The sequence below is a fragment of the Emys orbicularis genome, chromosome 1, assembly GCF_028017835.1.
Source record: "Emys orbicularis isolate rEmyOrb1 chromosome 1, rEmyOrb1.hap1, whole genome shotgun sequence".
Classification (NCBI taxonomy): domain Eukaryota; kingdom Metazoa; phylum Chordata; order Testudines; family Emydidae; genus Emys; species Emys orbicularis.
In genome coordinates, this window is record NC_088683.1 from 74,857,918 (window position 1) to 75,434,633 (window position 576,716).

At 41.5% G+C, this 576,716-nt stretch overlaps 1 protein-coding gene across 2 annotated transcripts; it reads left to right on the top strand.

Annotated features, from left to right (window-relative positions):
- The first annotated feature begins 12,594 nt into the window (after nucleotides 1-12,594).
- Nucleotides 12,595-376,514, top strand: NAV3 (neuron navigator 3). Of its 2 annotated transcripts, XM_065423439.1 has the most exons (40): nucleotides 12,595-12,837; nucleotides 125,731-125,848; nucleotides 126,532-126,584; nucleotides 150,694-150,766; nucleotides 156,739-156,922; nucleotides 174,798-174,866; nucleotides 177,734-177,873; nucleotides 189,167-190,202; nucleotides 202,150-202,265; nucleotides 219,551-219,659; nucleotides 220,059-220,442; nucleotides 224,668-224,787; nucleotides 287,956-288,094; nucleotides 305,852-306,128; nucleotides 308,668-309,373; nucleotides 310,808-311,296; nucleotides 318,942-318,983; nucleotides 321,522-321,682; nucleotides 324,025-324,213; nucleotides 326,567-326,619; nucleotides 331,013-331,036; nucleotides 333,237-333,314; nucleotides 347,065-347,148; nucleotides 349,127-349,238; nucleotides 350,673-350,794; nucleotides 351,363-351,383; nucleotides 352,558-352,730; nucleotides 357,754-357,819; nucleotides 358,978-359,131; nucleotides 361,416-361,590; nucleotides 364,504-364,601; nucleotides 365,664-365,759; nucleotides 366,041-366,209; nucleotides 366,980-367,215; nucleotides 369,325-369,479; nucleotides 370,543-370,614; nucleotides 371,077-371,273; nucleotides 372,034-372,152; nucleotides 374,454-374,657; nucleotides 376,395-376,514. In XM_065423439.1, exons 1-40 carry the CDS (start codon nucleotides 12,595-12,597, stop codon nucleotides 376,512-376,514), a joined length of 7,176 nt encoding a protein of 2,391 aa, XP_065279511.1. The 2 variants fall into 2 exon arrangements, with proteins under 2 accessions (XP_065279511.1, XP_065279512.1); XM_065423440.1 differs by lacking the exon at nucleotides 357,754-357,819.
- Nucleotides 376,515-576,716: the final 200,202 nt, after the last annotated feature.

Genomic DNA, 576,716 nt, shown 5'->3' on the forward strand with positions numbered 1-576,716 from the left:
ATGAGTCTCTAACAGTGATACTGTCAGCTACCTCACGTTACCTGCTTTCTTCACTGCTAACAATGTACCATTGTTAATGTCTTCAGTGGTGGCTATACGTTTGCGTTAGTTGATCTTCAGAGAACAGTTACTATCACTTTTGCCAGATGCTTTCACTAACAGGCCACTTCATCTTCCTTCTGGTTTTGATATCTTCATGCTTTGTTCATGGTACATCCTACCATGCTGTAGGTGAAAAAGATTATTATTTTGGCTTCTTATTTTTTTCATATTTGTGCATGTTGATGTTGCCTTTATGGCTGCCATATGTTTGTTATGTGTTCCAGTTCTAAAAGCTTAGCTGATGGATGCAAGCTGGTGGAGAAGTTTTACCATTTGTTTCCCATGTAACACTTTTCTTGAGCTTGAAGGTAAGTCCAATGTAATAATGTCTCCTTTTTTGTGCATGTTACATCAGTAAGGTAATATTTCTGAACAGTATGCTGCGCAGCAGGAAGGAAGCAACTAACATCTGCAGGATCTGAACTTATTTCTGACAGCTGTGTGCTCCTGAGGGCTCTCTTTTTTGTGAAAGATAAAAACAAACCAGGTGAATTGCCAAGAGATCAATCATGAATTGTAAACCTAGTATATATGTGTATATATATGTGTGTGTGTGTGTGAATGTGTATGCATATAGACGGCGAGAGAGAAGAAATTTGTTGAGCTTCTTACTGAAAACCTGCTATTTTGATAACCATTTCAGCTTCTATTAAGATTGACACAAGGCAGCTGTCTAAAATAGAAGTAAGGTGTTTGGTAATGATAAACTTTAGCATGTTCTTGCCACCTATAGAACAAAACACTTTTTTTAATTGGGAAGTTTGAGACTAAAACATCTTATTTTGATGGGGACATATAGAATCATGCAAACTGTTGTTGCCAGCATTCCAGACTGCATTCCAAAACCACAACAAAATGGTATAAAACACACACTTTCAGGACTACTTGTAGGAAATATTCACATGTAGATAGAAGATACAGTCAGGCAGCTGATATTCACAGTATATGTACTAGGCCTATTTTTACTTGAGATAGAGGAGGGTTAAATAGAGCTCATTCACTCAGGAGCAAGAACATGGTTGAGTTTTTCCCTGGACAGTTCATGACACACTAGACTTTTTGAAACTGTTTTTTCCCCCCTATAGTTTTGTGAGTTAAGTTAGCTATCTCAGTGTAAAAACACACTTATTTTTTGCAGTGAGGGCAAAGCTTTAGTCTGTTTATTTACTTTGCTTTGTCCTTACTGCAAAAAACAAATGTGTTGTTATACAGAGATAGCTAACTTGAGAGAACTGCCTTGATGTACAATTGTAGTGGAGACAAGCTACTGTAGTTTTTATCTCCATGTAGACAGTTAAGGACAATCCCAGATCGGGGGTGTAGCATCGAACTTGACTAACTACAGTTCCTGATCTCCACTAGGTTTGTATGTTGAGATAGATATATCGAGTTAGCTATCTCAGTGAAAAAAACCACACCTACTTTTGCAGTGAAAGTATAGCCTAAATGTGCGTGAGCGTTAAAGCCCATTAGATGTCTAGGACCTCATTTAAGCATTAGCAATTCTGTTCAGAACAGAACAGCCCTTCGCAGATGGCACAGAGCAGCTCATTTGCAGACATTGAGGTGATGGTTTTGCCCTTCTAAACTGAGCTGTGCCTGCATTTGTTATCAGGAAGTGCTGCAGGTTAAATGCCAAAATGACCTTTCAGTCAGTGTGGAACACAGGAGAGAAGGGATAGGGATTTTTTTTTTTAAATAGCAATTTTAAAAAAGAACATAAGATTGGAGGAAGGTTTATTTGGTAACAGAATTAGTTGGACTGAAAGGAAGACGTGCAGTAAAGGTGACTACATGCCCACACAGATGAGATATAATGGGGGTTCCTACTCCATTAATCTATATGGGCTAGCTATACGTTGGATCCAGATATGTAGGAGTAAGCAGGTGCTGTGTGTCTGCTTACTCCCTCTCTAGACCTGGTTCATGTGAATGGATGAAAAATGGGTGGAACCTGGGCTGCTGTGCTGGTGCAGAGGGTGTTATAATTTGTTGCTGATATAGACCAGCAGCAAATGGCCACCCCCTGGAATATGACGAAAGCAAGAGGTAGATTGTGACTCAAAGTGCTACTCCTGAAGTGGTGTGGCTCACCCACTACCCCTTGTTCAGGGCCTAATATCAAAATCTAGCCCTGAATGTCTAGACATATTTATTTTTATGCAGTATTCTATATGTTTTGTGTGAACATCAATTATACTAGACTCTCAACACAACACATTTTCACTAAGTAAAATTTTTTTCTGGCTGTTCTTTATATACACTTTTGGCAGTGCAAGTTTTCTCCATATCTCCCAAACTCTCTATGCAGTAATTTCCATAGACTATAGGGATATCTGCTGGTGATAGCAGAGCTGATTGACTTCAAAGTCTCTCTCACTGTTGTTGCCGAACTTGGCCAAGAGTTTGCTCATGACTGTAACAGATGTTTCTGCTTTTTTTAAAAGACCAATGGGAACCTTATGGAGGAGGGTTTTTTTACTTCAGTCCAGAAGTGAATGCCAGCATAGCTGTGATTTTGAAACTCTCTACCCAACTCACAGGAACAAAAGTTGATCAGCAGCAAGTAGATTTGAGCCAGTATTCTTAGGAGCAAAGGTTCCCTTTCCAACAGATGAAAGCATGAGTTTACCACTCTGCCAGCTACTTGATGGCAGATAATCAACAAATTCCTGTTTAGTCTCCATTCCTTTAAGGTGATAGGTCATTTTTACAGTTCATTAGAGAATTTCGCAGTAAGTTTATTTTGTGAAGAAAATTTGGATCAAAATTCTGAATAGTTCACACGTGCTGACACAAAGCATTGCTTTGATTAACTTTCTAGATATTACTAGGTTCTTGCCCAGCTAATTAAGAGTTTAAACATTTCCTTAGTATTACAAAATAAGTGAGGTAGGTGTTTTTAGGATTTATAGTTACTTTCATTAGCAATCTTTGATGTAGGGAAACCTTTCCTGGGAACAGTGATGATGGGGGAAGAAATAGGGACCATACCATTTATTGGGGGAATAAAAAGTTTGAACGTCAGTCCAAAATCAAATTCAAACTTATTTTAAAGTTTTAAGAGAATGCGTGATGACTTTCTTTCCTTTTCAGACTTCTTAAGAAGCTTCGTATTTCAGCTGAAATTTGTTAGAATCTCTTAAGGCCTAGAAATGTTATATAGGGTTATATATTCTAGGATATCTCTGATCTACAGTAAGCCAGTTTTGAAATCAGCAGCCATGCAAAGCCCTGAAAAGATGACGCAAGAACTGAGAGACCCTTTCATAGGTAGAGAGCCATTTGGGAATGACAGAAAAGGGATAAGGGGTAGGGTAGAGGATATTTGTTGAAGGTCCGGGAAAGGATGTTAGAGAGGCCAGTATGCCTGCTAAAGGTCAGACAAAAGACCTGTGAGACAATGGCTCAAAGAGCAATCAAAGGGGAAGACGGCAGAGAAGGAAGGAAGAACCAAGATTTAGGATATGTTTTGAATAATCATTCAGACCAGCTAATCCAAACTGAATTTCGAAGATCTCTTGAGGTTTGCTCATCACTAGTTGCAATACCAGTAGGTTTCTGAATTTTCAGCATTTATCATTTGCTCCATCTGCTTAGTAAGGAAGAAATGGTTGATCCATTTTTTTTTCTTTTCCTCCTCCTGAAAAGAGAAGCTTCTGCTTTCATTAAGCTTTACCAGCTGTCCATATGGTCTAGTCAATAGGTCAGTGTGCATGCAATTACTATTAGCCCTTGTTCAATCTTGCAGCAGTTTTGTTTGTTTCCCAATCATATTGTGTTTAATTCTGATTACTTTAGACCAAACACTTAAATAATTAAATGGAGTGCACATCATCAGAGAAATAATGATCAGTTATGGGAATATTTTAACTTGTGTGTGTTTCTATTAACTTGAAAGCCTGAAACACTCCAGCAAAAGGGCACCAATCCACTGACTCACTATGTAGCCTTGGGAAAGTCACCTATCCTTATGATGATTGCTCTTGAAAAATTAATATTTTTAGTATTTGACCTACCTCCCAGAGATGATGCGATGCTAAATTATGTGTAAAGGGTTTTGAAATCCTCAGTTAAAAGGTGCAAAGTCTGAATAAAGAAAGAAAAGGCTATGACCTTTCTCCTTCACACCAACTAACGTAATAAAACCCCAAACTCCCAGTTGTGTCTTAAGGGTCAAATTGCTCATAGGATAACATAGTACCCCTGCATGACAAATGTCCCTCTTGAAAAATGTCCTCCTCCCAGTACACTGACAAAGCAGAAGGATTTCCTTTAGGAAGCAGGATGCACCTTTTTCTGTGGCTGTAGCTTTGGTTTAGATGGTATATTACTTTAGATCCCAGACTGTTATGGAAGACAATCGAATCTTTTGAATTTAGTATCATTGCAAACAGGATCTGGTTGTTACAAATAATCAATCCATTTTGTATGTTGCCCTTTGTTTAGCAAAATTAATCCACATTTTTTTTGTAAAATGAAATACAATAGGATTATTTTGTTATCATCGTAGCATTTTAACTCAAAGACTGAACAATTGAATCTTATCATTGTCTAACTAACCAGACTTCTTTTTACACACCAGCTAGAGGCTTTTCATGAGTTTAACTCATCCTCAACTCATTACCACAACTTAGCACTACTTAAAAATCTGAGCCCAGTTTACTTGGATTTATTACACAAGTGATGATCGTAACACTTTTAATACATTAGTATTATCTGTTGCCTTTTTTAAATATTAAAATTGCTTCCCACAGCTATATGTATCCAGCTGTTTATAGCAGGAGGAAAAGGTGAGCTTTTGCTATAACAGCATGCACAAAACAGTTAACATATTCAAAACATTGTCAGGAGTGGGACTAGCCCACTTGGAGCCAGCAATTGTACCAGCAATAGCCAGAGCTGTTGTACTAGTGGGGCAAAGTCGGGGAGCAACACACCCTAGAGCTTTACAGCTTCTGGACCCCAGACATTTAGCTGTTTTGACCCTGGAAACATGCAACAACTTCTCTAACGCGGATTAGACAGCAGCGGGATCAAGTAAATCTCTTGGCACCACTTGGGGCAGGTGTCCTCCCCCTTGCCTTTTCCTGTGGTCTGAGAGACATTGCCAGCTGTTTATTCCAGTTTGGCAAATGTTTGGGGGTGGAGAATAGGAGCAGCCTTCACAGCCCTAGAAGTGTCTGATGTCAGAATTTATATGGAGGGAAAGGAGACTTCTGCTGGAGTCTTGTACTGTGGTGGATTGTCTGGCAGAGGTGTGGAATGTTGGAAGGATGACTTGCCAGTGGTTGAGCAGGGAGGAGAAGAGGATTGGATAGTGGTGGAGAGGGTTGGATAGTATGAGCAAATGATGGGGATAAGGAAAGGGGTACTTTGCCTTGGAAAGGGATTTTAGTGGTTTGGGGGCAGTTTTGTACATATCACGGAACGTATTTTGTAGCAAGCTATATTACTGTTATATAACTCTGTGACTGAATTTTCATTGCCCTCATCTGCCCATCCTCCTATTTCCCCAACTATTGCTGTTGCATCAGGTCCACCATTAGAATGCAGGTCCTGTGGGGCAGGGACTGTCTCTTCCTACATGTTTAGAAAGCCCCTGGCCTGGCACATTTTGAGTGCCACTGTAATATAAATAATAATATACTATTTCTGTTCATTTTGTGTTCAAGATCTTAATCCTAATATAATTTGTCCTGTTTTTTTCTATTAAAGTATCACACTATCTTTGAAAAACTGCAGAATCTGCTGCTTTGGCATAAATGCTATTGTTTTTTAAAGATTTCCGAGGATGCTTTCCCAAAGTATGATGATTTGGAGATTTTAGGTGCATACCTGCTGTGTGCTGAGGTCCAAAAAGAAAAGGCACCAGCCACCCAGACCCCAAGACCTTCTATGATTTGTATATTTTGCCCAAGATTCACGCATCTGAGCAGCACCTCTCATTTGTCCTATATACTATAAAGGGCATATTCCAATGGCAATGAATAAAATGTAAACCAAACCTGTAGGAAGTGTAAGGCTTTCATCTCCTTAATTTTAACATGGATCTGCCCCTCTGTATTATCTCATGACCTCCCTCCCACTGTCTTGCATATTTTTGCAACAACTGCTATCACCCTACAACCAGCCTCTTTTCCAGATTGTTCCATCAACACTGCACTGTCATCAGCCTTTGTGAGGGTATAAAAGCATGATGCCTAACAGTTTGGCCTAACAAACCAACGTGGGAAAATGTTGTTTCTGGACCTGGATTTCCTACGTCATAGCAAACACTGGATTTTTAAATGTGTTTTATCCATGAAATCTTTTTTCCCCCTCTTTTATTTAGGGGTGGGATAGGAAATCTACCCCAAAAGTTACTAGAGTTTACAGATGAGATTACTCGGATTTCACACATTTGTTTACTCTGCTATTCAAAGAAGTAGATATGACAGCTATTCTCTGATCTGGTGATGCTTATACTATATGTACACTATTCCATTTTGAGGTTGACATGAACTGTAACTATGTGATTAGCCTGTTAGTTATTTTGTGCTTTTAGACAACTGCTGTATAAACAGATTGTTATGGTTAATAATTATTATTTGTTAAGTTTAATGTGCCTAGTACTATACAATTCACCGAACAATAGTCCTCTCTACTCACCACTTTCTCCATCTTGTTGACAACACTATCATCCGTCATGTCACTCAGCTTCGTAACCTGGGGTCATCTTTGACTCCTGTTATGAGATGCATAGATACAGACTGTATTCAAGTCCTGGCACTTCTTTCTCCATAATATCTCTAAGATATGTCTATTTCTCACTGTCCATACCACTAAATCTTTCATCCAAGCCTTTTTCACCTCTTCTCTTGTTTATGGCAACCTCCTCCCCTCTCTGTCTTTCCTGACATTCACTTTGTTCCCCTCAGGTCCATTCAGAGCACTGCTTCTGTGACTGTCTTTCTCGCCCATTGCCTAACCATGTCACTCCCCTCTTGAATCCCCCCTCTCTCTTTTCTCAACTTGGTCAAATACAAGCTTTTGTTCCTTATTTTTAAAGTCCTTCACCAGCTAACCCTGCCCCACATACCATTTCATTTCTTATTGTGTTGCCTCCTGCCCATTCAAATCCACCAGCAATGCTAGCTTCTATAACCTATTTGCAAAAAGAACAGGAGTACTTGTGGCACCTTAGAGACTAACAAATTTATTTGATCATAAGCTTTCGTAGGTTACAGCCCACTTCTTCGGATGCATAGAATGGAACATATATTGAGGAGATATATATACACATACAGAGAGCATGAAAAGGTGGGAGTTGTCTTACCAACTCTGAGAGGCCAATTAAGTAAGAGAAAAAACTTTGAAGAAACTTATGCTTATGCTCAAATAAATTTGTTAGTCTCTAAGGTGCCACAAGTACTCCTGTTCTTTTTGCGGATACAGACTAACACGGCTGCTACTCTGAAACCTATAACCTATTTGTCCACTTTACACACAAGCACTTTCTCCTATGCCTGTATACCTGTAACACCGTCCTCCAGCAAGCCTGCAAAGCCTACTCTTTATTCTTTCATATCTCTTCTAAAGGCCCACATCCACTGTGAAGTCTATAGGAAGCTGTCAAGAATAGCAGCTAGGAAGATGGCCAGTAGGGACTTCAGATATTTATCTTATTTGCTTGCTTGTTTATCTCTGATCTAGAATTTTAAAAAAATGAACTGACTTGTAACTATCTTGCTGTCTACATAGCGGGCCTACATAGCTGTTTACATAGCTTTTACTCAGTCTTCTTTCCTCATTCCTTCAAATTGTTCTACACCCACTTGCTGCATGTTGTCTTTATTAGATTATAAACCTTTCAAGGTTTTATTCTGTTTGTAAAGCACCTAGCACAGTGGAGCCCTTAATCCGATTGAGGCAGTTAGGCAGAAGCAAAATAATAACAACAATAATGTAATTAAAACAAACTTCGAAATAATAACCTATTACTGGTACTGATCATTACCTCTAAAGCCTGTGAGCTATACTTTACTGATTACTTTTTTTTTTTTTAGATAGTAGTAGGTTGCTTACTGATTACTTTTAGGGTTTTTGTGTCAAGCAAGTGGGTTGCGGAAAGAGAGTGCAGGCACTATGACCATCCTGAGGAGAGGAATAGCAAGATTGCCAAAATATGTAACTCAATTTATTTACTTCTCAATGTTATAATTTTAAGAAAGAATGTATTGTAGTTATGTGCTGTTTTAAGAGAGTATCCTATTATTCTAGTCAGTTCTTTGTCTCATTCATTGTCCATTAGTCTTGTCAGCAGGTTTTTCATCTTCAAGCCTTGGGGTGGAACCCGTCACCCCGTGCTTTAGTCCAAGCTCTGAAAATCCCATCAGAATTTTCTGCCTCACAACAGCAAAATGGCAGATCGCACATGTCTATTTGTCTACAGCTTTAACTGAAACAGTTGTGTATAAAGATCCCCAAATCCTGACATGTACATTCCCTTTATAATGTTGCAGGACGACAATAGACAGCACAAGGAGCCTTCCTCCTTTGTGCTGTATGCAAGGACTTGGAACATTACACTCTGCTAGCACCCTTGCTTGTAGCAGAGAGGTGCAGTGTATAGATTCATAGATTCCAAGGCCAGACTGGACCACTGTGATCATCTTATCTGACCTCTTATATAACACAGGTCATAGAACTTCCCCCAAATCATTCCTAGAACACATCTTTTAGGGAAAAACATTAGGGCTGTCAAGCAATTACAAAAATTAATCACGATTAAAAAAATTTATTGCGATTAATTGTACTGTTAAACAATTATAGAATACCATTTATTTAAATATTTTTGGATGTTTTCTACATTTTCAAATATTGATTTCAATGATAACACAGAATACGTGTATGGTGCTCACTTTATATTTTTTTATTACAAATATTTGCACTGTAAAAAAAAAAAAAATAGTATATTTCAATTCACCTAATACAAGTACTGTAGTGCAGTCTCTTTATCATGAAAGTTGAACTTACAGATGTAGAATTATGTACAAAAATATAACAGCATTCAAAAATAAAACAATGTAAAACTTCAGAGCCTACAAGTACACTCAGTCCTACTTCAGTCAATTGCTCAGACAAACAATTTGGTTGCAATTTGCAGGAGATATTGCTGCCCACGTCTTGTTTACAATGTCACCTGAAAGTGAGAACAGGCATTCTCATGGCACAGTTGTAGCCAGCATCGCAAGATATTTACGTGCCAGATGTGCTAAAGAGTCATATGTCCTTTCATGCTCCAACCACCCTGATGACAGATTCTGCTTGGTAACGATCCAAAGCAGAGCAGACCGACGCATGTTCATTTTCTTTTTTGATGGTTCGGGTTCTGTAGTTTTTGCATCGGAGTGTTGCTCTTTTAAGACTTCCGAAAGAATGCTCCACACCTCGTCCCTCTCAGATTTTGGACGGCACTTCAGATTCTTAAACGTTGGGTCAAATGCTGTAGCTATTTTTAGAAATCTCACATTGGTACCTTTTTTGCGTTTTGTCAAATCTGCTGTGAAAGTGTTTTTAAAACGAACGTGCTGGGTCATCATCCGAGACTGCTATAACATGAAATACATGGCAGAATGAGGATAAAACAGAACAGGAGACATACAATTCTCCCGCAAGGAGTTCAGTCACAAATTTAATTAATGCATTCTTTTTTTAACAAGCATCATCAGCAGGGAAGCATGTCCTCTAGAATGGTGGCCGAAGCATGAAGGGGCATATGAATGTTTAGCATCTGGCACATAAATACCTTGCAACGCTGGCTACGAAAGTGATATGCAGACACCTGTTCTCACTTTCAGGTGACATTGTAAATAAGAAGCTGGCAGCAGTATCTCCCGTAAATGTAAACAAACTTGTTTATCTTAGCGATTGACTGAACAAAAAGTAGGACTGAGTGGACTTGTAGGCGCTAAAGTTTTACCTTATTTTGTTTTTGAGTGCAGTTATGTAACAAAAAAATCTACATTTGTAATTTACACTTTCACGATAAAGAGATTGCATCTGTATGAGGTGAATTGAAAAATACTATTTCTTTTGTTTATCATTTTTACAGTGCAAATATTTGTAATCAAAAATAATAATATTATGTGAGCACTGTACATTTTTTATTCTGTGTTATAATAGAAATCAATATATTTGAAAAAGTAGAAAAACATCCAAAATACTTAATAAATTTCAATTGGTATTCTATTGTTTAACAGTGCGATTAATTTTTTTAATCACAATTAATTTTTTGAGTTAATCGAGTGAGTTAACTGTGATTAATCGACAGCCCTAGAAAAAATCCAATGTTGATTTAAAAATTGTCAGTGTGGGAGAATCCACCGTGACCCTTGGTAAATTGTTCCAATGGTTAATTACTCTCACCGTTAAAAATTTACACCCCATTTCCAGTATGTTCTCTGCAACACAACTGTATCAGACCCTGTCGGATGCAAAGAAGGAAATTGTCTTGTGCTATTTACCCAGTTAGCCACCTGCTGGCACTCTTGGTGGTGGTAGCACCCAAAAGGGGATAAATTGAGGGCACTGCCATGGGTTTGCCAGTTCTCTGCATCAGCCAGCTGAGCTTGGTTTGTTGGGTTCCACCCACTGCAAAATGTGCTCCCTAGGAGGACCCGTGGGTCAGTTGGAATTCCCACTCGGTCTCCTGCTACAACATAGAGGGGTGACGGCTATAAGAAGGAGATAGAGTTGAGAGGTTTTTGCCCTATTTTATCATTCTGGTGTTGTGTACATGAAGAAAAAAATTGAAAATATTTCTGTGTAAATAAAGTGCAGTTGTATTCTGAAAAGTAACTCTAAAAGAGCAGTGTAAGAGTCCACATTTATTCTCTTTCTAATTTGTTGAATTTAAAAAAATTTAGATGTCTTTTCTAACTGTCACTACTACAAATGTAACCTGAGATCTGAAAGTCAAACTGTCTTTTTTCTGACTTAAGTATCATTACTAGTAATAAATATTCTGCAGTCGGGACTTTGTTAATAATTCTGATTTCAGTGTCAGAGCCAGGATAGCATCCTGGTCATCCTCCCATAACAGTGTCAGTTCTGGAGAGAGAAAGAGTAATAAAAATTAGCAGACATATTTTTTGTCCATAATGTCAACAAATATGACTCATGAGGAGTTTGAGTCAGATGGTACCATTTTTACTCAGATGCTTTTTTCAGCACACTTAGTCACACTTTCAGGGGGCTCACCTGCTATGGATGCTTGAGGGAATTTATGCCTGTTTTTCTTTTATTCTGAGTAATGTGCATAGAATTCCCCATACTTTGAGAAAGAATAGATGGTGCTTCCTGCCCCAGGAGTGTTTTAATGGACAATGGTGGATATGAATCTGTGTCCATAATTGATTTCCAGGCTCAGTTCTGTCTACACCTAGATTTGACCAGGGCATACAGTAATATTGTATGTCCCTTCTTATCAACATGTAGAGTCCACTGTGACTGATTTTGTAGCTTGTTCTGTCTGGTGAGCATTCCTAAGTGTAAAGGATTTGATATTGTTAGATAGAGTATTTTTACAAATAATGGACTGAGAGTACACTTTAGACATGGATTTTATGGAGCTTTAAACATTTTTAGAATGGGAAGTGTTAATTGAATAGATGATGTAAACAAAAAAAACTGAAATATGTTGACTAAATCTTGTAACAATGCTTGTGATGTTCCTATATCCTGCCCTTTGTTCTTGTATGGATTTTTTACAGCAGAGGCAGACGTTACCCATGCTATGATTCAGCGTCTGTTGCTAGCCACGCTCTTGCACGATTTTAACCTGATTTCACGGGATGAACAGGGAATGAAACAACGTAGCTCATGGCTGTCAGCGATGAAAAATAGGCAGGAATCAGACAAACAGCTTCATCTCAGAGATTATTTCCGGGCTAAAAACTCTTCCAACAGCTGTTTGCTTTGGCTGCCACTCAGGTTCAATTTTTTTTTTTAAGTTTTTGTTTTTTTTAAGATGTGGGCTGGTTATTTATGTAGTCAGGAAGAGGTCTGTGTTTCCAGTGTTGTGGTCTCAGTGCTGTTTTGACAGTTGGAGTACAAGGAGATTTCTTCTTTTTCTGCCCCCTCCTCTCTACTACCCCCCCTTTCCATTCACTTAATGCACAGAATGGGAATGCTGTAGAGAGAAGAAAAAGCAAATTTATGAGCTTTTTACTCCCAGACAGGCAGCTTTGTGTCAGTTACCTTCAAGAAAAGTTCACGCCCCAAAGGAGTGTTTAGTCTTACACAGCCACTGACTAAGCAGTGTGTGTGTGTGAGAGAGAGACAGAGATGAAGGAAAGTTTTGCCTCTTCATGAAAGTTGTAGTATTGTTTTAAAGATGACTGCTACTTTTGTTTAAAGTATTTGTTCTGGAATTACTGAAGCTGGAGTCTACCAGACTGAGGTCAGAAGCATTTTCTTTGGCAGAAAGAAGATACTTTTATAGAAGCCATGCCTGTACTTGGGGTTGCCTCAAAGCTAAGACAACCAGCTGTAGGGTCAAAGCCTGTTCATACTGCCCTTCCGATACCAAATCTTGGCACGACTGGGTCACAGCAGTATTCATCAAAGTCTTTGGAGCTTACTGGGGCAGAGAGCTCAATGCTTTCTTGTCAGCTTACATTAAAGTCAACCTGTGATTTTGGAGAGAAGAAAACACTTCAAGGAAAAACCAAGGAGACAGAGGATAGTAAGGTTAGTTCTGAACTTTACCTGCAGATTGAACTCTTAAAATGTTGGTTTACTTATGCAAAGTCTGATATCTGCCTTTAGCAAATAGCATGGTGGACGTGGAGCGCATGTGTAAAATAGGAACTAGTTTATGTAAATGATAACTTTCTATAGCCAATATACTAACATGTATTGTAACTGTGTTTAGCTGATTGTTGGAGTTTGAATATATATTCTTTTTTAAAATGTACATTTTATGATATCTAATGGACTGATCCTTCATGACAAGCTTCTGGTGAGGGTGAGTCATATCACACAGTGATAAAAATCATGCTGAGACCCAGATAAGTAGAACTATCACATGACAGTGCTTAAGAAAATATTGAAACTTGGCAGCTTCATGTTATATTATAATGTTAAAAAGGGCTCCCACACCCACACTTACTCCCCAGGGGAGATGCCTTTAAAATAAAAACAACCCATTGATTGTTCTGTCCAATTTTCAAAAGATCTGGCTAGACTTGCTGCAGAAACTTTGAACCAGAAAAACAGATCCTTAATGAAAAGTTACCTGGTTTTTTCACTTCTTTTAAATAGCCTTATCTTGTCTGTCCCCCTTCCAGATAGCTTTAACCTGCTCTGATTTCATTGTGATGTAAAACAAAATGAAACATGTTTGTCTGGGGGCAGATGCCATGATTTTAAGACTTTAAGATGTTTGTCTTTAGTCATTCCTAATCTCATTGCAGTTGTTTAAAATATATTATGTTTTGGGGACAGCAATACCGTTGAATCCCTTCTTGTCAGTAGTGTGTAGTTTTGTGGCTCCTTCACCTACCATGTTCCAGGGATTAACATATAATGTAACTGAATAGAGCAAGCAGTGTTTGCATTCTTACTTTCCCTTTCTTTATCAGTACTGCTGATTCCTGAACACTGATTTCCTCACTGTGATTAAACCAATTTCTATAATGGCTTCATTTTTATTTTAAGGAAACTTGCACATCATCATAGCTATTGCAGTGGTAGCAGACACACAATGTATGCACTTTGTTGTCTTAGTTTGAGAGTGCTGTGTCTTGAGAAGCAGGATTTTGTGCCTAAAGCACAGGACTGGGAATCTGAAGATTTCATTTCTGTTCCCAGCTCTGCCACAGACTTCCTGTGGGATCTTGGGCATGTCCCTAATTTCTCTGTGCTTCAGTTTCTAACTGTCATAGGGTTCTCTGTAGCACCCAGCATTGCCCCTCACACAAGCGGGCAGTTGCTTTATAGAAAAGCTCTATGGAAATTCAGAGAATTATTATTCCTACCTGTTGGTGAACAGGAACAGCTTCATTTTTCATCAAATGATTGCAATGTGAAGATTACTATTAGTAAAGCCTTTTGACACACTAAAATGATGTTCATCAGATATGCTTTAAAATGTATAGCTTCCTGCTTAGTAGTTTTAGATAAACTGAGGAAGTGTAAAGAATGTTTTCTTTAATAACAGGAGTACTTGTGGCACCTTAGAGACTAACAAATTTATTAGAGCATAAGCTTTCGTGGGCTACAACCCACTTCTTCGGTTGTAGCCCACGAAAGCTTATGCTCTAATAAATTTGTTAGTCTCTAAGGTGCCACAAGTACTCCTGTTCTTTTTGCGGATACAGACTAACACGGCTGCTACTCTGAAACCTGTTTTCTTTAATGTTTGCTTTCATGGCTTACCATGGGGGTAGTGTTTCAGTTCTGAAGGTTATTATTTTCAGAAAATAACATGCAAGTTAAAATAGCCACTTAGTTATAATAGTTAATGTCAACAAATGTTTTGGAAGGGATATAAAACCTCATGCTTCTGGGTTTAAACCAATCACTGAGGGGTTAGGATGAGAGCTTAGGGTGACCAGATGTCCCGATTTTTATAGGGACAGTCCTGATATTTGGGGCTTTGTCTTATATAGGTGCCTATTACCCCCCACCCCGTCCCGATTTTTCACACTTGCTGTCTGGTTACCCTATGAGAGCTTCACAGGGGCAGATTATCTCACATCTGCCTGCTATGGGGTCCTTGCCTCTCCCTCTGAAGAATCTGGTGCTGAGCACTATTGGAGACATACTAGGTCTGATCCAGTATGACAATTCTTATGTTTCTAGGGCCAAATTTTCAAAAGAGCTCAGCGCACAATAGTTCCCTGAGTTCTCAGTGAAAGCTGCTAGGTGTTGAGCCTTTTGAACATCTGGCCCTTAAAGGCTAAGGCCAACATGGTCACACTGAGTCTAAAGTTAGGTTCCAAAATCCTTAATTGGGCACCTAAATAAAACTAGCCGGATGCTCCGAAGTGCTGAGCACTCAAATTTCACACTGACTTCTGCAGTTTTTTTATAGTGTCCACTGAGTGCCTGAAGCTCCTGATGAAATCAGGGGACACTAGAGAGAAAAGCTGTTGAAGTCAGTGGGAAATGTGAGCAAACAGCACGTCTGAAAATCAGACCAGTTTCATTTAGGTGCCTAAATAAGGATTTTCAGAATCTAACATTACACACCCCAGTTTGAAAATATGGCCCATGTTTGTTTTATTCTATACCTTGTGGTATATTTGTAAGCTTTCTAGTTTTCTGTTTAAACTTATAAACACCAATAAAATACTCCCAGTACTCCCCCACCCAAAGAAAAAAACAGAAAAAGAAAATGTTGCTTATTCATTGAGCGCTGGAAAAACACCAGAAATGGTTAATTGTAGCTAAGGCTCCTCTACAAGGAGCAGTAATGCGGACTATAGGGGTGGGATTTTTAAAGTGCACTCACATGTTGTGCATTAATTGGTCCATGTAGACCCTGCTGGTGTGCACTAAAGGTTACCTAGTGTGCTTTAACATAGTGCTTTTTGAAACAGTGCTATATTAAAGCACACTAGGGAATATGACAGAGAGATTGTTCATTATAGTATATATACTACTGTAGCTAGTAACGTATACAATATACATTACTCCTAACAGTATATACAAAGAGAGAACCGCAAAAACCCATGACTTTTGGACATCTATATTAAACTCAAAAATTGCTAAAAAATATAAACCCTGAAAAAATGAAATTAATAAACCCTGAAAACAAAAGCCCTATATATTTTCCATTCACATTTTAAATCAGTCTTGGGAGGTCATTTTGTCAAAATATTTTGGGGCACAGGTAGATGGTGGTGGTTAGTAAAACTACCTTTAGGTTCTCATTGCTAATAAACACCAAAATTCCAGCCTCAAATTATTGAATGATGTTTTCTCACATTGCTGAGTGGGAGATCCACTCCTCCCTGCCTCCCACTCTTCCCTTGGCTACCCTCAGTCACATTAGCTAAAATGTGCAGCTAAGCACATGTTTTCAGTGAGTTATTAGGGTTAATGTCCCTTCAGGTTTGCTTTGGGCAGATGTAAATTCCACATTACTGATGGCACTGTCCCAAAGTTTGACCACTTTCGAGTGCTGTTCTCAATAGTACTTTGGTTGATTTTCTTGGTTAGCAAACATATTAATCAAACATATGATATTCCTACATGGCTCTGTGGTATACAGTGCTGTACTTTAAGAATGTTTCCATTATACCAGTGATCAGATAAAAGGTCTTTTACTTAAAGTGTAATGAATACCTAGTCAAAGTTTCCAAATGAGAGAGAGAAATCTGCTTATACAGTATACAGTTTGTGTGCTTACGGTATATAATTGGATATGTGGCAACTGATTTTTGAGGGAAAAAATGTTGAATGTAGATCTGTAAAAGACAATGGAATATATGAATTAATCATCTGGTTAACATTTGTCCTTGGCTGCTGTATTCTAGGCTCAACATTGCTTTTTAGGGCATTTCAAATGCAACACTGGTGATCACTAACTTCTCTTGTCGTGTCTGGAAGACGCTGAGATTGACATATATAATCTCCATTGTATATTCAGTCGCTATAAGTGCTAAGATTTCCAAAATAAATCTGGATTTGCACATGTCAACACAGTAGGTCACTCTGCCATCCAGCTGTTTCCTCCATGACCTTCATGTACACTGCACCCGATTGTTAGAGACTTTTGACACTGCTGTTGGCTTTCTCACATTATTACATTGCCAGGCCTGGCTATGAATACACTGCTGTTGGCTTTCTCACATTATTACATTGCCAGGGCTGGCTATGAATACTGCTGCAGAAATTAATTCAGTGCTCCCTATATGTTCCACCTTCCTCACTTGATTCTGCTATGCTTGCACGTCTTGGAATGTTTTGTGGACGTGATATAGTTTGACGTTTCCAGCTATAGTCAGGTTGGTCTGACCAAAAAAGAGTATTTCCCTCTTTTTTCAAAAAAAGTATTGGGAGGAAAAAATGTGTGAAGATATGTTGTTTCGTTTTTTGCTTGGGTGGGAACATAATTAAACCTAGGAAACTATTTGCAACAAGTAGTTTATTTGTTTGTGCATTATTTGAAACTGTTCAGCTCATAGTTTATGCAGACACATTTCAGGTCAGAGACGGCTCCTGAATTATTACGTGTGACTTGCGTCAATTATGCTCATTATGCCATATGTTGTTTGTTCTGTATGATTAGTCACCCAAGTCACATGTTGTTATCGCAGCTTCCTGACTGGCTGACTCCCAAGCCTTTTTAGGAGCTTTTAGGTTGATCACGTGAACACTTATGGTGTTAATACTCACGCCAAATATTTGTACAAATGTATTCACAACACACTCTTTCCCTGGAAATCTTACAATTTATTCCTATGTATGTGCATAGAAAGGGAATGCAGTTGTTGGAGTGAATTCATAAGGTGCAATCCTGGCCCCACTGAAAGTCAGTGGAGGAAATGATTTAACCCATGGTTTTCATTCAAACCAATGTCCGTAAATACCTTTTTATATTATTTGTCCAACTTTGTAGTTCATGTTCCAGTGATACCACTTTCACTTTGCTTGCTGAAGACCATAAGATCAAAATAATCTAAATTGTGCTGGAATGGCTTGTAATATTGTCTCTGATTGTAGAAAACTCCACCAATCAGTAACAGGACTTAAAAGAATGTGTAGAGTGAGACAGTATGTAGATAAATAAAGTAAGCAGAGGCTGGGCACTAAAGAAATGTAGGCAGAATTTCTTTATTCAAAGTTTACATTTTGCAAAAACTACTTTTCAGATTCACCAGAATTATACTTCTCTGCTGGCCGCCTACATACCAGAGGTGATTCAATCCAAAAGAGGGCAGGTGGTATTGGCTAATAGGTGTTTTGTGTGGATGAACAAGCACTCATGTGAGCCCTGCACCAGCAGATAATGCTGACAGAATGCTTTGAATCAGCACATCCCCTAGCCACGTCCTCTTCTAGCCAGCGTTTCCCACTTTTTGATCTCTGCCGGTCTCTATAGTAGTCTGTGTTCTGCTCCCCTGACCTTCTCCCTGTGTCAAAACTTTCTGTTTCAGGGGCTCTACATCTTGGCTTATGTTGGCAGAAACTGGCAACATCTCAAGTTGACTCTGCCCCATTCATTTTTGGTACCTCTCCTAGAGTTTGTGACTTGATTGATAAGATTTTATCTTTCAGTCATGAGTTAATTTATACTTGTTGTCCTATAAGTCTCATCTCTCATATTAGTATGTCATTGCTCCTCCAGTTCAGAACAGTTGATTGCTTCTAAACAAGTTCTGACCATTCTAAAGTTGGTCCAATTCCTGCAAACCTAAAACTTCCCTATGTATAGCAACCTTCAGACCTATATTGAGATTCCTGTAACATAGTATTTACTGACCTTTAAGGGAGGTTACAGACTAAGAGTTTCTCAGCCCCTTTTCAGTATTGAACAAAATAATTCTGGGAGATGTGGCTGTCAGAGGAACTCTGAGAATTGTAGAATACTGCAAGGCTTACTGAGAAGAAATGCCAGAAAATATATCAGCCTTCCCTGACTGAGTGGGGCTCACTAACAAGTGAAATGGGGAATCATTCAGCCCAGGGATGTGTGTGGAAAAGATCTGTAAAGAGGCAGGATAGAGAAGAAGAGGTAATTTAGTCCTGGCCAGGGAGCCCAGCTCACAGAGGAGAATGCAGCATTAGGTACCAGGGCAGTTCAAGAGGATGCGGTTAAATATTGAACTGAGCTGAAATGAAATATTTCAATTCAGTTCCACAAACTGAAACAAAATATTTTGATTCAGGAATGTCAAAACATTTTGTTTCAATCTAAAATTTCCAAATCAAAAGTTTTAGGTCTGTTTTTTTATGAAAAGTTGAAATTTTCCATTGGGGAGAAAAGCCACTTCCTGACCAGCTCTATTAGTATTAGCCCTGTGTCAACAAGGGCGAAGGCTGTAACCCAGGGAGGGACAAGGATGTGTTGTTTTGTATTTGGAGTTTAACATTCATCAGTGGGTACAAGCACCAGAAAGCAAATTGAGGCATGGTCAACCTCTATGACAGAAAGGTAAGAATCCATTACTTTTCCTAGTCTGGTCATGAATAGAAAGCCAGTAATATATCTGACCAAATGACTCTTGAGGCCTAGGTTAACTTACATCATAGAACTATACCTAAATCCTGGTTTGAGGTCTTCCAATGTTCTTTAGCCTACTTTTCCACTGTGATGTTGGAACCAACATGAAAGGCAGATGCTGTTTTTTTCTGATTGCTTGTCCAGAGCTTGTCCATGATATGGTAACTCCTGCCTCTCCCCAGACACCAGATTTGCGGCAAAATTCTGCTTTGCTAATCTAAACAGATCTTAAGTCCAATATTCTGCTCTCCATCTATGGGAGGCACTACTGTTAGTATCAAAGAGAGTTCCGTGAATGTAGGAAGAAGGGAATATCTTTCCCATAATTCACACTTGGCTTTCTCTTTCCTCTTTCTCTCAAAGCCATTTCCCCACTTACTCTCCTCTTATCAGTGAAGTACCAAATCCAGATGGCTAAGAGTCTCTCTTTTTTTATTTTAACCTGGCCTTGCAGAGTAGGGAACACTGTGACAGCTCTTAGTTAGCATGCTTACTAACCCTACCTGATTTCACCCACAGATACACAGTCAAGTTGTTACTTCAGTGCTGAATTCCATCTCCTCCTTAGTTTGGCTCCTTCCTGCTGACAGTAAGTTTCATCCACCATGGCTGAGGATATGGAGCTAGACCATCCAGTACTTATGGGTCATGTAGTTATACACTGTTGAAAGGTATAGATAAAGGAGCTCCTGGAGATAAGGGCAAGGAGCCACTGAGGGCATGGGAAGAGAGGTGGAGAAAATGATCCAGAAGTTAAGATGCACAAACCTATGGAACCATAACAATATGCAGTCCCAAAACAACCTTCTGCACCCAATTTGTGCCCCCTACCTGCAGCTGAATTCTTACGTAGAGGAAGTGGCCTCCTCACCCATAGCACCTTAAGGGGAAAATGGCAGGCCCATTTTCTCTTCCATCACCATTTATCTGCCACTTTCTTGAGATAAGGTGACATAGGGGTTTTCTCCTCATTCTGTCCAGTTGAGGGGTGTGTGTCTGAGGGCTCTTTCCCCTACCTCGTGTTACTTTAGTGGTAATCTATACCATCTGTGTCTCCCATCTCTCTGTCCCAATACACCTACTCCTGTGCAGGAGCGGCGCCAGGGTTTTTGCCGCCCTAGGTGGCAGCGCTCCTCCTCTGAGCATTTGGCGGTGGGGGTCCTTCCGCTCCGCGTCTTCGGGGCACTTCGGTGGTGGGTCCCGGAACGAGTGAATGACCCGCCACCGAATTTCTGCCGAAGACCCAGAGCGGAAGGACCCCCCACTGCCGAATTTCCGCCAAGGGCAGCAAAATGCCGCCCCCCAAATCCTGCCGCCCTAGGAGACCGCCTAGGGTCTCCTAATGTAAGTGCCGGCCCTGCCCCTGTGAATCATCTGTCCCCATTTTCATGTGACCTCTTTCCCTACATCTGTTGGTATCCCCTTCCTCCATCCTTTGTCTCCAAGTCCTTTTCCTCACATATTGATCTCTCCTAAGAGAGCCCGCATTATGTCCCTGTATCCCCTCTGATTCTATGTCTCTGTTCTTCCCATGTTTTGGATGACTTGCACCCACTATCTCTGGGTCCTCTTCTCCCAAGTGCATCTCATCTTCAATCCTGAGATAGTGACCTTGGGGGAGTAGGAATGGCTCCTTTCCCTATATCTTCCTAATCGTGCCTCTGCCATCACTCTCACATTAAGGGTGTCTGAGGCTATGCTGTTGGTATGGGGTGGGAGGAGGAGGCAGCTGCGGTCTGTTCCTCTGGCTGCATTCTCTGCTGCTTACTTAGCTTCCAGCAGAATGGCCAAGGAAAGAAAAAGGGCAGTGGAGGCAGCCAGGAACCTCCTGCCTGCTCCCCACAGTGGCCGCTAGTGATGGGAAGCCAACATTGTTTTTAAATTGCTGGATTAGCTGCCAAAAACTTCAGCCAGCACTGCAGACACCTGGGACTGCGTGTGTTTAAAATTCAGGGCAGCCCTAGCCAAACTGGGACAGTTGGCAGATATTCAGGATGTCAATTATTTTAGTTGCTTGCCTTGTGCTCTGTATTATTTCTTTCTCAAACAGATAGCATTCCTCAGCGGCATCCTTAATATGCTCTTCATATCAAGCACCATCAGAGTATACTGTATTATCATTGATTTAAGAGCATTCTACTGTATGTGCTTAGAAGCTGCTTTACTCTTAAACATTTCTCTCATCATCATCTTTACCAACCACATTTCAGTCTAATTGAGATAAATGTACAGTAACCCAGCTAGGTTATTCTCCAAACCTATATGCTTAGGAGTAAGATACATTTCCAAATACATGCGTGTGGTCAAAAGCTGCTCTTTCTGTGGTTTTGGTTTCATTTGTAATGGTGAATAAGGCTGGGAGGATACTTACCAGTCTGAGTTGCAAGCCTCTGCCTGTTCTTCAGTGTTTCTTGTTTTATTTAATTGTATTTTATTTTCTTAGCAAATGAGAAAACAGAATATAGATCAAGTGGGTTGTATGGTGCAAAATGGTACTAAACTTCAACAGAAAACAGTTGTTATATATTTGTTTTGCATTTGTGCCGAGAGGCCCCAACAAAGATTGGGCCTCATTGTGATAGGTGCTGCACATACCCATAGTTAAAGACAATCCCTGCTCCACAGACCTTACAACGTAAATAGATAAGACAGACAAAGGGTGGGAGACAGTAAAACATATTATCTCCAATTTATAGATGCAGGGATCAAGGCAGAAAGAGATTCAGTAATTTGCCTTCAGTCACACTGGGATTTTGTGGAAGAACCAGGAATTAAACCCAGATATCCTGAGTTCCAGTCCACCACCATAACCACAAGACCATCCTTCATCTTCTGTAAAAAATCAATTTTGAATGAAATGTCCCTGTAGTGGGTTATTTTTCCTCTTTAGTTTTCAAGGAATGTTCTTACTCCTCGTTCCAGACGAAGTCAATGATAGTTGAAGGTGCTGAGCATTGCTCAGGATGAGCCTCTGAGCTAATATATGGTTTAAGTTTTACTGTAGGAGCAAGTAGACACTCTATTTTGGTTTTGATTTACCTGATCAACATAAATTATGCCATATGCCTTTAGGAATACAGGATGTCTTGTGTTCCTTATAGTGTAGGGAAAGTATGCTCCAAAATTGTATGTTTATTGCTAGGCTCACCACTTATTAAAATGTGATGTGGGAAGAATAAATAGTCACAGAATAAAAGCAGGCCTCTTTCAGGAAAGGTTTTAATTTTTGATCATGATTCCAGCCCATGAATATTCTCTAGTTTCTTTTTGGCAGAAATGCTTGTACTTGATAGACAATAATGGCATCAATTACAAATCTGAATTGCTTGTTTTCTTAAAGCAAGAGTTAATTTCTGGTCTAAGTCTGCTGTCTGCTTTTTCTAATTTAGTAAGATCTTGAGTTAATTTTGTAGTTTTTCCTTATACTTACAAATAGTGCACATGAAGAGTAGTTAATTTTAATACAGCTCTCTGTTTCACTTTGACCTGATTCACAGGATGAAGTTTGGAGACAGCCCATGATTTAACAATAGCCTTTTGACAGCAAGGGTGTTTGGGAATTAAGCTGGAGGGGGGAAAACATCTATCTACTCTCAAATTTATTAGTGGAATAGTTTGTACAAATCTTCAGTTGCCCATGATGTTTTTAATGTCCCTACCCTTTCTCTTTTGTTTTTGTTGGAAGGAGAAAATTGGCTGAAAGATAGCATAACTTATTTAAAATTCAGTAAAGGAATGCACAGTGTTTTGTCTGGTAAATGCAAGTAGATAATTCCCTTGTGTAAAGTGTGCAGCTTTCTGATGGCTCTTATGTATGCACTGTGTAAACTAAGTTGAGAGGACTTGGAAAATAAGCAAATCAAAGGGAAGCATAATCCTAAAGTGGCTAGGGCAGGATCGGAGTGTATCTGGGTATATAAACTGAGAAGGTGCCAGCCACTAAACATGTCTGCAACTCCTTCTGAGTAAAACATGAGCAAAGCTAGCCAAGTTCTATATTAGGATTGTGCTAACCCACTTTCAGTGTGACATTTGTTCTGCCTTATCTGTCTAGCCATTTTTACTTATGAGACTCCTCTGCTGAGCCCATCACTATGGAATAGGTTTTCTCATTCAGAATATCTGCTTTTCAGCACGTGGTCAAAATAATTATTCAGGTGACAGTGTCCAATTAACGCAGCTGCCGTTCATTTGAAAATCCAGAGCCAATGGAGATGTTGGGGTGTCTCTTGCATTTCCCGTTTTAATGTATTGTTCTGCAAACCTTCACTCTAAATGTCAAACACCTGGCCTTGCATCTTGGTAGTACTGTGCTAGACTCCAAAGGATTTGGCTGTGGATGCTTCCTGTTGTGCATCGGGATTTGATTTACAGGACATCTGTAAAACCACCAAAGCGGAGTAATCTGAATGGTCATGCGCAGAAAGATGACTCCCTGGTGAGTGTTGGAAAACAGTAGAACACTTTAATTAAGCAGGAAAAGGCTGCATCGCTTATACATGATTTAGGATGAGTAAGACATAAGTCAAGGTGCAGGACTTTTACTCACCACTAACTACAACAATGGAATTTCCTGGCAACACATCTATGCAGTAAACAGGGCTGCATTTTTTGTAAACTATCTCCGAAACAGAAAGGAAGAGAGAACCAAAGGGACTGTGTAATTTATAAATGGCAATGGTTTTGTTAAAGGAAAACCTAGTGAACAAATACAATTCTTTAGAGAACTAAATAAATAGTACTAAACAGGAATATATATTGAAAATGAATGTTCAAAACTGTTTTAGAAATATCTGTCACTATTTCAGTATCTCCAGTCACTGCATGAGATTGCTGCCTTGCTCAGTGCTGGCCAGCACTCCCAGTCAGAGACCCATTATGCTGGAAGAGAGAGAACTGAAGGTATACTTGGGAGCAGTAGAAATCTGGAAGCTTCAATGCTGTATGTTCTATTTATTTTAAAAATATGTTTACATTCTGGTTAACAGGGACATGGCATGGTCCAGTGAATAAGGCATGGACTGGGAGCCAAGACACCTATCTTCTCTTCTAGGCTCTGCCAGTGACTTACTGTGTAAATTACTTCACTTTCCTGTGCCTCGTGTCATGCTCAAGGGTATAATAAACATTATGCTTCCAGATTTCCCCTTTGCAGGGGAAAAGGACTCTTCAAGGGCTAAATACCATTATCATTGATGATTGTTTTAATAGTAATTAAACCAGATGATTACCTACTTTTGAAAATTGTTATTGAACTTACCTTAAAACAACTTTGAGGGACCCTTTGATTTTAAATGGTGGAGTAGATTGTTTCAATTCTATTTCATGTCATCAGACTCAAATTGGCAATTTTCTATTGGTTAATATATATATTTTTTATTATTTCACTTAAGTCACTTTAACAACCTGCTTATTTGTTTATCCTTGTTTGTAATTAGGCAAACTGATGCGAAAACATTGTACATAATAATGCCATTTTCCTGCAAAAATATTATTCTGATTTAGTGACAAAAGTGGTGGGGTAAGAGCCTTGGCACGGTGGTTGCTTCCCATCAGTTGTGTGTGCTAGAATCCCATCAGTGCAGTATTTTACAAGCTTAATTTTAGATTTGCACAGTATTATAGTTAGTTTTGAAGGGGTGTAGATGAGTCCTTCCCTGGGGTATGATGGGAAGGCTTGTGTATTCCAATAACCCCGAGAGCTATGCTGGCAGGACGCTTAACTCCTGGTAAGGCCACCCAACTCGGACAGGTGAAAGTGTAGGGACCAGACAAAAAGCAGACCACCTGGGAACTGGCTGATGCCAGATGCTGAGTGGCATTCAAGTAACTTGAAAAACCTCATGAAGGGCTAGCAGTTTCAGGTGGATGAGTACAGGGCCGGCTCCAGGCACCAGCTTGTCAAGCAGGTGCTTGGGGCGGCCGCTCCGGAGAGGGGCGGCACGTCCAGGTATTCGGCGGCAATTCGGCGGACGGTCCCTCACTCCGCCGCAGAGCGAAGGTCCTCCCGCCGAATTGCTGCCGCAGATCGCGATCGCGGCTTTTTTTTTTTTTTTTTTTTTGGCTTCTTGGGGCGGCCAAAACCCTGGAGCCGGCCCTGGATGAGTACCCAGGGAAAGTAGTGGGACCTCCCAATGTAGGAAATGCCATCAAAAGGCGGAAGGATTACATCATGGATTTAACCAGTGGCAGCCACAAAATGGAGGGAAAGCAATGGGAAACCACCCACTGTACTTTTTCCTACAAGGACATTCATGGCAGAACAAGAGAAAAGCGATAATTCATGTGTGGTGCTGGATGGTGAGACCCTCAAGTCAGAAAGCCTGACAAAGAAAACATGGGAGGAGGTTCTGGCCATTAAGAGTACCATTTTCAGTTATGATGGTGCTGTACCCAATCCTGCTGGAAGTACAGCGCTTGATGTTTGCACCAAGGTAAAGAGTGACCTGAACTTTCTTAAACAAATTATCAGAATCGGAGCATGAAATGTGAGGAGTATGTATGAAGGGAAGCTTGACACTGTGACCAAAGAATTGAAAAGATATGGAATTCCAGAGCTGTGATGGGATGGTAGGGGCTATTTTATGATCATGAATACACAGTGAACTATTCAGGATCTGAGAAAATGGGATTGCATTTATCTTATCCAAGGAGACATCCAAGTGTCTTCTTGGATATAACCCAATCAGTGATAGAATCAGTACAATTCACTTATGACCTAAGCCAGGCAACATGTCAATCATACAGATGTATGCTTCTACAACAGCTGCTGAAGCCACTGCAATGATGAACAGCCCCCACTACACACCTTTCAAGATCCATGGATCCTACACATGCCTACCACAACTTGTTGTATACCTCATCCAGTGTACCAATAACACTATGGGCTTGTCTACACTGGCACTTTACAGTGCTGCAACTTTCTCGCTCAGGGGGGTGAATAAACACCGCCCTGAGCGCTGCAAGTTGCAGCGCTGTAAAGCGCCAGTGTAGACAGTGCACCAGCTCTCAGAGCCGCGCTCCCAGCTACTCCCCTCGTGGAGGTGGTTTTCTTAAAAAACCCAATTTGCCTCAGCCAATCTGGCAGTGAGGGAAAATTCCTTCTCAGCCCCTCGAGAAAAGGGGTGTGTGACATTCTGTACCTTGGGGGAGCATATTGTAACCCCCATATTCTTCATTTTCATATAATCGTGATCCCACATATAAAGCATGCCTTGTAAGGTATCGGGAAAGGTTATGATCTTCTGAAAGTCATTTCTCTATCCATATATGTGTATCATTAACGCATAGAAAGTTATGAGAATTGTGTTGTATGGTGGTCACTAAAGCATGCTGTAAGTTGGGGAATCAGCCAAATATTAGCTCCCCAGAGGCAACAGCAAGGAAAGTAACCAACGCCCAGGCGGGGTGTCAAACAGTCCATCCACAGCCATTGTCCAGCAAGAGAGCTACAATGCAATGACTCACCTGCATGAGGCCCCATCAGGGGAACTGCTCAACCTTGCTTAAAGAGACTCAGCAATGCCACACAGACATGCCTGGACTTGTGTTCTACAAGCACATGCACTGAGAGTATAAAACAGGCAGAGTGGACACATACTGGGCCTTTCTCCTGCCCCCACCTATGCTGCAAGCAACCAAGACACTGAGAAGAGGACAAGACTCCCACACAGGAGATTGGCCTAGGTTTAAGGAGCAAACCTGTATATTAAGGACTGCAATATCCAGTGGGCTGAGAAAAACTGTTTCATCTAGTTGCTGCCCAGTCTAATAGGGTTGAGAGTTTAGACTGCGTGCTTATATTTTATTTTATTTTATTTTGGTAACCACTCTGACTTGTTATACTTTGACTTATAATCAATTAAAATCTACCTTTATAGTTAATACATTTGGTTGTTTGTTCTACCTGAAGCAGTGCGTTTGGTTTGAAGTGTGTCAGAGGCTCCCTGTGGGATAACAAGCCTGGTACATATCAATTTCTTTGTTAAATTGACAAACTTATATAAGCTTGCAGCGTCCAGTGGGCATAACTGGACACTGCAAGATGGAGGTTCCTAGGGTTGTGTCTGGGACCGGAGATAGTGGCTAGTGTCATTCGCTTGCAAGTAGCTGGGAGCAGCTTACATGCCAGAGGCTGTGCGTGAACAGCCCAGGAGTGGGGGTTCTCACCGCAGAGCAGGGTAAGGCCGGCTCCCAGAGTCAAGGATTGGAGTTACCTAGCAGATCACTGGTCCAGACAACACCAGAGGGGAACGCCACAGGGGGCAACTAGTGTAAAGTCCTCAGCAGATAATGATGAAACCTGGTATTTTATCCACTTCCATGGAAGGAAGGAAGGGTGGGTTATGCTAGCCTGGTCCAGGTTAAAGGGGCTTCCCCAGAACCACCCTGGGTATAAATACCTTCCCCTCCCTTCTTGTGAGCTAGGGAGGGGTGGGGTCATGAATGTCCCCTCCCCCCCCCCCAAGGTGCTCCAGCTGTACTGCTTCTTTCATCTCTATCTGGAACAGGTAATCCTCTTGGGGGGAGGGGCCTTAAAGTGGGCAATGACCCTTTCCTAGGAGCCTGCTGGACAAGCTCCATCCCTGCATTTAAAGGGGGCAACTCACTGTTGCTGTCTAGCCAAAGGGCTTAATAAGTGGTGAGGACAGATTTCAAATGAACCCAAAAGCTTAATATGAATACAGTTTTGTGCACTTTAATTTCTCCGTAATGCTTTTATTTTCTGGGTTGCTTCCACGTCCCTCGATTTTGAGTTCATCCTGCAGTTGCTGTAAAGATGTTCTGAGATGTGTTACAGAGTGCCAAGCGTTGGCATGGCATACCAGATCTCAGAGCAGAAAACACGGATTGAAATGGAGACAACTAAAAGCATTAATAATGCAAAACATTGACTCAGTACATTGCTACAGCTCCTCTGGAGCCACTATTATACAGTGAGGTAATAAGCACAGTTTTGACACTTCGGCTCCATTATGCTGCATTGTGTCTACTGGAAGCATTATAAAGTTAATATGTCTCTAATACGCTGAGTATATTAAATATGTATGTAGGACAAGGTTTGTTTTATTATATATGAATGTTTTGGGGAGGGAAAGGGGCCAAATGTATCTAAATGCACTTTAAACATAAACCATGTTTTTTTCTTTCTTTTTTATGAGTGTGGGAAGATTTAGAAAAGAAAATTTTTATTTGACTATTTATACAGGGTCACCACCTCCAGAGAGTCCCTTCCTGGTATGGGATAGCCCTGCAGCATCCTTGCCTTGGTGATTTGGTCCTCTGGCTAAGCCATTAAAAAAGAAGTCCACCCCTTCTAGGGTATACAGGTCTAAAAGCAACAGTTTCAAACTGGGCCCAGCCCTTCTTTTCTGTGGGTCTGGTCTTTTTTCAGTAACTCAGACCTCTTGACACACTTCTGCCCACACTGCGGGCTTAGCTTCCCTTCCTTGGCTACTTTTCATCTCTTCCCTCCACCCCCCCCCCCACGCCCCTTTGGGTTGCTTGCTGCTCGTTACCAAACAGCAACTCTCTGGCTTTCCTGCCTGGAGTCTTTCCCTGCTTTGGCAGGCCACTTCCAGCCCTACCTACCTAGAGTCTTTTCTCCCCTGCTGTTTCAGGGTCCCCTGTAGAAGACTTCTGCTCTCTGCAGGTCTCAGCAGCTTTCTCTAGGTGTCTGCTTCAGTCAGGGCCGGTGCAAGGATATTTTGCGCCCTAGGCGAAAATTCCACCTTGCGCCCCCCCCTCAGATGTCCAGCCCCCACCTTCCTATGGCCAAGTTCCCCCCAGGGGCCTAGATGTTCACAAAGTGCAGGGGGTACGGGGGGGAGGGCTGCAAAGAGGGGGGTTGTATGGGGGCTCTTCCAGGGGGTGAAGGTGGCAGAGAGGGGGCTGCATGGGATTGTTGCAGGGGGTGGAGGTGGCCAAGAGGTGGAGGGGGCGAGGGTGTAATGGCAGGGAAGAGATTGCACAGAGGCAAAAGGGGCTCGTTGCAGGGGGTGCAGTGGCAAGGAGGGAGTGGCACAAGGGAGGAGTGGGCAGGAGGGGGTTGTTGCAAGGGGCTGGCAGGCGGGGGGGGTGTCTGTGCCCGGGGTTGTTGCAGGGGGGTGAAGGTGGCACGAAGGGATTTGCACAAGGGAGAAGTGGGCAGGAGGGGGTTGTTGCAAGGGGCTGGCAGGTGGGGGTGTGTCTGTGCCCGGGGTTGTTGCACGGGGGTGAAGGTGGCACAGAGGGGTTTGCACAAGGGAGGAGTGCGCAGAAGGGAGATGGCAGGTGGGGGTGGGGGTCCCTGAGGTTGATGCAGGGGTGAAGATGACCGTGGTGGCTGGGGGGGGGGATTGCTGAGTGGAGGTTGCCCAGAGGCAAAAGCGGCAGGACAGGGTGGGTTTTTGGGGCGGGGGGTGCACGGGGAGAAGGTAGCCGGTTGGTGGGTGTTGGAGGTGGTGGGTCTGGCTGGGGGAGGGGTGCCCGGGTTGCTCCCACATACACCATTCCCCAGACCAGGGACTGGACCTGCCCACCCCCCGGTGCTCCGCGGGCCCGGCTGGCTCCCCACGGCCCGGCTAGGTACCTTGCAGGTGGACTAGACACCCAGCTTCTCCGCCTGAAGAGCAGAGCGCAGCTGTGCCGTCTTCCCCGCGCCGCAGGGCGAGCTGGGCTCCCCGCCGCCCCCGGGGCTCTCAGCGGCGGCACAGGCAGCCAGCCCCCCTGCGCCCGAGCCTGCTGCCGCTGCTGAGAGCCCCGGGGGTGGCAGGGAGCCTGGCTCGGCCCTCTGCGCGGGGAAGAAGGCGCAGCTGCTAGTGCTAGACCCTCCCCTTCTCCGCTCTGCCGCCGGCTGCTCCCCCTGGGGGAGGGACTAGCTGCGCCGCTGGCGGCCCCTCTGGAACCAGGAGGCAGGGAGCAGCGGCAGCCTGGTGCTCCGCTGTTTAAAAAATTTTTTTGGGTCACTGCTTTTTGGCGCCCCCAACCACTTGGCATCCTAGGCGGCCGCCTAGTGGTTGCACCGGCCCTAGCTGCAGTTGTCTTCCCCTTCTTCAGCACCCAGGCCTTTCCCTTATCTATCCTAGAGGCTTGGTTGACTTATGTGATCCATTTCCCCCAGGTGAGGAGGTGAGTTGGCTATATCACAGGTAGGGCTGAGACCATACCCCAAGCCAACCTGCCCGTGCCAATAGTCTTATAAAAATGACAAACAATATTTATCACTGAGTGCTGCTCCTTTTCCATACTCTTACAAAGACACACTAATTTTCACAATGACCCCAGTGATACAAGAAATAATAGTAATACTTTTTATAAAGTGTTACAGCTTACTATTAATAAAGAAACTAAAGCAGAGAAGTCAAGTAACTTGCGCAAGGCTACCGAGTGTGAATCCGTTCCAAGGACCTGAAATTAGAAATCAGACTTCAGATCTGTGCTCCTGTGTAATTGTCCTGTCTCTCAGCTCTTCTCTTTCTCTGTCACTTTAAAGCCCTTATTATGAAAATATTGGGTTATTAGACATTATTAGCTTGGTCATTTTAAAATGTGTTATTTTAGAAAGATGTCAGAGTCATCAGTTTAAACTAAGGACCAATGGTGACCATCCTGACACTATTGAAGTCAATGGGAGTTTTGCCATTAACTTCAATGGGGCCAGGATTTCACCCCAGCTGCTTGAAAAGTGTATTTTGTTAAGGCTAGCCATTTGTGGCCTCTTACGCTGTCACAGAATATGTTGTCAAGCTGCGCAGACAGTTTAAATGTTTTTTTTTTTAATAACAAAACAACCAAATCAACTGGTGCAATTTTGCAAATAAATAAATAAATAAAATGCCTCCAGTCTTAGAGTTTGCAATGTTTCTACCCCGTCTAATAAAACAGATTTATAAAATGATTGAGGAATAATTCAATCAATAATTCAGTTCAAAATAACAATAAACACAAACCAAACCTAGAAAGTATTTTTCTTCATTGCTTTTAACTTTCACTTCCAGACAAAAACAAAAGTGTGAAAACATAAAAAATTGTGCTTGTGTTATTTCTGGCCCAGCCAAAAGCAGGACGTACCAGAAATCTAATGAGACTCCCCTTTTATTATTAGATTTGAACCTCAGCTTTCTTCAAAGCTAAGAATCCCAAATATGGTTTAAGAAACCACTGAAATTTTTGAGTGTCTCTCCGGACTGAACTTCTGAAGCTTTTAAAAAATTCATCCATCCAACATCTCTAGAAAACCTTTCACAAAGAGGTTTTATAATGAAAGTTTGACAGAAACTGCTACAGCTGGTGCCACTCTTATGGAGAATCCATTTATCGAAGTGTGTGTGCATCAATCACCGTGTGTGTAACTGAGTTTCAAATGATTAACAGGAAAGAAATGAAGAATGAGAAAGCTAATTAGCTTTGCATTGAGAAATGGGCCCAGAACAAATTCCTCAGCTTTGGGAAAGTTTTGGGTACATATCTGAACTTTTGTGATTCTGGTCCATCTGCACTTTGACATATGACTGATAGCTTCTGATATTCAGCTAGTTCTTTCTTGCTGCAGACATCTCATCCTTATACGTGAAAGGGATTGGTTCAAAAGGAGAATAGATTCCTGTATACATTCTCAACATTAAACAGAAAGTGAGATGTTGTATGCAAGCCTGGCAAAGGAAACAAAAAGACTTTACTCTCTGTTGACATGCTCGCTCCCTCCCCCCCACCCCTTCAGTTAAATTTGTTTATCAGACACTAAACACTCTTCCATTTTCTGTTTGCGACTTTTTATTGTGACTGGTATGTTGACGTCCTTGGAATTTCTGAACATATAGGTGACAATTTCCTAATTTGAGAAGTGTTGCAGCCAGCACAGGGAATTCTATATTAGACCTTGTCCTAATAGATAAAGAGGAACTGATCACATAACTAAAACTTAATGGTGACTTCAGTACAAGTGATCATGCCTTGATGATCGCATTTATCATATGCAAGCAGAGTAAAGTCCAGATCAGTAATAGTGCTTTAATAGGGTATAGTGCTTTAATAGGGTCAGTTTCACCAAGCTGAAAACACTTATGAGCCATATCAGCTGGGAGGAAGAATGTGTAAGCGGGGGAATGGTCCCGCTATTGTGGGGAACTTTCCTGGCTTCTGCACTACCCCGGTGAAGTGGGCTAGCGAAAGGATCTGAGTCCTCGCTCCCACTCCCTTTACCCAGAGGTCTCCCTGCCCTTGAGGGCTCCCCTTCCACTCTCCTGTCTGGCAGAGTCCTCGTAACCCCAACAAGGCTGGGCCCAGGATTCCTGGGGGACTCAACCCCCAACCCTGCTGTGGTCACCTAGGACAGGGGCTAGGGTGTCCCCACTCCGGGGTACTCTCTCTGCACTGGGCACCTCCCTGACCCACTGATTATTCCATACAATTTAAAACAAATACAAGTTGTTTAATTAACAATTAATCTAAAGAAAAGAATAAGGAAAAATGGGAAAGGTTAAAGGAAAACACATCACCCTGCTTTGTGGCAGGGAACATCACAAACAGTGTCTCTGGACATCAGGGCACTTCACAGTCTGTTCCTTGTAGGTCCCAGATTTCCGTCTCAGGCCCTGGCTGTGCTGCAGGTAGGCTGCGGGTTGGACACTTGCAATGGTGGTGGCCACACACCTCCGGGCTTTGAGTGGTGGGACCCTTCTTCCCAGCGTCAGCCCCCCGTCAGGTTAAGGTCCCCCTCCCGGTCTGGCCTGCAAGGGCCCTTGTCTGGGGGTGTCTTTCTGTGCTGGGCCCTTTGCCCAAGGTCCCCCCTTGGCTGGCCCCACTTGCTCACCACACCTGGCTCTGTGGCTGCAGCTCTGCTCCCAGCACAGGATCTGCTCTCCCTGGGCTGCGTCTCTGGCTCTGTGGCTGCGGCTCTGCTCCCAGCACACGATCTGCTCTCCCTGGGCTGCGTCTCTGGCTCTGTGGCTGCATCTCTGCTCACATCACAGGATCTGCTCTCCCTGGGCTGCGTCTCTGGCTCTGTGGCTGCAGCTCTGCTCCTAGCACAGGATCTGCTCTCCCTGGGCTGTGTCTCTGGCTCTGTGGCTGCGCCTCTGGCCCCTCTGGATCTGGCACGGTTCTGCTCTCCAGCTCAGCTTGGGCCCCTGCTTTCTCCTTAGCTCGGCCCCACTCAGTCTGACCCAGGCAATTCCAGCTCACACGGAGGACGGGACTTCCCTGGCCTCCTGACCCTCCGATTAGCCTGTCAATCAGGCTGATCTGGAGCATTGGCCTCTCCCCATTGTTCCTGGGGACTGTCAGTCTCAGGCTCCTGATTTGCCATCGACCCTTCCCCTTTTAGTGCTGGGAGCTAGCCAACCAAAACACCCCCACTGAATGTTAGTAAGGGGGCAACAGTCCCCTTACAAATGTAATCAGAAAAATTTGAATGATATTTGGGAATCATTTGAGAACACCTTACTAGATACCCAAAAAGCCATAGTTGAGGAAGAAGGCTATGCTGGATTACACTTTTACACACACATAGTAAACACTATATAGTGAAAACACTATTTCCGTTCCACTAGTATTTCAGGAGGATGTGAAACAGAATCTACTAAAATTAGACATTTTTAAATCAGCAGGTCCAGATAACTTGCATCTAAGGGTTGTCAAAGAGCTGACTGAGGTGCTCACTGGACAGTTAATGTTAGTTTTCAATAAGTCTTGGAATACTGGGGCAGTTCAAGAAGACTGGAGAAAGCTAATCTTGTGCCAATTTTAAAAAAAGAGTAAATGAGATGACCTGGGTAATTATAGGCCTGTCAGCCTTACATCGGGCAAGATAATGGAGTGGCTGATAAAGAATTTAACTAATAAAGAATGAAGGCAGAGTAATGCAATTAATGACTATCAACATGGGTTTATGAAAAATAGGTCTTGAAAAACTATCTTGAGATTTTTTTGATGAGATTACAAGTTTGGTTGATAAAGGTAATAGTGTTGATGTAATAGACTTAAAGTTGTGTAAGGCATTTGACTTGGTACTGCATGACATTTTGCTTAAAAAAACTAGAATGATAAAAAATTGACATAGCACACACTAAATGAATTAAAAACTGGCTAACTGATAGGTCTCAAAATGTAACAGACTCACTTGATGATGATTCTCCATTTACTGTTTCAAGTGGGGTCCTCAAGGATCGGTTCTTGGCCCTATGCTATTTAACATCTTTATCAATGACCTGGGGAAAAAACCATAAATTCATTGCTGATAAAGTTTTCAGAGGACACAAAAATTTGGGGGAGTGGTAAATATGAAAGAGTAAAGGTCACTGATTCAGAGTGGTTTAAATCACTCAGTAAACCGGGTAAATGAGTAAATAGTAATATGGCTAAATGTAGATGTATATATCAGGGAAAAAAGAATGTAGGCCATACTTACACAATGGGGAACTCTATCTTGGGGAGCAGTAAGTCTGGAAAATGATTTTGGGGTTGTGTTGGCTAGTCAGCTGAACATGAGCTCCCAATGTGATGCTGTGGCCAAAAAAGCTAAAGTGATCCTGGGATGAATAAACAGGGGAAGCTCGAGTAAGAGTAGAGCGGTTATTTTACCTCTGTATTTGGCACTGGTGTGACTGCTGCTAGAATACTGTGCCCAGTTCTGGTGTCCATGAATCAAGAAGAATATTGATAAATTGGAGAGTGTTCAGAGAGGAAGCAAGAGAACGATTAAAAGATTAGAAAACATGCCTTATAGTGATAGACTCAAAGAGCTCAATCTATTTAACTTAACAAAGAGAAGTTCAGGGGTGACTTGATTGAAATCTGTAAGTACCTACCTGGTGACAACAAATATTTACTAATGGGCTCTTCAGTGTAGCAGAGAAAGGTATAACATGATCCAGTGGCTGCAAGTTGAAGCTAGACAAATTCAGATTGGAAATAAGGCATACATTTTTAACCGTGAGAGTAATTAACCATTGGAACAATTTACCAAGCATTGTGGTGGATTCTCCATCACTGGGGATTTTAAAGTCAGATTGGATGTTTTTTTTAAAAGATCTGCTCTAGGAATTATTTTGGGGAAGTTCTATGGCCTGTGCTATACAGGAGTTCAGAGTAGATGATCAGAATGGTCCCTTCTGGCCTTAGATTCTATGAATTATTGGTTTTTTTTCTCATACCATAATAAATAGGGTTGGCACGCCATTGCCCCTATTTCCTTGTACTGTATGGTACAAAGTACAGTGCATGTCCATTTCTGCACAGTATAGCCTAGCACGCTCATGTACAAACTGCGTATGAGGAAAGGGTAATGAATTGGGCTGTTTGAAAAGTCTGAGGAAATACTGATAAGTAAAGTAGCTCATAAATTCCACACAGACAATTGCTCATTGCTCTAAAGATGAAAACTGAGCTGCCCCTCACATCCTACCCATAACTGACTCTCTTAGCAGTAAATGTTCACTCAGTGAAACTCTGCTTGTGCACCTTTCTGCCAATGTACATTTGCCTTTTTGTCACAAGTTACACATACTAAAAAATTCCAGTAATCATAGGCCACTATTCAATAAAATCATGTTTCCTTAAATAACATTTTTTTTTAAAGATGCATAATATTAGTTCCCATAGAAATACAGCTGATTATTGTTAATTCAGTGATGTGTATGTGTGGTTAATAAAGTTGATCTATTTGCAGAACTAGCAGTAGGGAGGAGGGAACACAAACAGTTGGAGAAGATCCCCTTTCACTGCAAATAAATTGTGTGGGAGTGATGAAAAATATTGGAAGGCTTAAAGCAGGGGTCGGCAACGTTCAGCACGCGGCTCGCCAGGGTAAGCACCCTGGCGGGCCGGGCCAGTTTTATTTACCTGCTGACGCGGAAGGTTCGGCCGATCGCGGCCCCCACTGGCCGCGGTTCGCCTTCCCGGGCCAATGGGGGCGGCGAGAAGCGGCGCGGGCGAGCGATGTGCTGGCCGCGGCTTCTCGCCACCCCCATTGGCCCGGGATGGCGAACCGCGGCCAGTGGGGGCCGCGATCGGCCGAACCTGCCGCGTCAGCAGGTAAATAAAACTGGCCCACCCCGCCAGGGTGCTTACCCTGGCGAGCCGCGTGCCGAACGTTGCCGACCCCTGGCTTAAAGAAATACAAAACTATTTTTTCCTGTTGCATGGGTCAGAGAGGTCCAGGATCAACTTACACAAGCAACAAAAGCTTCAAAACTCTTGCAGTTTGGGAGGAGGGATGTGTTTCCTCCTTGTAATATTTGTATTTGTATTGTTCTTGGTTTTACTTAAAATAACAGTAATATGTTTTCGTTAATGATCACATTGGTTTCAGGAGGCTGGTAATGTCTGAAAATGGGCAGCCAAACCTTAACACACAGAGATATGCTCAGTACCCATTTAGAGTGCTGGGTTACAATCACACGGTGTCTGACTCAAAACAAGGTAGGACAAGCATATTCTGCCTCCTGTGGGGAGCCTCCACTTCCCTGCATGAATTTGAAAAAGTATTGTGTATCTGAGTGTTAAAGCATAATGTTTATTATACCCTTGAGCATGACACGAGAGAGTAAGGGCTGGGTCCTAAGCTGGTGTAAATCTACATAGTTCCATTAAAGTCAGCAGATCTATGCTGACTTCTATCAGCTGAGATCTGCTTCTGAATCTTCAAAGTAGGCTGGGAATATAAACCTGAGGAAAATCAAAATGAGAATGAAGGGATTCAAAATGCTATGGAGATGAAGATACGAAAGTATGTCACTTGCGTATAAAATTGATAGATATCTGTTAGTAACAGGGAGAAAATAAATGTCCTTGCCATAGCGAAGTCAAAATGGGACATTACCCAAAGATACAGTAGGTAACCACTTCAGTTTTACAAATATCAAGCAATCTTACTGTGTGTATACAGACAGGATAGCTCCAGAGAGAGATTTTCCAAAAAAGTTGGTTGCAAAACACACTATTTCAGACTAACACGGCTGCTACTTTGAAACACTATTTCAGGTAACTTGAGAACTCCCCCCTTCTCTATCTCACCATGGTTTTACACAGTCTTTGCATTCAGCTGCCAGAAATGGAGGCCCCACATCCATTTGGTCTGACCACTTTTCTAAAGGGAAAAGGGGGGTGATACTGATCCAAAAGCTTTTCACATATTTAAAAAAAAAAGTCTGGAAAAAGAACAATTCAGCTATATAGAGATGGGATATTTATAAAACGATCCTCAAACTTTTCCATAGTGTGGTCCACATCTTTATAGAGAACTTTTTTGAGGATCACATCCTCTCCCTTTCACAGTCATGGGCATGCACCTCTGTTCTCATTGATGATTGAATAACATCCCTTAGACAAGGAAGTATTGATGTAGTTTAGCAATTGAAAACAAGAAAGTAGGTCAGTACCATGTGACCAGATAGCTCTGTGTGGACCACTGGTGGCCCTTGGCCCCCAGATTGGGAACCACTGACTAATAAAATTATACCCATTAAAAAGGCAAGTGAGCAGCCCCAGAGGTAGCAAGATAAATGGTTGGTGAGATGTCTGCAGCCACAGGTACATCAGTTTGTAGCATCACTTTTCCAGGTGTACAGTAAATGGGCCTATCAAAGATATGCTGTCGTGTTCTGCAGCCAGTGCAACAAAGGCAAGAGGTTTAACAAAACACAACTATAGTGTATCTCTTTCCCCAACAAGTTCAGTGCTCCTGTGTGTGGGGAGATAGTGAATTGTAAGTGTAATAGTTAATCGCCTTGTGTTGGTGTGTTTTGAGTGTGTGGAGTGGAGAGAAGGGTAAATACATGAAATGTTATGGATTAGAAGTAAATTTGTCCCACTTGAATATGTAATATTTCTATACCTCTGTATGTTTCACCATATTTTCAAAAGTGACTACTCATTTTGCCTTCCTAAATTTTTTGGTGCCCAATTTGAGGCACTTCAAAGGGGCCTGATTTTCAGATACGACTGAGCAACCCATCATCGCAAAATCAGCCCCCTTTTAGATTGTTCAAGTTGGCCATCCAAAAATTGAGGGCATCAGAATAATTAATCGCTTCTCAAAATCTAGACCTCCCTCTTTTTCTTTCCTGGTTAGGTTAACTCTTTCTGGAGGCTCAATCTATTTTTTCCTCCCCATCTTCACATCCTCATTCATTTTCTCTATGGGAGCCACATTGAGTGGGACCCTAATGTATGGCCTTACGTCTAGGAGTTATATTTCTTTTGAGCAACTCTATTGGCTTGCCTCATTTTTCCCTCTTCCTCTATTTTTAGGCTTATTCTTACTGGATGAAATCAGATACTGATGGAGAGTTGAAACTGAAATAACTTGCAAGCTCATTTAACTCACAAGTCAATTCTTTGCCCAAAGTGTGCCAGTCATGCAAAGAGTTTGCAGTAGCTCTAAAAAAAATTGCCCATCAGATTTAAATATTATCTTTCCTCACTATAGTGACTTTCATAGCTCAGCCACGCTGTAGGTCTCTTGAAATATAATAATTGTTGTTTACAGCTGAGATGCTCTCTCATACCTCGGTGTGATAAAATACGGTATGGATATTCAATGGCACAAAAAACTATTGATTATTCTAACAAAAGTGCATAGGCTGTCTTAAAAGCGGCCATAGAAGCTGATATACCAAGATTTTTCTTGTCTTTCCCATTATATTAACACAGGACTGAGACAGGTCAGATGAGATAAACGTAAAATGTAGTGGTGTTTGGAGACAGTTATAAATCACTGGCTCAGCTTAAATTGCAGTGAGCTAAATTCAGTCCTCAGTGTAACTCTATTGAAGTCAGTGTAGTTACACCAAGAATGTGTTTCACTGCGTGTCCATTATGGTAGTTGTGGCGTGGGAATTATACAATGTGGCTTACTTTAAAAGGGTTCTGCAGAAGCTCTCTGTCTTGGGTTAAAAAAAATTTCTTTGTTTTATGATCCTTTCATACTAGTCTTTTAGGGTCAAAGACCACATATTTTTAGACTTTTATCTACAGTACCTAAACATGACAATATCTCAGATAACGATGGCATACTACAGATAATTATTAAATCAGAAAATGAATTGTATGTTTGCTGCTCTTTCATTATTCATTAAACATTAATATTTCAGTAGAGCCCAGGATCCCAAATCTGGATCAAGGCCCTGTCGGGCTAGGTGCTGTATAAAGAGGAGGCACCATGGCCCCTGCCCCCAACAGCAACATAGGATAGGTGGGGGAGAGAGGGAGACAAAGTCACATATCTAATTTTATATATGTTTGATTTTTGTTTCTTTGCAATTATGTATGATTATATAAGTATTAAATTTTCCTTCCTGACTCTTGGCCCAGCCATTATATGCTGGCTGATTTCTTGTTAGACATCACAGCAGACGTTGCTCTTGATAAGGTTGTTGAACAAGGAGCCTAGTGGCCAACTCCAGGAAGGCATTCCATGCCCAAGGGATGGGGTTGAAAGCATAGACATTTGTGGGAGGACTGGATTCATGTGTGGTAGATCCTGCTGTTGTTTGGTAGAGCAGAGGGGAAATATGTTAAGAAAGAAGAGTAGATAAGTATGGAGGGGAAGAATTGTAAAGGACCTTGAAGATAAGAACCTGATACCGTGGAGGATAGGGGGGTGTCAATGCATTCAAAGGCGCATGTAGATGTGCTCAGAGAGATGGCCAAGTAAATAATCTTAGTAGCTGTTTTTTCTATTAATCAAAGGATATATAGAGTAATTGCTATTATTTCTTTGTTATACTTTACTATAATCTTTTCTGTAAATTTTCATGAGATCATAATAGTACATGTTAAAAATCAAATTTCAGCTATTTTTAAGAACACCCATTTTGATATCTACCTTGGCAAGCACCTCTCTAGTTCTTACTTACAATGTATATGCAGTTAATTTTGGAAAGTGCAATGCATACATTTGAAAAGAAAATTAAGGGGTTGATTCTGAATCTGATACAGGTCATGCCAGAGAGTAACTCCTTTGACGTCAGTGGAATCTTTTGCAGAGGCATAAGTAAGATCTGAATCAGGGTCTAAAGAAACATAAGAATGGCCATACTGGATCATACCAATGGTCCATCTAGCCCAGTATCCTGTCTTCTGACAGTGGCTGATGCCAGGTGCTTCAGAGGGAATGAACAGAATAATGGAGAACATTCATTTTCTCCCCTGTCCCAGCCTCGCAATTTGTTTTAAGCTGACTTGAGAGAATTTTTTTGCATAAATATGCTGTCCCAATACATTTTATCGGAATCTTTTAGGTTCTTAAAGGAAAAATATAATGTAATCACTATTTATTTATTTTCCTGTTGGCTTTTACTTATACAAAGGGATACAATCTTGCTCACTAATCGTTATCCTAAGAAATACCTATACACATTGTGCTGCATCATACATGAAAATAGGAAGTCTTCTCACTTGAAAACAAGAAAGCAAGTCAGTACCATGTGTCCAGACAGAAATATGAAATATGAAGTCTTATTCATAGATTCATAGATTCTAGGACTGGAAGGGACCTCGAGAGGTCATAGAGTCCAGTCCCCTGCCCGCATGGCAGGACCAAATACTGTCTAGACCATCCCTGATAGACATTTATCTAACCTACTCTTAAATATCTCCAGAGATGGAGATTCTACAACCTCCCTAGGCAATTTATTCCAGTGTTTAACCACCCTGACAGTTAGGAACTTTTTCCTAATGTCCAACCTAGACCTCCCTTGCTGCAGTTTAAACCCATTACTTCTTGTTCTATCCTTAGAGGCTAAGGTGAACACGTTTTCTCCCTCCTCCTTATGACACCCTTTTAAATACCTGAAAACTGCTATCATGTCCCCTCCCAGTCTTCTCTTTTCCAAACTAAACAAACCCAATTCTTTCAGCCTTCCTTCATAGGTCATGTTCTCAAGACCTTTAATCATTCTTGTTGCTCTTCTCTGGACCCTTTCCAATTTCTCAACATCTTTTTTGAAATGCGGTGCCCAGAACTGGACATAGTACTCCAGCTGAGGCCTAACCAGAGCAGAGTAGAGCGGAAGAATGACTTCTCGTGTCTTGCTCACAACACACCTGTTAATACATCCCAGAATCATGTTTGCTTTTTTTGCAACAGCATCACACTGTTGACTCATATTTAGCTTGTGGTCCACTATAACCACTAGATCCCTTTCTGCCGTACTCCTTCCTAGACAGTCTCTTCCCATTCTGTATGTGTGAAAGCACTTTGCATTTGTCTTTGTTAAACTTCATCCTGTTTAACTCAGCCCATTTCTCCAATTTGTCCAGATAATTTTGAATTATGACCCTTTCCTCCAAAGCAGTTGCAATCCCTCCCAGTTTGGTATCCCATTAGCATTCACTATGTTAGGCATTCCTTCAGACTTCTCGGTGAAGACCGAAACAAAGAAGTCATTAAGCATCTCTGCCATTTCCAAGTTTCCCGTTACTGTTTCTCCCTCTTCACTAAGCAGTGGGCCTACCCTGTCTTTGGTCTTCCTCTTGCTTCTAATGTATTGATAAAAAGTCTTCTTGTTTCCCTTTATTCCTGTAGCTAGTTTGAGCTCATTTTGTGCCTTTGCCTTTCTAATCTTGCCCCTGCATTCCTGTGTTGTTTGCCTATATTCATCCTTTGTAATCTGTCCTAGTTTCCATTTTTTATATGACTCCTTTTTATTTTTTAGATCATGCAAGATCTCGTGGTTAAGCCAAGGTGGTCTTTTGCCACATTTTCTATCTTTCCTAACCAGTGGAATAGCTTGCTTTTGGGCCCTTAATAGTGTCCCTTTGAAAAACTGCCAACTCTCCTCAGTTGTTTTTCCCCTCAGTCTTGATTCCCATGGGACCTTACCTATCAGCTCATCTTCTCACTGAGTGAATAATAGTGCTGTAGCTCTCCTGTAATTAGCCACTCTATTTTTCTATTCTATTTCTGTGTTCTTTTGTGATATCCATTTTTTCCCTACCCAAAGTCTCCATGTTGTTAGCCATCTCTCTGACCACAGACAAGCTCTGAAGTACCACTGCAGAGCTCCTGCTTTGGCCACAGGGGATTACTTGATAGCAACACATGATAATTCATTGTACTTCCCTTCAGGGGCTGAACATTTTGCTTACACAGCACTTCTACTCCCTGTTGAGTTGCCTCTGATAATTTGATTTGTGGGAAGTGTTCCTGTGATAGGCCCTCTTGCCTAAGCCCAAAGACAGATGCCATAGACGGGCTGAGAATCACTGACACAGTCAGTCAAAGCAGGGTCACCGTTCTGAGGCTGGAGGCAATTACTGTGTCCATGGAATCTCTAGGGTGGATAATATATGAGATTATGGCAAGAGGGTGACAGTATCTCTGATCCATCTGAATTCTTACTTTTCATGGTACAGATGTCTGGCACATGTAGGCTAGAATTGGATGAATAACTGATTTTTTTTAAATTCTTATTTGTGAGTGTGTGAATATTTAAGTATTCATTGGAGCACTAACTTGAACTTGCATCTCCCATCTCACAGGGGAATGCTCTGACTACCAGAATATAGAGTCATTCTCTCTCTCTCTCTTCCATTGTCTATTCAATTATTTATACAAAGTGGAACATCTTCAGCCGGAGTGATTGAGAAAGTCCCACACCACAATGCCTCAGAGCACAGTAGTTTGGGAACTCTCTTAAGGAGGTGGGAGAACCCAGTTCAAATCCCTGCTCCACACCAGGCAGAGGGGGGAATTGAACCTAGGTCTCCCACATCCTGGGTGAGTGCCTGAACTACTGGGCTAAAAGTAATAAGGGTGCCACTACCACAACCTGCTTTTTCTCTTCTGGCTGTTTTGTGAATGGCACCAAAGTCCCCTTGTTATTCTAGCTTGGAAAAAAAATATCCAAAACTATTCAGCAAATGTGTGTCAAATTCACAATAGGTTCACTCAACCTGAAATTGGATTTTTTCCCCCAGCAAATCCCTATTTGTCTGAAAAATGTTGTCTAGCTCTAATGTGGGCATCTAAAATCTAGCTCTGTGTGCTACTGTGGCAACATCAGCTGTATGCTGGTTAGCACATTTCTTTGATAAGAGAACAGGTTTTAACATCATGTTTAATGTATAGTTTTCAACTAAAACACTATTTTATGTGGGGATATTTAAACCTAATGCAGTTTGAGATTTTCCAAACCTCATAGGCTATTTTTGAGGTTTACAAAGCTAGTTAGAACTTGGGAACATCCTCCTATTACTCATCCCCATTATTTCAAACTCTTCTCTCTTCTCTCCCCCCCCCCCCCGCCCCGTCCTCCCACAGACGATTCCATTTTTAAAAAAAATCTAGTTTCAGGGAAGCCTATGGTATGTATTAAGGGTAGAAGAATGCCTCCCCCCCCCGCCTTTCCCACCAGAGCTAGATTTTCTCCTAGTGGGTGGCCTGTACACAGTATGTATACTATATGAATATGATCAATACAGCATCTCTGTCTCCTTCTCTGCTGCTTTGCATAGGAGCAAAGGACATAGGATTGGAAGGGACCACCTGGGTCACTGAGTCCAGACCCCTGCTATCACAGGCAACCCTATCGGATAATCCTATTCATAAATTTATCAAGCTGCATATTAAAATCCGTTAGGTCTCTTGCCCCCACTACTCTGATTGGGAGGCTGTTCCAGAACCTTACTCCTCTTATAGTGAGAAACCTTCTTCAAATTGCCAGCCTAAATTTATTCATGGCTAATTGATGCCAATTCATTCTTGGGACAATAATGTACTGTTAGCTTCAATAGCTCTTTTTCCTCCTTAGTGTTTTCCCTACTGATGTAAATGTGCTTTGTTCCTAGGCTTTCTGTTTCTGGAGTTTCCTGAAAACACCTGTAAAAGTCTCTGCAAATTTTCTTCCTTCTGTGCTTATTTTAGGGCTTGTCTTCACTGCCGGGGTAAATCGATTTAAATTATGCTACTCCAGCTACGTAGCTTAGGTCGACTTATCCTGGTGTCTTCACTGTGCTGTGTCAATGGGAGATGCTCTCTGGTCGACTTACCTTACTCTTCTCGAGGAGTTGGGGTACCACAGTCGACCAGAGAGCACTCTGCCGTTGAATTAGTGGGTCTTCACTAGATCCGCTAGATCGACATCCGCTGCATCGATTGCAACAGCTCCGATTTACCGGTAGTGAAGACAAGTCCTTAGACTGAAAATTTTGAAGGTCAAATCCTGAGGTGGGTCTTTACTAAGGGAAAACTCTTGTTGAAGTCAGCAAAGCCGAGTAACCATTTCAAGATTGGGTTAATGGAAAAGTAGACAGTAAAAGTAATTGTTATCTGCAAAGCTATAGCACTCATCTATAGTCCCATAATAAATATAATATCATATTCTTTCTGCTATATTTGTCCAAGCCTATTTAGAAATGAATAGTAATTTCCTTAAGCAAGCTGACTTCCAGACATGACAAGTGAGAGAGAAGGGAAGACAAAACTGGCTTGATGTGCCTTTTCATTAGGATAAACCTACAGTTCTTATTGCCTACAGTTCTTGCTATCTAAGCTTTTTCATTTTTGTCTTTGTAAAACTAGATAATGCTTTGCAGTATTCCTGCTATTGCCTAGATTCTCTATACTTGGTACTGCGAGCACTTAAGAAATGCCAAAACACAATTATTTAGTTAGAAAGACAACTAAAAAAGCTTTAAAGGGTATCCATAGGATTTTGAAACACACATTTTAGTTGTTCAGTCATACGTTTTTCCCTGTGTTTGAATAAGGCGGCATTATGTAAGGGGCCAGAAAAACAAAACAAAATTAACTGTTTGGCACACTTCATAGAGGTTCAGTCAGGGAGGAAGAGGAGGATTTAACGGTCAGAATATTAGAAGCAGCTGTGGATACCTCAAGCAGGTTTAAAACTCTAATAGAGCTGCATATGGTTTTAAAAGCAAATGGGGAGGAGTGCTGGCATTGGCTCACACACTTTTTGAATGGCAAGGAACATAATATTTCAGTAAGTCTTAGTCAAGCTGTTTTAATTAGCCTACAAAAGAAAAAAAGGTCTTATGAACTAAAAACATCTTGCATTGAGTGGGTAAACTTGATCAGTTTAGTCTGAATTATTTGGCTTCAGTCTACATGTCTCATTTGATGTTTGCTGGCCTATGAACAAATGCAGAAGAGCCATGCAGAAGAGAAGGGTTGGAAAGTACTGTAGACTCTGTACTTTTCAGAGACATTTGTCCCTCAAATTTGTGTACTTGAGCCAGAGAGTTCAGGGTAAGGCTTTGAAAAGTAGTGCTTCTTGAAGCACAGCCATATTTATCTGGCATTGATTCATACACAGTGGATACAACATTGGCACAATTACAAAAAGAGAACTGATTACAAAAGTGTATGGTGTGGTGGTTTTAATAGGGTCACAGTTTATTAAAATCATACCAAGCAGAAAAGGAAAACTCTTCAGAAACTTTTCTTGTTTCTCTGTTTTTCCCTTTTCTTTTCCTGTTCCCTTCTCCCAAAAGCTCTTCCTCTTTTTTCCCCTAAAGGAAAAAGGTAGACTCCAGCTATTTTAATATGGGCTCATTATAATACTCTGCTTCTATAAAAGAACCAAAAAATCATTTTGTCAGAAAACCAGTTATTCTTTGTGCTAGAGAAATGAGTGCAAAGTTCAGGATGATCACAATGATGAGTCTGAGAAAGTTCACAGTGAGATACTCTTCTTGAATGTAACATGTGCTATGAAATCTGGAGTTATTATATGGTTAAAACTAGTAGAACCAGCTTTTATAGCTTTTTAGGGCCTAATTAAACCATTGGTGAACTGACACTAAAAACCCATTATCTGTGGGTTTAGGAAGTTTGCAGATGTCTGTAAGTGCAAACAACCTGTCTGGCTTGAATCATTCATGCTTTAGCCACCTGCTACTGCATAAGCAATAGGACCGTTAAAAAAGACAGTTGCATAGACACCCTGTTCTTTTACTTTCCAGACAGAAAGCTTAGCAGCCAATTTTAGATAATTGGGAGAAAAACGGAAAAGAGGCAATAAGAACCCTCTCTCCCTGCCCTGGAGATTTAAAGTGTTTTTCCTCAAGGTTACTATGCTGTCATAAGGTAGAATTGTGCTTTTACAAAAAAGGGTTCAACTCCATTTCTCCAAGCCACTAGAAAAAACTGCTGTTACTAGGACATGGCCCAAATTTATTGCAAATTAAGGGTGGGACTTAATCAGCTTTATCAGATGATCAAAGGAGTTACTAGCTCTGAAATAATTTTCAAGTAAATCTCTTATACTGCAAGCCACGAAGTAATTCTGGGTTAACTCCCACATATATTTGCAAGGGTTGGAGACCAGTTTTCTTTTCCCTTCTTTCTGGTGTTTTCTCAGTAGAGATTTGGGATTCTTGTGGGCGTGAGGGGAGAGGGGATCTTCCTTTTTTTTTTAAATGGGTAAACTTGGCTTTCTATCATTCTTAAGGGGCTTCTCCAGATGTTGGATGCCCATTAAAATTAATTCTGTTCCAGTTCAAACATCTTTGGAGAAGTACTGAGTAAGGCAACAGTCCTTTGACTCCCCTTATATTAGACTAAGTACTAGGTTCATTTCATGTACTCAAATTCAACAAGTAAAAATGTGCAGCTGTTAGCTCATTTTTCAATGGCGATTTTGGCCAAATGAGAACGGTGTGTGCCATTTTGATTATTTACAGTTTTTTGTGGTGAAGATAAGGATCCATCCAAGATACTCCTTCCTTCCTTCCGCTAGTGTTGTCTGGATCTGTTGGCTCCATGATGAATTGATTTTAAATCCAGCAATGATGCAATAGATGTTTTGCCATTGGCGAAGGGGATACAAATGCCAACATGGCCAGACTCTGCAGAGTCTGCTGAATAATTGGAGAATGTTTAGTTTGGCTCCATATTACGATGGGGGGTGTGGGAAGGGGGAGTTGGAGGAAAGAGACCAAGAGTCAATTTTTGAATTCATTTTAAGATCTGAATAATCCACATAAAGTAAGAACATGTTACAATAGAAGGAAGTAAATTCAAGAACACAGAGGTTATATCCTACTTCCTTTGCTTTTTATACTAGCATATAGTAAACTCATTACACTGTACCAAAGAAACGGATAGGGGACTAGAATTGCTTTCCTGGGGAAGGTGAATAATTATTTTTCAAACCTGATTACTAAAATACCTTAGTCCCAAAAAGAAACCTTGCCTAATGCCTACATATTATATTAGGTATGCAATGTTTGGATTAACATACACTCTGTTCTTGTAAATCAGCACGTTTTTATTCTGAATGTCCTTTTTCATTTATTAAAGCAGAGTGGTTGCTGTTGTCTTGGTGAGCTGTGTGACTTCACCCAGAGAATTGCCTCAGTTACAACATACATTAAATCATCTTTATCTGATAAACATGACAGATTTGTAGTTAACACCATTTTTTTTTTTTAATGCCAGTCTCAGATAGTATATGCAAAGGCAAGCAGTCAAAACACAAAGTTCAAACTAATGGACATTTCTGTCCAGTAACAGTAACAGGGATGTGTCCTCTGCAAAGATTACAGACAATTTATTTGCATGTGGATATTTTCATGGTTTATGCATTTTTATATCATAATCATAGAAGCAAAACATATTTCCTATTAGAGAACTCTACATGGGATGTCAAAAGATATGAAGAGAGACTTCCTACTTTCCTAATGGTTGAACATTTATTGAACCACACGTGTCTTTGATCATTCACTAAACCACTTAACACATTCTTTATTACAGCCATTGTATGATGAACGGTACGTTATATTAGTTTTAAAGTCTTTTAATGAATTTAATCTTTTTGCAGTAGAAAACTTCTCTAACTTTGGGTATGTTAGCAATTCTTTTAAAAAAATACTGCACTGAAATCCAGTACCCTTTTATTTTCTAATTGCAAAAGGAACATGTATTCACTTGACATAAAAAATATGAGATGCTTCCGGTTGGCTACAAGCAGGCTTTTAAATACTCGTTTGGGATGAAGAAAGTTGAATTGTCTACAGAAGGAAAAGAAATTATTAAACCACAAACAATTATGTTTAAAACAAGATTGAGAGTATGACAAACCCACAAAAAATGAGGAAATTCAGAGTAAAGGTTGACAATTTGGTCAGAGACAGTTTGTCTATAACTCACCCCATTTTTATGGATGTGTTACATTAACAAAAGTAAAAGGAAACAGAAACGGTAAGGAACTATTCTGGTCAATCGGCTCTGAAACAAATGCTCTAAATTAAAATATTTCTGAAAACAAAACTTATGGTGGTCATGCTCTGAAAGACCTTAACTGTTGTCATGCAAGCATAGATTATATTTTAACTTGACACCCAGAATGGGCCAAAATCTGTGATTTTTAATTGTGCATAACTCTCACTGAAGTCAATGGGAGTTTTGCAAAGAACCATAGAATTTGGTCAAATGTCAACACAGATTCCATGACTATTGTGAGTTTAAGAGCAACCTTTTTTACATTACCTAAGCATATTTTGCCTTCTGATTGTAACTAGAGGTGAGCTCAAGTCATGAAATTCAGATATGAAGTTGGATAAATATCTGAATTACTACCTCAAACTACTTTTCTGGCACACTACACACTGTGTATTGCTTTAGAAATGTTATACCTGACATCACTTTGGATTGAATTCTACCCCTGAATGCAACTGGGAGCCATGCATGTCTGAGAACAAAATTTAGCCCTTTGACCCTTAGGGACTTGGAAAGCCAAATGCCTTCATGATTATTATTCATTATAATGAAAGCATCCTTGGTGCTTTACAGAACATATAACACTGGTTGTCCACTTTCTTTCAACAGCTGAATAGGCATCAGCAGTGTTGCCACTGCTAGCAGGTGTCCCTAATGAGTGTCACCTAACCATCCTTACGAGATCAAACTGAAAAAGGTTGCTCCTGTGCCTGAGGTTCCTGCATGGAAAAGAATTATACTCCTAGCGGCCATCTGTTTAGCCATATTCTTCTATTTATAAACAGACAGTGAGGGTAATCCATATCAGATGGATAAAAGATGTTATCGCACTGTATATTTTTTGTGTTTCGAGTCTTCATCTGGGTTGTTAAAATACTGGATTATAGTAACTAATTACATATAAACACAGTACTTCTTACAGTACAGACAACAGTACAGAGTTACTTTTTACAGATGTATTCAGGAAATGTAATTTCCTTTAAGTTAATTTTCTTGGTAAATTGACTTCCCTTTCTTGAGTTGAGCGATAATGTTATGGTATGAATTTTAACCCTGTGTTCATATCACTGTTTCTTTTGCCCTCTCCCCCTCCTCTTCGGCAGTAAATGACAATTATGTGCCTTCAAACATATATTTTCCTGGTTTCTGACAGAGCATTGAATTTCTGTGCTCTTCAGGTGATCTTTATCTACAAATTTAGGCATGATATTTAGGCATGATATTTTGTGTTTTCACTCACTGCCGTTATGTGCACCATCAGGAGGAATGGGATATCCTCGTCCCAGTCCCTTTGATGGCATTTTATAAAGGTAGCCAGCTGAACTGCAAGCCAGTTACACCATTATGAGTTATAAGGTGTAATGGTCTGAATTTTATAGATCCTAGAATCTCATAAACTTCCTGAAAAACTTTGGATTCAGACTTTCTCCCATGTCTAAGCTGGTAGACTGGCCACTCTCTCTCTATCGATAATAATTTCTGGTATGGTGATCGAGTGCTAGCCCCTCCCTGCCAGCAGTAGGGGAATTGAAAAAGTCCACTCTGTGCTGCAGTTACAGCAAATTAGAGGGATCAGAAGCTCTTGCATAGTTGCAAGGGCTTCTGGGCCCTGTAGGTAGTTGTACCATGAAATACTTATGTCCTCCCGACTGCTTGTGGGGATGTTACAGGATTGACATCAAGTTACAGGATGGACTACCACACCTCCAGAAGACTTTATGGATGGTGAGATGGATGGCCCCTTAATAAGTATTACCCCAGCCCTAAGAGTTCCCATGTGCCACATGACATGCATTCCCTCCTCCTCACCTACCCATATCTGTTTAAAGTATTGGTGAAATTGCATGCAGCAGCAAAACTGCGAGAACTACAAGGAGCATCCTTTTATAGTGTCTCTTTTGAGCTACAAGAAGTTGTTGTGGCACCTCCTTTATTTTCACTTGCCCCCCAGCCCTCAGCAAAGTAAAGCCTTGGTAAAGGCATAGGCTGATTATCTGCTGTTGCAATCTCCCTCCAACTGTCTTTCCCCTAATGAGGGCCTCTGCGGAAGCTAGTGTTGATCTCAGAGTGAATCTAGTTGTTTGGGTCACTCACCCTAATTTAGTGTTCCTGAAATTGATTTCCTGAAAGCCAGCATGAGACATCACGGTGAAATACAAACAGCATGATAATATTCCCTAAGTAAAAAAAGCTGGTAAAGTGCATGCATGGCTGTTTCCAGGTGGTGTAGCTGTCTTTACTCTCCTGCTTTATACAAAATATTTGCCCATAGAGCTATGTGAGTAGTGTTTTAGTATTGCAAGTTTTTCTACTTTTCAGTGAATGATAATTCTGTCAAATGAACAGAAGAAATGTACTCTCCATAGATCTCATACCTTCTTAGACAGTGCTTTCAAAGACTGATCTCTTACTCTGAGTAATCACATTAATGTTAAACACATATGTATGCAAATTATACAGAGACTTTAAAATACCGAAATACTGACTGACTGACATACTAATATTGACTGTATGATACGAACTGTACAGTACATTGTAAATTTCAAAAGAGATTATGCATGAGCCGAGCTGTGGTAAAAGCAAGACTTTTGAAAAGAGAATTCATCTTACTTTATGTGTCTTCTGTGAATTTGAAGGGCGGAGAGTTCCGGATAGCAGGGGGAGAATACTCTATGGCCAACAGAACAAAGACATGATTTAGGAACAAAGAGCAATCTGAGGAGCTGGGAATCATGACACATCTGGTGAAAGTATAGGAGATGAGAAGGTCTGATAACCCAGGTGATATGGGGAAATCTGTGGAGTGCTTTGTAAATGTGTTTGGAACCACTGAAAGGGATGCCACATGGATATCACAAAACCCCAAAACATCAGGGAACACTGAAAACTAGTAAGCCTAATGTCAGCCCTGCACTGAAATGTTCATATTGGCCCTGAAGTATAATGTACCAATGCTCAGTCTGCCAGCTCCATTCTTCTGACCAGGAAGGGTCTTGCAATTTACAAGAATCCTGCTCTCGGCAGTGATTATATGCTTCATTATCCTGATTAGGCAAACAGAGCCGAGCTATGGTGCCACATGCATCATGTGTCTATCCACCTTTTACTGGCATTCCTCACCACAGTATCTGTGAAAGTACGACTGCTAAGAAATGTAGTGCACTGTGTGTGTTGTGAATGTGTTGGTCAGCTGGCAATTCATGTATGTTGCTCTTCTCACTTTAGTGTTGAGAGGGTAATGGGGGCGCTTATAGAATTTAAAGGCCAGTCCTCATTTTTTTGTTTTGAGCACACTACTTGGGTCTATGGGAATTCCTGAGTTCCAGTCATAGCTATTGCTCTAACTGGCTTTGAGAAAGTAATTGAGGCCATATTTTTCAAACGTGGGAACCTAAATATAATGATTTAGGGCTTGCTATAGTAAATCACTTAAGTGTGTGCTTAACTTTAAGCATCAAAGTAGTCCCATTTACTTTAATGGGCTACTTACGCTTGAATGCTTTGCTGGATCAGGGGCTGATTTTTCAGAAGATCTGAGTACCCACAACTCCAGTCAAAGTCAGAGTTATCTGCTGGTGTTAAGCACCTCTGAAAATCAGGATATTGGGCACCCATGTCTGAAATATGGCCTAGGAGCTGTTCTTGATACATGACACAAAAAACATGCTAAAAAGGCGCTGTGACACTATTTCTCTTATAAATTATTTTGGAATGTAGCCAAACACTCTCACAAATATATGCCAAAAGAATAACAGTGATATGCTTCATAGCTTTATATAAATTCTGGATCATATTAGGCATGTTGCTTGTAGTGAAAGTTACCAAAACAATTATAAAAGCTTCTTATTGCCAAATAGTATTATTGAAGAGAATCCTACTTTAAAGATGTGCATGCTGGTAGAATTAGTTCTGAACCAGTCTGTATCCCCCACATCTCCACTCATTCTTCAAAGGGAGATCAAAGAGTCTATTATCCCCCACCTGTTGCTCTGAGTTTTCTCCCGAGACATGAATTGATACTTTTCCACCTGCATGCTTCTCTGGATAATGTAAAACAAATCATCACTATTGAAAAAAACTCAAATCTGTAAAAGCAATTAGTTCAAAAGTCCATAGGACTGGTAAACACCCTAAGATTAAAAAATAAAATAAAACAAAGATAAACATGGAAGACTTGTCACGACTATAGTTATGTTGCTGGTGAACAGCTGGACAGAGTACTTTTTGCAAGTACTGAGGGTAGATTTTAAGCCTTTTGGAACAAGGACCATATTTATTTACATGTTTCTATAAAGATCCTACTTCACTTTTAAGGTACTATACAACAAAAATAATTGAGGCGCTGGGATTATTATTTTCTTGAATATCATTTGAGAATATTAGAAATGTGTTTGTTGGTTGATTCTCTAATGTTAGCGGTATCCTTGATTCAAAAATAAAACATGGAATTGTACACAAGAAAGCAGTCCAGAAAGTACTCAACAGCCTAAATTAGCCTTCACGGCTGTTGGCCCATAAGAAATGCCTTCTGGGCTGTCGAGTCACATAGGCTAATTCACATTCATACGACGAATATCTTCTTTCCAGGAATCACAGATGGCTGAATTACACATTTTGTACTGTCCCCTTTCCTAGAACAGTCTCTGATTTAGCCCACCTGATTGCCGTGGTAATTGAGTTCTGGAAGGATACCTTGATGGGGTAGTTCACTGCACATAAATTGGAATTGAGCATGCACTGGAATTGAACATTGTAAATGTTTTTCACTGAACACAGCATGTATTTCACTCAACATCAGTTAGTAGTTGAAAGACATTTTAAAGAGCTAGGATTCAGTGTTAACCCCTAATCTGCCCAGTGCTGATTATCCTTAATTCTAGTGTAACCAATATGATCAGGCCCTTATGGAGCTTTTCCTGTGCTGACAGGTTTATTTGTGTAAGCCAAGGAGAGCCAGTGGCCTCTGTCCCCATAGATATTACATGGATTGAATAAAATAATGACTTACATTTACATAGTGCCTCTGAGCCAGAAGTTCTTTACAAAGTAGAGTGCATAAGGGATACTTCCCCCAACACCAAAATGCATTACCTCTGGGAGGAGCTGCAATAGCCATTTAACATCAAACATTGTACAATGTAGTTTAGGATTGGAAATAGAAATTGATTATCCACTGAAAACTGCAGGAGGAAAAATATGTAGAATATAATTACACCAGTTGGAATTTGGCCAGAGTAGCAGAACTAACACCTGGTACTCATGCATATATGCACTTTGGGATCTTTAATGATCACAAACGGTTAAGAGCTTGCATTTACATTTTATTTGAAAAACAGCATTCCTGTCTCTCCCCCCTTCAAAGCGACATATGTGGCTTATTTATTTTAATTTATTTATAGGAATTTCTATGGCACTCATCACTGTAGTATCTCAGTGCCTGACAAGCATTAATGAAATAAGTGTAGGGAAGTATTATCATCCTCATTTTCCATATGGTGAAAGAAGAAATAGAATTCAGATTTTCAGCCCTCCAACTCTGTCTCTTACTAACTACAAAATCATTCTTCCTTTCACAAAGGGAAGTATGCCACCTGCTAAGTAACCAACACCACTTCTCGTAGCCCCTGTGTTTTCTGTGAATGAACATAACAATATAAGAATGGCCAGACCAAAGGTCCATCCAACCCAGTATCCTGTCTACCGACAGTGACCAATGCCAGGTGTCCCAGAGGGAGTGAACCTAACAGGTAATGATCAAGTGATCTCTCTCCTGCCATCCATCTCCACCCTCCACCCAAACAGGGTGGAGGGACACGATTCCTTACCTATGCTGGCTAATAGCCATTAATGGACTTCACCTCTATGAATTTATCTAGTTCTCTTTTAAACCCTGTTATAGTCCTAGCCTTCACAACCTCCTCAGGCAAGGAGTTCCACAGGTTGACTGTGCACTGTGTGAAGAACTTCCTTTTATTTGTTTTAAACCTGCTGCCCATTAATTTCATTTGGTGGCCCCTAGTTCTTATATTATGGAAACAAGTTCTTATATTATGGAAAACGATAATTGTCCTTATTCACTTTCTCCACACCACTCATGATTTTATATACCTCTATCATATCCTCCCTTAGTCTCCTCTTTTCCAAGCTGAAAAGTCCTAGCCTCTTTAATCTCTCCTCATATGGGACCCATTCCAAACCCCTAATCATTTTAGTTGCCCTTCTCTGAACTTTTTCTAATGCCAGTACATCTTTTTTGAGATGAGGAGACCACATCTGTACTCAGTATTCAAGATGTGGGCGTACCATGGATTTATATAAGGGTAATAAGATATTCTCCGTCTTCTTCTCTATCCCTTTTTTAATGATTCCTAACATCCTGTTTGCTTTTTTGACTGCCGCTGCACACTGCGTGGACATCTTCAGAGAACTATTCACGATGACTCCAAGATCTCTTTCCTGATTAGTTGTAGCTAAATTAGCCCCAATCATATTGTATGTATAGTTGGGGTTATTTTTTCCAATGTGCATTACTTTACATTTATCCACATTAAATTTCATTTGCCATTTTGTTGCCCAATCACTTAGTTTTGTGAGATCTTTTTGAAGTTCTTCACAGTCTGCTTTGGTCTTAACTATCTTGAGCAGTTTAGTATCATCTGCAACTTTGCCACCTCACTGTTTACCCCTTTCTCCAGATCATTTATAAATAAGTTGAATAGGATTGGTCCTAGGACTGACCCTTCAGGAACAGCACTAGTTACCCCTCTCCATTCTGAAAATTTACCATTTATTCCTACCCTTTGTTCCCTGTCTTTTAACCAGTTCTCAATCCATGAAAAGATCTTCCCTCTTATCCCATGACAACTTAATTTACATAAGAGCCTTCAGTGAGGGACCTTGTCAAAGGCTTTCTGGAAATCTAAGTACACTATGTCCACTGGATTCCCCTTGTCCACATGTTTGTTGACCCCTTCAGAGAACTCTAATAGATTAGTAAGACATGATTTCCCTTTACAGAAACCACGTTGACTTTTGCCCAACAAGTTATGTTCTTCTATGTGTCTGACAATTTTATTCTTTACTATTGTTTCAACTAATTTTCCTGGTACTGACGTTAGACTTACCAGTCTGTAATTGCCGGGATCACCTCTAGACCCCTTTTTAAATATTGGCGTTACATTAGCTATCTTCCAGTCATTGGGTACAGAAGCTGATTTAAAGGACAGGTTACAAACCATAGTTAATAGTTCCACAATTTCACATTTGAGTTCTTTCAGAACTCTTGGGTGAATGCCATCTGATCCCAGTGACTTGTTACTGTTAAGTTTATCAATTAATTCCAAAACCTCCTCTAGTGACACTTCAATCTGTGACAGTTCCTCAGATTTGTCACCTATTACTCAGATTTGTCTGAAATACAATTGCTAACTAGTCCCAAACCTACGTTCATATGAGATCTGATGAGATCATAGTTCCAAACTTTATGACTACATAACTTTTAAAAAGTCCTATGTATAAAATAGCCATAAGTAGAAAGGAAAGAGTTCACCTCTGTAGTGTTTTGGTGGCCTCCAACCAGCAAACTGCTTCAGGTGGCTGTGAGGATCCAGCCATAGGGAGCAGCTTGTAGGATTAGAGCCTATTAAAAAGAACCCTGCTAACGAAAGGAGAATCCATTAACAGTCTGAATATCCATGCTTAAATTGTTAAAAAGTTGTTTATAGTGTGTTAATGGAGATGACTTAAATGAACAATGTAACATGTATGAGGCTGTTTATGATAGATGAACATTTATGAACACCATAGTTTGTATATCAAACTAGAGATGCTCGTGCCAGATTTGGGGAAATAAAAGTGAATTTCCCCATGAAATTGACAACATGTTTCAATTAGCAGTACTACAGCCACACCAAATTTTTTGCATGAAACTATCTAATGGAGGAAGAATGTTAAATCCTGAATTACAAAATGAAGAAATTTTAAGCATTTAAAAGGATAAAGCAAAAATAATATTTGGAATGGAGAAATTATTTCACGTCACTGTTTTTTATTTAACTTCAGCCCCTCCACCCCCTTTCCTTGAATAGAATGGTAGCTGTGTGAAATATTTTTGTTGGGAGGTTAGTGGGGACTGCGTTCTGACCAGTGCTTTACCATTAGAGAACAGGTCAGAAATTTCCTCAACTAAATCAGATCCCTCTCCTTTTCAACCCTTTTTCCAACGAAAGAGGCCTGGTAACTGGATTTATGCACTGTTTGAACATGTATTACTGAATCAGGTTATGATGTCTACAAAGACCTTACTATTTTTTATTATTATTATTTTGGTAGTGAGCATCATCTGACCAGAGATGGTCCCATTTTCTTCTGGCCCTCCTCATTTTTCTCTTCTTTTTTTCCCCTTTTCTTTTCTTGGTCCTGTGTGACAAGTGACGTACCCAAGCGAAGTACCCACCTGCGGTAGCAATGGTGGGAGATGGGACAGCTGGTGTAGACACTGGGCTCCAGATGGCCATTGGTTTTTTAACTATCTAAACCTGCTGAAAGCATGTTTTAATATGGGGGTAAGAACATCAGTAGACCCTTGGAGTTCTGTCTACATTTGGCCTCCCACTGTTGCTACCACAGGTGAGAAATATTTCTGATAAAATCCTGGGGTAGACAATGATATAGAAAATGGGAAAGACAGAAAGATACAAAAGCCTTTTCTACACTTGATTCAATGAAACAAATGACTTCTACCCACCTCTCTCTATATATACAGAGGCTATTGCCAAACTTGACTTTGTAATTAGACTTTTTTCAATTTTATTTGTTCTAGATACATAGACCTACCAATTTGTCTGTGCCACCCATTGTCTAGATAATCAAAAAAATCCATGCAGCTCTGAATGACAGTCACATACTGGCATGATAAAAAGTATTTATCTTACATACCAAATCAAGGGAAAAATGCTTAGCTCTTACAAATGTAATGCTATTAATTTGTTCTTACAACAAGTACTGTATCTCAGATCCCTCCACAGCTATTTATATCCATAATGTTCCTTCAAATATAAACTAAGTAAATTATTAATATATGTATAAGTAAACTATGCTTCAACAATGTATCTCATTGGCTATATCCCTAAATGTTTTAGGGCAAAGATGAAAAATGATACAATAGGAACCCTTGTGTGTGACTTGGGAAATAGAATCTGATTTCTGTATTTTATTAGAAAAGTGATTAGAAGCAATGGGAAGGGGGAGAGGATGGATCGTGAAGTGGAATTGTAAGAGTCAGGGAGTCAATTATTTGCAGGCAGGCTTTTCCAGATGTTGGAGATGGCATGGGAGAAGGATCAATCTCATACTACCAAGACAAAGAAGGCAATCGGAACAAAAAGGAAATTGGCGTTTAAGGAGTGTGTGGACTGGAAAGAGATGAAGTGAGAAATTCAAAGGGAGGGGCAGGTCTGTGGAGAGTCATAAAACTGGGACCTATTGAAGAATTCTGGGGGATGATTGTTGGAGTGAGGGGAGGTGCTGCTGAATTTTGCACAAATTGAACCACAGAGGGTTGAAACTTGGCAAGAAGGAATTAATGTGCTCAAGGTGAACAATGGAAGAGTGGATCAAGTGTAGTGTCTGTGTGTGTGGTGTTTTCAGAGCTGACAGGCTGATTTATTCCAGGCCTGAGAAACATGAAGGATGAGCAAGATTATAGATTCAAGCCAAAGGTTCCTAACCCGCTACTCAGGTGAACGTTTGACAGGAGTTTAGGAGTTTCGTGGTGCAGCTTTGATGACTAATGCTCTGGTTACCATTTACAGAACAGTCATTATGAATATGTTGAGTTAAAGGGAGTTAGTCACTATCACACATATGAAGAATGTGGATAAAGGCATAAAATGAGTAAAGGAACAGAACAGTGAAGGGGATGGAACTGTGGTTATTACTTGCATTACTTTCAGCAAAGGACTTCACCGTGAGAGAGCCATTGTGGAAAAAGTCTAGCAGCAGAAACACAGGATAAATTAGGTGTAAGCCTGAAAGGCTCTTTCCCACAATATGTTGGGACACAACCCACCCTACCTTCTAGCAGGTGCACAAGAATCTGCTTGCAGCAGAACTGGTGTGTGTGATTTCTCTGCATGGGGAGGTTGGCCACTAGGGACAAAATTAAGGTAGTCTGCCTATTGAGAATAGAGATTTGGGAACTGGATGAAGGCAGAACAGGGAATGGATAGTGCAAACAGATCTGTCCCTTTGTGGACCGTTCTACATGACTGAGAGCAGGCAGCGTTGAGGCTGTCTCCACTTTCATAGCATGAGATGAGGGATCATTTATCCTCCCTCCAAATCTGAGGAATTCCCCAGTCCTCAGCTTGGCTGCTTGGGTTGTGTGCTAGGGAGTGGGTACTGGGTTAATGCAGAGGTACAGAGAAACCCACAGGGTATTCACCTTTGGGTCTGCTCCCTGGCAAGATAGTGGGAAATAAGGCTTTACCCAAGGGCTCATTAGAATTTAATTGTAAATAATATGAGGACTAAATCCCCTAAAAGTCTTACAGAGGGTGGGATGCACTCCCAACAGACAGAATATCAAAAACTATTCCCCTGTAGAACGGACGGATATATTTAACAGTAAGTTAGACACACATCCAAAGCAGCTGCAGCTCCGGGGCTGGCAGGCTGCAGCCCAGTCGCTCGGCCCCGCCCCCCAGAGCAGGCTGTGGCCACGCCACCGGAGCACGCTGCGGCCGTGCCACCCAGCCCAGCTCGCCAGAGCAGGCTGCGGCCACGCTGCCCAACTTGCTGGAGCAGCTCCAGCCAGGTCAGAGACATCCTCCCCTGGCCCTCCCTAGATAAGGTGGGAAGGGGTGGGATGGGGAGAGTGTGGGGGTCCCGGGCTAGGGTTGGGGTCATGTGGGGGGTGGTCACAGGGGTTACTCCCCTGACTCCCAGCTTCTCCCCCCCCCCAAAAAAAATTTCCCCACCAGTTGCTGTCCCAGCCCGTCAGGGTAAGCTGCTGGTGCGCCGGGACACTTTGTTTACTTAGGTTTACCTCAGTGCCTGTGGACGCTCGAGGTAAACAAACCATCTCGGCCCACCAGCGGCTTATCCTGATGGCCCAGGAGCCAACATTTGCTGACCCCTGAATTACAGGGTCGGCTTATGAATGGGTTATAAAAATTTTCCATTTTTACTTATCCATCTTGGGGGGGTTGGCTTATAAATGAAGCAGCTTATGATCGAGTATATACGGTATTTTGATTTAGCTTAATCATTTTTAAAAAACAGAATAAGATAAATTGATGTAAGACATTTGTGAACCAAAATTGGAGTTTCTGCACACAAACTGCACCAGTTTAACTAAGCTGGTTTAAAAACATAGCTCAACTGGTGCAAGTTTTGTGTAGCCAAGGCCTAAATAATCTGCTTAAAAGTTCTGTTTTAGTTCAGAAATACCTGAGCAGAATATCAGCGAGTGGAGGAGCAAAATTCAATTCTAATAAAATATTAGACTGTTTTAATGTAAATCACATTATGAGGGAAGTAACTTTCATTCCACAATTGGTCATTCTAAGAGCTGGAAAACATATTTCCTTTGAAAAAAAAAAATAGGGCGTCAGTGCGGATATAGGAAAATCATATTTAAATGTTGAGAATTTTGCTTTGGATATTATTTTTCAAAGAAAGGAGCCAAATGCTGCTCTTGGTTATACATACACAACTTTCATTGGACCAAACTCTATCCAATGGGGTTCACTTGTATGCATCTAAAGATGGTACTCGGCTCCTGGACTTAAAGAAAGAGAGACTGAGAAACCTGTGTTTCAAATCATCCTTGCTATGATATGCTGGGGTGAATTTTAGGAAGTGTTTGCAAATACTGCACCAAAGGATAAATAAATCGGTTCAAATGACAGACAATAAAACCGAAGATTACTGCTGTTTTGTGAGTGGCACATTAAAGCAAATTATGTGCAAAATTTAGATTACCTGCAAATTCAGATGAGGCACCCATGTTCATTTAAGATTTAATTAATCCAATATGTTAATTCATATTAGATTTTCCTGTTAATGTTTTTTTGTAAACTACTTACTACAGACAGGGCTGGCCTTAAGACCAAATGGTGCCCCAGGTGAAGAGTGTGTTTTCCCTCCCACCCATCCCGCTCCCTTTGTTAATCTTTAAATACCTTATTTTTATTGCAGTTGTAGCCCATTTAATGACTTTGATGCACAATTTGCATGCATGATTTATCCTTGTCATATAAGATGATAAATTTGCACACTAGGTTCTGTAAATCTCTATTCATGCCATATAAACACAAATAAAAAATTGTTTCCTCTAAGCTTATAGAACCTTTTTAATTTTAAGAATAACTGAAATGTACTAACAAAGAAATTGAACTGTGCACAAATATTGGGTGGACCAGTATTGAATAATGCTACAGTAGGTGACAGTCTTAGAATGTTAACCCTAATCCTTTAGTTCAAAAGGTTGCTTTTCTTGCCTTTGCCCTCACGTATTGAAGCATAGTATCAGAGAGATCAAAAAACTGGCCAATGGCATTTTCAAGCAATAAAATAGCAAGTTACATCAGTCTCTTGTTGGCCATCGTTGATCAAAGATACGTTTTAATGAGCCTGAGCTTCGAAAAGCTGCACTCACCATTCGCGACTGTGACCAGTAGTGTGAGCAGAATCCTCAAAGATATCCACATATTAGGAAAAGTGTACTTCAGCTTTTAGTATCATGAATGAAATGGATAATTTGGAATGGAGAGTGCTTCCCATGTGGCAAAATGTGATGGATGTTGTCCAATTTGACATAGAGGTCTTTATCGTAGATGTCTGAACATTCCCCCTGTGTCTGCATCTGGTGAAGTTCCATATAATTGTTCCAGAGTGTTTTCCTGTCCACCAGCATCTTACTAATGTCATACAAAAAAACCCCAGGTCTTTTTGTGGTGCTTCATTTGTCCGAACCTTTCTTTGATGGGCACTGGAGCAGTGTCAACTAGCAAGAAAAAAACCTCCCTCTTATTCCGCAGACTTAGAAAATCATCAAAAATTGTGTGTTAAGCATGGCAAAAGAAGTAACCATATTTTTTATATTGTTGTGTAGATAGAGGTTCAATAGATATCTCTGGGCTCTCATTAAATATGTCCTTTATTAGTTGCTACTTACACTCTTCAAGTCGTAAAACACAAGTATGCTTTCACAATTACCCAATAAAACAAGATTTACAATATCGGAGCTGGGCTTTCACATTAGTTCGTTCTTATATCTCACTGACTGACTGGCCCCTTATATACCCGTGAAGATATGGCTGACAACATTCTAGGAGGTTTGAGGAAAATGTGGTTCTCAGAAAGTCTAGAAGGTTCTACAAAGGTCCAGAACATCCTAGGAGGTTAGTGAAAAATGAATCCACTGAGGAACTGTCCCAGATTGAGGTGTCATTAGAGGAGGTTTTGGAACAAATTGATAAACTAAATAGTAATAAGTCACCAGGACCAGATGGTATTCACCCAAGAGTCCTGAAGGAACTCAAATGAAATTGCAGAACTGCTAACTGTATTCTGTAACCTATCATTTAAATCAGCTTTTGTACCAAATGACTGGCGGATAGCTAATGAGACGCCAATTTTTAAAAAGGGCTCCAGAGATGATCCCAGCAGTTACAGGCTGGTAAGCCTGACTTCAGTACCAGGAAAACTGGTTGATACTATAGTCAAGAACAAAATTGTCAGACACATAGATGAACATAATTTTTTGGGAACGAGTCAACATGTTTTTTGTAATGATTTTTGAAATCATGCCTCACCAATCTACTAGAATGCTTTGAGGGGGTCAACAAGCATGTGGACAGGGGGGATCCAGTGGATATAGTGTACTTAGATTTTCAGAAAGCCTTTGACAAGGTCCTTCACCAAAGGCTCTTAGGCAAAGTAAGCTGTCATGGGATAAGAGGAAAGGTCCTCTCATGGATTGGTAATTGGTTACAAGATAGGAAACAAAGGGTAGGACTAAATGGTCAGTTTTCAGAATGGAGAGAGATAAATAGTGGTGTCCCTTAGTGGTCTATACTGGGACAAGTACTGTTCAACATATTCATAAACAATCTGGAAAAGGGGGTAAACAGTGAGGTGGCAAAATTTGCAGATGATACAAAACTACTCAAGATAGCAAGGCCCAGGCAGACTGCAAAGAGCTACAAAAGGATCTCTCAAAACTGGGTGCCTGGGCAACAAAATGGCAGATGAAATTCAATGTTAGTAAATGCAAAGTAATGCACATTGGAAAACATAATCCCAGCTATACATATAAAATGATGGGGTCTAAATTAGCTGTTACCACTCAAGAAAGAGGTCTTGGAGTCCTTGTGGATAGTTCTCTGAAAACATCCACTCAATGCGAAGCAGCAGTCAAAAAAGCGAACAGAATATTGAGAAGCATTAAGAAAGGAATAGATAATAGAAAATATCACATTGCCTCTATATAAATCCATGGTACGCCCACATCTTGAATACTGCGTGCAGATGTGGTCACCCCATCTCAAAAAAGATATTTTGGAATTGGAAAAGGTTCAGAAAAGGGCAACAACAATGATTGGGGTATGGAACAGCTTCCGTATGAGGAGAGATTAATGTGACTGGAACTTTTCAGCTTGGAAAAGAGACAACTAAGGGGGGATATGATAACTAGTGTCGAAAAAGTAAATAAGGAAGTGTTATTTACTCTTTCTCATAACACAAGAACTAGGAGTCACCAAATGAAATTAATAGGCAGTAGGTTTAAAACAAACAGAAGTATTTTTTTCACACAACACACAGTCAACTTGTGGAACTCCTTGCCAGAAGATGTGAAGGCCAAGACTATAACAGGTTTAAAAAAAGAACTAGATAAGTTCATGAGGATAGGTCTATCAATGGCTATTAGTCGGTATGGACAGGGATTGTGTCCCTAGCCTCTGTTTGCCAGAAGATGAGAATGGGTGACAGGGGATGGATCACTTGATGATTACCTGTTCTGTTCATTCCCTCTAGGGCACCTGGCATTTGCCACTGTTGGAAGACAGGATACTAGGCTAGATGGACTTTTGGTCTGACCCAGTAGGGCCATTCTTATGTTCTCATATGTGAAATGTGTTATTTCAAACATTCTATTTTCCCTCTTGTTGCTAACAACAAAAAGAGCACCCTGAGCCCAGCACCCCGAAGCCCGACACCCCAGGTGATCACCTGGGTCGCCTACCCCTAAATCCAGTCCTGACTGCAGATACAGTTACTTCATTATTTCTCAATAAATTCTCACTTCATGTATGAAAGCCTTTTCTTTTAACCTCAGATAAATGAATTAATGAGTCGGTGTATCTTCATGAGAATTTTGCATTCCTATGAATAACACAGCTTTGTAATTTGTATCACATGAATATAAAGTGCATTGTATCGTAATAGAAATAGCACCCTGGACTTCACACCTGTATATTTTCTGGTTCAAAAGTGAATGTTAAATCTGTGTCTGGTTGTGCACATAACTCCGTAAGTGATCAGCCCTGTCAGTGTTGATAATTGTCAACCTGTGTTGAATTGGCCTAAGAGTTTTTGGCATAAGTGTTTTACTTCCTTCCACCACCTGCAAATGCAGAGCACGAGAGAACTAAAGTGAAATAAATAGCAGCTGTTCTGTTCCCTGCTTCATAAGTCTGTGCTACATTAGAATTCTCAGTGAGAGTTCAAAGCACTGGAGACAGGAAGATGGGAAGGTGATACAAACTACTAACTAGAAATAGTTTACAGGAAGGGTCATGTGAATAGAAGGGCCTTGAAATCTGGCATTCTGTTTTTGTGGCCTGAGGAGATTTTTATTTGTTCATCTTTCTATGATACTTCCAGAGAGTATAGCAGTAATGGTAACTAAATATACTGTAAGGATGTATATAAATACTTTGGTAATAAAAAAGACCAATTAGAGTATGGGAAAACCATATCCTATCAATATGACTTTGCTATGTAATATTAGTTTTCTTTAAAAACACAGATGCATCTGCTTAAATGTGTTTCCCATAGAAATGTAGCATTGGATTGTTCCAAGAGAGTGAAGATTTACAGTCTTCTGGAGTTTGCATTGTGGGTGTTAAAATTATTCTTATTCTTGGTATTCAGTAATTCCTGGATTTTTACAGTGCAAAGGTGTTGGCCACCTGCTTATGCGAACGTCTACCCTACTACATAAGGGTATCCAGTAAGCAATATGCGAGATTTTAGAAAGTCTTTTCTTCCCTTTGTAATGATTTCAAATGTACGAATATGGAAGGATGTTCTTAGTTTAAAAAGATATTGAGTGATGAGGACAATAAAATCAGGATTCCCCTCCCCCACCACCACATTTGCATTCCTATTTAATGTAAATATGTGAGGAAAGTTTCTGCATGTGCACAGTTCGTGTTTCAGAGTTTGTCAAGTGGTTTCTAAAAGTACCTCACTCATAAGACACCAGTAAGATGAATTCATCTTTACAGACCATTGTCAAGGTTTGCTGGGCACAAATATACAACTCTTACTCTACTCTAAAATGTCCATCTACGTTTTATATCGGTCTCAAAACAACTATGCACCCTCCACAACAAGGACAGAAATGAACTATTAAAGGACTATAAGCCGCACTCCCCCAATTGGAAGTTTGGTCATATGCCCTGGAGGCAATATATAGCCTAATTTGTTTAGACTTGCTGTCTTAAAAATAATATGCTTAATGGCTATTATACTTCTCCATAGGTCTCATGGTCTAACTGCTCTCTGGACCAAACTCTGTCCTCAGTTACATCCACTGAAGTTTTGAAAATTCTTGCTTTAATATTCTGGTAGAGTTGGGTGATACCTAGCTGTTTTTTCATTTACTCACTATCATCTGATTAAAATATCACATTTATTGAATTTAACCTTTGCTCATAAGATAAGGTTTGAGTCTTACTTCCCTCTTCCCTTTTGAAGTCAAAATTCACAGTGATTTATAGAAAAGAGAAGGAAGCAGGTATCAGCCAGTGATCCAGAGTTCAGCAAAATAGATGGACCAAAAAACTATGATTCAACTAAGAAGCCTACACCCAAACTAATCAGAGTGCACCCTCAGAATGCCAGGAGCATTTGCTGCACCGGAGAAGGAGGTCAAAGAGGCCTAGTCCTGGAATGGAAAGGACTGCTGATATTCATTTTCAAACTAATTGAAACACAACAAAGAAACCAAAGAATAACTGCACCATGCCTAGCAGTCGTCTTCATTTCAGAAATTTGAGTCTCTTGTTCTTAATAACCACATATTTTTAAAAGCATAATTGACATTTGGGTGGAGGATGGAATGGTCATTCTTAGCTCTTGCCAACTTTTACTATTTCCCTTGAATTAGAGATTGGTAATGTAAAAATATTGTCAAAATTTAAAAAATATTAAATAAGAATAATCTGTTCCTGTAGAATATCCATGTGGAAATTTAAAGAACTCACCTGCTTTTCACAGTTAATGCTGTTTTAAGCCTTGTCTATGTTGGGGATGAACCCTGGTTACAGTCGTCAGTGTAGCTACACCAGTGCAAACCTCTCGTGTACACAGGCCAAACCACTATAAGCAGCAATTTACATCTGTGCCTTTCAGTCCAGTTTCAAGCAGGGGAAAGTTTGTTTATACAGTTTTGCTTGTCTGGCTTTGGGGTTTGCACTAATGCATGCATGAAATACTCAGTGTTGACAAGGCCTTCGTTTTTGCACTTCACTCATTTTGGACAGAATCACTAGATGTGTTAGGCCTTGTTTGTAGTCTTTTCTACTTCTTTCTTTCATACAGCAGTGCAGTGTGTGGATTGCAGATACCGCCAGGGGATGCTTAGATTAGATTTTATATAAAACAATAGTTTCCAGTGAAATTAAGAGCAAAAATTCCTTGGAATAGTTATATTCATATTAGATATTGCAAAACCCCTTTCCCAAGAAAATCTAAATATCCAGCCTATACTATGGTATTTGTAGATGAAAAATCCTATAAAATATATTTTTGTCAAAATGCTTACTTGGTCAATAATACTAATCTATATTATTAACACTGGAGGAATATGGAAAACTTTTTACAACTGTGTTGGCTGGTTGGTTGGTTTTAGCAATTCACCCCTGTGCAGGGGGCCAGTGTAAGACCTGTGCATTACTTAAATCTCACTTATGGTAAGCCCTCAAAATAGGCTTCTAGCAAGACATAAATGGTGCATAGGCCTGAGGTTGGCCCTCTACACAAGGATAAAATTTTACCCTCAGGTGCCCAATTCAACAACCTGTATTCACACTGAGTAGCATTTACACACATGAATATTCCCAATCTCTAATGACTCAAATGGGGCTCCATGTGTTTGAGTGCTAACTAAGGCCTTGTCTATACGTGCAAGTTAGAGTGCATTATATCAGCCCCGGGTGCCCTAACTCCTGAGGTGTCCAAGGTGACAAGGCACTTAGAGCACTTGGACTCCGCGGCTGGAGCGCTCCTGGTAATCCACACCCACGTGAAGCATAGAGCTTTCTGTGCCCTGGCTGAAGCGCGGGGGTGTCAGTTTGATGACATGTTGCATTACTGCACTGTGATTGGCCTCTGGAAATGTCCCATAATCCCTTGAAGTTAAGTGGCCACTCTCGTCATTGTTTTGAACTCGGCTGCAGGCATGCGGCTATCCCCTTTCAAAGCTCCGTTTCTGACAGCCGGCATGTTTATCTGCTCCAGGACACAAAGCAAACCATTACTGTCGAATGCTCCTTACAAGGCAGCATGCTGACACACTCTCTGTCCCCCAAAACACAGTCTCTCCCCCCACATACACACAACACACTCCCTGTTATACTCTACGCCCCCCGATTTGAAAAGCAGCTGGCAATCTAGTAGGATGCCCTGGAAAAATGGGATTGGGAAACCTGCATCATGTGATGCTGTGCCAGCCCCATTAGGCATTGCAAACCCTTTCCAAAGCACGCTGCAGCCACTTGCACACTGGGATAGCTACCACAATGCACTGCTCTCTGTGGCATTGCAAGAGCTGCTAATGTGGACATGCTCCACAGTCACAAGGAGCACAGTGTGAACACACAACAGTGCTTTCCCTGCTGCTGTCTCTGAGGGCTGGTTTAACTCCCGGTGCTGTACATCTGCAAGTTTAGACATCGCCTAACATGAGTAAAGGGTGCAAACACAGTTCTTACTTTGGACAGTGAAGCTTGACTGGCCAATGTCACTTCCTAGTTATTGCAGAGATTTTTGTTATATTAGCCTAGTGGTTGTGCATTTGGGATTGCCAGAATACAAGAAATGCATCCATCCAAACTCTGCCTGCTGTCTTGTTTTCAATCAAATTAAATAATAATAATAATAATATTAATAATGAAAATGCTTCTGTTCATATCAAGTTTAATAAAACCCATTTTCCATAACAAAATTTAGACTTTAGGAATAAGCAAAGTTAGTTTTTTTTTATTTTTTGTTATACCTTATTGATTTTTCCATTATAACAGTGTCATCCCTCTGAAATCCCTTTGATTTTTCCTTAAATTGGCCCTGAGAAGATGACTAAAATCAATATCAATTTTAGATTAAGGAAGTTAAAATTTTTCAGTGCAGTTTTTAAATTGTGTGTGTGGAAATAGGGAAAACTTAACAAAGTGCCTGTATTCAACAAATGACGGAAGAAAATTCTACAGATAAAAGAAATTATAATGATGGATTGGCGAAGATTTTTTTTAAAGTTCTAGTTGAGCAAAAGCTTTATTTTAATTAAAAGACAACACTGAGTAGGAGTAGAAGTGGAGAAAAGACATTTGGTTGATTAATTTCTGCTTTTTTCAGTGCCTTGTGGATTACAGATTAATCCTGCATTAAACAGAATGACTGAATATACTCCTGAGAAAAATGGCTTTCAGAAGTCCCAAAGGAAAGAATGTGGACAAGTACACTTTAGCCTTCAAATATTCTGTTGTCCTCGGTCCATCAGCCAACTAAGCACTAAATTCCTCCCTGAATCAGCATATGAAAACAGGACACATAATAACAGTACCCCCAGGTTCAGCTGACGCACAAAAGACTTGAGAAATCTGTTGGAATTGAGATGAAAGAAAGTGCATTTAAATCAACAGGGAAGTTAGACTCTTGCAGTGAATACAAGCAGACAGTCTGTAGTTTGTTCTTAATGTAAGGTCATGATGGGAGAATTTGTGAGGGCGGGGATATTTTTTTTTAAAGATACTGATTTTTCCGTAGAAAATCTACACAGTAGAGTAGGCACATGCCCTGGATTCAGTGAGTTTAATCACATGTATGTTAGAGCAGTTTAATTATTCTTGTTTTTGAAAGATTATGTTTATTTATTCATTCATTCACATCCTTGAAGATTATAATAAACATTCTTTAGTTATCATGACGAACATCCCACAGTGGAAAAAGCTGCAGAAACCAACACAGCTAACAATGGTTCAAATTTTAGGCTGATCACAATGTATTTTTAGTGAGTTTTACAAGAAGGTAGTTCTTTTTGTCAGCTCATCTGATCATATTTCCTCGGTGCGTTTTTAGTTTGCAGAGATTTAAAGTCTCTTGCATATAACACGAGATACTGCCATTTGGAAGGTAATTCCTTATGAAACCAGGAAAAGTAGGTTCTGCAATGTATCCAAAAGCACTACGTTGCAGCGAAAGTAGGACCTGGAAAGGCGTATATTCAGAATCTCTCCTTTACAAATCCTACTTATTATTGTCTTCTGGGTAATTCTGGATCAGTGTTAGTCATTCCTGCTGCATCAGTGTGGCTGAATCCTGTGGTCTGAGCGTGCTTTATTTCCTAATGAGCCTTTCTAATCATGTTCCCTTTTCCCCTCACTCCAGAGTTATCAAGGTCTGATTTAATTGCCATGATCACCTGAGGAAAAAAAGAGTAATTTAATCCATGGAGTTGTAGGTTATATCAGCCAAAACATATTAATGAGTGCATGCTTTTGTAATCAGTAAGGCCCTACTTAATTAGCAACATTACAGAAATTGTGGATCCTGCAATATTAGGCTTCCACTTCAGTTTTGACAGTGCGAGTGCTGCTGTGCACGGGGCTGAGAGCGGGAGTCCTGGGCCCACACTCAGCCATGGGGCTGACAGCGAGAGCCCCTGCTCTCAGACCCAGGCTGTCAATAGCGGGAACCCTTGCTCTCAGTCGCGAACTCTCACTGTCAGCCCCAGGGGGCCGGAGCTGCTGCTCTCAGCCCCAGGTGGCTGACCTCAGGAGCCCCCGCTCTGAGTCACAGGTGGCCGACAGGGGAAAATCACGCAAAAGTAATAATGGATCTTATTACCGCAAATAATAAAGCCCATTATTACTTTTCCGTGATTTTCCATGGCTTGTCTGCAGCTCAGCCACAATTTTTGAATGATCATCCTGCTACTCGAGTAGGGCCTGAAATAATCAGGCTAATAATGACCTCCAGACACTGCTAAATATGGAGAGAAAAAAAACAAATAAAACAGAGCTCCAAACATTTCACAAGACTGGCTTTTTCACATTATGTGGGAATTTCAATTTGGGCTTATTTATTTGGGGGGTATTGTCTTGAGATGCCAGGAGACAAATTCTGTCATTTATATAAATAAGAAATGTTTTGTAACCCTCCTCATTGCCAAAAACCCAATCACTGTCCCTACAGGATACAAAAGGAATGATAAGTTCTTGGGAAGGATAAACAACCTTCATAATTTAAATGGCTAGAAACACAGTAGAAAGTGGATCGCACTTCGTATCTAATCAAGCAGACCACTTAACCCACAGTTTCATTTGTGTCATGTATACCAAGGAGACTTATATTTCTGTTCCTAGGATGAGGTCAACTCTGCCTAGATACCATCTGATTCAGGCCCATAAAATGCTTGAGTAAAATGGGCTTTCTGAGGGAATTAAGTGGATGGAATTCACATGCTCCAAACTCATTAGGGTTTCAGCCCCTCAGCTGCCTTTATTGCAATCTATCATCTGAAATAGTGATCACAGCCCTTGCCTACCACCTTCTCAGCCATTAGGTCTAGCCAATCATGTGTCTAGTGGATCCTTTCCCAACCCATCTTGGAAAGCTCCCTTTCCTGAGCCTCCCTCTGAGGTATGAATGGATTGCAAATGCTGCCCCTATGGCATATCTACTCTACCTGCGCCCAACCACTCCTACTACCCTGCAGATCCAGAGGTTTAGATAGCATACAAGGCCCTAAATTTGGATTTCCAGAGTTGCACATTTCCTACTCAAGCCTTCATTCATAACCAGTGCAGCTGTTGACATTTTGATTTGTAAAAGTGAGGGTAAAAGAGGTCTGATTTTCAGATGGTGCATGCTTACCAAGATTTAAATTCTCACATTATTGGTCAGTTATAAATTGCATTGTTTTCTGACATTTTTGTGTCCTATCTTCTAATTAGGAAGCTCAGCTTAGTTCTTTCCTCTAAATGCCTTAATTGTCAGCAAATCTTTGTTTACTGACTCTCATGGAAATTATTCTAAGATACAAACTCTAAAGAAAAAGCATCTCAGAAAAGCTAGTACAAATGACAAACCATAAGAAATTAGCCATGCTTATGGGAAAGGTAGTGAGATATATAGAGCATTTCACCTCTAGAACCAGTGGTTCAAATCCCGCCAAGACCATTAATAGCTAGCTGTTTAATGGCCTCTGTAAAATTAGTGTGTGTTCTTAGTATATAGGTTGTGAGCAGATGTCCACATCTCAAAAATCCCCCACTAAACTGGAACTAATTTGTACCCTATTAGAAGTCTCAGCAAGGAGGCTATGGTAGCATGGAGATTAAACTAGCTTCTCACTCGCTAAACGTTTGTCTAGGTGGCAGTTGAAACACATTGGTATGCCAATGCTGAGACACTTGCTGCCGTACATAGCATACCTGTTCTTTGGATAAATGGAGAAATACAGTCTCTGTGGCTATCAATCTGACTCGTTAGATGAGCATCAAATTCAGTTAAAAATAGAAAATTAACAATGGATATTGTTTTACAAACTCAAAAAAGCAATAGGACTGATTCAGGCAAGTTTAAATCTGGAGTATCTGCATTGAAGTCAATGGAGTTACTCCATTGTAAATCTATTGTGAGATGATAATTGGGCCCTGTGAGTATAATAACATAGAAATCAAAAAGCTATAAAATGGACCTTTTAGCCATCTGTAGATAATGTGTGTGTCTTTCATCAATCTGAGCTTTTAGGTTGAGAGCTGTAAAGTGCAAAATCCTTACAAAGCAGTAGTTTTTGCTCCTAGGACAGTAAACCCCAGAAATAAATGATACATTCCTGGAGCCATTGCTTTACTGGGAATATTTTACAGTCTCATGGAAGGTTTGAATGTGAAGTAATGAAGATATTTGTCAAGTATCAGAGGGGTAGCCATGTTAGTCTGGATCTGTAAAAAGCAACAGAGAGTCCTGTGGCACCTTATAGACTAACAGATGTATTGGAGCATAAGCTTTCGCGTGCGTCTGACGAAGTGGGTATTCACCCACAAAAGCTTATGCTCCAGTACATCTGTTAGTCTATAAGGTGCCACAGGACTCTTTGAAGATATTTGTGTGAACCAGTTGTGTGCAACCCCAGACAGTTTTTATTCCATATTCACAGTATTTTAGGTCACATCAAAAGAGAAATGCAGTTGATGTACAGTATATTATGCTGACAATGGTTAATTTATTCGGGAATATATATGGTTAGAAAGTCCAGTCCACTGATTTGAACACAAGAGAATTTATAACTGTAAGGCTTTCAGGGTGGCCGGAATGTCTTCACTTCTATTCATTTTTGTATTTGCTCACTGAAATGTGAGCTGCTGAAGGAAAACAGATTTCTTTAAGAATATCCCCTCTTTTATTACATGTTACATCATGAGTTATGGACTTCTCCTTTTCACTTGTGGGCATGAATGCCTTCACTAAAAGCAACTTGTAAGGAATTGTGTTCCACAAAACTGCAAAAATTCTAGCAATTCTGTGTGATCTAATTATTATAGCTATAATGACTGTTAGCTTAGGTCATTTTGTTATTCATTACGTCATTTGGCATGTGTAACTATGTATCAAGTAAATGTACTGCAAAGATTTACAGAAGTGACTAGTGATTTGTAAAAGTAAAGTGAGTAAAAGGGGTCTGATGTTCAGATGCTGCATGCTTATCACTTTCTGGAAATCAGACCATTTGAAGCAGCAAAGAGTCCTGTGGCACCTTATAGACTAACAGACGTATAGGAGCATGAGCTTTCGTGGGTGAATACCCACTTCTTCGGATGCATGTAGTGGAAATTTCCAGAGGCAGGTATAAATATGCAAGCAAGAGTGAGTCAGGCTAGAGATAATGAGGTTAGTTCAATCGGGGAGGATGAGGCCCTCTTCTAGCAGTTGAGGTGTGAACACCAAGGGAGGAGAAACTGCTTTTGTAGTTGGCTAGCCATTCACAGTCTTTGTTTAATCCTGAGCTGATGGTGTCAAATTTGCAGATAAACTGAAGCTCAGTAGTTTCTCTTTGAAGTCTGGTCCTGAAGGTTTTTTGCTGCAGGATAGCTACCTTTAAATCTGCTATTGTGTGTCCAGGGAGGTTGAAGTGTTCTCCTACAGTTTCTCCTCCCTCCTATACGTCTGTTAGTCTATAAGTTGCCACAGGACTCTTTGCTGCTTTTACAGATCCAGACTAACACGGCTACCCCTTCGATACTTGAGACCATTTGAAGGTATCTTACATTGCGTACCCAAAACTGAAACATCCAAAACCACGAGTCTAATTGTAAATTTCTTGCCACTTTATGTAAACAACTGCAGACACCGGCGACCAGGGCTAAATTCATATTTTTTTACATGGTTTGAATATCACCCCAAACCTATACTTTATTTCCTTCTCTGAAATTCTCATCCGGTGTTGAGATTTATCATGAAGTTATAGTTGAAGAGACCTATTAAGTTATCAAGTCCATCCACCTGCCCATGGAGGAATATTCCCTATAGTATATTCTAGAATGCTTTATCTAGCTTGGTTTTAAATTACTCAAGCACTGGGACTTCCATCACTTCCCTTTGGAGACCATTCAAAAAGATATAACGGCCTTACTCGTAATTGTTGACTAAGGAGGCAAGTTAGCACTAACCCCACATGCACAAGATTCACATTGCTAATAGCAAAAGCCTACTGAAACAATAATACAAAATTGTTCTATGTCAGGTGTTTCCAAACTGTGTTCTGAGAACCACTGGTGGTTTGTGTAGAGATGACTGATCATACCTAATAATCCACCTCATTTTTCCAAACGCCTGGTGTCCCAACTGCTGATAGTAATGGAGATGTCAGTACTATAGAGCTGTTTTTAAGGCAGGTTCATATGTAAAATACTCTAATGGGAAAAAATATTCTTTTCATAAACCTGCAAAATACATTTTAGATTTTAAAGATTGCCATTACCACTTTTCCTATCAAATTTTATAACTTTGTTATAAAATACATACCGGGCTGTTTTACTGAAGTTTGATCTGACACAGTATAAGGCTGGGTCAGTGCCATGCACCTGGGTTATGCATTAATATAGGTCCCTCAGCTTTGAAAGGAAACCCGCTGGGTATCATGTTTTGGGATATATTATTTAAATTTCATATAGGTATATGCTTAAAAGGTAACTTTTAATATTTTTGTTGTTATCTGAATATGGAAGGAAACATCTTAAGCAACCACTTCAGGGACCAACAAAAGTCAGTTACCTTAGCAGAGTTAGGGCCTGATCCAAAGCCCACTGAAGTCAATGGAAAGATTTCCACAGACTTCAATGTGCTTTGGATCAGATCATTGGTCTTTAACTAAATGTTGAACAAAATTCTATTGTTAGCCTTTGGGAGACCTTAACGTTATTGCTTAAAGCAAGGGATTATTTATTGACTGTGTCCTCAGTGCAAGTTCCACTGCATGTATATTAGACATAGTGAGTAAAATCTATCTATCCTCCCTTCTGACCACCTACAATGGAGACAGACACATACCTCACACATGCAATGGGGATAGTTATGTGGTACATAAATTTGCAACCATCTGATAAACCACATTTCTCATGCACGTTTGCCAGTCTTAATTGCACTCTGCTCGTTCTATCTAGGGTTAATACTCATATTCTAAATCTGAGTGGTATAATGCAGCCACCCTGAGCTTTGGAATCCAAATCAGATTAATTAATAAATAACAGATGAGGCATTGGATCTTGCTCTTGAACATTTGGGTGTATTGTATATTAGCCTACAGGTGACTGAAAACAATTCTGAGATCTGAGAGAATATGATGGTTGACATTGTAATAGACTTGTTTTTGATTGGTTGAATATGACTGTAACTCATTGGTGGAGTGAAACAAAACAATGAGTGTATGTGGACTGTTGTCACCCACTGCCATGTATTATAGTTATATGATACTAAAGAGGCAAATAATATAAGTAAAATGGTAGTTAACATGGGCCAGGTTGTGGCTGAGCCTTACACAGGTGTGTGGGTCGGGGAGCAGAGCAAGGAAAGAGCCTCCTGTTCACCCTGCTCAAGAGCTGCCCTTATTACAGGGACTGCTCCATCCTGCACCCCCATGAGTATACATCTTTCCAGAAAGGCTGGGGAACAGCCAAGGCACCACTAAAGGCTTGTGCAGGCCACCTATGTACAGAGCTGCCTATGGCTCACTGTGGCTCCGCATTGCCCTCTATGCATTCTAGTGGCGAAATGGCACCATTTGGTTCCATATTTGGAGAAATGGTGATGCACTACTATGTTCAAAGAGACACTGTCAAGGCTGAATAATTATTACATTATTACATCATATGTTATTTAAGCTCTCCATTTAATATCTGATCTACATAGGATCTCTTGGGTCTACATCCAGCCCGCTCTTCTCTAATCTTTGTGTCCACTGCCTCTTTCATCCTGTGTGTTATCACGCGGCAGAAGCCTTACCCTACAACAGAGAGTAAGATCATCCTTTTTGAGTATTCTGGCAATGATTCCATGTCCTCATTGGTCAGGAGGGGTCACTTTTTCCCAAGTTTCTTCAAAAAGCTCTGTCTTTTTATTAAGATGGTATTATAAAGTACTTTTAGCATGTCTGTTCTAATGTGATAATCTCTGGTCACTTTGATATTTTTCATTTTTTTGATTGCAGCCTGTACTTCTGACATCTCTATTGGACTAATGTTGATGTCAAGTTGATCAGATTCATGTTTCATCAAAATTTGATGCTGAGGTGGGACTGGTTCTATTTGAGGACTTCTTTGAAATGCTCTGCCCATCTGCTTTTCTGTGCTACTTCAGTTGTAAACCTTTTCCTGTCTTTCCTTTTGATGGGCTTATGTGTAGATCCTGTGTAGATCAGATATTCACACTAAGGACCATCACAGAAGAAAGTATAGGATAGCAAGGTCCCCTATGAATCAATTTGATTGATTTTAAAAAGGCATTTGACATCCTGCACAGACATACATTGTAGAATATTCTTCAATACTACAGAATCCTAGATAAAGTCATCAATATCATCAAGCCCACATACAAAGAGGCAAAGTGCTCTGTCAGGGTGAACAACCACACAACAGAGTGGTTCAGTGTAGACACGGGCATGAAACAGGGTTGTGTTTTATTTCTACTGTTGCTTGGTATTTCCATAAACTAGATAATGAAAAAATGTATTAGCAACACAAATGCCAACACAGCATGGTTAGATGGCAAATACCTAGACTGTGCTAATGATTTTACATTACTGAGCAACACTGAGGGTCCGGCTGTAGAATCTTGCCTGTATGCTCGGGGTTCTGCTGATCGCCATATTTGGGGTCGGGAAGGAATTTTCCTCCAGGGTTGATTGGCAAAGGCCCTGGAGGTTTTTCGCCTTCCTCCGCAGCATAGGGCAGGAGTCGCAGGCTGGAAGATTCTGTTGTGGGTGGGTCAGCTTTTGTGGCCTGCATCATGCGGGAGGTCAGACTAGATGACCATATTGGTCCCTTCTGACCTTAAAGTCTATGAGTCTATGAGTAACACCTCTGAAAAGTTACAAAGACTGACAGCTTGGCTAAAATAGCAGGCCAATCAGGGTCAAGAATTATTTATACTAAAATGAACATTATTGAAACCCCAGACGTCAAGTACTAACATCACATTAGAAGGCAAAAGTATCAAGAAAGAAGAACAGTTTGTCTACCTGGGCAGCACCATATTAGCCAATGGAGACCTCAAAAAGGAAGTGACATCAAGGATAGCAAAGACATCCACAGCACTTACTAAACTCAACAGCATATGGGAATCAAAGAAACATGGCACCAGAATAAAACTGAGAATTTTCAATGTAAATATAATCTCGGTACTAATATATGGCTATGAGAGCGGAAGATCTACTAAAATGTTAGAAAACTAGACACCTTTGAAAATAAGTGCATCCGAAAGATTCTGGGCATTGATTGGAAAGACTTCACCCCAACAAAGTGATCTGAGAAATCATCAACCATCAGCTCCTTTCTACCAGAATCAGAAAGAAGTTCTGGACATATTTGAGGGATGTACTCTGGATGCCAACCACAGATTCCCACGTGAAGCTGTCAAGTGGAAACCAACATGTGTGAGGAAAAAGGATGCTGAAGAAAAACTTTAAGAAGAACTCTTAGCAGTGAGGGCAGAATAATCATTCTCAACACCATAGAACAAATGGAAGCAGCAACAAATGACAAAGAGAAATGGAAGAGATTAATTTCCTCCCGGAGCAGCAACATTGGGCATAGGAAGGATGTTTAAAAAAAATCCACTTAATAATTGATATTTCCTGATGTGTGTGTTTGTATACACACCTTAATGTTTTAATCATACTGTTGCACCTAATTGATGTTTTTAAAGGAAAATTAAAAAGAAACAGAGAGAGAAACTGATTGTGCCTGTCAGCATTTAAACAGTCTGAACTGGACTTTGAACTTCACACTTCCTTGAGATGAACAGAATGTTGGGAGTAAAGTTCACACACTTTACTAAGGTGAAATGGAACAGAGGATGTGTGAATTTGGGAAGAATATGCTATGTGTTTCAAAGGGACATTTTCAGTCTCCCTCCTGCATATTGCCTCAGCTTCAGCACCTGAGTCTGTCCGGCTACACCAAGATACACTATCTAGAGTCTACATTGTATTGTCTCAAAGGGAGCCAGTTTAGGGATCCGCTAAAAATCTTCCATAGATTTTAAGGCCAGAAGGGATCATTATGAGCCTCCTGCATAACAAAGGCTATAGAATTTCACCCAGCTATTCCTTCATTAAGCCCACTAACTTGTGGTTGAGCTAGAGCATAGCCTTTATAAAGACAACCAGTCTTGACTTAAAGGTTCCAGGTGCTGGAGTACTTGCCACATCCTTTGGTAAAAGTGCCACATCCTATTTAAAAGATTAATTTCCATCACTTTTAAATTTGCATCTTATTTTCAGTTTTAATAAAGATGCAGATATTGTTGCGCATACTCAGAAGTAATGTTTCTGCTGACTAGAATTTGTGCGTTTTCATACCATTCCCACTAAAATTTAGCAAATGGCCTAATCCATAATAAGGATTAGTACAGAATACTACAGATACAGCTAGAAGAGAATATAATCAGACACATTCCAACTAGATAGAACATCCATCATCTTCTACTCACTCTGCTTTCTCTGTACAAGGCAGAATGGCTTTATGGTAGCCTTATTTATTCAGAAATACAATAATGGTGAGGGACGTGGCTATAATGGAGACCTCCTTACGTATTTGCCCTCTGACACAGTCTTCCCTATAGCGCCTTAGGTTGGCAGGTAAAATTTGAATATCTGCTTCAGTATATACCTCCCCAGTTTCTAAAACATTTTGAAAACATTAATTGTTCAGAGGTTATAATTGTTTTAAATAATTGTTTATCCTTGTCTGACACTCCTTTGCATTCCAGAGTGTGCCTGTGATTGGTATTTCTTGGAATGTATTATGTGTGCATGAATGGTTGTGTCTTAGATAGATATAATTGTAGAAACTAAGAGAAGTGGTTACCAATATGTATTTTTTATTCATTTATTACATACAAGCACCTGTCTTCTGACAACTTAGGTCTTAGAATATCAGGGTTGGAAGGGACCTCAGGAGGTCATCTAGTCCAACCCCCTGCTCAAAGCAGGACCAATCCCCAGACAGATTTTTACCCCAGTTCTCTAAATGGCCCCCCTCAAGGATTGAACTCACAACCCAAGGTTTAGCAGGCCAATGCTTAAACCACTGAGCTATCCCTCCCCCCTGTACTGTTATTCTTCTGCTTTAGTGTGTGTTTTGAATATTTATGCTAACACACAGTTTCTAATTTCCATTCAGATTAATTTGTTTTATGATAAAATATGAATGATTTCTTACCGTTATATTCCTTTCAGCATTGTATGTGCAAACTAGAGTGGTGTAAAAGACTTCTCAGTACTCATTTGCAAATAATGCTGATTTAATGGCTATGGATTCTTAACTTTGAAAATGTGTAGTAGGTAGTCACTTCTGCACTTTAAAAACCTGCTAGACATTTGTGCAAGGAGAGTAATTAAATACAGATTGATTGTATCCACTGTATAGAATATAAAGCCATGTGCTTTTGAGCTCCACGGATGCTGTGTGAAAACTAAACATTGGCCTTAGCATTTTGTAACGGTATTCTTTACATTAGCATTTTTCTCACATTCAGTCTAATATAATTGTATTGTGTATGTCCATCCCATGATTGTATGTAGTGCCTATCAAAGTAGTATCTAACACTTCCCAGGTAAATTAGAGCTGATGGCAAAACTTCAAAGTTTTCTGCTCTTTTCCCTTTTGTGGTTATTGAAAGCTTTACTTGGGATAAACATCTGTCCTTCTTCTTTTAGATAACAATTACAGGTAGTGCCCATGTATAATGCAATTATGCATCTATAGGGTGAACATACATTCCATTTTGGCCGGGACAGTCCCCTTTTTAAGCCCTGTCCCAGCCATCTCGACTTTTTTGGCAAACTGGGCACTTGTCCCGTTTGATCTCGCCAACTGACCCTATGCCCAGTTTTGCAAAAAACAAACAAAAAAAAAAAGTGGGGCATGTTCCCCTAGGTGGGCACGGAGGAACGTTTACGGGGGCGAGCAGTGATGGCAGGCAGCTCGGGCCAGCCCTGCTCGGAGGAGCTTGGGCGAGCAGCAACGCCGGGCAGCTAAGGCCAGCTCCACAAAACAACGCCAGGCGGCTTGGGCCAGCCCCGCACGCAGGAGAGAGGGTGCTCAGGCTAGCCCCACATGGTGTCTCGTTTTTACTTTGGGAAATACAGTCACCCAATTCATACATTGTGTGAGAGAGAGGTTGTTCTAGACCTGTTCCTCTGTTAATCACCTTTTAATTATAAATATTTAATACAATTAATATTAAATCAATATGTCTTGTCTAACATTTGGTGAATAAATATTGTACAACAGGATTACCTCAGTGATATATGTGTCATGTTTACTGCGCAGAAATATATAAATTTCCATACTAGTTCAAGTTAAAGGTCAGTCAAGCTTGGTGTACTGTTTTCAGTCGGGGGCCAGTATCAGATTTTTCTCAGGATGGTGATGTCCTCTGGAAGTATTTAGCTATTCAGTGCTGAGCTTGAGGTGGAGAAGAGAGATTTTTTTCTTTACCCTCGTAAGTGATTAGCTTATTATTTGAAGCATGACATTTGATTAATATAATAGCTGTCTCAGCTTACTTTATGGACCAAAGTAATAGTGGTCACGAAAATTATCCAGCCACGATATTCTGAGTTGATGCTAGCAACTTGATAATACCCTTTGTAAAGAAGTATTCTTTACCATATGTTCTAAATTTAGTGCTATTTAGTTTCATTGTAAGTTCCCTTGTTCTGGAATTATATGAGAGGATAAAAAGCAATGAGCTTTCACTGCGCTCTTCTTTCATAGATTCATAGATTCTAGGACTGGAAGGGACCTCGAGAGGTCATCGAGTCCAGTCCCCTGCCCTCATGGCAGGACCAAATACTGTCTAGACCATCCCTGATAGACATTTATCTAACCTACTCTTAAATATCTCCAGAGATGGAGATTCCACAACCTCCCTAGGCAGTTTATTCCAGTGTTTAACCACCCTGACAGTTAGGAACTTTTTCCTAATGTCCAACCTAAACCTCCCTTGCTGCAGTTTAAGCCCATTGCTTCTTGTTCTATCCTTAGAGGCTAAGGTGAACAAGTTTTCTCCCTCCTCCTTGTGACACCCTTTTAGATACCTGAAAACTGCTATCATGTCCCCTCTCAGTCTTCTCTTTTCCAAACTAAACAAACCCAATTCTTTCAGCCATCCTTCATAGGTCATGTTCTCAAGACCTTTAATCATTCTTGTTGCTCTTCTCTGGACCCTCTCCAATTTCTCCACATCTTTCTTGAAATGCGGTGCTCAGAACTGGACACAATACTCCACTTGAGGCCTAACCACCGCAGAGTAGAGCAGAAGAATGACTTCTCGTGTCTTGCTCACAACACACCTGTTAATGCATCCCAGAATCACGTTTGCTTTTTTTGCAACAGCTTCACACTGTTGACTCATATTTAGCTTGTGGTCAACTATAACCCCTAGATCCCTTTCTGCCATACTCCTTCCTAGACAGTCTCTTCCCATTCTGTATGTGTGAAACTGATTGTTCCTTCCTAAGTGGAGCACTTTGCATTTGTCTTTGTTAAACTTCATCCTGTTTACCTCAGACTATTTCTCCAGTTTGTCCAGATCATTTTGAATTATGACCCTGTCCTCCAAAGCAGTTGCAATCCCTCCCAGTTTGGTATCATCTGCAAACTTAATAAGCGTACTTTCTATGCCAATATCTAAGTCGTTAATGAAGATATTGAACAGAGCCGGTCCCAAAACAGACCCCTGCGGAACCCCACTTGTTATGCCTTTCCAGCAGGATTGGGAACCATTAATAACAACTCTCTGAGTACGGTTATCCAGCCAGTTATGCACCCACCTTATAGTAGCCCCATCTAAATTGTATTTGCCTAGTTTATCGATAACAATATCATGCGAGACCGTATCAAATGCCTTACTAAAGTCTAGGTATACCACATCCACAGCTTCTCCCTTATCCACAAGGCTCGTTATCCTATCAAAGAAAGCTATCAGATTGGTTTGACACGATTTGTTCTTTACAAATCTATGCTGGCTATTCCCTATCACCTTACCACCTTCCAAGTGTTTGCAGATGATTTCCTTAATTACTTGCTCCATTATCTTCCCTGGCACAGAAGTTAAACTAACTGGTCTGTTGTTTCCTGGGTTGTTTTTACTTCCCTTTTTATAGATGGGCACTATATTTGCCCTTTTCCAGTCTTCTGGAATCTCTCCCGTCTCCCAAGATTTTCCAAAGATAATAGCTAGAGGCTCAGATACCTCCCCTATTAGCTCTTTGAGTATTCTAGGATGCATTTCATCAGGCCCTGGTGACTTGCAGGCATCTAACTTTTCTAAGTGATTTTTAACTTGTTCTTTTTTTATTTTATCTGCTAAACCTACCCCCTTCCCATTAGCATTCACTAGGTTAGGCATTCCTTCAGACTTCTCGGTGAAGACCGAAACAAAGAAGTCATTAAGCATCTCTGCCATTTCCAAGTTTCCTGTTACTGTTTCTTCCTCTTCACTGAGCAATGGGCCTACCCTGTCTTTAGTCTTCCTCTTGCTTCTAATGTATTGATAAAAAGTCTTCTTGTTTCCCTTTATTCCCGTAGCTAGTTTGAGCTCATTTTGTGCCTTTGCCTTTCTAATCTTGCCCCTGAATTCCTGTGTTGTTTGCCTATATTCATCCTTTGTAATCTGTCCTAGTTTCCATTTTTTATATGACTCCTTTTTATTTTATATGACTCCTTTATTTGCACCTTTCTCATTTGTATGCACCTGCTGCATGTTATGCTGACACTGCATCTGCAAAACATCCCTGATCCTTTCCTGAAGCTAGTTTCATACCACTTCCTGCTCCTGGAACACAAATAGGTGTCTTGTGGATATCAGCAGTCACTTACTCCTTTTTCGTCCCAGCAATTTCCATCTAAGCTGAGGAAGCCAAGAATTTGATACCAGTTGACAATGTGATTAGACACACTAGGCAGAGTTGATACTTTGCATGGTACCATTATCATCAATATGTTTGAAGAGTAACCTCTAAATTTTGCATGCACTACATGAGGTTTTAGCTGTAGAACCACCTTTAAAGTCAATAGGAGCTGTGCTGCTAAAATGCTGTGTAATGGGCATATTCTGCTCTCTGTTCCACCAGTATAAATCTAACGTAAGGTTTGAAGGCATTAATCCAGATTTACAATAGCACACCTGCAGAATTTGGCCTGTTATTTTGAAAAGGTAAACAAGAATCAGTACAGACATTGTGTTTGATCTCCCTAAAACAATTACCCACATAAGGATAATGAAAACAAGTTTAATTCAGGAAATACAGTCTCTTTTGCTGCACAAATAAAATATTGAATTGATTTTTTTTATGTTTGATGGGTTTTTTCCCCTGCTTTCCCATAAACCAAGATGGTTTTAGGGAATTTACATATTTCATTGATGTGTTTTCTAAAATGAAAAGCGGTTATTACCAAGAGATGGAAAAACGTAACAGGAAAATGGATCCAAATAAGCTGAACCCAAATGCTGCTTCTGTATGGGGGGAGGGGGAGGACACTTCCTGTGTCTACAGTTTCTTGTCTGCTTTTGCTTAAGCATTGTTTAAATGCCAAGGTTACCGTGAATACTATGAAACGAACAACACTGATGGATTGGATTTCTTTTTTTTACTGAAATACTGACCACTCACTGTTGCTGAAAACTCTCTTTTTCCTGTGAGCATGTTAATGAAACAGAGTAACTAACCTATTTATTGCTTTAGGATTCTGTGAAGCTGGATTTCAGCAGATGGATGTCTAAGTGAGGTCTTTAGTATTGAACAAATTCCTCTGATATATTTCTTGGGTTTTTGTTAACTTATTTTTTCTCTTATGGGCTTTCAAAAGAGATCAGAGACTTACTTTTACCCAGCTTTGCTTTCAGTTTTAATCTTCATTCATTTTCTTATGTAGTGCCCTTTTTTCCTCCAGGCCATTGTGCTTATTTCACATGTATTGTAGTGCCTTTTTTGCCTGAGCAGCTCATTATAACAGTTTACTTGGCCACAGCATATTCTGGGGTTTGATTCTGGGTAGAATGCCATAAGTAAACCATATCCACTGAACAATGGCCTTTAATATACAGATATATACATTATATGGGTATAATGAAACCTGTACACAAGGCCAACCTCTGTGTTAATAGACCACCCCAAAATATCCACAAACATGCTGAGTAAATGTCTGATCACCCTTACTTGGGAGCCCACCTTGCTTAAGCAATCAGCTTTTATTGGTCAATTGAGTGGTTGCTTAAGATATACTTTTCTATAATGAAAGCTATTTTGAATAGCAGCTGTTGTCTTCTAGCACTAAGGTAAAGTTCTGAGCTATGCCTTATATGGAAAACAGCTAGACACTATAAGATTAAACCTAAATGAGTAAAACACGATAGATGGATAATGGGCTACATGCTGGGACCATTTGGAAACTGAGGTAGGCTCGAGAATGCTGTGTTAAGAGTGACTTCAGAAAGATCATATTACACTGGGGCTTTGGTCTGAATTGGCTGGGCAGACTTCAAGGTGAAGTTCAACAAACCACTTCTGCTTCCATGCAAGAATGCCACAGCTGAGGTCAGTGGAGGTGCTTGAGACGGAGACCCCGACTGTAATGAGAGCAGGCAGAGGCTTAAGCTATGGACTTTGGTTCCCTCGATCATTTACCAAAGCACAGATTTGTTAGCCCTCTAGGCATGCTGCTCTAAGGCATAGGTTAGGGTGCTGCTTGAATAGGGTTATTACTGTTGTTTGGGGGAAATTAATTAGGCTGATCCTGGCTGGGCAATTTGTTTGTTATGGATTTTATTCCTGTTATTTGTAGTTTAGTTCTGGTACCACACCTAGACGTATAGATAGGTGATACATAATTTGAAATAAATAAAGAGATAGCACAGCTGTTAGATTCAAAGATGTGGTGAGGTTGGGAGACAGGAGCTCCTGAGCTTGTCAAGTCATAACTTCTTTGCTTTCAACTTTAAAATGGGGAAATATATTTATCTCCCACCAGTGCTGTGAGGACACTGAAGATGAAAAGTGCTAAATAAATGCTACTGTTAATTATCAGTAAGATAATTATTTTATCATGAATTGTTTTTATATGTAAGACATACAGCTTATCAGTAAAATTTTCAAAGGGATGTAAGAACCAAAATCCCATTTTCAAAGGGGACTTGGGAGCCTGAGTCTCATTGAAAGTCAATGGGTGTGAGGCTCCTAAGTCACTCAGGCACTTTTGAAAACTTTCCTCATTTATGGGTGGTGCAGATAGTAAGACACATAATCAATGTTGTTCATCTCTTTCCATTTGAAGATCCCGTTTACAGGTTGCTTATAATGGTGCTAAACTTTAACCATTTGAGTTGAAATTTTCCATGATGAATGCTTGCCACATGCTGAAATTTCAGCCAATTTCAGCCAAAATGCATCAGCCCTTTCTCCAAACAAGGTGGAGGTAAATATGTAGTTTTGCACTTCTAAGAAAGATTGTTACAACCATTTCACTGAGAAACTCTAGCACCTCCATGTTTTGGAACAGGGGCTTGAAATTTGGTGGGGGCATGCCTGAGTGTTAGGAAAGTGCCATTAGGTGCCCCTATGAAAATCCACTATAATTTGGACACCTAATGAGCTTCTGAAAATCCCAGTTTGTAGACGCTCAGTAGAGATTTGTTGAGAGTTTGGAAACTGAATTTGCAAAGATTCTATCTGTATTGAGCATGTTCCAGCCCTGCATTGCATAGACTGATCAGGACTTTCCCTGCAGTTGTTCCTGGCTAATGGGAGGGAGTGCAAATTCAGAACAGGGAAACTGACTCTCCTCCACTGTCAATGCTCCCATGCCAACACCCAAGTAGCAAAGAGGAGTAGGTGGAAACAGCATGATTGAAATTCAGAGAGGTGAGGAACTATGCTAGTGAGGTGATGAGGGGGCTGAGACAAAGGGAGGTGTGGGAGGCTGGAACGAGGATCTAAGAGGGAATGGATGACTGCTCCCAGGAGCCTGGGAGTAGTGCGGCATAGGGGATATAGGTGACTGGGATGAGGAGTCACAGGTGGGGTGGGCACTAGGACTTGGAGCCAAAGAGGAGGAATAGGGGACACTGAGACTCAGGGACAAGGACAGGGTGTGGAGAGGCCCGAGGCAGAAGTAGTAGGTTTTGAGGGAGACAGGGGGAAAAAAGGTTTTAATGACTAATGCTCTCAACCCGGAATAAAGCCCAGGATTCCTGAGCCTCACCCCATCAAGTCATAATTGATCAACCAGTTAAGGTTGCTGGCATCCTGTGCACTGAATGAGGCAGTGGTCCGGAGGAAAAATAGTATGTGGTGGTGTAATTAAAAGACTGTATCATAATGCATAAGGTGCAAGGCCCAAATGAAGGTTGTACAGGCAACCTTAACTTGGACATTTCCTCAGATTTGAGTGTTTGACTTCACAGTCTTAATTTTCTTTTAATATAATTTGTGTGCGTAATATCTATATATGTTGGTATTGTATTTCTTAGCCTTGGGAATATTTGATTTATGAAAACAAAAGGGAAAGATGAACTTTAAAGTTCGCTTCCCGGAAGCACATTCTAATTCCTGTATTTCATAGGGTATGTCTACACCCAGCCGCTAGTTCGGCGGCTGGGAATCGAAGTTCCGGGTTCGATTTATCGCGTCTGGTCTGGACGCGATATATCGAACCAGGAAGTGATCGCCGTCGACTGCGGTACTCCAGCTAGACGAGAGGAGTACCGCGGCGTCGACGGGGGAACCGCGGCGTCGACGGGGGAGCCTGCCTGCCGCGTGTGGACCGAGGTAAGTTCGAACTAAGGTACTTCGAACTTCAGCTACGTTATTCACGTAGCTGAAGTTGCGTACCTTAGTTCGAATTGGGGGGTAAGTGTAGACCAAGCCATAGTTCCTTTCCCCCTCCTTCCCTCTCTTCAATTTCCTTTTCTCTTATGTTATCTTTCCATTTGCCTTGTATTTTACCCCATCCCATTCATCCTTCTATTTCACAATCTACTGTTTCTTGTCCTCTATCATCTTATTATTTAAGATCTTTTAAAATTATATGCAGAACATTTCTGTTGTGCTTTTTCTCCACCTTGAATAGTAAATCAACTCAGCTTCCTCTGAAAGCCAGGCCTGCTCTCTATGCCCAATTCCTCCTGCCTTGAACTATTTAGAGCTGGCATAGCCATTGAGAATACTGCTGATGGAAAGTGTTCTCTCATCATAAAGGAACAGCTGGTGATGTAAAGCTGGTATATCTGTCTCTGCCTACCTGCTGCTAGCTTCCTCTGTATAGGGGCATGCCAGGTGCAGGAAAGGAAGCAGTCAGAACATGCTGTGGTCTGGAGCAGAGGCTTTCAACCTTTCCAGACTATTTTCAGGAGTCTGATTTGTCCTTCGTACCCCAAGTTTCACCTCACTTACTTACAAAATCAGACATAAAAATACAAAAGTGTCACCTCATGCTATTACTGAAATAGCTTACTTTATCATTTTTACTATGTAATGATAAAATAAATCAATTGGAATCTAAATATTGTACTTACACTTCAGTGTATAGTATATAGAGCAGTATAAACAAGTCAGTGTCTGCATGAAATTTTAGTTTGTACTCACACTTTACTTTTTTTGTAGCCTGTTGTAAAACTAGGCAAATATCTAGATGACTTGATGTATCCCCTGGAAGACCTCTGTGTCTCCCTAGGGGTACACGTACCCTTGGTTGAAAACCACTGGTCTGGTGAAACAAATAGCCCCTGGGACTGTTCTAGCTGAGGTAAGTCAGAACATCCCTCAAGCTGCTTTCATGTGTACCATGGACCAAACCAACCCCTGGCTGCATCCAGAATATTGACGGGAGTCAGTGAGGCAAGAAATATGGAATAACACTACCTCCAATGCTCCTTCTGAGGTGCCTGGCCACTGGCCTATAAAACTGCTCCATATCATCTCAGCATCCGAAAAATCCTAGGCCATTCCTGGCTGTTTTCTCTATTGTTCATGTAAAATGTACCACTGCACTGTGATGGATCACACCTGCTCAAGTGTGTGTCAATAAACCCTAATGCTTCTACAGCTATGAAATTTCTGCTTTAACTCAAGTGTTAGGAGGTTAATACTACTGAACCAGAAGAACCTGTTCTTTCCCTGGGAACAGTAATGAAGTCATATCTGGTCATAGATATCTTACAGCATTATGGCTGAAAAACTTACACAGTAAATGGTAGGCTATGGATGGCCCAAATTGCCTTTTCCCCTGTTGTCCTATGAAGAAAATTAAGCCATATATTATGTAGGCATTTCAGGCATGATGCCTTTCTTTGCAGTATTTGCTAAAATGCCATGGGATTTTTTTTAGTGTTGTTGCTTTTAAAATTGGTGAGTGAAAGGAGTGGAAATCACAGAACATCTTAAACAAAATTCATTGTGCATATAATTTTCCAGTGGCTCCAGGGGCTTGAGTCTGTTCCCTAATTAAATATGAATCTAGTTCACCAGACTGTTTCCATATTAATATAGTAAATATTCTAGTGCTTCATTCAGTTTGGTCATATAATCCATAGCTCCCAATACATCATAAAACCGTCTTCCCCTTTTTGTGGTATCTGCTTTTATTTCAGTGAATGGTAAGCACATGCAGCCTATAAGTCTCCCAATGCCAGATATTGATTCCAGAGCACCTTCTACCTTCTAAAATTCTCAGCCCCATGCTGGATGCTCTATTCCACTCTTTGCCATCCTACTTTATTATGAACCTCTGTTTTGCAGAATTATGTAACTTCTTATACTGATTTGATACAACAGTTTATTTTAACTGTTGCATTTAATTTTATGACTGAACGTCATGAATAATTTGCCACTCAGTTAACCTCATTGAGTGTGGGAGTATTGCAACCGTTCCCTATTATAAACTGTGCAATTGCAGTACATCTTGAGTCCCCAACTGGGATGTATTTGGATCAGTATGTAAAGACTTGTGATGCTGGAGAGTATAAAAATAAGGTAGTTCTAGCAGCTGTCTTGGGCATTAGAAGCTACTGAGAATATAAGCAAAGTACGGAAATTACAGAAAAAATGAACGCTGCCTTAAGGCTAATAAAATCTTTTTCCTTTCCAAGTTCCTTCCCCTATTCCTTGATTGAATACCCTCTCATACTACTTAAAGCTTCACTCCTGTCTGCCATATTGCTAAACAAACACAATTGTTTCGGAATCTCTCCTGTTCTTTACTTCTCTGGTTGGTTGAATTTGTCTCAACCTGTCCTTCCCCCTCCGCCTCATCACTAGTTACATGGTTGTCCAAAATCCTCTTCCCCATCCCTGGACTCCACCTGACTTCTCAACCTACTGGAGGGGGGAAAAAAAGCCGTCCAGCTCTTTCTGCTCCATGGTTCTCCATCTATTGTTGGAAGGCCATAAACATAGTCAGTGTGGCTCGGCTAAATCTGGGATTAAAGAAGAGCCAGCAGTGTGAGCAGCTTCACTGTAGGAAGTGGCAGCTTTAAAAGACAGGGTAAGAGTCTTCAAAGATGGTTCATTTCAGGTTGCCCTTTACTAGGCACTCTGAGCTTTCTTTAGATATCATCCAGGTGACACGTAGGGTGACCAGACAGCAAGTGTGAAAAATCGGGATGGGGGTGAGGGGTAATAGGCTTCTATATAAGAAAAAGCCTCAAATATTGGGACTGTCCCTATAAAATCGGGACATCTGGTCACCCTAGACACGTGAAGAAAGAGGTTTTCCCATAATGTAGGACAAATCTTTGGCCATAACTTTGAGATGGAGTTCCAGTTGGAATTTTGGATTTAAGACAGTGGATTGCTGGTTTGCATGGGAGACCTTTTACCAGAGTGTTATGCCCTGGAGATGTCTTATAAGAAATACTGGATAGGATAGTGCTCCCCACCCCTTTGCAACCTGGGCTGTGCGCCATTGGCTCAGACTATTCAACATAGTCCCAAGGTGCGGATTTATGGTGACAGAATAAAAAAAAATAAGATTTATTTTTATTTAGATGACCTGTTGATGTTCATCAACTCTCTGCCTGCTCTCAATTTCCAGTATTTTAACATCATAATTAAACAAGCTGAGTTTAGTGCCAAATGTCTCAAGCTGTGACAATTTAAATGAGTGAAATTTCAAAAGATAATGAGTGTGATTTGAAACACTCTGGAAAGTCCTTCCCCAGGAGAGTGAGATACATTAAAACACGTTTTAAAATTAATCCAGAAAAAGTGACACAACAAATGAATGAGACTTGGCAGATCAGTTGACAAGAATAATCTGTAAAAATTTGTGGCTGATCGTATTAGGACTGGAAAAAAATGTAAATGGAAAACTGTTTGCAAAGCATGTGTTATACATTTACGTTCCAATACAAATAGGTTTGAATTAATCTCATCCTCCCAACCTCCAGTGTTAATGGAAATGAATATTGGACTTGGATTGGAATATCAAATCAGATAAGCCTTTTTCTTCGTTTATATTTGGTTTATGAGCCCTGAAAAAACCTGTCTTTCAACCTGGCCAAAAAGTTTCAGGGCTTTTGCCTACACCTGTCAGACTTGCGTGACTAAACCTTCCCAAAATTACAAAGAAAATGTCAGGGTGTGGGGGATTTTCTCCTTATGCCTTCAGGAGTTTACCAGATATTTGAAGGCCTCTCGCTTTCTTAGTAGATTGGAATGACGTCTCATCTTGCTGATTGCAGGCAGTGTAAAGCTGACTGTAAGACCCAGGTAGCTACTGAAACCAGTACCAGCTTGAGATAATTTTAAATGCGCCTTTCAGATGAAACGTCAGTGAACTGAGAGGAGAATTTGGCTCAGTCTTTATACAGATTTGGCTGCATTTCAGCGATGGCTAAAATAATCCTTATGTATGTATAATATTATTTGTATATAGTTTGTACATTGTTTGTAAAGCTCTTTGGGATCTTTCTGGAGGGAAAGTGATTTAGATGAATATAAATCATTTTAATTAAAATTGTTTCAGAAGTGCATTTCCAGTGACTGCTTGGGAGTTGAAATCCGTTGTCTGCAGCACAGTCATTGATCAGCTGGGAGAGTGCAGAATTCACCACTGAGCCTCAAAAGCATTGAAGGAATCTATAGGTGCCAAATAGAAAGGGCCTGGTGAAGGGAGTGGTATTTAGGGGGCAGGTCTGGCTGGTGAAGGGGAGCATATAAATGGGAGTGTATTTCCAACAGTTAGCCTGAATTTGGGATCCCAAGTGAATATTAGCCTGCATGAACAATTTGGCTTTTTCAGAGGACCCATGCTAAGTTAAGATGCTTTGGAGTGTCACTTGCTCTTCATCAGGAGACTTAAGCTAGAGAGTATTTATCGGCCTTTAAAAAAAATCTGTATTGGCCCAGCAGCATGATGAGGCAGGAGTTTGGAATAAACATTTATAAGCTGGATGGGGAGGAGTAATGCAATTAACGTGAATTGCTTTCTTCCCATTTATTTATTTATTTTTGTTATGATTCTAATAAAGGACCCTGAGAGTTTACTTTGGGAACTGGATACCATTATGACTTGAATTTTATGAGCTTCCCACAGAGATTGTTTGAAACTCACTATCATGCAACAATTTTCATCAGCAGGTCAATCGTGATTTAGATATCTGGTGTATATTGTCTGAAATTAGTTTGTAAGCTGCTCAAGGAAGAGATTGTGTTTTTATTTGCACAGGGAGATGCTTTGCATGCTATATAAGAATCTTTCAAACAAATAATAAGAATCAATAAAGTTGTGTTGGTTGTAGGGGGAGAAGCATGGTGCGGGATGGGGTATGTTTTAATTCTAAGGGAATTTGAGTTCAGCACTCACACACAGACCTTTTGTGCAGTAGAGGCAGTTTGCTGTTTATGAAATGGATTCAACTTTGCAGCAACTCTGGCAGTTTTAGAAGCTGTACTGTCAGACTGTGTAAGGAACCACATCCCGTTATAGAATGGTTGAACAGGGCCGCCCGGGGGGGGGGGGGCAAGTGGGGCAATTTGCCCCAGGCCCCGCAGGGGCTCCCACAAGAGTTTTTCGGGGCCCTTGGAGCGGGGTCCTTCACTCGCTTCGGGGGCCCCGGAAAACTCTCGTGGGGCCCGGGGCTTCTTCTGCTCCGGGGCTTCGGCGACAGTTCAGTGGCGGGGGGTCCTTCCACCCCAGGACCCGCCGCCGAAGCGCCGGGTTTTCGGAAGACCCCAGGCCCCCTGAATCCTCTGGGCGGCCCTGCGGTTGAAGGCCTTCGGAGTGAAGGGCCAGTAGGATGGGAGGGATAAGAAAGTAAAAAAACACCTACAGTGTGTTATTAGTTCACTCTGATCAACATCTGGCCTATTTGGAAAGGTGTCTAAGTGTTGCCATTGGATTAAGCTAGAGCTGATACTTTTTTTAGAAAGATAAATTCCTGGCACATTGAGTGGCTCCCTCCTGTTGTTGGGATGTGCTTTCTTATTCCAGTCTGAAGCTGGTGGTTTGGGTGGGAAGAAGAAGCCAGAAGAGCAGAATTATAGAACCCTCTATGTCCCACTGCTGTCTTTTTGTGGTGATTTTTAAAAAAAATTTGGTTAATATATTTGAGTATTTTCCAAAGTATCTTTTTTCCCCAAGTTTGATGGAAATTTTGAAAAAGGACTTTGCCTGAATCTGAATATAAGATGAATCAACCTAAAAATTATAAATGTTGTTGGTGCCTCTGGAAACATGGCTTGTGGTCCTACTTTCTGCTTTTGGAATGTCGTGTGAAGTCGAAGAATTAAAATAGTGTGCTCACTTTTTTTTTTTTAAACTTGCTTCGGTTATTTCACTGGTGACAATGAAACCAAGAAATGTGTGATTCTGTTTTTATAAGGCCGTATATAATTTGATTGGGGCTGGCAATATCCTCGCCCTCCTGCTTTGATGACATGGTTAAACAGGTCAGATTTTTGCCCAAATGGAAAGTTTCACATACTCACTCAATGATAAACTGGCCTATTGTTTATTTTTCTCCCCTTTTGTTTCTGCAGTCTTTCACAGGGAGGTTAGCGCTTGTGCCTCCATTGTCCCAGCCTCAAGTATACTTCATTGGTTTGTTTCATCATTGTCATTTTTGTTTGTTTGATTTTCATCTCCCTTCCAGAGTACTTCCTTCAATGGTAGTTGGTAGTTTTGATCACTACTGGTATTATGCTGCTCACTGCTTCAATTACTGTACAAGTAACATTCAAAAATTGTTAAACAGGGTAAAATTGAACTATTGGTCTATTTAAGAACAACATAGAGAGATGAAAAACTGAATTCTAATTCTCTTTGTAGGTTTCACTATATTAACATTATTTCAGTGTGCCATTCATGACCACTGGCACAAGATGATTTATTTAAAATTAATTTATAAAAGATCACTTGCTGTCAGAACAAAAGTGTCATACATATCTGCAGGGACTTGCTGCTTTTCAGTTGTCAACTGGTATAGATTCACAGTAGTGTGACAAAGTTCCTCCTCTATCTTGGTGGGTCCTGCGCTTATTGGCGGATTTTCTTGCCTCAGAGATTCACCATGTGGGTTGGGGAACAGCCCAGAGACCTTCCCCTCTGGGAGAACCTACAGTCCAGGTCAATTGGGAGGTTTGGGGGGAACCCGGGCCCGCCCTCTACTCCAGGTTCCAGCCCAGGGCCCTGTGGACTGCAGCTGTCTATAGTGCCTCCTGTAACAGCTGCATGACAGCTACAACTCCCTGGGCTACTTCCCCATGGCCTCCTCCAAACACCTTCCTTATTCTCACCACAGGACCTTCCTCCTGGTGTCTGATAACACTTGTGCTCCTCAGTCCTCCAGCAGCATACCCTCTCACTCTCAGCTCCTTGCACCTCTTGCTCCCAGCTCCTCACACTCCCACCACAAACTGAAGTGAGCTCCTTTTTAAAACCCAGGTGCCCTGATTAGCCTGCCTTAATTGATTCTATCAGCTTCTTCTTAATTGGCTCCAGGTGTCCTAATTAGCCTGCCTGCCTTAACTGGTTCTAGCAGGTTCCTGATTACTCTAGTGCAGCCCCTGCTCTGGTCACTCAGGGAACAGAAAACTACTCATCCAGTGACCAGTATATTTGTCCTCTACCGGACTCCTGTACCCCACTGGTCTGGGTCTGTCACAGTAGCTAGAGATAAAAAAGACGAACAAGATCAGAGTCTGCCTCTCTCTTGTAGCAGGGTATCTTCCCTCCAAAGCTATATAGGTTGAAAAAAATATATAAATATATCACAAGTCAGTAAAGATTTTCTCAACTAAAAAAATCAAGAAATCCTAACTTGCATGGTGCTGTGCTAATATTTTTACCGCTCTTTGCTGGAAATATATAATGAGGCAATGGCTGCCGAGCCCCTGCTGTCAATATACAAATATGAAATGTGGTTTTCATTACATGCATTTCTATGTGATGCTTCAGTATCGGGAGTAAATCTGTTTATTTTATAATGATCCCCTAATGGTGTGAGGTTCCCTGTTAGCCAATAAGATGTCATGCCAGGAAAGCAGTTCCAAACCATTATTTTCGGGTGTATCTTCCTTTCTCTGGCCCATCTCCACTTCTACTATCATTTTCCCAACCAGAGAAACAGGTGCTCTGCTAAATTTTAACATTGTCTTTAATGAGATTCTGGCTTCCTAATACTTCCTGGGAGGTTTGTGGATTTATCCATATGCCATTTAGATACTTGAATTAATCCTTTTAATCTTGCAGAACAGAACTAATTATCTCATGTTATGCTTGATTTTTGTCTGATACAAAAAGCGTATTATACACTGCTTACAAAAACAAAACATTTCAAGTGATGTCAGTTTACTGAAATGCACTAAATTGTTTCTGTTAGAATCACAATGGCAAATATACACCATTGTAGTGTTTGTGCTAAAGGCACCTGTTTGGAATATATTATTGCCCTGAATCGATTATGGATGCTAGATATTTTGTTTACAGAACAGACCTTAATGAGTGAATATTTTCACTTCTTCTGTACCAGAAGTCCTTTAGAGTTAATAATGTTGTATGGCTCACAGGTAGTACCAGCTTTAGCTTTGAAGTGTAAAATGATTTAGCCAAAAGTACTGAACATAATGTTGTTGAAGCTATAATGAACATGGTCAGGGGAACATTGAGGAGCGTAAGAGTGAGTCTATATTGGGAATTGTTGCTGTTTGGAGGGCTCCATTGTTTTGAAAAGGAAATTGGGGGTAGGAAAAGGGTTACAGCTGCATATCTGCAGAACTCTGCGTATGTCAGTAAGTTACCTCTCTAGTATTTCTTAGGATTTTAATACAGTTCTTTCCCACAATATGAAACACTCCAATTGTCAATGTAAGTGGATATAGATTTGCAGTATGTTTCTTTAGTTTAATATAGTTTTTACTGACTATATGAAGCACTCCGCAATTTTGAGTATGTATGGAGTCCAGATTTTACCAAACAAAGCTTTCCAGATACTTTCTGCCAAAAATCCAAGCCAAGAAAATAAACCACTCCCATAAAACTATGGGATGCCAGTTAATAGTGGCTTTTAGCATACGCCTTCGAGTTTTCACTCTCATTTAGGCATTTTGAGTGGTTGTTTCAAGAAGCATCCACAAATTGTATGTTTTATTTTTGTGGGTTTGTTTGTTTGCATACAGTATATCAAACAAATGTACAGTAAAATCTGTGCACTTCCTGATAGGTTACTAAAGTACTAATTTTATATGCTGAGTGATGTCCTTCATAGTAAAGTCTCCTGTAAATAAAATGTATGCTTAGCAACAGATGTCCTTGGAGGCCAGTCTGGAAACTTACAAGGGAGGTGTTATTTTCGATAAAATAAATTGCATTCTATTTTAATCAAAAAATTGGAATTGACACTTGAAGAAAAATAACAAGGTCATAGCTCCACTCCTTTCCCCATAAAAATAAGTTACTAAATAAAAGTTCATCGGCTACTTTAGCTATTTTATGAGTGCAGTGGTTAAATGGAGCTGTTACAAGAAATACAAATCAGAATGTGTCAGGCAAAAGATAAGGGGTCAAAAAGTCCAGATAAATTCTTCCTATCTTTGGGCTCTGCAGAGATTATTCATACTAAATTAAATATTTATTATTTATACTAAAAATGTATGCTATACATTCTGGGTTTGATTCTGCACTGGTTTGAAGCTGTTGTGTGCAAGAAAGACCTAAAGCCATCCAGAAGATATCAGTATACAGTGATCTTCCACTGGAGGAGAGCCATTATAGCAGATCATAGACCACCACCACTGCTAACAGCCGACATAGGACTGATGGGGCTTCCTTGCACTCTCTTTGTTCCCAGCAGTCATATAAGCTACTTCAGGCAGCTGGCACTAACTGGAGAGATTTAAGGCTGCTCTAGTTTATGCTGGGGGATTGGCCTGGCCCAGAGCTGGCCCAGGCTCGAGCGAGTGCCGTGGCAGTATGCATTCATCTGTGTTTACTCAGTTGATGCAGTGCAAATGTATTGCGATGTTTTTGAACACTGGTTCTGTCCTATTTTTTTAATTTTAAAAGGATGGAAAATCCCGTAGTAAACCACTTCAGTTAATGTCTTTCTTATCCTTTCCTTAGTTAATTAGGTTCCCTATGGTGTATATACTGAGCTTTCAAAGCAAAATGATCTTCAAAGAAACAAATCAGTGGCTTTCTATGCTCTGCAAAAGGACACCACAATTCAAAATGTGTTGTATCCTTGGACATTTGCTAGCTCGTATTATTGGATCTGGCTGAGGGTAAGGTTTCTGGAAACTGTGCTCTGTTTTTAATACATGACAAAATACATGTATGGCTGAAGGGAGTGGCTTAGTGGTCAGAGGCCTGATTTTTAGAGGTGTCTGTTGATGTCACTTCAGTTGAAGTTACAGGCACTCAGTATCTCTGACAATCAGGGTGCTAAGCCTAGAAATATCTAGACTTGCACATTTAAATATCAGCAAAATATCAGCCATGTAAATCCATATATGGTAGATACCTTGAATTCTGCAGTCTGGGGATGGTGGTATATTTCTTTTCAGTCCAGAGTAAGGGGAGGCACATGGCTTAGTTGTCCCAGGAGGAGTTCTGGGTAGGGGTAAAAGACTCATTGTTTCTCCTCTATTGATGCCTCGCTGTAGGGGCGGGGGTAATTACTTCACCTCTTTATGGAATGCAGTTGACTTATCATCTTGTGATTGGCCAGCTGCTCTGGCAGGGACTGGGGGAGGAGGCTGTACAGCCCAAGCTCCCTCTACTTACTCACAGAGGGAGCATTGGGCAGCAAGAGGTTATCGTTTTGGATTTTAGAATAACCATAGTTTCTGTGAGTACCTGGGTTAATCTGACAGTAGAGTCATAGAGTTAAGGCCAGAAGGGACAACCAGATCACGTAGTCTGACCTCTTATATATCACAGGCCTTTAAACCACAGGTACTCCTGTATTGAACCCAATATCCTGGATTAGACTAATGTATTACAGTTCTCAGGACACTAAACTATTGTTTAGTGCCACAGGGAGAGTACATGAGGGACTGAGGTGCACCAATGGCTGAGGCCCTGTCAATGGCAGTGCCCTTGAATAATAAAGTGAGGGCCCTGTCTCAGCGTGGTATTGCTGTTAGAAGCCAGATAGTCATCATATTACAAACATGCACAGTGCATTTGTGGACTCTATATTTTAAAGAGAATTTTCTAACTAACTACAAGACAGTCAAGATATTGTTGGTAACTTGTCTTTGCATAGCTATATCACTTATAAGAGTGCTTCATATACCATTCTCAGGCACAGTACTTCAGGAGCAATAACAGGTGAGTAAAAAATAAACATTTAGCTTTCTTTAACAGGCAGTTTCTACTAGACAATACAATGGTAATAATCATCTATAGGTATTGACTTACATATACATGTCAGCTACCATAAGTACAATTATTTTTAGTTAATTGTCTGGCTTTCATTGACCAATAGTAACTATTGTTTGAGAACACACACACACACACACACACACAAAATCCTACTTACAACTATTATAACAGTCCACTGCTTCAACTCATTTTATAGGTAACCCTTTCAGTCTAAAAGCATACCATATTTGCAAATGATCAAATACAGTGAAGTGACTAATACAGTTTCATATTACAAGCATGTGCCAAGTACTAGATACAAGCAAATAATAATTTACTCTGAGTGTATGATACTTTATAAATGAGATCTAAAATGTTTCAATGATCTCATGTCTATATGCAGGGGAATAGCATTTTTGTCTTAATTGTTAAAATTATTTGAGCATTTGTCTTACAAGCAACCTAAGAATGCTTTGTACCATGCTAATCTAGTTCAGTTCCACTTCATTGTCTTTCCTGACCTAGAGAAAGGAGTCGAACTGGCAAAATTATTGGTTGTTTAGTATACATGAGTACTTTGTTACAGCATTACCAGATAATCTTTCTGATGGGATTAAAAGAGGGAGTAACTTGATCAGATGACTGTCAAGATAGATATTGTATATGGATTGGAGTTGGTGAGTATTGGGAGGCCAGAAAAGAGGAGGTTGTTACAGTAATCAAGCTGGGAGATGATTAAACATTGAATTATTAGGCATCTAGGTTTATATATTCAAGCTTAGATACTTACTTAGTTATTCCCACCTGCCAGATCTTGTGATAAATCCCCACTGACAACCCTTCCAGCTGCCATTCCTGATCAATCTTCAGAAGTTTTTCCAGCCCTCAATTCCTGTCAGCTTGTTCATTCAAATATATACACTTGGGCTGGGAAGTCTTTTGAATGTGCAGCTAGAAAAACAAAAACAAAGACGCTAAGACTTGCATGTTCTGGGAAATCATTTTGTCCCTCCTGGAATTTCCTGGAGCTCCAGGACTGTAGTGTCTACTTTGCAATTTCCCTCCTGTTGTTCTGTAGAACAACCTAGCCCAGTGGGTTTCAACCTGTGGTCCGTGTACTCCTCCGGGCCCACATGCTATGTGTAAAATTTCCAAAGGGGTCCGCATCTCCATCTAACAGTTTTTAGCTGTCTGCAAATGAAAAAAGATTGAAAACCACTGACCTAGCCCATCACATGCAAACTGAGCCCGATCCTGGTCCGATTGCAGTTAATGGAATAACTCCCATTGATTTCAATAGGACTGTGAGCACTGGCAATTTCTGTGCCATTCATTCAGAATAGTACTTTTCCTTTTAATAGTACCTTCTGTTCAAGGATTTAAAACCACTTTATAAACATTAAAAGCTTGACCTGTAAACATTAATATCCCCATTTTACAGCTGGGGAATCTGAGACATACACAAAATCTGTGGTGAACAGAACCCAGATCTCTTGTCTCCCAGTCCTGTACTTCAGCTACAAGACTCTCTCAGTCAGTATCATTCCGGTTGGCTTTTCTGTGCAACAGTGGGATATTATTATTAGAGTGTGTTATGATATTAACCCATTTTCAAAGAATGTAAGATTTGCCATATGCGATCAGACCATTGGGTTATCTACTCGGATATCCTCTCTTTTTTCAGTGGCCAGTATCTGATGCTTCAGAAAATGATGAAACCCCTCATAATGTACATAACCAATTGTGCAGCGCTCTACATTTGAGGAAGAGTGGGAGAAAATGAGGGGGCAGAGAAGTATTTTCTGACCACATACCTTAAACCGGAGATGTGATTATTATTATCTCAGATTGCACAGCTACACAGATCATTAATGGACATAACGTTTATCCAGACCTCTCAAAACCCAGCCATAGTATTTGACCTTACGGAGTTAGTAATTTAGACAGCAGACAAATTCTAAACTTGTGAACTCAGAAATATTCCATCACAATTGTAAAAGGCATTTTGATGTATGCTTCCTACTGCAGCGAAAACAGACTAACAATATTAATGGGTGTCAAAGGACACAAGCCTACCAGAGCGAGGTACACTCACCACTGCTGAAAGTATCACAGCTTTACCAATGCTCTCTTCCTGTAAGCAATCCCAAAGCTATTGCTCATCTTCCTTTTTGATGTCATTAAATACTACAGTGTGTGACTTGAATGCTGGGTGTGGGAGGTGAAACTTTTTCTTCCATTGCCAGTAATTTTTTGTCCTGCACCTGAATTGTTTCTGGCTGAATCACTTAGCAACATAAATAATATATTCTTAGGCTTGGCAGAATTCATTTAAAAAATCATTTTAACAGATCGTGTCCATGTTTATATTTACACATTTTTTTCAGAGTTTATTGATTTAAATTTTCACAGTTGCACAAAATTGTGGGTTTTGAGGTTTTTTTTTCTTTTGATCAATTTATATTTTCGCAGTTTCAGGAAATTAAGACGGGGCAGACAATAGTGGGGTCATACAATTATGATATAATGACAGATACTAAGATTCAAAAAGTTAAATCTTTATAACCATTAAAATGCAAATTGTCAACATCACATGTCAAATTATAGAAAATAAATAGCCTTAAATCAAACACTAAGAAGTTCTCAGGCAGCATTTTTTTTTTTACTTTGCCTATCTGTAATTTCTGTTATTGTCAATGGAAATATTTTGTGTTGGTTTGTGAGTACAGTGAAATTGATGTTTACTGATTAATCATTAATCCTTCCAATCTTCATATTCTTCAGGTTTCTGCTCCACTGTTTTACTTTCACTTTCATCTGTGATGTTGCTTTGTTCTGATTTTGGTGCCCGGATAGGATGACAACATTGAGTGGTGGCAGGGTGCTGCTGGGGAAGCCTCAATCATAGAAATAGATATTATAGAATATCAGGGTTGGAAGGGACCTCAGAAGATCATCTAGTCCAATCCCCTGCTCAAAGCAGGACCAATCCCCAATTAAATCATCCAACAGATTTTTGCCCCATATCCCTAAATGGCCCCCTTAAGGACTGAACTCACAACCCTGGGTTTAGCAGGCCAGTGCTCAAACCACTGAGCTATCACTCCCCCTCAACTCCTGCTACTCCATCCCCAATCAGGGGAAATGGATTGGGGCTGGGCAAATAGCCTAGGTTTGCCTAATCACTGACTGCACCTGTCAGCCTCATTAGGCAGGAGCTATAAGGCTGGGAGGAAGTGAGTGAAAAGGGGGGCAGAGGCCAGGAGGGAAGGGAGGCTCAGGGAGAGGTAGGAGCCTGATACTGTGCTGCTGACCAGGCCTGTATTAGGCTAAGCCATTGTAAATAGCCTATATATCAGTGGTGGGCAACCTGTGGCCCATCAGGATAATCCGCTGGCAGGCCGCCAGACAGTTTGTTTACATTTGCACGGCTGTTCACTGTTCTCAGCCAATGGGAGCTGCGGGAAGTGTCGGCCAGCACGTCCCTTCAGCCTACGCCGCTTCCCGCAGTGCCCATTGGCCAGAAATGGCAAACCATGGCCACTGGGAGCTGCGGGCAGCTGTGCAAATGTAAACAAACTGTCTGGTGGCCCTCCAGTGGATTACCCTGTCGGGCTGCAGGTTGCCCACCACTGCTGTATATAGTAGGAAACTGGTGGTGGGAAACGGAAACAAATAAAGAGCACAGGAGTTGCACCAGCTTGGAGTGTCCCTGAGTCTGTGAGGAGCAGGGCCAAGGGGCTGGATATGGAGGGGCACAACAGGCAACCCATTACAAGGGAAAGACATTGAAAACTGCCAGCGCCAATGAGCAACCCAATTCCCTATAAAATAGTAAAACGGGATTAGGGTGCTTCAAATTTTTGAATGGAATTAGCACAGTAGCGTATTTCATGTCCAGTGGCAAATCAGATTTTAAGGATTTGCAAACGAGATATGGCATAACATTTTCTTTAAGCAATGTACTCAGAATATGCTTTGGTGAACAAGAGTGTTTCCATTTGTATGTCTGACTTTAAGGCATAGCTTTAAGAATTCCACGTATGGAACATTGCAGGCTATAAAATCAAAAGAAACTATTTAAATAATATTGTAGGAAAAGCTTGTGTCTTAATCACATGCATCTTGTTCTCAGTGAACAGGACACTATTACTGTTACATTATTATTGTGTCAAAATTCTAGATTAATAGTCATTGCAAAGGAAAAGTAAAATACTTGTAAAACACCTCCAGTAGGTGAAAGCCAAAATTGTGAGAGATGCTGTGCACCCACAGCTCACTCTCTGTGAAGTCAAAGGAAGTTGCAAGTGCTCAGCACCTCTAAGGATTTGGCCCATAGAAAATGCCTATGAGCCAAATCTTCCTAATTTAGGGCTAGACAGTGCAATCTGCACCAAATCCTGCATAAGGGACAATGCAGAGCTGCTCCAGGCCAGGGGATCAGTCTCCCACAGGGATGCGTGATGCATGGGTTGGTGCGAAGGTGGCAGGAAGAGCCTCCTTTTGGATGACTTACTTCCCAGAGAGAGACAGAAGTGAGTATTCACCGTCACAGGGGCTGCTATTGTAATTGGCCCTTGTGTGACCCATACAAGGTGTTGTGCCTCCATCTGGGATTGCCCTTTTCCTGTGTACCCATGTGTGACGGGGCCGACCTGCTCCGCACTAGCCCCAGCAGCGTCAGACCAGTAGCTCTGATGGAGGAAGTCCTGCCCCGTTTGTACTGGGCATGCTCCAAGTGCTCTGGGAGTATAAAAGGAGGGAACTCATCTCGGTCTGGGCTGGCGGCCGCAGGGGAAGGACCTACCCAGGAAGCTCCTGCGGAGGACCAGCCACCACCCTTGAAGTTGCAGGGAACTGAAGCTTCTCCTGGCCAGCACGACGTCCTGCTGCGGGAGGAGCCCGAGGAGGCGACGGACCCGGAGACCCCCGGAGAACCTAGAGACTCGTGGGAGACCCCAACTCTCATGTAGGAAGCGACCCGGGGGAGGGTGTGTGTGACGGACTGGTACCTTGCCCCGGTAAGCCTCAGCGTGTTTCGGTAGGACCCCCCTGCTGAGCCAGTGGCAAGGTCCTACGTCGTCGTTGGGCCATTGGGCCACTCTGCCCTGCAACCAGGGGTGATCCTATAGACTCTGGCCATTGGGTCGCTCTGCCCTACAACCAGGGGCGTAAACCCTCACACCATGCAAGGATGGATTCCAACCTAGTCCTTAACTTAAACACAGAAAGCTGGCTTCTGCTTATCTATTGTCTTCAGTGGAGTCACTCTGATTTACAATACTGTGAATGAGAGGAGACTCTGGCCTGGAAACTATAATGTAAGATACAAATGGAAAACATCTTTACATGTTTTAATTCCTGTGTTTAGGGAGATGAATGTTATTTATGTTCAATGTAAACTGCAGCCTCTAGCCTTGGCTCTTTGACATCCTTGCTGGGTTAGAGAGGATATTGCCTGTGCTTGAAAAAAGGTGATTACATTAAGCATTCTGCTGGTAAACTGACTTCTAGCAAGTATACTTAACATGTGCAAACACACCTGTTTGAGCATGGGAAGAGGGCAAAGTTTAATTAATCTTTTCTTTGAACTTTGAGCTGGGAATGCTGTAGTTTGTGGGTAGTCCAGCTGGGGTTATTTACTGTGACATTGGAACAACAACAACAATATACTGAGGCCTGGTCTACACTATGAGTTTAGGTCGACTTTAGCCGTGTTAAATCGAATTAAGCCTGGACACGTTCACACGACGAAGCCCTTTCTTTCGACTTAAAGGGCCCTTTAAACCAGTTTCTTTACTCCACCTCCGACGAGGGGATTAGCGATAAAATCGGCCTTAGGGGGTCGGAATTGGGGTAGTGTGGACGGAATTCGACGTTATTGGCCTCCAGGAGCTATCCCACAGTGCTTCATTGTGACCGCTCTGGACAGCACTCTCAACTCAGATGCACTGGCCAGGTAGACAGGAAAAGCCCCGCGAACGTTTGAATTTCATTTCCTGTTTGCTCAGCGTGGAGAGCACAGGTGACCACGCAGAGCTCATCAGCACAGGTAACCGTGATGGAGTCCCAGGATCGCAAAAGAGCTCCAGCATGGACAGAACGGGAGGTACGGGATCTGCTCGCCATATGGGGAGACGAATCACTGCTGGCTGAACTCCGAAGCAGTAAACGAAATGGCAAAATATTAGAAAAGGTCTCCAAGGCCATGAAGGACAGAGGCCATAACAGGGACGCACAGCAGTGCCGCGTGAAAATTAAGGAGCTAAGGCAAGCCTACCACAAAGCCAGAGAAGCAAACGGAAGGTCCGGGGCAGAGCCGCAAACATGCCGCTTCTACGCGGAGCTGCATGCCATTCTAGGGGGTGCAGCCACCACTACCCCAACCGTGTGCTATGACTCCTTCACTGGAGAAACACACAGGGAAGTGGGTTCGGGGTACGAGGAAGATGAGGATGGAGAAAATGTAGATAGCTCACAGCCGCAAGGAAGCGGAGAAACTGGTTTCCCCAACAGCCAGGATATGTTTATCACCCTGGACCTGGAACCAGTAACCCCCGAACTCACCCAAGGCATGCTCCCAGACCCTGAGGGCACACAGGGGACCTCTGGTAAGTGTACCTTTGTAAATATTACACATGGTTTAAACGCAAGCGTGTTTAATGATTAATGATTAATTTGCCCTGGCAATCGCGGCCAGTACAGCTACTGGAAAAGTCTGTTAACGTGTATGGGGATGGAGCGGAAATCCTCCAGGGACATCTCCAGAAAGCTCTCCTGGATGTACTCCCAAAGCCTTTGCAAAAGGTTTCTGGGGAGGGCTGCCTTATCCTGTCCGCCATGGTAGGACACTTTACCACGCCAGGCCAGTAGCACGTAGTCTGGAATCATTGCATAACAAAGCATGGCAGCTTATGGTCCCAGTGTTTGCTGGCATGCAGACAACATCCATTCCTTATCGCTCTTTGTTATCCTCAGGAGAGTGATATCATTCACGGTCACCTGGTTGAAATGGGGCAATTTTATTAAGGGGACATTCAGAGGTGCCCGTTCCTGCTCTGCTGAACAGAAATATTCCCCGCTGTTAGCCACGCGGTGGGGGGGAGGGGTGAAGTGATCATCCCAGAGAATTGGGTGTGTGGGGGAGGGGACTTAGTTGGGTTTGTGCTGCATGTTAACCCTGAAACCGCAGCCCCTCCTTTTACATTGCAAACCCATTTTAAATGGCCAACCCAACGGGTGCTTGGTATGGGAAATGAGAGCACTACTGTTTGAAACCATTCCCACATGTTAAGAAGGTTAAAAAAGCCAAAAGACTGTGTCTTACCATGGCTGCCTGCAAGCTGAAATCTGTGGCCTGGCACTGCGTGAGTGATCTCTCACACCAAACCGGCAGGCCATCAATATAAGAGGAAAAATGCGACCTTGTAACGAAAGCACATGTGCTGTGTAATGTGAACAGCAAAATTTAACGTGAAAGAGTGTACCCATTGTTCTCTAAAATGTGTCTTTTTTAACCACCTCTCCCTTCTCCTCCACCAGCTGCAAATGTTTCTCCTTCACAGAGGCTAGTGAAGATTAGAAAGAGAAAATGTAGGACGCGTGATGACATGTTTACAGAGCTACAGATGTCCTCCCACGCTGACAGAGCACAGCAGAATGCGTGGAGGCAGTCAATGACTGATTACAGAAAAGCACAATATGAACGAGAGGAGAGGTGGCGTGCTGAATCGCGGGCTGAAGATGATAGGTGGCGTCAGCTTGCAGACAGAAGGCAAGAGTCGATGCTCCGGTTGCTGGAGCATCAAACTGATATGCTCCAGCGTATGGTTGAGCTGCAGGAAAGGCAGCAGGAGCAGAGACTGACGCTACAGCCCCTGTGTAACCAACAGCCCTCCTCCCCAAGTTCCATAGCCTCCTCACCCAGACGCCCAAGAACACGGTGGGGGGGCCTCCGGCCACCCAGTCACTCCACCCCAGATGATTGCCCTAGCATCAGAAGGCTGGCCTTCAATAAGAGTTAAAGTTTTAAACTGCAGTGTGTCCTTTTCCTTCCCTCCTCCCCCACCCATCCCGGGCTACCTTTGCAATTATCCCCCTAGTTGTGTGATGAATTAATAAAGAATGCATGAATGTGAAGTAACAATGACTTTATTGCCTCTGCAAGCGGTGCTCGAAGGGGGAAGGGGAGGGTGGGGTGGTTGGCTTACAGGGAAGTAGAGTGAACCGGGTGGGGGGGGGCGGAGGGTTCATCAAGGAGAAACAAACAGAAGTTTCACACCGTAGCCTGGCCAGTCACAAAACTGGTTTTCAAAGCTTCTCTGATGCGCACCGCGCCATGCTGTGCTCCTCTAACCGCCCTGGTGTCTGGCTGCACGTAATCAGCGGCCAGGCGATTTGCCTCAACCTCCCACCCCGCCATAAATGTCTCCCCCTTACTCTCACAGATATTGTGGAGCGCACAGCAAGCAGCAATAACAATGGGGATATTCTTTTTGCTAAGGTCTGAGCGAGTCAGTAAGCTGCGCCAGCGCGCTTTTAAACGTCCAAATGCACATTCCACCACCATTCGGCACTTGCTCAGCCTGTAGTTGAACAGGTCCTGACTCCTGTCCAGGCTGCCTGTGTACGGCTTCATGAGCCATGGCATTAAGGGGTAGGCTGGGTCCCCAAGGATCACGATAGGCATTTCAACATCCCCAACGGTTATTTTCTGGTCCGGGAAGAAAGTCCCTTCCTCCAGCTTTCGAAACAGACCAGAGTGCCTGAAGACGCGAGCATCGTGTACCTTTCCCGGCCATCCCACGTTGATGTTGGTGAAACGTCCCTTGTGATCCACCAGGGCTTGCAGCAGCATTGAAAAGTACCCCTTGCGGTTTATGTACTCGGTGGCTTGGTGCTCTGGTGACAAGATAGGGATATGGGTTCCGTCTATGGCCCCACCACAGTTTGGGAATCCCATTGCAGCAAAGCCATCCACTATGGCCTGCACGTTTCCCAGAGTCACTACCCTTGATATCACCAGGTCTTTCATTGCCCTGGCAACTTGGATCACAGCAGCCCCCACAGTAGATTTGCCCACTCCAAATTGATTCCCGATTGACCGGTAGCTGTCTGGCGTTGCAAGCTTCCACAGGGCTATCGCCACTCGCTTCTCAACTGTGAGGGCTGCTCTCATCCTGGTATTCTGGCGCTTCAGGGCAGGGGAAAGCAAGTCACAAAGTTCCATGAAAGTGCCCTTACGCATGCGAAAGTTTCGCAGCCACTGGGAATCGTCCCACTCCTGCAGCACGATGCGGTCCCACCAGTCTGTACTTGTTTCCCGGGCCCAGAATCGGCGTTCCACGGCATGAACCTGCCCCAGTAACACCATGATTTCCACATTGCTGGGGCCTGTGCCTTGTGAGAGGTGTATGTCCATGTCAATTTCCTCATCACTCTCGTCGCCGCGCTGCAATCGCCTCCTCGGCTGGTCCTGGTTTTGCTTTGGCATGTTCTGGCTCTGCATATACTCCAGGACAATGCGCGTGCTTTTCATAGTGCTCATAATTGCCACGGTGATCTGAGCGGGCTCCATGATCCCAGTGCTAGCTATGGCGTCTGGTCTGAAAAAAGGTGCGAAACTAGTATCTGACGGACCAGGGGAGGGAGGGAGGGAGGGGCGAGTGACGACTTGGCGTACAGGTACAGGGAATTAAAATCAACAAAGGTGGCTGTGCATCAGGGAGAAACACAAACAACTGTCACACAGAATGGCCCCCCCCAAAGATTGAACTCAAAAGCCTGGGTTTAGCAGGCCGTTGATATGACGGAGGGAGGGGGAAGCAAATGAATACAGAACAAATCTATTTTTTACATCTTAAGACGACGGCGCAGCATGACTGATAGCCCTCGGCATCTTCTGGGTGCTTGGCAGCAAATACTGGGCGCTTGGCAGTTAGTGTACTACGACTGATAGCCACATTTTTCCTTTATGATGACGATGGCCTTCAGGCCTATTGCACGATCTGCTGCTCAGGGAAGACTCTGCTAACGTGCGATGATCCAGCTTGTAACAGGAAAAGACTACGGTTACCAGTCGTAATACACCATCTACTGCCAAAAGGCAAAAGGCTGGTGCAATGCAGCCCTACGGCTGCCAGCCCCACGGCTGCCAGCACCCAGATCGCCGATGAAGGCTACCAGTCATGCTGCACCGTCTGCCGCCAAAAGGCAGTTAGCTGCTGCTGCTGTGTAGCAATGCAGTCCCACGTCTGCCGGCACCCAGATGACATATGGTGACGGTGAGCTGAGCTGAGCAGGCTCCATGCTTGCCGTGGTATGTTGTCAGCACAGGTAACCCAGGTAAAAAGGCGCGAATCTATTGTCTGCCGTTGCTCTGACGGAGGGGGAGGGGCCTGACGACATGTACCCAGAACCCCCCGCGATACTGTTTTGCATCATTCAGGCATTGAGATCTCAACCCAGAATTCCAATGGGCGGCGGAGACTGCGGGAACTGTGGGATAGCTACCCATAGTGCAACGCTCCGGAAGTCGACGTTAGCCTCGGTACTGTGGACGCGGTCCGCCGACTTAATGCACTTAGAGCATTTTATGTGGGGACACACACAATCGGCTGTATACAACCGATTTCTATAAAACCGGCTTCTATAAATTCGACCTAATTTCGTAGTGTAGACATACCCTTAGACAGCAGAGGTCCGTAGCACTGAATGTCCGTGACCACACTGTAGGGCTTTATTCCAGGCATGTAAATTCTCCACAGGGTTATTATTGGTCTGGTGCCACCAGGTTACTCATGGGCAGGTTTCTATTTCCTTAAATTGTTCAGTATTTGGTACCAGCTAAGAAAAATAACCCTCCTCTGCACTAAGCGTTCCACTAATATTTGCTAATATTCCTTCAAATACTTGAAAGGCTTTCATTGAAAAAAAGATGGAGAAAAGTTGTTCTTTCTTGCCACAGAGGGCAGGACAAGAGGCAATGGGATCAAACTACAGCATAGCAGGTTTATATTAAATTTTAGGAAAAAAGAAGAGTAGGACAATAGAACAAACTGCCTTGGGAGTTTGTGGAAGATTCTTCACTGGAGGTTTTCAAAAAAAGCCATTTGTCTTGAATGATTTAGACACACAAATCCTGCATCGTGGCAGGGGATTAGACTAGATGACCCTTGCGGTCCCTTCTAAACCTATGATTTTATGATTCTATATTAATTACACAGGGTTTGATTATGTGGTCTGTCACACACATAGCCTGCACTGCAGTGTGATACTGCTTGAATTTTCCCATTATGGAGTGATATGTCAACTTTACAGAAAGACACTTGTCATTTTTAAAAGTCAAAGGGCTAAATTCAAGGTGAGCGGCAGCCTCGAAGAGTGTCCATGAGGTTGGGAGACAGGAGGCCCTGAGTTCTAAGCTTACCCCTTCCCCTCACTGCTGTTGATATTTCTTTGAAGTTCTCAATAAGGTTTCATACCCCTTATATAGAAGAGTCAGAGAAAAATTGTTCAAGGGTTGTGATGGATGACACCTTAGTTCTCAAAGCTCTGTCAGATGTTTCTTTCTTATTTTTTTTTAATTTAATTATTAGTAAGGCAGACCACCATGCTCATTCTCCTTCTGTGATCACAATAGAGAATTATAAAAAGGACAACCCCGGAATAAAGTTCACTGGCTAACACAGAACAACCATCACCTCAGATTGCTGCTGCTGGCAATGAAGTATGGACTTGCACGCAATGGAGAAGTTGTTCAGTTCAACACAATCTGGATCCACACAATGTCATGCAAGTTGAGCCAAAGTTGTCTACTTTCCTTAGTCAAAGTACAGAAAGTCATATATGTTTGCTATTCATTTATCTGCTAACTTCTTCAATAACTCTGCTCATAATGAATTAGTCTGCTGGAGCATGTATATCTAAAATGCCTAGGTAGTAAGACTTTATTTTTTCTGTATCTGCCGACTTAAGAGCAAAGGTAAGAAATTTTCTTGAGTGTTGGCCTACTTGTCGAGTCATCATTTCTTTATAACATCAAACTAAGGAATCCCTCCAATTTTCTCTGTAATTTTTAAAAAAGAGCCTTTTACATAGCAACGGCGGAAGGACATCTGTGAACCTCTCACAACCAACTAAAATGCACAATACATTAACAATCATCTGCTTTATTAAGAATGCAAGTTTGTCTTCAGTGGAACAGAATGACTTGTATTTACACATGCCTCTATGGTAATTAAATATCCTCCGCTTTATAGCTGATTAAAAGAGAAGGATGCCTTTTTTTGCAGATGGTTGTGTGCCAAACTTTATTGCAACGCTGATTATGCAGTTATTGCCATGTGCCCTCTGTGTCATTGCGGTTGCTGTGTGATTGGAATTGGGAGCGTGCCACCGCAAATAATTAAAATATCCTGGTTTTAGATGATTGTTTACAGGACTGTTTTGTATCATTAAGTATGACTGATCATTGTGAACATTATATGTACCATTTTTAGGATGTATTAATATTTTTAATGGGTTACAGCACAAGCCACTTTATTTTCCATATGCTATAGTATGTATTTTACAGCAACACTTTATTTCAGATGTTTCATGAAGCATCCCTTTGGGGCACAAATTAAATCATATCCTATATGCACGTGTGTTTTACTTGCTTACTGTTTGACGTCCATCTGTACTGGAGTCGTGTTACCTGCATGCTTTTCCTGTCGGGTTGTATAAATATCCATTTTTTGAGTGCACATGTCTATGGATTTATAAGATTTAACCCAAATGAGGGAACTTTGTAATTTTACATGCACAATACATAGACGCATAATAGTTTGAGAGACTCACTTAAGAGTTATCTGGCTGAGACTGGGTTTGTTTTATTAAAAAAACCACAGACTGAAGAAGCAGATCACCCACTTTCTTTTAGTGTAAAAACATCTTTTTTCATTCTTCTTTAAAGAGACACAGATGAATCTTAAATGCTTCAGCAGATTCTATCATGGAGCTTTCGGCTGAGAATCCTGTTACTGTGGCTCAGGAATAATTGTGAGGCAGACATTGATACTGTATTAACATAAAACAGTATATTAATTGAGATGTTCAAATTGAATATGACGGTAAGCATACACTACCTGGAAAGGGAAAGCAGAGAACAATGTTCTATATTCAACTGTTTCAAAGCATTCTCTGGGTGCAGCTTGACTTAGAATTTCCATCTTCTGCTTCCCCTCCTGCTTGTAGTTTCCATATACTGAAATTTGGTAAAAGTGAAATAAAAATGTATTGGGTCTCTATATGATTTCAAAATATTCCTTCAGAACACACTTGCTTAAAGTTCTGTCACTGATAGCATGATTCGTTGAATGCACCTTAACAAGAATATACTTTTATTTTTAAAGGAGAGAAAGGACAACTGTGTGATAAATAAAGGACAAAACTTATTTTTAAGGGACATCATCTCATGACACTTTGTTTGCTTATGATGTATGATTAGTACCACAATCACACATTTATATCACAGTGTGTCTTTGGCGTAATGGTTGCTGAAATATGGGGAAAAGTTCATCCAATGTTTGCTTGATACATGACATGGGATGTGAGGCCCCAGTATCTGAGCCAAAACCCAGTGAAGTCAACATTCTACCATAGATGTCATCACTGAGATTCAAATATTTTTAAGGAGCCTCAACTTGACCTCTAATTTTGTTTCTGGAAAACTATGATATTGCTTGCACAAAATTAGAGTAGTTCCCAGAGCACTTTACAATATTGCCAAATTTTACATGCAGAGAAACTAAGGCAGTGTGCTAAAGGCCCAAATTTTCACCCTTTTTGTCTGATTTAATAGATTAATAGATTTAAGGTCCAAAGGGGTGACTTTGATCATCAAGGCTAACCTTCTATATAAAACACACCATAGGACTTCCCTAAATTAATTCCTATTTGAACTAGAAGCATATTTTTTATAAAAAGATCCAATCCTGATTTTAAAATTGCCAGTCATAGAGAATCCATCATAACCCTTGGTAAAATGTTCTAGTGATAAATTATCCTCACTGTTAAACATGTGTGCCTTATTTCCAGTCTAAATTTGTCTTGTTTCAACTTACTGCCATTGGATCTAGTTATACCTTTGTCTGTTGGCTTGACGAGCCCATTATTAAATATTTGTTTCCCCATGTAGGTACTTATAAACTGTGATCAAATCACCCCTTAACCTTCTCTTTGTTTAGCCAAATAGATTGAGCTTGTTCAGTTTCTCACTGTGAGACATGTTTTCCAATTCTTTAATCAATCTGATGGCTCTTCTCTGAACCCTGTCCAATACATGAACATCCTTCTTGAATTGTGGACATCAGAACAGGACAAAGTATACCAGTAGCCGTCACACCGGTACTAAATATAGAGGTAATATAACCTCCCTACTTCCACTTGATATCCTCCTGTATATGTATCCAAGGACTGCATTAGCCCTTTCAACCACTGCCTTGTACTGGTATCTCATATTCAGATGATTTTCCACTGTGACTCCCAAGTCTTTTTCAGAGTCACTGCTTCCTGTGATAGGGCCCACCATCCTATAAGTATGACCAGCATTCTTTGTTCCTAGATGTATAACTTTACATTTGGTCATATTAAAACATAGATTGCTTGCGCTCAACTTACGAAGTGATCTGGATCACTCTGTGTTAGTGAGATATCCTCTTCTTATTTACCACTCCCCCAATCTGTGTCATCTGCAAACTTTATCAGTGGTAATTTTATGGGGGGGTTTGTAGGTCATTGATAAACATATTTAATAACATAAGGCCAAGAACCGGTCTGTGAGGGACCCCACCAGAAACACACCTGCTTGATGATGATGATGGTTCCTCTTTTACAATTCAATTTTGAGACCTGTCAGTTATAAAACCTTTTAATGTGAGCCATGTTAATCTTATATTGTTGTGATATGTTGGCTGGGACCAGGAAATGTTGATGGGAAGAAAAAATGAGAAAACAACAGTGGGTGAAAAAGTTAACTAACCCCCAAAGCAAGTTGAGTGCATATTTTCTTCTTCAAGCTTTGATTGAAATTTTAGGATTTTTCTTATTTTATCTGAAGTGATTTGCTTATCCCTTGCTACAGTTTCTTAGTGTAGGAGATTTAGATAGAATTTTCATGCTTGAGTTGATTGGGATTTTAATCAATATCCGTCCTCAAAAGATGCCAGGCAATAGCACAACTTAGTCCTGCTCCACTGTACCACTGAGTCCGATTTCTGATTTACAAATCATGTAATTCTGACATTGTTTTACAAAATAGGTCCTTTTTACCGTTGTATAATAGCACGTAATACAAGAAAATATGCTATGTATGTGGTTTAGATTAGTGTTACAAGGGAGATCAAATCAGCTTTCTGATTAGAAAATAATTGGAACTTTAAATATGGAGTGGCTATCACCAGTTCATAATAACCTAAAGACCTGTCTGCTTGAGACACTGCTTCTCTCCATGTGACTAACTGCCAGAGCTGTGGTCAGTGAAGGTGCTTGAGCAAGTTTCCTCTCTTTATGTATGACAGGGGACTGCTGGCAAGATGTTCTAGACTCTAGAACTTGCTCTCTCTTGAGCTGAAATAGCTTGAACATGATGACATTACAGGCACACTGCAAAAGCCATCAGAGTAAGTCTCACAATTTTCAGACCAAACCAGTTTTTCAAGTCTCAGAGAGTGGGGGCAAAAAAAAAAAAGACTTTATTCTGGACACTGGTTTTAGCCTTATTTACTACTGTCTAGTAAATAAGTTTCGCCATAAAAGTTTCACCATAAAACTTCCTAGGCTCAGTTCTGTATGGCACTGCTGTGGTTTATATGATGTTAGTGCCCTCTACACCCAGCCATGGCCTGGTTGAGGCAGAGTGGTTTGTTGCTTCTAAATAGAAAGGACATTGAAGAGTGGAGGGTGTTTTTAATTTGCAAATCACTTCACAATCACTAGTCTCATTTGAGTTTGTGGATTATTTTACTCCACTTATTTTTACATGCATCAGAAATATTTTGTGACCCAAAGGAAAGCCTATGTAAATGCAGCTCTGTTTACCATTTGCATGAGTCTTAACTCTGCCTGTTGTGGATTTATTAAAGAGAATATAAGAGACTAGATATGGAACTTATCCCAGCCATGACAGGACACAGATGTTTCAGAGATTGGAACAAGAGAGTAATGCAAGGTTAGAATAAATGCTGTAAAGACCAGTTAGATTATTTCATTCATCCCAAAAGGGATAATCACTGATTTTGATTAGCAAAAGATTTATCTACTCTGGTCCTTCCCATTCTTGCATTAATGTTGGAGCTCTAAGCATTTTATGGCCTGGCCCTGTGGATGTTCAGAATGTATGTGTAGTGACAGGAGGGGAGCAGGAGCTCCAGCAGGGCAGCCAGAGCCAACCATGGCTACTGTCTCAGGGAAGCCATTAGTGTCAGAGCAGGATGGAGAAGGGCATCCCATGCTCCAGTTTCACCATCCCAGAGGCATGAAATAAGAACTCCAGCAGAGCAGCCTGAGCCAGCCTTTGCTGCCCCACTGGAGGACACCTAGAGAGCTAGTGCCTGTGCCTTTTGCTGCATACCGCCTCCTCTGGGCTGGCAATGGCAATGCTGCTCCTTCCCAGATCACCTTCTTCTCCCTGCCCTCCCAGCTCTGTTTCCCAGCCTGTGGGGGAGGAGATCTATTTGGCAGTGCACAGCACAGAACTAACACTAACTCCCTTAGCACTAGTAACGGACATTTTTTATAATGAAAGAATATCACACACATGTGTATGTGTGTGCGCGCGCGTGCTTCAGTTTCATCCCATTCCTTTCAATCAGATTATTTTCTCATCACTCTATTACCCCTGGTTTGATTCTATTGTGTCACTTTCCCCCTTGTTGTTATAGGCCCAGATTTTTGCAGGTATTTAAGCATGGCAGCTCTCACTGTTGCAACGCCTAACAGATTTAGGAGACTAAATTTCATTTTCAAAAGGGGATTAGGCACTTAAGAGCCATTGACTGTCAATGGAATACTGGCTCATATGTGCCTAAATCCCTTTTGAAAATGAAATTTAGGCTCCTAAACCAATTAGGTGTTGCAACACTGAGCCCCGCAATACCTGAACAGCCATAAAAATCTGGGTCATAATGCCTTAGGGAAGACTCTATAATGGTTAATTTGTGGTTAATTTATGCTACAATATGCAATGCAGCTAGTGTGCTTCTCCATCAACCCCTTTGCCCCCTCCAGCCGCTTCCCCTGCCCTGGAGACTGAGCAGTATCTCTAGTGGCACCACCCAGGGCCGGCTCCAGGTGCCAGCTTGTCAAGCAGGTGCTTGGGGCAGCCGCTCCGGAGAGGGGCGGCACATCCAGGTATTCGGCGGCAGTTCGGCGGACGGTCCCTCACTTCGGACCTCCCGCCGAATTGCCGTCGGAATCGCGGCTTTTTTTTTTTTTTTTTTTGGCTGCTTGGGGCGGCCAAAACCCTGGAGCCGGCCCTGGCACCTCCTATGCCCTGCAGGAAACCCCAGGTGTCCACATTGTAGTGAAATGCACTGTGAGGATGCAGCTGAATCAAATTTCAATCTGTATTTTATATGAATGCAAACATACATGGTAAATAGTACATTCTCTGTTTTTATTGCAATTTCATTAAATGATTGTTGGAAGGTAGTTTGAAGGCCTAATATTTACAAGGAATGCTGAACCTGAACTGAGATCTAAAGACAAAATCTGGTGTATTTAAAATGAGAAATCTCCAGGACTAAAATTGTTTTAGGAATCTCTGTATGCGATAACTAGTGTTGCCTCCTGTTACTTCTGAAGGCTCAGTGCTACTATTAATAGTCGCTTGGTGTCATTACTGCCGTAATACAGGTCTGTAGAGCAGCAGATGTCTGCTTGATTGTTTTGCAGCTACAATATGATTATCTAGCTCCTTCCTGTGGCACTTTGCAGCTACTGCATGGGACCTAGAATACATTACCTGCAGTGAGCTAGTAAAAACAATGATGTGATCAACCCATAAAACAAGTTAATCCATCTCTCTGTAATGAATGAACATATTGTTAGGTTATATAGGGAGAAGGGTGTTCTTATTTTTTTGGGGGGGTGGGATGGGGGGTTACGTTTACCAGATACAAATCCCTACACACACACACACTGCCAATTTTGTTGTCTTTCATCTGACTGAGGGGTAAAGCTTGGAAAGTCTTTGATACCAATGGTGTATATTGGTCTCTAGCACTTGTGGTCAGCTAAAGGTGAGCCAGGATTTGGTATGAAATGTGAAGAAAGGAAAAGCAGTAAGTCACCCCAAAACTTACTGGAATGATTGGATTCACCAACTGAAATTGTACCTGGAAATGTATATCAACCCAAGAAGGGTTAGATACATATTCCAGAGACTGCCAATGGCTGCTTTACAGAGGGTTGCTGCTGCTTTTTTGCTTAACTGTGATTGGTGAAGGTTGTTAATAAATGCACACTCCTACTTACAAGGTAGAACCAAACATTAAAGATCCTGATGTTTCAATTATTTTGCTCTTTAGATAGTTTCTATTCATTAACAAGTAATTGTCCTCATTTGCTCAACTGGGATTCAGAAACCTACATTACAGGTTATAATTTACTGACTATTTTGTTAAATGAAAAGCATTGGCTTCCATTTTGCCTATAATTTAAATCACTCTATTTTCATTTTCTGGATTTATAGTTTAATCATCTTAATATTTTCCCCTCTCACGCGATTCACATAATGTCCCAAAGAACTTTTTGTTTTCTTAATGATCATATGGCAAGCCAGATGGAGAGATGGGAGAGAAAGCAATATTTAAAAATAACATGCTTATTGCAGGCAGCTTTTGCTGCCTGCAATTGACAGGATGCTGCCATACACCTGGGATGCATTTGATTTACAGCATTTTACAGTATTGATTTTCAGCACAGCAGGAGCCTTCCTTCCATTCTGTGCTTGGTTATGCTCAGTCTTTTAATATTTTTAGTCTCATTAAATTTGATATTCCAGTTTTTGTCTCTGAAAGTTTCTTTCTTTAAAGAGAAAAATGAACTATTGGAGACCCACACTAATTTTAGCTTTAACAATTAGCTGAAGTAAAAACTTGGCACCATTAGCTTAGTACAAGGGTTATGTAATTTAGCAGGTTGATGTGCTTAACTATTCTACTTAAACTGTAACTGTTGGAAGACTAAACAATATATGGACTGTGTCTGAGATCAGAGGTTTTGACTCCTAGGTCACTGATTCAAATCCAGTCCAAACTGGCAGAGACTCCGGGCCTGGTTCTCTGGTGCCCTCCAGTGTGCCACAAAGGGGCTGTAAAGGCTGTAGATCTGCTTACTGGAGAATTCCTCTGAGTAGGGAGTAACCTGAACAGTAAATACCCAGCATAGCCTGGTCTACACAACACCCTCACAGCCCCTGACAGAGGGAGCATGGCCAGAACACCACTGCAACCCAACTGTTCGTGGCTATTGCAATAGACCCTTGTGAGCAGCCAGGCATATTTTAGGGCATCTGTGAGGCTGCTCTTGCTTATTCCGAGTGTTGGGCAGGGCACTGGATGGCACCAGAATGTGGGTGAGGTACTAAGGTAATATAAAGTTACCTTTGCCCTCTGATGTTTTGGGGACCACCCAGACCAGTAAGGGGATCAGTCACCACCTGCCTTTTAACTACAGGGGCATTTGTGCTGTGCAACTATGCTTCAATTCCCTGATACCAATAGCCTACCCACAAGCATCAGGTCTCATCCTGGCTCTCACCAGCCTAGTTACACCTTGCAGGGTGACACCAACAGCCCTTCCGGTCCCGCGTCTCCCCAAACACGTTCTCCTTGAATTCTTAATTACCAGACACTCAGACCATTCTCCTCTGGTTACCACTGAAGGCATGAAACCAGACCCCTAGATACCAGCTTACATTGGCACATACACTTCATACAGTTTGCACACCAGAGACTGGCTTGGGATGAAAATAAATAAAAAAGTTTATTTAATAGAACGACAGATTCAGAGATGAAATCCTAAGGGAAAGCAAACACCTGCAAGTCACACAGAAAATAAATGTAAGGATGCAGCCTCAGGCTTTACACTTCCTATTAGATAATATCACTTTTCTAATACAAGTTACCTGTTGCCTTAAAACACTTTCCCTGTACCCCCTAGCTATAGGAGTGATCCAGTGTTCACAGACCATCTCCTTCCTAGAGGCGGGCCCCCAGGTTCTGGATAAAAAACCTCAGTTCCAAGCCTGCTTTTAAAGGCCTTTACCTCCCCGCCCCCTTCATTCCATAGTGACTCATGGTTAATTAGAGGGGGAAATTCCCTCTGGATTTGATGTTTGCAGCCTGGATGTTCTTTTCAATTTTGAGTTGTCTCAGTGTCTTTTCAGTAACTTTAATGGTCCACCATCGTCCTTTCCTTGGCTGGGCAATGGATGAACTTGTAGCTGGTTTCATGAAAACAACTGATGTGGGAGGAGCCCCTCCCTGCCTGATGGTTCACCTGCTGTGAGGTGTAACTGAAGTTTATGAGCACAGTTTTCTATATACACAAATATATAAATGCATAACCATGGTCTATAAACATGGCCAGCTCATGGACATCAAGTTCAGAACATTACAAGCTTTCATAAGAGAACTTACTAGACATATTTTATAGTACAATGACCTAGTATGCAATCAGTTGGTTGAACTACTTATTTTGGGAGTTTAAAACTTTTGCTCTCCTCTTGGAGTGTCTGGACCCTGATGGTCACCCCCACTCTATTTTTTCACTAAGCAGTGCAGAATCCAGCCCTGAAAGTCATTTCTTATTGAAAGTCTTGTCTGGCCCATGTAAAATAACTTGTTGGTCTCAGTCATGTTCCTAACACAGAAGTGCCCACTGCACAAGACGCATCACTACAAACATTGCTAAAATTGTTGGCTGCTTCAAAAGACAGCCTAAGTATTCAATGTACACAAAGACTGAATGGCCCTGTTCAGTCTTTCCATAGACGTCCTTTCTAAGTCGAGTCACATTGATAGGCCAGAACTTGCTGCTGGCCATGCCATATTCTGTGGGTAAATATAGGCAAGTTCAGCTAGGAAACAGGCTGTTAAAAATAGTGTAGTACAGATGCTTTGTGTAGGTGGGGGGACGGATATGATGGGCATTGAGACAGTGTTTCAGTTCTTTCATGCTATTCAAAATGCAGCTATTTTTTATCGCAGATGCTAAATGCTGTAAATCTGGATGGGGGGGAGTGGGTGGCAGTTACTGATCAGGTATCAGGGAAACATAGTGCTCTAGACAGTGGCCCAGTTTATATATTGCCTGTTTAAATAGGTTTGAAAATAGTTGTAAGGCCCAGGCATAGCAAAATGCAATAAAGGGTTTGTAAAAATATGACTTCACTTCAGTAGCATTTAACTGGTTCTGTGAAGCTAAAGTAAATAGGAAGGGGGTGAGGGTGCTAAGACAGAAGTGGGATTACAGTTTACGCCACTGCCCCTTTCTACCTTACATATTAAAAATTTGTGTCTAGACCTTTGTGAGTGGGACTTCACGGGGTTGTGGAGAGGGCAATAATTAACCAGCGTCAATGACAGAATGCCAGGTTGGTATATATTTTGGCAGATAGAGAAAATGTCAGTTTCTTCAGACTCTTATAGGCTGCCAACTTCAGTGACTGGAGAAGGTGTCTAATATCTCCTTGCTGTTTGTAATAGTTGGCCACAGCTCTTTTTTCACTGAGCAACATTGGCATAATGGAGTGACAGTACAATAGACTAACTTGTGGAAGGAAGGATGTCTTCTCAATAGCAAAAACTTTTTAAAAGACCCCTTTTAAAATCTGAAAGCTTCTGTTCTGTAGAATGCAAACAAAAATTGCAGATAGATCCTAAAACCATAGGATATGGATTTTCCCACTGTTTGTTTATAAGACTGTCTAATATATGAGCATTTACACAAAGTGATTAAAGCACAGAATTGGGAATTAGTGTATCTGGTTATGTTCCCAGCTCTGTTCAGCCTCGAGAGATTCACTTAAATTGCTCTGTGTCTCAGTTTCCCCACCCCTAAAAAGATTCATTATGTTTAACTATCTCACAAGGATACTAAGGCTAAATTTATGAATGCCTGTAAAGAACACTGAGCTCCTCGCATGGTGGGTGCTACAGAAGTGCAATGAATTACTACTTCATTTTGGGTGACAACAGATGTGAAATCAATTTGACATTTCTCCTGTATTCCACACACCGCTCTCCCGGATATGCACAACATTCAGCAACCCAGATTAATTTTGGAGTGGGTATGCTAGAGAACCAATGATTTATGATTAAAGCCCCCCCAAGAAAGAAAGGTAACAGCATATCAGAATTTCCCCCTTTTTCATTTCCTTAAGCTGCAGTATTCTAAAGAACTTTGTTTCACTACAGATTCTGCCAAGTGCATCTACTGTGTTCCTCACAGCAATGTGTGAAGTATCAAAATGAAGTTTGTAACTATATTTGGATATCAAAGATTGTTTAATTGCCCCTGCTCTTGAATGACAGAATGACAAGCAGTTCAAGAATGTTAGGGGAAACCAATGTAACTTGAGAAGGCCCGTGCCCTAGTTCAAATTGCTCTGTTTCAGCATTGCAAGTAGTTAAATCATCACAGACACTGAGACCACACAGATATAGAATTTGTTCTTTTTTGTTATCGTGTTGTTGAGACTGGCCTTCTATGGCACAGATAACATGGACTCCCTGTTTACATTGTTAACTGTTCAAGCCTAATGTCGAAGTTGAATAGTCTTCTGTCAGACGTGTATGTATGGAACAGTGGCAAGAGAGGAAACTCATTGTCAAGGAAATGAGTAAGTCAGTAGTTCATTCCAACATGCAGTAATAAGACTGCATTAGTAAAATAAGTGATGGCTCCGGGAGGAAGCATAGCAGTGACTCACTCTGGTGTGTGGTTTTTTTTTTTTCTTAGACTTGCACTGTGTTTAAAGCAGCATGTCCATCAGTTTAAAGACTTCTAGGAGAAAAATATTTTTGTAAACATAATTGAACAAATAATGCAAGATGACCTGGTCTAGTGCCAGATCCTGCAAGATGGTGAGCATCCTTGTGACCCTTTTGGGGGGTCACATGAGGTGTCCAGGGTGAATTAGCACCACGTGACCACTGTGAGATGGAGCCCTGTCTGGGCCCACCAGGGACATGCTGGCAACACAAGCACTCTGCTTCAGGCTCCACGTGCCCTGCTCTTTCCTCCTGCAGGCTAGTGATTTACACCCCACTTTGTTATATTCAAGTGCCAGTCCCTTATCTTCTGGAAACCCGCAATGTACATCGCTCCGCTGCCTCTATGGAAGCAGAGCACCCAATTCACTGCTTTCACCTCACTTCAACACTATTATCACAGGACACTTAGGTGTGTCTATAACAAAACCAGATTGAAGTTTATTTAACAGAGTTTGAGATAGAGATTCAGATAAGAGCAAGTGAAAGGATTTGGAAACATAAAGTTACAGTAAAAAAAATATATATATAAAATACAATCGATAGCCTATAGACATTAACAAGTTACTTTCCTGTCTGATAAGGTATTTCTCACCCAATGGACAATTCTTGCAGTGCCTGTCAAGTTTAGAAAGCTGGGATCCACCTTTTTCCTCTTTAATGGATAACAACTTGTGCCATTTCTTCTGCTCTGATACAGTTGCAGGATATTGTCTCTGAACCCAGGGGCTCCCCTCTTTAGAGAGCTCTTCAGGGGCTTGTTAGTTTTTGTAAATGCTCATTTCCACATGGTCCAGACAGCAAGCAAAGTGCTGTCTCTGCAAATGTCCAGTTGTTCTCAATGTTGATTGAGTTAGCCTTGAGACCCCGCCTTGCCTCAGGTGAGAAGTCTCATTTTAACAGTTTTGCAACCTAATAATCTACGAGTGGGTCTCAAAGTTTTTTTCACGTACCACTTGAAAATTGCTGAGGGTCTCGGCGGACCACTTAATGATCTTTCCAAATGTTGTTTGTACCATGAGCTAACTATTGTAAAGCATTTTGGATAAAAGCACTATATAAAAAAACCTTAAGAATAATTAAAGTTTTTTATTCTACAAGTAAAAGCACACAACTCATATTTTAATATCAGTAGTCTTACCTTTCTAATGCGATGGATGTGGCCTCTCTCCCGCACCACAGCAGCCCCCGAGCTGGGGCTGGGAAGGAGGAAGGTCTCTCCCCCCACCACAGCAGCCACAGAGTTGAGGCTGGGGAGGAGGGCTGTTTCTCCCCGGCAGCCGCAACCCTGGAGCTGGGAAAAGTCGCCTCTTTCTCTGGCCGCTGCAGCCCTGTACGTCCCAAATTCCCTCCACCCCCTCTTCTCACCCCACTGCCCCCTCCCACCTACCTCCTATTCCCCCCAAGGCACCTTATATGTGTGTCTTCTGCAGGGTCCAGGCACCTAATTAGTGGAGCCACGCCTGCACGTCTCCACTAATTAGGTGGGTGGCCCTTCATTAGGGTGACCAGATGTCCCGATTTTATAGGGACAGTCCCGATTTTGGGGTCTTTTTCTTATATAGGCTCCTATTACCCCCCTACCCCCTGTCCCAATTTTTCACATTTGCTGTCTGGTCACCCTACCCTTCATTCTCTTGTATGCGGCTGCCCAGGTGCGCACCTTAGAGGGAACTATCCGCGGACCACCTGAATGTAGCTCAGACCACAGTTTGAGAACCTCTGATCTACATTTTACATATCTCTTAAGGTATTTCCCGTACAAGTATCTCACAATAACCATGACAATCAACTAGTTCTTAGCTTTTGGCAGAAAATACACATGACCCCTTTTGTTAAATATTGAGAAGATGGTTGTATGCAGGGAAAATATAGCTGCCTGGATACGTCTGTGTCACAGTCCTCAGCTGCCACTTGAAGGTACTCATCATGTCACACTATTGGGGTCCTAATAAAAAGCAGATGGAACCATTGACTTGTATCATCGTCTCTGCATGTCTTCTCCATCCTGCGCGTGCTGGATGTGAGGTTGTTCTATCAAATGGTGTGGGGGCATTTTTTGTTTACACTCAATGAATCTTTTTAAAGATAGATAATTATCAGCCCTTCAGGTATTCTGATAATCGTGAACTATAAAGGCCTACTTCTCTATTTCACCTGCCATTTTCTTCAGAGAGTTTGGTGTAAAAGAAACAGCACATCAGCATGAGAACATTCTTACGGTTCCATATATCTGACATACATGCTTCTCATTTTTTACAACTAACTTGTGAGCAGTTGCATCCCTGAAAGAATGGACTGAATGAGACATGCATTCTCTTACCAGGGGTGGGGGAAAGGGAGGAGGGCAAGGCAGATAAGAGGGTGGTGATCCCTGCAGAAAAAGAGGAACTGAAACTGTATATTCTACTCCAGCTGTTTGATATTTTATTTATATCAACAACAGTTTAACCTTTTCATTCTTGGACCATTTTGTAGGTGAAGAATCTCCTGGGTGTATCACTGCTGAGGTGTGGTCCATTGACGTTGCTTTGAAAAATGCTGATTTACATGATAAATATCTTTCAATATTGGTGTCTTTGTAACTTTTTCTTTGATGTGTTAAAATATTGAAAAAAGGGAACGTGTTGGTGTGTTTTGCTTGTTTACAGGACGCTGTCCATTCTTTGGATATTAGATAGAAAACAGCAGCTGTTTAGTGAGAGGGATGGTTTGAGTTGTTGTCAGACTTGGGATTGGTATAGCTGATTATGTCGGGGTGTGCAGCATGAAGAAGGAAATGCTTGACAAAGTTATTATTTTTTTTTTAAATTGTAATATGAAACTAACCCAATGTAATTGGGTCAGATGTTAAATTACTTGTGGTTCAGTGGGTCAATTTCATTGGAGTAAAGAAAATAGTTCAGATTATAGTATACTATAGTAATAGTTCAGAGAATGGCTCTCTTCAGTTCTTTCAAGTAATCTCTCTCAAAGTTGAAATCCTGGTAGTAGAGAATGCATGATCATGTACGTTTGATATACAGCTTTTATTATCATGAATTCAAGGTGTTCCACATAAGTTGTAATGCAATCTTTAGAGCACTCCTTATAACCATGCATTCTGTATAGGCCACATATGCTAAAGAAACACTACTTTAGAAATGTTTTAGAGCAGGAGTTCTCAAATTTCTTTGCACCGTGATCCCCTTCTGACAACAAAAAATTACTACACTACCCCAGGAGGGGGGACTGAAGCCCCTCCACCCGGGCGCGGGGGCCAAAGCCAGAGCCTCACCACCCAGGGCTTCGGCTTTGGGCCCAGGCTGTGGGGCTCAGGCTTTGGCTTTGGGCCCGGGCGGTGGGGCTCAGACTTCAGTCCTAGGCCCCAGCAAGTCCAATGCCAGCCCTGTGAACCCTATTACAATGGGGTCGCAACCCACTTTGGGGTCCTGACCCACAGTCTGAGAACTGCTGTTTTAGAGAGATTAAAAACATTTTAATGGGACTGCTTTTCATCTCCCTCCTCTCCTAAGCCAGGTGAATGGGCATCACAACAGTGGATGACATCAGAATTAACAAATGCAAGGTGCTGTCCAAAGTTGTCTTCTGGGTGAAGAGGGGAAATCTAGCATGGCCACTCTTACAGAAGTGCTGTTTGAGAATGGGAGAAAGCAGGACCCTCTTTCATTTCCAGAATGTAATGCAGAGAAATTATTTTAAGTTCTACAGTAATCAAGATAACCAGTTATTGACATATCCTCAGGTACTTGAGAATAAAAATATTAGATCAAGCAAGTTATCCTGTAATTTATGACATTCCTTATTAGCAAGTGGAGAGGAGCCTTGTGATAAAGTGTTCAGGAACTTACAGAACTTATATGGAACCAAAGTTCCCAGGAGCCTTTGAAACTCTCTCTTTCACCCTAAGTGCAATACTTTATGGTGAGGTGCAGTAATTGTGTCATGATGGAGAACAGATGCTGATCTTGTGGTTAAGGTACAGAACTGAGATCCAGCCCCAGATTCTCTTCCTGCGTCCGCCACAGATTTCCTGTGTGATGTGAGCAAGTTGTTAACTGCTCTGTGCCTCTGTTTTTAATCTGTAAAATGGGGATACTACTGTTTCCCTAGCTTCCCAGGGTTCTGGTTCTGCGTGTGCTGCCCCTCTCTGCAGGCACTGCCCCTGAAGCTCCCATTGGCTCCAGGATCGACCAGTCGATCACGATCTACCAGTTGGTGACCACTGCTGTACATGTAGCTGTGCACTCTGTTTCAGTATCTATCCTCACACTTTCTGTACAAGTATTCTCACTCCCTTTGCTCTGTTCTGGGATGTCCTTAAGCTAGCATTTTTTAACCTTGTGCTGTCAAGTGGTATCTATTCTTGAATAAGATGGGCTGGTCAAACTCACCCCACCCCTCATTTTCATGAAGAATGGACACAATATACTTCCAGACTGTATGCTGTAATTCCAGTGACATGACTACTGTATATTTGTTGCTCTCACTCTCTTCTGTGCACATTACAGCAGGCTTATCTATAGGCAACAGAGCAAATGAACTGTCGCATAACAGCAGGAAGTTGTGATTATTTGCATAAAATAAAGGAGAAGCATTTTCAAATACAGTATTATGAATGTAAAACCCAGTGAACCGTTACACATACAAATTTCTGTTACCATTTCCTTTAAAATCAGATATTTTAAATTGATTGAAGAGTGTGTGTGTGTGTGTGTGTGTGTGTGTGTGTGTGTGTGTGTGTGTAAATTTAGAGAGATGGAAGTGGAGGGTGGTGTGGTTGTGGTGGAAGTGATTGATCTGTGACAGCAGTTTCCTTGATAGTCATAAGGGGAATTTTTTTTTCTTGGTCATACTGAGTTTGAACACTCATGAAACAAACTGAATCATTTCAAGTTTAAAATAACAGACAAAATGGCAAGAGGAGGGGAGGACTGTGTTTTTTAAAATAATGTTAAGACAGTTTCCTTTAGTGCTGACTTCTTAAAGTGGAATGTGATGCAGATTAGTTCTCATATGTAAGCCAACATTTGTTTTAACAATTTTTATTGTCTTCTTTCTCTCTTCCCCTCTCTCCCTCCTTCCTTCTCCTCTGCTCTGCAGATTTACACTGACTGGGCTAACCACTACCTAGCAAAATCTGGCCACAAGCGGCTGATCAAGGATTTGCAACAGGACATTGCAGATGGAGTTCTGCTAGCAGAAATCATCCAGATCATTGGTAAGATCTGTGCTCAGAGAAGCAGCATGAGCTGACTCCTTGCATAGGCGGAATGGGGAGGTGGGGGGTGGGAGAGAATATATAACTTAAGTTGGATGTATTTAACAATGAGATTAATCCAAATAATATATCTTGACTCAGTCCATATATCTCTGAAATGTATGTGTTTTTTCCTTGTCTTAATTAATATATGTGTGTGTGTGTGTGTGTGTGTATGTTTATGTGAGGATGTTTGGAAGTGGCTGTTTAACTATACTTTAAATGGCCCAAACTGTTTCTTACACACTTTGAATTGTCAGAAATGAATGCTGCATTAGAGCATATGTCTCCCATGTGTGCATTTTGTTAATTGGCGTGGCTCATACTTTTGGGGATGCCTTGAAACTATATCCTGACCCTGCAAAGACAATTTTGGAAGACTTCATGTCAGCAGTCATTTGGCAGGGGCTGAAGAATTAGCAGCAACCTCCTTCGCACTTCCCTTTTGCATGATTTGTGCATGTGGAAGAAACTGCTGCTAACAAGAGTGTTGTTACTGTAGGGCTGTACTGTACTGGGAAGGGAGCTCTGTGTCAACAAACCCCTGCACACTTTATTGCTTTGCCTTTTCTATTCTTCTTCTGTTGTTTTTCCCCCCTCGTTTATTCTTGTGGGTTTTTTTTCACTTTATTGTTTTTCTTTAGCCAATGAAAAGGTTGAAGATATCAATGGCTGTCCCAGGAGCCAATCTCAAATGGTAAGAATAACATAAATTCTTAGTAAATATTAGAATCTCTTCTCTTTGTTAAGATGCTTTTTAATGATTATTTATTTTGTTTAACTGTGGAATACTCAAACCCATGTTTACTATAAACGACTAATTCTCTTTTAATCTTCCTGATACCTTTATGAATATGTTTGGGGTTTGTCAATTCACTTTGGTACAAACTAGCTCAGGGTCTTGAGTTAGCTGAGCAACAAAATTTCTTGAGTCCCAGTTAACATAGTGAACTGTTGTAACAAACCTGCTCTTCTCCTGAATATCCAGATAATTTCATTTAACTTCAGTTTTAAAGGCAATAAACCCCACAATAAATTTTAAGGGGAGCCTTTGTGTCTGGACAGCTGGTTTTAAATACAGGCCTTGCCAACTTATTTTTGAATATAAATAGCCTTTTGGCTTGTCCACTCTGAAGTCCATTTAAATGCACTGACTCTAATATTTTCAGAAATAGCACGTTGGGCATATAGCTCTCTGACCTATAACTGGCAGCCAGCTAAAGACAGTTTAATACTCTCAGACAACTAGCCTTAATTGACTATGATTCAGATGAAGGCTTATTAATTTTTTGTTGTCTTGATTGGTTAGTAAGCTCCAGGCTTAATACGAGAAAACTTCATTAGCAGGTTGTGGAAATGACAGGTACAAAATCTGATTTTCAGTTACATCACCTCTCATCTACGGCAATCATTTGATATCAACACTGCGCTATCTTTGAACTGCTCCACTAGCCCAATTCCAAGAGTTGTAGCTGCTTATTCACATTCAAATAATGTGTGAATAATTTACCCATATTCACTGCTGGTAAGGCTTTGGGAGTGAGAAGATTTGGATATGTCTTTTGGTGAGGTTGCGTATTAGCAAACTACTGGAACTAGATAAGAAAGTGGAAATTGGAGATTATCAAGAGTGTTTACATTTAGTCACCTTTTTTTAGGCAAGTTTTTTTTCTGTAAACTGGAAAAAGAATAAGGAGAGATTTTTAGGTAAAATGAAACTAAGTAATTACATGGTTGTTTTTAAAACTTTGACAGAAACCAAAATCATTAAAATGGACAGTATCGTTTAGTGTTATCTCTGCTTTCTAACTTCTTATCTCACACACACACACACACACACACACACACACACACACACACACAGAGTTGTTATTATTCATTGCTTGTATTACAGCAAAAAGTAGAGGTACCAGCTGAGACTGGAGCCCCATTGTGCTAGGCACTATGCACATGAGTAGTAAAAGTCAATCACTGTCCTGACACGCCAAGATACATGTTAAGGGCAGGAGGAAAAACAAAAGTGTGGAGAAGTAAAGATTTGCCTAAGGCCACACAGGGGCTGGGAATTGAACTCAGTGTGCTAGGCCATGCTGCCGCCCTTGTTAGTGTTTTAATAGCATTTTAGATCTGTACATCTTAAAGCAGCATGCCAGGGTTGGGAGGCATCATTTTCTCCAGTTTTGCAGATGGGAAAATGGAGGTAGTGAGATGTTAAGAGGTTTGCCCAATGGAATACAGTCATTGGAGAGCTGGTAATAGCACCCAAGTCTCCTGAGTACCTGTAGCTTGTACTGTGCCCTAGCTACTGAATCTCGCTGCTTCCTTTTCAATAGCTGTTTGCCATATGCTTGCTTTCCTGGCATCATTTTGCTGTTTCTTTTGCTTCATATGATGATCACTGTTTGCCTTTGCTTTCTCTCCTCCTACACCCCAGCACAACTTGTTACTCTTCCGCTGGGGTAGCTCTCCGCTTTTCTCCTTAATTTGTTTCATATTGCTAGATTCATAGATTTCCAGGCCAGAAGGAACCATTGTGATCATCTAGTCTGAGCTCCTGTATAACACAGGCCCATAGAACTCCCCCCAAATATGCTAAGATCGCATTCTCTTTCTACCCCATTTTCAATAAAAGTGCCCCAGGAAAAAGTGTTCTTATTGAAAATGTAAAATAAAACAACTTTAATTTTTTAACAATTTTTCCATACAGTAAAAATTAAGTACGTAAATGCTGTGCATGGATCTACTGCGGCTGCTTTTTGCTTCTTGGCACCACAAAGTAGCTAGAAACCTAGTAGTTCTGGGCCACTTAATGTTGCTCCTGTGTAGAGGGAATCTTTGTGTGTTGTAGTGGCCCATTGTCTCATCCCACTCCTGGTTGAAGTCATAAGGTCATGGGCAGGACATACTTATGCCTCAGGACTTCACAGTGCTGGAAAAGTCCATTGGGGACATTGGCAGCCTTCAGAAATAAAGCTATCTTTGCCCCACCTCTAGCTTATGTGAAGAAAGAGGGCATTTACCTGGGTGTCCTACTGCTGAAAACATAACTTGTCCTGCCATGACCAAAAAACCACAGCAGGCAATGGATGTGGTTTAATTAGGCTGCAACTTTTATTCACGTAAAATATCTGGGAGTACCTGGCAATAAATTGTAAAGTGCAGGTCATCATCCTTTCCTTAATCATTTGCACATAATCCCCAACCAGGTTCCAGCTATCCCGCTGCTGGGAACCTGACACCCTCTCCTTTTATGAGGTGAAAGAGAGCTGTAAAAGAAAGGGAGCATCAGCTGATGCTCCCCACTATTCCAGACATAGGAACCCCAAACCCTACTTCTTCAGCTCCCTTAACAGAGGCTAGGAAAAGGAGGGGAGTCGGCTCCCTGCTGTATGAGACAGAGGACCCCCAGCTCCCTTACTCATCCCTTAAGGGATGCTTTCCTTCAAATCCTTCATCAATCAATTCTATCTGATAACGATATCCCTTCTGTAGTGAGTGCCCGCACTGGACATCCGCCACAAGTTTTACATACTAAGCTGTGACATTATAAGCTTAACCCCACTGCTCCATCCCAACAGGTCCCAGACTCACCATGGGGAAGGCAAAAAACCCCACCCCACCTCGACCAATCTGGAAGTGAGGGAAAAATTTCTTCCCAGCCCCCAAAGAAAAGTGCAACTAGCAAAATGCTTGCAGTGGATCATGAGGAAACCTGGTCCTTTTGCCAAGTTTGTGGGTGGTGTCAGCCCAATCCCAGTTAAAAAGGGCTTCTCCAGGGGTATAAATACCACCCCACCTCTTGTCAGCCTAAAGGGCAGCACAGCGACTTTCTCCAGACCTGGCCCCTAACAGCTTCCAGATCTTCCTGTCTGTCCCTGTAAACTTTTCCCCACCCCATAGTAGGGGGAATCTCTTAAAGGGGCCATGCCCCTTTTATTCCAGACAGGTTGGCAAAGCCCACTGGATAGAAAGCTGCGGTGAACGCATTCTCTCTCTATATATTCCAGTCATGTTACCAGCACTGATTCATAATTAACCAACAAGAAACAAAATACCTTCTTAGTGTTCTCTCTGACTCTTGTCTGTTTTGGAGATGATTTTTTGAGATGAGACACCTTAGTTGGCAATTCATCCATAATTCTAGTTCCTAAAAATCTAGTTTTTAATTATTTCCTTGCAGTGATCTACCCAAGTACTTCCTTTTCAATGTCTACAGTTCATGCTCACGTTGGCAATGTGCACATAGTAAGCTTGTGGCCAGTGGGGCACCCCTAAATCTTTCAATTCTTCTACCTGAACAATGGCACTAAATTTTATCAGACTTCGATGGTGCCTTCAAAACAGTCACTAATATCATTGAAGGCTTTTTCTCAAAAGTCCCAGGAACACATTCACATTGAGGGTGAAAAATGTTTATTGCTGAATACACAAAATTTGCTGGGAGAAACAAAGAACACTAATCCAAACCACAAAGCCACTAAAAGCATTCTAGAAAAGCAGGGCCGTCATTCCAGAGTCACATACACAAGGATCACCACAAACTTCAGGGCTCACAGACTCAGTTGTCACATGCTGTCAATTGACAAGTGGGAACTAAACTAGGACATCTTTGTTCAGCCATCTACCAGGGGTTTTTCTCTTGTGTCTAGATTTATTTACCAGATTTAGAACAACAGGAGAGTACCAGAATTTTGCACTTAAGAATGGGACCTGCCCTTCTTCTTCCTTGAATAAACAGTATGATATGCCTATCCCTGTCCAAAAGAGGGAGTAGTCTTTTTCTCAAATTAGGAACATTGGGTTTGGTTTTAGAGTGCTGGTGAATCTCTGCTATAGGAGACCTGATGGCTAGACATTGCAAAGTAATGTATATCTAATCAGGCAGAATTGCTCCACCAAGCCAGTCGATGCTTTTTGCCAATTTGGCCAAGAATCTGCACTTAGAATTGCTCTTTAGAAATCAATGTCTTCCCCTGTTCAAGTCTTTAAATCAAGAGTGGATGTATTTCTAAATTATATGTTCTAGATCCGACAGAAGCTACGGATTTGATTCAGGAATTACTAAGTGAAATTCTATGGCCAGGAAGTCAGACTAGATGATCATAATGGTCCCTTTTTAACCTAAAAGTCTTTGAATGTATGAAAGGAAAAAGGAAGGGATGGGCGTGTGGAGCTTGGATTGCCTTCATTGTGGTGAATTTAGCAACTAAAACCCAGAGTTGTGTCCAAACCCAGTGATGCCCTCCACTGTGAGAAATAAAAATGATAAATGAGGAAGCTATTTTTTTTCTTTCTGGGGGAGAGGACTCAACAAATATTCTGTATTTTCCTCATAAAATTTACAGGCCAAATTCAACCTCCAAATTGTATAGCTTCTGCCCCTGCCCAGTGAAGGAAAACAGAATCTGCACAGAGAGGAATGGATAGCATGACACCCATATACTGTCATCCTGCATACACCTGTGTGAAATGCTGAGAAGCTGGGAACTTCTCTGTGTTTCAACCTTTGGTTTTGAGGAGTCGATACTAAAAATAGTATCATGGTTTATTTTTAAAAATATGAGGAATTTAGATTAAGGATATCAAAGGTCAAATCTGTAAATATCACAGTGAAATTGGATATATACATTCTGGATATCATATTGATGTTTACACATCAGAGTATTTCCAAGCCAGTTTTTCCATTAAAGTGTGTTATACTCTGAAATGGTTTATATTCTGAAATCAGATTACAACTGGAAATATATATATTTTTAGAAATATAGGAGTAGGGACTTCCTCCCTAAATACCATTACTACACATTCAGTCTGGGAATTTGAAAGCCAACCTGAGTTCCTTCCTTCTCATGCCTGAGGCCTCCTCTTCAGGCCAATTTCTGACCTCAGTTATACTTGTGCAACCTCCTTGCCTTCTAATTCTGCCCCCTGTGTTTCTTGAATAACCCCATGCTTTCAGTGATTTGCACAGATGTACACAATTGGCTGTAATTGGAATGTAGAAGACGTATGCAAGAAATTCTAGAATCCAGCTTTCTCTCTCTCAGCTGTGTTGGCTCTGCAGTGCTAACATGAGTAAAAAAGCAGTATAAATTTGTTTTAGTCACTGTTGTAAGGAAGTATGATTCTGGGTGCACAAAAGGTACAGATCCACTAAGCAAAATGGTGCCTTTTTTATGCAGTGACTTTCAGAAGACCTACACTTCAAGGCCCAAACATTAGCACCAAGTTTATCCCAATTAACAGCAGAGCAGTCTGAAGTTTTATGAGTGTCCATTTTGGAAAGCAAAACAAGGAAATCTATTTTCCTACTAGTAGGGCAAAGACCACTGGCCTAATGGGTCTCCTGTACGTTTTTAAAATAACTTTGAAATCTTTACTGTTTGAGATGCATCTAGAGGCACATGAAAAGGGATCACTCACAAGTTCTCTAAGAGAGGCCACAATATCAGTATTGTTCAAACAGCAGGGCAGTTTCCCCTATCTATCCTGCATACTTATGACTTCCATCACTGCAATGTCTGAATATGCACTTTTTTCCACTTCTTAAAAGCCAACATCTCTTCTAAATAGTGGCTTCTAGACTATAGCTATAGAACTGGCTAAGAGCATAGAGGAATTCCTGTCCAGAATTGTATGCGCTGAAACCAATATGATTTTGTCTATGGGCGTTGTACAGCTATAAATTAAGAAGGGCATTGCACTTACTAGGGAAGGTAAGAAGGTGTGGAAGCTATATGTGTTGGACTCACTTGGTTGCAGGGTCATGCACAGGAATTTAAATTTCACTGCTTTTGAGGGGGGCCACGTTCTGTGCCCTCACCATGGCCCCAGGGCCAGAGGAGCTGTCAACTCCCACCGCAACTCCAGGGCTGGAAGAGAATGCTTTCCCTGCTGCCAGCCCCTGGGGCTGGAGGAACTATTTGCCCCTGTTAATTATTGGGAAGCTTGTCCACCCTTGTGCATGCCCCTGCTTGGTAGGAAAAGGCTTCTGATCATCTACAGTCAGGATACTGGAAAATTGAGTATCCTCTCTGTACAATGGGGCAGAAATTAAAACAGTTTCATTAGCATCTATGGTATTTTCCTTTACAGGGGAAATCTGTCAGCGATGTATATTGTCATCCAGTTTATTTATTGGAAACATTGGCCAACAAAACTGGGGAATTAGAGGGAATTAGAATTGGGGCTGAAAGATGCCTTTTGTCTCTCTTTCAGCTGAAACTGTTATATACCTAAATCAGGCTGAATTGCTCCATCAAACCCATCAATGCATTTACCAATTTGGCCAGGAATCTAAACTCAGAGTTGCTTGGTAAAAATCACTGTTGTCTCCTTTTAATGATCAAGTCACCAAGCATATGCTTAGTGGGCTGTAGAAAAATTCAGTTAGTTACATGTGTAGTTAGTCCACAAAGAAACAGAACTGATTCCATTAAATACCAATTATATACTTAGAATAATATAATACAGGCTTAGTATAGTAATTCACCAATGCTATTGAAAGAAAAGTTCTGCTTAAAGTCCTCTATATGCACCATGTTCACAATGTGTATGCATGAATATTGTACAAAATATTTTTATTTTAAATGAATGTTTACATTCTGAAGTCAAAGGTCAGGAAATGCCACAATTAAGGGTGTCCAGATAACCTTAACATGTCCCCTTTATGTATATTTGCACTGTGATACAATCTTAAATTACATGGTCATATATTATTTTTCCATATGATCTTTGCCTGATTCAGTGCACAGAACGGGTAGCTTTTCAATATTGGCAAAAGTCTCCATTAATTTGGGTGCCAGTTTGAGACACCTGGGCCTGATTTTTCAGAGTACTTAGCATTTGTATAGAATTTCATATGTTGAAAGCACAGCTCTCACTTCAGTTGCAGTTGTGAGTGCTCATCACTTGTGCAAATCTAGACCTAAACAGCTCATGTTGAGCATTCAGAAAATGAGGAACAATTAGTGGCCACCTATGAAAAGTTTGGGTTAAAGGACTTGACCAGCATCACATGGGGACTCAGAAGCAGAGATAGAATCAGTTCTCCAGGGCAGTTTTCCCATTTAGAGACCCCCTCATCTAGATCAATTTCTTTGTCAGAATCCCTCTCCCATTTTTTTCAGCTCAGTTGTTTTCTTATCAACATCTTTTTCAATCAAAATTGTATATATCCTAGAAATTAAACCTTCTGTTCTGGCTTGCTCCTGAGTCAACTCCTCAAATGTGGTTAAAGGTCTTAAATACTGTATCATAAAGCATATGCACAAGGAAGCAAAATTCAAATTGCATAGGCAATGTTAAGTCTGGCATTTCTTAACTTCTTACTGCTTAACTTAGTAACCTTAGTATTCTCTTAATGTAGTTTTTGTGTGTTTAAAAAAGAAGACATTCCACCATGTGGAACCATATTGGTGCCCACAGGGTTCATCAACAAGGTAGGAATCTTTAGAGCCACAGCACACACCTCTAGGACTGGATCGAACAGGGTAACCGGTATTCTCTATGTGGAGCAGCCATTAGAAGGGGTGTGTGTGTGTGAAACAGATACATGCTTGCCAGTGGGTTTCACAAATACATGCTTACAACAGAGAAATGTTAGGAATCAAAATATGGGTTCTCTACTAGATTCTGGGGGGGTCATCTGAACTCGTGGTTATAGACTCTTCTTCCCCTGGACACCAGCAGCCGTCGCATTGACAGCACAGGAAAGACTAGCTTCCTGCTCTCAGTTCCAGCATTCTCCAGCTATCAGGAAGAGCCATTGCAGGCTAGAGCATGCTTAGTGCTGACAGATTGTTCAGAGAATTTAGCTGCCAGCCTCTGAAAGGTATCTACCGCACATGTACAAACTGATTTTCAAAGTCCTATAACTGTACCCAATTTTGGTGGCTTTTAATGGGGACAGCAAAAAACAACTCTCTAATCCTAGGTTGATCTCCCTGTTGATCCCAGGTCAATTCCTGTTCCAAAGCATGCTGGCACTAAGATTCAACAGCTGTAAGAAAGTTTAAACATTAGCAATAACAATGTATTTTTTCCCAATTCTCATCTAATCTCTGATGTTTTTGCTGAAACTTTCCACACCAAAAAATAAAAAATAAAATAAAAATAAAATAAAAAATCAGTCTGAGCCAGGCACCCAAACATGGGAAATTTCAGGCCAAATGGCTAAAGTTTTTCAAAATTATAAGTACCTGACAACAGCATTATAATGGAAAATATTCGGAAACTTGGCTGTAGCTTTTGCTGCCAGCTCCATCTATAATAATATATATGTATATACAACAGACACAAACATGTAGGCACACACATTTTTTGAGGAAGGAAGTATTGAATTTTAGTTCTCTCCGTTTCATTTTTGCCATTTTTAATCATTACTTGTCTGATACGATTATAATCCTGCTTTAGTTTTTTTTTTTTCCCCCTGGAACCCTTTATTCTGCACTGAAGCAAGCAGTCCTCTTTGCAACCATATGAGATCAGAGAACTTTAAAAGAACCACAGGATTTTTGACAATTTCTCTTCACAAAGCGACTCAGTTATTCATTCGCACCAAACTGTGAGCTACATATTCCATTGAATTGCTCACATCTGATTGTGTGATGTCATAAAAGAAAAAGCTCAGCAGGAACACATCCTGGGTATCATGTGCTAGAGAACAGTGCACTAATCAGTAAAGAGGAAGCACATGCACTCATTAGCCCTTTAGTTTAGGGTTTTGAGTTGCTTGCCGTTTGAACACATTTAATCCTGAGTATAAGTCAGCAGCTATTTAATGAAAAAATCATGTATCCGTTTCAGTAAAGATAGAGAAAACACTCATCCTATATAGTGTAGCATATTAAAATACACTTAAAGTTGATCATGAACATATAGAGGAACTATGGCAAGTATTTTAGAAAGCACCTGTTGGTTACAGCAGTGAATACATTTCTCCCAATATAGTAGCAGAAGGATTATAGTAAATATGTCTGCTACATAGTGGTATATCTTTATGATCTTGTATAGTGAAAAAAAAGTAGCATGTTATGAATACTGGGAATGTCTAGAAAGCAGAAAATCATTTCAAAACAACTTTTTTTTACAGTATGTCCTAAGTGGCTTGTATTAAATGTCAGGTTTCATCAAATGTTTGTGTGATTCTTTTGGACTTGAATGTAAACACTAAGGAACTATATTACAATGTATGACCCCACCGTGGGAAATACAACTAGGTTATACAGTACAAAGATGTATTTGTAGTTAATCTGCTAGTGTCACAGACAAGTTATCACAAAGTCTTTTTATTTCATCAGAGTTCATTAATTCCCCTCCATATAAGGGCTTTTGACCATGTTCATAATAATATAAACTGAATCTTCTTACTTTTTATGTAACTTACCTATAAAAATTTGCTCTGACCTAAAACTTAGTACACAAGATCTCAGTTACAATTGACTAGTACCAATTTTCTTTTAAAATAAACATATACATTATTTGCCAGCTTTCTGGTGTCATAGGAGTTTTTAAAACAGTCATGTCATGGTTTGAGGAGGCATGGGCCAGATCCTCAGCTGGTGTTAACCAGCATGGCTCCATTGAAATAAATGGGACTATACTGATTTACCTTACCTGAGGCTCTGACCCAGTGTCTGGATATGTATTAGTTTCACTGTTGTAGTTCAGAGTCAGTCAAAGGTAAGGCTCAAGTTTGCACTTGATCATACCAAGATCTCACATGTTGAAAGCATAAGATTAGATCCCTGCGGTACTCTTGACACTTTGGTCACTTCTGCTGTTCTGGCTCGGTACTTCTCCTCAAACTGGTCCCTAAACTAGCTTTTTGCAGGAGCAATCACTCAGGTTTATATATACAGCATCAGCAACGGTGTGTGGAAGATGTAGGTGTGTAGGTATACTTAGTTTTTACACATGAACCTTGGGCCTCACTTTGGACCTCTAAGGTCTTTGGACCTTCTGTGATAAGCAGTCCTATCCTTACATAGTGTAAATTGGCATAGCTGAAGATATGGTCCAAATACTTCACTTTTTAATAACACCTACTGGATTTTGGGGAGTGAAAATGTTTGGAGAACTATTTCAAACATTTTTACATTCATGCACTTCACATAGATATGCTAACTTTGGCTATGGCTAGAAGTGAAAGTGACAACATACAATATGGTTGCTTGTACATCCAGGTAACTCAAGTGCTTCAGAAGACTATGATAAAAAAATTTTGGCTAAGCATCAAGGAGTAATCCTGGCTCTACTGAAGTCAATGCAAAACTCCCATTAATTTCAGGGGGCCAGAATTTTGCTATCAGACTTATGAGTGTACTGCTTATGAAACAGAACTTTGATTTTTCCCCTTCTCTAGGACTTTAGGCACAAAACTCTGTGTTAAGAGTGAAACCCCACAAAGGGTGCTCAGATAGCCTGTTGATGAGCATGAGATGAAAACGTAGATAGATGGATACATTGCAGGGGTTGGTTTATATGTGTAATCTATTTTAACTCTTTATACTGCAGAGATATGGCAGATTAGAGTGTTCTTTATACGAAGTTTTCAGAATATTGAACATATTGAATATTGAACAACACTTAGGTACAATGGCATGATTGAAGACTAGAATTTGAGCCTTCCATCTGAACACTCGACTTTTGTGGGTTTCTGATTTAAATTTGGATTTCTTTTGGTAAACTTTGCCATCTCTTTTATTTAATGTTGTTTTGCACCTCTTAAATTTTCTTTTAAATTTCAGTTTTATTTGAATCAATAACATGAAGACTGAACTTAAAAAGAAGCCAATGAGATTGGTTAAGCTCTGGTTTTCCTTATAGTTTCCTGGGAGCTCTGTATAGGTTAGAGCCAGAAAACCAGCCATGTGACCATAGGTCTGTATGAGATTTAATTAGATTTCAGTAAACAACTCTCTGTGCAATGCTTTGAATATTTAGAGATTATGACTAATTATTAAGTATTTTGTAGGACCTTTCATCTGATGAGCTCAGTGGTTCTTTCTGTCTTTCTTTCTGTCTTTCTTTGCATATATTTGAGGGTCAGGAGTTTGCATGTTGTAGGAATGATTTGTTGGCTATAAGTGGAACTGAACGTTTGCAGAGTCAATCACAGGTCTAAAGTGTGAAGTATAATTACATTGAAAACTGACAGGTGAATATGTGTAATTAAAAAAATCAGAGTTGATTCTTATGAAATCCAAAGGGCAAGTCAGTAGAAAATATTAAATTGTCAATGTCTCTCCTCCACATGCTGTAGTATTGTAGCTTCCAATATAATCAGCAGTGAGTGGTTAGAAAGCCAAAAGGGCATTGGGATGGATTCCATTTGCAAAGTTCACAATATGTCTAGGAGTAAAGTGCTCTGTAGTTTTATCTGTTTATGTATACTGTAAAGATTCATCCTGCCACTGATTGACATTACCATTCCTTTTAAAAGATGCTTTTTTCTGGTGTGCTGAACGCAGTTGCTATACTAAATGGTCAGGGAGGAGAGAATTGAAATACCCTCAAAGGTTTAATTAAATCTTCTAAATAGGCACTCTATTATAGTCTGCATTTTGACCTAGTGGAGAGGTATTTTGTTTAACAGAGTAAGGGGTACATCTGTATGATGCCTTCCACTTTTCTGAAGCTGGTTAATCTCCATAAATATTTAAATAAAGGTACATAACTGAAAGAGAGGCATTGCATAACTACTAAATACTATAGGCAGACTCACTGAAATAATGAAGTGCTTCTATTTGTTGTATCTGCTTATGTTTAAACATGAGCTTCCAGTGTAACACCATGGCCAAAAGGGACTAATGCGATCCTAGGATATATAAAGAGAAATACTGAGTGGGAGTACGGAACCTATATTATTTCTGTATTTGGTACTGGTATGACCATTATTGAAGTACTGTGTCTAGTTCTGGTGTCCATAGTTCAACATCAAGGATGTTGATAAATTGGAGAGGGTTCAGAGAAGAGCCACAAGAATTATTAAAGGATTGAAAAACATGACTTATAGTGATAGACTTCAGGAGCATCATTTGTATAGTTTAACTAAAAGAAGGTTAACGGGTGACTGGATCATGCAGAACAAATATTTGATAGAAGACTCTTCGGTCTAGCAGACAAAGGCATAATAAGATCCAATGACAGGAAGTTGAAGCAAGACAAATTCAGACTAGAAATAAGATGCAAATCATTAATAGTGAGGGTAATTAACGACTGGTACAATTTACCATGGGTTGGGGAAGATTCTACATCACTGGGGATTTTAAAATCAAAATTGGATATTTTTCTAAAAGATGTTATAGCTCAAATGAATTAATTCAGGGACGCTCTATGACCTGTTTCAAAGAGGAGGTTTGACCAAATGATCACAGTGGCCCCAATGAATCTATGAACCATGTAATCTCCTTAAGAAAAATATCTCACAGATCCTTAGAGTAGTATTTATCTTCAATTTTCTGACCTTCCTATATGTGCAGCTTTTTCACTGATAAGAGAAGTTCCACACATGTACACAGAGTAAAATACCAACATAGGGAACTACAGTAGAACTGCATTCATCCAACCCTCCATATTAACCGAACAACCAGCGCACATGGGTCCAGAAGCGGGCAATCTTTCCTGTGGCTGTTAAATAATCTCTGGATTATCTGAATTTTTGATTATCTGATCTAGTCCTGGTCCCAGTTAGATTGGATAAACATGTTTCTGCTGTACTGTGAAGATCTAAGCAGAGAATGTCGTGCTTCATACAACTCACAACTCTGTCCTTCCAAGTAACCTTTTACATTCTTGTATGAACAGATCAGTACATCTGCCTATTGCACAGTCCAAGTATTTGGGGAGTTAATTTGCTTTAACATTGCTGGGGTCACTGTTAAAATTTTGCATTGGAAGTGTAAGGTGGATGAATTTGGGTCACATATTTCTTTTTAATATCTGTTGGAGATGGAAGTGGAAGGTATGTGGGTTTTAAATAACTCCCTCATCATTTCCTCAAAAATTTTGCCTTCAAGACCTTCCACATACCAGTAGTTATTATTCTCTAAGGGGAATTTTCTCCCCCAAAAGCTTCCAATAACTTTATTTTTAATTTGTGTAGATGTTTTTTTGTTGAAAGGCCCTGGCTGAAATTGGAACAGGCTTTTGGGTTGACATTACTTGGGTAGTTCGATGCTGCATATTTTCATTAAATGCTTCCTTAATTATTCCATTAGTAAATAAAAGACTTTGTTAGGGAACAGGGAATGTCAATAGGGTATACCTAACATCCAGAAAAGTATTATAATTTCCATAGAATGATTCTCCTATGTCCCTTATATCCTGGTGAGGTAACAGGCCACCTGCACCAGTGAGTAAGCAGAACCAACTTAACATCTCCCAGTAGAACCAACAACAGCTGCTAAAAGGGTGGGTTTGCAGATGTACATCACCCACTCAGACTGAACATTGTCTTCCAGCAAAATTGCAAAAATACATTTAATATCAAAATGACATTATTGGGGGGCCATTGGAAATGGAACCCTTGACTAAGGAATGAGATTATTTTAAACTCTTCTAATTTATTCTGATCTTTCCCTATATTTGTGCAGATTTTACTGGACATGTATGTGTGTCTCCAACCTTGCCTCTCCACCCCTGTCACCAACCCCACCCCTCAATAGCACGAATCCATAGTTCCATGGAGAGCGCACCGCACAGTCCTAGGCAAAGGGAACCGTGCTGCAGAGGCCGCTCAGCATAGGAAAATCCATGCATAGAAGTTTCCCTTGGCATACAGACACTGGACGCAGTAATCATGGTACCTGAAGATTCCTCAGTGGGAACAGAGTAGGTTTTGTAGAACTTCAGGATAGATTCAAGGCTTTGGATAGTGTTTCCCCCTCCCCCCCCCATGAATTCCTATTTGGAAGTATTTACTGATTTTGGTAATAACCTTGATTACATTAGGTATGTACTTTTTTAATAGGGGACATTGATGAAAGCAAAAGCAATTCTAAAACATTCTTCCATTGTGCTATGTTGATAAGAACACCCATTTTAAAGAAGTGAGATCAACATGAAATTAGTCATTTTCAGAAGTTTGAAACTAGCTCACTTTCAGATCTTTTATGCCTGTTAAACTACTATACACTATACAGTATCAACAAGCACCCAGCCAGTTAGATGCACTGTAACACTTGTAAGAGGATCAGAAATCCTCTCTGTGTTGTGTCCTGAAGTTCCTGAGCTTTACTCCTTATCTTATGACTTAATATGGAAAAGAGATGGAGTAAAAATACTTGTTACAGCAGGGACCAGCCCTTCTTGAATATGTGGAAAGCACCTAGCACATAGTGGGAGCTACCATAAATAAATTGATAATAAAAATACAAGATACAATATGAACATTTTACACCTTTTTGGTAAATGAACCTTAGGGACATAATTCCTGTGAAGAATAGGTGAAAGCACCAACACTACCAAAGGAATGGAGTACGTGACAGAGAGAGATCCTTTGTAACTTTTAAGAAAGATGAGGCCAATCCTTTTAATGACTTCCAATAATTCCTTGTTATTTACACTTAATGTACATTTTCAAGAAGAGAAACAGCTGTATTGTATGGGGAATGGGTGTGACCCCTATATTTAAGTTGCCTTACACTTTCCAGATTTCTATAAAAGGACTTGGCAAACTTTCAAAAGAGCTGAACACCCCATTTTCACATCCAGAACAATAGGAACTTCTCAGTCCTGAGCTGTTTTGAAAATCAGGCCACGTTATGTAGGTGCCTAAATGCAACCTGAGTTGAGTTGAAAGTCTGGCTCATAAGGGTGGACAGATAAAAGGGGAAAAAAGAAAAAACTTGGTCTGATTTTCCATTTCATTATACCAGTTTTATACCAGTGTGACTCTGTTGACTTCAGCAGAGTCACACACCCAATTTATCCCAGTAACAGAGAATCAGGCCCAAAATGCATACTGGCAAAACCATAATATGTGCGTGTGCGCACATGCAAACACAATGTAATTAGAATAGCACACGGTGTTTTCTTCTATAGCTTGTTTGCTTTGCTACTTCAGTGTCCCCTCACTACCACTACCCCAAAGGAGAAAATAGTAGAGCTCTGGCTAGTTTATTTAGCACATGTAGTTGTAACACCTGGGGAAACTATATGGTGTTAAAAGCCTTCAGACTCATATGTCGCCTGTGTAGTGTATTTGGTCTGCTGTTGATTATTCTAATCTCTAATAAAAAATGTGAATACAGAATTGCTAATACTTTTCTCTTTATGACTGTACCTTACAATTTTCTGCACATTTAAAGAAGAGGTAAAATAAGTATTCTGCATGTTAGTGAAACATAAGTTTGCAAAATAGGGAAACAAGCTGAAAAAAGGCTCCCAAAACGAACAAAGTTATAAGGCAAAGTAAAAATGTGGGTGTTTCCCACACCACAAAGGCATTGCCAGCAAGACACAGATGTGTGCAGTATATGAGCCAATGGAAAAAAAAAAGTGAGCAAAGATACTGCTTTTGAATACTCCAGAATGGCTTAAAGTGGGCTAGGCCAAAAAAGAGAATAAGTTTGTGTATGTATGTGAGTGTATATGTGACCTAGCCAAAAGTGATGTTGCATTGTCCAATTTAAGTGGTGATTACAATATAGGCCATCCTCACCCTTGAAATATTTTCCTGTTCTTTCCAGGACTCACTGCTTCAAGCAGTAGGGCTGTAATGGATGTACAGGATACAGGGACTCACGCACTAGAAGAGGACCCTGTGCATATTTCTGATTGAAAACAAATAGTATTCGTTTAATTGTCTAATTTTTGAGCTTTGTACTCTTATTTCTCAGTCAGGCAGATCCACATCAGACACTATTCCCTTGTTTTAATAAAAATAGTTCTACAATGGTCTACAGTAATGGTTCACAATAATACATTAGATAGTAGTGATACTGCTATGCTATGGGTGATCGCTATACAATTCTGTGCTATAGTTGGATAAATAATAACAGCTTCTATAGAAAAACCTAAAGGTTGGGTCTCCATTGGGTACATTTCTGACTAGCCTCCCTGATGCAGTAGGGAGGTGCTCTTCGATGAATACATCAAGAAAGACCATTTCACGTTCGCATCGCTCTACTTCTGGTAGCTAACATTAGAAAGCATTGCTCTGTCCTTTTAAATGGAGCTGTGTCATTAGGATATATTCAAGTAAGCTGTCAGAGCCCTAAAACTTTATTATGAACTTATTAAAAATCGAATAGTTGACTAGTGACTGACGTGACACAGCAAGAAATATACTCATCCCAGAATGAAGTTGTGTACCCCCTATAATACAATGAATTAGGTATTTTAAATGACAATCACAGAATTGCCTCCAGAGTATGATCTATTTGATCTTCTAGTCTATCTCCCTTCCAGTGCAGGATTTTTCCTGTTGCATATTTATTACAGTTTTGTCCAATCTAATGTGAAATGCCAAGTGATAGGCGTTCTTGTATTCTACTGGTACACAGTTTCACAAGCTAATAAATGTTAGTCAGGTGCTTTCACTGATATTCTGGCTAAACTTTCCCCTTCCTAATGATCTGTTTTACTGAAAGGAGGCTGTTAAAAATGGTATGTTCTTTCTCGACAGATCTGTTCCTTGTGTGTATTCAGAGTATCATATGCTAATTCTAGTGACCAGCTAAATTTTTACTGCATTTCAGACCTCTCAGCACTGCAGAACTTAAATGAGAATGAGCTCTATGCTACTCCATCTTGTTTAACAGCAACAGAATTGTTTACTATTTTTTGCATTAATTATACCTGGAGGTTTAATTTGTAAGCTTGCTTATGAGGGTGGCTGTTCAACTTTTATTAGTGATAATGATCTATAGGAGGGAAAGAACCAAACCTGACTTTCAGATCTCAGGTTTATATGTTGGGATATGTAAAACAAACAAAAAACTTTACTTGTAAGCAAAGCACATTAGAAATCACTGTGGCACAAAATATACAAAACTCCGCAATACTTCTATTACATCACTTTTCAGAGTTGACCTACACTTCAAAAAATTGCAATGCCTGATTGCATTGAAGTGTGTTTGTACTAAGGAAAGTATATGTGGCATTCCATGGTTAGTTAGTTTCAGTAACTGCCAGAACAAATTTTCTCAGTTTGTAAGTTGAAATTTTTTTCTAGCTGCTAGCCCTATGAGCTCAATGAGAAACCTGTAAGTCAAGCTGTGTTCACCCTTCTCATGCATCACACCTATAATAAAGTTTCTACAGATAAATTCTTTGAGCAGTTATACCTTTGTTAACTAATTTCCCTTAGCTGTGCTGCAATTGGAGCTCAATAAGTGAATCAGAACAGAACCCATCTCAATCGCCAAAGATGTGTTGGCTAACAGAAATAAAAGAAATAAAAATCTATTTCTATCACTAAAATAAACATATATAATTTGAAAATATACACAGGGATCAGACCTGTATTAAGCAAGAAGATGCCATATTTACAAAGACACCTCCATACTTCACTTTGAGGAATCCAGAACATAGCATGGCTGTTTAACAGACACAGGCATATAGGCAGTAATCACATTCTTTGTGCATGTTCTTTTAAGGTAAGGAAACTTTGCAGATTTTTGTCTGTCTGCTGTGAGCTTCAGAAGAAGGCATACTAATCAAATGCAGAGATTTATCAGCGCTTCATATAAATATAAACAAATATACTGCTTTATTAGTCATTATTACTTGTCTTATGAGTACCTTGCCGTTCAGTTTAAACTTGGAAGTGGAGAAAGTATTGTCTGCCAACCAAAGGAGATGAAAGCTAGTCTTAGTAATAGCAAAACCAATCATAATAAATAGACATATTCTATATGGTGAGTCACTGATGAGTTTCAATCCCACAAATGAGCTATTCCCATAAATCTACTAACTACTGGTATTAGGTATTGTCATTAATTTGTGGAGAAGTGTCTGCTGTAGTTATTTATTTCTATAGAGCAGTGGTTCTCAAACTGTGGGTCGGCACCCCAAAGTGGGTTGTGACCCCATTATAATGGGGTCTCCAGGGCTGACTTGCTGGGGCCCAGGGGCAAAGCCCGCCCACTGCCTGGGGTCAAAGCCAAAGCTCGAGTTCCACTGCCTGGGTGACGGAGCTCAGATTTTGGCTTTGACCCCCCTGCCCGGGGTGGTGGGGCTTGGGCAGGCTCAGGTTTCGGTCCCCCCACCTGGGATCATGTAGTCATTTTTGTTGTCAGAAGGAGGTCACGGTGCAATAAAGTTTGAGATCCTCATTATAGAGTACTAAAATGCCACAATGTTTCCCATAAAAAGTAGACAATTCATATTTATAGTGCTTTATTTGTTACAGCAGATTTTAATATCTATATTCTTTAGCATTACACATAATAATTAGGTGTATTGTATTTGTGATATTACTAAATATTTCTTAGAGATGGATGGGTCCTAACTACAATAGATCTGTATCTGAATTATGAACTCCCTAAATTTTGGGTGGTATTTAGATGCGGGGACTTGGTTGGATCCATTTCCAATATCCACAGTAAGCCTTGCCATTTGGTATTTTTTAAAGACTACAAACAAAAATAAAAGCATGCATTTTTTATAAGCAATTTTTAAAAATATAAAGATAAAAGACCTGATCTTTAGAAGCAGCCTCCCATTTTATGGGAACAACTTTTCAGGCTCCATTAAATAAAATATAATTTGGACACTGCTATCTGATTGTGATCATGGAGCAGGTTGGTTTCTAAATTACAGACATTTTGCCTGAGTTTGTGTGTCCACAAAATTGGAGCCGGGTCTCAAAATCAGCCCCAGATTTTGTTGGATCTTAAAGAAGATTTATATTATTACAGAAACTTTTGGTCACTCTGAAAATTAATTTCATTGTCAAGCATACAGACTCATTGATAGCACTAGATTTTGGTATGGCGTGTGTTTGCATCTATCTAATATATGGGCAATGAAGGATTTATTGTGTGGTTACCTATTCATCCCAGGCTTTTAATAAAGAGCTCTGTTTTGTAAATGATGTGATAAATTCTGAAGTGATGATTGAAAATACTGTTTAGCATATAGACTACCTGAATGTAAAGATTGTATAATATGTTGAGCCATTACTGTGGGATTCTGAAACCAAAATCTTTGTTTAAAAAACAATTATGGTTGTGAAGTGACAAAAATGTATTATTTTTATAAAATGGGCTGACCAACACTTTGGGGAATTAGTGACAATGGTGCAAAGTTGTTCACTGGTAGCCTGATCCTGCACACATTTATATGTACACCTCTGTTGGTAGAATTGGGCCCATGTTTGGTGTTCCTGTGGAAATCAATTTGCCTACCTGCAAACCTTGAGTTCTATACTTTCTTGAACTGGTTCTGTTAGGATTGCCAACCCTCCCAGTTTCGCCCGGAGTCTCCCGGAATTGGACTCTGTCTCTCGGAGGCTACTGAAACCAAACCGGGAGATTTTAGGCTGCTAAAAGTCTGGTGGCGCACTGGGGCTAAGGCAGGCTCCCTGCCTGCCGTGGCCACACGCTGTTCCCAGAAGCAGCTGGCACGTCCCTGCGGCCCCTGGAGGGGGGCCCAAGAGGTCTCCGCGCGCTGCCTTCACGCCGAGCGCTGACTCGGCGGCTCCCATTGGCCGTGAAGCATGGGCAATGGAACTGTGGGGGCAGTGCCTGTGGGCAGAGGCAATGTGCAGAGCCGCCTGGCCCCTCAGCCCCCCACCCAGGGGCCACAGGAACGTCGTGCTGGCCGCTTCCGTGAGCGATGTGAGGCCAGGGCAGGCAGAGAGCCTGCCTTAGCGCTACTGTGCTGCTGACTGGGAGCCACTCGAGGTAAGTGTCGCCCAGCCAGAGTCCACACCCCTCACCAACTCCCACACAGCACCCAACCTCCCTCCCACACCCCAACCTACTGCCCCTTCAGCACTCAAACTCCCTCCCAGAGCCTGCACCCCCTCTTGCACCCCAACCCCCAGCCCAGAGCCCCCTCCTGCACCCAAACTCCCTCCCGCACCCTAACCTACTGCCCCAGCCTGAGCCCCCTTCAGCACCCAAACTCCTTCCCAGAGCTTGCATCCCCTCCTGCACCCCAACCCTCTGCCCGAGGCTCAGCCTGGAGCTCCTTCCCATATTCCGAACCCCTTGGCCCCAGCCCAGAGCCCGTACCCTCTCCCACCCCAGCTCCCTGCCCCAGCCTGATGAAAGTGAGAGCGAGTGATGGAGGGCGGGCGGGGGTGGAGTGAGTGGGGCAGGGCCTCAGAGAATGGGCGGGGCAGGGATGGGGCCTCGGGGAGGGGGAGGGGTGGGACAAGGGTATTTGGGTTTGTGTGATTAGACAGTTGGCAGCCCTAAGTTCTGTTCAGCAAGGATGCTCTGTAACTTTAATTATATCTGTTATGCTAATGAGGAACATCATCCTTCTTAATAGTTAGGGCTAAAGTATTTTCTGTAAAGGAAGTAGGGCACGAAAAGTTTGGAGATCTGATGTTTGTGTCAAGTCTACATGACGTGTATCATGTTTGTCACAATGCAAAGACTGCATTCCCCGAGACATAAGCAGATAGAGTGCTACTTTCCACTCTTGGTGTGAAGCAAAGCTGTGTCCCAGCCTATTTTAACCCTATCACTAGCTACTTAAATAAACTTGGAGTTCAGAGATCCATACCACTCTTGATTGAAACAACATTGAGGAGTGGAAATTGGTTGAGGTCTCTTAGAACTTTTGTAATTGCAAAATTATTCTCATCTGTTTGTACGTTTGAATAAAAAGTATTTGGGGCTGTTGGGGTGTCAGTTCAAAGAATAACTGTGGTTAGCCAAGGCAAGAAGAAGGCAATTAAAGTAATGTTTATGGATATACTGAAAGCTTAAAAATGGGAATACCTTAAAACAAACTTTTCTAGACTGGAAGGGAAAGAAAGTGAGGACTCCAAGAATGTATTAACCAGTCTTATTGAATCTTCTAACAGTTCTCTAAAGTTGTATTAAAATGCAATTATTGTCAGAAAACTGACTGTAAAAATTACATTTCAGGGCTTCCAATTTATTCTTCATCAATGACTCCCCCGTATCAAACTTGCTCAATTTGCAAGTCAAAACAAGAATGGACTATAAGGCTTACCCTGAAATCACAACCTATTATCTGAAAGCCAGGCTGTGTTCTTATTGCTTCATATACTATCACCTACACTAATGGTTCTGGAATTATAGTTTACAGTTCTGTTGAGGAATCAGAAGCAAAATGGAATTTACTTTTTACTTCTGCAGCTAAGTTTAACAGATGTGGCATGCAAGACACAGGCTGTAAGGAGTAGACATATGAAGTAATTAGGTGACATTTTTATAGTTTCTTTTTTGACCATAATCACGCTTTAAAAAACTACCATTAGGGCTATTATATTTATGAAATATGCTTAGACTCCCAACTATATATACACACCACATAAAAATAACTAAGACACATTAGGTGACAGAGGCTGCAAGTGTTCCCAATAAATTAGTTCAGATTTTTATAGCCACAGTCTCCTGATCCCACTATAAAGGGCATACGATTGCTATGAAATATGTCTCGGTAACATCATAAAGTGTGTCAAGAAACCTTGATTTAATTTTTTGTAGGTAGGTGTTGCTGAATGTTCAGTCTAGGTCCTTTTTTTTTTTTTTCAATTTAATCTCCAGGACTTTCTAGTAAGGTAAAATTTGCTTCTTTCAAATAGTTCAGTGTTTGAGCTGAAAGTTGAAAGATGAACTCAACTTTTTTATAGTTCATCTCTAGACAGACCTTGATTTGTGTTAAATTCCCTGATAAAGTAGAATTTCCCATCAAGGTATTTTTGCATAAGGAATGTAAATTGTATTGTTTAAGGGCCTCCTCCTGCACAAAAGTTATGCCCAGGGGTAAAGATACTCACATTCAATTGTTTTCAGGATTTGGTCCTAAATGACCCAGTTTGTTTTTACCTTCTATGATGCCAAATGATCCCAAGTAAATTCCATTAACATCTTAGAAAATGGCAGAAATAATGGCCATATTCTGATCTTACAGTGGTGTAAATATAGAGTAATTCCATTGACTTCATTGTTGTTACTCCAGATTTACTCTAGTGTAAATATATTTATTTTAAAAAGTGTTAGCTAGCATATTAATTGTAGAAAAAAAGGGACCGTATATACCGTAGTAGCTGCTGAAAACTGTTTGATCAATCCATAAGGAACTTACGTTATCAATGTTTGTTTTCCACAGCCTTAGCTTAGTGTAATTTGTTTTGGGTGAAGCATTGACATCTAGATTTTTGGCACATGTTCTCACCTTTAAAAACATTGCCCACGTGTTAAAAGAGACTCTCTGTGTAGGTTTTAGAGAAAATTTCTTCAATGTGCACTTCTTGAAAGCAAACAGAAATTTTCTGTTCATTTTATAAAATATTATTTTCAAATAGTAGAAGGAGGACTGCAGTCATGGGAGATATGCGGAATAATTTAAGGGATTCCTCCTTATTTATTTGCATTGCTATTCAGGTGAAAAGTGTTGTCCCAGCCTGGGGAAAAAAATATAATCTCCAGGCTAAGTACCTTTTAATCAGCTAATAATTTATCCCCTGTGTGCTTTGTGGATAGAAAAGTGCCAATAAATCTTATTGTAAAATGTGTGAATGTGCAAATGATGCCTGTTCAAAGAACACAAAATTCATTGCATTTACCGGCTTACCTACAGGTTTGTATATTAAGACGAGGGTGAATCATTTTTTAATATGCTTTACAATTAGATGATGTAAACAATACATATTTTAAATAGGTTAATCCTTTTCTTTTATCTATGCAGTCTTCATCAGCTTTTTTTTAGTTGAAAACTTAAAGTAAAGCCAATCTGCAGAAGACACTGGCAACGTGTCATTTTGCCCATTTTTGATAGAAATTTAACTAGACAGATCAAATCATTGCTTGCCAAGTTATTAACTTAAAATGTGTTGTTTACTTTAATGTTTCAAGATTTATGAAATATTAAAAACAAACACACAACCAAGATGGTGAGTCACAGAAACACAGTTTGGAACTTTCCATTTTCCTAACCTATTAAGAAAAAGTCATTACATTTATTCTGGGATTGCTCATTTTACAGGCAGAATTGTCATCCTTATATTGCTCTTGCTCTGTGCTTCTTTTCCTGTCATCTACAGCTGTGCTTGGTATCTGTGCAATGTGCTGGACCAACCATGGCAGTAGACATCATGATGACCTTTACTGAGGAAGTATATTTTAGAGAAATTTTAACATAAAATATACTAATAGATGAGTTTTTAAAAAAAATATTAAGAAAAACCAAACAAGGACTCATTGCTGTGACATCATCATTTTCTTGAAATTACACTTCATCCCAGACAAATACCTTCTTTGGCACACTTGTTGAATGTTTTTGCTCACATTCTTTCATTAAGGCAGTCCCCTCCAGACACACGCATAGTGTTTAATCCTCTATGGATGCTTTCATTGCTACTTATTTGTAGTGTACAAAATCCAGTTTTATGTTAAGTAGGTGGGTTGCTGATCTGTCAGCATGCCATTCTGGATCGGGCCTTTATGAATTGTTTTTAAGCACCAAAGTGGACAATGAAAGCTTTATAGCAATGCTCCAATTAGCGGTAATCATTCTTGTTAAACTTTGGAAAAGAGCTGTAGTATGTGATGAATGTAAAGTATTCATTCCCTTTTTCTCCCCTCTCTGCATTCTCACTCTAGTACATTTTGTAAATAGCTTTAAATTGCTTGTTATTTCTGTTCATATTGCAGATTGAGAATGTTGATGTCTGCCTTAGCTTTCTGGCAGCCAGAGGAGTAAATGTTCAAGGTCTTTCTGCTGAAGGTAAGAAAAATACATCATCAACACAGATAATGGGATTCCTTTCTGAAAACTAATTTTCTTAATACAACTAAACACCAAACTGAAGCTGCATTGAACTGCATTGAAATACACACACACTTATATACATATAGAGACGGGGGACAGAGACAGACATGGTTTAAACTTCCTTTTCTGTTTAATTAAAAATTAAATCAGAAAATTCAATATGTATATGAAACTTGGGGCAATAATTTAAATTAGTCATTTACTTTTCTGTATGTTGGTTCCTTTTCCTTTCCCCCCAGTGATTTATAGCTATGGGGATTTCCAGATGTAAATTTTAATATATTCCTACATAAAGTATATAGGATTGGAACCTACAAACATGCATGCAAGTGCCTTTGCCCATGTAATTAGTCCCAGTGAAGACAACTCACTTGAGCAAAGATATTCGTATGAGTAAACATTTTTAAGAGCAGGCCCAAATCTAGTAAATATTTGTGTGTGTGGTATATATAAAATGGAACAGTGACTGGACCTTTAGGAAGAGATGCTAATTCTATACTATTAATATCTAGTAGTATCTCTTTTTATTATGTTATAACCCTCAATTTATAGTCTGATGTAATTACTACTACTTATATATGTTTATCTTTAACATGTTAGATTAAGCCTGTCATCCAGCTTTTAGCTTCATTAACGTGCTATGCTTGCATGCTAAATACAAATGATATTAAAACAAGTGGATTTTTATCACTGCCTTTATGCAGTATTACGGAATTAGTATAATGAATAAAGGTTTAACCATGAATGGGGCTGAGCACTCTTGCAAGGTGCTGAGTACCCTGAATGCCCTTTGACTTCAGTGAACGGTGAAGGTGATCCCTACTTTGCAAGATTTGCTAATTGTTCAGTTTTGCTTTAGCACAATTTACTGAAAGGTAGAAGACCAAGTACTCCTTTATCAGAGATGGCAAATGCAATCGTGTTTCATTCTATAAGGTACACAGCAAGAAATCTTTGAATGAGATCTTCTGTTCTATATTAAAATTAACAGAGAGTTCTTATCTCTCACTATCTCCATCTCGATATGATCTTAGTAGAACAGTAACATTGCTCTGTAAGTGTGCACAAAAGTACAGCATATGGTGTCTTTGTCACATTATTACTCAGTTATCTGCTTAGGGGCAATTACTTCCTTAATTCAGAGTATTACATATTTAGTGCTGATATCATCTATTCTCTATTATATCTATCCATCTGCTAATGAGAATACTTAGCATTTATATAATGTCTTTCATCTGAGGCTCTCAAAGTACTTTACAAATTGAATTGATTGTAAAGTATAATTTGGATATGAAATCATGGTGTTTTACACTATCAAATGAGAGAAAAGCCAGTCATTTATTTAAAGGATAGTGTATCATATCTACACCATGCAGTAGCATGTTCTAGATGCAAACCCCTTCTTAATTCTATTCTTTGTTTAATAACAATGATCAATACACACTGAAATTCACTCCTGTATCTATACCTTCTGCTTTGTTTGGATAACACACTGTCAGTACCCATAGCCTATTAAAAGTATAATATTAAAAACGGAAATATTTTTTAAGACCTTATCAGTCTTTGAAACCTAATTCTTCTTAAAATGGTGAGTACACATCTCAGTCTTTTTTTGAAATTCGTATTTTAATGCAATTGTCTGTTTTTTAAATATTACAAAATACATTTTATTGATAAAATATTCTCAATGTTTGCAGCAGACAGATGGCTTATCTAACTATTTTAAAGAAAGAAGGGCTTGATCCAGTATTTCCAAGACTGTTATTTAAGCCAGTGGGAGTTTTCAGTGCTCAAGTAGTGCAGGATCAGGGTGTTAGTATACAGAGGTTCTGGGTGAAATTTTGGCCCCATTAAGTCAATGGCAAAACTCCCATTGACTTCAGTGACAACAGGATTTCACTCTCTGTTTGCTAGAGTAGCAAACACATTACAAATATTGATTTATCATCTAGAGTTCTATAACCACTGCATTTTTGATTATTTATTTGGCTATCTTATATGGGATATTCCCTGTGGCTGTCATGAGCCAATAATTCATAATGTACAGTATAAAACAGGGATGCTGAATTAAATGCTCTAATGAGAGACAGTCCACTGGGGTCACTGAAGGCATCCTTTAAAAAAAACATAAAAACCCAATGATGCTAACTGAATCTAGCAATACTTGAAAGGCAAAGCCATGGATATACCCTTCTCTTTGATTATATAATGCATTAGCATTTTTGTTCTGCATAAGTCAGTATACTGCAAAATGGAGAAGTTCTAAAATGACATATAATGTATTGTCATATCTTCATTTCTGTAGATTTTTGGTAACGTCCCTCTTTCTTTATTTTAAATGCTATTGTGTCCTTATTAGTTTTCGGTGTTTCACTATAAAATACAGTAATTATTTTGTATTAGAAAACATCTAAATTCTCTCCTTGCAATTTTGTGTTCTGTTGAAACCATAAATAATAATGATAATAAAAAAAAATAAGGCACAAAGTTCCTTCCAAAGAACACTGATGACACAAACTTTGAGTATTAAAATAAGGTTAAAAATCCTTGGGCAATATTATGCTCTCAGTCACACTAGTATAAATCTGGAGTAAGTCCTTTGAGACTACTGAGTTAAATGAATTTACTCCAGATTTACATCAGTGTGACTGAGAGCAGAAGGTTGACTCCCTTAAGTTTATTTCTTCAGCATGAACTAAATGTACTACTGTACTACCATTCCTCTTTAGGAGAGGTAATTAAGGAAAAGCGAAATGTAATTCATCCGTTTTTCCTTAATAAATGCAACTTGAACTTTTAAGAGACTCTTGCACTCATTTGTCAGAATATTTATGTTTAAAGCTCGTTATCTGGATTTTATAAACTAGTAAGTCTGTTTCTTGTAATAGGCTTTGGTGAATGGTGGGTTATTCATCAGTGCATGCTGCAAACAGTCACAGGAGCAGTAAAGCCTAATATCCTAACAAAGGGTTTCACAACCAGCTGCCACCTGATTTGACATTTGAAAAAGGAGATACTGAACAGAAGTAATTTTCAAAACTGTATTGTACAATCACCACTGGAGAACCCAAAGGATAATAAAGAATAAAACAGTAGCAGCAAAAGGTAATCTTTTTTTTTTTCAAGTGTAAATATATACATATCTAGAAAATGCTTTTGGGTTCTTCAGTGGTCGGAGAATCTTAGCAACTTTACAGGTCTGAAAGTATGGTAATAAAAATAATTGTTTTCACTCTCTGAGTTTTTCCCAAAATCCCTGAATTATAAAGTACACACCTAGCTACACATATTTTGGGGTCATATTCTAGCACCCTGTTTTTAGCTGTTCAAGTTTTTTTTAACTTTCACTTTCTATTGGGAAAAAAATTAACTATAATGCTACTGCCAGCAATTTGAGTTATAAAATTATTTAATCTGATTATATAAGGGGGAGACAAGATGACCACATCATTATTCAGCATTGCATCAGGTGTAATCAGAAAATAAGTTGGAAACTGTTAGGGAGAATTTATTGGAGGGGGGGGGGACTGTGGGCTATGATTCATCATTTTCTGTTAAAGGAAATGGTTTTGCAAAACACCCTTTTCTAGTACATAGTAAATAGTTCTGGAAATGATAAGAAATAATTATTCATATTACTCATGGCCTAGTAGCTCATTTTGACATACAGATTCTGCCTTTCTACAGAAGTTTGTGAAAAGCTGTTGGTCTCATCAAACTGATAAAAGATAAAGTTCAAAACTGATCATATCCTGCTTTAGAAGTAAAAATAAATATGGTTTAAGATATGGAGGTGGTAGGTGAGTGGGTGTGTTTAGCTTAAAAACAGATGGAGTTTGGTCTTTCAAAGAGAAGATTCTTCTTTTATTAATCATTTCAGGTCACAAAAATTAGCCTGTTGCTATAAAATGACCAATAAACAAACCAATATCAGGTACAGAGAATAATTTTAAAGTAGAATTATGCTTAAAATGTCATCAGTGAGGTTGTCTTTTGGAAGAATGTTCTTTAAAAAGTTGTTTCACTGTTGTTTTTTAAATGGAGCCCACTTGCCTGAACAACAAGCGCAGTCTGACTTTAAAAGTCATGGCTTCCTGAAAGAACATCACATATAGGAAATGTTCTTCTGTACAGCTCTGGTGGTTCCATGGGAAGCTGAAGATCCTATGGCAATTTTCATAGTGTTCTGTTCAAATTTCCCTCTCATTAAAATAGGCTCTAATGTCTAAGGCGTTGTTTGCTATTGTTTAATGGAACAAATGTAAGTTGGCTGCTGTGTTTTGCCAACACATTCGTGTATGTGCCAGTAGCTGAATTATTCCTTCTTAAAGAGAAAGAAAATAGTTTGCTAAAGATATGACTGCGAATATGCTTGTATATATTCTGTTCTAAAAAATTCATTAAAATGTGCTGTAAAGCTCCTGCACTTTAATACATCTAAATTTGCAGGAATAATAGAGGAACTAGAATCTCCAAAACATCCTTGCAAGACAATTTAGTTTCTTGTGCTCAGTACTGTCCATTCCTGCTTATCTGCTCTTGTCTCTGCTCCACTTTCTACTTCCTTTGTGCTGGCAGTGCCAGTCTGGAATGTCCGCTCATCTGCTTCTCCCACAACCTTCTTCACGCCGTCTTCTGTGCTGATTCCTAGGCAGGGACAGTGTCTCTGAATTGACCCAGAAGGCCACTACCCTTTTCTCTATCAGATCTTTCCACAATACATTATACATCCACAGTGCATACTAGAATTTGGTCAACTAACAATGGATAGATGGGGTGGGGGACAGCCAAATAGAGTGGATGTGTATTTATATAACCCCCCTCAAAATATATATAGATGTAAAAGGTGTGTATATATATTACTAGTGTCTCTGTCACCCACCATTTGAATATTCCTTCTCTTTTTAGATTGTAGGTTCTTCAGAGATGAGACAATGTCTTCCTGTATGTGGACAATGTGTAGCACATAGCCAAAATATAAATAATAATAAAGCACATACAATATACTGTATTTCCCGGTAGAAATGAAAAAAAGGCCAGACGTTAGGAGCAATTACAGTAGAGGTGTAAAATTAAATTCTGAACTAGAAGGAAAGAAGATTGCAACCACCTTTGTGGAAGGATTATTAATTGCAGTTTTGATGCAGTATGTCTTGGGATTGGGGAACTGTTTCGTCCAATTTACATTCTCTAGAGGTGTGGATAATGGCTGAAAAATGGGGATATGTGGCTAAATCCTCTCAAATGCTTGATCTCTCCAGCTGGACAGCATAGCCAGCTCATATACAGTCTTTCCTGCAAACCCTTCACAGAGGGTCCATCAGAGTGCTGTGCCTGTGATGACCCCACATTGATTAGTAACTGGATAGTTTTCAAATATCTCTCAACTACTTTGGACTTTATTCTGAGGGATTTTTTTAATCAAACCTGTCTGCATATAACCTCAAGTAGAATTGGTTTATTTTAAATGTTGGATTGGGAGAATTTTGATTAAGTAACTTCTTTAGCAAATGTACTCCTGTCCCCTGTACCTCTCACAAGTCTTTGTACTGATTTTAGGCAGAGGGAATGCATTGATTTCACATTCATTGCAGATCACTTGAGCTCTTTAGGGCTGTATTGCGTTAGAAACTCTACCTGTGTTTGTGTTCATGTCTAATCATGGTAGAGAGATGTGTAGTACAGTGTTAAGAACAATCTGCTACCATATTTGCAAACCTCCAGTAATGGAGATGCTACATAAGAAGTAATGACTGATAATTAAGCAGTAATTGCAATAACAATGCAATTAAGCAATAGTGAGACCTAATATGATGCTTGAATACACATACACACGTGTATATATACATATATCTATATGTGTATATAAACACCTACATATACAAAAGTGAGAGTCTAACCCTGGTGTTTTCACTTCTTTTTTATAGAAATAAGGAATGGAAATTTGAAAGCCATTTTAGGACTGTTTTTCAGTTTGTCTCGGTACAAACAGCAGCAGCACCATCAGCAACAATACTACCAGTCTTTGGTAGAGTTACAACAGCACGTCTCTCATTCTTCCCCTCCCGCTGAAATCAGCCAATCCAAAACACAGCAAGATATGCAGTCCAGGTAAGTCAAAGTATTTTTCTCAGCTAAAAAGGCCTTTTTATTTGTCTCTTTACAAAAAGGCCTCACACTCTCTCTGTTTGGACAGAAATTTGTAGAGGGTCAAGACCAGAAAAAGCTTGTCACTAACTAACTATTTAAAAGCCTTTAGCATTTTACGTAGCTATTACTTTGCTATGCATAAGTGCACCATAGATATTTTATGTGCTGAGATGGTATAGTAGTTGTATTCCTTTGGAGCAGAGCTGGATGAACAGTGAATGTTTATCACCAATATTTGGTTGAATTTTTAAATATTTTTTTACTGTGTTCATGCACTTTTGTGTTCGCTGTGCAAATGTTCTGGAAGATGACTTTACTGGCCTGGATGTTACAGGGAACAGCACATTATACGTGAATATTAGGAAATATCCATGGAAAGGAAATATCCATGGAAAGCAAATGATGAATTTGTTCACAGGAGTCTCTCACCGGAACCTTAATTCTTAGAGCTAAACTCATCCACTTGGGGAAAAGAAACAATACTGAGTCATATGTGTGCCTAATCAAAACCAGCTAACACACCTCATATGTAGTATATTGACCACTTGCAATGAATTTCACATGCCTATTCTCCACAGCGAGAGGCATTTGCCTAACTATGCAGTGAATAATTCCAAATAATGAATAAACAAGAAAAATATTAAGCTATTGGAAAACAGTTCACAATAAACAGACTCCCCTATGCTTTATTTTCTGTGAATTATGTACACAGTCTGCGTGAGTAATTTAAAAGGAAAAAAAAGTGTAAAGGGTCAGAAGGCTTTTCTCAGTGTTTTGTCTTAAGGGTTTGGTTTAAGTGTTAGGTATCGAAACCCATCGAATTCACAGTGATGGAGTTTTTAGCTGTTGCACTCCAATGGTTTCACAGTGTAGCTGAAAAACATATTATGAAAGGGTTGTTATATATTGACCGGGACATGCGAACTATTTTTTAAACACAAATATGTCCTTCATTTGAAAACACATTAACACTATTAACTTTACTGGAAAAAGCAAAAGATAGTACAGACAACACATACATAAACTCATTTGAACTGCAGCCTTTAGACCAGAGCGTTAATCTTGTAAAAGTTCAGTTTTGTTTTGCTTCATCTATTTGTTTGTTTGTTTAAATGATAGCTGCTTAATATGTGACCAGCGGCGTCTGGAAAAATGTGATACGTTTCACTCAATACTAGATTGTAGAAGTATCAGAATGCACTAAAAAATGTGTTGGTACTTGTATTCATTCACATGTACAAATTCTTAAACTGTTTTGTTCCCCCTACATTAATGTTTAGGATAAATGTGTTTCCTCATCTGCTGAGAAATTGTCTACCAGTTTTCAGCTCAGTGGAAATTTTTGCCTTGAAATTATGAATGCAGTAAAAAGTTTGCAGTGGAAGTGCAGGTTGGGGCATTTTAACTGTCTTATCTCATTTGAAAGGCTAAGAAAATTTAGGAATCTTATTGTTTAGACTTGCCTTGGATATCAGTTTCAAAAGCACTGATCTTTTTTTTGCCTTCCACTGAAAATTAAACTATATGCAGTTTTTTTTTTCTTGTAGAGCTCTAATTTAAACACAAAACTGATCCTGCAAGATGCTGAGCACCCTCAACTCCCATGGAAATCACCTGATAGTTGAGAGTCCGCACCACCTGACAGGAGGCAGTCAGTATCTCATAATATTGGGCCCTATGGACCTTTGCTTTTCACAAAATAAAGACTTTGCTTTTTTCAGTTTTGCCTTTCCCCTTGTGCTGGAAGTGACTTTGAATGAGGCTCCCCATGTACTCAGTGTTCAGCATTCTGACAAACAGTAAGCCTTTGCTGTTGATACACTTTACACCTAATATAATAAAAGAATTGGAAGGTTTATTATAAAGCAAGTTGTCAGGCATAGGCAGCAGTACGTCTGTATTCCTTCCTCTGCTTCAGCACCACTTTACATGCAGCATGTACATATGTGATTGTCTGAGAGACTTTGAAGGGAAAATCAAAATTTTATAAAGGATTTGGAAGAGGGTTATTACATTCTGTTATCCTGTCCTTTGCTCAATAGCAGCAGGTAAAGGGTTAATTTTAGTCAGGGTGCGTTTCATTAGTAGTCATCCAAGATTTCAAAGTTTTTTGAACCAGCCGTCTCCCTACGCTTCTTTTCTCCATTGCTACAACTTGAACTGCCTTGTGGTGTCTTTTGGAGTACTGGTATGATGCTAGTCTTCCTAGCCAAAGTAGTGGATAAAAGATGGATACAATAAGCGCAAAGATCCTCCCCTTGGTTCTGTTGACTATGTATGCCTCCTTATGTTGAGAGCTGTGATTATGATATATTCAGAGCCCTGATGTCTCATGCCCTCTTGAAGGATAAGAGGTACAAGAGTTGAAGCAAGTTTAGCTAGAAGTCCTGTCCAAGTGAGGGGTCACTACTTCACTTAGGGTATGTCTACGCTGCAATTAAAAACCTGTGGCTGGTCCATGCCTACTGACTCAGGCTTGCAGGATTCGGGGTAAGGGATTGTTTAATTGCAGTGTAAATGTCCGGGCTTAGGCTGGAGCCTGGGCTCTAGGACCCTGCAAGGTGGGAGGGTCCCAGAGCTTGGGCTGCTGCCTGAGCCCAAACATCTACACCTCAATTAAACAGCCCCATAGCCCAAGTCCCACAAGCCCGAGAAAGTTGGCACGGGCCAGCCATGGGTGCCTAATCGCAGTGTAGACAAACCCTTTGTGTCCTCTGCCTGAGATCCTATTGGCTGTATTGCTTCATTCCTTTACTAAAACTGTGCACGGTTGAGATTTGGTACCTGAATTTCCCTTGTATCAGTGTGTGCTATGCTGAGCTAGTATCAACCTCTATAGTTTCCCATTTGGTTAACAGAAAACAAGAATTCAGTTGTTATATTCACACTTACAGAAATTTGATCTCATTCCCCCAGAGATGACCTGCAATCCCATCCATCTCTTGCACTTTTTATGAAGGAGATAACATTACAACATCTCTTAGTATTTTGCAGTATAGTTTTAGTGACCAAGACTCAGGCACTTGGTTCTGAATGTTTTCTAGATCAAAAATTACCTTTAATATTTCCCTACAAATACTTGCCTTTATCTTGTTCTGCTAGTAGTTTAGGAACCTGTAGAACATAGAAGAATTGACATCATGGGAAAGTCTAGTATGTTTATTAAAGTTAACACTTTTCTTTTGTTGTTGTTATGGAGGAACAACAGGACATTGTCATATAATAATGAGCCTCTAGTACTGACAAAAAAAATTGGTGCTCTTGAAAAATCTGCATGGAGAAATATCTATCTATGTATCTATCTATCTATCTATCTATGCATATGACACAGAGCAGCACTTTATTTGCTTGACCATGATTTTTTATTCTAGATATGTTTTCTTTCCCCCCCCCCCGCATCAAAAGCAAATAATTCTAAGTGTTTTCCCACACAAATTGTGGGTTTTCATCTAAAACTAAGTGACTGGAAGCTTCCATCACAACATATAAATTTCTTTGAATCTTGACCCACAATGAACTTGATCCAAGGCACATTCACATCAATGGAGAGATTTCTGTTGATTTCAGTGGGATCAGATCTTTCATTTCTGTTCACCCAGAACTTCTATTAAAGTCTCTGGAACATGTAAGTGTGCAAAAACAAAAATAGCATTGGGCTTATTGAGTTAGATGTTGCTTGGCTAGAAGCTCAAGATGAATTAACATTAATGTTTCCACCTAAAACATAACCATTGACATATTTTTGGCAAATAATTTTTAACATAGGGACTTAAAACGTACCTAGTTCATTAAATGGTAATAGTGTCTCAATAAAATGTAACATAAAATTGCCTTGCATTGTTCCTTTTTTCTGTATCATCAGAAGAAATTAACCTACTCCAATAAGGTCTATCTAGTGGAGTTAACTAAATTGTATAGTTCTATCCCTCCATACCTGATCTTAATCTTAAAGATGTTTCTCATAAATATAAAGTATTGTTATAAGTCTTCCTTGCAGCTATTACTTGAATATTTTCTTGCTTAACCTGCTCCAATTTCCTTAAGAGTTCCTGTCTTTAGGTGATGTTTAATGCTCTGAAAAAGTCTGTCAGTTAGAAAACTAAGGTTAGCACATTATTCATGGCAATATTAGGGACACATTCATAACATTTTTTGTCTACAGCAAATGTATGCAATACATATTTTCTATTCTCTGAAGCCTATGAACCATTTGTACCCAGGAAAAATTCCCACTGATTTTTGGATCAGGACTATAGGATTGGCTCTTAGTGTGGCAGAGGCAGGATAACTAATATTTGAATGGCGTGTTTATCTTCATTCACTCATAAATAATTATTTATATAAGCCTTCACATTAAGAACATCTCTCTTCTTGTATGTGGGTTAATGGCAGTACAACCCACTTTCTATTTCTTTGTATATTTTGTTCACCAAGAGCACCTACTTGGGGCCACTGTGAAATACACTTTGTGTTTAATGGGCTGTATAAATTCTACCTTTAAATGTATTTTGTGTGTATGTGTATACTGCACAAGGGATATGTTTTATATACATTTTTTTAAACATTAACATCAACATTTAATTTTCATTGTGTGATTTGGAACTTTGAAAACGTCTTCTATTATGATTGCAATTCCTTATTAATAATGTTTATTACTCTGCTGGGGATTATTTTGCTATTTGCTCCTGTCTGGTTAGTCTTTTTCCCCAACACACACACCTCGACTGCCTGCTCAACCCAATGGTGAGAATATTTGAGTGTTGGTCTCTGTGTGTTTTAGATGTATTGTAGTTTGTGCTGAAATATACAAATACATGATTCAAACTAATTTCATTTGTTTTTAAAAATAGATTGGATTTGAATTAAAGTAATTTATTAAAACTATCAGGTCCAGAATATTGACACTTTAAGTGAAAGCATTCAGAGGTCTCTAAGTATTTTGTGGGTACATTTCAAAGTGACATAACAGAAGTGTAGTAGAAACCACAGGTTGGCGAGAAAATTCATTTTGTGGCAGTCAGATATGATAAGAGGATTGCCTAGATTCATCTCGATGAGATGAAAGAAAGTATTTAGCTATTACATGTGTTTCAGTAAAGCACTTTGAAAAGTTAACCCTTTGTAGATAGTCTACTGCTATACAGATAAATATAGTCTAGATTATAAAAGCATTGGCCAAGATTTTTAAAAAATGGGTTCCAAAAGTCAGGATCCTACATCTTTATTTCAGCAACCAGTAGCTTCTATTTGATTGTTTGCTTTGCTGTTTCATTTCCTTCATCAATGAAAATTATGAAATTATGGATGTAATAATTTCCACTTAGAAATACTTGCCTTACATGAAACAGTTACAAACATGAAAAGGGAAAATACCACCAATAAGTCACATTGAACATGATCAGAGTATAACAGTGGGTAAAATCCTAGCCCCATTGAAGCCACTGGGAGTTTTGCCGCTGAGTCAGTGCGGCTAGGATTTCACAGTAGGAACATAAGAGAGAGGCTCAAACTACAAAATTCAAGTTTGATCCAGATTTCGAAGTTGATGGTGTTTGGATCTGGGGTTTTGGTTCAGGCCTTTCTATGATTGTCACTGGGCTTGAACCCACTCCTGATCCCACTGAAGTCAAAGGAGTTTTGCTATCAACTTCAATGGGAGAAAGTTTGGCCTCGTTAGCAGTAGCAGAAAAGGAATAAGCATCTGATAGAAATAGGTACTAGAGTGGATTTGAATCAACAAAAATTGCAGTTTTTAGAGAACCAACAAGGCTGCATTTGCAATCATTACAGTCCCCCTTTTTAGTAAGATTATTGTGAAGAAGCAAAAGTTCCAATGCATGCTTGCAGTCAGAATGTTAAAGGGGTGGCAGGATCAGGTTTGCTCTGAGAGGGGAGATAATGTGCCCAATCCTGTAAAACTAGTTCAAGCCAAACTCCAAACAATGGGAGTCAGACCTGCATCAATAGGGCAGGATTGTGCCCCCCCCCCCCCCACACACACACAATGAATATCATTTGGCCTATAGACTTCTGGAGGCAGCAGTTAAGTTTCAAGTTTCAGATTAAGGAGGCAATGTCTTGGGCTGAAAACGGAGAGAGTTAAAGGAATTTACAGTAAGAGAAGTTTCATTATCCAAAGAATAGTCAATTTATGGAAAAAATATTAAAGATAGCAATGCTACTAAATATGAACAATATTACAAATGATTTAGACACCTACTTAGAGGAAAAATATGTGGTCAGTAATAAGCAGTAACTCAGTGGAAATAATAGACTTAGATCGGTTTTCTGATCTCCTTCCATCCCAAAGTTTCCTGTGTTCCTGCATGACTAAGTATGAAACTTTGCTGCTACAGTATCTTAGATAGGCATCTCATGGTTTATTTTATGATCCTGTTGTTGTTTTGAGCTTTGGCAATAAAAAATATCATGGTGCTGGTGGCCTTATTTATATATGTCAGTACAGATACATGACAACAATGGTTCCATTATATTTTTTTACACCACATTTTGCTAGTGGATTCCATTATCACAGCAACACATTTAAACTTGCCATAGTGTTGATCTTTCAACCACCCAGATACTAAAATAAAACACATGTGGATGAAAGCAAAAGTTCTTTCTCATTTATGGATTAGGCAGTAGCTGGTTTCAGTGAGCTGTCAGCAAAATTCCAAAAGATGGACAAACTATTTTATCACATACAGGAATGATGTGCACAGCTTGAGATCCAGATGGATTTTGTTAATTCGTTATATTAAAGGAACACCCTGTTTTTTTAGGAACATAAACAAAGTTAGGTGGCTGATCTTTGTAAGCAGTTCCATGTATAGCCAATACACTGAACTGAGTTTCATTTTGCTTCTTTCTCAGAAGTAGTAGAGGAAAAATGAAGCATGTTGCAGTCACAACTAATTGTATCCTATACTATGCTAGGTACACAAATGTTAATGTAATGGCTGAGATTATGAATGTAAACAGCCCCAAAACGAAATATGAAAAGCCAGATTCTAGTCTCGGTTACATCACAGTAAATTCAGAGTAAAGGCATAGACTTCATTGTTTTTATAGGGCTAGCTGTATCTTTACAGTCTGCGTTACATCAGTGCACCACCTCACGACTAAGCCAAATAATTAATTGGGCACAGTGAGTCACAATTCCCCTCCTGTGTCCGATCACCCACTCTGGTAAGGACAGAGCCAAGGCTCTTCTCTTTCTCTGTCTTCTCCCCGCCAACATGATCTCATTGGCAGTATCAGCTGTGTAGCTCCTGCTCTCCCCTTCCCCCCCCCCCCACAACCAGTGTCCTTATATAAGCAGATGTGAGCAGACGCATAAAGCGGGGACATTATTCCCTCTTTCTCCTCTTTGTTACTCGAGTAAGGGCTATTACAATCTACCCCAAAGTAATGGTTGTCTTAGTAACGTATATATTTAAATCCATTTGGATGCCCATGCAGAATGTAGTAGAGTGTTTAATAAGTGGGGCATCTCTTTGTGAGCACATGATGCTCTATCCCTAACCCTAGGATCTACACTAGCTGCTTGTTGACTTCCTCCTTGACCTTAAGATGTTGTTTTTTACTCATAAAGCCACAGTTGTTATGAGACCTTCCTATCAGAGAGATCAGCTCTCTGCCGATTCCACCCTGCTGCATTTGAGAACAGTGAAGGCATTTGGGCTGGAGTTTTTTTGGTAGTTAAAATAGGGAGCTGCTGGGATTGACTCTCTGTGTGCCCCCTCCCCCCCAATCTTTGGAATTCACTCCTCCCATTGGTACAGAATAGTCCAGACTGGTTGATCTTTCAGGCATGCCAATCAATTTCAGCAGGCGTTTAAAGATGGTTGAGGTGGCTGGAGTTAGATTTTGGGTGGGGAAAATGAGGGTTGTGAGATGTTTATTTGCAATCTATTTGCTTACAAGTGGTTGGTTTGTTGGGAGGAGAAATGTGCTTGCTATTTTGATGTTGTAATCTTTTGGTATTGTATTTGTTAATTAATGGCAAGGGAGTCTAGAGAGTAGGCTAGGCATTCTTTCATGTTATTCTATTGAAACCCAATCCACTAAAATACATAATAGCTCTGATTACTAGTTAGATGGTTAGTTGTTTATTCAAGCAAATATGTTATGTGTCATGCAGATGGGTTTTATAAATTGGAATAGTGATTTTCTCCATTAGCCTTTCAGTCCACTTCCTGGACCTGTGGGTTCAAATCCCATTTAAGTCAGCAGAAGATGGTTGTCTTATTCTAGCTTCTGTTCATTTACTTCACATAACTACCAAGTGAATTTGCACATTTTGCATTGACTGCAAGTTTGTACAGGAAATTACTAAAATAGTAAGTGTGTTCCTAGCCAGAGTTCACTTTGAATTAATTGAAAAAGCAGTATATGTAAAAGTGCATATCATCTGCATTGCACTATACTTTATTCATGTTAGTGTTACCTGAATAACAGCTTCATAAGCAATAATTTTAAATTATTTTAAAAAAATATCTGTTCTGACGGTAAGGGCAACTTTTTCAAATGGCCTTTGAAAATGCAGCAGTAGCATTTGCAGAAACACCCATTCATGTGCTTCAAAATCCAGCAATTGTGCATGCAAATCAGACAGTTGTGCATTCAAATACTAATTTGTGCCTACGCTTTTTCTTTTTTTGGAGGCCCTTTTAAAAGGCAAATTTGAACCTTCAACCAAAGGGGACATTTAAGACTAAATCTGTGATGATAGGTGTAGCAGAGACCGGCAGGGCCCCCTTGGCTCCTACCTCTGCTAGGCCCACAAAGTCACTCTGAGACCCTGGGGTTAGTAACCACTGGTACAGTTTATTCACAGTTTATTCCCACCACCGTTTCACCATATACAGTTGGCCCTTCACCATCGCAGGCAGGAGGGAAGAGCTATTTTCCAGCTTCCTCTCCCTGCCTTTTCCCTTTCTTTCTGCTTCTCCCTGGCTTCCTTCATCTGAGGCTTTTAGACAGCCCCAGGCTAATTAGTCAGCCACTGTCTCTGCTTCCCCAGTTAGGGCCAGGTTACCTCCAGCCAGCTCTAATCTATTCCCCTAAATGGGAGCTGGCGTGACAGAGGGATAAATCAGCAACCTTTTGCCCAGCACCCTGTCACAATGACAAATAATTATTTAAAATACTAATTTTCTTTGTTTGGTTTAAGGAAACTCTCCTGGTTCTTAAAGATGACAGACTGAACCTTTTGGTCATTTTCTGTGTATTCATACAGAACAGGGACAGCATGGCAGCAGCAGTAAATTATTCCCCCCGTCATAATACACCCATGTCATTTCCATCCTCACAAGGAACAGAGGAACAAATAGCGGTGTTTGGTAAATGAAAAAAAAGGGGGGGGGGGACAATAACAGTAGGAAAAAAACCTTTACTTTTTTCCAATTGTTTTAAATTTAAGCTTTCCTCTACCCCATCTTTCAAAGGTTCCCCATCTCTTTTGGCTCTTCATTCAGACTTGTGGGAGGGATCCTGGAAATTTTGTCCATCTCTAGTCTCCTATTATCTGCCCTCGTGTAATTTTTATAGTCGTCAGGAGTTCTTCCTTCTCCCCTGAGATGTATCTGGTGTATATCATCACATCGTCCTCTGAAAACCTGAGAAAAAGAATTCATTTCAATGCATAGCAATACCAATTTCTCGTGTCAATAAATTATCCTCGCCATCTGTTTAAGAACCATAATGTCTCCTTCACTGACTTCTTGTTCTTTGTGCATTTCAAACTGTAACTGTAATCTTTTCTTCACTATTAGTCCTCACAATTAAAAAAAAAATTACTCCATTCTGTAATCTTTCAATTATTTAATTCTACCTGGCACATGCCTTATTCTCACCATTCATTACTTTTTACACTCTCTTGCTTATGTGCATTTGGCCACAATTTATTCCTCCTGTGGCCTGATCCAAAGCCTATTGAAGTCAAAGAGAATCTTTCCATTGATTCCAATGAGGCTTTGGATCAGGCCTTTATTGCATTTGCAATTAGAAGAAACAGAACCCTTAAAAATACCTTTCCTTGAGTGGTTCTCTGTTTCTCTCTGTGTTGCTCTCTGTTGCTTCACTACACTTTCCTTACTCTTCCAAAATTTGCTCTGGTGAAATTACATCCCAATTTCCTCCTTCCTTCCTTCTTCCCAGCCCCCAGGCTGGTGTATCATTAATTCTATTTATGAGGACCGCCCTACCCCAGTTTTACAAACAGTTACACACATGCATAATTTCATACCGCTGAGTAGTCCCTTGTGACTGCGAAGTTAAACTTGTGTGTAAATGATTGCAGGATCAGAGCTGTAGAGTGTTAATGCTTACCATCCCCACTGTCTTAATTCATGTTCTACCCACTCTGAAGCAAACATTGACTCTTTCCAATTATTTCTTGTACATAGGAGACATGGCACAGTGCTGTAACATGGCCAGAAATGTATGACTCATTTTGTTGCTTGCATTTATTCTCTTTATGTTTACATGAATTCTTCTTTTACTACTGTCTTTTCCCCAGATATTATCTCTTAATATTCTCAAAGTCTCACTGCATGAGACTAGAATTACTTCATATTGTTGTGCTGCAGATACCAGTTAATGAATTAATTAGTATGTTTTGGAACTTTTGTGTATGAGATCAGATTCTCTATTCATGGAGAAAAGAAAAAAAAATCTTACTTCCAGCATCAAAGAACTACATGTTGTTGTTTTTATCAATTAGTGCCCATGCAAAAGAGATTAAGATAAAAATTAAAAACATGAATGTTTAATATACTTAAATATGAGATACACCACATTTATAAGAGCTAGACAAGCTGTTTAAAAAGATAGCTTATATAGTGGTCTGTGTTTTGTCCTGCTTAATAAAAACACTCTGCAACATGAGAACATGCCAAAAATTATGATATTAATTTCTTTTTATAGTATGACTCATTATTTTAGGCCCCAATTCAGCAGTCCATTCTTATACAACAAAACACTTACACATTTGCTGAATAGGGATGGATTTAGGAGCATGTTTAATTGCCTTGAGGAATTGGGGCCCTAAAAAACTCCATCTTATTTTAGCATCCACGAACGAATTTGTTTTATCCAGAATGGTATGAAAGGATCCAAAAGAAGTCGGATAAAAATAAGAGGGAGCAAGAACTAAGTGCTATGCAGCTCCCCCTTTCTCCTGCCATCTGGTACAAAAGATTCATTATACATCTGCTTCTTTTGTAGCTTTAAGACAAGAAATTAACATAGGTACTCTGAGATAGACCCATTCTGTTACTGGGTCCTTAGTGGAACTAAGACAGAGTCAATCAGAGGTGAATGTGTATATGTATGTATATGTACACATACATATTGCTGTATGGCTAAAATCCCAATCTGACACTTCTGCAGCACATTGTTATTTAATTGGGTGCTTTGTATGGAAATAATATTATTTTTTTAAAAAGGTGTTTGAGGTACCTAAGAGTACTTATATTCCAGTTGAACTAAAATTGCTAAGTTATTGTTTGTTGACAGTTTTTAGTACTTTTTTTTTCTTTTTGTTATTTTATTGACATCCTTTCTTGTGTCTTTAAGGGCTGTCATTAGGGTGACCAGACAGCAAATGTGAAAAATCGGGATGGGGGTGGAGGGTAATAGGAGCCTATATAAGAAAAAGACCTAAAAATCAGGACTGTCCCTATAAAATCGGGACATCTGGTCACCCTAGCTTGTCACCTGTCATTTCATTTAACTGTTTTGTTAATTGTAATTAAACATTTACTTTGTGGTATGCTCACAGGCCGCAATCAGTATTGAGGCCCCATTGTGCTGTACAAACATATACGAAGGCACAGTCCCTGCTTTGAATGATCTATGTATATCTGAAGTCACTCTGTTTTGCAAGAAGGAAGTCAATGTGGAGAAAGCATAAAAAATAATGGGGAAGCAAAAAATGCGCAGGGTAACTGGGGAAGTGGGGAGCCTTCCAGGTGGGCTGCTGGGGAGCCAGGGAGCTTTCATTTTTCTTTTCCCTAGGGAAAATTGAAATTTTCTGGCAGAAATTTTTTTGATTTTGTGAAAAAAATATTTTCTACCTGAAAATCATTTTGACAGAAAATTCCCATCCGGCTATAGTGCGTACTCATCCCACCAACGTGGTATGACTGTACCTTGTCATATCAAATTCAGGTACTCAGTAGGGTGAAATGATTTTGATCCCATAAGAAAACCGTTTATTTCTGTTTTTTGTTTGCTTTTGTTTTGCTTTTTGTTCTTGAGTTTTTTCTCTCCCTAACCAGAATTAAAGTGTCCAGCAACTTTAACAAATCACATGGCTGATATTTTCAGAATTACAACCTACAGGACATCCTTTACATTACTGATGGATTGCCACACTACCATCACACTATAAAGTAACAGCTGCTAGAAAGACTCTGTTTTTAATAAATAGCAAAGGATATAGGGAATCATTACATGGGTTTCTATTGAAGCTGGGGTTTAAAGTATTGTCAATTTGACTCATGCTGTGTATCCAGCTTCCAATGAGCTCCATCCTTCAGCTTTATGTGCTGTATACAATTTCATGGAGCTTCCTCCTCCTCATTCCTTCCTTCCTGTACCACTCAGCTATTAATGTTCTTATGCTGTTTGTCTGCAGGCAAGCGAGTAAGCAGACAGATTTCCCTGCAGTTGACTCCAAAGTCTGCCATTAATTCATTGTCTGCCCTTCACCCTCACTCTTCACAGATGCTCATTTGAACTGATGAGTTCATTACACTTTCCTCATTCTTCCACAGTTTGCTCTGGTAAAATTAAAATTCTGATCCCCTCCTCGTCCTCTGATGCCTTTGGTGGACAGGCATCTAAGAATCTTTAGCATTGTTACTTATGGAAACTTTTGAGTGTTTTCATGCACCTGCTAGGAGCAGTTTCTAAAGCCCATTGCCCTGCTTGCAGCTGAACTATTCTGTTTTGTTTCATTGTTTGCACCCATCTCAGGCCTAAAGATCAACAACAGAAATTAGCCATTGGGATTGTTGCGACTAGGTTAGCAGTCTCTGCTTCCTTAAGTTGCAAGAGAAAAAAAACGTTAGGGCCTGATCCAAAGCCCATTGAAGTCAATGGAAAGAATCCAGCTGATTTCAAAGGGCTTTGGATCAGACTCAGTACTTCGTTGCCTTTTTCAAACAGAAATTTCCTAATGATGCAATGCAGTACTGCTGCCCTCAGTCTTGTGCCTATCTATTAGGCTGCAGTGACTGCCATTTTTGTAACTGTTACAACCAGTTTTGATGGGAGCAGTTAGCCAAAAATTCAGGGTCTTGTGGGTCATTGCAGTTAGGAGGAAAAATTAATGATGGAGTCAGGTGGTTTTTTTGACGCAGTCCTTGTCTATTTACAAAGTGTGTACAACATCCTGTTTCCTGGAACAGAGCAAGAATCAAACAAGAAACTGTGTTTTTACTCACAGTTCCGAGCCCCTTTTCCAGTCAGCACTTAGCCCACAAGATCTCTCTTCTACAGCTTGTGGACACACAGAGCTGTTCCTATGTGTAGGAGCTAACGAGGAATAAGGCACTCTTGTTCTGGAATAAGAGTGTGGTCAGGAACAGCTACTGTGCTTTAAATTTACACTCTACCCTAATCCATGTTCACTTTCAACTATAGACGAGTCATTTGCTTTCCTTGGGGCCACATTCCCAGTGCTGTTTTTTTTCTTTCTCTCTCTCTCTCTCTCACTCACACTCTCTTCTCTACTACAAACCAGGGCCGGCTCCAGCATTTCTGCTGCCCCAAGCAAAAAAAAAAAAAAAAAAAAAAAAGCCGCGATCGGCAGCGGCAGTTCAGCGGCAGGTCCTTCGCTCCTAGAGGGAGTGAGGGACCTGCCGCCCCCAAATTGCCACAGGTGCCGCCCCTCTCCCTTGGCCGCCCCAAGCACCTGCTTGTTAACCTGGTGTCTGGAGCCGGCCCTGTACAAACAATACCCAGTGAAACCTCTCCTCCCACATAGTTCATATTCCTGAGTGGCCTGATATGCATTCTTTTTTGGTGGTGACATGTGCCTGTATTTTGGTTGAAAGCCCCTATTGTTTCAGCTACCAGGTACCATTAAGGAACTTAATGGCGTCTTATAATTATCTTAGATAAGCGGCAGTTACCAACCCCAAGTTTCAATGCACTTTAGACTAACACATAACAATACATTCAAATATGAGTGTGAGCCTGCAGCTAAGAAAAGTGCACTGTATGTTTTGCAAAACTTCATTTTTTTTTTCTGACTGCCAAATTATGTCTGTAGGCAATTGGCTGTATTGGCAATATTTTCTTTTTAAAAGGTAGTATAATTCTTGCAAGAATGCTAGACTTTGGATGTGTTGAAGGTCACATCCAGTGGTTCTGGAGTAATTTTTATAGTGGGGGTGCTGAATGTGATGTATTTGGGTTGTTATTTCTACTTCAAGGCAGGGAGGGTGGCAGCACACCCAGCACCTGTAGTTCTAGCACCTATGGTCACATCTGTAAGTGTGGGGCCAGCAGTTTTGGAAAAGATAGCTATGCAAGAAGTTAATGGGTCCATCATGGTCTAGTGCTAACCAAGAGACATAAAACAAAAGTAATTAGGGACTTGATGAACCCATTGTATTTAATGGTGACAGCCTTTTTCTCTCTTCCCTCTCCCCCTGCACTTATTTCACATATCTTTGGCAAATGAATTCAGTTTTCAGAAGCAGAGGGACTGACCTGGTGCTGAGACTGAGCAATGCTTTTTGAGCAATTTTGGAGATTTGAAAGCAGTCTCAAGACAGAAGCTCTCTGAACTTGGAAGGGGTTAGACGGATAGAGAAAAATACTTTGCTAGGAAGCATTTTCAGCTGAATATCCCTCTGCATTTTGTCTTCATTTAATGGAAACGACACACTCTGTAGCTGCAGGCTGGCACACCAACAGCTCAAGAACATGGAGAAGTCATAGTTGTCTGATCTTTTCAGCTGCCTTGGAAAATTATTGTTCTTCTAGGTCAAAAAGCTATAGTACAATATCGCTGTACATGGCATTCACAGCTTTCAGTCAGTGCCTGAGATACATCCTGTTCACTTTGCTTTAAAAATCACTGTCTGTGTTAATTGTACTTACATCATTTTGTCTTACACTCAGGAGTTACACTCAGGAATTTTTTAACACATCATAATTTTCACATTTTATTAGTGTGCCTTCCAAACAGTGTAAAAGTGACACCTCAGCATTATGATGCCTTAATTTGTCCTGCCAGGAGAGGTAAAAGTAAGCCGGTCCGGTCTGGTCCGGCATACCAGCAAGAGCCAGTACATCGTGCCGGACTGGACCAGCTTCCCCAGGCTGGCGATTTAAAGGGCCCGTGGCTCCCTGCAGCGGCCGGATCCCTGATCCCTTTAAATTGCCTCCCGAGCCCCACTGCCGGGAGAGGCGGGGCCTTTACATTCCTGGGCCCTTTAAATCACCCCTGAGCCCCGGGGCTTCCAGCTGCCTCTGCAGCTGGTAGCTCCGGGGGTGATTTAAAGGGCCCAGGAATGTAAAGGCCCCGTCTCTTCCGGTTGAGGCCACGCCTCTTCCAGTTGAGGCCACACCCCCTGCTCAGGACTCCGGTGTACTGGTAAGTCCTTTAAGTAACTTTCACCCCTGCCTGCCAGGATGACAAAAAGGTGGGTGGGAGACCTCAAACTGTGAGATATTAAGGCAGAGAAATAGTCTTAAATATTCAGCCTCTGAAGTAAAAATGAGAAGTTGTGGTTGCTTTTGAGCTTCAAGTGCCCAGCCTTTTATTGCGAAATTGTTATGGATGATAAAATAATAAAACATTGTAATATAATACAAGATATAAAATATTGTGTAATATGTGTGCGCACATATATAGAACATGGGCTAAGTATTATTTTAAATCCCAGAGGAGATGCTGTCATTTAAAACCATGAATTGTCACTGTTGTGAGGTTATACAATACATCTATTCCAAAGGGCCGTGGCATTGCCGTCTTTTTGGTGGCTCCATACCCCAGTGTTAGGACTCATATACTCTCATTTCTTTCAAACAGTGTGTGAGCAGGGGCCATTTCCAACCTGCAAACATAGTTCACACATTTTTAGAGGCCATACTGTGACCCCTTACTGGAGTTGTGTTTATTAACACAGAAATTAACAACAATGAACACAAAGTTCAGTTCCCACTTTCTCAATAAAAGGCTGGGCACTTGAAGCTCAAAGGGAACCAAAATGTCCTGTTTTTACTAGAGGCTGAATATTTAAGAATAATTCTCTGCCTTAATATTTCACAGTTGGAAAAGGTATCCCACCCACCTCTTTGTCATCCTGACAGGTCAAATGAAGGCATCATAATGCTGAGGTGTCACTTTTACACTGTATTCACTATTTTCAATCACTATATTCAGCTAGACTAATAGGCTGCTTACCTTAGTGCATCAGCAGAAACCACTTAACTCTTTCCTACCAGAATCAATACCTCCTAGCAGGGAGAGCTGTTTCTGGCAAATGGTGCCAGCCTATTATACAGGGCCTAAATGCCAGAGGCGGTGGCTGCTGCTGCTGCTACTACTCCAGTGATTTAAAAATATAAACTGTGGGAGTTGCTGGGTTTATGCCAAACCAATCAAAATGGAGCTGCCATTTTATTTGGTTTCCTCCCACATCCTCAAAAGCCCTAAGGCTCTGATTTCCCATTTCACCTGACCTATGATTTAAACCACCTCTGTGCATCCCCATGATCTGGGGCTTTGAGACCTGACAGCTGCTCTACATTGTATCAGCCATAATAGCTAGAGTACATCAGCTGCAACTACTCCCCATAGCCATGCTCAGTCAAACTCCTCATGCAAACTGCTGGGAGACCTGGTCTTGTAGAGCCACACTGCACTAGGGAGTGGCATAAACTGGCCATAAGGCAACAGAGATTCAGCACCAGGCATCTTCTGCTTGATAGGACACATGTCTGGCCTTCCAACAGGGTTCTGTAGTGATCCCCTAGCACAGACATGTCTTGTATTGCAAAAATGCCCTCTGCATGCTGTAAGAGGCTAAGATGCAACTCCCTATGGAATGTAACAGGAAACATAAATAAATAGCAGGAGTCGCCTATTAAAGCATCTGTCTGAGCAATGCACTTTGTTACAATTAGCTTGAGTGATAATGACAGAGAACATCAGTGAACACTCCTATATGGCTACATTTCCTTTGGTGTCAAGTATCAGAGGGGTAGCCGTGTTAGTCTGTATCCACAAAAACAACGAGGAGTCCAGTGGCACCTTAAAGACTAACAAATTTATTTGGGCATAAGCTTTCGTGGGTAAAAAAAAACCACTTCTTCAGATGCCTTTCCTTTGGTGGGTTCAATTTATATCTGCATTTTGTGTTCACACTGGGTATGTAGCTGCAAATCGGAATGTTGGTTCTCCTCTAACTACCTAACTGCAGATCCAGATCAGGTAGCTGGAGGCAAAAGTACTTACATATTTGCCTGCAGTTCTTTTTGCGGGCGCAAAAACTCAAACACAAATTTTGCAGTTGCAGATTGCGCTACCAATACTGAAACTTGGCCATTCTGAAATTTTTCCCAAACTGTCTATACCTAAACGTTAATATGTTCTGCTGAGTGAGGCAAATTACAGCGCCGTCCATTATTTCATAATCTGTACATTGCATTACTCATAATCTGCACATTAATTCATTCTTTGCTGATTAATTTGGGTTTTCTGTACATGTTCAGCTTGCATTACATTAACTCATAGTTTGCTGGTAAGTGTGTGCTTTCTATATGTGTTCAAAAATTCTTTAATTCAATTTCTCTGTTTCTTCTCATACAGTCTGAGAGCCAGATATGCAACTCAGTCTAATCACAGTGGAATTGCAACCAGTCAAAAAAAGACTTCTAGGTCAGTTAATATCTCTCATTTATTGCTTATTAGTGATACTCAACTGAGTCAGTGCCCATTGGTATTTTATTCTTTGGACATAAGTAAACATTGCAATGTGTAATCATGCAAGTTTTGTACCTCAGAGCTTTGTCATGGGAAAGCCTTGCACCTGACTGGCAAAAGCAGATTTGTACAATACCATTAGCCATATTTCTGATTGTTATGTATCGTGCATCTTTGTGTCCTGCATGTAAATGATCAGATTTGAGGGGTTAGAAGGCTTAGGGATTTAGTAAAGCTTTTGTCTCAACTTCTTCCTTGGGTCACAAGTGAAAATGAGTTTGGAAGGCCATCCTAGCTCCCAAAGGACCCTGTGTCCACATCACAAAATCATCACACAAGTCTAGTTCATATAAGGGTTGTCAATTTTAGCGGGACGTATTCCTGGAAGCTTCAGTCCATGACATAGTCTTTAATTAAAGATTAATCTTTAGTTCCTGGAGACTCCAGAACAATCCAGGAGGGTTGGCAATCCTAAATTCCCTAAATTCCCGAGCAGAGGAGCAAAGATGTAGCAGTCAAACAGTCACGGACTGTGTCTGCTGTCCCTGGAGTAGCATATCTAAGCCCCTCTTCATGAGATACTTGGGTTTGGAGACACAAAGGACCTCAGCTAAAGCTTGAAGTGTATTTGATAGAACTGTGTGCAGAAACTCACACTTTCCCTGCCTGTCCTGTTGTCCACTTGAGCCAGTGCTGCTAATCTTTCACTTTCATGACCACTAAATCCACTTTTAGAAGAAAAGAATTCAAGTCCCTCTTGCTGTTGTAAGTTTGTGTTTGAGAAGCAATGCCTTTATTAATCACACTGTTTGCTGTACAGTTCATTGCTGAGAACAATGAACTATAAATAATGTAATCCAGAATAAAGCTTGCATTTCATAATGTGGTGCACTAATACAATCTGAGTGACTGGTGATAGCTTGCAATGAGCCATTCCAGAGTGTAGTCGCTTTATGCCTGTGATCATAGGTCTTCAGTCTCATTTATTGCTGACACTACTGTCTTGTCCACCATTCAGCATGTGTAGGCTAACAGTTTTATTGTCTAATACTTTAAATCTATGACAGTGTTGCCAAGGCCCTGATCAGAGGTATGTGACTTGTCCCTTATCTGTTACTTCCTACTTTGCATTTCCTTGGTTGCTTAAAATGATTCTGCAAGGGCAATTTGAAAACTGAGTTCAATTAATGACGGTAAATGAAGTAAATTGGAAAGTATGTAGAGCAAGTGACCTCATGTATAATGTGCTTACGGCTGCAAGTTCGAGGATTCTGGCATGTAAAATATACATTTAAGTAATTTACATTTTAATAGAACAGATGAATTTCCAGTGTTGCACATGCCTTCTCGTTGCCTTTTTTTTTTTCTCATTACCTTTGACAAATGATCTCAGGGCTCTGACTGCCTGTCAAATTAGGGTAATGAGAAAGAGCAAATGGATTTTTAAGTTTGTTTTAGTGCATTCTTCAGGGAACAGAAGATCACTAGAATTCATGGGTCATGGTAAAGGTTAGAATGCATACAGCTGTAGAGACAGTCTGCTCTGGTCTCAGCACAGAGACTAGTGGGGCAGGCTGGCAGCCAGAATGAGCCATAAAAATAATGAATGGATTAGCTCTCTGAGGCTTAAATCAGTAATGTAACAGAATGTGGAGCTCTTTATATGTGTTATCTAATGAAACTAAAATGATTTCAACATTTTTGATGTACCAATGTGTTAAGCAAAACATTTATAAAAATCTAACATTTTGGAGTCCTTTATAATGTGATTTCTTTCCTCTCTCCAGCTATTGCCCTTTCATGATGCATCATATGATGACACTAGTATCATTTGAGAACTCTACAATAATTCATGCTGTTGTTAGCAAAGTCTTTGAAATTACTCATCACATTTGCATAGTCCATCAGTAACCGAATATGGGTATTATATCCCTGTTGCAAAAGTCTGTTGATGATCTGAGTATTTTATTATGTGTTGTATAAAAAGGGGGGGGGGGAGTTGTATTTGCAGTGGTGATGGAGGAAATTTGAAGCAGACTTGTATTAAATAATCATATGCCAGAGAATTGAATCAAGCAAAATACAATGATGCTTTATACGTGCTACAGACAATGGCTCCTAATTTTTTCATAACACTACTACACAGTAAGGCTCAGATGGTGGCAGCAAATAGTAACAAATGAACTGTATAGTCTGCATTATATTCTTGTATAGGGCGTACATACATTTGCAGTATCTACCTTAGAATATTTATTTTCAACATTCTGCATTTGAGATAATAAATATGCAGACCAATCTGAAATATAGTTAGAGCTAGAGCCAATAGCTATTCAAAATGTATTTGAGTGCAGTGGATTAGTAAAAGTCTAGTTATTGTGCTGTAAATGCAATTAACTACAGTATTTACCAGATTAAGAGCGTTTGGGGTATTTCTTCAAAATATTTTATTGTTATGTTCTCTAGTCAATTTTATCGTATTTACTCCAGAAAACAGACTGTGATATATTTAAGTAAAATATTACACTGTAATAGTATATGTGGGTGAATCTGTTTTAGCAAGGTTAATGGCAAATGCAAAGCATCCTTATGTTTCCTGTGATGCTATAAAACATCTTTTTCCCTTTTGTGTGTGTTAGGATTAACTTTTATTTTCATTGACCCTGTTGAATCTAACCAACTTGATTCCTGTCATTCATTGTCATTATGTGAAATCATTGTTATTCATTTACTGGTTCCACACTTTGGTCTGATACTTGACAAAGTGTGTGTTCCATATGTTTGCATCTTGTACAACAAAGTAATTTCTGATTCTACTGTTCTAGGCTTCCAGGGCCCTCAAGGGTGCCAGCTGCAGGCAGCAGTACCAAGGTCCAGGGAGCTTCTAATTTAAATCGGAGAAGTCAGAGCTTTAACAGCATTGACAAAAACAAGCCTCCACAATATGCAAATGGCAATGAAAAAGGTAAGTTTTGAAAAGCCACCAGTAACTGTTCATAGACAACACACACAGTCTGAAAGCAGAAAAGAAACAATCCCATGTGTAACACAAAAATCATAGTTAGAGATGGGCCAGGAAAGTGGTGTTGAGTTTAGGTTCAGGTTCATAGCTGAATCAGGGCTAAAATGTGGGTTTGGACTAATCAGCACTGAAATCTTGTGAACTGTTATTGCAATATTTTTACCCCCATTGGTGAAAATCTCACGAGATTCGCTGAAGTAAAAGATGACTTGATGTTTCATGGGGGAAATATTGAGTCTGATCCAAATCCCATTGACTTCAGTGTGCTTTGAGTCAGACCGTCTGTGGAGTCAGCAGTTCGTGTGGGATTTGGAATCTTCGGGTTGCATATCCAGACCAGGACCATAATCTGAGAAGTGAGTTTGGACCTGCGGTTTCAAATTTAAACCCATTTTCCGAAAATTTTGAAGGGGTTAAAATTCAAGTTTCATATTTTGCTTCATCTTTAATTACAAGCTGCTGTTCTATCTACTGATTTAATTTGTTCTCCTCTTCATCCCCATCACTTCTTGACCTCCTCCCTGGCCTGTGGAGCAGTTTTTCTAGAAAATGTCCCTCTTTATTCTTTATCTCAAGAAGAAGAATTTGAAAATTCAGTATTCTGAGATGTGTAAATACTCCAGGCCCCTTTTCTTCTCTGTGTAATGAACAACATTCTATTCATATCTCTGGGTTAGAATATAGTTGAAAATGATACAATATGCATAATACCCATTTGCATCCTTGGGGTCTGTGGGAGGAACAAATATGCAGTGAATGTTCTTCATCTAAGCAACAGGCAACTATCCAGATTTTTTCTGCAAAATTCTGATGAACATGCTTTGCCCCTAGCAGCATCTGAAGATATAAATCCATCCTTTCAATAGTTATTTCATTATTTTTACTATCAGGGACGAGTATTTTGGATAGCTCTGTAGTTGATTTTATTTTATCATCAGCTTGCTTATGGCAAGACATGCAGACTAAATCCATAAAGCATACAGGATATGTCCTGAGCAGACAGTATATAGTTCACAAATACTATAGTGGACTTATGCAGTAGGAGGTGTGGCTGCTTGAGTGAAGGTATGTACAATAGTTTAGGTTTTAGAAATGCTATGTGATTTTGACATCAGTTTGCAGTTGAAACAACAGCATATGGAGGAATGAATGATTAAAGGTGGGAAACTTTTTTCCATAGTTGTAGATACCAGTTTTTCTCAGCTCATTGCTTGCAAACTGTCTTTGGACTGCTAAGACTTGCCTTGCAATGCACGTTTATGTGGCTTTTTCTGGGATGGATTTCTTTACTTTCCCATTTCTTCCCTGCACAGAATGAGAACCTTGATCAGATTTTTAGTGAAGTCATCACTTGCAAGAGGATAAGGGCTGCTTTGTTTGTATATAATCATTCGATTCATTTTACAGGATATAGAAAACGTAATGTTGCATAACTACCGAGTACTATATTTCAAATTTTCTGTCTCTGCTCTTTTTTCTTACTTCAAATAACAGCAGCAAAGATCTGAGTACATTGATTTGATATGGAAACATAAGCCAAGTACAAGTTTATTTTAGAGACATATATATAAAAGCAGAAGTTAATGAGGGAAAACAACTATAGTGAGTGCTGGGATAGCAAAATATTTCATCTAAGATCCTAAAAGGACAAACAGAAAAGTGTATCAGAATCCACCATATCAGTTCCTTGCCCAAAGAGAAAAATAACTGCACCAAAATGTTTTTAAAGTTAATTACCAGGATATGTATATTGTTTAATGTTTCTGTGACAAGTTTAAATAGCAACTTTTTCATATCTAGGAACTTGTCTGGCATTAATGTATAGAAAAAATGTATGAAACAAACTTTCTTACTAATAGTACAACTACTAAATAATAATATTTAGCACTTGCTACTAAAGTAACTTGAAAAGTTTTTTTTTCCCACAGCAACACAGCACAGGGAACTGAAAGCTCTATTTTTAATGCATTGTCTTTGCCATGGGCACTACAACGAGACAAATTAATGCTAGCAGCCCAAGTAGTACCAGTGTATAGTGCTTTCAAAATATTAAGTGACCATTCTGATAACATTCCTGTATGGTAAGTATGTATGTATTACAGACAGATAAGCTGAGGCAGAGAAGTTAAATGGCTTGCACAAGGAAGTCATCGTGTGAGTAGGCATCAGAACTCAGGAGCTGCGGACTGCCAGGCCTGTGCTCAGACCAATATTAGTGCATAGTTCTCTTTAGTATGACTCAATATATGCTGTATGAGTTTGAATACATTACACAAGGTTATTTACACAGTACATGTTATCAGGAATTGGTAATAATTGAAACTCCAGTTATTGTATAATTAACATGGTTTCCAACTCAGTTACTGTCAGGGATGGACATAAATTTACAGATTCAAGTGCCCAATCCTGCTCCAATGCAACCAAGAGTGGACCCAAAATCAGATCTGGCCCAAACCTTTACTCACAACTTGACAGTTCTTGGACCCTTTTTGAGGTTCATTTGTAACTTATAAATAAGTAGGGGTGTATCCCATAAGGAATAATTCACATGAGGCAAAATCCCCCCCGACCCTGTTGAAGCCAATGGGAGTTTTGCCATTGACTTCAGTAGAGCCAGAGTTTCACCCACAAACTCATTCAGCCAGAGTCAGAGTTTACTTTATGGTAGCTTTGATTAAGACATGTGGGCCCTGAGTACATCACACATATCAAAAATCTAAACAGGCCAATGCTAGGAGATTGCAGTGAGTTGGCTCATATGGGCTCAGTCAGCTGATCTTTTTCTTTTCTTCCCTCCCCTGGATGCTACATCCTTTGGAGGGATTTCAGTGAGAGTATATGTCTTAATGGAATGTCTGCTTCTGAAAGAATAAATAAAAAAGAAAATAATAGAAATAATTCTTTCATTTTGAAATAACAAGGATGAAGTCATTTAGATTAATTTCCCCCTCACACTTCTTAGGAAGAACAGCCCTGCAACATTATACACTTATCCCCAGTATGGACTTGTTGCAGTGATTCTCAGACTGTATTTGGTGTACCACCTTCAGAATTTCAGTCAGTGATAGTATACTTTAAACTAAACCTCGTATAACCTGACTGCAGCCCACTTACCACCAATGTTACATGTCACCACACTTTGAGAATCACTGTTCTACTGCATCTATAGCACTCATTCTGCAGAAGGACTGTACAGTGTAACATTGCATGAATTGGAAAGGTAAATTTTGTCAGTTGAGAGTAGGAAAGAACAAATGTTCTGATTAATGTTCTCACCACATCGTGCTGAAAAAAAGACTTTTAGAATTTGACTGTTGCCCCTAAATTATTTGTGTTGTGTGGGGTTTAAACTGAAATATTTTCACTGTAGTGAAACGGAGTCATATGACTATAACCGCACTTAATACTTAAAAAAATGCCTAATAAAGGTAAATGCTGAACTTCTGGCTATGAATGTTTGTAATATAAGATATTGTTACCTATCTTTGGGGCAGGCATATGTAACTCTCCCGTGGAGATTTTCCTAAGAAGCAAAAAGCATGTGGGGTGGGCAAACTGGTTTGAAAGTGTTTGGTTATGATCTCATATTTTCATTGTCAACAATCTATTGGCTAGTCTAAGCTGCTATCTAACCTTCTCACAACCCCTATTGAATTGAATGGGGTCACTCATATGCAAGACATTTGCTAAACTTTAAAAAAAAAAAAAAAAAAAAAAAACTTATCTCCCTTCTCATATATTGACTCTTACAGAACACTCCAATTTTACTGAGTAAACACACCTTGTAAAACCCTTGTCACATCAGACTCCCTTGCATGGTGTCAAGTATCAGGGGGTAGCCGTGTTAGTCTGTATCTACAAAAACAACAAGGAGTCTGGTGGCACCTTAAAGACTAACAGATTTATTTGGGCATAAGCTTTTGTGGGTAAAAACCTCACTTCTTCGGATGCATCAAAATAATTGCCACCTAAAAGGACTTCAGACCACACAGAGGTGCATACTTCTGCACAATCCCGGTCCTCCTTTATGTGCTACAACCACACATGCATCCGAAGAAGTGAGGTTTTTACCCACAAAAGCTTATGCCCAAATAAATCTGTTAGTCTTTAAGGTGCCACCAGACTCCTTGTTGTTTTTATCAGACTCCCTTGTTAACTTTCCCCCTTTTTTTTATGTGTAGTCACTCACCCTTTAAAATATTTCTAAAGCTACTTGATACTAACCCTCCCTCCCATCAAAATACATAAATACATTGTGAGATTGCATCTTTGGAACCATCATTGCACCGCTCACAATTACATTTCCACTCTGCTTTTATTCTGTATAACTCTGACAAATTGGCCGTGCACTTAGGGGCAAATCCAGTGCCTCACCTCCATGAAGGCAATAGAACAGGTGTGGTTGTAGCACATAAAGGAGGACCGGGATTGTGCAGAAGTATGCACCTCTGTGTGGTCTGAAGTCCTTTTAGGTGGCAATGTAGTGACACATGTTACAGTAGACACATGTTAAAGGTGAACAGAGCTATTTCAGCCAGGGGATGAAGTCGCCTTCACAGAGTGGCTCCCCAGCCATTCTGTGGGCTTGTGGGGAAAATGTCTATACCTGTACATTTCACAAGCCCCTAGCTAAGCTACAACTGAGGCTTTGGTCCTGAAACGTTACATGAGAGATTCTGTTATATTAGTATTATTAGGCCTGTATGTTTGTCCTGGTCTCATTTTGTGTCCATTATTTTGTTACACACCTTAGGACAAATCTGACATTGGCTACTGTCAGAAAGTCTGCATATAGGAGAGGTAGTGCAGGATGGCAGTTCACTACGCCAATCCAAGTCTCTCGAAAGCAAAAATCCACTGTAAGATTATGCTTAGGGGTCAGAGCATTCTTCTTGGTGTATGCTCCTGATCCAGTAACATATGCTTATATACATATCCCCCTGTCATGTGTCCCTTTACACAACCATATAATCATTGTTCTCCTAGCAGGAAAAATCTGAGCAGGTAAGGACTTTTACATTTGTCTGTGGTGTCACTAGTATCTGGATTTTGGACTTTAACTAATACAGTATTTGTGTTACAAGGAAACAGAATTTCTTATTTCATGTATCTCTGATGCCTATTGCCATGATATATGTACAGGCTTGGAAGGATTTGATTTTTTCCGTTAAATGTCGGTAAATGTTGATTTCGCCATACGTACAGAAACTGACAAAAACATATTTCCATTGATGAAAATAGAAATTCACAAAAAGGTTTCAGTTTTTATTTTGTTTAAAATTTCCCAGGAATTTATCAGTGTTTATTATGAAAAAAAAATAGAAGCAGGTGAAGATCAGTACAATAAATTAATTTCACAGTTTTCTGGGTAAATATTGGGGTTAACATTGGGGGACTGAAGCACCAAAAAAAAAAAAACAAACCCAACAAATAGCGAGAAGAAAGAAAACTGAAAATGAAAGCAGTTTAATAGTTTATTTCATGGACTGCACATTAACAATTTGTGCACATATGCACGCACATGAGTGTGTTCGTATATCTTGCATTACATTGCTTATTTTAACAGAGAGCCTCGTATTTACCCTTTATTAACATAAATACATCTACCTAATGTAATGTATTAGATTTTCTTCACATAATTGGTATTTTCATATACTTGAGTGGTCCAGAATTGTGGTACAAATCAGTTAAAAAAAAAAAAAAAGAAAAAAAAACCACACACGCACAAATAGCTTATGTAAAACCTGGGAATTTTTCAATAAAAATCAGTGAAAACTGAAAATGAAGGGCCTTATGGACAGGCAAAGAAAGACAAATACTGCTTGAGAACTTATTAGCGTTTGATTTTAAGGATATTTACTTAGTATATTTGTATGTGTTATGTTGACAATTTTTGTTTTAAAGCTTTAACTTTTTGAATCTCAACATACATTGTTATTAAATAATTATTGCTTGTCCCCCCATAATTTCACTCAACTGTGAAAATCTGAATAGATAAAAATGGAAAAAAAGCTTAAAAATAAACATTAATATACTCCATCAAAATTATTTTTTTAAAAATTGAATTCTGCCAAGCCTACATATATGCAGTCTGAATCAACATGCTGGAAATATTGATTTATGTTGTTATTGTTGAAGAAAAGTTAGTGTCCCTATGCTATAATAATCAAAACCTCTCTTCACTCTTATAAGCTGGTGACCTACAGATTTAAGATGTAAAACTAAAATGTAAAAATTAAATACACAGATATATTTTGTTTGGATTCACTCTGTATCAAAATTACCACAAGGTGGGGACAGATGTCATGTAATAAATACCTGAGTCAAACTGAATGTGCACAGCACACTAACAGATCTGCAGGTTCAAGGAATGCATTTAGGGTGGGAGACAAGGTCATTCCGTATCAGGAAACAAATCCTTTTATTCCACTTTATTAATTGCACGATGAACTATTGATAATACACTTGGGCACAGAAACAACTCTCTTTAAGGAACATTAAGGGTGTGATTTAAATTAAAGATTAAGAGCCAAATTAAAGCTCTCAGTCCATCTGTAACTTATCTGGCGCTGATTACAATTTGTGATATATGTGTTATGAAGCAGTGACTCCAAGGCGCCTGTGGGTACTTGCTGTGTATACAGCACAACAAACTATTGAGGAAATGCCAAAAAGTAATTTTTTCTTTGTTTACTACTGTCTCTTCATTACACAAGCTTGATATTACTCCAAAGGAGATATGGTAAGGGGGGGCTTGGTTTTGTGTGTGTGTGGTTTTTTTTTTAGATCAGTACTTTTTGTAAGTAAATGAACACAAGTTAAAACTGGTAACCTACAGAGATATCAGAATATCATAGTTAACACACCAGAATGTAAAAATATAATAATAATAATATATGGAGATATACCTATCTTATAGAACTGGAAGGGACCTTGAAAGGTCATTGAGTTGAGTCCAGTCCTCTGCTTTCACTGCAGGACCAAGTACTGTCCCTGACAGATTTTTGCCCCAGATCCCTAAATGGCCCCCTCAAGGATTGAACTCACAAACACCCTGGGTTTAGCAGGCCAACGCTCAAACCACTGAGCTATCCCTCCCCCGAACATAGTGGACTCATATATTGTTATATATAGTCTGCATATATTTTAACACTTTTAATGAAGCACATGAAAACTGGAAATAAAGGCCCCAATCCTCACGTGTAATCAATGAATACTCAGTGCCTGTCCAGATGTGAGTGCAAAGGAGTCTTTGCTCACCTCCCATCCTGGGCCATCAGCCACCAGACAGGTCCCTGGAGTAAATTAAAGAAGCCTAAACCTTGCTATAATCTGCACCAGCAATCCACAGCCCCTAGGCTTTGCTCCAGCAGCTGGGGCTCACCAGAAAATCATAGAGGCCCAACCACAACCTCTGCACTGGTGGCTGGGAAGGAGGTGGCTCAGTAGGCAGGAGCGATGCCAGGGTTTTTGCCGCCCTAGGGGGCAGCGCTCCTCCTCAGTAATCGGCGGCAGCTCCTCCTCTGAAGCTGCGTTCTCGGCGGCGGGGGTCCTTCTGCCCTGCGTCTTCGGAGCACTTCGGCGGCGGGTCCCGGAGCGAGTGAAGGACCCGTCGCCGAATTTCCGCCGAAGACCCGGAGCGGAAGAAGCCCCTCTGGGCAGCCCTGGTTCTCGGCGGCGTTTCCGCGGCCGCTTTTCTTCCCACCCAGAGGAATCACCGCTGAAATTCCGCCGAGGGCAGCGAAATGCCGCCCCCCACATCCTGCCACCCTAGGCGACCGCCTAGGGTCATCTAGTGGAAGCGCCGGCCCTGTCAGTAGGCTCTGCTTGAAGACTGCTTCATGCCTCTAAAAGGCAAGGATCTGTCTCAAAGCATTCTCAGTTATGGGATGAGCTACCAGAAGAGATTAGAATGAGATAAAGTCTGACCTATTTTAAAGACCACTGTAAGACCCATCTATTTGCTGAAGTTTTCTCACAGTAACTAAATCCTACAGAGCTTCCTGGAACCCGGGAAGGATAAAGAGCAGAATCGTCTGTGAAGTCCACTGTGGGCATAGGCATGCAGAGCTAATTCATCTGGGCAGGGCCTGCCTATTATGGTGGCGAGTGCTAGAAAAACTATAAGATAGACAGAGCATCTGTTTAAGATGGACATAGTTGACCTGATAGTTGGCATCATGAGGATCTGGATTCTTCACCTTAACTAATACTGTATTTATGTTAGGAAGAAACAGATTTTGTGGATCTATGGTGCCTATTGTTATGATACACGTGCAGTCTGGGTCAATACTGATATATTTTGTTTTTGTTGAAGAAAAGTTAGGGCCCCTCTCCCAAGATACTTACAAGCCTCTACTCCCTCTTATGAGTGGGTAACCTGCTTTCATTTATAGAACTTATAGTACAAGAATCGGAATTGTAAATAGCCCTGGCTTAGCACTCAAAGGAGAAATGCTGCTAGTGCCCTTTCTCACTAACTATAATTTTTAGATTATTGGACCTTGGGCTCACGTTTCCACATAAAGCTTTAAGTGCAGTTTTGGAAAGACATGAATAGTATTTCAAGTGGATGTTTTGTAGTCATGCCTCAGATGTATCTGCCACTCTGAAATTGACACTGAATAATATGGGCACGCCTAAGCATCCTTTCAGAAGCCCTCCTGGTGTTTTGTGCAACAATACAAAACACACTAACTTGAAACATCATCTGAGCTAATACAATTATGCACAATAATTTAGAGAACATAATTGGTGGTTTTAATGGGTTTAATCACCATTAACACTTCATTTCTCTGATGCCACAGAGTAATGTTAACCAGCAAATAGCACTCAACTACTCAGGCCCCCACACTTAGCAATGTGGGCTTAATTTAAAAGAGCTCATTCCCAATGTATGTGTTTTTCATACATCAATCTGTTTTGCTTAAGAATCAGGCTGCTTGTTGGAAAATATGGTTAGTGTTTAAAATATGTTCAACTATATTGATTATTACACAGAGGGCCTGATTCTCATTTATACTAAGGCCCCTTTGCCCTGCTCTGGCAGTGTAAATGGGTTTTAGGACTAATCTATAAAGGGATTTAGTGGTCTACCTCACACTTTAGGACCTAAATCCAAAATTGAGATTCTCAAAATCCCAGTTCAGCTGCCGCCTAACCCAACATGTGCCTACATTCCCTGGACACATGAGGGTAAGTCTACATGAACAATTTGTTCATGGTGAATTTGAGGCATGCATGAATCTATCCCAAATCAACTTGCCTTGGACTAACTGTCCATATGGACTCTGCTGATGCACATTAACAGTTCATTAATGTATTCTGATCTAGTCCCATCTCAGTGAGCACTAGGCAGGCTAGTGGGGAAAAGATACACACCCCAACTTGCCGAGAACTAAATGCTCATGTAGAGAAACCCTCGGTTTCTGCTGATGGGTATGTGCACGGCTGCTGGAGTCTTGATATCCAGTGCCTACTTCACACCTAACCCACAGCAAGATTAACAAACTAGGCTTCCCCTACCTTGCCTGTGGAATCCAGTCTGGTAGGACTCAGGTCACATTAGAGTATGTCAACCAGATTGGGACCCAGGCTGAAGCTGCCTTCTACCTTATAGCCTGGTGGTGAGAGCACTCCCTCAGGACGTCCGAGACCCACTGGCCTAGGGGGTAATCTGGGGTGGGTCTCCCTATCTCTCCTTTTGAAGCTGTTTCACTGTGTATAAATAAATAATCCCTTGGGCCAGAAAGAGAGTGAGAATGACCCTATTGTCCAGTGTGTAGGGCACTCCCTTGGGATGTTAGAGTCAGAACCCAGCCTCTGCTCCTGTCCATATTTAATTATTTTATAGAGTGGAACAGCTTCAACAGGAATGACTGAGAGAGCCCCCAGGCTGGAAAATTCTATTGCCTGGGTGTTAGTGCACACACCCAGCCTGGGAAACACCCAAGTTCAACTCCCTCTTCTTCCTGAGTCAGAGTAGAGCCTTGAAACCGGGTCTCCCACTTCTGAGGTGAATGCACTGGGCTATGGGGTATAAGGCCACTGACTCCCCATCCTTGTTTTGGGCAAAAAAGGATTGACCTGACTTAGGTGCCTAACTCCAGGAGAGGGTTCATGGCTCTGAATCCTGGGTGGAGGGAGGCGCTTCCTTCCAACCTGAAGGTAGGTGCCTAAATCCCTTTGAGGGGTGGAGCTTGGGCCACACACCTCTCCTTGGCATTTCCTGTTGGCTAGCTTAGGCAGTTTTCTGCTCAACGTGCTGGCTTTTGTGAATCCTATTCTTAGGCACTAACTCGTGTATAGGAGGGAGTCTGGGTGCCAATCATAGGGCTGCGGATTCCACTATGCAGCAGAGTGCCTGAAGTTAGGTATTGCAACACTGAACTTAAATCCCCTTTGTGGATCTAGCCATTAAAGCAAATAAGAATCAGACCCTAAATAACTGTCAGTGTTGCGCTGTTGCAGAGCTAGCAACTGCTATCAAGTACTGTCAACAGTGAAGCTTTCTGATATATTTTCTCCTGTCCTGGAAAATACACCGTAATCAAACCTCTGTGATCAGTTCTAGCAAAGAAATATGGTGACCAAAAGGTAGAATTAAATTAGACATTTCAGGGCAGTGGCCCAGAGAAGTGTTGGTATATGTGCTAGACATTTTTTGCTTGTAGGAACAGAAACAGTATTTCCCAGACCACTGTCTCTAGTACAGGTTTCTCAATGTAAGTATCGTATTACCCGGAAACCAGAAAAGAAAAGCTTAACTTTTGTTATCTTTCAAAATCCATCTTTTGCCCCCTCAGCATCTCAATTCTGTGATTTGAGGTGTTCGCTAATGTACTGACATCTGGGACGTCTTCGGATCAGAAGGGTTTCTTGAACTAATATTAAGATACAATTATAATCGTCTAATTATCAAGAGCTTTAGTTTCAGATGTGAGAGTAGTTACATCGTGCCTCCATGTTCTCCTCAGCTCTGAGAGATGGATACTCTAAAGCAACATGACAGAGAAGCAAAAACATTCTTGTTTTGCAAGCCATATACTTAATGGTAGCCTTCCGGGTATAAACTAAGTTTAGTATAAACTGCATTTTCCGTCAGTTTTTGAAAGCTCAGTTGTATCTGTGTTTTTAAAGGTATAACTAATTAGAATATCGTTTTAGAGCAGGGGGAAGAAAAATAATTCTATCATTGCAAAATATATGATTCTCGCTTTTTTTTTTTTTTTAACAGATTCACCAAAAGGCCCTCACCCATCTGCAGGCATGAATGGAAATGTGCAGCATCCCACCAGCACTGGGCAGCAGCCGGTCTCTGCCATACCCTCTCCAAGTGCCAGCAAGCCTTGGCGCAGCAAATCCATGAATGTCAAACACAGTGCCACCTCCACCATGCTGTCCGTGAAGCAGCCTAGTCCCGCCACCTCCCCTACTCCATCTTCAGACAGGCTCAAGCCACCCCTTTCTGAAGGAGCGAAACCCCCTTCATCCGGACAGAAATCCATGCTGGAAAAGTTCAAGCTGGTTAATGCTAGGACTGCTTTAAGACCCCCCTTGTCATCCAGTTCAGGACCCAATGAGAGTGGAAGAGAGGATGATACCTTTTCGGAGTGTGGTGAAATGGACGGCTTTAGCAGTGGGCTAAATAGTGGTGGCTCCACCAGTAGCAGTCCTAAAGTGTCGCCTAAGCTAACCCCTCCAAAAGCTGGAAGCAAAAATCTCAGCAATAAAAAGTCTTTGCTACAGCCAAAGGACAAAGAGGAAAAGAACAGGGACAAAAATAAAGTTTGCACTGAGAAAACAGTAAAGGAAGAGAAGGACCAGGTCACTGAAACATCTACAAAGAAGAGCTCAAAAATTGCAAGCTTGATCCCAAAGGGGAGCAAGACTACAGCAGCCAAGAAGGAAAGTTTAATACCCTCCTCTAGTGGGATACCAAAACCTGGATCAAAGGTACCAACAGCAAAGCAGAGTGCTTCAGCTGTGTGTGCAGGAAGTAAAGAGTCTGAAAAATTCAGGACTACAAAGGGCAACCAGTCTCAATCGACAACGAAATCACAAGCTAATGAGAGAGCCTCCACTTCCTGTAGTCTTGCTTCTTCTGAAGGAAAAGAATCTAGCCCAGCTCTGACCCCTGGTTCTTCTGCAGCTCTTTCTGTTTCAATGGCTGCAAGCAGTGGACAAGTCACAGGAAATGGCATCGTCCAACTTCCTCAACAACAGCAATATAGTCACCCAAACACTGCCACAGTAGCTCCTTTCATTTATAGGTAAGGTCACTAAAGCAATTTTGTGTTATTATTTATAAGATGTGTAGCTGGGACTGATAGAATAATTCATAGAGAATCAAATGGCTAGTGGATTTTATCTGTTTATTCACAAGTTGTACACAAACATGATTTTCCTAACATTTGTGCACTATTCAAAATTACTTTATGAATAGTTGCCGTGGACATTTTTTGGTTTGTAGCTCATACTTGGGCAGTTTGTTGAGAGTATTTGCCATTTGAAATTCAAGCTGTTTTGATTGGATACGCAGGTCACATGATATGTTTCTGGTGGATGAGCATAACTCTTAAAACAAGATTTCCAGTGTGGAATACTTTTGCTTAGATTTCAACAGCTATTTTCTGCCAATATTCTGCAATATTTGCTTAGAATTCGCTGTTTCCTAAATATTGTTAAAGTAAACTTTATTGGAATCATCACAGAAGGTGACACAAAAGAGGCATTAGCGAGGGAAATAATTTTAAAATGCTTGCAAATATTCACCAAGGATGAATTGGGTGAGCATGGGGGTTGATTGCAGCATCCTGATTCTACTCTACTGACCCCAGAATAACAATATTGCAGAAGGGCAGCTTTAAGTTACCCACCTAGTATAATCTCTTATGTTAGGTAGGATCCGGTGTAGTGGATTGAAAAACAAGAGGTAAACTATGGCAGCTAGAGATTTTCATTTTATACAATAAGGAAGCTATAATAAGGGAAGCTACTATTCTGGCTGGTTTCAGTAATAGTGATTGCAGTTTAATAAGGTTTCAGATGTCAGCTGTTGGAGGATTTTTAGATTCAGCTGTGGGTAAATTAAACATTTAAAAAGGAAAATTTGATAAACTGAGAAATGTATTATTAAGTAGAATAGGCTGGCAGTTTTTGTTAGCAAGTGGAACTTGTAGATAAAAATTGGCTAAAGATTAAAGAGGTGCTGGAGTAGACACAGAGGGAGCATATATCATTATGTAAAACTAAACACAGTTTCAGACCCATTGTGGGTGAGTGATAAATTATTTAAGTTTGTTGTGATTAAAAACAGAGCTCCAAAAATTATGAGGGGGAAAGAGCCATAGAGCACAGTTTTTATTTATTTTAATATTCAATAGCTGGCCTCTTCAATTCAATATATAGCCGAGCATGTGTAAGAGAAATATTTAATGAATTGATGTGATTCTGAATAACTGAGTAAAGATCACATATTATGGTAATTCATGGTCTGGAATAACTTCAGTGATATATGCAATTTACTATACTGAATATGAGATGGAAATATATATACGAATATAGAGATATACGTGGACCCCATTCTGCCCTCAACTACATATGAAACTAACATTTACCACATGGTGATGCCATTTCATTGCATGTTGTCACAATATGGAAATATGTTATCTTTTTACTATGCTGCATCAAAATGCAAAATACATTAGGACTATTAAAGGGGAGATTCAAGCGTGCATTTGCCAACAGAATTTGGCTTTATGACTAATCCCCAATACGCCTCAACCAACAAAGGCCACTGTATTTGTAGTTAAATCTTGCTTGAAAACAATTCTAAAGGCCAAAGTCTAATCTCACACCAGTGTTAAGAGGAATAACTCCACTGACTTGGCTGGAGTTACTTCAGATGTACATCTGTGGAATTGAGAGCAGAATCTGTCCCACAGATCCTGTACTGAATGCAGATACACGCTAACTCTATTCCTTGTGGGTCTCAAGGTCTTTGAAGTAGTAGACAATGATTTTATAGCAGAGTATAAATATAATCAGAGACAGAATATCCATATTTACAAAGTCAGCAGAATTATTCCTGGGGGCATGTGGTAAATAGTACTGTACGTGAAGCCACATCGGTGTATTTGCATTTTCTCACTAGTAAACACAACTGTTTTCTTAGTTGGCCACTGCAATGTATGCACATAATTCTCAAGTATGCCTGTTAGCTGCTAAAATAACTCCAAAGAATAATGGGCTGATAAACAAAAATCACTGTCCAAAAGAACTGTTTTTACACAGTGCTGTCAGCTGGAAAAAATGCCCAACTCCTGCAAATATATACTGCTGTCCTTGTAAAGTGCTAGGCACAATGTAATTCAGTAGAAACCCAGCAAAATTCTATATGTAATCCTGCAAACCCCTGTAAAATTGTACCAGCTACAACACAAGGGTCCAACTTGTACAGGCTCCCAACAATGTACCATATGTAAAAAGTAAGTTGTTACTTTATCTGGTTTACTTGCTGGTAACCTCTAAATATCAAATACTATACAATTACAGAGAGTTTCTTTGGCCCACAATGACACTAATGTGGCTTTAGGGATAGTAGAGTAGTAGTAGGGACTGTTGCAAAGGAGTTTCTTTGTGAGATGAGCATGTATTTTTCTTTCAACAAGGAGTATGATGGCATAGTAGCCGTTATGTGTTGTAGGTAATGAGTCCTAGTTGTTGTTAGTGTGTTGTATCTAAAAGAGAATGTTCCATTAGGTATCAGAGGGGTAACCGTGTTAGTCTGTGTCCACAAAAACAACGAGGAGTCCGGTGGCACCTTAAAGACTTACACATTTATTTGGGCATAAGCTTTCGTGGGTAAAAAAAAACCCCACTTCTTCAGATGTTACATTAGGATGTGCTGAAAGGATTTATTATGAGTGGCAGCCCTGAACCCTTAGTGCACAATTGCTATCTGATGTCATATTTATCCCCCTTAAACACCAGGGCATGCAGATTCATCAGGGATCACCGCTTCTCTTCAAAGAAAAGAGACCATAGAGGTGAATATGAGGGAATCTAAACTGGTTTGTCCTTCATTCCTCCAGCCTCCTCAAAACGTAACAACTTAGACTCAAACACAGTTATGAATGTGCAACTAACAATCCTTTACACGTCGCCTCTGAACTTGCTCCACAGAATCCAACTGATCTAAGGGTACATCTGCACTGCAAGTGGGAGCACGCTCCCTAGCACAGATAGACAGATGCGCTAGGTCTGCTCAAATTAGCATGCTAAAAATAGCAGTGTAGCGAGGGGTAGCATGAGCAATGGCCCGGGTCAGCTGCCAGAATACAAACCGGACTGGGATCACCTAGGTACGTACTCGGGCAGCTAGCCTGAGCCACTCTCTATGTTACCCTCGGGTGTAGTTTACTTGCCAAAAGGCTTTATGAGAGGGATGTAGCAGGAAAAGTAATAGGAGGGTATAAGTAGGTGTACAGTTAGTTAAAATAGTCCTCGTGCTACTTTAGCCTAAAGCTTCTTACACACTGAGGGGACTACAAAACTGGTGTAAATTACACCATCACTGAAATTCAGTGAATTTGGCCATGGAATTTTACTCGCCTTCGCTGTGCTGTTAAGAGGTCAGATAGAGACGGGAGCAAAGTAGCACGATGGAGATACAGTTGCAGGGGAGAGGGAAGAAAGAGGCAAGACTGAAAAGGGAAGGCTTTTAAGCTTGCCCCACAATATCAGGGATTTTACAACATCATTGCTTACACTTTATATGGGTCATGAGACGGATAGCTTAATTTATCTTAATTTGGAGTTATTGACTTTACATTTTATTGCCCCAAAATATTATGTGCACAGTATCCCCTAAACATTTTAGAGCAGTGATGATAATATTTTACACTTACATATTATTTTCTCTTTCTGATCTGGGCTGTGTACGCTGCCAATCTTCTACAGAAAGGAAAACCTAAATAAAAGCTTTAATAGTAATACAAACGACAAGTCCACTCCATGGGTTGGTGTAAATTGTCGTTGCTTCAATTAAGTTAGTGAAGTCAAAGGCGCCGTGGCAATTTACACCAACTGAGGATCTGTCCCAGGTATTTTACACAATCAAAAGTATATCTTTAAAAGGCAATCCTTGAATTACATTCAATGAAGAAATAATTAGGACTTTCGAATAATCGCAGTTAAGTCATGCGATTAACTCAAAAAAATTAATTGCGATTAATCGCACCTCGAAACAATAGAATACCAACTGAAATTCATTAAATATTTTTGGATGTTTTTCTACATTTTCAAATATATCGATTTAAGTTACATCACAGGATACAAAGTGTACAGTGCTCACTTTATATTATTATTGATTACAAATATTTGCACTGTAAAAATGATAAATAAAAGAAATACTATTTTTCAATTCACCTTATACAAGTACTGCAGTGCAATCTGTTTATCGTGAAAGTGTAACTTACCAATGTAGATTTTTTTTGTTATATAACTGCACTCAAAAACAAAACAATGTAAAACTTTAGAGCCTACAAGTCCGCTCAGTCCTACTTTTTGTTCAGCCAATCGCTAAGACAAACAAGTTTGTTTACATTTACAGGAGATACTGTTGCCTGCTTCTTAGTTACAATGTCACCTGAAAGTGAGAACAGGAGTTCGCATGGCACTTTTGTAGCTGGCGTTGCAAGGTATTTACGTGCCAGATATGCTAAAGATTCATATGCCCCTTCATGCTTCGGCCACCATTCCAGAGGACATGCTTCCATGCTGATGATGCTCATTAAAAAAAATAATGTGTTAATTAAATTTCTGACTGAACTCCTTAGGGGAGAATTGTATGTCTCCTGTTCTGTTTTACCCACATTCTGCCATATATTTCATGTTCTAGCAGTCTCGGATGATGACCCAGCACATGTTCATTTTAAGAACACTTTCATAGCAGATTTGACAAAACGCAAAGAAGGTACCAATGTGAGATTTCTAAAAATAGCTATAGCACTCAACCCAAGATTTAAGAATCTGAAATGCCATCCAAAATCTGAGAGGGACGAGGTGTGGAGCATGCTTTCAGAAGTCTTAAAAGAGCAAAAAGAACAGGAGTACTTGTGGCACCTTAGAGACAGACTAACAAATTTATTAGAGCATAAGCTTTCGTGGGCTACAACCCACTTATGCATCCGAAGAAGTGGGTTGTAGCCCACGAAAGCTTATGCTCTAATAAATTTGTTAGTCTCTAAGGTGCCACAAGTACTCCTGTTCTTTTTGCGGATACAGACTAACACGGCTGCTACTCTTAAAAGAGCAACACTCAGATGCAGAAACTACAGAACCCAAACCACCAAAAAAGAAAATCAACCTGCTGCTAGTGGCATCTGACTCAGATGATGAAAATGAACATGCGTCGGTCCGCTCTGCTTTGGATTGTTATCAAGCAGAACCCATCATCAGCATGTCCTCTGGAATGTGGGTTGAAGCATGAAGGGACATATGAATCTTTAGCGCATCTGGCACGTTAATATCTTGCAATGCCAGCTACAACAGTGCCATGCGAACACCTGTTTTCACTTTCAGGTGACATTGTAAACAAGAAGCAGACAGCATTATCTCCTGCAAATTGTAACCAAACTTGTTTGTCTGAGCGATTGGCTGAAGTAGGACTGCGTGGACTTATAGGCTCTAAGTTTTCTATTGTTTTATTTTTGAATGCAGTTATTTTTTGTATATAATTCTACATTTGTAAGTTCATCTTTCATGATAAAGAGATTGCACTACAGTACTCATGTTAGGTGAATTGAAATATACTATTTCTTTTGTTTTTTACAGTGCAAATATTTGTAATCAAAAATAAAGTGAGCACGGTACACTTTGTATTCTGTGTTGTAATTGAAATCAATATATTTGAAAATGTAAAAAACATCCAAAATATTTAAATAAATCATATTCTATTATTGTTTAACAGTGCGATTAATCATGTGATTAATTTTTTTAATCATGCAATTAATCGTGATTAATTTTTTTAATCACGTGACAGCCCTTGAAATAATTGAAATGTTTATAGTATTATTTAGCCTTATTTTATGAACTCATACCATAATTACTGTAGAAGGATAGGTCCAGCTCCACAAAAGGACTTAGGTGCCCAACTCCCACTTTAAAAGCTTAAGTCCAAACTTTAGGTGCCATTGAGCTCCTCAAAAACCATGTTTAGCTGCTGCCTAACTTTGGAGGTGCCTAAATCTCCCTGATGCCTACATTTTTGCAGTAAAGTCCTTTAGATGCCTTGGTTTCTGCAGCTAAACTTGTGCACAACACCTCAGTCTAGCTGCCCAGGGATGTATCGCGAGCCTCAGACCAGAAAGACAGTGGTTCAGTTCCTTCCTTTGCCTAATGAGGGGAAAAGATTTGAACGTGGATTTCCCATCTCTCAGGTGAGTGCCCTAAGCACCGGACTATAGAATCATTTTTTCTCTCTCTCTGGCCCAATGCATATTTAGTGATTTATACACAGTGGAATAGCTTCAACAAGAGAGACCCCTATCAGAATCTATCATAGCCCAGTGGCATTTGCCTGAGAGATGGGAAGCCCATGTTCCAATCATTTCCCCTCACCGAGTAGAGGAGGGAATTGAACTGGCATCTCCCACATCCTGGGAGATTCCCTTGACTACTGGGTTAAAGGTTATAAGGGAGCTACTGCTGCCTGCAGCTTTCTGGCCATTTTGTGTGGCGTTAGGGATGTGCCACTGCCATTCTTGCAAGCAGTCACAACCTCAGGAAGAACCAAGAGCAAAAGGAGCAGTTTCTTCGCTTATAACCCCTAGCCTCCTTAGCCAACACCAGACTCAAAAGCTCTCTCTCTAGTTTTTCCCAGGATCACACTGTGCTTACAGAGCCCTGCTTGGAGTTTTTTGCCTGTCCCTCTCTCTGACCTTCTCTGTTCTCAGTTTCCACTTATACATACACATATAAATACATATACACACACCTCCACAAACCCCCCTAATGGAACCATCTGGCCACATGATGCTAGTTTCTGGGCAGATTCTATTAGGCTTTGTTTTAGATGTTGCACCTTAACTGTCTCTTACAACTATCTTAAATGAAGAGCTTGTTCACACATCTGTTTGAACGAGGTTTTAACTCAACTCATTACAAGGTTTCATCTGGCTCATAACAATATTCTTTAACTTAGACTAGTTGCTAAATGAAGGATTGTCTGGAAAACATTTACACCTCAGCACACTGTCTGGAGTAAGATTTTCAATATTGATTTAATTAATGAAACAGTTACCACTTTCCTAAAAACTGCTCCCTACTTCTCTTCCGGTTTGGTGGTTCAGACACTTTTATTAGTAGACCACTGGTAAGGGTTTGCAGTTATATGGGATTTGTACTGCTAAGATAGGTGAAGTATGGGAAGGTGGGTGCTAAGGTAGGGTTGAACCTCCATAGGCACTGAGAAATTATTAATTAATGGCACTGGACTGTTAAGGAGATTTGTATCCTAGCTATAGTATTTTGGGAAGAGTTGAGCTACTCCCTTTAGCTACAGTGGAGGTTCTTTACAACTCAATATTTACCAGTCAGCAGTGCTTGCCAATACCACAGTGCCTCCTGTGTTAAAGATAAGAAACTACTGTGGTCACCGACTGTGGTAGTGAATGCTGAGTTTTCAGTTGCACCCATTGTCCCAGTAATTTATACATTGGTTATGAAAAAGCTTACGATAGATTGTGGCGCTAAACAAACAGGAAGTCATTTTTGTTTTTAATTGGCAACTCACAGAAACACACAGGAGTGACTTATCTGATTCTGCCATTTACATTCACTGTTGTGAGATGAAGATGGCAAATTACCAAAGTCTTGCAATCATAGCTAGCGTTATAACACTGCCCACTACATGCTTTATTTTCAACAAAAACACACCAAGGTATTTGAAACGGCTCCCTCTGTACACATCTTTACTTCATGAGGAGAGGCCAATGCTTCCAATGGAACATGGCAGGTAAAGAGAGAATAAGAGTAGGGAGCATTGGGGAAGATTACAGTAAACATTTTTGGCTTATTTCTCAGATAAAACTATAGCCCAGTACTTCAGTTGTCTGTTGTTTATTACCTAATGATTATTCTTTTTTTTTATATTTTTGTACAGTTGTGATGCTGACCTAGCCCTTAGATCAAATAATCAATAAAACCCACCCAAGACAGTTACACCTCTGGGAGTTGTCAAAAGAAAAATAAAAAAATACCCCATCATATGGAATCTTTCGGAATGTCAAGTAATAAAATTTTAGACGTCATCTGTGATTATCAAAGGATGGATATTCCATTAAAAACAGGAAGTTACTGATTGTGTTAAAGATATTCATTATTGTGTGCAGAGGTCCAAATTCTGCTCTTCATTTAACCAAAATTTAGTGGGGTTTCACAGACATAGCTGAGGGCAGAATTTGACCCATGTTTTATTGAAGTCTAATTGGAGGTAAAAGTTGTTTCCTATTGTTATGATTAAAGCAGAAAGGAGATTATCCTGTTTTCATGACAGTTGTTTAATTAGACCTAATTAACCTTCATTGCAAATGTTCAGTGCTGGAAGATAAGTCAGTGGTGGGGCTTTGACTCACCTGCAATTTCATTTGCTTTCTTTGATCTCAACACAGAGGTGCAAGAATTAAAAAAAAAAAAAAAAAAAAAAAAGAAAGAAAGAAAGAAAGAGGGATGGAGGAGTAATATTTAAGGTTAATGAGCAAGTCATTTAATTTTCTGTGTGCTGGCCTGCAGACATTGGGCCAAATTAATCCCTGGTGTAATTCTAGAGAAGTCATTGGAGTTACACCAGGTATTAGTATGGTTCCATTGATTTTGCTCCTCTCAGTGCACTGGAAAAGACTTATCATTCCCAATGCAGATTGCACCAGTCTTCACTGCTGAAGATATTTGTTAGCGACAAGTGGAACTAAAATGGTCCAACTAAGCAAAGGAATATCTGGATGTTTGATCAGAAACTTATTCAAACTACCACACCCCGTAGGCAGGGCCAGATTGAAGCAGTCCCGAACTCTAGGCACACCCACATATGTGGCCCCCACACCCACATCTTGGCCCTCCCTTAATTTGAGCAATAGTGGCAGGGTCCACCACTACAGTAGCTGAGGAGCCCACTACCACGCTTGTTTGGACAGGCTGGGGTCTCCCTCTTCCCCTGTGCCCGAGCAGGAAGGGGTCTATCCAAAAAGAAGGATTCAGCCTCCCACCCAGGCAGAGGATTCTACATATGTGTGGGTGTGCCCACTGCCATCACCCCAGCAGAGCCCTGATGCGGCCTCAGAAGGAGGGCCCAAATACTGAGTCTCTAATGAGGTGGTGTCAGCAAAGGCCCCCAGAGTTCCAGAGGCTTGGTGTGCTCTAGTGGAGGTGGGAGCCAAACATTCTCCACCCTCCCTCCCCCTCGGCTCAAGTGGCCGCTGTTCCTCTCTCTTCTGGAGCAGATACCTTCTTGGCCTCCGACTTCCACAATAAATAGAAGGCTTCATGTACTCCACTGCAAGCTGAACTTAAATTCTGCTGCAAGAGCCTTGAGTTCTTCCATGGAAATTCTGTAGCAGCTTTAGATAGTCAAAACAACTGAGGTTTTATGTAATGAAATATAAAAATGCCGAATACAGCCAGTACAGCAATTTCTGTGTTGTTTATTTTGGTAGCAAACCCAAATTATTTTACATTGCTCTCACACTTTCAGTTTTGAGTCAGATAACTGGGGCAGATATTTCACGCCTCCCAGAGCTATTGTTTCTGGCTTTCTGCAGACTAGAGTGACCAGATGTCCCGATTTTATAGGGACATTCCCGATTTTGGGGTCTTTTTCTTATATAGGCTCCTATTACCCCCCCACCCCGTCCCGATTTTTCACATTTGCTGTCTGGTCACCCTACTGCAAACACAAGAAGACATCACTGTATCGTTTACACTTGGTTCATGTTTTGAAGTTATTCTTTGCAACAATGAAGACTAGAAATATAATTACATTTTTAAATTATAGCTTAGATTATGATGTTATCATGTGGCTCCAGGAGGCAAGTCCTTGGCATGGGCCTAGTTTTCTATGCCACAATCAACCTTGCCCATGAGATCTGTAAATTTGGTGTAGAAATCTTGCAAGTGTTTTTTCTCACAGTATTTCACTACTTCCACTCCTGGTCCCAGCTTGAATCAAGTTTTTGAAGAGTAAAGAAAATAGAGGAGGACGAGGTTCTATAAATGAAATGTGTCATATTGCTAAAAAGGTTTGGGTTGAGCTTGGGGAAGAGAATGCTTAGGGTGGTTCTCATTTTATCTACACAGAATTGCCCATCAGGGTAAGAGCCTTTTCACCTCTTCATACCCCAGTTATGACCATATAGCCTTTACTGCTGAGTGAGATTCCTCATTGTCACTCTGCTACTTGGGACCCAATTCTGAAAGACTTCGAGTGTAAAACTACCAGGGATGTCAGTGGGAATACCGTGTTTGCAGCCCATGGAGTCCTTGTAGTATTAATTAATTAATTAGTGTGTCACAGGAAATTACAACATCCAAGAATCAAAAACAGTTCATATGATGGTAGTTAGACATTTGCCTCTTCACAGTTCCCCAAAACTACAAAAACTGGCTATAAAGACTATGCATGTTGCAAGCTATCGTTTGTGTTTATATTTCTGTTTAATACAGTTTTAAGTACCATAAAGAGGTAAGAATTCTACTCAAACAGATGTGTTTGGTTCTTTGTATATTGAGATCTGCTCCCTCATTCACTTAAATGAGTTGCTGAATAAATCCATTAAATACATAACTTTGAAGTAAACGTAGGAAAATAATTAACAGGTTGCTATTTCATAAAATAAATTGCTTTTAAAATTAATCCTCAAGTTCATCCAGTATTTTTATCAGCTACTCCTATGAAAGGCATCTGTGCTGGGGCTGCCCCAAAGAGCAGCTTGTGCTTCCCACAATATGTTGGGGAAATGGGAATTTTAGGAGTCTAGCTGTAATTTTAAGCTTTCAAAATTGGGAAATATATATACAAAAGGTTTTAGCAGGCCCTTATCAGAAATCAGAGGCAATTGGTGTTTTGGCATGTAATTTATGATTGTAAGCACAGGCAGTAAGGATGGCAAAACTGAACTCTAGATTAAGATTTTTAGAGGGAGTTTTGTGTCTTGTTGCATCCTGTTCACACCATTCTGGTTTTTTGTTCTTTTTCTACTAATGTACAAACACAGTGGTGACCATTAAAAATCATCATATACCAACAGTTTCCCCATCCTGCTTTCTGAGACATTGCAGATTTTCCCTAAGAAGAGGCAACTATTGTAGGAACCCTTGGGAAATATTGACTGAGTAATAGTTTACCCCTCTATAATGGCAAATAAAGGTATCCAGTACTGTACTCCATAGTGTAACAACGTATTTTATATATATTTTAATAGTTACATATATTTAGTTCACATATGTTCTCAAGAATACGTGTCATTTGTTAGCAGTCTAATAGAAACATATAATTATTTCTGTATCTCAGCATTTCCCAAGAGCTGGGCGGTCACATGACTAACAGTAACATCATGAGGAGGAGCCAAACTGCACATAACTTTGAACATTTGAGGATAGATTTTGATTTTGGATAGCCCTAAGCAAGGGATTGTGTGTAAACTGTACTGCTCCAGGGATGCCCCAGGGGATAGACACATGCCTCTTGAGTATCAATTCATCCATTTCTTCCCTCTTTGCTCCCAGGGATAATTTACTGCTGGCCTTTAACAGCAGTAAATTACTATGCTTCATACCCCTCACATATACATAGATGCTGGCTTAGCTATTCGGGCCATTGAGTTGGGGGTTAGACTGTTCCCTACCTGAATATTGCCCACCTGTGTCAGGGAAAGATTAAGCAAACAAGGGCCCTTGCTTATCCCTGTGTTCCCTGACCCAAGGCTGGGTTGTTTATATAGGGATGTAAAGTCCTTACTCCCTTGGCGAAGTGTGTAGTTTAAGACAGAATGTAGCACTATGTAAATTGGATAGAATGTGGCATTCATGATATTTTCACTGTATGCCTTTGGTGAGATGAATACAGTGCAAAAAGATTCCAGTTATGCCCTGAATTAACTTTTACCATTGCTGTGTGTAAAACAGACATCTGTTATAATGAGTCTTCTTGGTTGATTTCAGAACACACTCAGAAAATGACAGTACCTCTTTACCACCTGCTGACTCCTGCACCAGTCCTACTAAAATGGATTTATCATACAGTAAGACTGCCAAACAGTGCCTAGAGGAGATATCTGGTGAGTGGCATGTGGGAAAAACCTCAGTATAGAAATGTTATATTTCTTTGTTTACATAGCTCTCCTACTAATAGCTTAGCAATGGTTTAAAATAATACCTTTGACCTCTATTCATTATATTAAATATGCAGAGAAAGTGGGTCACACGGTGTTAGCACTTCAACTGCAAATTCTTTTATCTAAGCTGTCTCACTTAGAATATCCTCTTCATCATTTTGCAGAAACTGGAGTGTTCATCAATTAGGATTTCAAGACATTATTATTGTCAGTATCATACTGAATGCTCTATGATGAACCTTGGGAAGCCTATCTCGTAATGTGTGACACTGGGAGAATAAGATCAAATCAAAATGTCAGAAGCTGAAGTGTTAATAACATAACATTTTTATTTCTGTAAGTGAATCTAGATTCAAAAAAGGGAGTAAATGAACAAATCCTTACAGTTGTGCTAGCCTGTGGCCCACTCAGCAAGGTTCTATCTTGGGGTTCCCTCTAAATATGGGTTCAAATCCTTACCAGGTTACAATTTTACAAATGAGTTTGTGTATTTTTTGCGACTATGGGTCAGATCATCAGCTGTTGTACATTGGCATAGTCCTTTGGTGTCAATGGAGCTATGACAATTTACATCAGCTGAGGATCTGGCCATAAATCTAGCTGTCAATGGGCACAAAACAAAGTATGTCACAACTGAGTTTCGCATCAGGATTGAATTGCATAGAAGAGCTGTGTACTTTCAAAGGGCCTGCTTGTCTGAACTGTGGTTTCCTTTTTTTTACTCTGTACCATTACTTTCAAGCTCACTTTTATGAGCATAAAGGGTGAAAGTGTGGCCCATTGAAGTCAACTGGACTTTTGTCATTTTCCCCCAAATTTTCAAAATTCAAACAAATGTTAAAAACACATCTGGTTTTTCTCACTCAAGATATAATTTGTTTAAAGAAAATCATTTGACACATATACATCTAAAAAGCTATCACACTTAGAGAAAGGATGATCAAATTGCCCCAGTTTTGTCAGACTGCTTTGGCATCTAGCCTGATTCATATTAAAATGGAGGTTTTATCTTGTTTCAGTATAGGTAACTGGCTCTGTCTCAGTTTTTCCTCAAGTGTCTCCAAACTGACATCCCTCACCTGCCAAATTCTTGATCAACTTTTTGACAAGTAGCCCAATCTGAAACCTAATTAAGTGTTCCCTTTAGTTTCCACTTAGATCTATATTATCATGGAAACTTCTTGCAGAGGGAAAATGCATTCCAAATTAGCTAAACTTTATCTTTCCTAAAGGCAGATACATGGCTCATTGGTCTTACTGTAGGCATAACAATTAAAAACATGCACATCTAAATAGGTGTAAATATTACAAAAGATGTTTCACTAAATTATCCGAAGGGATGGTAAAAAATCACTTTCGTGCCTGCTGTAATGATCCTCTAGGATAGCAGGTATCCAGTCCTTTTACTGTTCTGTGTAGAAGTGGAAAATGCAACAAAAAAGAGAAAGTGGCATATGGGGCACTAAAGAGACATCAGAGATGTTTCTGATCTCATTATTCAGACTCTGTCATTAGCTGCAGACGGCCATAATGGGCAGCATGGCGGCACCACTGCGAGAGTTCAGCCATTGGCTCATTGTAAATTGGGCACATGGAGGAAACCAAATGTGTGTCACTCATAATTGGCAGTTAGAAATATGAGGAATGGCTGGATCAAACAATCACCCTGTGCAGCAGATGTATTATTAGCTATATATATGTGCTGAAGAATATCATTTGGAATCTATTCATGAGCTGGCTATTCAGGAGACTGCTCTAGGATGAGCTAGACCGGGGTAAAAGAGAGATTTCCAAGCTCCCAAGTATATTCCGGCCACTCAGTGGGATCATCATCCAGCAAGGGGTGTCATCTGTACCAAGGACACGTGCAAGGGTGATTTTTGTGATATGGACTCTTAAGTAGAAAGAACAAGAGAGCAATTATGAGTTGTTTTGTCTTTCCGTAAACTTTCTCTATTACTTTCTATTTAGGTTCTTATACTGTGCCTATTAGCATGTTACCTGAGCCCCAGGCTTGTTTTGGTTTTTGAATAACTTGATACCCAAGCCCAATAGCCAGAAGTACTCTTAGTCAAAAAGGGTCTAATCCTGCAAGGTGCTGAGCGTCCCCTGCAAAATCATTTATACAAAGGGACTTGAGGTCATTCAGCCACTCACAGGACTGGGCTCAGAAAGTTCTGTCCCATTTGCGTATTTGTTTCATTTGTCATTCTGGTCTTTATTATTGTTTTAAAAGTGCCAAGTGTTTATTGGGTGTTTTACAATAAAAATAGAAAGACAAGATTCCCCAGCTCAAAGTTCTGGCAAGTCTAAGGGCCTGAGCCTGCTTGCAGTGCATAAAGTTAAGCACATGCATAGGTCTCTGCAAGATCAGGGCCAGAAGGACACTAAAAATTAATACTTGCCATCCCAGGCTTGTATTAAACTCCCAAGGTTACAGCTTTTCTCTGACCTAGGATGGGTAAATGCTGCCACCACCCAAGTGCAAAAAAAACCCCTTTGAGAACCCAGGAAGGCTCACTTGGGAATTTCATCCTGTGGGGTACCCTCAAGCCCTTTCACCTCCCTCCGGGGAAGAGCTGAGAAGAAAAACAAAGGAAATCAGATGTTGCCACCAGCTAATTAAACAACATGTGCACAAACCTCTTAGGACACAAACATCCAATTCTGTTCTTAAAAAAGGTAAATTTTATTAATAAAAAAAAGAAGAAAATGCATCTGGGACTTAGGCTTTTGCTAGATATATATAAAAAAACAATTACAAGGAGTAAACATCAAGAATAGCTCTCCGGAGGTCCAGCTTAAAGGTTACAAGCAAAACAAAAGCTCCTGGGGTTAGCACAGAGGAATCCACAAGCCATAAAGAAATAAAAGGGATAAACCTAATCATGTCTTCCTAGACATTTCCTAATCTACTTACATATCTAGAGTTTTAGATGAGTAGTTTCTAGGTATAATACTAGTATTTTTTCATACCTGGCCTAAGCTTCTCACATCATAACTGCTCCCTGTCTGCCTCTCCCCGAGAACAACAGAGAGACAAAAGGGGAGTCTTGTTTCAATTTTTAAAATGTCTAGCCTTCCCATTGGCTCTTTTGGCCAGGTGCCCACTCACTTCCTTTTACCTATGTATAGCAGTAAGACTTTTAACCCTTTACAGGTAAAAGCAAGTAGAGAACAGCTACTAACAGGGATTTTATAGCTACTAGCTGGCTGGGTGTTCATAAAAGGTAGCTACCCCCACCCCCCTTCATTTATCACAATCCATAAATAATTATACATGAAGTTGCAAATATTGACTAATTATAAATGTACCATTCATGTGGAAGCACTATACAAAAGTTAGGGAGGAGGCAAGTGACCCTGCCAGCAGGTAGGGGATCTTGGGGGACAACTACTGCACTGGTGGGGTGCAAAATAAACTTTATTAAGAAAATGCAAAAACAGGGAAAATTCAATAGTGAGGGATATGGGGTTTGTTAAAGTAGACAATTGGGGAGGGGTTTCTTTTAGTAAATAGGATAGGAGGTTTCAATAGTGGGGTACAATACAGTGGGGTACAATACAGTTGGTAACCATTTAACACTGAAGTATAAATGTAACAGGTAGCTAACAATTTCTATGTAAAGGGTGTGTCACAGCAGCATATAACCAACTAACAGTTATGGATAAAATGTGTTAAATAACCAACAACTTTGGGTAAAAATGTGTCACAGTGGTGTAAATGTAAAATGTGAGGGGTGTTAGAGAGAAAAAGGGTAACCAATGGGGTTTTATGCTAGACTTCAGTAATACAATTGAGGTTTGGCAGCAGTAGGAGCGGGGTGAGCACGTGGGGGAAGGGATTAAGAGAGAGAGAGACACAGAGAGCAGACAGGCTGCAAGTTTAAATAGCAGAGAGACAATTATACAGAACACAGCAAAATCTCATCTATGATTTAACTTAACCAAGACTACACAAATTAGCAAGTAACAAAACACAATGGAACAATTCTTTAAGCCTAACTTACAGGGTACAATGCAAGCAATTTTCTAAACCTAACTTAACTACAGCTATGCAAAATGAAATTACAATTTATCTAGACTAAAGGACAAAATCTAACCTAATGGGTGCAATTTATACTAGGGGTAATTCCAGAGGGCAGAGTGGTGTGTGCCCAGGATGCAGCTCCAAGGGGAGAGGGGGATTTAACTAGTGGTGGCTGCAAGCAGGGGGGGGGGGGGGCGTGGCTGCAAGCTGGCAGCCCAGGATACAGTCCAGGAAGGCACAGGCTTATTTCTAGCAGCAAAGGCGCTGCAAAGCAAGAAACAGATTACAGATACAGACCAAGGAGTTTAAGAGAGGTTTTAAGACACAGACCAAGGTTTAGCTTGAGTCTGTGTGCTGGGGAAACAGAGCCAGCAGCTAAAGTAATAAAAGTATAGAAAGTTTCACAGAGGGATTCTTACCAGTCCCCAAGGCAGCAGCAAAGGCAGAAGCAGCAACAACATCAGAAGAAGCAAGGAGGGCTCGGTACGGTCTTGATAATCAGGAGGTCTCTCAGGCAGCAATTCGTTCTTCGTGGGGGGGGGGTTTAAAAACGGGGGTACGCTCAAAAATAAAATGAGAGCGGAGAAAGGACCCCCCAGAACCCCTGGCTGATCAGACCAGGTAGCAATGCAGGAACCTTTAGATGTTTGTTTCAAAAATGCCTGTTCTTAAAGGCAATCTCAGGCAGTTTCCCCACCAGTAATCCTGATAGGCTCCTTCTGTCACAGGGGAGGAGATACAAGGAAAAACTGCAGGTGAGCATAGAGACGTGCCTGGGCAGAGTCCTGGACCATAGGCGTGAGTTCCCACCTCAGGACTCAAAAGCACATGAGGCCTATGACTCATGCCCAGGATCTCAAAAACACATTAGGTCTTGCAGCTCTGGACATTGCCTACCCTACACCGAGCCCAGGTTTAACAAGGTGATAACAGGACCAACCCTTTGAACAGGGCAGTGGTCCCACTTAGCACACAGCACAAGTGGCCATCCCTTTGAGAAGGGCAGTGGCCCTGGTAAACAACTTAACAGCCAGGGAGGGGCGGCCACAGGAGGAGAACAAAAACAAAATGGGACAGCTGTAAGAAACAAAATGGAATAGGGGGAAAGCTGTAACAGACAGCAAGGAATCATTTTAAGAATTAGAATTATATCCCAATATTAGCAGTGGGATTAGCATATCCACTTTGTATTTTCAGATGTTCACATTTACTGCACTTTTTCTCCCTTTCTAAAAGAAACACTTAAAAAGGATGTTGTAAACCATGTACACATGTACTAAGAATTAACTAAATTTAGCATGTTATTCTAATTCTCTGGATTTTGAGGTTCTATTATATAATTCATTAACAAAGAGCCAAACTGTGTATTCAAATATCAATGAAAGTTGTGTGTGCTTATCTGAGAACAGAATTTGTCCATAGATTATTACATTTTTAAATCATTTTTAAGATTCCTTTGTATGTAATGCATTATACAAAATAAGGTTTATTATTACTATAATCATGGAGTTGGGAAAATTCCCTATTCCTCTCTAAAAATGACACTTCCATCTTTAGGGTGGGGAGTATATTAGATTGTCATGTAACTGAGGAATATAATGTAACATTTGCTACCTCAAAACCTCCTAATGTGATTTCTTTTATATAGCCTGTTCTTGTTCATGGTTTTAGTTATGTTTCTTTGTTTGCATTTATATATTTTTTTAAATTTAAAATGGGAGAATGAGCTTTAGAAGACTATATTTCAGTAAATAAACCTGGGATTCTTCCATATTGCAGTCTTAGGTATGGTCACATTATCAGGGTACATGGTAGATCAGAGGGTAGGTTAAAATTATCATTACAAAGGGAGAGTTATCATAATTCAGAGTTCTTTGTGCTGTGCATTCATCCCAAGGTACATGTGTGCCTCTAATGTATTTTAGGGGATGATGAGGGGCACCTGAGACAGGGTCCCATGGAAAAATAGTATGTGATCATGCAATAAATGTCTGTAGTACATTACATATGCACAAAAAGGGACAAATTAAGATTGCACATGAAACCTTAATTGTAACATTTATAACATTTAAGTGCTTGACTTTGCTACCTTAATACAGTAAATAAGCTGTTTTATCCAGCACTTCACCAGTCGGAAAGCTCTATAAACTGGCATCTCTGATCTTCATTAAAAGTCCAGTTTATAGTCCGGTTGGCGCAGGTGGGCAGGGTGTTGGGGTACAGGAGGGGGCTCAGGGTGCCAGATCCAGGGGGCACTCACCTTGGGAGCCTCCCTGCAAGCGGTGACCTGTCTCAGCTGCTCCTAGGCAGAGGCGCTGCCTCCACCCACCGGCGCTGCCCCCCCATTGGCTGCGGTTCCTGGCTAATGGGAGCTGCAGAGCCAGCGATCTGGGCGGGGGCAGCACACAGAGCCGCCTGCTGTGCTTCTGCCTAGGAGCAGCCAGGATAGGTCGCTGCACGTGGGGAGCCGCCCAAGGTGAGCGCCCCCCAGATCTGGCACCCTGAGCCCCCTTCCGCACCCCAACCCCCAGCCACACACCCGCTCCCTAACTCAAAGTCCCTCCCTCTTAGTTAACTGGCATTTTTCACTTACCAGCACCCTCCATTCCCCCAACATGCCGTATAAAACAACTTTTACTGTAACATTTTAAATGTAGTTTTTGATTTTTATTTGTTGTCTGTCTGTCTATCTATCTAAAATAGGTGTATATAAAGTACACACTTTTCTGCTGCCAGGTAGGCCTTGTTGCTGACTGCAGCATACCATACACAGTGGCTGGCTGGAGGACTAGATGCATTTCTCAGATTCCACACCCTTGTGGATGATATGTGTGGGCAAGCACATTAACTCTCTTGAGTAGTATGGAGGAGTCCTGCCCTATTGCTTACACTGAGGAACAAGACACTGCCTCCTTCTCCCCATTGCACACTAGTGCTGCATTAATTTGAAAATGAAGCAATTGAAAATAGTCCTTTGGCCACCAGCATCGTTCAAACAGAAGAGCGTTCATTGCTGTCATTCTTTCTCTCTCTTTCTTTTTGGATGGCCAGGGGAAGTGGAGTAGGGCTGGATTTTCTTTAATTCATTTCATTTTGAACAACCTTTCCAGCTGAGTATCTCATCTTCTTTCCTGTACACTCTGTGTCTAGAGGGGTCCAGCAGTGATTTAGTTTTCAAAGTGATTATCACTTGACACCATACCATTAGATTTCTTTTTCTTTCTTTCTTTCTTTCTTTCTTTCTTTCTTTCTTTCTTTCTTTCTTTCTTTCTTTCTTTCTTTCTTTCTTTCTTTCTCTCAAGTCCCCCAGGAAAAATGCACCCCTCCATTTTGTTGCTAGGAGATATATTTTTACCCAGCCCTACCGTCAGTAGCAGCTGTAAAGTGAGAGAATGAGAAGCAAATACGACACTGGAGCAACTCTTAATGACCATCTATTACTAATATAGCAAGTCTTCAAATAATCTGTCCTTGTGTATCATTAACTCCTGGGGTTTTCCACAATACAGTGTGTTACAGGTGTATCATGGTACTGACAGAATCAGTGTATTGTTATGTAGCATTTCTATATTTATATTTGGACATTTCTGCACAGTATTTGGCCACATTGATTGCTCCTGGGTAAACCTTTGTGTTTCAAAGATGGGATAAAATTCTACTTTAGTGCTAATTTTCTGTTTAAGCATCTTAATTATTGATACAAGTATTTTTTCCCACTGGGAAAAGATATATTTAAATGTTAGACTCCTTTCTTTGTATGTGTAAAAGCAACATTTAGCTCTTGTGAACTTTGTTTCAGACTTGAAATTGGGTAGCTTTGTAAGAAAATGGTATTCTTTCTATAGAGTATTTTATTTAATAGGTTCCTTTTTGAAGGTTGTGAAGCCTTGATTTTTATCAAAGCTTTATAATTCCATAGTAGCTTCTGAATCCCAAGAATTTTTTTGAAGGAGGAAATGAAATCTCTCACTTTATAAATCACTGCCACAGAGCGGGTAGCATCAGGCTCCATTCTTTAGTTTCTTTATCCTCTTAAATTATATTTATTCATTTACAGCAGAAATTGCAAGATTCAAGAACCATTTGCAAATCTGCTTTTTAACTGCCTGCAAAGGGAGTAGCAGGGAGAAGGAACAAATAGTTTGTCATTCTTACCTTCCAGGAAGAAAAATAGCATTTCAGTGTGAGCTAGGGCTAATATTGTAGCAGCCCATTCAGGTGAAGCCGTGTCTTGAAACCTGTGGCATTTTAAACTGGACAGAGGCTTCTATGTCTCCGGTTTAATTCACCAGGATGTTTGCTGCCATGGCAGCCAGCAGCATCCACTGCAGTAGCAGAGAAGAGTCATAGATCTGGGAATGCAGGTTGAATACTAAAATGTGAGGAGGCTTGTGCAGAGCTTTGCTTCAGTGGTTAATTTTGGCTCTTATTGAGCTCTGACGTGTAGGCTGTACTTGCAGCTCTGTGTCAGCCCATCTAAAGTACAGAGCTGTGCATTGGGATCGGTCATGATCTGGTGAGAGGGGAAAAAAGCACAAGACAGTACTTGCGCTGTACTTTGGATTTCAGAACACTGCAGCTGTAGAGAGAGATGCAGGCCCATCATTCTGATGAGACTGGTGATTGGATGAAGAGGGGAGAACGCAGTTGGCTTTTGGGATTACTTCTATGTGGGAGCAGAGTGTTTGATCAACTCTCTTCTGCTTGAGAGAAATTCGAGTAAAAATGCCTGTAAGTATTGCAGATTAACATGACTGGAAAGAAGTGGCTTAGCACAGGCAGCAATGTAAATTTAGAGAAAATGACTGTGCCTGTCTAGTCATTTACAGCACATAAACTGGATGCTTGAGCTTTGCTTTTCATTACAAGTGCAAAGATGTGCTACATGGTGTGTGCATCGTACAGTACTGAAAGGGTCACATCTGAGACCTGCTTAAAGATTTGAGCTACTGTAGATCTAGGAATATGAAATCTGGCTGAGGTGAAGCTTTAGCTGAAAGGATGCAACGACCTGCTGAATTATCAGTCTTTAAAGGCAAGGCTGTTAGAAGAGGGAATGCTCGTCTTCAGAAACAGAAGTCTTTGACCAACCTTACACTCATAAGTGAAGGGGAGAAGAGACGATACTCATACAGGGAGAACTGGTTTGGAAATGCCTCAAAATCTAGCCAGAATTGTCATCAGAGAGAGGCAGAAGTTGGAGATAGAATCTCATTGTCCAAGTTGCTCTCGCAGTCGGTGCATTCTCTTTACCATACCAGCAGTGCAACACCCCAGGAAACTGAAGTCTTACCACCTGCTGGAAGCAATAAGTCAAGTCGAAGATCTGGAGGCCAGTCTACAGATGAAGGTTTTGAGGTTGGTAATGAGGAAAGGGACAAATCAGATGATGAAAATGTCCCCTGCAAGTCAAATTTCACTAGCAGGAACTGGGCAGAGGAAGAGGAAGAAGGCTGCCTCCGTGAAGGGACCGCACAGCTGGATGAGGATGTCATAATGACAATGCTGGGCGACCTAGAACAAGTACTTTACACTGATATATTAGGTAAGTTAATTTCCGTTTGACACAAGAAAGGGCAGAGAGTTACATAAGTGTTAGAACAGATCTGCATGGAGCAGACAGTAATATTGTGAGACAGAATTGGGTTTGTTTGCAGTAGTATGTAAAATTGAATTTTAGAGTATTCCTCTCTTGCTTCCTTCCTTCCTTTTAGCTTTAAAGAGTGTAGGAAATGAAGACTAGTTTCTAAATCTTTTTTGATAGGTACATCAGCAGCAATACAGTATGTGAGTAATTGAGCACAGTTTTCTTAGCTCTTTAAAAATAAAGTGAAACGTGTTAACAGTTTATTAATAAATATTTTATTTCAATTTTAATAACTTTCCTTCTCATTAATGTAAAATTAGGCTCCTTGGATTCTTAACAAGGACTGTTTTATGTAGGGCAGGCAATATTGTGGCCTAGTTATGACTTTATCCTCACATTTTCCCTGCTCCCTGCAGGTAATCTCATCCATAAACATGGAATTTCAATAGAATTGTGGGTGCCAAAGCTTCACATTCTAGCTACATCAATTCGTGATAGCAAGCATCTAAATTTCACAGCTGTAGGAGCTTCAAAAAGCTTCTGTGCTGCTGGTATTACTTTTCATCTCATTCCTTGGAAGGATGGGTTGTCCAAAGTGTTCATTTCAGAAGCTTTGTGCTGTTGTGTAGGGAAATTGTTGAATGGTATGCGTCTTTTGCCAAGGCTGTAAAGCGTGTATCTAGTCTGTAGGTTTCCTACTGGTACATATTTGGACTCAGACTGGAGTTAAAGATTTAGGATGTAATTTATGAAGAAAATGAAATTTGATAAAAATGTTTCATTTTAAACTAATATAGAAATTAGATATATTCTTAACTTTTAGGACCAAGAGTACTTTACACTGAGGTGCCAGGTTTGACTTTTTGCATGGAGATTAGGGAACAGGTAGTTAAGAAATCTGAATTGTATACCTGACTCTGTCACTTGCACCTCTGTGAGCCTTCCTTTCCCCACCTGCAAAATGAGGATAAGTATACCTTCCTTTGTAAAGTGCTTTGAGATCTAAGGAGGAAAAATTCTACTTCTTATTATTACTATTATCTGGAAATACTTTGATGAAAGGTCCTATATAAGTGAAATTATTATTTTATTATTATCTGCTTCAGGCATTAATTATAGTTAAGGCTACATTTTAGTCACGGGTATTTTTAGTAAAAGTCATGGACAGGTCACAGGCAGTAAACAAAAATTCACATCCCGTGACCTATCCATGACTTGTACTATATACCCCTAAATCTTGGGTACTCGAGCTGGGGGCCGGGGGTGCCACAGATGCTCGGGGCAGGGGCGCCATGGGTGCTCTGGGGGGAACAGCCCGAGACCTCCATTGGTGCTGGGGGGCGGGGGGGCTGGCAGGCTCCCTACCCAGCCCCGTGTGGCTCCCTGGAAGCGGCAACATGTCCCTCCCTCAGTTCCTAGGCAGAGGTGTGGCCGGGGGTCTCTGCGCGCTGCCTCCGCCCTGAGCACCGGCTCTGCAGCTTCCATTGGCCGGGAACCGTGGCCAATGGGATCTGCAGGATTGTCACCTGCGGGCTGAGGCAGCACACAGAGCTGCCTGGCCACACCTCTGCGGAGCCCTCACCTCCCTCCTCACCCAATCGCCAACCCTGAGTCCCCTCCCACACCCAAATTCCGGCTGCTGCTGCGGGGGCGCGATGGCCCAAGACTGCCCCAGCAGTGGCCAGTGTGGCTGGCACAGGGATTGCTTGAGCTGCTCAGGTGGCCCCTGGGCCAGCAGCACCGGTCACTGCAGAAGTCACGGAGGTCCCAGGAAAGTCTCAGAATCTGTGACTTCCATGACCTCTGTGACAAATTCACAGTCTTAATTATAGTCAGCGTGTACGTTTTGGTATTATCATTGTCAGGGTTATTGATAAAGCAGTTAAAGGTAAACATCACTACTTGGGAGTCTAACATACCTGAACAGTGACTTCTTTAAAAATGATCATTTTGATTGTTTGTGTTTATATCTCAAACAGGAGAGAGAGAAAGAGAGCTGTAGGTATTTGCAGAGAGAATCCATGGTGGTTTAGTGTGCTATAAAGCTGCTGTATACAAGAGTTTTTGATGTCTACATTAATCATGAGTGTTGAAGCCTTGAATGAGTGAAGCAGGTCACTCCAGATGAGTGTCAATAAAATCTTTATACTATACCTTCATGTAATCTGCACATGACATGCCAGATACTTTGAAGGGGGGAAAAACTTAGAAACTTTTTAATTTTTTTTACTGATTCTATTTTTCTTTTTTCCTACCTGTAAAGCTATTTGGCTATAATAACATGAGCCCACCAGTAAAGGCTTAAAAGGAGAGAAATTAAAACTAATACAGTTTAAAAACCTCTAGAAATAATACTAAATAGCTTTTCTTTACATAATAATGTTACAATTTCACAGTCAGATATCTTCTCATCTGTTTGTGCTAGAAACAAAGAGCTTTATGCCATTGGAAATGGGGGATTATTCAGTTTCTAATGGCCTTTTCTACCTTTGAGAGATTACAGGAGAATAGACTTTAAACATATCATTTTCCCAAGACAGAATATTGCCACTCTTGAGCTTTGTAGAGTGTAATTTTGGGAGAGAAATACTATGTTTTGAGGGAAACAAATGGTGGTCCCATTCAAGGATCAAGACTCCATTATCATGTGCTTTGTACACACACAATAAAAAAGACAGGCCCTACCCAATGTAGCTTATATTATAAATATATGACAAGGGACAACAGGTAGAAACAAACAAATAAACAAGGAAAGGGAGAGGATAAAGTAACAGTGAATATTAAAGATTGAAAATATTAGCAATAATGTTAAAATAAGTACACACAAAAACACACACCCAAATAAAAACATTGCAATTTTAAAATCCAAAGGTTTTAGAATATGGAAATGAATAGTTAAGGCAGATAAATATTCAAATATCTTCCATCCCTCAAATAAATATACACATGTTAAGTATGGATATTGCACAGTCTAAGAACAGCCTTAACTCTGCCCCCTCAGACCTCTAAACCCTACCTCTGTCTATAGACCAGGAAATCCTTCTATACTGTCCCATTATATATTATATACATTTCCAACATGGGCTACAAACCTTTACAAATGAACAAGATCCACAGTCCCAGTCTTCCCTCAGACCAGTATCTTCCTTCTTACCGTCCAGTTACAGAACTGAGATTTGACCTTCCCTATCCCAGTTTCCATTATGCTCAAAATAACATGCATATTATGTCTTATTTTCACAAACAATTACTCCCCGCACCATTTCCCCATCCACTGCTCCATATGATACAGAAATCCCAATGTACTGCTTCCACCCACCATGCACAGACTAGATCAATGGTTCTCAAACCTTGGGTTGGGACCTCAAAGTGGGTGGCAACCCCATTTTAAGGGGGTTGCAAAGGCTGGCGTTAGACTTGCTGGGGGCCAGGGCTGAAGCCAACACCCAAGCCCCACCGCCTGGGGCAACTGGGCTCAGGTTACGGGTCCCCCACCCAGAGTTTAAGCCCTTGGGCTTCAGCTTTGCCTCCCCTCTCCCCCACACCTGGGGTGGCAGGGCTTGGGCAGGCTCAGGCTTCAGTCCCCCCTCCTGGGGTCATGTATTAATTTTTCTTTTCAGAAGGGGGTTGCAGTGCAATGAAGTTTGAGAACCGCTGGACTATATGTATCACTCTGCCTTTTTTTTTTTTTTCATCTTCACAGTGTCAGTCACAAACCCAAGCTTCCAAAAACATACTATACCACATTTAAGCAAATCCACAATACACATATAAGCCTGATTTCAGAAAGGTACTTAAATGTATGCCTACCTTCAAACACATGACTAGTCCCATTGATTTCACTGGGACTACTCATATGCTTAAAGTTAAGCACATACTGAAGTGCTTTATTTAGTTGGGGCCATTGGCATCAGACGTAAGGCTGGGTTTACACACATTTTTTCCACTGCTATAACTATTTCAGATGGGTGTGATTTTTACAGAAATAGTTATACCGGTACAACCCCTAGTGTGGATGCAGATATACTGGTATAAAGGTGCTCATACCAGTATACTTTATTCATCTTCATGTACATGAATAAGCTATAAGAATTTTTATACTGGTATAACTGTGTCCATACTTGAAGGGTTGTACCACTTTAACTATACTGGTATAATTAAGACAGACTGGTATAATTAAGACAGAACAATTTTTCCCTGTAGACAAGCCCACAGAGTTCTCTGACTGGTACTATACTGCATTCACCTACCAAGGAGGAAAGGAGTTGTAATATCTGTGCAGTACATTGTTTTCAGTTGTAACTAATGGTTTCAAAAAGGAATGTAACTAGCCAAAATTTCAAACTGGAGAAAAAAATTTGTGACCTGTAGCCCAAATTTCCTTTGCCTTTCCAGTAAATTGGACTATTTTCAGATCAAAACAGTTTAGGGGTGGAGTAAAAACAGAGTTCATTATGGAACCTTATTGCAACCTTAACTAAAGTGCAATGACTATCAGTTAATAACACACACATAAGCAAGATATAATTTGGCAAAAGTTGAATATATACCTTACAGCTTCCACACTTACTTCCAATTCTAAGACACTTTATTTTCATTCCTTAATACATGGAAAACTGTGGTATCATACATACCACGGTGTGATCACTGTTAGTGGATATTGACTTATTAATTATGACTGCTGTATGCATGTATATCCACAGTCCAGTGAAACAAAGGTGATTCTGGTGGGTTGAGGGATGCAGGCAGAGGGAAATAGCATAGTAAATTCTACATTCTTTGGCTGAATGGGAGTTATGTGGGCCTTTTTTTTTTTACTAAGAGGTCTTATTGGCTCCTCAGTTATTGTTAGAAGTTAAATAGCATTTGTGGCCAAACATTGTTTTTTTCTCTGTGCTTTGCTAGCAGGTTGTGTCAATTCCAGCCTTAGGCTGGCCTCACTACAGTTTATGCATTCCTTCATCACCTCCACATTGATTAATGGATTAATTAACCCCCCTTCTTTCTATCTAGATTTCTGCTGCCAAAATAATCTTTCTTGTTCATTGTTTCAGTCTGGTTATGCACCCCTTTGAGTCTCTTTGCTGACTGCTCATTGCCTGGTGTGTCTTGCCTTGAAAGACCTAATTCAAGATCTCCTAGCCCCTGTCTACATTATGGTTATATCTCAGTGTTTCTCAAACTGGGGTCGCCGCTTGTGTAGGGAAAGCCCCTGGCAGGCTGGGCCGGTTTGTTTACCTTCCCCGTCCGCAGGTCCGGCCGATCGCGGCTCCCACTGGCCGCAGTTCGCTGCTCCAGGCCAGTGGAGCTGCTGGAAGCGGCGTGGGCCGAGGGACGTACTGGCCGCCACTTTAAGCAGCTCCCATTAGCCTGGAGCAGCGAACTGCGGCCAGTGGGAGCCGCGATCGGCAGGTAAACAAACTGGCCAGGGCCTTTCCCTACACAAGCGGTGACCCCAGTTTGAGAAACACTGTTATATCTGGTTGGAAAATGGAATTTCTGTTCCACTGAAAATTCCAACATTTAAAAAAAAATCATTCAAAATTGCAATGAAAAGTCAGTTTTTGGAAATTTCCCGTGGGACAGAAATTCAAAAAGTTTTCTGTTTGGAAGCATCAAAACGTTTCATTTTGATTAACATAAATGGTTTCATTTCAGTAAAATTGAAACAGTGTAATCTAATATTAGATATAGCATAATATAGTATTAACATTAATATTTTAATATAATATAAACATGAAAACAATATTGTCAAAATGAAACAAGAAAGTCGAAAGGATTTGTTTCTAAATTTTCCAGTGAAAACATTGGCAAATTTCACACCAACTCACAAAATATTTTAATTTTGATGAAACTCTCTTTTCCTGTGAAAAATTGTTCCTCCAAAATTTTTTGGGTGATCTCTAATAATGGACTTAATTTCCTCTTGCTTCTCACTCTGACTCTTCTGCTCTACCAGTGACACAACCCTTTCCTCCCATCACTGATATTTCTATGCATTCTTGTGTATTGCTTCTTATTGCCCTCCCCAAATTTCCTCTTCATGTTTCGATCTCACCTATACATTTAGCTACAGGACATGAGGGGAATAAAAACGTAGCAACAACACAAAAAAAGTCAGCAATACGAAGAAGTGTATATGCCTTACTGAGTACACATGAGATTATGTTGTTATCACCCTCTCCTTTCTCTCCACTTGTGTTTCTGATCTTCTCGTTTGTGTCGTGTTGAATTCAGATTCACAAGGTGTTCTCCTGACATCAGCAAATATGAGATCAAAGCTGAAGTAGTTTCTCAATATCACCAAAATCCTGAGATGGAATTACAACCTTAATTTGTGTATATCCCAGGGAAATGCTGAATTTAGAGTTAAATAATATTAACCTATTTTAAAAGGATTTTACAATTTTATCACTGATGATAACATTTGTAGCATGCTGACTAAACTGGGGTTAATCAAGTGATGTATAAGGGCATAAAATGATCAGTCCTGGGGTCAGGGAGGAATAGATTTCCCCATTTGTTCAGAATTGTACAAATTGCTAGAATTATGTCTACCCCCACCCACTCTGAAGCATCACAAATGGGACACTGTCATAGGCGACATTCTGGGCGTGATAAACCACAAAATCTGTGATACTTTATGTTATTTAATACTATACTCTTCAAAAGAAAAGAAATGCAAATACGGGGTAGTTAAATGATTATGTTAAAATAAACAAAAACTGCTAGATAAACTATATCATTTTTAAAAATATATTAATTTCTGGTTTTTAATATATATCAAATATTTGGTAATGTTTGTTGTTGTTATGTATTTATTTGATATTGTTTATTAGGCTTTTACATTCTTCCTGGGTAACACAGTATTTCACTATGTTCATTTTATCTTTGTGGGTTTATTTTTTGTATAGCAAAAAATGGTGGGTTTGATGCAGGAACTTCTGGGTGAAACCGTATGGCCTTTGTCATGCAGGAGGTCAGACTAGATGATCATTATGGTCCCTTCTGGACTTAAAATCTATAAATGTATGACTTATATTGGGACTTAGTGTTTTATGTCCACTGTGAGGGTTATGGGGAATAAGGCTCCAGCTCAGGAAAGCATCCCTACTCAGGAAGGGTGCTTAAGTACAGACTTAACTTTAAGTGCTTTCCTGAATAGGGATAGATTTTAAGTGTGTGCTTAAATGTTTTCCTAAATCGGGGCCTTAGTCTCCACAATCCCTACATTTTTCAGCCTTGTTGAGACCCTCCACTAACTTGCTATTTTTAAAATGAGCTTTTAATCACCACAAAACTTTTGATTGCTGTGTGTGTGCGCAATAATATTGGCAGGATGGGTGTGTGCATGTTGTATGTGGGTGGATGGATGGACAGATCTACAAATACACTCTGGGAGCTTGTGTATATTCAAATTTTAAATGATATGTATGTGTATACATATATAAATGATATCATGTATATAGTTGTCCGCACACATGCATGTGTTAGTTTATATCTATATTTGTATACACACACACACACACACACACACACACACACACGCATACCATACGTGCACATGACTGCACACCCACACTGAATTTATATTATTTTGTTTTCTTCCAGGAGAAGACCCAGAAACAAGAAGAATGCGAACAGTAAAGAATATAGCAGATCTGCGACAGAATTTGGAAGAAACTATGTCCAGCCTTAGAGGGACCCAGATAAGCCACAGGTACTATTTGTTCATGGACTTCTTACATTTTGGAGTGTAGAAGAATACTTGCAGTCAAGAATTGCAGGCTTACCATTAGAGGTTAGCAAGGGAAAAATAACAGTGCAGTTTGTGAAGATAATATTTGTATGTCTAGGATTCTTGTCATAATAATTTGATGTAAGTGTTTTGTTTACCTTTCTGTAAATAGTATCTCAGGACTCATTTGGAAGCTTGTCTACAGTTTTAAATCTCTGATGTGTACAAATAAAAAAAATCTTGTAGAGAAAAAAGTATTGGGTTATTATATACCTAGTTTACATTTCTACGCTCCACCTAGCCATGCAACTTTTGTTCATCTTTATTTCTCAGAAAGAGAGAGAGAGCACAATTAATTGACTTCTACGTTTTGTTTGGCAGCACATTAGAGACAACTTTTGACAGCACTGTGACAACCGAAGTGAATGGGAGAAGTATACCAAGCTTGACAAGCAGATCCACGCCAGTGACTTGGAGGCTTGGCCAGGCTAGTCCTCGCCTCCAGGCAGGAGATGCCCCATCCTTAGGTAGTGGTTACCCTCGCAGTAGTGCTGGTCGCTTCATACATACTGACCCCTCGCGATTCATGTATACCACACCTCTTCGCCGAGCAGCTGTTTCTCGCCTCGGGAATATGTCACAGATTGACATGAATGAAAAAGGAAGCAGTGATCTGGACATGTCCTCTGAAGTTGATGTTGGAGGTTACATGAGTGATGGGGACATTCTTGGGAAAAGCCTCAGAACAGATGACATCAATAGTGGGTAAGTGGCATTTTACCCAGCTGAAACCCTAATGCAGGACAGGGCAAATTGAACGGGATTTTATATAAAGAAATCTAACCTGGTAAATGTAGAATTGCGGACACTACATAATGCTTAAACAAAATGGTAGTGCTGTTCTAACCCTTCTGTGGGGTCCAGCTTGTCCCCTATTGAAGTCAATGAGAGTTCTGGTATTAGCTTCAGGGTGAGCAGGAGCAGGTTTTTAGAGGCATTAATATAAAGTATTTATTGAGGTTTCCACAACTGTTTAGTAAAACCAGTTTTGTTTTGTTGTGTCTTAGGGTTTTTTCAGTATTTTTCTTACATTTTTTTAGATGACATATTGTGTTTTCAGATGGGGCTGATGAAAGGCAGTTGCTGACAGGCCTGACTTTTTCTGTTTGCATGTCAGATGCTGTCTATTATAGTCTTGTGTAACAGGCCTTTACCTCAATTCTTCAACTGTGAATATAATTTCTGACCTGTAGGAATATCCTTGGAGATAGGAATATTTTCTTCTGGTTAATTTAGGAACAATGGATGACAATTATTTTCATTTCTGCATCCTATTTGTGTTTGTTCAGTTGATTTTCAGGGACTGATTTCAAGCGGATGCTGAGAGTAGACTACTGTAATTTTTGCATATAGAGATTCCATGTCCTGGCTCCACCCAAAAAGACCTTTATAATGTTTTTTATTTTAAATACAAATGTGCTAATGATGATATTCCCGATTGATTTGTGGGTATATCTGAGACTCTTGTCTTTGGTACTTCAGCCTTATACTCATTTGCCACTTAGGCGTATTTGTATTAAGTAATTCAAACTCTAAGAATTTACTTTGAGGGCTAGAAATTCCAATACATAATTTAAGACAAAATGCCTCATTTTCACTATTATCAATATTTGAATTACTCTTTGCTGCTGCCTAATGTACCAGGTAGTAGTGTATAGCAAAGCACAATTCAAAGGGTGTCTTTTGTACAGGGCACATTATAATATTCCAGGGTGATTTTAGTGGACATCAAAGCTTCACAGTAATTCTGTCTGCTCAGACAACTGGAAACATGGGCCATAGGAAATTATGGGACATAATTTACCAGTTTGTAGCTAGTAGATCAAATCCAGCCCATTAATCACAAATGATTTAAAGCTTGTTAACATCTGAAGGCTATTCAGTGGCTTATGTGAAATTAGTTGGTGGTCTGAATCTAATTCTTAGGGGACATTTGACCACATCACATCGCACTTAGCACAAATTGGGACTCTTGCTGACAATCTTATCAGAGATGTCAGAGATGGAATGGACATGAGACTGAGATACTCTAACCCTAGAGATGGTCTCTGCAGGTCACAGTTGAGGCACTTTGATGGGGAAGGTTAGTGTCACAACCCATTCTGTAAGTGCACTGTGGATGTTTAAATGTCTAGCTTAGTATATTGCCTGCCTACCTTTCTGTGGTACAGGGAACTGTTTTCAATAACAACCTCAGCAATTCTACACACCAGCCTGGGGAAGACAAAGCATGATGGGGAGCTGATGTGACTGGTCTCTGTAGAAGTGTAGCTGAGGTTAAAGAATGGATGATGGTGAAACAGGATGGACTACTCCAACAACTTATCCACATTAGGGCATTGCTGGTCGTCTTATATGAGCTTCCATGCCTCTGCCTGGATTTAAATAATGAGCTGAAAAGAAGCATTTATTTAGCTGATGGTGCTTATTTAATGGTGCCTGCTGTATCAAAGTAGAAAGGAGTGTGTGAGATGCTGCACAGTGATATTTGAAGCCCCCTTTTCCATAAAGAAAAATATATTATACTTGTGCTTTGTTAAAAAAGAGAGGAGGAGCTTTTGCAATGCTTGATGTGAAATGTATTAATTAGGTTATCACATTAGAGAATGATGAAGTCATTGTGTTGTGTGATTTTTCTTTACGTTGGTAGTAAGGCTGACTCAATAAACAGTAAGTAGTAATGTGGTCAGCTAACATACTGTAGGTACAGTAGATATTAAAATACATGTTAATATGCTCTCAAAAGTCAAGATCCATTGAGGCATGTAAAGACTTATCTCTTTTCCCCTCTCTCATTCTCACTTTAATTACTTTAAACACCTGGGGATAAGAATCCATCAGTAATTAGGAATTAGTGCGAGGAAGACCTACTTCACAAGTTAAGCCTCTCCACTATGGCCCTTATTTATATGAGGGGGGGACCTTACAGACTGGGTTGTGTTCTAACCACAGTTGTATTTAATGTGCAATTCCACAACCACAGCATTTACTGCATAATTCATCACCTGCTACATAAATTTGCTCCAGAATCTAAGCTTTCATTAAAAAAAAAAAAATCTAGCTTCTGTAGTTGTGAGGGAAACCTTCCATATGTGAATCAAACATCATCCAGTACAGTGCTATCTTCTGGAGTCTTCAAACAGACCGCCTGAAACCAGGGGGTTGCAAACTTACAGTACTTTTCAGATTGGGAACTACTACTTAACAAAGGGACATATGTTGTGGATGTTTTCATGTTTAATTTAAAAACAACTCCTCTTCCCCCCCCGCCCCCCGCATTTTAATATACTCAAAATTGCTGCAGAATTTAGGTATCGCTTGCCAGAAAGTACACAGGAGCTCACAAACTAAAGCCACAATCCTTGGCTGCACTGCAGCAGCTTAGCACTGCAACATCTGCGCAAAGCCGCTCGAAAGCCAGCTTAGCTAGCCATGGCAGGATCTTTTTAGCATAGGCGGATCCTCCAGTGGCATACAATTGGCATAGCCATTTCTCTGCCGCCTCTTCCTGGCTGCTGGCAAAGTGGGCATGTGCTCTGGTAATCCCAGGCTGCTGTATTAGCCCCAGGAACCCAGTGGCAGTTGGCTTAAGTTACGGCAGCTCTCAGAGGGACTCAAAAGGGACTGAACCAATATACAACTGGCCTGAGATAGGATAATGCAATCCTGTGTTGTGCTGAGTGTTCTTGGCTTTAGCTGGAGATTGGGATCTAAGAATCTGTATAGAATTATTAGAGCAAAATATTAATTTAATTGGACATACATTTGAACTGAAAGATGCATATGGGTAGCACTATTTTATGACCATAGAAAAAGTTGTGTTTACAATCATTTGAGTTGGAGGAGAACTCTGGGGAGTCATTTACACCATCCTCACTACATTGTGATAGAAATAAAGCCTAAAACATTCAGTGTAAAGGGGTGTTTAGATCTGTCTTGAATAGCTTCAGTTATGGTGACTGTACAGTCTTCCACTGTGTTTCATTACCTAACTGCTGTAATTAAATATCCCACCTACATTTCCTATGTGTATTGGTATTATTACTTGTAGAGTATCATACAGCTGCATGGTGCTATACAAAAGCAGCGTCTTCACCAACGATCTTACATTTAAGACAAGAACAACAGGATAAGACAACAACCCAGGAACGGGATGAGGAAAGGGGGGGCATGAGAGACAAGGCAATATGATAGGGAATCTTGGGAGAGTAATGCATAGATCTTGAGGGTTACACAGATTAGTGGTACTGCTTTAATTAAAGACCATTGAGCCCCTAAAGATGTGACTGAGTTTTAGGTAGGAATCTCAGAAATTCTTGCTGCTACTTACAATTCAATCACCTTTAATTAGTCTTTAGTGATTTACATTAAGCAGCACCACACTGGTTGCTGTAATTTTTAGCCTTATAAATTTCATTCAGTACAACATAAAGAAAGCAGTATGAAGAACAGATTTTTAAAAGCCAACTTCCATTTTTTCAGCTGACTATCTGATTGCACCAGAGTAAGGACTGTAAAGTCAGATTTCTTAAGCTCTGTCTTCTGTTCACCCTCTCAGATGGAAGTGCTTGTTTTTTTATCAGGACTATGCTTTTTCTTAATTCTGGTGCTATTGCCTTCAGCCAGCATCGCAAAATACAAGACAGATTCATGAAGGGACCTGGGAGACTTTAAAATTTAGCACAACTCTTTTTCCTGTGCTAAACACAAACAAGGCAAAATATCCTAGAGAAATAACAAGAGTGGCAGAGGCTGATCTGGAGGAGACAGTGTCATGAAAGGCCATACACTGATAGTATTAATACAAAAGTACTACAAAGCAGGAAAACCTTTACGTTGAGTTTGAATTCGACAGCCCATTAGCTTTAGAACAAAACATAGTTGCCAGATGTTTGCATTTCCTACTGATTGACCATATATTTATTTTCAGGTACATGACAGATGGAGGACTCAACCTGTATACAAGAAGTCTGAACCGAATACCAGACCTAGCTGCCTCCCGAGACGTAATCCAGAGAGGGGTGCATGATGTGACTGTGGATGCTGACAGGTAACACCTTTTTTTTTCTATAAAAACGATTGAAGCTTGCAGACAAGGTCTTATCATCATTCATACCTGCCAGCATTTCAAAGCTATTCCTGAGTAGTAGTGAACGAAGGCAGAATTCATGGCTCATTGGGATCTTAGCCCTCAGGATTGAGAGGACCCAATGCTGCAGTAAGTGGGGAAAAAAGTCTATCTGGGAACAAGAGTCTGTCAAAAGGAAGAGAACATGGAGGAAGAATCCATTTTGTGAGGATGGGGGAAGAATGTCAAGAAGTCCAGGATGGGGGTGGAGTTCGGGGATTAAACTCTCTGAAATGGGACATGATGGTTTCTTAGGGCAAGTTTTGTAAACAGGGATACATGGGAAGAACAAATGTAGTGAAAATGGAGCACAGAGCTGCAAAGTGAAAACCTAACACAGGGAAAAGGGGGAGAAGGGAAGGAGCAGAGCTGGGGGTAGGAAGCAATATATACAGGACTCTGTGCCAGATGGCCACCATCCTGCTTTTGGAGCAGCATAATGCCAAATGCTCCGTGGAGTGCTCTAGTGTAATCTCTGCTCAGCTCTCCATGCACTTTGTACCCCCAGGGATGCTAGAAGAAAGCAGCCCCTGTGGATGCAGGGACTGAAATTATAACCAGCTTCTGTGCAGGCATGCAAAAGGGAGAAGACTCCTTGCATCATCCTCTCCTTGTGCAGCTGTGCAAAATCCAGGCACAGTCCAGCCCAGCATGTACACCAGAGATTCACTTGTGCAAGCCTCGTTCGGAAGAGAATCGTCTATCCCTTTTCCTTTAGCCAAAAAATATATTTTTCAGAGATGGACTCAAGCCACCAAGTCTGGGTCTAAATTCATAACCTATCTTTTGCAGAGCTCAGAGTTGTTCAGAGCTCGGATTTGAGTCCAGACCATGACAGAGATAAGCTCCAGCTGCAGAGCTTGGCAGTGCTGAGAATTCAGGGTGTGGTTTCTGTCCATCTTTTAAAAAATCAAGTTTCACTTTAGGGGAAACAAAGAGAGGGTTTTATCAGGGGGAGGGAAAGATTCACGAATTTGTACTGGTTTTGCAAACCCAGCAAATTAGCTGAAGCAACTCCCATGACCTCCAACTCTGAGGTCAGTCCATCCTTGGGATTTCTGATTATTTATAATTTCCTAAATTGTCTGAGGAAAACATGTTCATGATGCAAGGCTCGTACAGTCTGGATTAGTCAAACAATACATGTAATGCACAAAAAGATGGTTTTAATCCAGAGGTGCAGTTACTTTTTTTTCGATGCTTTTCTTTGTTAATGAATTACCATGGATAAACTTTGCCAAAGAGTCTTTTTTAAAGAGGAATCTGAATGAAGAGAGGTTGGTTTAGGGAAGGAAGGGAATTCCAAGCATTGAAGGAAGTGCAAAGGCAAGAGTAGGAGAGAAATATATATAATTTGGTTGGAGCTTTCTTAGGCAAATAAGAGAGGGAGGAGGAGGAAATCAGAGATGAGATGTAGTCAGGATAGACTTGTGTGGAGCCTTGACTGTGAGGGAAGCAGCTTAAATTTCATGTGTAAGTAAAAGGGTGAAGAGTTTGGAAGATGGGCGAGACAGGATGACAGTTTAGCATTAGGTATTCAAAATTGTTAGAGATTGGCCCACGCGTCAACATTCAGATATTAATTTCAAACCACCCAAAATTTCAGAAGTAATCTGACCCAGGTTTTTAGCTCAAATCCATTACAGAGTGAGGGTCCAGATCTTCCTCGCTTTCCAAGCTCTCAACGCCAATCAGGGATTTTGGTTTGTGAACACCTCTACAAATTGTGTTTCATTCTATATGTGTGGATGTCCTGTATATACCATTTATGTACATAAATATTTTGCAAGTGTATGTTATTCGGGGGACTGGCAGCAGCTCCAGTTATTAAGGTTGCTAGATATTTCCCATTATCAGACCATTTTCTGTTGCTTATAATTACCTGTTTGCCAAATTTTAACCATTTGGACTGAACACGTTTTCCCCATGTAAAAAAAATTATGGTGACCTTTTCTTTGAAAAGCCTTAGGCTCATTCAGTGCACAGGATCAGTCTGCTCTGGGGATGAATCGGGGTTGTGTAGTAAAGAAGACTGTGTCTGTCAGACTGTTGTTTCATTTGTTCAAGAGGTTGGAAGGTGTTTAGTGATTGATGCAGGGAGACAAAGGAATGTCTCATGGTCAAGGCACTTGAATGCTGCCCTAGAGAACTGAATTCTATCCCTGCATTCCAGCAGAGTAGCAGTGAGCAAGTCACTTAAATCACACTTTTCACAGGTCACCACTACTTGTGTGTTCTTCATTTTCTGGGTGCCTGATTTGATACTTTGTGGTCTGATTTGCAAAAGTACTCAGCACTCACAACTGAAGTCAGTGGGAGTTGTGCTTTGGACATATAAAGTGCTGTATAATACTAAGTAACCTGAAAAAATGAGGTCCTAGGCATCTTAAATTGGGAACACAAAATTAGTGGAAACATTTGGCTTTAATCTCTCTGTGCCTCAGTTTGCCATCTGTAAAATGGGGATAATACTACCCCTTCTCCTCACAGATGAGAACATAAATTAACTTGTTTGTGAAACATTCAGATACTATAATGATTAGCACCATAGAAAAGCCCCTGGGGAAATTAATAATTCTGTCTTCAGAGCAGGGTTTGAATAGCGCACAGTAAATAAGGCACAGAGCCAGACATTGAATAATAAGAAAATAAAATATTGAATAGCTGATAACTAAGTTCCACCTGAACGCTAAATAAGGCAGGGGTTCTAAGGAAAAAATAGTAAGGGGTCATGTAATTAAAGTTTATATTATAATGCATATACACATGGGGGCTGAATTAAGGTTGCATGAACAACCTTAATTTTGGCATTTCCGAACTTTGCAATTTTAATAATGGTCCTTTAACATAGTTTTTTTTATATGTATTATAAGTATATGCTATGCCACCAGCAGAATGAGAATATAATTATGAGTTCTTCTGACCACAGAACTCATGTTTGCCAAAATGAAGCTGATGCACAAGAAAGCTGTGTTTGATCATTTTAATGAAATGAAAATAAATTATTGTGCATTTCAACAATGTGCACTGTATTTATAGTATCAAAGACTAAGTGGAAAAAGCAATGCAAAGATTGGTGTGACCCTTGCTCTGATTGGTGGGATGGATTTCCATACTTTATCATAGCGGGTGTACTTACAGTTTGATTTTATCCTCAAGTAGTGTTGTGGATATTATTTTCATACCCTGAGGGAGAAAAAGAGTTTATATTAAGGTTTGACTTACAACTTACATGCTATACTTTCATGTGGGAGGCAGTGTTCCCTCTAATTTTTCCCACCCAGATTCACCTTCATATCTGTGCACATAACAAAATTCATGTGGTGGGGTGGGGCCGAGGGGTTCAGTGTGTGGGAGGAGGCTCAGGGCTGGGGCAGAGGGTTGGAGTGCAGGGGTGTGAGGGCTCTGGCTGGGGGTGTGGGCTTTGGGGTGGGGCCGGGGATGAGGGACTCAGGGCTGGGGCAGAGGGTTGGGGTGCAGGGGTGTGAGGGTTCCAGCTGGGGGTGTGGGCTCTGGGGTAGGGCTGGGGATGAGGGGCTTGGAGGGTGCTCAGGAGGGTGCTACGGCTCAGGGGTACAGGAGGGTGCTCAGGGGCTACGGCGGAGAGAGAAGACTCCCCCCAGATCTCTCTCTCCGCAGCAGCACCTGGGCTGGGGGGGAGAGATGCCTCTCTGTGCCGCGGCAGCTCTTGGGCTGGAGGATAGGTGCCCTTCCCCGGCCGCGGCAGGTCCCCAGGCAGGTTCCTTGAGTGCCTGTGCGGCGCTAAATAAGCTGGTGTGCAGCCATGCAGCTTACAGGGAATTTAGGTGGGAGGTCTATAGTCCTATATATCTGCCCTTTGTGGTTATGAAGTACATATATGTGCTCCATAAGAGAGAGTAAAGTACCAGTTGCCTTGCCATAATGCCTCTTTCATGATGTTACTGGTATGATCTTTTTGCCCCTGCCCACCTAGTTGGAAAGCACTTCATTGGCAGCTGTGTGTGGAGAGAAAATATCTGACATTACTGACGATAGATATTTTACATTAGCAGGCATCCAGGGAGGGCTTTTTTTCAATATTCTCTCCATTACTATAGCCAACAACTTTTGCTGAAAGTGCCTCCAAGTTCCTGATGGAAATTGCACTTGGGTTTTCCCTGACACCTTTAATTCCTTTGTATCCTTTATGACTTTTTCTATTCTTCAGCTGGCAGCACAGTGCTCTCCAGCCAGGTGGGCTAATGGTTTCCCTCGGGGGAAAATGCGAGTTATGACAGATGCACTCTCTGGGTCTGATTTTCCTCTCACATACATGGCTAAATGAGAACTAACTCCACTGAAGTCAGTCTGGGTACAGTGGTGTAAGAAGAGGAGAAGCAGCCCTACAGCGCTAATAATTACTCAGTAAGCAACTACAGCTGGCCTCTGCCTCTTTCCCTGGGACTCTCAGACAGCCAACTAGTGGAGGAAGGTTCTCCTTCCCCCCGCACCCGCCATGTGGAAACCTAGCATGAAAGAGTTCTTTCTAAATAACTTATAGGTTGTTCATAACATTATAACAATACAAGTTTAAACACATGAAGATCCAATATGTCTGTCAAAGTTCAAGAGTTGCTTACATAATACTATATACACAAAGCTCTCAAAAGGTTCATTATAGCAGGTCATTTCACTGAATGATTCATGTCAGCTCAGAGAAATGGACGAAGAGACATTGGAAAAAGCAGAATTTAAGATAGCACCATGGTTCTTGTATTGTAGATTTTCTTACTTTGACACTTTTTGTCTTTAAAGTCCCATTTGCATGGATCATTTGCTGTTGTCTTTCCTGAGCTGCAAGCAAAGTTCCAGCTTGAGCAGATGGATCTTTTGAAGTGGGTGTGCATTTGTGTGTAGCGCGTGGTCCTCTTGTGATTGAATTTTATTTTTATTTATCATCTTGCCTTTCTACCCTGCACTCTTATCGTTGCCTTTTGGGATTCACTAGGAGAGCAGGAGAGGTGCATTCTTAAAGTTTGAACCCTTTTGGGAAGTAATATAAACTAAAGCAGGTTAGATGTAAGAAAACAGAATTAATTAATTCCCTAGAAAGTAGAAAAGTAATTTAGAAGTGAGTGATAGTGATTTGCAAGTCATTCTGTGTAGCCAGAAAATAAAAAGCCCTACTGTAGCCAAATCCAACCTTGTTATTAGTCAATCAAGTTGTTTCTACTTATCTCAGGACAGAATTTGGCTCACTCTATCAAAAAGCTATGACATTTTCCTTACTTTCACAGTAATCAGCAGAAGTGGGTCACCCCATCTTTCTTCCTCCAGCACTATCTTTAACTTCATTCTTTCTCAGTAATGTGCCAGACCTCAGGCCAAGCATTCCATTTAGTTACATTTTATCTCTGGGAATCTCTCCATAAATTAAGCCATGTGCTTGGGGTCACGTCCAAGAAGTTAAGTGGCTGGTTCTCTGTGAATGTACCTCTTATGTGCCTTGGTGACTACCCAGCTCAAATGCATTTTTATTGCACTGTGCTTGACATGAACCCCTTTTCACATGGTTTCAGCGTTCTTATGTTTAGGGCTTCCTTAAAATGCTTGTACCATCTGTTACTTGTGCAGAGGATTTGGCAGTCATTTTATGCTCAGCTCAGGCTGCCCTGTTGTTTATTCTCAGCCAAACCATAATCACCATAATACATTATTAATTATAATTATAATAAAATAATTCCAGATTTTGCCTGCAGTTTATTAACTAACTTCCTGCCTGGCTGACTATGAGTCTTTCCCAGTATTTGCTTGAGTAGATGAATGTTGAGTAAGAATATTGTATTTTCTCAAAAAATAAGTTTGGGGAATTCAACTGTGAACCCAGTTTCACTACATACAGTTCTGTTAGGAGCAGAAAGGATTATGAATGATGACTTCAAATTTTAATAGATTACCTGGATTGTTTCCCGCACCCCGTTCATTTTCAAAATTTTGGTCACTACATTGAAATCATTGATATTATTTGGATTTTTACTCATCGGACAGTTTGTCAACACATAGGTGTTCGGTATACCGTAAAAGTCATCTGCCTCTCAGGATACCTCTGCTTACCATCTATATTTCAGTCCTGTAATCATTCTGTGCCTTCTTCCATGAGTCCCTCTTGGTTAGTACTAGTCTGATTAATGTACCACTGTTCTCTCATATTAACACTATAAATGTTGCCTTTTCATTTAACCTCTTCGCTGCATTTGGTGGTTGTGATCTCTATGGCATTAATAGAAATAATCACACCATGTCTATGAAATAATAGGTAAGTAAATCAGTGAATAAATATCTGGTTTTTGCCCAATCCAACAGGCCTTACTCAGGCAAAACTGGGAACCCTACCAACTAAAAGTCTGCTGCTCTTTGCAGTACAGCTTGACATTCCTCTGCTGCATCTGCCTTCATCACAGAGTTCATCTGGCATTGGTTCTCTATGGCACACAACAGAAAAGGTCATTATATTAGTTTTGAAAACTGGCATGATTTACCAGATCATGTGACCTGTTTTCATAATTTTTCATGGCTGTGATTTTGTAGTATACTGTATATCCTTAGGTCATGGTAACAGTGAAATAACCTCAGTACTCTTGCTGTTATTACACTGATATCCCTGGAAAACATAATTAAAGAACCCATCTTCTGGTACAATTTAGATATAAAACTTTGTTTTTACTATTATTGCATTCTTCATCAGTTTTAATCTTCCATAATTTCTCTCAACATCTGTTACTGTGTAACCTCTTCCACCATTTGTGTTCATTATTTTCAAATCATCTTGCTTTTTCATAGTCCCTGTTGTAAATCTTTACTCATTTTAGCATATGTTGTTGCTATGCTATCAAAAACAATTCTCAGCTAGGAGTATCTTTTTCAATACATATTTTTAGGGTTTTTTATTATATTTCTGTAAACCAGCAGTGCTAAGCTAAACTATATAAAATCTACACGTGTTTATATACAGCCCATGTTTGATAGATAAATCCTGTCAAATCAGTGCTGTCGATTTATTTTGATGCCTTAAGTCATTAAGCGTACAATGACACTTTGTGGATGAATGTGTATTCTAAAAGATCATAAATTAAGCTTGAAAGCATGTCCCTTCTGCCAACAAAAGTTGGTCCAGTAAAATGTACCACCTACTTTGTCTCTCTCATATCCCAGGACCAACACGGCTACAACAACACCGCAAACGTAAATCAATAGAAAGTTTTATTTTAGCGTGATTTGTAAAATATATATATATATATATATATATATATATATATATATATATAAAAATTTAGAAAGGACATTTTACTTTGAATATTACTGTGTCCTTGGTCATGTTTTCAAAAGCAAGAACCTGGTCAATATAAATAAAATAAAACAACCTTTGACTAATTTTTGTGGGATTCTGCTCTTTCTTTGGTTGCTTTAAATTTTTATATCGATCAACAGAAACACAAACCAAAACACTAAATATTTAAGTTCAAATATCTTATTAATATCAACGATATAAACAATGTTGTTGTTATTCTGTCATAAGTATGTTAAACTGTCACAGACCTGCAATATAATGTCTGCTGACGTTAAGCTTACATAAGGAAATTACATTGGAAAGAAAAGTAGATGGCAGATGTTTAACTCAAAACAAGAATGAGCTGCAAGTGATTATTTATGGGAAATGAATAACAAATGAAGTTTTCTCTTTTTCTATTTTTGTTAAATAGTAGCAGGAAGAGATAATATCAGTTAATTTGCTGGTTCAGATTTGTGAAAGTGACATATATGGAAGTTGTGACGGGTTGGATCACAGAAACCCCTTTGGGACTGCCATCTGATGTGCTGAGACTACTTCTGACCCATTTTCCCTGCCAGCTTGGGACTCCAGAACCTTGCTTATTTGAGCCAGACATGCTAGCCTGCTACAAACCCAGACCCAGGTCTGAACAACGTCCGCCAAAAGCTGCAGGTTTAAATGAAAACAGCTTAAGAAGTGTTCCTGTCTCCAACACTGAGATGCCCAGCTCCCAATGGGGTCCAAACCCAAATAAATCCATTTTACTCTGTATAAAGCTTATACAGGGTAAACTCATAAATCGTTCGCCCTCTATAACACTGATAGAGAGATATGCACAGCTGTTTGCCCCCCAGGTATTAATACATACTCTGGGTTAATTCATAAGTAAAAAGTGATTTTATTAAATACCAAGAGTAGGATTTTGTGGTTCCAAGTAATAACAGACAGAACAAAGTAAATTACCAAACAAAATAAAATAAAACACGCAAGTCTAAACCTAATACAGTAAGAAAATGATTACAGATGAAATCTCACCCTCAGAGATGTTCCAGTAAGCTTCTTTTACAGGGTACGTCTATACTTACCTCCGGGTCCGGCGGTAAGCAATCGATCTTCTGGGATCGATTTATCGCGTCTTGTCTAGACGCGATAAATCGATCCCGGAAGTGCTCGCCGTCGACGCCGGTACTCCTGCTCCGCGAGAGGCATACGCGGAGTCGACGGGGGAGCCTGCCTGCCGCGTCTGGACCCGCGGTAAGTTCGAACTAAGGTACTTTGACTTCAGCTACATTATTAACGTAGCTGAAGTTGCGTATCTTAGTTCGAAGTGGGGAGTTAGTGTGGACCAGGCCACAGACTAGCCTCCTTCTAGTCTGGGAGCAGCAATCACTCACACCCCTGTGGTTACTGTCCTTTGTTCCAGTTTCTTTCAGGTATCCTTTGGGGGTGGAGAGGCTATCTCTTGAGCAGCTGAAGACAAAATGTAGGGGTCTCCCAGGGGCTTAAATAGACTTTCTCCTGTGGGTGGAGACCCCCTCCTCTCTCCTGTCCAGAATTCAGCTCCAAGATGGAGTTTTGGAGTAACATGGGCAAGTCACATGTCCATGCATGACTGAGTTGCTTACCAGCCAGGCCACATTCCTGGGAAAGCTCAGATGTGGATTGGCATCTCCAAGTTCATAGTTAGCTTAAGTGTTTCTTGATTGGGCACTTACTGAGAATAGTCTTTTCTCAGGAAACTGACCAACTGCTTCACTGAGGCTACTTAAAATTAAACAAGTACATAGCCAATATTCATAACTTCGAATACAAAAATGATATGTGCATACAAATAGGATGAATATATTCAGTAGATCATAACCTTTACAGAGATATGTTACATGGCATATGTAGCATAAAACATATTCCAGTTATGTCATATATACATTCATAAGCGTATTCCCATAAAGCATTATGGGGTGCAATGTCACAGAAGTAAATACAACCAGGAGTCCTTGTGGCACCTTAGAGACTAACACATTTATTTGGGCATAAGCTTTCATGGGCTAAAACCCACTTCATCAGATGCATGGAGTGAAAAATACAGTAGGCAGAATATATATTATAGCACATGAAAAGATGGGAGTTGCCTTACCAAGTGTGTGTGTGTGGGGGGGAGGGGGGATGTCAAGTGCTAACAAGCCAATTCAATTAAGGTGGAAGTGTCCTATTCTCAACAGTTGAAAAGAAGGGGTGAATACCAAGGGAGGGAAAATCACCCCTTCTTGTCAACTGTTGAGAATAGGCCACTTCCACCTTAATTGAATTGGCTCGTTAGCACTGACCCCCCACTTGGTAAGGGAACTCCCATCTTTTCATGTGCTATAATATATATTCTGCTTACTGTATTTTTCACTCCATGCATCTGATGAAGTGGTTTTTAGCCCATGAAAGCTTATGCCTAAATAAATGTTAGTTTCTAAGGTGCCACAAGGACTCCTCCTTGTTTCTGCTGATACAGACTAACACGGCTACTGCTCTGAAACCTGTCACCATATATGGAAGTAGCTTTTTAGTCTTCCTCAAGGAATGGAAGTAAATTTGGTTTTCCTATGATGCTAAATGGGCTAAACCATTTAACTTATTGTAGGATCATTAAGCTGAATGGCATCCGTTTGCAGTTGATCCATTGTACATGCTCTTTAATCTATCCTTACAGAGTGGGTGGTATGGACTTATTTGCTAGTGTCATATGCATTCTATTTGCATTCTTCATTTCTGCTCAACTCAATGTTTATTTTAAATTGTTATAAATTATTTGCAGTGAGGCTGGATTTCATTATATTTTAACAAATTGCAAATATTTCCTTTCAGGAAGAATGTAGATGGGATTGTTTTGAGGGTAGCCTATTATTTCTAAGGAGAATATCAGTATGCATGATCAAGACTCTCAGATGTGCAGAGTGCTTGAATACACCTTCAGTAGCAGCATCTCTCTGGTCTGGTACTGTAACTAATTACTAAGGGGAAAAGAATGATATACTGTCTGTCTTTAATTAGAAGAATGAGATGGGAGAAAGCTTTTGACTGTTCACAAGAACACCCCAGTTTTAATTATATAAAGATTTAATTTGACTCTCTTTGGTGTGGTATGCATTTGATTCCAGAAGCCAGAGAATACACTATATTCTGTAAACTGACTTGGTTTCACTTGTGACTTGCGGAGCTAGCCTTCTCTGATGATTGTCTTCTGCTGTTGTGCCACTAACAAAGAGCTATACTGGAGAGCATACCCTGTAATAAATACAACTGAGATTACAGCTCTGAAAGATTACAAAAATGATCTATTTTAGACAATTACTTCATTAGCCCCTTGTAAAAATTGTCTGTGTGTATGTGTTGGGAGCTTTTCGGGGTTTACTATATGGGATACAATAGTATCTGCCCAAAGAATGGATCACTTACCCTTTGCTCTACTTTGCCTTAGGTATTGATAATCCTCAGAGATATCTGCTTCCTCCTAGAGAAAAATATTCTGATTATTAAAACAAAATGTCATACTCTCCTGCTTAAAAACTATATGTTTAAGAACTGCTTATGTACTGATTGACTGCTTACTAAACATAAATAAACATATGCGTGCTTGGCAGGCAAGGAGAACACCATTGCATGACTCTTGAAATTAACCTCTTCAAAGGAAGTAAGCTTATTCAAAACATTGAAAATCTCTTTCCTGGATTTTTTGGCTAGAAATCAGTGTCTTGGAACATTTTGCATTTGGCAGCTTAAGTAGAATTCACAAGTGATGGGAAATTATGAGTAAAACTAAGGGCCAGATCTTGGCCCATCCTGCACACCCATGTAGGGGGGAGGTAGAAAGGGACATAAGGCTCCCTTGTGCCAACTACCTGTGTTGTACTGCATCTCTGCCAGTCCCCCAGGTAGATGAGGGGTGGGTGGGAATAGAAAATGGATGGAGCCCTAGTAATGCCCCTCCAAGACACTGGGTCAGGACCCTGGAGGATGTGCACTACTCTGAGCATAGCGCTGTCCCTGTTGGAGCAGGGGTAGAACTGAAAGGCAGGTTGTGACTCTTTTAACTATGTCCACATAGTACACCACTGGCGTTGTCGTGTAACATATGTGTAGCTACACACCGCAGTGTAAAGCAGGCGGCGTCCACATTGTGGTGTGTAGCTACGTGTGTCAATGAAAGGCTCTGGCAGAAGGGAGGCAGAGGGGAAAGGCTTCAGCAACTCCCTGCTGCCAGAATCTCTCCCTGCTTCCAGAGCCTTTCTGTAGAGTGTAGCATCCACTGCCTCCCCACTGCAGGAGTCTTTCCCCACTGCAATGTAGTTGGAGAGGCATGGCGTGGACAAGTAGAGAGCAATGTAGGGTATGTACATACACATACCCTTCAGGCATGTCTTTACTCCATTTGCCATGGTCCAAACTGCTATTTATACCCATGCTAGGGGGCTAAATGAGTATGTGCATTACACCCTGCCAAAAGTAGTGTGCAGTGTAGACAGACATACACTTTTTGAGTTGCAATTCGCTTCATGGGCTACTTTTGGGACAGGCAATAAGATGCTGTTCCATACATGGGACTGGCAGGAAAATTATAATATGGCCCTAATGTATATTTGCAAAATGAACTTTGGGTTGGCAGTTATGGTGCAAAGCGGATACATCTCTATGGAATTGTACTTGCCCACTATATACCAGAAGTGAAAATGATTCCCAGCATCCAGGCTGAGAAATTATCATGCAGTATTGTAACTAGGTGAAAATGAAAAGAATAAAAATGTCAACAAGGCTGAGCAGGTTACGGAACATGAAAGCCTTTAAATTTTCAGAATAAGAAAAGGCTATGCAGCCCAGGAAGTTTGGTACAGTCATTGTCCAAGTTGACAGACCATGAAGCTGTGATTTGGGAAGGATACATCACAGAGAGTAGCCACCAGTCAATGTACAGAACATCACTCACTGTGTAATACTTTCTGTAGAATACTAATGTGTTCACCTCTTTCTTTGAAAGGTTTCTTTCCATGCACTTCTATCACATTCTACTTTTCAAATCTAAATTGTGTCACTTCTGAGTCTCTCTTGATCAAGAAAGGAAAAGATGATCCTCCTTTTTCAGTCTTTTCTCATAAAGGAGGTTCTAGAGACTTGCTGCCCTTATTTTGGGTCCCTTGTGGTGACTTCATCTCTTAACAGACAAATATTTGGTACATCAGTATGCTTGGAGTTTGTTTTCTTTTGAAGTTACAGCATTAATCTCATCTGTATCTAATTGTTAAAATATTAAGCCTTCAAAGATTTCCTTGCCATATGTAAACAAAACATTGTCATAACAATTTAAGCAGGATCAGATGTGCAAAATTAACAATCGAACCCGCAATGCATTTTACAAAATCTTTTGTACCAAAAGATACAATTAATTCATAATTCAAAACTGTTAAGTGCATCAAATCATTTTAAAGAATAAAATTTCTTTGTATCAAATTAACCCCCCCCCCCACTTTTCCCTAATTTAAACTCTCCTAAAAGAATAAGCTGTTAAAAAGTTACCAGTGTGTTTTGGCTGTGAGGTTAGGTACTTGCTTGGGAGAAATTATGGTCCAGATATATTTCAGATTGAAGCACAGAACAGAAAAGGGTAGGCGCTGAGTGGGTAAATTAATGAAAGCAAAAATTGCTTCATTCAATTTTAAAAGTGTATGTAGCTTTGAAAAGAAATGCATTGCCTTGGGAACAACAATGATTGACAGTACAGATATTTCTCATTCCTCAAAGTGCTTAATTTGGAAATAAATCGTAACAATATACTTTAGAGGATTGGGGTTTTTTGCTTAATATATCGGTGACAAAGTGCTTGGAAGTAACAAGTGAGCCAGCACTCTGATCACTCAGACAGTAAGAAGATCCCCCAGAGCGGTCTGAAGGAGGAATAGAATGTAATTATCTAACCAGGTTAGGCATGCTAAAGGATTAATTAGCCCATCAGCTGAGGACTGATAAAAAGGCATAGGAAGAAAGTACAAAGAGAGGAGCAGGGCTGACTGAGCCTAGGTTTAGAGAAATCTGAAGGAAGGGAGACCTGTTCCCCGCTCAGGCCCTTTGGGAATGGGTGATGGTACAAGTGACACTGTGAATCATTGTGACTCAGGAGCCAAATTAGAAATCAACATTATCTAAAAGAGCCACAGTGGTGTAAATTCATTGTTTAATTTAATACATATACATATATATATATATATACACACACACACACACAGGTTATATATATGTATACATTACAGGCATGTGAAAATTACACCCACAGCAAAAATGCCTGACCAAGTATTCTACAATTGGTGAATATAGTAAAAGCATCCTGATTGGTTAATATCTTAGATGGGTTAATAATTAAATCACATAACATTTTAATATCAAGTTCTGCAAAGAGCCGCAGGAGACACATTAAAGATAATAATAATAATAATTAATAATAGTAATTAATGGAGATACCCTATCTCCTAGAACTGGAAGGGACCTTGAAAGGTCATCGAGTCCAGCCCCCTGCCTTCACTAGCAGGACCAAGTACTGATTTTGCCCCAGATCCCTAAGTGGCCCCCTCAAGGATTGAACTCACAACCCTGGGTTTAGCAGGCCAATGCTCAAACCACTGAGCTATCCCTCCCCCAAAATTAAATTAAATTAAATTAAATTAATGGAGATATCCTATCTCTTAGAGCTGGAAGGGACCTTGAAAGGTCATCGAGTCCAGCCCCCTGCCTTCACTAGCAGGACTAAGTACTGATTTTGCCCCAGATCTCTAGGTGGCCCCCTCAAGGATTGAACTCACAACCCTGGGTTTAGCAGGTCAATGCTCAAACCACTGAGCTATCCCACCCCCCAAAGAGCCACTTGCAGCTCTCGAGCCTCAATCTGAGTATGACTGCTGAGAGTAGTATTGCTGTATGGAACTGTAAAGGTGTTAACTGATGATCTGTAATAAACTGCACAGTGCGGATACCTAATCTGTGGAGTCTGAACTATGTCTGAGATGTCAGAAGGCAGGAGCAGAGCATGCCCAATTAAAATATCCTACAATTTTTAATCAGACACTAGTATATTACCTTATCAAAAAATAAATGAAATTAAATAAATCGAATAAAATTGAACAAATTGCTGGGGAAAGGAGCTGAACAAGAAATCACATGATGAAAAACATTACTAGGTCATATAGTGTATATTCCTAGTTTAGTCTCAAGTGATTGGGACTTTCACTACTCCCTCTCCCCCAGATACAAGGGGGGAAGGGACTGTCCACAGGTGGATCTTTGCAGGAGTGCAGATGACTCCTTCATGGCACCACTCACTCACTTCCTCAGAACCTTCTGGAGCTTGCTGTGCATAGGTCCAGAATTGGAACTGTGGGAGAAAGTGGAGTTGGGTGGGCAGGGGTGGGTAAACCAATGGCAGGCCTGTAAGAGACACTGGCTCCCTCTGGCTCCCACAGAAGTTTCCAGGAAATTATGATAAAATCAGGGCCGTTTTATATTTTCTGTGACACCCTTCTGAAGAGTTCCATGGGCATCCTCAGGGAAAGGGAAGGGATCTGTTGGGAGTCTCCCTATAAATGACCCTGGCCTCCTCTGGATCCTGCAGTGTGGGAGGGATAAACCTACAAGATCCAGTGTCTTTCCCAGACAGACAACAGGCATGTCCTATGTGGGAGTTCCCTTGACCTAGGCAAAGACTCAGCAGAGAGTACATTAATGTAGGAAGGACCAGAAATGCCTTAGTGGACTTCCATTTGGGAAGTCTAAGTAAGAGAGGGATGAAGACCAGGTCTTCTCCTCCCCATTACTTCCCCAGTTGGCTACATCCTTCTTGGCTAGGGAGGCAAGGTGAGGAAACAAGCTTTTCAAGCCCTCCATGTTGAAAACGTACTGCTGGATCCCAGGAGTTCTTCCTTTTCTTGGAATTATTCAGATACTCCTTTCACTCTTCTTACAAGAATGTATTCCAGTGGACTGTTTGCAGGTACTGAGTCAGACAATTTTAGGCCCTCTCAAAGGTAGAGGCCCACACCCTCAACCGAAAGGGAGGAACCATTAGACCCAGGCCACAGCTGAATATAGATTCCAGGGGAGCTATTGGGCAAGAGGCTCAAGGAAAAGACAAAAGCCAGCAAAATCCACCAAGCTGCCCAAGGAGAATTTTTACTGGCAGGCAAGCAATTCTCTCCCCCTCATCTTAGGGAAAGGACAGTTATCCGAGATGTTAAAATGCAAAGGATGTGATACAGCTCCATTTTTACCCATAATTAACATGAGTAGAGGTGCTAGGAAAATATTATATTGTCTTAGGTTGAGGTTGGTTAGCATGTATCAGATATGTTGTTTTTCATTAATTTTAGACACGGTTGAGAGCAACTCAAAGTGTTCTATAAACTATTCCAATTATAAATTGCAGATAAATGTCAAATATGCTTCTAATTGGTTTAGTGTCCCAGTCTGGAACGTGGTTGCTCTTAACTAGTCCTTAGTTTTGTTTATATTTAAACATAATCATATTTATTTATTTATGCTTATAATTTTTATTAGAGTGCTTCGTGCAACTTCATGTACTATATAGTACCTTGGGGCATGGTTGGTATTGTAATCCTTGTGGATTGCATTATTGTTATTGATAATTGACATCCTGGAAATAAATTACCATTGGCTAGATGATAAAGTATTGATCTTATTACTCATGTTGCTTTTGTGTCTTGTGTAAAAACATTAAGGCCATAAACATAGTAACTGAGAGTGTATGCAAATTCTGATTAAAAAAAAAATCAAACCCATTTTTTAAAGAAAAAGGTTGGAAAGGGGTGTTGTTGGATTTTTTTTTTAAGTACTACTGTTTGTTTTAAGTTCCAGCTGTGCAGGGCTTCAGTGCTATATAAGTGCTAAATATCAATATTATGGTGACTGCAGGCACATGACAACCACGGAAAAAACCAGCTTCATGAAGTAGCATTTTCCTACCAACCCTCTCTCCCCTCCCAAAAAATCAATGACTCCTGACCAGTCTTCCTAAAAACAACAACAAACTCAAGGCCTGACTTTCATCGCCCCAATCACAAACCACTGTGCATTAATGTGACTGAACAATGCAATCCTTGACTTTATAAATAAAGAGAATAACCATGTATCCTTGTTTCAGCATTTCTACTTTGCCTTGTTCTTCTCCAACTGTTTTACACCACTCTGGCAACACAGAAATCAGAAAGCATCCTTAACCAGCACCCTGTGGACTCCCTTTTGGTAAAAGGAATCCACTGAGTAGTATACATAAGGTGTAGCAGTTTTTCTGGACTCCAGTGCAGGGGATTCTCCTTGGAGACAGGACACATGGTGATGCCTGGAAGCTGGAATGGCCCCTAGGGTAATGCACAACTGGGCATAACTTATGTTATGTGTACACTGCAACTGGGGTGTATTCACGCTCATATAGATATACTTGCACTAGCTGTAATCTAGCTAGCTCACTAAAAATAGCAGTGAGGATGCAGCAGCATGGGCTAGCAACGTGAGCACAGCATACACTGAAGCCCATACCAGTCCAACATCACCAATATTTTTAGTGAGCTAGCTCGTTAGATTACAGCTAGCATGGGTACATCTGCATAAGCTGCAAATTACAACCCCTGACTGTAGTGCAGATGTAGCCTTACAGCAACGTTGAAGCTGCTCTAAATTACACTGAAAATCAGCTCTGCCCCCAGTCAGCCCCAGAATCAAGGAAAATGCAAAGATGATTTAGAGCCACCTTTGCTCCCACGACTCCTCAGCCTTGCCAAGTATTTCTCAGCCACCATTCATGATCTAGCTTGATATTTTCGTAATGATACTAATGATCAGTGCCAAGCTGAGGCTGCTTTCACAGAACAGCTACGTGATGATCAGGGGGCCTTCTGTATTTCTGCTAGTAATGTTTTCATTTTCATGAAAATACTTCGTATCTTTTTATTCCTGTTGCTGATCAAGTAAGATTATATTTCTGTGATCATTTCAAGACCACAAATGGATTTCTGATCATAAGACTGCAGTGCTCAAGTGCATCAGCCAGCAGTTGCTGGGAAACCAGCACGTCTCATTCAAGTGGCAAGGCTGCATTTTGTGGAATGTAATAGTTTCTGGAGTCTCAAGTTTGTGTGTTGCTCGAATTAGTGATAAAAGTCAAGCATAAACCACAGGTAACATCAACTCCATCTAATTACCTCACACATTGATTTTTCAGTTTGTTATTTGAAGCACTGAGCCCATGTACTAGCTAATAGCTATGCTAATGTGGAAAGAAAAAAAAAGAAAGATAGGATAATTTAACAATAAACAAGTAGTGTTCATTGTCTCCTGAAGATGAGATTTCCATTAAAAACTGGTAAGTAGTAACAAACTGCTAATTTTCCAATGGCTTGTACTATGGAGAATTACATAGTAGAACTGTGAATAAAACTAAGTTATAAGAGAGACTGCAAAGATTTGGTTGACATGCATTAGGCATATGCATTTTTAAACACAGAGAGGCACCAGTAGGAATTTTACACCGCTATATCTTCCACAGATTGACCGTCTTCTATTGAATCTTGTGAAAAACAACTTTTGAATTAAAAAAAAAAATCATCCCTGGTGTGCCACAGTATAAATTTTCTACTGTACATATGGCCACATCTTGCTGGATGATGTGCAGTTAGCTCAAGATGCTGGATGTGACAGTTGTAGATTTAGGGAATGACTTTCTCTTTTCACTTGACCCTGGAGAAGTCCATTTCAAGAGATTAATAAATTAATGTGCATACTCTGGCAGCCTTTGTTCTTTAGGGAAACCCAACCAGAGATGAATCCTGCTCTCCTTTCCAGCCTCTTGCTCTTCGTGATCAGAGAATAAATAGGGATTCTAGACAGCCAAAGATCCTGATTAAAGAATAAATATTTGGCACCACTGTCGTTTTAGAAGAGTCTTTTATGATTTCACCAGGTGAATCTCATGAGAATGTTATAGTGCTGTATTTTAGTAGATAAGGATGGTTGTTATGGTTACATTTTAATACTTTGTCCCTTTAAAATAGATAAAAAGACAAACGTCCATTGACCCATTGAAACCCAGAGTCCTTTCATTTCTCAAAGGAGAAATCATGTTCTACACACAGTATAGTGTTCACCCTTAAAAACTTCCCAATTGCCTCACCAAGGTCACCATGGTATTCCCTAGGTTTTCATAACAGTAAGTATACAGAATACTGTGAATGCTTATCTGTTTATCTAAGGCAAAAGTGGCAAGTCTGTAAAAGTGACCAATGTATATAGGAAAGTCAACAAGTCAACTCTCCAGCAGTCTAAACACTGAAAGGAAGCAACCAGAATGCCAGTGGGGGCAAATAGTCCTGGTACATGACTTCAGAGTGAGGAAATGCCAGATTACATTTCTAATTGTAGTCCAGGGCTAGAAAATTAGGATTTTGGGTGACTCTTGATCCACCACAAGTCTCCCACTGGTGGTAACTGAAGGTTTGCATGAGACATTATGAAGAGATATTGGAGGGAAAGCATATTTCAAAGTGGCACATGCTACCTATGTATACAAGGTATATGGTACTCACCCATCACAGCTGCCCTTCTGGCACTAGCTGGTGTACTAGGGACAGGACCATCGCCTCAGCCCCGTCCCTTCCAGGTAGGTTATCCTTTGCTATTTTAAGGGCTACCAGATATGCAAGTAAATACCTTTTTATGCTGAGAAAATGCAAGCATTGTGGCTGCCTTCCACATAGGTACACTGGGTCCCTCTGGTGGAATAGGAATGACACTTTGGTATGGGGAATGAACCATAGGAACAGCCAAATCAGCCCTGAAAGCCACAGTGTAGGAGATGTGACTGAGTCCTTGTTCCAGCTATCCGTAGGTGCCAGAATGACCCTATAGCGCCATTAGCAGCCCAGGGGAGGTTAAAGCTACTCTAAAATCCCTACTGCCCCCGGTGTCTGGGGACCCAAAAGGGGACATAAAGTCCCCTCTACCCCCTTCTTTCTCATTATGTGCTGAGTGCAACTCAGATGGGCCAGAGAATTTCATCCTTGCTATTCAACCAGATAAACGAATAAACAAAAATAACTGGTTAAAACCAATCAGTATTTTTGTGCCTCAATATTTTTTTTCATTGTTAAACAGACACAAAATAGATTTATTTGTTGGACTGGAATTTACAGAATCAACCCTTCCTTTTTTGAAAATGAGTATTACTTCAGTTTTTCTCTAGCAAACTGTTTCCCATGACTTTTCAAAAATAATGGTTATTGGTATAGTGAGTTAATTTGCCAAACTACTTTAATTTTTCTTGTTAAAGACATTGTAAAAGGAGGTCACTAGCTCAGCTATTTTTGAGTTATCATTAATTTAAACCCACTCCTCATTTATTAATGGGATTGCTTTCTGTCTAGCACTAGTTTTTCCTCTGATATATTTATAAAAGCCTTTTGTATTCCCATTTGGATAGTGTTACTTCATGATGCTTCTTTGCTGCCCTTATCTTTTCTCTGCAAGACTTGACTACGTGTATGTTATTAATTGGTTGCCTCCCTCTTTTGCATTTATGATACAGGACTTTTTTTAAAGCTCTGATCTTTGAGCAGTTTTTTGTGAAGTCGCACAGGACATTTTTTGTTCCTTACATGTTTCTTTTATAGAGGAATTTAAGTTTGTGGCATCTTTTCTCTGGTGTCTTGTAGGATTGTCCAGCCTTCTTGGTGCTAGTAATTTTTAATACTTGGACTTGACTTGCTAGATATTTTAATTTGTCAAAATATAATTTCCTAGCATGTAATATCGTGGTACTGCTCTATAAGTTCATTCGTTACTGTACTGTACTGAATCTCAAGCATCTCTAATTGTTTTCATGTTCTCCATCAATTACTCCTTATTAGTAAAAAGAAAGTCCAAGATGGTTTCCCTTCTAGCTGGAGTCCCTACTTTATGGATCAGAAAGTTTTCTTCTACCTAACTTAGGAACCTATTTCCTGATATAAGCTTGAGTGAATTTGTTACTCAACAGGTATCTCTCTTGGTATTACAATCCCCATAAGTATTATGAGGTTTGGTCTAAAAAAATTCATGGTGATGCTCTCCTTTATTTTTTTTTTTCTTTTATTTCTTGTATCCTCACCTAAAGAATTTCACCATCTCATTTTTTGATAGTGTAACTTAGCTCACTGGTAATGCAACTTTTATATATAGCTTCACCCTTCCACCTTTTCATCCCATTCTGGTTTTCTGATAAATATAGAGACAAACTATTTTCACCTCTCGTTTTGTGTATGAGAATAATCTCCCCCCCCAGGTTATAATTATGTTCTATTTACCCATCTATTATGTACATTACTTATGTACACACCGAGCTGTCTATAGGAATTTTAGCACACAAGTAATCTTTTTACTCTTCAAATCTAGTTTCACAACAACTCCAGCTTCTGCCTGCTGGAGTTATTCTTCTCTCATTTAGAATGAGCATGACATCCATGCATTAATGAGGGTGGCTTGGTTAATACCCTACACTCTATACTGAGTATGTCTATTATGCAGCATTGAGATAGGGAGGGAATAGTAGAGAAAAAAGACAATGACAAAAGATTGTTGTATGTATTCTATTTGAAAATGAGTCTTTAACATCCTGACAAATGCCCTTGATGTGTAACATTCAAAGAACTGACTTTAGCTTTGCAAAGTGGGTGGAAAAAATGTGATAGCAAGTGATACTTGAGCATAAGAGGAGGGCAAAAGTTCAGAAGCTGGACAGGAACCTATTTCATTGAAACAGGCTTTCAGTATTTTTGCTGTCCAGACTGTTTTTGTATTTCATCTTTTTCTCAGTAGTTCATTCTTTGACTTGAGAGATGTTATTATCTATTAGTGTAGGGGGGAAAAGGATTTTTTGGAACATTTATTTTCTCTATGTTGAAGTCATTTGTGCCTGTGGCTCATATTATTTTCATACTTAGCTGCCTATGAAGTCTCAAACATTGTCAGTGTAGTAATTTATTTGCAAGCGTATGTGTGCCATGCTGCTGGTTTGTCTTTTTCTAAGATTTTCTGTCTGACAGTTGTGTTTTTGTTCTTTTTCTCTGTAGCTCTAGCCAGTTAGTAGCCCTGAGTTTTGGTTTTCTCTGATTTTCATTCAAGCTGACATTTATGGGAAATGAGAGCGCTTCAGGATGTTGGTGAATAAAGAGGGATGATTGGCTGCTGCTCTGGCAATGATTTATTAAAGCAGCTCTCTTTATCTCACTGTACTTAAGATTCTGGCAGCATTTACCATTTTAAACCCAGCGAGCCAGAGATTTATAACTCCTAAGGAATAGTTTGCTGTGTGATAAACTTTGACATTCAAGGTCAAAGCCTAAGAATTAATTCTTTTTAAAATCAGCCATTTATAGGTTCAGACTAAATTGTGTCCCTTGCTCCCATAAATTAGAAAGTTTGGGAGCTATTTTGCCCACACATAACTCAAATTCTAACTCATCTATGTTTTCTCAAACAAAATAGCATGTGTTCTGCAATATTAAGTGGAAAGGAAGGGCACTGTTTGGGTTTCAGCCTGATTCATATTATGTGAAGGTGTATTTTATTATTTAATATATGAGGCATATTGCTGGTGGCAAAAGAATTAAGTAAAGTATAGAAATACTGTTCCAAATATGTGGAATGCCTCTGTATCTAGGAAAGGGTGTTTTTTCCCCCTACCTTAGCTACTAGAGAATAGTGTGTTTCTGACTATCAGTCTGTACAGTTATTGCACTAGATGTATTGTATTTCGTGCTAGAAGTATACCTGGATTTAATTGCCATTGCCTGGACAAAAAAATACCCATCATCAGGCCGGATTAATCTTCTGTAGGCCTGGCGCCAAACATATTTGTGGATCCCTATGGGGGCAACGGGGCATGGTGCAGGGGATTGATCCTTGGAGCGAGGGGCCAGCAAGGGCAATGGGGCATGGCGCAGCTGGGGTAGCGCCACCCCACCCAGCCCAGTGCGAGGGCACTGTTTAGAAACCGGCAGCCACCAGACGCACACTGACCCACCTGGCCCTGCGCTGCTAATGCACCTCTTCCCCTCGGGGGCAGGCCCGTGCACCTCACCATGCCACTGCCCCATCCAGCACCCCCACACACACCCTCCTATGCCCAGCGCCACACTGCCCAGAGACCCTGCCACACACCACCATAACTGCACAGTGCCCTGCACAACACCACCTACTACCCAGTGCCCCCCTGCCCACAGACCCCCCCGCAGTGCTCTGTGCCTCCGCCACCATAACTGCTCAGTGCCCCCTCACAGACCCCCCCACTACCCAGCACTCCCCCATAGACCCTCTATCCCAGCGCCCAAAAACACACAAACCTGCCCCATCCCCCAATGCCCAGCTCCCCTCCACAGGCCCCCCCAGAGACCCATTCCCCCACGCTTTTCACCCTGGCCACACTCATTAGCCTGCTGGGAGATGACTGTGTCTGCCGGGCTGAGCCAGCAGCGCACCAGGGTCAGTCCCGGTGCGGGGATCGCTCTGGCCCCTTGGGAGCAGCACAATCAGCCAGTCTGGAGCAGGAGGGAGGCCTGCCTGTGCTGGGCTCCCTCAAGACCCACTTGTCTGGCGTGGCCTGGCCAAGCCTCACTCGCTACTCCCTCCCACTCGCTGAGACCAGCCCGGCCTCTGCACCGGTCCCAGGTGGCTCAGCCCTGGGGAGGTGGAGAGGGCCTGGCAGGTGGTGGCCAGCAGAGACTGCTCGGAGCCATGTTGGGGCGTGAGGCAGACCCCTGTGATGCAACCCCCAAGAGCCTGCCCGGGCATGCCTATCAACCCCGCCTGCATGGTGGTGCCCGGTTGCTGGATGTCGAGCCTTTCTATAGGAGAGCGGGACCTGCCAGCTGGGAACAACTCACACATCAAGGCCTGGGACCTGGATTGCCCTGGGCAAGGGGCCGGACCGGGCCATGTGGCTGGGTTAGATGGGTCTGTAAGGGCCTGGCGCCATTTTAAAGCCCGTACTGCCCATCAGCTTTGGAATGAGACAATGGGTCAAGAGCAAAAATCTAAAATTCCAGAATGAATATGTTATCACTGGTAGGTTTTTTTATTGGTTCCATAACAATAAATAAATTGGCATGGCCAGTATTTGTCTTAGTACTATGGATGGCCTTAAAGAACTCCGGGATAAGGATTAGAGTGCTGGTGTTAAGAACCTATACAACAGTTACTATCAATGAATGCTGTCCTTTCTCTCTCGCTCCATCCCCATCTCTCCCTCCGTAGCCAATCAACACCCAAGCCACAGTGCAAAAACTACCTTTCCATCATGCAGTAGAGTCAGGGCCTCATTTAAGAGGACTTTATACAGAGCAGTGATCTTCAGTGGTGCACTTCATGGGACTGTAGGCAGAGGTTTGTGGGTGGGTCACAGTAGGCAGGACATGCCAGCAATAATCTATTTGCTCACTCAAGCGCATGTGCACACACACACACACAGGTGTGTGTATGTGTAGGTAATGGGGGCAATGGACTGTGACTAGGATTGCAATCTGTCCAAGTTTTCCCCAGATCATCCCTTTTGAGGTAAATCTTGGGAAATCTGTAAGAGTGCTCAGAATCAGCTGTCCAGTTTAATGGGCTCAGGGATGTACTTTTTGTTTGTTTGTTTGTTTTGTTCCTCAGAAATGGCAGCCCTAGTTGTGAACCACTACTGCCACTCATAGATGGGGCTGCACGGGTGCACTAAGCACTGTTTGACTCCATCTTTGTAGGTCCTGTGTATAACAGCTGTTTTCTGTAGACTTTGAATGTCCTTCAGTAAGCTGATTGGAGGTAAACACTAAGAGGATGTGATCTTAACAGATGGCTAGCAATGACATAGCTAAGTTTATACCATTTCCACGATAAAATATAGCAAACATCTTCAGAAAGTGAACCCATAAATAATGACACTACACATCCAAGAAATAAATACAGTGGAAATGTTTGGGTTTAAACTATTCATCTAAACCTGTTAGAGTCATAGAGTCGTAAACGTTAAGGTCAGAAGGGACCATCATGATCATCTAGTCTGACCTCCTGCACAACACAGGCCACAGAATCTCAGCCACCCACTCTTGTAATAAGCCCCAACCTATGTCTGAGCTATTGAAGTCCTCAAATTGTGGTTTAAAGACTTCAAGGTGCAGAGAATCCTCCAGCAAGTGACCCATGCCCCACGCTGCAGAGGAATGCGAAAAAACCCCAGGGCCTCTGCCTTGGAGGAAAATTCCTTCCCGACCCCAAATATGGCGATCAGCTAAACCCTGAGCATGTGGGCAAGACTCACCAGACAGACACCCAGGAAAGAATTCTCTGTAGTAACTCAGATCCCACCCCATCTAACATCCCATCACAGGTCATTGGGCATATTTACCACTAATAATCAAAGATCAATTAATTGCCAAAATTAGGCTATCCCATCATACCATCCTCCATAAACTTATCAAGCTTAGTCTTGAAGCCAGATATGTCTTTTGCCCCCACTTCTCCCCTTGGAAAGGTGTGACGAAGTTGGAATGTTCTTAATGTTTTTCCTGAGTGCTGTGTGGGTGCCTCAGTTTCCCCTATGCATTTCTCGAGTGTCTAGGGGTGTGTGATTGTTGCAGAGCCCTAGGAGGCCAGTGTGATCCTGTCTGCAAAGAGAATGGCTGACACCCTGTCTCCTGGCAACTAATGGCCTGGGCCCCTCCTCTGCAAAGATGCCAACTAAAGGTGTTGAAGAACAAAGAGATCAGGTGACTTCCTGGCCCGGGAAAGAGAGAGGAGGGGCTGGAGAGTTTTCAGTTTGGAGCTGGCTGGGAAAATGGAGGGAAGGCCAGACAGACCTCCTGGCCTCCCCTGGCCCCTCAAGATGGACCTGACTGAGGGGGTCCTGTTGTCTGTACCTGAAAGGCCTGTCTTGAACTGTGTTCCTGTCATCTAAATAAACCTTCTGTTTTAGTGGCTGGCTGAGAGTCATGGTGAATCGCAGGAAGCCGGGGGTGCAGGGCCTTGTCTTCCCCCAAACTCTGTGACAGAAGGCTGTTCCAGAACTTCACTCTTCAGATGGTTAGAAACCTTCGTCTAATTTCAAGTCTAAACTTCCTGATGGCCAGTTTATATCCATTTGTTCTTGTGACCACATTGGTACTGAGCTTAAATAATTCCTCTCCCTCCCTGGTATTTATCCCTCTGATATATTTATAGAGAGCAATCATATCTCCCCTCAGCCTTCTTTTGTTTAGGCTAAACAAGCCAAGCTCTTCGAGTCTCCTTTCATAAGAAAGGTTTTCCATTCCTCGGATCATCCTAGTAGCTCTTCTCTGTACCTGTTCCAGTTTGAATTCATCCTTCTTAAACATGGGAGAACAGAACTGCACACAGTATTCCAGATGAGGTCTCACCAGTGCCTTGTATAACGGTACTAACACCTCCTTATCTCTTCTGGAAATACCTTGCCTGATGCATCACAAGACTGCATTAGTTTTTTTCATGGCTATATCACATTGGCGGCTCATAGTCACCCTGTGATCAACCAATACTCCGAGGTCCTTCTCCTCCTCTGTTACTTCCAACTGATGAGTCCCCAGCTTATAACAAAAATTCTTGTTATTAATCCCTAAATGCATGACCATACACTTTTCACTATTAAATTTCATACTATTACTATTACTCTAGTTTACAAGGTCATCCAGATCTTCCTGTATGATATCCTGGTCCTTCTCTGTATTGGCAATACCTCCCAGCTTTGTGTCATCCGCAAACTTTATTAGAACACTCCCACTTTTTGTGCCAAAGTCAGTAATAAAAAGATTAAATAAGATTGGTCCCAAAACCGATCCCTGAGGAACTCCACTAGTAACCTCCCTCCAGGCTGACAGTTTACCTTTCAGTATGAACCGTTATAGTCTCCCCTTTAACCAGCTCCTTATCCACCTTTCAATTTTCATATTGATCCCCATCTTTTCCAATTTAACTAATAATTCCCCATGTGGAACTGTATCAAATGCCTTACTGAAATCGAGGTAAATTAGATCCACTGCATTTCCTTTGTCTAAAGAATCTGTTACCTTCTCAAAGAAGGAGATCAGGTTGGTTTGGCACGATCTACCTTTTGTAAAACCATGTTGTATTTGTCCCAAATACCATTGACCTCAATGTCCTTAACTATTTACTCCTTCAAAAATTTTTCAAAGATCTTGCATACTACAGATGTCAAACTAACAGGCCTGTAGTTACCCGGGTCACTTTTTTCCCCTTTCTTAAAAATAGGAACTATGTTAACAATTCTCCAGTCATACGGTACAGATTCATTAAAAATTCTTGCTAGTGGGCTTGCAATTTCATGTGCCAGTTCCTTTAATATTCTTGGATGAAGATTATCCGGGGCCCCCAATTTACTCCCATTAAGCTGTTTGAGTTTGGCTTCTACCTCGGATGTGGTAATATCTACCTCCATATCCTCATTCCCATTTGTCATCCTGCCATTATCCCTAAGCTCCTTATTAGCCTCATTAAAGACTGAGGCAAAATATTTGTTTAGATATTGGGCCATGCCTAAATTATCCTCCATCCTCAGTGTTTAGTGGTCCCACTTCTTCTTTCTTTGTTTTCTTCTTATTTATATGGCTATAGAACCTTTTACTATTGGTTTTAATTCTGTTTGCAAGGTCCAACTCTACATGGTTTTTGGCCTGTCTCACTTTATCCCTACATGTTCTGACCTCAGTAAGGTAGCTTTCCTTGCTGATCCCTCCCATCTTCCACTCCTAGTAGGCTTTCTGCTTTTTCTTAGGTTTCAGAGTAGCAGCCGTGTTAGTCTGTATCCTCAAAAATAACAGGAGTACTTGTGGCACCTTAGAGACTAACAAATTTAAATTTGTTAGTCTCTAAGGTGCCACAAGTACTCCTGTTATTTTTGCTTTTTCTTAATCACCTCTCTGAGATGCTTGCTTATCCAGCTTGGTCTACAACTCCTGCATATGAACTTTTTCCCCTTTCTTGGGATGCAGGCTTCTGATAGTTTCTGCAACTTTGACTTGAAGTAATTCCAGGCCTCCTCCACCTTTAGATCCACAAGTTCTTCAGTCCAATCCACTTCCCTAACTAATTTCCTTAATTTTTAAAGTTAGCCCTTTTGAAATCAAAAATCCTAGTCACAGATCTATTTTTGTTTATCCTTCCATTTAGTTTGAACTGAATTAGCTCATAATCACTCGAACCAAGGTTGTCCCCTACAACCATTTCTTCTATGAGGTCTTCACTACTCACCAAAACCAAATCTAAAGTGGCATCCCCTCTTGTTTATTCAGCAACTACTTGGTGAAGGAATCCATCAGCTATCGCATCCAGGAAAATCTGAGCCCTATTATTATTACTAGCACTTGTCCTCCAGTCTATATCTGGGAAATTAAAGTCTCCCATGATCATACAATTTCCATTAGTATTTACTTCATTAAAAACATTAAAGAGGTCTCTATCCATATCCAAATCAGATCCCAGTGGTCTATAGCACATCCAAAGCACTATCCCAGGGGAGGCTCTAGTAGCTTTCTTCCCCAGTGTGATTTTTGCCCAGACAGACTCTGTCTTATCCATTCCATCACTTCTTATTTCTTTACAGTCTACCTCATCATTGATATACAATGCTACTCCACCACCTTTGCCTTTATTTCTGTCTTTCCTAAACAGCACATACCCTTCAATACCTGTACTCCAGTCATGACTACTATTCCACCATGTTTCTGTTATCCCTATAATATCTGGTTTCACTTTCTGCACCAGTAACTCTAGTTCCTCCATTTTGTTACCTAGGCTCCTCGCATGGGTGTACAAACATCTTAATTTTTGCTGTTTGGCTTTGCTCACATTCTTTACCCGATTAGGCATTGACATTCTACCGCCAGTATCACCTATTAGACTGGTATCTACACTACCCTTCCTCCTTATGTCCATTCTCCTACCCACGGCTGTATCCTTTCTTACTTTGTTTTCTTCCCTCTCAATGTTGTAGAGATACAGTACATTCAAGACACTCTTTAGCTTCTTACAGTCAGCTGAACTAGATAATTACATATTTACTCTGACAGGGCTACTTAGAGCCACTAATTATTTAACAAATACAAAATGTTTACTTGGTGACAGCATACTGTATATTTCAATTGGATGATTTTGTACATCATATTATGGTCCTGCATTGGAAATTGATAAGATGTGCATGTGTGCTTTGATTTTCCCTTTCTTGCAATAGCACAGAAGAAAATATACTACTTCTTGTCATAATAATATTTAGCAGTTACCCAGTACATATCACGTTTCATTTTTCAGTTAAATTTACAAACTTTAATTTATTCTCCCACCGGCCTTATGAGTTGGTTACTATCATTATTTTATAGATGAAGAAACTGAGGAAGAAAGATTAAACTTGCCCATCAGATCAGATTACCAGATCAACTAGTTTATGGAGTTTTTGTTCTGCCACTTTGCTGGGCCAGTGCTGGTAGCCTTCATCCCCAACTTGTCCACTTTTCCCCCAGAAACCTCCATACCTCCCTCTATGCAAGGGGCCAGTCTCTCCATCAATATTCATAAAGCTGCCTCCTTATCCTTTCATACATTTCTCCTTAAACCTACTTTTGCCAGGATTCCCACAAATCACTCCCATCTGTCATTGATTAGGCAAATGACGTCTGTCTGACTCTGACTTCTTCTGTGCTCAGCTCTGTTCATTTTGTTACCTCATCCTCCCACCATTCCTCACCCAACTTGTCTGTTTTCTCCTCAAGTTGCATCATATCACATAGATTGTGAGCTCTCTGGGGACAGGACTCTTTTTTTTTGTTACATGTCTGCAAAGTGCTTAGCACGATAGACCCAGAGCCCCTAGGAGCTAAAATAATTCAAAATAATGATTCAAATAATAATCATGAATAATAATCTATAATAAATCAAATAATAATAATCATCAATAATAATCCAACACATCCTAGAGAATTCGCTTTTGAGCTAGGGTTAGAGTTTAATCTAACCTGCTGCCCAAGCCGATACTTTGAGCACTTGACTATTCTTTTCTTTCAAAATATGGTATCATATTGTGCCATCCATTTCTCAACAGAATTTCCCTGTGAAATCAATGAGGAATCCTGCTTAAAAATAAATGCCATGATATGGCTCATGAAAAGGATAATTGGTAGTAGGTATTTCTACGGAGAAATTGAGAGCATGAAAGTCAAGATTTGGGTTGGAAAGGATCCTGCCCTGTCTTTTTAGTCTATTTATCTGCATTGTGTCTTTCATGTTATCCTTAAGCCGTCCCTACTACATAGCAGACTAGTCTCACCTTGAATATCTCCAGTAATAGCAATTTCATGGCCTGTCATGGTGGTTTGTTCCATTGCCTTACTTTTTTTCCTTTTTTCCAAATGCAGTAACCTAAAATATCAAAACAAAACTAAGTATTGTATGGAGAAATGGTGCAAGAGAGGAAATGGAAAGGAATACATACAAGATTGCTATCAAGAAATGCAATCAAAACCTACAGGAGGCAAAAAAGCAAAATAAACTAATGCAAGTGAGGGGAGTCAAAGGAAATGAGAACAAAATCTATGAATTAATTCAGTAAAAGTGAAGAAATGGGGGAAAATAAGTGCAATAGAACAAGAAAAAGTGAGTAGGTTTCCAAAATCTCCAGTATAGCTGAAATGTTAAAAATGTAGTTTTATCTTATATTTTTATCCTTTTTCATTAAAGCGGTGTAAGGATTTCAGAGAACTTTTTAGAAGAGGATGGGTAATTATTGGGTAATAATTAGCAAGGTCATAAGCATCAGTAAGCATAAGTAAACAGAGAGCGAGGAAAAAAAGATTCTCTGACACTTTTATATATTGACAGGTGAGGACAAAAACACTCAAACATTTAAAGAGAACTAACCGACAAAATCTCAGAATCTCTGAAATAATCTTCCATGATTTTTTGAAAGTCAGAAAGAAGTACCTGTTGAAAAGGTAAACAATGGTACCAGTCTTTTAGAATCAAGAAACTACTGGCTAATTATCTTGATCCTCAGGCAAAATATTCAAGCTTATATTAAGGAAGTGAATATGTGAGATTCACAAACAATCCAGGTGTATTGAAAACAGATCATGCATGAAAACATAAGATGACTGCAGAAAGTCTTTGTTCTGCAGTCATCTTATACTTATCTAGAATCCAAGCACAAAATTCTATAATAAAACTGTCAGTTGTTCCCCCTCCAACCCCAGGAGTTACATGTATCATCTCTAACATAAAGTAGAAGAGCCACCAAAATATACTCTTGATACCAATAGGAAAGTACCGAAAGTTCCTCATATCCATTCAACACCAGTCATTATTCAGTGACTTCTCTGGACATATAAGAAAGAACAAACTACTATCTAACTCTAAATACAAAATTTCCTTTGTGCAACCCGGAATAAGAATATTGTAAAGTGAAAATGGCAATATTTCAAAATATGTGTTGAATCATCATTCATTCTTTTTGGTACTCATTGTACTATTAATATATCATTAACTTAATTGGAAAATTCTCAGAATAATAGCTAAATATTCAACTATATTTTAAGAGAAAAAATACATTGTTCTAGCACATCCCTATATATCAGATTTTAATATTATATTTGCATTCTGACATGATTGGAAAAGTTCACAGTAATATACAATGATTTCAAAAGTAATGAGTCCAAGTTAGGTATAATAATTGGACCTGAATCAAAATAAGACTATTTATTAGTATATTATTGTCAGATTCAATTTTTCTGCAGTCATTTTCTCAAATATAATTGCTAAACATATGCAGCCACTTGTTCACCATCTTTCAACATCTTGTTCAACATCAGTATGCTTTAGCACAATTGAGATTAGGTTATTCATTGTTGTGACAAGGTAGATGAACTCATTTTGCATTAATGTGGCTATGAAAGCTATGAATGTTTATTTTTAAAGATAGAGCTGGTTGGTAGGGATGGCCTGTAGAATGGTCCCTCATTAACTGGGACCAAATGACAAGGGTCACAGCCCTCGTGTATGGTGGAGGTTTGTCACTGGGGAGGGTCTAGTGTAGGAAGCGGGGTTTGGATTTGGGGTTATTGTCACTAGTGGGTGTGGGTGAGTTTGGCAGTTCTGACAGAGGTCTGCTTGACTCAGCCTATCCATACCATGCACCGCTTTTCAGCTACTCACCTCTTATTACTCCAGTTGTCACAGTTAAAGGGCTAGCTGCATGTCTAATCCTTTTGTTGTGCCTCTGGATGCACCCCCTCAGGTATCAGGGCTTATGGCTTTACCGCTCCTGGGTGGACTCATGCTGTACTTCCACTCTCTTAAACTGGGACCTAGGCTACAGTATCCTGTGGATCAAATGTGTTTATTATTATGTCAGTCAGCCTTCTTAAACCAAGGTACTCTTAAACTTGTTTAATCTTAACAGTACGAATAAAACATACCATAACATGAAAGAAAAAGCTTTTTAAAACAGCAGTCTATACACACACGTTGATCTTATCTAGAAGCTTGCCACCTTTTATTGTCTTTCCCAAACAACTGCCCCCTCCCTAGAAAGAGAGGGGCCAGCCAGAAATCTTGTGTCTCAGGCCAGGTCTACTCTATGGGTGCTATCATGGCACAGCTACTGCACCATTGCTATAACTCTGTAATCCTGACTACAGTGACGGAAGGGGTTTTTCCATCACTGTAGGGACTCCACCTCCACAAGCAATGGTAGCTAGGTCAATGGAAGCAGTTTAGCTGTGTCTACAATGGGGGTTAGGTTAGCATAGCTAAAGCGCCTAGGGGGTGGATTTGTCAGACCCCTGAGTTCTATAGCTATGTCAATCTAAGTTTTAAGTGTAGACCAGGCCTCAGTTTCCTGGGCCTTGGGCCCAGTCTATTGAGCTCAGCAGGGTGTCAGAGATAGAACTTCACAACTAATAGCTCTTGCATTGTCCCTTAAGTGTTGGTAGATGGGTGGCTATCTCAAGCCATTGTATTCTTTCCTGCTTCCCTGCAGTCAGTCTCTTCTTGAATTAATCCCATTCATACTATAACCCTACTGTCATAGGGCTCCCTGCCTGGAACACACTCCTGTGGCAGGACAGGCACAACTATCTCCGTCTCCCTCCTGCAGTATCCCCAGAAATAGTCCAAAGCATCTTCTCAAATATAAATATGGCCCTGGTGGATTCTGTGCACATAAATCATAGAAATCCCGACACCATAGTCCAGAATTCCCCCCGCATAGTTCAAACAGTGCATGTAACATACAGCCCCGGCGTCCCTGGCCACACCCCAGTGTGGCAGTGCAGCCCTCTTCTGACTTTATAACAGGACAGCTACCTAAGCCCCTCTAACTGGAGTGTAGCTAGTTCTACCCTTCCCAGCAAGAACTCCAACAGCATCTCTGCTGAGTGCATCCTTGCCAGGGGCAAATCCCTTAATCCCCCTGGCCCTCTTACTGTTCCTCTAGGTCCAACTCTGCGGCCCTGGACATGTCAGTGTGTAAGCTCCTCCACTGCTCCCCTGTCTTCAGCCCTCTCCAGCCCTTGGCTCTGGGCCAGCTCAGAGCCAGCAGGCAACTACCTCTGCTGCTGCTCCTCCTGCCTTCAGCCCTGTCCCTCTCCCTGGGAATGCCTTCCTGGTTTAGTCCCTCTATGGCAGTGAGTGCAGATCTGTCTCTCTCCTCCTACCACCGTGCTGTGCTGAAGAGACTCCCCTGTAAGTCCTTCCTTCAACTGGCGCATACCCAACAGGCCTGCTGGGGCAAGGCTTCCCAGGCCCAGAGTTCTTCCTGTACCCTTAACTCCCCGGTGTGTGGTTTATCCACCCCATCACAGCTACGTATGTATAAAGGGGTTTGGGTCAGGCGTACTGTAAAACGGAGCCATTCGCCCACCTGAAGTTATCTCGGGGGGATAAGAAGCAACCTGTCTCTCACAGCCCCCAGCATTTCTCAGAGGAACAGGCCTGTGGTTCCCTACCTGTGAGAAGAAGGTGGACACTAGTAACTCCAGGGGCCTTCATTTCCTCCTGATCTACCTAGCAAGGGTGCCTCAGGAGGGCCTTACCTACTGAGTCTCTGGAACATTCTGGGTTTCGGTTTATAGCTGCAACCTAATTACCCTCCCTCTTGAGGGACATCGCAGCTCCTCATGATACCCTAGGATGGAGCCTGAAGACTGGAGAATATGACAAGGGAGTTTCCAAATTACTTCGCCCTCTTGTCATGGTACCTCCTTTCCAATTGCTGCTTTGTACCCATGTCAGATCCATCTGTAAGGTGGAGTGCTCCCACGCTGTTACTGGATAGATTCCAGTAAGTAACATACCCTTAACTGTGGTAATAGCTTTATCTTGAACTAAACTGTTAAAAAGGGGCTCACACATAAAACACCAAATCCAGTAAAACAGATTTATCTTTCTCAGGAACAGCTTGAAAATGGGAGAAACCTTATTAGCAGGTTTCAAAATACACTAAGCAGTTGAAAGGTTTTAAAGTATACTAAAGCAATCCGTATGCTACTTCCTACACCCGGATGAAAGGATGAAACTCTTTACTCTATATGTATATGTACAAAAAACGCACTTTAAACAGTAACAGTCTCTTCTGTGGGGTGGTGAAACGTGGCTCTTCGGTTTGGTGGTTCCATCAGAGGTGTATGATTAGGATAATGCCCCACCTACCAGGTTTGGCATCACTCACAGCTCCACACAAATTATCAAGCAGTGCTCTGACCCCACTCCTCCCACCTCCCCATTTTTCTTTTTGTGGAAGCCCACCAATCTTCCCCTACAATTTGAAATATCACTAAATGCTGTTCCCCAGTAGGCCTTAGTGATGAAGAAGACCCACCTCCCAAGCAGGAGAATGCACCGGGGAGAGCGGACACTCACCCCCCAGTAGTTAGGGGTCAACTGAAAAGGAGAGAAAAATTAAAACCCATCCTAATCTGAGTTCCACACTCCCCTGTCTGCTGTGACGTGGGGCCACCATTGTCCAGGCTGTGCACAGCTCACGTCAGTCTTTGTCTCAGGACTGGGCATCACAAGCCTCTGTAGAACTGGCTGGTTACCCCACAGGACTCGCTGCCTTCTGCTGGCTCAGGGGCTTCTGCGAACTCCCCAGGACGGGACTAGTGACACCCGCCTGCATGGCTGGTCTGAGGGCAGTGTGCTGGGGTGGTTTGCCACCTGCTTGCTGGGTTTGCCACCTGTTTGCGGTGGGTCCCTGCTAGGAATGCCTCTTCTCTTCTCCCTCCCCCACGGCCTCAACCCTACCCCAACTATTCCCCCCAAAGTTGCTTCACTAGGGTTGCCAACTCCAGGATTGTCCTGGAGTCTCCAGGAATTAAAGATTATTTTTGAATGAAAGATTATGTCATTATGTGATTATACCTCCAGGAATAAATCCAATCATCATTGGCAATCCTATGCCCCGCCCCACCTCTTTCTCCCGAGGCCCTGCCTCCCTGTCCACTCCTCTTCCCCCATCCCCGCTGTCGCTCACTGATTTTCCCCTTCCACTCCTCCTCTTCCCCGCCCGGGTAAGGAGGGATTCACCTGAAAAGCCAGGGTTGGGAGCTGCAGTCTCCTGATACAGATAGGAGATGGCCCCGAACAAGTAGGGGCTGGTGCAGGTGATGACCCAGTACATCCCCGCTTCCAGTGTCCGCAGTAATCGGTCATTGGGTGTCTGGTCAGTAGATCTGACCGGTCACTGTCGGGTTCCCTTTTTGACTGGACTTTCTGGTCAAAACCTGGGCACCAGGCCACCCTAGTCCTGCTCGCTGGCTCTTACACATGTTGTGTGTCTTTATGCAGCTCCCCTCTGGCGTTCCATGCTGCTCTTCTCCTGCTGGCTTCCCACCCCAGCTCCCTCACCTTGCCTGGGGTTGCTCTCCCTGTCTCCTCTTCACGCAGCACACGCTGAGGCCGGAACCTGAGCTGGGGCTCTTTGACAGTCCCAGCTGCTTGGTCAATTAGACTAACTTGGGAGTGCTCACTACTTACCACCGGCCCTGGTGTGGAGCTCTCTGATTGGACAGAAGCTCTGTCAATCCCAGGATCCTGAGTCCTCTGCGGCCCTTCCCCTTTCTCCTGGTATGGGGAGGGAGCCAACCAACAAGTTTTAGTAAAGGGCTAACAGACCCCTTCCATATGCAGCACCTCCCCAGTCCACTGTCCTGTTCTCCATCAAATCCCTTGTCAAGATCCACTTCCACTGTGATGCTACAGGAAATTGCTAGCTGATAGTGGCTAGGCAGAGGGTCACTAGGGCCACTGGCACTTGTTGTTTGTTTGTTTAGATCTCATTTAAAAGATGTGAAAGACTTGAAGCAATCTAGTGGGGTCTTCTAACAAGTCTACATCATCATGTGGTGCTATCAGAGTTATTCTTTTTGTCTTCCTTGCTTCATTTCCTCCAATTGTTTTTCTCTTTCTTGTCACAACTGACCTTAAATTAGACTATTTTCTCTTGGTTTAAGGACTGTCTCTTCTTATAGGTTTGAATATAATGCATAGCACAATTGAAGTTCCAGTCATGGTTGGAAGATAATGAATAAACTTAACAATAAATTATAAGCGAATTATTTCAATTTATGAATCTCTGATATTTTGAAACAGATAATAACTCATATCTATAGGTAAAGCTTTACAAGCTACTGAAAGCTCCCTGAGATATTTCTCCTATTTTTGAATATACATAATAAAAATTATGTCTTTGGCTGCATCCCATTTTTAGGCACAAATAAGAAAATAACATCAGATCCTATCTATTCCCTGCCTAGTTTAGTTGCCACCAATATTCAGAAGTCACTTTATTTAGGACCCTGAATTATTTGGCAGTGAAGGCATAGGTATTATATAGTTGACTAAAAATGGCTACTTCAAAACACAGAGGCTTTGGGAAACAAGTGCTCGGTTATGTGAGGAAATATTAGCTATGAAATACTTTATGCAAACAAAAAAATGAAGTATACAGCTAATCACACTAAAAATATCTGTTTGAAGATAGACCATCTCTAGACTATGCCCTTCAGTGGTGATGAGTGTTACAAACACATGAGGGATACAATAGGCCAGTTACTGAAACTTTAACATTCACATACCATGAAAAAAAAATATGGCATATTTTAAGACGCCTTTGTTGTATACTCACAAATAAAAAGCAGGTGGCAATATTCTATGTGAATTTCAAGATATCTAGTCTATTGAGCTTCATATATGACTATATTATGGTCCTGTCTTAGTTTGAATGAGATGGAAGTGTGGCATATCTTATTGAGTGTAATTTAATCTAAGCATTGGGGCAAAATCCTTGAGTCTGACCTATATTTTCTTCTATACTGGCTTTATGCTATATTCCCCCTTGACAAAGGGCATTCCCTGGCTTTGGTTGTCCAAAAAGGCCAGGATCTCATTCATTTTCTTTTACTAGATCTGCATAGGTGACTTTGCATTACTAGTGAAGCAGAGGGAAGCAGTCCTTAACTAGTTTTGTTTGGTTGCTCTCCTAATTGGGTGTGTCCCATCCCAGTTCCAAACATCAAACTACAACTGAAAGTATTGATTCTGTACCTGGTAAAGGGTAGGTGCCCTATACTCCCATTGATGTTAGTGGCATCACAGCAAAGGGGTGATACACATCAGAGAGCATTGAGACTTCTCTACACACAGCTTTTGTACCAATTTAACTATATTGGTTTAGAAACCAATATAGTTAAATCAATGCACTCATCTGGTGTGGACTGAGTTACACCGGTGTGAGGCGCTTATAGCTGTATAGTTAATTTCAATATGTTTGATTTTAATATAGTTAATCATTACCAAATACCTGCTCTTAGAAAGGCAATTTAAGGGTTTTAGTTTGTTGGCTACCACTCTTAGCCCTGGTCAACACTACGGGATTAGGTCGAATTTAGCCACGTTAGGTCAATTTAAAAATGACTGTGTCCACACAACCAGCCCCGTTCCGTCGACCTAAAGGGCTCTTAAAATCGACACCTGTTTACTCCTCCCCGACGAGGGGAGTAGTGCTAAAATTGACCTTTCTGAGTTGAATTTGGGGTAGTGCAGACGCAAATCGACAGTATTGGCCTCCAGAAATTATCCCAGAGTGCTCCATTGTGACCGCTCTGGACAGCACTTTGAACTCCGATGCACTAGCCAGGTACACAGGAAAAGCCCCGGGAACTTTTGAATTTCATTTCCTGTTTGGTCAGCGTGGTGAACTCAGCAGCACAGGTGACCATGCAGTCCCCCCAGAATCATTGAGCGTAGAATGTTTTTACACTCCCCCTATCATCTCCATCCCTGAGGTTATCGCAGGTTAGAAGGTGAAAAAAATGCACTCCCGATTACATGTTTTCTGAGCTCATGCAGTCCTCCCGCACTGATAGGGCACAACTTAATGCATGGAGGCATTCAGTGGCAGAGGCCAGGAAAGAATTAAGTGAGCGCAAAGAGCGGAGGCAGGGCGCGATGCTGAGGCTAATGGGGGAGCAAATGGACATGATGAAGCATCTGTTGGAGCTGCAGGAAAGCCAACAAGAGCACAAACCCCCGCTGCATCCCATCCCACCTGGGCGACCTTGTCCGTTTTCTCATTTTTTTTTAATTAATAAGGAAAGAATGCATCGTTTAAAAACAATAGTTACTTTATTTCGAAGGGGGGAGGGTGGTTGGCTTACAGGGAATTAAAATCAACAAAGGGGGCGGGTTTGCATCAAGGAGAAACACACACAACTGTCACATCGAAGCCTGGCCAGTCATGAAACTTGTTTTCAAAGCCTCTCTGATGTGCAGCGTGCCTTGCTGTGCTCTTCTAATCTCCCTGGTATCTGGCTGCTCAAAATCGGACTTGCCCACAACAGCAGCGGTGACGGTGAGATGAGCGGGCTCCATGCGGGATCATGCTTGCCATGGTATGGCATCTGCATGGGTAACCCAGGAAAAAAGGCACGAAACGATTGTCTGCCGTTGCTTTCACAGAGGGGGGGCGACTGGCAACATGTACCCAAAACCACCCGCGACAATGTTTTTGCCCCATCAGGCATTGGGAGCTTAACCCAGAATTCCAATGGGCAGCGGAGACTGCGGGAACTGTGAGATAGCTACCCACAATGCACCACTCCGTAAATCGATGCTAGCCACGGTAGTGAGGATGCACTCTGCCGATTTAATGCACTTAGTGGGGACATACGCAATCGACTGTATAAAATCCATTTTTAAAAATTGACTTCTATAAAATCGACCTAATTCCGTAGTGTAGACATACCCTTAACCTGCTTACACAGAGTGTTCAGCTCATATTCTAAAGGTAAGGGGAATCGAATAACTAATCTGAAAAGAGCCTGGCAGCAGAGAGATCACTCCAGGTTTGGAACATGAATATTCATCAGATCAGACTCACCTAAAATAATCAGCAGGCACATCATTATATTAGTCTTTCTCCAGGAAAAAATGTCAAGTTTGACATACCGTACACTGCATTTATAACCTGACTTAAAAAATGATTATATTTTAGATGGAGAATCTTTTCAAGCAGCATTAGACAGAACATGTTAGCAGTTTCCCATTAAAATGCTTTCAGTATTTCTAAAGTTCATTGATTTCAGACACATAAAAGGCAAAAGTATGTAAAGATATAGACTTGCTACTTTGCAGCAAACTACCTCCTCCACTCCAAACATTAAAGATAAAAAGAGGAAAAAATACACCTAAATAACATTCCATCTCCCATGTGGGAGTGCTAGTTTGGAGAGATGGCTAGATTAACACAGAGGACCTAGGCTCCTAAGTGCCACTGTATTCTGGGGTGGGGCTTTCTCAATATCTCCGGTTGAAGCTGACTTTTTATAAAACACTTAAATATCATGGAAACAAAAACTAGACTCTGGGTCTTCCACCTCTCAGGTGAGTGCCCTAATCACTGGGCTGTACAGTCATTCTCTTTCTGGCCCAAAGAATATTTAAATATTCTATAGAAAATGTAACAGCTTCAACAGGCGATATTGAGAAAGCCCCTCCTGCCCCCGATACGCCATAACGCAGTGGTTAGTGCTGTATCACCTGGGAGGAGGTCCACATCAGGCAGTGTGGGGATTTGAACACTGGTTTTCCACATCCTGAGTGGGTTCTCCAACTGCTGGGATATTGGGGGCACTGCCACCACCTCCTCTGGTTTTCCCTTTAGAAAATAGTGACATGGCTTAGGCACCTAACTCCAAGAGAGGCTTCACAGCTGTGCATCCTGAGTGGAGGGAGGTGCCTGTCCTCCAGCCCAGAATTAGGCCGGGTTTGAACTAGAAAGTTAAGTAGACCCAGCTAAGTCACTCAGGGATGTGAAATATCACTATGTAGACAGTACTAGGTTGACGGAAGAATTCTTCTATCAACCTAGCTTCCGCCTCCTGGGGAGGTGGATTAACTACAGCGACAGGAGAACCCCTCCTGTTTCTGGAGTGAGTGTCTTCTGCACTAAAGCAATGGAGGTATGGAGTAATCTGCCTATAAGGGAAAGTTTCTTCCTAACACCAGGTAATTTATGGTTGGTTTATGCCTTGAAACATGCTGGTTTTTAATCCCTTAGACATTTTTATCTGGTGTAAGGTAACTGTCAGCATTCTTGTTATCTTTATAAACATCTAATACTTTAAAAAAAAATAGTACTAAACTCCCAGTTTCAATGGCATCTTGTGTCAGTGAATTAATTCCACCAGTTAATTATGGATTATGTAAAGAAAATATGTTGTATCAGTTTTAATTTTGTGGCCCTTCAATTTCAAATTTATTTTGTTAAATCACCCTTCAGCTGAGAATTTATGTCCAGTTTCTGCTTAGTGAGACTTTTTGCTTCTTTTGTAAAGCCCTGAAAACAAGCAATTTTTAATAGAAATGATTAAACATTTTTAGTTATTGAACTGTAAATAGTGCTGATAGACTGTAGAGGTTTGCTTCGACAGGGCTCTTGTGGAAGCAGTAGATCACAGAAAAGCAATAAACAACAGAAAACAGTGTAAGGACAAATAGTCTCAAGACAGAAAATTAAAATCAGTAGAGCACTAAACAGAATCAAATGTCAGCAAAAGACGTCTGGACTAATTTTGCTATAAACAGCTTGTCTTGGTTCTCGTTCAGGTTTGTTTTATATGAAAGATCATAGTAGAGGTAACTTTATTTTGGTGGTGGGAGAACAGAGGAAATTCCGGGAGATGTACAGTTTGTGGTTCAATCAGTGAGAGAGCCTTTAATGACTTGTTTATTTGAAATGGGTGTGTACTCAAAAATCCCACAAAATGTCAGCCATCCAGACAGTACTGACAGTTTTGAGTATGACCAGAGGCTTGAACCACCAGTTTATCACATTCAGCTTCTCCAAGGGCTTTAAACAGCAGTGTTATAATGGAAGAGTTCTATGGAACAGCTAGTCTCATAGGCTTCTCATGATTCCTCACATGTCAGACAGTACAATGGCTGTGTTGTGGTTACATCCAAACAAACTGGGGAGAGAAAAAAATCCAAACACTTTAAATAGGAGAAAGCTTGAATAACTAAATAAGGAAACAGTGGTCTGATACTGCATGATATAATCAAGTTGGCATTTTTGTCATAAAAATAATGAAGTTCATAATTGTAATATGTTTATAGAAATACTCATGGCTTTTGAGATTTTGTGATTTTTGCATCTGGGTAGGTGGATACAAGTAGCTGAGACAATTTCTGCATCTGGTCAAGCAATGTAAAAATCATTTTACAAATACTTCACTGAAAATGAATTTTGATTCAGGCAGTTTGGACACTTTCACTATTTTGTTGTTCACAAATACTAGCTGGATGAAGTTTTGTTCAGAATTATGTTTCCAAACAGCAAATTTCAGGTCCAGCGCTAAAATTTGTTTAATTCAGCAAATGAAAGAAAAGTTTAGGTCAATCAGTCAGGAAGAAGAAGCTAATATTATGTGAGTGGGTGGCCACACACAAAGCTCAACTATTGAGTTTTGAATAGCTCATAAACAACTTGCTTTGGAACTGTTTGCAAATAATCTTTCCAACCCATAGCTCAACTATGTTCATTCATTACCTGATTTTACCAATACATTTGTAAAACTTATCTGTTTGTGAACAATTAACCATCAGAAAAAAGGGCTATGTTACTTGAATAAATTGTTTTGCAAAATGAATTATTTGAGTTGCTCTACCAGATTCAGTGAGACAGTTGGGAGCTGCCAATTTAAAATCTGGGCTTTGCATAGAAGATGAGAGAGAGCAAGAACTCTTATTATTATTAGGACCAGTGATTTAGCATAAGGTGAAGGGGGGCAGAGATTCTGTGATATTTAGTTTGTAGTCACAGAGTTTATAAAGATGATTTAAGAACTGTCTGAACATTACGTCTGTTCCTGCTGCCTCTGCAGTGGCTGAAGCAGCATAACACCGCTCAGCAGTGTCTGCACTGCTGTGAGGCTGAACTGGTGTTCTCTATTCATTTCTACCCTAGTGGGTAGATGTTAAAAAAATCACTATCACCACCACCTTATTCATATTCTTAGCAGAGGAGCCAAAGAGCATGTAGTATGAACTATCCTCATAGCCCTAGGAGTAGTCCTGCCAGTTCATTTTTTAGGCACATTGATAATGCAGTGTAAAGGCGCATGAACCTGTCAATCCTGCACCTTTTATGGGAATTGAGAACTTCAGGGTCTAGGCATGAAAACTGGGCACTTTTTATGAGCAGTAATAGTCATTTCAGAGGAAAAGTAAATGTGTAAAGCACCCACATATGTATTGTAAAGACAGCAATCCTTCTCTCATATAGTTATAATGGACTAATTCATTGTTGCAGACCTTATATGTCTAGGATTCAGCCAATCAAGCAATTCATTTGCCTAACAGCCTAGCACTTCTTGCTGATGTCTAAAGCTCTGTCTGGCCTTTGTAAGTAAAATCCATACCATTCTCATTCTGCACGGGAGGGCACAAGTCTCTTTCTACTATAATCCATCACATGTTTATGATGTTTGCTGTCTGGGTTTCTGATGGCTTGCTTGCATTCTAATGCTTTTAAACTGATACAGCATTAAAGATTAGTCTATTTATCCTTAGCTCTCCTTTACAGGGGATAAACCTAATTCTAGTCCCTCTGTTCTTCTCCCTCTCAGAAGAACCCCAGTCTTTATTCCCACTCATACTCTTTCTACCCTTCTCATGTGGGCAAACACCTTTATGCTCCTGGTGTGTGAGGAGTGCCCCCTCGCCCCCCGCACTATCAGATTCATCTCCCCTATCATTTGTTGCTGGTTTTATGCTTTTTTTTTTTTTTTTTTACTGCCCCTATCATCAGTTCCCAGTGGGACTCTTCTCCCCTGTTGGTTCCTAACTTGAGGGAAGGGATGGGTCAGGAGCTGGTGGAATGGGAGGTGAGTTGCCTCTGGAATACAGACAAAGCGACAGGAATGGCTGCTGACAGAAATTTGAGATGATTCAAGGGTCTTGGCAGGTGCTTGTCCTAATTTAACTCCTCCTCACCATTTTGAGCTGATCAAAATGTATCCAAGGCACAGAGTTCTTTAATTCTATGAGGTAGCATTTAATATTGGGGAGACTGACACATTTCTTGAACTTTGAATGGCTATTAGGGTGACCTAAGGAAGGAGAGAGTCTTCAACCCTGTGACATAGTGTAGGTTAGCACTTTTGAGAGAAGCCAGTACTGGCCTTCTCTTCTCAAGGGCACTGCCAGGTTAAGGCATAGGCCTTTGCCTAGGGTACCATTCCCGGACTGATGTGATTACAGCTGAATCACAGATTTCATTTGGGGGGGGGGGGGAGGAAAGTAAATTTCTATCCCTCATGGTTGTGAAGAAAAACTTGAAAATGTGTCTTGAATGCATCTACTTCAACAACGTCTACCTGAATCTGCAGACAGCCTTAACAAATATCTGAGAGGGGTGGACTTCCCCTTGTATCTCATATGGGTGTTAACACCAAGACCCACTTCTCCGGGGGTGGGGGACTATCACCTCCACTTCAGAGGAGAACTCTGTGAGGCAGATGGAGAAGAATACAGTGGTCCTGGCCCATCCACCCAAGCAGATACACCAGGGCTGCTAGAGTACATAATAGGGCAGTCCTTTGATGTCATTCCTGTCTTTTTGGGGAAAAAGGGAGGTGATCCCCGATGCCACTCCTGGCTGGGGGAGAAGGGAGCCCCATGGTGTTGCCTCTTTTAGACAAGAGGCTGAAGCTGCCACTGTCACACCAGATGGGAGGCAGGGCCACTTGGGGCACCATGTCATAGTGTTCCTGGGGCCTGGATTGCCATAATTCAGCTCTGCTCAAAAATAGTCTCATTCTGCACCACCATACACTCAAAACCTTTTCTTCCACCTCACACAGAATCCCCTCCCCCCTTGGATTCCTGGCACGCTAAGTAGATCCTGAGATATTAAACAGTAAATAGATCCCAAAGCCTTAGGCTCGAGAATACAGCTATCTGGATACTGTATCAGCTACATATTGAGATGTTATGATTACATATTATTTTATTTTCTGATGAAGATGCCTAGAGGTAAAAGACAGTAAAATGGGTCCCATATTAAAACCCTGTACCATGCACCGTGCCCATAAACTGTGTCAGGAATGTCTTGAATGCCGTTTTTCTTTTTTGCTCAATCTTGCAATGATAGTAATTTGGGCACTTTCATCCATTTGAAAGAGAGAACTCGTAGTGAAATACATTAATGCTGCCACCTTTTGAGCGGAAAACAGTATTATTAATGCATATCTCTGCTGCACTTAAGGGAGGAATGGCCATATGAAATGTTCTGTTGTCTAGAAGATGGACAATGACTTTCTGAAAGCTTTATGTCCTGAGTTTTAAAAGAAATGCAGTTATTAAAAAAACTGCTTCACAGCACAAATTGCAGCAATACCTGCAACAAAGACACCACATTATCTTCAGGGACAAAGGTTCACCGTTCAGGAAAGCACTCTAACTCATGCTCAACTATAAGCATCTGCAGATGTCCTAGGTGGGCATATGCATAAGTGCTTTCCTGACTTGGACCAGAGCGTAGAAAAGTTGGAAGCTCTATAAAATGTTGGAATCCTTTGTTAGTTATTTAAAAGCATTACTTATGCATATACAACAACAAAAGTACCTGTGAGGACAAGGCTACAATGAGATGCCAGTCATAATTGGAGCCTCTGGATGCTACAAAGTACAATTAATATATAACAGTCTTTAGTAGCCATTTGAATTAGAGGAGATGTAAGCAGTGAACACGACTGAGGGACATTTAGAAATGCTGCAAAAACCTAACATAAAATCAAAGAGGAAAGCTACCATTAAATCTAATAAGCAGAACTTCCCTAAAAATAAAATAAAATGAGCAGATGTGAGTGTGACCTTTTGAGAGGTGAAAGCAATATTAAATAAATGCTCAGAACAATACTGATAAATGCTGGGCAAATGAGCTCTGAAGAACAAGAATTGGAAACCGTTTGAAGTGCATGTTTACTAAACTCAATAAATCTCCAGGCATAAGAAGAGGCTAGAAGAGGTTAAAAAAAAAAAACCCCAAAGAATTAAAAAAAAACCCAAACCTCACAATTGAATATGAATGTTACATGAAATGATTTATTAAAAAGAAACTAGCAATGGAGAAATGGCTGCACTAGATAAAAAAAAAATCAAGTCAGTGTGGGCAACATCAGAATAATTGGTATTTCAGCTGGAAAGGAATTGCCCAACCCAAATGAATGTGCAGAGAATTTTTTGACTAATTTACTTAATCTGAAAACAAAGTGATCCGCCAAATACCGAGAAAAGGTTTTTGGGTTTTTTTTGTCTAGAATGCAAAACAGGAGAGAAGCATAGGGTGGGTTTGGGAATTGTTACTTTATCTTCTTCTGAAAGCATTAATAAATTCTAAAGGAATATTAGCTGCCAGGGCTTGGTCCTTGAAAGCCAGAATGACTACATCGTTTCTTCCCGGTCCCCACAAACTGAAGCATAGAAATGAGTAGTGAGTGGAATGCAAGAGTTTCATGAAGAAGGCCTAAAAATGGCCTCGTACTCTTTCTAGCAAAGCTATGAATCTAATACTGGAACACTGAACTAGTTCATCAACTTGAGAAAATATGAACCCACTCATACAGAAAATAAAATAGCTTTGTGTACTGTTAAATGTACCACTCTCTTCCTGACAAACCATTATCAATATCATGCAGGTGAAAAGAATAGTGTGACTAATGGTGGGTCACATGGTACCTAATGTATTAAAATTTGTATATGGGCCAGGAACCTCATGGAGTTTCAGATGGTGATGTTTCTTCCTAATTATTCCTTTTGGCAGCATCTCCCCCTTGCCCCTCACTTCCCACTGATAGGATAGCAGGTTCAGTCCCCTGAATCCATGGATGTCCTGAGATCCATATGGGGAAACCTCCACAGAGCCAGGGTATGTGCAATGGAAGCCCACTGTTTCCACATTTCTTCCCAAGATTAAACCACTCCTATGACTTCCAAGTTGTCATTTTTGTGGTTACCTCCAAACTCCGTGGTAGTTGTGCTGACTCAGAGAGGAATTTACTACGGGTTCCTCCAGTGGCAACTGCTTTGGGGATTTCTGACTGGTCTTGAGAGAAGTATGCGATGGAGAGCTAGCTCCACCCCTTAGTGTGGTTCACCAGTCAGGGAGCCTTTACTGATGGAACTTCCACAGTATCATGGGGCAGGATGCACGGGAGCCTGCTTTCCCCTCCTCAGGTTTAGCCCTACTCTAGCACACTTTGCCACTCTCTGCACTGCATTTTGTGGGGCAACAAATTCCAGCTCTTTCCCACACACCAGGCCACAGCTTGTACACTTAAGCACTACCTACGCCAAAGATGAAACTACATTAAAACTACTGACTTCAGTACAGTTATTGCTGGTAGGGTCATAGCATGGATGACATGACCATCATGATTTACTACTTTTTATTGCATTAGCATAGTAATATATGGTTTCAGTGATAATACAGTTTAATCAGTTATAAGAAAGAAAAATAAATCTCCGTCCATGCTTATCAGCAAAATTGAAAGCTGTTAGCAACAACTGTACTTAAACAGTTTATGAATGTGGAAGAAAGAATATGTATGGGGGGAAAAGGTTACCAGCAGACCGAGACTTTGCCTTCTGGTAAATGCGTTTGTCTTGGTGACAGCTGAAAAGTATTATCCAGGGTGGGGTTCTCCTCTGAACAATGAGTACTGGGGCCTATAGGTTTACTTGGTTTTTTATATATTTTCAAACAAGTTTGAGTAAAACATTTTGATTATTCCAATACCACACTTTGAACCAACTGGGAGACTGACAGTTTACAAAAGTGAATGTCAAGGTTGTGAATGTCACAAGCCAAAGATTTTTGGTTTTAGTGTGATTTCTCTTAAATGGGCCGTTTATGTTCACTTACACTGTGTGGTTCTATTTCCTGGTTTGTTTTTTGGGTGGGAGCTGATGATGTCAGAAATTATTTTGACTGCTAATACAGCAACCAAGTAACAAGATAACAAGTAAGGTTGCTTTACATCTCTTTTGTATTTGCCCAAGAACTTTAGGAGTTGTCATTTATTTACATGAATTCAACTGGTGTTAATTAACTTGTCTGTATGTGTGTTTGAAAAAATTTAAACGCATTCTTGGATCCAAACTGTGTCTTATAAAACATAACAAAGAGCAGCAGGGAGCTAATTCCATCAAGAGCTTCATTCCCACGGTTTATGATGATATTATCAACATTTCTTGATGGAATTATTTTCTTGCATCTTACTTCAGCCCATACATCATTTTCTATGTGCCATTTGAAATGTAATTAAAAATGGATGCTGTTTATCTGCTTCATACACCACCAAGAATCGCATGTTCCTATAAACAATATATCTTTTTTTGTTTGATATCTGTTATTTCATTTAACTAACACCTGCCTTAGCAGTTCATTATACATCGTTTTTTCTTTTGATTTTTGCCTTATTCTTATTACATATCTAGAACTAGCTGATGACCCACTAATATATCTATAATATTTTATTAACAGTTGTATACAGAGACAAGTAGAAGCAAAAAAGGACTCTGGCTAAATCTCATTCAGCTCTTGAGCTGTTTCTATTCAGATTTCACAAAATATATAAAATTAACAACGAAAAAACAATTAAATCTTTTATGGATCAGATTGGAAAACAAAATTCTTTTCTCCTGGTGCTACGTAGAGTATTTCTGAAAGCATCTATAAAGCATTTGGAAGAAGAAAAAAGGTCTATGTTGACTCTGAAAAATATACTATACTACTATTTGTGAACTAGAAATAATTTCTTCGGTAGGGTGTAGTTTTCTAATTGGAGCTTCCTAAACAAACAGTTGGTTCCCTTAAATATGAAATAAAATGACTCCCAAAGTGGTGCGAAACAAAAGCATCTCTGCATATTTATTGCTATTTTTTCTTAGTTGTAAACAATTTTCCTGTGAAAATGCTGGATACATCTATTTGGAAATATACATGACATCGTTTTCTATCAATGACCCTGAAGTAATACAGAATTTACACTTCAGTGGTTGCCTTGTGAAAGGACTGACAGGTAAGTAATGCATTGCACTTGCAGAGCAAAAGGAGGTGAAGTATGACTCTAACTGGATATGTTTTCATTTAGCTATGAGGGGAGAATAGCTATAGCAAAATTTATAATGCATGTAAATTTTTGGCTGGATTCTTGCTTTGATTCTCACGGTCTGTTGTCAGAAACAAAGTATTGATTTTATGTACTTTGTGCCATCTTTAATCTGACTGTTAAGGGTCATTGTCGCTGTTATATAAATAATGAGCTGCAGTGCCTAGAGTAGAAGACTTAACATTGATTAATAGATGATGGATTGAACTTTGAAGGAGAGAGTTTGCCAGTTGATATATTGGGACATGAGGAGGGATGCTGCTTTGAGTAAAACAGTCCAATTATTTTCTTATCTTTTCTCTTTAATGAGCTGGGAGATCATTTCTGCTTTCACAAGTCAGTTCAGGGATTAGCTAGAACATCTATATTCAAGGCTAAATCCTGCCCTTACTCTCCTGATTTATGCTGGGAGTAGAGGCAGCAGAGGATCAGCACAGTTCAGGATAGCTCAGGGAAGAAGCCTGGACTGCACCGCAGAGCTCACTTTACTGGTGCTCTCAAAGGGAGCACCATGCACCTCTTGTTAGAGTACACTGTACACTGCTAGTCTAGAGGCTGAGAGATGCATCATACTCCTTAATTGATAGACCAGGCTCCCGTGGAACTGTTGAGGAAATTGGCATTCTGCCCTATTGCTGCCTTTCTCTCCTACCTGTGCTCGGGGGGGTGGGGGTGGGGCAAAAAGACTCCCTGCACCTTCTTCCAGCCCCTGCTCATACATACAGCATAGGGCAGGCTTTGGCACAGTGTGGCGACATCAGTAACATGGGGCTAGCTTGTGATACCTTTACACTGCATGTAGCAGCTTACTTCACAAGTAGTCATACTGACTTCAGTGGCACTATTCATGGCATTAAGGTACTATCCAGGGAGTGAAGGGGGCATTACAATCTTGCCCATAGTAAGGAAATCACAATCTGCTAGCAGTTATTAGGAACACATAAAAATATGCATCTAGACCACCAAGATTATGTCCAGTTGTAAGGCGTTTCCTACCAGCACTCTTCTGCTTAATTCCTGCAATGGACCAAACACTAGCTGCATGGTCAGACAACATACTGTTTTCAAAACTAGATGCCACAGCAGGTTTCTTACAGGTGCCTCATTAAGGTCCAAGTTGTAGCTTGACCTATGCAGCCATTCAGGGACATAAGTGGGAATGAAACTCCATGCTTCCTTCATGACCTCCCCACATCTCCTCTGCAGTCACAGAGGGGAAAATTTTAGTTGTGTGCCCTTCCCCTCTCACCCCCAGTGCCAAGGGCGAGTAGCAAGTTACTACTCCAAAGGGAAGGAAATATGCTTTTCTGACATTCCCATTGTCATTCTTGCTGGTAACAACCCTGTAAGAGACCTGATTAGTGGGCACAACATATGGATATGGGAGAATCCAAACTAGACACATTTCAGACAGTCTTCACTTGCTTTGCTCAGTATCCGTTAAACTTTCCAGAAATGGTGGATGGTCTTTTAAGCATTTCTAAATTGCTCATCGCCACGGTGTCGGGACACCAACAGTAGCATCTATTGGATATTTTTATAGCTTGGGAGAGTGATCTCATAGCACCAGATGGGAGATTGAAGAGCAGTTGCCTACATATCAAGACACCTCCGTAAAAGAGAATGTTATGTTTAGCCTTGGCGGGATTTGATAGATGTCAGTAAATGTCAATTGCAGCTGACACACTGAAATCAACATTAAAAATTATCAATCTGTAACAGTCAGTGGGACTGCACCCCCACCCCCTTCCCCTGCACCCCTTGGGCCTGCAGGGATCCGGTATCACCAGCTATGCAGCCCCACTGTCGCAGACCTGCTCCCTCATGCCCATAACAGAAGAGCTGTGCATGTCTCCCTGCACTGCCGCAGGGCAGGTGACACCAATCCCTGCAGGCCTAAGGTGTGGGGAAGGCTGTGATCCTGACAGGGCAAAGCTGGGAACCCTGGGCAGGGCCCCGAGGCAGGGGACAAGTTCCCTGCCAAGGGGGAGGCTAGCCTGCTGCTGAATGGTTCCTACCTGGGGACAGAGTCGTTCAGCAGTGGGGTGGCTTGTCGTCCTCCTTGCATTCGAGGCCTAGCATCTCTGCTCTGCCAGGACTGCAGCCTTCCCCATACCTTACACCTGCAGGATAGGGTGTCACCGGCTCTGCAGCAATTCAGGGAGCCTTCTGTAGCCCCGTTGTTCCAGACCCTCTCTCTCATTAGCTGAGAGTGCCGAGGGTCTCTGCTCTGCCCCACCAGGACCACAGACTTCCAACCCTCTGCTGCAGACTGCAGGGTCCCCCGCACCTTGTGCCCAGTCTCTAGGGCCCCTGCAGCTCTGCGGTCAGTGCTGCCCAAACCCTAATTCCTACCCAGCTCCTTCATTTTCAGCAATTATAAATTAAAAAAATGAAATCTGCCAAACCTAATTATGCTCAAATTTAAAACAGGCCTTACCAGTGAGTTTCGTGTATGTCTCTGTAAATGCACGCTTGATGTGCCACTGTAAAACAGATCACAAACACTTAAGGCCAGGTCCTGGCCCCTACTTTGGCAGCACAAACCAGATGGAAATCTGGCTGATCTGGCCCCACTTGAGGATTCCTCCTATGTGGTGGGATCCTAAGGTGGCACAGGGCTTAATGCTACTTCCCGCCCCCTTTTTGGATGTGCCGAGCATAACTCAAATGTAGTGCAGGATTTGAGTCTAAGTGCTGTTATTGAGGTTAGAAGTCTTTGATGAAAATCATAGACTTAAAGCCAGAAGGGACCATCATGATAATCTACTATGACCCCTTGCACATTGCAGGCCACAGAACCTCACCCACCCACTCCTGTAATAGACCCCTAACCTCTGGCTGAGTCATGATTTAAAGACTTCAAGTTACAGAGATTCCACTATTTACACTAGTTTAAACGTACAAGTGACCCATGCCCCACGCTGCACAGGAAGGGGAAAACTCCCCAGGGTCTCTGCCAATCTGACTGGGGGAAAATTCCTTCCTGACCCCAAATATGGTGATCAGTTAGACCCTGAGAATTTGGGCAAGACCCACCAGCCAGACACCTGGGAAAGAATTCTCTGTAGTAACTCAGAGCCCTCCCCATCTAGTGTCCCATCAGCAGCCCTCAGAGATATTTGTTGCTAGCAGTTGCAGATCAGCTACATGCCATTGTAGGTAATCTCATCATACCATCCCCTCCATAAACTTACCAAGCTCAGTCTTGAAGCTAGTTAGGTTTTTGCCTCCACTGCTCCTCTTGGAAGGCTGTTGCAGAACTTCACTCCTCTGATGGTTAGAAACCTTCGTCTAATTTCAAGCCTAAACTTGAAACAGTGAAGTTTGTGCCCCTTGTATAGATTTCAGTATAGTACAGGGATGGGCAAACCACAGCCGGATCAGGTCCGTCAGGGCTTTGGATCCAGCCCACGAGATTGCTCCCGGAAGCGGCTGGCACCACGTCCCTGCGACCCCGGGGGGGGGGGGGGGGGATGGCTCCACGCGCTGCCTTTGCCTGCAGGCTTCTCCCCCCCCCCCCACAGCTACCATTGGCCGGGAACGGGAAACCGCGGCCAATAGGAGCTTCGGGGGAGGTACCCACAGGCGAGGGCAGCGTGCGGAACCCTCTGTCCCTCCTCCCCCGGGGCCACAGGGATGTGGTGCTGGCAGCTTCCGTGAGCGGCGCGGGGGCAGGCAGGGAGTCTGCAGGCAGGGAGTCACTGCCACCCCGGTGCCGCTCCAGGTAAGTGGCGCCGGGCTGGAGCCCGCACCCCAAGCCCCTCCTGCACCCTGCACCCCAACCCCCTGCCCTGAGCCCCCTCCTGCACCCCAACCCCCTGCCCTGAGCCCCTTCCTGCACCCCACACCTCTCCTGCTGCACCCCTCCTCCACCCCAACCCCTTGCCCTGAGCCCCTTCCTGCACACCACACCCTCTCCCACACCCCGCACTCCCTCCCGCACCCCAACCCCCTGCCCCAGCCCTACATTCATGGCCCTGCATGCAATTTCCCCACCCAGATGTGGCCCTCGGGCCAAAAAGTTTGTCCACCCCTGGTATAATAGGATAGCATGTGATCCACCATTAGTAAAACTATTCTTTTCTTCAACATGATAATGACAATAGTCTGTGAGAAAGAGACCAATGAGTTGAGTAGAACACAAAGCTATTTTGCTTTCTCTAGCTCAGTTAGGGTGTCACTGTACTTGTTGCTCACTTCCTGGAATTTCTTGAGTCAATGGAGAGCTAGTTTAATATCCCTGTATTAGATTCATGGCTTTGCCAGAAAGCGAAAAGGGACTTTTTTATGCTTTCATCATGAAACTGCCTGCATGAAATCAAGATTGAACAAAGGAAAAATGAGACTTGCAAGAAATGCATCAACTGTGACAAAGCAGGGAGTTGGATTCACCAGAGTAACCTTCCAACAGACCCTATAGCACACTGACTGGACTGTAGTTGCCTTTATATGGCTGATGGTCTGCTTGTGAAAGGACTTTTCATTTGAAGCTTTAGGCTACTCTGGCTTGAGGTGCTTTCAAAAATTAATGAAATATACCAGGGTGGAGACAGATTCCAAGCAATAGTGCAGTGATCAGTAGGGTTACCTGCACTGAGCTAGCAAATTCAGGGCCTTATATACTGTTCATATAAATAAAGACTGGGGAGTGGAAGGAACAATTTCTATATCCACTGCTTCCTACAGTGTTGCCTGACAGACCTTGAGTGCAAGTAGTGACATTTTCTGTAAAAGGACATTATAGATGATTATTTTTTAGGAATCCATTGAGCTAGCAAAACTTATCAGCACCACCTCCACTCATCATAAAGAAGCTAAAATCAGTCTGTACAAGACATGGGTTCCTGAAGTTCTCATTACTAACAGAAGTCCTTAAATTACATTCAGTGTTAATACTTATTATTTATTGAGTGTCAAAACTGTGTTCAACAATGTGCAGGACACAGAGGACATACTTTCTGGTCTGTAATTTTCTGCCATTACCTCTATCACTGACACAAAGAAACTGCACGTGTCTGCAGGTGTTAATTGCATAGGGTCTACTCAAGTGTTGTCTGGCTTATTTAATAGCCTTTGTGCCAGAGCTCTGGCAAAGGGAACTTTGTTCCCCTGCTATATTGAGCAATGTCTGATACCTTATCAAATATTTTAGTGAAAACACTTTTGTGTATGTGCTTAAAAATAGCTTTTTGTGACCATTAGTACAAGTCAATCTCAATCATTTGGATGTTCATGGAAAACAAACAGAAAAGTAGCATCAGCACATCTGAATGTAAATTATTTTTAAATATGAGACAGTACATGTAGGAAAAATGTTTATAAATTCACCCAGCTCTGCAGTCTAATTGTATATGTACACTATTTTGGCTTCAGACACCTCACTATTAGTCCACAGTATTTCCAGAAAAACTGGGAGCTAGTCAGGTCAATGAGAACCTTAAAAAGATTACTATACCAAGATCTGTCCACTGTTCAAGCACTGTTGAAACAAGAAGAGTGATATTGAAAGCTAACTAATGGACATGTAACCAGTGTAGAGAGCAAGTTTTTCATTCATAGAATTCATGGAATGCCGTCTGTGTTCAGGCAGTTGGCGCTTTTCATGGAGCATTTGGATTTATGGAGTATTAATAGACTGCCGTCTGTGATAAGAGGAGACAATTCAGAAGAGATGGTCTCCACTTAAGTAGAAGGTTTAGCTTCAAAACTGGCTGGATTTGTTAGGTAAGGATTAAATAGAATTCTCTTTTAGCCATCTGAAATAATCTGTTAGGCACATCTAATTTACAAAACAAGGCACAAAACTGAATTGTTCTGAAACAAAAGGAGAAACATTAGGAATATTAGTGCATAGAAGTGTCTTTACACAGCTTCAAGGAACATGGGAAATAAGCTTTTGGATGGAGATTATAACCTAGTGAGTATGACTGAAACCTTGGAATAATTCTCAGAACTGGAAGGTAAGTATAGATAAATATTCACACCCACACACCCACACACACAAAACCAAAATAATAACAAAACCCCATAGCTATGTTAAAAGACCATTATTACGGGTGCAAAGTCAAGCACTGAAAACTTAGGAAATGCCATAATTAAGGTTTCCCGTACAACTTTAATTCTGCCCCTTTTGCATATGTATTATGATAGTTATTATTTACATGATCACATAATATTTTTTCCACAGGACCCCTGCCTCATTTTCTCCATGTTGTTCAATGTGTGGCACTAGGCCTTATTTACTATACACTATTCAAATCTTACTCTGAAGACTGAACTATTAGGTTCCTCATTGGATTTTCTATAATGCTCATCACTATAGTATCTGAGTGTGTCACAAATATTAATTAATTTATTTCCACAACTGCCCTGTAAAATGAAGGGTGGTGTATTCCCATTTTACAGCTGGAGAATAAAGGCACAGAGAGAGTAAGGTCAAAAGCATCTGCTATATTGAGTGCCCAATTTGAGACAGCCTAGAACCTCATTTGTCAGAGTACTTAGCAATATATAGCACTTTTAATTTTCAAAGCACAGCTGTGAGTGCTCTCTGTTTCTGCAGGTCAGACCTCAGGGTCTCAAGTGAGGCACCTAAAGAATGAGGAACACACAATTAATGTTTGAAAAGCTTGGTATAAGTGGCTTAACTAGCATCACTGTGTAGAGGCAGAGATAGAATCCATTCCAGCGGTGGCAGGTTTGTATAATTTTTGGTGGTGCCCAGAACAGGTCCAAGTCCCGCTCCCACCACACCTGCCTAAGGCTCTGGGAGGGAGTTTGGGTGCGGGAGGGGTGCAGGCTCTGGGAGGGAGTTTGAGTGCTGGAGGGGGTTTGGGCTGTGGGCTCTGGGAGGGAGTTTGGGTGCGGGAGGGATGCAGGCTCTGGGTGGGAGTTTGGGTGCTGGGTGCGGGCTCTGGGCTGGGGTTGGGGTACAGGAGGGGGTGCAGGGTGCAGGCTCTGGGAGGGAGTTTGGGTGTGGGAGAGGGTTTGGGGTGCGGGCTCTGGGCTGGGGTAGAGGGTTGGGGTTCGGGAGAGGGTGGGGGGGCCAGCTCTGGGAGGGAATTTGGGTGTGGGGTGCGGGCTCTGGACTGGGGCAGGGGGTTGGGGTGTGGGAGAGGGTGAGGGGTGTGGTGCTTACCTCAGGCAGCTCCTGAAAGCGACCCTCACACCCCTCTGGCAGCGGCTCCTAGGCAGGGGGGAGGGGGGGCTGGGGTGTGTCCGTGTGCCGCTGCCTGCAGGCATTGCCCCCGCAGCTCCCATTGGCTGCAGTTCCCGGCCAAAGGGAGCTGTTGAGTTGGCACTCAGGGTGGGGGCAGCACATGGAGACACACACACACACACACACCCGGGACCGCAGGGACATGCTGGCCGCTTCTGGGAGCAGTGCGGAGCAAGGGTGGGCAGGAAGCCACCTAAGCCACAGTGCGCTGCCGGTGATGGCAGAAGAGACCGGGCCCCCCCGGGTCCTTTTAAATCACCCGGGGGGTGGCAGGCAGGGCTGGGAGATGCTCTGGGGGAGGTGCGTGGGGGTGGCAAGTAGGGCCGGGGGAGAGACCCAGCCCTGAACATTGGTAGAGATGGGCCCCCGGGCCCTGAATATTCCTGGAGCACAGGCACCACAGGCCCATATAACTCGCCGCATCTGTCCAGTTCTGAAGGGCAGCATTCAACTGCAGAAAGCATCCTTTTTTTTCCCTGCAGTCCCCTGCCTCTTTCACTACCTGCCTTCCAACTTATGCAATAAATGAAGCAGAGGTTCATAAAACAGTGTCCTTTACAATAAAATCCCAATTCATCACCACCTCTATTCCATCCAGTGCACTGAATGAGGCAGTGGTAGTTGTGAAAAAATGTAATTAAAGACTGTATCATAGTTATGATTATGTAATTAAAGACTATATGACAATGCATATGTGCAAGGGGGGCAAGTTAAGATTACACAGGCAACCTTAATTCTGGCATTTGCTAATTTTTGAGTGCTTGACTTTGCAACCTTACTCATGTTTTTTAACATAGTTATTTTGTATGTAATTTTCTAGTTTTTTCTAAAAAGCAAATGGGAAAAAATAAGAAAAAAACACATTGGTAATCATCAGGGTTGGAACCTTTAGTTCCTCTACACAGACTTCAGCCACTTGAGCTAACAGAGTAACTGACAGCAGTAGTATTTTGTTATCTTCTGTGTGGAGCAGCAGTAAAGAGGGATGAGACACATTGTGCTATTGGGTTTCACAGATCTTTGCAGACAGCAGAAAAATGGTGGCAACTCGGAAATCTTGGGTTCCATTCCAGGCTCTAGAGAGGATTGTGTTCTAGGGGGCACACTCTCTTCTAACCATTCCCCAGAAGCATGTCCCCTCTACCCTGTCCCTGTCCCAGTCCTGTCTCTTCCCCATTCCTGGCACCTCACCCCTGCCTCATTCTCCTCATCTAGCCAATCACAGTCTCCTTGCCCAGTAAGTCTACGTCTCACCCTCCGGACTCTCAGTCCCAGTCTCCTTGCCCAGCCATTCCAAGTACCTGGGGCTGGCCCACAGCTCCTTGCCCACAATTTCTTTGCCCAGCCGGTCCTAATTCCTCCCTTCTGGCTCCTCATCAGAACTCTCTCTCTCCCTGTCCCTGGCCTCAAGTCACACACCTCCCCATCTGTTTCTCATCACTGCTGGCTTCAAGTCCCAATTTCAATTCTCGGGCTTCTCATCAAATGTCAATGTTCCCCCATCCCTTGCGGCTCCTGTTCTAGTTTCTTTGCCCTGCCACTCCCAGTTCTGCTCCCATACCCTGCTACTTTGTCAAATCTGCCTTGCCAATTGTCCTTCCCCATGCCAACTAGTTCTCAGTCCCAGTCTCCTTGCCCCATCAGTCCCAATCTTCCCCTGACTCCACATCCAATCACAATCTACCCCAACCTACTCTCTCCCAATCCCCTCATTTCCTCCCCAGCTCTGTCCCAGTCTCTCTTGTTCATCCAGTTACAGCCCCCCCTCCCATTTTAGCTCCCAGTTCAAGTTTACTCCTCTGAACTGCAGTCCCAGTCTCCTTGCCCAGCCAGTCTCAGTCTCCCTACAACTCCCCATCCCAGATTCCCTCTCCCACTCCCTGCCAATCTTCAGTTTGAGTTTCTGCCACATACTGCCCCATTGGGCGCTTCATTCAAATCAGGCAGCTTAATTCTCCAGGCTGCCTGGGCCATCAGGTGGATCACTGAGGGCACAGGACAGAGAGTCTCCCTGCTCTCAGCTCAGCTGCCCCAGATCTGGACCCAGCATGGCCCACTGTAGTCCAGAGCTGCATTCCAGGTAATATCTTACTCAGCCCTAAGTGGGAACATGACCAGTGCATACAGAATGTTTGGGGAATTTAGCTGTCAAAATCTAAGAATTCTCAATACGTGAAATGGGAACAGCGAACTCTGGCCACTAGGAGCTGCAGGGGGCTGTGACTGCAGACAGTGTGTGTATGTGGGGGGAGAGAGAGTGGGTTTTTGGGGGGCTGAGAGCATGTCAACATGCTGTCTTGTAAGTTCAGACAGCAGCAGACCTCTCCCTCCTCCCCTCCCCCCCCGCCTCTCTCTCTCACACACAGCATTCCACAGTAACGGCTTGCATGCCAGCTGTCAGAAACTGAGCTTTGAAAGGGCATTTCCGCATTCCTACAGGAGTTCAAAACAATGACAAGAGTGGCCACTTGACTTAAGGGGACGTTTCCGGAGGCCAATCAGAGCACAGTAATGCAACACCTCGTTCACAATGACGCCCGGGCATTGTAGCCAAAGCGCAGCAAACGTTATTCCTCTCACCGAGGTGGAGTACCAGCAGCGCTGTAGCTGCGGAGTCAGAGCACTCTACGTGCCTTGCCACTGTGGACGGGTAGTGAGCTAGTGCGCCCGGGGCTCCTTTATTGCGCTATAACTCGCAAGTGTAGCCAAGCCCACGGTCTTTACTCAGACGTTTGCTTGATAATAGCTACAGCTAAAAATTTACCATCAATGAGAGTCCTAAATTACATACAGGACAACTTAATTATCCAGAAATGAGATAACCTAAGCCTTAGAGAAGCCATACTAGATCTATTTCTTACCGATAGGGAGGTAATGTCTGAGAATCTGAAATAACAATGGTAGTATTATAGTAAGAGAAGTGATGCAGTTACATGAACATTGTAAAAGTCTGGACAGTGCACTAAAATGCACTCAAGAGAACCATCTTCCACTGCCAGGAAGGATGACTTACATGACTTAGTTTGTAGGGTTTTTCCATCTCTAATATTTCTGAATCTGCTGTACGATGCAAAGCATTACATCTTTCAACATAATTAGCTTAATGGACTATCCTCAGCAGAATTTCAGATGGAAAGAAGGCTTAGGACACTTCTGTGTGTGCTTCTAGTTCAATTTGAGCATACTGTGAATAACCAGACTTGGAGAAATTCCAAAGGAAAGATGCTGAAACAACCCAATACCAATAAATAACTACGATGGTATGAGTGGAACAAAAAATAAAATAAAATAATTGGGACTGAGCATAGGCAGAAATTTTGTTCAAGAGCTCCTAGACATTTGGACCACCTGAGATCAGAGAAATATTCCAGCCATATGTAGTGAAAACTCTGAAAGGTCAGTAGAGTAGATGTCAAGCATTTCTCTGCATATCTTCCAAGGCAGCCAGAAGTGTTTCCAGAGCTTACCAATCCACTGAGTGAGTCTTCGTGACAAGTGTGAAACATCACCTCGAAGCCATAGGAGAGTGAAAACATGATCTGAAAGATTAATTCCGCCAAGGCACTTGAGCTGTAGAATACAGAGACTGTCTGTATGTAGATTTTGTGAACATGCTTCAGTTACATAGTTTTAAAACTGAGATAAATTAGAAGATTTGAACCTTCTTCCTGAAATGTTTATGGTGACATCCTCAACTCAGGATTAAAGGTGTAAAGACAGGAGAAAAGTGGAGTTAAAGATTGAAAAAATATTGTTGCGAGTTATCCAGCTCTGAGAAATACTGTAAGACAGGTTTAATAAAACGGGTGTGTTTTGTTCTTAGTATTTTATACTCAAACATGATGCCTGTGACAGTATACAATACATCAATATCACATCCTGCTTCTGATTGTATTTGCCATGGCATACTGTCCTTGATAATATCTTACTATAATTAAAGGTACTTCCAGTTATCATGCTTGACAGTACTGCAAACAGTATATGCCTATGTTACAAGTAGTATTTGAATAATGGCTTTTATAGGATGTGAAGGTCCCTATCTATCACATTAGACAATGCTAAAAGGGTGAAAAGGCGGTAGGTATAAATGATTAGTGGAAACGAATATAATTCCTAGTAAGGCATGTGTAAAAGAGTCTCTCTGGGGTATCTCTCTAGCTGGATTGGGGCCCCTTCAGGGCCGGCTCCAGGCACCAGCTTACCAAGCAGGTGCTTGGGGCGGCCACTTCGGAGAGGGTTGGCACGTTCAGCTGTTCGGCGGCAATTCGGCGGACGGTCCCTCACTCCTGCTCGGAGCGAAGGACCTCCCGCCGAATTGCCGCCGCAGATCGCGATCGCGGCTTTTTTTTTTTTTTTTTTGGCTGCTTGGGGCGGCCAAAACCCTGGAGCCGGCCCTGGGCCCCTTGCCATGCTCCGTTACCACCACAGGCTCAGCCCACTCCAGGCCCAAGCCTTTTAGTTCTTGCAGTGGGCACTGCCTTTACAGATCGTCTTGCTTTGTTCACAGGTGGGGAACAGCAAAAGTTCAAATTCAACAGAGAACAAGCCCCTTTTGGAATCAACAAACAGAGACAAGGTCAGTGGCACCCCCTAACTGTTGGGGTGCCTCCATAGCAGCTTTAGTGCAGTCCTTCTGGACAGGTAGCTAAAGGAGTCTCCCACTGCTGGGCTTGCCCCTGGTTTCACAGACTCTTCACAGAGCTGGGGAAGTCTCTGGCATAGGGTTCCTTCTGCTGCTTCAAGAGCCACAGCCTTCTCAGCACTTCCCCCTTATGGGTAGCAGCTTCCTCCTTTTAAAGGGGGCGGGTCTCCTTTAGTACACAGAGCCTCCTTCGCCCTTTCCCTGTCACTGTGGGGTTTATGCAGCATGTTTTTAGAATCAATCAGATATGAAACTGCATTTTTAAATCGCGTTTACTGTCTGTGACATGGCAATGGTGCAGAAGCTCTATTTATTTGTAGCCCTTACACTGAATACCAGAAAGTGCAGTATTGTAGTCTGCTCTCACCCTTCTGAAATAAGTTTCTTTTGCCACTGAGGTCACGTACTAAATTGAGTCTCTACTGTTGCAGTATTCAAAGTAATGGTCTCTGAGGTTGCTAGGATACCGACTAGTGCACTGAACTTTCTGACCGATCATGCCACACTTCATACCGATCTCCTCAACATCTAGATTATTTGTAGCTGCTACTGTCACATTCCAAAGCCTTCAATGTTGTAATGAATATGTGGGTTTAACCCTCCATAGATGCACATGTAAAACAAGGATTCTCAGATGTTTCCATTGTTTTCTCTGCTCTAATATTAGCAAGAGTATAGGTCCCCAGCTTTATTCAACCTGTTATTAGGCGCTCCAGTTTTTAATATATTTGGATGCAAACTCTAGGATTTACAGAATCTGCCTTGTACAACTCTGGGAGTCTATAGGCCCCTGACATAATAAAATCACTAGGGCGTATTTGATGTGAATTGAATTTCAGTATTAAACTCACTGGACTGGCAGGCTCCTATATTAAAGAATAAAACTGCTGAGGGAATGATCCAGACATAGATTAATAAGGGAACTTCAGGCCAAGATGGAAGTTTGTTGGCTGAACTCTGCAGAGAGCCTGTCATATTGCCTGTCTGCTCAAACTAGTACTACTAATCTCTCATTTACGGAGGCATACAAAACGTAACTTCATGTCCTTTTCTTGGTAGTATGATACTAGCAGCAATATGAAATAGTTTATTGGGAATTCAGGTAGTAGCAGGAACTACTTTTCTCTGTTCTGTGGTAGTTTTGTACTTGCTTACATTCACCTGGAAGATCTGAATTTCTCCTAAACTCCTTAACTCCCCTATTCTGGCCTGTGTGGGTTTTTCCCCATAGGATGTAAAACAATCAGGGTCAGATTGTACCACTACAGAGAGATACTCAGGTGGAGTAGGGGCCAGGAAATGCTGCAAGGTTCCTGTAGTCCGTTGAGGGAGTGGCTCCTCCTCCTCCAGGCCTGTGCGCGGCCAATCCACCCCTCTACATCTCCGGGGATCGCCTGAGGTGGGGAATCAGCGGGGCGATGGGAGATATGAGCTCATGGCCTGTGGTCAGGGCTGAACAATAAACACAGAGCCCCAGCCCCTGGTTGGGGCGGGGCAGCAAAGAGTCTCACCTCAGGCCTGTACTCAGGTGGGGCTGCACGCAGTTAATGAGCCCAGGCTCTGGTTCAGAGCAGGGTGGGAAACAAAGTCACTCAGCTCCAACCTGCACTCAGGTGGTGCTGCAAACAAAGTCAGTTAACTCAGGCTTTCCTTCAGCTAGCCTGAGGGAGGGGGAGACTGCCACCCAGTGCTTGGGTGGCACAGGGGACGCAGGCCCTCCCACTCCACTGCGTCCCGGCCCAGAGCCCTAAGGGTGGCAGAGGGGTCTGCCACCGCATCAGCGGGGATTCAAGCCGCAACATGCTGACTCACCCTCTGCCAGCGTTGCAGCCAGACAGGGGTCTACTACCCCTGGGGCACTTCCACACTCCCACTCCTGGGGTACCTGCTGGTCTGGTGAGGTAAGGTGATTGGCAGGGGGCCTCAATTGCCAGCAGAAGCTCTGTCGGGGTTGGGCCAGCCGGCGGTCTGGGCCAGCCGTCTATCTCCTGCAGGGTCGGGTCGTCCCAGGGTCTGGGTAGTCCGGGCCATTCATCTGCTTCCTGTGAGGCCGGGTGGTCCGGGCCAGTCGTCTGCTTCCCCTGGGGTCAAGTCAGTCCAGGGTCCAGGTAGTCCGGGCCAGTCGTCTGCACTCTGCGGGCCTGCGGCCACTTCCCAGCGCAAATACTCGGGGGATGTGTGTGTCCCCTCCAGTGGCTGGGCCCCTACCGAGCTTCCAGGTCCCGCCTTTATACTTCTGGCTCTGCCCCTTGGCTCCCAGGGGCAGAGCTAGGGGTAGGGCTCCACCCACGAGGGGGTGGAGCCGCTCTCTTCCTCTGTGTCTGGGGAGCGCCAGTCCAGCTTACTACAGTTCCCCTCACTGAGTTTCCTCTGAATTCTGTAAGGAAGTTGGGAATGGGGTTTTCCTAACTCCCTGTGCCCCAGCCCCTCCATGTTCAAAATAGGGCTTGCAGGAGAATATGCCATAAAGCTGTCATTGCCCTCTTCCATACCCGCTGCCCAGATCTCCTGAAGCAGAACGGACAATAGCAACAATAGTTTGTGTTTCTATGAAATGTATAACTTCTGTTCTCTAAGTAACCAGCTCCAGTGAATGTTTGATCAAAGAATCTTGCTGTGATGACACAGCACCCACCAGACAAAGGCTGAGACAAGAAAACAGAGCTACTGGAAATATTGGCTGCCTAACTGACAGTTGATTACGCTGGAGAAGAGATATTTCCTTTATTTTTCTGTAGGCTGGAAATCCATAGGGTACTGCAAGCTGTTAATAATGCTTTGGCTACCAATACAGGTAGCTTTAATGGATTTCCCTGCCAGTGTACTGAATGTGATTGCAATGAAGCATGAAACAACCTCTTTTAATGACTTAGACTAGTGCTTGCCCAGAGCTGATATTACATTTTTAAAAGACATCCTGGTCTTTCACTAATTGAACAGCTACCAATACACATTTGAAAATGAGTGATTAATTAGAAATGTCTGAAAACTAATGGGCATTGTACATTAGCAAATATTACTTAATGTTCATTGTGTAAACTTCATGCAAAAAAGGTACTATAGAGACTATTGTTTTGAGGACATTTCCTGTCAGTTGGCTTTCAGTGAGTAAATAGATATCCTTCTTTTTCTACAGCTGGGATGACAGCAGCTCAGTTAGTAGTGGCCTCAGCGACACTCTTGATAACCTCAGCACGGATGACCTGAACACGACCTCATCTGTCAGCTCTTATTCCAATATTACTGCTTCTTCAAGAAAAAACGCTCACACTCAGGTAAGTAGCTTTTCATTGCTGCCTCTTACCATACCCTTTCAAGTGCATAGTACACCAGCAGGGCCGGATTAACCCATAGGCTAATAAGGCTATAGCCTTAGGCCCTCCTATTTTTAGGCCCTACTGGTCAGGCAGGGGGCGCGGCCAGGCTGGCTGAGGAGGGGTAGCGAGTTTACTCATGCAGCCTTGGTGGAGCGCTCCTGCCAGGAGGAAAGGCAAAGCCAGTACTGCAGGAACAAACTACCAGGTATCAGGTTAACAGTGGTGATCGGACACTAAAAATCCGGTAACCACAGGAACCCGTGCCAGCCATGGGTGTAGTTTGCGCAGGCATTGTCTCCTCCCCTCACCCAGGTCCCCCCACACCCGATTTCTCTGGAGCTCTGCTTACCTGTCAGGGAGGGAAGAAGATACCTAGTTGACATTAACATAGTCCTCTTTCCAGGGGTGGCTCTATGTATTTTGCCACCCCAAGCACGGCAGTCAGGCGGCTTTCGGCGGCGCTCCTGCGGGAGGTCCGCCGGTCCCACGGCTTCGGCGTACCCGCTGCCGAAGCTGCAGGACCGGCGGACCTCCTGCAGACATGCCGCCGAAGGCTCCCTGACGCCCCCACAGCAACCGGCAGGCCGCCCCTCGCGGCTTGCCGCCCCAGGCACGCCCTTGCCTCTTTCAAACAGGCTATGTTCAGATAGCTATTATGGCAGCTCTACTCCAAGTGGGGAACATCCCCTGGCAACAAAGAGTTGGTGGGATCCTTGCTGCAATCAATGTACACCACTGGTGGAGGTAGCATAAATGGGCTGCAGCGCAGGGAGAAAATTGGCCTGTTTTTTGGGGGGGTTTTTTGTTTTGTTTTTTTTATAAAAGAGGATTAACAGTCACTTCATGGATGGAGGGGTGGCAAAAAACTTTTAAGAAAAGGATTTTGTTTAGCATTTTTGCAGATGATGCAATTTGCTTTAAAAATGTATCTCTACATGTTTTGTCTTTGAGAAAAGCTCTTGGAATATTACAGTCTCAGTAACATCATCATCAACAAAAACTCTCTGCTGAAGAACTCTGCAGCATTTGGATGCATATTTGCTTGGGTTCTTTGTACAAAATCTGTTTTCCTGCCAAAAGCAAATGCAAACATAGTCAAACCTTTTATTTTTTTATGCCTCAAATACCATACATTTCAAAAGCAGCTAATTATTACTATGTGCTGTCACAGGGTATTCACTCATTGCAGGTGGCGTCTCCTCTTGGCTGTTCTGGGAATTGGCTCTCTTACAGGTCTGACACCTTCCCTTGCAGTTTCTCAACCTATTGTCCTTTTTCTCACTCTGTGGCCCCTCAGTCACTCCAGGAGCTACAGCTTCCCCTTCATGACTCAGCCCTCCAGCCAGGTCACTATGTGGTTTCCCCTGTCAGGGTATAGAGTCTCACTGCACCCATTGTCCAGGCAATGCCACTCTGTCAGTGGTTGATGGGGAAACCAAGCCAGCTCACTACTCCAGGTTCCAGCCCAGGGACCCTACAACACACAGCCAATGTCTGCTCAGGCCCAACTTTGCTGCTTTCTCCCTGGACTGCTTCCTATTCCGCTTCCCAGAGGTTTTCTGCTTCACCCTTCTCTTTTCTGGGTATGCCCTTTCCTTGGGCCAGGCTCCCAGGATCCTAGTCTTTTCCCAGCTCCCTACTTCCCTCTCTAATGCACAGAGATTGGCTGGAAACTTCCTCACTGCCACGCCCTCTCTTTTCTCTCTCTCTCTCTCTCTCTCTTTATGGTGAAACAGACTTGCCTGAATAGTCTGTAGCTGCCACCAACTATAATTCCTCAATACTTAGGAGTTTATAGCCTCTTGCTCTGCCCTGTGTCTTTCAAGTAATGTAACAGCACCTTTCAAATAATATTCCATTTCCTTGACGTTTTTACTATATCACATCATGTACTTTTTCCCTTTAAGATGTTTAAATTCCTCGAAAAGCTTTTCCCTTTCTTTTTCAAAGCCCCTACATACCCATAGAAGGTGATCTGGTTTTCTCCCACCCTACAGAGCACACATATTCCATCTGTGTGTCTTTTTATTAAAAAAAAAAAATTTTGTTTAAGCCAAAATGGCCAGTCAGTACCCTAAACAGAAGCATTCATTAGTTCTATCCAGGCCCTGAAATATGTCGCAATCCTCAAATCTAGAGCACAGTTCAAAACATGATCTTCCTCTTTTTTCATTAATCCATTTTATTTATTTATTTATTTATTTATTGCCATTCCTCTTTTAAATTTGTCTTTGCTAGGCCTTTGAATTCCTGTTTACTCAGGGGTATCTCTGCATCAATCCTTCCATTTTTTACAGTGTTTTTAGCTGCTTTGTCTGCCATTTTGTTCCCTGTTATCCCAAAAAGCACTGGGATCCAAGCTGATGCTACATGTATCCCCATCTGTACTAACTCTGTTATTAGAAATATAACTTCATTGATTAAATCACTTCTACATACTGAGACATCCTTTTTTATCACCATAAGGCCTGAGATTGAATGTGAAAAAATGACTGCTGCTTCTGCTGGGTATACATCCCAGATCCAATTTCATGCTAGCATTACAGCTACATAGTCAGATATTCTTTTGGATGTATTAATTCCCAATATTTGTATATAATGTGCCATCCCTATTCTTCCTGCTTTTCTTTTTTGGACCCATCTGTATATATTTGACAAAACCAACTCCACTTTTCATCTGTAGACTGGTATACTTCATTTTTAATACCCACTGTCTCTTTTTTTTACCCTTAAATTTATAAAATTAATCTAACTCCATATCTGGACATGTGACTTTCCATCCACTAAAAATGTTGACTTCATTCAACTTTTCCTTGTTTTTCAACTGCTGCATCACACTTTTAACTCAAATGGTATGTGGAATTCTAACTTTGTGTGCTGTAGTTTGCCTACCAAATTCCCAACGATCCTCATAAGTTTGTTTGGTACTTTCATCATTGCAGTTCCCAGTAACTTTGGCCCAGAAAGTTAGATCCAGTAGTTTAATTCGTAGTGTAACTGGCATTTCACTAGAAACTATCTGTAGCGCATATAAGTGTTGTAATAAACACAGCACACGCAATTCATAGTGCCTGGGCTTGTATTAAATCTAATTTTTTAAGTTCTGATTGTGATGCTGACCCAAAAATTTAGCAGCTGTAGTCAATAACTGGTCTGATTAAGGCTCTGTATACCATCAGCAATGTTTTCCTATCCATCCCCCTCACCCCCCGCAAGTAGTCCCAGCAAGACTTTTAAGCAGGTTAATCCTTTCTTTACATTTATCTTTAACATAATTTATATGATCTTTCCAATGTAATTTAGCATCAAATATTACCCCTAAGAATTTTAACCTTTTAACTATGTCTATTTGTTCTCCAGACAGATACAGTTAACATTCCTTTGTAATTTTCCTTTTTGTAAAGATCAGTCCTGTGGATTTAGCAATGAAAAACTTGAAACCCCATGCATTTCCCCAATCAGAGGTCTCGCGTAACATTTTGTTGATTCTTTTTTCTGCCACCTTTATATTCCTTCTCTTAACGCACAGAGCACAATTATCTGCAAATAGAGTGACGCCTACACCCAGCACTTCTTTTTTTTGGGAGATCATTTATCATAATATTAAATAAGGTTGGCTGATAACACTTCCTGTGGTGTACCATTTTTAATATTATTCAGCCTAACTTTCCCAACTCTGACCTGCATGGTCCTTTTACTCAAAAATTCTCTAATCCACCCATATGTTCTTCCCTTTATCCCTGGTGCATGTACTTAGTACAATAACCCTTCCCTCCATGGCATGTCATACACCTTTTCAATATCTAGAAAGACAGCTATCATGAAATCTTTGTATCTCATACTTTTTTATATTTCAGTTTCTAATTTAGCAATGTGATCACTGGTGCATCTTCCTCTCCTAAAAACCACTCTGTGCCTTATCTGTAATGTCATTGTTTTCCAAACAAACAACCAATCTTTCATTCACTATTCTCTCCATCATTTTATGCAGACAGGATGTAAGGACAATTGGTCTATAGGTATCCACTTTTGTGGATAATTTGCCTTTTTTTTTTTTTTTGTATTGCAATTACTACTTCGTGTTTCCATTCAACCAGTGTAAGTCCTTTTGTCCATATAGTGTTAAATAGTTCCAAGAGAACCCTCAAACTGCTTTCACAGGCATATTTAAACATTATGTTATGTACCTTATCTTTACCTGGGGATCTAGTTTTGCTGATATCAGTAGCTTACTCAAGTTCTCGCATACAAAACCATTAATTCAGTATAGTATTTTCGTGTTTAGAAACATAGAATCATAGAGTTAGAAGGGACCACAAGGATCATCTAGTCTAGCCCCCTGCCAAGATGCAGGATTTGTTGCGTCTAGACCATTCAAGACAGATGGCTATCCAGCCTCCTTCTGAAAACCTCCACTGAAGAAGCTTCCACTACCTCCCTAGGCAGACTGTTCCATTGTACTACTGTTCTTACAGTTAGGAATTTTTTCCCCTGAGATTTAATCTAAATCTGCTATGCGGTAGTTTGAACCCATTGTCTCTTGTCCTGCCCTCTGTGGCAAAAGAGAATAACTTTTCTTCATCTTTTTTATGGCAGCCTTTCAAGTATCTAAAGACCTCTATCATGTCCCCCTTAATCTCCTGTTTTCCAAACTAAGCATACCCAGTTCCTTCAGCCTTTGTCATATGGCTTACATTCCATCCCTTCGATCATCTTGGTCGCTCACCTCTGGATTCTTTCCAGTTTCTACATCTACATCTCTACATTCTTTCTATACGTTGGTGATCAAAACCGGACACAGTCCTCCAGCTGAGGCCTAACCAGCGCTGAGTTGAGCAGTACTATCACCTCCCATGACTTGCATGTTATGCCTCTGTTGCATTTGCTTTTTTTGCAGCAGCATCACATTGCTCACTCATGTTGAGGTTGTGAGCCACCACAACTCCCAGATCTTTCTCAGCAGTGCTGCTGCCAAGCCAGTTATCCCCATTCTGTATTTGTGCATTTGGTTTTGCTTCCCTAAGTGTAGCACATTATATTTGTCTGTTGAACTTCATTTTCTTGTCTATAGCCAAGTTCTCTCATTTATCAAGATCCCTCCAAATTTTAGCTCTATCCTCCAAAGTATTGGCAACCCCTCACCCCCAATTTTTTGTCACCTGCAAACTTGATCAGTATGCTCTCTATACCTAAAACCAAGTCATCAATAAAGATGTTAAACAACATCAGACCCAGAACAGATCTTTGTGGATCCACACTTGAGACCTCCTCAAATCCGACATCATTCCATTAACTGTTACTCTTTGTTTGCAGTTGTTTAACCAATTATTTATCCACTTAATTATAGTTCTGTGGAGCCCACATTTCTCTAGCTTACTTATCAGAATGCGTGTGGGACTGTGTCAAAAGCCTCGCTGAAGGCCATATGATGTCCACCACATTCCCTCTATCCACCAAATCAGTTACGAAGGAAATCAGACTGGTTTGGCATGATATGTTCTTAGTAAATCCATGCTGGCTGCTAGTGATTACCCTTCATCCCCCAGGTATTCGCAAATTGAATGTTTTACACATTGCTCTAGAAGCTTCCTGCTTGTAGAATGAAACATCCACTTCCTCTTCCTGATTTGGTGGTCTTTAATAGACTCCCACCATAACATTGCTTCTGTTCTTTTCCCCTTGTTATCCTCACCCAGAAACTCTCAGTAGGACTGTCACTCACTTACTCTTGGACCTTAGAGCAAATGTATACATTCTTGATGTACAGTGCAACACCTTCTATTTTTTTCCCATTCCTGTCCTTTCGGAACAAGCTATATTCCTCAATGCTGGTACACCAATCATGGGAGTCGTCCCACCAAGTCTCTGTGATTCCAATTAAATCATAATTTTCTTCATATACCATGACTTCCAGTTCATCCTGCTTGTTCCCTATACTCCTTGAATTTGTATACGGGTCTCGAAGATATTTTGCAGACTGCCCTGTTGCTTTCCTTGTTCTTCTTTTAATGCAGTTGTGATTTCTAGACCCTTCTCCAGAAATTAGCCCCTTCCCCTTGTCTTCGTTACTTGAGCCTAAATGTGCATTGGCTGGATTTTTGTCACCAACCTCCATAGCACCTAGTTTAAAGCTCTCCTTATCAGGTTAGCCAGACAATGTCCAAAGCTGCTCTTCTTAGTGTTTGATAGATGGAGGCCATCCCAGCACAGTAATCCACTTTCCTGCAACATCAGCTCATTGTCGAAGAAGCCAAAGCCCTCTTGCCAACATCACATGTGTAGCCACGCATTTACTTCCATGATTTGATGGTCCTTGTCTGGGCCTTTTCCTTCAGCAGGGAAACCCCAACTACATAATAGATCATGATTCTCTTCAATGAGAAACATCTTTTAATCTGGTGGAAAACTTCACTTTGGTTTTCATCATTACTGACACCTCAGAAAGCTTGTGCCAAAACATCTGTAGTCTCATTATTAGAAATTCTAACTATGTTGTCAGTCCCAATAAGACCTGGGATAGGGCTACTCTTAGTCGCAATTCCATTCATTCTTCTAATTTGCCTGTATATTTCTGATGTCTTGATATCTTTGTTTATTGACCCTTAGTACATCCTCCAGCACTCTTTCTTTGATTTTTTAAAAATAATTCTTTGTGCTGTTGCCTTACTTCTTTTAGACTTCATTAGAGCTTCACCATCCATTGTATTTTTTTTTTTTTTTTGCTTTATTATAGGCTTTGTTCCTTTCTTTAACTACCATTTTCCACTCTTCATTCCACTATGGAAGTGAGCTTTTAGTTTTGGGTACATCAATATCCTAGGTATGGTTACAGTAGCTGTTACTATTGATCCCTTTGTTACATTATTATTGAAATTCTGTCATTACTCATACAATGATTATTCACAAATTCAGTACATTTATTTGTAAATAGCTCCCAGTCAGTGTTCTTAAAATTCCAGGTGGGTAATTTTCTGTTAGCTTCAGTCTGACCTTGCTCTTGAAAAGTAATAAATATAGGGAAATGATCACTTCCAATTCTTTATTCCTTATATATTTCCTAGTTGTATTTACTGGAAATATCTGCTGTTATAGTTCCTAGGTCTAAGCAGGTAAAACTACTATCTGCTGCATTAAATCTAGCTAGGGTGCCATCATTTAAAACAACCAATGAACTTTTCTAAGCATGTGCCATTTTAATCAGTTATCCACTATTTATTATGACAATTTACATCACCGCATATAATATATGGTCATTTAGCATTCTTCACTATTTATTGTAGCTCCAAGCTTCCCAATTTCTCCCGTGGATTATAGATATTATAAATCCTTAAAGAAATATTACTCTTCTGCATTGGGATCTCAATAGCATTATATTCTAGGCTTACTTCTTCATTCTCTACTGCTATGCAATTTAATATTTCTCTTATGAAAGTAGAAACAGCTCCTCCTCTTCCTAGTTTTCGGTATTACCTAAAGGCAGTATACCCTGGAATTATAAAAGCAAGCTTTTCAACCAGCCATCATTTCCTGGATACATATGACATCTGGCTTAGTTTTCGTTTCCAGGATATTTTCTTTTAGTTCTTGACCATGTGCTATCAGACTGTGGCAGTCCAACAAAAGATTAAGGTCCCCATTCTAGTCATATTTCACCAGTAACTTCATTCAAAATTATATGAATACTGTCCACTCACAAGTTGCTAATATACAAGTAGTTTTCTACTGCCCTAGCCACAATTTTCATTTTTTTTTCTGATTTTTTCCCAGTTTGTGAAGTACAATTAATCACCTCTATCACAGTGGTTCTCAAACTTTTTTTTTCGCGGACCACTTGAAAATTGCTGAGGGTCTCGGCAGACCACTTAATGATCTTTCCAAATGTTGTTTGTACCATTATCTAACTATTGTAAAGCAATTTGGATAAAAGCCCTACATATAAAAAACTTAATAATTAACGTCTTTTTGTTCTACAAATAAAAACACACAACTCATATTTTAATATCAGTAGTCTTACCTTTCTAATGTGATGGATGTGCCCTTTCTCCCCTGCCGTGGCAGCCCTGAGCTGGGGCTGGAAAGGAGGGGGGTCTCTTCCTTGTACCCCCGCCGCTGCCCCCGAGCTGTGGCTGGGAAGGAGAGGGGGTCTCTCCCTCTCTCCCCGGCATAGCAGCCACAGAACTGAGGCTGGGAAGGAGGGCCATCTCTCCCCGGCAGCCACAGCCCTGGAGCAGGGGAAAGTCACCTCTTTCTCTGGCCGCCGCAGCCCTGCACGTCCCAAATTCCACCCCCCCTTCTCACCCCACACCCCCCCACCTAACCCCTATTCCCCCCCAAGGCCACCACCTCACCTTACATGTGCGTCTTCTCTAGGGTCCAGTGTCCTAATTAGTGGAGCCACGCTGACGCGGCTCCATTAATTAGGTGGATGGCCCTTCATTCTCTGGTGTGCGGCCGCACAGGTGCGCACCTTAGAGGGAACCATCAGCGGACCACCTGAATGGAGCTCATGACAACTGGTGGTCTGTGGAGTACAGTTTGAGAACTTCTGCTCTATCATAAAGGCAATAAACTAGGGCTGGCTGTCGATAAACTGCAGTTAACTTACGTGATTAACTCAAAAAAATTAATCATGATTAAAAAAAGTTATCATGATTAATCGCAGTTTTAATCACACTGTTAAAAAATAGAATACCAATTGAAATGTATTAAATATTTTAGATGTTTTTCTACATTTTCAAATATATTGAGTTCAGTTGCAACACAGAAAACAAAGTGTACACTGCTCACTTTATATTATTATTTTTAATTATAAATATTTGCTCTTTAAAAATAATAAACAAAAGAAATAGTTTTTTTCAATTCACCTCATACAAGTACTGTCATGCAATCTCTTTATCAGGAAAGTGCAACTTATGAATGTAGATTTTTGTTGTTACATAACTGCACTCAAAAACAAAACAATATAAAACTTTAGAGCCTGAAAGTCCACTCAGTCCTACTTCTTGTTCAGCCAATCGCTAAGACAAACACGTTTGTGTACATTTGCTGGAGAAAATGTTGCCCGCTTCTTATTTACAATGTCACCTGAAAGTGAGAACAGGCGTTCACATGGCACTTTTGTAGCCAGCATTGCAAGGTATTTACATGCCAGATATGCGAACCATTGCATGCCTCTTCATGCTTCTGCCACCATTCCAGAGGACATGTTTCCATGCTGATGATGCTTGTTAAAAAAATAATGTGTTAATTAAATTTCTGACTGAACTCCCTGGGGGAGAATTGTATGTCTCCTGCTGTTTTACCCGCATTCTGCCATATATTTTGTGTTATAGCAGTCTTGGATGATGACCCAGCACATGTTGTTCATTTTAAGAACACTTTCACTGCAGATTTGACAAAATGCAGAGAAGGTACCAATGTGAGATTTCTAAAGATAGATACAGCACTAGACCCAAGGTTTTAAGAATCTGAGGTGCCTTCCAAAATCTGAGAGGGACGAGGTGTGGAGAATGCTTTCAGAAGTCTTAAAAGAGCAATACTGTGATGCAGAAACTACAGAACAGTGTCCGGCCCTCCCCTGATTGACCATCGGGCGCACCAGGAACTGCTCCGCCGAGTAGCCCTCAATCTGGGGTTGCAGGCGGAGGAGACGGTAGAGCAGGAGGACCCCATGGTTGACATCCTAAGCCCGGAAGGCCCCTCCAGGATCGCACTCCCGCTCATAAAAACAGTACAGTCTAACTATAAGACAGTATGGCAAACACCGGCCTCCAGTGCACCAACTGCGAAAGGCGTAGAGAGGAAGTACTTCGCCCCCTCCAAGGGGTTCGACTTCCTCTTTTCTCACCCAACACCCTGTTCGCTGGTCGTCTCTGCGGTCAACGAACGAGAGCGGCATGGCCAGCAAGCTCCGGCCCCCAAGGCCAAGGAGGCAAAGCGCTTGGACTTATTTGGTAGGAAGGTCTACTCATCCGGGGGCCTCCAGTTGAGGATCGCTAACCAACAAGTGATTCTGAACAGACACAATTTCAATTCTTGGGCATCAGTCTCCAAGTTTAAGGACTCCCTGCCCCAGGGTTCACAACCCGAGTTCGCTGCCTTAGTGGACGAAGGGAAGGCAGTAGCCAAAACCTCTCTGCAGGCCTCCCTTGACTCCGCGGACGCAGCTGCCAGGACAATCGTGTCAGGAGTGGTGATGAGGTGCTCAGCATGTCTACAGGCTTCCGGCCTTCCCCCAGAGGTGCAAAACACCTTGCAAGACCTCCCGTTCGAGGGGTCAGGTTTGTTCTCAGACCAGACGGATGCCAGATTACATAGCCTCAAAGACTCTCGAGCAACCCTCAAGTCATTGGGAATGCACACCCCAGTGACACAGAGGAAACCCTTTAAGCCCCAACCACCGCAGAGGCAATACCACCCTCGTCCTAGACAGGAACCGTACCGCAGAAGGGGCAGGGATAACAGGCGTAGACGGAACAACACGCCTAACCAGGGCCAAAGCCAAGGCCAAGGCAAACCGCAGCTGGGAAATAAGCAAGGGTTTTGAAGCTGCGATCGAGGGCAACGTACCAACCCTTATACCGGATTCTCCCCTATGTTTCAGGGACCGCTTGTCCCATTTTTACCGTGCTTGGTCCCGTATAACATCGGACCGCTGGGTCCTTCGCACGGTGGAGGTGGGATACACCCTTCAGTTCTCCTCGCCCCCTCCCTTCCACCCCCCATCCCCGTCCCTCTTCAGGGACCCCTCTCACGAGTAACTCCTTATGCAGGAGGTGCGGGCCCTCCTCAATGTAGGAGCGGTGGAAGAGGTCCCTCCGGACCTAAGAGGGAAAGGGTTTTACTCCAGATATTTCCTTATTCCCAAAGCAAAAGGGGGCCTCCGTCCTATTTTGGACCTCCGCAAACTAAACAAATTTTTGGTCAAGGCACGTTTTCGTATGGTCTCCCTTGGCGCTATTATCCCATCCCTGGATCCGGGGGATTGGTACACTGCCCTCGATATGAAAGATGCCTACTTTCACATCGCCATCCGCCCGGCCCACCGGCGGTTCCTGCGCTTCACCATCAACCAACACCATTTCCAATTTGCGGTCTTACCCTTCGGCCTAGCAACGGCCCCGCGAGTGTTCACGAAATGCATGTCCGTGGTGGCAGCCTTTCTTCGAAAAAGAAAGATGCGGGTATACCCGTACTTGGACGACTGGCTCCTCGCGGGCATGTCAGAGGACGAGGTCCGCTCCCACGTGGCACTGGCGTTACAGGTGTTCCGCAAGCTCGGTCTACTGGTCAATGTACCCAAGTCCTCACTGATCCCCACGCAGAGACTGGATTTCATAGGAGCAGTCCTGGACTCGGTGGCGGCACGGGCAAGTCTTCCAGTTTCCAGGTTCCTGGCCATTCAAAGGGTCGTAAGCTCCATCCAACAATTTCCCAAGACCACGGCCAGATGCTGTATGCAACTCCTGGGGCACATGTCGGCTTGTACACACGTAGTCAGACATGCCCACCTAAGACTCAGACCGTTACAATTGTGGCTAGCCCAAACGTATCGCCCCAACAGAGACCCCTTGGACCTAGTAGTGACAATCCCAGCTTGAGTGTCGAACTCCCTCCGCTGGTGGCTCGATCAGCAGCAAGTTTGCGAAGGGGTCCCTTTCGCCACACCACAACCCATCCTGACGTTAGTGACAGATGCATCGGACCTGGGCTGGGGGGTGCACCTAGGGGACCTGCGGACCCAGGGCTTATGGTCCAGGGAAGAAAAGTTGCTCCACATCAATCTGAAGGAGTTAAGGGCAGTTCGCCTCGCCTGCCAGACCTTTCACGCTACCATAGAAGGCCACAGCATGTCAGTTCTGACGGACAACACTACCGCCATGTTCTACATAAACAAGCAGGGCGGGTCCCGATCCTCTCCCCTCTGTCACGAGGCGCTCCTCCTATGGGACTTCCGTATAGCCCATTGAGTCCAACTACTGGCAGCATATCTCCCAGGGGTCCAAAACGGGTTAGCAGACCGCCTCAGCAGGTCGTACCACATGCACGAATGGACGCTGAGAAAGGACGTCCTGCATTCAATCTTCCAGAGGTGGGGGTTTCCCCAGGTGGATCTCTTCGCCACCAAGGACAACAGCCAATGCCCTCAGTTTTGTTCATTCCAGAACCTCAGCCTGGGCTCATTGGCAGATGCCTTCGCGATTCCGTGGGGCGGGAGCCTGAGGTATGCCTTCCCACCATTCCCGCTCATCCACAGGGTCCTGCTCAAGACCCGCAGGGACAAGGCGACAGTCATCCTCATCGCACCGGCGTGGCCACGCCAGCATTGGTTCACGACCCTGCTGGAACTGTCCTTGACTGCCCCGATTACCCTACCCCTCCATCGCGACCTCGTCACGCAGGACCGGGGTCGCCTACTCCACTCGAACCTACCGTCGCTACATCTCACGGCGTGGTATCTCTCTGGCTAAACGATACGGATCATAGGTGCTCCCATCAGGTCCAGCAAATTCTTCTTGGTAGTAGGAAGCCCTCCACAAGAGTGACCTACCATGCCAAATGGAAGAGATTCTCTCTCTGGTGCGAGCATAATCTCATACAGCCTCTCCGGGCCTCCATCCCATCAATACTGGACTACTTGCTGCACCTCAAGCATCAAGGGCTCGCCCCCGCCTCAATTAAAGTGCATCTGGCCGCCATATCGGCGTTCCACCTGGGAGAGTTGGGGGTTTCGGTATTCTCTAACCCCACAGTAGTTCGATTCCTCAAGGGGCTGGAGAGGGTGTTTCCCTACTCGCACCCGCTGGTCCCTGCATGGAACCTTAACCTGGTCCTAACTAAACTCATGGGACCGCCCTTTGAACCCCTAGCCTCTTGCTCCCTCATGCACCTCTCATGAAAGGTAGCGTTTCTAGTGGCCATCACATTGGCTAGGAGGGTATCGGAATTGAGAGCCCTCACTTCAGAACCCCCTTATACAGTTTTTTATAAGGATTAGGTGCAACTGAGGCCGCACCCCAAATTCCTTCCTAAGGTGGTCACGCAATTTCATATGTTCTTCCCTAAGCGCCATACGGACCCAAGCCACCGCAGCCTGCATACCCTCGATGTCCGTAGGGCCCTGGCGTTCTGTCTGGAACGGACCAGGCCATTCCGCAAGTCGACACAACTGTTCATTGCCATTGCGGAGAGAATGAAAGGCCAGCCTATCTCGGCTCAACACTTGTCAGCATGGATTGTGCTTTGCATCCGCACATGCTATGAGCTCGCCAACGTACCAGCCCCGGAGATCAGGGCTCACTCGACTAGGGCCCAAGCGTCCTCGGCGGCTTTCTTGGCGCAGGTTCCACTCCAGGAAATCTGTAAAGTGGCCACTTGGTCGTCGGTACATACGTTCACAGCCCATTACGCAATCCATCATCAGACCAGAGAGGACGCGGTGGTCGGCAGGGCTGTGCTTCAATCAATTGTTCCTTGACTCCTACCCTCCTCCAATAGTAAGCTTGTGAGTCACCTAATGTGTAATGGACGTGAACAATCACTCGAAGAAGAAAAAACGGTTACCTACCTTCTGTAACTGTTGTTCTTCGAGATGTGTTGTTCACGTCCATTACACTTCCCACCCTCCTTCCCCTCTGTCAGAGTCACCGGCAAGAAGGAACCGAGGGAGGGTCGGGCCCGCAGGGATATGTAAATATACGCTAGAGCGGGGCACCGCTCTGGCGGGAGGGAGGGGACCCTGCCGGCCCGACGGGAGCCGCTGAGGGGAAAAGTTTCCGGCGTCCGTGCACGCGGCGTGCGCACACCTAATGTGTAATGGACGTGAACAACACATCTCGAAGAACAACAGTTACAGAAGGTAGGTAACCGTTTTTTCTGTTGGTGACATCTGACTCAGATGATGAAAATGAACCTGCATTGGTCTGCACTGGTTTGGATCGTTATTGAGCAGAAACCGTCATCAGCATGGACATATGTCCTCTAGAATTGTGGTTGAAGCATGAAGGGACATATGAATCGTTAGCACATCTGGCACGTAAATATCTTTCGACGCCGGCTACAACAGTGCCATGCGAACACCTGTTCTCGCTTTTGGGTAACACTGTAAACAAGAAGTGGGCAGCTTTATCTCAAACGTGTTTGTCTGAGTGATTGGCTGAACAAGAAGTAGGATGGAGTGGACTTTTAGGCTCTAAAGTTTTACATTGTTTATTTTTGAATGCAGTTATTTTTATACATAATTCTACATTTGTAAGTTCAACTTTCAAGGTAAAGAGATTGCACTAGAGTACTTGTATGAGGTGAATTGAAAAATACTGATTCTTTTGTTTTTTACAGTGCAAATATTTGTGATAAAAAATAAATATAAAGTAAGCACTGTACCCTTTGTATTTTGTGTTGTAATTGAAATCAATATATTTGAAAATGTAGAAAACATCTGAAAATATTTAAATAAATGGTATTCTATTATTGTTTAACAGCGCGATTAATCACAATTAATTTTTTTAATCACTAGACAGCCCTACAATAAACCTTTATTTTCGTCATCAGTAGTAGATCATCACCTATACCTTCTGCAGTGTTTATCATATTCTTTATAGAATGAGGCTGTGTCTGCATGTTTTCCTGTGCTGATTGTCTTGTCCTTCTCCACCTGATGCTTTGAGAGTCTCCTTACAGCTTCCGCATAAGATATGTTATTAACAATTTTTGTCTTGTGTATCTCTTTAGCTTGCTTTGCCATGATACACTCTCTCTATGCCAGACTGTCGTTACCACTGCAGTTGCTACATTTGACCTCTGTTCCCTCCATACCATTTTCATAGGAGTGCTCTCCCCTATATTTATCACATCTTGTTTTCCCTTTACAAGCTGCAGTTGGCACTTATAACACCTTAAGGCAGAGATGATATATGGCTTGGTTCTTTAATATCTGAAACCTTAGTGTTACTTTCTCAGGTAGAGTCCCTCCCTTACATGTAATCAGTACAGCTATTGATGGCTTGCTTTCTCCTCCTCGTTTAATAATTAGTCATTGACTTTAACACTTTATCTTCTCCTATGCTTATGGTTATCTCAACATTGGTCAGCTCTAATGACACTCCATATATTACCCCATTTTTTCCAGTCAAATACTTTGGTAGCTGCAACTTATTTTAAACTTTCCCTAAATTTTAGTTTTTAGCAGTTTGTCAGCTTGTTCTTTATTTTTACATTCAACTAAAAGATCACCATCTCACAGCCGTAGACAACCTGTGCCTGACAATATTGGCGAGCATAATGTAAAGTAGGGGCCATGTGACTGCCCCACATGTAACCTCTGGGATGAACCTTCCAGCCCCACATCCTTGGGACAGGGCAGCCAATCCTGCCAGCTTCTGGGGGTGGGGTGGGCCACAGGAGCAGGGTCAATGTGCCTCTGGGGCAGCTCAGGGAGACTCATAGCACTAGTGTCTTCCTGAAGTTCCTGCACCCTCATAGACACCTCATCAAGGGGAGGGGCGTGGCCAATGCTCCTACCTCCAGCTGAGCAGAGGGAGCCTGCTGCCAGCACCTTCCCCAGCAAACCCCAGCTCTGTGGACTGCTGCGCTCTCCCCCCCAGAGTTACCTGCCCCTGGAGTGGGGGGGGGGTCTGTCCTTCTCCTGCTGCACCTCCCCCAGCATGCTTCGGACTTACTTGGCCCGTGTCTCTGACAGCCGGGTCCAGGTGGGAAGCGGAGAGGGCGGGACAGAGTCACTTCTCATGCCAGCTGAGGGTGGCCAGTCAGGGTTTCTGCCTCTGTGCAGCACAGTGGGTATCTGCGAGAGAGCCCAGCTTGGGAGGCAGTGGCAGCGGACTGCCCCTCTGCTCCCTGCCCAGCCCAGCTGCCAGGGAGAGGGGCCAAGTGAGCTGGAAGTGCCAGGGGTGCACAGCAGCAGAGAAGGCTAGAGCTCCCCTCCCCCCGCCAACAGGCTGAGCAGAGCAAGCCATGCAAGGGCAGCTCAGCACTCAGAGAAATCGGGTGGGGGGGCACTTGACCCCGCACCCACCCCATGCATCGCCTCTGCTCGCAGCCTCCTCACTCTTACAATATTCCCTCTGCTTTTTCTTAGTCCAGTCAGCTACTTTCACAGGGTTAGCATCACCTAATCTTATTTCTTTGGCTAGGGATCTTACACTTACAACCATTTGGTTTATTTCCTTCCTCAGCTTTGCTTTTTTTTGCTGATATCATCTGCTTCTGCTTCTACTCTTTCCCCCCTATTTTGTTTCCATTCTTCCTCAGGAATAGACTCTTCTTCAGTTTCCAGAATAACATCATTTGGGGTCAGAAAATTCTCCATCTCCCCCCAGCCCTCACCCTTTCTGTTGACACCTTCCTGGCTTTATATTAGCCCAGTTCACACCTGTTCAGCAAAGCTTCATCTTCCAATCCAGGGTTGCTTCTGCAGGTGTGGCCTATCACACTAATTGGCCCTTTCTCAGCTTCCTTAACCCTTTCAGGGCTGGTCTGGGGTGAACACTCCATCACATTTGCCATATAATTATTATTAATCTTGTATATTACAATATTGTCTAGGGACCATACAAGAACAGAGCCCTATTGTGCTAGGCACTGTACGAATACAGAGTAATAGATGGTCCCTGTCTCAAAGAGTTACAGTCTAAATATTCAAGACACAGGGGAGAAGGGGTAGAACCCACAAACAGAGAAAACAGTGTGATGACACTAAATGTTGTGTTAGTCCCACCATTTTGTTGTTGTTGGGGGTGCAGGGGTTATTTAGGAGAGGATTAGCTGAATGGAAAGACAAGGGAAAAGAGAGGGGTAAAGGGAACAGAACAGGAGAAGTGACTGAGGGGAGGAAGGTATGAGGGGAAGGTGTGGAGTGAGACTGCGATGAAGACACTGTGAGGGAGGGGCAAGTAGGGGTTGGAGCTGCTTCCGTAGTTGCTGTGCTGGCTGCGGTCTCTAGCTGGCTCTTCCCTGCAGTGTCCTTCCCCAAGATCACATGGCTGGGGGAGGAGGGGTGCTGCTTGCCCACAGCATGTGTTTATGTCTTCCTTTCACAGTTCTGGGCCAAGGGGTACTGGTGGAGGGATGCCCTCACATGGGCCTCATTTTAAACCTTCCCCTCAACCCCCCTCGTGTTCTCCACCCGCAATGGTGCAGTACGTGATTCTGTAGCTGCTTTGCCAGTTAATTGAGGTATGGAGGCAAATTCTCTGCCTGTGTAACTCTGTTGACTTCAATGGGGTTATGCCAGCAGAGAATTTAGCCCATGAATTGCAACATGGAGAATGACGCAGGGAAATAAGAATACCCATTTAACATTTTGTCCCGTCTTTCTGTCTCACCGTCTTCTGGGACACATACCTGTTATTCAGACAATATTCCCACTTTAATCAATGTAAGGTTTGCCAGAATAAAGAATTACAGATATGTCCATGAAAACTTTGGTAGCATATTGGCGATTCCCCTATTTGAGTTTTGTGAAATAAAACCTTCCCAAAGCAATGACTTGTTTGTGAAATCCCTAGGGAGTGGAGGGACAATAAGGTGTTACAGATGAAGACTGAAGTAAACTGGGTTTCATAATAACATTCATAATATAATCTGTGGTACAAAGAAATCAGTTTGCTTTATTTGCCTTCTCTTCCTTGGATTTAAGAAATGAGAAAATATTGAATGAAGCTGAGACTTACCATTTCCTGTGATGTAAATGTCTTGTAGCTGAAGACTGATTCAGAGAAACGGTCCGTAACAGACAGTGAAAACTGGGGCAGCACTGAAGAACTGAAGAAGCCAGAGGAGGACTTTGACAGCAACGTAGACGGCAGTGGGAAATGGAAGGGCCTTCCCTCGGGGCTGTCTGAAGACTCAGAGAAGGGAGGTCAGAAAGCATCTCTGTCTGTTTCACAGACTGGATCCTGGAGGAGAGGCATGACAGCACAAGTCGGAACGACCTCATCCAGACACAAAGCTGGGACAAGTGCTCTCAAGACACCTGGTAGGATTATAGCTCAGAAAAAAGAGTTTGTAATGGGTTAATAATAATTAATAGATGTTTAAGCATGTCACAGATAGTAGAAGGTGTTACAAATGGTTATAAACCATGGTTATAAGCCATTGACTCACCTATTAGTCTCTACAACAATTAATTAACCATTTATTAAAATATCTATTAATCATTTATTAACCATGTATAGAGGTACCCTTAATATAAAGTGTGACTGAATTTTGCTTTATTATCATAGGAGTAACATAATTTCTTATCAGGGAATTGTAATGTATTGTTTCCCCCTGTTTTTCTTTCTGTTATTTTATGTTCTCGGAAAGACTTACCCCAACAGCTGTTGAGAGTGTGAAACAAAAACAACACAGTATAGGGGAAATGCATTGACACTGAGGTGAGATAAACCAAAGTGAACATTTTTGAATCAAAGTTTAAGGGTCAAATGAGGCTCCAGCTATAAATAGTGTAGCTTACTGCTAAGAGAATTCTCTCTCTCCTTTTTAAAACGTGTGCAACTTTTTCTACAATACTAGCTGACTTTGTAAAGGTTCAGAGATATATCATCCCCCCAAAGGCCTCTTAAAAATAGTAGCAGCCAGTGTCAGTGTTTTGGCAATCTAATTTTGGAGCCAAAAATCATAAGATGATAGGAAGTAAAGATGGAAAAGACCTCTATTAGATTGTCTAGCCATCCCTCTGCCAGTCCCGGGTTGTTCTCTGTAGTACATTTTTTAGCACATGGCCCTGTCTAGTCAAAAATGTTTCTTTCAAGAACATTTAAAAGTTATTGGTAAAGATTTTATGAACCAGCAGAGGAGTCTTCAGCCCAAGTCTGGCATGGGTTACAAGCCACATTTGCATGTCCCTGATTCCCTGGGGCTGCCAAGTGCCAGTCTGGCCCCAGAGTGTAAATTTAGAGAAGCCTGAAGACTGCTTTTATCTACACCATCTTCAGCACCCCTTCTGGGTCCATTCCAGCAGCTAGAGATCATCTGGACTCAGATATGCCCTGGCTACACCCGTGCACTAGCAACTAGGAGTAGGGTGACATAAGGACCACTATTGCTGCTCTGTACCACCCAACGATTTCCCCATGCTGGTGGAATCCTCTGTTCCATTGGAACAGAGCAGTGCAGCAGAAAATTGAAGTTTTTATTTATTTTGAAAAAATCCATATAATCTGTGTATGTATGTCTTTATATGTGCACATATGATATATACGTGTGAGAGAGTGTACAATGCACTGTGTGTACATATGTACATATATACCTATTTCTACAGTAATGGAGTTGGATAGAATAAGAGAAATGTAATAAACGTCTTCCTCTTCATGACAGTTTGACACCACAAGAGGAACCACTCCATAGAGCTACAAGCTTGCTATAATAACTTGATATATTAATGAAATACTATAATTGTCTTTAGAAGTTCTTATGATCTTAGTGTAGGCACTGTACAAGAAATCAAAATGAAAGAATGCAGAGAAATGTGACCATTTTGATTGTCACCACAAAGGTGTTTGTAAAGGTAAAATAACGTGATTGTTTTAAATCATATTTGTAAACATTTTTAACATTTCACAATAGCACTGTATAGCAATGTAATCTAGAAAGATGCATGTGTGTGTACTAATGAGGACAATCTCATACAAATAACAATCGTGAAGAGATACTAGGGATATGACAAATAAAATTAAATCATAATACTGACCTGGATAAACAGTATTATGACTTATTATTGTCATTAGATTGTAAATACTCATTGATAATTGTTTGCACTTTTACCATCACAATGAAATTAACTATAAGTGAATGAAAACATATGCAATGAAAGCAAAACTGAAGAATGAAGGCAAATTCATTTCTTCAAAGATAAGTAATGTATTTTTGAATTGTTAATTGCTGTTAACATTTTATTTCCAAATATTATTTCTTCGATATACTGTATTACTAACCAAAAAACAAAAACAAAACACTTTGTCTAAAAATCATAGTTTGAGCTTCGAGCTCTTCTTACAAATCGCATGAGCTATGCCCACATTGTGTATATGTAGCTAGAAATCCTCAGTAGAATTTCAGTCTTTTAATACCTGATGCTTATCTTTAATATACTGCATCTGGTACTGACTACTGACAGAGATGAGATATTGAACCAGGACTAGATAGACTTAAGTCCTGGTTCAATATTAGTTATTAATTGTAAAAAGCAACAGAGGGTCCTGTGGCACCTTTAAGACTAACAGAAGTATTGGGAGCATAAGCTTTCGTGGGTGAATTCACCCATGAAAGCTTATGCTCCCAATACTTCTGTTAGTCTTAAAGGTGCCACAGGACCCTCTGTTGCTTTTTACAGATTCAGACTAACACGGCTACCCCTCTGATACTAGATATTAATTGGTGTTTTTTTCTTATGGCAATTTATCTGCTTGTATACCATTTATATCTCAAAATACAACCATGTAGTAATTATAACTTGATATTAAGATACTATAGCTATAAATACAGAGGTCTAAATAAAATATACTCTTAATTAGGAAAAACAGATGATGCGAAGGCTTCTGAAAAAGTGAAAACTCCCCTCAAAGGCACCTCTATACAGCGCTCTCCATCAGACGCAGGAAAAAGCAGTGGCGATGAAGGAAAAAAGCCTCCCTCTGGCATTGGACGATCAACAGCTACTGGCTCCTTTGGATTCAAGAAGGCTGGGGTGGGATCTTCGACTATAATCACCACAAGTGGGGCAACCATAACAAGTGGGTCGGCGACACTGGGGAAGATGCCCAAATCCTCAGCCATTGGTGGCAAGTCAAATGCAGGGAGGAAAACTAGCTTAGATGGGTCACAGAATCAGGATGACGGTGTATTACATGTTAACTCGAAGACCACACTGCAGTATCGGAGTTTGCCACGCCCTTCAAAATCGAGCACCAGCGGTATTCCCGGAAGAGGTGGACACAGGTCCAGCACCAGCAGCATCGACTCTAATGTCAGCAGCAAGTCTGCAGGTGCTGCCACCACCAAACTGAGAGAGCCCACGAAGATTGGCTCAGGGCGCTCCAGTCCCGTCACCATCAATCAGACAGACAAGGAAAAAGAGAAAGTGGCAGTGTCTGATTCCGAGAGTGTTTCATTGTCCAGTTCCCCCAAATCCAGCCCAACCTCCGCCAGTGCCTGTGGGACACCAGGACTCAGGCAGCCAGGATCCAAATACCCAGACATTGCCTCGCCCACATTCCGAAGGTAAGGGGTTTGCTATGAAATCCTGCATTTAAAAATAAATAAAGTGTGAAAGAAATATAAAATATTTATTAACAGAATTCTTAAGGAATGAGGCTCTCACTGCAACCCTGAAATGAGTGTTTCTTGAATTTTGACCACTGTCCCACAGTAGCTACATGTAAATCATGAAGAGTATAACAAGTTCTCATTGAATATTAAGATAAATCCCCAAATAGAAGAAAGTCCTCTCATTTATGGAGGTTCTGTCACTTTAATGGTGTTTGAAGCCTGTGGGGAAAAAAAACTAATGAGCATTTGACTCCATAGAAATACAGATTAATAAAGTATTTGCTTTTAAAATTGTCAGCAACCTCTAGCTATAAGGATTTTATTATCTTTGTCGTTTCGTTACGTCCCCCGTCAGAAACATTAACAAAATGTGAATCGGTTGGAAATGCCCTAGTCTAATGTTTATGAAAGTGCACTAGATGAAAGGCTTCCATTGTTTAAGTAAAAGCCAATGCTGCCCTCCTGTGGTCTATTGCCAATACGTTTCCGTTTAGTGTCTGTAAAATGACTGACCTACTGTTGATTATCATGGGCTTTATTATAAATAAAAGAGATTGCTATGCCATCTTTATTGATTACTTTATTTCTGTGCAAGTTTTGCATTTATATTGAGAGTGTATTATGGACTGCAAACAAAGTGCTTAAGATATTTTCAGCAAGAGACTAAACCATCATTGACTATATTTCAACTTATTTTCCGGGGGCAGGACAGGGTTTGCATTATTATAGTAGAAACATAACCTCCATAAAGTGCTGGTAACAGCCACATTGCATGCATGTCTGTCCTTTCTGCCCTTGGAAAAGGCTTGACACATTTAGCTCTGTGTATATTATTGTATCTGACTAATTACTATTTGGCTGATATCCATACCACCATCTGTGCAAAAGAGGGGAGGGAAGGGGGAGGGGGGAAATCTTGGACAAATATTTAGCTGTTTGACAAACTGTGAAGAGTGCCCTTTTACAAGTGATTGTTGTAATCATTTTAGCTGCTTATTGGAAGTAATGTTTTTAGTAGTCTAATGGTTTAAGTGTAGGAGTGTAGGAGTTAAACTAACTACTGGATTTGGGTGAAAGTTTAATCTGTTTATGCAGTCATAAAACCAAAGATTTGCTTGTTTTTCATCTCTGTGTGAAGATCTATACCTAAACAGAACACATCTGAAAAACAGCGAATGAGAGTTTTTGATAATAAAATAAACCCCGTGTTAGTGTGATGTAGTTAAGTGGATTTAATGTTGTGAGGTGATTAATCAACAAGGAGTGCATTATTTGAGTAGCAGTAATTAAATGTGGAATTTGGCTCTCGTGATGTTATGCCTTGAATGTTTAAGGTGGGTGTCAGTTTCTCTGAATAACAACTAAAACTGTTTGTTTTACTTTTAGGTTGTTTGGTGCCAAGGCTGGTGGCAAAGCTACCTCTGCACCCAGTACTGAAAGTGTGAAACCCACATCAGCAATGCCCAGCCCTAGTACCACATTAGCACGGCAAGGAAGCCTAGAATCTCCATCTTCGGGTACAGGCAGCATGGGCAGTGCAGGTGGGCAAAGTGGTAGCAGCAGCCCCCTCTTCAGTAAACCCTCGGAATTAAATACAGATGTTGTAAGCTTAAGTCAGTCCTTGGCTTCCAGTCCAGCATCTGTTCACTCTTTCACATCAGGTGGTCTCGTGTGGGCTGCAAACCTGAGCAGCTCCTCAGCCGGCAGTAAGGACACACCAAGTTACCAGTCAATGACTAGCCTGCACACGAGCTCTGAATCTATTGATCTCCCTCTGAGCCATCATGGCTCTCTCTCTGGATTGACGACAGGCACTCAGGAGGTTCAGAGCATGCTCATGAGGACTGGAAGTGTCAGATCTACACTATCGGAAAGGTGAGCTGAACCGTAGACACAGTGAGAACAAAAACAGTGAGAATGCAACAGAAACAGAAACAACCAAAAGAGAAAGCCCATAGGGACACCATCGAAAAAGAGAGAGAGAGAAAAGTAATTACCAGCACTGAACCTGGCACACAGCTCGTGGCCACTTTTTGCAGTTTTACAAGCACATTTTCTTACTTTTAAAAATGTTTTTCACTCTCTTGTTGCTCTGTGAAAGAGCAGCACAAAATCAAAAACCAACGAATTCCCCAATCTGGCAACTTGTTTCCCATGGGAAATCCTGTGTGCAATCCCCATTGAGGCCGATGGGAGGTTCACTTGGGAGGTAAACTTGCAAGATCATGGCATGGCTACACAAAGTTTTGACAAGTTCTGCACAGAACATGCAGACTAGAACAAGAGAAATCCCACCTCCCCATAATCTCTTCACTGTCTTGTCTACCCACGAACATTGTACTGCTTTAACTATGCAGGTATAAAGTATAACTCCTCTAGCATGGATTAAGTTATACCAATATAAAGGTTCTTATACTGGTATAGCTTATATGTCTGTACAGGGAGGGAAATAAGTTGAAACTAGTAAGGAAATGGTTTTCCCATCCCTGAGAGCTTTTGAGATTTCGAAAAAAAATTTTTTTTCTTAATTTATGGCAAAAAGTTCAAATCCCAAACATTTTTTTAACCAATAATCCGAAAAAAAGTGGACCAGGTCAAGAAAAGTGTTTTGTTTCAATACTTGTGAAATGTTTCCTTTCAATTTCAACCATTTTCAATTTTGTAAAACATTTTTAGTATAAATTTACTAAAAATTCAAAATGAAAAGTAGCTTTGAACTGAAAACCAAAACTGTTTGTTTAGAAAATGAAAAACAGAACATTTAGACAATTTCAAAACTTTTTTTTTTCAAAAATTGGAAGATTTATCAAAACGAAGCTATTCCTGCAAACAGTTCCACTTTTGATGAATGGACATTTTCCAATGAAAAAATGTTGTGTTGGAAAATTCACAACCAGAAAAAAGCTGTACTGGTATAAGGCATTTTTGTGCTGGTATAACTGCATCCCCACTTGGGGTTGTAGCAGTTTACGTATATTGGTAAAAAATCACGCCCATAAGCATCATAGTTATGCCAGGTACACAATCTGTGTAGACCAGCAGAAAGATAAAAAGACATTGACACCACACGTGATTTTAAGTTGTCCGTGGCCCCTCAATGTATATGTAGTAATTACATTATATTAGGGCTGTCGATTAATCTCAGTTAACTCAGGCGATTAACTCAAAAAAATTAATGGTGATTAAAAAATTTAATCACGATTAATCACAGTTTTAATTGCACTGTTAAACAATAGAATACCAGTTGAAATTTATTAAATATTTTGGATGTTTTTCTACATTTTCAAATATATTGATCTGAATTACAAGGCAGAATACAAAGTGTACAAGCTCACTTTATAATATTTTATTATGAATGTTTGCCCTGTAATAATGATAAACAAAAGAAATAGTATTTTTCAATTCACCTCATACAAGTACTAAATCTCTTTATAAGGAAAGTGCACCTTACAAATGTAGATTTTGTTGTTGTTACATAACTGCATTCAAAAACAAAACAATGTAAAACTTTAGAGCCTAAAAGTCCACTCAGTCCTACTTCTTGTTCAGCCAATTGCTAAGACAAACACGTTTGTTTACATTTGCAGGAGAAAATGTTGCCCGCTTCTTATTTACAATGTTACCTGAAAGTGAGAACAGGCGTTCACATGTCACTTTTGTAGCCGGCATTGCAAAGTATTTACGTGCCAGATATGCTAAAAATTTGTATGCCTTTTCATGCTTCAGCCACGATTCCAGAAGACATGTTTCCATGCCAATGACGCTCGTTAAAAAAATAATGCATTAATTAAATTTCTGACTGAACTCCTTGGGGGGGAAAATTGTATATCTTCTGCTCTGTTTTACCCGTATTCTGCCATATATTTTGTGTTATAGCAGTCTCGAATGATGACCCAGCACATGTTGTTCGTTTTAAGAACACTTTCACTGCAGATTTGACAAAATACAGAGAAGGTACCAATGTGAGATTTCTAAAAATAGCTACAGCACTCGACCCAAGGTTTAAGAATCTGAGGTGCCTTCCAAAATCTGAGAGAGATGAGGTGTGGAACATGCTTTCAGAAGTCTTAAAAGAGCAACCCTCTGATGCGGAAACTACACAACCCAAACCACCAAAAAATAAAATCAACCTTCTGTTGGTGGCATCTGACTCAGATGATGAAAATGAACATGCATTGGTCTACACTGGTTTGGATCGTTATTGGATGCATGTTCTCCAGAATGGTGGTTGAAGCATGAAGGGACATATGAATCGTTAGCACATCTAGCACATAAATATCTTTTGATGCTGGCTACAACAATGCCATGTGAATGCCTGTTCTCACTTTCAGGTGACACTGTAAATAAGAAGCGGGTAGCATTATCTCCCATAAATGTAAACAAAATTGTTTGTCTGAGTATTGGCTGAACAAGAAGTAGGACGGAGTGGACTTTTAGACTCTAAAGTTTTACATTGTTTATTTTTGAATGCAGTTATTTTTATACATAATTCTACATTTGTAAGTTCAACTTTCATGGCAAAGAGATTGCACTACAGTACTTGTATGAGGTGAATTGAAAAATACTGTTTCTTTTATTTTTACAGTGCAAATATTTATAATAAAAATAAATATAAAGTGAGAACTGTACACTTTGTATTCTGTGTTGAAATTGAAATCTATATATTTGAAAATGTGTAAAACATCTGAAAATATTTAAATAAATGGTATTCTATTATTGTTTAAAAGCGTGATTAATCACGATTAATTTTTTTTAATCGCATGACAGCCCTACATTATATTTTACCAACTGAAAAGGACAATATTGTACAGAATATTAAATATGATTTTTTTAGTTTATAGAGTAATTTATTGTGTTCCTCCATTAACTCCTACTATTACATTTCAGAATGAGAAAGTCAATAAGAAGATATGGAAGGATGTTGAGTATATGCTAAATCTTATAGTCTTGCAAAAGATGTTTAATATCACATTAATGTTAATAGCTTGGTGTAAGCCACAGTTATAGGGGCACTGGTTGCTTTCCAGACCCATACTTTTAGTAGTCTGGAAAGCCGTGCGGGAGTAGCTGTAGCAAGATTTATTCTTCTTTCTTTACTGGGAGCAGTTGCACGAGACTGAAAGAGCTTCTAATAAGCTGCATTGCCGGCTGCAGGTATAACTATATCAGCATAGCTATACCAGCAAATCCTTTTAAGTGTGGTCAAAGCTTGAGGGGAGAATTTATACCACTATAACAGTATAGACACACTTATTCTGGAATAAGAATGGCTTTCTCAGTTTATGTTATGTCACTTTGGAAGGCCCCAAAAAGCCACTCCTATATCCAGAATAAGAGCGTCCATATGGAAAGTTATACTAGTATTATTTCTATCGGTTTAATTATATTGGTATTGACTGGTAAAACTATCTTGTGTAGACAAACCCAAAGTCAGAGATTCCTCTGTATTTTTTACCTCTGTGGAGTATTTACAACTTTTATGTTCCTATTCTGCATGGCCAGAGCAGAGGAGGAGGGATAGTAGATAAGTGTTGCAGAATTAACACTGTCTAGATCAGTGTTTCCCAAACTTGGGACACTGCTTGTGTAGGGAAAGCCCCTGGCAGGCCGGGCCGGTTTCTTTACCTGCCCCGTCCGCAGGTCCGGCCGATCGCAGCTCCCACTGGCCGTGGTTCACTGCTTCAGGCCAATGGGAGCTGCTGGAAGTGGCGGCCAGTACGTCCCTTGGCCTGCGCTGCTTCCAGCAGCTCCCATTGGCCTGGAGCAGTGAACCGCAGCCAGTGGGAGCCGCGATCGGCCGAACCTGCGGACGCGGCAGGTAAACAAACCGGCCCGGCCCACCAGGGGTTTTCCCTACACAAGCGGCGTCCCAAGTTTGGGAAACACTGGTCTAGATGGTCAACGGGCTGCATCATGGGCTGCTGTGCTCAACAGCAGTCAGGTAACCGGTTACAACTCCTTGATTCTCCATCTCATCCTTGGACTAGTCCCAGCTAGAGCAGCCTAGGTGCTGCTTTAACTTGTTCCTGCTGATTATGTTCCCTAAGGGTCACAATTTTATAGGGACAGTCCCAATATTTGGGAATTTGCCTTATATAGGCACCTATTACCCTCACCCCTTGTCCCGATTTTTCACACTTGCTATCTGGTCACCCTACCTGAGGGCCATACACCAGTTAGGTATAGCCAATTGCATTTCACACCATCCACTTCCTCACCCAACCTCTGAATCTCCCCCTGAGCTAGGGGCCGTGAGTAGGGAAAAAGAGGGGTCATCTGTGGTCTCCAGGGACTTCTGGAGAACCTCAGAGAGAGACTTGTGGATGGTTTCCACAGCTCAAAGGGAACAGAATGGGGATAGAGAATCTGCCCCAATATCTAGAAGGGGAATGTGGGCTTGACAACCGGAGCATTTATGTACGTCTGCTTGCAGCACTGCTGTTGGTAGTTTACAAGGTGTATGATAATGTTGGTATTTATAACATTTTGTGCCATTCTCCCCCTCAGTCATTCTGACTTAAAAAGGCAGTTCACCACACTTGTGATGGGTCTTCCAAGAAACTTCAGATTAACACGTTAAATCTGACTTGTTTGTAAATTATCTTCAGAGGTCTATAAACCAGTAGGGTCCGCGTAGCTGTGACCTAGCAGTATTACTCTGCATTACAATTCAGAAGATCTACTTTTGTTTACTGGTTCTGGTTTTTCCTTTAACCCCATAGTTATTAGCGTTTGTAGAAGCAACATGCTCAGCTTCATAAAGGGGGAGGGGGTGCTTCCTGATGCTGAAAAGAAAAGACCTGGCCAGTTAAGGAAGTGAATTAACATGCTGTCATATTAGCATTAATTATTAATAGCTGCAATGTGGACATCTCAATTTTGGAGGATTAGTCATAGAAATTAATAATATTTTGAAATACAGAATAAATGCTTGTTTAGTTTTATGCTGGGCAGCTAAATAATATATTGAAGTGGCACCTAATGGCACAAATCAAGAATCAGGGCCTTGTTTATTATAGAGGACTAGTAAATGCATGAACAATGCATTAAAATCCATGTAATCTCCTTCTCAGCCAGGGTTAATTTTTGATGATTGTTCATGTGCCAGGCTGGAAATCAAGTTATAGGTTTATCAATGGACCAATCACTTGTAGACAGTTATTGTCAAGCTTACACTGCATCACCTCTATGGGCATGTCTATACTGCCTGAGGTTCAGACTATGGTGGTCTGAATAGCAATGAGCACCAATATGCTGTACTGTAACTCCCCCGTGTGGATGCTGCAGGTGTGAACTAAAAGATTCCTCGTTCACATTAATGTAGACGGCTTCAAACAGGACTACATCAATGTGAAGTAGGAACCTTTTAGTTCATGGCCATAGTGTCCACATGGGGGAGTTACAGTGCAGCACTTTGGTGCAAACTGCTGTTCACACCCCTGTAGTCTGAACTGTGAGGCAGTCTAGACAAGCCCTGAGTAGCTTCCATCAACTTTCTTCTCCCTGTGCAGAGTGAGGCCCTGACTAAATTAGGGACATTTGCTTTATTAATTCCTACCATTGCTAAGACCGGTTGAGCTCCTCTGGGGTTAGTAACGTTGAGAGTCCTAGCTGAGATGAGGGGCTGGTTAGAGCATTTTCAACATATTGTCAACTAGACCTGCTGTGAGCACAGTTACATAAAACTATGTTGAAAACTCCAGTGCCCCATCTGTATGAGGGCTCTCAGCACTGCTAACACCACTGGAATTGAGCCAGTTAGCAATAGTGTGAAAGTTTTAGAACATTTCCCTAGGAAGGCAGTGTGGATCCAAGGGACTGTTTGTCTCTGATGCTTCTCTCGATGGTGTAAAGTACATGCTGCTTAGCTTTGTGGTGATGGTGTGATGCAACATAGAACCCCCCCCCCACACACACACATTTAATTTAATCCTCATATTGACATTGAATTATATTTCCAAAATAAAATAGTGTATTTCACTGAAGAGCCCAATCAAGTATTGTAATCACCAGACAGCTAAAATCCTAGATTATAGGCACTGATTTACTCAGATCCCAGGGGGTACTTGACCCCCACTCTGCCCCAGGTCCTGCCCCCACTCCACCCCTTCCTCCAAGCCCCCATACCCGCCCTGCCTCTTTCCACCCCTGGCCCGCCCCTGCCTGGTCTCTTTCCGCCCCTCTCCCCAGCACTTCCTGCCCGCTGCCGGTGGGTGCTGAGCACCCACTAATTTTTTTTCGTGAGTACTCCAGCCCTGGAGTACCCAGGGAGTTGTTGCCTATGGCCTAGATAATTGGGGGAAGATAAACCACCTGAATTATTTCCTATTTGAAGGAAGATAAGGGACAGCCCTTTTAAGCAGCTCCCTGTCTCTGGAAGGATTTACACTGGTAAGAGCCCAATTCTCCTGTGCCTTGCATCTCATGTTGTTGTTCACTCCAGCACAAACTGAGTTTTAAAATGCTTCTACCATCTAATCTGGTGGCATTTTACACCCCATCAGGGCCGGTGCAAGGAAGTTTCGTGCCCTAGGCGAAACTTCCACCTTGCGCCCCCCGCCCCAGCCCTGCGGCAGCTCCCCGCCCCCCCCTCCGCCCTGAGGTGCCCCCCCCGCGGCAGCTCCCCCCCTGCCCTGAGGCGCCCCCCCCCATGGCAGCTTCCCCCCTCCCCCGGGGAGCCGTGCGGCAGCTCCCCACCCCAGCTCATCTCTGCTCCGCCTCCTCCCCGAGCACGCCGCCTCTGCTCTAATTCTCCTCCCCTCCCAGGCTTGTGGCGCCAAACAGCTGATTGGCGCCGCAAGCCTGGGAGGCGGGAGAAGTGGAGCGGCCGCTGCGCTGGGAGAGGGAGTCTGAGCCGCACGTGTCAGCGCGCCGCTGGCAGCCCAGCCCAGGAACGCTGTAAAAAAAAAATTGGGGGCACCGCTTTTTGGCGCCCCCAAATCTTGGCGCCCTAGGCAACCGCCTAGTTTGCCTTAATGGTAGCACCGGCCCTGCACCCCATCTGCACTTGCATTGATTGCACAAGCAGCAAGACAATGGTGAATCAGTGTCTATATATTTAGCACATCTTCCTACAAACAGAATCTGCCACTTAGCTTCTGGCAAGGCCATGCTGCCTCTTTGCAGGTGTCACAAACCTGCATTTTGTATAGAAACATAACAAAAGATCATAGGAAGCTGTGAAAAATGCACGTTCATTCTGTGACCATATGAATCCCATACAGGTTGAGTCTGCATGACTCAGTAAGGAAGATTAAGAATTGGAAGGCAGAACTTCTGTCTGATTTGGACAGTTGCCAAATGGCTATTGACCCAGACCAGAGCATGTCTGGATGAAAAATGAACATGTGGCAATCCATGTCCTGTCTTCCTCTCTAATGAGTCAGGGTTTTATCATAAAGAGACATTAAAATATATTAAATCTCCTTTTGTTATATGAACATATCTAGACTTTTAGAGTTTGTTATTCTGAATAGTCCTGTTTACTGTATGTCCTTAGGGGTTTTCTTTGTTTTAACAGCATGCAGCTTGACAGAAATACACTACCCAAAAAGGGACTAAGGTATATACTTTATTCAGCATGATTGCAGCTTCTCTGTTGTTCTGTAAACTTTTCTACATTGTCTCTCCGTCTCTTTCTCCTTGCTGATCCTGTTTACAACAGAGCTCCTGGTGCTTAAGTTTAAATCAAGCAAACTAGACCCTTAACATTAGATTTTCTCTTTCCAGTCTGGCCTAGTAAGTAAATTGAGTATACAGATATATCTTGGAAAGCAAAAACTGTTAAAAATAGTTTCCTTATATGATGAATGTTAAGAGACATACAATGCAGTATAAAAAAGAGAGTAACAAAGTACCTTTGCAACACAAAGCAAACTGAAAATGGGCAGAATAACAAGGTTTTAGAGATGGGCCCGAACGTGGGCTCTAAATGCAAGTAGCCATGGATTTGGGGTGGGGGAGAACTGCCATCGCAGATCCAGCTTGACGGGTTAAGGATTCACAACCTAAAAGAGACACATTTCAGCATCCAGGGTTTGAAAGCATAAGACAGGCCCTGCTCAGACACAGCCCAGCTCTACTCACAACCCAACCCAGCCACCCACATGACCTCCACTCATCACTGCTCTCTTCTCTTCAGATAGGGAAGACCACAGGCTACCACCCCTGTCCTGGGCTCCAGGTTGTGCGGGGGGAGAGGGGAATATATGGCTACTCCCACTGTCTCTTCAGGTAAGGCTGCCATATCAGCCTGTCCACTGCTCTAATCCAACAAAGCTGTTCTGGGAGGTAATGGCAACTGGATCAGCCCACCTTTTACACACAGACACACAGACACAGACACACACACACACACACACTCTCTCTCTCTCTCTCTCTGACATACAGCTCTCCCCTCACTAGCAACTATATGTCCCAAAGCCCTGGTGCTAGTGATAGGAACCTACATAGTATCTTCTGGGCTTCGAAGTCCAAGTACTAGGAGTGGGTGTAATGATTTCTGCACCTCCCCAATGCACTTTGTGTGAGAGAGGATCAAGCCAAATTTCCCACCACCCCTGGAAGAGCGCTGTTGGATGGAGGGAGTACCCCAAGGAGCCATATAGGAAAAGCAGCCAGCTAGTAGAGTCCAAGTGGGAGGTGGAAGTTTGTGGTCCCATCCTATAAAAACAGCAAGGGTGAGTAAGGCTTGGGGGTGGGGTGAGTAAGGCTGGGGGGTAGGGTGGGGGACAGGGAGTTACGAGTCAGCATGTGGGCACAGATGTCTAATTAGCTGTTGTCACAGGATTTTTCACCATTTTGGTCTGATGAAGGCTGGATCCCAGTTATGGTCTGTATGCTACTGGGGCTCTCTTAAAAATCCGAAACCTGAATTTTCACTTCGGCTGCTTCCAGATCCAGAAACCACTGGGGTAGCCCACCTCTTCCAGGTTTAAAGAGCAGCATAATGTCTCATTTTTTAAAGAGAGAAAAGAAAGGATTATTTAATCTGAATAGGATACTTTTAAAATATCCCACATTTGGCATGAGTGAAATGAGAAATTACAAATTCATTTAATCAGCTTCCTAAGCAGAAATGGCAGTGCCTCATAAACCCAGAAGATAGCAAAAGCCTCTTTCTCTGGGATGACTGAGGAACGTTGGTGGCACATGATAGCGGGGAAGAATGTGAGAGTGCTCTTCAGTTGGCATGGAATTGTGCTGAATGAAGTTTTACGGTGGGCTGTCACAGACAGAAGTAAAAACAGGCTTCTGATCGAGACCCAAACAATAAGAAATACCTGCAGATTTCTAATGTGCTAGAATTTCCCTTCCTCTAACCCAGCCACAAGAGCCTGACCGATGGGTTGGCTGTTCTCCCTGTTCTACCTTCTTTCAGTTACACTCATTGTATTGGTTAGCAATAGCATACAGTTGATTAAGAGATTTGGTTTCCAAACTTTTTTGTTCCAGAGAACTTGTTTCCATTTAAGTGATTATTTGTCCCTATCTGCTTCCCTCCCCTACCTAATTTGGGAAAGGACACAATGCCATGTAGCATTCCATGAGACAAACATCCCATTTGATCACAGTAGCTATCATTACCAAAGGAAATTCCTTTTTTCACAACTGTTGTTCTGTTTCTGCTCCCTTTGCCTTACCAAATGTCCACATGCTTGAACACTCCTGTGGCACGTCATTCTGTAAGCAGACAGTCATCTTTCTTGGCTTTCCAATCTGTCATTCATCCATTCTATTAATATGGTACTCAGCCTTTGCCTCATCTTATTCACCTGCTACAGCTTTTTCAGTCCTTTTCTCTCAGCTCAGCTGTCTGTTTGGTATGATTTATCATCACATTTCACCAAAGAAAAGAGAATGTTATTTTTGTTTGTTTGGGGTTTGTTTATTTTTTTAGAAGTGTGTTTTTCCCCCGGGAGATTTAAAACAGATGCTTTAAAGTCAACTGTAACAATTGAGTAACTGTAATTAGATACAGGACGGTCAAGATTGTTGTTCTGTCTGACCAGCAAAGCATATTTGATGTTGACTATTGTTAATTACATTGTGAACCCTGTTCGTTGTTGTTGTTTTAAGTGTGCCAGCTGTAATTTTTCAGATATACCCCGTCATCTCGGCAGACCAGCCAGGAGGAGGGCAAAGAGTGGCTGCGCTCCCATTCCACTGGAGGTCTGCAGGACACTGGCAGTCAGTCCCCTATCGTTTCGCCTTCAGCTATGTCTTCCTCTGCAACTGGGAAATATCACTTTTCCAACTTGGGTAAATGAATTTTTCCCCTTGCTTCCCACACTAAAAAATAATCATAAAACTGAATGTTTTACAATGCATTGTTTAGTCTGTCTAGCTAGGTACCCTTCCCCACACCCTCCTCTTCCCTTACCATAGTATCTGGGCACCTCACAAACATTAGTGAATTTATCCTCACAGCATCTCCATGATGTAGGCAGGAGTTTATCCCTATTTTACATGTGGAAAAGAGGCACAGATTTCCTGCCCACAACCACACAGGAAGTCCACAGCAAAGCTAGGATTGAACTCAAATCTCCTGACTGTTATGGCAGCGTCTTAACCACAAGACTGTCCTTTCTCCCTCACAGCCTGATCCAGCCATCAACAGAATTATTTCCAATTGTTTTAGTGGGCATTGGACCAGACTTTTAATCCCTTCTCCCATTTGGGTAATAGTACATACTGTAGCTTTGTTTTGAGATGGGCCCAGATTCAACACTGGGAACATTTGGATCAGTAGACAAACTTCTTGGCTGAACCATTTATCTGTTATGGGCCCAACCACAATGCTGTCTCCAAATGCCCCCACACTTCAGAATAGTTTGGATCCAGGTCAGGATGTGAAATTGGCTGCTCTGTTCCTGCTCTGGATTTTATTACTAAGACCTCTTTTTCACCTTCTCTTTATGACAGAAAATACTACTTTTGGGTACCCGTAGTCAAATAAACTAAAGACTTGAATGGATGGATGATTTTTTTCCATTAGTTGTTTGTGGATACACACACTGTGGTTTCATTCCAGTCTTACAATGTTTTGTGTTTTGTTTACTTTATATGATCTTTCTGCTGAAATTTTTTATTCAGCAATTTTTGTAAACTTAGAATCTTAAAATACCTCAGCTCCCTTATAGTAAAAATATGCTTTGTTTGTTGGGTCTGTCTCTCTGTCCTCCCACAGTGTTCGGGTCTCACTGACTTAAACAGGATCAAATGTCAGACCTGCTGTAATTGTCATGCTCTAATAGCTGGCCTACCGAAGGTGTGAACCCTAGTTTTACACTTAGCTCTTATGTTTGAGGCCATTACTACAGAACTAGCAATAACCTGTGAAACATTCACACTTCGGTAGTGCTGCTGTTAGATCTGTATCCTCTGTAGGTTGCAGCCACTAGAGAGCAACTTTATCAGGCACAAAAACATAAGGCTTTTTATTATACTACCTAAAATGCTGAACAAAGACATTTTTATAAGCAAAATTAGATATAGTCTAAGCAAACCACTGGTTGGGACATTTTCATGTATTTGTATTGGTTTTAAACATAAAGATAACTCTCTTTAGCACAGATTTCTCCTCGCTACCTATCACTATTATTTTTTTCCTTCTTCTTTTATAGTCTTGTGCTCACTTAGTAGCTTTTCCCACAGCAGAGACCAATATAATCTACTATTGCAATAGCTTATTTTGTTCTGTCCTTCCTCTTTTATCAGAGTAACAGTCCTATGGAATAAATGGCTCTCAGAAAAAAAACACAAAAAAACACCGCTGTTATGATTTCAGACACATCCAGCTCTGCTGGGAATCTTTTGGTCTATAGAGCAGATCAAGACACGAATCAACAGGCTGACTCTGGACAGACAGTATTGTTTTTCTAGGCCCTAATTTTACATAGGCCAAGGGCTCATATCAAGCCTCCCATTTCACTGGCAAATCAACATTCCAATAGCTGAGAGTAGTTTCCTGAGTGCTGATCTGCAGCTGAACCAAGAGTAGATCAGTTACTCCTGTTTCTTAATGTCAGCCAGCTGGCCCATGTGGGAGCATCTATTGAATATGGTGATAGGGTGCTATGGAATACTCTAAATAGCAAACAAAGAGATTAAAAATGGATTTTTGCACAGGGCCTAGCTCAATGGAACCTCAATTTATAGGTACTATTGTAATCTATATAACAATTAATAATATTTGAAACATTTTTAACTGCAGAGAATAATTGGCTTGGTTAGTAAAGTTCCTCTGTGAACAAAAATGATGAACATTCACTTTTAATTTTGTAATTGATGGGGTTCATTCCTTCCTCTGATTTTCTGTCTTATCCATTATTGCAGTCTCTCTTTGCCTGACAAGATGAACAAGTGGCGTAGTCAGATGTCAACATTGGTATTGCTCTGTGTTCTGCAGCATTATTATGTGTAACAGTTACCCTAGACTGACTACTTTGGTGTTGCATGATAACTTCAGGCCTAAGAATGAAAGCCTTTCATTTCATCAGCAGTGAAAAGCCCACCTATCCCTGTGTGCCACTGTTTTCATTTTGCACAGAACAAATCCCCAATAACGGAACATACCTTACAAATAACGCTTTGCATTGCAGTGAGTCCAACCAACCTGTCCCAGTTTAACCTTCCTGGACCCAGTATGATGCGTTCAAACAGCATCCCTGCACAAGACTCTTCTTTTGACCTGTATGATGACTCCCAGCTGTGTGGCAGTGCCACATCCTTAGAAGAGAGACCACGAGCAATCAGTCATTCAGGCTCATTCAGAGACAGCATGGAAGAAGGTAGGACTGAGTTAACACTTTGATAAGCAAATAAAACACAAATGTAGCAGGGTTCTATTTAAATGGCCACCTTGAGTTATAAATATTGAAATAATTTAGTAAACCTTTCTGATTTATAGTGAACTGGATTTGTAGCACCTCTTGCTCTGTTTGAGCACAAGAACGGGTACTTACAATAAGCTGGGATAGGCAAGGACATGTTCTTTATAGACTGAACACATTCTATGTGTCACTTATTAATTGCCTGGGATAGTTTTTGAACTATAGGAAGTAGGATGCAGAAAATGTGGAAGGAAGGGCCTAACTCTTATTCTTGGGAAATGATTTTATCCTTTCTGCCTCAAATGCTTATCCATGCCTTGGTTATCTCCTGCCTTGACTATTGCAGTCTCCTCCTCTTTAATGGTCTTATTCCTATCTGTCTTCCCTCCATTTTTTAAAATGCTAAAACAGTCTTCCTCACCCCTATTATTATGTAAGTGATGACAATGTGATTGGCACTGTACAAGAAACAAAAATAAAGACAGTCCCTTTCCCCACTCAGCTAACATTTGTGAGACAAAGAGGAGACAGGATGTACTGAGTGACATAAGTAACCGATTATGTATGTTTTAAATTGTTTTATTTGGCTTTTTTGATGATATATCAGTGAGTGGCAGTCATCTGCTTAGAGAAGTTAGGTGAATTGATGCAAGCATACAATGTCACCTAAGGATAAGATCTGGACGGGACTGTGACAGCACCCTGAGGGGAAGGGGCAGTGAGGAGGAAACAACAAAAGGAGCAGTGGAAGAGTGGAGAACAGGACCAGAAAATCCAAGTTAAAACAGGGCGCCAAGTAAGAAGTTGCAATGAAGAGGTCATCAGAGATCTTGGAGAGAGCAGTTTCACTGGAGCAGAGTGGATGGAAGCCAGACTGGAGTGAATGCATGAGTGAGTTAGGGGAGAGGAGGTCAGTGCATCAGTAGTAAATGGACCTTAGTAGTTCATAGACCTTAGAGGTGAAGGGGAAAAGGGGCATGAGTTGATATAGATAAAGAGGGAAATGTGGCCAAAACGTATTTTATTTTGGATGGGAAATTAGAGCTAACTTACACAGTGAAGGAAAGGAGCAAGAAGAGCATGTGAGGGTGAGGGTCAGGGAGGCTGAATATGTGAGAGTAAGGGCAAGGGAGGTTAGTAACTGGGAGGGGATGGTATCAAGGGCAGAGCTGGAAAGGTTAACAGAGTGATGGCAGGTGGAAGGAGGGGTTGCAACTATCATTTATAAATATCTCAGGATGGACATTGGATCCTGTAGTATCTTGAAGTGTACCCAGGATATTGCTAATAATTACCAAATACTAAGGTGATTTAAAGTCTAGGTTCCCTATCAAGAAATGTTTTAATTGTTAATATCTCATGCATGGCACACACACATGCTTCAGATAGTTATTAAAACAGCATAATATGGTAATACATTTTTTCCTGGTTAAGAGCAAATATGAAACAACCTGCACAACTGTGGCATTTTTGTTCAGACAGTACTGAATAACATTTCATTTATTGTATTAAAGATAAACCAACAGATCTTCTCTGAGGTTCTGTATTGGAGCATCTTCCCTCAGGATCTACCTTAAACATTGTGAGGCTAAACAGAAGTGGCTTTCAAATGTTCTCTCGCTGTAGTCCTAACTGGCCACTTTCCAGAGCCCTATGGCCCATTCATTGGGACCAAATCCTACAGTCTTTATGCAGTGCTTAGAGAGGGTAAAATCCTTTGAGGGTCAATTAGAATACAGCAGTGCATATTGCAGCACCACTTGCCTTTAAATACAAAGGTGCCAAAGCAGACTACAAGTCCAAGCATGCTGTGCTCTATGTTGAACTGAAGAGAATTACCAGATCAGAAAGACCTGGGCATTTACAGTGGCTCCTATATCATTGGCAAGGCACTCCTCCATATGAAAGATGAGCTTGCTGCATGCTGTGCTTTAGAACTCTGCAGTCAGCACTCTGTATAGATGGTGTTCATAGCACCATCTCTGGTCTCTTGAAACTCTGTGTTTATCAGGTGCTTCACTGCCAAACAACAGAAATAATGTTTGGTTTCCTGGTGAAAATACTGTATCTCATTAAAAATCGCTCATACCTACAGTACACAGGCAAATGTTTCTCCATTTAGAGCAATCATTTCAAGTTCAAGAAAAATAACTGCGGTTTGTGTACACTGATAACCTCTAATAGCTGCTCTTTGTGGAAGATTGTTTCTCATTTTGAAAAGAGATGCTCTGCTATTGAGCTCCACAGGGGAGGGCTCATGCTGTTTCATCAATATTTTATATAATGGCACTTTTTTTTTTCATTTTTGTAGTACATGGGTCCTCATTATCACTGGTCTCCAGCACCTCCTCTCTCTATTCTACAGTAAGTATTGATAGTTTAGGAAAATAAAAAAAGTCCTGCCTGTGATATTGTACATCTCCAATAAAGCTTTCTAGCTCATTAAATAGTTTTAAGTTTAGTGGATTAAAATTGCATGTAAGTATTGCAGTAAAGCAGTGGAACAGCTATTTGACTTCAATATTATACTTTTGCTTTTTCATATATAATTAGCATCTTTTTTTTCCTTAAGTGGTGAATTTAGCACTCACTAAACCTTCTGTGGTGTAATTTGAAGGCTGAAATATAAAAAAAAATAACATGCTGAGTCCAACCTCACGTGGGGCTGCTTATTATTCATTGCACTATATTACTGTGCTATGTAATTTTTGACTGATTTCATCATTGTTTGGTGTTTGTGCTCTTTAAAGCAAGGTCTTGTAATTAGGTGCCCTGTGGAGTGTTTTTTTAATGGTACTGTTTGAAAAATTCCTCTTAAAAGTATAGGGTTGTTTAGGGGGATACAATGTCTAGTTTAAATGCCTGTTGATCCTTCACAAAAATGACAAGTTTCTAGATGTTTTTTTCAAAGAGAAAAGTAGTTTCTTTAAAATTAATTTATTTCATTAAATATGTTTGCCCAGCCCAAATTGAAGTTTGTTTTTAAGTCTTCATTTGATTTGGGCTTTTTTTGTAAAAGGGAGACATTAATTCTGATTTTTGTGTGATATGTTGTTGCACCTGTTATGCTGTTGAAGGGCAGTGATTTACTTACAAAAGCCTTAATCACAGAGTAGCTGCAGTGCAAGACATATGTCCATATTTTAAATGAGAAGAGTTATGTATGTGTTTTATATATTCTCTTGAGTAATGGATAAGTGATCCTTTGCAATCTTTTAGCTAGCTACAGTTAGAATAGATGTTGTTGAGCCCCTCATGAGGATGAGAAGGTGCAAGGAGCATGTTTTCTCAATCCTCCTACCCCTTTGTACCCTATACACTTGCAGAAGGGGCATCCGTTGTCTCAGTCCTTGTGTTGCTGGTGATTAGCTCTGACGTTGTCTACTGTTGACAGTTGCTGCACTGGCCAGCAGAGCATGCTGCCTCCATTCAAAGAATATTGCAGCTCCTCCTCAGATGGGGGCTCCCTCAGTCCTCACAGTCACTACTGAAAAGCTGGCATGCCTCTCTGAGTTGTCTCTTGGGGTGGAGTGTCTCCACACACACTAACCCCAAAACAGGCTCTGGCAGTAACATTCAGAACTTCCATTTTCCTAGTGGAAGAAGCCCTGCTGCCACTTCCCTCTCTTGGAGGCATTATAATCTATTCTCATAGGGAGTATCAAAAGCTGTATTTCAGCTCTGATGTCAGTTTTTTAGAAGAACTGGCAGATGGACAAAAAGCAAATGATAAAGTGACACCTGGAGCTTTCATCATTTGTTTGAGCAGTCAGCAGTTTTGCAATATCTCAGTCCCAATATTTTATATTGTTGCAAGGATATAATAATACTTTGTGTTTGCATAACCTCTGCCACTTAAGATCTCAAAGGACCTTTCAACCATTAGCTGAGCCTCACAGCACCATATTTCTAATAGGTGACCTGAGGGACAGAGTTTACGGGTATGTCTACACTACAGGATTAATCCGAATTTATATAATTCGAATTTAGGAAACCGATTTTATAAATTCGAATGTATTCGGCCACACTAGGCACCATTAATTCGGTGGTGTGCGTCCAAGCTACCGTAGTAGCATCGATTTCCAGAGCGTTGCATTGTGGGTAGCTAATAACATTGAATTGCCAATAACTTCGAATTGCGGCCACACTAACCTTAATTCGGATTAACAATACCGATTTTGATGCTACTCCTCTCGTCGAGGAGGAGTACAGAAATCGAATTAAAGGGCTCTTTAATTCGAATTAAATGGCTTCGTTGTGTGGACGGGTCAAGCGTTAATTCGAATTAAAGCAGCTAAATCCGAATTAAAGTCGTAGTGTAGACCTAAAAGACTTAGCCAAGGTCACACAACAAGTCAGTGACTAGCAATACATTTTGAGACTTCTGACTACCAGTTCCCTTCTTTAGCCACTAGACCACACTTCTTGCTAAGTTATTGATCATCTAGCTGTGGTAATGGAAACTATAGAAAGGTTTAGTTAAGGGCAAGGAAAGAATTAGGACTATAAAACTAGTGATTGCGCTTGCAGGAAGAAAATCCTTGATCAAAATTTCTCCTGCTGGGTCCTCTGTGCTCCAGTGAAAAAGTTCAGACAGTCTTGCAGCAATTAATCAGGAAGCAGTGCACAAGTGGAAACATCGGACAAAAGATTGGCTTTCAGTATCAGATCAGCTGAACATAAAGAACAATGTTTCATTGTTCAGTGATATTATTCGGTGCCCCACTTCTTCCAGAAAGAGGTAGCTTCAGAGGGGTTATGGTACACATAATTCATTTTCTACCATTATTAGTTCCCATCAGTAAGAAGAAATAAAAGAGCTGGAAGTTTTCTACAGTTCAGGCCAAAAGTACCATGCAAGAATTCCATAGCAGCCCTCATTTCAATAAATGTCTTGAGTAACGATGTTTATCAATCTCTTTAACCACTGCCTTCATTCTTAGCATTATAATTTTGCTGCAGCTTAATCAGTAATTAGTGGGGAGACCAAGAGAGAGTAGCAGGTAAAGAGCATGTTGCTTAGATTATCAGCAGAGATCAGCAAAAGAGCTGGAGTCTGAGATTCAGAAGGATGTACTCTTTGAGTGCTGATATTGCATTTCTCACAATGGAGAGGTCCAATGAGAAAGGACTTCAGAATTCATTAGTTTTTTCAGTATGTATTGTGGTTTTTTTAATCGTTTTTGTTTGTTTGATCTAATTCCATTTGTGGTTTCAGATGGCATTCAGACATATTGCAGATCTAGCTTTTGGAGACATTGTGCATGTAAGGAGCCAAACAGTTTTGTTTCACGGCACAGTTTGCCATATAGTGGGTATTAGTAGATTGTGGCATACCAATAGTTTCTCAGCTTTGACAGAAAACTGGTGTAGCTTACTCTATAAGGAGCTGACAGAAGGTGCACAGTGGTGTAAATTTAAAATAGCCTACTGTAATTTATACCGTCTTACACCCTTCTGTTTGTTCCTTTATTTGCTATATTCCTCTCTACTGGCTCCACAGCATGTGACATACACTTAGAGTCCCTTAGCTTTAGTAAACCAACTAAGAGGTGATGTGTAAGGGAGTTGTAAATTACATGTTAATATTTTGTTGTGAGGCTAAAAAATTGATTGTAGTGGAGTCAGTTTAAGCTCCCTTTAGACTCCTGTAGACTTGCCTCAGAATTTGGCTGTCAGTATCACATTATGTTCCAAAAGCCTGAGGTTGGACTGTTGTGGTGTTAGTTTGCATTTTAATGTTAAGCCTTAGATTAATTAGTTTTGTGTCACAGGTTATAGTTTACAAGTTGGTATTGCCTCCACAACCCCATTTCGTTCCTTCTGTTTACATCCTTCACCTAGCATCAAAAGACCAGTTTTCTGGAACTTGTCCCTTTGAGGAGTGGGTATGGCTTACTGCTCCATTCTGTTTTTTGGCCAAAGGGAGTCATCTAATTACAAGAGGATGTGCTTCCTCCTTTGCCAGATATGCAGTGGCTGCCATAGTATTGTCAACTGCTTTGGGCCCAGAAATGAAGCACCCTACATCAGATCCCCATGTGGCATTTTCAGTTGCTTCATTCCACAAGCACAATAGTATTCATGGAAGTACAGAATTCTTTTGAGTTCCTTGAATGACTTCTCTTCATGATCATTGTTTAGAAAGCATCTTCATGTCTAAATGCCCTATCAGTGGTCACCATTAAAAAGTCAACATTTCCAAAGTGGAATGTAAGATATTGCCACTGTTTCATATTCTAAGGCCTGTATTTGGCAGTAGCACAGTATCTTAGATAACATATTTTCATAACCATTAGTAAATGTTGATTTTAAATGGTTGCTAAATATTACTGTAATATATATTACTCTATTAGATGGGTCGCCTGATTTACCGTAAAACATTTGTAATTCCTCTAGTGATTTTGGTGGTGGTATCAATGTACACACACACACACACTCTTTCCTTGATGTTTTATAACTGCAGTTGTTGTTACTGCAGTTCTTCTACTGTTCTTAAGAATATTTTAGCAATTCTAATAGACCTGATCCTGCTGTCATTACTCAGGCAAAATTTTATTTGTACTCAATTTGAGTTATTCCCAGTAAGGGCAAAAGGAGTTAATTCACTGTTTTTATTACAAATCTTTATTAAATTTGAATTCAATTATTTGTGCAGCTATATTGGGACACGTAATTTCTTGCTATTTTTGTTACCTTTATTATACTGCATTTTATTCTGTTTTTTTAAAAAGCTATTTTCTCTTTCTTCTTGCAGGCAGAAGAAAAGGCACATTCAGAGGTAAAAATCTTCCCTCAGTGTGATGAGATGCTTGTATAGTAGTATTATTAGAGCTCATTAGTTGACAGTATTGGTACAAAGTGGAGATTTGCTGCAAAAAAAAGACACTATGCTAAAAATGCATTGCAGCTGTGCTGACAAATGGTTTTCTAGTCCTCAAGCTGCAGAATTTTTGGATCAGTTACAAAAAAGGTGGAGAGAGTCAATGAGTATCTCAACCTTGAGGCAGAAGGGGTCGGGATTTGTCTCTTTTCAGACCTCATCAGTACAGTTCCCTATTGAGCCAGAGGCATCTATGCAGATCAATGCAAGTGCTTCTTCTTGGGAGCAAGAAAACAAGGTCCACTCTTGAGCCTGTATCACCCACATCATAGCATGTTGCACAGTGCTAAATTACTGAACCAGTCCATGTTGATGAATTTTAGAGAAAAGCAGATTGTCACCACATGTAAATCAGTTCTGAAGTAGGAAAAAAGCCACTCTCTCCTCATATTCTATATGAACTAGTAACAAGGGTAGGTCAGCAGCTGGATCCAATTATAGCCTTACACAAAGGGAGATATTAGTGCCATTTCTGCTGGAGCACCGGTAGTAAAATGGCACCAAGGATCCTGCTGCCACTTCACACAGACACGCACTTTTTTGGAACATTTTCTTAAACCTTCCTTGATTCCTGCAATCATTCTGCATTTCTTCCACACTTAAAATGTTTAATATACGGCAAAGGGTTGATAATGACACTTGTTAAAAGGTTTTATGAAATACTGTGGAGGTGGGGAGAAAAATAAGCATATCCTCTCTTGCCCCACAGTATATTTCATATTGATTTCACCTAACACTTTCTAGGGTCTTTTCTATGAAAGATAAAGCAGAGGATTTACTGTTAACTTACAGCAGCTTAGGTGGCATTTTTACATACTTCACTTCCCAGTGCACAGAGGTGAAATCGCCCCTCTTTTTGTCACTTTGTGTCTTGAAGATGAGTTTCGTGGACATTATCAATCTCTAGGGAAAAGGGGTATTGAATAGCACAACATGAGAACCACCCTATTGTAGGTGCAGGAGTGTGCTACAAGCGTAGCTAAAACAAAAAGGGGAGTAATTGGCATTGAAAACAAGGGAGAGAGGTTGGGGAAGGGAAAACAGTCCAGATGAAGAGAAAGCTTAGTAACCTATGTCCCTTGCTTTGCACCAGTGAGAACATCCTTGGTTCACACACTAGCCTTTGTATATATGAGTATTCATCGATTTTTAAAGCATGCACAATATCTTTCTTATTGATTTTCATGGGAATCACCTCACTAAAGCACTGCAATCTCCTTTATAAACGTAAGCATTAATGTGAAAATGATATGTGTGTGCTCACTTTTCTTGCCTGGCTTTCCCCATCTTACTTTTGTGCTGGGGAGGAATCCATTGTATGTGAGAATCTGAGAGAGATTTAGAGGCCTATGTGCCAGCTGAGCTCTCAGATAGGAGTTAAGTGGGGTTTCAGTGATGCACAGGCTTTGTGCTGAATATCTGTACTGGGTGAATTTCATCCTCGTGCATTGCATAAAAATATTTTTTTCTGAGGCAAGTGTTTTTCCTAAAAAGAAACATTAGACTTGGGCTGAATTTATTTTCACTCTTGAAAGTATGGAGAAGAATTTAAATGTACTTGTTATATTTGTCCCGCAGTATTTTAAAACATATGAGGCTTTAAGAGGGCATACAATTATATTGCACTGAATGCAGGGGACATTTTTTTTATAGCACGTATAGTAATTCTTGGCGTGAGTGCATCAAGTTCTTCTATTTTCAGGACCTGAGGCTTTATTAAGGGATGGTACAAATGATATTGTATATATCGAGCCACATTTTCAAAAATTAGGGCCTAGAAAATTAGGTTCCAAACATCACATTTGCATGTTCAAGCTGGGAATTGTGCACATACTGTAAGTACCAATTTGTACATCAGATAAGAGCTCCCATAAATGGGGCCTTTGAGTGTACAATGGAAACATGCACAAATGCTCTGTGCGCAGTTTAGATGCCAAACTATTATGATTTTATAATTTGGCTTTTTGAGTATTTTACAATTCATATATATGGAATTACAATACTGTAAAACATTAATGATGCTCTAAAGAAAAAATAAAGGAAATGAAATAGCTGATGAAACAAAAATGTGATATGAGTTTATCTGTTCTCAATCCAGCAAATTCATAAACTCCGAAGGGAACTGGTTGCATCACAGGAAAAAGTTGCCACCCTCACATCCCAGCTTTCAGCAAATGTAAGTAGTTTTTGCTTTATTATTGTAAATAATTCTTGAAACAAATAACTTCCAAAATCTGCTGGTCTACTAATAAGTTCTTAAAGATGTACCATAATCTTTCAGTTCAGTGCAAGTGAAAGGTGCCCAAATCATAGTCCTGGAGACCTGAGGTCCTTTTAACTATGTATTTATTTCAATGTGTTTATAATGCACAGATAAGGTTGGTCTGGGGACCTATATCCACTGAACAGGTACAATACGGGCATCCCACCAAATAGCTTGATCCGAAATGGAAGAGTTCATCTCCTGGTGTTACAGCCTTGCAGTCTCCATGCTGCTCAGTCTTTAGTGTCTCTTCTGATACTGTCAACAAGAGTACAAGCTGTAATCTTATTTTGTGATGTGATACCTGTTCCCTAAGGACCCAATTCTGCTGCCCTTATTCATGTTTAGTACCTGAATAGTCTCATTTTACCCAATGTGAGTAAGGGTGACAGAATCAAGCCCAATGAAATGAAGCCACCAATCCATTTTATGGGTTATTGAACAACTAGTGGAATGTAAAACACTTGAATCATATCTGGTCAGAGACAGATATGAAACAGCAACCTATAGCAATGGTGAAAGACCCTGTATTCCATTATATGTCACCTAAACCAGCAAGTCCTCAAAACACCTGTTTGCTTGTCTGAGCAATAATGATAGTCTCATTTTTGTGATGGATATTAAATTTCTGCTACAGAGTACATCTATTACATTTTTTAAAAATTGAACAGCAGTTTTCGGTGCTGCCTTACTGAATGATATAGACACCAAAGGAGACAGTTAACTCATATCAGCTGCAATAAAACAATACAATTTTTTGAAGATTTATTATATTAGTATACTAAGTAAAAAAATACCAAAATCCTCTATTTGGAAAATTCGAATAAATACCTTATCATCAATTTTTTATAAAAAGAAGAAAAAATAAATATTGAAGTAAGTACTGTGTTTGAAATATATTTTGTGTTTCTTCCAACTTCTGCAAAATGAATTAATATGGCTTTCACTAAAGTAGGGTAATTGTCGTTGTCATGCAGTAAAATGTAAAGTGTCATCTTATGATGGTGGGGGGCATAGAAAATTATCCAGGTAGCTTCCTTAGACAATATGGTTTTCTTACAGTATATGTGTTCTATATATGGAGTTAAGTGAAGGTTAATATCAAGGGACTTTCCAGCATAGCTAAACACACAATTGTCCAGCCAGTTCTCCAGAAAGAGTTTTTACACAACCAAAATTTTCCAGCTATCTTCCTGTGTTGAATTTCTGGGTAGAGAAACTGAAAAACTGAAGAGCCATTGCTAACTTCACCTGTGCTCCACCAGTGTCCTAGACCCATACCAGTTAGGTTTCCCACGAGGATATGGCACAGAGACAGTGGTATTTGCTTAGAGGACAACTTGCACCTAACCATGGAAAGTGGTCAGACTTTGCAGATGATACAAAACTACTCAAGATAGTTAAATCCCAAGCAGACTGCGAAGAGCTACAAAAGGATCTCACAAAACTGGGTGACTGGGCAACAAAATGGCAGATGAAGTTCAATGTTGATTATTGCAAAATAATGCACATTGGAAAACATAATCCCAACTATACATATAAAATGATGGGGTCTAAATTAGCTATTACTACTCAAGAAAGAGATCTGGAGTCCCTTTGGATAGTTCTCCGAAAACATCCAGTCATTGTACAGCAGCAGTCAGAAAAGTGAAAAGAATGTTGGGAATCATTAAGAAAGGGATAGATAAGAAGACAGAAAATATCATATTGCTGCTCTATAAATTCAGGGGATGCCCACATCTTGAATACTGTGTGCAGATGGGGTCACCCCATCTCAAAAAAGATATATTGGAATTGGAAAAGGTTCAGAAAAGGGCAACAAAAATGATTAGGGGTATGGAACGGCTTCCATATGAGGAGAGATGAATAAGACTGGGACTTTTCAGCTTGGAAAAGAGATGTCTAAGGGGGGATATGATAGAGAGCTATAAAATCATGACTGGTGTGGAGAAAGTAAATAAGGAAGTGTTATTTACTCCTCATAACACATGAACTAGGGTTCTCCAAATGAAATTAATAGGCAGCAGGTTTAAAACAAACAAAAGGAAGTATTTTTTTCACACAGTGCACAATCACCTGTGGAACTCCTTGCCAGAGGAAGAATAAAACGCATTATGAAAACTGGTCAACACAATATCATTACTCTCAGAAGAAAACACTTTGTGGCTTTGAGTTCCTTCTGGACACATAACTGACACTGCAGAGGTACTTTCCAAGAGCTGCAAAAAGTACCTTCCACTTATGATTGTCTAGAAGTCTGAAATTCATCCGCATAGCAATAGAGTTGATCATGATAATCCATGCATTTGTGTCCTCCAGATTATTGTAATGAGCTCTACCTAGCCATGAAACCTTAGACGCACACAAGATCCAATTGGAACGGCATGCAGCAGCTTGCCTGTCAAGCAATGCCAGTCAGCAGGAGCACATCATCCTGGTCATTACACATTGAATACCAGTTTAAGTTTGAGGTTTGAAATTACTGGCTCCCTATGGAATGCCAGTTTAAATTTGAGGTGTTGGCTTTGCTCTTCAAAGCCCTCCATCGGTTGCACCAGGTTATCTCAGGAACTCCCTCTTCCTTGATGACCAAGGCCAGCCACCACAGGTGCACTCCTCAGGAACAATGAAACGATCACCAAGAGCAAGAGTAGTGTGAGGGGATGACAGAGCTTTCCTAGCAGCTGGTTCAAAACTGTGGTGACCCTTCGTTGTTTATAGTGATGTAACTGTGTTGGTCCCAGGATATGAGAGAGACAAGGCAGGTGAGGTAATAACATTTATTGGATCAATTTATCTTGGGAAAGGTACAAGCTTTCGAGCTATGCAGAGCTCTTCTTCAGGTCTGGGGAAGGAAGCAGAGTGTCTGAGCTAAATAGGAGTTGGGACAGATTGTTAAGTAGAAGGGGTTACACATGTTGGAGGCAGTCACTTGAAATGAAGTGGGCAATTGTGAGTTAGATTGTTATGCATAAAGGGTTGGAAGTGGGAAATTAAGAGTAACAGGCAGTGTGGTGTGTTACAAATTGTTGTAATAAGCCGTAAAATGATCCTTCCTGTAAGAGCTAAAATGACCAAATGCTTCTGACAGGACTAAAGTTCTATCTTTTCAATGTAGCTCTCCCATCATAGCAATGATAATAACTTCTTTTTAAAATTTTTACCTCTCCTAGAATAAGAGGAAGAGGACCACAGAGATGATGCAAATTTAGACTCTCTGTAGGATTTATATAATTCTGTAAGGTACTCAAGATACCACAGTGATGAATGCAGTACAAATATAGATAGGTGTGGAGGGGAGAACATTATAAAACTGTGAGTGGAATTCATATGCTGCAATAACAGTGCTGATCTATAACTAATGGAAACTGGGCTATTTCACATAGAGCTCCCTGTTGTTCCTCCCAGTTGTCATACAGAAATGACATGAGTTATTGAATGTGTTATCAGGAGATAATGCAATATAGGGAATGTGAGCACTGTGTGTACTGTGTGCAGTTACTATGGTTTCAGAGTTACCAGATAATGGCTGTACAATCTAGTGAGGTTTTTAAAGGCAGTTCAGGAAATAGCTAGAGTTACCATCTTTGGTGAAAGTTGAGATGTTTGAGAGATAATATTATTGTACATTTTACTTGGAGTGTGCTTCCCTAATAATGTGTGATAACACAATACATTAAGAATGTACTATATCTACTCAGTGCCTTACTTACTTTAAAACCTAGAGGTACTGAGAATTCTGGGATGACTAAAATTTAGACCTACAGAGATTTCCATTCATATAAGGAAATGTCTGTGCATTCTCAGGTACCAGTGTGTGGTAGCTTTGGGAAAATGATGATTCTCTGATGACATTAGGAATCCCTCAGCGTGGCTTGCTGTTGTTGGGTTACTCCACTGAGATTTATAGCATGAATGACACCTTCTTGGGCTGTGATTTTTTCCCCTTCATATCTTACAAGAAAAACAGTATTGGGCTCGAGCTTTACTTTGATGGGAGGTCAACATAACAGACAATGAAAAAAACAAGGATGCCTTAGGATGTCATACTGGTGATTCGTTAGTTGACACTTTTCCTTCCACTACTGAACCAGTGTTCCAGCATGTTCCAGCACTGCTCCAGAGAAGACCAGGAAGCAGATTGTCACTCAGAGAGTCACAATTTGCCTCCCTGTCTTCTCCCATTCTCTGGTCTGATACCCGAAGCAGCATATGATACCCCACAAGCAAGCCTATCTATGCTACCCAGTATGTTTGGGTGGGAGAAGTAAAGCCTATATCCCCTTTCTTCCTTGCACTGGCTATCTGTGCTACAGGTTGTAGCATAGGAGGGGGAAGAGCCACTGTCTCCTTCATCCCCGTGCAAGTGAGTGGGAGAGGGTGGGGACTGGGTAGAGCCTAGACCAGGGATCGGCAACCTTTGGCACGCGGGTCGCCAGGGTAAGCACCCTGGCGGGCCGGGCCGGTTTGTTTACCTGCCGCGTCCGCAGGTTTGGCCGATCACTGCGCCCATTGGCTGCGGTTCACCGCTCCAGGCCAATGGGGGCTGCAGAAAGCCGCGGCCAGCACATCGCTCGGCCCGCACCGCTTCCCGCCGCCCCCATTGGCCTGGGACAGTGAACCGCGGCCAGTTGGAGCCGCGATTGGCCGAACCTGCGGACGCGGCAGGTAAACAAACCGGCCCGGCCCGCCAGGGTGCTTACCCTGGCGACCCGCGTGCCAAAGGTTGCCGATCCCTGGTCTAGGCTCTACCCAGTCCCCACCCTCTCCCACTCACTTGCACAGGGATGAGGGAGACAGTGGCTCTTCCCCCTCCTATGCTACAACCTGTAGCACAGATAGCCAGTGCAAGGAAGAAAGGGGATATAAGGTTGGTGTTTTTAGTCAAAATTACTTTTTGTTTAGATTTTTACTTCAATTTAATTTTTTTTAAAGAAAAAAACTTGAAAATGAAACAAAAAATAATTTTGTTTGACACAAAATGATCTCCCCCCCCCCCCCCATTTTTTGGAAACAAATTATTTGCACAGCGCTTTTGTGCATCTGTGTGTATAACAAGAATGCCAAGTGGTAAGACCTCTAGTCTCATGGGAAGGATAGCACCCCCAGTAGCACAGTAAATACATAGACTCTATATTTGTCTGTATGTACATATATATGTAAATCTTTGTGTGAGAGTATGTATTTGTGTATGCAGATACGCACCATGTGTAGTGGTGATATCCATGTGCTAAACTAAATTTATCATGCTCTCTTGACTGTGTCACCTGCCTACTAATCCATCTCTATGGAAACTGCTTATACCATTCTAAACTTGTGAGCAGTTTTAAAAGAGATCCTGTTAGCAGCAGGAAAAAACCTCCCACAGAAACTTCTCCTTTTTTTCCAAACCCCTCAACATCTGGAATTCCTCCCAAAATTATACTTTTTTGGTGCATGAAACTCAGGGGTTTCATATCCTCCATGCATCAATAGGGGATTTAGACTCTTTATTGGTTAAAAAGATCTTAGATGAAAAGCAACCATTACTTATAACTGCAACTTTCTTGCATGCTGTCACAAGATATATATTTTACAAATCTGTCTGGTGAAAATCACTGTCAGAATTAAGTCCAGTCCTAGGTTGCTTCCCTCTCTTATCACTGGTATAAAAGATTTAAAGCCTAATAGAAAACAGCTTCCTATAAACTCAAAGAATCAAAGGGACCCTCTTTCTGATATGCTACATGTAAGTGTGTTGTGTGTGTTTTCTTGGGGATGTTTTATCAGATCTTATTTACTATTAATAAAAAGTACAGAAGGATTTATGTTTTCAATAAATTATAGTTTATGTAATCATGTAATTGTTATCTGGACTGTGAGATTTATTCTGTTCACAGAATAAAAAATCAATATAAATACTGCAAATTAGTTTAAAGGTAATTTTTTATATATAGTTAAAATTAATTATCATATGACAAACTCAGGTAGGCTTTTCATTTTAGTTAGACCCTTTCTTCATCATAGTAAACACAGGTTTTAGCTATCAAATAAATACAGAATTCTAGTTGTACATCTTTAAAGCTCCAAGGCATACTTGACAAATCTCCTTCATTTCACTCATTTGATACCAAAGTTACCTACATTCCACAGAAATGTGAAGTTATTTAAAGCAGAAATAATCATGAACCAGTCAGTGTTCTAGAAGTTACACTAAAAGAAGGAATCTCACAGCATTTTCAGTTCCCTGCATGAAGAATTTTGTGCTGTCCCTCACGTTGGGTCTTTGTCACACATTACCTCTCACTTTTGGGCCACAGCAAGTCGAATGTTGTATGAGAGAGTTTCCTGTATTCTATTGGCCCGGACACTGTTTAACCATTTCAGATATCCCTGTTGTGGAAATATCCATCTTTTGATCCTCAGTCCTTGAGCCTCCAATTTCCCAGTCCTTTCAGTATCTGGAAAATATGCAACCCTTTGTTCTCACTCTGCTCTGGGGAGGAAAACCTATTGCTAATATTCATCATTAATAATTATCTCCTCACCTACCTACCCAACTTATTTTACTGTATAAAGTTTCTCTTGGCAAAGTCAAGCAAAAGTACTCTATCGGAGTGAACATTTTTGTCTTTCATTTCATATCTATATTATTATGCATCTTTTCCTTCATTTGCTTAGTCATGAAAGCATTGTGGTAAGGCTTATGCAGTACATGTATTGCTACAAGAATTGACAAGTTGAAATATGATCAGATTAGCCAAGGCTTTGCTTTCTGTTTTCGGGTTGAAGCCTGTCAATTACTAGGTAGACCATTCTTCAAATATTTGGAAACCCTTGTTAAAAGTTTTGCTTGTTTGGGTTTACTTTTGTTATGCAAGTTCTGTTATATCAAGCACTCTGATTTCATCTATTTCTCTCATTTGATAAACTCCAAAGTGTTTTACTTGTGAGTGATTAAACCTACGCAGAGTCCAGCTGCTGCTTGGGTGCTTAATTTACAGGTAGTTTGAGATTCTGGCTTTTAGTCTGTTGCTTGGTCCTGTGCCACTAAAGGGCAAATCTCAATACTAATTAAGAAAGGGCAGCTTTTAGTTCAAAATGTATCCAACCAGCAAACTCTCTGCTTGACTGACAAGGGCTCAGATTCCAGTCATCAGCCTGAGCTTCAGTCCTCCCCTGTGTTTTCAGTGTTACTTTGATCAATGCCTCGTACTGTATAAATCTGAAGGGTGCATGACGGCAAAACTGTAGTAGACCCAGGATGCCACTAGAAAGCAGAGGGGGTTCTTTGGCTAACACTCTTGTTTGGCCAGCCCTGAACCACTATCCTACGGCCAAACAACAAGATAATAGCAGCAGGCGAGCAGGAAAGGTCACCAGATGTACAGTCGCTTCTTGCAATCAGCCAGAACCCTTGTGGCCTCTCTCACATCCTTTCATTCAGCCATGTCAGGTGGGAGGAAATTTATTTACTTATCTTTATTTTATAAATGTGAGCAGAGCAGTACAAGCTATAAAGAATGTAAGCAAACGTAGCCTTGGGTATATAGACATCACATTCAAGGTGGGCATTAAACCCAAGATTGTATTTTCCAAGAATCTCATAAAATTCAATGTTTAAAATCAGGTTCTGGTCTTCTTACATTGTGGGACTCATTCTGCACATCCTGTGCACCCACATCTCCAGTTGCTTTCCAAGGGAGTTGTAGATGCAAAGAATGCAACATCAGGTTGTATAGTAGATATGGCATTAGTTGTATAACTTGTTACAAATGAATAATATTTGGATATACTTTGCTCTAGAAATGCTTTTAATATTGCTAACAACATATTGAATGGCTATGCAATTCCTTAACTATGGCTCCAAAGTATCACTTCAAGTACCAGTACTGCACCAAAAATGTAAAAATATAAGCATGTTTGTGTTGAAATAAGTGGCATTTATGCTAATTATTCTAGAGTATTTTACTCATTATTTTAAATGTGTAGACTGTAACTGAAGCCAACTTCATAATCAACGAAGCCTTTTGAGATGCAAAGGATTGATTGTAAATACGTTTTTTAAGTATTTCTGTTCAGAAATATTATTTTATAAGAAACAAAGAATGGCTCTTTTTCCATATTATGGATGATTTCAGTTCCTCACCCAAATATATCAAAAATATATTATTATTCAGTTTTTTTAATTGGAAATTCAAAAGTGTAAAATAGGTACCTCATTTAAATTTCTAAATATTAAAAAGGGTTTTTTGTAGAGCAACTGTTGCCTGGCATTACACATTTCAGTTGTGGTTTGGCTAATCAAGCTGAGAGGTCTTTTCCAATGAACAATCTGGCTAGATTGTACTATCCTTAGTCACTCCAGTGAGAGTAGTCCCACTGACACCTGTTCATGAGTAGTCCCACTGACTTCTGTTTAAATAAGTGCTCACTAAAGTTGTTGCATGGTCTAGCTCTTTGAATTTTAAAAAAAGTATTTATTTATTTGGTAGGCCATTACTCTATTCTATTGTGATAGACAACAAAGGTAATAAAAGTAAATATTATTCAATACAAATATAATTCTCTAATTACTTTCAGCATACAGCTTGCTTCTCATTCATGAGGTTTATGAAATAACTAACTAAAGAGCATGTTTTGACCCCCTTAACATCCACAAACCCAGTCTTATTTATACTCCTGACAGTGTCTCTCAGGCGAGATCCATCATCATCCAGATGCAATTCCACTCATGCTTTAAAATTATGGAATTTTTAACTGCAAGGAAAAAAATATATTCTATCATAGACTAATTTTTTTTTTTTTAAATATCCATGATTGTGACATAGCTATCATTTTCCAAAGGTTTTCAGGCCACAATATGATATATCTATATCAGACAATATAACTTTTCAATTCTTAATTTTTCCCATAATCTTCTGGTTAAATATTCATAGAGACATGCAATGTAAATTAAAGATTATACTATATGTAGCTCTGAATTTAAGATATAGATTATAATAAATATGCCCAATTACCTTCCAAAGACTTGTACTTTATTACAGCATAATCATGAAAGAGTGGTATAAATTATGTATAATCAGAGCAAACAATTATATGTCCTCTTTGTGGTTTGCATGCGCACACCAAACAAACTGACACCTGAGAGTTATACTCATGGAAAACTGCGTGCATAACTATTCACAGATTTTTTCATGAAGCAATGAATGGAGAAACTCCATTAGCTTGCTGTTAACAAATGTAAAATAGGAGAAAATTGGCTGTAGTTCCTCTATGAGAGTATGTTTTACTTCAGCTCTGATTATATGCTGAGTCACCTGTCATATTCAAGAGAATTAAAACAAGGTAAAGTTGCCTGGATTGTTCTGATAATACAGTGCTGATTTTTCAAGTGGAAAGTGGCCTTAAAAACAAATGGTGGTTTTAATAGGCAACTGCTGTTTTCTTTTAACTGACATGAGAGTGTGAGATTAGTGTAAGAAATCAAGTTGTGCTATTTCCAAAACATCAAGGATGACTTTAAACAGTATATATTCTGATTTTAAAGTAATATATATATGTATATATATCTCCACTGTAATTATATATATATTGTTTAACAGCGCGATTAATCACGATTAAATTTTTTTAAGTTAATTTCTTTAACAGTTAGCTTAAAGAAATGTACTCATGATTAATCGTACTGTTAAACAATAGAATACCAATTGAAATATATTAAATATTTTTGCATGTTTTTCTACATTTTCAAATGTATTGATTTCTATTACAACACAGAATACAAAATGTACAGTGCTCACTTTATATTATTATTTTTATTACAAATATTTGCACTGTAAAAATGATAAAAAGAAATAATATTTTTCAATTCTCTTCATATAAGTATTGTAGTGCAACCTCTTTATCGTGAAAGTGTAACTTACCAATGTAGATTTTTTTGTTACATAACTACACTCAAAAACAAAACAATGTAAAACTTTAGAGCCTACAAGTCCATTTAGTCCTAATTCTTGCTCAGCCAATGGCTAGGGCAAACAAATTTGTTTACATTTACGGGAGATACAGCTGCCTGCTTCTTATTTACAATGTGACCTGAAAGTGAGAAGAGGCTTTCACATGGCACTATTGTAGCCGGCGTTGCAAAGTATTTATGTGCCAGATATGCTAAACATTCGTATGCCCCTTCATGCTTTGGCCACCATTCCAAAGGACATGCTTCCATCCTGATGATGCTCATTAAAAAAATAATGTGCTAATTAAATTTGTGACTGAACTCTTTGGAGAACTGTATGTCTCCTGTTCGTATGCCCCTTCATGCTTTGGCCACCATTCCAAAGGACATGCTTCAAACCTGATGATGCTCATTAAAAAAATAATGTGCTAATTAAATTTGTGACTGAACTCCTTGGGGGAGAACTGTATGTCTCCCGTTCTGTTTTACCCGCATTCTGCCATATATTTCATGTCATAGCAGTCTTGGATGATGACCCAGCACATGTTCGTTTTAAAACACTTTCACAGCGGATTTGACAAAACGCAAAGAAGGTACCAACGTGGGATTTCTAAAAATAGCCACAGCACTCGACTCAAGGCTTAAGAATCTGAAGTGCCATCCAAAATCTGAGAGGGACGAGGTGTGGAGCATGCTTTCAGAAGTCTTAAAAGCGGAACACTCCAATGCGGAAACTACAGAACCCGAACCACCAAAAAAGAAAATCATCTTTCTGCTGGTGGCATCTGACATTTTCAGATGATGAAAATGAACATGAGTTGGTCCACTCTTCTTTGGATAGTTATCCAGCAGAATCCCTCATTAGCATGGATGGATGTCCTCTGGAATGGTGGTTGAAGCATGAAGGGACATGCTTTAGCGCATCTGGCACGTAAATAACTTGCAACTCCGGCTACAACATGCCATGCAAACGCCTGTTCTCCCTTTCAGGTGACATTGTAAACAAGAATTGGGCAGCATTATCTCCTGCAAATTGTAACCAAACTTATTTGTCTGAGTGATTGGCTGAACAAGAAGTAGGACTGAGTGGACTTGTAGGCTCTAAAGTTTTATATTGTTTTATTTTTGAATGCAGGATTTTTTTGTACATAATTCTACATTTGTAAGTTCAACTTTCATGATAAAGAGATTGCAGTACAGTACTTGTATTAGGCGAATTTTGTTTTTTACAGTGCAAATATTTGTAATAAAAAAATAAATATAAAGTAAGCACTGTACACTTTGTATTCTGTGTTGTAATTGAAATCAATATATTTGAAAATGTAGAAACCATCCAAAATATTTAAATAAATGGTATTCTCTTTTTGTTTAACAGCCTGATTAATCACGATAATTTTTTTAATCGTGCGATTAATCAGTTAATATTTTTAATCACTTGACAGCCCTAATATATATGTATATATGTATACACACACACACACACACACACATATATATATATATATATAAACTGTATTCTATAATTTAGGCTGACAATTTCATAAATGCATGCCAAATATGCAAAACAGATATCTGTATACACAATTGCTGATTAATCCCTAGGAAACTACATGTTTTCCATGTACACTTAGGCTCATGTTTATAAAAATTTAGCCCTTCAGGCATGAATCTTTTCAGGACAAGCTTAAGGCTAAGTTATGAAATAGAATATATATCCTTGAGCATATGTTGAAAGCAGATTGTTTGACTACTACTACCATAAATAATTAAATTATTGTTTATAACTCTATGTCTGCTTATAACACAGACTTTTACATGATGTTGCAGAATCTTACATCACTCTAAAAGATGTACAAAACAATTTACAGCCTGCAAAAAAACAGTTCTGATTCAGCCAGTCTCAGGTGCATAATATCCTTCCATCTATGAGAAATAATATGCAGAGCAAGGTTTTGGGAGGTTCCTTTCACGTCCCAACAGCATACCTTGACATGGGCCAAACAAAGTCTTCTGTGTTGTATCCTCTTCCCCCACCATTCATCTGCCTTAATCTGTTTTAGATTGTACACTTTTCAGGACACAATTATTTATTTCTGTGTGCTTGGACAATACCTAGAAGATTTTGGGAACAACTAAATACACCTGAATGTATTTGAACAACATTAATAATTGTGCTCACAAAAAAATTAGAACTTGCATCTGAAAAAGCTGTTGAGTAGCATATATGTTTGTATGCACCAAAGAGTTAATTTTGCACATAAATGGGTGATTGAACAAGCACAGTTAATCTCTTTGCATACACATATGTCTACTTTGGGTGTGCATGTTTTGGAAACACAGTACAGGTGCCTAAATTTGAAAACTTTGCCTATAGTTACTTTCATTTTACTATTTGGTTTTGTGACAGGAGATTCCATAATTCTAGCGTGTACTGTATTCTCAATTCCCACCCTATGTATTTGATTCAGGAGTGCTCTCCCGTTTGACAAATTTTATAATGTTTAAAATTAGGTACTTTTCAGGAGCAATGAATTCACATTTTGTAAAAGAACCTCTCTCCTTTAACCATATCTTGTTCGTCCTCTCTCATCTTGTCAAGGTCCTCCTGGCCCTTTTCTCTGCTTTGCCAGTATGTGTAAGTTAAGTGGCAATCCCTCAGAAAAAAATAAGTTAAGCAAAGAGACCTGTGGATTTTGTGAATCCTACAGACCTCCGTGGAAATAGCAGTCCATTGCCCTGTTACAAACTCTTAGAGAGAAATCCCTCCATTTGAATATTTTCTGAAACTGTAAACATGGCCACACTCTTTCTCTTTCTAAGTGACTCTTACAGCCATAAAAAGTTAATAACATCACTGACATGTTTTTCCTGCAATTCCTTGGGGGTTTAATAGCTGTAACATTTTAGATGCCATGACAATTGACTCTTCATCTAAACAAATAAATACATAACAAATAACGAGTGTGTCTAGCCTAATACTTCTTGAATATAGTCTGTGTTGGGTATTCTTCGAAAATTTGAATTAAACATTTTAAAACAAAGCATTGCTGAATTTCAATTTCTGTTTGTTGCATCATTGAAAAATGTAGGCATCTAACTTCAAAGAAATCAGTGCCTTTATATTAAAACAACACAAGGACAGATATGCAGACTCAACCCACTATAAAGACCAGTAGGAATAAGATTATATTATGGCTCTCTGCAAATGTCTGACACTTTCAGAAGAGTGTTGCTGTATTAGAGAAATAGACAAAGTAATAATATCTTAAAAGGTCATCATGACAGTATCTAGACACATTCCATAGTCTGGTTCCATGGACTCTTCTAGATGAGCTTTGTATCTGGGAGCCTGACAGCTTAGAACTTTTCTTTAAATTCGAGTGCTTGAGTCCTTCTGTTGTTATTTTCAGTAATGAGAAAGAGTAACGTCAGGGGGAAGTTCTATTGCCCAGAGTGACAAGAAAAGCAAATCACACTTAATGTTCTGAAGGCTGCAACTAAAGAGTTGGAGAAGATAAAACCGAGCCTGGAAAAATGGAAAATGCTGTGGCAGTTGGGGTGGGGTGGGAGAAAGCGAGGAGGTGAAGTAGAAAGTACTGCATGCTACAGATTACAGATTTTTTTAGACCAGCCAAAACACATGAATTATACTTTATGTACCATGGAAGCTTTGCTCAGTCCATTTCATACACTAGTGACATTTCAAATGTTTTTCTTCGATTTCTTTCACAGGCTCATCTAGTAGCAGCTTTTGAAAAGAGCTTAGGAAATATGACCGGCCGACTGCAGAGCCTAACAATGACAGCTGAACAAAAGGTACACTTACAAAAGCAGACGCTTGAATGTGGAACATAGCAGATTATTTTAGGGTTTGTGTTTAAATTTTAAAAAAATGAAAGAAAGGACAGCGGTGACAACAAGACAGACACATCTTTCTTTCCTGGTCATTGCAATCAAATCTTCATAAAGCTCTATAAGAATTAAATTGTGCCGCATCAGATTTACCCTAACAATATCACAGTATGGTTTGAAGATAAAATCTTTCATTTCCAGATTTTAATTAATACATTTGTGACTCTTGGTTTAATCCATATGGAAAGATTCTTCAACAAAGGCTGATCATAAACAATTGGAGTATTTCATTCCAATCCGACAACATTGTCAGAATACTAAAAATTTGGCAAAAGAAAGGATTTTAAATAGAGAAAAATGACCCTATTGAAAATGTTTATGAAATGTGACCAAGCTGTTGTCTAACAGATTTGGTTTTGATTTTGCTATTTAGAGGGGAAGAAATATCAAAACCTAATACCTAGTATATGTAATCAGACGCATGGTACCAGTTAAAGGAGCTGCTGTGGTAGGGCCCGATTCTGCCAGGTGCTGAGCACCATGACCCCATCCAGCAAAGCATTTCCTTAACTTTAAATAGTTGAGTATTCGCACTAACTACAATGGGCTACTCAGAGTCTTAAAGCAAACCATGCACTTAAATACATTGCTGGATTGGCAGCAGGACGCTCAGCACCTTGCAAGTTGAAGCTCCCAGAGTCAGATTCTGCAATCCTTACTTATGGTGAGCAGACGCTTACTCAGCAAGTACTCCCGTTGGGCCAGACTGAACCCTTTGCACGCTGGTAAGCAATTATTCATACAAGTAGCTCCACTGAAGTCAATGTGAGTAGTGGTTCACTGTCTGGCCTCCTTTTGATTAAGTGGAACTGCTTACAAAGTTAGGAACTACTCTCCGTGAGTAAGGGTGGCAAAACTGGCCCTGAAGTATCTCATGACAAAAAGCATTTTTGGTGACTTTTTTATATATTAAGCAAAATGTTCTTAAACAGTTTATGTTAAAAACAATTTTTAAAAATCTTTTGTAAAGTCTAGTTTCCCTCAGAAGGCCCCTTATCCAGAAGAGATTAAAATGGTGACATTGAAACAAATCAGTTCATAAGTAAACTCATTTTCCCAGAGACTTAAGAGCATGTTTTGCTCCTTCTCCTCTTTCCTCTGCCACTGAGGTTAAATTCCTTTAGCAGCTTTAATCCTCATTATATAAAATGAGAGTTAAAAGGATTGATTCTTAATGCAGCAGTAATAAAACTAGTTTTAATTAAAATTGACTGTGCATTCCAGTGTAGAATTTATTGCAGAGAAGTGGAACAATGTCACTCTGTAAATTGCATAGCTATTGTTGTAGAGCAGGTTTTTGTGCTTAACATTTTATGTACTGTTTAGAGTTTTTGGTAATGATATACAAATTGAGGATGGAATTCATCCATTAAAGAATCATCTATCAAGTTAAGGGGTGTAGAAGAGAATATTTGATATGCTTTAGGCTATATAATGACTTTGAACATTGTAATGAATGTTCAGAGGAGATCCTTTCTTAGATCAATCTTTAGTGCTAAAATATTTTATTTTTTTTCATAAGATTCATAGATTCTAAGGCCAGAAGGGAACATCATCTGACCTCCTGTGTAGCACAGGCCATAGAACTTCCTCAAAATAATTCCTAGAATGTGTCTTTTAGAAAAACATCCAATCTTGTTTTAAACATTCTTAAAACATCATCATTACACAGCATTTGAAGTCACATGAGTGAAAATGAGAGTATGTTAGCTGAATATAATATTTTTGAGAGAAACTATATAGTCTATCTGGGACTTAATTTTACCCTTGTGCGAGCCCACTGACTTCAGTTTGATCACTGATGTCTTATAGTTTTCTTGTATCGTGGAAAAATACTTTTCTTTTGTTATATACTTTGAAACTCTCTCGGCTGTTCCCACAGGAATCTGAGCTTATAGAACTAAGAGAAACCATTGAAATGCTGAAAGCCCAGAATTCTGCTGCGCAGGCTGCTATTCAGGGAGCTTTGAATGGCCCTGATCATGCCCACAAAGGTATGTTTTTGTCACTGTAAAAGTAAGTACTAATTTGTTCCCCAGAGAAGAGCAAAGCTGCTGGTTTTCTCTTATTTTGAGGACAGTATCTGTGGCAAGGATGAGAGAATTCTGGAGTCAGTGTTTGTCACATTTGTGGTGTTTCCACCGCTGGAAAACTTGCATGTATCACCTATGAGCCAAACAATTCTTGGAGCCCAGACTTCTCAAAGTTGTATGGTCAAGAATCAGTTGCTGAGTGCTGAAAGTTAACCCTTTCAGTACACCTGTGGGTATAAAACATGTCCAAGTCCAAAACAATAATCAAATGTCAGAAACAGTACAGCAAAACATGACCAGAAGTTAGAAGTCCACTCTAAATTGCAGCTCTGAATGTTGTTGCACCCATGACGTCAGCATTGGATTGAGCAGTAGCTCAGGGGGTGCACAGAAGGTGCCAGCTCAGCCCAGTGAATTCCAGATGCTGAATCCTCTTTTTGTTGTAATTTACACAGACATCACATGACAAACCATATATTGCAAAGGTGTGCAGTATCATTCATGTTGTTAAGCAACAGCTAGAAAAGGAATAACCAGAGAAGAAAGAATGATAGCGAAGGTGACTTTTTGTAAATGTCATTGATCTTTTTTTATAAGTAGCATTATTTATGAACAACTAGCCCAAGACTGTTTTATTAAATGTCTTAAATACAATGTAGCTTAATTCTAGAAAATAGCACTTCTGAATAATTCCTTTAAAAAGTAGTTCCTCTGAGTATTCTGGGGTGTATGCAAGGAGTATATATTCTGGTAATTAGGGTATGCCTATTAGAGACTTAAAAAAATAATAAAACCAAAAGCCTCACTGACCTATTATACACTTCCAATATCCTTCACCTTCCATGTCTTTTATTATGTTGTATTTTCAATAAACTACTGGTTGCTGATTCCCAGGGTGGCATGTCAGGGAGTAGCATCTTGCTTCAAAATCCAATTCAGCCAAGGGTAAAACAGTGTCCAGACTTTCAGACAACAGCTCTGTAAGAAATAAGTCAGTGCTTTGAAAATTATTTAAGCAATTGAACTGTAACATAGTTAGTCCCCAATCCTGGACAAGGATTTGCTTAAATATAAGGGTCCAATTGCACGGATTGCTGTCCAGGATTGGCTCCTCAGTGAGAGACTCCTATTCAACAAGATGCTTAAACTTGTGCCTGGCTTTATGCATGCGAGTAGCCCGTGAACTTCAATGGGACTACTCACATGCTGAAATGCCTTGTTGAATCAGGCCTAGAAAAAACATCAATGCCGGTTACATATATTATGTGTATTTTGGATCCTTTAGAGAAAGAAGGTGCTGCATAAATGTAAGTATGGTTATTATATTGAAACTAGAGTCCATCTCACAGATGGACAGATGGTTTATACAGTATTTTCTTCTTCTTCTTTTTTTAGATTTGCGTATAAGACGACAACATTCCTCAGAAAGTGTTTCCAGCATCAACAGTGCCACAAGCCATTCAAGCATTGGCAGCGGTAATGATGCTGACTCCAAGAAAAAGAAAAAGAAAAACTGGGTATGTGCTCAGCGGGTTTAAACCCATCGCCTAGATATTATGTAGCTTCCTCGTTCCTGAATAGCATAATGGCCCATTTCATCTACAATATCCTTGTGGGGCCAGAGAGATATGGAGCAGTTCATACCTAGTCACAGTGTGATGTTACTGGCAAGCCAGAAATTGTTGATCACCAGTGGGAAATTGTTTACATCAGTCAGGATCAATTTAAAATAAATATATAACATTAAAATAGCTGCTATGATCAAACAAATGACTGGGCTTTGATAACACTGTTTTAATTTTCTTTAGTAAAATGGATTGACTCAAAAATGTTACCAAACAATGAGCTGAAATCTGTTAATAGTTCAAACAGTGAACAAGATACAATGTTTAGAGAAATAAAGCTTTTTAATCAAACAAATCACAAAGATATCACACAGTATGAACGTTTTATTGAAATATTTTCTATACATAATAAAAATATTTTTTGTTGTTTAAAAAATGTTTATGCAGGTAATATTTTAAAATACTCATCAGCCTTCATTCCCTTGATTTGTAATTCCCCACTCTTTCATGTTTCTGCAAGGTGAACTCTAGAGGAAGTGAGGTGAATATAAACCATGGAAAATTTGGCATGCATTTATAAAGAACCCTATCTTGGCATGATTGCTATTCATTTTGGCAGTAGGCTTTTGTACCTTCTAAAAACAGATTATCCTGTATGTCTTCTCAGTTTGTCTATTCATTTTAATCTCAAAGTTTAAAATGTAGAAAGGGGGAGTGTAGCCAAAATCCATTTCTTTCTTGTTAAAAATCATGAGCTGGAAAGAACTTAAATAATATTTCTTTGATCAGTGGTCACACTCCCCACTCTCCAATTATACCATTGAAGTAAAGTGCTTAAGTGCCTTACTGTTTTGTAGAGGGATCAGTTTGTCATCAAGCTTTATACAATTTTAAGCAGAGCAATTTTCTGAGGAAAAGCACAATTTTTCCTAATATCAGTTACTCTTCTGAATAGACTAATCTATCAATGAATGGGCTAATTGCAATGTGAAAATTCATTGCAAACAAAACTGTTGTCCTCTTGGTTCCTGAAATAAATGGCTCTTTGGCTATTCTGTCCCTTTTCAATAATGGATAAGAGCTTCTCGCGAGAAAAGGCAATGCTTGTGTATATGAAGAACTTGCTACTTTAAACACAACTGCAATAAAAAAATACATACCTTTCAGCTAATGTTCTTCTCAACAGTAAACTAAAGGGCAAAACTTATATCACAGCTTAAATTTTCTTGCTTCTGATCCTAACTGTAGCAAATTATATGTTTGAATAGTTCTACAATTCAAACTCTTAATAGAAAAATAAATTTACAAACCACATCAATTGGATTTTGTCTTATACTTTTAGCATTTGATATCAGCAATGTCTGCCTGTATTCTAGATACAAAGTGGTTATTTAAAACCAGTCACCTTGAAGAGAATGCCATGGAAATGGAATTCCACAGGAGGTTCATGGTTTTAAATGAGCACCCCCTTAGCAAAAGCAATTGATCCTGCACTTTTTCCATAGCATTCAGTTTGCGCTGCGCTGAATTAATAAAAAAAAAACACTGTATCATATCTTTAGAGATACTGTGTTGCATATGTTAATACCCTGCTTCTATATACTGACCTCAGGCAGTGGCTAGGATGGCATCTGCAAACTAACTCCTCAAAACAGAAGCTGCACAAATCCAGAGAGGCAAGGGAAGTAATTTTTCTCTCTTTCTCTTTTCTCCAGCTAAGAAGCTCATTCAAACAGGCCTTTGGAAAGAAAAAGTCCACCAAGCCTCCTTCCTCACATTCCGACATAGAGGAACTCACCGATTCATCTCTTCCATCATCACCCAAATTGCCCCACAACTCAGGGGACTGTGGGACATTGTCAATGAAACCATCACAGTCAGCATCTGCGTAAGTCTCTCTTTCTATACTAGTTGCTCTTATTAAATATCTGGACTGTGAAACAGACCTCTTTAAGCCTGCCCAGTTCTATCTCAGATACGATCACCAACATTGACAACCTTTTCATCTCTCTCTCTCTCTCTCCATCCCTCATCTCCTGGTTCTGACAAAAACCTGCATCCCCCATTTAACCACTGCTTCTGCAGCAGCGCTGTCTTATAGCACAGCCCCTCCTCCTCCTCCTCTCACACCCCTTGTGTTAAGTCATCCCCAGATGGCTGTGTTGAGGGCATTGGGCTTTTCTCAGTCTTTCTTGCAGTGTTCTGCTCCACCCTCTCCTTTGAACAATGCTCCATCAGACAACACTCTCCCCCTCTATGTTGCTGTCATGTACCATCCCCCTGGCTCCTTTCCATCTCCCCTTCTGAGAACATCCCATGAACTGCTGGACATCCTTCACTACAGATTTGTTCTTTGCGCCACCAGTTCTGTGATATTCTCAGTCAAACAACACTATTTCTCCACTCTGACTCCTACATCCGCAACACCAGCCGCTTAGTCACTTTGACTCCCTCCTGAAATTCTCTCCTTCTGCTGCACCCTCCTCCACACACACAAACTAGCTGACTGGTAAAAGAGAAGCTTAACTTTGGCTTCCCTCCGTTCCTTCCCTCGTCCTCTCTCCCACCACCTTTCCTCACCAGCTCCATTTTATTCTTTCCCTCCGTCGCTGACACCAATCTCACTTGCTTATTGTCTCTACTCCCTGCACCTGCCTCTACTCTCAGCACCTCTCCCGATATCTCCCTCCCTCTATGCTGGCTTTTTCTCCACAAAGAAAAAAGCATAGTCAAGGATCCCACAACCTGAAGAAACCACCCTTGATTTCCTTTATTTCTTAACTACCATTCCATCTGCTCTCCGCCCTTCACTGCTAAACACACTGAATGTACCATCTAGAACAATTAATAGAGTCCAAGGCCAGGAGAGACCATTGTGATCATCTAGTCTGATCTCCTGTATAACACAGACCATAGAACTTCCCCAAAATGATTCCTAGAGCAGATCTTTTAGAAAAGCATCCAATCTTGGCTTTAAAATTGTCAGTAAGGGAGAATCCACCACAATTTGTTGTAGATTGTTCCAATGGTTAATTACTCTAACTGTAAAAATTTTACACCTTATTGCCAGTCTGAATTTGTCCAGCTTCAACTCCTAGCCATCAGATTATGTTACTCTTTTCTGTGCTAAACTGAAGAGTCCTGGGAAGGATGATAATCGCTGATGGCATTGCTGGTTAGGGGGCTAGGCCTCTGCTCACCCCACCTCCAATATTTCTCCTGGGCCACAATCACACCCTGTTTTTGTCTGTTTTTTGGGTGGGTGTTGACTAGATCCGCTGGTCAGGTCACCAATCAGTCTGATCTCTCCTCGGGGTGACTGAATCCCAAGGAAGATATGGGGTCCCCTGCCATCATGACTGGGGGGAGGCCCTTCAGTCCATCTTTTGACCCCTGTGGGTGTCCAGTCTCAGCTGTGGGGTTCTAAAAGTCATTACCTTCTCCTTCCTCCCTCAAGGGAGAGTCTGGAAGTGAGGGTTTCTGTGCCCTCTGTAAGGAGGGGAGTTGGTAAGGGTGCCCGGGCCCTCCCTCTCCACCAGACTCCAGCCCTATAAGAGGCACCAATGTCCAACACCCAGGAGTGCCTTCAGGTTGTCTCCCCGGGCCACTTCCTACCACCCACTCTCTCACCAAAGTCTTACAGTTTGCCTCAAAGTAGTAAAGGAAAAAGAGAATAATTGAACCTTCAGCCCCTTTGGGCTCAGCAGGCAACCTCTTTCTCTCAATGAAAAGGCTTCTGCAGCACCTTTCTGCAGGAGCTCCCAAAGTAGGGGTCTCTCTCCCTGCCCTATCAAGCTGCTTCTGAGCTGTCTGGCTCCCTTTTCCGCTCCGCCTCCAGCTCGAGCATACTCTCCAGTATGGATGGGTGGGGTGGCTGGGTAGGGTCACCTGGGCCCAGAGTTGCTCTTTACCCCCTTCAGTTCTAGTGCAGGGTATATACACCCCATCACATGCTCTCCCCCTCAAGTTCAGTGCTGGGGTACCATTATGGATCCTTGTTCTTCCCCTACCCGTGAAAAAAACTCCATGTTCTTATGGTCCCTTGCTGCTTGGTGAATTACTTGGAAACTATAGGACTGCAAGAAAAGCTACCATTGCATGATCCTAGGGTTGGAATCTTTCATCAAGTTCAGCCAACGGAGGGGTGTCTGGTTTATTACTAAAAGGAAACGATTCCCCAACAAATAATATTGTAAGGCATCTACGATCCACTTCATGACCAGGGTCTCCTTCTCAGTGACAGAGTAGGATACTTGGGAAAACAGCTTCCTGCTAAGGTAAAGAATGGTATGTTCTTCCCCTCTAAAGTCCTGCAAAAGTACTGCCCCAAGAATCACATCTGAGGTTTCAGTCTACAGTATGAATCATCTTGGAAAAGTCTGTGCTTGAGAGAACTGGTTCCCAACTTAGCTGACCTTTCAGCATCTCGAATGCCTTGTCGCAGACTTCAGATCATGAATTTTCTTAGGGCTTGTGTCTTTTATCAGATTTGCCAGGGGGGCCACAATGGTGGCAAAACTTGATACAAAGAGGCTATAATAGCTTGAAAGGCCCAGGAAGCAACACACTTGCTTTTTTTGGTGGTTGGCATGGGACATTGGTCCAAGGCTTGTACTTTACCAATCTGCAGCTTCAGACACCTGTCACCTACTTTATAGCGGAGGTAAGTTACCTCCCAGCTGGCCAGTCAAAATTGGGCAGAGTTGTCCATTATTCCTGCCTCTTTGAGGGCTGGCAGTGATGTGGTAATGTGTTTTAGGTGATCGTTCCTCTCATTGCTAGAAATGACAATATCTTTACTGTATGCCACAGTTTAACATCCATGGGTACTTGGTTCATTAGGCGTTGGAAGGTAGCTGTGGCCCTGTGAAGAACAAATGGCATGGTCTTAAAGTAGTAGACACCAAAAGGGGGTAGAAAATTCAGTCTTCTCTGGTGATTTGGTTGTCAGAGGAATCTGCCAATAACATTTTGTTAGCTCAAAAGCAGATATATACTTGGTAGCTCCTAGCCTGTTCAGCAATTCATCTATCTAGGCATGGGTACTCATTTAATTTCAATATTGCATTCACTCTGGAAATCAATGCAGATCTGTGTTGACCCATTGATTTTTGGCACAAGTATTATGGGTATCCACTCACTATGGGATTCCTCAACCATCCCTGAGTTCAGCATGGCCTGCAGTTCTTGATGGACTATCTCTCAAATTTTCAATGGAAGGGGTCAAAGGCTTTCTTGGACCTTTTTCCTACTTTGGTGTCCATGTGATGGTAGGTGCCTCCTGGCAGCACTGAGAATACTGAGGGGAAGGCTTCAATCAGATATCATAATTGTTGTTTTTGTTCAGGCTGGAGTTCTCCCTCCATTGGTATTGGCCCTGCATCATGGCGCTTGCAGGATGATCTAGTGAGGTTTGTGGGGGGAAAGGTGCTATGAGAAGGCCTTTTTGGTCCCCCAAGTCTTTAGAAGTTTCACTTGATATATTTGCATTTCTTTCCTCCCCCTGGCTGGTAGATTTCATAATTGACCACCCCCCACCTTTTGTAAGGATCCAGGGACTAGAACCTGGATCTGAAGAGCCTGGGGTGGTTGATATTTCCACAGTGCCACTGGAAGGCCCTTTAGAAGCACATACAGGGAGCACTGTGGAGAATAGGTGCTCCAGAAAGTACCACTCACGAAACCCAAAGTGACAGAACCCTGTGGCCCTCTGATTGGACAAGTGCCCCTACTTAACCCCAGGGGCTGTCCCAGGAAGTTGCCTGGGCAACCACACAGATCTTGACCTGTTACTATGACAGACATTGCCTTGTCCCCTGATCTCTAGTCTCTGACTCCAGCCTGATTTTGACCCTGACTTCTGCCTCATGATCCTAACCTGGTATTGCCTCTGATCTCCAGTCTCTCACTCCAGCCTGACTTCAACCCTGACTCTTGTTTACAGAGCTTGGCTTTGAGATTCCTCTAACTCTGGCCTAGCGACTTCTGTCCCTGGCAGGCAGAGTCAGCCCAGCTGCGACTGCCTAACCCTGGTCCCTTACACCCTTCTTTCCACCTCAAATAGATCCTGCCACTTGGTCAGTCACTTTGAATCTAAGGTCAATAGCAACAATAATACCCTTTCCCTGGGCCCAAATTCTCACATCCTGGCCCTTTGGTTGCAGGCCCGTTTCTGGTTCTGTTGGGATTTCAGCAGGTTTTCTTTAGCAAAAGCCCTCAGTGTTTCCAAATTCTCCATCAGGTAGATCACATACTGTACCAAATTGGCTTTCTCGTGGTGGTGGTCTGGGATCCTGCATGAACCATATAGTAGTTTGAATGATGAGAACCCTGTCAGTGCCTGTGGCACTTCATGGATGGCAGAAAGGGGTGTGGGAGTTACTGATTCCAGTGATGGTGATCCAAGGTCACAAATTTCCTAAGTATCTCTTTCAGTGTCTTACTGAAGCACTCCACCAGCCCATCTGTCCGGAGGTGGTAGACCAACGTCTGCAAGGCCTTGATTTTCAAGAGGTTGCACAATTCCCCCATTAGCTTTGAAGTAAAGTCAGCCTTCTGATCAGTCAATATCTCTTTCAGTATTCCCACACATGCAAAACCCCTCATCAGTTCAGTGGTGATGGTGGCTGCAGTGGTTGAGTGAAGGGGGATGGCTTAGTACGTTGTAATATGAGTCTTTATCTCTTTTCCTCATATATAAAATACTGGTACATGTTGTTAATATAGTCAGGCTAAAGTCTGACATTTTCCCTTCTTTAGTTTGCCATTTAATGTTTTTATATACCATGAACTACATCTTCTTTCCTTTGCAGTGGTTTCTTTTTAATTTTTCTGACCTGAGTCTCATGTTCTAAATCATTGCCTTTTCTTTCCTCCACTTGCTTCTGTCTGTCTAATGTGTGTATATGCAGGTCATCTCTAATCTGGGCACCAAAGAAAAGGCAAAATGGTCATGTGACCTACAAGCATAGATCCCGGTAAAAAGGAGTGTGAGGCATGGAATTGCATATCCAAGTGCTAAACTGAAGAGTGTGTCATTTTCTTTCCCAAAATGCATTTGCATGCATTCTGGCAATTAAAAGCTGACCTCTGTTTCATGTTTGCATACTAGTAGCAATAATAATACTTATTATGTAGTGCTTTTCATCTTTAAAGTATTTTATAAACATTAACTATTTAGAAGAAGTAATAAAAGCAAAATAACATCAGAGTAAATTGACTGCAAGCATTGACTGGTGCTGAAGTGTGGCAGAAACTTGTTGTTCCATATTCTGGCAGTTCTATGTTATGGAATGGATTTAATTAAGATAGCAAGTGGGTTCTGGGACATGGTGTTCTACATAACAGGTGAGGTGAATTGTACCATTGTAGAATGAGAATCAGGTAGCTTCTGGGCTTCCCTAGACAAAGTCAAGTGAAATGCTTCTGTGTCTGTAATCGCACTATGCAATGATCTCCATTGTAAAAATCAACATTTAGCCAGTTACATATTTACCCTATTATAAGTATAAGTAAATAACTGCAGTATTTGAGAAACCATATATCATAATGGGGTGACTATAGGTAAATATGACAGCCCCTGCAGGGACTGTCTTTTAGATCACAAGGGCAGGGGCTGTATTTTTGTGTATTGCACAGCACAACGCACACTATTAAATAGTGTCTAATAAATAGTATGTAACAATAGTTTAATTTGACCACCATAGCTCCGTTTTGATCACTGATATCTGGGAAAATCATACCCTTTGCACAGAAAAAGTGACACAGCTGAGAAATATAGTTCAAGCTATTTGAAGATACAGCCATTCCACATTTGAAAAACCAAGCATGTAAAAAAAAAATCTAGTTTTTTGTACATACTCAGTTTTTTACATCTTTTTTTTCCACCACAGGAAACTAACTAAATTTGAAAGATAAAAAAGAGAAATCATCATTTCATCTGGACATTTTTAGTTTTTTTTCTTTATTATTATTTTGCAGTTTGAACCTCTTCATATTGCTTTCATAAAATTCTCTCTCCATTCCTAGGTTTTACCAGCAGCAACCATTTTCTGTTCTTTGATATGTAATAATGACACTGCTTGTAGGAGAAAATCTTCCTTTAATCTCCTGCCTATTTTCCTTCTCCTCTTTAGGATATGTGAGTGCACAGAGGCAGAGGCTGAAATTATTCTACAGCTAAAGAGTGAGCTGAGGGAAAAAGAGCTAAAGTTAACAGACATTCGTCTCGAGGCCCTCAGCTCGGCACACCATCTTGATCAGATTCGTGAAGCCATGAACCGCATGCAGGTCAGTGCAGTGGCATAAGTAAGTAGGGTAGTGCTCACGTAAAGCATGCTTGTTTGTTTTTTAACTCCTTCCCATTATTTTATTTTGTTTATTTAAAAAAATGTTGTCACACAGGAACATGAGAGATTGATAGCACTTCCTAGAGACAGGCTTGATAACTCTAGATACAGTATTATAATGATAATATTAATTCATCTAGTTTATATTACACTAGCAATCAAAATGTGTGTTGCAGATACACAGGAAGACATAATCCCTTCCCTAAGGCTTTTACAATCTGAAAAGGCTTGGGTGGGAAGAAGAGATATGACAGACAAGCAAAGAGATCAGGAAGCTGATTGTTACACAGCTTGTTAACTCAATGTGTGTGTGGGGGGTGGCATTATTATTTTTATGTACATGGACTAGTCCTTCTACTGGACTCATTAGTTCCTGACCCAACTCTTCTCCACAAACCTAAACAATTTGTTTTTACTAGCCCACTAAAATTCTTGCTTAATTATTACCCATGACTCCCTCTTATGTCCTCTCTCAACCCAGCTTCTCATCCTGCATCTTCCCAACCCCTGCCTCCTGACAAACTCCCCTTCAATCTGCATGAGACCTTATTCTGTGAAGAAAGGGAAATTCAGAAAAGTGACTGCATTCATTGGAAGAGACCTGGGGTTTGGTGGCATGCTGGCTGCTCCCACCATTACAGGATCCATCTCTGGAGCGCCTAGCAGCAGTTGCAATCTTCACCACAGAGCCCTGCTGATTTAGGCCCTATCTGTGTTCAGTCCTTCCCATTCCTACACCCTCATCTGAACATTCAGTCTCCCAGGTGCAAAAACCAGCTGATAGAGTCTGGAACCTAAAATAGCAGGGAAATTCTGAGGAGGGCTCCAGCCCAGGTGTTCTCCTAGGATGGACGGAATGGTTTGCTGTGGTCACATGACTCCACAGCGTTGGGACAGTGCTTGGCTAGTCCCCAGCCCCCTGATGCTCCTGGCAATCACTGTTGTTGCCGTGTTTCTCCTTCCTAGAGCATTCTTAAAAGGAAAACCTTCCTGGGCTGTCCAGCCCACACGGTGTTTCTGGGAGTGGAGGGGAAAATAAGTCGTATAGCACTATACTGTACATACTCAAAGCACCCTAAAACCTTCCCAACACATATTTCTCATTGCCCATCAGTTCTAATGTGGCTCAGCTGGGCAAACTGGTGTAGTTAATAATTTCATATATGGTGGGGAAGGGTTTGATATCACATGACTCATTTCACTGGAGCCCTATTCCAGATTTGAACCCAGGTGCCTTTATTACCTGCTGGCATTTTTTACATGTTTGACCCCTTCTCTTCACTTCCCACCATTCTTTGCTTGTTTGGTTTCTTTCATGGGGGGGGATGCTATCCTTTATTTTTTTATTCTTAAAATGTGGTTGAAGAGCCTTTATGAAAGTTTCAGACACTTAGCAGAGTGTGAGTGAATATGGAATTAAATCTGATGTGCAATGCCATCTCCAAGAATAAGCAGTTGCTTTGTACTATGTTTCATGAAGCGTCTAAAAGCTAGATTTAGCTGGTACCAGGCTGTGCTCAGGCTAAGTTTTCATTTGATTATTGTAAACTCGATAATCTCTCGGCACCACAGAGGATTTAGCTAACAAAAAAATCCTGACTGTTCTGATTCATCTGTCACTATATGTTTTCATCAAAAGGAGTTTTTTGGCTCTTATGTGAACAAAACCATGTTGGGGTGATCAAAAACTGTCTGATGTCAACAAGGGTTATGAAACAGTTAAACTATCTTATTTTTATTGTTTGGTTTTCATTTCATATCTCCTTGGTGATGTCATTGATTCAATGTACTTCTAGTGGCAACGGTAGTCTTCTGTGACTTTAGCAGCATTATCTAGCTGAGATTTTAGTAACCACTTAAAGGAAATAACTATTACATAAGATATTTGACAAAGAAAAATGGCTTTCTGAAGTGAAAATTCCAAGTGCAATATGTCAGATCTGTAGTAAACACAAGGACTTGAACATTGTGTTGATCAGCGGTGAGATTGATGCAAGAATAAAAGGAGCTTTTAGCAGTCCCCCCTCCCATTTCAGAACTGAAGGGAATTCAGTTTCCACTAATTGTATTGTACTGTTGATGTATTGTTACATGCTGCTACAGAGCTGCTAAACCAGTTAGCTTGTGCTGGTGAGCAGCAAGCTGCCTGAACAACCACCCAGTGCTCAATGGTTTTCAGAGACAAAAATCTCCCATGTTTTTATACTGATTTCTTTTTGTTTTAGAATGAAATTGAGATACTGAAAGCTGAAAATGATCGCTTAAAGGCAGAGACTGGAAACACCGGGAAGCCGGCTCGACCATCTTCTGAGTCTTCAAGCAGCACATCCTCCTCTTCATCACGGCAATCATTAGGGCTTTCTCTGAACAACTTGAATATCACAGACTCTGTTACGTCAGGTGAATAATACATATATATACATGATTAACATGAATGTATTTTTCTTTCATTTTATTTTCTTAAAGGTCCATATTTCAAATGTGCCTTCTGAAACTACACATGCATTGATTTGTACACATAAACCTCAGATTTTCATGTGCTACTGGGTATTTGCACATGGACCTCACAAATAGTTTTGGTGATCTCTTTTGAAAATTTGGCTTTAGAAGTCAGAGAATAGTAATATCAGATTATTTATCCTCCACACAGTATGTTCCTAGCTCCTAGCAATGTTTCTCTTTGATTTTTGTATGCTACAGGTTGATATTTGATAAGAAGGGCACCATTGTAGAACAGGTGTCAAAGAACTGCTGAAATATGTGTCTTTGTGGGTCAAATGTGAGAGTAGTTGCTAAAACTTTCCCTTTTATCTACAGATATGGTATTGTTCATTTCCTGCGGATTCCTTAAGAATGCACCATTTCTGCAATCAGGAAGGAAAGTGAACACTGTTTAGAGTTAGATTTTAGTAATTTGTTGTGGAAGGTAGATATGTAGTCTAGGTTGGGATGACCTTTTTTTCTTTCCATATACTGTCGGGTCCAGATCAATCCATTTACCATTTACTGTAGGGCCAAATCCTGCTCTGCTCACTAAATCCTCTTATTGAGTTCTGTGGGAATCCCCATGTAGAAAAGCAACCAGGATGTAGGTTCTGAACATTCACACATTATACAATACCGTAGTGTCTGAGAATAGATAATCCCAATCTCCCTACTGTAAGCTTTCTGCACTCATTGCATACAGTGGCCAAGAAACAGGAGTACTGTCTCAACTGTTAAAACGATGAGCATAGCAGAAGCAGAGAAACCATCAGTAATGCACATCTGTAGAAAGTATAATGCAATCTCTGGAAGCAATAACAGTGTGGCTAATAATTATAGATGGAGTCTGGGCAATAGTACAGCTGGGGATGTGCCAAACTGCCTGACAATAATTTGAGTTGGCAGTCAGTCATATTATCTTTCCAGTCATTGATTACATGGGTATTTGAGCCTCTCTTCTGGTTTAATTTTATATTTTATATGAAAATCAGCATGTTTTTCTTTACACGCCAGCCATTTTATTGCCTGGATTAACTCACTGAATAGATGAGGCTGTGTTGTCCCTGGACATGGCATGAAGTTTCTTCTACTGCAAACACATTCATTCAGTACCAGGAAGGAAAAGTCTTATTGTGCTTCCCCCCCCCCCCCAATGGGAGGAAGCCCCCAATACCAGAGCAGTGGTCCATTCAATAGTACTGAACTTAGAAACTTTTTCATGAATAGATCCTGAAATTGCAGCTCCAGATCTCTTGGTTCTGACTAAATCTAGAGTTCTATTAAGTCAGATACAGGCAAGTTGCATCTTAGGCGCATTTAACATGCGCGAATTCAGCTTTGCGCCGTCGGCAAAAACGGGGAAAAAAAAGAAAAACAACAATATAAAAACTGCATCTGTAGTGCGGGCGATTCTGCCTGCCATTGAACTCAATGAGTGTTTCACTATACGCAGTTTTCGCTTTACGCGCTAACTGCGGAACGGAACCCCCGTGTAAGATGAGACTTGCCTGTACAGCAAAAAAATACTATAGACTGTGTATAATTCTGTGTGTGCTATTGATACATGCTCTTCTAGTATGCAAGCTGATTACTTCTGATTATAAGAACTAACAAGGCTAAGGCACATGGAGGAGAGGAAGATCCCATTCAAACGTGTACCCATTCCAATCTAAACACTGCATATCATTTTGCTATGGCAGCAGGAAGCTTGCAAGTGTGGGAAGTTTCCACCATCAAATCTTCTGGTACTTTTGTAGAGACCAAGAGGTTATTAACCCGAGGCTTTGGAGCTATGGTCCAGTTAAGCATGCTTGGGGGCTGCAACACGTGAAACTAATGAAGCCCTAACTGGAGTCTGCTCCATTGGCAAGGCAAGCTAGGATGGGGAAGAATGGAGATTTTGAATTATTCAGACAGTTAGTGAAAAGCCTACAAGAGTGGAAGCCTTCATGCTATGCTAAAAAATTATTGGGGAAAGAGCAATTTGGGTTCCTTGCAGGAATATTATGGCCTCAGCACCTAACAGGAGCCCTGTTGAAGGAGCTGGTGAAGAGGCAGGTCAAGAAACAGATGTCTAGGGGAAGATGGAGATTCTCTCTACCTCCAAGACCTCTGTGAAGTCCTGCATTGCAACCCTATCATCAGAGAAGTGGCTGGACACTGAGTGAGTCCAGACTGAATACAAAGCAGTTTCCTGGGCAAGTTCCTCTTCCTTCTGATCAAGGAAGTTGATGACATGAAAAGAACAATAAGGGAATGCAGCTCTAGAAGCTGCATCATGAGGAAAGAGGGACTCTTCCATGTGACTATGCTTCATCGATGTAAGGTAAAGTCTGTTGGGAAGGGAAGGTGAAACCCAATGGACTTACAGCAGCAAGAGTTTTGGCTTCAGGATTTGCTATTTTTCAACTGACAGCATTTTAAAGGGCAAGGTGGATAGTCAAAGGTTATGTTTCTACATAATATGAGGTTTAAACTAGGTTGTCACATGGATCCATGGTAGTTTTGAACACACTCCAGTAAGAAAAGCAAAGAAAAAAATGTATTGTAGCTAATGGAATGTATAGGGCCTCAACTCAGGATACACACAACCAAAGCTTATTAGGAATGATTGCCTTCATCAGCTGACAAATCATTACTTTTTCATTTCCAACAGAAATGGATGAGAAGTAAGTAGTAATTAAAGTGATCATACTGCTATTGTTGTGATAGTGGCCTTTCTTACTAAAAGACCTTGCAACAAACATTAAAATAACAAGTAAAACAAAGCTTATATCACTTCTTAGATTAATCACATTCTATAAAATATGTTTGCTTCTTGTGTTGTAGATATTTTACTGGATGATGTCACAGATGGAGCCCTCCCCAAAGAAGGCCACAGTGTTAAAATTATAGTCACCATAAGTAAGGGCTATGGTCGATCCAAGGTACGTTCATTTTCCTGAAGTCCTAGAATCACAGATATAGTAAATACCACCATTATAGCTGAGCTAGTTGCACTATTTTCAGTTAGGAACTGAAAGTCAAACATTCAACATACCCTTTTTCTTTTATCCTTTCTTCCTATATTTTTTATCTAATCCAGGCATTGTCAAATGCAGTCCCCACAATCTTCTGCATTATGGCCTATTGCTGCTTTTATGAAGGCTCAGACAGACTACTAGTCTGACTCAGTTTAAGTTGGAGTATTGCATACTGGGACCTGTAGTCTCTTCAGATGGGCTTCTGTTAAAAGGGGTGGTCGTTGTAATTTAGGTATAGCCCTTGGCAAGTTGCAAGTATGCTCCTCATGTGGACAAAATTGAGAGGTCCAAATTAATCAATTTTGAATCATATCCTCATGATCTGATGTTTTATGTTCCAAAAATCTTTTTAATATAGTGTAACCTGTATTTGTATACAATGAGTCTTACTTTATTTTTATCGCTCAGGTGCCACCACAAGTCTACATCACTTTTGCACAGATGGTCCCAAACAACTAAGCTAAAAATATTAGCTCAAAGTCAAAAATGTATAATATAGTTTCAACCATAGATTTCTTAAAGAAAAGAAATCAATATGACTACTTTGAAGTTAAGTGACTCAGTGTGAAGGGATAGGAGCTTACTTGGTCACAATTCAATATTTTTATACTGCTAGGCCCAGATTCTGTCCTGCGATAAGGCAGCTTTGTACTACCCCATGAAGCAAATGCCAACCATTGATGTTTAACTCATGCATGTAACCCTAAATACAGGAAAAACCTTAGAGCTATGTGTGATCTATTTAATGTACTTTATTTCCACATATATAACAATATAATTAAAATAATAGGTGGACAATGGCATGAAGTAAGACTGAAGTGTCCACCTTAACATTACTTATACCTATTTTTATGTGTTAATTACTAAGTTGTAGCGTTGTATCTTAGAGATCTTTAAATGCATGTGGCAAACTGATTTCCTCCAATTTTAGTCCAGTTTGTGAATTCTCTCTCTTTCTCTTTATAGGATCAAAAGACGCAGGCATATTTGATAGGATCCATTGGGGTTAGTGGGAAAACCAAATGGGACGTTTTAGATGGAGTAATTAGACGTCTCTTTAAGGTGGGATATTTAAAAGTTGGTTGATCAGTTAATTCCATATTCTTTGTCTCCCATAAACTCTCCCTACTTGGTTAGTTTTGACTTGCCTAATTCATTTTTGTCATATAGCCTAAGTTAATGCTTTTGCTCTTTTTTAAGTTTACATATGCTTCTCTGAAATGCATAGATCTGAGTCTTCTTTAAATGGGCCTACACCTACGTTAAAGTATGTGTTTTAATAACTTGTCTCACGTGAGATGACCATGCATACTTTTATATCTTGTATGTATGTATAATTTTAGGAATATATCTTCCGAGTGGATCCAGCTACTAGCCTGGGTTTAAGCTCCGATTGTATTGCTAGCTACTGTATAGGGGATTTAATCAGAGCCCATAGCCTGGAAGTGCCTGAACTGCTGCCTTGTGGATATCTGGTTGGAGATAATAACATCATCACCGTGAACCTGAAAGGTAAAACCACAACTATGTTTTTTCAGATATTTTTCTCTTCTTTGTTATATCCCTCCCAACCCCTCTATTTATCGTTTAAACCTGACTTTTTCTCACCCCGTGTCCAACACAGGAAGTCATTTGTCCTGTAAGTTCTTTGTATGTGTTTGTATAGTACTTAGCACATTCAGGCTTCTTGGTGCTGTAGAAGTATAAATATTAAATAATACGAAAAATATTTCTCTTCTCTCACTGACTTTAAAGTCACAGCAAAGGACAAATGGCTTTAATAGAGACCAGGGACAAAATTCAAGAATTCCATTCAGAAATGTTTCTACGCCATCCTGCTCCACAATAGGGACTTTAAACATTTCAAAGAGCTGTAGGGTTTTTCTATGTTGGGGGCCTTCAAAAGGACCGTGTCATTTGATGTGATATCTTTCTGCTGGTAACCCTTGTTGCTGTCACTTCGACCTTTTTATCTTAAATGCCTTTAATGTTTGAAACACACATCTCTGCCTCACAGAGCCTTCTCTTCACATTTACTTTGATATTGTTGCTCCCACCCATCTACTCATGGTGGTGGTGCTGCTGCTGTTTTATCTTTTTGCCCCTTAGGAAGTATCTGTGCAATTCCAACGGTATTCAAACCCTGGAGAAGATAGGAATTAGATAGGAGCATTTACCTGCTCTCAGCATGGCATGGATGTCAGCAGACACCATGCTGAATTTATACTTATTTTAGACATCACCTTGAATGGAGACAAGTTATTTTTTTCTTTTATTCCCAGGAGTGGAAGAAAACAGTTTGGACAGTTTTGTGTTTGATACACTAATTCCTAAGCCAATTACCCAACGGTACTTTAATTTGCTGATGGAGCATCACAGAATCATCCTGTCAGGACCCAGTGGCACTGGAAAGACCTATTTAGCCAACAGACTGGCTGAATACATAATAACTAAATTGGGCAGGAAAAAAACTGAGGATGCAATTGCTACTTTTAATGTAGATCACAAATCAAGCAAGGTAAGTTACAATTAAAAATGACAAATTTGTTGCCTGATTTGTACTGATGAGCAAGAGTTAGTCCTGCTAATTTACACAATTCCCTGTTTTTTGTGTTTTCCTATTGTGATTGAACCTTTAATCAGAATGAAACATGCAGCCACAGCTCTTTGTAATCTGAGTGGTGCATCATGATATTGTGTAGAAGAGCTGAATTTTGGGGCACTTGTAGGACTTCCACTTCACAAGCTGCTAAAGGCAGAATAAAATGCCATTTTAACTCTAGTTCATGGAGTTCCAGTAACTTCTTTTTGAAGACATTAGCTGTACAATGTAGTGCTAGTCTGACTTGCATTTTGATAGTGAAAATGGTAGCCCAAAATTACTGGATGGGAGTAAAAAGGATGATCTAGTGAACAGGGCATTGGATTAGCATTTGGGTTCAATTCCTTGCTTAGCACTACATAAGTTCTGGTTGCTGCTGTTTTCTCCTGAATTCTACAGTAGTGGTGCTGATAATACAATATTTAGCCCACGCTTCAGACAACATGCAGGTTGAATTAACTATATACCTCAGATTGCCAAGGTATTCACAGAATAACCAAATTATCAACAAGTAACTCACAAGCTACCTGGTACCCTAAATGGGGTGTGTAAATTGGTTGCTAACCAAAAAAAAAAATATCCGAAAATCAATATCTTTACTTAGAGTTTTGTGATGAGCACGCAGCACTGTTAGCATAGATTGAGAAGAAAGTCCACACGGACCATAGAAGAGATAAGAGAGCTATTCCGTCATAAACACCTATTTTCATTCCCTTTATGCAAATGATTTGTGATATCATTCACTCTGACAGAGAAGTGCTCAAATTTATCAGAATTATATATGTAGAATATATAATGTGAGTGATTCACAAAAATGTCACTTTGCTGGCTCACTGGCAAGTGTATGTGTGTATTTTTCTTTCATTTTTTTTTCTTTATTTTGTGCTAAGATTATTTGACAAGTAAACCTTATAGTTTGTAAGAAAGAAAAAAGAAATCCTTGTCATGTGTGCTTGAACAATACAGATGGTGCTACAGAGCTAAACTAGGAAGAAACTCATGATTTTCTCTCAAGGCACCTGGTCAGAAAAAGCCTAATATATTTATACAACCAAACAAGAACTTTCCCAAAGCAACAAATAACACGTTTCTACTTTAAAAAAATACGATTTTGCTATCACTGATCCAGGAAATGTTCTAGTATAATGAGAATGAGATTTCTGTCCAAAGTGCCAGGGATTCACAACAAGGATTGTTGAGAGACTGTGTACCGATCTTGTGAAATCACTGGGGCAAATTCTGAGTGATGCGGGAAATGAAAAATCCCTATCCTAGGAAAATGCAGGCTGAGCCGTGCTCTCGTTGCTGTGCTGTGTGCTATACTGTAGACTGCACACAAGGGACAGCTAAAAAGCTGGACTAGCCAGGAGACTGAGGAACAGTAAACCATCAAGAGCAAAATAAATTGTCATGATTACAGACCATTCTTCCCCAACCCCAAATCCACCATTACTCCCCAGGTAGCTAGCTGACAGAGAGAAATAAACGTAAGCAATACACTTTATTGTGGCATGTGAGATAGCAGCCCCAAAGCGTTGAACAGGTGGTCTGTGAGGGGATGAAGATGATGGGCAGAAATCTGAGGGAATGGGAGCAGTGAACTAGATGAGATAACAATCTCTTGTTTGAATTAAGTTAATTTGGTGTTCCTAAAAGTGTGGGACTACTTTGTGAACTAAATAGCTCAGCCTATTGGTAATGGAATATAGAGTTTTTTTATTGCTGGATTGCTGAGAAATATATCCTCAGGATAGCAGGACACAAACTTTATTACCTTACCTTTAGTGAGACTTACCTACATTTTTGTTTTCACTACACCATGTCAGCTATATATTTTCTCTATATACAGCTGAAACTTCAGTTTTGCCCTGGCTGAGAAACAAGTCTTTGTGGTTATGGGAACTCAGCTGAGATATAAGCATTGGGGGAAATTTCTTAACTCCCCTTTGTGCCTTTGAAAATCTCCCCCCTACTGTGACTAAATGCATTTTACTTTCCTGTTTTATTTGTTTTCTTTTGCTGAAGGATCTGCGTCAATACCTAGCTAACCTGGCTGAGCAGTGCAGTGCTGACAATAGTGGTGCTGATCTCCCTGTAGTAATAATTCTTGATAACCTCCACCATATTGGTTCTTTGAGTGATATCTTCAATGGTTTCCTCAATTGTAAATATAATACATGGTAGGTAGCAGCTCTTCATTTCCCTGCCTTCTGTGCTTAAAACAATTACAAGCTCTTTATTAGTGTGATATGATGAAATATGTTATAAGGAACCCTTGTATCTCTCATATCCCGATTCAGCAAAGTACTTAAGCATGTGATTAACTTAAAATATGTGAGTAATTGCATCCCTATTCAGCCAAGCACTTGTGTGTACTTCACTTAAAGCATATTTTAATGCCCTCTGACTTTAATGAGATTTAAATATATGCTTAAAGTTAAGCATGTACTTAAATTCTTTGCTGAATCAGGATCTTAACCCCTTCTACTGCTATAGAACACATCTGTGTCATGGAACACAGGCATATTAGTTCCAGGAGAAGCTCCCAGAGCTTGTGGGAGGGTAACAACAGATGCATGATGGTAGTTATCCATAAGGTGTTTTCCTGGATACAATATGGACCCATGGAGTATGCTATACAGTAGCTGCTGTTTTGGTGGTAGACCTCCTGTTTCCAACAGTTATACTGTGAGCCAAAAATTTACCTGGCTGTAGAAGAGTGGAAAAGTTGTTTAGACATAGCACCAAAGGAGAATGTGATTGACTGGCTGTCTTTCATGGTCAAAAAAGAATAAAAAGTAATTAAGGTATTTGAAAACTGCTAGCGGCCTATTAATCAGTCTATTTCTGCTATAAAAGTGCCTGTCGTAGGGGCTTCCCTTCATAAAATATTTGTGTATTATGGCTCAGTGCTCCTAAGATTCACTGGTTCCTGGAAGTAAAACCACTAAACAAGCCACAGATAATGAGGTATGTGAGCACTCTTTTGCTTCATTTAGTTTTAGTGCTTATGACCACTAGTAAAACATAAGTGTGAAAAGGAAAAAAAATGCAAGAACAAATATACTAAAAATAAGTCTGGCCAGAAATCATTGGAATTTGAGACTAAACAGCATCTGCACATTCTTTTATCAAAGATGACTCCAGGCAAGATAAAAGTAAAGAATATTTTCTGAACTGCCTCCTGGATGGATTCTGTGGCAGTGACGCTTCCTACTAAATGTATTACTTTTCTCTTTTTAGTCCCTATATTATTGGAACAATGAACCAAGGGGTTACTTCATCACCAAATCTAGAGCTGCATCACAATTTCAGGTAAATACACTTTCTTTGTCTTTCCTCTGTGCAGGCCTCTCAGATTTCCTTCCTCTCATTCCAGCTTATCCACCAACACCCATCTTGAATTTAATCACACTCTACAGCTGTTTGCCTCTTCCCCCTTTCCCTTAATGACACCTGTCTGTGTGGCACTTTTCCACCTGGCAAAACAGACAGAATATCATTCCTGCTACCCCCTGCCATGGCAGCATGGTGTTCAGGATTGTAGTAATATGCCCACCTTATAACATACTGGATTTCTATTGGCTCAGGAAGCACAGGCAAAGAGATCACCCTTGTGATACGGACTAAATAGATCCTTACGATTTATTATTAGAATTGACTTTTATTTTAGTAGATAACCAGTATTAAACACTGATGTCATTGTTTCTGTGTTTAAGATGGAAGGCAATGTTTATTCATTGTATGATTATTTGATGTTTTCTCTTCTCACATTAGGTGGGTGCTATGTGCTAATCACACGGAACCTGTAAAAGGTTTCCTGGGCAGGTATCTGAGAAGGAAACTGATTGAGACAGAAATAGAAAGGAACATGCGCAATAATGACCTCATCAAGATTATTGACTGGATCCCTAAGACATGGCATCATCTCAACAGCTTTTTAGAAACGCACAGCTCCTCAGATGTGACCATTGGTGAGTCCTTGCAAGGCAGTGTGCTGCTAGCCTTTTCTCAGCCAGCAGAGTGAAATAAGGGTAAAGCCTGAACCTTTCATAAAGTTTGTAGAAATTGAATTGACTTTGTAAAATCTTGTGTTTAAGCTGATACTGAAAACATTAAATCACCATGGGAAGCATGCCTTGCCAACCTGACTGAAACAAGGAAGTAATGGAAATCATACGAGGAAGTCTGTTCTCCTGTGATTTCCATCCTTACTTCCTGACTAAAGAGTTTCATATACAGTGTTTGCCATGGAAACTTTGACTTGTTCCAAGAATCTCCACACTAAGGCCATGTCTACACTTAAAAGCTTTGCTGCTTATCTATGTAGTATAGTTAATGTAGACACAGTTACACTGGTATAAAAGAGCTTGTGATGATATAGCTAATTTGGGTTCAGCAAAGTGAAATAAATTATACTGGCATAAGCACTTTTCTATTGGTGTAACTGTGTCTTCATTAAGGCTTATGATGGCACAGATATGCTGGCAAAATATCACATCCCTTTAGCTTTGCCACTAAAACGTTCCAGTGTAGTTCAGGCATTAGAAGAGGGGAAGAAGGACTCTAATTTTTTAATAACATAAAGCTGAACTCAGTACTAGCCAATAATTGTAGTGCTGGATAAACATTCTCTTTATTCAAGTTTGCCGCGGTAGTCATTTTCCCTTACATTTTTTGGAGATTTTTTTTCCTCACAGTTCATGTTATTTAACAAAAAACTTTTCTTCTCAGGTCCTCGCCTTTTCCTCCCCTGCCCCATGGATGTTGATGGCTCCAGAGTGTGGTTCACAGACCTTTGGAACTATTCTTTGGTGCCATATCTTCTGGAGGCCGTGAGAGAGGGACTTCAGGTATGTAGGTAGAAACACTGTGTCTTGCTTCAAAAGAAAAAGCATAGTTTTGTGTTGTTTTTGTAAGCTTTTTCCAGGATACGTTTCAGAAATACGTCAGAGTGATGTGTTGTGCCACAGTGACAAAAAAAAAGGGGGTAGAATTCTAGAAGTAAGTGCCAGACCCCTTTTCTCCTGCACTTCCTGATGCATGATTTGGCTTTTCTTGAGATCGTGCTTGTCTGTGACAGGAGGATACACTCTTGTTCTTCTCTTCACTTGTATGTAATGAAGAGAAGGTATTCAGGGCCACCACATCCATTGCGAGTGCGGGCTTCACAGGTGAAGGACCTCAAGGACTTTATACTAGTGGACAAACAGGCATAGCAGAGATGTCCACCACACCCCCTCCTATCCCATCCACAACTCTTCCCAACATAACCCGTATTTCCGCATACACCAAGGGTGTGGACTGCAGCTGTTGCAGAAGACAGTTCCCCCATACTACGGTTATTTTCCATTGGGCTTCTTCAGCCAATTTAAGGCACTTTGCACCAAGGGTTGGTGGACATGAGAATCTGACTCTCTTTTGTCTTACTGCTCCCTGAGTTTCTCTCTGCTCTAATGTCTCTCTTATTCCCATCTTGTCTGTGGCATTTTTTCTTCTCTTTTCTTTCTATGAGCCTAACTATTCCCCACTTACTTGAAGTAATCCTTCTACCTGATTTTTTTTCCATTTTCTGTTTGGCCCCTTTTGTTCTCTTTTTGTTCACTACAACTTTGCATGCTATGAAGAGAATGGTATGGAAAGAGAGACAAGGTGGGTGAGATAATATCTTTTATTGGGCCAGAAACAAGCTTTTGAGCTCTGAGGAATTCGGAATTCTGAAGAAGAGCTCTATGTAGCTCGAAAGCTTGTCTCTCTCACCAACAGAAGTTGGTCCAATAAAAACTATTACCTCACCCACCTTGTCTCTCTAATATCCTGGGGCCAACAAGGCTACAGCAACACTGCGATCAATATGGTATGGAAAGGTAACTTTTGCCAAAAATTAATCTAGTGATACCGCCAACACTCATTGAAATTTCTGCTTCATAGGGTGAGGTTTGGAATCTTGCATTATTGAAGCATCTCTGTTTTCTAAAACTGCTTGAACTAACTGAGATAGAGTACTGAACATCTGATAGGCACAGTCACACCAAGATTAGTGCAGCTTATTTAGACCAGGGGGAAACTAATAAGAAAAAAAAAATAGTGGTATTCTCTCATGCTCCGCCCACATGCCAAGTCCCACCCACTTGAGACATTCAAATGAGTCATCTTCATAATATGGTTATGTCATTTGTTTCTTGAGTACATTAATAAGCAGTGAAATAGTTAACATTTAAACAATCCTCATTAAACTGCAGAGTTAAAACAAAAATAAACTTGATATCAACAGGAGTAGTTCAATTCATTTTCACAACCATGAGGGCTACAGACTTTTTTTTAAATGAAAACTTCAATTCTGAAGCACAAGATGGCAGCCTCCAGAAGAAATTATTGGATTGCCACAAACCAGCCCAGTTCTTAGACATTCTGAATTGTTTAACAACAACATAATAATAATACACAGAAGTCCTACAGACTTGCTTTATTTTTTTATACTGCCGGGCCTACACTATACAGAAAATAAATGTTCTTATAAGAAGCAATAGGACCAAGATAATCTGAGTCCAGAAAAGATCATTGTGACACTCAGAGAAAATAGGACTCTCTGAGTAAGCTGGAGATAAAAAGAGCTAGGTGAATTTCTTCTCTTCACCTATTGAAGGTACTCCCTACTCAAGATTAAAGAGGCTTTCTTATTGTTCTGCTACAGCTTCCCTAAGCCCTGTATAAATGGAACATCTCTGTTTCTATTTCCTATGTCCCTCTTCTTTGCAAGATGAGTGGAAATAATGTCACTTAAAATGGGTTTGTACTTTCCAACTACCTCGCAAACAACTTCTTGGGATATTTCTCTCTCCTTTCCCAAAGTTCCACTTCACATTTTATCAAAACCTGTAGCTTCTACTGTTCTCAATTTCTTTTTGTTCTCATTGGGAGTTGTAAGGTGTGGAGCACTTTTCAATACACAGCCATTTCATTTAGGTGCCTGTTGGAAGTGAGCTCTTCTGAGCTTTGGGCCATCGCTGTGGGTGCTGAGCACTTTTGAAAGTTGAGTCTCTGCTGCAAAAGTTGTTTAGATGCGTTTGATTCCATTTGTCTGGTATTATAAATAGTAACGTATTGAAAAGTGTGCAGTCTAAATAACTAAATGTATTATATCCATAATTTAGATGTATGGTAAAAGAGCGCCATGGGAGGATCCCTCAAAGTGGGTAGCAGATACTTACCCATGGAGCTCCGCACCTGTGCAGCATGAATGGCCATCATTACTTCAGTTAAGACCAGAAGACATTGGGTTTGAGGGTTACGCATCTGCACAAGAAGGAACCACCTCCAAGCACATTCCACAAAGCGACACTGAAGGGGATCCCTTGGTAAGAACAAAGCTTTTTGCTTCCCTTTGTAGTCTGTGTTTCAACCTAGAATTTGAAATGTAAAGAATATACCAATTATATATTTAATATTACTTCTGAGTCCCCACAAGTGCTCAGAGCGTTCATTTCCCAGAAATCAGACCATGAATCTCCAGATAATGTAGGGAATTAGCCTATGTGACTCACTGTTTCCCACCTGACAAATACAGGAGTGGTCCTTTGACCCTTTAGGATTTGCACTGCGAGTGAATCTTCTGGCCACGCTCCCAGCCCATTCACTATCCATGCCACATAGCAGTGTGCAGAAATCATAGAATATATGGGCTGGAAGGGACCTCAGGAGGTCATCTAGTCCAACCCCCTGCTCAGCTCAAAGCAGGACCAATCCCCAGACAGATTTTTGCCCCAGATCCCTACCTCAAGAATTGAACTCACAACCCTGGGTTTAACAGGCCAAAGCTCAAACCACTGAGCTATCCTTCCATTGTAGTGCAGAAGTTGTGTCCCACCATAATGAATCTTTGCTGTCTGGACCCTCCCCCATGTGGCAAAAGTGTGGCATCTGCACTGCATATAGGCTTGAACCTGCATCCATGAAGCCAATGGGAGGGTCAATACTGATTTCAGTGGTGATGAATCAGCTCCATTGACCCTGTGTGAGATAACAAGGCATTTCAGAATTTGTCTCATACATAGAATGTAACATACGCACACACATCAGTATTTGTCTCATACATAGGGTATATAACACGCACATTGAATTTGGAGCTTAAAGCTGCTTCGTGGTATCCCCAGTACAATGTTCAAAGCTTATAGAATTATCTGTGAATGGTGTAGCCATGAAGTATAGACATTCAAGTATTCCTGAACAAACTTGAAAAGGGTTCACACAAATAAAATACCTTCCCTCTTCTTACCTTTCATTGCATATATTTTGTTACAAGGAATCTGAACTGTTCACCTAAAATGTGTCACTATCTTAAAATTGGGCTAATGTTTTTCAGTGCTCTGAGGACCTTGGCATGAGTGCTGCTTTATAAATAAAATTATCATCATTATACTGAGTTTGTCGTCAAGAATCTGAGCAATTTTCTAGGGCAGGCGTTGGCTTCTGATGATTTATCAAATGTGCTACAAGCTCCAATAATACCCAAATGAATTATGTTATGCTTCCCCTTTCCTCAGGACTATTTTCTGCTGTTTTCTGTTACTGTTCCTTTTGCTGAAGTCAGCTCTTGAGCAGCAGATGGTGCTCTTGTATGTAGCAGCTGGCTACAGTCCACCTCCCCACACACACACTCTCTCTCGGAGGGTGTGTGTTCGTGTGATCATGTTTGCAGTTGCTTTTCCAATTTATTCTGCCTACAGCAGCCAAAACATTATTGGAGGCTTGACTGTCTCCAAATACGGGCCCAGATGTCCAGCTGTGATACTGTTTCCTTTGCCTGTCTGTGTTGCAGCTGCAGCCAGTCACACCACTGAATTGCAGAGTTATTATATCCCTATGGCTTATTAGACCTTTACACTCATGCTTTTATTTAAAGCACCGAAGGCTGGGCAAGGGGTGGCAGCCAGGAGGAGCCACTGATATTTTGCCCGTTCTGAAATCATTTTGTCATTTCTCTCACTCTGGGTACCAGCACACTGCATACACCAGAGTAGTTTAATTAATTTTTGACATAGCCCTTGCTGCATTAAATGCTACAGTGATTACATAAACATTACCTTCTTTTTCAGATGAATATGCTAATGAGGCTCCAAGAAGCAGCCAATTACTCGAGTGCACAAAGCTGTGACAGTGATAGCACCAGCCACCATGATGACATTTTGGATTCCTCTCTTGAATCAACTCTCTAGAGGGGACGAACCTGGGTAGAGGATTATAGTAAAATCTATTGCCCCTAACTACTGCCAGGATTAAAGCAGCACACTGAGGTCCCTGAACAAGAGCGGCGTGTTGTAGGTAGGCAGGAGGCTTAACTCTGCAAAGTCAGGAATTAAAATTGAAGTGGAAAGCTTGAATTTGTTTAATTTCAAGGCATTTCAATATCAGTGGAGCCGAGTAAGACTCCATTAATCAACTGGAAAGGGCCCTAAATGGAGGGCAACTAAGCAGATTGCACATGTGTTAGCCAAACTGGAACCTTTTTTTGTTTTTCCTCTCTCTCTCTCTCTCTCTCTCTCTCTCTAACTCTCTCTCTAAAAGTTTACAGTACAAACTTTTTGGTTTTTTCCTTTACTTTTCTCTGAGGTGCTGCATTAGCAATGCAGTCTTCTGCTCCTCTTCTAACCTCTGTTGTGCCACATGGTGCTGGTCACAGGACTACAGTAGTGTTTGTCGTACACTACTGCCCATTCCAAAATGAATCAAAGATGATGATAGTAACTCAATAAGCACAAACAGTATTGTGCTATCACCAGAAAACACTACTGTGATATGCTGGATAAGTGCCAATTTAATTCTTAATTGCCATTGTCACAGTGACACTCTCCATGAAGTTTTTAGTGTACAAGTCACCGATTTTATAAAGTTGTTTTTACCACAAAGGTCTTTTTTAACCACCTACCCACTCCTTTACAGTTTTATACCAATTATTAACCAACACTGACTAAAGGCTTTTTAGGGCTTCATTTGTTTGAGCCTTTTCAGTGGAAGAAGGAACATTTCCTATGGTGCTGTTTCACTGCCTTAAAACAGATTTCTAGAACAGTTTTACGGTTGGTTTAATTCCTAAACCATTGGTAATTTACACTGTTTTGTTTTCATTTATTACCGAAATAACGTCAGTTAACACAGTAGCCTCATATCTGTATATCATGATTTTTTAAGAAATGAATAGGAGAAAGAACAGTTGCTATATAGTATTTTTATCTTGTGAATAGATTGCTCTGCCTACCCTCAGAAATATACAAGAAACCCAGAACCCACTTCCACTATCACCTAAAAGCTGAAAAAGCTGACCCAGATCCATTCAGTCCTGTGGAATGGAGTTTTTGAAGGATAGATGTTTCGAATTCTTATCCAGCAGAGCTGGATGCACTTGATGCAGCATGAGCACAAATATTTGTTTATTTTTTTTTCTTTTTCTAATTTTAAGCATGTTGTTTTGATTGATATTGTTGTACATGAAAAAAAAAACAGCATTAAAGAACACTGAAGCAGTGATGTCCACTGTGGAAGAGTAAGAGTTTATACTGTAAAAGTGGGTTGGTTTTGCACAGTCTACTGGGTGGGTATTGTAAATATAAAAAGCCTTGCACAAATCAAAACAAACAAACAAGAAATTGTATTTTATCCTGTTGGTGTTAAGAGATGTTATACTTGCTGAGATTTCCTCAATGTTGCAAACAAATACAGAATGCAAACCTTAAAAACTGTTTTTAACCTCGTGTGTTTGTCCTGTATTTACAGTTGTTATGACTATGCAGGAGCTATCAATGCTAGAGTGAGCATGTTTCAATTTGTATATTAAGCCAATACATTTCTGGGGGCAAAAAATGAAATTTTAAGTGCATCTGTCATGGCAGGCTACAAACAGATTGCATGAAAACTGATCAGAATAATTGGAAATGCTATTGCCACAAGAGACAACTGGATAAAATAATTTAAAAAAATAATAATCCAAGGGCTATGGCATTGTGTATATGTACTGTACACTTAAATGGATGTTACCTTCAGGATGTTGTAATTGGTGCTACTAACTCTTTGTGGCCACCCTGTGGTCATTTGCTGTAAAACAAAGACAAAGAAATCAATGCAGTTTCCAATGGCACTGAGCTGCATCAGTGAATCTAGCGGTCCGTACACGGTGCTATTGCCCTAGTACAAACTCTAATTGATTTTATGCATGTAGAATGTAGTCAGACTGAAATGGAGCCCCAAAACTTAGATCAGTTTCTATTGTAAAACATCAGCACATGTATCTGACAGCTGACCAAAAAAAACAGCTGATCTTTGTTACATATGTGTTCTGAACAAATTTGCAAATCTTTTCCTGCCATTTTAGACACAAACACACACAATATTACCATATACAAAACTTCCTGCAATACATCTCAGTGAGTCCACCTAGTTTACAACTTAAAAATTGTTTGTGAAACATTTGTCTGTATACATTTTATATTTTGTACATTTTTTGATGTAACATATCATGTAAATAGACAGAAACAGTGAAATAAATCATCTGAAAAGTTTTGTAGTCTTTGTAAAGCTCTAATAATAAGTATTTGGTGTCATCGGACTTAACTGGATGATGTATTTTTATTGGTTTATTGTTCCTCTAGCTTGTAAACCAGCTTGCATATATTTTTTTGCAGGTGTGCACACTGTATCTGTCTAAATTATTACTTTGACATTAAAGTGGAATTATTTATTGAAAGTGCGGTCTGGTGTCTTTGCAATCAGGAATACTGAATGATTGGGTTGTATTTCAAAGGTAAAATATGTAAACAAAATGGCAAATGGAAGGAAGTAATTTTCTATATATACTGCATAACTAATCTTTATAAGAATGAAAGCATGTATCCTCTCTAGTTCTGGTGATCCTTTTGCTGCTTTTGAATGACAACTTCCAGGCAGGAATCCAAAACAGAGTGGCTAAGTAGTTCAGGAACAATCTAAGGGCCTGATTCACCACTCCACCAGTTTTATTCAAGACTACTGGTTTCACTCCTGTAAAATTGTTCCTATAGTTTATAAGATTTTAGGGCTACATCCTCAGCAGGTATAAATCACTGTAGTTTCATTGAAGTCAGTGATGGTCAGTGAAAGCCCGTTATATTTTAATTCTCATAGAATCATAGATTTTAAGGCCAAAAGGGACCATTGTGATCATCTAACCTGGTCTTCTGTATAACCCAGGCTTCAGAACCTCACCTAATAATTTCTGCATCAGGGCCATAACTTCTATTTGAGCTATAACATATCTTTTAGAAAGACATCCAGTTTGATATAAAACTTCATGTGATGGAGAATCCACCACATCCCCAGATACGTTGTTCCAATGGTTAATTATTCTCACTATTTAAAAATGTGTGCTTTATTGCTAGTCTGAATTGTGTAGCTTCAGCTTCTAACCATTGGACCTCATTATGCCTTTTTCTGTTAGATTAAAGAGCAACCTACTATCAGAAATTTCTTCCACATTTTCATGATCATCACCTCCTAACTTCCTCTTGGATAAATTTAGTAGATTAAGCTTCTTTAGTGTGTCACTATAAGGTATTATTTTCCAGACCTCAAATCATTCTTGTAACAATTTTTTGAAGACTTTCCAATTGGTCAACATCCTGCTTGAAGTCTAGACATCAGAACTGGACAAAGTATCAGTCTCACTAATGTCATCTATAAAGGTAATACCATCTCCTGGCTACTACTTGCTATTCCTCTCCTTATGCATTCAAGGTTCATGTTTGTTCCCTTAAGCACAGCATCGCCTAAGTCGCATTATTCCCCTAAATCCTTTTCAGTATCACTGCATTCCAGGATACTGTGTCCCAGTCTGTAAATGTAACCTACATTCTTTGATCCTAAATGTATGACCTTGCATTTGTATTAAAACACATGTTATTAAAAGAGCCTGCCTTACCAAATGATCCAGATAATTCTATATAACTTACACCATCAGTTATTTAACACTCCAGCAATTTTTTCTGTTACCTGCAAATTGTACCAGCAATAATTTTGTATTTTCCTCCAGCACTTTGATAAAGATATTGAATAGCATTTGGCAAAGAACAGATTCCTGCTGGACCCCACCTGGAACATGCCAGATGATTCTGATGATTTCCCATTTACAGTTATTTTTTGAGATCTATCAGTTAACCAGTTTTTAATCCATTTAATATTGAACTGACTATCAGAATGTCATGTGGGACTAACTCAAATGCCTTATAGATGTCTAAATATATATAACAACATGAGTATATAATACATTTTGTCATAAAATTCAAGGTAGATTCTAATTAGAAAAGTCAAATCAGTTTTTACGTGTAAGACAACAACTGTTTGATGTAATTTAACCTTGCACGTTTCTAAGAAGAAATGTGAAATTCTGAAAACTAGGGTGCCGCATAGGAAAATGATGATTCTCCTTAATAAGGATGTCTTTTTTCCAGGGTAAAGTCTCACAAACTTTAACTTCCCCACTGTCTCCAAAACTGAGTTATCTTTGATATAATGCAGCAAGCTCTGGTGCTCTGATGCAATCAGATTAAACAAGTAACAAATATAAAGCATTTGATACAGTTCCACATGGAAAATTATTAGTTAAACTGGAGAAAATAGGGATTAATATGAAAATCAAAAGGTGGGCAATGAATTGGTTAAAGGGGAGACTATAATGGGTCATGCTGAAATGTGAAATATCCAGGTGCAGGGAGGTTATTAGTGGAGTTCCTCAAGGATTGGTTTTAGGACCAATCATTTACCATTTTCATTAATGACTCTAGCACAAAAAGTGAGAGTGTGTTAATAAAATTTGCAGATGACACAAAGTTGGGAGGTATTGCCCATATGGACCGGAATATCCTACAAGAAGATCTGAATGACCTTGAGAACTGGAGTAATAGAAATGGGATGAAATTTAATAGTGCAAAGTGCAAGGTCATGCACTTAGGGACTAACAACAAGAATTTTTGCTGTAAACTGGGGATGTATCGGATCTTCTTCGGCACGTGACCAAGATTCATCACCGAATTTGATCCGCTGGTTATATCATTAGCTTCCCTGGGATGGGCCAAGTACTGACAGGGAGTGCGACGTGAACACTGATCCATTAAAAAGGCTAATGCAATCCTAAAATGCGTCAGGTAAGGTATTGCCTGTAGAGATATGGAAATGTTATTACCATTACACAAGGCACTGGTGAGACCTCATCTGGAATATTGTGTGCAATTTTGGTCTCCTATGTTTAAGAAACATAAATTTGAACTAGAATAGGTGCAGAGATGGGCTACTAGGATGATCAGAAGACTGGAGACCCTACCTTACAAGAGGAGATTTAAGAAGCTTGTCTTGTTTAGCCTAACAAAACAAGAATGAGGGGAGATATGATTGTGTTCTATAGATACATTAGAGGGATAAACAGCAGGGAAAGAGAGAAGTTATTTAAGTTAGGGGGCCAAAGCTGGTACAAGAACAGATAGATATAAACTGGTCATCAACAAGTTTATGCTTGACATTTAGAAGAAGGTTTCTAACCACCAGAGGAGTGAACTTCTGGAACAGTCTTTCAAGGGGAGTAGAGGGGACAAAAATACCTAATTTCTTTAAGACTGAGCTTAATAGGTTTATGGACGGGATGGTATGATGAGATTGCCTACAATGGCATGTGGCCTATCCGCAACTGCTATTAGTAAATATGTCCAACTGCTGATGATGAGACTAGAGGGGGAGGGCTCTGAGTTATTATGGAGAATTCTTTCCCAGGTATCTGGATGGTGGGTCTAATTTATTGCCGTGTTTGGGGTCAGAAAGGATTTTCCCCCCAGGAGTGGGGAGGTTCCCTTTCCTCTGCAGTGTGGGGCACAAGATACTTGCTGGTTTGACCTAAAATAAATGGTGGGTTCTCTGTAACTTGAAGTCTTTAAATCAAAATTTGAGGACACCAGTAGCTCAGCCAGAAGTTATCAGCCTACTACAGGGAGTGGGTGGGTGAGGTTCTGTGGTCTGCAATGTGCAGGAGGTCAGACCAAATGATCATGATGATCCTTTTTAGCCTTAAAGTCTATGAGTTTATATAGCATTAGTGCCCATTAACATTTATCTAGTTAAAATAGGAGCTCACATACAAGAACACAAGGTTTTTTTAAATAAAAAATTGGTTGGCAATCTAAAGATGGTGGTGATTAATCTCCTAAAGCCAGATTCACCTTTACTCTATGGTCTCCTTACTCTACTCTGGTAGTGTAAAGAGTCCTTACATTGAGCATAAATTACATTTACATGCACTTTAAAGATTTTTTAGGCTGCCAGAGTGGTATAAAAGGGCCTGCATGTAAGTGAGAACCTAATCCCTCATCCAAACTAGAAATTTAAAATTCATTTGCAGCCAAAACAAAATGAAAACACTTAATTATACTTCAAGCCGATAAACAATAATATATTATAAAAAGGAAATATGATATAACTCTTGCAAGTTATCCCACATACATGAGCTAAGGGAACATACTACCATATTGAATTGCCAAACCGTGTGTGTATAGTGCATCAATTTATCTCCTTATTAGCATTTATCTGGAGAGCTGACTGATGAATCCCTGTAGTCCAGTGACAGAGATTTTTAGACAACAGTTTCTGAGCTAATGGTATAGTATTCCCAGCTAAGTACTAGTGTAATTGGTTCTGCCTATCAAAACTACTGTTTATGCTATTATTAAATAAACATAGCATTTCTCAGCATGCACTTTTTTCTTGATAACTGGATAATGGAACACAAATTAAATGCTACCACTATGTTAGTCCATGCTACAGCTGCAGATGCACTTTCAGGAGGCAAATGTTTTTCTATGGAATAATACGAGCAGCAGAAAATGGACTCTGTCATAAAAGATAAATTAACTAAGGCCTAGACTATGTGACCCCCTTTCTGCACTAAATTGCATTTTCCTTGTTCTTAATTCAACTAAAATCTTAAATAAACACTGATAAATAGCAATGAGTGATCACATTGTTGCTAAAAGCTGGGCTTTACTGCACTCAAGTTTCACAAACGAAATAATACTTTGACTGCCTTTTGTCTGTGCAGGTACTTGTTTTGTGAATACTTCTTTATTAAATCAGACATTACAATTTAGAAATAGAAAAGTACAGACAATGAAATGAAGCATCTGAAAAATAAGGTGAGTGATAAATGCCAAGAACTAAAATGGATTGGTAAGATGACATATAGCCAACAAGAATGACTTTATTGTGCCATCCTACATGGATGGACTCTGAAAGAACAAAGAAATAGACACCAGAACAACTATTAGCTGTACAAGAAAATCACAAGTAAAGAAAAGGCCCACTTAGCCCAAGTTAACTGTGTCTCAGCATTTATATTTCAGTTCAACCAATATCTACAAGAAATCCTATGTTCTCTGCCCTATAGGAAGCCCACTTAAAAGGCCCTCCATGTACCAAGTTTAAAAATGACTAAGATGTGCAACAAAAATAGTGGAGGACAAATCTAGAAATTATGTGAGGTTAATTTACTGGACATACATTACTGCTGTTATTATTACAGTGCCAACAATGTCATAAGCACTTTATAATGTTTCCTATAGCTTTGCAATCTCGTGAGCATTTCTGATATCAATAAATTATCATATTAAGCTGTGAAATAATATGATTTGTTTGGGACATGGTTAAGGCCTCGATTCAGTAACCCATCCCTATTCAACAAAACACTTAACCAGGAGGCAAACTTTAAATGTATGTTCAAGGCCCATTGACTTTAACAGAACTTAAGCATGTGCTTAAAATTAAGGAAATGCTTAAGTGCTTTGCTGGACTGGGACCTAAATTGAGATTTCTCAAAGGAGTGAAGTTACTTGGTACCATCAGGGAAGAGTCAAAGTGGGATGGCTGGCAAAGCCAGTCAAAAGAGCTAGAGATCTCTGAAGCAGACAAGGCAGCTGCTGGAGAGGGAAGCATTATAGATTATTTTGAACAAGTTATCTGATCATTAAAATTTTGTAATAAACAAATGAATTTCCAGTCTAGGTTATTCCAGAGATATTTTTAGACCACTTTAAGAATCAGGTGCAACTGAGAGATAAACCTTACTAAGAACTCAGTCTCCAATTACTTTTTCCATTTATTCTGCTAGAATGTTACACCTGGAATTTTAACGAAAGAGTTGTGCATATTTTCTTCAGATTAATAGAGCTATCCACTTGTTTTATTCTTAATTAAGTTGTTCTGAGTCCTTGGGAAAATGCCACATGCCAAATGCCTAACTCATGTTGCAGAGAGTGCTGGCATGTTATCTGGAGAGTGCTATGCAATCCTTCATCATTACAAATGTTTTACTTTTCCTTATTTCTATTTCTACAAGCAAAGCCTATTGTTACATATTTTGAATATATAGTTCTCTCTGTCTGTGTATCTGTGAGTAAACCAATACTTTTGCATACTTCTTTAAGAACATTTTAACAGAAGAATAGCCTTGATGTAGAACCAAGTTCAAACTTTAGACTAACACTTCCTCTATATTCCATATCACAAATCTAAACAAATACAATTTTAGAATAACTATTAAAAATAATATTGCAACAATAAATATTCCATAGTCTGAGGCTGAGGGACTAAGTCTTTCCTTCATCTAAACTCCTGATTCTGTCTATCAAGTTTGCAAGATAAATGCTTGCAAATCCTTTACAGATACATAAATCATCTTGAAGTAAGTTGCTTCTTTTACCAATTGTTTTGTAATACAAATTGATTGTATTGTGCACTCTGAGCAAATTTGCATTTAAATCATTCTTCTTTTATTAATTTTTAATTGCTTTTTTCAGGTAAATAATTTCATTCATCATGGAGGAAAAGGCCAAAATTAAAAGTTGCATAAACTAAGCAAAGCTATTAACATTTCACTCCCCCACGACTAATGGACTCAACATTATTTGTAACCTCTTAAATAAGTGTTGAGTTACCCTACAGGCATAGTAATTAAGAAAATCAAAATTAGTGTCTTCATGAATTCACTGGATTAAGGTCTCCATTCAGGAAAATTGAGATAGCATTTAAATACATGATTAAGTCCCAAGGAAAATGAAATGAACTTAACTTTAGACACATCCTTACATCTTGAATATAAGGATGGAGTTACGCATAAGATGAAGTGTCTTCCCGAATCAAACCCCAAATCCTGCAATATTTACTCAGTCAAACCTCTCACTGACGGGAATGGGAAAGATGGCAGGATTTGACCCACAGATTATTTTTTTTTGGAGAGATCTTACACCCAGGAATTGCAGTTTAATTGCACACGCAGGCACCGATTTAAACCAGATCCTATACTGCTAATTCAGATATATCCTCTGAAGTCAGCTAAAAACCTCAGGCTATGCTATTAATCCAGCTGGATAACAGGCCTCTCACTATGCAGCAGTGGAGGTGGTAGCAATAAAACATTATAAATTCCTGTGTGTAGTTCCAGAGCAAGAGGTTACTTCTACCAGGAAGAATACAGATAAACGGTAGCATATGTTACAGCGTACTCTGAAAGAAAGTTTTCATAGTAGGAGAACATGTGCCTGGTTCAATCGTTTGTCAGCCACTGCTGTATATCAGAATGGTACGAATACTAGTATTATAGGTAACTGTAATGGAGTCATTGCATAAGCCATAATTTTGTGAGGCTTCTGAATTGGCTATTTCTAACTGACGTGAAACATAAATGAACGGCTGAGGTGATGGGACCAGAACAAGAGCATTGCTTCAGCAATGGCTGATACTAAAATATGCATCAAGGGCCATATTGTGCTATTGATTTAAGCAGAACTCCCTGATGTAAAGGAGAGCTCTGATTAAATATTAGTGGCACATGACAAGGAGGATTCAGCAGTTGGCCTCACCATAACCCCCAGCTGCCCACCAAAATGCTAGGTTCTTTTATTGTCCTAAAATGTTGACTTTTGCATAGCCAGCGTTTTGATCAAATTTCCCATAGCCCAAGCTATGGGAGAAAAGCTTTCTACCCAGCACATGCAGCACATCTTGAAAGTGAACAAGAGCCCTCCTGGCATTTTGAATGAAAATTAGAAACAGTCAAGTTACTATAGTAATGTTTGATAAGTAGCTGTTCGTGTTCAGCAAACATGGAAAGTACTTTCAGAAGCTGTCAATGACGCAATATATTATTATTTAGCACTTGTATAGCACTTTTTATGCAGGTCTTAAAGCAGTTTACAAAGCTGAGTAAGCTTTATGGTCAGGACTGAATAGGACCGTAAACATCACTAAAGTCCCTAGAGTGTACATAGCATCCTAAGGACATTTTAATGCATAAGCCTGTGTGCTCAAGATATTTCTAATACGTGAAAGCTTCTAGGGTTGATTGGCATTTCTCTTATAACCAGCTCTTTTGGGGGGAAATAATATATCACAAGTCAATTTCAATGTAAGTTGTCAGCAGGTTAAATTTTTTTTAACAACAACAACAAAATCCTAAAGGTCACAGAAGCTATTTAGAGAGAAATGATACAGAGTAGAAACTAATAAACAGTTTGTTGTCTATGTTTGGGGATGGAGGTGGGGAGAAGGCATTAGATTTTTGGCATCAAAGACAAGCAGATTTTGAGAGGTTAAGAGATGAAATGTATACCAGCTCTTATCAACCAGTGTGTTACAAAAATAGCCATGTTTAAATATAGGTGTGAAATAAGTTTGTGTTACTGTACATACTTCTTTTGTTGGCCTATGTAGATAGAAAAAAAATAATAAGATGACTGTGCCACAAACACATTTAAACATGGTTATTTTTGTAGTTTGATCAGTACGCTGAGCTCCTAAACCATGGCTCCTAGGTAGCTTAAGATATCAGTGATTGAGCTGGAAATAACAGCTAGCATCTTATTTTGAACTGGTGGTAAAAAGGGTAGCTGCTTTCTAAAAGGACTATGGCTTTTCTGTGCAAGTGCTCAGAACTATATGGGCGGTGGGGAGGACACATTTCTAGGGATGGTTTGAAAAATAGGAATGATGTGACATGAAAAATTTCAAATGAAATTGAACATTTTTCATTTCATCTGAAAATTTTCATAGCATTTTTCCATTTTTCATCAATATGGTTTGAAATGAAAACTTTCATTTTGAATCTGTTGAAAACAATTTTTTTAAAAAATCATTTCAAATTGTTTTGTCAGAAAATTGGAAAATTTCCAGCAATACAAACCATTCTGCAAATCTTTTTTTGTGTTTGAAAAGCCATTTTTTTTTCATTTAGAAAAGTTTCAATTACATTTTTTTTCAACCAGCCCTTGCCACTTCCTCAGTTTGCCCAGGCAGAATAGCCAAAAATATGGGCAGAGGCAAATTGGCCTGAAGTCTATCTGCTCTGAAGTTGAAAATGTTTCTATATTTAGTTAAAGGGCTAGGATAAAATTTTCAAAAGTGCTTAAGTGACTTAGGAACCTGAGTCAAAAGATTCTGCTCTTTGCAGTAATCCACCATCCACAGTTGGTGAGTTGCCTTTTTCTCCTCCAAATTTTCAGAGACATTGCAAGAAGGATACTAATTGCACCTTATTGTCACTAACACTGATACTTTATAATTATGTAGCGATGTGTGTGAGATGGATGAATGAAATTCTTGGGGAAAAATTCAACATGGCTGACATCAAGTGAATGTAGTGCCTGTGAGATTTGACAGGTTGATGGCTCTATAAACAGAACTGCTCTATCCACAGAATGGCCATAAGAGAGAAAATTAGTAGGGCTAGTGTTGTTTAATGTATATATTAATGAGCTGGAAAAGGGATGAATGGTGAGTTGGCAACATTTGCAACATTAGTTTGGTTAGTCAAGAACTAGAGAAGCATTAAGCATTTCAAATGGACTTTAAAAACTGTGATGAATGGGCAGTACGATGACAGATGAAATTCAGTGTCAGCAAATGCAAGGTAATGCATGTTGGAAGAAATACATTGAATCATTCAGACATTTTACTAAGTTCTAAATTATTGTAAACACATTGGGGGGGACCCAACCCAATCATCCGTAAAGACCTTTCAATGGAGTCCTCTGCTTAATTTGAAGTGGCAGTCAAAAAAGGCAAATATGATGTTGAGATGTATAAGGAATGGAATAGAAAATCACATATATAATGGCATTCTAACATGTTAATAAATGAGACACCTTCACCTGGCATACTGTGCTCAATTCTGGTCACCCCAGCTCTAAAAGGGCAGCAGAAATAGAAAGGTTCTAGAGTCAGAAACTGAAAATGATTTAGCAGCATGGAAAAGAGAAACTCAAAACTCTGGGAGATTTAGAGAGAAGACGAATAAGAGGGGACATGATAGAGGTTCAAAGCAATGAATGGTATAGAGAAGGTGAATCCGATGTTCTATTTCTCATAATATAAGACTAAGGAGATAGTCAATTTAAGAGCAACCAATTTTAAATAGCTAAAAGGAAATATTTGTTACACAACCAGCTAGTTCTGCAGTCAGCAGAACTCATCGCTACAAGGTATAAGTAAGGCCAAAAGCTTAGCAGGAATGTAGTGGTTCCCAAACTTTATTGGTTCATATACCACCTTCTTAAATAACTTTGTGAAGAGAACCATGAAGCTCATTTATCACCAGTAGCACAGGAACCCGGTTTGGGTACTCATGAATATGGCCAGTGAGAGCAATCCAGTTACGTTGGGCAGCATGGTCAGTTAACAATCTACCCTGAGTGACTTGGGGCAGTGTATAAGTGCACAGCACCAGGAGCAAAACAGGAACCATGTTGTGACTCTTCAAACCCTGACTCCCTCCTTGTTCTAGGATGGAAGTAACCAGCACTATCTAACCTGCACTCTGCTGCACTAGACAGTCTGGGATTGGCCAAGTCCTGACCCAGCCCACACACTCTTTGACCAGATGCTCAGGCGGGGAGTAGTGGCCCTGTGGTTGTGGAGGCTGCTACCTCCCCCCATAATATGGGTAGCTCACACAGCAGATTAAAAGAGTAAGTTATATCCTCTTATTCTTCTGGATGGGTATATAACACAGGTCTTAATTCATCCCGTTATTATTATTAGAGAGGGTTTGAAAAGATCTACCGGTAAATTTTGATGCTTCAGGACATACACCAACCATTAACTAGAAAAGATCTACTTCTATGGGCATGCTGTCCATAGTTCTCTACTCCAGGGAGTATCTGATACTGGCCATTGGCCAATTTTTGGAGACACGGTACTGGGCTTAGTGTGTTATGGAGCAAGGTAACACTCACAATTGACTCAGGTTCAGCAGAAGCAGCATCAGGCTTTATTCTGAGACCATAGCACCTGATGGGTATGGAGCCAGCCCGACACTGCACTGAGCAGACACTGACTGGCACTCGCTGAGTTCTTATGTAGCTGGCATGGGAGAGCTCTGGTGGGCAATGACCAATGGGGTAAACTACAAGCCCTGCATAGGCTGCATGAGTTCCTTACATGATGGACCATTGGTCTGATCAATATGTGGTGTTGTACGGTCCTGTGTGGCAGCTCACACTTGCTTTCTGTTGCCACATCAATATGTCTCAGTGATACTTTGAAAAGCCAACCAGAAGAATAACTGTGTATTCCATCCTAGGTCTCACTATTGATGGAGTACCAATTAGTCGAGTGGAATCACCAGCTAATTTCACATAGGTCAGTTAATACCCTCACTTGCTAATCCCTTTCAGTTAATATGAAATTACTTACAGAGTCAATTTATTAATAATCAGCCAAAATACAAAAAAGATTTGCTAATAAAATATGTTTGAGATGAGAGTGGCAGAAATCATCCCAGAAGCTGAAAAGCATCATAAAGCCATTCAAGAAAGAATATAACAAGTTCCATAGTTAAACATTCAGAAGTATTGTTCTGTCCATAGGGAGGTCACTTTAATCATAAAGTGGGAAGACAGAGCACAGCTGAGATGGGACTTAACATCTTAGTTCCCCCTGTTTATGCTACAAAGACACAGTAGCAACGGAATGGAAAAGGATTGGCCATGCTGGCTAGTTCTGGTAATCCATCAGTCATAAAACTTTAATACACCTAATAATATGTGGCAGTTCAGAGATAAAGAACCTAACTGTAGAGTTACAAATCGTCCCATGGACTAGAAGCTAAACTGTGCAGAGAAGCATCTGGACTAAGCTAGCCTAGAAGAAAACTGACACACACTAGAATTAACCAAGGAGCCATGGTGAGAACTGGGGATTTTAATGTCTATTATTTATTTATAAGCTTTCCTATATCACCATAGAACCTGAACAGTGCCCAACATCCCTGTGAAGTAGAGCAGCATTGTTATACCCTGAGCCCCATTTCAGAGCTTTTGCTCAGACCCCGTGAATTGTGCTGCTTGGTTTATTCACCTCCATTCTCTTCAGGCCCTATCTGCCTGCGCTGTGCACATTTAAATAAAAGCTGATTATGATAATTTCTTTGCCCTCCTCTTTAGAAAATTCAAAAATAAGAGGTTGGAACATCAGTGGCCCCTGGGAAGTGGTGAGGGAGGTTCCTGAGTGCAGTGGTCAGAGGGTTGGGGATTCACTGGGAAGTGCGAGGGACTGTCTCAGCAAAGGGAGGAAGACCAGAGCAGAGGAAATAGAGGAAGAGAGGAGAGGTAGAAGGAGCATGATGCTGGAACAGAAAAGAGGGAACCAGAGGATGTTGGGGAGCAGGAATTGTGCCAGATGGACAATGGCCTCCAATACCACGCTTTATTGAAGTAAGTTAAACCTTATTGAATTTGTTTTAACATCTTTGGAATTCGTTGTCTTAAAAATGCAATTGTGTATATGCTATTGTATGTATTTCCATGGGAAGGGTAAACAGGAGAACAGCAATGAGTGATTAGGCAAATTCACTCAGGTTGTGACATTGACAGAGAAGTCACACACAGGTTTTTACCCACGAAAGCTTATGCCCAAATAAATCTGTTAGTCTTTAAGGTGCCACCAGACTCCTTGTTGTTTTTGTAGATACAGACTAACACTGCTACCCCCTGATACTTGACACACACACCCCGGACCGGGATGCATATTCTAGTTCCAACTGAGTTCTCCAGAGACCAGCAGATAAAGAAAGGGTTTTTGGATAAATTGTCTTGTTTTAAACTGGCTCAGTATCTTTTTTCTGATCCAGTAAATGGGCAGGACCTTTGATCCCTGGAGGGCCTGATCCTTAGGGTAGGGTTGGCAGGACTGAGTCTGCCAGGTTTGGAATTAACGCTGGTAAGTGATTAACGTACTTGTGGGTTCTTCCATTGTTTTTAATACAGTGTTCTCTGTAATGCTTTTTACTTTAAGAATAAAGTAGGTTTACTTAAGAAGTGCTGCGTGGTAACTTATAACTGTTGACAATCACTCTGTTTTCAGTCTCTGAAGAGAAAGAAAGCAGGTGTCCTTGGGCAACCTGTCTGTGCTGTGCCACACACAGTGAACACAGGGACCTGTGCAGCCTGGGTATACCGGGGTCAGAAGGGAGAGAGATGCAGCTGTCCACCCAGAAAGGCAGCAGCTCGGGAACTGGAAACTGAGAGTGGGCGCCCTTGCTGAACCACTGAGGGGAAATACTGGTGCAGTTGTCTTGAACGGTGACAAGAACAATGCAGTAAGAGAGGGGAGAGAGGAGAGACAGACAGAGCAACTGAAAAGGAAGCAGAAGATGCAAGCGGGAGTCAAGTGAGCAGGGAGGCCTGAGGGGGAGGTGGTTGTGGGGGACCAAAGTAGGAGCAGTACCAGTGGGCCAGTGGTAGTGGCAGCTATATGCCAGCTAGTGGAGAAAAGAAGCGTGGGCTATGTGCATGTGTCACTGGTGAAGGAGGAGGGGCCTGAGACAGGAGGGACTAAATGAGAAAAAAAGTGGAGTGATGAGGAGGAGCTGAGAACCAGCCAGGGAGACTCTGTGCCCTGAAGACTCAAGATCTAATGGTAGCACGACTCAAAAGCACTACAAGCCCTTTCATCAAAGAGCAGTTCTTCTTTGGCACTAAATCGGAGCCCCGGCAGAAAGGGGTTAATCCTGAGTCTAGTGTCAATTCATTTCCTCTCTGAAAGGATCTAATCCACTTCTTCTGGCCACGTCCTCTCGTTCGGAGTGCCTGGAAATATTTATATGACTGCCAATCTGAAGGCATTATAGAAAACCCATTCTTTCTCTTTAGTCGATGAGATGACAGGATGTATATAACACAAAACATTTATACATAATATACTTTCTCCATCATACAGCATTTAGATCACCTCTTTCAACTGGGCTTGCTCCCGTTCCCATTGAAGTCAGTGGGAGCTTGCAACCAAATGTACTGTGAGCAGGATCAGCGCCACATGTGCACAGGCCACACCTCAAACAGAGTCTCTCCTCTAACAAACAAGCAGCGATGAATGGGAGCAAGCTGCTTCCCTTGCTCTCTCCTGAAGCACTATTTTATACCCACCGTCTGCCCACCCATCTGCTCAATCTAGATTACCAAAAACTGAAACCATCCGCTGCTTTTTAAATGGAAAAAAAATGCATTTAAAACAGGACCAGAACTCACATGATTTCCATGAAACGGCTGGAGCATTGTGCCCTGTGCTGCTGGATATGTAAAGTTAGATGAAATGACAAAGTTTGTGTCTTTTTAATAAAAAAAAAATCTTTATACATTCCTAGGAGCTCATGAAAATGGTTTGTTTTGTCAAAAATGTATTGCCAAGACATGGATGACCAGCTCTGGTGTAACTTGTTTGCTCCAGGTCCAATCCTGCACGGTTTATTCTGGTGAACGGCCCCACTGATGCCAATGAGAGTTTTGCCCTGGTGGGTGGACTGCGGGGATTGGACCTGCATTTTTTTTTCCAGATTTCTGTGAAATTCACTAAGCAACACCAAATGTCACAGAATGATGATGAATCATGGCAAAATTGCACAGTAAGATTTTAATTGGTGAAACTTTGTGTCACAAGGTGAACCTGGAGGGGAGTTGACCTCAGTCCCAGGTGATGAATTACAAGTGGTTTCAGCTTCTAGTATTAAAAACATGCAGATAACCTTTGGATCTCTTTAATTAGTTTAAAATCAAGCAGCTCCTTCTGCTCCTAGCCCTTGATGCAGCACATAGAGAAGCTTGCTGCATAAAGAAGAGGCTTATCAACAAGCAATTTGTTTTTATTGGAGTTAAAGTGTACCATTTTTTCCCCACCAAACTTGGCTTCCATTAGAAAAATTTATATTACAAACCACTGAGCCGCTGTGGCGATGCACTGAGCAGCAGCAGATTCAAAGACGTTTCCAGCCGAGTGACAACGGACTGCAATTATACCTAAAGCACAAGAGGCCAGAACACAGCTTGCGGGCCAGATGTGGCCTATATTTAGGATGACCAGATAGCAAGTGTGAAAAATCAGGACAGGCAGTGGGCAGTAATAGGCACCTATACAAAGCCCTGAATATCGTGACTGTCCAAAATCAGGACATCTGGTCACCCTACCTATATTGTTCTGAAATGTAGCTTGTAGTCCAGCTGCTCGCATTTGAAGTGGTGGCCCTTGGAGACTGCAAGTCCCAGCATGCAAAGCTCAATTCTGATACCCAGAGCTAGGCTGTTTCCATAAAGTCATAGAGATTAAGGCCAGAAGAGACTACTACATCATTTGTCCTCCTGTATATCACAGGCCACCAATAACACCCAGCACCCACACACTAAACCCAACAAGGGTAATGAGACCAAAATAAATGAGGTCCACAGAAGATTAGGCAGAGAATAGGAGGGACTAAGGTGCACCAGTACTCAAGGCCCCTGCAATGGCAGGGAAATGAAGGAGCATTGTGTGATGGAGCTGTAGACTCTGCATTGTATATCTCCATATTAAAGATAATAGTTGCTGCAAAAGATCCATTTCACACAGATGGGCTAAGGCACTCAGACTCCTGGCAAGTTGTCACTCTGGCCCTCACATAGGCAACATTTGCACTCTGTCTTTCAGTATGATGCACAAATTGCGCAGTTTAGGCTAATACTTTTTTTTTAACAGCAAAGTGAGAGCTTTCACTCTTCATCGTCTCTAAAGATGATCTGTGAGGATTTTCTTTTCTTTCTTGTCTGTGGCTTATGATGCACAAACCAGTTTGGCTAGAACAAAACTAAACCTTAATCCTAACTCGAACCAAACCTGGGCTTTTTGTGAGGTATGCGGAGATATAGAATATTCAGCTACCACTGCATTTCTGGCTGGGGCTGAAAGCAAAAATAATGGGGGAAGATTTGCTCTGTTGCCAAGGCACAGTCAGAAAGTACTACAAATTTACTCAAAAACTCAAAGCAGTCACAAGTCATGTAGGCTAATGTTGCGACTGACGGTTGCACACGTCCTGCGCTGCCCAAATGGCCCAGCATGCACTGTCGTGGTGCCCTTACAAACATACTTCACTGCTAGAGTGTGCTGTGTGTTTGCCTCAGTAATATCAAGCTGTGTGGGTTCTTCTGTTCAGGGGTGCTCTAGTCTAAGGGTTTCTTTTTGGAAGTTTTAGGCCTCTTTATTTCCAGCACATTTTTTTATTGCAATCACTACTTTATGTATCCCAATGACCAGTATTTAGTAATAGCACTTTGCTGAATGTTATTAACATGGCAAAGGAACAATCCTAAAATGCCATGTGCACAGGCCGTTACAGAGATCTGACCACAACCTCCACAACTAGGAGCAAGTACATAAATGCATAGTAAATAACATCTTGGTGATGCCAAATGACTGTGGCTAATGCTGAAGAGACAAGATGGGTGAGGCTATATCTTTTATTGGACTAACTTCTGTTGGTGAAAGAAACAAGCTTTTGAGCTACACAGAGCTCTTCTTCAAGTCATGCTAATGCTGATAGCAGTGATGAAGAAGGGAGACCAATATTTTGGCATGTGCGTCCAAACCAGTGGGGCGGGTTTCAGACTAGTCCAAGGAATAATAGGAGTACAGCTGTGCAGGAACCAGATTTTCAGTTTCACAGGCAACTCCACGATGTTGATTTTTTTATGTTCCTAAACAGAATGAAAACAAAAAAAATTAGAAATTTCCTGTGAAACAAAACTCTGAAAAAAATAGTTTTGGGTTGATCAAAATATTTAATTTTCATAAAATCAAAAAGATTTGTTCTGATTTCAACTTTTTCATATTATTATAACAATTTTTAAAAAAAATTGAAATAAAGACATTCCCATATAAAAAATGAAATGTTCTCTTCCAAAAAAAACCCAAAGCAAAACCTCCTGTTTCGACATTCTGGGAATGGAGTATTCCAATACTTTTTACAACAAACTTTTGTCAAATTACATGTTTGGCAAAATGTTTCAATTTCAACAAAACAGCATTTTTTAATGGAAATTTCCTACCAGCTGTAAATGGACCATAGAAGAGGTGGGGGAACGAAGATAATCTTGGAACCCCCCTGCATTCCCCACTGCAAACATGCTCCTTTTCTTAGAATTGGGGGAGTTTCTTGACACCCACCTCTTTCCTCCGAGTTCCTATAGTGGTCACTATCTCAAGGAAGAGTGCAAACCCTGCAGCATCTTTGCTGTCTTTACAGATCGACTCCAATATTGACCACATCCAACCCCTAATTGGCTTGTGCAATCTAAGGCTATCGCAGCTCGAAGTCGTGCAGCAGCAGTCATTATAATCAGCTTGAAGTTTCAGTTCCAGGCACCGGTGTGCATCATGAGCTAAATGAGATCTTATGCTATGTGGCTAATACTATAATTGCCATTGTCAGCATTGTAAGGTTGTGACTGTCATCCCTCTGCAGTAAATATAAATGTATGTGCTGGATTTCAGGGGGTTGCAGAAAGGGAAGATTTAAGGTGCATGGAGAAAATAATAGGTTAGAAACATGAATTAAGCTAGAAATTTCCAAATCCCACAGGAAATAACATGCTTTCAAGGAGGATGTTTCCCCCCCCACCTTACAGTGATGTCACATTGTTAGGTAATTGCTATATTCAAACTGAATGATTTTACAACACTTTTAGAGATAGTCTGGTGCTTATTAGTGTCAGGAGCGTGACCATTTTAAAAGGGAGATAGACAAAATAGGAAACTTTTATACTCTGTTTTTATTGGTGTGCAATGCTATTGGATTTTAAAGTCATTTTTTTCCCAGTTAAAGGGCTGCTTTGTAGCTTTCACAACTACTATATTTTCTTCTGACACAGAAGGGTTCAGAGGAGCATTAAATATGACTTGTCGTATTTATTATCCTGAAGTTTCTATGTTTAAAAATGGAAGGGGCAGGCGATGAAGGTGTTTTTCCGAGACTAAGGAAGTACATCACTAAGGGCACTAAAATGTATTTCTCCTTCTCAATGTTTTAATAGCTTGTATGTTTGCTTGATCAGGATGGATGTGTAAATTTTACCTACCCTTTATAGATATACGTGGCTGGTTTTATATCATGAGTATAATCTGGAGGAGGACATGCCGCACAGTGTATTTACTGAGTTTGTGAGGTGAAATTAAACAACAACATGAGTTACAGCCCATAGTGATAACTCCTATTAACTGTGTGACATATTTTTGGGGGGGAGGGTCACTCCAGTTCCTCCTATCTGTAAACTTTAAACAATTTTCCCAAATGCCACAATAAATCTCTGCCTTTTTTCACACAGGCTGGATTAAAAGCAAACTGTGCCTGCTTTGCACAGCAGAACAATTTAAAAGATCACCGGATGTATGTGAAGAATGTCTCACTATTTGCATGCTACACAGGAGATCTGTGAAACAGGTCAATATCCTGCCAGGAGCACATGGTACCAGCTGCGCACTGGGCATTTGAACCAGGACTCTGGGCTCAGCCCATCTCCCACACACATGAATGCAGGCCTTTCATGCTCTTGACCTGAGGCTGAAGTCCTGAGTCAGACCTTATTCAGGCAAAATGTTCATTGGAGTCAATTGGAATTACAGTCCAGAGGGTAATTGTAGTGAGCCGGTGTGGCACCCCTCCGTCTCTGACAGGGCCGAGCTTCCTCCAACCCCAGCGTGGGCGGAGCCACCGGGTCCGAGGCCCGCCCCTCCGAGGTCACGGCCCCAACCCGGAAGTACAAAAGCCCGCCAACAGAGCTCAGTGAAAGCCAGACCGCCAGAGAGAGCAGACGTCCCGGGCCGAGCTCCCGCTTGGGAGACAGCCGCAGGCCGCGAGCCGCCTGCTAACGCCCCGTGCCGGTCAAGCCTCCCTCTCGCCAGGTACCCCGAGGAGGACTGGCCCAGCCTGCCCCGGACCCGTTACCCCGAGGAGGACTGGCCCAGCCTGCCCCGGACCCGTTACCCCGAGGAGGACTGGCCAACCCTGCCCCGTGCCAGCTACCCTGAGGAGGACTGGCCAAGCTTGCCCCGGACCAGCTGCCCCAAGGAGGAGTCAAGCCTGCCCCGTGCCAGCTACCCTGGGGGAGAGCTGCTGGCCCGGCCCCCAAGCCCCGCACCCGAGGAACCGATGCTCCTGGACTGGCCCGAACCCGGCATCGCCAAGGAGGTAGGCCCCGAGGGGGAACATGGAAGTAGCCCGGGGGTAGCTGACCCCGGTCAGGCTGCAGAGGCCTGTGAGCCGATGTCAGTGTGTTTCGGTCAGCGACAGTAACCGCTGCTAGGGCCCCGGGCTGGAACGCAGTGGAGTGGGTGGGCCTGCGTTCCCCCCGCCACCCCGCACGGGTGGCAGGCTTCCCCCTCACCCGATGCTCAGGTGTAGGAGCCTGGGCTTACCTTAACTGCTGGATTGCTCAACCCCTGCCCCAAAGGGCTTGAGCTGTGACTGTTTGTGCCCCGCCCTGACCCAGGGCCTCGGCGCCTTAACTGCTTGTCTGCTCAGCCCCTGCACCAGAGGGCCTGAGCCCCTTAACTGTTTGTTTGCTCAGCCCCTGCGCCAGAGGGCCTGAGCTCCTTGACTGCTTGTCTGCTCAACCCCTGCCCCAAAAGGGCTTGAGCTGTGACTGTTTCTGCCCCGCCCCGATCCAGGGCCTGGGCCTGCTTAGACGGTTAGTTAGCGCTCAGCCCCTACCTAAGGGCCTGAGCTCCTGAACTGTGAGCCGCTCAGCCCCTGCGTAAAGGGACCTGAGGTTGAACTGTCTGCACTTTAGTGAGCCGGTGTGGCACCCCTCCATCTCGGAGGGTAGAGCCCCGGCTCAACCCTACTACAGTAATGCACTAATTTAATACTTGTTAATATCTGACTTCTGCTAGTGATGGTGCTGTCTGCATCTAGGAAACCATGGGACCTTACAAAATGGAACCCAGGTGGGACACCAACTCCAGTGGTCCTGCAAGGAGGCTTTGCAGAGAGGAGCGTTAAGGACCTCAGAAGGCAAAGGGGTCTGAATTTCCTCGCTCCAGAAGTTTGTCTGTAAATAGAAACCATCTGGTGCCATAACCAAGCCAACCTTGTTGAGCATCAAGAATCAGGGCCTGCAGCAGAGCTAGTCTCCAGGCAGCCTTATCCGTAGAGCTGAGCTGCAGCAGGCTGCCTGATTAGCCACACCTCCTGTTTGGCTGCAGAGCCCAGCAGGTTGGCTCTTAAGCCATTGGCAGCAGCACCTTGCTGGCTTCTCAGTGCTCATGCCAGCCTCTTTGCCTGCCCCAGCCTTGAACCCTCCCTTGCCTGGGTGATGCTGGCAGATCAGGTGCTAGTTCTTGCCAAGGCTGTGGGCATCAGCTGAGCACTGATAAATTCATAGCTGGAAACCAGACCAGCTCACCTGTTTGTTAGTATGGTTCAAGATAGGTGTTAGACTTGTAAGGATGTGTTTAGTGTTTAGACTCTATCAAATGCTTGTAAGTTACTGCATGCGTTCATCTTATCTGTAATGTCTGTATCTCATGCTATAAGGCAATATGTACGTTTTGCTTTATGACTGTAAAAATGCCTGCTCTGAACTTGTGAACCCAACCAGGAGGAGTGGTTCCTTTGCCCATCAAGAAGGATTATCAAGACTAAGAGGGCCATTGTAAAACATTATGATACAAAGACTGGGTTGATGGTTCTCTTACATCCATGATGGTGCTATGTGAGAGAAAGCTCATCCCATCAGCTTAAATTCTGGAAGAAGGAAATAAAAACAGCTGACATGAAAATTCTTTATCTCTTTGCTGTTTGGAATCTCACGCGGTTGGAGATAGGGAAAAAAGCAGAGATTCCCAGCACCAAGCTGGGTTAGCCCTAAAAGACATTCAGTGTTGACAGAGTACTACAACTCTGTCACCTTTTGGAACCATAGACTGTAACTCATTTGTATGCATATGATGCCTGCTTTAACCTGTGAATAACTCTCTTATGTTCCTAGTTTATAAATCCTGTAATTAGTGTACTATAGGATTGGTTACAAACATTGTCTTTGGTGTGAGATCTGAGGTACAAATTGACCTGGGGTAAGTGACTGGTCTCTTGGGACTGGAAGCAACCTGAATCTTTTGTTATCTTTGGTGTAAGTGATCATTTACCACTCAGTGGCAAGATAGACTGAAAGCGTAAGGGGACTATCTGTGACTCTATGGTCAGACTGTTATAGTGCTTCAGGAGTTCACACTTGTTACTGGGTTGGTGAAATCTAATACATATAGCCAGTTTGGGATGGTTGCTCTGCTTTTTTGACAGTCTGCCTTAAGGCTGGCACTCATGGTTGCCAACCACTCCAGACAGCGTGACAGCCAGCTACCCTGCTTGCTCCAGTTCCTGCCTTCCAGTTTGACCATGGCTCCAGCTTCTGACTAGTGACTCTGGCTTGACCCTTGGCTCTGTAACCAGTTCCTGCCTTCCAGTTTGGCCCTTGACTCTGGCTTCTGATCCTGGCTCTGACCCTAGCACTTTGGGCTTGATGCCCACTGCATCCACTAGGCATGACTGCCCTTATCCCAGTCAGCTGACAATGAGCCAGGGATAAGACCTCTGTGGCGGGAAGACTTTAATATCTAGAGAGAGGATAAACCTTACTGGGAAATACACTCTACCAATTTAGACACTGACTCTACCCACAATTAGTGTGTATTCTTTGATATTTCAACATGCTGATATCTCATTTAAAAAAATAAGCTTCCTGTGTCTCTGTTGCTTTGGTGGTTCTAATCCTCCACTCTGCATTTCCTTCCCTTCCTATCTTTCCCTGTCTGCCATTCCTTCTTTCCTTCTCCCCCTACCTCCCTCTTTTCCCATATTTCAAGTTGTCTCCTGCCCTTCAACATTCTCTCTCCCAGCCTGGAGTTGGTAGGAGTGGGTTTTTCTTGGTTGGTTCCCTCTGTGCAGTGGGGAGGTACAGAACCAACATATTGTTCACCTGAGGTTGAGGGGGCACAAGAAGTACATATCTCCTCTGCCCATACATCAGAGGGGGGAGGAAGTAGGCCACTTGGAGCTGGACCCTCAAGCAAATATTTGGAGTGCAGCATCTTGTCACCCAACTTCTGTTGTCCCTCCATTTCTTCATGTTTAATACTTCCAGAGCAACTAGAAACAACAAAGCTTTTTCACTGAGCAATATATGGGAGCAGCAGCACTGCAGCCTAGCCAGAACACTGGCTCATGCCCAGTTGCCTTTGACAGGCCTGCTCTTGAGTACAGGCTGGGCATTTTTTTCTACTTGTCTGTCTTTTCCCTGACAGCACCAAACCCTGCTGCTTTTGTAGCAGAAGCTGAGGACTGTTTGAAATTCCCTGCAGCCAAGGACTCCTCAGAAAACATCCCTGAACCAAGGGTTGGCCCATGTTATTTACCAGTGGGGCACTAAACGATTGTAGCTACATTTCTGAATCGGGGGTCTCACTGGACTGGGCAGTACCCAAGGGTAGGGCACTTTTGTTTGTTTTTGTTTCTCCAGAAGAGCTTGCAGTAGTAAAATGTTTTGTTTACCCTTCATCTGCATAATTGTTTGAAGCCATTGGTAACCAGCCAGTGTACCTATTCCATATGGTTATCAGGTTCTGTAGAATCTGGACATACAAGAAACCTTTTTGGTGGGGTCATGCTGCTTCTTATTATTAAAACAAATACTTTTATTATACTGGGTGATTAATGATATACTGACTGATAATTTACTCTAATCTTCCTGCTATCTGATTGCAATCATATATTTAGAACAAAATGAAACATGTACATTCATAGATCTCTCCCCACAAACCAGGGGAAGGAGAGTGAAAAAGAAAGGGATCTTCCCTTTATTAGATTCACTTTAAACATTTGTACAGTGTTCTGATACCACCCTGATGGTGCAGTATAAATTGAGAGAATAAATGGATGATAGGCTGTGTTCCATTTTAATTGATGTTGCCTCCTAAGAGATAATAATCATTACAAGGCCAGATCCTTCCCAAGAGTACATTGGTATTACTCTACTGACTTCAGTTGAGCTTCACCAATTTGCACTAACAGAGGATGAAATCTCATTGAATCAGATTTCACTGTTCTGCTGTATTAAAGTCTGGCTTTAAGGAGCTATAAGTCACTTATTCTAGCAGGAACAGTCTCTATCTTTCTTTTTAATATTTGCAGGCTCTTCCACTTCTACTTTGTCCATTCATGTTTTTTCTTGTCTCTTTCTGTATCCAGTTCCTTAATGTTTCCTTTTAGTAAAGATGCGACAGGAGATGTCAAAACAAGGGGTGTGTCTTAGCTTTTATTATTTACTATTAAACGAATAATAGAGTAATATAGGAGATAATGTATCTCCTACAGGCCTGACCAGGTTAAGGGCCCATTATGCTAGGAACTGTACAGGCAAACAGTAAAAGAATGTCCCTGCTGCAAAGGACTTCAAATCTTAAGGATTAGAGGCAACAGGTAGATGAGAGAAACAAAAAACCCAAGGAGGGCAAGAAGAGGACTAGGTAAAAAATAAGAGTCTGTTTTTACAAAACCTATCCGTGTGAATAATTCATAGGTATATTAAGCTAATCAGTAGCATAGTTTGCCAGCTGCCTACTTCTGTTGTTTAGTCTTGCACTTAGAATAGACTATGCAGAATTGAAATTTCAGAGCATAACATCTTACCTGTGCTTATATTACTCATCTGTGTCATAGCTGTTTTCTTTCTTTGCATGTTCCTGTGTGCCTAGAAACAGTCATTGTACTTTAATCTTCTGGCTAATTGGGGAACTGGGCAGGATGAAACAAAATGATGTAAAAAAAATCAGTCTCTGTGAGCAAGGAAACTCTGTATGTCCCCTCTGTAATCAACCACATTGGAAAGTACTGTTTAGTGTCCTGTAGACAAGTTGTTCTTTCTCAGTTCATTAATCATCTAATTCTACACAGTGAACCCACTCAGAGATGTAGAAAGCAAGGGTAGATCTGCTAAGTTAGTAGTCCGCCTGAAATAGAGATGTTCTGAAAGAGTTCCTGGGCAGAAGACCTTCCATCCTAGTTCTGAGTTCTTAGTTAGAGTTGCTGATTTTTCCTTTTCAAGCACCCTATGCCTGATGTAATTATTCAGTGCAAATAACATATGTATCCAAGCTTTTTTTTTAAGGTGTAAGAACTAAGAGATAATTAGGAAATCAAAGTTTGTGATATTGTTTCATTCCTTTAAATAATTACCAGGGAACACTGCAGAACAGCCAGACTTAGCATGATAATTAACCCCAGCATAATGTTTAAGAACATTTGGCCAAATTCTCCTCTCAGTTTTACTGCTGGCACCCACTGTGTTCATTATCTGTTCCTTCCACGGCAAATGCACTTCAGATAGAGGGGTCCTCCTGTTATCTGTGTTCTTTCATTAAGCTTGTACACTCCAGCTATGAATACTTTCTTACCAAAATCATTATTGAAGGTGCAAACGTGCCTAGGAGGAGACTAACAACTCCAGGAATATTCTTGTCGAAAAAAAGGCAATACCTGGGTTTGACCAGAAATGAATGATTGACTGAAATATAACTATACTGCTGCAAGATGTGAACTTCAGAGTCTTAAACCTATATACAGCCTGCTGTCCAAATAATGCACAAATGTGTTTATTTCTGCAAATAAAAAATCATTTTACAATTACATGGGTAAGCACTACGAAAACATGAGTTTTACTGTTTTGCAACAGACCAAGCTATCTTATTCCATTCACTTGAATTTCATTCAATACTTCTTCATTTCTCTGAGGTTTCTTGTAAATCTATAGAAATCTCACCAGACTCCTGCACAGAGAATGACTTGGGGGAAATTATACTGCCTAGTAGTATATAATTATATCTGATCTTAAAAACCAAACAACTCCCGCAAATTCTAACACCTAAAAACTAATAGCCTGATCTTGTAGTCTTTCACATTGACTAAATATATCCATTCAAATCAAGGGTATCTTGTTTATGGAGTGCAGGTTGACGCCTTAGCATTCAGTCTCATTTCGGAAACATTCCAAGTAAGAACAGATAAGCTTTTTGACCCATCTGACACTACTCACTTAGGGCCAGATTCTCCCACCCTTGACATCACATATGACATTAGGTCTGCTTTTGAAAATAACATACAGCTCTCTTCCTCCTTTGAATATGCGGTATAACATATTGGCTTAGATTTTCAAAGCCATCTAGGAGATCTAGACATCCATTTCCCAGCTGGCATCCAGATCCCTTAAATGGCTTTGAAAATCTCGGCCTATCTGTTACTCACACTCTTGCAGGCAATCTAAAATCTCTGGTGGGATTAAGGCTATATTTGGGAATCAATCCTCAAAACCAGGTTATTTCACTCATTTCTAGATGCATCTTATTGTCAGACAAAATCGGTGCCGAGCATCTGTATAGAAATAAGTTGATATTAGAAATGTACCCTTGGGAGCAAACATGTTCAGCAGAAGACTTTTTTTTTTTTTTTTAATTTTTCAGTCACTGCCTTAACTTGGATTCCAACAGGCATATGTTGCTTCCTTGATGCCTATATGCAATACATGTTTCTTAAACACAGGACGTGATGCTGATATCTTTTCAAACTGTACTCGCTAGTCTTTTTCCTGCCTTTCTGTTAGATAGATTTTCTGTCTGCCCACTCTTAAATGCATCCATCCCTTTAGCATCTAAGTGCAGAGAGACAATTAAGAGTTGCACTGAAATTGTCCATAAGATTCTACTCTGCATCATGCCTTGCTTCAGCTGTTATTACTTAGGCTTTGGGTATACTCAAGAATATCCCTGACATAACCACCACTGAAGTCCAGCAATTGGTGTGCTACACTGATGGTGGCTCATAATGGCACATCTACACTGCATACTCCTGTCAGTGGCGTGTAGAGTACACACACGGCTAGTCCCCCTAGCATGGGTATAATATAGCAGTGTGGATGGTGAGGCATTACTTAGGCAAGTAAAGAAACTTCTGAATCCTGTGGGTATATATTCTACTATGTACCTTATATAGCACTCAGCTCGCCAAGCAGTGCCTCCTGTCTACACTGCTATTTTTAGCAGTGTGGTTTCCTGCTGCCTTCCCACTGCTGGAGTCTTTCCCCCTGCAGAGAAGACTCTTGTAACAGGGAACAACTAGAATTCAAAGGCTCAATGCCCAAGGGCTCCGGCAGCTCCCTGCAGCAGAAATCTTTCCCTGTGGTGGGGAAAGGCTCTGGCACCTCCCTACTGCAAGGGCCTTTCCCTGCAGCAGGGAAAGTGTCCAGTGCAGAGGGAGGTTCCCTGCTGCTGAGCCTTTGCCTATATCTCCCACCTGCCAGAGCCTTTCACATGTAGCTATACAACACAGGGTGGACGCAACCTGCTTTTCACTATAATGAATAGCTACATGTACCTTACACACTGCCACAAGAGTTGTGCAATGTAGCCATAGCTAAGTGTACACAAGGAAATGCAGAGGTTTGCCTCTATTAAGTTAATGAGGGTTCACCTTTATTTATAATCAGGTAAACCCCAATTAGCTCAATCAGTGCAAACCCTGTCTTGATGAGATTTTTCTCTCTTACTCCTCCTGCTTCCACCCTCTCATCATCACTTGTCCAAGAAAATGATTGTAATTATTGGGGCTGCTCAGTGCTGGAGTACACCAAACCACTAAGGTGCCAGTCAGGTGTACTGTGCCTCAGAGGCAAGCATTGTAGGTGCTTCAGCAGTTAGGCCTTGTAGCTGCTAACCATGGTAGGTCCCAGTTACCACTCAGGGACATGGCTAAGGGAAAGGGTGTTTAACTCGAGCTGGCAGGAAAGGGAAAGGTAGATACAGAGGCTTAAAAAGTTACAATTTAACATGAGCAACCGCAGTTTCTATTTGGGTCCCTGGGGCAGTCCAATCAAAAGTCAGGGCTCTTCAGGACTAGTGCCTGGGGCACCTTCTCCAATCCGGTGTCTATTCAAGTAAATAGGAGCTTGCAGGTTTCCGGGCCACACTCAGTTAGTGTGTCTCATTGGGCACTGTACTGGCTCCCTGCCCAGCTGCTTCGGCTCTCTCCAGAAACCCCACGCAGACCTGCACCCAACTGTAACATCAGGCAGTCCCAGCTTGTTCCACACACAGCTCTGAGTCCAGTTCCTAGGGATTCTGCTCTGCATCCAGCTTCCCTGCAGATCCTGGCTTGCCATACAACAGCTGCCTCCCTATTCCCAAAAGACTCCGGTCACTCCTGGTTTAGGACCTTTCCCCCTGGCCAAGGACAAAGGGAAGTACAGTGGGAAAAGGGCAGAGGGGTGTTGCAGTCTCCTTAGCAGATCCATAACATGATGGGTGGCTCTTCAGGCTTTGTTATTTAGAGAATGTTTTTGAGGCAAGGGTCTGGCATCTTGTTCTGAAAATGGACAAGTAGGCCTCATTCTGATCTCCTGAAGTAATTTGCTTCACAGTTGGGGCACCTCTACTGAGAACATTTTCTCTAGCCTCCAAGAGTTTCAATAGTAAAAATATAGTGGAAGAAGAGAGTGATTTCAGTAAGTTGACTTTGGCCTTTAAGGCCATGGACTTACTGGATGGGTTCTCCTACATATCTTTACAGAATATCCAGCATTTCTCAATGAGTTGGAGAATTCCTCAGGGACAGACTCAAACATGATTGGAGGAACATACATGTCTCAGTCTTGAGAACAGTTGGGTCAGTCACACAATCTTTAAAGAAAACTCTCCACTATGGAAACCTGTAACAGCATTTATAGGAAAATTATCTCCTGGACTCACAAAGTAGTCAAAATTCTTCTACAGAAAATTGAATCTCTGGTTATTGATTTTCCAGCTGAGAAAATTTCAAGGGGAATAAGTTACTTTGAAATAAAGTTACAAGCTTTGCCTTGGCTTCAGTGCTCTTTTGTGAAAAAAAAATACTTGAGAGCTCTAAATCAGCTTCCCTAGTGATATATTAGGCTTCACGCACTCTCTAGGATGATGACCTAGTTGAGATGTTTGGCCTACTTCAGAAACAGAACTATAATAATTGTGGTAGAGGTTTTTAAGTCTAAATGGTCTATATGGCTGTTGACATCTAGTGGTTATGTTGCAGATGGTAAGGCTTGATATATTTGGCTTTTATTAGAATTCCTTGGGATGTACTATTGGATGCTGAAAACTTTCTCTAAAAACAAACTTTTCCCCTTCCATTAAAAAAAAACATTCATTGTATTATAATGTGCACAATCAATGCTGTATACTGAAAAACTGCAGGCACTTTTGATCCTGGATAACTTTAATCTCATTTAAGGAAGTGAACATGTTTTAACAATCTCATTCTGTTCGGAAGTTATCTAATACTGAAGTTGTTCATCAAAGTTTAGAGCTTGACACTGTGTGCCCTTGGCAACTACTTTGGGCCCTTCCAACACTGTGTTAAGGTTGAATTAGAAAACCTTCAAATGCAGGCTGCTTTTGACTGACACTGGTGGGGTCAAGCTACTCTAAGGTGCTTCTACTGAACAGGAGACTTGTTAACAGGACATTGGGGGGGAAATAACCAAGTGAGCCCTAAAAATCTGTCGTGTCTTGCCAGTGTCAAAATCTCACTGTTTGGCACAGACAACAAAATAAAAGTTATTTAAATTGTAGCTGACTCCCATTTCTAGATAAAGAAAATCCCAGCTCAATTCCCCCTAGGTCCCCATTGTAGAAAAACTTGCTCTTGGATTACCACAGTAGGGCTACATTTTTCTATCTTTTCTTTACTTTCACCTTCTTCGAGGAATGATGGCTTTTTATACAGTGATGTACTGGCAGGGTATGTGCTCTACTTTTTGTGCTGCTGCTCGTGTGCCTTTTCTTCGGTGAGTCCATTAATCATTCTTGATGAGTTTCACTGTGTACCTGCCACACACTGTGTTTCTAATGACATTTTTACTACTAATGTTGATGCGTGTTTTCGTTCTTAAACCAGTTTTATATTTTACAGTATTATTATTATTGTCTTGTTTTTGAAGCAGGTATTGGTGCAAAGTCAGCAGGGTGAAAACTAGTTGGGGATGGGTCCTGGAGTGGCCTATGAACCTTTGAGATGGGTTTTAAAAAACAGCAGCCAGCATGATGAAGGTGTTACTTGTATGGATAGCTGCTGTTCCTAGCTCTGAGGGAAGCGAGAGAGGACTATAGTAGGCAGCACAGTAAGTAATATAGACCCACTGTGAGTCAGCTTAGGCGGTTAAGTAGCTTGTCAGACATTTTTGATAGCGTGAGCACGGCCACTAACAGACTCTCCAGGCCCTTTGCAATTCTTATTAATCCCATGAAGAAGAAAAAATACTTTTTGCAGAGTAAAGTGGACAAATACCAATTTGCACATACGGTACATACTCTAATTTACATAATGGGTGTGGTTTGGACATAACAAGATTAATGGCCTTGCATACTCTGTCTGATGTCTCTGTTTGCGTTTAGTGAACTGACACATGTTGGGTTTGGAAGATTTTCATGCCAGCGCTAGAGGACATTCTAAAGGAGGGTGGCTCATCTTGTTGGTCACAAGCTAGAAGTTGGTTATGGGGGGCACCTCTTGGATCATCCCCCTCCCCCCCCCCCACACCAGCTGAGAAAGGGGCAAAATCTCTAGGCTGCTAGGACCACAGGGAGACCCTGAGGAAAAGAGGGAAGGAGTAGCTTGTTCCATGCCCATTGCTGTGGCTGCAACATGTTTTTCTCCACACCCACCATCATCTGATTTAGTTGGTGTTGGTCCTGCTTTCAGCAGGGGGTTGGACTGGATGACCTCCTGAGGTCTTGTCCAACCCTGATCTTCTATGATTCTATGATCGCCATCCTCTCCAATTCCTTATGCAGCTGCTAAATCTTCATCTTTCTCCTACCTGCAGGGTGCTCAGCTGAAGAGCAGAGGCAGCAGTGCTTCACGGAGTTGTGGTGCCAAACTTTTTTGTTTTCTTATGTACACTCCTGATTTTCCAACCCCCAAAGAATTTGTAAATGGTATGTACTGTAAACATAGAACATGTATAGTATAGTGACAGTAAGATTTCTAAATGACTATATTGTTTAATGCTAAGGAAAAGAATACCGCAACACTGGAAATGTCAGCAGCATTTTTAATGACTCAATTTTTTTAATCAATACCTGAGCCTTCTTTCCACTACCCTCCGATTGCCATGCTTTACAAAGAGATAATAGTAAATGTCATGTCTAGAAAAAGCAAGTGGCTTTGCTGCTACAAATCAATGGGAAGCATTATTCTGCTAAGTGTGACAGATATAAGTGACACAAATGCCATCTTCTCCAAAAATCACTATTACAATATCTGATCCAAAAATGGATGCCAGGGAGTGCTGCATACAGCCTTGGTCACTGTGGATTCTGTCTGGCAGCAGAAATGCTTGCAGATATTAGGAACTGAATTTGATTGGAATAAAAATGTACAATGTGTCCTGCTTGTTGTTGGTACAGTCATTTTTTGGGGAGGGGGCATCATAGAGCCATTTCCTTAGGAAAGTGAATTCCTGACATATTTGAACGGGCTTGCATTCCTCTTTAATCATCTTAGACATTCAGGTTTAGAAATAAAATAGCTCAGATCCTCTCATATGTCCTAGCATAATTCTAAAACCCCCAGAATCATAGCAAGGGATTTTCTTTATGGACAGATGGAGTTTACCTCCAAGGAGAGAGAATCACCAAGGATGGGATTCTTTGTCTTTCTGCTGTCTTCTAATCTCTGCAAAGATGACAGTCTTTGTGGTTAGTTTGCAATGTTCTTCTGGGAAGTAGGCAGCAGTAAGAGTCTGTACATTTAACAGCCAGGTGCACAAATGTCTGGCTTGATCAAAACCAGTCTGGCACTAGCCCTGCCACTGAAGTAAATGGAAGAGCCAGACTGTCACCTAGTAATCTCAGTGACAAGCCTTCATTACATCAATGCCAGAGCAGGTGAAGGATGACTAATGCCAGGGTCTAAACTAAAGTATGTTAAATTCATCCCATACCCTGAAAGTCAGGACATTTGAATATTAAAGTTGCACTCCCAACCTTAATTTTACTTTCTTGCACTTTATGCAATGGTCTATAATAAGGATGGGGAATATATGTGTCTAGAGTCCAGATCCAAAGCCCATTGAAGCCTTATGAGCAGTTACTCCCTTGTGTAGGCATGTTCCATTGGCCACAACTGTTCCCTATGCTAGGCACGCAAAGGTACAGACTCGCAGGTCCAGCACCTCAAAGGTACTGAGGCTACCATTTAGGCACCACTGAGATTTTCAGAAAGTGCTGCTTAGTTGCCATGTAACCTTGTAGGTGCCCAAGTCCCTGTGGGTCAGCACTGGCAAAGTCTTGCTGCCACCCGCAAGCCAATGAGCTGCTCAGAGCGATAGCTCAAACCAAAGCCCCAGTGGCCCCAAAGCTAGATTCTCAAATTGGGAAGCAGGGGCTGATCCTGCAGGCATGCTCCGGGCACGCCGAACACCTGAGATCCATCAGCCACAGCAGGAGGGCCAGATGCAGGCCACTGGTGGGTGTGGTGGTGGCGGAGCACCTGCTAAAAGACAGCAGGGGGCACAGGGTGGTGTAGGGTGTGTATGGGAGAGGTATCAAGTGTGAGCAGGAGACACACAGAAAGAGAGCCTGTTTTGGCTGAAAAGGCATGGGCTACCTAAGCCACTGGCCTGGTTTAGGTATCCAATAGCTTGTCTACACATTGAGTTACTGTGCAGGGTGTGAATCTTCAGCACACCAGCTTGCTACACAGTAACTCACTGTGTGGACACAGCTGCAGTGCAGTGCAAGTCCTGCAGTGCAGCTCGGTAGCTAATTGGGCCAGTCACTGTACTGTTAAGCCACACTCCAGGACTTTCTCTGTGCTGTAGCAGTGTGCACACAGTAGGGTGACCAGATGTCCCGATTTTATAGGGACAGTCCCTATTTTTGGCTCTTTATCTTATATAGACTCCTACTACCCCTCACCCCCTGTCCCGATTTTTCACATTTGCTGTCTGGTCACCCTAGCACACAGTGAGTTACTGCATGGCAAATTGGTGCACTGTCCTGACTTGCCATGCAACAGCTTGCCATGTAGACAAACCCTAACTTCAGAAAAGGTTTTGCAACTGAAGATTGTGAGTGGAAGGAGGTGCCTATCTCTGGCTTATCAGCCAGCACACCAGCTCAGCCAATTAGGTGCCTAAGCACCTCTCTTCTCTCCACCAGTTCATTTCTGGTTAGCTTAGGCAGCTCCCTGCTCAGCTTGCTGGTTTCTAAGGATCTGTTAGGTGTTCAACTCTCCCCTCGCATTGCATGGGGAGCCTGGACGCCTGACTGGGGGCTGGGGATTCCACCTCCCTATGGGTTCAGTGTTGGAACACTGAGGGAGCAATGCCTAGATATCTTTTAGGATCTGGACCTCAGCACCTTGCAGCAACCCTGGTCTACCTGGATGGCTGTTGCTTATTGGTCAAACTTGCCTCTTTGGCTCACACTATGCCAGCTCCTCTTCACCCACTTCCTTCTCACTGCTCAGCATGCTGCCCTTATAGAATCACCCCACCTGAGCCTTTCCTAGGCTTCTCTAAGAAACCCCTGCCTACTGCCCAGTTGCCAGACTCTTATGCCGCATTTCCTAACCCACTTCTTCTCTATGCCTGCCCACCCATTCATCCTGAGTTTGCTTTTTCACCACTGATCATTCCTAAGTGTCATGGTTTGGTGAAGGGGTTGATGTCTGAAAATTAACACAATAAAATAACACAAAATAATACGCACATTCAGGGAGGTTGGAGGGGGACTAATATATTTGCTGGGAACATTGGAACTTCCCAACTTTTGTGCACTTAAAAATGTAAATGGCAACATTGTGTAACTGTAGGTTTTGCATTTAATTTTATTCTTACAAAGGCCTGAAATGGAATGCTCTATGTGAACCCCACTGAGCCTTGGGGACATTCAGATTTTGAATCCAAATGTCTCTGCTGCCTTCAATAATAGCTTGAACTGTGACATGGAATCCAAAAGCCCCCAAACATAGGGGAAGCTTGGTTTGATATTTGATGAGAACCCCGGGAGTCAGCTTTCCATTTATACTATTAGACCCAATGTTATTAGTTTTTAAATTTAGAGCTGTTAACAGACTTTTCTGCCTTCTTTTACTGCTTTTTGAAGACAGCTTCTGTTTCACTGCAGCTGAAAGATAATAAGGACCCCAGGCAATGCAGCTCTTGCTGACCTATTTCTTTAAGTGTAGAATTGGCAACAATTCGGGTTCTGAGATTGGAAAACATTCTTTAAAAAAAATCTTCTGAAAGATCAGACTGTTCTACATACTGTGTGTTTTGCATATTTGTCTGCTCACAGACTAATTCTATTGACATGGTTTGTGCCTGTAGGAACCAAAAGCACTTAGCAGAGTGGGTTGGTGTCTGTCATGAACAGTGATAAGTAAAGTGGGATTTGGGAATACATTAAATGGTTGAATATATAGACTCTTTAGGTGGAAAGACCATAATTGCATGATCACCTTCCAGTTCTGAAAAATGTTCTTGCTGTGTGTTACCCAATGTACGCTACCCATAATTTTTGGGGCAATTTCATTTAGTTTGACCTCTCAGCAGGAGAGGTATTGGATCTCTTGCTTGAACTAATGGAGCTCATTTAATCTGACCTCATGCTATAAATGTTACCAGGCTTCCTCTCTGACCTATGAGGATTCAGCCTTGCCATAATTCCATAAAACTACAGGCCAAAACCTGGCCTCTGATAAGGCTTGTTTGCATTGGCAGAGCAACTAAACCCAGATATAATTGCTCTGATTACATGCCCTAGTGTGAGGAATCCCCTAACTCCTCTATGCTATCCTGTTCTTGCCTGGCACAGAGGGCATGTAGAGGATGGGAAAAGGCATGGCAGGAGTGTACTGCCCTTTGCCAATCCCTCACCATCATAATAGTCCTTAAGACTATGTTCAAGCCAGCAGTGGTTAGAGCATCCCTGAGTCTACTCCATCTACAGAGACCAACCCACCCCCTAGCAGCAGTGGGAATTGGACAAGTGCAAATCTGGCTTTGAGATACATCTTTGCCTCTTCTCAGATGCACTTAAGCGAGGCTCTGGCACAGCTGAGAATCTAGGCTTGTGGTTGCAAAGGCGCTATTGTACTCTATTTCAATGTGACTAAACACCACTAGTTCCTTCAAGACCTATTATGCAAAAGCATCCCAATGTCATGTGTCCAACAGAAGTGCTCTTGTACTTTAAATATATTGTCGAGTGGTTTACTCCAGATAGTGCACCACACAGATATTTAGGGTATGAACACTGCAATTGCCCTTCCACCTTCCACCACAAACTGAGTGTAAATCCCTCAAAAAATGGTTGTAACTCAACTCCCTTTCTTTTGTTGATTCAGGCCCCGAATGAGCCAGGTACTGAAGCGTGTGCCTACATTTAAGCACCTGAATAATCCCATTGATGTCAGTGGTACCTCCTGTGTGTTAAAAGTTGGGCCTGTGCTCCGCTGCCTTGCTGAATCAGTGTCCCACTGAAATTCTCACAGATGATGTCTGGCAGACCAGACATGTCTTAGATATAACATGAGACAGCCTGGTGATCCTGCAGTGGGAATGCTACAGACACACATAGCAAAATAGCTAATTATGTCCTAGGCAACAAAATATAAGCAGCCACCATGGTTCAACTTTTATTATTTGGCACGTATTCTTCACACTAAAACACGGCTGGCGATGGCAATTGCACAAAATCACTATATTACCACAGTAAAAATACTGGTGCTCCTCTGAAAGGATAAATAATATTAGGAACCATCAGTGCTATAATTCCATTCAGACGTGTTAGTTGCTGTGATGTGTGCATGGCTCTGAGCGCTGCCCTTTGAAGAGCTTTTCTTTGTCAGCAAGTCCTGTCATGTTCTTGGAAACCCTATTAAGATTTCTGGGAAACCCAAGAAATGTATTTGCTTAGAGCAGAACAACAGAGAGGCTTATTATAGCAAAATATTTCCCGTGCTATGGCATCCAAGATTGGGCCACAAGATTATAATTGGGTTATAATCAGGAAATAAATTATCATACTGAGGGGGAAATAATTCAGTTCCGCTTGTTAAAATAAAATAACTAGTGTGCTAAATACAGGCAGGGAAATCTTCAGTGTTTACTGGATAAGTATGCCAGATGGTAGGCTGGCCCTTTCAGAGAGTTGGGCTCTGCCCCACATGTACCTTGTTATCCAGTCTCAGGTGATGGGTTTGGGTCAGGTGACCAGGTAGAACAAGGGAGGGAGCTTCCTATAAGAAAGAGCAAGCTCCCTCAGAGAAAGCAAGACAAGGGGCTAGGGCAGGGCTTTTCAGGACTCTGGGGAGCTGAGAGAGTTAGGGCATGAAGCTCTGATGCAAGGGTATCTGGCGATCCAGGGTCAGAGAGGCCCAGAGAAGAGGTTCTCCACACCAGCCAGAGGGAAAGGAAGCAGAAGCCTTAGGGGGAGGAATAGTGTTGAGAGGCAAGAGGCTTGAGGAAACACTAGGCAGCAAGACCTGGGTTTTGGAAAAAAAACTGTTGAGCTGAGTACAGAGCTGTAGAAGCTCTAGAAGTGGTGGAGCGGGCCCTTGTTTTGGTTTAAGATGACATTTGAACTATGATAGCTTAATAAGCCAGATTCCAAGAAGGGGTGTTCATTGACTTGCAAGCAATGGGGGGTGAATTTATTGGGAAGCCCCAAAAGGTGAAACAGAGGGGTCCAGCCTCAGAGAGGGTAAAATCTTGTTAGTCTTACCTAAAATTATAATCAGAATAGCCTCGTAACACTGTCCTCTGTTGCACAAATGGATGATTCCTGTATGATTGTGTAGGCTCATGTAGATTCATTCTCATAGATGGAAATTAGAATGCAGGACCAAAAATTGCATAGCACATATATGTAATGACATTTGAAGCCATCCATTGAGTGTCTGGGGAATATATTCATTTTTAAAGCAGATTAATTATGTAACCCCCTTAAATCCACTAGGGATTTAATGATAGGTGTTTGCCAGATGTTGCATCTGGGACCTAGACTCTGGGACCAGAGTCTAGATTATTTGTTGTAATCTGCTTCTTTTATTGTGATGCTTCTCAGATGCTACATCATACCACACAGGCTCCATGTTGGTTTTACATACAGTATATTCTATCATTAGAAAAAGCACTTAAATGGCTCTTAATGTGGGAGCCCAATATTCGCTTGTTCAGTTTTACCCCACAGGCCACTCTGAGATTTAGAGTAAGTATACAGTAATTTCTGGGTTTGCCAAACTCAATTTAATATTTATAGCCTCTGCAGTACAATACCGTATTTAACAGGAGAGAAAAATGAAGATCTGAATTATGCTAATACAGTGTGCCCTCCCTTTAGTATTCTTGTTCAGTGTAGACAGAATTTCTATTGTGACTGGAACAGGTGAACTTGCCCATCATTAATTCAAACCCAAATCTGAAGAAGAGTCTGAGCATTAAAAATAGCTAGATCTATTCACTCTCCCCTGTATGGACAATGATAAGCTATTTTCAATTTACTATTATATCCACATAAACAATGGAAGGTTCAGGGAGACAAGAAGGGCCTAAGCCCACCACTAAATCCACTCACTAATGGTATGTGGGTATGCCCACCTGATGCTAATGCATGACTTGCTTCCATAATTTAATATTCCAGAAAAATCTGAAATAAAGAAGATCCCTGGGAAGAGAGAGGGATTCGTCTGCCACCTCATATCTGGCAACCAGTTAACCCTGAGCACATGAGCAAGAATCCAATCTGTTTATAACCTAAAACTCTGAGTAGTTCAAATTGTATCTGTTCATTTGACTCCTTGATTATTTGCCATTTTTGTGTGTGAGGTATAAAAGGAAGATTCTGAGTAGCCAGCAAGCTATCCAGTGCAATAATAGGAGCCAAGCCATCTGCCACTTCACCTGAATGTATTAAATAAACTAAATAAATGTATAGCTTTCACAGCATGTGGATATCCTGGTACAGTATAACCTCATCCCCTGCCCCATGTAATTGCTACCTTAACTCTTCAAGAGTCATAACATGTGAGACACATTTTGTGTGTAGTGCTATAGCATTCAGGGACAAAGGCGGCTAATATATTCTGAAAACGTATAGTATTCGCTGAAACTACTACAATTACTGTTCCAGATTAGCAGACTCTAATCCTCAGTACAGTAGTCTATTACATGATTTTAAAGAACTATGATACACATTAAACATACTGTCCTGGATATGCACCAACACAATGCTGAATCTTGTTTGGCTAGCAGGTTGTTTCCTATTCTAATTTACTTCTGATGCTTTGCCCTTAGTAATAGTCTTTTCCAAAAGGACTAATAAAACCTGTCACCTTAAAAATGAACAAAATACATTTGAAAACAGCAGGGTGTTCTCAGGGTAACCAAAGTACTACGATGATATAATCCAATTCCCAAAGCACATGATCCATAATGACAGGGAACAACTGTTCATGTTGTCATGGCAACAGGAAATCTTAGGTTTAAATGTGTGTAGGGTTGCATATTCATAATTTAAAAAGATGATCCTGAGCATGCAGATAGTGCTTACATTGCAGCTACAGCACCTAGATCCAGTACCAAATTGCTGGCATATTTTTTTAGCCTGCACACCTTTTATTATTATTATTTGAAATGGCATTCTTGTTCTTAAAAGGGTTTGTCTACCTTTCTTTTTATAATGTTCTTTTTAATCTGGTTTTATGCTATTTTCTAACCTACACACATCTTTTCGGTACATGACTGGGGAGTTTCGTTCATCTATTTTGGAATATCAGATTATGGGCGGTTATTTTTAAATGAAGTGTGCTTGTATCTTTCTTAAGGCTTGATTGATTTTTTGAACTTCTCTGCGTACTGTCGTGTTGGAAGTGTAAGAGTTAATAAACTAGGTGTTGTAATCCAAGAAACCAAAGCAATAGCATATCATTGCTATCTGGCTAGTTCAGCAGTATCTTTACCTTGTGAAAGAACCTCTGTAAACAATAATAGAAAACAATAATCAATCATCATGGTTGTCGCCTAGTGAAATGTTCTTGATGTCCTGAGTACTGTAGCACTGCACTGATAGCTGTATTATTTTCTGAAGCCAGGCAGATGGATATTTTTCTCTGCCAAAAGTTAACCCCTTGGTGATGGAAATTGGGATTTCCCAAGTACCTTATTAATGGTAAATGCTTATTGCAATCAGCCCCATATTAGTAACTCTGAACCAAACAGCACTAAAAAGTTAACAACATGCAGACTATAGTATAGGTAACATATTGGGTGAAATCCTGCCTCTACTGAAGTTAATGGTAAAATTCTCATTGTCTTCAGTGGGGACAAGGATTTTAAAATAAGAAAATCCTGATCTTAGCTGAATGCTGAGTGAAGGAAGGCATATGATAAATCACATGGTGTCCTTTCTTGATCTAAGACACAAGACTACGCTACCAATCGCACAGCATGAGGGAGTAATCTCTCCATGCTGCCATGTAGGGACAATGGCTGCATTTCTCCATCTTGATAACTTATTTCATGCCTTTGCAATGAATTAGCACCTGACCTTCAGGATGGTTTTCCAAACCAAGTCTTTGAACCTTGCTTATCCTTTCTGAGGTGTTCAGATACCATGGTGATAGGCATGGTGTGGGAGCCATGACAAACAGATACATTATTTCTGACCCACATACTGATCTCCCAACAAGGACTAACATAAGAATGTGGCAGTCTCCTTGCCAACTGGTTTACTAGAGGACTCTGTGCAGTTTTCAATTTAAAAATATTTAAGTATCACTAAAAATAATTCCTGAAATATTCCAAAATGATTAAAGCAATGATGGGATGGAGGGGAGCAGGCAAGACATCACTCTGTAAGCCATAAGAACATCAGTGCATTGAAGAACACTGACATGCTGCAAAAAGGCTCAGTTTGTTTAGCAGTTCACTGCATCATATTTAGAACTAAACCCCTAGATTCAACACAGCAGTGTTTGGTGCATCTGGGCAGGCATAGGCAGCTGAACACAACCTATCTGGTGCTCTGATCCTGAGGGCCTGCCAGGGAACAAACCAGCCCTTGGCACAAGTTAGAGAATCCTCGGGACTTCTCTAACTTGCAGGGGCATATAGCAGCTCCCAAGGATCCACTATGCCAGGCCAGCCATGATTTCTGGAGTGCATCACATTCCTTCCTGCCACCAAAATGCCCCTTCACTACCCTGGAACTCTCTGTGCAAGAGACGGTGTATGTGTGTGGGGGGGTGTCTGTGGAGGGTGTAGGTAGCCAATCTATGCCTAATGAGGATTTCCCTGAGGGAATCTTCAGCTGCTCCCATAAGGCAGATGTAAGCCCTATAGTGGCACAAATGGGACTTTATTAGTAACCAAGAATCTGGCTCCCCTCTCTTTCAATAGGGCAGGGCAGGGAACTTTATAATGATCTTGATGGATGCTTGAAATGTAGGTGCTTCCTTCAACCTGTATTTCAGTGGTTTTCAAACTTTTTGTATTGGTGACCCCTTTCACACAGCAAGCCTCTGAGTGTGACTCCCCCCCTTAAAAATGAAAAATGGGGGGTTAATTTAATTTAATTTAATGGGGGCTCAGGGCTGTCAGCCCCATGGAGCTGACAGCTCACGACCCCATGTAACCACCTTGCAACCCCTCTGAGGGGGACACGACCCCCAGTTTGAGAACCACTGCAGGTGTATTTTTACCCCTTTGCTTGTCCTCTATTAAAGATTTAAAGGCTATGTGACCCAAGCCCTGAGCTGCCTGTCTGTTCTGTTTCTTCAAAGCCCCATTTCTGTGGCCTCTCAGTTCTGCACAAGGACAGAACCCTTGAAATCGATGTGGTGTGACTGCAGCATCTGAGTAATGAGTATCACAAAGAAAGTGGGGATGTGCGAGTGGGGGAGAATTCATCTGTTTAAAATGTCAAAGCCAAAAATGCTGCTCCCCAGGATTTTCAGGGCTGTTTGAACCCAGCTGTGAGCTGTCTACTTGTTCCACTTCAGGCACTCCATCTTCAAAGAGCTATGGCCTGTTTAGAATAGAGATATTTTTCAAATCTGGATTCACATGCTCCCTAAAACAGTTTGTCTAAAAATTCAGATTTTTAACAAAAATAAAAATAACTATTTATTAAAGCACTCCAGGGTGTGCATTTGTCAAGGTACACATTCACTTTAGAGGTATGCTGAAGGCAGGAGGTGTGACATGCCTGCTGGGTGTAGACAGAACCTTATACAAAACCCATTTAAGCCTTGGTACTCCTTCCATTGACTTCAGTGGACTATGGATCATGCCCTTGCTGAGTGAGGAATGCATTGTGTTATTGCTTACATTTTATAGCTCTCCAATTATCAGAATTTGATTACAACAATTAATATTCATGTCCTAAAAATGGTAGTGGCAATTTTGCAAACAGAGTGGTTTTCAAAGTACCCTATGTGCATATAAATGGTTTAATTTAAATAAATGTTATAATTATCATCTTATTTGTAACATAAATCAGGACATGGAAATGCTAGTAGAGTGCCATACAATACAGCATTTTTGACAGAGAAAATTCCAGGCATTTACAAATATGTAAATGGGCGAGGGGACTCAGCACATCCCCTGGACTGTTCAACCTGTGAAATCTTCAGACGTGCAGGGAATCATATAATAAAAGACAAGAAATAAGAAAGTGAAAGGCAAGCAAACATGGCAAAATTGAAGCCAGAAAGCACACTGCTGTGGCAAAAAGACTGAGCTGGAATTACCATGAGAAGATGCTGAGTTTGGATCCACTCAGCTGTCAACATTTCAGCATTTTACTGCATTATTTTTAGTAAAACACACAATAGAAAGCCTTTTCCGGATGACAAAAGCCAGTCTTCCTGCAGAACTATAATTCTAGACTAGCAGGGTGGAAAATAATAGCCTAGAAGCACCAGGCTGTACCGTCAGCATGTCAGCTTTCAAAGAGTAGCAAAGCACGCCAAATGTTAGCTCTGCTCCCCTGCTTCCCAACACAGATTTCTGGCAATGTGAAAATGATTCCCAGCTTATCTGGGGCTCTATCTGCAATATTTCGCTGTTTCAAAACATTGTTTTACACTGAGGATGTTAGCAAACAGCACTGTTGATGCATTCCTCTGAGATGTAGGGGAGACTTCCATTTCCTAGACCATTCTCTTGTTATCACTTTTTCTGAGTGGACTGGGACTTTTCACCTCCTTCAGGGCCATGTCACCATTTCTTCATCACTGCTTATGTCACCACCCTTGATATAACACAACGGGAATTTCAGACAGGACAGGACTTCTGCGTCTGCCCATACTGCTCCTTAAGGGCCTGATCCTGAGAAGAACTGAGCATCTTCAACTTACAAGGGGCTGGATTTTCATTTTCACTGTGGCCACGCTACCCCATTCTGGCAGTGTAAAGGAGCCTTGAAGTGGAAGTAAGTATAATTACATTTCGCTTCTTTTGGAGTATTCAGTTTTCCCTTTCTTCTAAAAGCATATCTCAAACACATTTGGATAAGCTTCTAATTCCTGACTGGCAGCTGGAGTAACAGATAATGCTTAAGATGGCTACTCTACACATCAATCTGTTCGCTGGATCAATAATTGATTCCTCTCACCTAAGACTGTACCTTGGCCATGCCCTGTGTCTGCTCCCTCATCCTCATTAGGAATAAATGGTCAGTGTTATGGGGTGGATTGGCCCCACACTGGTACAGCGGGAGTTAATCCTTCCCTCCTAGCAGAGGAAGCCACGCCTCTGAGGCTCTGCCGGGCATGCTCCACTTGGAAGTCAGGTATAAAAGCCTGCAGAGCTGCTCAGTTGGGGCGGACCGCTGGAGGGGAAGGAGGCTCATCACTCTCTCCAGCAGAAGAGAGGTTTGCACGCCGAGATGCAGAGGTCAGATACGCCCAGCTGCACTGCAGAGGGGAAGCCGAGGATGCCGCGGACCTGGCTGAATCTGAGAATATGGTGGGAAGTAACCCAGGGAGTTCTTAAAGGGGAACGATGCTGAGACCATTCAGGCCGGCATGTTTCAGGAGAATCCCCGCTGGACCACTGGTGAGGAGAACTCGCCACTAACAAGGCCCTGGGTCGGGACCCGGTGGAGTGGGTGGGCCCATGTCCCCCTACCTGGGCCACCCTCCTTTGAGATGAGCTGGCCCCACACAGTGAGTTATATGGACTCTGGCCATTGGGACGCACTGCCCTAGAGGCACATTGCATGGACCCCAGCCGCTAGGCCGCCTTACTCCACTAGGGGAGGGGAATTAGGTGGACTCCGGCCATTGGGCCACACCGCCCTAAGGGCACATTGTATGGACTCTGATGCTAGGCCACACTACCCCAATCGGCAAGGGGAATTAGATAGACTCAGGCCATTGGGTGCAAACTACAGAATTGTTTAGAACACGGACTTGGGTGTAGAAAGGCCACGCTACTGTGACATTATTGACATGAACTGTAACCATATAGATCATTGTTGCAACCAGGATCCTATGGTTGCACCAGGCCTTGTACAGAGGAGGCCAAGTGGGGTGTCTATGGAAAGGTTGTAGTTCGTTGGTTATGATTAGGCTGTCTGTATGTGTGTATCATTTTTGTATTTAAAGTTATGAATATTGGCTATGTACTTGTATCTCAATGTGTTTGATTCTAAGTAGCTTCAATGAAGCATTTGGTCAGCTTCTTGAGAAAGGACTATTCTCAGTAAGTGCCCAATCAAGAAACACTTACATGACAATGGACTTTGGAAGATGCCAATCCACATCTGAGCTTTCCTGGGAACGTTCAAACTAAAATGTAAACAATGGTGTCGGCCTGCAAAAAGCTGAATCATTCATGGACATGTGACTTGCCCAGGTGGCTACAAACTTCATCTTGTTGCTGTGATTTTGCACAGAAGAACAAAGGGGTTTCTTCCCACAAGAGAGAGATATAAAAGGCCCTGGAAACCCCTCAATTTTGTCTTCAGCTGGCTCAAGAGATGGTCTACCCCCAAGAGATGCCTGAAAGAAACTGGAACAAAGGACAGTAACTATGGGGGTGTGAGTGATTGCTGGACCCAGACTAGCACCACCACAGTCAGTTTTCAGAATGGTGAGAAGTACATAGTGGTGCCCCCCAGGGGTCAGGACTGGGACCAGTGTTGTACCACATATTCATAAATTATCTGGAAAAAGGGGTAAACAGTGAGGTGGCAAAATTTGCAGATGATACAAAACTCCTCAAGATAGTTAAATCCAAAGCAGACTGCGAAGAGCTACAAAAGGATCTCACAAAACTGGGTGACTGGGCAACAAAATGGCAGATGAAATTCAATGTTGATAAATACAAAGTAATGCACATTGGAAAACATAATCCCAACTATACATATAAAATCATGGGGTCTAAATTAGCTGTTACCACTCAAGAGAGACATCTTGGAGTCATAGTGGATAGTTCTCTGAAAACATCCACTCAATTTGCAGTGGCAGTCAAAAAAGCGAACAGAATGTTGGGAATCATTAAGAAAGGGATAGGTAAGAAGACAGAAAATATCATATTGCCTCTATATAAATCCATGGTATGCCCAGATCTTGAATACTGCATGCAGATGTGGTCGCCCCATCTCAAAAAAGATATGTTGGAATTGGAAAAGGTTCAGAAAAAGGCAAGAACAATGACTGGGGTGTGGAAAGGCTGCCATATGAGGATAGATTAATAAAACTGGGACTTTTCAGCTTAGAAAAGAGACAACTGAGGGGGGATATGATAGAGGTCTATAAAATCATGACTGGTGTGGAGAAAGTGAATAAGGAAGTATTATTTACTCCTTCTGATAACACAAGAACTAGGGGTGACCAAATGAAATTAATAGGCAGTAGGATTAAAACAAACAAAAGGAAGTATTTTTCACACAACACACAGTTAACCTGTGGAACTCCTTGCCAGAGGATGTTGTGAAGGCCAAGACTATAACAAGGTTCAAAAAAGAACTAGATACTTTCATGGAGGATAGGTCTATCATGGCTATTTGCCTGGATGGGCAGGAATGGCATCCCTAGCCTCTGTTTGCCAGAAGCTGGGAATGGGCAACAGGGGATGGATCACTTGGTGATTATCTGTTCTGTTCATTCCCTCTGGGGCACCTGGCATTGGCCACTGTCGGAGGACAGGGTACTGGACTAGATGGACCTTTGGTCTGACTCAGTATGGCCGTTCTTCTGTTCTTATGTTCCTCTTGCTCAATAAAATGGAGAGCAGATATGGAGGTTTGCTCACATTGCTCAGGACTGTGGGTACTTTTCTTCACTATGCAGAAGCCGCTGAGGCAAGTACTGAGGGCTCAGGCTCTTTACATTTCTTCATCAGTGCTCAGCAGCATGCAAGGGTTAGCCCTAAACCAGCAGAAAAGAGCAATATATCAGGGTTCTTGTACTGTGTAGATAGACTACAAAGAATCTGTAGATTCACTGTTAGTATATAAGCTGAAAAGTCAATACAAAGATTATTTATTAAAAATTAATTAAAAATTCCAAGGAAATGGATTTAGAGAATAGCGCATTAGGCCTGACCCATCATGTGTTGAAGTGAAGAGTCTTTCCATTGACTTCAATGGGAGTTGGAATAGACTCTTACTCTGTAGATCATTGTATTACAATAGTACTCAATCATCCTATGTGTGACACTGCAAGGGAGGGAAGCAGTATCCCTATTTAATAGGTAAGCAAAGTAAAGTAGAGAGGTTAAGGGACTTCCCCCAAATTCAGGACTTTGTAAAAGCTGTCAGGATTCTGTTTTTAATGAACCAAAGAAAGAGTTCCAAAGATAGGCAAGTATTCCTAACAGGCCATCATATTTAACATTGGACTCAGCTATGTACAGATATTCATTTAATATTGATTATTTATATTGTGATGATGCCCCAGAAAGTGCAAGGGCACTTCGAAACATCTAGAACAGGGATCGGCAACTTTTGGCACGCGGCCCGTCAGGGAAATCTGCTGGCGGGCCAGGACGGTTTGTTTACCTGCAGCGTCCGCGGGTTCGGCTGATCGCAGCTCCCACTGGCCACGGTTCGCTGTTCAAGGCCAATGGGGGCTGCGGGAAGCGGCAGCCAGCACATCCCTCAGCCCATGCCGCTTCCCGCAGCCCCCATTGGCCTGGAACGGCGAACCACGGCCAGTGAGAGCTGCGATCGGCCGAACCTGCGGACACTGCAGGTAAATAAACCAGCCCGGCCCGGCCTGTCAGCGGATTTCCCTGATGGGCTGCATGCCAAAGGTTGCCGATCCCTGATCTAGAAAGAGGCAATCCTGCTCTGAAGTACTGACATTATAAAAAGACACACAAAGGGTTTCAGAAGGGACTCAACATCAAGGATGCCTCACTTTTTACTTTTGTAAATCTTATTAGAAATTCTAACAAAGATGTACATCTTTTAAGTTTGCTGATGTTTAAATCTTGAGTTTCACTGGATTTTGTTTGTGTTGGGGTTGTTTTATTTTGCTTTATTTAAGATTTCCATCATATTACGAACCCTCTTTTGTTTGTAAAGCGCTTTATGGTTTCAGAGCTGGTGCTTTTATACTACAATGGCTGCATTATAAGATCTGGGAAATTCAAAGGCAATGACAGAACAAAAGTGGAGAATGTGTATGAAAATGATGATGAATAAACAATATCTATTTATTACTTTAATAAGAACAGAAGAGCCCTTTGGAACTTGCACAGGAAAGATGGATAGTATCAGTTTTTTAGACAGTTTCCCAGGAAGCTCTCATTATTATATATGTTCTTAGTACTTGAACTGTTGTGAAACATTTTGTAGTCTCTGGCAGTTGTGATGCTTCCCCAAAGGCAAGGTTTATGTTTAAACCACCATTGTTATATGAATACATTTCACTTAGAGAGAGGGCTAACCAAAACTTTGCATACTCTTTCTTCAGGGACGTTCTGATCCAGATCTCAATTTTGTATCTCACCCCATCACTAGTTTTTTTAGCCACGTGAGAATGGCAAAGCTTTTTTTCTTTTTCTTTTTTTGGCTGAATTATTTTTTTTAGTGAAAAGTTCCATAGCAGAAGAAATCATTGATAAGGATTGATAATTGTTATCCTCTTTCTCTTCTTCATACCTTGACAAAAACACAAAAGAAGACTCTATGCAGTCAAGTGTTACTTCTAAATAGTAAAAGATTTTCAACACAATTGTAGTTCTGGCTTAGCTTGACTCACGCTGTTCTCTTAGTTCAGAAGGAAGTTAATATTAATGGTATCTTAATTGCACAAAAGGAATCTGGAAATGTAATAGCAGCATGGCATACCCCTTTAAGGGCCAGGGGCCTGGACCAGCCAACCTAGTTACTAAGGAGGCACACCTGAACAAAGACAGTTGATGCCCTGCAAAGAATAGTAGGAAGTGGAAAATTTGTAGCTGAGAGAGTTGCAGGAGCTACAGTAAAAGGAATGAACTGCAGGGACTGCCAGAGACATTAGCCTTGGAGGAAAGACCCTGAGGCCACAGACTAAGGCCAGCAGGGTAATTGCCTAATGTTTTCACTTTGGATTTGTTGTTTCTTGGAAAATAAATATAGCCTTGCTGAAAGGGCCTGCAAGACTGATCTGTTGTGAGATTAGTTAGGGGGCCCTGAGAAGGAGTGAGATAGGACATGCCCTCAACCAACTGATAGACTAAGGAGCGTTTCTACACTGAGGCAGTGTCAGTTTCCTCCTCCACTTGTTTGGGGGCAGACTGACACTGCAAGCCTGATATGAGTGAGGGGCTGTGGAAGGCTGCTCCTAACCAATGGTGGTGGTGGTGAGACATGGGGAATGCCACCAGGGACTAGAGGTAATTGAACTCAAAAGGGACCCTGAGACCGAACTGAACTTCTGCTGGGAATGTTGAGATTGTCCAGGCTCCCATAGGGGCCCTAGTGGCAAGACACGAAAAGAGACTCTGGCTGAGCCCAAGGTGGGGGTTGGCTGACTACAAGAGGAGGAGATTCATGGTGGGGTACTGCAGACCCACTCAGGCCATATAGGGGTGCCACGGAAAGGGTGGATTAGTTACAGACAAGTTTAGGCATTTTGGGAAAAGGAGTTTCTTTGATTAGCACAGGACAATGATGTTATGGATAGTCTGTGTAATGGGGCATCTGTCCCACACCAGCCCATAAGGGGTTAATGGAGCCCTAGGGAGGCTGCACAGAAGGCAGCCAATTAGAGAGGGGCTGCAAGGGGCAGCTAATCAGGGTTGGAATGGCCCATATAAAAAGGGCTGCAGAGTAGAGCAGCTTCAGTCATTCCCTGGGGCTTGAGGAGGGAGGTGGACTGGCTGCCTTGCAGGCTGAAGGCAGCAAGAACCCTGGATAGAGCAGTGCTGAAGGCAGAGACCTCGGGAGCTGAAGGCAGCTCTTAGCGAGCTGCAGGGATCTGCAGGCTGAGGCCAGGGCAAAAAGAGTGCTGGGGCCATGGGGAAGTGGCCCAGGGAAATCTGAGTAGTCGGCAGGGACGTAGCAAGTGGCAGCATCTATAGGGTCTGTGGGCCAAGAACCGGAGTAGTGGGCAGGCCCGGGTCCTCCCCACCCCGCGCCTTGCCACTGAGGAAGTGGCCAGACAATTGGCTGCGGCTGGACAGCGGACAGTGATGCTGTCCCCTGGAAGGGGGAGCACAGAGTGTGGCACAGCCTCAGGGCTGTGTCCTGAAGAGGATGCTGTGGTCCTTGGAGTGACGTGGGTCCTGGAGCAGAAGTGACAGTGTCAAGACATCACCAGAAAAGGGTGCACTAGCAAACAGAGCTAATCCCCAGGACAGCCAGCAGGAGGCACCACAGTGGTGAGTGAACCCTGTCACAGTCTGGAAAACTATTGCTTCTAAATCATTCTGAGATGACAAATGGAGGGAGTGTATGGGTACCTCTAAAGCAGAAGCTCTCAAACTGTAGCCTGTGCGCCACAATCCTGACACTCTTCTAAGCAGTGTCTGGAGCTGTTTCTATCACACTGATGAAATATGCATAATTGAAAGGAGAGTTGATCCTGGAATCCTATCATATTTCAGCTGTCAAATAGTAGGTCTTTCATTTCTACCAGAGTCCCCTTGGATTCTTCTGCCTGTTTATTGAACAGGAATTGAAGCTAGTTAATGTTTGTTTCTCTATTGAGTAGATGTGTTTTAATATATAGATGATATTACTATTGAAGAATTGGCAAACACACAGGAGGATAAAACCAAACTCCAAAGTGACCAGGGCATAGAAGGGAGGGCACCAGACAATGAGAATATTCAGTACTGTTCATGTAAACACTTAAATTAAGGAAGAGGAATTAGGCAGTAAAAAATACAACATACATGGAAGAAGCCAATCAGGTGTTTCCAACAAGCAAGTTCATTTTCACTGACACTGTCACCACCACATCATATGAGAGAAGAGTGACATTGAAATAAAGGGTGAGATTTTTGTGCTGTGCCTCTAAGAGACGCAGCACAGAACTTGCTTGTGAGGGGGTTCTCAGGAGGCAGACTTACAGCTGTCTTCCACAGTTTCTGCACTGGGGGAATCCTCCCTTGTCTGGAGGGAGGCTTTCAGGGACCCTTTTTGCTGCTCTATCCCTTTTATGCAGCATACATGGCCTGGAGCAGGGATGAGGATCTCAACCAATATTGTTTTAAAACCCAGCAGTCTAAGTTACCACTCTCCTTTGGGTCTCCCAATGTTTCCTTTCTTCTTCAGGCCTGTTCTTTGGACTCTCCAGTCTTGCTAACACTTAAGCACAGGCATAACTCCACACATTCAAGGGGCCCCCTGGTTTTCAATTTGGTTATTCACTTGAGTGATGTTCTGCATGTGCTTACGTGGTTATAGTATAAAAGCATTAAATAATAAGCTCCCTGGGACAGTGTACAGTGTTGTACAGAATCTGAGGACGGTAAAGTACCTTTCTGAATAATTAGATGCCTAAATCCCATTAAAAATCTGGCCTTTATATGCTTGGGAAAGACTGTTAGATAGATGGGCTAGTGAAGGAGAAATAGAGCTCAGGAACAGGTTTGCGGAGTTGGAAAATGAAGGAGGGGCACAGCAGGTGGTTGCTGAAGGTGAGAGGGCAAGGAAGAAGAGAAGAGCAGCTAGTCCTATAGGAAGAGGGGAAGAGTCAATGGAGATAACAACACCAAATATGAGCCCCAGGAGGATATGGGATGGGTTGCGGAGGATTACAAGGGACAATAGAAATCGAGAGGACTTGCACCCAGAGGGAGCAGGGGATAGACTGGAGAATCACACCATTACCAGGAAAAGGCAGGTCTACATGACTGGGGACTCCATACTGAGAAGAATAGACAGGCCTGTAACTAGAGCGGATCCGGAGAACAGAAGGGTGTGCTGTCTGCCGGGTGCTAAGATACGGGATGTGGACCTGAGGCTGAAAAGGATCCTAACGGGAGCGGGAAAGAATCCGCTGATTGTCCTTCATGTGGGAACAAATGATACAGCTAGATTCTTGCTGGAACATATCAAGGGAGACTATGCCAGGCTGGGGAAGACGCTTAAGGAAATCGAGGCTCAGGTGATCTTCAGTGGGATTCTGCCTGTTCCTAGAGAAGGGCAACAAAGGTGTGACAAGATTATGGCGATCAACAGATGGATCAACAGTGGTGCTACAAGGAGGGCTTTGGGATGTATGGCCACTGGGAAGCATTCATGGACAGAGGACTGTTCTCTCGGGATGGACTTTACCTGAGTAAGGAGGGAAATAGACTTCTAGGATGGAGGCTGGCGCAACTGATGAAGAGAGCTTTAAACTAGAAATTTGGGGGAGATGGTTGGGAGATGTCCAGGTAATCTCCACGCCGGAATTTAACATTGAAAAGGAAGAAAACAAAGTAAGAAAGGATACAGCCGTGGGTATGAGAATGGACGTAAGGAGGAAGGGTTGTGTAGATACCAGTCTAATCGGTGACACTGGCAGTAGAATGTCTGTGCCTAATCGGGTAAAGGATGTCAGTGAAGCCAAACGGCAAAAATTAAGATGTTTGTACACTAATGCGAGGAGCCTAGGTAACAAAATGGAGGAACTAGAGCTACTGGTGCAGGAAGTGAAACCGGATATTATAGGGATAACAGAAACATGGTGGAATAGTAGTCATGACTGGAGTACAGGTATTGAAGGGTATGTGCTGTTTAGGAAAGACAGAAATAAAGGCAAAGGTGGTGGAGTAGCATTGTATATCAATGATGAGGTAGACTGTAAAGAAATAAGAAGTGATGGAATGGAGAAGACAGAGTCTGTCTGGGCAAAAATCATATTGGGAAAGAAAGCTACAAGAGCCTCCCCTGAGATACTGCTTGGGGTGTGCTACAGACCGCCGGGATCCAATTTGGATAGGGATGGAGACCTCTTTAATCTTTTTAATGAAGTAAACACTAATGGGAATTGTGTGATCATGGGAGACTTTAACTTCCAGATATAGACTGGAGGACAAGTGCTAGTAATAATAATAGGGCTCAGATTTTCCTGGATGCGATAGCTGATGGATTCCTTCACCAAGTAGTTGAAGAACCAACAAGAGGGGATGCCATTTTAGATTTGGTTTTGGTGAATAGTGAGGACCTCATAGAAGAAATGGTTGTAGGGGATAACCTTGGTTCGAGCGATCATGAGCTAATTCAGTTCAAACTAGATGGAAGGATAAACAAAATTAGATCTGGGACTAGGGTTTTTTATTTTAAAAGGGTTAACTTTAAAGAATTAAGGAAATTAGTTAGGGAAGTGGATTGGACTGAAGAACTTGTGGATCTAAAGGTGGAGGAGGCCTGGAATTACTTCAAGTCAAAGTTGCAGAACCTATCAGAAGCCTGCATCCCAAGAAAGGGGAAAAACTTCATAGGCAGGAGTTGTAGACCAAGCTCGATAAGCAAGCATCTCAGAGAGATTAAGAAAAAGCAGAAAGCCTACAAGGAGTGGAAGATGGGAGGGATTAGCAAGGAAAGCTACCTTATTGAGGTCAGAACATGCCGGGATAAAGTGAGAAAGGCCAAAAGCCATGTAGAGTTGGACCTTGCAAAGGGAATTAAAACCAATAGTAAAAGGTTCTATAGCCATATAAATAAGAAGAAAACAAAGAGAGAAGAAGTGGGACCACTAAACACTGAGGATGGAGTGGAGGTTAAGGATAATCTAGGCATGGCCCAATATCTAAACAAATACTTTGCCTCAGTCTTTAATGTGGCTAATGAGGAGCATAGGGATAATGGTAGGATGACGAATGAGGAGATGGAGGTAGATATTACCGCATCTGAGACAGAAGCCAAACTTGAACAGCTTAATGGGACTAAATCGGGGGGCCCAGATAATCTTCATCCAAGAATATTAAAGGAACTGGCACATGAAATTGCAAGCCCACTAGCAAGAATTTTTAATGAATCTGTACCGTATGACTGGAGAATTGTTAACATAGTTCCTATTTTTAAGAAAGGGAAAAAAAGTGACCCGGGTAACTACAGGCCTGTTAGTTTGACATCTGTAGTACACAAGATCTTTGAAAATTTTTTGAAGGAGTAAATAGTTGAGGACATTGAGGTCAATGGTATTTGGGACAAATACAAAATGGTTTTACAAAAGGTAGATCGTGCCAAACCAACCTGATCTCCTTCTTTGAGAAGGTAACAGATTCTTTAGACAAAGGAAATGCAGTGGATCTAATTTACCTCGATTTCAGTAAGGCATTTGATACAGTTCCACATGGGGAATTATTAGTTAAATTGGAAAAAGATGGGGATCAATATGAAAATTGAAAGATAGATAAGGAACTGGTTAAAGGGGAGACTACAACGGGTTATACTGAAAGATGAACTGTCAGGCTGGAAGGAGGTTACTAGTGGAGTTCCTCAGGGATCGGTTTTGGGACCAATCTTATTTAATCTTTTTATTACTGACCTTGGCACAAAAAGTGGGAATGTGCTAATAAAGTTTGCGGATGACACAAAGCTGGGAGCTATTGCTAATACAGAGAAGGACCAGGATATCATACAGGAAGATCTGGATGACCTTGTAAACTGGAGTAATAGTAATAGGATGAAATTTAATAGTGAAAAGTGCAAGGTCATGCATTTAGGGATTAATAAGAAGAATTCTGGTTATAAATTGGGGACACATCAGTTGGAAGTAACAGAGGAGGAGAAGGACCTTGGAGTATTGGTTGATCACAGGATGACTATGAGCCGCCAATGTGATATGGCCGTTAAAAAATCTAATGCGGTCTTGGGATGCATCAGGCGAGGTATTTCCAGTAAAGATAAGGAGGTGTTAGTACCATTATACAAGGCACTGGTGAGACCTCATCTGGAATATTGTGTGCAGTTCTGGTCTCGCATGTTTAAGAAGGATGAATTCAAACTGGAACAGGTACAGAGAAGGGCTACTAGGATAATCCGAGGAATGGAAAACCTGTCTTCTGAAAGGAGACTCAAAGAGCTTGGCTTGTTTAGCCTAACCAAAAGAAGGCTGAGGGGAGATATGATTGCTCTTTATAAATATATCAGAGGGATAAATATCAGGGAGGGAGAGGAATTATTCAAGCTTAGTACCAATGTGGGCACAAGAACAAATGGATATAAACTGGACATTAGGAAGTTTAGACTTGAAATTAGACGAAGGTTTCTAACCATTAGAGAAGTGAAGTTCTGGAATAGCCTTCCAAGGGGAGTACTGGGGGCAAAAGACATATTTGGCTTCAAGACTAAGCTTGATAAGTTTATGGAGGGGATGGTATGATGGGATAGCCTAATTTTGGCAATTAATTGATCTTTGATTATTAGCAGGTAAATATGCCCAATAGTCTGTGATGGGATGTTAGATGGGGTGGGATCTGAGTTACTCAGATAATTCTTTCCTGGGTGCTGGCTGGTGAGTCTTGCCCACATGCTCAGGGTTTATCTGATCACCATATTTGGGGTCTGGAAGGAATTTTCCTCCAGGGCAGATTGGCAGAGGCCCTGGAGGTTTTTTGCCTTCCTCTGCAGCGTGGGGCATGGATCACTTGCTGGAGGATTCTCTGCACCTTGAGGTCTTTAAACCAGTATTTGAGGACTTCAATAACTCAGGCATAGGTTAGGGATTTGTTACAGGAGTGGGTGGGTGAGATTCTGTGGCCTGCGTTGTGCAGGAGGTCAGACTAGATGATCGTAATGGTCCCTTCTGACCTTAAAGTCTATGAGTCTATGAGATGATTTGCCTTGAGTCATGGTCCTTAATATGTATACGAATCACTATTCTTAAACACCTTCATAAGAGGGGAAGGAAGGCGTCATGAGTTTCCACATTTGAACACCTACTACTGTTTTCCCTAATCAAAAGTCTTCTATTTTCCTCTGAATCTGGATTTTGTCCATTAATATGTAGATGTCACTGTTGTACAGATAAACTTCAACTCAATGTTTATTAGGCCATTAACAGGCCAAGAAATCACTGTGTTGTTTTCAAACCAACCTTCTAATGATATTAGTTTGAAGCTAAGTGCCTCAATGACCAAAATTATTGCTTTCAGACATAAAACAAAGTGCTATAAAACTAACATAAACACTGTGGACTGATCATTTTTGTTGTCATGATACGTAGATAGATTCCGTTCCTAACTCTCTCAGATGAATCATTTGATCAAAAGCAGCTTGCACAAATCTGATGTTTCACATTTGCCAGGTGTTTGAACCAGGAAGCGTGAAATATTAATTTTAAGCACTAATATTATCCATTGAATATGATGATGTAATTTACTACATACTAGGAACAATCACTGTGAACAAACAACAACAATATGTGTAGATTCCTGGAATTGCTGTGTCATATTAACTCATCACAATTTTCTTTATGAAATCGTTCACTTCACCACTAGAGCAGCACCCACAGTGAATGTCTGATGAATGAGAGCTGTGCTAAATTATTAAAAACTTTGTAAACAGAAAAAAATCCATTTTAAAGATAGCAAATGAGGAAATTTGATTATTTCTACTATTAAAAATCTTAAATTGGTATTTGTTTCCTAACTCTGTAACTAAAAGCTGGCACTTACGTTCTGAGAACATGAAATCTAGTAAATCAGCATTCAATTAAACTTCCAATCTGCAATGTAGAAAGATGCTTGTATTTTAAAGCAACTTGGGGGCCCTAGTCTGCTCTTTCACACTCTTGGTAGGTAGAGGGGTGATATTTTCTCCATTATGAGTATACAAGTCTATTTTTGTCCTTCAGTGTTCCTTGGGTCTAATATCCAAGGTGCATCTTTAAGTCCATACCCCTCTTAGGCCAGGTCTGCACTACAGACCTATATTGCTATAACAACATTGGTCGGGGTGTGAAAAATCCACACCCTTGAACGAGGTGGTTACACCGACCTAACCCCCCATGTAGACAGCACAGAAACTCTCCCATTGACATAGCTACTGCCTCTTGGGGAGATTGATTAACTACACCGACGGGAGAAGCTTTCCCGTTGGCATATAGTGGCATCTTCACTAAACACTGTCGCCCGTAGACAAGCCCTTAGAGGGATGTAAAGTCTTAGGCCTGGTCTACACTACAAGGTTAGGTCGAATTTAGCCATGTTAGGTCGATTTTATAATGAATGCGTCTACACAACCAACCCTGTTCCGCCGACCTAAAGGGCTCTTAAAATCAACTGCTGTACTCCTCCCTGACGAGGGGAGTAGCGCTAAAATCGACCTTCCTGGGTTGAATTTGGGGTAGTGTAGACACAGTGCTGTGCAATTCGATGGTATTGACCTCTGGGAGCTATCCCAGGGTACTCCAATGTGACCGCTCTGGACAGCACTTTCAACTCTGATGCACTAGCCTGGTACACAGGAAAAGCACCGGCAACTTTTTAATTTCATTTCCTATTTGGTCAGCGTGGGAGCTCAGCAGAACAGGTGACCATGCAGTCCCAGAATTGCAAACAAGCTCCAGCATGGAGCGAATGGGAGACACTGGATCTGATTGCAGTATGGGGAGAAGAATCTGTGCAGGCAGAACTCCAATCCAGCAGAAGAAATGCTGATATATATGCCAAAATCGCACAGGGCATGGTGGACAGAGGCCACGCCAGGGACACACAGCAGTGCCACGTGAAAATAAAGAAGCTCAGGCAAGCCTACCAAAAGACAAAGGAGGCAAACAGTCACTCTGGGTCAGAGCTCCAGACATGTCGCTTCTATGATCAGCTGCATGCCATTCTAGGGGGAGACCCTACCAGTACCCCAACACTCTCTGTGGACACCTGCAAGGTGACAGCCTAACACAACACAGATGAGGATTTTGTGGATGAGGAAGAGGAGGAGGAGAATGAGCAGTAGGCAGGCGGAGAATCCATTCTCCCTGGCAGCCAGGACCTTTCCCTCACCCTGGAGCCAATGAATTATGAAGTTATGGATGCAGAAGAAGCCAACCCCCTGTACCCTTTGGCTTACCATGGCTACCTGCAAACTGAATTCTGTTGCCCAGCTGTGTGTGATGTGTCACCATACCGGCAGGCGCTCAATATAAAAAAGCAAATTGCGACCTTGTACCTAAAACACATGTGCTGTCTGCTGTGAATTGCTTGATTCACTGTGAAAGAGTCTCTCTTTTGTTCTCAGAAATGTATCTTCTTAAAAGTCTACTCTCCCCTTTTCCCCGCCCCTGCAGCTGCAAATGCTTCTAGGCTCCCCGCATCAACTCCATCCCTGAGGTTATCGCAGATTAGAAGGCGAAAAAAGCACACTTGCGATGACATGTTTTCAGAGCTCATGCAGTCCTCCCGCACAGATAGGGCACAGCTGAATGCATGGAGGCATTCGGTGGCAGAGGCCAGGAAAGCATACAGTGAGCGTGATCAGAACACGCAGAAGGAGATGCTGAGGCTAATGGGGGAACAAACGGACATGATGAGGCATCTGGTGGAGCTGCAGGAAAGGCAACTAGAGTGCAGCCATTGTGTAACTGCCTTCCAAGTTCCATATCCTCCTCATCCAGATGCCCAAGAACACAGGGGGGAGGGTTAGGGGAGGAGAGGCTCTGGGCACCCTGCCACTCAACTGCAGGGGATGGTCCAAGCAACAGAAGGCTGTCATTCAAACAGCTTTGATTTGTAGTGTGGCTACAATAAGCAATGTAGCCTTGTCCTTCCCTCCTCCGCCATCCCACCCCGTTATCAAACCCTTTGTACACCCGGGGTTCCTTTTACTAGTCAGCATTGTCAGTGATCTCAAGTTGTTTTTTTTTAAAATAAATAAAGAATGAATAGATTCAGAACAATAGGGACTTTATTTCCTGTGCCAGCTGTGATCGAAGGGGAGAGGGGGATTGGCTTACAGGGAAGTACATTCACCAAATGGGGCGGCTTTGCATCAAGGACAAACACACACACACCTGTCACACCATAGCCTGGTCAGTCATGAAACTGTTTTTCAAAGACTCTCTGATGCGCAGCATGCCTTGGTGTGCTTTTCTAATTGCCCTGGTGTCTGGCTGTTTAAAATTGGCCACCAGGTGATTGGCCTCAACCTCCCACCCTGCCATAAATGCCTCCCCCTTACTCTCACAGATATTATGGAGCACACAGCAAGCAGCAATAACAATGGGAATATTGCTTTCGCTGAAGTCTAACCTACTCAGCAAACTGCGCCAGCACCCTTTTAAATGTCCAAAGGCACATTCTACCATCATTCTGCACTTGCTCAGCCTATAGTTGAACTGCTCCTTACTGCTGTCCAGGCTGCCTGTGTACGGCTTCATGAACCATGGGAGCAAGGGGTAGGCTGGGTCCCCAAGGATAACTATTGGCATTTCAACATCCCCCAACAGTAATTTTCTGGTCTGGGAAGAAAGTCCCTTCTTGCAGCTTTCCGAACAGTCAAAAGAGGTTGGTGAAATGGCATTATGCACCTTTCCTGACCATCCCATGCTGATGTTGGTGAAATGGCCCTGGTGATCCACCAGGGCTTGCAACACCATTGAGAAGTACCTCTTGCGGTTTATGTACTCTTCGGCAAGGTGGTCTGGTGCCAAGATAGGGATATGTGTTCCGTCTATCACCCCACCACAGTTAGGGAACCCCATCGCAGCAAAACCATCCACTGTGACCTGCACATTTTCCAGAGTCACTACCCTTCTTAGCAGAAGGGTATTGATTGCCCTGGCTATTTGGATCACAGCAGCCCCTATGGTAGATTTGCCCACTACTCCAAGTTGATTCCCGACTGACCTGTAGCAGTCAGGTGTTGCAAGCTTCCACAGGGTTATTGCCATTCGCTTTTCAACTGTTAGGGCAGGTCTCATCTTGGTATTCTGGTGCTTCAGGGCAGGGGAAAGCAACTCACAAAGTTCCATGAAAGTGGCCTTATGTATGTGAAAGTTTTGCAGCCACTGGGAATTATCCCATACCCGCAACACTGTGCGGTCCCACCAGTCTGTGCTTGTTTGCCGGGCCCAGAATTGGCATCCGACTGTATCAATATGACCCAATGCCGCCATCATATCCCAATTGCCACATCCTGTGCTTTCAGGAATCTGTGTGTCCATGTCTTCCTCGCAATCTTCCTCGTACTGGCGGCTCCTAGCTAGGCTCTGTACATTCTGCAGGATAATGCGCGAGGTGTTTGCAATGCTCACAAAAGCAGTGGGCAGCTGAGTGGGCTCCATGCTTGTCGTGCTATGGCGTCTGCACGGATAACCCAGGAAAAAAGGCATGAAATGATTGTTTGCCATTGCTTTCAATGAGGGAGGGAGGGAGGGGAGACTGACGACATGTACCCAAAACCACCCGCGACAATGTTTTTGCCCCATCAGGCATTGGGAGCTTAACCCAGAATTCCAATGGGCAGTGGGGACTGTGGGATAGCTACCCACAGTGCACCACTCCATGTGTCGATACTAACCACAGTATTGAGGATGCACTCTGACGACCTAATGCGCTTTGTGGGGACATGCACGATTGACGATATAAAATCAGTTTCTAAAGATCGACTTCTATAAAATCGACCTAATTTCATAGTGTAGACATGCCCTTAGGCGCTTAATCTCACAGGCCTGGGTGTGGTTCTAGCTGTGAAATTATAGGCAACAGCAGAGTGAGAGATTTGTGGATCACAGTGGAGTCTAAAACTGGGATTTAGGCCTCTAAGTCTGGGGTATAGATGCTCTTTACCTTTGAGGATCTGGACCTAAATCTCTGTCCATCCTTAGAGGACCTGTGGTCCAATCCTTGCCCTCCAAGTCACCTAAAGCAGAGAAGGAGATATGGAAATTAACCACCCATTTATGAGCCTTATAATCCTGATACTGTTTAATACCTGCACTCAATGATGTTTAACTGTATAATAAAGAAGAAATATATCTTTTTCTTTAGATTGTAAAAACAGAATAGGCTCTCAGTAGAAGACCAGGAAGTTCTTCTGTCTGTGATGGGCTGTTGGCAATAATCCCATAGTTGCCACTGACAGCTGGAGAGGAGTCAGAAGGATGGGTTTTCTGGCCCATGTATTGATAAGATGTTTTGTAGTGACTCTTAGAGGGAACCCTGTGCTGCACCAGTAGCTCTGCAAGTGAAGAGGAAGTGCTGTGCAACCAGAAGGGAACCTAAAGAAGGCTAAACAGATGCTTGTGTAGGCTCCTTGTTGAGGGAATGAGGGAAGGGAGCCACCTAATAATATGATTGGACATGGGTACTCTGTACGTGCATAAGGAGACTGTAATGTGTCTAAACGGTCCATCTAAAAGGCCTTTACCTGTTTCATTCTCTGACTTTGGGGCTTCGCCAGGGAGCTTATCTGTTCAGCACAACGAAGCTGGGTGGAGGATTCTTCTTGTTGTCATGGTGTTCTCTGTAGTGCCTAGTGCTTTTCGTCTGTAGATTTCAAAGTGTTTTAGAAAAGTGGGCAAAACTATAAGTATTCCTATTTATTTTATAAGTAGGGAAACTGAGGCTCAGGGAGGCTAAATCGCACACAATAAATCAGTAGCCCAGATGGGTGTAAACCTCAGTTCTCCTTGGGCCCAGTTCCATGCCTTTTCCAGTGGACCATACACCCCCCCCCCCCCCCGTCTTTCTTGGCACCTTCAGTGTCACTGTTCAGTGAATACTATTAATACTTAAATAATAACATTATTGCCTTTCATAGAAACTCATTAGATCACCGTCCCTGTGTGATGGGAGTTCCCAGATGTGGGAAATGAAGGATGAAACAAGAAAGGCGCTCATCGCCTGGACATTTGCATTGTACTTAATTTCCTTTTAGAGGGTAACAAAAACTGTTGACTTCAGTGACCTTTGGATCAGGCTAATAGGGACTGCTCCTTTTTCCACTGAAGACAATGACAAAACCAACAGTGACTTCACTGGGATCAGGATTGGGCCCAGAGTGACTTTTCTGTATTAGAATATTGATAACTGTGTGAATGATTTGCATTCCAAATTCAGCTGCTGCTGCACCAAGAAGGAGCTTACCAATAGATTGATGCATCTAAATATCACTTTGTTGAGGGACTGTAATCTAAAATTAATCAATATAACAAATAGAAAAGGCACAATTGATTAAATAGAATTAGAACCCTTTATCTATTCATGGAACCAAGTGTTAATCTCATGTGACAGGTCTGAACAACTTTTTGTCTCTACAGGAATAAAATTAAATAAACGTTGTATTTGGCAAATTGAACTGCAAAGCTTCAGAAAAAAGTGGTCTACAGTGCCTTATTACCAAAGTACAGTGTTAGTAATGTCCCAGATTCATTTTAAGTCACACCTGGTTAATAGGAATCGGTTTGAAATCACCACTTTATTTAGTTTGGTAACTACATTGGACTTTCCTCAATTAGGCCCAGTTTAGCAATACATCCCTATTCATCAAGGGCCTGATCCAATGTCAATGGAAAGACTCCAACTGATGTAAACGGGCTTTGGCTCAGGCCTCAAACTGTTTAAGAATGTACTTTGGTCCCATTGACTTCAATAGATCTTAAATGTGTGCTTAAATACTTTGTTGAATAGGGACGGAGTTAAGCATATGATTTTATTATATTTCTGAACTGTGTCCTTTATGATTCACAGGCTATAAAACCGAATATCCAGAATTTAGAATAAACCTCACACAAATCATGCTTCAATCTAAAACATTTCTATTCTACTTATCAGATTCTAGTGTTTCTCATTTGTTTCTGTTGCTGTCCTGTTTGATGCATTCCAAATTCGTTTGCCTTTCGCTGTTATGCTGGTTAGCATCATGTTCATTTTGACTGAGTAAAGGATGCTATAACAGCAATCATAACCTGTTGTCAGAACTGGAATCTGATTATGATGATTTTAAAAAGTGATTTGGGAAAATATTCCTTTTAATCACTATAGGCGTAAACCACTTTCAGACAGGATGGAAAAAAACATCTGACTCAGAGAAAAAAACATCATTTTTATGGAAACTTAAAATTAGAATGGAACTCTACTGATTTACACCTGCTGGGGAATCCGCCATCAAATTTAGCCCAGAGTGGCAATGAATTTCTTTTGAGTAACTGTTTCTGCTATGCTGTTCCCATCCTCTTCTGCTGACTTCTAAAAGACAGTGACTGACCTGCTTTTATTATGGATTCTCTGTCAGACAAAAGGTAAGTGGGGCTGTCTCTGCAGTCAGCGTGAGGTGACATGAGGAGCATAGTGGAACAATGGGCAATGTTATGAAATTCCAAGGGAACGGGAGGAAATCTCTTCAACTTTCACCACTGGAGAGAGATTTAGGGTAGAAGAATCAATTTTCCTCACACAACTTAGGCGTCAGTGTCCCACCAAATCCTCGGTTGATTGTAGAGGACAGGAAAAATGAGGTGTCATTAATCCTATTGCTACTTTCATTGGGCATTTCAGGAGTGCAATGTATTTCTAAAGGTTTTCTGAAGATGGAATGTTTTCAGATGGCTCTCTTTGCAATTATTGTGAGGGAGTAAATTGGTATCTTAATGAAATCCAGCCACTCTCTTCACTCTGTGGGAAAAGAAGTTCCAGTGAGTGGGATGTGGAACTGTCTCCTAAGGATAGGGCTAAAGGGGTGTGTGTATGTGGTTTTTTTTTTTAAAAGTTGTGTTGGATCAGAAAAAAAAAAAAAAAAAAGTGGGGCGTGGGGGGGGGGGGGAAGACTACACAGCAAGATGCTGCATGTATTCACTGTGATGGAGGCTGGCTTCATGTTCCAAGGTGACATTTTCAGCTTTGGTAAAAAAATCAGCACAAATACTGATAACAGGACCATACATTTATTTTTCTTCTTGCTTACACTGCTTTTCTAAACTTCACAGTTTGATGCTTAATCCCTAGCCTAAAATTTGCAGCTTTTAGTTTGTTGGATTTTTTTTTTTGGCAAAATGCCATGATGTAACTAAAAATAACTAGGACAGCATGAGCCAGGGTGGTTTTACAAACAGTAAGTGGAGCTTAGCCATCTTTAGCCTCTTTTCTGTTCAGAGTGGAGGGTGGGAATTGACCTGACCGTGTACCTAAAGAGGATTGGTGTCCCTCCATTCGGTGACTTTGCCCTGCCTCATCTCACCTTGAACAAAGAGCTTTGAAAGGCATCCTGTTTGGATTTATTTTGACTGAAACTATTGGATCAGCCTCATAAAATTAGCCATTGGGAAAAGGGAGGATGGGTGAATAGCATATGAGCAGAGCTGAATACTGAAGATAGTTTCCAGCCCATGGTGAAAGGAGCTTTAAGAAAGCTGGGCTGGTTCCTTCTTGCAGGCCCCCACCATGGAGTGAGTTCATGATCCTTGTCAGATATTTTTCAATTAAAGCTCCTTCCTTTACAAAAAAAAAAAAGAGAGAGAGGGGTACATATTAGACAGGGCAGCCTGGGACATGTGATCACTGCTAGAGGCTCTTCTTCAGCAGTCTGACTAGAAGAATGGCCTCAGGCTAGACCGCTGTGGAAAAAAATGTTTCTTGTCTCCTTTCAAGGTGAGGCAAAGGTGGAGGGTTTTTTCCACTGTATGTATTGTTTTCTCTATGTATAACTATCCATTGTTATAGTTCAGGCTGCATTTGTATGTATTATAAGGCTGTTTCTAACAGTCCAGCCATTTTATATCGCGTCTGAGGGAGACTTGAAACGCAGGCTGTGAACCTAGAGACAAACTCATTTTATTTTGCAGAAAATCCCCCTAAGGAGCCATATCATTTTGTCACGCGGATAGGGGATAATGTTTAATTGTCAAACTCTGTAAATTTCATCTCCAGGAGACCCATCACATGGAGGCTGCAACTGGTACGCAATACAGAGGCTGAGATGAGGGCATCACATTTGTGCTCTGCAACTTCTGCTGGCTCCCCATTTCCAGACCAAATTCAAAATCCTGACCCTAATCTAACTGATTAATAGAGAATTAAAGGAGGGTACTATAATTAATGCAAATTAACATGGGTTTATGGAAAATAGAGACTGTAAATAACTAGATTTTTTTATGAGAGATTACAAGTTTGGTTGATAAAGATAACAGTGCTGACATAATATACTTAGACTTGGAACTGCATCAAATTTTGATATTAAAAAATTAAAATAATATAAAATTAACATAGCACATATTACATGGATTAAAAACTGGCTAATGCACAGGTCTCAATCTGTAATTGTAAACAGGGAATTGTCATCAAGCAGGTGTGTTTCTAGTGTGGTATCACAGGAATCAGTTCTTGGCCCTATGCTATTTAGCATTTTTATTAATGACCTGGAAGAAAACATGAAATCATCACTGATAAAGTTTACAGCTGACACACAAATTGGGGGAATGGTAAATAATGAAGAGGGCTGGGCACTGATTCAGAGAGATCTGGATCGCTTGGTAAACTGGGTGCACTCAAACAAATTGTTTGACTCTAAAAAGGGTTTAGGGATCATGATAGATAACCAAACATAGCTCCTCCTAGTGTGACACTGTGGCCAAAAGAGTTAATGCGATCCTGGGATGCATAAACAGGAGAATCTCAAGTTGGAGAAGTAGGGTTATTTTATCTCTATATTTGACACTGCTGCAACCGCTGCTGGAATACTCTATCCAGTTCTGGTACCCACAATTCAAGAAGGATAAATTGGAGAGGGTTGAGAGAAGAGCCACGAAAATGAATATAGCATTATTAGAAAAACATGCCTTATAGTGATATTCACGGAGCTCAATCTATTTAGCTTAACAAAGAGAAGGGGTGATTTGATTACAGTCTATAAGTACCAACAAGGGGAACAAATATTTAATAATGGGCTCTTTAATCTAGCAGTGAAAGATGTAACATGATCCTCTGGTTGGAAGTGGAAGCTAGACAAATTCAGACTGGAAATAAAGTATACAGTTTTGACAGTGAGGGTAATTAAGCATTGAAACAATTTACCAAGGTTCATGGCGAATTCTCCATTACTGGCAATTTTTAAATCAAGACTGAATGTTTTTCTATAAGATATGCTCTAGTTCAAAGGGAACTATTAGAGGAAGTTCTATGGCCTTTGTCATGCTGGAGGTCAGAAGAGATGATCACAATGGTCCCTTCTGGACTTGGAATCTCTGAATCTACAAGACACTAAATAGAATTAGTACTTGGCTATCTCATAAGGCCAGCTCATCATCTGTGAGCCACTGGAGCTGCCTGTGCCCCACAGTAGCAATGGAGCTGCAGAGACTCTCAGAGTAAAGCTCTGAACTGCTGGGTGGAGCATTTGTGGCAGTCGGACTGCCAGATCATGGACCACTTTGCCAGAGGAGATCAGACCAAGCCCACACCTACATTCCTGTGATATGCAGGAAGTCAGATCACATATTTGAAGTCCCTCTATGCCTTAAACTCTATGAAAAGCTATTCACATCAAAAGGCCAGGCTCCCATTTTCAATTAAGCATTTTCCCTAGCAATGACTGCCCACAAACCAACAAATCCCTAAAACATGGGCCAGAGCAGAGAAGAGGACAGTTACTGGATGTAACCCAACTGATTATTCCTTTGTGGGAAAGAGTAGTAGCTGCGAGGAGGTGCAGGAAGTGTGGGCTGCCAGTATCTTAGTGCCTGAGGATCCAGAGAGAATCCCATCCAAACCAGGTCATTGGGAGAAAGTGCCTTCCCCTCTGCAATTAACAGTCCAATGAGGTGTGCTCCCATTGGTTGCTTGAATACTCTTACCCCTTTGGAGGGAGCTGGAAATTATGGAATGAAAAATTAATGCTGCAATGAGGAAAAATTAATGTCTGTGTTAACCAACAATTCTTCCACTGCTGATGGTTACAGCTGTTGAATAGCTTCATCTGTCTTTGGCTAGTCGCAGCACCATTTTCCCCTAGCGCTTCAAATGCATATTTTGTAGAAGGGAGTATGCCACCTCAGGGGAAAAGGGGGGCATACAAACTAGCCTCATTTCCCCTCCTTCCGTGATTTACGATTGTTTGGCCAGTATTTCTGGTCCTTTGGCTCCCTTCTTCCCACACAGCAGAAAACATTAGACTGTTGCATTTAATTGATGACTAGGTAGGTTGATGCAGGCAGTTTAAGTTGAAGAAGGTATTTTTCATTTTCTACATTAAATGGTTGTAGGCACACTTAAGAACTTGCTGCAGTGTATTTCAGGAGGGACTGTGTGTGGCGGACAAAGTGATCCCTCCGTGTAGTTTTCATATTATCGTTTGCACTTACATAGCATCTAACATCTGAGGATCTCAAAGCACTTTATAAACCCTGAGCTAAATGTCACAAAATCCCTTTCAGATAGGGAAGTACCATTATCCCCTGTTTTACACCTAGGAAAACTGGAGCATGTACTGTAGAACTTAACTGATTTGCCTAATTCCACATAGAAGCCAGGAACAGAACCTGGTTCAAAAGTCTAAGAAGAAAAGGAGACAGGATTCCCTATGGCCAAGCTACACCCAGATGTAGTGAAGAGAGGAAGTCAGTGGCTGCCTCCTGATTCAGAACCATCCAACTCCTCTGCCAGTTAAGTCTGCACATGAGCCTTTCACCAGGGGAGGATTGGGAGTAGCAACTCCTCTCCTTGTTCAGCCTACCCCCCTCCCCTGGAATGCCCCGTGACATATGCTCTCGTTCTCCTTATGCTGCCTCCACCAGACTTATGTCAGCTGAGACTTCCCTCGCACAGAGGGAATTTTCCATTAGCCATTTCTGACTACTTTAAGGCCATGTGGTACAAAGTGGCCCTAGTGGACCGGAGAATCTGGCCCGCAGAGAGAGAGAGATATCCCTTGACTCCTGTTACAAGAGATGTCTGTGTATATATAAATAGTTAATAGGCAAGGTACCAGTAGAGGATGCTCTACATTATGTTGCCAAGTTCCTGGGTTTTGTAGGACCAATAAAACTTCTTGTTATGCACAGCAAATGGCTTCCTTTGTGCAAGTCTTTACATCAGCTCTTAACGACTCCCAGTTCTGTGCTTTACTAGCAATACCATCCAGCTGAAGTTTTCAAAGACACTTTGGGGAATTGAACGTCCAGTTTCCCATTACAATTAATGGGATTTGGGTGACCAAAGCCCCTAGGCAGCTTTGAAAATCTCAGCTTCCTTCTTCTTGAGTTTGTAAGTGCTTTGAAATCTTCAAAAGAAAAGCATGAAGTTGTTCTTATGGGCACTAGCTTTTCACCTGTAAAGACAGTGGTCCAAACCTGCTTTATTGTACATGAAAGGAAATTTCGTTGATTCAACTAAAATTGATGAACATATGTCCAAAATCCAGTGTGTTTGGTGATCTCTGCACTTGCATGTCATTGCTCAGTAAGAAATTGATTAAAAATCCCAGAATATTATTGGTTGCTGTTCAGCAGAGATCCCAGAAATCCAATTCCCATGGAAAAACATGGAATTTGCATTTTTACATAGAATCTTTAGTCTTTATATTTTGTGAAAAATTAGAAACCTATATTAACTATTAACTAAAATTTTATTGAAAGTACCAGTATCACTTATTCAATGTGCACAACTTCCCCCTCTTATGGTTGATTTTTGAATATGCTTTAAATTGACATTGGAACCCCATTTATCTGATCTAATTTGGACCAGATCGGATAATCGAATTGGGATAACCAGGAGAATTGGCAAAAAACTTCCTATCCCTATTTTCAGATGGAAGGTGGATGGGGGGGAGTGCTTGGGCCATCAGTCCTGCACGGAAGGGATCAGGTGGTCAGCCCCATGTGGCCCTGACAACCGGAGCCCCAGCCGCCTGGGGTTGACCATCCAAGCTCTGCTGCTGTCAGCCCTGAGTGACTGGTGGTTCAGGTAAAATGGAGAACCGGATGGTGGAGGCTCAGATAAATGGGGTTCTACTGTATATCAATAAAACATTGTGTTCAACTGATACCTATATATATATATTGTGGTTTGGGAAACTAGATTTCAATGTTTCATTTTAATCACGGAACAACACAGATTTTTATGGGGGGGTTTTTAATCAGAATTTTGGGTTTTTATCACTGAAAACTAGGATTCCTGCTGTTCAGAAACTAATTTTTTAAAAATGTCTTACAATGTGGCTGAATTTGGTACTCATAAAAGCATATAAAGGCAGACATAATAGCTTCCTCTACCAGCTGGAGGTACCCTCCAAACACTTAGGATGCGCTAAGTGATTTCTTGTTCTTCTGAACAAGCCAGCCTGATGGGGACAAACATACATTAGAGACTAGGATGACTAGAGACTACTTGGGGTCTGAGTCTGGATTTGACCCTCAGTCATGCTAGTATAGTACATATATCCACCTATGGTTGCTGCATAAAAATATTGCTCAGGCATGCAGGAGTGAAATCAGGAAGGCCAAATCACACTTGGAGTTGCAGCTAGCAAGAGATGTTAAGAGTAACAAGAAGGGATTCTTCAGGTATGTTAGCAACAAGAAGAAAGTCAGGGAAAGTGTGGGCCCCTTACTGAATGAGGGAGGCAACCTAGTGACAGAGGATGTGGAAAAAGCTAATGTACTCAATGCTTTTTTTGCCTCTGTCTTTACGAACAAGGTCAGTTCCCAGACTACTGCACTGGGCAGCACAGCATGGGGAGGGGGTGACCAGCCCTCTGTGGAGAAAGAAGTGGTTCAGGACTATTTAGAAAAGCTGGACGAGCACAAGTCCATGGGGCCGGATACGCTGCATCCGAGGGTGCTAAAGGAGTTGGCGGATGTGATTGCAGAGCCATTGGCGATTATCTTTGAAAACTCATGGTGATCGGGGGAGGACTCGGATGACTGGAAAAAGGCTAATGTAGTGCCCATCTTTAAAAAAGGGAAGAAGGAGGATCCGGGGAACTACAGGCCAGTCAGCCTCATCTCAGTCCCTGGAAAAATCATGGAGCAGGTCCTCAAGGAATCAATTCTGATGCACTTAGAAGAGAGGAAAGTGATCAGGAACAGTCAGCATGGATTCACCAAGGGCAAGTCATGCCTGACTAACCTAATTGCCTTCTATGATGAGATAACTGGCTCTGTGGATGAGGGGAAAGCAGTGGACGTGTTATTCCTTGACTTTAGCAAAACTTTTGATACGGTCTCCCACAGTATTCTTGCTGACAAGTTAAAGAAGTATGGGCTGGATGAATGGACTATAAGGTGGATAGAAAGCTGGCTAGATCATCGGGCTCAACGGGTAGTGATCAATGGCTCCATGTCTAGTTGGCAGCCAGTATCAAGCGGAGTGCCACAAGGGTCGGTTCTGGGGTCGGTTTTGTTCAATATCTTCATTAATGATCTGGAGGATGGGGTGGACTGCACCCTCAGCAAGTTTGCAGATGACACTAAACTGGGAGGAGTGGTAGATATGCTGGAGGGTAGGGATAGGATACAGAGGGACCTAGACAAATTAGAGGATTGGACCAAAAGAAATCTGATGAGGTTCAACAAGGACAGGTGCAGAGTCCTGCACTTAGGATGGAAGAATCCCATGCACTGCTACAGACTAGGGACCGAGTGGCTAGGCAGCAGTTCTGCAGAAAAGAACCTAGGGGGTTACAGTGGATGAGAAGCTGGATATCAGTCAACAGTGAGCCCTTGTTGTCAAGAAGGCTAACGGCATTTTGGGCTGTCTAAGTAGGAGCATTGCCAGCAGATCGAGAGATGTGGTCATTCCCCTCTATTTGACATTGGTGAGGCCTCATCTGGAGTACTGTGTCCAGTTTTGGATCCCACACTACAAGAAGGATGTGGAAAAATTGGAAAGAGTCCAGTGGAGGGCAACAAAAATGATTAGGGGTCTGGAGCACATGACTTATGAGGAGAGGCTGAGGGAACTGGGATTGTTTAGTCTGCAGAAGAGAAGAATGAGGGGGGATTTGATAGCTGCTTTCAACTACCTGAAAGGGGGTTCCAAAGAGGATGGATCTAGACTGTTCTCAGTGGTACCAGATGACAGAACAAGAAGTAATGGTCTCAAGTTGCAGTGGGAGAGGTTTAGGTTGGATATTATGAAAAACTTTTTCACTAGGAGGGTGGTAAAGCACTGGAATGGGTTACCTAGGGAGGTGGTGGAATCCCCTTCCTTAGAGATTTTTAAGGTCAGGCTTGACAACGCCCTGGCTGGGATGATTTAGTTGGGGATTGGTCCTGCTTTGAGCAGGGGGTTGGACTAGATGACCTCCTGAGGTCCCTTCCAACCTGATATTCTATGATTCTATGATTCTCTGTCAGTGTGTGTTTGTTTGTTTGTTTTTAAAAATTATAGCAGTGCTATAATTTTTAAACCTTCCAGGAGTTCATCCTACTTTACCATGAGCCACTTATAGCTTCAAGAGCGCTAAATCAACACCTGCAAAAGCAGTACTACCTCTTGTTCCCTTTGAGATACTACTTTTTGGAGTGCTCCAGGTACCTCTAGACAATGTATTATTGTGATACTAGTGGAATCAGCAGCCAAGGTAGGATGGGCAGATGCTGTAAAATAATAGAGGGTATAAAATTTGGGGGGCTTAATGTAGAAGTCAGACATTTGTTTCTAATCCACAATTAAAAGGTGAGTAGCAGGTCAGTCACAACATTGCCATGCTGGTTAAAATCCAGTCAGGCAATAGTCCATATGAGAATTCAGATAAAAATCTCTCATATAGTTTACTTTGTTATGCTTACAGTTAACATCTAACAGTTATGTTGTACATTGCAGTAGCACTTATAGGCAGTGTGGGTCCTGTTGTGCTAGGTATTGGGCAGACGCACAATAATGGTTCTTTGTTCTTCTTCTTCTTCTTCTTCTTCTTTTTTGTTTTGTTTTGAAAATTCATTCAAGAAATGGGCTGTGCCACCAAAGTTTTGGCACAACAGCCTTTGTGGGGGCTTGAATACATTGCCTGAACTCGGATAAAATTGCTACCGCGTATTGGGTGTGTGTGCATTTGAATAGCTAGAACAAGTTGTGGAATGCAGAATTTTTCTGTGTATAGCTGTTGAGAAATTGCACAGGTTTCTTTTTAAGGGACCACTGGATCCCCAGCCTTCACCCAGTACAGGCCAATTCAGAAAAATAATTAGTATGTGCAGTCATTTTCTTTATTAGAGAGCCAGATGGGCTGCCTCTCAGACCTATATTGGGGAGAAAAGACAGCAGGTTTCCCAGGACCAAGCCAAGTGTTGTGAAATAAATGCAGTATGTAAAGGATGTGACAATGAGCTCAGCAGGATGTCAAGAGATATGGATATGGTAATTTCTGCATTATTATTTTTTATGAATTTCAAAGACTGTAGACTGGACTCCAGAGCAGTTTATTAGCTGGGTTCAGTGAATCACCTCTGCCCTTGTTTACTGGTATAACTGAGCAAAGAGGGAATAATACTGTAATTCAAGGAATTATAGAGAATTCATTACAGGGGGTGTTTGCACCATATAGCCAGTTGCTAAATGACATAAACATTAAAAGGCAAGACCCCACTTATGCTTTTGGAATGGGTAGAACCTCTGTATCTAAGTGAAAAATAATGTTACCCTATTTGAAAGCAATAATCCAAGAGGGTATTGTTGATTCCTGTACACTTTAAGAAAAGCATATCATCATTACCAGCTTCTGCAGGCTGATAATTTTCTTCCCTCCCACCCCCCATGTTTGTTTTTTCCCCCTGTAGCTGAGCTCTGATTGTACTATTGGCTTTTTTCATCCCCCAGATGGCAGTGCTGCATTCCTAAATTATAATGCTCAGTAGCTCTTGAAGAGGAGTGCGTGCAGTCTCTGCTGGTGTATGTGCCGTGTTTCTTCGTTTCAGAGAAAATATGCTACAATTCTCATGTAACAAGACTTTTGTAATGAGGAACAAATAGCTCATTCCAATCTAACACAGAAGCCATCTCCTACCGGAGGCATGTGCAAGATCATAGCCAATTATAATAAATAGGTCCTTTGAATGTGATCAGATGTTAGAATTTACCTTGAACTTTATTTTAAACATTTATTTGGTTAGGGTTTGAGACGGTCTCCCAGATGAAAAAGGCCAAAGAGGAAGAGGAAAAGGTGTGTTCATCTCGGGCAAGAAGTCCTTCACTGAGGGCCCAGTCCTGCTTTCATTTAAGTCAGTGGAAAAACTCTCATTCATTTATTTGGGATAGGATGGGACCTTAAGAGAAGCAGTGTTGCTCAGTGGGTAGAGCTCCTCATTGGGACTGGGAAGACCTTAGTTCTTTTCCAGTTCTGCCACTAGCCTGCTGGGTGACCTTGAGCAAGTCACTTTGCCTTTCTGTGCCTCAATTTATTATTTTGCTAAGTGCTTTCAGATTTATGGATGAAAGATGCTATATACAAATTAAGTATTTATTATTAATAATTAGTATTATTTGATTAGGGTGTAAACCAGTTCTCATAATCTTGAGTGGGAGTAATACTGGGCTGTTAGTGGACAATCGCTGACACTACACACTCAGAGGGACAATTATATCCTATACACAATGAGTACAAATAACAGATACAAATTATAGGTGAATGGAAACCATAACAACCAAATCCTAAAACTTCCCATCACTTCAAAGCCAAACCACATACACAATATTTCTTTACCAGACAAAAATAAATGACTTAAATAAGGAGGGGCACTTGCCTCATAGAAGTTTTGGAGAACATGTGGACCACAGTGAGAGCTCAGCCCCCTAGCTCCAGTTCTTAGATGGAATGAGGAGCACTCAACATATCCCTTGCAGAGGATCGCAGAGAACAGTCTGGGGTGAACAGCTGTTATGGCTGGGAGAACTTCAGTAGGGTGTGATAACCCCCCTTAAAATGTTTAGAACACTCTCTTCTGTTCTGTTTAGATTGGGGAGGGAGGGCCTGCCCAAGTAGCGGTGGAAGTGGGTTTCCTAAGCTCTTGCCTCTCAGTGCAGCCTCTTAAGTTGTTTGTGTTTTTCCTTTTTGGTTGGGAGTCACTTCACTTCCTGTGTTTTGGTTTGGTTCAAGAGCTCCCCTGCAGTCGTGCCTCTTTCTGATGAGGGAGAAAATCATACTAGGCTAAATCACAAAGAGCAAGATTGTGCCTCACTCTATGCTCCACGTAGAGTAATGAGGCTTATAAAATGGCCCTTATTCCCCTGCCTGGGCTGCCTGCTTCGAGGGCTATGGTGCAATGAGGAGAGCAGTCTTATGGGGCTGCTACTCTGCTTTCTGTGCAGCTGGGCATGGAATGAAAGTGCGTGGAGCCTTGACTCTACCCTGTCTCCCCCTGTGCCAATCAGCCAGCCAATGTGACCAAGGCATCAGATTGGGGGAAATGAGCTGCTGCTGATACAGGGCTGGTTTAGATTACTTCCTGCTGGAGTAAGGGAGGAGGGAGACCAGGAACTGAATTGAGACAGTCTGAATAATGGTTTTGTCCCTCATTTGTTCTGGGGACAGTGCAACTCTCTGCTGCTCTTTACTCAAGGTTAGTGGTAAATCTAACTGAGAAGATTGGGATAATAGGATAAGAGAAATATAGATTTGGTTTGGCCCAGATACTCTTATTGCTAATGGTTCTTAAATCACATATCCTGTCCTCAGTCTCCTCACAACCTGAACAGGAGCATTCTCCCTACAGTCCTACCTGAGAAATCCTTCTTGAAGAAGGAAAATGTCTCCAGTCCCTCCTCTCTCTCTTTAATTCACCCCACCTCAGCATCCCTGTCGTACTCAGAGTTACAAACCCTTATTCCCATGACCACCCCCTCTGGAGTGCACCTCTGTATTTAATCTAGGCAGAGCTAATCCATGCTTCCTAAAATGAAGAGATAATCATACATAAATCATACAGTCTCAGCTCTGCTGCAGCATGGAATTTCTCTTCTCAGCTCTCCTACATGTAGAGAAGCATGGGGGGGAAATGCAAGCAATAATTTCTTTTAGCTTCTTGATTAGGAGTACTCAGCCCTCCAGTCGACTGACAAGTCCAAGACCTCCTCGTCACTCTTGTGCAATAGCTCAACAAATAAGCATAGTTGTTAATAAAAAGCAAAACCAGCTATGATGTTTCAGACAGAGGGGAAGCAAGCTGTCCTTCAAAATGATGCCTGGGTGTAACACACTGTTTTCTCAACCTAAAGCCCTTTCTTCTCTAAACATATTACCAAAGATGGAAAAGAAATTTAGTATGGTTAGTGTTCAAGAGCTGAATTAATTAGATCTTTAAATTACTTTTATTTTTCACTTAAATCTACCTACAGTGGGAAGCTGGAGGGGGGATTCTGCCATTTAAAGACACATCTGTTCATCACAGGAATCTGATTTCAGCTGTCACCAATTCACCTGAAATGATTATGTGAGAAACGAAGCTTATCAACTCCAGTTTTCCATTTCTGGTGATTATAGCAACTTGCAATTCTGATATTCTTTGTTACCTGCAGAATGTGGCAGGCTGAAACATACTAATGATTTCTTTTTTAAAATAATCAGATTGCTCAGTTCTAAAGAAAAGCAACACAAAATAAAAGCAACATTTATGTTGCTTGTACATTATAGATTCTTGCACATCTATCATAAAAATATGCAGTTCTTTGGAATAAGAGTTGGTTGCCAATGTGTTTTCAAGTAAGCTGCTATGAATTTACCCATAGCTAAGACATAATTTGGAAAAATGAAAATATTCAAGGTTTACTCAATATAAAGATGATTTATTTCCAATATGACATACAAAGCCCTTTCTCTCTCTAAAGTAGAAATAATCAAGTTTGTATCACACTTGGAAAATATTCCATTGTAAATTTTGAAGTGGCTTTGAGGCTTTCCTTTAAATGAACCGAATAGATGAATTCAACATAACACTCAGAAATGATGTCTGCCTTGTTTCAAATATTTTAATTGGAGGATAAAAAGGTATAATATACACATGATATAACAGAACATATTATATCTTAGCCTGCAGAAAATGGATACATTGTATACTGCAAATTAGTACCTTTCAAAATAGAGATCATTAAAAGATTCAAGATGTGACAAAGCCATCCGCCTCTGACTGTCAGTGGCTTTACTTTATTCTTTGGTAGTCCTATATGCTACATTTATAAGGAACAATGTTTAAAAATCATTTTGCTAATAGAGTGCCACCCAAAAGGATCAATCATAGATCTACCTACTTTTGGGAGAGAGGGAGGACCATGGCTCCTCCTCGTCTGTTTAAAAGAGAAGGAGACCTCCGCCTCTTCTCTCTTTGTACCTTTTCTCCCAGTTCTGTGTAAACTGTTCTTCCCCGTCTCCTCCTGGATTAGTGTGGTGAGAGTTCCCACTTATGTTTCGATTTACTTCAGCCATTGTTTATTATGCAGCTGGATGATAAAAATTCAATTTAATTTTAATTTACACCTGAGCCTGTAATGTCAAATGGTGGAAAGAGCAAATCCCTTGTTGTGAACAATTTTGGGTACTGGGTATGTCCAGAGGTATTCCACCAATGGCAAAAGGCTTTATAAAGCTTTCCATCTGACTCAGATTCTGCGATCCTTACTCATGTTGAGTAGTACCTTATTTTGTGAGTCAGCCCATTGATTTCAATGGTTTGGCCTGAGTGAGACATCAACGTGCTTAAGGGTAGCAAAATGCAGCCCACTGCAATCATTACCAACCAACATTATCTCCACATGTACTTGAATTCAGTCTTATCCAGATATTGCCAGTTTCAATTAGTTTTTTTCTTACTCTGACCCTTGAGTTAGCGAGAAGCATCTATAAAATAACCTAATTTTTTTTTAAAAGGTCATCACTGTCAGTCTAGTGGTGAAGTCCACCATTCACTGTTCAGTAAGACATTTTAATCACTGCTGAGGTAAATGTTGCCAACACACCTACTGCATATGATCACCGAGGGACAGATTCTGCCATCCTTACAATGAGCTGTGTCTTAAACCTCAAAGTTGACCCATTTAAATTTAGAAGCTAGATTAATATGCAGAGGATGACTCTAGAGGGAACTGTACTGGGTAAGTGGGTTCTGACCCTAGGGTATGATAGAGATGCTGAAAGGGGTGGACTGGCGTGAGGGGAAAAAAGAAAAGCAGGGAAGACTAAAACCAGTTCACTTCTGCTTCACATAAGGAGCATATATACTTTTGTGCAGTGCTTCAGTAATCATAACCTAACATTCAGCTAAATTCTGCTTTGGTGTCCCATACTGGAAAGTGGTCTATACAGTCTGGGGCACTGGAGTATCACTTCTGCTGTAGGCTTTAATGGGTTTGGCATTAGGCACCAGCTAACTTGACACACAGGCAGTCTGTGGTAGAGCCAGGAACTAAACCCATATCTGCTAAGTCCCAGTTCAGTGCCTTAACCACAAGACGATCATTTCCCTCTATTTTTTAGTTAAAGATTAATGACCTGAATCAATTCCCATTCAAGTCAGTGGAAAAAAACTCACGATGACTTAATTGGGAGCTGGCTCAGACCCTGTTCCTACACCAGAAACATTTTATTGTCAGTTGCTCTGGTGTTTTACACCATACAATTCTTCGTATTTAAAGGAAAGGAGCTCTGCTAGCCCTCCCCCCACCCCCAGAAGATGTGCAAAGATGTTGTTTTGGCATTGCGCACCAACCAATTTAAGAAGTATATGGGTATCTACTCCTCAGAAATAGCCTAATAAACTTCTACCAAACAGCATAAGATAAAACATCTAGATTAATTTCCCATTCAATCAGCCAGATCCTCACTATGATTTTTGCAATACTCCAGATTGATGGTTTCTGGTTAATTGATCCCACTATCACTTCTCTGTGATGCTGGATAATCATATGCATATAGGCACATTCAGTTGTTTGAAGCATTTATTTCACTGAAGATTTTGTTGCGTGGACATACAACGTGATCCGTTATCCCAGCGTGATTCAGAAAAATACACGATTAATTTGCTACTGTGTGGTACAGCAAATCCCTCCCATGGAAAGAGGATGACTCCTTCAGAGAAGCAAACAAGTTTTGGATGGTGCTATCATCAGCTGTTTAAATACAGATTGTATTTTCTTTACCAAACTGGAAAGAAAAACAAAGTTTACGGTTCAGATTCACTGAAGATTCTACAGTGAGAGAGAAATTGTCAAGCCTGGCCTGCAGTGCCCAGGGTGTTTTACCCTAGGCAGGCCGTGGGATTGCTGCACTGTCTCTCGAGGTTTTCTATCCAGGGGAGCACCTGAAGTAATGGCTGGAGCTCCATGGAGTGGAAGTGGTTAGAGACTGTCATCAGTCCAAGGGAGCAAGAGTTGGTAATTCTCTTACTTTTTGTCTCTGATGGAGGATCTTTTTGTGGTTTCGCTCAATGCGTCCTAACTGTAAGATCAAAAAGTTGTACAGTCCAGTTCTGCTTCCTTAAATGTTGTGACTGGAGTCTCCTAAAGGTGGTTTAGCTTACTTGACTCTTTTCCCTGCTGCACAACTAAACACATGGAAGTCAGATTCTATCATTGATTTACCTATGTTAGTATTCCTAACCTGAAAAACAATAATATATTTTCCAAGTAAGTCTGCTAATATTTCTTGACACGTATCCAAAATTCAAGATTTAGGGGTGATATTTGGAGCTTAGTGTTAGTGAAATTCATAAAACTTTTCAACGAGGAGTCCCGTGGCACCTTCAAGACTAACAGATTTATTTGGGCATAAGCTTTCATGGGTAAAAAAACCCCACTTCTTCAGATGCATGGAGTGAAAATTACAGGTGCAGGCATAAATATACTGACACAAGAAGAGAAGGGAGTTACCCTCCAAGTGGAGAACCAGTGTTGACAGGGCCAGTTCAATCAGGGTGGATGTGGTCCACTCCCAATAACTGATGAGGAGGTGTTAATACCAAGAGAAGGAAAATTGCTTTTGTAGTGAGTCAGGCACTTCCAGTCCCTATTCAAGCCCAAATTAATAGTGTTAAATTTGCAAATGAATTGTAGCTCTGCAGTTTCTCTTTGAAGTCTGTTTTTGAATTTTTTTTTGTTAAAGTATGGCTACTTTTAAATCTGTTATAGAATGTCCAGGGATATTGAAGTGTTCTCCTACTGGCTTTTGTATGTTACCATTCCTGATGTCTGATTTGTGTCCATTTATTCTCTTACGTAGAGACTGTACATGGCAGAGGGGCATTGCTGGCACATGATGGCATATATCACATTTATGCCTATAAATGCCACACAAGCTAAATCTGTAATTTTCACTCCATGCATCTGCAGAAGTGAGGTTTTTTACTCACGAAAGCTTATGCTCAAATAAATCTTCGTTTTTAAGGTGCCACCGGACTCCTCATTGTTTTTGTGGTTACAGACTAACATGGCTACCCCTCTGATATAAAACTTTTCAGTTTTGTTGTTTAGTATTCTTACAAGTAAACCCATCCATATCATAGAGTAATCTCTTACCCCACTATCTATTCAGTTAAATATCAGTTAACTTTACTGTGATAAAGGAGAAAACCCAATTCCTAGAATACCTTTCCATCTCTAATGGCTGGATCCTTTTTGTTAGTACTCACTATGGATCTGAGGCAAAGCCTACCACAGTCAAAGGAAAGATTTCCATTGACTTCAATGGGCTTTGGATCAGACCCAAAAGGAATATGACAACTTTCATTTTAAGGAAAAAAAGCCTCCTTACAATGCATTGAATTGGACCAAGGAGGAGAGCTAAAGTTTCTGTCCTTTCCTTTGCTCATTTAAAAGCAGAACCGAGCAGTATTGGTAGAGAGCAACATATATGATAGGGTGGACTACTCTTAGGTAGCAAGGGTGAAAAATCGGAACAGGGAGTGTGTGTGTGGGGTAATAGGCACCTATATAAGACAAAGCCCCACATATTGGGACTGTCCCTATAAAATCAGTACATCTGGTCACCCTAACTACTCTCATGGCAACCATGAGGTAAAATTGCACTGTAGTTTTGCTCAGTGCATTTTTCCACTAGTTGCAAGGGCAATACAATTTGAATTAATGGCCCCATTTGTACATACCTGGATATTAAGATTTTGAAGGGCAGGTAAGTTGGCAAAAGTAGAAATAAGTTAGTGGACCTTCAGAAATGCAGTGTTTTGCCACACAATCAATGCCTAGAGGCTGAAAATGTAATTCTGTAGTTAAAGCAATGTGCTGTGAGATAACAATAGCTCCCTGTATTCAGTGAAAATCTCTAAGTATAGATTGCCTGCACTATATCCTTATTGTCCAAGAGCCTACATGTGCTGCCAAGAGATTATTAGTATTTACTAAGGAAAAGCACTGTGTCGAGGAGTGAGCTGGCAAATGTAACAAAACATCTTCCTGATTTCCTCCTGCTACTGCCTGACTCACACTGTGACTGCAGAATGTTCTGGATGGAATTTCCTGTTGAAAAATGCCCTGGTGGAAGGACTCTTCAGAGGGTCAGACAGATAAAGGACTGTTAATGGTGTCACCAGGAAGTTTGGGGATTTGGATTTGGACTTGTGTCCCAATAATTGTCAGATACAAGGTTCAGGGTGGGGTTCCATGCAAATCCCTGTTATACAAGTGCATTATCATGCACAGAAGTTGAGATTGTGGATAAATCTATTACCCCAAGAAATCAGCACTGCACCTAAAATTAAAGTACAGTACAGTAGTTGAGAGGCACAAGTCATGTACCTCAGTTATAAACACAGTATGGATGAGCTGTAACTTGATTTATTTATTTGTTGATATATTTATAGCACTGAAGTACCCATCCTGAACTGCTTAATTTGTGACTTTTCATTATACTAGTACAGGCCATGGTTATGTGTACCAAACCCAAACTTCTCTTGGATTATTTTATTCCAGAAGGTCAACCTTTGGCAAAAAATGTACTCCCTCATTATCTATGGCTCTTTCAAGCATGCAGCGAGGGAACAGATGAAGGCTTGTTAGTGCTGCTGACTAATTTTAGAGCAGAGCTTAGACTACTCTACTGTGAGGAGTCCAGTCAATCTCAGAACCTAAAGAAACTTCAGGGATCGATCACAAGCTACATTTTATAGGAGAATGAGCTCAGGAAAGATTACTTATCACAAAGTGAGGCTGGAAACTGGCTTTCTTTCCTCCAGTGAATTGCTTTGCATTTTCTCTCATTTAGCTATTCATCAAACATTTCACAGGTAACAGTGGAATAACTTGGCAGAAAATAAATCACCAAAACATTAGATTTTTGCACCTGAATGATAAGAATTCCAGCAAATCTCAATATTTAAACAATGTGAGAGGTGAGAAAAAATGATCACCACTTTGATAAACCTTCAGTTTTCCAGCTTTAATCAAGGAATTTATGCCCTGGTAAAGACTGTGTGCTGCTGAATTATTTTTAGGAGTGTTTATCACAGGTGTTCTACATATGCACAGCACACCTAAATTCTAATCCTTTTAATATGCTTTTAATAAGGCGGTTTCCTGATAAAAGGCATACCATATGATTTTTGTTTTCCCAATTACTTTGGTCGTTAGTTTTAAATAAGGACTACCTATATGAGATTTGCATTCTTCTTCTATCAGACCATTATAGTTACAGCTTAATCTGGATAAAAGGGTATCTATGCTGGATAACTCCTACTATATAAAGATAAATGACACGTATAAATGAAAAAAAATCTGAGTTTTATATCAAGCTGGTGCTTGGGGCGGCAGATTGTTGGAGGCGGCATTCTGCCCAATCCTAGGGCGGCACGGCCGCTTTTTTTTTGTTTGTTTGTTTGTTCTTGTTCCGTTCCGGCCGCCCTGTAGGGGGCGGTGGCGCGGAGAACCAGAGCGCCCTGCAGGGCAGTCCTCTTCCTTCCCTCCCCGCCGACCGGAGCGGAGCCCTCGCGGCAGGCAGCAGGAGGCGGCACAGCGGGAGGGGCCGCGTGGCAGAGCCCCGGCTGTAGCCCTGGCTGCCCCCTTCCCGTCCCCCCCCAGCCGGTCCCCCTGCACCCGCGCTCTGGCCACGCCGCAGGTTTTTTTTTTTTGATTGGGGCGGCCAAAAAGCCAGAGCCGGCCCTGTGTGCACACAGGGTTCAACTACTGGGAAACTGACCAGTTGCCAGCACTTTTTCTTCTGATGTGCCCCCCTCTTGTGCATCATTCATCTTGTTGATGAGAATGCGGACCACACCTTAGGGCTACACTGTTATGGTGTTAACAGGAGCAGAAATAACTTGCCCTCCCCACAATACACTGATTAGTCTCATTAATTCATTACCTGAGACAGAGTTCCAAGCTTCTCTAGTCACATGAAGAACAGGAGTACTTGTGGCACCTTAGAGACTATTGCAGCAAGATTCATATGTGTCTCAAGCGAAAGGCGAGGGCATATAACGGACAGTAATGTCCACGAGACAAAGTTTAGAACTGGCAGTATCCAGCAGGGAATGTTGCTATATGAAAGTTTTAAAATGTTATTTCTGAGTGGCTTATTCCCTTTTTGTCAAAATTATTATATTTTTATTAGAAATGTATGCATTTATTTAACATAATGGGAAAAATGTTCTATGTGAGGAGACTGAATGTCCCAGAGGGCATGTAGCACCTGAATAACGGCCTCTGGAACATATTCAGAATGGTGATCCACACCATTTCTAGCTCACCATATGGATCAGTGCTGATGTTCTAGCATTAAAATGACCTTCAGTGCATGAAGGTCAAACATGCAAAAAAACCTAAACTCTTTTTTTTGTAAGCATTAGCAGAGATATAACTCACCCAGGAAGTGCATCTGTTCCTTAGCAACATTTCAGAAACTGGATGCTAGAGATCTGCAAGCCCATTAAAATATGGAAGTAGTATTTCACAGTCTATACCAATATGCATATCACGAGCTTAAAATAAAACCCATCAACATACTTTATATAGCATTTTAAGTATGCTTTTTATACCGGGATTTCATTTGGTAGTATGTAGTAAGAAGCATTGCTTCCTCCTGGTCCAAGCCCAGTGTTAGTGTTCTTTTTTGACTCAGTGGGGAGGCGAAAACCAAAAATCAAAATAATGCAGTTGGCAGATGTTACTTTTCCCATACACAAAATGGCCAAATTCTCAGCTCTACTCAACATAGTCTACGTCACCTTTCTACTCCTCTGAGCCAGGGATCATTGGGGGCTGTTTGGGCTGCTTTAAGCAGAGGGAGCACTCCACAAGATGAGAACTGGCCAGACTTCCCCTTACATGCCTCACCCCTCACTTTACACAGCTTTGCACCACTTTAGGCTTCTCCTATGTCAGGGGAATCTTCAGATGCTCCTTGAAAGGTAACTTTCCTACTGCTTTGCACTACTTCAGCCATGCAAACAGACTGAACAACGTCAGAGATGTGGTCTCTTGTTTGGATCAGGGTTGCATAAACAAACAACACGCAGGCACTGAGCGCTAGTGAAACATGCCTACCCATCTCCTGTTTGAATGTTCCATGGTATTTTTCTTCACCAGTTGATATTGCAAACAGTTTCATTTACACAACTCTCAAATACTTAATACACAGAATGATTGCTCCTTTATTGTCTGCAAACACTCAACCCTCCCAATTTTGTCCAATATTAATCCTTCCAGCAGCTCATCCAACAGAAGCATTGCTCTCTTCTATATAGGCTCTTATACCTTGCTTATCACTGTAGTATCGGAATGCCTTCCAGTAGTGCATTAAGCATCATGACTACACATCTGGCATGTGTCTGCTTCAAATTAAAAAACCCATTCAGAGAGATTCGGACTGGAGAACTTTACTAAATACAGTAGATCTCGAACAGCTTTTGTTCCTTCTAACCAACCTCCAAATCTTGCCAAAATATTCTTCCTTGCAAAGATACTGTTTATACTTGTAAGCAGGACACCTCACAAGCCTCAGTGAAAAGTGATACATTTGGGGGTGTTTTGTTTTGTTTTTCAGAATACAGCCCAAATACACTCCCTGCCAATCTAATTTAACTGGAAACATCTGAAATGACATCAGCTAATTAAGTATGATACAACCACTGATTTGTGACTTCTTAGCCATTTTTAAAAAGAAAGTCTGAAGGCATATGAAATGTTGCCAAAAAAAAAAGGACAAAACTTTTTTTATCACTGCAGGTGATTGAAAATAGAGAAGTACAAAGTCATACACAGTGAAGTACACAATGCTCTATGAGACTGGCACAACATTATGAAGCATCTTATTTCAGCTGTCAAAAGGTTCATATTGATTTTCTTTTATTATGTGCTTTTTTTTATGATGTGCTGTATGTGCTTTTATGGATACTCTAAATAGAGGCTCCATTTTACTTTTATGAAACCCACCTTGCTTAGAAAAAAGTAAATAGTGTTTTCCACTTGGAAAAATAGCAGCTTAGGTTGGCACTTTACAAGAGTGTTGTGCACCCTCATGTACAGATAGGCTCCTAATCAAGAACATAAATGGAAGCTGGGTGCCCAAGGAATGTTTTGAAGGGTGATTTAAGGACCAGCAAGGCTGCTGGGTACTCTGGCATGAATGTGCTCATATTTGTGTGTTGTGGGCATGCTGGAGGTAAAAGGTGCCTATCTGGGGAGATGAGATAAGCCAAGCCTAAATTGCTAGGTAGTGATTCAGTTTTCTTCTCAGATTATATGTGTCAGTACTGGAGGGGCTGTCACACCCACCCTTTCCTCAGGGCTGGGCCTAAAGGTACAATCCTCGGCGCTCAGATAGGGAACTTAAATTCCAGCCATTCCTCAGGTCCGAATAATTGAGAGGTCAGGCCCCAATACAGCAAACAACCCAGGCCTACTGTTTCCCCCCGTAAGTTGCCATTCCTGGCTACCATGGAAGAACCTACACTAGAACTTTCCTGATTTTGGATCTTTGTGCCCTGCCTCCCCCCCACCCCCGCCCCCAAAAGGCAGGAATCCTTATATCTGGCATTCTTTGTGTCACATGCTTGCTTGTAGTCACATGCTCTGTATCCAATTTTAGAGTGGCCAGGGGCCATAACAGGTGCACTATATGCATGTGTCCCCAAGGTCCAGTGCCCTGTTACAGGCACCCTATTCTGTTGCTATTTAGGACAAGAGAGAGAAAAAAATGGCTTAATGAGCTCCAGTGTGGGATACTAACAGTTTTAGGGAAGAAAAAAAAAAAAGCATCTTATGACTCAAATATTTTCTTCTTATCTGTCAGAATTAAAAAGCCCACAGGAAACTAAACATATACACCTGACAATGTATAGCTTAGGCAATGTGAAGTGTGATTATGCCTGACTCATTCCCATTCTGGGACACCAGTTTTCTTTAAACATCCGGGTAGGTCCTGTTTAAAAAGTGACATTTTACAGCTCCATTTTCAGAATGATTTTTAGTTATTGTTTATAACACTCAAATAGGAAATTAATGATTTTATTTTTAATACTTACTTAATTCTAACTAATCAACGTATTATAAGTTTACATGCCAGATTATTAATGAAAATATTTTAGCAGTATGTTTCTATGTTGTGTTGAAATAACTCTTCTGTGGGTGACTGTAAACTGTATCATTGAGTTGGTGTTGATACAGTCCCTGTTGCTGCATGTTCTACTGCAAAGGGAATTGTGCATCTTGACCTGAGGGTGACAAGTTATTGACAATAAATAATAATAATGCTTAGTATTTATATAGCACTTTTTATCTGAAGAAATGAAAACCCTGTACAATTATTAATAATTTTTCATAACACCCCAAAAATGTTATGGAGTGATATGTGGGGAGCACTTTATCCAGCACTGAATGTAACCACTTCTTATGGATCACAGTTGCTATTTACAAGATTTCATCAACAATACACAGTAGTTTAGGGTATGAAAACTTGCTTGATACCATTGAAACTGTAGAGGGATTTGGGTTTTCAGAATGCAGTAACCATAGATGGACTTTGTTCTGGACACCTGGGCTAACACCCTTATTTACAAAAAATCACAGCAAGTGTTTAAGGATCTCCATTTTAGATCCCATCAAAACATTAAACCTCCAGCATCACAGTGGCCTCTGATAAAATCCTGTTGTGGCACTGATTCAGTCCTGAATCACCAGCACTATGTAGTGCTGACTCAGCCTAACATTGCTTAACTTGAAAGATTTGTCAGGCTGACAGCACAAGGTGGCTCAGTGGTGGGAAGTGCCGCCAACAACAACAACAACTGAGGACATTTTCAGACGAGTTTCTTTTATTTGTTCATTTCTGAGTATTTCTATCAATTTACTCTTATTATAGATGGTGCAGGTAGTGATGCCTATAGTTAAGGTTAGCTCACAGTTTTTACTGAAAGACCCGGTCTTCTGTTGCTTATAACATTTGCAAACCGTTCAGTCTGAAATTTTCCATGCTGCATCTGCCGCAGACGGAATTGTTTTTGGAAAGTTTCAGCTGTTGGTGAGACCAAGTTCAGAGAAAAATGTGGTGCTTTGCCATGTTAAACAAATTCTTACATCCATTTTATTTGAGAAGCTCTAATGCCTCATGCTTTGGCTCAGAGACTTGAAATTTAGCAGGGGTCATGCTGGTATCAGGGATGTGCTTTTTGCTGTTACCATGAAAAAAAACATACCCACATTTGGCCAAAATCTCAGTTTGTACATGCTCAGTAGCGACTAGTTAGTTTGGCAACTAAATTCTCTGATGTTCCTATGTGCCAGCTGGACTATTCAGGCACTGTCCCTGTAGAGTGACTAAGCATGCTTCAGCCCAGGACCATAGGGGCTGAGCAGGACTTTCCTTGCAATTGCTCCTCTGGTCAGGTGTGCACCACTGTGGCAAAGGCAAAGGACTCTCTCTCCTGTGCTAGTGCCCAGGCAACATGGGGAAACAGGGGGGTGAGGAACTCAGAGGAATCATAGAACTGGAAGGACCTCGAGAGGTCATCTAGTCCAGTCCCCTGCACTCATGGCAGGACTAAGTATTATCTAGACTATTCCTGACAGGTGTTTGTCTAATCTGTTCTTAAAAATCACCAATGATGGAGATTCCACATCCTCCCTAGACAATTTATTCCAGTGCTTAACTACCCTGACAGTTAGGAAGTTTTTCCTAATGTCCAACCTAAACCTCCCTTGCTGCAATTTAAGCTCATTGCTTCTTGTCCTATCCTCAGAGGTTAAGAAAAAACATTTTTTTCCTCCTCCTTTTAACAACCTTTTACATACTTGAAAACTGTTATCATGTATCCTCTCAGTCTTCTCTTTTCCAGACTAAACAAACTCAGGTTTTTTTCAATCTTCCCTCATAAGGTCATGTTTTCTAGACCTTTGATCACTTTTGTCGTTCTTCTCTGGACTCTCTCCAACTTGTCCACATCCTTCCTGAAATGTGGTGCCCAGAACTGGACACAATACTCCAGTTGAGGCCTAATCAGCGTGGAGTAGAGTGGAAGAATTACTTCTCGTTTCTTGCTTACAACACTCCTGCTAATATATCCCAGAAGGATGTTTGCTTTTTTTGCAAAAGTGTTGCACTGTTGACTCATATTTATCTTGTGTTCCACTATGACCCGCAGATCCCTTTCTGCAGTACTCCTTCCTAGGCAGTTATTTCCCATTGTGTATGTGTGCAACTGATTGTTCCTTCCTAAATGGAGTACTTTGCATTTGTCCTTATTGAACTTCATCCTATTTGCTTCAGACCATTTCTCCAGTTTGTCCAGATCATTTGAATTTTAATCCTATCCTCCAAAGCACTTGCAACCCCTCCCAGCTTGGTATCGTCCCCAACCTTTTAAGTGTACTCTCTCTATGCCATTATCTAAATCAGGGGTCGGCAACGTTTGGCACCCGGCTCGCCAGGGTAAGCATCCTGGTGGGCCGGGCCAGCTTATTTACCTGCTGACGCGGCAGGTTCGGCCGATCACGGCCCCCACTGGCCGCGGTTCGCCGACCCTGATCTAAATCATCAATTAAGATATTGAACAGAACTGGACCCAGAACTGATCCCTGCGGGACCCCAATAATTATGCCCTTCCAGCATGACTGTGAACCATTGATAACTATTCTCTGGAAACAGTTTTCCAACCAATTTTGCACCCACCTTATAGTAGCTCCATGTAGGTTGCCTTTCCCTAATTTGTTTACGAGAAGGTCGTGTGAGACAATATCAAAAGCTTTACTAAAGTCAAGTTATGCCATGACTACCACTTCCCCCCGATCCACAAGGCTTGTTACCCTGTCAAAGAAAGCTATTAGATTGGTTTGACACAATTTGTTTTTGACAAATCCATGATGACTGTTACTTATCACCTTATTATCTTGTAGATGTTTGCAAATTGATTACTTAATTATTTGCTCCATTATCTTTTCGGGTACAGAAGTTAAGCTGACTTCCCCGGGTTGTCCTTATTTCCCTTTTTATAGATTGGCACTATATTTTCCCTTTTCCCGTCTTCCATGACTTTTCAAAGATAATCACTAATGGCTCAGATATCTTCTCAGTCAGCTCCTTGAATATTCTAGGATGTATTTCATCAGGCCCTGGTGATTTGAAGACATCTAATTTGTCCAAATATTTTTTAACTTGTTCTTTCCCTATTTTAGGGAAGGGGAAAGATGTAGATGGGAGTGGGGACAAGGTGGTTAGGAACAGGAGCTAGGAGGGGGTTGTTGTCGGTAGCTACCGGTGTGTTGCTCTGCTCTTGTTCGATGTTGATAACGGTCGGCTGCGTGCATGTTCCCGCTGTGTGCTGCCCCAGTTCTGCACAGATAGCTGACACAGCAAACCCCGAGAGAACCCCCAAAGACCACAGACTCTAGTAAGGTATGAAGGAACCCGAGCCAGGTTTATTGTCAATAGTTTCCTGTAGACTCTACAAGACATGCTACAAATTTGTGCCCCCTGGCAATGAACCGGCTCAGTCAGTGGTGGGACTTTCCACTGCCCCCTAGGCCAGACAAAGATGTGCACTCTGGGACCTATTTTTATATAGTTACAGGACAGATTACTCCTCCCTACTGACGTATTGAGGTACAGCCCCTTGACTCATTAGGGTGCTGTCTCCCCCTTTGATCATGTTGTTTCAAACAAACAGATCTATCCATCATGCTGTCCTTTTGACCCTGTCTTTAAGATGCACCTGCCTGTTCCTTGTTATCTCTGTGGAGTGTCCTCGTATCAGGATGTCCAGGTGCCATCTTGGCACAAGTTCCTCTTATTAGCATTTATATGTGGATGCACCTGCTTCTAGCAGCCCTCTTCTTGCCAACTTCTGTGAGTGGGACCTGCCTCTGGCTCACAGCCCAGCTTTTGCTTAGCAATGCCTGGAAGTACTTTGGTTCAGGCTTCAGGCCTCAGACTGGGCCTTTGATACAAGAGTTTATGTTTCAGGGCCTCATCTTACTACAGGCGTATAGAGACAGAAGATGGGGAAATATAAAAAGAGTGGGGGAGAGGCCAGGAGCAGGAGGGAGGTTAAGATATAAGTGGGTATGGGGACAGGAACAGAGGAACGGGGTTGGGCAGCAAGTGCTATGGAGGGTAGGGATACAGGCAGGAGCCACTAAGGAAGGTAGGAGGAGCAAGGGTGGAGAAAGGGGCAGGAACAGGGGAGGTGGGAATAGGAGCATAGGGGACAGAGAGAGGCTGGGAGGGACAGAGGGCAGAAGGGCCTGTAACCACAAGTGCATACTCTCCTACAGAATTGGGAATTGAACCCAGTAGTCCTCAGTCTTAACACCTTTGCTGTTTAGCAAATAGCTGTGAAACCCACTGGCAAATTGTGTTTCACCATCCCCCTTCAGTGGCAGGTCCATATAGAAGATTATAGCCTTTTCCTGCTACCAGGTACCGTATTAGGTCAAGTATAGAGGGCAGTGCTGTGAACCTAAGATCAGAGCCTTGATAACCCATAGTCGGAAGGGGGTTAGGATGGTTCCATATGATTAAATTTTTGCTGTTTCAGTTTTTCAATTTGTTTCCCTAGGAAGGGACATAAAAGGCAATATGGGGTTCTTTAAATACTTTAGAAATGAGAGAAAGAGGAAGGAAAATGTAAGTCCTCTACTTAGTGGGAAAGAAGAACTAATAAGCGAAGACATCACAAAAGGAGAGGTGTCTAATGCTTATTTTGCATCAGTTCTTCACTAAAAAGGTTAATGATGACAAAACAATTAATATTAACAACACAGGAAAGGAACACGAGCCAAAATAGGGAAAGAATAGGTTAAAGGCTGTTTAGATAAGTTGGATCTATTCCAGTCTGCAGGGCCCAATGAAATTCATGCTAGGGTACTTAAGGAACTAGCTGAAGCAATCTCAGAACCATTAGCAATTATCTGCAGGAACTCATAGACATTGGGTGAGGTCCCAGAGGAGTGGAGAAGGGCAAAGAGGGAACAATGTGGGCCCGAGGAATTGTTGACCAGTCAGCCTAACTTCGATACCCAGAAAGATACTGGAACAAATTATTAAACAATCAATTTGTAAGCACCTAGAGGGCTAGAAGGAATTTGTCAAGAACAAATCATGCAAACTAATGTAATTTTCTTCTTTGACAGGGTTACTGGCCTAGTTGATAGTAAGGAAGAAGTTGATGTGGCATAAGGCTTTTGACACACTCCCATGAGACATTCTCATAAGCAAATTAGGGAAATGTGGTCTAGATAAAATTATTATAAGATGCTGCACAACTGGTCGAGTATGGTGTTTCAAGGAGTAGTTATCTAGTGGGGTCCCTGAAGGTCAGTCCTGGGTCTAGTAGTAGTCAAAATTTTCATTAATGACTTGGATAATGCAATGGAGAGTAGGCTTATAAAATCTGCTTATGACATAAGCCTGGGAGGGGTCGCAAGGATTTTAGAGGACAGGTTCGAATTCAAAATAACCTTGACAAATTGGAGAATTGGTCTGAATTCAACAAAACAAAATTCAGTAAAGACAAGTGCAAAGTACTATACTTAGGAAGGAAAAGCCAATGCGCAACTACAAAATGGGGAATAACTGGCTAGGTGGTCATACTGCTGAAAAGGATCTATGAGTTATAGTGGATTGCAAATTGAATCTGAGTCAACAATGTGATACAGTTATGAAAAAAGGCTAATATCCTGGGATATATTAACAGGATTGTCATTTGTAAAATACAGGGGGTAATTTTCCCGCTCTGTTAGACATGGGTAAAGCCTCAGACGGAGTACTATGCTCAATTATGGGCACCACACTTTAGGAAAGATGTGGCAACTTGGAGAGACTGTAGAGTAGAGCAACAAAAATGATAAAAGGTTTAGAAAACCTGACATATGAGGAAAGATTAAAAGAACAGGGCATATTTAGTCTTGAGAAAAGAAGACTGAGCGGGTACCTGACAATAGTCTTCAAAAACATGAAAGGATGCTCTAAAGAGGACTGTGATCAATTGTTCTTCATATCCATTGAAGGTAGGACAAGAAGTAATGGACTAAATCTGCAGCACAGGAGATTTAGGCTATGTCTACACTAGAAACTTCAAAGTTTTGAAGTGTGAGTGTGGTCACGCGCAAGTGCTGGGAGAGAGCTCTCCCAGTACTCCTGGTAATCCACCTCCAAGAGGGGAATAGCTCCAGGCACTGGGAGTGGGGCTCCCAGCGCTCGGAGCCTGTCCACACTAGCGCTTTAAAGCGCTCAAACTTGCTGCGCTCAGGGGGGTGATTTTTCACCCCCCTGAGCCAGCAAGTTAGAGTGCTAAAAAATGTAAGTGTAGACAAGCCCTTAGATTAGATATTAGGAAAACTTTCTTACCTTAAGGGTAGTTAAGCTCTGAAAAAGTCTTTCAGAGGATGGTGTGGAATCCCCCTCATTGGAGGTTTTTAAGAACAGGTTGGATAAACACATGTCAGGGATGGTATAGGGTTATTTGATCCTGCCTGAGCACAGGGTGCTGGACTAGATGACCTCTCAAGGTCTTTTCTATTCCTATATTTCTATGAATTATATTACTGTACTTATTTTTTTAAATCTATTTCAGTGCTTCAGAAAACAAAACCTACTCTATGGTCTCATATTTAACATATTTGGAGTCCTCCTTGGTTTGAGGCATTTTTAAAACGTCTTTAATTTACAAAAGGTGTTACAGCCCTGGCTGAGTCCCTCCCTTGTGGATGGTCAGTACACAGATATAACCAGACCTAACCTTTGGATCCCAATGCTTCCAAGCCACTTGGGTCTGAGCAGAGTATAAACATGGTCTCTAGTTCTGGTCTCTTGGGCACATTCCCTGTCTGGTACTCCTCCTTAGGATTTAGGACCCTGCAGTCCATCTGGCTTAGGCCCCAAGACCAATGCTGAACCCCCGCAAGTCTTCCCATTAGCCTATGCATGCTGATCCCAGAGCTGCAACCCTGTGGGTACTCCAATTTACAGTTTAACTCCTCAGGGACTATATGATAGTTAAAGGAACACACATTCTTTGTAAAGGACCTTCTTAAACCCATGTACTATACTCATAGATAGCACAAGAGATTTACAGACCTATGGAAAAACAACCAATGGCTGAACATAGTTCCTTCCCTCAGAAGCCTAACAACTCCTCGGAGTCATTTGGGGTTTGGTCAGTGTCCTTCAAGGGGGTCAGGTCCTTCTGGCTCCTATCCATCTTAGTCGGTCTTCTGATTGTGGTGGTGGTCTGCCTCTATTCTTGCTAGAGAACCTGTCCCTTTTAAAAGCAGGGTCTCACACCTCTTCTTGCTTCTCTTCTCATGCTGGGATTTTCCATTTTCCCTGCCCAGGAGTAGGGTTGCTGACAGAAGATCATTAAGTCTGTCTCTCAGCCTGCCACCCCGACAGTATCACTGAGTTAAGACTGTTCAATTGTTGATAGCCTTTGGTAGCCCTGTTTCAGATGCACAGACATGGTCTGTCTTCTGCCATAAAATGGAAGTTTTAATCCACTCTGAAGGTTACAGTCATAAACTGAGCTCATAAAATCAAATGGGATTCATAAGATTACATAGATAGATTCCCAAAACTGTCACCATCTCTAATGCATTTGGAAAATTGTTGACACTTGAACTTAATTTGAGGATTTTTCTGTGCAATGTTTTTTGGCTACTACTGTATGTTTACATAATTTGGATAAAGAGTAAAATTATGGAAATTGCTGTGAATCATTTCAGATGTTATTCACTGCTTTATTGCAGTCATTAAGTCCATTATTTAAGCTCTGACTGATGTAACTTTCCATTATCGAAAGACATAATTACGACACTGTTGTGTTTCTATGCCCATGAGTTTGGAGGAGTGGAAATTTTCTGAGAATATTCTTACAATTTTTCCCCCTCAAGAAGCCCTCCAAATTCTTTGGCATCCTAAGTATTTCCCCATTGTATGCACTTTCTATCTCTTTCCTCATAGGCACCACAGTGGCGTAACCTCTCCTCTAATAGAGGAAGTTGGACAAAAATATCATTGGACTCTGTCATTTCTTCTCTTGTATAAACCAGATGGGATCAATAGAAAGCAACAAAAAGTCCTCCCTCCATTTCCACAAGCACTGAGTTTACTACCACCACAACACTCCTAGCCTCTGCTAGTTGGAGTGCTCAGGATTTGAAATTAGAGTCCATGCAGGGCAGCATGTTGCTTGACTGCAAGGCTGTCCCCCCACCCCTTCTATTGTTTTTTTTAATGGTGTCACACTTTGTCCTTTTGAATTTTTAAGTAGTGAAAGATGCATTATGAAATAGACTGCCTGACTTGCTTGATTTTGAATGATCAGAAAGTGATTTACCCAGTAAGGATTTTTAGATTGTAATGAAGAATTAAACACCTTAACTGAATGTCAGGGGATTTGCCAGATTTACCCAGGAGCTTGGAGATACAAGATAGCAACCAGTACAGATCAGCAAAGAATCTGGTTATTAATGGAAATGACAAGGAATCAACTTCTGTGATAGCTAGGCCATAGCTTAATACAAGCTTTCTGTGTTACCCACCAGCCAGCATGCTGTAAACAGGATGAATGCAGGCTTAGAGAAACCAATACATTCATTATGTCATTCACTGTGTTCTCTGCAGAGCTCCAAATTAAGTTTTCAGCCCTTCTGACCAAGATTACTATTTTTTTAGACAAAAAGCTAGAGCAGGGATCGGCAGCCTATCAGAAGTGGTGTGCCGCGTCTTCATTAATTCACTCTGATTTAAGGTTTCGCGTGCCAGTAATACATTTTAACGTTTTAGAAGGTCTCTTTCTATAAGTCTGTAATATATAACTAAACTATAGTTGTATGTAAAATAAATAAGGTTTTTAAAATGTTTAAGAAGCTTCATTTAAAATTAAATTAAAATGCAGAGTCCCCCGGACCGGTGGGAAGGACCCGAGCAGTGTGAGTGCCACTGAAAATCAGCTCACGTGCTGCCTTTGGCACGCGTGCCATAGGTTGCCTACCCCTGAGCTAGAGCGAGAAGTTGGCATTATTGCTGGGGAGATATAATAGTCCATAAGAAACAGATATTCAGAGTCTCTGGACATTGAATGACACACTTATATTAAGTAAGCATGATACTTGTAATTTCTGTGGCAAAATAAAACCTTGGCACGTCCCAAAACATCAAAAAGCTGAAATTTTATCCCACAAGAATCTCACACCATCACAAAGTGTTGGGAACCTATTACCTATTAGCCATAGTTCTATTCGGAGCCTTCCTCTATAAATAATATAGCAACAGCTTTGTTCAGGAAAAGAGAGAGCGAAGACTCAATTTCTACAGCAGGATTAGCTGGAGGGGTGGGATTTGGGAATCAAGCCTCAACTTGCCTTTTACTTTGGGAAATACAGAAATGTAGTATTCATCTAAGAGGAATGCTTTAAGGGATGCTAATGTTAAATTTTGGATTAGTTCACTAAGAGTATGGTTTGCAGGATGCAATCTGGGAACGGTTTAGCATGATGTTAACCCTAATCTTCAACTACCTGAAGGGGGGTTCCAAAGAGGATGGAGGTAGGCCGTTCTCAGTGGTGGCAGATGACGGAACAAGGAGTAATGGTCTCAAGTTGCAGTGGGCGAAGTCTAGGTTAGATATTAGGAAACACTATTTCACTAGGAGGGTGGTGAAGCACTGGAATGGGTTACCTAGGGAGGTGGTGGAATCTCCATCCTTAGAGATTTTTAAGGCCCAGTTTAACAAAGCCCTGGCTGGGATGATTTAGTTGGTGTTGGTCCTGCTTTGAGCAGGGGATTGGACTAGATGACCTCCTGAGGTCTCTTCCAACCCTAATATTATATGATTCTATGATCAGATTAACTGAGAGCCTTTAGGAGCCCAGATGTATTTCTGCTTATCATTTTTCAGTTTGTGAGGGGATTATGGAATATTTAACTCCAGTTATTGGTATCTAACAAATGATGCTACAGTTTTCCCTTGACAGCCCTTGAAGTGGTAGTCACAGAAATAACATTACTGCATTGACCAATCGGCTATCTAAGTAATCTATTTGTTTATTATGGGTGGTGCTACCAGCCCCACCTATTATTAAGGTTGTCAGACACTTCCCATTATAAAACGCTATTTTAACTGTTATTTTTAACTTGGCCAAACTTTAACCAGTCAAAATGAAATTTTCCATGCTGGGTGTCTGCCTCAGGCTGTTTTTTTTCCCTGAACATATCAGCCAAATGGTTCAGCCATTTACGAGAACAGAAGTAGGAAAAAACACATTGTTTTGCCCATGTTAAACAATTCGGTAAACCTTTGTAGCGGGGTGGTCACCCCGCTCCTGCCTGGAGGGGTTAAAAGCAGCCCTGGAGAGGGCTGTGGCAAGGCTGATTGGGGAAGCAGCCACAGCTGAGGCCATGCCCCAATCAGGCCACAGCTGGCCCTATAAAAAGGCTGTGAGCGAGGAGCTCAACAGAGACTCTCTCTAGAGCTTATGAGAGAGAAGGACCTGGCTGCCTAGGAGCTGGGTAGGGTACCTGAGGTGGAGCAGTGCTGGGGAAGGGCAGAGGGAGCTGGGGAGCTCCAGCATAGCAAAACCCCAGGCTGCAGGCTGAGTTAAGGGCCCACAAAAGGGAGGGATAGCTCAGTGGTTTGAGCATTGGACTGCTAAACCCAGGGTTGTGAGTTCAATCCTTGAGGGGGTCACTTAGGGATCTGGGGCAAAATCAGTACTTAGTCCTGCTAGTGAAGGTAGGGGGCTGGACTTGATGACCTTTTGGGGTCCCTTCCAGTTCTATGAGATAGGTATATCTCCATATATTATATTAAAAGGGTACTGGGGCTGCAGAGGGGCAGCCCAGATATAGGCAGAGGCAGCTGGTCCAACCCCCCTTGCCAATGATGAGTGGTTTACAGACTGCAGTCTGCCCCAGGGAGCGGGGGCTAGATGATGACTGGCAGTAGCCACTGAGACAAGGTGGGGATAAGGGGATGGGGGTTCCCCTGGATGGGGAGAACCAGATTGTGGGTTACTGCAGGAGCCGAACCCTGACATAAAAGGGCACTGGGTTCTGGGAGGGACACAGGGGCCAGCGGCAGGCAAGACACCGGCCTGCAGAGGGTGCTCCAGGCTGGAAAGAGCTAATTCCCCCGGACAACCAGCAGGAGGTGCCACACCGGTGAGTCGTCGCCCCACCACAACCTTTTATTTGAAAAGCTCTAGTATCCTCATACTTTGGAGCAGGGACTTGAAATCTGGTAGGGGGTGACTTTTGCCATCCCTGTGCAAATCTGTCAAAATTTGGCCAAATTATAAAGCCTTTGAAAAATTGCCATCTGCACATATTCAGTGGTGACTTCTTTGCCTTTAACAGCTAAAACCTCTGAAGATTCTGTCCCCACTAAGCATACTCAAGTCTTTCACAGCTACTCGTCCCGACCACACTGCTGATGTGCATACCCCCTACAGAGCGTCTGAGCTCCTACATGTAACAGGAACTCACATGTGCCATCCCCACAGATCAAGTGAGCACGCTCCATTTCCTCACAGCTCCTACATGTGAATAGTCTGTGGGGATAGCACACACACAGGGTGATGAAGCATGCTCCAGGTCAGGGCCACCAGAGCTCAGAAGGACTTTCTCTGTAATGGCTGTTTCAGGCTAGAGTGGGCCAGGCACTGAGAGCAGGGAGCCTGTCACACCTATGTTCTCACTGACCCTCCCTTTGCTGGCACCCAGGAAGCATGGAACCAGAAGCCATCTGATTTAAATGCAGAAGGGATAAAAGCTGAACCAGGGCGTAGTGAAAGAAGTACATATGGACAAGCATCTGATAAGTTTGGGACTAGGACAGGGAGAGAAACTGGGACTTGCTGGCCAAGAAGACTAAGTCACAGCCAGGAGGAGGAGAGAAGGCTGGGAATGGTCAGGTGGGGAGGCTGGGACTTGGATAGGGAGGGACAGATTGGGACTGGGAGCTAGTAAGGGAAATGTGGTGGGGGACTTGGAGCCAGTTGGCTGGGATGATGAAGAATACTGAGATCAGCCAAGAAGCTTGGGGGAGACAGGGACTGGCTGGACAAGGAAACTGAGATTAGAAACCAGGGGGAATGGGAGTGGGGGGGAGAGGAGGAGCCAGATATGATGACAAGCCAGGGTGTGGGGGGAGAACTAGGACTGGCTGGATAAAGAGACTGGTACAAGGAACCAAGGAGACTGGGACAAGGAGTCAGGGAGACGTGGGGATGGGAAACTGAGATTGGATGAGGTTTGGGGAGGGAGAGTAGGACTGGAAACCAACGTCACAGGGAGGAGAGAGGGGGAAACTGGGACCGGCTGGAAAAGGAGACTAGGACTGGGATGGTGAGGGGGAGAGATTGGGAGTCGTAGGGGAGATTGGGACTCGGCCAGTCAGCTTGGAGAAGGAGACTAAGTCTGGCTTAGCCAGTATTACCTTAATAAAGTTTAAAAGATAGCTGGGAGTAAGGAAAGAAGATTATACTTGTGGCCATGTAGAAAACCCTATAATAGCTAAATAGACTGACCACTGTAACGCCAATCAAAGCACATCATATATGCAATCACATAGCAAAGACACTTTGACCACTAGTTTTGAATATGTTTGGCCGATAGAATAACATAAAATTTTGGTCACAGCACTTAACCCTCAATATCAAGACAGCTGCAGACCACAAGTGTATGAAACCATAAGAGACTTTTTTAGAAGATTTTTGATAAAACGGATTTTTCTGGTTGCTGCTAGTTTTATTTGGCAGAGTCTCAACAGGGTGGACCATACTTGCAGCTATAACATTGTGAAAATCTTTCAGCCCACTAGAAGCATGAGGTAATAGAGACACTGAACTGCTTCTCATTCTTGTTCCCTTTGCTTCAGTGGTAGTATGGGAAATCCCATGGAAAGCATGCTACAAGCAGTACTTCTCTGAGCTATTCAAGTATTAGGTTTAAGGCCTGTTAATACTCACAGAGAAACCTTTGGAGTCCACTGCAGAATTAATTTTTCCCGAACAGTAGCCTGAAGAACTTCCTTCTTCCACCTTGGTATCTCACCAGAAGATACAAATATGAAATGCTACTGGAGATTTTGGAGGGTGTCACTGAAAGGCCATATGACAATAGTGAAGGAATGCTGTGTAACTCTGCACTTTTTGCATTCATGATTCTGGAGCATCTAAGAGAGGTACCAAAAGAACTCCATTCCAGTATGGATGTCACTGGGATCGTGTTAATGGCGGGCATTGTATATTGTAAAAATGCATTGGTTCTGTCACCCATTAAAAGTTGTTGATTTACTTGGAAAATGAGAAATAGAAAGGTGTGTTTGTGGATAAGCATTCAAGCTTGTCTCTCAGTACAAAGGACTGAGAATGGAGGTGAAGAAGCCAAGGAATGAGAAGAATACAGAAGACACCCATGCATCTGGTAAGCACCATCTTGTACAATAAGTGACATGCTGATTTCCTTTCTGAGTATTACATACTGTGTCCTTGCTAACGTTTATTATCAAGTAAATTAAACTGGAACTTACTGCCTCCAGTACATCACCAAGTCCAGAGAATAAATACATGTCATTACTTTTTTAATGCAGAAAAGAAAATGGACTTTATTTCCACATTACCAGTCAAGTGGAGTAATGCGTGCTGTCTACGGTGTGTATTAGGTGCTGTATCATCTGGTTACACAACACTGCATGGGGTTGCTTGGAAGCCAAGGCAAATTAGGAAAATGACCATAAAAAATCCCAACTTCTGAAAAGCTTGTTAATTTCATTTCCGCTAAGAACTCTTTTAAATAATGTGAAGTGATTGAGGCAGAATGAATTATTCTAATGTTGACCTCTTGATCCTGACCTACTGTCTGAGAATAAGGTCTGTGCTATTTCTATGATCATTTTAAAAGTAGTGTATTCACAGACCTGAGAGCTCATCTTTATTTCCCCTGCTATCAAATCTCATGTACAAAAGACAATATTTTGACCAGCAGGAGTTCAGGGACCTTATAAGGTTGAACTCATGGATGGTCCCCAGAGAGAAACAGAAAATACAGGGATAACAATTTGCCTATTAGCAATAGTAGTTGCTCCCTTTTGGGGTTGGAGTGCAAATCAGACTGTTGTCCTGGCAAGATGACACAGGTTATTTGATGTCTATATTGACAAGGTTTCTTCAGCAACAATATTTTTATGAGTTGATTTTGACTTCACTTGAGGTACATGTGGTAACCTATGCTAGGGGAGGTGGTAGAATGTTTGGCAGTCGATGCTGCTCATGCAGCTGCCAGCTGTCTAGCTACCATTATATGTTGTCTATTCTCCTTTATCAGGTACAAATCTGGTGTCAGCTAGTTATCACAGATTTTAGGGAATCATATTGTATTGTCTCATATGATCCACTAATTTCTCAATATGGGATCCTGTTCAGCACTCTCAGAATGTCTCCTGTCTGCGCCATAGGCAGTGCTAGAGAATTTCACTGTAAAATATAAACATCCATGAAACTGTAACTCCTTTATGAGGTACCATTTTCCCAAAAGAAGTAAAGTTTCATTAGAAATAAAGAAATTGCTAGCTGATGCCATTACTGAGCTCACTGATGTCTCCGTGTGGGCGTTCCCTATTGTAGTTAGGCAGAATAAATCAGGGGCTGTATGGGTGATTTAGGGGAAATTAAGAAAGCAATTACAGCAGATAGTGGCATAGAACTGGGGTGAGGTGGAGGGGTGCAGAATAGTGTTTCAATAACATACTGGCTCCTCACTTTTTATCTCACCTGTCATGGCCATGTACAGTTTAAGTGGGGGACAGAGTGGTTGGGGGTTAGGAAGAGAGATTGGACTGGCCTGGGGGAAAAAGAGAGAAAGAGAGGTGAAATAAGGACAATCACGGAGAGGAGGAAACTGTGGGAGGAAAAAGAGGGGCAGATACAGGGGAGAGGACAGAGTGAAGGAGGAGAGGAGGGAAGTGGAAAGAGGCTGAAAAAAATGAAGACCATATTACTGGGGGTCTAGCAGAACTTTAGAGAAAGGGGATATGGAAAGAGGAGACACTGGAAAGAAAGGCAGAGGGTTCTGTGGATCCTGGCAAAGGTAAAGAGAGGCTTGCAGGGGCATGCACAAGGGGGGGCAAGCGGGGGCAAGCATTAATCATCAGGGGCACAGAACTCCTGCAGCTCCAGAGCCATGGTGGTGGGGATGGTGGGAAGAGTGAGCTCCTGCCAGGGCAAGGAGGGGGAAGGGAAGAGCTCCTGCTGTGGTGGAGTGGGTGGGAGGGAAAAGCGAGCTCCTGCCAGGGTGGGTGGGAGGGAGGGAAGAGTGAGCTCCTCCCAGGGCTGGAGCAGAGGGTGCACCCAAAAGGGGTCAGAGTTAAATTTCCTGGGGATTTGTGAGGAAAAGAGGGATTAGCTTACTGGGGGCGGGGGTAAAATTAAAAACTGCAATACTTGGTTTGGGGGATCTGAATATATAATCCCTGATTTCAAGTATCACCTGAATATTTTACACAATTTGCCCATCTCTAGTAGGAATAGCTGCTTTAGTGAATGCTAAACTTTGCCACCCCCATTTTATACAAAACAGACTAAACAGTGTCAGCAGCTAAAGCTCCTGTGTTCTGAACAAGATTCTTGTTCCAGTAATCCATCAGTGTTATCTCCTGAACTGCCGCCTTCTCTTGTGAGCCTGCAGTGAATGCAGTCACATTGCACAAAGCACACAAATCACCTTTGAAAGTCATTTATATCAGTAACATCAGCTAACTAAAGGGGTGCACCATTGATCAGCTTCACCAGGTCTGAGTCAGCTTCAGTCCCTGTACTAATTCATGATGGGAGAGGTATTGATGGTGCCAGACATTATGAGGTGGAGCAGAAGTTCAAAAGCCCCATGATAAATTCTAAAATGAACAGCAGTGTGGGTACTCTGGGGGTAAAAATGAAATAACACAAATTTTACTGAGCTGGGTGGGGAAAACGTGATCAGCAAAACAGACTACTACTTTCTCTGGCTTTGGATAAAGAGAGTCCTGTTTTAGGCCAGGTTGTCTGCTGGTGCGAATTTTGCTACACCAATGTAGTCTGTGTCAGATTCTCATTTACTTCAAATCAGCAGGGCTTCATTGACTGTAGTGGTGCTTAACTGACACTGATAAGCTGAGAATCTGGTCTTGGATCTGCCTCCTAAACTTTCATTTACACATTTGCACAGTCAACCTGTGGAACTCTTTGCCAGAGGATGTTGTGAAGGCCAAGACTATAACAGGGCTCAAAAAAGAACTAGATAAAGTCATGGAGGATAGGTCCATCAATGGCTATTAGCCAGGATGGGCAGGGGTGGTGTTCCTAGCCTCTGTTTGCCACAAGCTGGGAACGAGTGATAGGGAATGGATCACTTGATGATTACCTGTTCAGTCCCTCTGGGGCACCTGGTATTGGCCACTGTCGGAAGACAGGATATTGGGCTAGATGGACCTTTGGTCTGACCCAGTTCTTATGTACTTCAACATTGTTCATGTTCCTGTGAAATAAAATGTATCTTTCACATCTGTGGCCTAGTAGTCAGCGTCCAGAATTGGAAATCATGGAGTCCAGAGTTCCATAAGCCCCATTGACACTGGCACATCCTGTTGCCTCAAGCAAATAATTTAATCTCAGCACCTCAGTCTCCCCATGTGGGAAACAGTTTCACCCACGTGGGTGTTGTGAAGATTTATCTGAATTCACCCCTGCAGTAAGTCAATGGAGTTTGAAATGTGCTTGGAGGATGTAAATGCTAATAATTTTTAAATCTCTACTTTCATTGCAAAAATGGTTCAAAAAAAAAAATTCCTTAGGGCAAAGTTATGTCTGTTTTGTTTTTTTTTTAAATTGGTCTTAGCATAGATTTTGGATTTTTTTCATTGCCATAAAAGCTGTATTTGTTGATTAAAAATAGTTAAATTTCACCTTTAACTGAATTAGAACAAAAGTTTAATTTTTCAGTGCAAAAAATGAAGTGAAGACTGTTTGATACAGCTCAATCATATGGCTAAACTCTTCTCCGCTCTGCTCATAGTCATGGTCTCTCTCCTGTGTAGTGTAAATAACTAGTAGTTAGATTCAGTGGTCCAGATTCACTGGACTCAAACCTGGTCAGCAAATGCTGACCCAGACCCATGAGCCACAATAAAATAGCTTCAGGGCTGCTCTCTCTTATGCCAGCTGGTTGTTTCAAAGGGCCACCAGGGGACTGCTGGGGATGAGGAGGACATTGACTCCCCATCTATTCCCTGGAGGTTGGTGCAGAGGAGGAGGGGCATGAAGTAGGAATCACTATATCATTCAGGATTCTCCTGTGCTGTTATAATACCTAGGTCACCCACAGTTCTAGCACACCCACGTAGCAGTGGTTTTTATTTTGCTGACAGTACTGCTAGCCTCTTTCATGGCACAAATATTCCTGAAAAATGTGTGTATTGGCTTACTTTAAAGTTCAATTAAATGACAGCACAACTGTTTCCTGAAGGCGCATAGCACTATGCTGTCACTCCACAACTACAGACTGCCGGAGTTAAAGGGAGTGACACGACCAGTTGTTTATATTCCAGATCTGAATCCTTTCCATGCTGTCTTATTGCAAAGAAGACTTTGGTCCAAGATTATGTGTAATGTTCTCCAAGATTGACTTGTAGTTTGAAATCCACTGGTCTCGCTCACCCTTCTTAGACCCCACTTCCTCTTTACCTTGAGAACACAGGGGGTGCATAGAGCCGCCATCATTCCAAACCCATAAAGCAGAGTGCATGGTACATCCTGGGCAGCCTCTTTTTATGCAATACAATCTTGGTAGTTCTGCTGCTGTTTGTACATTGCATGCCTGTGCAAAGCAGGATTTGTCCTTATACAGCAAACTGAATATATATGTATTCATCTGAGATAAATGTGCTAGAAAGATTGAGACACTGTTACGCCTGCCTCCTCCAGATTGATTCCTATTGTCTGTCAGTGTTTGATAGATGATAGTGCTTCATAGCTAGCATAGTTGGTTCCTTGCTTTAACACTCAAAAGGGAAAATGTAGCAATTTACTAGAAAAATTGCCTGTAAACATTATGCACAAGCTAAAACCTACTGCTTGGTACTACACAACCAAATGACAACATAAACATGGTGCCACACTGAAGATCTGCAAACTCCAAGAAACCAGGTGTGGGCTTGACAATAGCAAGAAGAGTAAAGGGAAAGCCAAGGTACTATATATGCTACATAGACAAACCAAAAGTAACAATAAAGTAGTACTGAATTAATACTTCTCAGGTTAGTGTTAGCTGTGTATATTGCAAAAGTGTGCACTTCTGTGTCACAAAATATAAGCATTTCAGAAGATATTTTGAGTGTACAGGAGCCATCTGTAAATAGGTGGTGTATTGGATTTATCTCAGGCTGGAAAGGACTTGGAAAAAGGTCACTGCACATTTCCATATGCTTTGGCCTCTTACTACAGATTCTGCTATATCTGTAATAGTGCAGAGTTCTTCATTTTATCCCACACACTGTTCCCACGTTTTTTATTTAGTTCACCAATGGCTGTTATAGCCACATATATAGCCAATAACAATAAACATTTTTAATAATTGTTGGCATTACATAAATTAATTTATCGAGCTTAATTCTGTGGTAATTGTTCCAGATTTTAGCCCTTTTCACACCTTTCTAAAACAATGCAGAGCATACCCTATGGCACTTAAGGTCTAGCTTAGGTGTAATATTCTCCCAGTCTTGTTTATGCCTTGTCCCATTAAGGGAAAACAGTCAACATTTTCAAACTTGGGTGTCTAAAGTTAGGCATATCAACCCATACTTAGGCACCTAAATAAGTAGCCTCATTTTCAGAAGTGCTGAGCTTCTGTAGCTGCCACTGGTTGCAATATATATAAAACCTTGCATGCTTTGGGTCCTATTGAACTATAGGAACAAGTAAGTCTAGGAACAAGTAACCATAGCAAGCAAAACCAGAAGCAACTGGAAATCCAGAAAATCAAGAGAATTAGCTACTTGTGCATAATGCTCGGAAAATTTTCTCCACCTGTGTAAATACTGGGACATGGTGTGTTTAAAACACACATTACTTTGGTGGGTTTAACCATGTGATAAATTGTGGCCCTGTATAATATATTACAGAACCATGCGATGAACTTCATTTGCATGCATTTTAACCACATCACCCACACTGTGCCCATTACTCAGTCTCCATAGATAGTACTTTGAACATTCCAAACTTATCAAGAAGGCAAAAATACCAACATGCCAGATAAATGTTTCCTTTTTTCTGCAACTGATGTGGAATTTATATTCAAGCCTTTTCAAAACCAGAGAAAAGGGAAGGGTAAGTCTGTTTATAGAGAGGTTCAATGGCTTTCCTTTGGATAAAAAAATATTTATCTTCCCCCCACCCTGTCCCCAACATCATTTAAAAAGTGGTGTGACAACCCATGTGTGAAAAATAGTGTGGTTATGTTCCCTGATTTATAAATAGGAATTTATAATGAAAAAGTTGTCACAACCTAAAGTATACTTGTCTCAAACACACTGTCCTAATCAACAATGCATTAATTAGCAGAACAGAGATAAATACATCAGGAAAAATGTCTTTTGTTTCTCACCAAATTTCACTTTTTGAATACTGTACCAGAATTCAGTATATACTATTTCCTGTGAAGGGGATACTCACTTGGGTTTCATGGGCATATGATGTGTGGTGTACACTTTATTTACCAAGGGGTATAGGTTATTACCTTTAAAAACGTGCTAGTCCTGATTGAAAAGCTCCACAGAAAAAGACATTCTGCTTAAAATATAGAAAATAAATATTTGGTTTACCATTGATTCTTAGTATTAAGGACATTTGCCTAAAAACCATTATCTTTATTCCTTAAAGCTCTGATCCTGCAAGTGACTTCATGCAGGATGCTGAGACTGTGCAGAGCAGGGTTCTGCCCACACGGAGTCCCAAACAGGAGTGGGACACAAGAGTTCATTAGCCTGCCCCTGAAGACATACCCTTCTATCTGAAACACCACAATTAGTTAACGTGAAGAGCCTGTGATGTCGATGGTAGATGCTGTGGGAGAAGTGATGAACTCCTAAATAGCGAAATTCCTGTTTGCAAGCAAATGTTCATAGTATTAAAATTTGAGGGGAAAAGAATACAGAAAATGGATGATAAATAAGCAAAGCTCTTTACTAAACCAAACAGTTTTCCAATGAGATGATAGTAGGTTTTTACAATGACATTTGTAAGTTGGACATTCAGAGTTTGGCTGTGATCATTTGAAAAAGAAATGAATCAGACAAATTGCTCTCAATGTTCATCCCTAAGGCTAGCATTATTGATATTTAACAAGTACCTGTCACTTTACTGAAATACCAAACTACCTATTTAAATCTAATGTTATAGGCACCCCTGAATCAATAAATGTTCTGTATGTAAATCAAGCCATTACTAACTTCCACATGGGTTTCAAAAGACAAATTAAATGGTTAATCAACTGATCGTTAAATTTCATAATCTGTAATTAGCAATTTAGGTCTTCAACTATTCAAATTTCACTTTGAATCCCTGATTGCTTTCCTCTGACAGTACATTGTATAGCCCCATTTTTCCATCTCATTCAGATACTCAACGACTAAAACTTTTTCAGTGAAAACAATTTAAACTACAATTTAAAAACATGATCTGGGATATTTCACACAGAGAGATACAATATACCTATATAAATACAGAAATATTTATATACAAATAAATATACACAATCTCACTTGGAAAAAATATTCACTTTGATCATCAGCATGATGCCTATTTAATAAGGATGACAGCAGGGAGTGCATTAGGATGCATAAAGTCACTCAGACACTGCATTCAGTTGAACAGGGTAAAGCCACCACAAGGAGGATGGTCTCTTGTTTTTGCCTGTTTCCAATGTCCATACTTTGGACTTCGTTCTTACAGTGTATGTGTAACATTCTGGTAAAGTGTGTGTTATGCCGTCCCACAAACAGAATAACAGCCCACTACTACTTTACCTCAAGCGGTGGAGATCTGTGCTTTGGTGCAGAAGTTTCAGTTCAAACATTGCTGACAATCCATTGTGGAGGATATGACATAAGGCTTTTTTTTAATTGTATGTAGGTGTGGGAAGAGAGGGTTCTGCCTGGATACTCAGAGGACTGTTTGTGATCCTGTGTAATTTTATAACCAGCACATAGGTAGGACTGGTCTTGCTCAGTTTTTGCAGAGACTAGACTATCTGGTTAGATCATCAAAGAAAAGTCTAAAATAAACACAAAACAAAAGTCTTCCAGCCCCAGTCTCAAATTGGCCACCATCCATTCTTCCCGAGGATCTGTATTTTCTTCCTAGCAGGGAGAGATTGAAAGCTTCCCAGGAGAGGCTGGAAAGAAAAGACAGATCCTCAGGAAGAAGGGGAAGTGATCAGCTTGGGCCTGGAAGTCTTGTTTCATGCTTACTTTGGACTTTTCTTTTATGACTTAACCAGAGGGCCTAGTCACTACAAAAACTGAGGCAGCGCCGAGCCTGAAGCCAGACTGTGTAGATGGTGCTGTTACAACTGGTGTAGTCAGTAGGATTTTGTAAGACCCACCTCCCATCAAGGAAGGATGACAGAGTAGTAAAGACAGCGACAGAAAAGGTATATATAGCATCAAGGAGAGATACTGAAATACCTGCTGCAGCAACAGCAGACTCAGGCTGTCCTCTTGCAACATCTGCAAGATCAGCAGGGGCAGCAGGAGATACTGAGAGTGTCCCAACAGAATTGGGAGGTGTGTCTTCAGGTCCATGACTGTCAGCAACAGAGGGAACACCTGGGCTCCTCTTTTAAAGGTAGGGAAACCTGGAGGCAAATGTTTGAGTACCTCCGGTGGCAGCATGATGACTGTGTGATCAGGTCAGGACTGGAGATTATGGGAGGAACTGACCTGAAAAGGTATGAATGTTTTAGGTGTGGAAAGATGGGACGCAACAGTCAGGTCTGCCCCTTGAAGAACGAAGAACATGGCGGCATAGGCAACACTTTCGGGAGGGGACAGAGGGTCATGTTCCCCCCCCCCCCAGATTTCTGCCAGGGTGGGAGTTGGCCTGAACATGACTGAGGGGGACATGCCTGGGGACATGCACTCCCGCTGAGCCCAGCTAGGAGAAGGGATGAGAGATGGGGATGGCAGGGCAGTTCTGCCAGAGGGGGTGCAGGGGAGCCCTGTGAGTCCCATCCCTTCCTCACCACCACAGCTACCTACTCAGTAGTAGGTGTCTGGAGCCCACTCTGGCCTGCACCATGCCCACAGCAGGGAGCCGATGGAAGAAGTAAGTGGCGAAGGAGCTGTGAGGGAAGTGGGGCAAGGTGGTGCCAGCTTGGAGTGAGTGTGGGAGGCACAGCGGGAATGGAAAAAGGGCCAGAGGTTACACGTGGGGTGGTCACATGCCCCACCCCAACCTTTAAATGTTGTGGTCCCCCCCCCATATCAAGAGTTATGGGTCATCTCTGTATGGGTGGGAGGGGCATGGTGTCTATTAGAGGGGAAGAGCCCTGTGGACCCAGTATAAATATTCCCCAGGCAGAGGCCAAGGGGGAGATTTTGCAGGAGACCCCAATGCAGAGACAAAGGCCAAGCTGCCATTCACAGCATCAGAATCTCACTTTTCAGGGAAGTGTTGTAACCTGCTGGGAGAAGTACAAGGGCAGGAGAAACTGATATCTTTCCTAACTAAGAGTGGGGATCGGGAATCAATCAGAAAGAGGAGTTGGAGAGGCTCAGACTCCAAGTGGAGAAGATGAAGCATAGGATGAAAGTGGAGGTTAAGAAGCTGAGAGAGCTCATGAAGAAAACAGAGCAACTGCAGGCTTAGGCAGAGGCTGTCCAGCAGCAGAGGAGGAACAGTATCTGTGAGAAAGGCACAAGCAAGGTGGCTACAGAAAAACGGGACTGTGCAGATATGGCAGTACTTTGTACAGCTGCCAAGCTGACTATGTGCATGAACAAGGCCGAGAGGCACCAGGTGGTACTTGCTGCCTTGAAGAAGTATTCTGGCCTTCAAACAACCTCCCCCTCCCCCCCACAATCTCTCCAAACTCATCATCAGATGCAAGCTCTCCACAGAGCAGGACACACCAACTCAAGGTGGCACCAGAGCCTGACAGATCAACAGATGCAAAACTTGCAGACATATCTCCACTGCTACAATGATCAATGCTCTCCCACTACACACCTTTCAAGATCCATGGGTCCTACATATGCCTATCACAGCATGTGGTCTACCTCATTCAGTGCATCAAATGCCCCAACAACAGCTATGTGGATTAAATCAGATAAACACTCTCAAATGAACTCACACAGAAAAATTATAAAAAACTAAAACACGCTATCATCCCTGGGAAAACACTTCAAAAAGTGATCACTCCATATCTGATCTCAGTCCTCCTCCTCAAAGGAAACCTGTACAACACTTTCAAAAGATAAGACTGGGAACGTAAATTCATTACTCTGATGGACATCAAAAACCATGGACTTAACAGAGATACTTGATGCCTACTAACCCTCCTTTGTCCAACAACTGTGGAAGTATTAATTGCCCACTTCATTTTAAGTGGTCTCCTACAACATGTGCAAACCCCTTATGCTTAACAATCTGTTCCACCTTGTATTTAGCTATTATACTCTGGTTATCTTCTCCAGAGCTGAAGAAGAGCTCTGTGAAGCTCAAATGCTTGTCCCTTCCACTATTAGAAGTTAGTCCAATAAAAGATATTACCTCACCCACCTTGTCTCTTTGGAAGAAGTCAGGCAGCAGCAGGCCCTAAAGAAAAGGATGAGCTCACTGCAGACAAGTGAGGCTTGGCGTTCCAAGTAGAAATGGTGGAGGATGAAAGGGATTAACTCCATTTCCGGATAGTATTCCAGGAGAGAGATCAGTTACTTTCTGAGATCAGCCAGCTGAAAGGGGAGCTGGAGGGAGTGCAGACTAGAAAATGGACTGGCAAGAGTCAGAGCGAGAAATGAGGCACTCATGATTGCTGAGGATAGAGACTGTAAAATTTCCCCATGGGCTGTACAAAAAGCTAAGGGGGAGGTATGTAATAGGATGGTCTGCTCCTTTAAGGACCAGGGAGTTTTGGGCTAACCACCCCTGATTGATTAGCAGACCCAGCAGGGAAGTGGTCAGGTGATCCCTATAAAAAGCTAAGAGGGCTCAGTTGAGAAGGACCTTTTGGAGGGAGATAAATTCTTACTGTAGGCTGTGAAGCAGAGGGATTGAAGGGAAGGGTGGATGTATCCATCTGACTTTCAGCACTCAGAGGCAAGGGGAGCTGTAGCCATGGTGGACAGAACTGCTTTTTATTGTGAGATCGTGCCTTAATTTTATGTTGGAAAAACAAAATTGTGTCCTGAGAGATTTGGGCAAGGCAGAGAGCCCTCCAGGGCTGCGGAAACGGCCAGTAGCCTACAGTGGTGGAGAAGGTGGCAAAGGCTCTTGGCTAGAGGACTATTACAGACTGACTGGCCCCTTAAGGGGAAATGGGTCCAGCCTCAAGAGATTGGCCCCAGAGGCATGATTATTAGACTTATTTTTTGATGTTTTTTAATCTTTCTTCTGACTCTTTAACTTCCCTCAACTCTACTGCCAATGTGTGACAATTTCAGGTTGGAAAGTCAACCTTTAATGTGCACAAATCTGACATAAAGAATCAAGATGTTATTTTAGATCGGGGTGGGCAAAGTACGGCCCGGGGGCCACATCTGGCCCTTCAGATGTTTTAATCTGGCCCGTGAGCTCCCGCCGGGTAGCAGGGTCGGGGGCTTGCCCCGCTCTGGCGTTCCAGCCAGGGAGTGGGATCAGAGGTTTGTCCCACTCGGCGCGTTCCATGGCTCCGTGCAGCTCGCAGAAGCATTTTCCCCCTCTGGTTCCTACATGTAGGGGCAGCCAGGGGGCTCCGTATGCTGCCCCTGCCCCAAGCGCTGCCCCCCGTAGCTCCCATTGGCTGGGAACTGAGGCCAATGGGAGCTGCGGGGGCGGCGCCTGTGGACAGGACAGCATGCGGAACCACCTGGCCAGGTCTCCGTGTAGGAGCCAGAGGGGGAATATGCCACTGCTTCCAGGAGCTGCTTGAGGTAAGTGCTGCCTGGAGCCTGCACCCATCCCACGCCCCAATCCCCTCCCCCAGCCCTCATTCCCCCTCCCACCCTTTGAATGCCTTGGTCCCAGCCCGGAGCACCCTCCTGCACCCCGAACCCCTCATACCCAGCCCCACCCCAGAGCTCACACCCAGGGCCGGCTCCAGGCACCAGGCAACCAAGCACGTGCTTGGGGCGGCACCTGGTAAGGGGCGGCCAATCTTGCGGTGGCGGGGGGCAGCGCAGCACGGTGCTCAGCGGGGGAGGGGTTCCGGTGGCGCAGCGCTCGGCGGAGGGTGTTCGGCGACACGACACTCCGCGGGGAGGGGTTCGGCAGCGCGGCGCTCGGCGGGGGGTGTTTGGCGGCCCTCGCACGGGGAGGGGCTTCAGCAGTGCAGCGGAGGCGGGGGGGGTTTGGCGGCGCGGTGCTCAGCGGGGGATGTTTGGCGGCCCTCACGCGGGGAGGGGCTTCGGCAGTGCAGCACTCCGCGGGGGACGGAGGTGTTCGGCTGCGCGGCACTCCAGAGGGGGCGGGGGGTGTTCGGCAGCTCGGCGGGGGGTGTTCAGCGGCGCGGCGCTCGGCGGGGGCTGTTCGGCGGTGCGGCACTCCACAGGGGGCGGGGGTGTTCGGCAGCTCGGCGGGGGGGGGGCTGTTTCGGCGGCGCGGCGCTCGGCGGGGGGGGTTCGGCGACGTGACACTCCGCGGGGAGGGGTTCGGCAGCGCGGCGCTCGGTGGGGGGTGTTTGGCGGCCCTCGCGCGGGGAGGGGCTTCAGCAGTGCAGCGGAGGCGGGGGGTGTTTGGCGGCCCTCGTGCGGGGAGGGGCTTCGGCAGTGCAGCACTCCGCGGGGGGCGGAGGTGTTTGGCAGCGCGGCACTCGGCGGGGGTTTCAGCGGCGCGGCACTCCAGAGGGGGCGGGGGGTGTTCGGCAGCTCGGCGGGGGGTGTTCGGCGGCGTGGCGCTCGGCGGGGGCTGTTCGGCGATGCGGCACTCCACAGGGGGTGGGGGTGTTCGGCAGCTCGGCGGGGGGGGGGCTGTTTCGGCGGCGCGGCGCTCGGCGGGGGGGCTGTTTCGGCGGCGCGGCGCTCGGCGGGGGGGGCTGTTCGGCGGCGCGGCGCTCGGCGGGGGGGGCTGTTCGGCGGCGCGGCGCTCGGCGGGGGGGGCTGTTCGGCGGCGCGGCGCTCGGCGGGGGGGGCTGTTCGGCGGCGCGGCGCTCGGCGGGGGGGGCTGTTCGGCGGCGCGGCGCTGGGTGGGTGGGGTGTTACGGCGGGGCGGCGCTTTTTTTTGCTGCTTGGGGTGGCAAAAAAGTTAGAGCCGGCCCTGCTCACACCCGCAGCCAGAGCCCACCCCCCCTGCATCCCAAACCCCTGCCCCAGCCTGGAGCCCCCTCGTGCACCCTGAACTCCTCATTTCTGGCCCCACCCCAGAGCCCACACCACCATCTGGAGCCCTCACCCCCTCCCAAACTCCAATTTCATGAGCATTCATGGCCTGCCATACAATTTCCATACCCAGATGTGGCCCTCAGGCCAAAAAGTTTGCCCATCCCTGTTTTAGCTTATACAATGCGACAGCTGTAAATGGAGGAGCTTCTTGCATCATTGTGAGAGCTCCTTTTGCAGGTGGCAAAATCCTTTGACTCATGATTAGTTTATGTGAGTTGGCAATACTAGACAAACTTAGCTGGTCTCTGCAGGTGGAGAAAATGAGCAGAGTCGCATGGCAGACTGTTACACTTCACAGGCCTGATTTAGTCACATGACCTAACAGAAGCCTATGGAAAGTGTGGAGGGGAGAGAGTGAGAGAGAGAGAGGCTCTGAATAGAAAGTTCTGGGAGTTGCTGCTTGATAGAGAGAAGGGAGAGATTCAAAGGAACCCAGGAGGAGCAGATAACAGCCCCTTTTTTCTGAGAGGGTATCTGCCTGATTCTTTGTTTTGTGCTTATTTAGCCTTTTGTTGGTGACTTAACTAAAGGGTTAGGTTACTAGAGCAAACAAACCAGGTTGGCAAATTGAGAGATCATAGCTGAGGAAGGAGAAACTGAGGTAGTGGCTAGCCTTCACCCAGACTGTGTAGGTGGTGGTGCTGCTACAATTCTGTTTATAGTTATTTATAACTGTAACTGTTTTGCCTTAGGCAGACACTTGGCAAGGAATTTAAATTGGCAATATATATAAATTAAGTTAATAAATAAAATAAACTTCAGCTAAAACAGCTCAGCTGTTCTAGAGAACAAGGCTAAGAAGGAAAGATGTTTTGACTATGTTAACAAATTCTGGAGATCGATTCTTTGAAAAGCTGCAGCACCTGCATGCTTAGAAGCAGGGACTTGAAATTTGGCAGGGAGTGACCTTTGTGTCAGGGATATGCCTTTACTGTTTACATGAAAATCTGCCCAAATTTGGCCAAATTTATAAGCGTTTGAAAAATTACGCTTTGCATATGCTCAGATTTCTTAGATTTTTAGCAGCTAGGTTCTCTGAAGATTGTCCTGGACATGTTCTAGCATGTGGTTGAGCAGCCCTTTCCCTGCCATGCAGGGTCCAGGTAGATGAACTGAAATCAGGGAGCCTGTCTTTACTGTGCCCTAAATGCTCCCTCTTGCTGGGCCCAGGCCTTATGCAGGAATAAACTGCCTGATTTGAATGCACAGGAGACAAGAGACAGACCTCTGGGGTGAAGAGAGGACTGTGACTGGAGGTTGGTGGGGGAAGAGAGGAGAAATGGGGACTGTGAGTTGGTGGTAGGGAGGAGGGGGGCTGGGATTGGCTGGGCAAGGAGGCTAGGAGTGGAGGATGGACTGGGAGCAAGTGTTTGTGAGGTGGGGAGACTGAGATTGGATGAGGTGCTGGGGGTGGGAGTCAGACGGACTGGTTAAGGAGACTTGTGTGGGAACTAGTGGGATGGGGAGGAAGGAAGTGAGTGGAAGGGGAGACTGAATTTGAGGAAGAGTCAGGGTGCAGTGGGAGAACCTGGACTAGGTGACACTGAGTTTGAATGAGAAGCTCAGGGAGGGAGACTAGGGTTGGGATAAGTGGGACTGGTCAACTAGAAGTCAGGGTGGAAAGAGAAAGACAAATCAGATGAGGAGCCCAGGGGGGAGGAACTGGGACTGGCCAAGTAAGAAGATTGGGACTGAAATAGAAAACCTGTGCACTGAAGGAGGCAGAGGTTCTGTGGAAATATTAGTGATCATGGAATTAGAGACTGTATCAGTGAGCATATTCACAAGGGGGCTGAATTAAGGTTATGCAGGCAACCTTAATTCTGGCTTTTCCTAACTCTTGAGTGTTTGACTTTGCAACCTAACACTGTTCTTTTAACAGTTGTGTGTAATTTTTATATTTGGCCTTTTAAAATCTCTGAAATGTTAGCAAGCTTCAGCATTTCTTTTCTCTTTATTTACTAATCGCAAGTTCTGTTAGACCATAGAATAGACTCCCAAGGGAAATTATGGTTGCTTCATTGCTTGTCATTTAAAACTAGAATGTACAGTACAAAGAAATTAACAGTATACTGTAGGGAACAACACTGCATAGGTAAGCCAATGGACTATGGCTTAGTAGGCTTTTGTCTCTCTCTGCTTTATATGTTTCTGGGAAAGGAAGTTACCCGTTCTCATTATTATCTTGTGACTCTACCTCATGGAAAGACTGAGCCTAAATAGGGTAAAATAATTTTACCACCTCTCCTTCCCTTTCTCCTGGCCTCACATACAAAGTTACTGTGGTTATATGGTCAAAAGGTGCACACAGCATGTAGCTGATCAGTTCTGCTGCCATCAACAGGAAGGTGTGTTACTCTGATGGCACTAGGGATTATGGAGATATTATCTGACCAGCAAAGAGAAGAAAAGCCACCCAGCCTTTAATAAATTGGTGGTATAAATGGAAGCTTGGGAAGCACTTGATCAGTTTAAACAGGATAACAGTTAGAAGAAAGCTGGAGGATTATCTTTTAAACTCTATTTGACATTGAAAATGGCTAAGGCAAAATGTTTAACTATGAAAACCAAGTGCCTTTTTCCTCAAAGCATGCAGCATATATGCATAAATCAGAACTCAAACTAATTTCTTCCCATCTCATTTGCATTTATTTTCTTTTCCTTTGTGTAGGAGTCACTCCTGCAACATTGCCTGGAAAGCCCTAAGATCCCCACAATTGGGCCCTGCCTCCTTGATTAGTTACTAGGAAATTAGGAGCACCTGGCTGAACTGCTGTCTTTCCCTCTTCTCAGACACTGTTCTAAATTTATAATCTCCCTCCAACAGCTGCTTGTCTTTTTGAAAACTCAGGGCATGGAAACCCAGCTTTCAGACTGAGTGGCAGTGTTGCTGGCATGTGAATAAAGAGCTCTACACCTCAGCATTGGTGATGTCTGTAGAGTAGCCTGAAGAAAGAAGTGTTGCTGTCTAAACAGGGTAGGTAAGAAGGGGAAACAACTTCAGCAAATACAGTTGTAACTAGCACTGTGACATTTGATGTGATTTCTTCAATTACCTGCTCCAAAAATCATGTGTTCCTGAATTATAGTGATATAGGGAGTAACTACTATAGTGAAGTTTGTACAACAGTTCTGGCTGTAACCCCCTGTGTTCAGATGCTGATCACCTTGTTGAAACATTCAACTATTGGCTAATGTCCTGCCTAATGTCTTCTCAAAGGTAAAGTCAGAACAAAATCAAAATTATATAAGATGTGCCTACATACTATTTCCAAATAATACATTATAGTCTACTGTCTTTCATTACCACTTTAATTAAACATGTTCTATATTAAATTTTCAAATCCCATCTAGTCTAGAGAATGTAGTTCTCTTGTTGTTGTCTTCCTTAATTGTCAGGGAAAAGGTATTTTTGTATAACAAGTTGCTCTTACATGGTTATATAGTGGGTAAGACACGTCCACTGCTTCAGTCTCTCTACACATTTAGAAGATTGTCTTCTTAAGTCTGAACTAGTGCAGGGTCTGTCTTCACAGCCAAAAGGGCTAGAACTTTAATACAAACAACCTTAAATTTTACAATTTAGGTTAATTTGGTGGGCCTAGCCTGTGCTGCCTTATGTCCTTAAGCTCCTTAGCTCTTCTATTGAATAGAGGAGTCATCTTGGGTGCAGTTGAGGTTACATATCTACAACTTTGATGCTGGATTAGTACTGTAATAGTTTCATATAGGCAATCTAAGCTTTAATGTGTTCTGTTAATGATGGCTGTGTAAAACTGATCTTCTGCAGGTGGTGTTTCAATGGGATGAAACTAAAACTGTGTGAAAGCACATTTTATTGTACTAGAAGGTCGCTACTTCCTTCACAAATGGTTCAATCATTTAGAGGCATGGAGTTTCCTGCTCTGTTCTAGAAGACGCTTCCTGTTTTGCTAACTGTTCCCTTCCCTTGAGACCTCCCTGCTTCCATTGTATGGCTGTATACAGCCTCCCGTCATGGCTTCCTATTGCCTGCAGAAGCTAGAAAGCAGGGAGAGAAAATAACCTTCCCTGAAGTGGAGGTCAATGATCTACTGCACCCTGGCCATCAGAGAGTACCTAAAGAGCAGACCAGCCTCAGCAACTTTCAAGGCAGTTTTGTCTAATGGTGTGAATATTGGACTGGGAGCCAGAACCCCTTTGCTGGCTTTGCTACTGAGTTTCTAAACGGCTTTGAGGGGTCACTTAAATTCTCTCTTGCTTCTGTCTATCCAGCTGAAAAATGGGGATGGTATTTGTTCATCTTTGTATATTGTTTTGAGATTTTTTTTTTTTTTAATGAAAGGTGCTATGTAGTGGGAAACATTATCCTTTCTTCTTAGTTACATGGCAGTATCTATGGAGGAGGGAAGAATTCTCCTGAGCTCATTCCCAAAACTTTGCTCTAGTTTGTGACTTAGTGCTAAATTCCAGCCTTGCTTTATAAAGCTTTGTTGGAGGGAAAATGTTCTATCAAAACCAGCAGACTATCATTCAGTTCTTAAATGCGGTGCACTAGTTTAACGAGCATTACCCTTGGTCGAGCAAGCAAGAGACTTCTTCCTCAATGAGTAACATGAGATGAAGTTGAAAAATGATCTGCCACTTGTGTGAATTGGACAGATTTAAGAGAGCTTCATCATGGTGGACAGAAAAGATTAATGGGAGCTGGGACTTGAGTCAATCGGTGTCAAAACTAACCAAAGCAATTGGTTAAATCAAACTACTTAACAGAGCCTGTATCAATAAATAAAGATGACTATTGATGCAGACTCGAAAGAAAGTGTGATTGCTACAAAGAACAGAAAACAGTTGAAGGAGAAGAATTTCATGATCTCTCAGTAACTGATCATCACTCCATTGGGATTTGATCACTGTGGAGAAAATAAATTCACAGATTTGATTCTTGACAAACACTCTCCTAGGGTTTGCTCAGGAAAAACAGGACTTGCACCATTTCCTGTCACATAGTAGTTCTGCGTTTAACAAATATTCCTTCTGCAATTAGCCCATACTTCATTTACATGGCACATCACTTGTCTTGTTCATTCTGAATGTGAATCATTCCATTGACTTCATTATATGAATGAGATGAGCAGGATTTGACCACTTTGGGGGGCTATTTTAATAACACTTTTAAGTATAAAAACTAATGTTCAGACCATGCTCTTCCCTGTAACAGGGTTACTGCAGTGTGTGTGTGTGCGCGTGTGGAGGGGGGATCAGCTGGGACTGTTGGCCTGTCCTGGTCTTAGCAGGAGGCCTAGGGGTGGAAATTAGTGTGAACAGGTTGATTATACTGCTGATAGCAATCCTGTGAATGGCAGCAGGGAGTGCTGAAGGGACTCCTAGGTATGAATGTGCATCTTTCTTTCTTCCATGATGGCAAAGAGGGGAAGGGAGGAAGTTGCCCCTCCGCAGAGGGAACTAGGGGAGGAGATTGCCACTGCTTCAGGCTCCTGTTTCAATTCTAGAGTCAGGAAGGAGGAGGTAAATGTGACGGAGATTGAGAAGGATGTGGTCTTGGCTGTAATCGGGGTTAACCCCCAGTATAGACACCAGTGTAGTTACACCAGCACAACTGCAAATTGTAGGGTAGATGGGCAAAGCACAAGTGGCTGCATTAGTGCAGCTACATTGATTATTGTAACAAGGATAAATGTCAAGTGTAGTCCAGGCCTGTGGGTAAATCTGCACCATGAATTAAGGTGTGATTGTAGCCCAGTTAGGCATGGACTTCAGCGTGGGCTAGCAGCCCCAGTATGTACCCACTAGGGACCCTGGGAGTACACTTGGGTTGCTGACCCATGCTGAAATCTTTACTCATACATCTAATATTGTGACTTGTACCAACTAGATTAAAGCTAGTGTGGGCAGGTGTACCTATCATATGCCACAAATTAAGGTGTGATTGTAGACATACCCTGAGAGAGGGGAACAGAGGCAGAGTGTGTGAAATGAAGAAATGACTGGTCTTGGAGACTGGGGAAACAGTGGTGTGTGAGTGAGTGATTTGGGGTGAGGAGGGAGAACAGAGAGTGACCTGAAAAGTGTTTTGGAGATTAATCTTATGCACCATTTTCTTAAAGGACTGGTGTGCCATGTATTGTAAGGGAACCCCAGGACTCTGGCATAACTTGGGGAAGATAACACATTGTTACTAATACATTCTATATAGAGCTATTTGATAAGCTTTTAATAATAACACAGCTAGGTTTTGGGGTTTTTTTTTAGGGAACTAGAATAGGTGTCTGGTCAAATTCATGGAAAAACTGGAATGGTTTTACCTCTTGTTTTGAGCCCCATAATTCCTGACTACAACCCTGATAACTTAGGCACTGGAAATACATTTAGAAAAAATATAAAGTTTTCCTAATAGCTTAATTTGTGCTTAGTGTAAAGTTATCTTTAAGGTACAGACACTTTTCATAAAGCGATGCAGCTTGGAGGGGAATATGAAGTTCCTTGTATAGAATCAAATTGAATTAAAATGCCCTTCTGAGTTGGGATCTGTCCGGGATAGATAGAAGAAACAGAATAGAACAACATCATGTGGCTTAAATTAATCTTTTTGTATCTCAGCTCCAGGAAGTTAGTGTATGGCATGACCTCACTGAGGTTGATCTTGTTGCTAAAGGGATTTTCCCCCCCCCCCCCCCGAGTAAGAGCAGCTAAAAAAGCTAATGCAAAGAGAGAAAATGAATGCTACAACTACCACACTGAATGAGAGAGAACAGAATTGACTCTTGGCCTTAATGTTGCTGCTAATAAAATAAATTGTGGTTTTTGCTATTAATTTAATTCAGAGCAGGAACAAGCTCAGTAAGTATTTTTTTTTTTTTTTTTTTTTTTTTTTTACAAGAGAGCTGTTTCTAGTACTTTCAAGCAACATCAACAGTAGAATGCTACAATATTTTTAGAAGTTAAATTTCCCTACTCCATGTAAGTGAATTTCTGCACGCATTTAATTAAGAGCAAAATTTTGCCAAATATAAATAAATAAATTAATGGAGATATCCTATCTCCTAGAACTGGAAGGGACCTTGAAAGGTCATCGAGTCCAGCCCCCTGCCTTCACTAGCAGGACTAAGTACTGATTTTGCCTCAGATCCCTAAGTGGCCCCCTCAAGGATTGAACTCACAACCCTGGGTTTAGCAGGCCAATGCTCAAACCACTGAGAATTGGGGGGTGGGAGGGATTCCCCCACCCAGGTTTTGGTAAAGGATCCCTGTGATTTCCCCAAAATTTGGGACCTACTGTAATGAACAAATTGACTGTCTAAAAGATGTGGAACATTGTGACCAAAACCAACTCTCATTTCTTGCTTTGTCCTTCAGACTCTTCTTTGTGTTTGCCTACCAAGGCCTGATGGAAACACAACTCAGGGCTTGTGTTCACGTACAGTACAACAGCGGCTCTGCTGCACCGGTGCAGCTGCGCCGCTATATGTGCAGATGTTACTACGCCAACAGCAGAGCTTCTTCTATCAGCGCAGTTAATCCACCTCCCCGAGCTTCTCCCATTGACAAAGTGCCTCTCCATGGGGGGTAGGAGATTTTTCACACCCCTGAGTGATGTAGTTATACCGATATACAGGTCTGTAGTGTAGACTTGGCCTCAGTCGGAATGACAACTGTGTTCGTGCCCCTTGCTTGAGACTGAGAGGAGAGTGTAGGTTGCAGACATGGCCTACACATAAAATGTTTTACTGCCATAACTATGTCTATAAGGGATGTCTGTCTCACTCTGTCTCTCTCGCTCGTGCTCTCTCTCTCTTTTTTTTAACAGACCAGTTTTGCTGGTGAAAGTCCACTTACGCCAGGGCAAGGAGTTCTATAGCAGTATAACACATTTTGCTGGGGAAAGCACTTATATCAGAGTGTGTAACTGTCTCTGTTGGTGTGGATGTAGCCCCCGATTCAAACTACTAAACTCTAATGTAAATTCATTGGGGGGGGGAGGGGAGGCTAAAATCATAGGCCAGCGTCCTTCTCCTCTTCCACTGCCACCACCTCCTCCTTGCTCTGCTAAGGGAGCACTGACCACCCGCAACAGCACCGTCTGCCCCAGCACCACAACCCTCATCCCAGCCCACTGTGGAGGGGAGCCCCGAAGGTGGGGACACTGGGGGATTGGAGAGCAAGCTTGTCCTGCATTCACCCCGCAGCAATGACTCCTGTCCCACAGGGCTGCACCCGGCTCTCTGCTCTGGGTGTTTCAGTCTGTGAGCCACGTTACACCACCACTCACGCATATTTGGCCGGGTCAACCCCTGTCATGACAGTCAGACTAAACGTGAGCTGGGAGAGGGGGCCTGGGCAACTGCACCCAGTGCACATTGGTTAATCTGGGCCTGACTGCGGTAGGTGTTGTTGCACCCCTGGACGTCTCAAAAGCAGCCACTCATCTACACAGGGGGATTTTGCTTTTTGTCTATGCCGCATAGTTAAAATGGCAACATTTTTAAGTGTGGATAAGGTCAAGAAATTTTACTTGTCATCACCTCTCCTTAGAGGCTGCAGGGTTCTCTTCTCTGGGGTTGTCTGTGTGAAATTATCCATATGACAGCAATTTCCATGCGAGAGAGAGAAAAAGAGTGAAAGGACGTTTACGAGACTCACACAGACGGGGGAATGGTGCTGCTGAAGAAGCAGTCTCCCCATACCCTGTTCGCCGGCTGCCTTTGCATACCTACCCTCAGAGGAGATGTTCAGAACCTGTCTCAAAACTGTCTCAGTTTAAGTTATACTGTTCCCATCTGTTATGTCAAATTGATAGGTGTATAGAAATGTTAACTTTAGACTTAATCACTGTGACATGCAAAACCTAGGAATGGATAGGAGTTCAGTTTTAAGTTTCTCTTGCTTTCAATTCCCAAAATCATAGGCCGGCGTCCTTTTCCTCTTCCACTGCTGCCACCACCTCCTCCTCACTCTGGTTAGGGGGCACTGACCACCCACAACAGCACAATCTGCTCCAGCACCACAACCCTCATCCCGGTCCAGTGTGGAGGGGAGGCCCTCCCTTGCTAGTGTGAGATTCTAGCCCATCCTGAAGTTAATTTAGGTCAGGAGTAGCAATAGGTGGCAAATCTGGACCGCCAGATGCTTTTGAATGGAACCTGAAATCTTTTTATTTACTTATAATTATTGTTGTTTTTTTTATTTTTTTTCCCCTGGAGTCTGGATCTTGACTATGCCTTGACCAAGAAATTTGGACCTTGACAAAAAATAATTGACTACCCCTGACTTAGGTAGTGGTGTCTGCAATCTTAACTTAGTGCAGGTCTTTCACGTTAGGCCTTGGCGCTCCCAGAGGATTTAGAGAGAGTCTTGTGGGCTTTATAGATTTTTGTTTGTTTGCTTGCATTTGCCTGAATTTCCTTTAATTAAAAAAAAAAAAAAAGTGGGTGTGGGGGGGAGTTCCTTTTTGAAATCCCAGAACAGAGGCAGAGGAAAGTTTTGGGTTTTTTTGTTCTGTGATGCTTCAGAGAAACTTTCTATCCTAGGTACTGCAGGGAATAATACGAGTTTTGACTGTAACAAGTCAGTGTTGTTCACTTTACATTCTTGAGATACAAGCCTGGGATTTCCATTGAATCTAGTCTCTGGATTTCTTTCTGTGTCTCCTTGTCCCAGAGGATAGCTGTGCAGACTAATAGGAAAATCCAAGTAGCCATTTTAAACACTGGAACAAATCAAGAGCTTTCAATTAGAGGGGCAGTGAGGATACCAAGAGAGGACTAAATCTGGCTTCTCAAATCCTTATTTAAATATTTTGCACTTTCTCACTGAAAACTTCTTTACAAGAAATGCGAGCTAAGGTCCTAATCAATTTCATATAACACCAGTATGAAGTTGGTGGTTTTATATATATTTTAGCGATGGGTAAAATGAGGCACAGAGTGGTTGTGCTTTATCCAAATCCTGCAGGGAATCAGTGGCAGAGAGCTAACAACAGAACCCAGAGTCCTGACTCCTGGGGCTAGATTCACAAAGCGATGGGGGCACCTAAAGTAGCAGCTAGGCCCCCAAGTCCCAGATGCAGGTGCTATTGGTATTCACAAAACACCCACTCAGCTGCTGTCTAACCTTGTAGGCACCTAATGTTTTGCAGTAAAAGTTCCCTAGGTGCTTATGTTTCTGCCCCTGACCATGTGCACTGCTGCCTCCCTCTAGGCATCCAGAAGTCTAAGACCCACAGGACTGGTGGAAGATAGGCTCTCCTTCACCTAACTTGCTTGTGGGGCCTGATCCAGTAGGCACGCTTACCCAAAACTGCCTGGGTGTGTGGGGGAATCTCCTTCGTAACTCTTAGCTGGTTGGTTGGGGTTCTCATCTTCCAGATTGGTAAAAGGGATTCGTACAGGGAGATGCCACATCTCAGGTGAGTGCCCTAGTCACTGTGCAATGTGATACTCTGCTGTGGGGCTTCCTCAATCTCCCTTATTGAAGCTGTTCCATTGTATATCAATTCAATCATTGGGACAGCGAGAAAGAATGGCTTCTTAGCCTGCTGGCTAAGGCACTCGCCTGAGAGGTGGCGGATCCCTCTCCTCCCTCAGGCCAAGGGGGGGAAATTGAACCTGGGTCCTCCCTGGTATGAGTAATTACCCTAACCGCTGGGCTGAAAGCTATGATAGAGGTCATTCTGTGGCTGCCACCATCACCACAGCAGCAATAGCATTTCTGGCAAGAAATGCCTTAGCCACCTGGCTCCAGGAGAGGGTCCACGACTGAATCCCCAGCAGAGGTAGGTGCCTCCCTGCAGCCTAGACTTAGGTGCCATCTCCGAGAGCAGGATGGGGCTTAGCACACACCCTGCTCTCCTTGACATCTGCCATGGGCTAGTTTTAGGTGTCTCCGGACTCAGCCTGCACCCTTTGGTGAATCCCATTCCTAAGTGCCTCTCTCTCTCCTTGTTCACTGTATAGAGACCTAGGTGCTGAACCCAGGCTTTGTGAACCCCAGTGATTTTTTTTTTATTTGCCTATAAGTTGTGTTCTAATGCTGAGTGTCCCCAGTGCCCAAGTCCCTTAGTAAATCTAGCCCATAAAATCTCTTCCTCTGGAGAAAGGGTGATGTTTCAGCTGTCTAATCTTCTACAGTCACATGTGGTATTTCATGATGGTCCCAATGGTTAACGTACTGAAGGACTTAGTGTTGTACCCTGTGACTATAAAGCAATCTGCTGAATTGCTCAGAGATAAATTAGTCACAGAAATCAGATTTGGTACTTCAGTTTTAGCAGAAAGTAGATTATTAATATTTTAAAATAAAATTAGTGACTGTATGAGGAGTGCAGTGTTGTTTGTGTGGATAGCAAGAGTTGTCCCAATGTATTTCGAAGTATTACTTTTTAAACCAACCAAGAGACAATACGCTGGAAGTAACTTTTTGATATTTATTCACTGAACAATCTAGGTGTTTCTACACAAACTTAAATCCTTCCCTGGTGTAACTCCACTGAGCTCAGTGAAGTGTCACCTGGAATGAATTTCGCCCTGTGTGTTTCTGTTGTACCTACCAGGAATAAATGATTCTCAATAGACTAGACATATTAATCATCCCTCAAACTGTAGACAAGCCTTGAAACAGCTTTGTGCTCTTAATAGAGGGCTTCCAATTCAGTTTGTATTTCTAATTGAAAAAAACAAGGCTATTACAATTTTCATAATGAATTGAGTCAATACAATTGATTTACAGTGTTTACGCCCTGAATTTAGGATTACAATGGTCTCTCAATTAATCATCAGTTACTAATAAATCATCAGTTACTAATAAACGCTGGAAAGGTATGACTTTAAAACATATTTAAAGCATGTTATATTTCCCAAAATGATGCACCAATAAAAATGGGGCCCTTTTGACACTTCAGTGACTGATTTCCCACACACAATTATGCCTAGTAAGTACTAAACTGAAATTGCGTAGATCTTAGCTACTATAATCTTCAGATATATGGTGAAATATTCCTCGTTTACTATATATATAATGAGAAACACGTGGGGCTGTGGTGCACTTTCACAATACTTTTAGTTGGGCGGTGGGTGTCAAAGTTGTATTTAGCAACTAGATCCAGTATTATTCACGTGTTTCCAGAAACTGGTACTGTTTTGGATAAGGAGGCCAGATAAGCAGCCTTATTTTATAGTACAGAAAATATTTGTTTTACTGAAAGTAATTTGGAATTCAGATATCTGAGAGACTTATTGCTTAGCCACCCCTCATGGCCCCAGCACAATATTCCTGTCCTCTCCCTCCTAGTCGCCATTCCTGATACCGAATTCAGATTTGGGTATCTGAGAGCTGTTTAGGCTAAATTCTTGGGACGTACTGAAGTCCCCCCCCCCCCAATAATTGCACCCCGACAACCAGCAAGGGTGTGTCTTCACTAGGGGAGAAGAGTGTGTGTTTAACTGGAGTTAAATAACACAAGGTAAAATCCTAAAGAAAAAGCAGTCTGCAGCTTTCATCTGAGTGTTTGCAGGTCAAGTTAGACTACGGGGGAGCGTTTTACTTTGACCGCCTACGTTGGTAGGGTTTACCTTGATCTCCTACCTCATGTGATAACTACAAACTGCCTTGTCTTCAGTAGCATTTTACCTCATGTTATTTAACTGGAGTTAAATAACTCTTTCCCCTAGTGAAGAGAGAGGTAAAGAGAGTTGGTGGATGAGTGTGAACGTAGTGCTGCCGCTTTGCTGAGAAGTGTGTGTGTTTTAAGAGAGCTATTGTTTGCATACAGAAAAGGCTTCATTTTGCAAATAAACCCAGTAGCTATGGTATCTTGGCTAAAATGGTTGCTTTTTTGACCCTCAGTGAATGTCTGCTTGCCTGGGTGTTGGCCTTGGGTAGCTACTGGAGGAAGGGTGCCTTTGGTAAGGGGGGAGAAATAGAAAGAGGACTGAGCCACAGCATGTTGAGTAAGGGATGTGGGAGCACTGAAGCAATGACAGTTCTACAGTGTGCTCCTCAGGCAAGCCTGTGCTAGTCTGCTGCCTGCCCACGGACTGCACACATCTGCGGGCTAAAACTCAATGGATAGACTAGCCCTAGGATATAGGGAAATGTCAAACACGATTAAAGCAGCTATTTCTATCCACACCTAACCTCTGTCAACTACTCTTCTGTTATTTTCTTCCCAAATGTTATGCTACTTTATAATCAGACTGTATCCAAAGATCCGTAACACACGCAGACCTAGAGAGCTTTAGTTGCAACCTTATTCTTCCATCTGACCCATTTTGGAAATCCAACTATAGAGATGTTTCCTGATCAATAAAACACTGCCTCTAATACCTACACCTCACCTATATATTTGCAGACCTGGCTGAAATAGTTTTGTGAAGGAGTTAGAGCCCCAAATCATCACATTACTATTGATGTTAAGAGGATCAGATCAGCAGTACAGCAGCATATAGTAGAAAATGATTTCTCCTTAACCGAAGAGGTTTTTTTCTTTTTTCATGCCACCTTGAAATAGTCAGAAGGCCAGCATGCATTAGGCGTGAGCAGCATATATCAGGGGCACTTGAGTCAAGCTAAAGTCCTTCAAGCATCAGTTTGTAATTAGAAATGAGAGTAGAGGCATGGTCCTTAAATCCTGATTAGAAGTCACTTAAAATAATTACAAAAGCAATGCATGCAATTTGAATTATTCACACACTGCTAGGGAGCAGCTAATCCTGATTGGTGAGCAGACATTGCCACAAAACATTCTTGAAACTGCTAATGTAAAATTTAACACATTTCAGAAATTCACAAGTCAGATGCAAAAACAAAAACCAGCCCAGAGTTTAGAGAGCCAAATCCTCAGCGGCTGTAAATTAGCATAGCTCCACTGACTTCTGTGGAGTTCCTAAACTCTATTTACAACATAATACTGATCTATTAATTGTATTTGCTGGAACCCTTCTCTCCCTATGTCTTAACCTCTTCCTCCTGCCTGCCCCTTCCTAAGTTTGTCTGATTTAGGGTATGTCTACACTGCAATTAGAACACCCCTGGCTGGCTGACTCAGGCTTCTGGGGCTATAAAATTGCAGTGTAGGTGTTCCAGCTTGGACTGGAGCCCAAACATCTACACTGTGATTTTTACGGCCTGCAAGCCTGAGTCAGCTGACACCGGCCAGCCAGGGGTGTTTTAATTGCAGTGTAGACATACCCTAAGTCTGTAAAATTGTCCGCATCAGTGAGCCTTGTCTCTATACCTTCTGAAAAGTGCCTAGTACAATGTGAGTAATAACTGTTTAAGGATGAGGTTAGAAGTATGGGGGATTTGCTAAGGTGGTTTTTTTTTTTTTTTTTTTAAATCTTGACAGTGTGACACACGTTATGTAGTGTAGTTGTCATCTCAAGGCAACCGTCCACAACACATTGACCATTGCTGCATTTATTTGCTTAATCACATCATTTGCATGACTCATCAGAAGCAGGGAAAGATCAGTTTGCTTTTTCTGGCTAGTATACAATCATCTTGAATGTGTTTTCTGATATTCTAATTCAATGCAGAGTATTACAAGGCTATTGGACAATGAAATGTCTTTAAAAGCTTTTGTGTTGCTACTGTTTCAGCAAAAAAAGCTGTGCAGCAAAAAAGTCTTGTTTTTTGGTGCCTCTGTAGGTGGGGGTAGCTGTTCTATTACCATAATTTGCTTTTCAGTCCTTGCACAAGTTTTGATCCATTCATAATCTGCAAAGAAAAATCAGAATTCTTAGTAACTCTTTTCCCCATTTTTACAACTATTGTTTATTGAATAGGAGACAAGCAGGCGACAACATGACTGTGAGGTTTATAAGATACTCATTTTTCTTGCTGGTTTGCAAGGAAGTGTAAGTACTTAACAATTTTTAAGTTCCTACTGCCTTTTGGCACTATTTACATAGCTCCTCAATTGTCACAGGTGCCTTACAGTGACTAGATTTTATTAAACCAAGAACAAAACCTCTGCGCTAAATTTCCAACTTAAGTAGAAGACAGTACAATAATAAATCTTTTCTGATTCATGGTGTATATTATGACTCTGAAACATTATGAGCTATGGTGCAATCAGTACTCATTATTTATACAGTGCCAGAAGTATGCATAGTGCTTAACAGGCATGAGATGACATAGCCCCTAAAGATCTTGTAATAAAAAGGTCTTCCGACAATAAAAGGAGAGTGGAAGAGGAATATGACAGTCCTTGTAACTTGGATTATATAGGTTAGGAATCCTTATTGTTTTCATGGTGAAGTCAACACAAAAGTGTCAGAAGGAAGATGGCCATTTTAACGTATTTGAACCTGCCATTTTTGCAATTAAATGTATTAATTTGTATGCATGTCTGCCACCGATCTCTACAGGAAGGAATATCTATTATGTCTGCTCAATGTATCCATTACCTCTATTGGCTAAGTTAGTCAAGGTTGCTTTATTAGCACACCAGGTAGAGATTTGAGCGTGTTCATGTGAAGCTCTGTGGTGTTCGCTATTGGACCAGCTTGTTTGTGTATTCACAGATCCTTAAGCTGCTTATATTTTTTCCAGGGACTGATAGAAAAACTGGCCTGTATGAAAGGGAAAGGTTGAGCATGTGTCCTAAAAAGTGTAGAAAATGGGACGGTACAGAAGTTAATATGAAGATTTGTGCTCCCCTCTAAAAATCTGTATATTTGCAAATGATGGGTGAACAAATTAGAGATTACATACTAACCTATATGTTCAAATGCAACTCTCGCATTTTAAAAAAATTCACGTTGACATTAGAAAATATGTAATTTTATGCTTTGATTTCTCTCTAACTGAAGGCACATTTTGGATTTATTTTACAATTCATCATAACATTAGATTCTAACATAATTCTTTACTATATTACCTTAAATACTAAAATAGCTGGTACTTTCATGTTTTAATAGCAGGCTGAATATTCTTATGGGATTCTTTGAGGGAGCTAGAGATGTTTTGGATTCTATTTGGATTTGTCTCTTTTTAGAAAGTATAACACAACCTCTCTCTCTCTCTCACTCAAAAAAAGAGAGAATTGCTTTCTGAGGCTTCTTATTTTTAGGAATCTCTGGAAAGGACCCACAAGGACTATTCTGTGGCTTTGTGTCAAACTTTTAATTACAAAGTAAATGAATTTCTGATCCATGGTGTAATTAACTTTGTTTCGTACTTGATTTGTTACTGAAATGAGCTTTGAATTAGTTGGTTAAGCACTGATAATAAGAAAAAAAAAGCATGTCTTTGGGTGAAATATTTAGATTTAATTATGAGAAGAAATTATTACTTACTATGGATATTGGGGTAGTTCCTTGGGGCTTCAATCACAGATCAGGACCTCAATGTGCTAAGCACTGTACAAACACACACAAAAAGACAGTCCTTAAATATAGGTGGCAATTCACAGTTGCTTAGTTGTGAGCTCATTGCCATTGATACTTGGGAACTCTGTTCAAGAATGACTTGAGTTTTAAATTGAACATGACAGGAATATGCAAAGGCAGCACTATTGCTTAATTACACACAAAAAATCTACTTTAAAGAAAACTAAGGTTGTAAATTCAAACACTCAAAAGTTAGGCAATTCCAGAATTAAAATTGCCTTTGCACAAAACCCCTATGATGGGGGTGGCTGCATATTTCCATTTTACAGATGACAAACTGAGGCACAGAGAGATTAAGGTCAAAAGTAGTCACTAAATTTGGGGGTCCAATCTGAGATATACAGGACTTGGACTTTTTTCAGGGTACTTAGCATTATATGGCACTTACATGTTCAAAGCACAGCTCACATTGATTTCAGTTGCAGCTGTGAGTACTCAGCACTTCTGTATCTCAGACTCCAGGACCTCAGGTTGAACACCAAGCAACTGAAGAACACACAGTAAGTAACCATGTGTGAAAAGTTTGGTTTAAATGACTTGCCCAGCATCACATTAGAACTCTGTAGCAGAGGCAGAGATAAAATCCAGTGCTCCAGGGCAGCGTTCAACTTCTTTTTTCTTCCTGCAATCCCTGCCTTATTCACCACACTCCTTCTAACTTCTACAACAAATGAGGCAGGGGCTCTTAGATTCACTATGCCACTCTGATTCATTCCCAGAGCAACTCTATCCTGTGGAAAAAATAGTCTTTAGTTACATGAACACATACTATCATAATACACACGTGCAAGGAGGCCGAATTAAGGTTGGCTAGGGAACCTTAATTCTGGTATTTCCTAACTTTTTTGAGTACGTGACATTGCACCCTTCATCTTTTAATGGGGTGGGTGGGTTTGTGTGGGGGAGATTTCCCAGGATTTTGAAAAAGCAAACTGAAAAACCAGAAAATAAATCATGTGACATCATATTGATATCAACATGGTTCATCACCAGGGTTGAAACCTGTAAGTCCACCACACAGACTTCTGCCACGTGAGTTAATGAGTAACTGATCGAGGAGGACATCCTGCTATTGCTGTGTGCACTAAAAGTACAAGTGGACTTGACACACACATTGCCATTTGAGTTTTGCAGATATTTGCTTACAGCAAAGGAAGGGTGAGAGTCTGGAATCCTGGGTTCCAGTCTACACACTCAAGTGTGCTCTAGTGGGCCCAGACTCTTCTTACAACTTCACCCCCACCCCAAGTTTGATCCTTTCTGCCCCTTCCCTTCCACCCTGTGCTACTCCTGTCTCTACTCCATCACTGACTGCTTGTCCTAGTCCCATGCTCCTCACCTAGTTAGTTCCAGTCTCCTTACACAGTAAGTCATAGTCTCATTCATCCAACTTCCTTCCCTGTCCTAGTCTCAGTCTCCTTGACCAGCCAATCCCAGTTCCCTCCCTCACTCCCTGATGTCTTCCCCACCCATCTTCCCCATCCTCATGGCTCCCAGTTTTCTCCCCAGACAACTCATCCAAACTGTGTCCTCAGCTCCTTATCACAGTCTCTTTGCCAAGGCAGTTCAAATTTCCCTTTGCTCACTCCTGATCCTTGTCAGACCTGTCTCCTCTCTTCTCCCACCTCCCTGCCCCCACCAACTCCTTGTTTCCCTCCCTGGCTCCTAATCATAGAATCATAGAATATTAGGGTTGGAATTATTATTATTAGTCCAATCCCCTGCTCAAAGCAGGACCTATACCAACTAAATCATCCCAGCCAGGGCTTTGTCATGCTGGGCCTTTAAAACCTCTAAGGATGGAGATTCCACCACCTCCCTAGGTAACCCATTCCAGTGCTTCACCACCCTGCTAGTGAAATAGTGTTTCCTAATATCCAACCTAGATCTCCCCCACTGCAACTTGAGACCATTGCTTCTTATTCTGTCATCTGCCACCACTGAGAACAGCCTCACTCCATCCTCTTTGGAACCCCCCTTCAGGTAGTTGAAGGCTGCTACCAAATCTCCACCCCCTAGTTCCGCCCCCTCCCCCAGGTGCACCCCGCCCTCACGCCTCCCCCCAGTGCCTCCTGCATGCTGCAGAACAGCTGATTGTGGTGGATGGGAGGCACTGGGAGGAAGATGGGGAGCTGGCTGCCAGTGGGTGCTGAGCAGCCCTGCAACACCCATGGAGTCGGCACCTATGGGCTCCCTATTATCAGTTCCAGTGTCCAGCTGGGAGCAGTCACTACAAAAAAATCTGGCATTGTATTGTAGTTCTGGGCTGGAGGGAGCATGCTCAGTTGATCTGTAGGATGGCAGGTGCATGGCCCAGTCACACACAAACCGAGACCTGGAGCATGCTCACTGCTCTGTGGGAATGGTGCACGTGTAATGTTTGAATGGGTGGTGGGCTAGTTTACTTCACTGCTCCTGTCTTAGTGCTTAAACACAGCTCCTATAGAAAAGTGCATGGAGACCTGGAATTCAGTCACTGAGGATTTTCAGCAAGGATTGCACAATCAATCTCCCAACAATCAAGTCCAAAAAGAATTAAATCAAGTACCAACTTTATAAAATCTTATAATGATAAAGAAACATAATAGCTTAATTCTACTATATAGTAAGGCTATTTCATAATCCACATGAATTATCTTTAGTTATACATCAATATAAACAACCCCCCCACACACAAATCTAAAGAGGTTAGTCCCCTCAAACACACAGTGGGAAGTAACTCAGAGTTCCAAAAGCTTAGCTTGATTTCACCTGAATCTCAGCTAGAGTTTTTGTTCATCAACCATCAGCTGAGTCAAAAGCACTGCAGCGCTATCTTCCCTCCTCTAGCTTACAGAAATTTCCATCTGGAATCCAGGCACACTGTTTCTCCTCGTCTTCTGGACTGTGGAATTGCTCTATTAGCATGTCAGCTCCCCAACCTACCAACCAATCAGTATTAAGTATATAAATAAAACACCTTGTTACAAGAAAAATACAGAACGGAGAATACCAAAATATAGATAACGTTTCCCCCAACATCACATTTAACTGAGAAGAGAGTTGGTGAAGCCTACTGGTTAAAAAGTAGCAGCCGTGTTAGTCTGTATCCGCAAAAAGAACAGGAGTACTTGTGGCACCTTAGAGACTAACCAATTTATTTCAGCATAAGCTTTCGTGGGCTACAGCTCACTTCTTCAGATGCACTTCTTCATGTTCCACTCTATGCATCTGAAGAAGTGAGCTGTAGCCCACGAAAGCTTATGCTGAAATAAATTGGTTAGTCTCTAAGGTGCCACAAGTACTCCTGTTCTTCCTACTGGTTAAGACAATTTAACTAAACCTGTTTAGCTAAAATCAAATAACATTCAATGCATACAGTTGAAATAAAAGAAGTTAGTTTTCTCTCCCAGGTTCCTGTTCCTTTAACTAACACTGCCAGGGCTTCCCTGGGTTGGAAAACTAACAATAGCACTAATCTGCTGCAAAATGCTTCTGAGTTAGGGGAAAGCAGCCTCTTTTCTGCTCCTGTGGCTGAGCTTCTCACAACATAGCCATGCAGGTCACATGCCCAGGGCCGGCTCCAGCATTTCTGCCACCCCAAGCAAAAAAAAAAAAAAAAAGCCGCAATCGGCGGCGGCAATTGGGGGAAAAAAAAAAAAAAAAAGCCGCGATCGGGAGGGAGTGAGGGACCTGCCGCCCCTGAATTGCCGCAGGTGCCGCCCCTCTCCCTTGGCCGCCCCAATCACCTGCTTGTTAAGCTGGTGTCTGGAGCCGGCCCTGCACATGCCCTTATGTAAACCAGCTGCCCTGACTGCTCGCCCTCAATGGCATCCAAGTCCAGTTAGGGGGAACCTTTCCCGAACTACCACACCCAATTCCAAAAATTTCTGGGTGTGGAATGCTAATTGTGCATCAACCTAGCAGCAATTACCCAGATCCAACTCACTCCTCTCTCTCCCCCTTCTCTCTAGATCTGTTCAAGATATCTCCCTGTTAGGCACATTGGTTACACATGTGCAGTCAAGACAGTACTAGGAGCTTTGAAAGGCTCAAGCATGATCAATGAGGATGGAAATTTTGGAGATTTGAGCCGTTAAGCTCTAGCAAATCTCTCCTGCCCATGTGAGAACTGACACATTTATTTTATTTTACTTTTCAAATGTTTTTAACTTCCCAAATCTGGACAGATTTTCATATGGACAGAAAAGGCACATCCCTGACACGCAGGTCACTTTCTGCTTATAAGTCCCTGTACCAAAGTATGAAGGCATGAGAGATTTTCAAAGGCAAGGTCATTTAACATTGAAAACCATGTATTTTTCCTTAGCCTCATTCTCAAATAGCTAACCATTGTGGCTGAAACTTTATCAACTCTCCTCCCTCTACTACCTCCTCCCCCAAAATCAGCCTGAGGCAGACACCTGCCGTGGAAAATTTCAATCTAAATGGGCAAAGTCTGGCAAAGTTATAGGTAACTGAAAATGGGGGTTATAATGGGAAGTGTTGGGCAACCTTCATAACAAGCGGCGCTGCCAACCCCACCTATTACACCCTATAGCAGCATTTGCTGGTGGCCTGTGGAGAGTTGGCACATTGAATGAGCCTGAGATCCTGTACTAATCACATAATTGAAGACTATCATAATGTATATTAACAAGGGGGTTGAGCTAACCTGGCCATGAGCAAATTCAGTCTGGAAAGTAGAAGGCTTCTAACCATCAGAGGAGTGAGGTTCTAGAACAGCCTCACAATAGGAGTTGTGGGGATTAACAATGTAGTTCCAAGAAAGAGGTGGACAAATTTGAGTGAGATTGTATGACTGGGTATTTGTCATGGTTGGGGGCAGGACTTAGCAGCCCTGCGGGTCCCTTCTCATTTGTGTCTTACGTTCCTAAAGCTCATGCTTCAGGGCTTCAGCCAATCATCTGCAGGGGTCAGGAAGGGACTTATTTTTTCCTCCAATATATTCTGGGGTGGCTTTTTTATTTTTTGATTTTCTTCCTCTGAAGCATCAGAGATGGTCATAGCTGGAGATAGGACACTGGGTCGGGTGGGCCAGGGCTCTGAAGTAGCACTGAACATTCTCTCTTTTGGGTCCTTGGCTGGCTGGCTCTTGCTCATGTGCTCAGGGTCTAACTGATCACCATATGTGCGGTGAAGAAGAAATTTTTCTCCAGGTCAGATTGGCTGTGACCTTGAAGATTTTTCAACTTCCTGCACAACATGAGGTAGGGTCATTCCCCAGGATCATCTGGATGTATCTTACTTACTCAGTTCTCTGCTACTGCAGGGTCCTCAGGCATTGATCCATCTCGGGCCCTCCTAATCTTTGCCTATGGCACATTAGAGTTTAGTATACTGGGGACTGTGATTCTTTGGTCTAATTTTGGTTGTTTGGTTTAGTCTGTGGGTGCTGCATGGAGTTGGTGGCTTGTAATAAACAGGAGCTCAGACTAGATAATCTGGTGGTCCCTTCTGGCCTTAAACTCTGACTCTGTTAAGGTTTCATGGAGAACCTTATCTGGCATTTCCCCATGCTGGCTCTGGAACTTTAATGTTCTATTTTAACTCTTTCAAACATAATGACTATCTGTGAGCCACTGCACAGAAAGAATACAATGAATTATGAGAATACCCCAAAGAGCTAATATCCTACGTAGCTTTGCTATCCGTGTATTTCAAAATATGGCCTGTGCTTATTGACATACCAGTGGAACTCAATGGAAATGTTTTAGTTATGAACGTCTGTCTATAAATGTTTATTCATTCCCAAAAATTAAAAATAGATTTCATGTACTGTAGGGCAACCAAGAAGATCACAAGACAAGAATGGAAACATAATGCTTCACAATTAAAAATGCTTTAGCAGTGCAATTCCCCATGACATTACATGCTCTGCTAGAGGAAAGAAACACATTTTAAAAAAATCATTACTGAAAAGTGGAAAATGTCATTCCCTATGCACAAAGTTAGCATTTAATATATCCTCAGCTGTCTATGAAAAATAATGAAATGTTAGTTTGAGGGCTGGAAAAACATTGTTAGATTATATTTTAATACAACGGGAGGGGATGCAGTAAATTTCATGCTGTAAAATGAACAGTGGTGCCTGTGACACTTGTCAAGCATGCTCACAAGCACTGCCATTCAGTTGAAGGAACATGGTATGTATTTACTGAAACATGATTGTACATTTTTAGCAGGATGCATGGGAAATTGGGTATATTGCTTCAATGGTGATAACAGAGATGTGTGTCTAATACCCTATCAGCTGACAAAAAAAAAAAAAAGTTAGGGGCTAGATCCATGCCAGGGTCTTCATTAACTTCTGCTCCCATAGACCCTGGTTAGAAAGCATGGTAATGGAAAGACCACAAGGGGAGGAAAGTATAAGTATGAAAACTTGTAGCTGTTGTCAGATGTTTGACTGCATGTGTGTGTTCGCTCTGTGTGCTGTCCCAGCTCTGCACAGACAGTTGGCACAGCAGACCTTGATCAGACTGCCAAATAACCATAGACGCTGACTTCCCTTCTACCTGGGGTGTGCTCGACCCCCCCCAACTCCACCCCTTCCACAAAGCCCCTGCCCCGCCTCTTCCTACCGCTGCTCCGCCCCTGCTCCACCTCTTCCCACTCCCTCCCCTGAGCACGCCCCATCCCTGCTCATCTCCCTCCCTCCCGGAGCCGACCTGCACACCGTGAAACAGGGGCTGCTAGTGGGGGAAAGGTGCTGGGGGGCAAGCGGGAGCTTGGCTGCCAGTGGGTGCTGAGCACCCGCTAAGTTTTCTGCATTGGTGCTCCAGGGCTGGCACCCACGGAGTTGGCGCCTATGCAAATAACTACAGACTCAGTTCATAGCGAAGGCACTTGGTCAGGTTCATTGTCAACCAAGCATGGTTCTAATGTCCTGACTCAATGGTTACAGGTACACTAAGGCCTTGTCTACACTGCCACTTTACAGTGATGCAACTTTCTTGCTCAGGGGTGTAAAAAAACACCCCCTTGAGCGCTGCAAGTTTCAACGCTGTAAAGTGGCAGTGTAGACAGTGCACCAGCGCTGGGAGCTACTCCCCTCATGGAGGTGGGTTTTTTTTAGAGCACTGGGAGAGCTTTCTCCCAGCGCTGGTGCTGCGACTACACAGCTACGTTAAAGCACTGCCACGGCCATTGCAATAGACTAGCTCAGTTAATGGTGGGACTTTCCACTATCCCCTAGGCCAGCCAAAGACACTTCCTTTGAGATACCTCTTTATACACTAGTACAAACAAGTTACATATTGCCCCTGAAGTGGCTAGGTGCCACCCTCTGATGTAACTAACCAGCACCCATTACCTTGTACCTATTGGTTTGATCAAAACATCTTTATCCATCATGCTGTCATCCTGACAGTCAGCATGTCCCTCTTATCTTTTGGGGAATGTGTTTGTACCAACTTGGTATCAGGGTTTTCCGGTACTGCCCTTCTGGAATGTGTCCACAAGAGTATTTTGTGCCTAGCACTTCTTAGGAATGTGTGTTTCTGCAATATCAGCCCTGTTCTTGCCGGATTTTGCTCACAACTTAACTTTGCTTTATATCAGCAAAGCTTTGACCACTAGTTTAGCCCAGGCCTCATACCAGGCTTCTGATACAAGGACTTATGTCTCAGGTTCTCTTCCTACTACAGTAGCTATCTCCCTTGCATGTGAATAGCCCTAAAAGTGGTGACATTGACTGGAAAGTGGGTATGACGAGGACAGGGTTTGAGCTGATTTAAACACCTTTGCAGTGGATCCTGCCCAAAGAGCACATGTTGTGCTACTACTCGGAGACTAGAGGAAGACAAGCAGTTAATACTCTTGCCTTTCCTCAGAATGAACATTTCCTAGTGTGTAAGGGTAGTGTGTGTGTGTGGGGGGGAAGTGATTCTCATTGGTGCAGCCCAGTCTAATTCACATTTCACTGTGCCACCTTGTTGTTCTAGCCCTGTATCTATAGGAGGTATAGGACAACATGTATGACTGAGATTTTCAAAGACTTCAATCCTCTTAGGCCCCTTTGAACATCCCAGCCTATATGTTTAAACAAGTTATGTACATCAACATAAAAACAAGTCAAAATAAATACTGCGGCAGCTAACTAAATATGATCTGAATTTCTCCATGGGGCTGAGTACTAACACTTCTCACTGAAACTGAGGGGAGCTGTGAGTGCTCAGCATGTCTGGAAATTGAGCCACTCTTGTTTTAGGTACCCAGAAATGGAACTGGGAGCCTAACTTTAAGCACTCCGGTGTCAAAATATTGGCCATAGTTCAGCAAAAGTTTCCTTTTCTAAATATAACCTTTCATTTTCCTCACAGTCCTCTGAGATAGGAAAAATAAAATGCCACCCTCCTCACCGTGTTTCTTGCAAAATAGCTGATAGCTATTTTAAAAAAAAATCTTAGAAAAACATTCTATTCAGGAGCAATTCTGGCTGAACAATGTGCATTTTCAGCAATTCTTTTCTCTTGGTTACAAAGGAAATTTATGAAAAGCTCCATCTGCTTATTTCCTTCATGAAGTTATAATTCTGGTTGTGACCTCCTAACTATTTTCACAGCAGCCAAAGATGTCTCAAACAGATATCAGAAACAAAGCCTTACATTTCACGAAAATAACTCGGGTGGTGATGAAAAAGGGGAGAGGAATAGAAAGTGTGGTATGTTAAGCAGAACTGTTTCTAAATAGGATGGTTCCTCAAAATTCTCCATAAGCTGCCAGATGAACTCTAAAGGCTTGTGTGTTTCAGCAAGTACAAGCTATGCTTCAGCAAGTCTGAGTGTAAGTGACAATAACATTAAATGAATATTGCCCACTTCTGTAAAAAGAGCAGTAGGAAAAAAAATAAATCACACTTGTCTAAGGATTCAAGAAAAGGGTGATTTGTGGGTGGATGAGATTTAAGTGTCATATAAATAATCTGACTTGTGTTTTTGAGACAACTGGAAGCTGCTTTAGAAAGCAATAGAGACATAAGATTCAGTGAATATAGCAAGGCATTATAGTCAGTATATACACTGCTGGAATAGATGAAAAGCAAATATCATATTTCTGGCTTGACATTTGTACAGTACATGTAGTCCCAATGACAACAGATAAACAGCAATGGAGGTAACTTTTTGGTACAGTAATGTGACAGTGAACATTACCTTGTGTATACATATTGGTAGAGAATTGCTGTAGACGGAATATATTTAGGTACCTTCATTGTTAAAAATATTGTATAAACCAGAAAATTTCTCTAGAGCTTCAAAGTATTACACTAAAATTAAAACGATCACAAGTCACTGCTATACAATAATATTTTAATATAATGTTTATGTACAGATACATATTGTAGATAACGAGTATATGGAAGATCTCCCAAATGAGATCCAGAATTAGATTGTTCTATGTGGGAGTCATTGGTGAATTACAGCTCGGATCTGATGTAAAGTGATTCAAAATATAGGAAAATCTTTTAATAATAATACTTATCTGTGTACTTTCTATTTTGCAACCTGTAGAGTTTTATCATTTTAAATGAAATCTGAAAATGCTTATTTTTCCTCTTGCCTCCATGTTCTGAAGTGGCTCTCTAAAGCACTTTTCAATATGTATCTGCTCTGAGGACAGTTTAAATGACTGGGGAAATAAGGCCTCAATTCTGCAAATGCGTATGCATGTGTTTAACTTTCACTTCAATGGGACAACTCACATGCTTGAAGTTAAGTATATGTATAACTAGCTTCCAGGCAGGGGTGGCTCCAGGCACCAGCACACCAAGCGCGTGCCTGGGGTGGCAAAGCTGCGGGGGGCGGCCTGCCGGTTGCCATGAGGGCAGCAGTCAGGAGGCCTTCGGCGGCATGCCTGCGGGAGGTCCGCCAGTCCCGCGGCTTCGGCGGCAATTCGGCGGTGGGTTCGCCAAAGCCGCGGGACCGGCGGACCTCCCGCAGGCATGCCGCCAAATCCGCGTTACCAGCCGGACCTCCTGCAGGCGCGCCGCCGAAAGCCGCCTGACTGCCGTGCTTGGGGCAGCAAAATACATAGAGCCACCCCTGCTTCCAGGATGAGGGTCTATGTTTGCAAGCAAAATCTTCTCCTCGGGTATTTGGATAGCCCATTCCATGATGTGATCCACATCTCTGGTGGAGTGATCTTGTTTAGTGAAGGTGGTTTTAAGTGTGTTTTGGTGTGTATCGGCAACTTCCTCTTCAAAGCAAATTCTGTGGTATCTAAGTGCCTATCTATAACATAGACGGATTCCATGGTTTGTTTTGGGGTGGCTGTGGAAGTTTCTGCCCACTAACCCTTAATTGCCCGCTTCATTTTAAGTGATCTTCTACAGCTTGTGTGATCCCCTTATGGCTAATCTGTCCTAGGTTTTATTTAGCTTAGAGAGTCTCTCTGGTTACATTGCCCAGACTTGAAGAAGAGCTCTGTGAAGCTTGGAAGCTTGTCCCTTCTACCAACAGAAGTTGGTCCAAAAATAAATTACATTACCTCACCTACCTTGTGTCTTTCATATCCCGGGACCAACATAGCTACAAACTGCAAACAACTAAAGATTAAATGTAATGCATAATTTCTCTCAATTGATCTGCATACTCATTTGTCTGATACTAATTCATTTTAACTGACATTAGGACAATTCTTTGCTGCTGCTTTAAAACATGTTAACATTCTATGTTCAGAGATCCTTTATGTATTTTTTACTGCCATTTCATAGAATCATAGAATATCAGGTTTGGAAGGGACCTCAGGAGGTCATCTAGTCTAACCCCCTGCTCAAAGCAGGACTAATCACCAACTAAATCATCCCAGCCAGGGCTTCATCAAGCCTGACCTTAAAAACCTCTAAGGAAGGAGATAACACCACTTCCCTAGGTAACCCATTCCAGTGCTTCACCACACTCCTAGTGAAAAAGTTTGTCCTAATATCCAACCTAAACCTCCCCCACTGCAACTTGAGACCATTACTCTTTGTTCTGTCATCTGCTACCACTGAGAACAGTCTAGATCCATCCTCTTTGGAACCCCCTTTCAGGTAGTTGAAAGCAGCTATCAAATCCCCCCTCATTCTTCTCTTCTGCAGACTAAACAATCCCAGTTCCCTCAGCCTCCCCTCATAAGTCATGTGCTCCAGACCCCTAATCATTTTTGTTGCCCTCCACTGGACTCTTTCCAATTTTTCCACATCCTTCTTGTAGTGTGGGGCCCAAAACTGGACACAGTACTCCAGATGAGGCCTCACCAATGCCAAATAGAGGGGAATGACCACATCTCTCGATCTGCTGGCAATGCTCCTACTTATACAGCCCAAAATGCCGTTAGTCTTCTTGGCAACAAGGGCACACTGTTGACTCATATCCAGCTTCTCGTCCACTGTAACCCCTATGTCCTTTTCTGCAGAACTGCTACCTAGCCACTCGGTCCCTAGTCAGTAGCAGTGCTTGGGATTCTTCCGTCCTAAGTGCAGGATTCTGCACTTGTCCTTGTTGAACCTTATCAGATTTCTTTTGGCCCAATCCTCTAATTTGTCTAGGTCCCTTTGTATCCTATCCTTACCCTCCAGTGTATCTACAACTCCTCCCAGTTTAGTGTCATCTGCAAACTTGCTGAGGGTGCAATCCACGCCATCCTTCAGATCATTAACAAAGATATTGAACAAAACCAGCCCCAGGATTGACCCTCGATACCGGCTGCCAACTAGACATGGAGCCTTTGATCACTACCTGTTGAGCCCGATCTAGCTAGCTTTCTATCCACCTTATAGTCCATTCATCCAGCGCATACTTCTTTAACTTGCTGGCAAGAATACTGTGGGAGACTGTATCAAAAGTTTTGCTAAAGTCAAGGAATAACACGTCCACTGCTTTCCTCTCATCCACAGAGCCAATTATCTCATCATAGAAGGCAATTAGGTTAGTCAGGCATGACTTGCCCTTGGTGAATCCATGCTGACTGTTCCTGATCACTTTCCTCTCCTCTAAGTGCATCAGAATTGATTCCTTGAGGACCTGCTCCATGATTTTTCCAGGGACTGAGGTGAGGCTGACTGTCCTGTAGTTCCCTGGATTCTCCTCCTTCCCTTTTTTAAACATGGGCACTACATTAGCCTTTTTCCAGTCATCCGGCACCTCCTCGGATCGCCGTGAGTTTTCAAAGATAATGGCCAATGGCTCTCCAATCACATCCGCCAACTCCTTTAGCACCCTTGGATGCAGTGTATCCGGCCCCATGGACTTGTGCTCATCCAGCTTTTCTAAATAGTCCTGAACCACTTCTTTCTCCACAGAGGGCTGGTCACCTCCTCCCCATACTGTGCTGCCTAGTGCAGTAGTCTGGGAGCTGACCTTGTTTGTGAAGACAGAGGCAAAAAAATCATTGAGTACATTAGCTTTTTCCACATCCTCTGTCACTAGGTTGCCTCCCCCATTCAGTAAGAGGCCCACACTTTCCTTCACTTTCTTCTTGCTAATATATCTATAGAAACCCTTCTTGTTACGCTTAACATCCCTTGCTAGCTGCAACTCCAAGTGTGATTTGGCCTTCCCGATTTCACTCCTGCATGCCTGAGCAATATTTTTATACTCCTCGCTGGTCATTTGTCCATGCTTCCACGTCTTGCAAGCTTTTTTTTTGTGTTTAAGATCAGCAAGGATTTCACTGTTAAGCCAAGCTGGTCGCCTGCCATATTTACTTTTGTTTCTACACACCAGGATGGTTTGTTCCTGCAACCTCAATAAGGATTATTTAAAATACAGCCAGCTCTCCTGGACTCCTTTCCCCTCATGTTATTCTCCCAGGGGATCCTGCCCATCAGTTCCCTGAGGGAGTCAAAGTCTGCTTTTCTGAAGTCCAGGGTCTGTATTCTGCTGCTCTCCTTTCTTCTTTATGTCAGGATCCTGAACTCGACCATCTCATGGTTACTGCCTCCCAGGTTCCCATCCACTTTCACTTCCCCTACTAATTCTTCCCTGTTTGTTAGCAGCAGGTCAAGAAGAGCTCTGCCCCTAGTTGGTTCCTCCAGCACTTGCACCAGGAAATTGTCCCCTACACTTTCCGAAAACTTCCTGGATTGTCTGTGCACCGCTGTATTGTTCTCCCAGCAGATATCAGGGTGATTGAAGACCCCTATGAGAACCAGGGCCTGTGATCTAGTAACTTCTGTTAGTTGCCTGAAGAAAGCCTCGTCCACCTCATCCCCCTGGTATGGTGGTCTATAGCAGACTCCCACCATGACATCACCCTTGTTGCTCACACTTCTAAACTTAATGCAGAGACTCTCAGGTTTTTCTGCAGTTTCATACTGGAGCTCCGAGCAGTCATACTGTTCTCTTACATACAATGCAACTCCCCCACCTTTTCTGCCCTGCCTGTCCTTCCTAAACAGTTTATATCCATCCATGACAGTACTCCAGTTATGTGAGTTATCCCCCTGTTATTCCAATCACATCATAATTCCTTGACTGTGCCAGGACTTCCAGTTCTCCCTGCCTGTTTCCCAGGTTTCTTGCATTTGTGTATAGGCACTTAAGATAACTCATTGATTGTCCTGCTTTCTCAATATGAGGCAGAAAAAAGTCATCGAAAAAGAAAAGTATATGAAATTTCTTGATTTAAATTTTTACTTTTAATATTATAAACACACAATTACAACTTCCTGGGGTTTTTATCCAGGTCTGGGTCCCATTGTGTGAGGTGCTGTACAGGCATATAGAAAAAAAATATGGTGATTATAGCCTCTGTGTTCATCTGTAAATAGCATTTGCTTTGTGGCTAGTTCTCCAGACAATACTTTTCTTATTTCAGCACAGATATAATTTAATGTGTCTTAGTTCATATTGCTCAGCCGCCTGACATTTTATATCTTGTACTGCTTTCTAAAAAAATTAATGTTATGATTTTTATAAAGAAAAATCTAGGTCTTTTTTTTTAAACTACAATGTTTGGTAGGTTCGTATAAGATTAGATTATTTTTTGGGTTCTTCCAGGCATTTCAAATGAGTTTCTGGTTAGTAGTGGCTTTAAATTGTTGCCTTCCCTTGACCTTCCAATAGGCTCTAGCTGTTCCCTCAATCTTGATGTATCTCCAGAGCCTCCAGAGGCTGATTTCTTCCCTTGTAATTCTTCAGTAAGGTTTGGACCCACTTTCTTTACCCATCAATCTCCACTTGGTCTGTATTGCCCTTTATTAAGGGCCCGATCTAAAGCCTTTTAAAGTCAATGGGAAGACTCCCATTTATTTCACTGGATTTTTAATTCAGCGCAGGTCCACACTGTGACCCTGCCAAATACCCCCAAATGTCTCCTCCTTTCACACAGTTCTCTTCCCTCCTCCTAAATTTGAAGATCCACTGCTGGGTCAAACAGCTGTCATCTTCTGTACTGTATGATGAAATCTGGAGCATATATCCCACAGCACAAGCAAGTTGAATTCAACTTTCTAAAGCATATGATTTGAAAGCAGAAAGTCATCATAAATTCATAGTTTCATTACTTTGGCAAGCTTTAAGCAACTGTATATAACTTTGCCCTCATAAAAATCTTGCTCTAGATCCCTTTAATACATGATTAGCTCTTTTTGTATTCCAACTACCCATAGAAGCACTTGAACTTGTTTCTCTTTCTCAAAACATCCCTATGCTGACATTTTTTTTCTTTTAAACTATTGGCATATTTAATGGGAGTGGAACACATCAAGGGGAGAAGAATAGAGACTGCAGAATACGCACTGAATATTTTGTTTCTTTAAGATGAGGCAGCATCAGTAGATTTGAAATTTTTCCCAATAGATAGAGAAGGGTGATTTAAGCTTACACAATAACTTTTCTTACTCACTGTGTTGCCTGTTATTTTACAATCTTGAAGAGTGTGTGTGATGAAATGGGTCTTTCATTTTTCAGAATGTTACAATAGGAAGCTCTTGCCTCCCCTATGAAGCTTTCTGTCATTCTGCCATGTAGTCGCAGCCAATATTTCAAAAATGAGTCTGGGCTGCTATTCAGACTCACCACTGTGCCGCCTCCATGACAGATGGCATTCAGTTATGCAGAGGACACAGCTGAAAGTAAGTTATGGAGGTGTGATTCCACCGTAAAGATCTAGTGCTGCTGCTCGGGCAAACTCCAGTGCAGGAAGGTAACAGCTTTAAATTCCTCTGATGTACATTAAAGAGTTTATTCACCCATTACACAAAGGTCTTGAATATATTGCAATGCCCATTAACATAAATGGGAGTTACCTGACTGCCATAAAATCTCTTGAAAAGACAAGGTGGGTGAGGTAATATATGAGGACCTACTTCTGTTGGTGAAAGAGACGAGAAGTTGGTCCAAAAAAAGATATTACTTCACACACATTGTTGGTCCCAGGATGTTAGGGAGACGTGGCTACAACTACACTGCATGCATAAAATCTCTTGTACATCCAAAGAATAGATCTGTGAAATCTTGGTTTGCAAAGATGGCGGTGAAAAATATATTATGCCAAAAGATGCTAATGTCTTGCACATTAGTGGTCATTGATATTTAAGCATCTACAGAAAAATCTCACCCAAAGAGTTAAGGGTATCTTGTTGGTTAAAACATTTTTCTTTGTCAAGGGCTACTAGACCTTTCTGAAGTTCCTTTCCATTGCAAAGCAGCTGCACAAAAGAAGGGTAAACAGCCAGGCTCATCTTTCCAGGACATGTACTCTCAGGGCTTGTCTATACTTACTGTGCAGCTGTGCCGCAGTAGCGCTTAGTGAAGATGCTACCTATGCCAACCGGAGAGGTTCTCCTGTCAGCGTAGGTACTGCACCTCCCTGAGAGGAGGTAGCTAAGTCAACGGGGGAAGCTATCCCATCAACATAGCGCTGTCTAGACTGAGGGTTAGGTTGGTATAACTACAGCATTCGGGGGTTTGGAAACTCCACACCCCTGAGCAACAGCGTTATACCTACATAAGTTTGTAGTGTAGACCAGGCATCAGTGAACAGCCTTGCTTTAGGGATTTTCCATATGAAAAGTGCTGGGGCTGAGGGGGGAAAAGGTGTACAGAGTGTGTGTAACCAGTTGGATCTTTTTTGAAACTTACTTGAGGCCCCGGAGAGGAGCAAGACAGCTGCTTCTGGGAAGAGGACAGAGCTGTAAACCTGAAGTTTTTTGCAAGATGGGGTTGCCTATATGCAGCCTGTTACCACTCCTGTACAACAGAACAGGATTTGTGTACACTTAAACAACTTATGCTAAGAGAATCTTTATTTACTGACTTCCACATAAGTGATTTCTGCTGCAAATGGGAAACTGACCTGCAAGGCCCTGAAGGCTATCACTCATTCAAGGGGAAACTGTGTAAATCCATTTATTTACATTTTCATATTGTGGTATCTGGGTGTGTGATGTAACTCTTTCTATAAATCAATTTATATAAAATACTTATGAAAAACACCAGGCAAATATCTCACAGGTAAAAGAAATTCATCCTGCAGTATCTCTCTAACCTCATTTGGCATCTCTTAACCCCATCACATCCCTACCCTTTATTTTCCCTCCAATCAGTCTACTCCCTCCCCAAGAAAAGTCTGGGGAAACAGAGAGACAGGTCCTTCAGCATCTCCTGAATGTCACAACGCCTGTACTCTGAACCAAGGAAGGAAAAGAATTCCAGATTGTTCACTAAGAACATCCGCTATTATGGACTTGATGCAGAAATTAGCATGTGATAATCTATGGCTTGTGTTAAGCAGGAAGTCAGATGATAATGGTCCCTTCTGATCTTAAAATCTATGTATCCTTAGAGCAGGCCCATCCAGTTATTACAATTACTGAGTTAATGTACAAGGGTAGCAATGAGCCAAGGTGTTTAGGGCTTTAATTTTAATTTTAAAATACCACCTTTAATATTCACCTGCAAGTTAATTAGCCATACAGAGAAAAGCACAAGTGTAAAGTGCATGAACTTTTGTTTAGCAACCTACATTTTCTCCACCATGACTCTTGATGATAAGCTGTTCCAATGGTTAATTATTCTCCAATGGTTAATTATTCTCCTTATTTCCAGTGTGAATTTGGATTGTGTTATCTCTTCCTCTTCTAAATTGAAGAGCCAATGATTAAATATTTGTTCCCCATGTAGATACTTATAGGCCTTAATCAAGTCATCCCTTAATCGTCTATTTGTTTAGCTAAGTAGATTGAGCTCGTTGATTAAAGGATGAGAAAATGTCTTACAGTGATTGACTCAGTCTCATGGCCCTTCTCTGACCCTCTCTTCCTTAGCAACATTCTTCTCAAACTGTGGTCACCAGAACTGGAAACCGTGTTCCAGCAGTGGTCACACCAGTGCCAAATGTAGAGGTAAAATATCCTCTCTACTCCTACCTGAGATTCCTCTGTTTGTCTCCTAGGACTGCATTAGCTCTTTTGGACACAGTGTCATGCTGGGAGCTCATGTTTCACCATGACCCCCAAATTTTTTTCAGAGTCACTGCTTCCCATGACAGTCCCTCATCCTGTAAGTAAGACCTGCATTCTGTGATCCTAGATGTATACATTTACATTTAGATGTATTAAAACACACAGTGTTTGCTTGAGTCCAGCTTATCAAGCAATCCAGATCTCTCTGAATCAGTGACCTTTCTTCTTCTTTATTTACCATTCCTCCCATTTTTGTGTCCTCTGCAAAGTTTCAGTGATGGTTTTGTTTTCTTCCAGGTCACTAATAAAAATGTTAAATGGCATACAGCTAAGAACCAATTCCTGGGAGACCCCACTAGAAAAACACCCATCTACAATTAGTTTGAGACCTATAAGTGAGCCAGTTTTTAATCCATTTAATGTGTGCCATGTTAATTTTATATCCTGCTAGTTCTTTAATCAAACTGTTGTGTGGTGTCAAATCATCCATATAGACCAGAATGTATTAGTAGATTAAAGAAATAAAGGACAAATAAAATTTCAGGTAAGAAAGCAGAGCATGTCTCTCTCATGAAAATCCTCTCTCTGTGATCGCCTCACAGCCCTGCCCACTAACAGGTGAGCAAACCTATTACATTTAAAGGCTAAAACAGAATTGGAACTACATGTACCATAATGATGATCACTAACGAAACCACAGTGACACTTACATGTACAAATACTCTACAACAGGGATCGGCAACCTTTGGCACGTGGCTTGTCCCTTGGACCACGCCGCTTCCTGCAGCCCCCATTGGCCTGGAACGGCAAACCACGGCCAGTAGGAGCTGCGATCCGCTGAACCTGCGGAAGCTGCAGGTAAACAAACCGACCCGGCCTGCCAGCAGATTTCCCTGATGGGCCGCGTGCCAAAGGTTGCCCGATCCCTGCTCTACAAGAAACCATGCTACTGATTCATGGCACTTGCTCTCAATGGGACAGTGCATGTGAGAGTGACAGATGGGTTACTGAGAGTGGGCCTAAAACAAATAGATATAAACTTGCTTGGGCCTCCCACCATGACCACCCTGATTCTGAGAGGCCGTTTTCCCAGTTTTATACTTTTCATTTGAGGCATTATGGTTTTCTTGTAAATAACTCTGAGGGGCATGGCTCTAAATTGTTTTCAAGCTGATGACTCCATTTTATAAGCTGATACACACTGCTCAGCATGTTTTAATGTTTTTTATTTTTCTACAGAAATTAAAACACTTGCCAACAATGTGTTTCTCCTGTTTAAATGTATCTTTTACCACCTTGTTAGCTGGCGGGATTTTTATCCTACAGGTGCACAGTTCCGAGCACAGCTGTGTCTCTTGTCTTTTCAAGAAGACTTGTCATAGTTTGGCAATATTTTTATTTTCTGACTTCTCAGAGGAAAAATGTGTTACTGATTATCCATTTTTGTTTTCTCCTGTAAAATAACTTGCAGGTGTTCAACTCCTGTACACACCTGCCTCATGTGCCCCCTTTTAATCTTGTTGCAGAAAACAAAAATATTTGCCAATTTGTCTTTAACAAATATATATGTATAAAATGTGCATCAAAGTGACAGTCTTACCATCAGTCTGGCAACCAAGGGGGAAAAAACAACCTGATGCTTTTGAAGGTTGGCAGCCAAAATGGGTTTCTGTTGGCTGGTATTGGCAACAGCTTTCATAGGATTAGGGTCTAGTCTCAAAGATAGGAGCCTTAGTGTCCGACTATTAAAGTCTATCTGTGCAGGCAGACCTGTGTGCTGCATGAAATCCCCTGGAATGACTTGTCCACTATGGATAAATACTTAGGTCATTATTTGTCCAGAGTGCAAGAATGACTCTGTTGTTCAGTGTTCATGGCACCAACCTGACAAGCTCTGGTCTAGGCCTCATGCTCCAATGACTCTATTTAGCCACATTGGAGCAGGTTCATCAGGAGAGTCTGAGGGCTTGTCTACATTACTGACCGGATCGACGGGCAGCGATCAATCCAGTGGGGTCAATTTATCGTGTCTAGTCTAGACGTGATAAATCGACCGCCGATCGCTCTCCTGTCAACTCCGGTACTCCACCAGGGTGAGAGGCGCAGGCGGAGACTACAGGGGAGCATCAGCTGTCGACTTACCACAGTGAAGACACCGCGGTAAGTAGATCTAAGTACGTTGACTTCAGCTATGTTATTCACGTAGCTGAAGTTGTGTAACTTAGATTGATTTCCCCACACACACACACAATGTAGACCAGGCCTGAGGGAGCTCCACATCAGAATATCTGATAGTTCAGCAGTTAGAGCATCGTCCTTCCAGGTGGGAGTCCTCTGTTCAAATCCATCCTCCCCCATAAGCAGAGGAAAGGGGAATTGAATCTGGGTCTCCCACATCCCAGGTGAATGCTCTAACTACTGGGGTAAAAGTTGTAAGGTGGACTGCTCCTCCTCCTCCTTAAAAGGCATAGGTGCCTAACTACAGGAGAGCTCACATCTGAGGGCACGTCTTCACTACCCACCGGATCGGCGGGTAGCAATCCATCTATTGGGGATCGACTTATTGCGTCTAGTGAAGACGTGATAAAATCGATCCCTGATCGCTCTGCCGTCGACTCCGGAAATCCACCGCGGCAAGAGGCGGAAGCGGAGTCGACGGCGGCGCGGCAGCGGTCGACTCGCCGCTGCCGTCCTCACAGCCAGGTAAGTCGACCTAAAATACGCAACTTCAGCTACGCTATTCACGTAGCTGAAGTTGCGTATCTTAGGTTGACCCCCCCCCGTAGTGTAGACCTAGCCTGAGAATGGCAAGCACAGAGAGGTGCTTCCCTGCAGCCTGGACTTAGGGTGTATCTATACTGGAATAAAATACCCACAGCTGGCCTGTGTCAGCTGACTTTGGGCGAAAGGGCTGTTTAATTGTGATATAATGCTTGGGCCATTTGGGTCCCAGAGCACGGGCTCCAGCCTGAGCCTGAACATCTACACCACAGTTAAACAGTCCCATAGCCCGAGCCCTGTGAGCCAGAGTCAGTTGACATGGACCAGCCATGGCTGTTTACTTGCTATGTAGACTACCCCTAGGGGCCTATTTTGGTGTGAGGGGCAGGTCTTAGCACACATCCATCTTACGTTGGCTAGTTTAGGTGGCTTCCCATCTAGTGTGCTGGCTTTTTGCGAGTCCCATTCTTAAGTGCCTTTGTCTCCCCATTCATTGTATAGGGTGCCTTAATCAGCCTTTCTGAATAGCAGTGATTTTTCTAGGTGCCTACAATTTAGGCACTGTGATGCCCAGCTGTAGCTTCTTTTGTGCATTCAGCACATACTGTTTAATTTTACAGTGCTATAAGAATGAAATCATATCCCAGCATACTTAGAATAAATGTTTTTGCTGTAGGTAACTGCTGGATATTTGAATTCTTAAATATAATAGTGTGCATGTATTTTTGCTGACATAGGCTTGTTGCCCGCCCAAAACTGGGCCCGAGATGGCAAACAGGGTTCGTCGCCCGGTGTGCTTGGCACCAATAAAGACACCGAGGGGAGAAAGCAAGCCAAGTTTATTTCAGAGCTCTGAAATGGCACTAGGAGACCAGCATGTCTCAAATCCAGTGCAACAAATACAAACAAATTTTACCTTTTATACTTCAAACTGTTTGCATACAGCTCTTTGTCTGGCTGTTCCCCCTTACCCCTCCCTTCCAGACAACTGTTACAATAAGCTCTACATAAGCTTGTGAGAAAACTTTCCCAGTCTTTGCGACCTTGGGTTAGACGTCTGCAAACTAACTACCTCTCCTTTCCCTCCTCCTTATCTCTATTATTTCTGCTAGTGTGAGTGAAACTGCAGCCATCTGCTAGAAACGCTGACCAATACATTTCTGCTTCAGCCTGCTTCAGAGCATGTAAGCAGTTAGCATAGAAGTAGGTGAGAGTTCACAAGATGGGGTTTGGGGGTTCAGATAGGCCCAGAGCAAAAGAGTTTCATCGGCACTTTTGGCCTTCCGCTCTCCCGAGTTACCTGGTAGCTATGTCTAGTGGACCCCAACAGGCTTAACAAACAAAATAGCCAGAGATCTCTTTAACTGGCATTGACTATATTTGGCAGAACCCTCAAAATTCAACCCTTATCAAAAAAAAAAATCCTTGCCACTACTGACCAAATCCTGGTTATTCTTCTGATGTGGCTGATTCCTTTGACTATTCCTTGCCTGATTAAGATGAGCAGGATTTAGCTCTTTTAGAATCCTTAGTTGGATTCATGAGTATGGTGATTTAATGTTTTACTTTCTTCCAATGTGATAGAGGGAGGGACTTAATCAGTAACACAGGACTATGAAAACAAAAACAAAACAACCAAGCAACCAAACAAAATACTTAGCGAGGGCTACTACTATAAAACATTTAAAAACCTCTTTACAATGCAACAGCTGAACAGAAAACTCCTGAATTATCTTTGTTGCTCTTTTAGTTGAAGATACTCCCACAAAACAATTTGTCAGAATGAAAAGCTCTTGAAATTACAACATTCCTAGAAGAATGTAATTCAAAGCAGCAATGTAAAAGTTGTAGGCAATATTGTATATGCAATGTGTATTTTAACAGCTATGTTTTTTTTTTTCTAATAAACGGCTCAATCCTGATTCCACTGAAATAAATTGAAGTATTCCTCAGTGAGGATAGGATAAGGCCCATCGTCTTGTTAACTGTGATTTTTTTTTTCTTATTTCTGTTTTAGCTTCCTGAAAGAAATCACTAGTTTTCTGTGTGGGACATCAAAGCAGTAAAATGTTGGAGTTATAGTGACATGTGCTTTATTATCTCTTGTCTGCCGACAGCATGATTTTTGCCTTTTGTATTCCAACATCCATTTAGCCTGTACATAAAATGAGATTGTGCCATCTCTTCACAGTAACAGTTTATTTGGTATTTCTCATTCCATCACAATAAAATAGTTTGTTGTTGCTGAGGGAGGAGCAGTGTTTTATTTTATTAGCTGTGGAATAATATCCTAGAAATTAGAGAAGGCGTTTTGGTACATCACTCTGACAATGCAGGATTATTCCTTAAATTCCATTAATAGTACTTCTCCTAATCCAGTTTTAAATGTTCCATTCTTCCACCATTTTACTTGAGAGATTATTCCTCACAGCCAAGAATTGTTTCCTGATATTAATGCTAAATTTTATTTATTAATTTGAGCCCATTTTTCCTAGTTATGCTCCATTGTACCAATTAAAAAAAAATCTTCTCCCTTGTTGGTATTTATTCTTCAAATATTTGTAGACTTATATCTCCTTTAAGTCATTGCTTAGCCAAGCTGGCATGTATTTAGCTCATCTAATAAATTCTTATCTCATTCCATAATTCCATTTCACATGCACTTACTCATTTCTCTTATGCTTCTCTGAACTCATTCTAATTTGTCACTGTGTCTCTGTAATGAGGTGTCCAGAACTGAATGCTACTGTAGGTGCAGTTGAATCAGAGTCCTATATAGAGGAAGTAGCCTCTGTATTCTTATGCAATACTTCTAAGTGCAGTTTAAAATCCCTATAGCCTTTGTGCTACTTGCCATGCCACAGTGCAAAATCACTGCCAATTTGCTGTCTATTACCACTGCTAAGTCGTCTTTTTATATTACTGGTTTCACATTTCTCCTATCCATTGACATGCTTGTTTCAGTATTTTTTGTATTTAGTTTGCCTTTTCCTAAACTGAATATCATTTTTCTAGCTCATATGCCAATTTACATTGTCAGTCTTCATTGATGCAATAATCCAATCTTCTGTTCCCTGTTAAGCGTAATCTACAAACTCTGTTAAACTACTGTTTACCGCCCTTTCCAGATAATTAATGAAGATCTTAACTCAAATGAGGACTAGTATCAATCCCGTAATAACCTCTCTGCCCAGTTCAATAGGGTTCTCATTAGTCTTTTGTTTTAGTCCTTCCAACAATTCTAAGTCCATGTAACAGTTTTCATATCGTGCCAATTAAATTTAGTTTTTAGTTAATTTCATGACACGCCATATTAAATACTTCACTAAAATTCTCCATTGGATCATAACATCATCCCTTGATGTTTGTTTGGCAGAATGTGTTGGCTGTCTGGTTGCTACTCTCTCCCTTTATTAGAGTCGCCTGTGGTTTCAAATACCTTGTTTTGTTGTTTGTTTGGTGCTCTACCATCAATGCTCAAGTTGTAAAGTTCTCAATGTGCTTTCAGTCTGAATAGACCCATTGGCCTAAATTCTGCTGACTCACCCCTGGTGGAAACCCCACTGATTTCAGGGAGTTGACAGTGTGTAATTTAGGACAGAATTTTGTCCATATGCTGTACTATACGGACTGCTAGGAAAGAGGTTTATCTTAACTCTAAAACTCGTTTTTGGCTGATAGAGCAATCTTGAAAGTTGGCTAGAATGAAAAAAAGAGCTCTTGTACTCTCCCCCAGTTCCGGTGGCCAGTTTAATGTCAATTTTCCACATTAAGTTCCAGGCAATCCTCTTTCAGCACCTGAAAAGGATGGTCATATAAAATGTGACCTACCTAGTATATGCTTGTTTACTATATTTAGAAATGGTGAAGAAAGAAGACTGGACAAAGAATCTTGTTTTAGGTGCTTCCAGGCCATTTTTAGTTTGTAGAGTTTAGGCTTAACTTTATAGGCTATTTTTGTGGGGAAAGTATATGCTCATAAGTTAAGCTTGCTGTGTCTAAGACTTGCTGTGTCTAAGAGTTTTAGTTTTTTTCTTGCAGTTGGTGGTGGTGAAGATGTCAAGGATAAGGTAACTTTCCCATTGGGAATTGCTCTGTGGATTCATCTTTGCTATGCCAGGTGCAGCTGAAGATATTTCAAGAAGTAGCCAATGATCTTTAGCGTCTCTATTGGGGATGTAAAAACAGAGTCCTAATTAAAGAATTGTCTTTTTAAGGTATTAAGCTGGTTACTAGTAGACTATGTCTAGGCTCCTTTCTGATTCTTTTTAAAAACAAACACACAAAAAGAGTCAGAGGATGATGCTGGTGGTGGCTGCTATTGCTGCTCTGATTATGGCTAGATAGCTAGCCAGCAGGAACCTCTGATGTTTCTCATTTTTGTGACTTAAAAAACCTCAGCCATCTAGCTGTGCACATAAGTTGCCACTAACAATAGATTTCATTGCTGTTCTCTTCATCTCCCTTGCTCAGCAGCTTGCTGTTGTATGTGGACTTAATTTAGGTTCTGATCCTGCAATAAATTACATCCAGCTTCATTGCCGATGGGGGGCTTAGATTGTAAACTATCTAGTTTACGGACTTCATGTGGATTTACCTGTATGGCACCTAGCACAGTGGAGTCCTGATTCTTACTGGGGGCCCTAGGTGCTATTGTGATGCTGCTGCTGATTATTTCTTCTTTGAAATCCTGATCCAAAGCACATTAACGTCAATGGAAAGACTCAATTGATTTCAGTGAGCTTTGGATCAGGCCCCATATGTTCAAAAGTGTACTAGGTGCTATGCAGACATGACAGATGTGGTCGCTGGCTAAAGAGCTAAGGGTGGGATTTATAAAGGCTCACAAAGAGATTCAGGTATCTAATTGCATCTTTAGGTGCCAACTCCAACACTTATGCACCACTGACTTTCACAAAAAAAACTGCTCATCTGCTGCTTAATCCTATAGGTACCTAAAGTTCCTCAGGTGCCTAAATTCCAGTAGGATTTACAAACTAGGTGTTCCCCCACCTATCTTGCTTTTGGGACCCTATCCTATAGGTATGCTCAGAGCACATCGACACCCACACAGAACAGCAGGAGGTAGAGGTGGTGCCTTGTTCATAACATTTAGTCCAGTGGCTAGGGCACTCTCCCAGGATGTGAGAAACTTGGATTCAATTTCTTCCTCTGCCTGATGTGGAAAATGGACTTGAACTTGGGTCTCCCACCTCCCAGGAGTGTGCCATAATCTATAGCAGGGGTGGCCAAACTTACTGATCCTCCGAGCCGCATACAACAATCTTCAGAAGTTCAAGAGCTGGGGCACACTTGCTGGGACTAGGAGCTTCTGCCCCGCAAGAGGCACCTGCCAGGGCTTGGGGCTTCAGCCCCACTCCTGCTAAAGCCCCAAGCCTTGGCAGGCATGCCCCATGGGGCTGAAGCACCGAGATCCCCTCCCCCAGGGCAGAAGCCCCTAAGCCACCATCTCCCTAATGAGATCCCTAATCTCATTTGTGGGGGGGAAGGAAATACAGTGTTTTGATAAGTGTGTTTTTTGTTTTAAAATGTATTTTCATATTAACATAAAATAAAAAATATAAAAAATTCAAAATTGACACAAAGTTTAATTTTTATAAAATTGAATCCATTTTTATTAACCTGAAATGTTTCAATTGACCCCAAACTATGTTGTTGGTTGTTTTTGTTTAGGTTTTCCCCAGAGATTTCATTTCATGGGAAATTTTGATTCTTCGTTCTGACATTTTTCTTTAAAACAGCAGAATTTCCTGTGGAATAGAAATTTTGAGTTTCAACTGCCTCTAGTGTCAAAGTTGGGATCATGAGTGACTTGGGCCAGGGCAATATAGTAGGAAGCTAAATTAGATCGTAACCAAGAGAAGTGAAAGACATGAACTGAGATGCCATTAATAGTAAATAGTAAAGCATTTAGGTTTTGTAGAAACAAGTTGTTTGTAGTTTTTTCAAATGTCAGTTCAGATAATACAGGTTAACATGAGCACAGTCTAGGTTCTAGATGATCTAATAATCCTCTTCTTATTCCTGCAACATTTATCTGATCTTCGTCTTTTCGCAGAGCTTGGCCCCACTGAAGTCCCTGTCTGTCTCTGAGCCTTGTGCAGCTCCAAGCACATCAGTGCTTAACAGATCAGAGATATGTCACTGCAGCCATTTAGAGGTCAGCATAAGTTCTAATACATCATTTAACAGAAACTTTCATCTGAAGAACAATTCTTCTGCCTAAGGGAAACCTGTCATTTGGCAGCAGCTTTCCATACCCCTGGTTTGGAATGCTGTAAAATTTCCTTCACTTTTTCCAGAGGGCAAGTAACACAAACTGAAGAAAACAGTGCTGATTTCCCAAGTAATCACCAAGACACATAGCACAGCAGTCAAAGAATACTCATAACTAGGCTCAACTGTGCAAAGGAGATAGAAAGCTCAGATTGATGGAAATCATAATTAATACAAAGATAGCTTTGAAGTGTCCAAATGCATCCATAAAGTATCCAGAAGTAATGAATCATGGTATGACCATCACTTAATGATTTTGAGTAAACAGAGTAACAACATTCACAGTTGAACATCAACGTCTTAAATATTTTTATGAGGAGACATGGTAAAGGAGAATAAATTGCATATAAAAGCTATGCTGGTAACTGAATTCATAGTTCCCAACAGTTATTTCTCTTTGAATCAGATCATTAATTTACTTAGAGGTGAAAGCTAATTAAGACTTCAATGAATACATACAAACAAAGAATGTACCATTTGTTCATTATTAGAATGAATGGCTCTCACAGACCTTCCAACATTTGCAAATACAGAGTGAATGTAGTTATGTTTACAGCTGGCAAACATAACTGAGAAGTGCCTAGAATAGTTCATAATAAAAGCAGCATGTCCAGTCATGGACAAGGGATTATGTTATGCTTCTAAATGTAACTGGGGTTGCTGTAATTAAATATTTCCAAAGAAAATCGATTGTGGAGAGTCAGGTTGTTGACACGTGATTCTTTTCAAGAGTGGCTGGTAGTGTTTGTGTTGTCGAGTGTTGTTATTGCTGCTGGTTCTGGAGCTCCTCTGTATTCAGCACCAGCATAGAGTGCAGTTTGCTGATTCATCAGACGTCGATGTTACTCATAAAGAAAGACCATAGGCTCGGTTCGGTGGTGAAAACGCTCGGCCAGGTTTATTGTTGACAGAGCATGGTACCAGTGCCCTGGCTCAGTTGTTACAGGTACACTAGCACATGTATGCCCTGACAAGGTAGCAGCTCAAGCAACATAACATAATGCTCTCCCCTAGGCTGGTGCAAAGATGCCCCTCCTATGACTTCTTCCTTATACATTGATACAAACAAGTTACTTGTTACACTCCAGATGTTTTTAGTTACCAACCTTATACCTGCTAGTTCAAACAAAACATCCTCATCCATTATCCTGTCATCTCCTCCTTATCTTTATGAGGGGTTGATGTGTTCCTGCCATCTCTTAGGAATGTGTTTATGTAGCTACTTGAGCATTTGGTGTGTTTCTGTACCACCCTCTCAGGTGAGGAATGTGCTTACTTGGTTAGCTGACACCTAGTGTGTTACCATTCTGACAAGGCCTACTCTGGTTCATACTCTTAGTTATGCCTAGAGCTCCAGCAAAGCCTACAGCTGGCTTGTAACTCCTCTGGTACTGAGCCTGGATTTCTTTTGCACGTGGTACTGTATGCCACAGCCTTCCATCCATAATAGATTAACAAAAATCTAGTTTAAAATTAGAAGAGTTGGGCAAAAGAAGTTTGACTAAATGTTTTTTCTGTCAAAACCAAAATGCGTGGAACACATATTTCAATAAACTTTTTACCGAGAAGGTTTCTTAGGTCCAGGATGAGAGAGAGACACCCACCCCAAAATTACGGGTGGTGGTTAGGGTGCTCAGCTGGGGCTTTGGAAGATCCAGGTTCAAGTCTCTGGTCTCCCACATCCCAAGGTGAGTGCATAACCACTGGGCATTCTAGGGTCGGTGTGCTGCATGTTTTCATGAAAAAAATTCAAAAGATATCATTTTCATTTCATATGGTGATGAGAACAAATTTTGAAACCTCAATTTTTTGCAAAATAGAATTGTTATTCCAGCTAGCCCTATTTAAAAGCAAACTTTATTGAAACATCTTATTGTACACAGTCTAACTGAGGTATGATTGTCAAATTTCTCCTCTGATTAGTACCCCAACCTTGCCAATTACCTTAAATGGGTAAAATAGTTTGGCAAAAATACAAGATAAGATGAACCTGAACTCAGAATTTGAATCAGACCTTTTCTTTGGTTCAAAAATTGCAGAGAACATCACATTTCCCAGCTCTCTCTTTTTAATAATCTGTGGCTTTGCATTTCCTAGTTTTGGTTGGGCCCATTGATAAACTTGTTAAATTTTAAAACAAGCATCTCTGTGTTTTCTCCCTTGTAGCCCATTGCACTTGGGAGATGTGCTCCATGCACATCTACAAAGCTACCTGACTATTCCCTTTCAAATCCCTCCTTAAATTCTCTCATTTGTTGTGACGTGAACATAAAACTTGAAAGTGGTTAGGTGGCTGGTGTGCTGAGACCTCTGCTGATCATGCTGACCAATCTAGTCTCATTGTTTACTTGTACTCCCCTGCCTGCCTATCTGTATCCATTTGTTGCTGCTTGTCTTAAACTTAGATTGTAAGCTCTTTGGGACAGAGACTGTCCTTTTGTTCTATTTTGTTCATGACTAGGACTCCTAGGTGCTATGGTAATCAAATAATAAGTAATAATTTAGTCTAGAATACTATGAAAACAGTTGTTCTGTGGTGTTCCTAGTTTTGCAGATTCAAGTGGTTTGGATTAGCATCCTAATTTCTGGAGTGAAATCCTGGCTCCACTAAGTCAATGGCAAAACTCTCATGGGGCCAGGATTTCACCTCTGCTTTTCTAGCCAATCCAGAACGAATCTCTGAACCATTAGAGATTCACCCATTACTATAAATTGTAGGCATTGGAGCCAATCCAATGACATGCTGCATTAATAAAAACGGAAGCACGAATATTTTAATTGTGATGAGATTCTTTCATAAAACTATAAATGTTCTGTCCAAAGTGCAGCATAAAATTGTTAGACTGCTATTCCATTAGCTCAGAAGCCAGAATGAAACTATATAATGTTACTTACATAACAACATCAGAAGTCTTTACAAGAATGGTGTGGCTTTTCTTTTTGTGATCAGAATAAGAGGAGGTATGATCAGTGAAAGAACCATTCGATTGGCTCAACACTTGAAGCCACAGAATAATTAACAAGGCACTGAGGAACAATGGAAGAAATGTTCCAGGAGGGTATACTATTGAAGTGCAGTTGATCCAAAGCCAACACTTTGGAGGCTCAGACTTGCCCACCAATGCTGAAAATAAAGATTATGGTGTCTTCCAGATTTTGGAATAACAGTCTTCTAATTTACTTCAATACAATGTTAAGTTTGAGAATGTGCATTCTTTGAGAAAATTCAAAATTAACTCAGCCAAAATATATATCCGGTATATTGTGTGGTAAAGATTAAAGATAACACTGCAAGGTTCATGCTCCTTTGAAAACAGGAGTAGAAAATATTGCAGTACCTATATGGAGTATGACTGATGTAACATTGGGCCTCTGTGGCAAGGTGAATCTGAGTTGGGATGGCAGAGGGGCATTTTCTGTGCCCTTCTACACTCATTGGCACCCAAGAAGCACTCTGAAATGACCATAGTATATCTGTGTGAAAACAACTTGGGATTTTGTACGTGGGTTGTACAGAGATTTTTCCCAGACCTTTTCCCAAGGGTGAGTGTAAACTGGTCTGAAATGCTACAGTGGAGAAGTTGGCGGGGAGCTGCTAGGTTTTCATAGGTAGACAAGGCCAGAGGTAGTGTGTGTCATTGAGAATGGAAAGGATTAGTAACAATCCACCAAACTATTATATCTGGTACCTGAGGGATGTTGGGATACACCTCTCCGAGTGGGGAATGGATATATTTTTGGCTGATGTTAGTTAACAATTCCCTCCCTATCTGGAAATCTGTTGCATGTGGAAGGGGAGGAGGAGGCAGCCAAGCTAATTGCTAGTGCCTCTTTGTGGCAGATGTCCGGTACAGGTACTCATTCCATTGGGATGCTAGTTCCCTGATAAAGCGGAACTGGAGGTGGATTCAGGAGAAGGTATTCTCCAGAGAAGCTGGAGAATGGTGGGTGAGGTGCCCAATTTCTGGTACAGCAAGGAGACAACCCACTTGCCTCTCATGTGAGGGAAGGATGGTGCGGTTCCAGCAATAGGTTGGGGACCAGCTCTGGAGGGATGGGGGTCTGATGGCAGCCCTTTACTAGGTAGAAACAAATTAAAGAAGGAATGATGCCCTGCACTGTGCAAGTTATTGCTGCATAGTTTCCAGATGAGTTAAGTTAATAAAATTGTGGCCAAATTAAACCACATCTCATACAGTTTTTGTGTCTGGGACAAATGCCTGATGCAGAATCAGACCTGTAAGGTTCCACAGAATTCTATGGGTCCTAGGTGTAACTAGAACTTTCAAAAAGTGTTCCTATCACAGTCATTACTGTGGAAACCATCCAGACATATTTGGTTTGTGCAAGAATTATATAGAAAGAAGAGCTAAGCACACAGAGATGGACGGTCCCCATAAAAATCACTCAGACAAAAGGAATACAGAGATTTTAAAAAGAAAAACTTTCCATGGATGTGTCCTGTCTCTCCCTCAGCTGGTCACAAAAACAATGGCTGACATGTGTAAAGACATGAAATATAGTGAAAGCCATGAATTCAAACTCTTAATAATTAACCAAATCAGTTTCACTTTCAGCAAAACATAAACTGTTACACATCCAATTCATGGTTACCATGGTAAACTAAAGTACACAGTGCAACCCCAGCTGTGAATCATTATCCAAACATTCAATTATTAATTCAAGTATCTTCAGTCACAGCATCAACTATTGCCATGTCAAACTCATAGACGTTAAGGTCAGAAGGGACCATTATGATCATCAAGTCTGACCTCCCGCATGATGCAGGCCACAAAAGCTGACCCACCCACTCCTGGAATAATTCTCTCCCTTGACTCAGCTGTTGAAGTCCCCAAATCATGATTTAAAGACTTCAAGTCGTAGAGAATCCTCCAGCAAGCGACCCCTGCCCAGCAAGCGACCCCTGCCCCATGCTGCGGAGGAAGGCGAAAAACCTCCAGGGCCTCTGCCAATCTACCCTGGAGGAAAATTCCTTCCCGACCCCAAATATGGCGATCAGCTGAACCCCGAGCATGCGGGCAAGATTCTCCAGCCAGACCCTCCGGAAAATGTTCTCTGTAGTAACTTTTAATATCCCATCATTGACCATTGTTACTAATTACCAGCGATGGTACGTTATTGACCTATTGACTAAAATCACATTATCCCATCAAACCATCCCCTCCATAAACTTATCAAGCTTAATCTTAAAGCCAGAGAGGTCTTTCGCCCCCACTGTTTCCCTCGGAAGGCTGTTCCAGAACTTCACCCCTCTGATGGTTAGAAACCTTCATCTAATTTCAAGCCTAAACTTCCCGACGGCCAGTTTATATCCATTTGTTCTCGTGTCCACATTAGTACTGAGCTGAAATAATTCCTCTCCCTCTCTGGTATTTATCCCTCTGATATATTTAAAGAGAGCAATCATATCCCCCCGTCAGCCTTCTTTTGGTTAAGGTAAACAAACCGAGCTCCTCGAGTCTCCTTTCATACGACAGGTTTTCCATTCCTCGGATCATCCTAGTGGCCCTTCTCTGTACCCGTTCCAGTTTGAATTCATCCTTTTTAAACATGGGAGACCAGAACTGCACACAGTACCCCAAATGAGGTCTCACCAGTGCCTTGTATAACGGAACCAGCACCTCCTTATCCCTACTAGAAATACCTCGCCTAATGCATCCCAAGACCGTATTAGCTTTTTTCATGGCCACGTCACATTGCCGACTCATAGTCATCCTGCGATCAATCAGGACTCCGAGGTCCTTCTCCTCTTCCGTTACTTCCAACCGATGCGTCCCCAGCTTATAACTAAAATTCTTGTTAGGCATCCCTAAATGCATAACCTTACACTTCTCACTATTAAATTTCATCCTATTACTATTACTCCAGTTTACAAGGTCATCCAAATCTCCCTGCAGGATATCCCGATCCTTCTCCGAATTGGCAATACCTCCCAACTTTGTGTCATCCGCAAACTTTATCAGCACACTCCTACATTCAGTTCCGAGGTCAGTAATAAATAGATTAAATAAAATCGGACCCAAAACCGAACCTTGAGGAACTCCACTGGTAACCTCCCTCCAACCTGACAGTTCACCTTTCAGTATGACCCGCTGCAGTCTCCCCTTTAACCAGTTCTTTATCCACCTCTGGATTTTCATATCAATCCCCATCTTTTCCAATTTAACCAATAATTCCTCATGCGGTACTGTATCAAACGCTTTGCTGAAATCGAGGTATATTAGATCCACCGCATTTCCTTTATCTAAAAAATCTGTTACTTTCTCAAAGAAGGAGATCAGGTTGGTTTGGCACGATCTACCTTTCGTAAAACCATGTTGTAATTTGTCCCAATTGCCATTCACCTCAAGGTCCTTAACTACTTTCTCCTTCAAAATTTTTTCCAAGACCTTGCATATTACAGATGTTAAACTAACAGGCCTGTAGTTACCCGGGTCACTTTTTTTCCCCTTCTTGAAAATAGGAACCACATTAGCTATTCTCCAGTCAAACGGTACCACCCCCGAGTTTACCGATTCATTAAAAGTTATCGCTAACGGGCTTGCAATTTCTCGCACCAGTTCCTTTAATATTCTCGGATAAAGATCATCCGGTCTGCCCGATTTAGTCCCATTAAGCTGTTCAAGTTTGGCTTCTACCTCGGATACGGTAATGTCAACCCCCCCTCTTTTATTCCGATCCGTCACGCTGCCACTATTCCTAAACCCTTCATTAACCTCCTTAAAGACCGATGCAAAATATTCGTTTAGACATTGTACCATGCCTAGATTATCCTTAATCTCCACTCCATCTACAGTCTTACGCGGTCCCACTTCTTCTTTCTTTGTTTTCTTCCTATTTATATGGCTATAAAACCTCTCACTATTGGTTTTAATTCCCCTCGCAAGGTCCAACTCTACACGGCTTTTGGCCTTTCTCACTCCATCTCTACATGCTCCGACCTCAATAAGGTAGGTTTCTTTGCTGATCCCTCCCATCTTCCACTCCTTGTACGCTTTCTGTTTTTTCTTAATCACCCCTCTGAGACGCTCGCTCATCCAGCTCGGTCTAAATCTCCTGCCCATGAACTGTTTTCCCTTTCTCGGGATACAGGCCTCCGACAGCTCCTGCTCCTGCAACTTCAACTTGAAATAATCCCAGGCGCCTTCCACCTTTAGATCCATAAATATGTTAGTCCAATCCACTTCCCTAACTAGTCACCTTAATTTATTAAAGTTAGCCCTTTTGAAATCGTAAACCTTAGTCTCCGATTTAATTCTGTTAATCCTTCCATTTAGTTTAAACCGAATTAGCTCATGATCACTCGAGCCAAGGTTGTCCCCTACAACCATTTCCTCAACGAGGTCCTCACTACTCACCAAAACCAAATCTAAAATGGCATCACCCCTCATCGGTTCAGCAACTACTTGGTGAAGGAATTCATCAGCTATCACGTCTAGGAAAATCTGAGCCCTATTATTGTTACTAGCATTTGTTCCCCAATCTATATCCGGGAAGTTAAAGTCTCCCATGATTACACAGTTCCTATTAGTATTTACTTCCCTAAAAACATTAAAGAGTTCTCTGTCCATATCCAGGCTAAATCTCGGCGGTCTATAGCACACCCCAAGCACTATCCCAGGGGAGGCTCTAGTAGTTCTTTTACCCAGTGTGAGTATTGCCCAGACAGACTCCGTTTTATCCATTCCATCACTTATTATTTCTTTACAGTTTACCTCATTATTGACATACAATGCTACTCCCCCACCTTTGCCTTTGTTCCGGTCTTTCCTAAACAGCACATACCCTTCCATACCTGTACTCCAGTCATGACTACCGTTCCACCACATTTCGGTTATTCCTACGATATCCGGTTTCATTTCTCGGACCAGGAGCTCCAATTCCTCCATTTTGTTACCTAGGCTTCTCGCATTGGTGTATAAACATCTTAATTTATGCCATTTGGCCTCTCTCACATTCGTTGTCCAATTTGGTATGGACACCGTACCGCCAGTATGACCTATTAGTCTAGTATCCATCCTTCCCCTCCTCCTCCCCCTCCTCCTTATGTCCAATCTCTTCCCCCCGGCTATATCCGTTCTTATCTCATCATCCTCCCTCTCAATGTTATAATCTGGTGTGGAGATTAACTAGACATCTCCCAACCGTCTCCCCCAAATTCCTAGTTTAAAGCTCTTTTGATGAGATGAGCCAGCCTCCCTCCCAGAAGTCTATTTCCTTCCCTACTTAGGTGAAGTCCGTCCCGTGAGAACAGTTTTCTGTCCCCGAAAGCCTCCCAGTGGCCATACATCCCAAAGCCCTCTTTATAGCACCACTCCTTTAGCCAACTATTTATCATCACAATCCTGTCACCCCTTTGCTGCCCTTCTCTAGGAACAGGCAGAATCCCACTGAAGATGATCTGAGCCTCGATTTCCTTAAGCGTCTTCCCCAGCCTGGCAAATCTCCCTTGATTCTCTCCAGCTAAGGTGCATAGAACAAATGTGTTTAGATCATCCATGCTGCAGTACATGCAGCTAGGTGATACGGTATTCTTGAGTATTCTTAAATGCTAATAATGATATTTTCAGTCCAGCATGAAGAGGAGAGCTCAAAGGAGGAGAATAGCCCACTTGGAGGCTGACCCAGAAGGAAGACAGAACTCTTTCTGGAGGGTGATTGCAGCCCTGAGATGGAGCTCGCTTGCCAGCCAGATCTGCCCTCCTTGAAAGACAACCAGAATTGGGCAGGGACCAGTGGAAGAACAGACTGCTTGGGAGCCCTGAATGGAAAGGCAGGGCCCCATCAAAGGTTCACCGAATGACCCTGTTTCTGAGTTATGAGTGCTTTGATTACCTTTGAACCTTAACACCTGAAAGTGGTAGGACTAAAGGATGCTTTGTCTGGAAGACTGAATCTCCATTACACTGGTCCTCATAGAGTATGTCTACACTGTAATTAAACACCCGTGGGCCCAGGCCTGAGTCAGACAGAACTGTGTGTAGATGGAAGGGGGATTTTGGCTCTAGCCTGAGTCTGAGCCCAGGCTTTCTTTGCAGTGTAGACATACCCTCAAAGCTGTAGTAGCTGTAGTACTGTAATAGTTCTGATAAATCCAGAATGCTTTGACTCTCTAACAAGGTAATGTTTCTCTGGCTGCAAGGATTCTTCAGACTTCTTCACTGACGATGGGATCCAAACTGTTCAGCTTGCCACAACAATAGCAGATGGTAGTGAAACTGAATGGAATTCTACCATTCAGTTTCTATAACTGAAGTTTTGGTTATATGGGGAGTTGCAGCTGACCACTTGAACTTCGACTTTTGGCCCTCCTGTCTTGCAAACACCAGCCCAGCAGTCTTAATCCCACAATTGATGGACATTTGTAATGTCCACTTTCTTACTATCCTGAGTGAATATTTTTTACTGAGCCACATGTGAACTGTTAATGTTCTGTCATTTTTTTCTTTAGATGGTGCGCCTGTGAGTAAAGTCTTAAAAGTGAACTTTTTTCAAGCTAAAAATGTACATTTATATCCTGCTAGGATATCTCAAAAATCGCTGACGTGACTTTCCTCTGACTTTATAGATTAATTAATATTTTGACTGAGAACAAGATTGAAAATTTCAGTCCAAATGAAGAAACTTTCACACAATTAAATTAGTGACAGAAATGAAACTTATAAATATCTTTTCTATTTCCTTTCATTTGGATTTATCAAGTAGCTGTCCAAAGTTCTAGATGTTAGACATATCTTATAAACATCCACACATAACAACCATAACTATAGCATTAGCTACCCTAAACGGTGGTTTAAAGATTTACCTCAAGAACTTTATGAAATACAGCAAAATTGAAAATGTTTAGGAATTGGCCTTTTTGAGTCTATGGAGCACCACAACATCTCAGAGTCTTCTACGGAAGTGAAATTTTGTCCAGAATGAGCACAGAACATTTCCCGCTCTCCATTGAAACTTTGTGGCAACTTTTCATGTTGTATTTATTTTATTTGGATGGGGATTTGCTTGGCAATCCAGTTCAAAAGGATTGGTATGGATTTGGCTGGAATTGGTTGCATGGTTTCAGTTACATAGTCCAGTGGAGTGAGGATTTTACTGAGTGGAATCAACATGATTGGCTGGATGACTTCTGGTGTTCTTAGTAACTGGGAAGGCAGGCTGGCTTCTGGGAAACTGAACTAAGTTAAACATCTGACCCCCCCCCCACCCCCAATTCAAGTCCCCTATCTTCCTTTTTTATTTTTTTCAATTTAAAAGACTAATTTAGGGTGACTAGTGTTTTGCCCCTTCATTGACTGTGCAGAAAGATCCTAGTTATTGTGACACTGCTTCTACACTCTTTCTAATTTTATTTTTCAATACAGTATTCCTCTCATGCTAACTTGAATGTAAATGTGTCTTTTGACCTTCACAGTTTTCAGCTGACAGAAGCATTTTAAATTTCCTTCTCTGAAGGAATAAGCTTCAGCCAGCTAAGCAAAACATTCACAACGAAAATAGTTGTCTTGCTAAAATAATGCTCATGAGAATTTATTATTTATAATACATTGCAAAATTTCATGATGTGTTAAGTTACTATGGGCTATTTACAGTATTTTATATTGACATAATGGGCAGAAAGTGAGGTAATGAGCTGGAAAGTATTGTAACTTGCAAGAGAGAAATTCAGATTTTCAGTCTGTGTATGTGTGTGAGGGGAGAAGGAAAATTTCCCATTACAGAAGGTCTTACTTTGGACTGAGGCCTCCTTCTTCCTCAGTAGATACAATAGATATGCCAAATTTTCAAAATGTTGTGCACAAATTATTTGTGGCACAAATGAGGGTATCTACATGCACAAAATTCCAGTTGTATGCAAACATAAGGCCTGATCCAAAGTCCATTGAAGTGAATGGGAGTCTTTCCATTGACTTGGCTGAGTTGTTGATCATTTCCATAGTGTTCATAATGTATGCATGCAAATATCATATCTTATTTGTGAGTACAAATGATAACTTGGAAAAAATCTGCATGCCCAAGTGATTTTCATGCACAAAAATAGAGGCCCTTTAAAATTCCTGTTCCTCTCCTACCTACACACTGCAGGGTAAGATGTATTCTGGTTTTTTTTGTGTGCCACGTACAAAATTCCCAACTAAATTCAGATTCCAAAGTCTCCATGCTGGAGAAAGAAAGGCAGGAAGAGCACTTCTGTTTTTGATACCAGATTCAGTTTGAAGTGCTGGCAGTCAGAAATATCTTGGAAAATGAGGAAGCTTCATACAAAAATCAGTGATGGAGAATAATGGTGGAATGCCATATAGCACTGAGATTTGGGGCGGGGAGGGTCATTTTGTTTTTGTAACTTGCAAAGCAGCAGCAGTCCTTTTCTTTATAAGGTGAAATAGGCAGAATGAGTACACTGGACAGTTCCAGTCCTAGGGCTCAATCCTGCCCCTATTGAAATCAATAGGAGGAACAGGGCTATATAAAGATGCACAAACGTATTTTGCCTAATTTTTTGGTACCTCACTAACATCCTGGGTTTGAAATGTTGACTGTAATACTACTGGGGTCATTGGCACTTGAGAGACTATTAAAATGGTCTGATTCTAATTATGATAAATTAGAGTTGATATAGAGGCTGTCCAGCATTGTCAGCCTTGGTTTTTTGTTTGTTGAGAAAAGGGTTACAGGAAAAAATGGATCAAAACTCTCACTAATTTTGTGAACTCTCCAAAATTGCTTGTGATTCACTTATGTTTACTGCTGACCCTAACTACTATTTTTTGGGAAAAGAAAAGGATTAAAAGTTCTCAACATCTTTATATAAACTGCAGATATTTTAAAAGAGTCGGGGTATATAATGGACTGTCTTATACCTTAGACCATTTTGCCCTTCTTAAGACAGGGGGATTTTCTTCAAATAAAGATGTTGATGTGTATTAGAACACAAAAATACTTTAGTTTGATTCCTTACCTGGTGGAATTGCTGATTGTCTGCTCCAGACTTTCTGCATAGCTCAGAAATTTGGATATGTAGAAGTCTGCTGTTATAAATTGACCAGCCACTTGTTAATAAAAGCACCTGAATCTTCTGATTCTGCAAAGCTGCTTTGGGAGACTACCCATTTAAAGGGCAAGCAAGGAAAATTCTGTTGTTCTGTCTGAATGTAAATTAGGCAAAGCCAATTAAATCCTTTGTTGTGTGTTTGAATGTAATAACAATTTGAGATCTCCAAAGAACAGGCTCAAATGGAATTATTTAATCAGAGATTAGTACAGCACTATATGGAATACAGAAAGAATAGATACATCACCACCTTTGGTATAAGAGCTGACCTCTGTGTCAGGTAAGATGCCGACAGTTTTGTATTCTCCTTCTAATTCCCAATGCCCCTGTCTTTTTTATAGAGTATGAGACAAAGAAACCCCTTTTGTGGATGGAAAAATACTTTCCCATGATCAATTTCACCATATGATATGTTTTAACATTTTTGTTTACCTCACTACTTATAGAATTTCCACTATGGTATCTTTATGTTACAAGATTGATAAGCAAAAAGAGAATTCTAATTTTGTCACTATCCCTACAAGATGGGTTAACTGGCAGTTTCCCAAAACCTCTTTTTCATGGATCTCCATTTCTTCATTGCAGCCTGCATATGCAATCACAATTGTTCCTGATCAATCAAGCAGTCCTGCTTATGTCACTGTAGACACTTTTGGTAGTTCGAGGGGGGAGGTCTCTTTTCTGGACATCTGTTTTCCTATAGACTTGGAGGTGCCAGTCAGGATGGATTATAGTCCAATATTCAATCCTAAAGAATTCCTGGATATAGGTCACTCACAGGTTATGGACCAACACTTTGGCCTTACTATCCAAAAACACTCTTTGCTAATACCATAAAGAATTTTGGTGAATAGTTAATACGTAAACAAAATTAATCTTCAAAGGAGAGGACTAAAAGGGTCAATATTTACTGACAAGTACCAACACCTTTTCCCAATGTAATTTATGTGGCTGGTTGGCACCCCTGTGTGAAAGATCACCTTACCAATTTTATGTCTCTGTGGCTTTTCCCCCTCCTCTATTCAACTCTGAATTGAAAGTATACACGAAGATAATTGAAGCAACTGATGCTCAGTCATGCTCCAGAACTATCTTTTGATGTCCATCCACCCAAATTCAGATAGCCAGTAAAAACCACAGATGGCCAATATCACAACTCCATAGAATCACAGAAATGTAGATCTCAAGAGGTCATATAGCCCATCCCCCCACCATGCTCAGGGAGGACCAAGTATACCTAGGCCGTCCCTGACAGGTGTTTGTCTAATCTGTTCTTAAAAACCGCCAGTGATGGGGATTCCATAACTTCCTTTGGGTAACATATTTCAGTACTTTCTAACTACAAGGATGGTTAAGTTTTGTCCCAATATCCCACTAAATCTACCTTAAAGATTAAACCTATTACTACTTGTCCTACCTTCAGTGGACATGGAAAATAATAGATCACCATCCTCTTTATAATAGCCCTCAACATATTTGAAGACTGTTATCTGGCTTCTTCCCTCCCCTGTTCTCTTTTCTCAGAACTAAACATGCCCAGTTTTTTTAACCTTTCCTTTTAGGGCAGGTTTTCTAAACTTTGTATGATTTGTGTCCCTCTTCTTCCCTGGTCTCTCTGCAGTTTGTCCAGTCTTTTCTAATCCTGTCCTCCAAAGTACTTGCAATCCCTTCCATCTTGATCATCTGCAAATTTTATAAGCATACTCTCCACTCCATTATCCAAGTCATTAATGAAAATATTGAATAGCACTGTACAGACCCCTATGGGTTCCTGCTAGATACGTACTACCACTTTGACAGTGAACCACTGATAACTATTACTCTTTTAACTGAAGCTCTTTATTGTAGGTCAGTCCCCAGTGAATAATCATAAAAACAGCCATAAGTAAGGTACATGATTGGCCATCTCCGTGCTGAGGAGAGATGCTGAACTAAGAAAGCATGAATACTGAATCATTTTCTCGTATGTCAGGGTAGAGTCACTGTCAAGCAGTATAGTGAAGTGCTTTAAAATGCAGCTGCTTTTAATGCCTGTGACATGGCTATAAACAGACTTTGGGCTCCATACTCATTGTAGAGCCTTCATGGGTATAACTAAACAAGAAAATGAAAGATATACTGTGAGACAAGTCCCTTGTTTATGTACACTTCAGCAAAGTGCATTATAGGGACCTTATAGTCTCTTAAGATGACCACAGGGAACTATCTTTTAGGATAGTCAAAGAGATATTTTATTTCTCATGTTTTTTCTCTGCTTGCCTTTTTTCATCAAACTGCAGACTTGCCTGGAATAAGAAGTGAAGTGTCTCAGTAAACTGAAACTGTCATCCTTTACATCTCTTGCTGCAGATTTGTTCTGTTGATCAAGTCAGTTTAGCCATCCCAATGGAGGTGTTGGAACATCAGGATTGCAGATATGAAAAAGGTTGGGATAAACTAATTACTGTTGCCAATTGCTTTTTAGGTGGAAATATTTATTCATATTGGAGAGACAGAGGATGAAAGAATAACTTTAGAAATATCATGCAGCCCTGATGGAAGAGATTGCTAAAACAGTAGTATGTTCTGGGTATGTATGTGTAAGACATTCTACACAAGAGTGTAGTTTCATAATAGCTTGTTCATGGTTGGATACTATAGATTTTGGGTTAGGTTCAGTCCTGGATTGTGCTGTCTTCTGCTGACATAACCTAAGGTGCAGGGCTCCTGGCATCAGAAAATATATCAGAAGGGGATTGTGGGGACCCATCTCCACTAGGGGCTTGCACTTGCATCCTCAAAAGTAAGGGAGTGCAGTTTGGAAGAGGGTAGGGTTAGGGAGGCTGTGGGCTGTATTAATTCAGCACATGCCCTGGAGAGCCTTTGCTGGTGGAACTTTTATGAAGCTCCAACTTCTCACTGTTCAAAGCTGCCCTCAGCAAAACCCCCGTGGGAGGGTTGCAGAAACCTGTATGCTCTCATCTGTGGTGAGTCCTTAAGGGGCACAACCCTCATTGGTCAAGGAGGTGCAGTTTGTACTGTCTATGGCAAATGAAGGGTCTATGGCAAATAGTGCAGCCAGTGCATGTAGCCTATATGTTATAAGGGACTATATTAATTCCCATTTTCTGTGGAAAAATGGACAATGAAACATCACAACATATTTAAAGTATGGTTACCACTAGCATCTGTGGAGCTTCTTGCCAATCAAAGAACAGTTCATGATAAGTAAACTATTGCATAGTTCCTTGGGACAGAGACCATGTCTTCAGATGTGTTTGTACAGTTCATTGCACAATAGCTGTACAAAACAACAATAATGCTAGAGCTTGTTCCCTGTTCTCCGTTAATTAAGGAACTCTGTTCCTTGTAGAAAATGGAACTCTCCAGCCATCCTTTTGCTGAAGTTCACCTTTAGGAAAGCTAGTTTTGAAAATGTGGTGAGTGCAACAGTGAGAATGTCAGAAAGGCCTGAAAATTCATCTCCTCCACGTCTATTACTGTCAATGTTCTTTTCATTATGATTTCATCAGGATTAATTAACAGGATCTGTGATAATATGATGCATGTATTTGATATACAAAACCAAATTAGCTGTACAATTTATGCTTCCGTGCAGCTGCTACTCTACGTTTTGATAGTCAGGAGTATAGATTGGATGCATTAGCCTACACCAGCTGTCTGTGACTAGCTACTTGGCTTCCTGCTGTCTGATACCCATGAGGTGACACAGGTCACAGTGAATGCTGGTGCTAGTGGTTGAACTTGCTGGAGTCATGGCTTCTGAAGTGGACAACCAATACAGAAAATCATAGGTTTTCTTACAAGCATATGTATTAAATGTTTTTATATTATGTTAGAATACTATATTTTAAAAATAGTTTACGGCAGAATCATGGAATGTCTAATAATATTTGTTTTTTGTGTGGTTTCTCAATAATCATTCATGTAAGAAACTTGTAAGCTATATTACTGGTATGATTTATCAGTAGCTACAGTAAATCCAGGAAGAGGCTGCTTGTAAAATTGTTCAGAGGAGGAGGTCAGATTTAGCACAGACAAGCTTTAGTCAATAACTCCAGTAGTATCTGATTAATCTCCTTTCTGTATAACTACCTGGTTCTGACATGAGAAGTCACTTTTACAGGGATTATTTTCTCAGCAATTTAGTAGAGCAGTTAATAGGTTAAACCCTTGAGTCATATTTCTATCTTTTTTAAATATAGTATACCATTCTATGCACACAGAAAATGCAGTATTGACTATGTTTTGAGAGCCTGATCTGAAGCACTTGAAATCAGTGGGCACCTGATCCCTGCCTTCACAGGGTTTCGCATTAGGCCTTTAATATTTACATTTTAATCTTTTCCATTTGACTGTAGTATGTGTTCATATTTGGACTCAGTCTTGCGAAAGATGCCAGGCTGGCAGCCCAGGAAACTGAAGCCTTCTGTTTATTCACAAAATAGGTACAAAGTTCAAACTTCCCTCACCAGTTAAAGTGTCTCTATCCTGAACTGGAGGGACCACTACAAGAGATGAAGTTGTTCAGTGTCCATACTCAGTTCCTTCACCTCTCAGAAGGCCAACAAAAAGAAGCCGATTTAATGTCCGCTGTGGTGGGTTTATTTTTTATTTAGGGAGCAGTGGGTTTTTTTTTTTTTTAAATGGATATGCTCATCTACTGGTAATGAAGCCACCAAATAGCCATAAGATGGGAAACAATTTTGGGTGACTACTGACCTGGTCTGGATTTGAACTGATGATCTAGAAGCAAAAGACTACATTTCACTACGGGTCCCAATGCACTATAATTAGAGCTGGGTGAAATTTTTTAACCAGGACTTCTTTTTTTTTCAGTGAAAAATGCAGATTTGGCAACACTTAAATATTTCACTAATTATATCCATTTTGTCAAATTGTTTTGAATAAAAAAAAAATCCCCCCAAATCAAAATGTTTTGTTTCAATATTTTTGAAACATTTCAATTTTTCAGTTTGGAACAACTTTCTGTTTTGAAACTTCCTTTAATTTAATTTTACAAAAAAATCAAAAAATGTTTAAAAATGTTTGAACTGGAAACAATATTTTGTTTTATCTGAAACACTTTCCCCCCCAACTTTTTGAAATTGCCAACAGGCTGAAAAATGCATTAGGTGGTCAGCTCTCGTTATAACGTTGTTGTGAGGGTCTTATGAGAAGCTCAAATATTTTTAAAGTGTTTCAGCTAATGAAGGAATGCAAAACAGAGGGAAACATGTTCCATGAACATGAAGTAGGGGTCTCTGTACTGAAATGTGATTTATATTTAATAGGTGAGGGTAGCAGCTCAGATTATAAATGTAATGCCTTTGTATTATACCCGGTGCACATTTATCTAAACAGTGTCGGGCCTTAAAACAGCTGACATTAACTCTGCATGTGTGCTGTGAATCCAGAAAGGACTTGAGGTTTGCTCAGTTAAGCCATTTTTCATGGTTTTGGCAGGTGAGAAGGAGCTTGTTACTGATACATGTTTGCTTCCCTTCCCTCCCCCTCATTGCACATTTCTGAAATGGACATAGTAAATGAGGAAAGTAGATTGATTCTAAGATAACAAATGGAGTGAGAAGGAAGACACATTAAGCAACAAAGAGGAGCATATTACAGCTAGGTGGATTATGGGAAAGCTCCAAAAAGTTTCCGGTTCTCGCTTTGCTCCAAAACTATTAGGCCTGACAGTTTAACATGCATGAATAGGAATTTCTCCAGTGTGTTTCCTTTGAGATGGTATTGCATGGAACACTGACGGGGCACCACAGAATGTCTATGCAGATCCAGCAATCCTTCTGCTAGTAGATAAACATTGTGCCACCTCTTTATGGGGTTCAGTTCATTCCCTCCATTGTGCTTTGTGAAGTGGTACAGAAGGGCAGAGGGAGAAATGAACTTGCTTTCTCCTTTAGGGCACTGCGCATCCCTTATGGTCCCCTGTCCCGCCTTATGTACAGTGAGGCATGTGTCTGCGTCTCCCATAGTATAAAGATGGCTATTCTGATTGCCCACAACCTCCCTCTTCTCCAAGTTGCACACCCACATAAGAATATGGCCTAGAATAAATGATTTGTGCAAAAGTGACCCTCTTCTCAGAAATCTATTCGCTGATGCTCTGTTTCTCCATCTTTAAATATCTAAATCATTGTCTTATGTGGGGTAGGAGAAAATAATACATTAGCAGGCCAGTGATTGCCACTTGGCTAGCAAATGCCAGGTCATTCTCATATCCAAGTCTCTTAACTGATGCAAATAATTTCTCCTTCATGCCAAGATCCACAGATCTGTTACAATGGGCTCTTCATTCTGCTTGCAGTTGGGGGGCAGAACCACACCTGACAGTCACTGACAAGTTGGTTCAGTAATAAGTCTGTCAATTCCCTGTGTCCCAGGCTACATTTGATTTTTGAGGATGTTGTCCCTTCAGCACCACTTCCCCTTCTGAGGTATTTGAAAGCTTAAGGGAGAGAGAGAGGGAGGGCAAGGAAAGCCAGAGGCAGAAGGGAAGGGTCTGTGTCTTTTGCTCCCTTCCTTCTTGAGTGTCTCATTGGGGCACTCAGTGAGCTCTTTGGGAACAGAACAGTTTCCCACACAGGCCTGACAGGGTTACCTTGGCTCCCTGCTCCTTGGCAGGAAAGCAGACAGGCAGGATGGGAAAAGAACTGGCTCTAGGACAAGGTCACCCCGTATCTCCATGAGGGGAGCAAAGCCAGAAGGGCAATGCACTGCACAGAAGATTGCAGAGCTCAGTCTCCTCCCTCTCTGCTTCCCCTCAAATCACTGATGGAAGGTATCAGACACAGAACAGGCACCATCAACACCAGGAAATGTGGTAAGGGGGCCTTCAGTATTAGTTCCCTCTACCTGCTTCTGCTTCTATAACAGCCCCCCACCCTCCCACTGGATATCCCTACTAGGATCCCAGGTCAAGACCTTGAGGGGAAACACTGACCTCTCTGGCCCAAGTGGACCCCATACAACAGAGAGGGGTCTAGCTTCTGGGGAATCCATCCTTGAGCCCCAGGCCCTAGTACCTCCCTTGAGAGATCCAAAAGGGCCCCATGTTGTTGGAGCAGGGACATGAAGTCAATCATATGCCTGAAATGAGGATGAATACTATCAGATACAAGGTCTCATCTCAGAAGGCTGGTAACAGAAGATTCAAATGGCCATAACAGCAAACAAGTGGTATCACAGAACAAGAATCCAGTTCTGATTGGTGCCTCATACAGAAGCATGCTTCAGTGATGCAGAGTTCATCTGATACATATTCAGTAATTCTGGGTATCCCCTCTGCAGCTCACCTGTTGGCAGAGATCTAGCTCCAATTGTATATTCTCTGCTCTTTCAAATGGTGAATTCAGAGAATCAGATATTTTACAGCCAAGCACTGAGGTACAACCGCATCTGCTCCAACCCCTCAGACAGAGACCAACACCTACAAGATCTTCACCAAGCATTCTCAAAACTACGATACCCACACAAGGAAATAAAGGAACAAATCAACAGAGCCAGACGTGTACCCAGAAGCCTCCTGCTACAAGACAGGCCCAAAAAAGACACCAACAGAACTCCACTGGCCATCACCTACAGCCCTCAGCTTAAACCTCTCCAACGCATCATCAGTGATCTACAACCCATCCTGGACAATGACCCCTCACTTTCACAGACCTTGGGAGGCAGGCCTGTCCTCGCCCACAGACAACCTGCCAACCTTAAGCATATTCTCACCAGCAACCACGCACCGCACCATAACAACTCTAACTCAGGAACCAACCCATGCAACAAACCTCGATGCCAACTCTGCCCACATATCTACACCAGCAGCACTATCACAGGACCTAACCAGATCAGCTACAACATCACCGGCTCATTCACCTGCACGTCCACCAATGTTATATATGCCATCATGTGCCAGCAATGCCCCTCTGCTATGTACATTGGCCAAACTGGACAGTCACTACGCAAGAGGATAAATGGACACAAGTCAGATATCAGGAATGGCAATATACAAAAACCTGTAGGAGAACACTTTAACCTCCCTGGCCACACAATAGCAGATGTTAAGGTAGCCATCTTACAGCAAAAAAACTTCAGGACCAGACTCCAAAGAGAAACTGCTGAGCTCCAGTTCATTTGCAAATTTGACACCATCAGATCAGGATTAAACAAAGACTGTGAATGGCTATCCAACTACAGAAGCAGTTTCTCCTCCCTTGGTGTTCACACCTCTACTGCTAGCAGAGCACCTCACCCTCCCTGATTGAACTAACCTCGTTATCTCCACACTGATTTATACCTGCCTCTGGAGATTTCCATTACTTGCATCTGAAGAAGTGAGGTTCTTACCCACGAAAGCTTATGCTCCCAATACTTCTGTTAGTCTTAAAGGTGCCACAGGACCCTCTGTTGCTTTTTACAGATTCAGACTAACACGGCTACCCCTCTGATACCAGATATTTTTAAGGGATCCTTCCAATTCAGTTCTGTAGCCTGGGATAAGTTTAGGTGCACATGCACGAGCCATTAATAACTGGCGAGTTATGTACATTGTTTAATAGATGAGACTGGTGAATCACCTAAGTATTGACATGAACACTTTATTTACCATCCAAATAATTAGTGCGACTGAGAAAAATACAGATACATACAATAGAAAGGCCGCTTGTGCGGTCATACTATCAAACTCCTGGAAGCCATGGAAAATACATAGTAGAAGATAGATAGTGGAGTCCATCATAAGTGGAGGCAATGGCCCAGTTTACACCAACCTGTCAATCCCGATGTGTCCACTAGGGTCGGGCAAACACTTTTAGTAGACCTTTTTCCCATTCTACCCACATAGATCCTGGACCATATCTGATGAGGTTTGAGCCCCCTGGCCACGTGTGGTATTCCAGGAAGCTTTCTTTGGTATTGTAGCGAACCAAAATCAAACTTCTGAGGCCGGCCTACATTATTTGCATCAACTCCTTTCCCAATACTTTTGACATGTGCTGTTGGCGTCATGGATAAATTTAGTATAAATCCCCCCAAAGCTACTATTTTAAACTTGTTTTTGCTTTAATTGTTTGTCAAAAGTTGTATATTGCTAAATCCTGTGATCTTTGGTCAAGTACTCCTGCTTAGGTAGGCTTTTTATGGGGGCATATTTAGGCCTCAGCCTATTGCCAATAATAATATGTCCCTACTTCTGTTTCTGCTATATTAGCATCACTTATAAAACACTTTTGCACATAACATATGAGTTAAGATTGCCTCATAACTTCTATAATATCAGGCTCTGAGCCACAGGTCAACAGCTGAGAAAATGGGCACAAGAAAAAGAGAGCACAGCATCTACCAGTTGGAACACAATGATTCATTGAGGTCTCAGAGTATGGCTGCTTCCATGGATAACAGATCTGTTCTTTTTGTAATAGTCAATGTGTCAGAGAGGGTTTTCAACAATAACTGGGAAGAAAACACCATCAGCCCTATCCCAAAGAGTGAGCCTCCTGTCCTGGATGTAGTAAAGCTTCCTATCTCAATGTGCACTGCTCACCCAGGGGGAAGATGAACTCCAAGGCTTACATAGCAGAAGTCGGATTAGAAGAGTGGTTCCTATACCCGTAAATATCTCCGTCATCGCAAGTCAGTGTGGCTGGCTGGAAACTGACCTCTTTGCATCTGAAAATGGTAAATAAAGTGCCCTGCAGTCTCTCTCTCTTTCAGGACTCAGGTTGTGGAGATGGTATATGACCTCTTGCAAAGCTAGGCAAGGTCCCTGCTATGTCTTCCCACCTTTTCCACTGCTCCACAGGAGAATACAAACAAGACAGTGGCAGGGATATTTTCTGCCATTCTGGCTGAAAAGGCAATGGCTGTCAGGCCTGGTTAACCTAGCACTGGATCATCAGATATTTCTGTCTCTCAGAGGAGGGCTGCTATGGCAATACCAGTCCTCCATCCTGGACCAGACATGTTTAAAATAATTATTTGGATGAAGTGATTTTATTGCTCTCATGGACCCTAAAAGAGAAGTCAAAAAATAGAACTTATTCTACTGGCTGGTTCAAAGTTCACAGTATAACTACCATGCTAAACCAGTGAAACATAGTCTTGAGTAGCCATATCCCAGGCAGGCTTTATTGTGGGTTTATAAAACTGTCCAAGCAAAAAGGTCAAGTCTCTGTAGTATAATATTCTCAGCATGTTCAAGAGAGTGAAGCTTTGTACAAATCTCTATATTAAATGCTCCCATAGGGCACCAATCTTATTGCAATCCGGTGAGGTCGTAGAGCATGACTTTGGAACCCCATTCTGCTGCTGACACACTGTCTAAGATGAACTCCTGCTGAATGTGTCACGGTACTTTCTATCCATTAGAGTAAGCTACTACCTCCAATCAAATGAATGTTTTTATATGAAGCAGGGAACTTTCTCTGAGACCCAGTATTGTACTTTTCATTCAGACAGGAACTCCTCACAACTGTCACAGTACTCATTGCTTAAGTAAATTCAAGAAATATTCCTCCTTCCATTAAGTATCAGTCCAGTCCTTCGGCGCATTGATAATATCAGGGCAAAGTAATCATGTCACCTGTATTGAGGCCATTAGTTCCCCACATTTTGTATATTGGCTATCCTGTTTTAGCTGATGCCATTTCCTTCCTTTTGGCAGAAGTCTTCACCATGCTTTAGTGACCAGGAGAAAATGGAGGAAAGAGATTATATAATCTATCTTGGTTTAGATTACCATCTTTAAAGGATGATTCTCTTTACCACCCTGGAGGTACCCAGCTCTGAAAATGACATTGTAATGGATCTGTGGAACTTAGCATGAAGAAGAATAGAAAAATTCATTTGTGCTTGCTTGAAAATTTCCTTTCTTTTGAGTAATAGGGTTCACCGATCCAGCCTACTCTAGAGAGAAATGGATTATGCATAAGGCTGCGATTTAGTCACGGAGGTTACGGGATCCGTGACTTCCAAAGACCTCCATGACTTCAGCCAGCACCACCTGGGAGCTGCAGGGTCCCTTGCTGCCTTCGGAGGCAGGGAGCTGCAGGGTACCACCACCTCCCCAGGCAGCAGGAGCCCCCCCAAAGCTCCAGGCCGCTGCCGGAGGCAGGGGGAGCCCCCAGGGCTCTCAGCCCACCAGAAGCTGCCCAGGCTCTCCATTTTGTCATGGATAGTTTTAGTAAAAGTCAGGGACAGGTCACGGGCTTCCGTGAATTTTTCATTATTGCCCATGACCTGTCCGTGACTTTTTTACAAAAAATATCCATGACAAAATCTCAGCCTTAATTATGCAGAATAGAGATGGAAATTTACACCCAAAGATTTGGGTTTGTTGTCAGTAGGTAGAATATTCCATGCTCTGCATTAGGAGAAATTGTTGTTTTTCCACAATCTGTAATCTAAGAAAGTAGGTTTGAATTATTCCAGCTGTAGAGGGAGGAAACTTCAGGAGGGAACTTCAGGAGGGAGGGCATTCTCCTGTTGCCACTGAATGACAGATCTGGTTTTGACCCTAACCTGTAAGGAGGGAGAAGTACCACTATTACATCTCTGTGGATCTTACTATGTAATGGAAATGTTTCAGTAAATACTAATATAATTTCCTATTCTATCACCTACTAGCCTTTTGAAGAGGCTTACACACATAACATCTCTGTAAAATCTCTCAGATAAACTTAAATTTACAAACACAATTCATTACTATTATTTTACTGTGTATATTTTAGAAATGGTTTCATTCCATGTCTAATGAACAGTTATTTGAATTTCACTGTCCCTCAGATCTCCTTTCCTGCTGCATACACACATTTCTAGTCTGTATAACCCAGCTTCAAATACTTTCTCTTTAAACAGAAAGGGAGCTTGCTTTTCATTATACGACTTCCAAAGGCAATTGCTCCACTAGGAAGATAAGGTGAAGAGGCGACTGAAATAATATATATCATTAAAACTAAAATGTGTTACAATTTTGGTGTAGTGTTACTGAGGGAATTCCATTTCAACATCCTTCCGTCTGTGCCCCAAAGCATAATAGACTAGTGAGCGTTCCCACTTTTTGCAAAGTCCCAGTTATGACATACACTGGAGTATATGTGCTGCAAGCAAAAAACAAAACTTGTTCCCCCAACATAAAATCTCACTAGCTTTAAATCTTCTATTACTGCTGGCTACATTATAATGGAGTGCTTGTACATGGTAAAGTGTTGTATATCCTCACTCCCTAAGAAAGATACTTTGGGGGTCTCAAACAAATAGCTGTACAATATCCTCACAGTGTGGTCATGCAAAATTGTCTCAGTTAATCAAGTCCATAATATGCTTTTGGTACAGTGTGTTGAGTAATGTCTCTTGAAAGCTTTGTAATAGCAGTCTGTAAACTCTGTGGTTGGTCCAACACATCATCAAATCTGGACTTTCATGTCTCACACTCAACAAAAAGCTCCACCTATTTATTTGTGTTACATTAGCCCCTCGAGGGTCAGGATTGAGGATCTGTTGTGTTTATACATCATTTAACACAAAGTAGAACAGCAATCCTTGTCTCGAAGAGCAGGATAAAACAAATGGTGGGGGAAAGGGGGATGAGGAAAACAACAAAAAGGCTCCCTCTCCTCCTTTCCCCACTACTCTCTACCCACAAATATCCATGGGGGGGTCAAAGAATAAAAGTCAATGAGTTGGACTCTAATCCACATGATCAGAAAACCTACTGAAGTCCACTTAAAGAGAATCAGTTCTCCAAGACTGAATAACAGCTCCTGTAATTTCCTGGGGTGATACTGAGCAGGGATGCAAACAGTAACAGCTCCTCTCTTCCCATTCTCGTCTTTGTGTGTGGGTGTAAATATGATTCAATACAAAATTGTAACATCAGAAAACATCAACAACTGGGTGGAGGGCTCGTTTCCAAAATTTTATTTCAACTTGGAAAAGGTTTCGGATGAGGGTGTCAGAGGAAGAGATAATAAAAGCAAAATAATTAGGAGAAGGGAAAACATTGGAGGTTTTTCTCTTTGACTTCTTCTTAGTTTTCAGTGAGGCCAGCATAAGGTGTTGCCTGATTTGGGGTGTTCATAATATTAATTTGGATAGTATGGGTTTTAGGCTCGCCAGTCTGTTAGATCAGAAGATAAAAGTTCTTGTCCCGAATCAGGCTCCACAGACTTTACAAAGGACCGACAGGAAGCTCACACTAAGACAGATATAGCCGTAAAGACTTTTTATTAAAATCAATGGAATAGTAAGTAAATGATAAAATAATCAGAGTTACAAAGTTACAATTGCATTACTGCTATTCAAAAGATACATATGGTATTATATGCTACAAAGCTTTGGTTAATATACTCACACCTTTCCTCGATAACCTGGTGGTGAGGGACACAGAACAAGCCTCGCGGTTCAGGTTTCTCAATTCTTGAGTGAGAGATGCAGTGCTTAGAAGAAGCTAATGCTAAGAACTATCTCAAAGCTAACTTAGAGTTTACTTAATTAACTTAAACTTAAAATCAAAACCTAATAAACTAAAAACAAAAGCTTAGGGAAACCAAGCTTAGCCAAGTCCCCTTGGAACTTAAAGTTTGAAAGAAAATGAGTACGGCCTACTAATAGTTAGTAGTGTCATAGATAGATAGCATAGATAGAAGAGGAAGAGAGTAGAAAATAAAGAGAGAGTACTCTAGCAAGGTGGGGTCACCTCTTTAATAGGGCACAAGTGCCAGAAATCCTTCCTCCTATGCGCAATTTCATCACCCACCAAATGTTAGTGTATGCTTACTCCATAGGCTAGTATGTTTGTGCGTATTGATGACATGTACATACGCACATATGTTATTTTTGTTCTTTTTAATCATTTCAGTTCTTTCCTTGTGGTGTACCTGTTAAGTCTGTGGGTACAAACTTGGAACCCCCCTATACCATTCTTCCATTATCTATCTGTCTAGATAAAAGGTCTTAGACATATGCGTGGGTGCTTATCTAGGTAAAAGGTCTTAATATAGATATGCTAACTTTGCCTTAGCTTAACATACAGGATATGGCTTGTAGGTCCCTTGAATTACAGCCAAACTTACTTTAATATAAATTTATATAAACCTATTACAATAAACCAAAATACTTAAACTATAAGAATATATGCAAATAAGCAGGTTAATCCTATAGGCTACATGCTCACCTTTGATGGGGTGGTTTGCACCAATGAACCCTGTCACATAGGTACCATGTAGGTGGTTAAGTATTTAGTGAGTGTGTACTTTGGATAGTTAAATCCTGATAGGCTGGGTCGAACGGAATAATGGTGATGTTCTTAAAAGTGGGAATAGGGAAAATAGCTTGATTTCCTATTAAAGTGGGTTGCTTTGGAGTAAAACAAACATTTGGTTCTGTAACAGGACACTCCAAGGGACCATATTGGTACCGCTTTTGGTTGGTAACCACGCAAAATTGGTTATTTCCAGCATAGGTCACCCTCTCCATCGGAGTCTTCCCACTTGGTCAGACTCACTAGGCATGACAATGATAAATTCTGTACTTTCTCTCCCTGCAGTCCACACAGAACAGTGTCTGTTTCAAACACATTACACCTACACATGTACTGAGGCCCCTTTTTAGAGCAACAGGCCATTTGTGGCACTTTCCAAGTCTGAGTTGGAGTGTGATAGACCTCCAGGGGAGGTGCATTAATGCGTTCCCTATAGATGTCAACTTTGAGGTGACCGATAGAATGGACAGCAACCAATTGCCTGTACACATCCTTGTTTGGGTCAAATACTGGTAACGAGACTGTAAATGAGACATACAAAGATCGTGCCATCATATAGTCTTTTGAAAGAGAACAACTGTCTCGGTTGGGGTGAGGTGTCACAGATCTCATTTCTCTTATAGCACCCACTGATAAATGCTGGCATGAATTCAAATATGTGGATCGTTCCTTTTCCAGCTTTTGAAAAATACTTGGGACAGTACCAACTTAACAGTTGCTCATCTTTAGTTAAGTCAGGAACCTTTCACAATTTTAAGGGATTAGCTGATTAATTTTACGTTGGGTCTCATTAAACAGTTGGGTTATGTTATGCATATTATAAACAGTAAATTGCTCTTCCTGTGGATAAGTCCTGGGTTGAGTATAATAGTCCATTTCTTTTGTGTTGGTATGTCCTGTTTCACGTGCTCAGGCAAATGAGCATGACCGTGTCGTCTGGTTTTATGGGGTTGTAACAGTTCAGTTCCAAATTTGTGATTTTGGCTCAGTCTTACCCTTAGAGCAATGATAAGGGTGTAGTAAATCAGAAATATTAATGTCCATTTCATGGTTGCAATCTGCTGGACTCGTTGTCGCGATTCTGTCGGATGCTGTTCACTTAAGTGCTGAGGAGGAAATTGCTCCTGCAACCTGAATGATTGATACAGCTTTAACTGATTAGTATGATAGATTTTCTTTCTATTACACTTGCCTCCTGTTATCCTAATTTTATGTACTGCTGAACTGAGTTTATCGATGATTCAGAAGGGTCCGATCCATCGATTACACAGCCCATGTTCTGGTGTTTTATACGAGAACAGCATTACTTGGTCTTTAATCTTTCAAGTATTCTCTCTTTGGTTTTTGTCAGAGTAAGCCATTGCCTTTCTTTTGGATTTTCCCAATTTGGCTGATACCTGCAAGTGGATTTGATTTAAATGTTTTTGCCAATTCTGCAGTTAGGTATCCATTTTTATTCCCTCTAATTGAGTGCCACTGATGTGCCAAATTAAATGTTTTGGTAATCACATCGTTCGGCCTGTCATCACTTCAAAGTGTGTTTTATCGGTAGATGCAGCCAGTGTCACTCTCAATGACATTAAAATTATAGGCATGAGAGTGTCCCAGTTATGTCCATTGGTATTAACCAGTTTCCTCAACATCACTTTTATAGGACGATTGGATCGTTCCACCATCCCAGATGACTGTGGTCTGTATGGGATGTGTAGTCTCTGCGGAACTCCCATTAAGTTAAGACAGTCCCTAAAGAACTGTCCAGTGAAATGTGATCCCTGGTCCAGTTCTACCTTTGCAGGGATCCCCCGTCGAGAGAAGACTTGCTCTACTAGGACTTTGGCGGTGGCTTTTGCAGTATTGGCATTAAGAGGAAATGCCTCTACCCACTTTGAAAAAGGATTGAGAACTACTAATAGGTATTGGTTACCTCTTTGAGTCCTTGGCAAAGGACCTACAAAGTCAATCAGCAAAGCCATCCAATGACCTTCATACACCTGAGATTTTAATGGCGGATTTCTTTTGGATGGAGTTGGATTGGCTTGGGCACATGCCAGCTAATGTTAATGGCTGAAGTAAAGTCGATCCCTGCCTCATTGTGGGCCTAATTCTGTGGCATTAACATCAGGATAAATGTGGAGTAATTCTACTGAAGACAAGGGAGGCTCATATTTATACTGAGGTAACTCAGAATTTGGCCCTTTAAAGAGTGCAGGTTGGATGGTGTAAAGTCAAGAATTCAGGCATCCACACAGAGTTTGGTTCATTGAGCAGTAAGGATAAAAATAATTAATTTGATTTCTTTAAAAAAAATAATGTGCTTCCTATTGATAATAGAAATTATATTTTAGTTTTTGTTGACGGCAATTGTACTCTGTGCCGTCTTGCTCTTTGCATCTGTTTTAAGTACTATTTCAAAGTGAAAATGTCAGTCTCTTTCCTCATTCACTGTACATCGTCCTTGGTAGATTTTTATCTAAACCCCATTGAAGTCCTTTGGAAAGACTCCCAAGGATTTCAATGGTCTTTAGATCAGGCTCTGAATGAGGCGGGGGCTCCTGTGGAAAATAATAGTGTGAGAGCTTGTAATTAGAGGCCTATGCAAAAGGGGGAGGATTTAAGGTAGCATAGGCAGCTGTAACTTTATTTCTTGAGTGCTTAACTTTCCAAATTGAATGTTCTCTTAATATAATACTTTGTTTGAAGTTTTACACTGTAATTGTAGGATCATTTCCCAATATTCTGTGCCCTACAATCCTTATCAAGAGATTGGAGTCCTGTTGCGCATTTTTCATTTCCTATTAATAATCTTGTTCACCAAACTGGGCATCAGGAATTGAAGGTCTAATGTAATCTTGGAAATTATTGTAATGTGCTAAACTAATTTTGACCTTTTCAAGGCTCTCCATTTTGATTGCCTGGCTATCCCACCCCTTCAGCATGAATCAGTGAGACTGCAATCAAAGGAGAAATAAAAATAAGCAGAAAAATGTGAAGTATGTTAAAGTTTCAAATCCTACATCTCTTGATATGAGCCAGAGCTACTGTCAAAATCTCAGGGCAGGTCTACACTACCGCTTAAGTCACTGTAACTTGCGTCGCTCAGGGGTGTGAAAAAGACCCCCCGCGAGAGACGCAAGTTACAGCAACCTAAATGCTGTCCACACGGGCATTATGTCGGCAGGAGATGCTCTCCTGCTGACATAGGTTACGCCTCTTGTGGAGTAATTTTGTCAACCGGAGAGCGCTCTCCATCGGCATAGAGTGTCTTCATCAGACACACTACAGCTAGTGCGCCGATGTAGCATTTCTAGTGTGGAATTGCCCTCAGTATCAGTGCTTCATCTTCTCCTGGAAACACAGGAGATATTAACATTGGTTTAAATGGAATCAGTCACATACCACTTCGCTTGCTAATGTGAATAAATGCTTGCAGGAGTGATTATTCTCACCATTCCCACTAGATTTTGACTGCGTGATATACTGGAGCAACCACATTTTTGTGATATTTTGCTTATGTTTATGACTGGGAGCTACATAACAATTAACTGAGAACAAGACCCATTACAAATGATTGATTGATTTATGTTGCTTCTGCGTATCTGTTACAAATTGCCAATATGAATTGCATTTTAATTAAAATTACTGCTTTTATTAATAAATGTGACTATAACCCGCTGAATATAAATTAGGAAAACCTTGTATGCTACATCCCCCTTTATAGACACAAAATGATTTTCTATTCCTGTTACCAGGATAGTGTTTTGTGTCTCAAATCAAGTGTTTAACTCCATTAATAATATAAGAAAGTTTGTGCTACAATCAACAAAAGCAACAAAAAAAAAAAACAAAAAAACCCTGAAGGTTATATCTATGGGAATTTGTAAAGTGCTTATTGCCAACAAATTTCAATTACTTGCAAAGTCTTGACCCCCAAACCTGGTGCCTTTATAGCAAGTCTGAACTATTATTGGTAAGAGATATGATTGAAAACTGGGTTTAATCCAAGTTTAGAAATAAATTGGGGATATCTTGCATGGTTTATTTTTTAAAGCACTGTCCTGCAAGATCAGTCCATGGATCAAATGTCATTGAAAGAACATGCCTTGAATTAAATGGCAGCCTGTTTGTATGAAATGATTCTCTGAGATGTATAACCATAGGACACAGAAGTTAGAAATTGAAGAAACCTAAAGTCATCTTGACCATCCTCTTCTCCTCTCAATGCAAGATTATTCTTTTCGGGGTATTTACTAGTTCTTTCTCTAATATAATTTTAAGTGTTTGTATCGCCACTTCACTTGAAAGGCTATTGCACAACCTAATAGATCTCAGCATAAGGAAACTTGTCCTGATAATCAGCCTAAATTTTCCTTTTTAAATTCAGTCCATTACTCCTAGTTGCCTCCCTTTAAATTTGTGCTATCCTAATTTCTGCATCTCCTTTGTGCTTACATTTGGTTACCTTCCCCCCTCCACACACACACACACACACACACACACACACACACACACACACACACACACACACACACACACACACACACACACAGAGATGTGTCACTTAGCAAGGCTATTCATGTCCACGTTGTGCCACCAGTGATGACTTTGGTCCAGTATGTTCAATTTGTTTGTGAAAAGTAAAAAGTCGAAAATGAAAACACTTGTAGAGCTAAATATTGGCATCACGTTGAGTATCATAGTTATTGATGCAGGATGTTGTTGCTTAGAAGCAATTTGTAAGCAGGTCAATATTCTTACCTTAGCAAACAAGGTATTATATCTAGTATGTTTGTTTTGCATTGAATGTTTGTTTTTGCAATTTGCTCAGTTGTTATGTTGGGCTGGGGGATTAAGCTAATCATGTTGGACAGAAGATTACAAAATTCCATGCCTATTTATAAAAAAAAGTATACAGGGTTTGTGTAGCCACAAAATGCAAATTATGTGGTTTTTCTAGGGAAGAAAAATGCTCATCTTTCCAATACAATAAATGTAATATTTAAAAAATGGTAGTAAAGTAGCATCTGCCTACAGGATATGTCATATGACTGTTCCTATTTTAAATCATGTTCTTCAGGGGTTTCAGGATATCATGCCATAGATGAAGCTTACTGTTTTATATTATCCTGCTTGACTGTGTGGAGTTAAATTAAAGGAGGCTGCTTGGTGTGGAGGGAGGGGGAAGCAAAGGAAATGAAATAATGACAAAGATAAGACTCCTTAGGGGAATAAAGGGGAGGGGCAGCCGTTAGTTGGGCAGAGGGTATGTAGGAAGAAAGGAAAGAATTTAGGATGAGAATTCAACAAGACTGGGACAGCAGTAAAAGCTATTCTGCATCAAGAACATGTGGAGAAGGAAGTTAAAAGGTAGAGACAGAGAATGGATGGAAATCAAAGCAATAAAAGCCAAGGAGGCAAACAATAAAGAGGATTCTAAAAAGCTTTTTCTAGTATCCAAACAACTGATATCACAAGTTTTAAAACATGTGGCATTGTGAAGGCTTAGGATGTTTTGATATTAAACCACCGAGGAAGGACAGAGACCCCACTGATATGAATATTTCCAGGCTGTGCCTAAGCAGCCAGATCCACTAATACATTGAGAGATGTGAAGAAATAGTGGACTTACCTCTATCACTAGGAGTAATTGCCTTTGCAGAAGTAACTAAGGCCATAAAACAACTGAAGAGTGGTAAAGCACCAGGCTATAAGATAGATGCTGAAATGTTAAAAGCTGGAGAGGAAGGGATGTTGAATTACATTTGCATGTTGTATACAATAGTTTGGGGGAAGGTCTGTCCTAGAGATTGGAGAAGAGCTGTTATCTGTAAAATGCCTTAAAAAGGGGGACCAGTTTATTTGTGATAACTGGAGTGTTTTGTATTATCATTTTGAACAAAATGAAAACTGCTGTTGACAAAATACTCAGGGAAGAAAAGGCTGGATTTTGATCTGGTGGGTAGCATTCAGATCAGATTTTCACTTTGAGAAGACTTATTGAGAAAGGCCTAGAATACCAGCAGAAGACTGATTTTTACAAAAGCATTTGATAGTGTCCACAGAGAACCCCCCTGGAAGTTCCTGAGACACTATGAAATTCCAACAAAGGTAGTTAATTTGATCAAAGCTTTGCATGATGAATCCGCAGGCTGTATCAGGACAGAAAGTAAACACATGGAATGCTTTAAGATTGTGACTGGTGTATGGCAAGGTTGAATACCCTCCCCACTTCTCTTCTGCATAGTCATAGGCTTTGTGAAGAGAAGAGTGATGGCTGCTGCGGAGGACACTGGTATTGTTTCAGCAAGACTTGAGTTGCAGGCCCTAAATTTTGCAGATGACGTAGTCATGCTGGTTTCATGACTGGGCCATGGGCGGTCTGATCTAGTGGTGTGAGCAGGGATCTGGAATCAGGCCGGGTCAGATACCAGGCAGAATCCAAGCCAAACCAGAGGGTAAAACCAAGAGTCACGTGTCAGGAGGCAGGCAGGGTCAGGTTACCAGAAGATCAGTAGGAGCAGGTATTACAGGGGGAAGCAGTCCTAAGCAGGGAGAACCCAGTTGCATGGACAACTTCCTGTTGCTGTACTGGGTTAAATAGAAGCTGGGGACCAACCAGGAACCTCTAGAATTCCACCAATTAGATCCAGGACTGGAGTCCTCTGTGAGAGATCAGCTGCTATTCTAGCATCTGTTAGCAGGTCACTGGCTGAAAGGTCAGGACTGCCTACCTCCTAAGATCCCTGTGGACTAGCGTTCAAGATCTGCGGTCCCTGACAACTGGATACTAACTTTGATGGAATGAAGACTTTTTATGAGCATAAAAGCAGAAACTGCTAAAGCGGTATGTTGTATCAGTAGATAAATGACTAAGGCCTGGTCTACACTACGAGTTTAGGTCGACTTTAGCTGCGTTAAGTCGACTTAAACCTGGACACGTTTACACGACGAAGCCCTTTCTTTCGACTTAAAGGGCCCTTTAAACCGGTTTCTTTACACCACCTCGACGAGGGGATTAGCGATAAAATCGGCCTTATGGGGGTCGGAATTGGGTAGTGAGGACGGAATTCGACATTAGTGGCCTCCGGGAGCTATCCCACAGTGCTTCATTGTGACCGCTCTGGACAGCACTCTCATCTCAGATGCACTGGCCAGGTAGACAGGAAAAGCCCCGCGAACGTTTGAATTTCATTTCCTGTTTGCTCAGCGTGGAGAGCACAGGTGACCACGCAGAGCTCATCAGCACAGGTAACCGTGATGGAGTCCCAGTCCCAGGATCGCAAAAGAGCTCCAGCCTGGACCGAACGGGAGGTATGGGATCTGATCGCCATCTGGGGAGATGAAGCAGTGCTGGCCGAACTCCGAAACAGTAAAAGAAATGGCAAAACATTAGAAAAGATCTCCAAGGCCATGAAGGACAGAGGCCATAACAGGGACGCACAGCAGTGCCGCGTGAAAATTAAGGAGCTAAGGCAAGCCTACCACAAAGCCAGAGACGCAAACGGAAGGTCCGGGGCTGAGCCGCAAACATGCCGCTACTACGAGGAGCTGCATGCCATTCTAGGGGGTGCAGCCACCAGTAGCCCAAGCGTGTGCTATCAGTCCCTCTCTGGAGACAGGGAAGCGGGTTCGGCGGACGAGGAAGATGAGGATGGAGAGAACATCATAGATAGCTCACAGCAGCAAGGAAGCGGAGAAACCAGTTTCCCCAACAGCCAGGATATGTTTGTCACCCTGGACCTGGAACCAGTAACCCCCGAACTCACCCAAGACCCTGTGGGCACACAGGGGACCTCTGGTGAGTGTACCTTTGTAAATATTACACATGGTTTAAAAACAAGCGTGTTTAATGATTAATGATTAATTTGCCCTGGCAATCGCGGCCAGTACAGCTACTGGAAAAGTCTGTTAACGTGTATGGGGATGGAGCGGAAATCCTCCAGGGACATCTCCAGAAAGCTCTCCTTCATGTACTCCCAAAGCCTTTGCAAAAGGTTTCTGGGGAGGGCTGCCTTATCCCGTCCGCCATGGTAGGACACTTTACCACGCCAGGCCAGTAGCACGTAGTCTGGAATCATTGCATAACAAAGCATGGCAGCGTATGGTCCCGGTGTTTGCTGGCATGCAGACAACATCCATTCCTTATCTCTCTTTGTTATCCTCAGGAGAGTGATATCATTCACGGTCACCTGGTTGAAATGGGGTGATTTTATTAAGGGGACATTCAGAGGTGCCCCTTCCTGCTCTGCTGAACAGAAATATTCCCCACTGTTAACCACGCGGTGGGGGGGAGGGGTGAAGTGACCATCCCAGAGAATTGGGTGTGTGGGGGAGGGGAGTTAGTTGGGTTTGTGCTGCATGTTAAACCTGAAACCGCAGCCCCTCCTTTTACATTGCAAACCCATTTTAAATGGCCAACCCAGCGGGTGCTTGGTATGGGTAATGAGAGCAGTACTGTTTTAAACCATCACCACTTGTTAACAACGTTAAAAAAGCCAAAAGACTGTGTCTTACCATGGCTGCCTGCAAGCTGAAATCTGTGGCCTGGAACTGCGTGAGTGATCTCTCACACCAAACAGGCAGGCCCTCAATATAAGAGGAAAAATGTTACCTTGTAACGAAAGCACATGTGCTGTGTGATGCACGGCAAAATCTAAAGTGAAAGAGTGTACCCATTGTTCTCAAAAATGTATCTTTTTTAAACAACTCTCCCTTCTCCTCCACCAGCTGCAAATGTTTCACCTTCACAGAGGCTAGTGAATATTCGAAGAAGGAAGCGAAGGACGCGTGACGAAATGTTCACTGAACTACAGACTGCCTCCCACGCTGACAGAGCACAGCAGAATGCGTGGAGGCAGTCAATGACTGATTTTAAAAAAGCCCAATATGAGCGAGAGGAGAGGTGGCGGGCTGAAGAGCAGAGTTTGCGTGCTGAAACGCGGGCTGAAGAGGAGAAGTGGCGTCAACTTGTACTCAGAAAGCAAGAGTCGATGCTCCGGCTGCTGGAGCATCAAAGTGATATGCTCCTGCGTATGGTTGAGCTGCAGGAAAGGCAGCAGGAGCAGAGACCGCCGCTGCAGCCCCTCTGTAACCAACAGCAGGAGCAGAGACCGCCGCTACAGCCCCTCTGTAACCAACAGCAGGAGCAGAGACCGCCGCTGCAGCCCCTCTGTAACCAACAGCAGGAGCAGAGACCACCGCTACAGCCCCTCTGTAATCAACAGCAGGAGCAGAGACCGCCGCTACAGCCCCTCTGTAACCACCAGCCCTCCTCCCCAAGTCCCATTGCCTCCTCACCCAGACACCCAAGAACACGGTGGGGGGGCCTCCGGCCACCCAATCACTCCACCCTAGATGATTTCCACAGCAATAAGTTTTAAAGTTTTAAAGTGCAGTGTGTCCTTTTCCTTCCCTCCTCCCCCACCCATCCCGGGCTACCTTTGCAATTATCCCCCTAGTTGTGTGCTGCTTCCCTCCTCCCCCACCCATCCCGGGCTACCTTTGCAATTATCGCCCTAGTTGTGTGCTCAATTAATAAAGAATGCATGAATGTGAAGTAACAATGACTTTATTGCCTCTGCAAGTGGTGCTTGAAGAGGGGAGGGGAGGGGAGGTTAGGGTGCTTGGTTTACAGGGTAGTAGAGTTAACCGGGTGCGTGGGGGGGGCTGCGATTTCATCAAGGAGAAACAAACAGAAGTTTCACACCATATCCTGCCCAGTCACAAAACTAGTTTTCAAAGCCTCTCTGATGCGCACCGCGCCCTGCTGTGCTGCTCTAACCGACCTGGTGTCTGGCTGCGTGTAATCAGCGGCCAGGCGATTTGCCTCTACCTCCCACCCCGCCATAAATGTCTCCCCCTTACTCTCACAGATATTGTGGAGCGCACAGCAAGTAGCAATAACAATGGGGATATTCTTTTCGCTGAGGTCACAGCGAGTCAGTAAGCTGCGCCAGCGCGCTTTTAAACGCCCAAATGCACATTCCACCACCATTCGGCACTTGCTCAGCCTGTAGTTGAACAGGTCCTGACTCCTGTCCAGGCTGCCTGTGTATGGCTTCATGAGCCATGGCATTAAGGGGTAGGCTGGGTCCCCAAGGATCACGATAGGCATTTCAACATCCCCAATGGTTATTTTCTGGTCCGGGAAGAAAGTCCCTTCCTCCAGCTTTCGAAACAGAAGAGAGTGCCTGAAGACGCGAGCATCATGTACCCTTCCCGGCCAGCCCACGTTGATGTCGGTGAAACGTCCCTTGTGATCCACCAGGGCTTGCAGCAGCATTGAAAAGTACCCCTTGCGGTTTATGTACTCGGTGGCTTGGTGCGCCGGTGCCAAGATAGGGATATGGGTTCCGTCTATCGCCCCACCACAGTTTGGGAATTCCATTGCAGCAAAGCCATCCACTATGTCCTGCACGTTTCCCAGAGTCACTACCCTTGATATCACCAGGTCTCTCATTGCCCTGGCAACTTGGATCACAGCAGCCCCCACAGTAGATTTGCCCACTCCAAATTGATTCCCGACTGACCGGTAGCTGTCTGGCGTTGCAAGCTTCCACAGGGCTATCGCCACTCGCTTCTCAACTGTGAGGGCTGCTCTCATCCTGGTATTCTGGCGCTTCAGGGCAGGGAAAGCAAGTCACAAAGTTCCATGAAAGTGCCCTTTCGCATGCGAAAGTTTCGCAGCCACTGGGAATCGTCCCAGACCTGCAACACGATGCGGTCCCACCAGTCTGTGCTTGTTTCCCGGGCCCAGAATCGGCATTCCATGGCATGAACCTGCCCCAGTAACACCATGATTTCCACATTGCTGGGGCCTGTGCCTTGTGAGAGGTCCATGTCAATTTCCTCATCACTATCGTCGCCGCGCTGCAATCGCCTCCTCCTCCTCAGCTGGTCCTCCTGGTTTTGCTTTGGCATGTCCAGGCTCTGCATATACTCCAGGACAATGCGCATGGTGTTCATAGTGCTCATAATTGCCGCGGTGATCTGAGCGGGCTCCATGATCCCAGTGCTAGCTATGGCGTCTGGTCTGAAAAAAGGCGCGAAACTAGTATCTAAAGACCAGGGGAAGAAGGGAGGGAGGGAGGGAGGGGCGGGCGACTGACGACATGGCGTACAGGTACAGGGAATTAAAATCAAGAAAGGTGGCTGTGCATCAGGGAGGAATACAAACAACTGTCACACAGAATGCCCCCCCCCTCAGAGATTGAACTCCTAAGCCTGGGTTTAGCGGGCCGTTGATTTGACGGAGGGAGGGGGGAAGGAAATGAATACAGAACAAATCTATTTTTTACATCTTAAGATGACAGTGCAGCATGACTGATAGCCCTCGGCATTTTCTGGGTGCTTGGCAGCAAATACTTGGCAGCAAATAGTATACTACGACTGGTAACCATCATTGTCCAACGAGGACATCTATGAGCATTTCAGGCAACCTGTAAATTTACTTGCTTTCAGACCTGAGGAAAGCTCTTCTTGCAGATCTGCTGAGCACCCAGATCGCCCTCGGCCTCTTCTGGATGCTCAGCAGACAATACTGACAGGACGGTTACCAGTCGTAATAAACCATCTACTGCCAAAAGGCAAGGGGCTGGTGCAATGCAGCCCTACGGCTGCCAGCCCCACAGCTACCAGCATCCCGAGCGCCGATGAAGGCTACTACTCATGCTGCACCGTCTACCGCCAAAAGGCAGTAAGCTGCTGCTGCTGTTTAGCAATGCAGTCCCACGTTTGCCGGCACCCGGAAGACATATGGTGACGGTGAGCTGAGCTGAGCGGGCTCCATGCTTGGCGTGGTATGTTGTCTGCACAGGTAACCCAGGTAAAAAGGCGCGAATCTATTGTCTGCCGTTGCTGTGACGGCGGGGGAGGGGCGTGACGCAATGTACCCAGAACCCCCCGCGGCACTGCTTTGCATCATTCGGGCATTGCGATCTCAACCCATAATTCCAATGGGCGCCGGAGACTCCGGGAACTGTGGGATAGGTACCCATAGGCACCCATAGTGCAATGCGCCGGAAGTCGACGCTAGCCTCGGTACTGTGGACGCGGTCCGCCGACTTCATGCACTTAGAGCATTTTATGTGGGGACACACACAGTCGGCTGCATAAAACCGGTTTCTATAAAACCGGCTTCTATAAATCCGACCTAATTTTGTAGTGTAGACAAGCCCTAAGATCATGGTGATAGGATAGAATGCTGTCAGATGTGGGACTGATGGAGCAGAGTACAAAAGAGTTGATGACTTTGCTTATTTTGGAAGTACAGTATCTGTTAATGGCCAGTTCACTTAAGAAGCGAAGGCAAGAATCGGCAAAGCCAGTGGATCATTTTCCCATTTGTCAAATATCTGGAAAACTAAGAAGATATATCTACATACTAAAATTAAATTTGTAAAATGTTCTTGTCCTTCCATCATGGCTGTATGCTTCGGAAATACGGCAGATGGTGGAAGTACACAGCAGGAAGTTCAATGCATTCAATCAGCTTTGTTTAAGAAGAATTTTTTGGAGACCATGTGTAACCAATGTGGAAGTAACAGAGGGTCCTGTGGCACCTTTAAGACTAACAGAAGTATTGGGAGCATAAGCTTTCGTGGGTAAGAACCTCACTTCTTCAGATGCAATGTGGAAGTGTTACACCACACAGGTCAGCAGATAGTGGACTCAGTAATTAGACCATAATGGAGACTGCTGATCAGCTATGTCATCAGGCTACCTTGTGGTAGAGGCACAAAATATGTCTTAGATTGGATTCCACTTAGAAGGAAGGGAACACGTGGAGGACAAAAAATGACCTATTGCAGGATGAATCATTTCCATTGTGGAGACAACTTCTGATAGAGACAGTCATCTTGCTCTGACCAGACAGTAGTGGAAAAAATGGGTTGCCTTATGTGCCACTAGGCTCGGGTGTCTCTAAGTCTAAATAAGTGAGTGGCTAGTGATGAGTAACTGACAGAGTGGCTCTTCCAACCCACAGATAGAGGTAACTGGGCTGAATAGATCTTACCAAAGCTTGCCAGGAAAGATTAGGTGATGGAAGCATACATATAGGTCCTCGTTGTTTTTACCCTTTGCTCTACTTTTGGATGAATGAACAAACAATGCTTTGGTTTTTAATAAGCTTTTTTTTTTTTTTTGAGTCGCTTGAATCAGCTGCTATCACATGGTCCTGGAGGAAAAGGGCTTACAGGTGCCAAGCACAGTGAGGCATGTCATGTTAACACTGTTGGTATAAAGAGGGGGCTACAGATCAGAGAGCCAATCTAGGAGTGCTAAGACTGCATGGTGCCACCTGGAGAGGCGTGAAGGTAGCGAAACCTGTCCTCAAAGGGATGCACTGGAGATGGACTAAAGAAAAACTCACCCTATAACCGTGACAGCTACCTTTCAATATAACTGAGACAAATGGGGGTAGCCAACTGGGCTGTGGGCTGTCATGCTTAATGTTGGAAGTGAGAGTTCAGCCTACAGGTTAGAACTGGGTCCTGGGTGGGGAGAGTCCAGGAAATGAGCTGAGGGACAGAAGCCAAATGCCAGAGCTGGAGGGTCAACCAGAGTCATAAACCAGGGATTAAAGCCAGAGGGCTGAAGCTGAAAGGGAGCAGAGTCTGAAAGCAGACTGGAGCAGGGACTGGAACAAGGGCAAGTGCAGCTGTGGGCATGGTACATGTTGAGCAGCTGCTCGTCTGTTGTGGGGGCCAGACTTATAAGCAGGGCTGCTAAATCAGCAGCCAGTCAGGGGCTGTGGCCACTCTGTCAGTTCCAAGTCAGTGCAGTTGGACTCACTGGTTGCGCAGCAGCAAAATTAGTTAGGGAGCAGGCCAGCAGCTAGTCCTAGCTTGTCTAGTCCCTGACCATGGGTAAGGTAATATCTTGAGAACCACACAGCTACAACAACACTGCTTTCAACATAGCTCTGAGTCAACACCTTTGGCAATAAATAGGTGGGTATGTTAGCTAGGCAGATCCTATGAACCATTTCCCCAAGATTAACTGTACAATCTAGTAATCTGGAATCAAAATAAAGGTTTAGAAATTTAGAAATTTGATTATACTGTGTATACTATAACTGGCTACACAGTAACACTCTGTCAACCTGGTGAATTGGCTTCTACACAACATTTATATGTGAGGCAAACGATGCATACAGCCAAAGTGTGCTTTTAAAAAATTGCCCATGTTTCACCCAGTTCTGGGACATATTGTACACACATGCTCTTCTAATATATACTCTCTCATAGAAGCATTATTAAAATTGGGCAAAGGAGTATGACATGACTCCAAAAATTCCATGTACATCAGATATTTTGTAATTATTTTTTTTACAAGGGAGCCCATCAGCAAACTAACCATGTGACAAACCTAGAGGCGATTCCAGAGCTACTAGCTTAACTGCCAAGGGAGCCTGCCAACACGCCAGATGTCACTAGGAATGTTTCTGTCACCACTTAGCTTCTGGGTCCTGTGGCTGCCCTCAAACAAGAGAAGAAATGGGACAATATATCTCACTACTGTAGGGCAGCACCCTTTCTATCACTCTGCTGGGACTTACTGCGGCTATTTAAAGCAAATATTGGGGATGGGGGAGGGGAAAATGTCATTACAATAATGTATAATGAAAAGTCTTTCTAATTTATTAAAAACTTTTCAGTAAATTGTAACTCTAGAGTAGCAGAGTTTGGGTCAAGACTTTCTAGTTTGGTTACAGTGGTTTGGTTTTGTCTGTTAGAAGGGTTCTCATGCAGATGAGATGCATTTCAAAGTTTCCCAAAGATAGGGAGAGTTCACATCTGGAGCTTGTGCTCAGGCCCATCTCTGGACAAAACATCAGTTGTGTTTGTCCCCATCTTTGCTGTGGTTCCCAACCGTCACTTTATATATTATTGATGCATGTTAACTCAAACATTTTTCTTTGCAGTTTCCTGCCTGACTTCAACAAGGTGGCACCTCTGAGAATAAAATTAATGATGAAAATCATGGTTAAGGAAGTACAGATATGGACTACTGCATGCTGCAGAGGAGGGAAGGTACAGATATACAATAAGATAATGCTCCAAGTGGCAGTGCAGAAAAATTCTGATTTGTCTCTATTTTTAGACACATGGCATGACCTATATCTTTAGTATACTGTTACTGTGTGTGAGTGACTGAAGTGCTTTGTTCATCCAGATGGCAGTTCATCTTTGTGCAAAGGGCCAGAAAAAGGCCTGTGCACTACTCAAATCCCATTTGAGTTCTCAAGCAAGGGCTTAATTGTAACTGGTGTATAGGCTTTGTGTTGGTCCTCTGTACAGAGGTGATTTTTTCGCTTTCACTGAATAACACTGTGTGGTCTTCCCAGCACCAGCCTGCCAGTGTGCCTTATATCTGTCCTTGAGTGACCACCCCTAGGGTTAAACGCACATTTCTATATTAACAAAAAAAATGAGGCGTCCTTGTGGCACCTTAGAGACTAACAAATTTATTTGGGCATAAGCTTTCATGGGCTAGAACCCACTTCATCAGATGTATGAAGTAAAAAATACAGGAACAGGTATAAATACATGAAAGGATGGGGGTTGCTTTACCAAGTGTTAGGTCAATCTAATGAGATAAATCAATTAACAGCAGGATACCAAGGGAGGAAGAATAACTTTTGAAGTGGTAAGAGTGGCCCATTACAGACAGTTGACAAGAAGGTCTGAGTAACAGTAGGGAGAAATTAGTATTGGGGAAATTAAGTTTAGGTTTTGTAATGACGGTATCTAGTTTGCAAATTAATTCCAGTTCTGCAGCTCCACGTTGGAGTCTGTTTTTGAAGTTTTTTTGTTGAAGAATTGCCATTTTGAGGTCTGTTATTGAGTGACCAGAGAGATTGAAGTGTTCTCCTACTGGTTTTTGAATTTTATGATTCCTGATGTCAGATTTGTGTCCATTTATTCTTTTGCATATAGACTGTCCGGTTTGGCCAATGTACATGATGGCATATATCACATTGGTAGATGTGCAGGTGAACGAGCCCCTGATGGTGTGGCTGATGTGGTTAGGTCCTATGATGGTGTCCCTTGAATAGATATGTGGACAGAGTTGGCAACGGGCTTTGTAGCAGGGTTTGGTTCCTGGGTTGGTGTCTTTGTTGTGTGGTGTGTAGTTGCTGGTGAGTATTTGCTTCAGGTTGGGGGGCTGTCTGTAAGTGAGGACTGGCCTGTCTCCCAAGGTCTGTGAGAGTGAGGGATCGTCCTTCAGGATAGGTTGTAGATCCTTGATGATGCGCTGGAGAAGTTTTAGTTGGGGGCTGCAGGTGATGGCTAGTGGCGTTCTGTTACTTTCTTTGTTGGGCCTGTCTTGTAATAGGTGACTTCTCGGTACCCTTCTGGCTCTGTCAATCTGTTTCTTCACTTCACCAGGTGGGTATTGCAGTTTTAAGAATGCTTGATAGAGATCTTGTAGGTGTTTGTCTCTGTCTGAGAGATCGGAGCAAATGCGGTTGTATCTTAGAGCTTGGCTGTAGACAATGGATTGTGTGATGTGGTGGCTCTTCAGTCCTTTCCTTCGCTGTTGAGGAAGAAGCAAACTGTACTGTTGATGCCTGTGCAGTGGAAGATAGACTGAAATCAGCAATTTAGTTAAGGCAGGCCACTAAATAGCCTTCACAGGATGGGGACTGGCTCTTCCTACCAGCCTGAGATGGCCTCACATCATTGAACTAAATCAGCACTGGACACATTGGTGATCACCTGAGCCAGCCAGTGTCCCTGTCCTCCTGCATACATTAAATTGTACAAAGATTGGTCCCTTATGTAAGTGTATTTGCCAATGCCTTTTATGAAAATTATATTTTGCTAACTGTGGGGACACATTAACAAAAAAAATTACCCAAAACTAAGTGCAGTGCCCCCCATTGCCTTGGATGTTACGTTGAGAGAGTCCAGGAGAATTCACTCCTATGGTAATCTGAGACTGAGAAATTCAGAGTTGTTTTTCACATTCTGCTTCTCCAAACTCCTTACTGCTGCTGCAGCTTTACCTCTCTGATGATGGGTGACTCCTCCACCCCTCTCCGCATTAAAATAAAATAGGATTAGGTTTCAAAGGCCCTGATGCTTAGTGGGAGGAAAAAGAAGATTCTTGTGTTCAGCATCAGCAGCTGCTACTATCATTACAGCATCTGTCCTCTGCCTCTATGCTTATCAGTACTGTGGTTATCAGGCTTTGCAGCAGTGGCATCTGTAATTTCCCCCCCTGTTTCTTTTAAATTGAAGAAAACATGTTTAAAAATGTATTTGGTACTGGATGGTCTTCCCAAAATCTGCTTGATTTGAATGGGACTATTTATGGTTTCAGATACTAATGAGTGTGAGTAAAGGTATCATAACCCGGCCCTTAAACTAGAATTACAATAACCCAGACATGAATTAAAATATCCATTCAAGTGTAAAAGGAATAATACCATCGCTATGCAAATTAAAACTGAACAAAACATCACAATAGGATCTTGTATTTTTAAATTTCCCTTTAAATGTGTTTTTCAGATTTTTAAAAATAAGATAATACAAAATTGTGATTATGATTACTGGCAGTTTTGCTTTATTTCTTAGCCTGTCAGTTTCTGATTGGGAGATAGGAAATCTGAGTATAGAAAAATTGGGGGGATAAAAATAAACAAAAGACACTTTGTTTTTAGACACTAAATAATCCTGTTTGGGTTTTTTGACCTCTCTAGTTCCAAGAATTTGGCAAGCTTTTTTAATTGATGGTATAAGTTGTCAATACTCTATATAATGTGTGTTATTTAATTTTCATAGGAATATTTCTAGACCTGCTACGTATCCAACCAAATGCCTTTAGCATACTAGACTATTCTAGAGACATCACTTTATTGAGGGTTACTAAAATGAAAGCAAGAGCCCTGCACGTTAAATTCTTATTTCAAAAGATTTCCATTTTCTTCTGCAGACCTGTCACTTTACTCTCCGGTTGTATTATGAAAAGCTGTGCTAATAGTAAACCTATTGTCAACTGAAAATAGAAAATGCTTTACTACAAGGGAGTAGCTAATTCACTATTCTTCAGGGACTGATATTCATCTGTCCTTCAATAAAAGCTAATGGTTAAATAGACTCAATGCACTCAGCTAATCTAGGAAGAAGTCAATGCTTGGGGGTTGGGATTCAATCAAAGTTCACATAGAAGTGCTTGTATTGCAGACAAAAACATACTTACATTTACCTTTAACATATGACAATGTTATAAAAATAGTCTCAAATAGTTGGGTAATATTTTTTTTACAAGAGGAAGGACATGTCATCAGACTGGGTCATAGGCAGTCTGCCAGTGGTCAGAGTCTAAAGGCCGGAGCCAAGAGTTTGAGGCAAAAGCAGGGGCAGAACCGAGGTCAGAACCGGATTACCAGGAGTCAGGGAAGGCAGGAGTAGGGCTGGCTCTGAGGCAGAAGCAAGGCTGGAACAGGATGGGAACAAAGCTGAGTGCACGGCAGGATCTGGGCTAGAGCAGTGGAGAAACAAAGCAGGAGCGGGGTTTGGAGAGTCAAGCACAGGGAGGCAGAGAGTCCACCAGCATGTGTATTGAGCAGCCAGTGAGCTACTGCTGCTGCAAAGTTTAAGAACCACCCTGCTGGTTTCCTCAGCCAATCAGGCAGGGTGGCCCATCAGGCAGCCTACCTGGCTCATTAGGGCATCAGAAGTACTGACCAGGCTGAGGGCCTTATTCCTGATAGTACTGGAATATCCATTTGGTTGCTTCTGCAAAAAAGTGTTTTGTTGTTTTTTAAACATATAGCACTGTGTTGTACTTATTTTCTTTGAAAGGATTTGAAATATTTAAGCAATAGGGTTTTTTTATTATTTTCTGTTTTGGTTTCGTTTAGGTTGGTGTGTTTAATAACCTGGCTGGTGTTTTGCCATTTGGATTCTAACATAAAAGGCAATTTTTGCTGTGCATTCCCAGAGGGATGGGAGAAGAGAAGAAGTTTCTCTTCATATAAGCATCGTTCCGGTTACAGGTACTGCTGTGCAGTACCAGTCCCAAGAAGTCCCAAGACTAGTCCCAACTAGTCCCAAGAAGGGAAGAAGCTCATTTAAGAAATCAGCAGCAGAAACACCCAACCAAACCAAAACCAAACAAAACCACCCACAACCAAAATATCAGCCTACACAAGTGCAGAATGGGTTTTTACAAGCAAGGTTACAACTTGAAGTAAAATATGCAATCATGTGGCTTCCGGACAGCTGCAGCAGCCTATGTCTGTTTTGGTTGGTCCTTCAACAGATGTAGTGAAAATGTTTAATCTATACTTAAGGGAATAGTAATACAGCCATTTCATGCATGCACACCAAGAGTTATATAATGGTCTGAATACACCAACTTTTGATTTAACTGAAGTATGCAATCAATAGATCACAAACAGCCTGCTTCTGCTCCCACTGAAATCAATGGCAAAGTTCCCACTGGTTTCAATGGATGCAGAACGGTACCCAGACTGACTGTGAGTCTGT

Coding starts and splice junctions, on each gene's coding strand:
- NAV3 (XM_065423439.1), top strand. CDS start 12,595: ATGCCTGTACTTGGGGTTGCCTCAAAGCTAAGACAACCAGCTGTAGGG. Junction 177,874..189,166: donor TGCAAATGGCAATGAAAAAG/GTAAGTTTTGAA, acceptor TTTTTTTAACAG/ATTCACCAAAAGGCCCTCAC. Junction 361,591..364,503: donor CACAGACTCTGTTACGTCAG/GTGAATAATACA, acceptor CTTGTGTTGTAG/ATATTTTACTGGATGATGTC.